General features: G+C 45.6%; 2 protein-coding genes across 2 annotated transcripts; one reads left to right on the forward strand and one right to left on the reverse strand.

Moving 5' to 3' along the window:
* The first annotated feature begins 88228 nt into the window (after positions 1–88228).
* SSH2 (slingshot protein phosphatase 2) lies at positions 88229–482085 on the forward strand. The gene is made up of 16 exons (XM_063955961.1): positions 88229–88705; positions 196286–196363; positions 257183–257226; positions 431281–431384; positions 441359–441423; positions 447604–447725; positions 450840–450908; positions 451747–451812; positions 451998–452192; positions 453289–453382; positions 454169–454297; positions 459628–459674; positions 471845–471991; positions 473163–473363; positions 476112–476904; positions 477474–482085. The coding sequence occupies exons 1-16, from the start codon at positions 88643–88645 to the stop codon at positions 479475–479477; spliced, it is 4221 nt and encodes a 1406-aa protein (XP_063812031.1). The 5' UTR covers positions 88229–88642; the 3' UTR covers positions 479478–482085.
* A 7651-nt stretch (positions 482086–489736) lies between these two features.
* Positions 489737–510747, reverse strand: TMIGD1 (transmembrane and immunoglobulin domain containing 1). The gene is made up of 5 exons (XM_063957392.1): positions 510693–510747; positions 508953–509237; positions 499734–500012; positions 492940–493043; positions 489737–489769 (listed from the first exon to the last, which is right to left on the reverse strand). Exons 1-5 carry the CDS (start codon positions 510745–510747, stop codon positions 489737–489739), a joined length of 756 nt encoding a protein of 251 aa, XP_063813462.1.
* Positions 510748–576716: the final 65969 nt, after the last annotated feature.

Here is a 576716-nt window from a genome sequence, read left to right on the forward strand (position 1 = left end):
GTGTGAATTCTAGCCTCTAAACTAGGGGTGGGCAACAGGCGGCCCGCGGACCGATCCTGCCTGGCCCGCTGTGCCCCACCAGAGTGCAATGACAAGCGGTCCGACATGCCGCTTGTCATTGCACTGCTCTCAGACGCGGTGCCGCTGAGGAAATCCCGGTCACGTCACAGGGTCAGCTGACCGGGATTTCCTCTGTTATCATGCGCTGGGAGGCACGGGGGCGGGCACTGCAGTGAGCAGGATCGGCGGCCGAGAAGCGGCGGCCGAGAAGCGGCGGCCAGTGAGGAGAGGAAGCGGCGGGCAGCGAGCGGGAGCAGGAGAGGCCACATCAGCAGTGACTCCGGCCGGCAGCAGCGCAGATCATCGGACAGCGGGGATCGTCTGCCACTGTGACAAACAGGTAAACACCCTGTCCAGCCAGCCCCTGGATCACTGCTTAAGCTGCCATGTAGGTTTAGGGGTGGGGAGGGAGGGGAGTTAAAAACTGCAATATGGGTTTAGGGGAGGGGGGGGCAGGGGGTAGGGACTGTCTGCCGTAATGTGTAAAAAGGGGGCGCTGTCTGCCGTAATGTGTAAAAGGGGACGCTGTCTGCCGTAATGTGTAAAAAGGGGACGCTGTCTGCCGTAATGTGTAAAAACGGGACGCTGTCTGCCGTAATATGTAAAAACGGGGGCGCTGTCTGCCGTAATGTATAAAAACGGGGGCGCTGTCTGCCGTAATGTATAAAAACGGGGGCGCTGTCTGCCGTAATGTGTAAAAACGGGACGCTGTCTGCCGTAATGTGTAAAAACGGGGGCGCTGTCTGCCGTAATGTGTAAAAAGGGGACGCTGTCTGCCGTAATGTGTAAAAAGGGATCTCTTTTTGAGTATTTTGTGTGTGGCCCTCGAATATTCGCTGAAAGTGTTAAGCGGCCCCCCAGCTGAAATAATTGCCCACCCCTGCTCTAAACCCTACACAACAGGAATTATTGGTATATGTTTTAACAAACAAACTTTTTTTTGGAGTCAAAATATTTTAATTCCAAAACAACAGTAACATTTTTATTAAAAAAAGAAAAAAAAGTGTTTTTTTGATTGTGAAGTATGGAATTATGTGTAAATATTTGTTTCAATAAGTATACAAATGGAGCAGAATTTGCAAAACTTGAAAATAAAAAGATGGTGTTGCTGTTCTTCAACATATGTTTATGTGTGTAGCGCATAAATAAAATAAAAAAATAAAAAAAGTATGTTGGTTGTTTAAAAAAAAAATGTTAGGAAGCTAAATGTCATTCAGCAGATACTACTAAGCAAAATGCTTGTAAAGGTTATTTCACATTTGCTTCTATCAAATAGTGTGGTTGTCACTCGATTGTTAGTAAGTGTAAACACAAATTGGTTAGTAACATATATTTTCACAATCAACATGTGTTACAGAGTTAAACAATACCTTACAGGTTTCTTATAGAGATGAGCAGGGTCGGTTCGCCGAGAACCGAACCCTACCGAACTCCACGTGTCAAACACGGTTCCGAGCCCGGCTCGGTTATTCCCGCCTCACTCGGAAAACCCGTACGAGGCAAAACGTCATCATCCCGCTGTCAGATTCCAGAGTGCTTTTGTGCTGCTCAGTAATACTAGTACAGTGTCTTGTGCTGCATCTTGCTGCTGTAGGGTGCTGTGGTAGTAGTGTCCTGTGACTGTGCATCAGTCATCATCATTCCAGTCACAGTGGTATCTGGGGGGGTGACAATTCCAGAGTGCTTTTGTGCTGCTCACTGTGCACTAGTACTAGTAGTACAGTATACTAGTACAGTGTCTTGTGCTGCATCGTGCTGCTCAGTGTCAGTTCTCAGTAGTATCATCAGTGCTCAGTATCAGTGCTCATTGTCTTGTGCTGCATCGTGCTGCTCAGTAATACATTACTAATACTAATACAGTGTCTTGTGCTGCATCTTGCTGCTGTAGGGTGCTGTGGTAGTAATGTCCTGTGACTGTGCATCGGTCATCATCATTCCAGTCACCGTGGTATCTGGGGGGTGACAATTCCAGAGTGCTTTTGTGCTGCTCACTAATACTAATACTAGTACAGTGTCTTGTGCTGCATCGTACTGCTCAGTGTCAGTTCTCAGTAGTATCATCATTGCGCAGTATCACTGCTCAGTAGTATCATCAGTGCTCAGTATCACTTGTCAGTGCTCAGTGTCTTGTGCTGCATCGTGCTGCTCAGTGTCAGTTCTCAGTAGTATCAGTGCTCAGTATCACTGCTCAGGAGTATCATCAGTGCTCAGTATCACTGGTCAGTGCTCAGTGTCTTGTGCTGCATCGTGCAGCTCAGTGTCAGTTCTCAGTATCACTGCTCAGTAGTATCATCAGTGCTCAGTATCAATGCTCAGTAGTATCATCAGTACTCAGTATCACTGCTCAGTAGTATCATCAGTGCTCAGTATCACTGGTCAGTGTTCAGTGTCTTGTGCTGCATTGTGCTGCTCAGTGTCAGTTCTCAGTATCACTGCTCAGTAGTATCATTAGTGCTCAGTATCACTGGTCAGTGCTCAGTGTCTTGTGCTGCATCGTGCTGCTCAGTGTCAGTTCTCAGTATCACTGCCCAGTAGTATCATTAGTGCTCGGTATCACTGCTCAGTAGTATTATCAGTGCTCAGTATCACTGGTCAGTGCTCAGTGTCTTGTGCTGCATCGTGCTGCTCAGTGTCAGTTCTAAGTATCACTGCTCAGTAGTCTAATCAGTGCTCAGTATCACTGCTCAGTAGTAGCATCAGTGCTCAGTATCACTGGTCAGTGCTCAGTGTCTTGTGCTGCATCATGCTGTTCAGTGTCAGTTCTCAGTATCACTGCTCAGTAGTATCATCAGTGCTCAGTATCACTGCTCAGTAGTATCATCCGTGCTCAGTATCACTGCTCAGTAGTATCATCAGTGCTCAGTATCACTGGTCAGTGCTCAGTGTCTTGTGCTGCATCGTGCTGCTTAGTGTCAGTTCTCAGTATCACTGCTCAGTAGTATCATTAGTGCTCGGTATCACTGCTCAGTAGTAGCATCAATGCTCAGTATCACTGGTCAGTGCTCAGTGTCTTGTGCTGCATCATGCTGCTCAGTGTCAGTTCTCAGTATCACTGCTCAGTAGTATCATCAGTGCTCAGTATCACTGCTCAGTAGTATCATCAGTGCTCAGTATCACTGCTCAGTAGTATCATCAGTGCTCAGTATCACTGGTCAGTGCTCAGTGTCTTGTGCTGCATCGTGCTGCTCAGTGTCAGTTCTCAGTATCACTGCTCAGTAGTATCATTAGTGCTCGGTATTACTGCTCAGTAGTATGATCAGTGCTCAGTGTCTTGTGCTGCATCGTGCTGCTCAGTGTCAGTTCTCAGTATCACTGCTCAGTAGTCTCATCAGTGCTCAGTATCACTGCTCAGTAGTATCATCAGTGCTCAGTATCACTGCTCAGTAGTATCATCAGTGCTCAGTATCACTGGTCAGTGCTCAGTGTCTTGTGCTGCATCGTGCTGCTCAGTGTCAGTTCTCAGTATCACTGCTCAGTAATATCATCAGTGCTCAGTATCACTGGTCAGTGTCTTGTGCTGCATCTTGCTGCTGTAGGGTGCTGTGGTAGTGTCCTGTCACTGTGCATAGGTCATCATCATTCCAGTCACAGTGGTATCTGGTATCTATCTAGTGGTATCTAATTCCAGACATTACTGCCGTCTAATTCCAGATATATTACTGGCATATAAAGCATGGAGAACAAAAATTTGGAGGGTAAAATAGGGAAAGATCAAGATCCACTTCCACCTAGTGCTGAAGCTGCTGCCACTAGTCATGGCAGAGATGATGAAATGCCATCAACGTCGTCTGCCAAGGCCGATGCCCAATGTCATAGTAGAGAGCATGTAAAATCCAAAAAACAAAAGTTCAGTAAAATGACCCAAAAATATAAATTAAAATCGTCTTAGGAGAAACGTAAACTTGCCAATATGCCATTTACGACACGGAGTGGCAAGGAATGGCTAAGGCCCTCTCCTATGTTCCTCATGACTAGTGGTTCAGCTTTACATGACGATGGAAGCACTCATCCTCCCGCTAGAAAAATGAAAAGCGTTAAGCTGGCAAAAGCCCAGCAAAGAACTGTGTGTCCTAAACCACAAATCCCCAAGGAGAGTCCAAATGTGTCGGCAGGTGCGATGCATGACCTTCCCAACACTGGACGGGAAGAGGTGGCTCCTTCCACCATTTGCACGCCCTCTGCAAGTGCTGGAAGTCGCACCCACAGTCCAGTTTCTGATATTCAAATTGAAGATATCACTGTTGAAGTACACCAGGATGAGGATATGGGTGTTGCTGGCGCTGAGGATGAAGTTGACGAGGAGAATTCTGATGGTTATGTGGTTTGTTTAAATCAGGCACCCAGGGAGACAATTGTTGTCCGTGGGATGAATAAGGCCATTGACATGCCTGGTCAAAATACAAAAAAAAATCACCTCTTCGGTGTGGAATTATTTCAACAGAAATGCGGACAACAGGTGTCAAGCCATGTGTTGTCTTTGCCAAGCCGTAATAAGTAGGGGTAAGGACGTTAACCACCTAGGAACATCCTCCCTTATACGTCACTTGAAGCGCATTCATCATAAGTCATTGACAAGTTCAAAAACTTTGGGTAACAGCGGAAGCAGTCCTCTTCCTCCTGTACCCAAGCTCCTGCAAACCACACCACAAACTCCCTCAATGTCAATTTCCTCCTTAGACAGGAACGCCAATAGTCCTGCAGGCCATGTCACTGGCAAGACTGACGAGTCCTCTCCTAACTGGGATTCCTCCGATGGATCCTTGAGTGGAATGCCTACTGCTGATGTTGCTGCTGGCGCTGCTGTTGTTGCTGCTCGGAGTCGATCGTCATCCCAGAGGAGAAGTCGGAAGACCACTTGTACTACTTCCATTAAGCAATTGACTGTCCAACAGTCCTTTGCGAGGAAGATGAAATATCACAGCAGTCATCCAGTTGCAAAGCGGATAATTCAGGCCTTGACAGCTATGTTGGTGTTAGACGTGCGTCCGGTATCCACCGTTAGTTCACAGGGACTTAGAGAATTGCTTGAGGTAGTGTGTACCCAGTACCAAATCCCATCTAGGTTCCACTTCAGTAGGCAGGCGATACCGAGAATGTACAGGAACGTCAGAAAAAGTGTCCTCAGTGTCCTAAAAAATGCAGTTGTACCCACTGTCCACTTTACCACGGACATGTGGACAAGTGGAACAGGGCAGACTAAGGACTATATGACTGTGACAGCCCACTGGGTAGATGTATTGTCTCCCGCAGCAACAACAGTGGCGGCACCAGTAGCAGCATCTCGCAAATGCCAACTCGTTCCTAGGCAGGCTACGGTTTGTATCACCGCTTTCCGTAAGAGGCAAACCGCTGACAACCTGTTACGGAAACTGAGGGACATCATCGCACATTGGCTTACCCCACTTAGACTCTCCTGGGGATTTGTGATATCGGACAACGCCACCAATATTGTGCATGCATTACATGTGGGCAAATTTCAACACGTCCCATGTTTTGCACATACAATTAATTTGGTGGTGCATAATTTTCAGAAAAACGACAGGTGCGTGCAGGAGATGCTGTCGGTGGCCCGAAAAATTGCGAGCCACTTTCGGCATTCAGCCACCGCGTGCCGAAGACTGGAGCGCAAGCAAACACTCCTGAACCTGCCCTGCCATCACCTGAAGCAAGAGGTGGTAACGAGGTGGAATTCAACCCTCTATATGCTTCAGAGGATGGAGGAGCAGCAAAAGGCCATTCAAGCCTATACATCCGCCTACAATATAGGCAAAGGAGGGGGAATGCACCTGACTCAAGCGCAGTGGAGAATGATTTCCGTGTTGTGCAAGGTTCTCCAACCCTTTGAACTTGCCACACGTGAAGTCAGTTCAGACACTGCCAGCCTAAGTCATTCCTCTCATCAGGCTTTTGCAGAAGCAGCTGGAGAGATTGAAGGAGGAGCTAAGATGGAGCGATTCCACAAAGTATGTGGGACTTGTGGATGGAGCCCTTCATTCACTTTGCCAGGATTCACGGGTGGTCAATCTGTTGAAATCAGAGCACAACATTTTGGCCAACGTGCTCGAGCCTAGGTTTAAAGCCTACGTTGTATCTTTCTTTTCCGGCAGACACAAGTTTGCAGATGTTCAAAGACCTGCTGGTGAGACAATTGTCAAGTCAAGCGGAACGTGACCCGTCAACAGCTGCTCCTTCATTTTCTACCGCAACTGAAGCTGCCAGGAAAAGGATAACATTTCCAAACCCACCTGCTGGCGGTGATGCAGGGCAGTAAGGAGCAAGTTGTGGAAAAAAGAAATGGGAGCGCTGAATGAGTCTAATATATAAATTTATTAATAAAATAGTGTTTTATTAAACACATTAATAAAAATAAAATTCATGAAATAGCCTAATAAAACATTGAAACAATATAATAGTGAAAAATCACATAGGTGTATATAAATAAATAAGACTGCAATATATCTCCTGAACCAATGTATGTAAAGAAAGTCTTTTAGACCTTAATTAAAAGCTGCACTGATGCTTCATAATTTTCAGCCGTGCGTCCACGAACTGAAATACATGTAGGTGGGAGACTGTTAAGAGGTACCTCTGTTAGAAATCACTGTTGTAATGTACGGTCTCTCCTCTCCTTATGCACATACAAGCCTCATTGGCGGACAGTGTCCCAGTATTAGAAATGCGGACACCGGCGCTGTATTAATGTGTAATGAATAGATGGTAATGGTATACCTTCTATTTAAAGAAGTATTTCTTCAAAGAATGTTTTTGTACATTTGAATTACCATGTCACTTTAAGAACATCATATATATATATTTTTATTATTATTATTATTATTATTATTATTATTCTTTCTAATATGTATGCAAAATTTACTATCCTCTAAATAGCTTATAACGAAATTCATAATGTAATCTATAATCTAATTATTTTTGATATGTTAGAAGAAAGTTTTTGATCTCTTCATAATTTTTTGTTTTTCTAAAATAAATAATAATAAAAGATAAGGATTTCATTGAGCCCATTGAAAATATTTAACATTTTTGGAACCAATAGATGACTTATTATCGATATGTTTTAGAATACCATAATTTGTGTATTTTGCAGTAGTTTTTTATATTTATATTTAGACTTATGTATTCTTTATATTTATATTTATATAATTCTCTTTTGCATATACATCTTAGTTATACAATATACCTGTTTAGTTTTAACAAGAGACCTGTGTTTGGAATTAATTTAATTGCACAGCTGATCATGATTTTTTAATTAATGGGGTATATATACTCGGGCTAGCCACCATTTGTTCATTCATTTCTTTCTGATGAAACGGCCAGTGCTGCAGGCCGAGAAACGCGTTAAGGTACTCCATTGAAGGATTCCACCTGACTGCCACATTCTCCTGACACTTTTTGAGCTGTATACACTGAGTGGAGCATAGCCGCAACCAAACTGATATTTCTCCAGCGGCGAGACAATCTGCCTTCCCACTACACTGTGCTGTTGCACACCCAGATTGGTGCAGCGCTCACAGCGGAGAAGTATAGCCGCAACCAAACGGATATTTCACCAGCGGCGTGACCAGCTGTACTCCCATTGCATCGAGCCGCTGCATACCCGGCTCAGTACAGCGCTCTCAACGGAGAGGCTCCTCCATCAGGTGACATACTGCAAGAGAAATTGATTTCATCTATTCATTACACATTAATACAGCGCCGGTGTCCGCATTTCTAATACTGGGACACTGTCCGCCAATGAGGCTTGCATGTGCATAAGGAGAGGAGAGACCGTACATTTCAACAGTGATTTCTAACAGAGGTACCTCTTAACAGTCTCCCACCTACATGTATTTCAGTTCATGGACGCACGGCTGAAAATTATGAAGCATCAGTGCAGCTTTTAATTAATGTCTAAAAGACTTTCTTTACATACATTGGTTCAGGAGATATATTGCAGTCTTATTTATTTATATACACCTATGTGATTTTTCACTATTATATTGTTTCAATGTTTTATTAGGCTATTTCATGAATTTTATTTTTATTAATGTGTTTAATAAAACACTATTTTATTAATAAATTTATATATTAGACTCATTCAGCGCACCCATTTCTTTTTTCCACAACATTTTTGATCCATTGTTGGGGCTGCCCGCCCACAACTGGTGAGCAGCCGTCTGAATCTAATTGGAGTGTGTGTGTACTGTGGAGCGCCAATTCTTTGTATATACTTTTTGGTTTCATTCCTATTTTGGGCATTTTTGGCAGCTCCACAACTACACAGCACCCCATATTGTGGTTCCACACACAGGTCTTTTTTGCTTTGCATGTATATAGATTGATATTATTCTATTTATAGACAGGTTTCATTTTCAGTGGGCTTTTATATAAGAAACATTTTTTTGTTTTTCCGTTATTTAATTACGTTTAAATGTCTCAATTAAGTTGTCTAAGTGAACGCCTGGAGCGTAGACAAAAGTATTTACATGATGAAGGTAAAGAGGATTATTGTGAGGATCACAGTGATACCACCAGTGACATGTACAAACTATTTAATAAATTAGAAGATCTATCATTAATTGAAACCAGACACTGGTGGGACCAAGTGACCTTACAAAAATACCTTGACAGAGACATGATTCCCAGAGGTTTGAGGATATTTAAATCTTGTTCATTCAAAGACGATCCTGTCTTTGCATCTGAATGGGAAATCATTCTTGATCAATGTTCAAAAAACCTCATACGCCTCTTGATTAGGTATAGAGAACAAAAAGTTAATAAAATACAGAAAGGAATTGAAGAAGTACAACATGCACTTGCCCCTTTTTTAAAACATGAAAATTTTGATCATAGAGATTCTAAATTAAATAAAAAAATTGAAGACTTTGAAAATTATTAATACAGACCAAGGATAAAAAACTTGTTAGAGACAGGGAGGATTATGCAAAAGGTCAGGTTAGACCATATAATAGAAAGAGGATTGGGAGTTATTCCCATCAGATCTCCCAACAGACACTTAGATCCCCAGGGAGAATTAGAAATAGAGACCCATGGTCTCATAGACAATACCATGATGGGTCAAGAGACAGACATTATCCCTCTAGAACCCTGAGGGACAATTTCTCTCCTTATAGAGAGAACTACAAGAGAAAAAGTTGGTCTCATCCCAATAGATTTACACCCCTTGCAGATAGGTCCCGGTCCCCACAGGGAGCCTATGAAAGCGCAGAGAACTATGAGAACAAGAGACCGCCCAATCATTCTAAACATTATTCCAACACATCATCCTCTTTTTTAGAAAGAGGTCCAACCTCACACTCACCAAGAGCATGAACTGCTCAAACACCCAGAGACCACTTCCAGTCACTTCCCACACAAAAAAGAGGAAGAGACAAGGATGTAGAGGAGGGGGGAGACGAAGATCACAGAAAATCCACAAAGAATGTGAGATGGAATTAAGATCACCTTCTACCATCTTCAATCTTTCAGATAAAGTTTTAAATGATTCTGAAAACAAATTATTGTCAAAAGGTTTGAAATTCGCACCTCAAGCAAAACCCAATTTATTTACACTCTTTGTGGATTTAAATAAATATATTCGTACCTTAAGTAGGAAAAGATACTTTTGCATTAAATCCTTACACAAGAAAGACATTAATGCTTTACCAATAGTACTTGACAAGAATGATACACTAGCATTAGATATGTTAGAGAGTCTCTATGAAGAAAATGAAAATGAAGATACTACAGTGAGATTATTTGACATCACAGGTCCTCCTAAAAAGATTTTCAAAAATCCCTCAGATTTTTATCCTCTTCAACAAAGAGGACCTTTTTTGGAAAGTTTTTACACTACCACTCTCAATGACTTCAGAGACTTGTGCACTAAAGCAGAAAAGGTGGGATTTAGAGATAATTTGACCAAGGCTGAAAGAAAAGCCTTGAAAGAACTCATTAAAGATAAGAGCATTACTATCAAGCAGGCTGATAAAGGCGGAGGCCTGGTTTTACAAAACACTGCGGACTATTTAGCTGAAGCCTCTCGCCAATTGAACAATCCTCTTTTTATAATAAATTGGTATCCAATCCTACTTTTTCTTTTAAAGATAAATTAATTTCATTATTAAATTTGGCCTTGAATCAAGGCACAATATCAGATGATGTTTATAGGTTTTTGAAAGTCGATTATCCCATCATTCCAATTTATTACCACCTGCCTAAAGTGCACAAGTGTCTGAAGTCTCCACCAGGGAGGCCCATTATATCGGGCATAGGTTCACTAACCACCAATCTTTCTGCCTATGTTGATGCACATTTACAAAAATATGTGACAGCCCTTCCTTCATATATACAGGACTCTGCACATTTCCTTAGACTTATAGAATCTATTACTTGGAAAGATTCTTACATATTTCTCACTTGCGATGTAGAGTCACTTTACAGTTCCATTCCACATGAATTTGGCTTGATGGCCATCAATCACTTTCTTCATAGAGATCACGAAATTGATTCTGATTTGAGAGATTTTTTACTCCTCTCAATCAGATTCATTCTGGAACACAACTATTTCACTTTCAATTCACAATTTTTTCTTCAGGTGTGTGGGACGGCCATGGGGACCAGGTTTGCCCCCAGCTACGCGAACCTCTATATGGGCCTCTTTGAAGAGAGGCACATTTGGGGTGGCGCTTGTGGGGGGGGGACCTGGTCCTCTATGGCCGTTATATCGATGACTTTTTTATTATTTGGGATGGGGACAGTCAATTGATACCGGAATTTATGAGATCACTTAACTCTAACACTTTTGGTTTGAAATTTACACATTCTTTTAGCACCAGTCAGATTAATTTTTTAGATATTTTACTCACTATCAATGATGGTAAAATAAACTCCGCCACATACACTAAAACTGTTGATTGTCACAATTATCTGCATTATGACAGCAGTCACTTTCGACCCTGGAAGGATAACATTCCGAAAGGACAGTTCCTCCGACTTAGGAGGAACTGTTCCACTGAATCCGATTTTCAGTCACAAAGTAAAGCTCTATATACGTCCTTTGTCAAACAAGGCTATCCTCCCTCACTGTTAGATGGAGCATTGAGAGAAATTTCTACTGTTTCAAGAAGTTCCATCTTATTTAAGAAAAAGAATTATTATCCAAAGACTAAAGTTGAACGTCCCCCTGCTTTCTTTACTCAATATAATTCTTCTTCCAAGGAAATTAAAAACATAATATCTAAGAATTGGTCCCTTTTGCGTAGTGATAAATATTTAAACTCAGTACTCCCTGAACATGGTAATGTCACTTTTAGAAAAGCAATGTCACTCAAACAGAAACTTGCTCCTAGTATGTTCACTCCATATGCTATACCAAATACGGTTGAACCTGTTCAAAATAAGCTAAATTGGCTGCCCCTAAGCCTAAAGGTTTTTTTAAATGCGGTAGAGATAAATGCATGACTTGCAAACATGTGGTAAAAAATAGTAGTAAGTTAGTTTCCCATACTACTCAAGAAACAGTCGAAATACTAGATTTTTTAAATTGCCAATCACAATATGTAATCTATGTGGTCCAATGTAGGTGCGGATTACAGTATGTGGGTAGGACTATTAGAACTGTTAATACCCGCTTTTTAGAACATAGGAGAAATATTCTCAAAGGTGTACTGTCATAGTTTGTCCCAACACATTTATAGATGTACACAGGGATCAATAGAAGATGTGACCATGATGGCGATTGAGAAAATAAATTTTACCAAAAGAGGAGGAGATAGGTACAACCTCCTATGTAAACGTGAGGCTTTCTGGATTTTCAAGCTCAGTACATTATGCCCCGAAGGTCTTAACGATACAGTAGAATTAAATAATGTATGACTATCTTGACAGATGGGGTATGCTATCATATGTTTTTTTACATATGATAGTCTTATCAATAAGAAGATTTAAGTATTATCCATTCTCGGTATTCCATTGATTTGTGCCGTTTGCTACTGTCTCACCCGACTACCTCCAGTATATTTATTTCTGGAGGTCTTGGGTGACACACTGGCACACGGCATAAATTTTCCTCCTCTCTTCTATTTAAAGAAGTATTTCTTCAAAGAATGTTTTTGTACATTTGAATTACCATGTCACTTTAAGAACATCATATATATATATTTTTATTATTATTATTATTATTATTCTTTCTAATATGTATGCAAAATTGACTATCCTCTAAATAGCTTATAACGAAATTCATAATGTAATCTATAATCTAATTATTTTTGAGATGTTAGAAGAAAGTTTTTGATCTCTTCATAATTTTTTGTTTTTCTAAAATAAATAATAATAAAAGATAAGGATTTCATTGAGCCCATTGAAAATATTTAACATTTTTGGAACCAATAGATGACTAATTATCGATATGTTTTAGAATACCATAATTTGTGTATTTTGCAGTAGTTTTTTATATTTATAGTTAGACTTATGTATTCTTTATATTTATATAATTCTCTTTTGCATATACATCAAAGTTATACAATATACCTGTTTAGTTTTAACAAGAGACCTGTGTTTGGAATTAATTTAATTGCACAGCATGATTTTTTTAATTAATGGGGTATATATACTCGGGCTAGCCACCATTTGTTCATTCATTTCCTTCTGATGAAACGGCCAGTGCTGCAGGCCGAGAAACGCGTTAAGGTACTCCATTGAAGGATTCCCCCTGACTGCCACATTCTCCTGACACTTTTTGAGCTGTATACACTGAGTGGAGCATAGCCGCAACCAAACGGATATTTCTCCAGCGGCGAGACAATCTGCCTTCCCACTACACTGTGCCGTTGCACACCCAGATTGGTGCAGCGCTCACAGCGGAGAAGTATAGCCGCAACCAAACGGATATTTCACCAGCGGCGTGACCAGCTGTACTCCCATTGCATCGAGCCGCTGCATACCCGGCTCAGTACAGCGCTCTCAACTGAGAGGCTCCTCCATCAGGTGACACACTACAAGATAAATTGATTTCTTTATACCATTACCATCTATTCATTACACATTAATACAGCGCCGGTGTCCGCATTTCTAATACTGGGACACTGTCCGCCAATGAGGCTTGTATGTGCATAAGGAGAGGAGAGACCGTACATTTCAACAGTGATTTCTAACAGAGGTACCTCTTAACAGTCTCCCACCTACATGTATTTCAGTTCATGGACGCACGGCTGAAAATTATGAAGCATCAGTGCAGCTTTTAATTAAGGTCTAAAAGACTTTCTTTACATACATTGGATCAGGAGATATATTGCAGTCTTATTTATTTATATACACCTATGTGATTTTTCACTATTATATTGTTTCAATGTTTTATTAGGCTATTTCATGAATTTTATTTTTATTAATGTGTTTAATAAAACACTATTTTATTAATAAATTTATATATTAGACTCATTCAGCGCTCCCATTTCTTTTTTCCACAACATTTTTGATCCATTGTTGGGGCTGCCCGCCCACAACTGGTGAGCAGCCGTCTGAATCTAATTGGAGTGTGTGTGTACTGTGGAGCGCCAATTCTTTGTATATACTTTTCAGTAAGGAGCAAGTGCTGACATCTGGTCCGGACTGAAGGACCTGCCAACGATTACTGACATGTCGTCTACTGTCACTGCATATGATTCTGTCACCATTGAACGAATGGTGGAGGATTATATGGGGACAGCATCACTGTAGGCATGTCAGACAGTCCGTATGTATACGGGCAGGAAAAAGAAGCAATTTGGAGGCCCTTGCACAAACTGGCTTTATTTTACCAAAATTGCCCCACTCCAGTGTGTACTCCGAAAGAGTGTTTAGTGCAGCCAGTCACCTTGTCAGCGATCGTAGGAGGTTACTTCCACTAAATGTGGAGAAGATGATGTTCATCAAAATGAATGATAAATTCCTCCATGGAGACATTTACTAGCAATGGCCTCCAGAAAGTACACAGGGACCTGTGATGGTGGATTCCAGTGGGGACAAATTAATAATCTGTGATGAGGAGGAGGAGGATCTAGACCCTGAAAGGGGTGAGGAATCTAAGGGTGAGGGTGAGGATGAGGTCGACATCCTGCCTCTGTAGAGCCAGTTTGTGCAAGGAGAGATGAATTGCTTCTTTTTTGGTGGGGTGATTAATTTCTTCTTTTTTTGTGGGGGCCCAAACAAACCAATCATTTCTGCCACAGTCGTGTGACAGACCCTGTCGCTGAAATGATTGGTTTGTTAAAGTGTGCATGTCCTGTTTATACAACATAAGGCTGGGTGGGAGGGCCCAAGGACAATTCCATCTTGCACCTCTTTTTTTTATTTATTATTTGCATCATGTGCTGTTTGGGGACTATTTTTTTAAGTGCCATCCTGACTGACACTGCAGTGCCACTCCTAGATGGGCCAGGTGTTTGTGCCGCCCACTTGGGTCGCTTAGCTTAGTCATCCAGCGACCTCGGTGCAAATTTTAGGACTAAAAATAATATTGTTCAGTGTTCAGAATAGACTGGAAATGAGTGGAAATTATTGTTATTGAGGTTAATAATACTATAGGATCAAAATTACCCTCAAATTCTATGATTTTAGCTGTTTTTGAGTTTTAAAAAAAAATCACCCGAATCCAAAACACATCCGAATCCAAAACCCGAAAGGGTGGTTTTGCCAAAACGCGTCCGAATCCAAAACACGACCGCGGACCCGAATCCAAAACCAAAACACAAAACACGAAAAATGCCCGCTGCACATCTCTAAATTTTCTAAGTTCCAATACAGCTGAATGGAGTGATTTGTGGTCTGAGGTGTGAGCTTCTTCAGCTGGGTGTAATGAAGCAATGATTATTGCAGTATACATGCAGTTTACAACTGAGGTCAGCTTGTGCAATTTTTAAGGTACAGATGGGTCCACATTTATCTTGACCTTTAATAGAATTAACTGAGACTGGCCAGTCGGACTTAATCCCCTGCTGTAATGACTTAATCCCCTGATGTATTGTTCTCTGTATTGTATTGCAGTTGAGAACAATAGATGAAGGGTTTATGCTAATAAATCATGTTGTGACTAGGCGCAGAAAACTGTAGACCTGTAGTCACTCAGAAACTGCACATCAGAAATGTGCGATCTGTTGTAAAAATTGCGAATGCACCACCCACCGACCGTCAGCATACGCCCACAACACACCCCACAACACGCCCCTAATCGTAGTTTTTGCGAGTCCAGCCCTTTAGTACGCCCCCTACACGCCTACTTTTCATAGTGCATAAGCAGTATTTGCTAAGTCTCAGAAATTGTTTATTTTTCTCAGTTTTTGCTATTTAAGTTGCAAAATTTGCGTTTTTACGCTTTTTTTGCTAATTTTGCTGATTTGCGATCCTTGCTGAATTAGGCCCTTAGTCTGCGACCCGGCTAAGCTTGGCATTAGCGATAAGGGCACCGTGTGCTGGTTCCATACTCTCTCTGTGTCTCCCTGGAAGGGCTCTTTGTGGGTTAATTGTGTATTTAACCTTTTCCTGTGCGTGTGTGCTGTCACTGCTACAGTATGTCAGGCAAAGAGTGTGTTTCATGTAAGGCACAGTGTTCCTTTTCTCCAGGGGGTTCACTGGTGTGTATTCAGTGTAGTATTCCTTCCCTTGCTAGTGGGGCAGAATCAGAATGGCTGGACTCCATTAGGGGAATGATATCCAACATTTCTACTAAATTATCTCGGAATGAGAAAGAGACAGTCTATGGCTGAGTTTATGAAAAAGGACTCAGTACCCAGACCAGCATCTCAGTCCCCTGCCATTTGTCCGCAAAAACATTTTTTGGTCCATATCCTGCACTCTGACTCTGATAATGAGGAGTCCGAAATGGAGGAGGGTGAGGTGGACTCAGAGGTGGGGGAGGGTACTCTGTCGCAGGGAATAGAGGCTCTCATAGATGCTATCAGGGAAGTCCTCAACATCCATGATAAGGTGAAAGAGGAGAGTGAGGAATCTTACTTTAATATAAAGAAAAAATCCTCAGCTACTTTTCCTGTGTCAAAGGAACTCAATACCCTGTTTGAAGAACCGTGGGTTAATCCAGATAAGAAATTTCAAATCCCTAAAAGGTTGTTATAATCTTTTCCTTTTCTTCCTGACGATAGGAAAAAATGTGAAAATCCATCGATAGTGGATGCATCAGTTGCCAGGCTCTCACAAAAAATTGTATTGTCTGTCCCGGTTGCAGCCTCCCTAAAAGATGCGGCTGATCCTAAAATTGAGACTACATAGAAACATAGAATTTGTCGGCAGATAAGAACCACTTGGCCCATCTAGTCTGCCCCTTTTTTTTTATCCTTTAGGCAATCTCAACCCTTTTTGAACCTTAATTCTTTGTAAGGATATTCATATGCCTATCCCAAGCATGTTTAAATTGCTATACAGTCTTAGCCTCTACCACCTCTGATGGGAGGCTATTCCACTTATCCACTACCCTTTCTGTGAAGTAATTTTTCCTTAAATTTCCCCTGAACTTCCCCCCTCTAGTCTCAGTGTATGTCCTCGAGTTCTAATATTTCTCTTCCTTTGAAGAATGTTTCCCTCCTGAACTTTGTTTAGACCCTTGATATATTTGAAAGTTTCTATCATGTCTCCCCTTTCCCTTCTCTCCTCCAAACTATACATGTTAAGATCTTTTAGCCTTTCCGGGTAAGTTTTGTGATGTAGGCCATGCACCATTTTAGTTGCCCCTCTTTGTACACTCTCTAATGTATTTATATCCTTCTGAAGTTATGGTCTCCAGAACTGGACACAGTATTCCACAGTATTCCAGATGGGGCTGCACCAATGACCTATATATACAGGGGCGTATCTAGCCATTGGCCAGGATGGCACTCGCCAGGGGCGCCAGCTGAGGAGGGGCGCCGCCTGGTTGTGCCACCCGTGGCCAAGGGGCAGATTCACTATGCCCCTGTGTCCCCCACCTGCAGGGATGCCCGGCAAAGACCATAGAAGGCAGCAGCGGCAGACACTGTTCTTCTCGCCAGGGTCCGGCACCGCTCCGCAGTCTGCACTACAATCAAGTAACTCTTTAAAACTACAGCTCCCAGCAGCCATTGCTGCTGTGAGCATCCGGCAGCAATGGCTGCTGGGAGCTGTAGTTTTGCAGAGTTACTTGATTGTAGCATGGACAGCGGAGTGGTGCCGGACTCTGGCGAGAAGAACAGTGTCTGCCGCTGCTGCCTTCTGTGATTTTTGTCGGGCATCAGACGACGACAACACAGGTCAGCAGCGGCGGATTGGGATGCCCCCCTCCCCTCCCGATGACTTCAGTGGCCGTGCTCCGACCCACTTTGGCCGATTCCTATATCCGCGGCTGCGGCGATATGAGCTTCTGCGCATGCGCAGAACAGAAGCTCATTCAAACTGGAGCCGCGGCAGTGAAGCTAGTGTGTGCTGAGGCAAGTGACCAGGGACAGCGAGCGCACAGAGGGGCCAGGCAAACGGTGTAATAGCAGGGGGTGCCTTGGAGCCATACAAGACTTGGTCCCTAGGACCCAGCAGCCTGCAGCAACTGGAATCGAAACCTTGTCCTCAGACGGAAGCATGTGCAGGTTAGTGATGCCCCCCAAACTCCCACCTGGCGGCTGTGGCTTGCACTGTATCCTCCCCCTCCCACTTGGCAGCTGCATGCGGGGAGGCAAGGGACACACATCATGGGAAGCTGAAATAGCTTGTGTGTCAGCATCTGTTTGTGTGTCAGCGTCTGTCAGTGTCAGTTTCTGTATGTCAGTAAGTCAGGGTCTGTGTTAACATCTGTCAGTGTGTCAGCATCTATCAGTGTATCAGCATCTGTCTGTGTCAGCATCAGTGTGTCAGCATGTTTCTGTGTGTCAGTGTCAGCATCTGTCTGTGTGTCAGAGTCTGTGTGTCTGTGTTAGCATAAGTGTGCCAGCATCTGTCTGTGTGTCAGTGTGTCATTGTCTGTTTGCATGTCAGGGTCTGTGTGTCAACATCTGTGTCAGTGTGTAAGCCTCAGCGTGTCAGCATCTTTCTGTGTGTCTCTGTCAGCATCAGTGTGTCAGCATCTGTTTGTGTCTCAGTGTGTCAGCTGTGTGTGTCAGCCCCCTAGACAGAGTACCCCCCCCTACCCCCCCCCCCCCCCCCCACGAATGCAAGAACATACACAGTCCACCCCATTTTTTATTTATTTTTGTAGGCCAATGTGTTTTAATATTTTAAATTTGGAAGCCAATTTTTTTTTTTTTTCCTGTGGGGGATAATTTTATTTATTTTTCCTGTTTGGGGTCATTGTGTTTTTTACCTGTGGGGGCCAATGTGTTTGATTGTTTTTTGTAGAGGCCAATGTGTGTGTTTGTTTTCTGTGGGTGCCAATATATGGGTTTTTTTATGTGGGGGCCAATGTGTTTATTTTTTTCTGTGGATGCCAATGTTTTTTTTATGTTGGGGCCAATGTGTTTTTTTTTATTTCCTACGGGGGTCAGTACAGTATGTTCATTTTTTTTCATGTCGGTGGTCAATTTGTTTGTTTGTTTTCTTGTGAAAGCCAGTTTGTTTTTATTTTATTTTTTCTGTGTTGTTTAATATGTTTTCTTTTCTGTAGGGCCAATGGTGTGTGTGTGTTTTTTTTTCTTTGGAGGCATAGCATAATGTGAATAACGGACATTATTGTGCATTGTAATGTGAGTAAGGGACACTACTGTGTGGTGTAATATGAAATAAGGGTACAATTGTGTGGCCATGCCCCTTTTTGGCACACGCGACTTCCATATTTTAACTATGAGGGAGGGGGGGGGGGGGGGCGCCAGTCCCTTACTTTGCCAGGGGTGCTTGGACCCCTAGATACACCCCTGTATATATATATATATATATATATAAAGACTATGCTCAAATCTTTGTATACAGCTGCTGGGGTGGCCCAGAGACCCACTATAGCATGTGGGTGGATTACACCAGCCATTGCTAAATGGTCAGGTAACCTAATTGAAGGGTTAGACACCTTACCTCAAGAGAAGATTATTTTGCTTCTGCAACATATACAGGACTCTGCGAACTTTATGATGGAAGCCATAAAAGAGATAGGCTTACTTAATGCCTGCACTACAGCTATGGCAGTGTCGGCACACAGGGGCTTATGGCTACGCCAGTGGACTGCAGACGCGGACTCCCGGAAAGGCGTGGAAGGCCTACCTTTCACAGGTGAGGCCTTATTTGGAGATGAACTAGACAAATAGATCTCCAAAGCTACTGCAGGTAATAATAATAATAATAATTTTATTTATATAGCGCTCTTTCTCCAATAGGACTCAAGGCGCTTAACAGATACATAGCATAATATAGTACAGAAAATAATGAAGTATATTTTCAGAAAATACAGAAGCATGAAGATACTAAAAGGGACATTATGGAAATGCTTAAGTAAACAGGAAAGTCTTGAGTCTACTTTTGAAGGATTCTATAGTTGGGGCGTCTCGCACTGTGCGGGGAAGTGAGTTCCATAGAGTCGGAGCCGCATGACTAAAAGCTCGACCCCCAGATGAATTACGGGACATTCTAGGTACTGCTAAAAGTCCTTCATCTACAGATTGCAGTAATTGAGTGGGGCAGTATGGGGTCAGAAGCTGCTTCAGGTACCTTGGGTACCTATATAGAAAAAATGGGGTAACCCCTTCTCTGCGCCTCCTAATTAAATTAATATCATATGTTTCTACTTAACTTATGGATGGGCGGAGCTCCCTCAATCTGCTAACTTCTTCTTAATTAATGAGATGTGGTGACCGCATCTCTCATTAATTAAGAAGAAGTTAGCAGATTGAGAGAGCTCCGCCCATCCATAAATTAAGTAGAAACATATGGTATTAATTTCATTAGGAGGCGCAGAGAAGGGGTTACCCCATTTTTTCTATATTTGTATTGTTTTTGGGTTAGGATAAACACCCAAGGGGTTACTCTGTTTCTTGCTGCCTCACATAGAGCGCGAATTGGTGGGGGTGCATTTGTTTTTGTACCTTGGGTACCTAAGTCCACATAAATACCTTCTGCAGCTCCCCCAGCTAGGAAGGCCTATTCAGGGTCCAATTTACAGTCCTTTCAGACTGCCAAGTTTAGGGGCAAATCCAGAGGCTTTTCTACTGCTGCCAGAGGTGCTAGAGGTAAACCACGAAAACCAGCTACTGCCGGTTCACAGGAACAGAGCTCAGGCTCTGCTTCCTCAAAACCTTCCGCATGACGGTGGACCGCGATGCTTGGAACACAGGCAGGTGGTAGCCCGGCTAACATTCTTCAGTCACATCTGGAAAAGATCGTGCCAGGATCCCTGGGTTATAGACCTTATATTCCAGGGAAACAGACTGGAGTTCCAGGAGCTCCCACCTCACAGATTCTTCAGATCAGGCTTACCAGTTTCACAAGAGGCAAGAATAACCTTACAGGACGCCATTCAAAAAACTGTTACAGACCCAGGTCATTGTTCCAGTTCCACCTCATCTGGAAAACAAGGGTTACTATTCCAGCTTGTTTGTAGTACCGAAGTTGGACGGTTCGGTAAGACCGATTATGAACCTCAAGTCGTTGAACCCGTACTTACGAGTGTTCAAATTCAAGATAGAGACTCTGAGAGCAGTGATCTCAGGTCTGGAGGAAGGGGAATTCCTAGTGTCTCTGGATATCAAGGATGCATACCTTCATATTCCAATCTGGCCGCCTCACCAGGCTTATCTACGGTTTGCACTGCAGGACTGTCACTACCAGTTCCAGGCCCTGCCATTTGGTCTCTAATTGGCACCGAGGGTGTTCACCAAAGTGATGGCAGAGATGATGTTACTGCTCTGCAAACAAGGAGTTAACTTAATTTCGTACCTGGACGATCTTCTGATAAAGGCACCTTCCAGGGAGCAGCTGTTGGAGAACATTGGTCTCTCAACCAGACTACTCCTGGATCATGGGTGGATTCTGAACCTACCAAAATCTCACCTAGAACCAACACAGAGGCTTCATTTCCTGGGAATGATACTGGACACAGAGTCTCAGAAAGTATGCCTTCCCTTGGAAAAGGCAATGATAATCCAGTCGAAGGTTCAGGCTGTCCTCAAGCCAGCTCGGATCTCGGTGCATCTCTGCATACGCCTTCTGGGAAAAATGGTGGCCTCTTACGAGGTGATTCAGTACAGAAGCTTTCACGTGTGGCCCTTCCAGCTGGATCTGTTGGACAAATAGTCCGGATCGCATCTTCACATGCACCAGAGGAATCATCTGTCCCCAAAAGCCAGGATCTACCTCCTGTGGTGGCTACAAACATCTCACCTAGTCGAGGGTCGAAGGTTCGGGATTCAGAATTGGATTCTGCTAACCACAGACGCAAGCCTCAGAGGTTTGGGCGCAGTCACCCAGGGGGTTCAGTTTCAAGGAAGATGGTCAAGTCAGTAAGTCATCCTTCCAATAAACATCCAGGAATTTAGGGCTATATACAATGCCCTTCTGCAGGTCTCATTTCTTCTTCAGAATCAGGCCATTCAGGTTCAGTTGTACAATGTGACGGCGGTGACGTACAGGGTGGAACGAAAAGCAGAGAAGCAATGTCAGAGGTGTCAAGAATTCTCCTCTGGGTGGAAAAACACGCCGTTGTGTTGTCGGCGGTCTTCATTCTGGGAGTGGACAACTGGGAAGCAGGCATGACCTGCACCCGGGGGAATGGGGCCTTCATCTGGAGGTGTTCCGGTGGTTGACGTGTCAGTGCGGATATCCACAAATCGACATGATGGCCTCTTGACTCAACAAGGAGCTCAAGTGGTATTGTTCCGGGTCAAGAGACCCACAGGCTGTGGCGGTAGACGCCCTGACAACTCCGTGGTTCTACCAGCTGGTGTACATGTTTCCTCCACTTCCTCTGGTCCCAAGAATTCTAAAAAGAATGAAGAGGGAAAGGTTCAAGCAATCCTCATTGCTACAGACTTGCCTCGAAGGGCCTGGTATGCGGATCTTCTTGAGATGCTGATCAAAGATCTGTGGCTTCTGCCTCTTCACGAGGATCTTCTGCAACAAGGCCCGTTCCTCTATCAAGACTTACCACGGCTATGTTTAATGGCATGGAAGGTGAAAGGCTGATTCTAGCCAGGAGAGGAATTCCCGACAAGGTCATCCCAACTATGATCCAAGCCAGGAAGGGGATAACGTCTAAACATTACCATCGTATCTGGAAGAAATATGTCTCTTGGTGTGAGAGCAGACAATATTCTGCAGTGGAATTTCATCTGGGACGTTTCCTGCTTTTTCTGCAGTCGGGAGTGGATGTAGGCCTACGCCTAGGCTCCATAAAAGTCCAGATTTCGGCCTTGTCTATTTTCTTTCAGAAACAAATGGCTTTTCTTCCTGAGGTCTAGACCTTCTTAAAAGGTATTCTACACATCCAACTCCTTTTGTGCCTCCCACGGCACCTTGGAATTTCAATTTGGTATTGCAGTTCCTCCAATTGGACTGGTTTGAACCATTACAGGAGGTAGACGTAAAGTACCTTACATGGAAGAGAGTCACACTATTGGCCTTGGCTTCAGCAAGACGTCTGTCGGAGCTGGGGGCGCTGTCTTACAAGAGCCCCTACTTGATTTTTCATGACAGAACTGAACTTAGAACTCGCCAGCAATTTCTTCCTAAGGTGGTGTCCGCGTTTCACATCAACCAACCTATTGTGGTTCCGGTTGTTACGGACGCTTCTGCTACTTCAAAGTCCCCGGACGTTGTAAGGGCTTTGAAGGTAAAGCGAACTGCTCGTTACAGGAAATCGGACTTGCTGTTCGTTTTATATGATGCCAACAGGATTGGGTGTCCTGCTTCAAAGCAGTAAATTGCTCACTGGATCAGGCTCACTACCCAGCATGCTTATTCCACGGCAGGATTGCCGATTCCAAAATCTGTAACAAGCCCACTCTACTAGGTAGGTGGGTTCCTCTTGGGTGGCTGCCCAGGGTGTCTCGGCATTACAGCTCTGCCGAGCAACTACTTGGTATGGTTCGAACACGTTTGCAAAGTTCGATACCTTGGCCTTCAGTTTGGTCAGTCAGTTCTGCAGGAACCTCAGCACTCTCCTATGGTACTAAATGGATTCCCAGTATCCCCTAGGACGTAAGAGAAAAAGGAGATTTATGGTAGACTTACCATGGTTAAATCTCTTTCTGCGAGGTACATTGGTTGCACAGGGAAACATCGGGGTGTAGAGATGGTTCTGGATCCAGGCACCAACAGGCTAAAGCTTTAGACTGTCCCAAGATGCATTGGGGCCTCCTCTATAACCTCCCCTCCAGGAACTGTGAGCTCAGTTTCGTTAACCAGTCCAATGCAGGAGCAGGTAAAAGAGAAGGTAGATGTTAGTCACATAAAACCACGTTCTCACGACAGGAGAAGGGACTAGTGGCTAATGCCATACAAACTCATAGAGCTAGGCGCGTCAGGGTGGGCGCCCTGTGGAACCAATGTACCTTGCAGAAAGAGATTTATCCATGGTAAGTCTACCATAAATCTCCTTTTCTGCAGCGGGGTACACTGGTTTCCACAGGGAAACATCGGGGATGTCCTAAAGCAGTTCCTCATGGGAGGGAAAGCGCTGTAGCGGGTATGAGAACCCGGCGTCCAAAGGAAGCATCCTGGGAGGTGCAAGTATTGAAGGTATAGAACCTAATGAATGTGTTCACTGAGGACCACGCAGCCACCTTGCACAATTGTTCAGCGGACGCGCCTCAGCGGGCCACCCAAGAAGGTCCAACAGACTTTGATAGCAGCAGGAGCTGGAAGTCCAGCCTGTGCATAAGCTTGTCCAATCACCATTCTAATCCATCTGGCAAAGGTTTGCTTATTCGCAGGCTAGCCGCGTTTGTTAAAACCAACAAGTCCAAAAAGGGTATCTGAGGCAGTCCTCTCCACATAAATACGGGGAGCCCTTACCACATCCAAAGACCGCTCAAATCAGAAGAGATTAAGGGTCGGAACCACAATCTCTTGGTTAAGATGGAAAGATGACACCACCTTAGGCAAATAACCAGGGCGAGTTCTAAGAACCTCTCTGTCACGGTGAAATATCAGAAAGGGTGGATGACAGGACAGAGCGCCTAGGTATGACATCCCCCTAGCAGTGGCAATAGCCAGTAGGAATAAGACCTTGACCGTAAGCCATTTAAGGTCCACTGACTCAAGAGGTTCAAATGGAGACTCTTGCAGAGCATTCAGGACAACAGATAGATCCCATGGAGCCACAGGAGGGACATAGGGAGGCTGAATCTGTAAAACACCCTGAGTGAAAGTATGAACGTCAGGAATAGAAGCAATTTTTCTCTGAAACCACACCGACAAGGCAGAGATATGAACCTTGAGGGAGGCCTTGTTGCAGAAAAGCCAGAAGTCTGGAAGTTCTGAATTTGTATGCGTCGTAATTGTTAGCAGCACACCAGGTGAAGTAAGAATTCCAGACCCTGTAATAAATCCGTGCAGATGCCGGTTTGCGGGCCTTCAGCATAGTTGGGATAACCACCTCGGAGAATCCTTTGGCCTTCAGGAGTGATGCTTCAAGAGCCACGCCGTCAAAACCAGTCTGGCCAGGTCCGGGTAGACACAAAGGCCCTGAACGAGGAGGTCTGGGCATCGAGGAAGTAGAAGAGGATGCTCTATCGATAGATCCTGCAGATCTGAGAACCAATGCCGTCTGGGCCACGTTGGAGCGACTAGAAGTAGTATTCCTCCTTCTTGTTTGAACTTCCGTAGCACCCTGGGCAGGAGAGACACTGGAGGGAACACATAGGGCAGCCGAAAGTTCCATGGAATTGCCAGTGCATCCACGAACGCTGCTTAAGGATCCCTGGTCCTTGATCCGATGACTGGAACTTTGTGATTGTGTTGAAACGCCATCAAGTCTACAACTGGTAGGCCCCACTTGTTCATTAGAAGTTGAAAGACTTCCTGATGAAGACTCCACTCTCCGGCGTGCTCGTCCTGATGACTGAGGAAATCCCAGTTGAGGACTCCCGGAATGAACACTGCCAATATTGCTGCCAGATGTCGTTCCGCCCAACGAAGGATTTTTGACACTTCCATCATTGCCATGCAGCTTTGAGTGCCTCCTTGATGGTTTATGTATGCTACCATGGTGGCGTTGTCTGAACGTACTTGAACAGGCCTGTTCTGTATCAGAGGCAGGGCAAGAGACAAAGCATTGAATACTGCTCGCAATTCCAGAATGTTTATTGGGAGGAGTGATTCCTCCTTGATCCACCGACCCTGGAAAGAGTGTTGCTACAACACCGCGCCCCAACCCTTCAGACTGACATTCGTAGTCAGTAGGACCCAGTTGGGGATCCAGAAGGGACGGGCTCTGCTCAACTGCTCCTCCTGTAGCCACCAGGTTACCTGTAGCCAACAGACGAACCTCCGGAGTCAAGGAGATCATGTGAGACCTGTTCCGATGAGGTAGGCCGTCCCACTCGGAAAGGATTAACCTCTGCCGAGGGCGGGAATGAAATTGAGCGTACTCCACCATGACGAAAGCCGACATCATGAGGCCTAGTACTTGCATCGCCGAGTGTATTGACACTCTTGGGCGAGAGAGGAAGTATCTGATCCTGTCCTGAAGCTTCTGGACCTTTTCTGGAGAAAGAAACAGCCGTTGACTGTGTGTGTCCAGCAGTGCCCCCAGGTGCACCATGCTTTGAGATGGGACCAGCAAGGATTTCTTCCAGTTGATAAGCCACCCGTGGGCTTGTAGGAAGATTACCGTCCGTTGCAGATGACTGAGGAGTACATCATGGGAGTTTGCCATAATCAGCAAATTGTCCAGATACGGCAGGATCCTGACTCCCTGGCGACGGAGATGAGCCGTCATCATGGCCATAACCTTGGTGATGATCCGAGGAGCCGTGGCCAGTCCAAATGGCAGAACCTGGAACTGATAGTGGAGGTTGCCAATAGCAAACCGCAGATATTGCTGATGCGATATGGCAATAGGTATGTGCAGGTAAGCATCTTGTATATCCAGGGATACCATATAGTCTCCGGGTTCCATGGCCAGAACAATTGAGCGCAGTGTTTCCATACGGAACTTGGACACCTCACAAACTTGTTCAGTGATTTGAGGTTGAGTATGGGCCGGAAAGACCCATTGGATTTCGGTATTAGAAACAGAGTCGAGTAATATCCTCTGCCTCTCTGGGATAGAGGTACCGGCACCACCACTCCTGTCTCCAGAAGGGAACGCACAACCAATTGTAGAGCTTGCGCCTTTAACGGATCCGAAGGGATAACCGTGGTGCAAAACTGGCGAGGGGGACTGCGTACCCGTGAGGGACAACTTTTCGCACCCAAGCATCTGAAGTGATCTTTAACCAGACCTGGGTGAATCGTAGAAGTCGGCCTCCCACCCTGGCAGGCTTGTCATGTTTAGAAGCAGGCTGACGGGCTGCCCAAGATTGTTTTGCCTTGGGCTTTGTGGTTTTGCAAGCATGAGATTGTCTCGGGTATGCCTGACCTTTTGCTTTCTCTTGAGGTCAAAAGGAGCGAAAAGTGGTACCTTTTGCCTTCTGTGTCGAAGGAGTAGTATTAGGGAGAAAAGCAGTCTTAGCAGCCGCTAAGTCAGCCACAATTTTATTGAGGTCTTCCCCAAACAAGATGTCTCCCTTAAAAGGTAGAACCTCCAAGGTCTTTTTGGAATCCAGGTCCACCTTCCATGCTACGTTGGCTGCCAATACACCTGCCTCAGAGGACGCCTCCTGTATGTAATAGGCGGTGGTGGTAATATGAGACAGAAATTGTCTAGCATTGTCAGATATATCCAGAGGCAACGCATCCTCTAATGTCTGAACCCATGTGTCACTGACCTGGGTTGGGAGTGTTGAGAACTCGGGGGTTCTTCCGATGGTAGGGAAGAGGAACCACAGCTGGGCCGGAGCAGGGATGGCCGGATGTAGGTTTTCCTCATGCAGAACTTACCCGTTGTAACCCACATGTAATGCTAAAGAATTAGTTGTGACCAAGGCTTGGGGGCGATGCTGAAGTACACAGAAGAATGAAGAACTTGTGAGCGATTCTGAAGAAATGAATGAAGATTTGAGAACGATGTTGAAGCACACAGAAGAATGAAAAACTTGTGAGCGATGTTGAAGAAATGAATGAGGATTTGAGCTTCAGTGTAACTCTGAAAGTTTGGGAGGCGTTCCACTTAGGGATACCCTGTAATACTGGAAGCACAGGAGGTGTCCCTCTGAGAGATACACTGTAACGCTGGTAACGCAGAGAATGTCCCACTGAGTGATACACTGTAACGCTGGTAGCACAGGGAAAGTTCCACTGAGTGATACACTGTAACGCTGGTAGCACGGGGAAGGTTCCACTGAGTGATACACTGTAACGCTGGTAGCACAGGGAATGTCCCACTGAGAGATACTCTGTAATGCTGGTAGCACAGGGAATGTCCCACTGAAAGATACTCTGTAACGCTGGTAGCACAGGGAATGTCCCACTGAGAGATACTCTGTAACGTTGGTAGCACAGGGAATGTCCCACTGAAAGATACTCTGCAACGCTGGTAGCACAGGGAATGTCCCAATGAAAGATACTCTGCAATGCTGGAACACAGGAGACGTTCAGCTTGAGAACACGCTGAACGCTGCTAGCACTGGTGATCATTGGAAAAGACGATACTCAGGCGCCGGGGCTCTGTACGGCATCTGCCTTTGAACTTCCCGCCCTCTCCTGATTGGCGGAAGGGGCCGATGATGTCACCCGCTCACCACGCTCTCATGGATGCCGGGCGCAATGGCGGTGCCCACACCCCGGGAACCCGCCGGAGGCAGCACCAGCAAGAAGCGACGACCCGCAGCCCACCGGGGGCGACGAACACCGGGAGACCCAGCGCTCCCGGAGCGGTAAGCACGGCAGCCGCAGCGCCGCGAGTGTGACAGTACCCCCTCCTCTAGGAGTGGCCCCTGGACACTTTCCTGGTTTTGTTGGATGTTTAGAATGAAAGATCCGGACTAGTCGGGGAGCAGTGACTTCAGAAGCTTTGACCCAGCTCCTCTCCTCAGGACCATAACCTTTCCATTCTACCAGATACTGTAAATTCTTGTGAAGATAACGAGTCAAGAATAGTTTTGATTTCAAATTCTGTTCCAGCTTCAGTCTCTACCAAGGTTGGGCTAGGAGACTCCGAATGAAACCGATTTAAAATGAGGGGACGAAGGAGAGAAACATGGAAAGAATTTGGTACCCGAAAGTGGGAAGGCAATCCCAATTTGCAGACAACAGGGTTCAGGACTTGCAAAACGGGGTAAGGACCGATGAACCTCGGAGCAAACTTCATAGCGGGTACTCTTAAACGAAGATTGCGGGTAGAGAGCCATACCCTGTCACCAACTTTGTATTGAGGAGCTGCTCGCTGTTTTCTATCCACAAAGAATTTGTAGCGGCCAGAGATTTTCTTGAGATTAGCATGAACCCTACTCCAGATTTGACTGATGTGCCGGAGAGTGGAAGCTGCAGCAGGAACATCCTCCGAAGGAAAAATTGGTAATTCTGGGACTCGTGGAAAGAATCCGTAATTAATGAAGAATGGGGACTCACCAGTGGAAGAGTGGTACAGATGATTATGGGCAAACTCGGCCCAGGGTAACAGTTCCACCCAATCGTCCTGTGAAGGAGAGAGATAAACGCGGAGAAAAGTCTCTAAATCTTGATTGACACGTTCAGTTTGCCCATTGGTTTGTGGATGGTAAGCATGAGAACTTGAGTTTTATTTGTAAGGCTAAGCAGAGGGCCCTCCAAAATCTTGCAGTGAACTGTACCCCTCGATCAGAGACTATCTCCCAAGGTAACCCGTGCAGGCGGAAGTGTTCACGAATAAACAGTAAAGCCAACTTGGGAGCCGTTGGTATGGAACAAAATGTGCCATTTTTGAAAAGCGGTCAATAATCACCCAGATGGTATTGTAACCCTTGGAGAGGGGTAATTCGGTAATAAAGTCCATAGAGATATGGGTCCAGGGTTTCTTAGGAATGGACAGTGGACGAAGCAACCCCGCAGGAGGCAGACGAAGAGTTTTGTGCTGAGCACATTGAGGACATGAATTGACATAATCTTGTATATCCTTTTTCATGGTGTCCCACCAATATGACCTTCGTAGAAATTCACACATTTTTTGAACTCCAGGATGACCGGAAAACTTGGAGATATGAGCCCACTGCAGTAACTTTGGTCGAAATTCAACTGGTACAGACATTCTCCCAGGAGGAGGACCCAGAGAGGTGGGAGCTGCTGAAATAGAGACTGGACTGAGAATTAAACTCTTTTCAAAGGAATTCTCCTCATCCGAGGCCGTTAAAGAACGAGACAGAGCATCAGCCTTAGCGTTAAGAGTCCCGGCCCAGTACTTAATAACGAACGAGAACCGAGTGAAGAAGAGCGCCCATCTAGCTTGACGGGGATTCAAGCACTGGGCCGTCTTGATATACAACAAGTTCTTGTGATCGGTGTAAATAGTAATTAGGTGTTTAGCACCTTCCAATAAGTACCTCCATTCTTCTAGGGCAGATTTTATTGCTAAAAGTTCCTGATCTCCAATGGTGTAGTTTCGTTCAGCAGGAGAGAACTTACGAGAATAAAAACCACATGGATGTAACTTCCCATCAGAAGAGTATTGTGAAAGGACGGCACCGATGCCTACTGAGGAAGCATCGACTTCCAAGAAGAATGGTTTTGAGAAATTCGGTTGTTGGAGTACTGGAGCAGACATAAAGGCTGATTTCAACCGGGCAAACGCTTCTACAGCTTCGGAAGACCAGAGACTTGGGTCAGACCCCTTTTTGGTTAGGGCAGTAATGGGTGCAACGATGGTAGAAAATCCCTTAATGAATTTCCGGTAGTAATTTGCAAATCCCAGGAATCTTTGTACCGCTTTCAAGGAGAGAGGCTGAGTCCAGTCCCGAATGGCAGTGAGTTTTTCCGGATCCATGCGAAGCTCCGTACCCGAGATGACATAACCGAGGAACGGAATCGATGGGACCTCAAAGATACATTTGGAAATCTTGCCGTAGAGACGATTCCTTCGTAAGTGAAGAAGTACTTCTTTGACCTGTACTCTGTGCTCTGCAAGATTCTTAGAAAATATCAGAATGTCATCCAAGTACACCACTACGCTTTGGTATAACATATCTCGGAAGATTTCATTTACAAATCCCTGAAAAACGGCAGGGGCATTGCTGAGGCCAAATGGCATTACCAGATATTCGTAATGACCGTCCCTGGTATTGAAGGCCGTCTTCCATTCGTCCCCCTGTCGGATACGTATCAGATTATAGGCTCCTCTTAAGTCGAGCTTAGTGAAGACGTGGGCTCCACGGACCCTATCAAATAGCTCAGTAATTAGCGGCAAAGGGTATTTGTTCTTAACTGTGATATCGTTTAAGCCACGATAATCAATACATGGTCTTAACCCCCCGTCCTTCTTCTTCACGAAAAAGAAACCTGCTCCAGCCGGGGAGGTAGAGGGGCGAATGAATCCTTTCAGTAGATTAGATTTGAAATAGTCCGACATAGCTTGGGTCTCGGGTAATGACAAGGGATATGTGCATCCCCGGGTTGGCATTTTCCCTGGGATAAGCTCAATGGGACAGTCCCAGGGTCTATGGGGTGGTAACTGATAGGCCGCCTGTTCCAAGAACACATCTGTGAACTCCCGGTAGGCCTCCGGAATGAGCTCCTCATCTGACTTGGAAGATGCACGGAGTAGGCAAACAGGAGTGAGACAACTAGAGTGACAAAACGAACTCCAGGACAATATTTGTGACGACTTCCAGTCGACGTGAGGGTTGTGAATTTTAAGCCAAGGTAGACCAAGAACAAGATCGTGAGGCATCTCTGGAATTACTAGAAACTCCAAATGTTCTTGATGCAGAGCTCCGACCTGCAGCTTGATTGGCTCTGTGCGACTTGTAATAAGACCATTAGATATTTTGGTACCATTGATGGCAGTCAATGTTATAGGTCGTTTGACAGACTGTAACTGTAAACCCAGACTCTGAACACAAGAAAGAGAAACAAAATTCCCTGCAGCCCCAGAGTCCAGCAGGGCCTTAACAGGTTTGGCTATAGACTCAGAAAACAGAGACACGGAGAGTAAACAATCCACTGTCGGAGAAGATTTAGATGTAACCCCTAACTTGACTCCTCCGGAACAAGCTAGGCCTGCCCGTTTCCCGAACGGGACTTGCAGAACTTGATAAAGTGATCCGCGGCTCCACAGTAGAGGCAGAGTTTACCCTCACGACGGCGCTGTCGTTCCTCCGGGGACAGTCGGGATCGGTTGATTTGCATGGGTTCGTCCGGACTCGGGGTAACTGTTTGCTTAGGCGGGAGAAGCCGGAATCTGGATCGATCTGACCGACTACGTTTGCCACCTCGTTCCTGCATGCGAAGATCCACCTTGACACAGAGTGAAATCAACTCTTCTAAAGGATTCGGCAGATCCCTAGTGACCAGCTCGTCCTTCAGACGGTCAGAGAGCCCGTTCCAGAAAGCGGCCCTGAGAGCATCATTATTCCAGCGTAGTTCTGAGGCAATGGTCGGGAAGTGAACCACATACTGTCCCACAGAACGGGAGCCTTGACGGACTCGGAGCAGGTCCGAGGAAACAACGGTCGTTCTGCCGGGCTCATCAAAAATCCTTCGGAATGACGCGATTAAATTAGTGTAACTGGAAACCAATGGGTCAGATCGTTCCCACAACGGAGACACCCAATCCAACGCTGAACCTTCAAGCAAGGAAATAATGTATGCCACTTTGGACCGATCCGTGGGGAAATTGTGTGAGAGAAGTTTAAAATGCACCTCGCATTGGTTGAGAAAACCACGGCAATTCTTTGGATTCCCATTAAAGCGAGAGGGAGTGGGAAGCTGAAGGCGTGACCTGGTTCCAGACGAGGATTGAACATTACTGGAGACTACTACTGGAGCGGGTACTGGAGCAGGAGCCGGAACTACTGAAGCCAGGGAGGCCTGAATTTGATCCAGCCGGCCGGATAATTCCTGGAGATACTGCATCACCTGGCTCTGTGCCGCCTCCTGACTCTGAACTCGGGAAGCCAAGTTTTGGATGGCGCTTGACTCTGGGTTCCGATGGTAGGGAAGAGGAACCACAGCTGGGCCGGAGCAGGGATGGCCGGATGTAGGTTTTCCTCATGCAGAACTTAGCTGTTGTAACCGACGTGTAATGCTAAAGAATTAGTTGTGGCCAAGGCTTGGGGGCGATGCTGAAGTACACAGAAGAATGAAGAACTTGTGAGCGATGTTGAAGAAATGAATGAAGATTTGAGAACGATGTTGAAGCACACAGAAGAATGAAGAACTTGTGAGCGATGCTGAAGAAATGAATGAAGATTTGAGAATGATGTTGAAGCACACAGAAGAATGAAGAACTTGTGAGCGATGTTGAAGAAATGAATGAAGATTTGAGAACGATGTTGAAGCACACAGAAGAATGAAAAACTTGTGAGCGATGTTGAAGAAATGAATGAGGATTTGAGATTCAGTGTAACTCTGGAAGTTTGGGAGGCGTTCCTCTTAGGGATACCCTGTAATACTGGAAGCACAGGATGTGTCCCTCTGAGAGATACACTGTAACGCTGGTAACGCAGAGAATGTCCCACTGAGTGATACACTGTAACGCTGGTAGCACAGGGAAGGTTCCACTGAGTGATACACTGTAACGCTGGTAGCACGGGGAAGGTTCCACTGAGTGATACACTGTAACGCTGGTAGCACAGGGAATGTCCCACTGAGAGATACTCTGTAACGCTGGTAGCACAGGGAATGTCCCACTGAAAGATACTCTGTAACGCTGGTAGCACAGGGAATGTCCCACTGAGAGATACTCTGTAACGCTGGTAGCACAGGGAATGTCCCACTGAAAGATACTCTGTAACGCTGGTAGCACAGGGAATGTCCCACTGAAAGATACTCTGCAACGCTGGAACACAGGAGACGTTCAGCTTGAGAACACGCTGAACGCTGCTAGCACTGGTGATCATTGGAAAAGACAATACTCAGGCGCCGGGGCTCTGTACGGCATCTGCCTTTGAACTTCCCGCTCTCTCCTGATTGGCGGAAGGGGCCGATGACGTCACCCGCTCACAACGCTCTCGTGGATGCCGGGCGCAATGGCGGCGCCCACACCCCGGGAACCCGCCGGAGGCAGCGCCAGCAAGATGCAACGACCCGGAGCCCACCGGGGGCGACGACCGCCGGGAGACCCAGCGCACCCGGAGCGGTAAGCGCGGCAGCCGCAGCCGTGAGTGTGACTCCATGTTTTAATACCTTTTGCAGCCCAGGAGGCTGCTATAGAGGGTCTATGTACATCACCTGTAAGGGAGTAAATAGACTTCAAGCATCCCTCCACATGCTTATCTGTCAGTTCCTTTAGTGAGGTGACAGGCAGAGTAGATGACACCACCAAACGGGTGACATGGGAATCCACCGGCGGTGAATTTTCCCACTTGTTACACAACTCTGCAGGGAGAGGAGAGAGAGCTACCATCCTTTTAGACAGGGAGAAATTCTTTCCTGGAGTATTCCAGAGTTCTTGTCGTATGTCCTCTAAATGGTCAGAATGCGGTAATAATGTTTTAGTTACCTTCTGACGTTTAAACTTATCAGGTTTCTTAGACACCGCAGTGGAATCCTCCTCCTCATCATCTGATAGTTGCAGGATCTGCTTAATAGCAACCACTAGGTCAGGGACATCAATCTGTGTTATAGATTCCTCATCAGAAGCAGCTGTGTTAGTGTCTGACAGGACAGTATGCTCCCCATCATCATCAGAAGAATCTTCTGATAAATTAGTGGATTGTGAGGAGGAAGTAGCCCGCTTAGATGACCCAGTGACACGAGAGTGGCTTAGGGCAGTCTTATGTCTAATCAAGGATTGATTCAATTGCTGCAACTGGGTAGAAAAATTATCCACCCAAGGCGGATTTACCATAAGGACAATATGTGACTGTAATAGCAGAGGAGGTCCCATAGGGGGCGTAAGGCGTGTCACAAGCGTATTTAACATAGATGAGAATGCCGCCCAAGGTGGCTCCTGATTGGTTACAGGAGCTGCGGACTGACTGGGAGATGTATGGCAAGTAGTACACAGACCCTCATACAAAACTTCCCCCTCAGGCAAATCCTTGGCACATGTGCTGCATGATGCAGGAGCGTTCTCGGATTTCTCGCCCTTTTTATTAGACATTCTCAGATATGTAACAGCAGAGCGTATTAGTATGATACAGCCAGAGTACAATACCTGCGAATAAATCCCCTAAACAAAGCAGAGTGTTGAGAAGGTAGATCTGCGCTTAAGATGTAAAGCAGCCCACAGCCAGTGGAAAAGGTAACACCAAAACCTTAAACATACAACCCATGCAAGAAATACCACTGTTTATATAGGCGCTTAGTAGTTCCTTTGTTGTTTACAAATGGTTTCCTTAAACAAACAAAAAAAGAAAATACAACAAATAGTGCAGATGGTACTATTCAAAATTTTATCATGTAGTAGGCACTAATTTCAGACTCCTACCAGAAAAGGTGGTCTACTATAGGTAGACAAACGAGCATAGGGAGCGGGTCATTTGCCGGTCACATTCTTTTCATCATGGTGATGTTAGACTCCATAGATTGCATATAAAATATAAATGGAAAAACTCCTCGTAGTGTAACACAGTTTTTATTACCATAAAATTCTTAAAAACAATTTGATAAAACAGCACAAGGGGAATAAAGGTGGACTCTCACCAAAGATGATGGTCTACACACAAGGCAGACTAAAATCGCATAAGTGTAAATCACAGGCGTCCCTGGACAGATGTTCCACACGGCAGAGCGTCCAAAAGATATTCCCCTTTCCTCCTGACCAACGCGTTTCGATACCACCCAGGGTATCTTTTTCAAGGTGTAAGGAGGTCAGTTACTAGTACCAATATTTATACCCCTAATAATTAGGGGAGGGATTTGTATCCATAACCTAATGCCAGACATGGAGTTCCTAACCAACTAAAATCCTATACAGAATATGTGAAGAAAGAAGTTCCGCCAGTCCGTTTTTTCCAAACAGCTGTGCTCCTTCAGCTGTTATTGATTTTTGGCTTCCCGCTCGTGTTTGCCGGAAGTCGCCGCTCCGTTTGCGTTCCATATCGCGGTACTTCCGCTATTGTTTGCGGTCCAGCTGACGTCACTTCCGGTGACGTGTTTCTTCCTTCCGTGTCACTTTGTACTATGTCGTACCGGCGGCCATCTTGTTGGTTTGTGATAGCCGATATCATATATAGCAACATCATCATGGCGGCGGCCATCTTATTGGTTCATGATTGTCAATATCATATATAGCAGCATCGTCATAAGATTAAAACATAAAAAAATAATATTAATACATAAATCATCTTTTTTGATAAAATGCAATCCGACAATTTATTATACATTCAATTTAAAAAATATTTTTTAAAAAAGGAAAAAATATTTTTTTTTAAATTTTAATAAAAGGAAATATGAGAGGAGAAAATGAAAAAATGAAAGAACAATCCATCAGATAAACCATTTAGTCTCAAAATCTTTATTGAGGCCATTTGGAATTAAAGTTTTGTACTTAAAAATCATCTCCATTTCAGTGCGAGCTAATATCGACATTGAATCTTGATGTCTGATATTTTTATTCACTTTTTTAATACCATAAAAATTAAAAATATGTGTTGTGTCACACTGATGTACTTCTTTAAAATGGAGTGATAAGGAATGTGTTTCTATGCCTTTACGAATGTTTCGTAGGTGTTCGCCAATCCTGATTTTTAATGGGCGACTTGTTCTCCCTATGTAAAATTTATTACACCTACATTCAATTCCATATATAACATTTGCTGAATGGCAGGTTATAAAATATCTGATGGAGTGTTTCTTATTATTTATGATTACATCCACCTTTTTGTTTCCAAAGCTATTCGAAATAGTCCTACATCCTACACACATCCCACAACAATGAAAACCTTCTGTTAAATTGATACCTTTTTTAGGAGACCCCAGATGTAAGCTTTTAACTAGTTTATTTTTCAAGTTTGGGGCTCTTCTAAATATACATACAGGTTCTTTCGGTAATTCTTGTCCTATTATGGGGTCTTGTCGCAATAGAGGCCAATGTTTGTTTAAGATCTTTTTAATCGATAGGTGTTGGGATGAGAAATCGGTTGTGAAAGCCCACTTATAATTATCTTCATTATTCAATTCTTTCCTTTTTCTTTTTTTGAATAATATCCTCTCTTTTTAATTTCTTTACTTTAGTAAGGGCTTCAGAAACTTCTTCTTGTGCATATCCACTTGCTAAAAACTGACTACTCATTTCATCAGCTTGAGATATAAACACATTCTCCTCTGTGCAGTTTTTCTTTAATCTCTGAAATTGGCCATAGGGTATTGTTCTAAGCCAATTATCATGATGGCAACTGTGTCTTTCCAAATATGTTCTCGAATCTGTGGGTTTTACATAATTTTTAGTTTTTATCATTCCTTCCTCAACATATATAGTTAAGTCCAAAAAGTTTATCTCTTGAACACTAATATCAAAAGTAAGACCTATATTTCTATCATTATTGTTGAGGAAGGTACAAAACATATCCAACGTTTCTCTGTCTCCCCTCCAAATAAATAGGATATCATCAATATATCTATACCATGACACCAGATTCGCCCCATATGGGTTGCTGGACCAAACTTGCTTTTGTTCCCAGCAACCCATAAAGATGTTGGCATAACTTGGGGCGAACCTGGTGCCCATGGCTGTTCCCCGTTTCTGTAAAAAGAATTGATCTTTAAAAATGAAGAAATTATTGTACAGAATGAAATGTATACCCTCTAGGAGACATTCTTGTAAATCTTCAGTAAGTGAGGATGAACTGAGAATATGTTTAACTGCATCTATTCCATGGTTATGATCTATATTGGTGTACAGGGAATTGACATCCGCTGTCACCAATATAAAATCCTCCTGCCATTGAATCCCTTCCAAGATACGTAATACGTCTCCCGTATCTTTCAGATGGGATGGATTCCCAAGTACCAATGGTTGCAGATAATAATCAATTAGCTGCAATAGATTTGCAGTAATGGACCCAATTCCCGAGATTATAGGTCTTCCGGGGGGTTTATTTGCATCCTTATGTACTTTAGGAAGAACATAGATGGTCGGAATGACCGGTTCCTCTATTATAAGGAATTTACTTTCTTTATCTGATAATACTCCCTTTTTATTGTATTTATCTACAAATTCCTTAAATGATATCATTGTTTTTTTAGTGGGGTCTCCCCTGAGTCTTCTGTAAGTGTTCTTATCCTCCAATTGCCGGTAAACTTCGGCTTCATAGTCTTTTCTATCTAGAAGGACGACACCTCCCCCCTTATCGGAGGGTTTAATAACAAGTTCTTTATTTGATGTTAAACTCTTTATAGCGTCTCTTTCTATTTTTGACAGATTGGGTTTTATTTTCTCTATGTGGAGTTTGTCTATATCCTCCTTCACTAAAGCCCCAAATGACTCTATAAAACAGCCCTTTAGGTAAGAAGGAAAAAAAGATGACTTTGGTTTAAAGGGGGTTCTTTCATTAATCAACTCATCCACCTCTGTTTCATCTGATTTCAACTTAAAGAATTTTTTTTTTAAAGTTAATTTTCTCATAAATTTCTGTAGATCTACAAAAACATCAAATTGATTCATTTTAGTGGAGGGGGCGTATTTTAGCCCTTTCTCTAACAATGATCTTTCACCTTCTAATAAAATATGGGAACTCAGGTTGAATATTTTGACTTTACTCTTTGTAATACTCAATTTATCTTTTTTTCCTTTGTTATACTGCTGTTGCTTTCTATATTTTTTCCTTTTTTTCTTATACTCTTTTATGGATCCTCCTCTGGTACCCCTGTGTTTTTTCTTTATCTCATATTTCGTGTTCTCCCCCCTCTCTCTAAAAAAGGTGTGGAGAATTCATCTGAGTCTAGTATTGCATAACGGTTACTATTTTCATAAGCAGGCCTCCATTCCTCCTTATTTCTTCTATAGTAATAATTCCACTCATTATGGGGTTCCTGAATGTTAGATCTTATTGGGCCCCTTTGGATTCTATTTGGTCCCTGTCTATTCCATTGTCTCCATTCAGGTGTATAATTATTTACTTCTATTTCATCTCTATTCCCATAACTTAATCTATTTTTTTCTGATTTGATTCCTTCTATTTCCCCATGCTCTATTTGATCTGATTGTATTGGTAGTTCTATGGGGAGAGAGGGTTTTATTTCCTTCATTCCCTCTATTATCTGTCAGTCTACTTGGTAACCTTCTGTTCCGTTTATATTGGAGCTCTATTTTTCTGGGGGGGATTATTTCCTGATTATCCTCTGCATCTTTTTTATCTCTTATGAATTTCTTGGTTTTCCTTTGGATGAGATTAATTTCCAACTTTTTTAGTTTCTCTATAATTCTCTTTTCTCTCTCAATGAAATCTACTGAATTCATAATAGGAGTGACCAATCCCTTTAATTCATTGATTTCATTGTCTAATTTATTTAAGTCTTTCTTTCGTTCTGCCACAATTAATTCAATTAATCTTGTGGAACATTCATGCAGAATCAGGTTCCAATTTTCAGTGAAATGATCACTTGCTGTGGTAAAACTAGCCACTTTGTTTATTTTTAACCCTTTAGGTACCATTTTGTGGGTAAGATACTTTTCCAATGTGGTTATCTCCCACCAAAGTTTGTGTTCTTTAGTAAGTGTATTTTCTAATTTGACCATGACACCGTCAAGATCTTCATCAATTAAATCAATGTCTATGGGTACATCAGAAAATAGGGAATCTAGTTTTTGCACTCTTTCATCCCGTAATTTAAACATCTTTAGCTGCTAACCCAAACCTTCAAAACTTGGTGAAAAAATAGTACAAAACAAAGCAGAGTGTTGAGAAGGTAGATCTGCACTTAAGATGTAAAGCAGCCCACAGCCAGTGGAAAAGGTAACACCAAAACCTTAAACATACAACCCATGCAAGAAATACCACTGTTTATATAGGCACTTAGTAGTTCCTTTGTTGTTTACAAATGGTTTCCTTAAACAAACAAAAAAAGAAAATACAACAAATAGTGCAGATGGTACTATTCAAAATTTTATCATGTAGTAGGCACTAATTTCAGACTCCTACCAGAAAAGGTGGTCTACTATAGGTAGACAAACGAGCATAGGGAGCGGGTCATTTGCCGGTCACATTCTTTTCATCATGGTGATGTTAGACTCCATAGATTGCATATAAAATATAAATGGAAAAACTCCTCGTAGTGTAACACAGTTTTTATTACCATAAAATTCTTAAAAACAATTCGATAAAACAGCACAAGGGGAATAAAGGTGGACTCTCACCAAAGATGTTCAAGAGATAAACTTTTTGGACTTAACTATATATGTTGAGGAAGGAATGATAAAAACTAAATTAAAAATTATGTAAAACCCACAGATTCGAGAACATATTTGGAAAGACACAGTTGCCATCATGATAATTGGCTTAGAACAATACCCTATGGCCAATTTCAGAGATTAAAGAAAAACTGCACAGAGGAGAATGTGTTTATATCTCAAGCTGATGAAATGAGTAGTCAGTCTTTAGCAAGTGGATATGCACAAGAAGAAGTTTCTGAAGCCCTTACTAAAGTAAAGAAATTAAAAAGAGAGGATATTATTCAAAAAAAATAGAAAAAGGAAAGAATTGAATAATGAAGATAATTATAAGTGGGCTTTCACAACCGATTTCTCATCCCAACACCTATCGATTAAAAAGATCTTAAACAAACATTGGCCTCTATTGCGACAAGACCCCATAATAGGACAAGAATTACCGAAAGAACCTGTATGTATATTTAGAAGAGCCCCAAACTTGAAAAATAAACTAGTTAAAAGCTTACATCTGGGGTCTCCTAAAAAAGGTATCAATTTAACAGAAGGTTTTCATCGTTGTGGGATGTGTGTAGGATGTAGGACTATTTCGAATAGCTTTGGAAACAAAAAGGTGGATGTAATCATAAATAATAAGAAACACTCCATCAGAGATTTTATAACCTGCCATTCAGCAAATGTTATATATGGAATTGAATGTAGGTGTAATAAATTTTACATAGGGAGAACAAGTCGCCCATTAAAAATCAGGATTGGCGAACACCTACGAAACATTCGTAAAGGCATAGAAACACATGCCTTATCACTCCATTTTAAAGAAGTACATCAGTGTGACACAACACATATTTTAAATTTTTATGGTATTAAAAAAGTGAATAAAAATATCAGACATCAAGATTCAATGTCGATATTAGCTCGCACTGAAATGGAGATGATTTTTAAGTACAAAACTTTAATTCCAAATGGCCTCAATAAAGATTTTGAGACTAAATGGTTTCTCTGATGGATTGTTCTTTCATTTTTTCATTTTCTCCTCTCATATTTCCTTTTATTAAAATTTAAAAAAAAATATTTTTTCCTTTTTTAAAAAATATTTTTTAAATTGAATGTATAATAAATTGTCGGATTGCATTTTATCAAAAAAGATGATTTATGTATTAATATTATTTTTTTATGTTTTAATCTTATGACGATGCTGCTATATATGATATTGACAATCATGAACCAATAAGATGGCCGCCGCCATGATGATGTTGCTATATATGATATCGGCTATCACAAACCAACAAGATGGCCGCCGGTACGACATAGTACAAAGTGACACGGAAGGAAGAAACACGTCACCGGAAGTGACGTCAGCTGGACCGCAAACAATAGCGGAAGTACCGCGATATGGAACGCAAACGGAGCGGCGACTTCCGGCAAACACGAGCGGGAAGCCAAAAATCAATAACAGCTGAAGGAGCACAGCTGTTTGGAAAAAACGGACTGGCGGAACTTCTTTCTTCACATATTCTGTATAGGATTTTAGTTGGTTAGGAACTCCATGTCTGGCATTAGGTTATGGATACAAATCCCTCCCCTAATTATTAGGGGTATAAATATTGGTACTAGTAACTGACCTCCTTACACCTTGAAAAAGATACCCTGGGTGGTATCGAAACGCGTTGGTCAGGAGGAAAGGGGAATATCTTTTGGACGCTCTGCCGTGTGGAACATCTGTCCAGGGACGCCTGTGATTTACACTTATGCGATTTTAGTCTGCCTTGTGTGTAGACCATCATCTTTGGTGAGAGTCCACCTTTATTCCCCTTGTGCTGTTTTATCGAATTGTTTTTAAGAATTTTATGGTAATAAAAACTGTGTTACACTACGAGGAGTTTTTCCATTTATATTTTATATGCAATCTATGGAGTCTAACATCACCATGATGAAAAGAATGTGACCGGCAAATGACCCGCTCCCTATGCTCGTTTGTCTACCTATAGTAGACCACCTTTTCTGGTAGGAGTCTGAAATTAGTGCCTACTACATGATAAAATTTTGAATAGTACCATCTACACTATTTGTTGTATTTTCTTTTTTTGTTTGTTTAAGGAAACCATTTGTAAACAACAAAGGAACTACTAAGCGCCTATATAAACAGTGGTATTTCTTGCATGGGTTGTATGTTTAAGGTTTTGGTGTTACCTTTTCCACTGGCTGTGGGCTGCTTTACATCTTAAGCGCAGATCTACCTTCTCAACACTCTGCTTTGTTTTGTACTATTTTTTCACCAAGTTTTAAAGGTTTGGGTTAGCAGCTAAAGATGTTTAAATTACGGGATGAAAGAGTGCAAAAACTAGATTCCCTATTTTCTGATGTACCCATAGACATTGATTTAATTGATGAAGATCTTGACGGTGTCATGGTCAAATTAGAAAATACACTTACTAAAGAACACAAACTTTGGTGGGAGATAACCACATTGGAAAAGTATCTTACCCACAAAATGGTACCTAAAGGGTTAAAAATAAACAAAGTGGCTAGTTTTACCACAGAAAGTGATCATTTCACTGAAAATTGGAACCTGATTCTGCATGAATGTTCCACAAGATTAATTGAATTAATTGTGGCAGAACGAAAGAAAGACTTAAATAAATTAGACAATGAAATCAATGAATTAAAGGGATTGGTCACTCCTATTATGAATTCAGTAGATTTCATTGAGAGAGAAAAGAGAATTATAGAGAAACTAAAAAAGTTGGAAATTAATCTCATCCAAAGGAAAACCAAGAAATTCATAAGAGATAAAAAAGATGCAGAGGATAATCAGGAAATAATCCCCCCCAGAAAAATAGAGCTCCAATATAAACGGAACAGAAGGTTACCAAGTAGACTGACAGATAATAGAGGGAATGAAGGAAATAAAACCCTCTCTCCCCATAGAACTACCAATACAATCAGATCAAATAGAGCATGGGGAAATAGAAGGAATCAAATCAGAAAAAAATAGATTAAGTTATGGGAATAGAGATGAAATAGAAGTAAATAATTATACACCTGAATGGAGACAATGGAATAGACAGGGACCAAATAGAATCCAAAGGGGCCCAATAAGATCTAACATTCAGGAACCCCATAATGAGTGGAATTATTACTATAGAAGAAATAAGGAGGAATGGAGGCCTGCTTATGAAAATAGTAACCGTTATGCAATACTAGACTCAGATGAATTCTCCACACCTTTTTTAGAGAGAGGGGGGAGAACACGAAATATGAGATAAAGAAAAAACACAGGGGTACCAGAGGAGGATCCAAAAAAGAGTATAAGAAAAAAAGGAAAAAATATAGAAAGCAACAGCAGTATAACAAAGGAAAAAAAGATAAATTGAGTATTACAAAGAGTAAAGTCAAAATATTCAACCTGAGTTCCCATATTTTATTAGAAGGCGAAAGATCATTGTTAGAGAAAGGGCTAAAATACGCCCCCTCCACTAAAATGAATCAATTTGATGTTTTTGTAGATCTACAGAAATTTATGAGAAAATTAACTTTAAAAAAATTATTTAAGTTGAAATCAGATGAAACAGAGGTGGATGAGTTGATGAATGAAAGAACCCCCTTTAAACCAAAGTCATCTTTTTTTCCTTCTTACCTAAAGGGCTGTTTTATAGAGTCATTTGGGGCTTTCGTGAAGGAGGATATAGACAAACTCCACATAGAGAAAATAAAACCCAATCTGTCAAAAATAGAAAGAGACGCTATAAAGAGTTTAACATCAAATAAAGAACTTGTTATTAAACCCTCCGATAAGGGGGGAGGTGTCGTCCTTCTAGATAGAAAATACTATGAAGCCGAAGTTTACCGGCAATTGGAGGATAAGAACACTTACAGAAGACTCAGGGGAGACCCCACTAAAAAAACAATGATATCATTTAAGGAATTTGTAGATAAATACAATAAAAAGGGAGTATTATCAGATAAAGAAAGTAAATTCCTTATAATAGAGGAACCGGTCATTCCGACCATCTATGTTCTTCCTAAAGTACATAAGGATGCAAATAAACCCCCCGGAAGACCTATAATCTCGGGAATTGGGTCCATTACTGCAAATCTATCGCAGCTAATTGATTATTATCTGCAGCCATTGGTACTTGGGAATCCATCCCATCTGAAAGATACGGGAGACGTATTACGTATCTTGGAAGGGATTCAATGGCAGGAGGATTTTATATTGGTGACAGCGGATGTCAATTCCCTGTACACCAATATAGATCATAACCATGGAATAGATGCAGTTAAACATATTCTCAGTTCATCCTCACTTACTGAAGATTTACAAGAATGTCTCCTAGAGGGTATACATTTCATTCTGTACAATAATTTCTTCATTTTTAAAGATCAATTCTTTTTACAGAAACGGGGAACAGCCATGGGCACCAGGTTCGCCCCAAGTTATGCCAACATCTTTATGGGTTGCTGGGAACAAAAGCAAGTTTGGTCCAGCAACCCATATGGGGCGAATCTGGTGTCATGGTATAGATATATTGATGATATCCTATTTATTTGGAGGGGAGACAGAGAAACGTTGGATATGTTTTGTACCTTCCTCAACAATAATGATAGAAATATAGGTCTTACTTTTGATATTAGTGTTCAAGAGATAAACTTTTTGGACTTAACTATATATGTTGAGGAAGGAATGATAAAAACTAAAAATTATGTAAAACCCACAGATTCGAGAACATATTTGGAAAGACACAGTTGCCATCATGATAATTGGCTTAGAACAATACCCTATGGCCAATTTCAGAGATTAAAGAAAAACTGCACAGAGGAGAATGTGTTTATATCTCAAGCTGATGAAATGAGTAGTCAGTTTTTAGCAAGTGGATATGCACAAGAAGAAGTTTCTGAAGCCCTTACTAAAGTAAAGAAATTAAAAAGAGAGGATATTATTCAAAAAAAGAAAAAGGAAAGAATTGAATAATGAAGATAATTATAAGTGGGCTTTCACAACCGATTTCTCATCCCAACACCTATCGATTAAAAAGATCTTAAACAAACATTGGCCTCTATTGCGACAAGACCCCATAATAGGACAAGAATTACCGAAAGAACCTGTATGTATATTTAGAAGAGCCCCAAACTTGAAAAATAAACTAGTTAAAAGCTTACATCTGGGGTCTCCTAAAAAAGGTATCAATTTAACAGAAGGTTTTCATCGTTGTGGGATGTGTGTAGGATGTAGGACTATTTCGAATAGCTTTGGAAACAAAAAGGTGGATGTAATCATAAATAATAAGAAACACTCCATCAGAGATTTTATAACCTGCCATTCAGCAAATGTTATATATGGAATTGAATGTAGGTGTAATACATTTTACATAGGGAGAACAAGTCGCCCATTAAAATCAGGATTGGCGAACACCTACGAAACATTCGTAAAGGCATAGAAACACATGCCTTATCACTCCATTTTAAAGAAGTACATCAGTGTGACACAACACATATTTTAAATTTTTATGGTATTAAAAAAGTGAATAAAAATATCAGACATCAAGATTCAATGTCGATATTAGCTCGCACTGAAATGGAGATGATTTTTAAGTACAAAACTTTAATTCCAAATGGCCTCAATAAAGATTTTGAGACTAAATGGTTTCTCTGATGGATTGTTCTTTCATTTTTTCATTTTCTCCTCTCATATTTCCTTTTATTAAAATTTTAAAAAAAATATTTTTTCCTTTTTTAAAAAATATTTTTTAAATTGAATGTATAATAAATTGTCGGATTGCATTTTATCAAAAAAGATGATTTATGTATTAATATTATTTTTTTATGTTTTAATCTTATGACGATGCTGCTATATATGATATTGACAATCATGAACCAATAAGATGGCCGCCGCCATGATGATGTTGCTATATATGATATCGGCTATCACAAACCAACAAGATGGCCGCCGGTACGACATAGTACAAAGTGACACGGAAGGAAGAACCACGTCACCGGAAGTGACGTCAGCTAGACCGCAAACAATAGCGGAAGTACCGCGATATGGAACGCAAACGGAGCGGCGACTTCCGGCAAACACGAGCGGGAAGCCAAAAATCAATAACAGCTGAAGGAGCACAGCTGTTTGGAAAAAACGGACTGGCGGAACTTCTTTCTTCACATATTCTGTATAGAATTTTAGTTGGTTAGGAACTCCATGTCTGGCATTAGGTTATGGATACAAATCCCTCCCCTAATTATTAGGGGTATAAATATTGGTACTAGTAACTGACCTCCTTACACCTTGAAAAAGATACCCTGGGTGGTATCGAAACGCGTTGGTCAGGAGGAAAGGGGAATATCTTTTGGACGCTCTGCCGTGTGGAACATCTGTCCAGGGACGCCTGTGATTTACACTTATGCGATTTTAGTCTGCCTTGTGTGTAGACCATCATCTTTGGTGAGAGTCCACCTTTATTCCCCTTGTGCTGTTTTATCGAATTGTTTTTAAGAATTTTATGGTAATAAAAACTGTGTTACACTACGAGGAGTTTTTCCATTTATATTTTATATGCAATCTATGGAGTCTAACATCACCATGATGAAAAGAATGTGACCGGCAAATGACCCGCTCCCTATGCTCGTTTGTCTACCTATAGTAGACCACCTTTTCTGGTAGGAGTCTGAAATTAGTGCCTACTACATGATAAAATTTTGAATAGTACCATCTGCACTATTTGTTGTATTTTCTTTTTTTGTTTGTTTAAGGAAAACATTTGTAAACAACAAAGGAACTACTAAGCGCCTATATAAACAGTGGTATTTCTTGCATGGGTTGTATGTTTAAGGTTTTGGTGTTACCTTTTCCACTGGCTGTGGGCTGCTTTACATCTTAAGCGCAGATCTACCTTCTCAACACTCTGCTTTGTTTTGTACTATTTTTTCACCAAGTTTTGAAGGTTTGGGTTAGCAGCTAAAGATGTTTAAATTATGGGATGAAAGAGTGCAAAAACTAGATTCCCTATTTTCTGATGTACCCATAGACATTGATTTAATTGATGAAGATCTTGACGGTGTCATGGTCAAATTAGAAAATACACTTACTAAAGAACACAAACTTTGGTGGGAGATAACCACATTGGAAAAGTATCTTACCCACAAAATGGTACCTAAAGGGTTAAAAATAAACAAAGTGGCTAGTTTTACCACAGCAAGTGATCATTTCACTGAAAATTGGAACCTGATTCTGCATGAATGTTCCACAAGATTAATTGAATTAATTGTGGCAGAACGAAAGAAAGACTTAAATAAATTAGACAATGAAATCAATGAATTAAAGGGATTGGTCACTCCTATTATGAATTCAGTAGATTTCATTGAGAGAGAAAAGAGAATTATAGAGAAACTAAAAAAGTTGGAAATTAATCTCATCCAAAGGAAAACCAAGAAATTCATAAGAGATAAAAAAGATGCAGAGGATAATCAGGAAATAATCCCCCCCAGAAAAATAGAGCTCCAATATAAACGGAACAGAAGGTTACCAAGTAGACTGACAGATAATAGAGGGAATGAAGGAAATAAAACCCTCTCTCCCCATAGAACTACCAATACAATCAGATCAAATAGAGCATGGGGAAATAGAAGGAATCAAATCAGAAAAAAATAGATTAAGTTATGGGAATAGAGATGAAATAGAAGTAAATAATTATACACCTGAATGGAGACAATGGAATAGACAGGGACCAAATAGAATCCAAAGGGGCCCAATAAGATCTAACATTCAGGAACCCCATAATGAGTGGAATTATTACTATAGAAGAAATAAGGAGGAATGGAGGCCTGCTTATGAAAATAGTAACCGTTATGCAATACTAGACTCAGATGAATTCTCCACACCTTTTTTAGAGAGAGGGGGGAGAACACGAAATATGAGATAAAGAAAAAACACAGGGGTACCAGAGGAGGATCCAAAAAAGAGTATAAGAAAAAAAGGAAAAAATATAGAAAGCAACAGCAGTATAACAAAGGAAAAAAAGATAAATTGAGTATTACAAAGAGTAAAGTCAAAATATTCAACCTGAGTTCCCATATTTTATTAGAAGGTGAAAGATCATTGTTAGAGAAAGGGCTAAAATACGCCCCCTCCACTAAAATGAATCAATTTGATGTTTTTGTAGATCTACAGAAATTTATGAGAAAATTAACTTTAAAAAAATTCTTTAAGTTGAAATCAGATGAAACAGAGGTGGATGAGTTGATGAATGAAAGAACCCCCTTTAAACCAAAGTCATCTTTTTTTCCTTCTTACCTAAAGGGCTGTTTTATAGAGTCATTTGGGGCTTTAGTGAAGGAGGATATAGACAAACTCCACATAGAGAAAATAAAACCCAATCTGTCAAAAATAGAAAGAGACGCTATAAAGAGTTTAACATCAAATAAAGAACTTGTTATTAAACCCTCCGATAAGGGGGGAGGTGTCGTCCTTCTAGATAGAAAATACTATGAAGCCGAAGTTTACCGGCAATTGGAGGATAAGAACACTTACAGAAGACTCAGGGGAGACCCCACTAAAAAAACAATGATATCATTTAAGGAATTTGTAGATAAATACAATAAAAAGGGAGTATTATCAGATAAAGAAAGTAAATTCCTTATAATAGAGGAACCGGTCATTCCGACCATCTATGTTCTTCCTAAAGTACATAAGGATGCAAATAAACCCCCCGGAAGACCTATAATCTCGGGAATTGGGTCCATTACTGCAAATCTATCGCAGCTAATTGATTATTATCTGCAACCATTGGTACTTGGGAATCCATCCCATCTGAAAGATACGGGAGACGTATTACGTATCTTGGAAGGGATTCAATGGCAGGAGGATTTTATATTGGTGACAGCGGATGTCAATTCCCTGTACACCAATATAGATCATAACCTTCCTACCTCTGTCTGTCTGTTTTTACCCAGTTTTGTTCTATTACTGTTGTTCTAATTGTAAAGCGCAACGGAATATGCTGCGCTATATAAGAAACTGTTAATAATAATAATAATAATAATAATAATAATAATAACCATGGAATAGATGCAGTTACACATATTCTCAGTTCATCCTCACTTACTGAAGATTTACAAGAATGTCTCCTAGAGGGTATACATTTCATTCTGTACAATAATTTCTTCATTTTTAAAGATCAATTCTTTTTACAGAAACGGGGAACAGCCATGGGCACCAGGTTCGCCCCAAGTTATGCCAACATCTTTATGGGTTGCTGGGAACAAAAGCAAGTTTGGTCCAGCAACCCATATGGGGCGAATCTGGTGTCATGGTATAGATATATTGATGATATCCTATTTATTTGGAGGGGAGACAGAGAAACGTTGGATATGTTTTGTACCTTCCTCAACAATAATGATAGAAATATAGGTCTTACTTTTGATATTAGTGTTCAAGAGATAAACTTTTTGGACTTAACTATATATGTTGAGGAAGGAATGATAAAAACTAAAAATTATGTAAAACCCACAGATTCGAGAACATATTTGGAAAGACACAGTTGCCATCATGATAATTGGCTTAGAACAATACCCTATGGCCAATTTCAGAGATTAAAGAAAAACTGCACAGAGGAGAATGTGTTTATATCTCAAGCTGATGAAATGAGTAGTCAGTTTTTAGCAAGTGGATATGCACAAGAAGAAGTTTCTGAAGCCCTTACTAAAGTAAAGAAATTAAAAAGAGAGGATATTATTCAAAAAAAGAAAAAGGAAAGAATTGAATAATGAAGATAATTATAAGTGGGCTTTCACAACCGATTTCTCATCCCAACACCTATCGATTAAAAAGATCTTAAACAAACATTGGCCTCTATTGCGACAAGACCCCATAATAGGACAAGAATTACCGAAAGAACCTGTATGTATATTTAGAAGAGCCCCAAACTTGAAAAATAAACTAGTTAAAAGCTTACATCTGGGGTCTCCTAAAAAAGGTATCAATTTAACAGAAGGTTTTCATCGTTGTGGGATGTGTGTAGGATGTAGGACTATTTCGAATAGCTTTGGAAACAAAAAGGTGGATGTAATCATAAATAATAAGAAACACTCCATCAGAGATTTTATAACCTGCCATTCAGCAAATGTTATATATGGAATTGAATGTAGGTGTAATAAATTTTACATAGGGAGAACAAGTCGCCCATTAAAAATCAGGATTGGCGAACACCTACGAAACATTCGTAAAGGCATAGAAACACATGCCTTATCACTCCATTTTAAAGAAGTACATCAGTGTGACACAACACATATTTTAAATTTTTATGGTATTAAAAAAGTGAATAAAAATATCAGACATCAAGATTCAATGTCGATATTAGCTCGCACTGAAATGGAGATGATTTTTAAGTACAAAACTTTAATTCCAAATGGCCTCAATAAAGATTTTGAGACTAAATGGTTTCTCTGATGGATTGTTCTTTCATTTTTTCATTTTCTCCTCTCATATTTCCTTTTATTAAAATTTAAAAAAATATATTTTTTCCTTTTTTAAAAAATATTTTTTAAATTGAATGTATAATAAATTGTCGGATTGCATTTTATCAAAAAAAGATGACTTATGTATTAATATTATTTTTTTATGTTTTAATCTTATGACGATGCTGCTATATATGATATTGACAATCATGAACCAATAAGATGGCCGCCGCCATGATGATGTTGCTATATATGATATCGGCTATCACAAACCAACAAGATGGCCGCCGGTACGACATAGTACAAAGTGACACGGAAGGAAGAAACACGTCACCGGAAGTGACGTCAGCTGGACCGCAAACAATAGCGGAAGTACCGCGATATGGAACGCAAACGGAGCGGCGACTTCCGGCAAACACGAGCGGAAAGCCAAAAATCAATAACAGCTGAAGGAGCACAGCTGTTTGGAAAAAACGGACTGGCGGAACTTCTTTCTTCACATATTCTGTATAGAATTTTAGTTGGTTAGGAACTCCATGTCTGGCATTAGGTTATGGATACAAATCCCTCCCCTAATTATTAGGGGTATAAATATTGGTACTAGTAACTGACCTCCTTACACCTTGAAAAAGATACCCTGGGTGGTATCGAAACGCGTTGGTCAGGAGGAAAGGGGAATATCTTTTGGACGCTCTGCCATGTGGAACATCTGTCCAGGGACGCCTGTGATTTACACTTATGCGATTTTAGTCTGCCTTGTGTGTAGACCATCATCTTTGGTGAGAGTCCACCTTTATTCCCCTTGTGCTGTTTTATCAAATTGTTTTTAAGAATTTTATGGTAATAAAAACTGTGTTACACTACGAGGAGTTTTTCCATTTATATTTTATATGCAATCTATGGAGTCTAACATCACCATGATGAAAAGAATGTGACCGGCAAATGACCCGCTCCCTATGCTTGTTTGTCTACCTATAGTAGACCACCTTTTCTGGTAGGAGTCTGAAATTAGTGCCTACTACATGATAAAATTTTGAATAGTACCATCTGCACTATTTGTTGTATTTTCTTTTTTTGTTTGTTTAAGGAAAACATTTGTAAACAACAAAGGAACTACTAAGCGCCTATATAAACAGTGGTATTTCTTGCATGGGTTGTATGTTTAAGGTTTTGGTGTTACCTTTTCCACTGGCTGTGGGCTGCTTTACATCTTAAGCGCAGATCTAACTTCTCAACACTCTGCTTTGTTTTGTACTATTTTTTCACCAAGTTTTGAAGGTTTGGGTTAGCAGCTAAAGATGTTTAAATTACGGGATGAAAGAGTGCAAAAACTAGATTCCCTATTTTCTGATGTACCCATAGACATTGATTTAATTGATGAAGATCTTGACGGTGTCATGGTCAAATTAGAAAATACACTTACTAAAGAACACAAACTTTGGTGGGAGATAACCACATTGGAAAAGTATCTTACCCACAAAATGGTACCTAAAGGGTTAAAAATAAACAAAGTGGCTAGTTTTACCACAGCAAGTGATCATTTCACTGAAAATTGGAACCTGATTCTGCATGAATGTTCCACAAGATTAATTGAATTAATTGTGGCAGAACGAAAGAAAGACTTAAATAAATTAGACAATGAAATCAATGAATTAAAGGGATTGGTCACTCCTATTATGAATTCAGTAGATTTCATTGAGAGAGAAAAGAGAATTATAGAGAAACTAAAAAAGTTGGAAATTAATCTCATCCAAAGGAAAACCAAGAAATTCATAAGAGATAAAAAAGATGCAGAGGATAATCAGGAAATAATCCCCCCCAGAAAAATAGAGCTCCAATATAAACGGAACAGAAGGTTACCAAGTAGACTGACAGATAATAGAGGGAATGAAGGAAATAAAACCCTCTCTCCCCATAGAACTACCAATACAATCAGATCAAATAGAGCATGGGGAAATAGAAGGAATCAAATCAGAAAAAAATAGATTAAGTTATGGGAATAGAGATGAAATAGAAGTAAATAATTATACACCTGAATGGAGACAATGGAATAGACAGGGACCAAATAGAATCCAAAGGGGCCCAATAAGATCTAACATTCAGGAACCCCATAATGAGTGGAATTATTACTATAGAAGAAATAAGGAGGAATGGAGGCCTGCTTATGAAAATAGTAACCGTTATGCAATACTAGACTCAGATGAATTCTCCACACCTTTTTTAGAGAGAGGGGGGAGAACACGAAATATGAGATAAAGAAAAAACACAGGGGTACCAGAGGAGGATCCAAAAAAGAGTATAAGAAAAAAAGGAAAAAATATAGAAAGCAACAGCAGTATAACAAAGGAAAAAAAGATAAATTGAGTATTACAAAGAGTAAAGTCAAAATATTCAACCTGAGTTCCCATATTTTATTAGAAGGTGAAAGATCATTGTTAGAGAAAGGGCTAAAATATGCCCCCTCCACTAAAATGAATCAATTTGATGTTTTTGTAGATCTACAGAAATTTATGAGAAAATTAACTTTAAAAAAATTCTTTAAGTTGAAATCAGATGAAACAGAGGTGGATGAGTTGATGAATGAAAGAACCCCCTTTAAACCAAAGTCATCTTTTTTTCCTTCTTACCTAAAGGGCTGTTTTATAGAGTCATTTGGGGCTTTAGTGAAGGAGGATATAGACAAACTCCACATAGAGAAAATAAAACCCAATCTGTCAAAAATAGAAAGAGACGCTATAAAGAGTTTAACATCAAATAAAGAACTTGTTATTAAACCCTCCGATAAAGGGGGAGGTGTCGTCCTTCTAGATAGAAAAGACTATGAAGCCGAAGTTTACCGGCAATTGGAGGATAAGAACACTTACAGAAGACTCAGGGGAGACCCCACTAAAAAAACAATGATATCATTTAAGGAATTTGTAGATAAATACAATAAAAAGGGAGTATTATCAGATAAAGAAAGTAAATTCCTTATAATAGAGGAACCGGTCATTCCGACCATCTATGTTCTTCCTAAAGTACATAAGGATGCAAATAAACCCCCCGGAAGACCTATAATCTCGGGAATTGGGTCCATTACTGCAAATCTATCGCAGCTAATTGATTATTATCTGCAACCATTGGTACTTGGGAATCCATCCCATCTGAAAGATACGGGAGACGTATTACGTATCTTGGAAGGGATTCAATGGCAGGAGGATTTTATATTGGTGACAGCGGATGTCAATTCCCTGTACACCAATATAGATCATAACCATGGAATAGATGCAGTTAAACATATTCTCAGTTCATCCTCACTTACTGAAGATTTACAAGAATGTCTCCTAGAGGGTATACATTTCATTCTGTACAATAATTTCTTCATTTTTAAAGATCAATTCTTTTTACAGAAACGGGGAACAGCCATGGGCACCAGGTTCGCCCCAAGTTATGCCAACATCTTTATGGGTTGCTGGGAACAAAAGCAAGTTTGGTCCAGCAACCCATATGGGGCGAATCTGGTGTCATGGTATAGATATATTGATGATATCCTATTTATTTGGAGGGGAGACAGAGAAACGTTGGATATGTTTTGTACCTTCCTCAACAATAATGATAGAAATATAGGTCTTACTTTTGATATTAGTGTTCAAGAGATAAACTTTTTGGACTTAACTATATATGTTGAGGAAGGAATGATAAAAACGAAAAATTATGTAAAACCCACAGATTCGAGAACATATTTGGAAAGACACAGTTGCCATCATGATAATTGGCTTAGAACAATACCCTATGGCCAATTTCAGAGATTAAAGAAAAACTGCACAGAGGAGAATGTGTTTATATCTCAAGCTGATGAAATGAGTAGTCAGTTTTTAGCAAGTGGATATGCACAAGAAGAAGTTTCTGAAGCCCTTACTAAAGTAAAGAAATTAAAAAGAGAGGATATTATTCAAAAAAAGAAAAAGGAAAGAATTGAATAATGAAGATAATTATAAGTGGGCTTTCACAACCGATTTCTCATCCCAACACCTATCGATTAAAAAGATCTTAAACAAACATTGGCCTCTATTGCGACAAGACCCCATAATAGGACAAGAATTACCGAAAGAACCTGTATGTATATTTAGAAGAGCCCCAAACTTGAAAAATAAACTAGTTAAAAGCTTACATCTGGGGTCTCCTAAAAAAGGTATCAATTTAACAGAAGGTTTTCATCGTTGTGGGATGTGTGTAGGATGTAGGACTATTTCGAATAGCTTTGGAAACAAAAAGGTGGATGTAATCATAAATAATAAGAAACACTCCATCAGAGATTTTATAACCTGCCATTCAGCAAATGTTATATATGGAATTGAATGTAGGTGTAATAAATTTTACATAGGGAGAACAAGTCGCCCATTAAAAATCAGGATTGGCGAACACCTACGAAACATTCGTAAAGGCATAGAAACACATGCCTTATCACTCCATTTTAAAGAAGTACATCAGTGTGACACAACACATATTTTAAATTTTTATGGTATTAAAAAAGTGAATAAAAATATCAGACATCAAGATTCAATGTCGATATTAGCTCGCACTGAAATGGAGATGATTTTTAAGTACAAAACTTTAATTCCAAATGGCCTCAATAAAGATTTTGAGACTAAATGGTTTCTCTGATGGATTGTTCTTTCATTTTTTCATTTTCTCCTCTCATATTTCCTTTTATTAAAATTTTAAAAAAAATATTTTTTCCTTTTTTAAAAAATATTTTTTAAATTGAATGTATAATAAATTGTCGGATTGCATTTTATCAAAAAAGATGATTTATGTATTAATATTATTTTTTTATGTTTTAATCTTATGACGATGCTGCTATATATGATATTGACAATCATGAACCAATAAGATGGCCGCCGCCATGATGATGTTGCTATATATGATATCGGCTATCACAAACCAACAAGATGGCCGCCGGTACGACATAGTACAAAGTGACATGGAAGGAAGAAACACGTCACCGGAAGTGACGTCAGCTGGACCGCAAACAATAGCGGAAGTACCGCGATATGGAACGCAAACGGAGCGGCGACTTCCGGCAAACACGAGCGGGAAGCCAAAAATCAATAACAGCTGAAGGAGCACAGCTGTTTGGAAAAAACGGACTGGCGGAACTTCTTTCTTCACATATTCTGTATAGAATTTTAGTTGGTTAGGAACTCCATGTCTGGCATTAGGTTATGGATACAAATCCCTCCCCTAATTATTAGGGGTATAAATATTGGTACTAGTAACTGACCTCCTTACACCTTGAAAAAGATACCCTGGGTGGTATCGAAACGCGTTGGTCAGGAGGAAAGGGGAATATCTTTTGGACGCTCTGCCGTGTGGAACATCTGTCCAGGGACGCCTGTGATTTACACTTATGCGATTTTAGTCTGCCTTGTGTGTAGACCATCATCTTTGGTGAGAGTCCACCTTTATTCCCCTTGTGCTGTTTTATCAAATTGTTTTTAAGAATTTTATGGTAATAAAAACTGTGTTACACTACGAGGAGTTTTTCCATTTATATTTTATATGCAATCTATGGAGTCTAACATCACCATGATGAAAAGAATGTGACCGGCAAATGACCCGCTCCCTATGCTCGTTTGTCTACCTATAGTAGACCACCTTTTCTGGTAGGAGTCTGAAATCAGTGCCTACTACATGATAAAATTTTGAATAGTACCATCTGCACTATTTGTTGTATTTTCTTTTTTTGTTTGTTTAAGGAAACCATTTGTAAACAACAAAGGAACTACTAAGCGCCTATATAAACAGTGGTATTTCTTGCATGGAATTAATCCCCTAGTATGGGACATCGTACACAGTACACAACACCAGCGAATAAATCCGATACTATGTGACTACGTACACAGGCCCTCATTCCGAGTTGTTTGCTCGGTATTTTTCTTCGCATCGCAGCAATTTTCCGCTAATTGCGCATGCGCAATGTTCGCACTGCGACTGCGCCAAGTATATTTGCTAAGAAGTTTGGTATTTTACTCACAGTATTACGAGGTTTTTTCTTCGTTCTGGTGATTGTAATGTGATTGACAGGAAGTGGGTGTTTCTGGGCGGAAACTGGCCGTTTTATGGGAGTGTGTGAAAAAACGCTGCCGTTTCTGGGAAAAACGCGGGAGTGGCTGGAGAAACGGGGGAGTGTCTGGGCGAACGCTGGGTGTGTTTGTGACGTCAAACCAGGAACGAAACTGACATAACTGATCGCAGTGGCAGAGTAAGTGTCGAGCTACTCAGAAACTGCTAAGAAATTTCTATTCGCAATTTAGAGAATCTTTCGTTCGCAATTTTGCTAAGCTAAGATTCACTCCCCAGTAGGCGGTGGCTTAGCGTGTGCAATGCTGCTAAAAGCAGCTTGCGAGCGAACAACTCGGAATGAGGGCCACAGTACACAATACCAGCGAATAAATCCGGTATTATGTGACTGAGTACACAGTAGAATACACTTAACGATAAATACTGTGAAGCACTATATATGTGACCCAGACGCACCTAGTCCCTTAGGGTACAGAATACAGTGATAGCTAAAGCTGGGATACACTGAAAGTGAAATCCACACAGCAGATACAGGCACACACAGTCACAGTGACAATGCAGATAATCATTTTAGCAAGACAATAAAACTGCACAGGACTAGTATATATATATATATATATATATATATATATAGTCATCCAACATCGGTACAAACGGCACTCACAGGGTTCTATATAAGCAAAAAAACGCTGGTCCATTTATTGTAACGTTTCGGAGCAAAGCTCCTTCTTTTTTTTTTGTTTTTTTTTTGTTCTGGTGCTGTCCAGAAGAAGGAGCTTTGCTCCGAAACGTTACAATAAATGGACCAGCGTTTTTTGCTTATATAGAACCCTGTGAGTGCCGTTTGTACCGATGTTGGATGACTATGTGCTATAGGATTCAGGCACCAGGGGTCGTTGCTGTTTTAATTGAGTGCCGACTGATTTGGAGGACTATATATATATATATATATATATATATATATATATATAATAAGAATTTACTCACCGGTTATTCTATTTCTCGTAGTCCGTAGTGGATGCTGGGTACTCCGTAAGGACTATGGGGAATAGACGGGTTCCACAGGAGACTGGGCAATCTAAAAGAAAGATTAGGTACTATCTGGTGTGCACTGGCTCCTCCCTCTATGCCCCTCCTCCAGACCTCAGTTAGGGAAACTGTGCCCGGAAGAGCTGACACTACAAGGAAAGGATTTGGAATCCAGGGTAAGACTCATACCAGCCACACCAATCACACCGTACAACTCGTGATAACTATACCCAGTTAACAGTATGAACAACAGCTGAGCCTCACTGAACAGATGGCTCATAACAATAACCCTTTAGTTAAGCAATAACTTTATACAAGTATTGCAGAAAATCCGCACTTGGGACGGGCTCCCAGCATCCACTACGGACTACGAGAAATAGAATTACCGGTAAGTAAATTCTTATTTTCTCTGACGTCCTAGTGGATGCTGGGTACTCCGTAACGACCATGGGGATTATACCAAAGCTCCCAAACGAGAGTGCGGATGACTCTGCAGCACCGCATGAGCAAACTCAAGGTCCTCCTCAGCCATGGTATCAAACTTGTAGAATTTTTCAAACGTGTTTGACCCCGACCAGGTAGCAGCTCAGCAAAGTTGTAATGCCGAGACCCCTTGGGCAGCCGCCCAAGAAGAGCCCCCTTCCTCGTGGAATGGGCTTTTACTGATTTAGGATGCGGCAGTCCAGCCGCAGAATGTGCAAGTTGAATCGTGCTACAGATCCAGCGAGCAATAGTCTGCTTAGAAGCAGGAGCACCCAGCTTGTTGGGTGCATGCAGGATAAACAGCGAGTCAGTATTTCTGACTCTAGCCGTCCTGGAAACATAGATTTTCAGGGCCCGGACTACATCCAGCAACTTGGAGGCCTCCAAGTCCCGAGTAGCCGCAGGCACCACAATAGGTTGGTTCAAATGAAACGCTGATACCACCTTAGGGAGAAAGTGGGGACGAATCCTCAATCCTGTCCTGTCCCTATGGAAGATCAGATAAGGGCTTTTACATGACAAAGCCGCCAATTCTGACACATGCCTAGCCGAAGCCAAGGCCAAATATATATGACCACTTTCCACGTGAGATACTTTAACTCCACGTTCTGAAGTGGCTCAAAACAATGTGATTTTAGGAAATCCAACACTACGTTGAGATCCCAAGGTGCCACTGGAGGCACAAAAGGGGCTGAATATGCAGCAATCCCTTAACAACGTCTGAACTTCAGGTAGCGTCTTTCCTAGCCTTTAACAGCGTAGGAATCACTTCATCTGGAACGCCCTTTTCCGTTAGGATCCGGCGTTTAACCGCCAAGCCATCAAACGCAGCCGCGGTAAGTCTTGGAACAGACAGGGCCCCTGCAGTAACAGGTCCTGTCTGAGAGACAGAGGCCATGGGTCCTCCGAGATCATTTCTTGTAGTTCTGGGTACCAAGTTCTTCTTGGCCAATCCGGAACTACGAGTATAGTTCTTACTCCTCTCTTACTTACTATCCTCAGTACCTTGGGTATGAGAGGAAGAGGAGGGAACACATAAACCGACTGGTACACCCACGGTGTCACTAGTGCGTCCACAGCTATCGCCTGAGGGTCTCTTGACCTGGCGCAATACTTTTTTAGCATTTTGTTGAGGCGGGACGCCATCATGTCCACCTGTGGCCTTTACCCAACGGTTCACAATCTGCGTGAAGACTTCTGGATGAAGTCCCCACTCTCCCGGGTGGAGGTCGTGCCTGCTGAGGAAGTCTGCTTCCTAGTTTTCCACACCCGGAATGAACACTGCTGACAGTGTTAGCACGTGATACTCCGCCCATCGGAGAATCCTTGTGGCTTCTGCCAACGCCATACTGCTTCTTGTGCCGCCTTGTCGGTTTACATGGGCGACAGCCGTGATGTTGTCTGACTGAATCAGCACCGGCTGGTTTTGAAGCAGGGGTTCTGCTTGCCTTAGGGCATTGTAAATGGCCCTTAGGTCCAGAATATTTATGTGTAGGGAAGTCTCCTGACTCGACCATTGTCCTTGGAAGTTTCTTCCCTGAGTGACTGCTCCCCAACCTCGGAGGCTTGCATCCGCGGTCACCAGGACCCAGTCCTGAATGCCGAATCTGCGGCCCTCGAGAAGATGAGCACTCTGCAGCCACCACAGCAGAGACACCCTGGCCCTCGGGGACAGGGTGATCAGCCGATGCATCTGAAGATGCGATCCTCACTTGTCTAACAGGTCCAACTGAAAGTTCCTTGCATGGAACCTGCCGAAGGGAATTGCTTCGTAAGAAGTTACCATCTTTTCCAGGACTCGCGTGCAATGATGCACGACAGCTGTTTTGGTTTCAGGAGGTCTCTGACCAGAGATGACAACTCCTTGGCCTTCTCCTCTGGGAGAAACACCTTCTTCTGTTCTGTGTCCAGAAACATGCCCAATATCAGCAGACGCGTCGTAGGAACCAGCTGCGACTTTGGGATATTCAGAATCCAGCCGTGCTGTTGTAGCACTTCCTGAGATAGTGCTACTCCGATCAACGACTGCTCCTTGGACCTCGCCTTTATAAGGAGATCGTCCAAGTACGGGATAATTATAACTCCCTTCTTTCGAAGGAGTATCATCATTTTGGCCATTACCTTGGAACACACCCTCGGTGCCGTGGACAGACCAAAGGGCAACGTCTGGAATTGGTAATGGCAGTTCTGTACCACAACCTTGAGGTACTCCTGGTGAGGTAGGTAAATGGGGACATGTAGGTAAGCATCCTTGATGTCCAGTGATACCATGTAATCCCCCTCTTCCAGGCTTGCAATAATCGCCCTGAGCGATTCCATTTTGAACTTGAACTTCCTTATATAAGTGTTCAAAGATTTCAAATTTAGAATGGGTCTCACCGAACCGTCTGGTTTCGGTACCACAAACATTGTGGAATAGTAACCCCGTCCCTGTTGAAGGAGGGGAACTTTTATTATCACCTGCTGGAGGTACAGCTTGTGAATTGCCACCAGTACTACCTCCCTGTCCTGGGGAGTAGCTGGCAAGGCTGATTTGAGGTAACGGCGAGACGTCTCGAACTCCAGCTTGTATCTATGAGATACCACTTGTAGAACCCAGAGATCCACCTGTGAGCGAACCCACTGGTCGCTGAAGTTCCGGAGACGGGCCCCCACCGCACCTGGCTCCACATGTGGAGCCCCAGCGTCATGCGGTGGACTTAGTGGAAGCAGGGGAGGATTTTTGTTCTTGAGAACTGGCTGTATGGAGCAGCTTTTTCCCTCTACCCCTGCCTCTGGGCAGAAAGGACGCGCCTCTAACCCGCTTGCCTTTCTGAGGCCGAAAGGACTGTACTTGATAATACGGTGCTTTCTTAGGCTGTGAGGGAACCTGAGGTAAAAAAGTCGACTTCCCAGCTGTTGCTGTGGATACGAGGTCCGAAAGACCGTCCCCAAACAATTCCTCACCCTTGTAAGGCAAAATTTCCATGTGCCTTTTAGAATCAGCATCACCCGTCCACTGCCGAGTCCATAATACTCTCCTGGCAGAAATGGACATCGCATTAATTCTAGATGCCAGCCGGCAAATGTCCCTCTGTGCATCTCTCATATATAAGACTACGTCTTTAATATGCTCTATGGTTAGCAATATAGTGTCCCTGTCAAGGTAATCAATGTTATCAGACAGGGAATCAGACCACGCTGCTGCAGCACTGCACATCCATGCTGAAGCAATAGCAGGTCTCAGTATAGTACCTGAGTGTGTATACACAGACTTCAGGATAGCCTCCTGCTTTCTATCTGCAGGCTCCTTTAAGGCGGCCGTATCCTGAGACGACAGTGCCACCTTTTTTGATAAGCGTGTGAGCGCCTTGTCCACCTTAGGGGATGTCTCCCAGCGTAACCTATCCGTTGGCGGGAAAGGGTACGCCAGTATTAACCGTTTAGAAATTACTAGTTTCTTATCTGGTGAACCCCACGCTTCTTCACACAATTCGTTTAACTCATCAGATGGGGGAAAAGTCACTGGCTGCTTTTTCTCCCCAAACATAATACCCTTTTTTGTGGTAACCGGGTTAATGTCAGAAATGTGCAACACATTTTTCATTGCCGTAATCATGCATCGGATGGCCCTAGTGGATTGTATATTTGTCACATCCTCGTCGACACTGGAGTCAGACTCCGTGTCGACATCTATGTCTGCCATCTGAGGTAGCGGGCGTTTTTGAGCCCCTGACGGCCTCTGAGATGCCTGGGCAGGCGCGGGCTGAGAAGCCGGCTGTCCCAAAGCTGCGTCATCGAACCTTTTATGTAAGGAGTTGACACTGTCGGTTAATACCTTCCACATATCCATCCACTCAGGTGTCGGCCCCGCAGGGGGCGACATCACACTTATCGGCACCTGCTCCGCCTCCACGTAAGCGTCCTCATCAAACATGTCGACACAGCCGTACCGACACACCGCACACACACACAGGGAATGCTATGACTGAGGACAGGACCCCACAAAGTCCTTTGGGGAGACAGAGAGAGAGAGTATGCCAGCACACACCACAGCGCTATATAAACAGGGATTTACACTAACAAAAGTGAATTTTCCCTATAGCTGCTTAATATACTCAGTTTGCGCCTAAATTTAGTGCCCCCCCCCCCCTCTCTTTTTTACCCTTTGAGCCTGGAAACTGCAGGGGAGAGCCTGGGGAGCTGTCTTCCAGCGGAGCTGTGAAGAGAAAATGGCGCCGGTGTGCTGAGGGAGATAGCCCCGCCCCCTTCTCGGCGGACTTCTCTCGCTTTTTTATATACTTTTATGGCGGGGGATTATGCACATATACAGTTTATTAGACTGTATTATGTGCTTTTTGCCATGTAAGGTACTCTAATTGCTGCCCAGGGCGCCCCCCCCCCCAGCGCCCTGCACCCATCAGTGACCGGAGTGTGTGGTGTGCATAGGGAGCAATGGCGCACAGCTGCAGTGCTGTGAGCTACCTTAATGAAGACAGAAGTCTTCAGCTGCCGATTTCCTCCGGTTTCTTCCGTCTTCTGGCTCTGCAAGGGGGACGGCGGCGCGGCTCGGGGGACGGCGGCGCGGCTCCGGGAACGGACGATCGAGGTCGGGCCCTGTGTTCGATCCCTCTGGAGCTAATGGTGTCCAGTAGCCTAGAAGCACAAGCTAGCTGCAAGCAGGTAGGTTTGCTTCTCTCCCCTAAGTCCCACGTAGCAGTGAGTCTGTTGCCAGCAGATCTCACTGAAAATAAAAAACCTAACAAATACTTTCTTTTCTAGAAGCTCAGGAGAGCCCCTAGTGTGCAACCAGCTCGGGCCGGGCACAGATTCTAACTGAGGTCTGGAGGAGGGGCATAGAGGGAGGAGCCAGTGCACACCAGATAGTACCTAATCTTTCTTTTAGAGTGCCCAGTCTCCTGCGGAGCCCGTCTACTCCCCATGGTCCTTACGGAGTACCCAGCATCCACTAGGACGTCAGATAAATATATATATATATATAAAACAAAGCGCGGTCTGAGACCGGATGTATATATCAGAATACTCGTACAATATATTCTGGCACAGGTACACTTGTTCTTAACTAACGCTATCTTTATATCGACATGAGGGAGAGAGTGAGGCAGCTCCAGGGTGGGAACACCAGCAGTAGATGGCGCCCTGGGCCATGGGAGGGGCTACAGGCCAAGCGCCGTCTCCCCTATGCTGGTCCTCACCACCTGGTAGTGTGGAGTCTTATTAAAGTGGGCATTAGTACACCCGACCTGTACTCCTATGCCCTGGTGGATACAGTGGGGTCCCTACTCGGTAACAGTGTCCACGCCAGCGTCGCAGTCCATCTCCCTAGACTGCGATCGGTACGCGATTTAATGTTAGGTTCCACCTGGGGGACCCTTTTATCTCCTCCCTTCGTAGCAGCCACGCGAACCAGGAGAGCGCTGTGACCGTGTGCCCAATGCCAGAGCGTCCCCGCCGCAAGTACCTGGGAACTGAGCCAGTGGGAGTATGCTACGCCACTGGGGAGATGACGGAGCCGCAGCACAGAATGTCACTCTGACATATAAGTGCTGCGGCCCTTGAAGTCTTCTAATAAAAAGCTTTTTCAGGGCTGCCCAATGCAGCCCCCCTGTTAAGTGACCTTTTCTGCAGGGCACCAACTCGAAACCGAGCCCACCCCCCGCTCCAGCCCCTTTGCCATTGACAACGGGAGGCACCACTATTGGTGCCTCCCAAACTCATTTTAACTGTAGTAATGATTAGATTAATATAAAGGAGATATTTATGACACAGAATATGTGTCATAAATAATAAGATTTTATTTACCGGTAAATCTATTTCTCGTAGTCCGTAGTGGATGCTGGGGACTCCGTAAGGACCATGGGGAATAGACGGGCTCCGCAGGAGACAGGGCACTTTAAGAAAGAATTTGGATACTGGTGTGCTCTGGCTCCTCCCTCTATGTCCCTCCTCCAGACCTCAGTTAGAGAAACTGTGCCCGGAAGAGCTGACAGTACAAGGAAAGGATTTTGGAATCCAGGGCAAGACTCATACCAGTCACACCAATCACACCGTATAACTTGTGATAAACTTACCCAGTTAACAGTATGAACAACAACGGAGCATCAGATCAACCCTGATGCAACCATAACATAACCCTTATTTAAGCAATAACTATATACAAGTATTGCAGAAGAAGTCCGCACTTGGGACGGGCGCCCAGCATCCACTACGGACTACGAGAAATAGATTTACCGGTAAGTAAAATCTTATTTTCTCTAACGTCCTAGTGGATGCTGGGGACTCCGTAAGGACCATGGGGATTATACCAAAGCTCCCAAACGGGCGGGAGAGTGCGGATGACTCTGCAGCACCGAATGAGCAAACACAAGGTCCTCCTCAGCCAGGGTATCAAACTTGTAGAACTTTGCAAAAGTGTTCGAACCTGACCAAGTAGCCGCTCGGCAAAGCTGTAATGCCGAGACCCCTCGGGCAGCCGCCCAAGAAGAGCCCACCTTCCTAGTGGAATGGGCCTTAACTGATTTTGGCAGCGGCAATCCAGCCGCAGAATGAGCCTGCTGAATCGTGTTACAGATCCAGCGAGCAATAGTTTGCTTTGAAGCAGGAGCACCAAGCTTGTTGGAAGCATACAGGATAAACAAAGATTCTGTTTTCCTGACCCTAGCCATTCTGGCTACCTAAACTTTCAAAGCCCTGACCACATCAAGTAACTCAGAATCCTCCAAGTCACGAGTAGCCACAGGCACCACAATAGGTTGGTTCATATGAAAAGATGACACCACCTTTGGCAGAAATTGCGGACGGGTCCGCAATTCTGTCCTGTCCATATGGAAAACCAGATAGGGGCTTTTATGTGACAAAGCCGCTAATTCTGACACACGCCTAGCTGAAGCCAAGGCTAATAGCATGACCACCTTCCACGTGAGAAATTTTAACTCCACGGTCCTAAGTGGCTCCAACCAGTGAGACTTTAGGAAACTCAACACCACGTTAAGATCCCAAGGTGCCACTGGAGGCACAAAAGGGGGCTGAATATGCAGCACTCCCTTTACAAACGTCTGAACTTCAGGTAAAGAAGCCTGTTCTTTTTGAAAGAAAATGGATAGGGACGAAATCTGGACCTTAATGGAACCCAATTTTAGGCCCAAAGACACTCCCGACTGTAGGAAGTGAAGGAAACGGCCCAGCTGGAATCCTCCGTAGGGGCATTCCTGGCATCACACCAAGCAACATATTTTCGCCATATACGGTGATAATGTTTAGCCGTCACGTCCTTCCTAGCCTTTATCAGCGTAGGAATAACCTCATCCGGAATGCCTTTTTCTGCTAGGATCCGGCGTTCAACCGCCATGACGTCAAACGCAGCCGCGGTAAGTCTTGGAACAGACAGGGCCCCTGTTGCAACAAGTCCTGTCTTAGAGGCAGAGGCCAAGGGTCCTCTGTGAGCATTTCTTGCAGCTCTGGATTCCAAGTCCTTCTTGGCCAATCCGGAACAATGAGTATTGTTCTCACTCCTCTTCTTCTTATGATTCTCAGCACCTTGGGTATGAGAGGAAGAGGAGGAAATACATAGACCGACTGGAACACCCACGGTGTCACTAGTGCGTCTACAGCTATCGCCTGAGGATCTCTTGACCTGGCGCAATACCTCTGTAGCTTTTTGTTGAGGCGGGATGCCATCATGTCTACTTGTGGCAGTGTCACAACTGAGGGCTGGTGCTGACCAGGGGGAAGCCTCAGTTGTAGGGGCTGAGGTATATGTGTACCTGGGAGGCAGTACAGGGTTCTTGGACATGCAGGGAACCTTTAGAACAAATGCCCGAAGGCGTGACCACGACAACAAGGGAAAGTTCAAAGGTTTTATTAAACACAGTTCAGAGGAATACTGATGACTTGGTACTGGTAATAGGAAACACAGTTCAGAGAAATACTTGGGATCGATGATGGAACATCGATGGTGACTTGGAATCGATGACGGAACAACGATGGTTACTTTGGGATCGTTGGTAAGCTTTGAGTGAAGCTGGGGTTCACAGATAGAAATGCACTATTGTACTTAGAAGCACAGGTGAAGCATGAAGTGATGCTGGGGATCGCTGGAGAAGAAGCTGGAGAATGGCTGCTGGGAAGCTGGAGTTCAGACACAGGTGAATCAGGGTAGACTGTAGAGAGTTAATCACTGGAGTGTTGGGTTACACTGCAGAGTATAATCACCAGGGAGTCAGGCTGTACTGCAGAGAAAGTCCATGGGAGAACTGCACACTGGAATCACTGAAGACAATTGAAGCACTGACATCTTTCCACCCCAGGAACAGGATATTTATACCTGCTGGGAAGCAGGGATTGGCTGGCTGATTAACCAGAGACCAGAGTGCAGCTGCTGTGTAATCAGGCTGGGAGCAGAGTGCAGCTGATAGGCTGAAAGGTAACATGTGATTAGGAAAACATGGCTGCGCCCATGGTAGCTTTTGGAGGGAAAGATTGTTTGTAACTTGAATGTGAGCTTTAACCATGAAGCTGCCAGAATCACAGTAAAGAGATTTGAAACAAAGAGATGCAGCGTGCTGCACACAGACAGTGCAGATGAAATCCAGGCTTGGAACACTGGGACAGTCTCAGGAGGCATTTGGAAGGTAAATACTGATAAGGAATTACCTAGATCGTGACAGCACCCCCTCCTTTAGGAGTGGCCCCAGGACACTTCTTATAAGTTCTTTACCTGAACAAATGGAAGGATCTAGATTGAATCCTGATGAACTTGAACTGGCTGGGACCAGAGGAGACTGTACCGGACCTATGGACGAGACCAAATTAAGTCCAGACAAACTTGAACCGGTTAAGACCGGCGGAGACTTTAGACCGACGGATAGGACCGGATTAGATCCGAAGGTATTGGAATCGGCTGGAACCGAAGGAGGCTGATCCGGACAGACGGATGGGACCGGATTGGGTCCAGAAAAGCTTGAACCGGCTGGGACCGGAGGAGTCTTCGGATTGACGGTTGAATCAGCTGGAACTGAAGGAGTCTTTGGACCTACGGATGGAACCGGATTGGGTCCAGAGATATTGGAATCGGCTGGAACCGAAGGAGTCTTCAGACAGACGGATGGAACCGGATTGAGTTTAAAGACAGTTGAATCAGCTGGAACTGAAGGAGTCAGAATCCGGTTAGAACCGGAATGAGTGGTATCCGAGTGTTCAGTTAGACCATCCTGGACCTGGTCCATGCTGGATGCCAACAGGGTGGTGCTCTCTGAAGACGGCAAACAGGAGTTCATAACTGCATCTGTAGCACAAAAATTTCCATCTGGGAACTTGGCTCTGGATACTTCCCTTGGGACTGAAACTTTGGTGACCCCTCCTGGGGTTGATGAATCAGACACCTCTCTCAGGGTTGTTTTCTCCAGCACCCCTCCTGGGGTTGACAGATCAGAAACTCCTTTTTGAGAAGACTTATATGCCCCTACTAGAGCTTGAACATTGGATACCCCTCCTAGGGCTGTAGATACAGACGCCCCTCCTTGGGCTGTAGACACAGACGCCCCTCCTTGGGCTGTAGACACAGACTACCCTCCTTGGGCTGAGTAAAGAGCATCATCATTCCAGGAAAGTTCGGATGCTAGGATCTGGTACTGTACCAGATATTTACCGACTGTTCGTGTCCCCTGACGTAGCCGGAGAATATCAGAGGAGGCAGAGGTCACACGACCTGGTTCATCAAAGATGCGCCTGAAGGTTGCCACGAAATCTGCATATGAAGAGAGCAGGGCATCAGACTTCTCCCATAGAGGTGATACCCAATCGAGGGCGGAGCCACTGAGGAGGGAGATGATGTAAGCAACCTTGGTGCGGTCAGTTGGGAAACTGCCAGGCTGTAACTCAAAATATATCTCACACTGATTTAGGAAACCCCGACAGGCTTTTGCGGAACCATCAAACTTGGCAGGTGTCGGTAAATGGAGACAAGGAGCAGAAACGGGAATGGTGGGTGGGGATACCACCAAAGGTACTGCAGTCGGCATACTGGACGCCCCTGAACCACGGAGGGTTACTTGTATTCCATCCAGTCGAGAGGAGAGGTCCTGGAGACAGCGGATCACATGGCCCTGTGCAGTCTCCTGACGTTCAAGGCAGGCTGCAAGTTCTTGCATCGGCCTGATCGCTTGGACCTGGTCTCCGGCCGGATCCATTAGGTCAGTGCTTACTGTCACAACTGAGGGCTGGTGCTGACCAGGGGGAAGCCTCAGTTGTAGGGGCTGAGGTATATGTGTACCTGGGAGGCAGTACAGGGTTCTTGGACATGCAGGGAACCTTTAGAACAAATGCCCGAAGGCGTGACCACGACAACAAGGGAAAGTTCAAAGGTTTTATTAAACACAGTTCAGAGGAATACTGATGACTTGGTACTGGTAATAGGAAACACAGTTCAGAGAAATACTTGGGATCGATGACGGAACATCGATGGTGACTTGGAATCGATGATGGAACACCGATGGTTACTTTGGGATCGTTGGTAAGCTTTGAGTGAAGCTGGGGTTCACAGATAGAAATGCACTATTGTACTTAGAAGCACAGGTGAAGCATGAAGTGATGCTGGGGATCGCTGGAGAAGAAGCTGGAGAATGGCTGCTGGGAAGCCGGAGTTCAGACACAGGTGAATCAGGGTAGACTGTAGAGAGTTAATCACTGGAGTGTTGGGTTACACTGCAGAGTATAATCACCAGGGAGTCAGGCTGTCCTGCAGAGAAAGTCCATGGGAGAACTGCACACTGGAATCACTGAAGACAATTGAAGCACTGACATCTTTCCACCCCAGGAACAGGATATTTATACCTGCTGGGAAGCAGGGATTGGCTGGCTGATTAACCAGAGACCAGAGTGCAGCTGCTGTGTAATCAGGCTGGGAGCAGAGTGCAGCTGATAGGCTGAAAGGTAACATGTGATTAGGAAAACATGGCTGCGCCCATGGTAGCTTTTGGAGGGAAAGATTGTTTGTAACTTGAATGTGAGCTTTAACCATGAAGCTGCCAGAATCACAGTAAAGAGATTTGAAACAATGAGATGCAGCGTGCTGCACACAGACAGTGCAGATGGAATCCAGGCTTGGAACACTGGGACAGTCTCAGGAGACATTTGGAAGGTAAATACTGATAAGGAATTACCTAGATCGTGACAGGCAGTTCCCACCGACCTGCAATCTGTGCGAAGACTTCTTGATGAAGTCCCCACTCTCCCGGGTGGAGGTCGTGCCTGCTGAGGAAGTCTGCTTCCCAGTTGTCCACTCCCGGAATGAACACTGCTGACAGTGCTGTTATGTGATTCTGCGCCCAGCGAAGAATTCTGGTGGCTTCCGCCATCGCCACCCTGCTCCTTGTGCCGCCTTGGCGGTTTACATGAGCCACTGCGGTGATGTTGTCTGAGTGAATCAGCACCGATTGGTCGCGAAGCAGGGTCTCCGCTTGACGTAGGGTGTTGTATATGGCCCTTAGCTCCAGGATATTGATGTGAAGGCAAGTCTCCTGACTTGACCACAGCCCTTGGAAATTTCTTCCCTGTGTGACTGCTCCCCACCCTCGGAGGCTTGCGTCCGTGGTCACCAGGACCCAGTCCTGAATGCCGAATCTGCGGCCCTCGAGAAGGTGAGCACCCTGCAGCCACCACAGGAGAGACACCCTGGCCCTGGGGTATAGGGTGATCAGCCGATGCATTTTTAGATGTGATCCGGACCACTTGTCCAACAGATCCCATTGAAAGGTCCTCATATGGAACCTGCCGAAAGGAATGGCCTCGTATGATGCCACCATCTTTCCCAGGACTCGCGTGCATTGATGCACAAACACCTGTTTTGGTTTTAATAGGTCTCTGACCAGTGTCATGAGCTCCTGAGCCTTCTCCATCGGGAGATAAACCCTCTTCTGGCATGTGTCCAGAATCATGCCCAGGAATGGCAGACGAGTCGTAGGAATCAACTGCGACTTTGGAATATTTAGAATCCAGCCGTGCTGTTGTAACACTTCCCGAGAGCGTGCTACGCTGATCAGCAACTGCTCTCTGGACCTCGCCTTTATGAGGAGATCGTCCAAGACGGGATAATTGTGACTCCTTGCCGTCGCAGGAGCACCATCATTTCCGCCATTACCTTGGTAAATATTCTCGGTGCCGTAGAGAGACCAAACGGCAACGTCTGGAATTGGTAATGACAATCCTGTACCACAAATCTGAGGTACTCCTGATGAGGTGGATAAATGGGGACATGCAGGTAAGCATCCTTTATGTCCAGAGACACCATAAAATCCCCCCCTTCCAGGCTTGCGATGACCGCTCTGAGCGATTCCATCTTGAACTTGAACCTTTTAAGGTATATGTTCAGGGATTTTAAATTCAATATGGGTCTGACCGAATCGTCCGGTTTCGGCACCACAAACATGGTCGAATAGTAACCCTTTCCTTGTTGAAGGAGGGGAACCTTGACCATCACCTGCTGAAGATACAATTTGTGAATTGCAGCTAACACTATTTCCCTCTCTAAGGGGGAAGCTGGCAGGGCCGATTTGAGGTAACGGTGAGGGGGCATCTCTTCGAATTCCAGCTTGTATCCCTGAGACACAATTCCTATAGCCCAGGGATCCACCTGGGAGTGAACCCACTCATGGCTGAAATTTCGGAGACGCGCCCCCACCGGGCCTAGCTCCGCCTGTGGAGCCCCAGCGTCATGCGGTGGATTTAGTGGAAGCCGGGGAGGACTTCTGTTCCTGGGAACTAGCTGTATTTTGCAGCTTCTCTCCTCTACCCCTGCCTCTGTCAAGAAAGGACGCACCTCAGACTTTCTTGCCTTTTTGTGATCGCAAGGACTGCATTTGGTAATACGGTGCTTTCTTAGGTTGTGAGGGAACATATGGCAAAAAATTTGACTTTCCAGCCGTAGCTGTGGAGACCAGGTCTGAGAGACCCTCCCCAAACAACTCCTCACCCTTGTAAGGTAAAACCTCCATGTGCCTTTTTGAGTCGGCATGTCCTGTCCATTGCCGAGTCCACAGGACCCTTCTGGCGGAAATCGACATTACATTTATTCTAGAGCCCAGTAGGCTAATGTCTCTTTGAGCATCTCTCATATATAGGACAGCGTCTTTTATATGCCCCAGGGTCAGTAATATAGTATCCTTGTCCAAGGTATCAAGTTCCTCAGATAAGGTATCCGTCCATGCTGCTACAGCACTACACATCCAGGCCGACGCAATCGCCGGCCTTAGTAAGGTACCTGAATGTGTATAAATGGACTTCAGGGTACCCTCCTGCTTTCTATCCGCAGCATCTTTTAGGGTGGCCGTATCCTGTGACGGCAGGGCTACCCTCTTGGATAAGCGTGTTAAAGCTTTGTCTACCCTAGGGGAGGATTCCCAGCGTAACCTGTCCGTTGGCGGGAAAGGATACGCCATAAGCATCCATTTGGAAATCTGCAGTTTTCTATCTGGAGATTCCCAAGCCTTTTCACATAACTCATTTAACTCATGTGAAGGGGGAAAGGTCACCTCTTGCCTTTTTTCCCCATACATATAAACCCTCTTGTCAGGGACTGGGGTTTCCTCAGTGATGTGCAACACATCCTTCATTGCTATAATCATGTAACGGATGGCTTTAGCCATTTTAGGCTGTAACTTTGCATCACCGCCATCGACACTGGAGTCAGAATCCGTGTCGATATCTGTGTCAACAATTTGGGATAGTGGGCGCTTCTGAGACCCTGACGGCCTCTGCAACATAGGATCAGGCATGGGCTGAGACCCCGGCTGTCCTAAGGCTTCAGCTTTATCCAACCTTTTATGCAAGGAAGTAACATTATCATTTAAAACCTTCCACATATCCATCCAATCGGGTGTCGGCGCCGTCGTCGGCGACCCCAAATTAATTTGTTCCCGCTCTGCTTCCACATAGCCTTCCTCGTCAAACATGCCGACACAAACGTACCGACACACCACACACACAGGGGATGCTCTTTTTGAAGATAGTTCCCCCACAAGGCCTTTTGGAGAGAGAGAGTATGCCAGCACACACCCCAGCGCTATATGACCCAGGAATCACACAGTAACTTAGTGTTAACCCAGTAGCTGCTGTATATACTGTTTTTGCGCCAAAATTATGTGCCCCCCCTCTCTTTTTACCCTCTTCTACCGTGATTCTGCAGGGGAGAGCCTGGGGAGCTTCCTCTCAGCGGAGCTGTGGAGAGAAAATGGCGCTGGTGAGTGCTGAGGAAGAAGCCCCGCCCCCTCAGCGGCGGGCTTCTGTCCCGCGTTTCTGTGTAAAAATATGGCGGGGGCCCATGCATATATACAGTGCCCAACTGTATATATGCCCACTTTTGCCAAGAGGTCTCTAATTGCTGCCCAGGGCGCCCCCCCCCTGCGCCCTGCACCCTACAGTGACCGGAGTATGTGGGTTTAGTGTGGGAGCAATGGCGCACAGTTGCAGTGCTGTGCGCTACCTCATATGAAGACTGGAGTCTTCTGCCGCCGATTTCGAAGTCTTCTTGCTTCTGTCACCGGCTTCTGTCTTCCGGCTCTGCGAGGGGGACGGCGGCGCGGCTCCGGGATCAGACGACAAAGGGTGCGATCCTGTGTACGATCCCTCTGGAGCTAATGGTGTCCAGTAGCCTAAGAAGCAGGACCTAGCTTCTCTCCCCTCAGTCCCACGTAGCAGAGAGGCTGTTGCCAGCAGATCTCTCTGAAAATAAAAAAAACTAACAAAATACTTTCTTTTTAGCAAGCTCAGGAGAGCCCACTAAGTAGCACCCAGCTCGTCCGGGCACAGATTCAAACTGAGGTCTGGAGGAGGGACATAGAGGGAGGAGCCAGAGCACACCAGTATCCAAATTCTTTCTTAAAGTGCCCTGTCTCCTGCGGAGCCCGTCTATTCCCCATGGTCCTTACGGAGTCCCCAGCATCCACTAGGACGTTAGAGAAATCTTCTTTGTATTATTTTAATCATTAATGACAGGAAACCCCTGACTGCACGTCCCTGGTTAGCATGGCTTTCCTCTTGTTATGGTTGTGCTGGTTCGAATTCTCACCACTTTCCTTTTCTATATCCTTCTCTCAAAGTGTGTCTGTCTCCTCGTGCACAGTTTCATAGACTGAGTCTGGTAGGAGGGGCATAGTGGGAGGAGCCAGCACACCTAATCAAACTTCTATAGTGCCCATGGCTCCTAGTGGACCCGTCTATACACCACAGTACTAAAAGTATTACCAGGATCCCCTACGGACTACGAGAAAAGGATTTACCGGTAGGTAATTAAAATTCAATTATCGCGCATGTCGCGCCCATAGTAATCAGGTTAAGTTGCGTAAAGGGTTGGGCGCCCTCACTACCATGGGGGTATCGAGCTGAAATGATTATACCACGCCTGTTTGCAAAAACAGAATGGGTGTGGAGGGGGATGAAAAGAATTGAATACCGCTCATAGATATCATTTGCAATGAATACTCACTTTGAGAAATACAATGCCTGTGTTTCGCATTGATGCACTAGATGGTCTGCTGTGCCCACATCAATATGCCCACCTACTCCCAGGAAACCCCCACAATCCAGAAATGCGCACAGGGATATGGAGGCATAGAAATCTGTAGAGGCGCTATACAAATGTGTAACTGTCATCAAAAGTACAATATCTAATCACTTTACAACCAGTGCTGTCATTAAATACACATTTATTTGCTTATTTTCTCAAATACTGTTAAGGCTAACCACATTTATGGCTTAAATTAATCATGACAATGAGCCACAGCCTTTATTAAATGTGCCTGTTTGTGTGTTTGCAGCTTAGCCTGGTTTTAAATCAGATATGTACTGTACACTAGGGCCGGATTAAGCCTTGGGGGTGCCCGGGGCACTTAAGACAGGGGGGCCCCAATGGAAGGTGGGGGATGTATATTATATTGTGCATACCTCCCAACATGTCCCATTTCAGGAGGGACAAAATGCTCTTTACCTGGACTTCCCACTTAACATATGATTGGCGTCACCTGTGTTGAACTATTTAATCGATAAGAAAGATTCTTCAACACAGGTGATTTCAATCATAATTGAAGTAGGAAGTCCAGGTACAGAGAATTTTGTCCATCCTGGAATGGATCATGTTGAGAGGTATGGATTGTGTATATTAAATTTAAACCAATGGTGTATATTAGTTTTAACTAATAGTTTAATAATGCCTGGGTACTGTATATAGCTCCAACTAATTGAAAGACAACTATTTTATAATCTTTTCTTGTAATGGAACAAAGACAACTTAACCTTAAAAATAAGATTTTACTCACCGGTAAATCTATTTCTCGTAGTCCGTAGTGGATGCTGGGACTACGTAAGGACCATGGGGAATAGCGGCTCCGCAGGAGACTGGGCACAACTAAAGAAAGCTTTAGGACTACCTGGTGTGCACTGGCTCCTCCCACTATGACCCTCCTCCAGACCTCAGTTAGGATACTGTGCCCGGAAGAGCTGACACAATAAGGAAGGATTTTGAATCCCGGGTAAGACTCATACCAGCCACACCAATCACACCGTATAACTCGTGATACTATACCCAGTTAACAGTATGAAATATAACTGAGCCTCTCAACAGATGGCTCAACAATAACCCTTTAGTTAGGCAATAACTATAAACAAGTATTGCAGACAATCCGCACTTGGGATGGGCGCCCAGCATCCACTACGGACTACGAGAAATAGATTTACCGGTGAGTAAAATCTTATTTTCTCTGACGTCCTAAGTGGATGCTGGGACTCCGTAAGGACCATGGGGATTATACCAAAGCTCCCAAACGGGCGGGAGAGTGCGGATGACTCTGCAGCACCGAATGAGCAAACTCTAGGTCCTCCTCAGCCAGGGTATCAAACTTGTAGACTCTTGCAAAAATGTTTGAACCCGACCAAGAAACAGCTCGTCAAATTTGTAAAGCCGAGACCCCTCGGGCAGCCGCCCAAGAAGAGCCCACTTTCCTCGTGGAATGGGCTTTTACAGATTTAGGGTGCGGCAGTCCATCCGCAGAATGTGCAAGTTGAATCGTGCTACAGATCCAGCGAGCAATAGTCTGCTTAGAAGCAGGAGCACCCAGCTTGTTGGGTGCATACAGGATAAATAGCGAGTCAGTTTTCCTGACTCCAGCCGTCCTGGAAACATATACTTTTCAGGGCCCTGACTACGTCCAGTAACTTGGAATCCTCCAAGTCCCAAGTAACCGCAGGCACGACAATAGGTTGGTTCACATGAAAAACTGATACCACCTTAGGAAGGAATTGGGAACGAGTCCTCAATTCCGCCTTATCCATATAAAATACAGATAAGGGTTTTTGCATGACAAAGCCGCCAATTCTGATACACGCCTGGCCGACGCCAAGGCCCACAGCATGACCACTTTCCACGTGAGGTATTGTAGCTCCACGGATTTAAGTGGATCAACCCAATGCGACTTCAGGAAATCCAACACTACGTTGAGATCCCACGGTGCCACTGGAGGCACAAACGGGGGCTGACTATGCAGCACTCCCTTAACAAAAGTCTGAACTTCAGGCAGTGAAGCCAGTTCTACTTTTGGAAGAAAATCGATAGAGCCGAAATCTGGACCTTAATGGAACCCAATTTTAGGCCCATAGTCACCTCTGACTGTAGGAAGTGCAGAAATCGACCTAGCTGAAATTCCTCCTTTGGGGCCTTCCTGGCCTCACAGCACGCAACATATTTCCGCCATATGCGGTGATAATGGTTTGCGTTCACTTCTTTCCTAGCTTTAATTAGCGTAGGGATAACTTCCTCCGGAATGCCCTTTTCCTTCAGGATCCGGCGTTCAACCGCCATGCCGTCAAACGCAGCCGCGGTACGTCTTGGAACAGACATGCCCCCTGCTGCAGCAGGTCCTGTCTGAGCGGCAGAGGCCATGGGTCCTCTGAGATCATTTCTTGGAGTTCTGGGTACCAAGCTCTTCTTGGCCAATCCGGAACAATGAGTATAGTTCTTACTCCTCTCCTTCTTATTATTCTCATTACCCTGGGTATGAGAGGCAGAGAAGGGAACACATACACCGACTGGTACACCCACTGTGTTACCAGAGCGTCCACAGCTATCGCCTGAGGGTCCCTTGACCTGGCGCAATATCTTTGTAGCTTTTTGTTGAGGCGGGACGCCATCATGTCCACCTGTGGCCTTTCCCAACGGTGTACAATCATTTGGAAGACTTCTGGATGAAGTCCCCACTCTCCCGGGTGGAGGTCGTGTCTGCTGAGAAAGTCTGCTTCTCAGTTGTCCGCTCCGGGAATGAACACTGCTGACAGTGCTAACACATGATTTTCCGCCCATCGGAGAATCCTTGTGGCTTCTGCCATCGCCATCCTGCTTCTTGTGCCGCCCTGTCGGTTTACATGAGCGACCGCCGTGATGTTGTCTGACTGGATCAGCACCGGCCGGTGTTGAAGCAGGGGTCTAGCCTGACTTAGGGCATTGTAAATGGCCATTAGTTCCAGAATATTTATGTGTAGGGAAGTCTCCTGACTTTTCCATAGGCCTTGGAAGTTTCTTCCCTGTGTGACTGCCCCCCAGCCTCGAAGGCTGGCATCCGTGGTCACCAGGACCCAGTCCTGTATGCCGAATCTGCGGCCCCCTAGAAGATGAGCACTCTGCAGCCACCACAACAGCGACACCCTGGCCCTTGGAGACAGGGTTATCCGCCGATGCATCTGAAGATGCGACCCGGACCACTTGTCCAACAGATCCCACTGGAAGATCCTTGCATGGGACCTGGCGAATGGAATTTCTTCGTAAGAAGCTACCATCTTTCCCAGGGCTCGCGTGCATTGATGCACCGACACCTGTACTTGTATTAGGAGGTCTCTGTCTAGAGACGACAACTCCTTGGACTTCTCCTCTGGGAGAAATTCTTTTTATCCTGTTCTGTGTCCAGAATCATACCCAGGAACAGTAGACGCGTCATAGAAACCAGCTGCGACTTTGGAATATTCAGAATCCAGCCGTGCTGTTGTAGCACTTCCCGAGATAGTGCTACTCCGACGAACAACTGCTCCCTGGACCTCGCCTTTATAAGGAGATCGTCCAAGTACGGGATAATTATTTCGGCCATTACCTTGGTAAATACCCTCGGTGCCGGGGACAGACCAACGGCAACGTCTGGAATTGGTAATGACAATCCTGTACCACAATTTTGAGGTACTCCTGGTGAAGAGGGTAAATAGGGACATGCAGGTAAGCATCCTTGATGTCCAGTGATACCATGAAATTCTCCAGGCTTGCAATAATCGCCCTGAGCAATTCCATTTTGAACTTGAACCTACGTATATAAGTGGAAGAAGTGGGGGATAGGGGTACCGGCGACCTGTGTTGTTTAAAAAGTATATACTAAAAAATCTTTAAATTTATGAGCCAAAAAATATATATATAAAAATATTCAAATTTAATAAGATATAAAAGTTAATAAATAAAAGTACAAATTTTCAACAGATAAAATTATATAAATATAAGGTAGGAGATAAGACTTAGCTTAAAAAATAGGCAGGGGGTCAGTGCAGGGAACCCAACGCGTTTCGTCACATATGACTTCTTCAAAGGGTAGGGACAGAATGATTCCTTAAGCCTATTTATACCCTTACATACTGGGTAAGGAGTTGTGACATCACAGATGGTCAGGTGATTCAATCTCAGAGTCTCACATAAAGATACACATGATGGTGGTTGTTAAACATCACTGCAAACTATGGGTGTTATTTGGGGCACATCCTCATCTAAAACGAGTGGTTTAAAAGTTCAAATAGTGTAAATATACTGTTTTAGAGTGATTAATACGTTAAATAGCGGCACTTCCGCCACACTTCCGGTGACGGAGGCCGCGGGTCACATGACTTCGGGCACTTCCGCCCCACTTCCTGTGCGCGTCTGCGCATGCGCCGGCGGCGGGACCCGATCTCTGTATCTGCGCATGCGCCGGCGGCGGGACCCGATCTCCGTGTCCGCGCATGCGCCGGCGGCGGGACCTGATCTCTATGTCCATGTTTAGTATGTTCAGCTTTGTCTCTTCCGTATTTTGTCAGCAGTTTTCTCCTCCACGGCGGCCATTTTCGTGTGTGGAAAGTCCATAGAGATCAAAGGAATTGCGGCGGCCATTTTGTTGTAGTTTCAGGAGACCCATATTAATTTCATTTGGAAGACCCAAACAACTGCTCCCTGGACCTCGCCTTTATAAGGAGATCGTCCAAGTACGGGATAATTATTTCGGCCATTACCTTGGTAAATACCCTCGGTGCCGGGGACAGACCAACGGCAACGTCTGGAATTGGTAATGACAATCCTGTACCACAATTTTGAGGTACTCCTGGTGAAGAGGGTAAATAGGGACATGCAGGTAAGCATCCTTGATGTCCAGTGATACCATGAAATTCTCCAGGCTTGCAATAATCGCCCTGAGCAATTCCATTTTGAACTTGAACCTTCGTATATAAGTGTTCAAGGATTTCAATTTTAGAATGGGTCTCACCGAACCGTCTGGTTTCGGTACCACAACATGTTGGAATAGTAACCCCGGCCTTGTTGAAGGAGGGGTACCTTGATTTCACCTGCTGGAAGTACAGCTTGTGAATTGCCGCCAGTACTACCTCCCTTTCTCCGAGGGCAGCAGGCAAGGCTGATGTGAGGTAACGGCGAGGGGGAGTCGCCTCGAACTCCAGCCTGTATCCCTGTGATACTACTTGCAGAACCTAGGGATCCACCTGTGGGCAAGCCCACTGGTCACTGAAGTTCCCGAGACGCGCCCCCACCGCACCTGTCTCCACCTGTGGAGCCCCAACGTCATGCGGTGGACTCAGAGGAAGCGGGGGAAGATTTTTAATCCTGGGAACTGGCTGTCTGGTGCAGCTTTTTCCTTCTTCCCTTGTCTCTGTGCAGAAAGGAAGCGCCTTTGACCCGCTTGCTTTTCTGAAGCCGAAAGTACTGTACCTGAAAATACGGTGCTTTCTTAGGCTGTGAGGAAACCTGAGGTAAAAATTTTTCTTCCCAGCTGTTGCTGTGGATACGAGGTCCCAGAGACCATCCCCAAACAATTCCTCACCGTTATAAGGCAGAATCTCCATGTGCCTTTTAAAGGCAGCATCACCTGTCCACTGCCGGGTCTCTAATACCCTCCTGACAGAATGGACATTGCATTAATTCTGGATGCCAGCCGGCAAATATCCCTCTGTGCATCCTTCATATATAAGACGACGTCTTTAATATGCTCTATGTTAGCAAAATATTAACCCTGTCTAGGGTATTAATATTATCTGACAGGGTATCAGACCACGCTGCAGCAGCACTATTTATGCTGAGGCAATTGCAGGTCTCAGTATAGAACCTGAGTGTGTATATACAGACTTCAGGATAGCCTCCTGCTTTTAATCAGCAGGCTCCTTCAAGGTGGCCGTATCCTAAGACGGCAGTGCCACCTTTTTTGACAAACGTGTGAGCGCCTTATCCACCCTAGGGGATATCTCCCAACGTGACCTATCCTCTGGCGGGAAAGGGTACGCCATCAGTAACTTTTTAGAAATGACCAGTTTCTTATCGGGGGAACCCACGCTTCTTTACACACTTCATTCACTCATCTGATGGGGGAACAAAACACTGGCTGCTTTTTCTCCCCAAAAATAAAACCCCTTTTATGTGGTACTTGGGTTCATGTCAGAAATGTGTAACACGTTTTTCATTGCCGAGATCATGTAACGGATGTTCCTAGTGGATTGTGTATATATCTCAACCTCGTCGACACTGGAGTCAGACACCGTGTCGACATCTGTGTCTGCCATCTGAGGTAACGGGCGTTTTTTGAGCCCCTGATGGCCTTTGAGACGCCTGGGCAGGCGCGGGCTGAGAAGCCGGCTGTCCCACAGCTGTTACGTCATCCAGCCTTTTATGTAAGGAGTTGACATTGTCGGTTAATACTTTCCACCTATCCATCCACTCTGGTGTCGGCCCCACAGGGGGCGAAATCCCATTTATCGGCCTCTGCTCCGCCTCCACGTAACCTTCCTCATCCAACATGTCGACGCAGCCGTACCGACACACCGCACACACACAGGGAATGCTCTGACTGAGGACAGGACCCCACAAAGTCCTTTGGGGAGACAGAGAGAGAGTATGCCAGCACACACCAGAGCGCTATATAATGCAGGGATTAACACTATAACTGAGTGATTTTTCCCCCAATAGCTGCTTGTATACACATATTGCGCCTAAATTTAGTGCCCCCCCTCTCTTTTTAACCCTTTGAGCCTGAAAACTACAGGGGAGAGCCTGGGGAGCTGTCTTCCAGCTGCACTGTGAAGAAAAAATGGCGCCAGTGTGCTGAGGGAGATAGCCCCGCCCCTTTTTCGGCTGACTTTTCTCTCGCTTTTTTCATGGATTCTGGCAGGGGTAATTTATCACATATATAGCCCTGGGACTATATATTGTGATGATTTGCCAGCCAAGGTGTCTTATATTGCCCTCAGGGCGCCCCCCCCCCCCCCCCCCCCAGCACCCTGCACCCATCAGTGACCGGAGTGTGAGGTGTGCATGAGGAGCAATGGCGCACAGCTGCAGTGCTGTGCGCTACCTTGTTGAAGACAGAAGTCTTCTGCCGCCGATTTTCCAGAACACTTCTTGCTTCTGGCTCTGTAAAGGGGCCGGCGGCGCGGCTCCGGGACCGAACACCAAGGTCGGGTCCTGCGGTCGATCCCTCTGGAGCTAATGGTGTCCAGTAGCCTAAGAAGCCCAAACTACCACCAGTTAGGTAGGTTCGCTTCTTCTCCCCTTAGTCCCTCGCTGCAGTGAGTCTGTTGCCAGCAGATCTCACTGTAAAATAAAAAACCTAAAATATACTTTCTTTCTAGGAGCTCAGGAGAGCCCCTAGTGTGCATCCAGCTCAGCCGGGCACAAGATTCTAACTGAGGTCTGGAGGAGGGTCATAGTGGGAGGAGCCAGTGCACACCAGGTAGTCCTAAAGCTTTCTTTAGTTGTGCCCAGTCTCCTGCGGAGCCGCTATTCCCCATGGTCCTTACGGAGTCCCAGCATCCACATAGGACGTCAGAGAAATACACATAGAAAAATAAAATGATTTATCTTGTCACATGCAAGAATAGCAGCAGCCTCTGTACTACTTACACACTGGGACAGTACTCAGGAGGACTCTGTGTGTATCTCTAGACCCAAATGGTTTAGTTACATAACAGTTTACACAGGACTGAGACACCCAGGCAGAGAAGAGGAATAGCTGGGATCCCTGTGTCACTTACAGCTCTCTCCACCCTCCTATCTCTCCTCTGGTCAGAAAGCTCCATTGGTAGCTCATGAAACATGATATTCCTGTGTCTCTGCCTGTACTGCATACTGTCCTGATCACATTCTGGCTGCTGGTTCTGCTGCTGCTTAACAGGTAAAGCTAGTGATGTCAGTGTGATCTGGCCGGGGGGCCCTCTGACAAAGGAGGGCCCGGGGTACAGCATGCCCTGCATCCCCCCCTTAATCTGGCTACGCTGTACACTAAACTTGTTATTAGCCAAAGTGCAAATGAAAGGAGCAAAATGTGTCCTATTGAAAGGATGTAACAATACCAGATGTCTGTAACCTCAGATGCCACCATCTTGCTCAGTAAACATATGCACTTTGCGGGAAATCTGGGGGCACTTGCACAAGTTTGGCGCACGGTACTAAAGTACATCCTTCAGTCATATGCGGATGGAAGTTGCTACAAGAGCATCCTGTAATATGGATGACCCTATGGTGTCAAAAGTACATTTTAGTGTTATTTGTAGGTCTGATGGCCAATATATCTTCAGATATATATTGGCACATCTGGCTGTGTATGGCCGGTGCGTACATTGCTGTGGGGTGCTGACATCACAGCTGGGGGGGCAATTCAAATGGTTTCTTGGATCGGCCGCTCAGTCGGCGTGATGGTAGGTCTGACGATGAGTCGGTCAAGTGTGTAACGAGCCATAGGATGCTCCGGGTAGTGCTCTGCTTACCAGATGGTGGCCCTCTCCTGGATGTGGCGTCATGATATTACGGGCTTTGGGAGCGGAGGCAGCACAGGGTGCACTGCCACCCTGTCATGGCGCTGCATACACTGCATCATAATGGAGCCAACCAGCCAACCAAATGAATGTGCTGCGCTGTAATTGTTCAGAATTAAATTGTTCACATCCTGATGGTTTGGTTCTGAATTCTATCCCTTACTTCCGACCATCGATCAGCCAACTATGACCAACTTAGGGCAGACATTATCAGAGACTGTGCCTTCAAACTAGCTCACCCTTAAATGTTATCACTCCCACAGTGGCAATAGCTTGTTATGAACAATTACATTTTTTTTTTTTTACATGTAATACATAAAGATCATACCAGTAATTTTATTTTCCTGTTGACTCATGATTTATTACAGTTTAACAAGCTGAGGAATTAACACAATGCGCATGCAAATGATAATGGAAAATGTGACCTTTATGCAGTGCACTGTAGACATTATAGGATAATGTAAGCGCCATATTAAACCAATTATGTTTATAATGTATAATAAGAATTTACTTACCGATAATTCTATTTCTCATAGTCCGTAGTGGATGCTGGGACTCCGTCAGGACCATGGGGAATAGCGGGCTCCGCAGGAGACAGGGCACATCTAAATAAAGCTTTTAGGATCACATGGTGCGTACTGGCTCCTCCCCCTATGACCCTCCTCCAAGCCTCAGTTAGGTACTGTGCCCGGACGAGCGTACACAATAAGGAAGGATCTTGAATCCCGGGTAAGACTCATACCAGCCACACCAATCACACCGTACAACTTGTGATCTGAACCCAGTTAACAGTATGATAACAAAAAACGAAGTAGCCTCTGAAAAGATGGCTCACAACAATAGTAATAACCCGATCTTTGTAACAATAACTATGTACAAGTATTGCAGACAATCCGCACTTGGGATGGGCGCCCAGCATCCACTACGGACTATGAGAAATAGAATTATCGGTAAGTAAATTCTTGTTTTCTCTAACGTCCTAGTGGATGCTGGGACTCCGTCAGGACCATGGGGATTATACCAAAGCTCCCAAACGGGCGGGAGAGTGCGGATGACTCTGCAGCACCGAATGAGAGAACTCCAGGTCCTCCTTAGCCAGAGTATCAAATTTGTAAAATTTTACAAACGTGTTCTCCCCTGACCACGTAGCTGCTCTGCAAAGTTGTAATGCCGAGACCCCTCGGGCAGCCGCCCAAGATGAGCCCACTTTCCTTGTGGAGTGGGCCTTTACAGATTTAGGCTGTGGCAGGCCTGCCACAGAATGTGCAAGTTGGATTGTGCTACAGATCCAACGTGCAATCGTCTGTTTAGACGCAGGAGCACCCATCTTGTTGGGTGCATACAATATAAACAACGAGTCAGATTTTCTGACTCCAGCTGTCCTTGAAATATATATTTTTAATGCTCTGACAACGTCCAGTAACTTGGAGTCCTCCAAGTCGCTAGTAGCCGCAGGCACCACAATAGGCTGGTTCAAGTGAAAAGCCGAAACCACCTTAGGGAGAAAATGAGGACGTGTCCGCAGTTCTGCCCTGTCCGAATGGAAAATCAGATATGGGCTTTTGTATGATAAAGCCGCCAACTCTGAAACTCTCCTGGCTGAAGCCAGGGCCAATAGCATGGTTACCTTCCATGTAAGGTATTTTAAATCTACCGATTTTAGAGGCTCAAACCAATGAGATTTGAGAAAATTCAAAACTACGTTCAAATCCCACGGTGCCACTGGAGGCACTATTGGGGGTTGTATATGTAGTACACCTTTGACAAAAGTTTGTACTTCAGGCACTGATGCCAATTCCTTCTGGAAGAAGATTGATAAGGCCGAAATTTGAACTTTAATGGACCCCAATTTTAGGCCCATAGACAATCCTGCTTGCAGGAAATGTAAGAATCGACCCAATTGAAATTCTTCCGTTGGAGCCTTCTTGGCCTCACACCACGCAACATATTTTCGCCAAATGCGGTGATAATGTTGTACAGTCACTTCCTTTCTAGCCTTAATCAAGGTAGGAATAACTTCCTCTGGAATGCCCTTTTCTTTTAGAATCCGGCGTTCAACCGCCATGCCGTCAAACGCAGACGCGGTAAGTCTTGGAACATACAAGGTCCCTGCTGAAGCAGATCCCTTCTTAGAGGTAGAGGCCATGGATCCTCCGTGAGCATCTCTTGAAGTTCCGGATACCAAGTTCTTCTTGGCCAGTCCGGAGCCACCAGTATTGTTCTTACTCCTCTTTTCCGTATAATTCTCAGTACCTTTGGTATGAGAGGCAGAGGAGGGAACACATACACTGACTGGTACACCCACGGTGTTACCAGAGCGTCCACAGCTATTGCCTGAGGGTCTCTTGACCTGGCGCAATATCTGTCCAATTTTTTGTTGAGGCGAGACGCCATCATGTCCACCTTTGGTCTTTCCCAACGGTTCACAATCATGTGGAAGACTTCTGGATGAAGTCCCCACTCTCCCGGGTGAAGGTCGTGTCTGCTGAGGAAGTCTGCTTCCCAGTTGTCCACTCCCGGGATGAACACTGCTGACAGTGCTATGACATGATTCTCCGCCCAGCGCAGAATCCTTGCAGCTTCTGTCATTGCTCTTCTGCTTCTCGTGCCGCCTTGTCGGTTTACGTGGGCGACTGCCGTGATGTTGTCCGACTGGATCAACACCGGCTGACCCTGAAGCAGCGATTTTGCCAGGCTTAGAGCATTGTAGATCGCTCTTAGCTCCAGTATATTTATGTGAAGGGACGTCTCCAGGTTTGACCACACGCCCTGGAAGTTTCTTCCCTGTGTGACTGCTCCCCAGCCTCGTAGGCTGGCATCCGTAGTCACCAGGACCCAGTCCTGTATGCCGAATCTGCGGCCCTCTAACAGATGGGCACTCTGCAACCACCACAGGAGAGACAACCTTGTTCTTGGTGACAGTGTTATCCGCTGATGCATGTGCAGATGCGATCCGGACCATTTGTCCAGCAGATCCCACTGAAATGTCCGTGCATGGAATCTGCCGAATGGAATCGCTTCGTAAGAAGCCACCATCTTTCCCAGGACTCTTGTGCATTGATGTACTGACACAGTTCCTGGTTTTAGGAGGTTCCTGACAAGTTCGGATAACTCCCTTGCTTTCTCCTCCGGGAGAAACACCTTTTTCTGAACCGTGTCCAGAATCATTCCCAGGAACAGCAGACGAGTTGTCGGGGTCAATTGAGATTTTGGAAGATTCAGAATCCACCCGTGTTGCTGAAGCACTACCTGGGTTAGTGCTACACCGACTTCCAGCTGTTCTCTGGACTTTGCCCTTATCAGGAGATCGTCCAAGTAAGGGATAATTAATACGCCTTTTCTTCGTAGAAGAACCATCATTTCGGTCATTACCTTGGTAAAGACCCGAGGGGCCGTGGACAAACCAAACGGCAGCGTTTGAAACTGATAATGACAGTCTTGTATCACGAACCTGAGATAGCCTTGGTGTGAGGGGTAAATTGGGACATGCAGATAAGCATCTTTTATGTCCAGGGACACCATGAAGTCCCCTTCTTCCAGATTCGCTATCACTGCTCTGAGTGACTCCATCTTGAACTTGAATTTCTGTATGTACAGGTTCAAGGATTTCAGGTTTAGAATAGGTCTTACCGAACCGTCCGGCTTCGGTACCACAAATAGTGTGGAATAATACCCCTTTCCCTGTTGTAGGAGGGGTACCTTGACTATCACCTGCTGAGAATACAGCTTGTGAATGGCTTCCAAAACCGACGTCCTTTCTGAGGGAGACGTTGGTAAAGCAGACTTTAGGAACCGGCGAGGGGGAGACCTTTCGAACTCCAACATGTAACCCTGAGATATTATCTGCAGGATCCATGGGTCCACTTGTGAGCGAGCCCACTGATTGCTGAAAATCTTGAGTCGACCCCCCACCGCTCCTGAGTCCGCTTGTAAAGCCCCAGCGTCATGCTGATGGCTTTGTAGAACCCGGGGCGGGCTTCTGGTCCTGGGCAGGGGCTGCTTGCTGCCCTCTCTTACCCTTTCCTCTGCCTCGCGGCAGATAAGACTGTCCTTTTGGTCACTTGTTTTTATAGGAGCGAAAGGACTGCGGCTGAAAAGACGGTGTCTTTTTCTGTTGGGAGGGGGTCTGAGGTAAAAAAGTGGATTTGCCGGCAGTTGCCGTGGCCACCAGGTCCGAAAGACCGACCCCAAATAATTCCTCTCCTTTATATGGCAATACTTCCATATGCCTTTTGGAATCCGCATCACCTGACCACTGTCGCGTCCATAAACTTCTTCTGGCAGATATGGACATCGCGCTTACTCTTGATGCTAGAGTACAAATATCCCTCTGAGCATCTCGCATATAAAGAAAAGCATCCTTTAATTGCTCTAGAGTCAATAAAATACTGTCCCTATCCAGGGTATCAATATTTTCAGTCAGAGAATCCAACCACACTACCCCAGCACTGCACATCCAGGCTGAGGCTACTGCCGGTCGCAGTATAACACCAGTATGTGTGTATATACTCTTCAGTGTAGTTTCCAGCCTCCTATCTGCTGGATCCTTGAGGGCGGCCGTATCAGGAGACGGCAACGCCACTTGCTTTGATAAACGTGTGAGCGCCTTATCCACCCTAGGGGGTGTTTCCCAGCGCGCCCTAACCTCTGGTGGGAAAGGGTATAATGCCAATAACTTCTTGGAAATTAGCAGTTTTCTATCTGGGTTAACCCACGCTTCGTCACACACGTCATTCAATTCCTCTGATTCTGGAAAAGCTACAGGTAGTTTTTTCACCCCCCACATAATACCCCTTTTTGAGGTACCAGCAGTATCAGAGATCTGCAAAGCCTCCTTCATTGCCGTGATCATATAACGTGTGGCCCTATTGGAAAATACGTTTGTTTCTTCACCGTCGACACTAGATTCATCTGTGTCGGTACCCGTGTCGACTGACTGAGGTAAGGGACGTTTTACAGCCCCTGACGGTGTCTGAGACGCCTGAGCCGGTACTAACTGGTTTTCCGGCCGTCTCATTTCGTCAACTGACTTTTGTAATGTGCTAACATTATCACGTAATTCCATAACTAAAGCCATCCATTCCGGTGTCGACTCCCTAGGGGGTGACATCACCATTACCGGCAATTGCTCTGCCTCCACACCAACATCGTCCTCATACATGTCGACACACACGTACCGACACACAGCAGCCACACAGGGAATGCTCTAATCGAAGACAGGACCCTCTTAGCCCTTTGGGGAGACAGAGGGAGAGTTTGCCAGCACACACCAAAAGCGCTATAAATGTATATAAACAACCCTAGAAGGTGTTGTTTTTGATATAAGCGCTTTTAATATATCAATATCGCCAAATTATGCCCCCCTTCTCTTTGTTACCCTGTTTCTGTAGTGCAGTGCAGGGGAGAGTCCTGGGAGCCTTCCTCACCAGCGGAGCTGAGCAGGAAAATGGCGCTGAGTGCTGAGGAGAATAAGCTCCGCCCCTTTTTCGGCGGGCTTTTCTCCCGGGTTTTAAGAAAACTGGCCTGGGTTAAATACATACATATAGCCTTAATGGCTATATGTGATGTATTTATTTTGCCACTAAAGGTATTTAATATTGCTGCCCAGGGCGCCCCCAGCAGCGCCCTGCACCCTCCGTGACTGAATCAGTGAGACGTGTAGCAACAATGGCGCACAGCTGCAGTGCTGTGCGCTACCTTCATGAAGACTGAGGAGTCTTCTGCCGCCTGCTTTCCGGACCTCCGTCTTCAGCGTCTGTAAGGGGGATCGGCGGCGCGGCTCCGGGACGAACCCCAGGAGGACCTGTGTTCCGACTCCCTCTGGAGCTAAGTGTCCAGTAGCCTAAGACTCCAATCCATCCTGCACGCAGGTGAGTTGGAAATCTCTCCCCTAAGTCCCTCGATGCAGTGATCCTGTTGCCAGCAGGATTCACTGAGATTTAAACCTAAAAAAACTTTTTCTAAGCAGCTCTTTAGGAGAGCCACCTAGATTGCACCCTTCTCGAACGGGCACAAAAACCTAACTGAGGCTTGGAGGAGGGTCATAGGGGGAGGAGCCAGTACGCACCATGTGATCCTAAAAGCTTTATTTAGATGTGCCCTGTCTCCTGCGGAGCCCGCTATTCCCCATGGTCCTGACGGAGTCCCAGCATCCACTAGGACGTTAGAGAAACTAACAATATTTGTTTCAGATGTATTAAATGAAAACAGACAGAACATTACACAAACATTATTGTGCCCATTTATTGAAGTTGTCAGAGATCTGCCAGACGACTGAGGAATTGTGTGCCCTGATTATACTCCAGTGATAACATATTTGCCTATGTATATAATAATGGCTAACAAGGACTTATACCCTGTGCATATAGCTGTCTGACGTGTGATGTGATGATTTATAGCAGCGCTTTCCCCTGGGTAATAACTCCCATCTCTGAGGACGGTTCCCTGTGCTGGTATTATTCCCCGGGCAGGGCGGCGCTGGGATGTGACCCCCACACACCGTATATAACGCTAATAATAATGACACTCAGCGCTGGGAGCACCACACTGCGCACACCCGCGGCAGCGCCAGGGTTAACCACCCTTTCCTCGCTGCACGGCCGCAGCAGACAACAGGGTACATGAGGGTGACAGGCTGGCACCAGGCGCCGCGGGGGTTACAAGGCCTATGCCGGGCACCGGGAGCTCAGCGTGGCAGCAGGAACGCGTCTCAGAGCTAGGGTTACCCGCGACCCCAGCGCCGGAAGGGTTGAACGGGTGTGGCCAAGTGACGGCTGACAGTCTGCACATGCGCAGTCCGGTTCCCCGCACACCGCCGCTGCTGCCTCCGCTCTCAGTGTGTGTGGACGGGCGGCGGGTGTTAGGGGGTATCTGTTGGCGCCCGCAGGAGTCACCCTCCCCGGACACCTCTCCCTGGTCTCCTCTCTGGCCGGGATCACCGGAGTGCCGCCTGTGTTCCATGGGATAATAATGACAGCCCGGCCGCCACTACAGTGCTGCTCCCGCTACTAGATGGCTCTGGTTACCGTGCAGCGATCCCCCACCCCCAGCACGACCTCCAGCCCCTGCGTGTCGGTGAGTGATAAGGGGGATGATGGTCCGGGGTTCTTTTCACCCATTGTCTGGCACTGCCAGCTCTTCCTGTCGTGTACTGTCCACCGGCGCCTCACTGCGCATGCGTTACTTCTTCTTCTGCTGCTGCTGCTCGCCATCCTCTGCTTCCAGCCAGGCTGTCACAGTGCACCCCTGGGGTGCTGTCATCGTGCGCTTCATATGGATGCTGCAATCTGGGATGAGCCCTTCTGCTGCTGCTGCTCGCCATCCTCTGCTTCCAGCCAGGCTGTCACAGTGCACCCCTGGGGTGCTGTCATCGTGCGCTTCATATGGATGCTGCAATCTGGGATGAGCCCTGTGCCACCCCATCACTGTGCCCTCTATAGGGATACTACACCCTAGCTGAGCCCAGTGCTGCTCTGTCTCTGAAAATAAATAGGAATGCACCTAGGGAACTTTGTCCTTCCCTGTCCATGGGCACACTTCATAGGGATGCACCCTGTGCTGCCCTGTCACTGAGCACACTACATAGAGATGCACCCGTGCTGTCCTGTCCCTGAGAACACTATATAGAGACGCACCCTGTGCTGCCCTGTCACTGAGCACACTACTTAGGGATGCACCCTATGCTGCCCTGTCACTGAGCACACTATATACAGGGAAGCACCCTGTGCTGCCCTGTCACTGAGCACACTACAATAGGATGCCCCCTGTGCTGCCCTGTCACTGAGCACACTACATAGGGATGCACCCTGTGCTGCCCTGTCACTGGGCACACTACTTAGGGATGCACCCTATGCTGCCCTGTCACTGAGCACACTATATACAGGGAAGCACCCTGTGCTGCCCTGTCACTGAGCACACTATATACAGGGAAGCACCCTGTGCTGCCCTGTCACTGAGCACACTACATAGGGATGCACCCTGTGCTGCCCTGTCACTGAGCACACTACATAAGGTTGCACCCTGCGCTATCCTGTCACTGAGCACACTATATATAGGAATGCACCATATGTGGCCCTGTCACTGAGTACACTATATAAGGTTGCACCCTGTGCTGCCCTGTCACTGAGCACAGTATATATAGGAATGCACCGTATGTGGCCCTGTCACTGAGTACACTATATATAGGGATGCACCCTGTGCTGCCCTGTCACTGGGCACACTATATACAGGGAAGCACCCTATGCTGCCCTGTCACTGAGCACACTATATACAGGGAAGCACCCTGTGCTGCCCTGTCACTGAGCACACTATATACAGGGAAGCACCCTGTGCTGCCCTGTCACTGAGCACACTACATAAGGTTGCACCCTGTGCTGCCCTGTCACTGAGCACACTATATATAGGAATGCACCGTATGTGGCCCTGTCACTGAGTACACTATATATAGGGATGCACCCTGTGCTGCCCTGTCACTGGGCACACTATATATAGGGTGCACCACTACGCACTATTGGGATGCACCCTCTGCTGCCCAATCACTGTGCACTGTTGGGATGCACCCTCTGCTGCCCAGGCACTGTGCACTATTGGAATGTACCCTGTGCTGTCCTGTCACTGTGCACTACATAGAGATGTACCCTGGGAGCCCTGTGCTAACCTGTCAATGAACACTACATACCTGGGGATGCCCTGTGAGTGCAGTTCTGCTATGTCACTTGGAGCCTCAGGATACTCTCCAGCTTGGCTGCAATTCTTGTGCATGTGTGTACAATTATGTTTTGTGTAAAAGATGTTTTATACATCATTTAGGTTTCTTTAGGGTGTCAGTCATATCCACCAGTGAAAAGTCTGCGACTTCTGGAGAGTCTCTACCTGTCAGACATGGGCCCTATAACTTTGATCAGCAAGGATATGTGTGGTGGGCAGTGTGGAGATTTGTTTTGAGGTTCTAAATAAGTTGAGATACTTACCATATTTTATGTTGAATCCTGCAAATAATTAGATTTCTTTTATAGAAGTTACTATGCTCTTGATCTGCAGTGTGCACTGTGGAATTAAGTGGTTGACACCCATTGACAACTGCAGGTCAAAATTGGCCATGGAGACAAACCTGAAGTAGTCCTTGTCAAGTAGTATAGCTGATGAATATTACTCTTGGTTCGCTTATAATGATTTGTGTGCTTTGCCAGTCAGGATTTACGGCCTGATTGTGGACAGATTATATCTATGCAGTGTACACAAATGTGTGTCCAAATCCAGAAAATCTGACCATTTGGTGGTAAAGCCAAATGGTCATATTCTGGGAACCCAATTATGTTGTCAGCTGTTGACCAAACAGGTATAACAAATGTGTTCACCATGCTATAGCATTTTTAGCCAGGAGCGATTCATATCCGAACTTACATGAATCATTATTGTCCGTTATTGCGGATACCAAAATGTGGGGATGATACAGAAATTTATCCAATTAATTTGACACTTTTTTGATCAGTTTAACCATCTCCCTGCTTTTGGGACAAGCTACATGTGCAGCTCGAGGTTACAGTTGCTTGTGTAACCTAGCTCTAATACCAGCTTTGCAAGTAGGTTACGGAATGTTGATATGATCATTTTCACTAACAAAGTTCCGAAAAGAGAAATTACAAGAAAAACAAATTATATAATCAACACTGTAGTATGTATTTTCTTTTGAATTAATTGTGCTTTACTTTCTGTTTCTTATGACAGACAATAACATTCAATTGGGGATGGATTAATGAAGGGCACTCTATTGAACCCCAAATGTTCACTTGTGATTACAAGTAATTGGAATAAGCAATGTTGGATAAAACCTGCTTCGATGCAATGGTCCTTGCTAGTGGGAAGGGGGTGGTCTTCAGGTGGCCGTCTGTCGGGATACCGGCGCACATTATACCAGCGCCGGAATCCCGACAGCCGGCATACCGGCACTTTTTCTCCCTCTTGGGGGTCCACGACCCCCCTGGAGGGAGAATAAATAGCGTAGCGCGCCACCGTGCCGCAGCGCGTCGAGCGTAGCGAGCCCGCAAGGGGCTCATTTGCGCTTGCCACGCTGTCGGTATGCCGGCGGTCAGGCTTCCGGCGCCGGTATGCTGGTCGCCGGGAGCCCGGCCGCCGGCATACCCTACTACACCCGTGGGAAGGGTATGGTGTCATTGGAACCAATGGGTTACATTTAGGGGTCTGTTCATGAAGCAGAGAAAAGAGTGGAGAAGTGAGCCAGTGGAGAAGTTGCCCATGGCAACCAATCAGCATTGAAGTAACATTCATTTGCATGCTATACAATTGTACGGAGCAGCTGATTGGTTGCATTGGACATCTTCACAGGCTCACTTCTCCACTCTTTTCACTACTTCATGAATAGTTTTCATTATTTTACTAGTGTTATAAACATGTATTCTGATGCCAGTGAATGGTTTTAGCATAGATTATTTACTGTTACAATAGTAAAAGTGCTTTGAAATAGTACATTTATGTATCATGAAAGCTGCATGTGACGTCATTTTTAGGCCCACATCTGTATACATTTATCAAGGTCATGTCTGAGTATTTCAGTTATATGAAAAAATGTCGGAATTGTTACCCAGCTAATGAATAACATACCAGGGTAACATTACTTAGGCTGTTTATCGTTTCGACTTTTCTTTATGTTTAGCTTCTAGGTGGTTATTTTATACATACTACTTTTATTGTTTTAAAGGCCTAACCATGGAGCAGTAACACATATTTGTACTGTAACTTTATGTGCTTCCATTGATTCTACAGCAGGACTGTACATTGCTGTGGGAAGAAACTAAAATACAGTAAGGAAGGACCACCTCCCATTTTCAATGCATGATGTAGCAACACAACTAAATCCACATAATATAAATAAGTGTTCACTGGCAAGAAGACATCACAGTTTAGCACTCCTCCAATATATGCTGTGAAAAGGGGTAAAAAACACATGAAGTGCTTTAGCCATGTTTAAATGATTCTTTTCATGCATTACATTTTCATTCTACAATCTATTTGGAACCTATAAGAACTAATTTATTACATTTTTAATGTGCTTTTTAGGCAATATTTAGTGGCTGTAAATGGAAAAGATAAGGATGGATATTCCTGTTCATTTTAATATAGTCTAAGTGGCCTTGTGTACAGACTATATTGAATGGAAGTTTTAATATGTACAGCATTTAGGGTTTTCATTCTGTTACCTGCTGTTGGTGTAATTAAGTACTGTGTGATTTGTTAACGATGAACTCATTGGAAGTGATTTTTTTTTTTCGGGAGCCCCAAAACATTGGATTAGTTGCCCAAAGTGGTTAAATCTGACTAAAATACTGCTCACAACGCCACCTTGGGAGGCTGCAAGCAGAAATGTCGGCAACCGCTGTATTTGCACCCGAAAGGCAGAACAATTAAATGTCTGTTGGCGTTCGCCCTCTAGTGGTGGACAATCAAATAAAAAATTACATGTGACCTGGAAATTTGCCGTGTCTATCAGCCGGCAAATTCCTGGGTATCCGCTCCGTGACCCTGGTTGGTTCCTTTCACACATGCAGAAATCCTGGGTTGATGTGCGTTCACGTGCAAAAAGCCAGGATTTAGCTGCATGTGTGAAAGGGGTATAAGTAAAAGCTGTATAATGCCACAATTCCCCACATCCGTACCATTATTAATGGTATAGCTTTCCTTTCAGGATTTGTGGTTTACTCTAGTCCTCAGATTTTTTTTTTTTTTTGGGTGATCCCAACAATCGGGATGATTTTTTTCGGCAAATCGAAAGCGCCAACATGTGAGCTACAAACTAAGGGATTGATTTTTTTATTTTTATTTTTTTTAACGTAACTGATTTTCTGCCACCCCACACTGAATTTGCATACTGTGGGGCTGATTGGGCATCTGAAAATCCCGTCTAAACGGGACTTTTTAGATGCCAAAACAATGGTCACAATTCAAATGTGTTTGGGCAGCCAAACAGTAGACAGGTTCAGCCGCCTAAAATGGCTAAACCAGTCTAAACTACCTGTTTAGTTTGTCTAAACTCCCCTTTGGACACCCAAAGTGCCAAATTTGCACACATTTTTTCTCGCACCTCAGGATGATTACATTTCTTATTGTATGGGATATATGGTATGCTGTGTAAATTGTAAATGCTACATTAATTTTATACTACAAAGGTCGAAATTGCAACATTAACTTTGTCTTTTGCAGTTTTGTGCAATAATACACGCACATATATAGAAATATAGTTTATTATTATATTGTTTCTTATATCTATATTTTATGTAAAAGACAGACAACACATTTGCATTCTTTATTTTATTTGTCATCACTGTCCCTCACAATTATATTTGTATCTGGTGTGCTGATTTCGTGGTTAGCTCTCGCGCTGCCCTAAATTAGTGAACCGTGCTTGGAGCATTCAGTGAATACTTTTAACTTCACTTCCATCATAATTGTACCGTCACCCATTTCAAAGCCAGTGCTGCAGAATTTGTTACATACATGTGTCTCAAAAGCAATTGGTTAGTCATTGTTAGTGCGTAATATCATGATTAAATGAATCCAACGTTCTGTGATGTTAAATCCTGTTCACACTGCATGATACTTCAGGCAGCAGCTGTTACTATTATGTGTATTGTGTCCCACAGTTAATTATATCATACATTGGTCATAAACCTTGGACATGAAAATATACATTGTTGCATAAGTAACGATTTGTAAACATGCACCTGTAAATGCCTTGCCTGAAACATGTCCTTTATACAAAATGTGCTCAAGAGCTAATAGTTTAGAGGAAGACCACTATTGAAATGGTACTTGAGCTATACCTAGGCCTCTTATGGCTGTTGTAGCTGCTGTTACTGTGACAACCAAACGTGTGTAGTAAATTGATTTGTACAGTTGAAAATATTCTGCCAGTCCTCACAACCTAGATTTATGTGTAGAACTGTGCTGATTAAAAAAATACTATCTCTGCCTTTGCTATAAATCAAGCCAATTACAGTAGCTGAGCTTTCTAGGCTTGGTCCCTACTAGAGTTCTCTCTTTTTTTTTTTCTGCTGTCAAATAAGGCTTCATACCAATGCTGTGTCAGGTATACTGCGTTCTTCATCAGATGCTGGGTGAGCAGATCTCTGTGTATAGGGGGTCATTCCGAGTTGATTGCACGCTGCCGATTTTCGCAGCGATCAGGTACAAAACCGGCAAAACTGCGCATGCACCGCAATGCGCACGCGCGTCGTATGGGTACAAACAGCATCGTTGCTAAGCAGTGCTTCTAGCGACGAATCCATTCGCACAGCCGATCGCTAGGAGATTGACAGGAAGAGGGTGTTTATGGGTTTCAACTGACCGTTTTTTGGGAGTGGTAGGGAAAACGCAGGCGTGACCAGGCGTTTGCAGGACGGGTAACTGACGTCAATTCCGGGACCTCTGACGCTAGAATCATCGCACAGGATAAGTAACTACAGGGCTGGTCTTGTTTTGCACAAAATGTTTTTTTGTACCGCTCGGCTGCACATGCGATCGCACACTTGCAAAGCGAAAATACACTCCCCCCGTGGACGGCGACAATGTGTTTGCACGGCTGCTAAAAGTAGCTAGCGAGCGAACAACTCTGAATGAAGGCCATACTCTCTTCAGAACAACATGTTTTCCTGATTAGAAATTTGTTGCGCTCTAAAATGCCTGTTCTGCTGTGGTGAACAGTAAAGGAGGGTACACACTAATAGATGTATCTGCAGTTCAGTTGATCTGCAGATATAGCTATGGACGGATCGGGCAGTGTGTTGAGCATACACACTGGCCGATCCGTCGGGGACTGATGTCATGAACTGGCGCTCAGTTCAGCTGTCAGTCACCAACGGCTGCCGCAGCATGTGTATGGGTGGTCGGCTGATCGCCCGTACACACACGCAGCGATGCCCCAATATGTCGGTAGATATATTGGCTGTGCTGCAGGGCCGACGCGATATGTCTGTGAACGACAGAGTTCACAGACATATCGCCCATGTGTATAGGCCATAAGACCATAAGACTATACACACAGGGCCATAAGACTATCTGACAGCATACTGGCTAATCGTGCCTCGTCCAAAAAGTTCAGACAAGGTTCAGCGAACAATTAATAGAACGTTTAATCAGCTTGGTCCTTTAATTTTGTTATGGTAGAGTATCCTTTGTATTATTGGCATACAATTTCCCCAAACTTGTAAGGTATGTGGTTAAATTTGTTAGAGGTGTCCCCATAACTAGACTTCAACAAAATGGAAGCTAAATGCAACAGTGTGAAGCCCTCTTTTACCACGGATCAATAAATGGAGACTGTAGAGCCTGCGGATTCAGGTATAAATGTGGGGCACCAGTGATATTTGCAAGTTGGGCATGCTATACTGTTTGTCTGCTTGTGTACCAAAATTTAAACTCCATACAAAGCTGGTCACACGGCACTCAATTCAATTGTTTTACCCTGCTGCAGCCACTAAATGGCACCTGACGGGACATTTCAATTCTTGCTCCGTTCGGGCACGAATAGTCGCACAGGGAGAGGGGGACATTTTAGCTCGCTGCCTCCTGAGATGTGAGATACTGCAAGTCAGCACTTCGGGCTCTCAAATAGGAATTTGGGTGGTCAAAGCAGTACTTTAAATGGGTTTAGCTGCTTTGTTAACTAAACCCGGCACTTATGGGCGCACACATACGGCCCTTGCACCCTACTGGGGGATCAATTGAATTGTTTGATGGACGACAATTACATTTAGTTGCCCACAAAACAATTTCATTCCCTCGTAAATGTTTACAAAGTCTGTGGTTTAGGTGCCCTAAAGGCTGTTTAGCCACTATATGCGACTAAAACAGGTCTAATCGGGTACGACAAGTGCGTATGGCTGTACCGTAAGTGCTGCCTATAGCTGCACTTATTGGTTAATTTATGTTGTGTTTGATTCAGTTATCCCCATCAAGTGGAGTTAAATCACATCAAAATCTGTCTGTGTAAGATAGAAAGATGCATATAGTTGTGATTGGCTGGGCTCCACTTGCGTTTGATCTTCATTAAAAACAACAATAATTGAGATGCCAATGTCCGAGAGGTCATTAAAGGCTACTCCATTCATCTAAATGCTTTGAGCTTCTTTTAAACGCAAGAAAGTAGCGCTTGGAGAGCCGCAGTGCGTTTGAAAGTGTATGCTAACATTTTCAACACTGATTGTGTGGTCAGACCTGTTCATATGTATTGTAGACGCAATGAAAACACTACTAAGCCTGCGTAATTGAATTGTATAAGACCTTGCAGTGTGAAATAAAATAAAAATAAAACAGTTTGTGGCTGTGTTGGCAAACAAACAAAAGTCATTTTAAATGACCTGTGTATATGGGGGGGATCAGTACGAAATCCCGCTGGACGGGATCCCGGAGGTCGAAATACCGACACCGGAATCCCGACCAGCACAATCCCGACGGGTGTCGAGCGGAACGCAGCCCCTTGCGGGCTCGCTGCGCTCGCTACGCTCGGCACACTCATTTATTCTCCCTCTATGGGTGTCGTGGACACCCACGGAGGGAGAATATGTCGGGATTATGCCGGTCGGGATTCCGGTGTCGGTATTTCGACCGCCGGGATTCCGTCCGGCGAGATCTTGACCGCATCCCATATGGGGTACCTGAAACCATGTATATATTGACCAAATGGCTTACAGATAGCTTTTGTTTTAGTGCTGCATGACGCTGTCTATCATCTGCATTGACATTATTTTGTGCTATTTTTTTTTCTGCCTTGTTATGTCATCACTGCCCATGGCTGGGTGTGTGTATTACATTTAGCTGGGACACAGTGATCTGCCAGTTGTATCCTGCTGTTCCCAAGCCTGGTATAATAAACATTGCAGTTCCAAGAGGATTTTAAAGATGACCACTACCCATAAAGATAATGTTACAAAGATTTAATCACTATACAAACTTTATTTACAGTGCAATGGTTAACTTAAGAATATGCAATGTCCAGTGTTGCATCATTTTAACACTATGCACAATGGGCCTGATTCTTGTAAGGAGTAGATAGAAATAAATGGATCCAGGATGAAATACCGGTGGTCGGGATCCTGGCAGTGAGGAGACAGACGCCGCAATCACGATAGGTGGTGGCGTGGACCGCCACCCGAATGGGAATACGGGGCTTCAGTAGGTATTCCGACCGCTGGCATTTCCCGGCTGTCAGGATTCCGGCATCGGTATCCTGTCCACCGAGATCCCGACAGCAAAAGGAAGGAATCTGTGCAAATAAATTCATATGCAGCAGGAGGTGTCTGTAGGAGATAGATGCCTCCTAAATGCATCTGTGAGATTATAGTGCTGTATCTGAGGATGCAGCATGGGATGACCATCGTGAACATCAATCGTGACTCGCAATAGTAGACCTCAGTCAGTCTGCCTAAGCCAAAGCTTACTCGGACTAGCCATCTGATCCAATCAGCCGGGTCCATGAAGTCTGTTTTTGATGACGCAGACCCTGGGCTTACCAAGCCTATAGAATGGGGTCGACACGCCAAACAAACGGCACAGCATGCCCATCATGCTGTGGCTAGGGTGGGGGGGGGGGGGGGGGACGCAGACCACAAACCATCCGATATGTATGTAAACCATTGGGTTTGTGTACAAATCCAAATCGGGCCCCATGTTACTAAAATATGTACATTATGGACAAACTGAAGATTAAATTCCTACTAACTTATAAAATACTGCAGGCTAAGGATTCATTGATTCCTATGCTGTGTCATCTCAGCTTTGAAATACACTAGGCTGATAGGGAACACACATTACAGATGTTCTGCCTAGCTTCCATTGGGTCAAAAAATCATTACACCTGTGATTTTATTACAGACTTGCACGCTACTTTAATTGTGCAATCTTGGGGCGCTAGTTATGAGTAAACATCTAGAAGTACAGTTCTTACTCTGTACAGTACATGGTGATTTATCAACTAATTTGGACATCTTGGGGGTCATTCCGAGTTGTTCGCTCGGTAATTTTTTTCGCATCGCAGCGATTTTCCGCTTAGTGCGCATGCGCAATGTCCGCAGTGCGACTGCGCCAAGTAAATTTGCTATGCAGTTAGGATTTTTACTCACGGCTTTTTCATCGTTCTGGTGATCGTAGTGTGATTGACAGGAAGTGGGTGTTACTGGGCGGAAACTCCGTTTTATGGGTGTGTGCGAAAAAACGCTACCGTTTCTGAGAAAAACGCGGGAGTGGCTGGAGAAACGGGGGAGTGTCTGGGCGAACGCTGGGTGTGTTTGTGACGTCAAACCAGGAACGACAAGCACTGAACTGATCGCAGATGCCGAGTAAGTCTGGAGCTACTCAGAAACTGCTAAGAGAGGTGTAATCGCAATATTGCGAATACGTCGTTCGCAATTTTAAGAAGCTAAGATTCACTCCCAGTAGGCGGCGGCTTAGCGTGAGTAAATCTGCTAAAAGCAGCTTGCGAGCGAACAACTCGGAATGAGGGCCCTTATATGCTGGAGCTCTGAGCATTATAAATACTCTTGCTCTGGCCTAATGCCAACCAACAATTCCAAATATCCTTCTCATTTACTCTAAAGAGCATACAATCCCTTATGATAATTGGAGTAGTATCCAGCAGAAAGAATTGGGTTGCATTGACTTTACAGAGAATTCTTATTTTAAATGTTAGTGGCTGCCTGTCTGATAGACCATTGTGAATGTGTAGATGTATGGTTCTGCACAGGTGGCTTGGGAAGGCAAAACTTTGTTTACACACATTGGAGCTATAGAGCTATATTCTGGTTTCCATGACTGCAGCATGATTGTTCTCACGCACTTATGTCCTGCACGCGGAACTGTAATTTCTAAGTATGCACGGTATGTGGAGGTCTAGTATATGTGTCTACTGTGAAACATAATTCTTTTAACCATTGTAGACTCCCAGGTTAGGTTAAGACCTCTTAGGGGGAGAATAGTCTGCAGGATGCTACTAGATAATGCTTTATCATGACCTGTCGCCATCCAACGCCACAAACACTGTGAGGCAGGTGTGATTCCAATAATACTGTCACTATTGTACTCCCTGCCCCATCCTCTTGGTGATGCAAATGACATAATCAAGCATTGCCAATCTCCCTGCATCTGCATCACTCTTCGTATCTCATGGCAACAAGGGGGTCTATAGGTGCATACACATGGTGAGATATCGACTATCTATGATTTACTTGAGATATTGGCTATGTGCAATTTTGACTATACTATACTTTGTACTAGATCAGGGGTGTCCAACCTTTCACCTTCCCTGGGCCACATTAGAAGATGAAAATTTGTTTTGGGCCACAAATAAAATAAAATAACAGTAACGATACCTGATCATCCAAAAAAACCATAGAAAACATAGTTAACATATTAAACTTACTTGTAGCTGTGCCCCTGTAGCTGCGTCCCTTGTAGTTGTGCCCCTGTAGCTGCGCCCCTTGTAGCTGCGCCCCTTGTAGCTGCACCCCTTGTAGTTGTGCCCCTTGTAGTTGTGCCCCTTGTAGTTGTGCCCCTGTAGCTGTGCCCCTGTAGCTGCCCCCTTGTACTGTGCCCCTTGTAGCTGCGTCCCTTGTAGCTGTGCCCCTGTAGCTGCGTCCCTTGTAGCTGTGCCACTATAGCTGCCCCCTTGTAGCTGCCCCCTTGTAGTTGTGCCCCTTGTAGCTGTGCCCCTTGTACTGTGCCCCTTGTAGTTGTGCCCCTGTAGCTGCCCCCTTGTACTGTGCCCCTTGTAGCTGCCCCCTTGTACTGTGCCCCTTGTAGCTGCCCCCTTGTACTGTGCCCCTTGTAGCTGCCCCCTTGTACTGTGCCCCTTGTAGCTGCCCCCTTGTAGCTGCCCCCTTGTACTGTGCCCCTTGTAGTTGTGCCCCTTGTAGCTGCCCCCTTGTAGTTGTGCCCCTTGTAGCTGCCACCTTGTACTGTGCCCCTTGTAGTTGTGCCCCTTGTAGTTGTGCCCCTTGTAGCTGCCACCTTGTACTGTGCCCCTTGTAGTTGTGCCCCTTGTAGATGTGCCCCTTGTAGTTGTGCCCCTGTAGCTGCCACCTTGTACTGTGCCCCTTGTAGTTGTGCCCCTTGTAGTTGTGCCCCTTGTAGTTGTGCCCCTGTAGCTGCCCCCTTGTACTGTGCCCCTTGTAGTTGCGCCCCTTGTAGTTGTGCCCCTGTAGTTGTGCCCCTTGTACTGTGCCCTTGTAGCTGTGCCCTTGTAGCTGTGCCCTTGTAGCTGTGCCCTTGTAGATGTGCCCCTTGTAGCTGTGCCACTATAGCTGTGCCCCTTGTAGCTGCGTCCCTTGTAGTTGTGCCCCTGTAGCTGCGCCCCTTGTAGCTGTGCCACTATAGCTGCGCCCCTTGTACTGTGCCCCTTGTAGTTGTGCCCCTGTAGCTGTGCCCCTTGTACTGTGCCCCTTCTAGTTGTGCCCCTTGTAGTTGTGGCCCTGTAGCTGCCCCCTTGTACTGTGCCCCTTGTAGCTGCCCCCTTGTACTGTGCCTCTTGTAGTTGTGGCCCTGTAGCTGCCCCCTTGTACTATGCCCCTTGTAGTTGTGGCCCTGTAGCTGCCCCCTTGTACTGTGCCCCTTGTAGTTGTGGCCCTGTAGCTGCCCCCTTGTACTGTGCCCCTTGTAGCTGCGCCCTTGTACTGTGCCCCTTGTAGCTGTAAAAAAAAACACACACACGCACAAACACATACTTACCGCTCCTGCAGCGCTGCCTCCGTCTCCGTCCGCCGCTCCACGTGTTCTTGTACAACCAACTTCTCCCCTGGGCTCCTCTACTCTCGCGCTGCTCAGTCACGTGTGCCGCTATGCAGCAGAGGAGGGCTACACTGTGACTGACAGCGGAGAGGGCGTGAGCTGGTGCTGGTCCCAGCAGCAGCAATCCAATCAGGATGTGCTGACAGCCTGCTGGGGCTGGCTCAGCCTCACATGTGGTGTCCGTACTCCGGTAAAAAAAAACCTCTGCTGCAGTGCTGCTCCTGGGCCGCATTACTAGCCGACTTGGGCCGCATGCGGCCCGCGGGCCGCGGGTTGGACAAGCCTGTACTAGATAGTCAAAATTGCCTTGCCTGCATAGTCTATTTTTTCTTGCGATACCGACCCCACGGGAGCACGCATAGGTATCGCAAGCTGTGTACACACTGGGGGGTATTCAATTGTTAGGAAAAAACAGACACTCAACCGACATTTCAAACAATTGAATTCCCCCCCCACTGTGTGATATTGATTAACTATCCTTAGGATTTTGACTATATAGTCGAAATCGTAAGCATACATCGCACCGTGTGTATGCACCTTATGTACTAACTAAGCCTTGGACTGAGAGAAAGTTGAGAGAGCTAAAGTTTCAGCCAATCCGCTCCTAACTGCCATGTCTGAGGCTGCTGAAAAATGACAGGAGCTGTTGGCTGGTACTTTATCTCCTTCCACTTTATCTCTCTCAGAGGCTTAGTACACAGATCCAGGGCAGGAAGGAGAGCCCCATGCTATGTTACGCCCTTGTATAGTGTTATCCCCCTGGCTGGCTCAGCCTGGTGCTCGTTATTATAAAATAGGGGTAATACCAGATAAGGTTCAGAGGCCCGAGGCTGGTTATAGATTGCGGGGTGTGTGTGATGGTTGGAGGACCCCACAACAGGTTTATTTTTTTATTTTTTCAATTAACGTTTCCTTTAAAGTTTGAAAGCCTGCCCAGATCATATGTGTAGCTCTGCCCATTATTATGTAAATGTGTGTGTGTGAGAGTAGCAGCTGGTCTGCCAGTGATTGGACGAGTGTGTACAGTAACACAGTACTTTCAGCAGACGGGAAAACTGCAGCAACATTGTACAGGTGTGTACGCATAGTATGGATGTTGAATCCTTGACCTAGGTCTCCATTAGTATTGGGTCAGCAATCTGGTCTGGAGTTGGATCCCTGTGATTGGACAAGTGTGTACCCAGCTTTACTGTATCTCGGTGTACAGTTTTTATACAGACAGGAGATGTATGTAGAACCAGTACAGAAAATCAAGAGTGTGCTCTGTCCGGGACTATCACTGCTGACTGTTGGCTGTATTGGCAATGTTAATTCCATTAATGTCCGGTAATGTAGAACTCAATGACTTGTGACTTAGGACAGTGTTGGACTGGGGCATGAAGAGCCCATTTGGTGAATGCATTGGTAGGAGCCCAAGTTTAGGGTGGCTAGTCTCCATAAAGGCTTGTGGTCAACTGCCACTGAGGCTTTACTAACCATTACATTGCATTGTCCCCTTCATAAATATATATGGTAAATACTGCTAGTGCATGCATGATAATATACCAGAGTAATAACAGGAATGCACTCTAGAAAATACACCATAGTCCTGTGCAGTATAAGGTAACATATTATAATGTATAATTCAAGTGCACAGGCTGGAACCTGATCCCTAGTGGAGGAAGTGGGCCCCTAGGCAGTGGGGCTCTTTAATTTATTTATTTATTTTTTACTGTTTTATTTCTCTGACGTCCTAGTGGATGCTGGGGACTCCGAAAGGACCATGGGGAATAGCGGCTCCGCAGGAGACTGGGCACAAAAGTAAAAGCTTTAAGACCACCTGGTGTGCACTGGCTCCTCCCCCCATGACCCTCCTCCAGTTAGATTTTTGTGCCCGAACGAGAAGGGTGCAGTCTAGGTGGCTCTCCTGAGCTGCTTAGAAAAAAGTTTAGTTTTAGGTTTTTTATTTTCAGTGAGACCTGCTGGCAACGGGCTCACTGCATCGAGGGACTAAGGGGAGAAGAAGCGAACTCACCTGCGTGCAGAGTGGATTGGGCTTCTTAGGCTACTGGACATTAGCTCCAGAGGGACGATCACAGGCCCAGCCATGGATGGGTCCCAGAGCCGCGCCGCCGTCCCCCTTACAGAGCCAGAAGAGCAGAAGAGGTCCGGAAAAATCGGCGGCAGAAGACGTCCTGTCTTCAATAAGGTAGCGCACAGCACCGCAGCTGTGCGCCATTGCTCTCAGCACACTTCACACTCCGGTCACTGAGGGTGCAGGGCGCTGGGTGGGGGCGCCCTGAGACGCAATATAAACACCTTAGGGGGCAAAAAATGCATCACATATAGCTCCTGGGCTATATGGATGCATTTAACTCATGCCTGTTTTTCCATAAAAAAGCGGGAGAACGGCCGCCGAGAAGGGGGCGGAGCCTATCTCCTCAGCACACTGGCGCCATTTTTTCCTCACAGCTCCGTTGGAGGGAAGCTCCCTGACTCTCCCCTGCAGTCCTGCACTACAGAAACAGGGTAAAACAAGAGAGGGGGGGCACTAATTTGGCAGATAAATATATACAGCAGCTATATAAGGGAAAAACACTTATATAAGGTTATCCCTGTATATATATATATATAGCGCTCTGGTGTGTGCTGGCAAACTCTCCCTCTGTCTCCCCAAAGGGCTAGTGGGGTCCTGTCCTCTATCAGAGCATTCCCTGTGTGTGTGCTGTGTGTTGGTACGTTGTGTCGACATGTATGAGGAGGAAAATGGTATGGAGGCGGAGCAATTGCCTGTATTAGTGATGTCACCCCCCAGGGAGTCGACACCTGACTGGATGGTCTTATGGAAGGAATTACGTGATAGTGTCAGCACTTTACAAAAGACTGTTGACGACATGAGACAGCCGGCAAATCAGTTAATACCTGTACAGGCGTCTCAAACACCGTCAGGGGCTCTAAAGCGCCCGTTACCTCAGGTGGTCGACACAGACCCAGACATGGACACTGACTCCAGTGTCGACGGTGAGGAAACAAACGTATTTTCCAGTAGGGCCACACGTTACATGATCACGGCAATGAAGGAGGTTTTGAACATTTCTGATACTACAAGTACCACAAAAAAGGGTATTATGTGGGGTGTGAAAAAACTACCCGTAGTTTTTCCTGAATCAGATGAATTAAATGAGGTGTGTGATGAAGCGTGGGTTTCCCCCGATAAAAAACTGCTAATTTCTAAAAAATTATTGGCATTATACCCTTTCCCGCCAGAGGTTAGGGCGCGTTGGGAAACACCCCCTAGGGTAGATAAGGCGCTCACACGCTTATCAAAACAAGTGGCGTTACCGTCTCCTGATACGGCCGCCCTCAAGGAACCAGCTGATAGGAAGCTGGAAAATATCCTAAAAAGTATATACACACATACTGGTATTATACTGCGACCAGCAATCGCCTCAGCCTGGATGTGCAGTGCTGGGGTGGCTTGGTCGGATTCCCTGACTGAAAATATTGATACCCTGGACAGGGACAATATATTATTGACTATAGAGCATTTAAAGGATGCATTTCTATATATGAGAGATGCACAGAGGGATATTTGCACTCTGGCATCAAGAGTAAGTGCGCTGTCCATTTCTGCCAGAAGAGGGTTATGGACGCGACAGTGGTCAGGTGATGCGGATTCCAAACGGCATATGGAAGTATTGCCGTATAAAGGGGAGGAGTTATTTGGGGTCGGTCTATTGGACCTGGTGGCCACGGCAACGGCTGGGAAATCCACCTTTTTACCCCAGGTCACCTCTCAGCAGAAAAAGACACCGTCTTTTCAGGCTCAGTCCTTTCGTCCCCATAAGGGCAAGCGGGCAAAAGGCCACTCGTATCTGCCCCGGGGCAGAGGAAGGGGAAAAAGACTGCAGCAGACAGCCTCTTCCCAGGAACAGAAGCCCTCCCCCGCTTCTGCCAAGTCCTCAGCATGACGCTGGGGCCTTACAAGCGGACTCAGGCACGGTGGGGGCCCGTCTCAAGAATTTCAGCGCGCAGTGGGCTCACTCGCAAGTGGACCCCTGGATCCTGCAGGTAGTATCTCAGGGGTACAAATTGGAATTCGAGACGTCTCCCCCTCGCCGGTTCCTGAAGTCTGCTTTACCAACGTCTCCCCCCGACAGGGAGGCGGTATTGGAAGCCATTCACAAGCTGTATTCCCAGCAGGTGATAATCAAGGTACCCCTCCTACAACAGGGAAAGGGGTATTATTCCACGCTGTTTGTGGTACCGAAGCCGGACGGCTCGGTGAGACCTATTTTAAATCTGAAATCCTTGAACACTTACATACAAAGGTTCAAATTCAAGATGGAATCACTCAGAGCAGTGATAGCGAACCTGGAAGAAGGGGACTATATGGTGTCTCTGGACATCAAGGATGCTTACCTCCATGTCCCAATTTGCCCTTCTCACCAAGGGTACCTCAGGTTTGTAGTACAGAACTGTCACTATCAGTTTCAGACGCTGCCGTTTGGATTGTCCACGGCACCCCGGGTCTTTACCAAGGTAATGGCCGAAATGATGATTCTTCTTCGAAGAAAAGGCATCTTAATTATCCCTTACTTGGACGATCTCCTGATAAGGGCAAGGTCCAGAGAACAGTTAGAGGTCGGAGTAGCACTATCTCAAGTAGTACTACGACAGCACGGATGGATTCTAAATATTCCAAAATCGCAGCTGATTCCGACGACACGTCTGCTGTTCCTAGGGATGATTCTGGACACAGTACAGAAAAAGGTGTTTCTCCCGGAGGAGAAAGCCAGGGAGTTATCCGACCTAGTCAGGAACCTCCTAAAACCAGGCCAAGTGTCAGTGCATCAATGCACAAGGGTCCTGGGAAAAATGGTGGCTTCTTACGAAGCGATTCCATTCGGCAGATTCCACGCAAGAACTTTTCAGTGGGATCTTCTGGACAAATGGTCCGGATCGCATCTTCAAATGCATCAGCGGATAACCCTGTCTCCAAGGACAAGGGTGTCTCTCCTGTGGTGGTTGCAGAGTGCTCATCTTCTAGAGGGCCGCAGATTCAGCATTCAGGACTGGGTCCTGGTGACCACGGATGCCAGCCTGAGAGGCTGGGGAGCAGTCACACAGGGAAGAAATTTCCAGGGCTTGTGGTCAAGCATGGAAACGTCGCTTCACATAAATATCCTGGAACTAAGGGCCATTTACAATGCCCTAAGTCAGGCAAGGCCTCTGCTTCAGGGTCAGCCGGTGCTGATCCAGTCGGACAACATCACGGCAGTCGCCCACGTAAACAGACAGGGCGGCACAAGAAGCAGGAGGGCAATGACGGAAGTTGCAAGGATTCTTCGCTGGGCGGAAAATCATGTGATAGCACTGTCAGCAGTGTTCATTCCGGGAGTGGACAACTGGGAAGCAGACTTCCTCAGCAGACACGATCTCCACCCGGGGGAGTGGGGACTTCACCCAGAAGTCTTCCACATGATTGTGAACCGTTGGGAAAAACCAAAGGTGGACATGATGGCGTCCCGCCTCAACAAAAAACTGGACAGATATTGCGCCAGGTCAAGGGACCCTCAGGCAATAGCTGTGGACGCTCTGGTAACACCGTGGGTGTACCAGTCAGTGTATGTGTTCCCTCCTCTGCCTCTCATACCCAAGGTACTGAGAATCATAAGAAGGAGAGGAGTAAGGACTATACTCGTGGCTCCGGATTGGCCAAGAAGGACTTGGTACCCGGAACTTCAAGAGATGCTCACGGAAGACCCGTGGCCTCTACCTCTAAGAAAGGACCTGCTCCAGCAGGGACCATGTCTGTTCCAAGACTTACCGCGGCTGCGTTTGACGGCATGGCGGTTGAACGCCGGATCCTGAAGGAAAAAGGCATTCCGGATGAAGTCATCCCTACCCTGATCAAAGCCAGGAAGGATGTAACTGTGCAACATTATCACCGTATTTGGCGTAAATATGTTGCGTGGTGTGAGGCCAGGAAGGCCCCTACAGAGGAATTTCAACTGGGTCGTTTCCTGCATTTCCTGCAAACAGGACTGTCTATGGGCCTAAAATTAGGGTCCATTAAGGTTCAAATTTCGGCCCTGTCAATATTCTTCCAAAAAGAACTAGCTTCAGTTCCTGAAGTTCAGACGTTTGTCAAGGGGGTACTGCATATACAGCCTCCTTTTGTGCCTCCAGTGGCACCTTGGGATCTCAATGTAGTTTTGGGGTTCCTAAAATCACATTGGTTTGAACCACTCACCACTGTGGACTTAAAATATCTCACATGGAAAGTGGTAATGCTGTTAGCCCTGGCCTCAGCCAGGCGTGTCTCAGAATTGGCGGCTTTATCCTATAAAAGCCCTTACCTAATTTTTCATACGGACAGGGCAGAATTGAGGACTCGTCCTCAATTTCTCCCTAAGGTGGTTTCAGCATTTCACTTAAACCAGCCTATTGTGGTGCCTGCGGCTACTAGGGATTTGGAGGATTCCAAGTTGCTGGACGTAGTCAGGGCCCTGAAAATATATGCTTCCAGGACGGCTGGAGTCAGAAAATCTGACTCGCTGTTTATCCTGTATGCACCCAACAAGCTGGGTGCTCCTGCTTCTAAGCAGACTATTGCTCGTTGGATTTGTAGTACAATTCAGCTTGCACATTCTGTGGCAGGCCTGCCACAGCCAAAATCTGTAAAAGCCCATTCCACACGGAAAGTGGGCTCATCTTGGGCGGCTGCCCGAGGGGTCTCGGCTTTACAACTTTGCCGAGCAGCTACTTGGTCAGGGGCAAACACGTTTGCTAAATTCTACAAATTTGATACCCTGGCTGAGGAGGACCTGGAGTTCTCTCATTCGGTGCTGCAGAGTCATCCGCACTCTCCCGCCCGTTTGGGAGCTTTGGTATAATCCTCATGGTCCTTTCGGAGTCCCCAGCATCCACTAGGATGTCAGAGAAAATAAGAATTTACTTACCGATAATTCTATTTCTCATAGTCCGTAGTGGATGCTGGGCGCCCATCCCAAGTGCGGATTGTCTGCAATACTTGTACATAGTTATTGTTACAAAAAATCGGGTTATTATTGTTGTGAGCCATCTTTTCAGAGGCTCCTCTGTTATCATGCTGTTAACTGGGTTCAGATCACAAGTTGTACGGTGTGATTGGTGTGGCTGGTATGAGTCTTACCCGGGATTCAAAATCCTTCCTTATTGTGTACGCTCGTCCGGGCACAGTATCCTGGCTGAGGCTTGGAGGAGGGTCATGGGGGGAGGAGCCAGTGCACACCAGGTGGTCTTAAAGCTTTTACTTTTGTGCCCAGTCTCCTGCGGAGCCGCTATTCCCCATGGTCCTTTCGGAGTCCCCAGCATCCACTACGGACTATGAGAAATAGAATTATCGGTAAGTAAATTCTTATTTTTTTTTATTTTTATTGAAGCATCAAGTGTAAAGGGCCCTACACATTGCGCGATCCGCTGCCGAGCTGCCTGACGGTGGATACGGCGGCGGGGGGGAGTGGGGGGGCAGTGACGGATTTCACTCCCCTGTCACCCGGCTCCATAGAAGTGCAGGCAAATATGGACGAGATCGTCCATATTGGCCTGCATGCACAGGCGACGGGGCACCAGTGATGAACGAGCGCGGGGCCGCGCATCGTTCATTGCTGGTGCCTCCACACTGAAAGATATGAACGGTATCTTGTTCATTAATGAACAAGATCATTCATATCTTTGAGTATTATCGCTTAGTGTGTAGGGCCCATTAAATTCGCAAATACCGTGACAGAAAGAAATTGCAGTTTTTAGAAGTAACATTTTTCAATACTCAATTATATAAAACACAGTCCACATAACACAGTGTCACAGTTATAATGTGCAATGTATATAAAGTACAATCAATTACATTTAAGATTGAGTGGAGCCCATTTTTAACCCTGACTCAGGGTAACTTTTATGAGAACTTTTCTACAGGTAACTTTTATTTATTATTTATTAACAGTTTCTTATATAGCGTAGCAAATTTCATTGCGCTTTACAATTGGAAATAACAATGATATAACAAAACAATGATCTAACAAAACTGGGTAATAGCAAACAGTCATAGAGGTAGGAGGGCCCTGCTCGCAAGCTTAGAATCTATAGGGAAATAGGCATGGATACACAAGGATAGGTGCTATCTATTGCATAGTTGTCCACCAGATTGCAAAGGTTCTTGTGGGCTGTATGATATGGTCACACAGCAATGATGAACTGGGGTCGAGAGGAAGAATGAGAAGACATGTGAGGATATGTGTGGACTGTGCAGAGTGGATGCAATTTGATAGGAATGATTTTGAAAGTTATGTGGGCGGTTCTGGAATTTGATACGCTTGCCTGAAGAGTTGAGTTTTCAGGGAACGCTTGAAGGTTTGGAGACTGGAGGAGAGTCTTATTGTACGTGGTAGGGCATTCCACAGAGTGGGTGCAGCCCGATGAAAGTCCTGCAATCGTGAGTGGAAGCGAGTAGTGAGTGTGGATGAGAGACACAGATCTTGTGAAGAGCGAAGAGGTTGGGTTGGGAGATATTTTGAGATAAGCGAAGTGATGTACGTTGGTATAGTCTGGTTAATGGCCTTGTGTGTGAGTAAAAGTATTTTATATTGAATACGGTAGAATACAGGTAACCAATGGAGGGACTGACAGAGTGGATCTGCAGACGATGAACGTCTAGCGATGAAGATTAGCCTCGCAGCTGCATTCTGAATGGATTGTAGTGGTGAGTCTCTTTTTGGGAAGACCAGTTAGGAGACTATTGCAATAATCAATGCGGGAGATAATGAGAGTGTGGATTAGAGTTTTAGCAGTGTCTTGTGTAAGGAGTGGTCATATTTTGGATATGTTTTTTTAGATGCATGTAACATGATTTTGAGACAGATTGAATGTGGGGAACAAAGGACAGATCAGAGTCAAGGATGTCACCTAGGCAGCGAGCTTGTGGGATAGGGTAGATAGTCGAGTTTTCAACAGTGATAGAGATATCAGGTTGATACCTACTATTGGCCGGTGGAAATATAATTAACTCTGTCTTTGAAATATTACGTTTGAGGTGGCGAGATGTCATCCAAGATGAAATGACAGATAGGCATCCAGTGACACGGCCCAGTACAGATAGGGACAAATCAGGGGAGGATAGGTGGATTTGAGTATCATCTGCGTACAGAGGATACTGAAATCCAAAAGAGCTGATTAGTTTACCAAGAGATGAGGTATAGATAGAGAAAAGCAAAACTTTCCTTTTTCTAAACTGTATTAGAAAAATTGTGAAACATGATTGGTTGCTGTGGTTAGTGCCATATACTGTATCTACATAGGTAACTATGGAAAGGTTTTAATAAGTGTTCTGCAGTGTGGACACATCTACTTGGATGTGTTATACAAGCTCTACAATGTCTAGGTCAACCCCATATAATTGACATGCATTAATTCAGCTTTGACAAAAGGTCGACCTATGAAAGGTCAAGAGGTTGACCTGGCAATGGTCAACACACTTTAGCATTTTTGGGATTAGTGCGGATAGTTTTTCCATCTGGGGCCACCATAGGTGGAAATACATCACATCGCCTCGCTTGCTACTCTTCGGTAGTGATTTGTGACATAGATAGTCAAGGATGGAAAAAGTCCAAAAACATGAACCCCCCCAAAACAACAGAATGCAAAAAAAAAAAAAAAAAAATGTTGACTATTTGAACCTGTCAACCTTTTGTACATGTCAACGTTTCCCAGTGTCAACCTTTCATAGGTCGCCCTTTTGTCAATGTCCACCTAATGCATGTCGACCATACTGTGTTGACCTATTGACTATCGCCCTAGACATTGTATATCTATAGTCTGGATCCCCTTCTATTTAAGGGCTGCCACAACCTGGTGATGATAGTGTGGTATCGTCAGGGAATATCTGTGGGGACTGTATACATGGAAAAAAATAGAAATTGCCACCGGATATTAGTTGGAAGCAAGTTCCTGGGTCGGCAGCCAAGGAGAAGCAATAAATAAAAATATGTTTTGTTCTGTGAGGCGTTGTGTTTTTTTTTTAAGCTTTATTTTATATTCTGTTTTTGATGTTCTAAATCTAATTTCTATTATATTTATACTGAAATTTTATTGTTTTTGGTTTTAAAGAGTGTTTGTCTGTATCAAGAGTAATGATGACTCCAGGACACTACAGTTTTATGTTTTGCAATCTTTAATAAAACCACTTATATTTCAATTGAACATTATTTCAGTGAGTGACCAATTTCTTATTAATGAATATGGGTCTGTGCATACGCAGAAGGAGTCTTGAATTATCGCTTGCACCCCCCTCCCCTTAACCGCAGCAAACTTGACATGCTGTGGTGTTTGGGGGGGGCAGGGGCTGCGACGGGAATCGTTCTACAAAACGGGGCTTGTCGCCCCTGTGTTGTAGGCATGCCGAGCCCAAGGTCTGCGTCTTCGGTTGCTGACTTCCAGACCCTGGAATATAGGAGTTCCAGCCTGAGTAAACTTCGGCTTACTGAGATGGGTGAGGGCTGCAGTGTTGATCCCATGCAGCAGTCGGATCTGCAATGCATGCAGGAGGCGTCTTTTTCCTGTAGATGGCACCTGCAGCGTTAGCATATTCGCTGTACGGTATTGCACAGCTGCTTTCCTGCAGCTGAGTAATACCAAACAATCCTGCATCTGGCCCATAGCTCATTATTGAGTACGGAAGACTGGACTGTTGCATATTTGTTATCTTTTTGTTGGGACTATGGACCTAGAGCGATCCAACTGCAAAAACTACGAAGAGGATGCTGGCGCATGCGCAGGGCCCCTCGCAAAATGCGATCGTCTCTGGCTGTCAATCAGGCAGAGGCGTTCGTGGGGAGCGGTAACGCTCCGTTTCCAAGGCGGAGATGGAGCTTTGGGGAGGGGGGGGGGGGGGGGGAGTGAAGGAGAAACGGGGGCGGTGCCAGTGAAATGGTGGTCATCACGGGGTCGTGATCGGGGTGGCTGTTTGCTGTCACACGCAGCCGCTACTATCAGAAAAATGGCGGCGGCCCTAGGCTATCTCATTTTTTGCAATCACGCTGATTTCAAGTAACCTGAAAAATCACTGGGATTTCCCAGCATGCGAACCCCTAATTTTGCTGTTTTCTTGTAGACTTTACCACGCAGTTCTTGGAGCTGTGAGGTTCAGTCCAACATCGGGCATTCACTTGCGGGGTAATCCCCCCCCCCCCCCCCCCCAATTGAATTGCTCCAGTGTGGCAATTAGTCTTAGTGTAAACCCCACGCTAATTGAATATCCGTCTTAGGGGTGGTTTTACTAAAGCTTCTAAAAATGAAAAGTGGCTGAGTTGTTTATAGCAACCTGCCAGATTGGGTGCCTAAAACCAGGACTTCTTCAACGATTTCTGTTCGCCACCCCAGGAGGCTGTGAGCGAAAATGTTAACGTGCTCTTTGGCAGCAACAATAGAATAGCTGCCATTGCTAGCGCAACACTGCTGCTGCCGGCAGAAACAATTGACATGCCCCCTTAGAATCTTTGGTAAATCTACCCCTTAATAATCTGTCCATGGAGGAGACATATAACCATGTTTTTCTCTTTCTAAAGATCTCCCCTCGCTTCACTTGTAAGTAGTACAAAATTAAATTCAGTTGGGTTATTTTAAAGCTTCAATATAATTTGTTAACTACATGTTCCTAATCTTCTTACCCTAGGCAGAGCCCTGGGGTATGTTCCATGCAGATATTTTCCCCAGGGTTATATTTACATGTAGGAGAGCCATTGGGTGTATTTAGTAAATAACATAGCCTAGTGATACACAGTCTTTGGTTAATTACTCTCTCTTGTAGGAACCTGCATGAGAAATCCCATTACGTCTTGCGTTCGGGATGTGTGCATTCTATGGGAATTAGCATACTGTACTTGATGCTTTTCACAGTAGTTTTGTGCGCAGTTTCTTATGTGTGCAACCTGTGTTAAGACTATTTTTTCTCCTGCAGGTACTTGTTTTATACATTGATGATAGATTGCCTGTTATCATTGCCTATTTGGTCTGCAAACAAATCATCTGTGGGTAGCATGGATGGTGTAATGGTTAGCATTACTGCATCACAGCACATAGGGTCATGGGTTCGATTTCCACAAAGGCACATGTGTGGAGTTTGTATGTTTTCTGTGGGTTTCCTCTGGGTACTCCAGTTTCCTCCCACAATCCAAAAAAGATGCTGGTAGGTTAATTGGCTTTTGACAAAAAATAACCCTAGTGCATAGGTGTGTAGGGGCTATAGATTGTAAGCTCCACTGCGGCAGGGACAAATCTGAATGATGAAAGATTCTATGTTTGTACTATATAGCTGTTAACAAATAAATGTCCACTTAATCTGTATTTTTGTTTTGTAGTTTCAGTATAACTAAAAATAACTAGTATGTTATTTAAAAAAATTATAATAATTACCATACTGCATTTCTAATGTTCATTTTGTGGGTTAGTGACTTTCTATAGTTCAGGATGCTGATAAATAAATGTACATGATCACACTTCTTGCTAGCCTTGTGAGGTGTTTGTGCACTGTTTGTGCACGTGATATGTGTATACTAACCGATTGAATAGCCTTCAATTATTCACATATAATTTGAATCCTGGCAACAATAATCATTTAGTCTCGTTTGTACTGCCAAACTGGTTCTCAAGGCTGCCTTGTTTGGATTCATTTGAGTGTTGCTGTGCTAAGTTATTGCCTATGCAGACAATTACAGGGCTCATCAGACTTAATGATTTAAATTTCAATTATATGAGAGCTTCAGCCTGTTTGGAGCAGCCATTTTCTAAGCATTACCTGGTCCACACATACCATCTGTCACTGACAATGGCTTCCCTGACGAGATAGCAGACAAGACATGGGATATGACTCTGGAAGCAGGATCTCGAATAATAACAAAACCTCTGTTAATTTTGAAAGTGTGTAATGAGGATGGGCGGTAAGCACAATATTGTTCCTACAAAAGGACACGTAACCAGCAGCCCATAATACAACTGGATTTTTGATAACGCATTACACCCTCAGTTATGTTTTAAAATATTCCTATGGTGGTCTCACAGAGGAGGCAGACATTTTCATACCTTTTAACTTATCGGATACATGAAATGGGAAATGGGTATGACCATGTCCCGGGCTGTGCCTAATGCTTTTCGTGTGTAATAGGCCCTACACACTTGCTGATGTTTCCGATTTGGATGATGGTCGATTTCAACAATTAATGACCATCGTCCAAATTGGTTTGCTATGCAGGACAAAGGAAATCCAACGATGAACGACCGCGGGGACGTGCATCGTTCATCATTGGTGCATACACACTGAGCGATATGAACGATTTGTCGTTCATACTGAACGAGATCGTTCATATCGCCCGCACACATTGGTAAGTGTGTAGGGCCGTTTAGTCTGCCCTTCAAACACCACTTTGAGCAGCATTTTACCAGTAGCAGGTGTGTGTAGCACAATTTATAGCAATAAATGTAAACTACCAACAGTTCCAATCGCAGGCAAACCTGTACCTACTGGGATGGTAAGGCAGTGTCCTCAAATTGGGACGAACATGTCAGAATTGGGACAGTTAGAAGGTAAGTTTTGTGGGCTGTATCAATTTTCATGAAAACACAGCCTATCAATTCACAAGAAACTAGTGATATCGCTAGGTCTTGAGACAAAAAGTGATGTAATTAGTTCAGAGTGGATTGATTGTCTAGCACTGGATGGTTCAAAGTTCTACCTTCACTATATGTAAGGGTAGGTGCACTAACCTTTCTCCTTTTATGCCAGGATACTACTCACCGTGATGGGAAACTGCTGATTCACTAATGACATATTTTTATAATCATGTAAAGCTGTCAGTATACGTGTTTCTTAATTACACATACTGTAGCAGCCAATTCAGTTGGTAGATGTAAAATAAGTGCTGTATGACTCATGCCAGCCAGTAGTACTCTTGGCTCCTGTCCTGGATTTTCATTTTTCTGCATGAAGGAGTCAGACAATAGGCTTGCCAGGGAATCTGTATTGGTCCCCCCCCCCCCCAAGATTTCTCCTAATTTGCCGGTGATCCACAGTAATCTAAAGTCTTCTGTCTTCTTTGTCTCATAGACCTGGGAAATCGGTACAGTTTTTTTTGTCTTCATTTTGTTACAAGAAAAGTGGTCAGCAGTGAGTATTATTGCTAAATATAATCACACAGGGAACAAAAATGTAACAACAAGGCATGTTCAGAAATAAGTAATACTTTATAAACAGCATTGAATATTACTGAAATAAATGAATCGACATATAGCTTGCAGATGCTGTGCTGCTAAAAGTCCCAGCATGTTTTGCCAGGCTTATAGATTCAGGACAGCTGGTTAGACTAGGTTGACCAAATATGATATAGATGATTTCTCATAGTCCGTAGTGGATGCTGGGACTCCGTAAGGACCATGGGGAATAGCGGCTCCGCAGGAGACTGGGCACAAAAGTAAAAGCTTGAACTAGCTGGTGTGCACTGGCTCCTCCCCCTATGACCCTCCTCCAAGCCTCAGTTAGATTTTTGTGCCCGAACAAAATATTGATACCCTGGATAGGGACAGTATATTACTAACTATAGAGCATTTGAAGGATGCATTACTATATATGCGTGATGCACAGAGGGATATTTGCACCCTGGCATCAAGAGTGAGTGCTATGTCCATTTCTGCCAGAAGAGCGTTATGGACGCGGCAGTGGTCAGGGGATGCGGATTCCAAACGACATATGGAAGTATTGCCGTTTAAAGGAGAGGAGTTATTTGGGGCCGGTCTATTGGACCTGGTGGCCACGGCAACGGCCGGAAAGTCCACCTTTTTACCCCAGGTCACCTCTCAGCAGAAAAAGACACCGTCTTTTCAAACTCAGTCCTTTCGTTCCCATAAGTACAGGCGGGCAAAAGGCCACTCATTTCTGCCCCGGGGCAGAGGAAGATGAAAAAGACTGCACCAGGCAGCCGCTTCCCAGGAGCAGAAGCCCTCCTCTGCTTCTGCCAAGTCTTCAGCATGACGCTGGGGCTTTACAAGCGGACTCGGACACGGTGGGGGCCCGTCTCAAAAATTTCAACGCGCAGTGGGCTCACTCGCAAGTGGACCCCTGGATTCTGCAGGTAGTATCACAGGGGTACAAACTGGAATTCGAGACGTCTCCCCCTCGCCGGTTCCTGAAGTCTGCTCTACCAAAGTCTCCCTCCGACAGGGAGGCAGTTTTGGAAGCCATTCACAAGCTGTATTCCTAGCAGGTGATAATCAAGGTACCTCTCCTACAACAGGGAAAGGGGTATTATTCCACGCTGTTTGTGGTACCGAAGCCGGACGGCTCGGTGAGACCAATTTTAAATCTAAAATCCTTGAACACTTACATAAAGAGGTTCAAATTCAAGATGGAGTCACTCAGAGCAGTGATAGCAAACCTGGAAGAAGGGGACTATATGGTGTCTCTGGACATCAAAGATGCTTATCTCCACGTACCAAACTACCCTTCTCACCAAGGGTACCTCAGGTTTGTAGTACAAAACTGTCATTATCAGTTTCAGACGCTGCCGTTTGGGTTGTCCACGGCACCTCGGGTCTTTACCAAGGTAATGGCCGAAATGATGATTCTTCTTCGAAGAAAAGGCGTTTTAATTATCCCTTACTTGGACGATCTCCTGATAAGGGCAAGGTCCAGGGAACAGTTAGAAGTCGGAGTAGCACTATCTCAGTTAGTGTTACGTCAGCACGGGTGGATCCTAAATATTCCAAAATCGCAGCTGATTCCAACGTCACGTCTCCTGTTCCTAGGAATGATTCTGGACACAGTCCAGAAAAAGGTGTTTCTCCCAGAGGAGAAGGCCAGGGAGTTATCCGAGCTAGTCAGGAATCTCCTAAAACCAGGCCAGGTGTCAGTGCATCAGTGCACGAGGGTCCTGGGAAAAATGGTGGCTTCTTACGAAGCGATTCCATTTGGAAGATTCCATGCAAGAACGTTTCAGTGGGATCTTCTGGACAAATGGTCCGGATCGCATCTTCAGATGCATCAGCGGATAACCCTGTCGCCAAGGACAAGGGTGTCTCTTCTGTGGTGGCTGCAGAGTGCTCATCTACTAGAGGGCCGCAGATTCGGCATTCAGGATTGGATCCTGGTGACCACAGATGCCAGCCTGAGAGGCTGGGGAGCAGTCACACAGGGACAAAATTTCCAGGGCTTGTGGTCAAGCATGGAAACATCTCTTCATATAAACATTCTGGAACTAAGGGCCATTTACAATGCCCTAAGTCAAGCAAAACCCCTGCTTCAGGGTCGGGCGGTATTGATCCAATCGGACAACATCACGTCAGTCGCCCACGTAAACAGACAGGGCGGCACGAGAAGCAGGAGGGCGATGGCAGAAGCTGCAAGGATTCTTCGCTGGGCGGAGAATCATGTGATAGCACTGTCAGCAGTGTTCATTCCGGGAGTGGACAACTGGGAAGCGGACTTCCTCAGCAGACACGACCTTCACCCGGGGGAGTGGGGACTTCATCCAGAAGTCTTCCAAGAGATGGTAAACCGTTGGGAAAAACCAAAGGTGGACATGATGGCGTCCCGTCTCAACAAAAAACTGGACAGATATTGCGCCAGGTCAAGGGACCCTCAGGCAATAGCGGTGGACGCTCTGGTAACACCATGGGTGTACCAGTCAGTGTATGTGTTCCCTCCTCTGCCTCTCATACCAAAAGTACTGAGAATCATAAAAAAGAGAGGAGTAAGAACTATACTCGTGGTTCCGGATTGGCCAAGAAGGACTTGGTACCCGGAACTTCAAGAGATGCTCACGGAGGACCCGTGGCCTCTACCTCTAAGAAAGGACCTGCTCCAGCAGGGACCTTGTCTGTTCCAAGACTTACCGCGGCTGCGTTTGACGGCATGGCGGTTGAACGCAGGATCCTGAAGGAAAAAGGCATTCCAGAAGAAGTCATCCCTACCCTGATAAAGGCCAGGAAGGATGTAACCGCAAAACATTATCACCGCATTTGGCGAAAATATGTTGCGTGGTGTGAGGCCAAAGAGGCCCCTACAGAGGAATTTCAACTGGGTCGCTTCCTACATTTCCTGCAAACAGGACTGTCTATGGGCCTAAAATTAGGGTCCATTAAAGTTCAAATTTCGGCCCTGTCGATTTTCTTCCAAAAAGAACTGGCTTCAGTGCCTGAAGTCCAGACGTTTGTCAAAGGGGTACTGCATATACAGCCTCCTTTTGTGCCCCCGGTGGCACCTTGGGATCTCAATGTGGTTTTGGGGTTCCTAAAATCACATTGGTTTGAACCACTCACCACTGTGGAATTAAAATATCTCACATGGAAGGTGGTAATGCTGTTAGCCCTGGCTTCAGCCAGGCGTGTCTCAGAATTGGCGGCTTTATCTTATAAAAGCCCTTACCTGATTTTTCACACGGATAGGGCAGAATTGAGGACTCGTCCTCAATTTCTCCCAAAGGTGGTTTCAGCATTTCACGTGAACCAGCCTATTGTGGTGCCTGCGGCTACTAGGGACTTGGAGGACTCCAAGTTACTGGACGTAGTCAGGGCCCTCAAAATATATATTTCCAGGACGGCTGGAGTCAGGAAATCTGACTCGCTGTTTATCCTGTATGCACCCAAACAAGCTGGGTGCTCCTGCTTCTAAGCAGACGATTGCTCGTTGGATTTGTAGTACAATTCAGCTTGCGCATTCTGTGGCAGGCCTGCCACAGCCAAAATCTGTAAAAGCCCATTCCACGAGGAAGGTGGGCTCATCTTGGGCGGCTGCCCGAGGGGTCTCGGCTTTACAACTTTGCCGAGCAGCTACTTGGTCAGGGGCAAACACGTTTGCTAAATTCTACAAATTTGATACCGTGGCTGAGGAGGACCTGAAGTTCTCTCATTCGGTGCTGCAGAGTCATCCGCGCACTCCCGCCCGTTTGGGAGCTTTGGTATAATCCCCATGGTCCTTACGGAGTCCCAGCATCCACTTAGGACGTTAGAGAAAATAAGAATTTACTTACCGATAATTCTATTTCTCATAGTCCGTAGTGGATGCTGGGCGCCCATCCCAAGTGCGGATTGTCTGCAATACTTGTATATAGTTATTGTTACAAAATTCGGGTTATTATTGTTGTGAGCCATCTTTTCAGAGGCTCCTTCGTTTATCATACTGTTAACTGGGTTCAGATCACAGGTTGTACGGTGTGATTGGTGTGGCTGGTATGAGTCTTACCCGGGATTCAATATCCTTCCTTATTATGTACGCTCGTCCGGGCACAGTATCCTAACTGAGGCTTGGAGGAGGGTCATAGGGGGAGGAGCCAGTGCACACCAGCTAGTTCAAGCTTTTACTTTTGTGCACAGTCTCCTGCGGAGCCGCTATTCCCCATGGTCCTTACGGAGTCCCAGCATCCACTACGGACTATGAGAAATAGAATTATCGGTAAGTAAATTCTTATTTTTACTGGTCACTTGTTATGGTGGATACAGCCATTTCCTGGATCGGACCAGTAATTGAGTTGAGCTCATCAATTCCCTAGGGCAGTGGTTCTTAAACTTTTTTGAATCATGGTGCCCTAGAGCAGTGGTTCCCAAACTGTGTGCCGTGGAACCCTTGGGTGCCGCGGGACACTTGTAGGGGTGCCTCGGGTTGGTGGTCCAGAACCAATTAAAAATATTTATTATCCATGTAATAGGAAAAACTAGTACTTGTGGCTGCCAGTCATAAAATATGTGTACAAACAGAACAAATCTTGTCCCTCACCACATAACTGAACCTAAGTATGACATATAAACATAATTTACTTAAATTCATATTTTTTATAAATTTCCCAATTAGAAACTTTTGGACTAGGGGTGCCGTGATAAAAATTCTGATACTCTAGGGCGCCGTGATTCAAAAAAGTTTGGGAACCACTGCCCTAGAGTATAAGAATGTTTTTCATGGCACCCCCAGGCCAAAGTTCCTTACTGGGAAATTTTTAAAAATATATTAAATTAAGTAAATTGTGTTTATATGTCATACTTATGTTTAAATGTGGCATGAGGATCAAGATTCACTTCTGTTTGTCCACATATTTTATGACTGACAGACACCAGAACTGGTTTTGCCTGTTACATTGACCATAATTTGGTTGTCTGTCACCAACCCAAGGCACCCCTGCAAGTGTCCTGAGGCACCCCAGGGTGCCACGGCACACAGTTTGAGAACCATTGCCCTAAGGGTTAAGAGCTTTGTCCATCGTGTCCCAGTGATGTCAGCATTTTCCTAATATATTGATAGACTGCATACTCATTGATTTGGTATGGCTTCCCTGCACAAAATATCTGCTTTTGACGCTTGTGCACAATGGATGCACTGTAATGCTAGTATGCTGCTGGAATGGTTCTTTATATTGTATGTGTGATATAGCTGTATATGACTCTTTATAGTTGGGTTGCGTCTGTGTGTGTTTCCATGCTTTGGTTATGTGTATGCTGACAAATGTACTTCCGCCTCTAATTTCCCTGCCTGAACATGACAAACCCTTTTATAGTGTGACATCAGTTGTTTAATATGATTAGGCTACTGTTATGTGGGAATAAGTGCTGCTTTCTCCATGAAAAGATTCTTTATTGGCTCACTGCACTTTCTTGGAAGCCCTGTAAATATGCTTTTGTGTATAGAAGGTGATACTGAAAAAGACATCTTTGGTGACGGGTGTGGTTCATAGGGTCGACAGTGTCTAGGTCGACTACTATTGGTCGACAGTAAATAGGTCGACATGGTCTAGGTCGACAGGTCAAAAAGTCAACATGAGTTTTTAATGTTTTTTTGGTGTCGTTTTCTCTGTACAGTGGCGGGGAACCCCAATTAGTGCACCGTGTCCCCTCGCATGGTGAGCGAAGCACAGGTTACCGTTCCCAATCGCAGTCCACGTGGATCATTAAGTATGAAAAAGTTCAAAAAAAAGAAAAAAAATGTGAAAAACCCATGTCGACCTTTTGACCTGCCGACCTAGAACATGTCGGCCTAGAGACCCTGCCGACCTTGACACCATGTCGACCTAGTTACTGTCGACCAATAGTGGTCGACCTAAACATTGTAGACCTAGTTACTGTCGACCTAGAGATCTGATCCCCTTGGTGACTTAGACTGCCGATTTCAGCACTGTAATATTACCTGGATTTGGTGTAGTTTGTTACAAAGGAACATCAGGACATCATATGAATGGTAGATAAAAGTCTATCTCCAACTTTTATAGCTTTTAAATGCAGTACCAACTATGGGGGTCATTCCGAGTTGATCGCTCGCTAGCTGTTTTTAGCAGCCGTGCAAACGCTATGCCACCTCCCACTGGGAGTGTATTTTAGCTTAGCAAAAGTGTGAACGAAAGGATCGCAGAGCGGCTACAAAAACAATTTGTGCAGTTTTAGAGTAGCTTCAGACCTACTCAGCGCTTGCGATCACTTCAGAATGTTCAGTTCCTGGTTTGACGTCACAAACACGCCCTGCATTCGGCCAGCCACACCTGCGTTTTTCCTGGCACGCTTGCGTTTTTTCACACACTCCCTGAAAACGGTCAGTTGACACCCAGTAACGCCCACTTCCTGTCAATCACTCTGCGGTCAGCAGTGCGACTGAAAAGCTTTGCTAGACCTTGTGTTAAACTACATCGTCCGTTGTGAAAGTACTTCGCGCGCGCGCATTGCGCCGCATGCGCAGAAGTGCTGTGTTTTTGCATCATCGCTGCACAGCGAACATTTTCTGCTAGCGATCAACTCTGAATGACCCCCTATATTCCTCTGATTCACTTTTAATTGGGATTTTTGTTGATAATACAGAGCACTGTCACTGCAACTATCTCTATTACGCAGTTCGACCACATAGTATGATATGACAGTAGTCAATGTTTGTAATAATTTTTAAGGGTGACCTTATTTCTCTCATTCTCAGGTATTCTTGCTGAATTCCCTATTCAGCCAAAATACAGTGGGGCTCATTTATCAACGAGTTTTATCATATGCAACGAGTTTTAAAACTCATTGTATATGGTAAAGTGTGCTCCAGCCAATCAGCTCCTCACTGACATGTGTTTGAAAAATGACAGTTGGGAGCTTATTGGCTGGAGCACAACGGATCATACGCAACGAGTTTTAAAACTCGTTACATATGATAAAACTCTTTGATAAATGGGCCCCAGTATTCTGTACTACTTGGCTACAATACTTGTTGGATAGGTGTCTGAATATTGCAGCTGCTGTTGCTATGTGCAGATATCACACTGTTTCACTGGGTAAATTACGGTGCCCGGGGTAAAATATTCTATTAACTGCACACAGCTGAACCAATACACATCTTATCAAGTCATATGTGCCTCATGTCTCACTGATGTTCCTAGTGAACAATCTAATGAATATTCTTAAACCACAGATGGCGGGTATGTTACTAAAGCCACAAGATTTCACAGAGATTACAGCTTTCAGCATTTCGGACTAATGTGGATAGCTGAAGTAAACCCTTTATCGCAAAGATTCTCAAACTTGGTCCTCAGGACCCCAAACAGTTCATGCTTTCCAGGTCTCCTCACTGAATCTCAAGTGAAAAAATTAGCTCCAGCAGTGGTAATGAATGTAACGAACCTTTGTACCTGATCATGACCTGGAAACTGTTTGGGGAAGACAGAGTTGGGGAACCACTGCCCTAGATGATTGCAGGTGTGCAGTGGCTACCTAACCTCTTTGGACTTTTGTCTATCAATCAGGTGCCATGTTCCTTTTGCAAATCCTATGCCAGCAGATAAGTTACGGTATGTTTAATAGCCTCCCTGCAGGTTATACTAAAGCTTATGGAAGGGACGTTGGGCCACACATAGCAGTTTATTAGGACCTGCTTGGCAGGAAGGAGTCTGCACATGGTCTCCTATGCGACCATCCACACATATGCGGCTGTGCCGCATCCACTGGACCCAAGTGTGGCATGCTGCGGTTGAATAGGATGACAGGACGACCGTATTTCAACTGAAATACATACATTTGAATGTATGTGTTCACACAGTGCAGCTGTACCGCACTGTGTTGTACTAGAAATCTGGTTGTGGCACCGGCCAGATCTTGTGCAGCGGCAGCCTGCAGAAAGGCTAGTGTGTGAACCTAAAAATGCTCCTTCCTTCCAAGCGGGTCCTGCTGAACGGGACCTGCTAAACCATACCTCCCAACATGACCCTCTCCAGGAGGGACACAATGCTCTGCTCCTGCACTTCCCTCTTAATAAATGATTGCCGGCACCTGTGTTGAACAGGTTAATGGATAAGAAAGGTGTTTCTGCACAGGTGATGGCAATCATACATTAAGAGGGAAGTCCAGGAGCAGAGGATTCTGTCTCTCCTGGAGGGGGTCATGTTGGGAGGTATGTGCTAAACTGCTGTGTGTGGCCCAAGCCTTACGTAAATGAGGCAGTAAATAGAGGAGGGGGGTTGGGGACAGTTCCAAAGTGGGCAATCTATAGAGTCATAAGAAATAATTGTAAATGTTACGTGCAGTGAAATGGTTAGAAGTGTGTTTTTCTCTAGTTTGATGCCACTATTGCATGCATATTGTATGAAGCATAAGGGCTGCTTGAAGCTCAGCTGAGAACAAAGGGAAACCTACAGGAAGGGGCTTCAGTGTGCCTTGGATTCTGTGAATCACAACAATGAATGTAAACAAGACAGTCGGATGTTTAAACATGTTCACAACTTGTCCATGTATTCAGATATAAGTTGAATTTGACTTTTTGCAAGTCAGCAGTATAGAACCGATTCTCTGGCAGTGCAAAGACTCAGAGGTTAAAGAGGTTCTTAGTAACAGGATGATTCATCTGACACACCTTTTGGTGCATCCATATTATATGTCCTACCAGCGTCCGTCTGAAAGCCATATCCGTGTGTGTTTGGGGCACAGCAGGCCCTTCTGTGATCTGTCATCCACTTTCTTATTTTGCTTGAGCGGATGTACTGGGTTGTCTGCTGAGTTCAGGGATCGGCCATTGCATCTATATGATGCATCGATTGTGCAAAAATCTGTATATTTTTGTGTGCAATAATCCTGCAATATCCCATTATGTGGAATGTTTTATTACTATTTTTTTAATGAAAGGGTGTAGTCTTTCAGATGGATTTAGTACTTTTCTGCTGGATAATTATTTTCTTGTTTTATTTAATAGAGCAAACCGGAATCTCCCTTTGTCTGTTAATTAATGCTGTCATGATTACTGAAAACGCTTATGATTATTTAGAAGTTGTCGCTATGCTAAAGGTCGTGTTGGAGTTAAGTGATTGCCGCATCACTTCTTGTGGGTTCCAGTGTTTAGATAGACAGTGTCTAGGTCGACCCCATATGACTGACATGCATTAGTTCAACACTGACAAAAGGTTGACACAGCAAAACGTTGACAGGTACAAAAAGTTGACATGGTAATTGTCGACACAGTTTTTTAAGTAGTTTTTTTATTTTATTTTATACACCTTTTTCATACTTTACCATCCACGTGGACTACGATTGGGAATAGTAACCTGCCCGCAGTATGGTCGACCAAAGCGAACCATGCAAGGGGACACTGTACACTAATTGGGATTCCCTGTACCCTGACGGTGAAAACAACACAAAAAAAACGTTGCTTCGTCCGTTTCCATGTCAACCTTTTCACAGTTCGTCCTTTAATACCTGTTGACTTTTTGTACGTGTCGACCAAATGCATGTTGACCATATTGGGTCGACCTAATGACTGCTGACCTAGACATTGTAGAGCTAATCTACCACTCCCACTTCTTGTTTACGTTCTGATTCTGAGGTTTTCTCAAGGTGAGTACACTTAGCGACAAAAGTAAACAGTGACGCTCATTTTGACCCTTCCTGAGCGACGCTGTTTGCTTTATCGTTGGTGTCGACTAAGCATGCAGCTCAGTTTGGACTCGTCGTCCGAAACTGCATTCTTCGGCCGCCTGCAGCGTGACGTCACTGTGTGATATCTTTAGTGATGTCGCACAGTGTGTATGACCGCCGTCGGGCGGCCTGGGAGGAGAAACACTAGGCGATGTCGCTCATTAAGCACAACGCCTAGTGTGTACCCACCTTCACTCTTGGGATAACGAGTTTTGAGTTGATGGTTGCTTGTCCTTTGGAATAGGGGGGCAGATTTTTGAGTCGAGGATATATAAAGGAAATGAATGATTACAATTCATTATTGAAACCAATAATGACTTCTATATTTCTGTACAGTTGTAGCACTGATGGCATGAAATTACATGTTACAATTTTCATTTTTATTTTTCCTTAAACAAGATCTGGTTTGTAAAGCTTTACTTTATAAAGCATTGACTTTATAAATAATATTGGTTGTTGAAACTGGCTTGGAGACATATCATGCGCTAGGAATTATTTAACGTCTGAAAGCGGGATGTGCTCAGCCCGTTTGATGATTTTAGCAATTGGATTTGTATCTTAAGTGTCCAGTTAGGTTATTTCAGAGATATATAAAGATATAATTAGATAATGCTGGTTTCTGTTCCTTTTAAACAATAATGATTTATTTTTTTATTACTGCTTATACTGTTTATAAACTGTGAATAATATTCACTCAAGCTGTCACTCAGTCACTAATTATATTCACAAAGGTCTTGTCTCAGTCACTTGATATATTCTCTCAGTCACTAGTTTTAGTCACACAGTCCGTGTCTCAGTCACTAGATATATGTACTCCCGCTAAGAGCTGTCCTTTGCGATCATTGGGTTTTCAAGTTTAGGACCCAGGTGTGAAGTGGGGCTTTCTGGGAACGATCCAATTGGATCCCTCTCAGGGCAGAATGTGGAAAGAAGCCCATAGCCTTCTATTGGGTAACGCAAGCTACAGATGGCATTACCCACCGGCTCCAAGTGGGCTTAGTACATACAGGAAAGCGGTAAAAACTGGAAAAACTGTATTTTTCATGTTTTTACTACATTTTTGGCTTTAGTACATCCTGCCCTCTATGTCTGATAAATTCACCAGACCCTGTTTCAATTATTAACTATAATTACACAGGGCCTGTCTCACTGTCTAGTTATAAACACAAAGGCCATATCTCACTCTTTAGGTATTTTCACATAGGCTGTATTTCAGTCACTAGGTATATGTGACAAGCTATAGCTCCTTCATATGTTATAGATTTATATGGGCTATATCTCAGTCGACAAGGAACATGTTGACATTCTGCCTGTAGTGAAGTGTTAGCGTTAAGCTGTGTGAGCGGAGAGTTAGGGTTAACCTGCAGTAAGGAAGGGTTAGGGTTACATTGCGGAAGGGGAAGGTTTGGGTTAGGCACTAGTTGGAGGTTTAAGGTTAGGGGCATTACTCACTGTCGGAATTGCTGCAGGATGAGCCAGAAGTCATGACGTCAACACTGGAGCCACTGGTTCAGCCAAACAAGGTAAGTCATCGCTGGCCCATCAGAAACGTTGTGTCGACAATTTAATTCTGTTGACATGATGTCAACATTAAGACCATGTCAACATTATGAATGTCGATAAAATGTACCACCCCCAGACACACAGGTCATGTCTCAATCACTAGGTATAATCACATGGGCTGTATTTCAGTCAGTCGGTATATTTACACTAGCCCTGTCTCAGTCAGTAGGTATAATCATATGGGATGTGTCTTATACCCCTTTCAGACCGCCTGAATGTGTCGCACCCGGGAGCATATCACATGATCTCCAAGCGCCGCCCGTCCACGCAGTGTGAACAGGAAATGGGTCGCATCAGCCCAGCTCCCGTTCACACCGCACAGCGAGCCGGGTTGAACACGAGTTCAACCCTGTTCGCTACCAGGGTTGAAATACCAGGTTGCTCGACCCGGGATACTTCCTCTGGCACTTTCAGACCGCACAGGAACACGGGTTATGCGTGCTCATGTGCCAATAACCCGTGTTCAAAGCTGGCGGTCTGAAACGGTTATTTGTCACTAGATGTGAACACAGGCCCTATCTCCATCAATAGGTTTGTTCAATCAGTCTGTGTGCTTTATTTGTTAAGGAGATAAATCCTTGCTAAAAGGGTAATGTCCTACTTTTAGCATTTAACAAATGGCATTTAACAATTGCGGTACGAATCCTATTGCCGGCAGCAGTTAACCAGCAACAACCTTTCTGGTTTTAGCGGTGCCTTCCGGACATTGCAGAATTCCCGCTGGGTGAAAGTGTAATGTGCATACTGGCCATTGTGCATGACACAGCAGCCCGTCACTGGCAGCAATAGGCTGACAGCATCAGTGTAAAGCAGGGATGGGGAACCTTTGGCCCTCCAGCTGTTGTTGAACTACACATACCAGCATGCTATGCTACAGCTTTGCTACTTGGCCATGCTAAAACTGTTGCAAGGCATGCTGGGATGTGTAGTTCAACAGTACCTGGAGGGCCAAATGTTCCCCATCCCTGGTGTAAAGGATGCCACCGAGGAGAGGGAGGTCGCTTGACCTCGCTGGAGGAGGAAGTTGCAATATTAAACAAAATATGCTTCTGGTAATCAGGATCCTCGTTATATGGGGCCCTATATATCAGTCACGAGATATAAACACACAGGGCATATCTCTCACCTTTTATAATCACTGTCTATTAATGCTCTACTTCTCTCTTTCAGGATCTTTACAAATAGCATTTATAGTTTCTACATGAGGTAATGCAGACGGAAAGTCAGTGAACCTTTGTTTGAACTATATCAAGGCGATTTAAGATAAAACCAATAAATTATGTGTATATACATAACCGATAAATACTATCTTGGAGTCGTTATAAATAGTCTATATGACTGAGCAAAGTTCAAGTACAGTATAATGAACGTTTTAAGAATACTTTTTTTTTCCTCCTCCATGATTGCTGTAATTGCAGATATTGGAAGACCCTGGCTAGTAATGTGTTTGCTTAAAGGCCAGTACTCACGGCCTGATTTGGGAGAGATGTGTGCTGAGCGAAACGCTCAGCGCACATCTCTCCCACCGCTCAGCACAGCGCAATGTGTGGGGGAGGGGGGGGGGCTCATTTCACCCGCTGGGTGAAATGAGCGACCTACTAGATTGGCCAATCTAGCACCAGCGATAGCGATGCGCGGGGCTGCGCATCGCTATCGCTGTGGGGGGTACACACGGAGAGATCACTGCTTAAAATCTAAGCAATCTAGTCAGATTGCTTTGATTTTAAGCAGCGATCGCTCCGTGAGTACCCCCCTTAAGACTGAACTGCACATTACACCATAAATCTTCACACAGTGGGGTCTATGTCCCAACCAGCCAGCTCCTAACTGTGATGTTACAGGCTTTGGGGCAGAAGTATTAAGCCTGGAGAAGTGACAAAGAAGTGATAACACACCAGCCAATCAGCTCCTAACTGTCATGTTTTCAAACCCATAATGATTGGCTGGTGCGTTATCACCTTTCACTTATCACTGTTTTATCACTTCTCCTGGTTTAATACATCTGCCTGTGTTATGAAAAACGGCAGTTGGGAGCTGGTAGTGTATCTCCGTCCACTTTATCTCTCTCCAAGACTTAAGGCCCATACAGACTATACGAGCCCCCGCCTACATTGGCAGTGGCGGTGACCTGGCGGGGTGCCGGCATCGGCAAGTTCATACACACTTGCCGATGCCAGCGGGGAAGGGAGCGACGGCGGGTGGGGGGGAGGGGTTGGGGTAGGTGGAACAACCCCCATGCTGCAGCATGGCTGTCGTTAACGAGGATCTCCCTCGTCTGTACATATTCACACTAGACGAGATTGTAAAAGATCTCGCTCAGAATGGCCCTCCTGAGCGATCTCTTATTTTTTTCTCTCGTCTAGTGTGTATGGGCCTTTAGTACCCCAGTGTTTTGCAAAGAGCAACTTACAATGTAGCCAGATTACACCACCTGACATTTACAAGCCAATCAATCAATCAATCAATCAATCATCTCAATGCATGTGCAATGCATACTAGACTACTAATGAAGCCACACACCCTTTTTAGTGCTTTTCTCTTTCCAGTAACAAAATGTTGACATCCTCCAGTGCTGGGTATCATTTGATCTTTTCTGTATCTCTATATTATGGTGCATGTTGAACAACTCATACCTTAACTTGGGCATACACTATACAGTTGGGTTGGGTATGCGTGACCTGTGGTCTCACCATTCCGACGCCGGAATCCCAGCTTGAAGATGTCCGGCGGAGGGGTAGCGGAACGAAGCCCCTTTCGGGCTCAGTGGCGAGCTCGCCACAGGTTATATTCCCACTCTATGGGTGTCGTGGACACCCACGAGTGGGAATAGTTCCTGTTAGTCGGCATGCCTGTAAGGGGACGGGATTCCGGTTTCTGTATTGTGACCGGTGGTCTCCCTCCCATGCAATTACCTGCCAGATCTGGTTGGTTGAAATGAAAACCTGTAATGGATAAGAGCAAATGGCAATCAGCCTTTTGCTCCCAAACACTGAAAAAAATGGAAAAATCCTGTTGTTTGGACAAATTGGTTAAATCACGGATTTAACCAGTTTGTATCAATGACAGGTTTTGTCGACGCATACTGAACTAACTCCTAGCGCAGTGGTTGCCAAACTTTTTAGAATCAGGCATCCTAGAGCAGGCTTGGCCAACCTGTGGCTCTCCAGCTGTTGTAAAACTACAAGTCCCATCATGCCTTGCCACAGTTTTGCTATTAAGGAATGCTAAAACTGTGGCAGGGCATGCTGGGATGTGTAGTTTCACAACATCTGGAGAGCCACAGGTTGGCCAGGCCTGTCCTAGAGCACAGGCTCTCAAACTCCGTCCTCAAAACCCCAAACAGTTCACGTTTTCCAGGTCTCACAAAATTGCAAAATAAATAATTGGCTCCACCGGTGGATCTTTTCAAATGTATCAGTGAGTAATGAATACACCTGTGCACCTACTAGGTGATCTGGAACGGAGGACCGAGTTTGAGAACCACTCGGGAAAAAAATTATGTCAGTTGTGTTTATCTGTCATCATTATAGGCCCTACACACTGGCCGATTTTTTTTTTTAAAGATATGAACGATCTCGTTCATAAATGAGCGAGAACTCGTTCATATCTTTCAGTGTGGAGGCTCCAGAGATGAACGATGCGCGGCCCCGCGCTCGTTCATCGCTGGTCCCCCGTCGGCTGTGCATGCAGGCAATATGGACGATCTCGTCCATATTTGCCTGCACTTCAATGGAGCCGCGTGACGGGGGGAGTGAAGAAACTTCACTCCCACCGTCACTGCCCCCCCCGCCGCCGGGTCGCCCATCGGCCGTATCCGCCGTCGGGCAGCTCGGCGGCGGATCGGCCAGTGTGTAGGGCCCCTTAGTTTGTTACGTGGTGAGGGACACAAATTGCTTCTGTTTGTCCACGTATTTTATGATTGGAAGCCACAAGTACTAGTTTTGCATATTACAATGTCCATAAATAATTTTCATTGGTTCTAGACCGCCAACCCAAGGCACCCTTGCAAGTACCCCGAGTCTCACCAGGGTGCCACGGCCACCCAGTTTGGGAAACACTGGTGGCTCCCTGCATTGTCCTTCAATAGACTTGCAGAGAATCTTTCATGCTCATAACAGCTTCCCCTTTCATCGTATTATTTGTATGTATAAATGTTCTATAAATTAACTTGTATGTCAGTATGAATGGTACTGTAATGAGCTACAAATGACACTAGCAGATTTATAGATTGTAGTCCCAGCATGAGTTGTCGGTGTTCTTGGACAAATATGTGTTTTTCCTGAGATGCGATGAGCCAAAAATTTGAATGATTGTGAAAAGGAAACAACACTCTTTGCATAAAGTGATGTACGGTATGATTATGTTACTCTAGCTTGGTCTGTTCCTCCTACCCACAGCCCTCCAGGTTCTGTGGTCCCCCAACTCCTGGCAGCATTGCAGTGGCATTCTCTTTTACTGTATTTAAAATGCTTCAATTTGTTCAATCGTTTTCTCTTAATTGTTATGTTTTTAAGCCTACATTCAGTATAAATTATGGCTCATATTAATTATGTGAGTGAGAAGACATTGGGACTACATTTATTTTTCTGCGTGAAAATGGACGTGCTCCCTTCCACAGAGCATCTCCAAGATACCCTGTCTCCACATCGCTCTTCTTTCTTCCTCTTTTTATTAGCCCCATTTCACAAAAGGAAATGTCACTTCTGTACTGCTTTCCAAATGAAAGGTGCATACACACGGAGCGATTTTGACTGAGCGATTTACCTTGAACTGGCAGTAGGCGATTTGGACTAACTTTACCAACGATTTTGAGTGTGCAAACGATTTTGGCTATGGGCGATTTTGACTAACTTCTTTAAATAGGGGTATGCTTTTACTTTTCCAGCGACATAGTCAAAATTGACTTGCCTGCACAGTCTATTTTTCCTAGCGATAGCAGCCTGGGGGGGACACGCATCGCTATTGCTCGCTGTGTACACACGATGCGATATGTACTAAACTTCTTAGCGATTTTGACTATACAGTCAAAATCGCTGAGCCATATCGCTCCGTGTGTACACACCTTTAGGCGTACCGGTGCACTACTTCTAACTCGCTTTAACCCACTCTTACCATTGGCTTGTGCAAGCGTCTTCCCCTCTACAAACGCTGCCATCTTCCTCCCAGACCCATACATGTTGGTGACATGCATGCCTCTGTTTGCATCGGCTGGTTGAGATTTCCACTAAAGAGCATGTTCATTAAAACGCTGAATGTTGCCTTTAAAATACTCTGAATAGTTTATTTAAATAGATGCCTCTGGCTGCCTGCAATGGGCCACGTGTATGAACAGTGTCTTGTGATGAAACCTTGTGAGAGCACATGCCACGACTGCTTTTTCCTTTCCCTTTCCCTTTTTTTTTCATCGGTTTGGTTTTTCACTTTTGAAAGAAAATAAATCCACATACTTCAAATTACGTGAATTCTAAGCATCATATGAGATGTTCTCTCTGGTATATAGGCCCTCATTCCGAGTTGTTCGCTCGGTAATTTTGTTCGCATCGCATCGATTTTCAGCTAATTGCGCATGCGCAATGTTCGCACTGCGCCAAGTAAATTTGCTAAGAAGTTTGGTATTTTACTCACGGCATTACGAGTTTTTTTCTTCGTTCTGGTGATCGTAGTGTGATTGACAGGAAGTGGGTGTTTCTGGGCGGAAACTGGCCGTTTTATGGGTGTGTGTGAAAAAACGCTGCCGTTTCTGGGAAAAAAGCGGGAGTGGCTGGAGAAACGGGGGAGTGTCTGGGCGAACGCTGGGTGTGTTTGTGACGTTAAACCAGGAACGAAACTGACTGAACTGATCGCAGTGGCAGAGTAAGTATCGAGCTACTCAGAAACTGCTAAGAAATTTCTATTCGCAATTTAGAGAATCTTTCGTTCGCAATTTTGCTAAGCTAAGATTCACTCCCAGTAGGCGGCGGCTTAGCGTGTGCAATGCTGCTAAAAGCAGCTTGCGAGCGAACAACTCGGAATGAGGGCCATAGTACAAGCAGCTGTTTTAAAAAAAAAATTTTAACACAATATTTCATTAATGTATCAATTTTATATTGCTCATACTGGACCAGTTGTATTTGCCACATGTATTAAGAAGCTGGTACGGAGTTACATATGCACACACTTGCAGGATGTATCCTGAGTAAGTTTGCACTGCGTATGCTCTGATAATGGGCTCACGTAAGCCTGGACAATGCAGTTGGACGCATTTTAATCAAATCTACATTTACACTGGAATTGGCAGACTGCAATGTACAGTATCTGGGTGTTCTCACATCCGCAAGTTACAGTGACATATTGAGTATTTATATCTAATACCCCTTTTGCACCTAAAACTATGTCTGACCTGGGTAACTGAGCATGGTTTCAAGCCATGTCACAGCGGCTTGTGAAATGTCTGTTCTCCTAATTGTTCTAATACAGCAGTTACAGTGAGTGGTGGCAGCAAGGTGTGTATTCCATCACCATATATATAAACATGACATATCCTTTTATCCATAGACCTAGGTGTGATCCGAAGGAAGTGCACTGTGCAAAAGTGTCAGTGGCCCATCAAAAGTTCAACATTCTAACACTTTGTAACCCCAATTTTTGTTAATTAACGTCTCTGTTTTTTCTATTGATCATGTGATTGAGGGTACAGCGAGACGGCCGTTACTACTTGTAGGACTCGCGTGTTTGCTGCTCTGTAGTACATTTTGTAAAGTGCAGTCTGGAATGGACTTCTTTAAGTTCATCAGTAGAGAGCAGAATGAATTGCATTAACAGTACAGCTGAAGTTTCTATTGCTGCCAGCGCAAAAACTCCTTTTTCTCTGACGTCCTAGTGGATGCTGGGACTCCGTAAGGACCATGGGGAATAGCGGCTCCGCAGGAGACAGGGCACAAAATAAAAGCTTAAGGATCAGGTGGTGTGCACTGGCTCCTCCCCCTATGACCCTCCTCCAAGCCTCAGTTAGATTTTTGTGCCCGGCCGAGAAGGGTGCAATCTAGGTGGCTCTCCTGAGCTGCTTAGAATAAAAGTTTAGTTTAGGTTTTTTTATTTTCAGTGAGTCCTGCTGGCAACAGGCTCACTGCATCGTGGGACTAAGGGGAGAAGAAACGGACTCACCTGAGTGCAGAGTGGATCGGGTTTCTTAGGCTACTGGACATTAGCTCCAGAGGGACGATCACAGGTTCAGCCTGGATGGGTCACCGGAGCCGCGCCGCCGTCCCCCTTACAGAGCCAGAAGAGACGAAGAGGTCCGGTGAAATCGGCGGCAGAAGACATCCTGTCTTCAGACTAAGGTAGCGCACAGCACCGCAGCTGTGCGCCATTGCTCTCAGCACACTTCACACTCCGGTCACTGAGGGTGCAGGGCGCTGGGGGGGAGCGCCCTGAGACGCAATATAACAGTATATACCTTAGGTGGCAAAAAGAATACATCACATATAGCTCCTGGGCTATATGGATGTATTTTAACCCCTGCCATTTTTACACAAAAAAGCGGGAGATAAGGACGTCGTGAAGGGGCGGAGCCTATCTCCTCAGCACACAAGCGCCATTTTCCCTCACAGCTCCGCTGGAAGGACGGCTCCCTGACTCTCCCCTGCAGTCCTGCTTCAGAATCAGGGTAAAAAAGAGAAGGGGGGGCATTTTTGGCAGCAAATAACGATAATAACAGCAGCTATAAGGGAATAACACTTATATAAGGTTATCCCTGTATATATATATATAGCGCTGGGTGTGTGCTGGCAGACTCTCCCTCTGTCTCTCCAAAGGGCTAAGTGGGGTCCTGTCCTCTATCAGAGCATTCCCGGTGTGTGTGCTGTGTGTCGGTACGCGTGTGTCGACATGTATGAGGAGGAAAATGATGTGGAGGCGGAGCAGTTGCCTGTGTTGGTGATGTCACCCCCTAGGGAGTCGACACCTGACTGGATGATTGTATTTAAACAATTAAGTGATAATGTCAGCAATTTGCAAAAAACTGTTGACGACATGAGACAGCCGGCAAATCAATTAGTGCCTGTCCAGGCGTCTCAGACACCGTCAGGGGCGCTAAAACGCCCGTTACCTCAGTGGGTCGACACAGACCCTGACACAGATACTGAGTCTAGTGTCGACGGTGACGAGACAAACGTAATGTCCAGTAGGGCCACACGTTACATGATCACGGCAATGAAAGAGGCATTGAACCTTTCTGACACTACAAGTACCACAAAGAAGGGTATTATGTGGGGTGTGAAAAAACTACCAATAGTTTTTCCTGAGTCAGAGGAAATAAATGAGGTGTGTGATAAAGCGTGGGTTTCCCCCGATAAAAAACAGCTAATTTCTAAAAAATTATTAGCATTATATCCCTTCCCGCCAGAGGTTAGGGCGCGTTGGGAAACACCCCCTAGGGTAGATAAGGCGCTCACACGTTTATCTAAACAAGTAGCGTTACCGTCTCCTGATACGGCCACCCTCAAAGAACCAGCTGATAGAAGGCTGAAAAATATCCTAAAAAGTATATACACACATACTGGTGTTATACTGCGACCAGCAATCGCCTCAGCCTGGATGTGCAGTGCTGGAGTCTCATGGTCGGATTCCCTGACTGAGAATATTGATACCCTGGATAGGGACAATATTTTGTTAACTATAGAACATTTAAAGGATGCATTACTATATATGCGTGATGCACAGAGGGATATTTGCACCCTGGCATCAAGAGTAAGTGCTATGTCCATCTCTGCCAGAAGAGCGTTATGGACGCGACAGTGGTCAGGGGATGCGGATTCCAAACGGCACATGGAATTATTGCCGTATAAAGGGGAGGAGTTATTTGGGGCTGGTCTATCGGACCTGGTGGCCACGGCAACGGCTGGAAAATCCACCTTTTTACCCCAGGTCACTTCACATCAGCAGAAAAAGACACCGTCTTTTCAAACTCAGTCCTTTCGTTCCCATAAGTACAAGCGAGCAAAAGGCCACTCCTTTCTGCCCCGGGGCAGAGGAAGAGGAAAAAGACTGCACCATGCAGCCGCTTCCCAAGAGCAGAAGCCCTCCCCTGCTTCTGCCAAGTCTTCAGCATGACGCTGGGGCTTTACAAGCAGACTCAGATATGGTGGGGGCCCGTCTCAAGAATTTCAACGCGCAGTGGGCTCACTCGCAAGTGGATCCCTGGATTCTACAGGTAGTATCGCAGGGGTACAAACTGGAATTCGAGGCGTTTCCCCCTTGTCGGTTCCTGAAGTCTGCTTTACCAAAGTCTCCCTCCGACAGGGAGGCAGTTTTGGAAGCCATTCACAAGCTGTATTCCCAGCAGGTGATAATCAAGGTACCCCTCCTGCAACAAGGAAAGGGGTATTATTCCACGCTGTTTGTGGTACCGAAGCCGGACGGCTCGGTGAGACCAATTTTAAATCTGAAATCCTTGAACACTTACATAAAAAGGTTCAAATTCAAGATGGAGTCACTCAGAGCAGTGATAGCGAACCTGGAAGAAGGGGACTATATGGTGTCTCTGGACATCAAAGATGCTTATCTCCACGTCCCAATATACCCTTCTCACCAAGGGTACCTCAGGTTTGTAGTACAAAACTGTCATTATCAGTTTCAGACGCTGCCGTTTGGATTGTCCACGGCACCTCGGGTCTTTACCAAGGTAATGGCCGAAATGATGATTCTTCTACGAAGAAAAGGCATTTTAATTATCCCTTACTTGGACGATCTCCTGATAAGGGCAAGATCCAGGGAACAGTTAGAAGTCGGAGTAGCACTATCTCAGGTAGTGTTACGTCAGCACGGGTGGATTCTAAATATTCCAAAATCGCAGCTGTTTCCAACGACACGTCTACTGTTCCTAGGAATGATTCTGGACACAGTCCAGAAGAAGGTGTTTCTCCCGGAGGAGAAGGCCAGGGAGTTATCCGAGCTAGTCAGGAACCTCCTAAAACCAGGCCAGGTCTCAGTGCATCAGTGCACGAGGGTCCTGGGAAAAATGGTGGCTTCTTACGAAGCGATTCCATTCGGAAGATTCCATGCAAGAACGTTTCAGTGGGATCTACTGGACAAATGGTCCGGATCGCATCTGCAGATGCATCAGCGGATAACCCTGTCGCCAAGGACAAGGGTGTCTCTCCTGTGGTGGCTGCAGAGTGCTCATCTACTAGAGGGCCGCAGATTTGGCATTCAGGATTGGATCCTGGTAACCACGGATGCCAGCCTGAGAGGCTGGGGAGCAGTCACACAGGGAAGGAATTTCCAGGGCTTGTGGTCAAGCATGGAAACATCTCTTCATATAAACATTCTGGAACTAAGGGCCATTTACAATGCCCTAAGTCAAGCAAAACCTCTGCTTCAGGGTCAGGCGGTGTTGATCCAATCGGACAACATCACGTCAGTCGCCCACGTAAACAGACAGGGCGGCACGAGAAGCAGGAGGGCAATGGCAGAAGCTGCAAGGATTCTTCGCTGGGCGGAAAATCATGTGATAGCACTGTCAGCAGTGTTCATTCCGGGAGTGGACAACTGGGAAGCAGACTTCCTCAGCAGACACGACCTTCACCCGGGAGAGTGGGGACTTCACCCAGAAGTCTTCCACCTGATTGTAAACCGTTGGGAAAAACCAAAGGTGGACATGATGGCGTCATGTCTAAACAAAAAACTGGACAGATATTGCGCCAGGTCAAGGGACCCTCAGGCAATAGCAGTGGACGCTCTGGTAACGCCGTGGGTGTACCAGTCAGTGTATGTGTTCCCTCCTCTGCCTCTCATACCAAAAGTACTGAGAATCATAAGAAGGAGAGGAGTAAGAACTATACTCGTGGTTCCGGATTGGCCAAGAAGGACTTGGTACCCGGAACTTCAAGAGATGCTCACGGACGAACCGTGGCCTCTACCTCTAAGAAAGGACCTGCTACTGCAGGGGCCTTGTCTGTTCCAAGACTTACCGCGGCTGCGTTTGACGGCATGGCGGTTGAACGCCGGATCCTGAGGGAAAAAGGCATTCCAGAAGAAGTCATCCCTACTCTGGTCAAAGCCAGGAAGGACGTAACCGCAAAACATTATCACCGCATTTGGCGTAAATATGTTGCGTGGTGTGAGGCCAAGAAGGCCCCTACAGAGGAATTTCAACTGGGTTGTTTCCTTCATTTCCTGCAAACAGGACTGTCTATGGGCCTAAAATTAGGGTCCATTAAGGTTCAAATTTCGGCCCTGTCGATTTTCTTCCAGAAAGAACTGGCTTCAGTACCTGAAGTTCAGACATTTGTAAAAGGGGTGCTGCACATACAGCCTCCTTTTGTGCCTCCAGTGGCACCTTGGGATCTCAATGTGGTGTTGAGTTTTCTAAAGTCACATTGGTTTGAACCACTTTCCACTGTGGACTTAAAATATCTCACATGGAAGGTGTCGATGCTGTTAGCCTTGGCTTCAGCCAGGCGTGTGTCAGAATTGGCGGCTTTATCATATAAAAGCCCTTACTTAATTTTTCATTCTGACAGGGCGGAATTGAGGACTCGTCCTCAATTTCTACCTAAGGTGGTTTCTGCATTTCACATGAACCAACCTATTGTGGTACCTGCGGCTACCAGGGACTTAGAGGACTCTAAGTTGCTTGACGTTGTCAGGGCCTTGAAAATATATGTTTCCAGGACGGCTGGAGTCAGAAAATCTGACTCGCTGTTTATCCTGTATGCACCCAACAAGCTGGGTGCTCCTGCTTCTAAGCAGACGATTGCTCGTTGGATTTGTAGTACAATTCAGCTTGCACATTCTGTGGCAGGATTGCCACAGCCAAAATCAGTAAAAGCCCATTCCACAAGGAAAGTGGGCTCATCTTGGGCGGCTGCCCGAGGGGTCTCGGCTTTACAACTTTGCCGAGCAGCTACTTGGTCAGGGGCAAACACGTTTGCTAAATTCTACAAATTTGATACCCTGGCTGAGGAGGACCTGGAGTTCTCTCATTCGGTGCTGCAGAGTCATCCGCACTCTCCCGCCCGTTTGGGAGCTTTGGTATAATCTCCATGGTCCTTACGGAGTCCCAGCATCCACTAGGACGTCAGAGAAAATAAGATTTTACTTACCGATAAATCTATTTCTCGTAGTCCGTAGTGGATGCTGGGCGCCCATCCCTAGTGCGGATTGTCTGCAATACTTGTATATAGTTATTGTTACAAAAATTCGGGTTATTATTGTTGTGAGCCATCTTTTCAGAGGCTCCTTTGCGTTTATCATACTGTTAACTGGGTTCAGATCACAAGTTGTACGGTGTGATTGGTGTGGCTGGTATGAGTCTTACCCGGGATTCAATATCCTTCCTTATTATGTACGCTCGTCCGGGCACAGTATCCTAACTGAGGCTTGGAGGAGGGTCATAGGGGGAGGAGCCAGTGCACACCACCTGATCCTTAAGCTTTTATTTTGTGCCTTGTCTCCTGCGGAGCCGCTATTCCCCATGGTCCTTACGGAGTCCCAGCATCCACTACGGACTACGAGAAATAGATTTATCGGTAAGTAAAATCTTATTTACTGAGTGAAAATTGACATGAACTTCAAAAAACCTGCGACCTCCGCCTCTTTCAGATTAATTAATAAATTGAAGTTAAAGTTTTGCTGAACTCTGTAAAACTGCGCCTCCATACTTGGCAACTAACACCATTGCTCTCTCCAACTCCCCCCCCCCCCCCCCCCCCCATCTTCTGGTGTAAAGCTGCCATATTGCTTTTAGTATTGGTGCTACCGCTCATCAGTCGCTTAGGGCCCAGGGTATTAGGGACACCTAAAACACTGAATGAATGCATGCTGAGTACCGCGTGGAGATGTGTATGAGCAGTAGAGCTCTAGTAGAATGTCAGGTTAACCTAGTAAAGTTATTTTATCTTCATGTAATTGTTTTTTTCTATTGTTTCAATATGTGACATCTGACAGAATGTCCGTTTGCCCTGTTAAAATGTTTGGTGGCATTACAATGAAGGAACACTATTCTATTTGCAAATAAAAGGTTTCAAAGCAAAAATCGCATCCAGGTTACTGGGGAGCGCACTACCACCCATGCATTATCAAGCTTAGAGGCAGATTCAGTTACCTGTAGTGTTTAACGCATGGCTAAAGCTCTGGGTTTAACCACTTAACTGACGATTTTTTCCTTCAAAATTGTTCATATAGTTGTTTTTTTTATTTATTTTTTATTTCACATAGTTTTAAATAGTATTTTTTTAAAAATATTTAAATATTATATTATGCACATCTGCAGAATGGATCTCCTAGTCAAAAACTGGGGACACAATAGGACAGCAAAGTAGCATGTATTCTGACCATGCCAGTTAAGTGGCCCTGGAGCTATTCAATTATTTGGCAATTTCCCCACAGCTAATGAGCCATCACCCACAGATTCTGGTTTAATCTGCAGATTACCCCTCGTGATAAGCCCCAGAGGATGCTTTTTACACTGATTTTTTACCTGTCAGCCCACGAAGCTGCAAGTAAAAAGCCACGCTAAGTACTCCCCCTGGGGCTAACTGTATGGGGTGCCGTGACTAAGTGAATTGCTCAGAGAAGAGCTTAGCCACGCAGGAAGCACCATGGCTAACTGAATCGGCCCCTTAAGTCTGTTTTGAGAATTTCTTGTCTCTTATTCTAATTTTCTTCCTTTCTTTCACTTCATACGGGGAGAATGATGAGAGTTGACCTGAACTTAGTGAAAAAAATCAATACACAATTTTAAAAAAGCGACAATGATGTTTTTTTGGGTTTGGGTAAGATTGGTCATCAGTGACCATGTAGAAATAATGCGGTGGCATGATGAACTATCGGCAGATCATCTCTGGTGGTCTAGCGTTCTTAACTCGTCCTGATGGCTGCAGTGGCTTCCGTGTATTTTTCCAGGTCCCAGCAGTCAGTTCCGACGGCGATGTCTCAGCAGCAGCATTTAGGTGACTATTTTCCCCACTAATCCTTAACCCTAACCTCCCCCTGCAGCCTAACTCTAACCTCCCCCTGCAGCCTACTCTAACCCTACTGCCGGTACTTAATCCTAACCGTCAGCATCCTCAACATTTCACATGACAGTTGAGAGACCGACAATATAAGTATGCCAACATAGTGCCTGTTGACAATTTGAAACCTATCGACACGCTTACTATACATCTTCTGACCAGATACTGACCAGGTCTGTTTTTCTATGTCTATATTACTCTTTACAGGTTCCTTGGGGGATGCAGCTTATTTTATCAATTGTTTCATTATGCATTCAGCACTAGATTTATGCAGAAGTGTTCAGATAGCAGTTCCATTTAAGCTTACACAGCTAGGGGCATATATAGAAATAGAACACAGGCATCAGCTTGTTCCTTTCTGTGCTATATAGACACAGAAATGGCATTTAAGGTTACTGTATTGTATTTAGGGTCGTCGTGAGAAACCTTGCAATTTTTTTTATAGCGCCATTCAATTAAAGCTTTACGTATTACGTGTTCCATACGACATTGGTTAATGCTTATACAATTAAAAGAGCTGAAGATATGGTAAGGACTTTCACAATCTTTTAAACTTAAATAGGAGATACAAATCTTTCAGTTCTAACTGGATCAGTTATGGTGTTTATATATCATTTTATGCAGGCTTGCATGTTAACGAACCCTTACACAGAGTCATAAAAGGTGTTGCAAAATGTGTGTCTTTATTTAGCCTTATTGTAGTAAACCATTGAAACTGTAATCTTCTAAAAGATGCCAGAATATAGTATGTAAGTTTGTTTGCTGATAAGCGCAAAGGGTTTCAGAGATGTTTAAATGGGTGTTTATCCTCTTGATGAAATAAATGTGCAAATGGTTCTCTGATGGGATAGACTTGTTTATCTTCAGGCAACTAGAAAACCATGGCAGTCTGTTGGTGAATGATGTTTTACCGTTTTTCTCATGATATCACTATTATCACCTTTATTTTCCTTTTGCTGTGTTTCAAATATGGAAGCCAATCCTGGGCCATTTTTTCAATCCCGGGTATCTGGATTGAAAAATGGCCAATCCCGGGCCCAGGATTGGCTTTTAGCTAGGTGGCCGCCCCCTCGCCCCACCCCGCCCCGCACATATAACTCACCATATACCGGGGGCGGGCGGGGAATATCCTTTGAACGCTGCTGGCGGCTCCCAGCAGCGGCTGACAGCACAGCGTGACCTCTCACGCTGCGCTGGGGACCCGGAAAGAGGAAGCCGGGCAGCGTCTGAGCATCCTGTGGACGCTCAACGCTGATCCCTCAATCCCCGGGATTGGAGTTTACAATCCCGGGATTGAATCCCAGCCATTTTGGCCCTAAATCCTGGGATCCCACCGATCCCGGGATTGGCCACCATAGTTTCAAATCACAAGGCAATTGATCCAACTTAAGTTGGCCACACATTAGGTCGATATTGTGTACGAATGTACGATTTTGACGCCTCATACGATGCATCGTGTGCACATCTTGCGTGTTTTGGGTACGATTATAATGCGATGCATGGTCCCACAGGTCAAACGTTGCATTCTTAGCTCATACGTGCAGCCCATATTATCCGTAGTAATCAAATGCACGTCGTACCATGGGGGTCATTCTGACCTGATGCAGCGCAGCGATCAGGTCAGAACTGCACATGCGCCAGCGCATGGCTGACAGCCAGCGGCTGTCGTTGCCTAGCGATTGCCTCTGCCTGATTGACAGGTAGAGGCGGTCGCTGGACGGGAGGGGGTGGCACGGCGGCATTTGCCCGCCATTTTGTGGGCGCATTGGCCGGACCGTGCGGGGGGCGTCAAACAGCCGATGCGAGCCGGGCAGCGGCGAGTAGCTCCCGGCCAGCGTGCAAAAGCTGCGCTGGCTAGGAGCTACTCCTGAGGTACAAAAGCATCGCCGCTGTGCGATGCTTTTGTACTTCAGCGACGGGGCAGGGACTGACATGCGGGCAGGCTAGCCCTGTTCTGGGCGTCCCCCCGCATGTCTGTGTTCCTGATCGTAGCTGTGCTAAATTTAGCACAGCTGCGATCAACCCGGAATCACCCCTCCATGTTTTATGCACATACAATGCATCATACGATTTTGAGTGGCATTTACCTGGACTTTTTTTTTTTGTGAGGCACACAATCAGTCGTTTAACGGTGGGTCGTTAGCACATTGTGTGTCCGGGTCTGCCGGGGAGTTCAAGGGAAATTGCTATATGACTCGCATCGTATGCAGGTCATCCTGATGTTTGGCCAGCATTATGCTTGTGATTGATTTGTAAATTATTGTAATGTATTTGTGTAGCTTGAAAGAATAATAGTTTGGTGTCTATTCATGAATCAGTGAAGAGTGTGGAGATGTGAGCCAGTGGAGAAGTTGCCCATGGAAACCAATCGGTGTTGAGGTAACACTCTTTAAAATTATACGTAGCAGCTGATTGGTTGACATGGGCAACTTCTCCACTGGCTCACTTCTCACTTCTGTATTTATTAACCGTTATTTCTCTAACGTCCTAGTGGATGCTGGGGACTCCGTCAGGACCATGGGGATTAGCGGCTCCGCAGGAGACAGGGCACAAAAATAAAGCTTTAGGATCAGGTGGTGTGCACTGGCTCCTCCCCCTATGACCCTCCTCCAAGCCTCAGTTAGGTTTTTGTGCCCGTCCGAGCAGGGTGCAATCTAGGTGGCTCTCCTAAAGAGCTGCTTAGAAAAAGTTTTTTAGGTTTTTTATTTTCAGTGAGTCCTGCTGGCAACAGGCTCACTGCATCGAGGGACTTAGGGGAGAGAAGTGAACTCACCTGCGTGCAGGATGGATTGGCTTCTTAGGCTACTGGACACCATTAGCTCCAGAGGGAGTCGGAACACAGTTCTCACCCTGGGGTTCGTCCCGGAGCCGCGCCGCCGACCCCCCTTGCAGATGCCGAAGATGGAAGAGGTCCAGAAGCAGGCGGCAGAAGACTTTTCAGTCTTCCTGAGGTAGCGCACAGCACTGCAGCTGTGCGCCATTGTTGTCAGCACACTTCACACAGCGGTCACGGAGGGTGCAGGGCGTTGGGGGGGCGCCCTGGGCAGCAATGTATAATACCTTTTTATGGCTAAAAATACATCACATATAGCCCTTGAGGCTATATGGATGTATTTAACCCCTGCCAGATCTCACAGACTCCGGAGAAGAGCCCGCCGAAATAGGGGGCGGGGCTTATTCTCCTCAGCACACAGCGCCATTTTCCTGCTCAGCTCCGCTGTGAGGAAGGCTCCCAGGACTCTCCCCTGCACTGCACTACAGAAACAGGGTAAAACAGAGAGGGGGGGCACTTTTTTTTGGCGATATTACTATATTTAAGCTGCTATAAGGATACAACACTTATATAGGGTTGTTCCCATATATATTATAGCGCTTGGGTGTGTGCTGGCAAACTCTCCCTCTGTCTCCCCAAAGGGCTAGTGGGGTCCTGTCTTCAATAGAGCATTCCCTGTGTGTCTGCTGTGTGTCGGTACGTGTGTGTCGACATGTATGAGGACGATGTTGGTGTGGAGGCAGAGCAATTGCCGGTAATGGTGATGTCACCCCCTAGGGAGTCGACACCGGAATGGATGGCTTTGTTTATGGAATTACGTGATAATGTCAGCACATTACAAAAATCAGTTGACATGAGACGACCGTCAAACCAGTTGGTACCTGCCCAGGCGTCTCAGACACCGTCAGGGGCTGTAAAACGCCCTTTACCTCAGTCGGTCGATACAGACCCAGACACGGACACTGAATCTAGTGTCGACGGTGAAGAAACGAACGTATTTTCCAGTAGGGCCACACGTTATATGATCACGGCAATGAAGGAGACTTTGCATATCTCTGATACTACAAGTACCACAAAAAGGGGTATTATGTGGGGGGTGAAAAAACTACCTGTAGTTTTTCCTGAATCAGAGGAATTGAATGATGTATGTGATGAAGCGTGGGTTAACCCAGATAGAAAAGGGCTAATTTCTAAAAAGTTATTGGCATTATACCCTTTCCCGCCAGAGGTTAGGGCGCGCTGGGAAACACCCCCTAGGGTGGATAAGGCGCTTACACGCTTATCAAAACAAGTGGCGTTACCGTCTCCTGATACGGCCGCCCTCAAGGATCCAGCTGATAGGAGGCTGGAAACTACTCTAAAAAGTATATACACACATACTGGTGTTATACTGCGACCAGCCATCGCCTCAGCCTGGATGTGCAGTGCTGGAGTGGTCTGGTCGGATTCCCTGACTGAAAATATTGATACCCTGGATAGGGACAGTATTTTACAGACTTTAGAGCAATTAAAGGATGCTTTTCTTTATATGCGAGATGCTCAGAGGGATATTTGCACTCTGGCATCGAGAGTAAGTGCGATGTCCATATCTGCCAGAAGAAGTTTATGGACACGACAGTGGTCAGGTGATGCGGATTCCAAACGGCATATGGAAGTATTGCCGTATAAAGGGGAGGAATTATTTGGCGTCGGTCTATCGGATTTGGTGGCCACGGCAACTGCCGGGAAATCCACCTTTTTACCTCAGACCCCCTCCCAACAGAAAAAGACACCGTCTTTTCAGCCGCAGTCCTTTCGGTCCTATAAGAACAAGCGGGCAAAAGGACAGTCATATCTGCCCCGAGGCAGAGGAAAGGGTAAGAGAGGACAGCAAGCAGCTCCTTCCCAGGAACAGAAGCCCTCCGCGGGTTCTGCAAAGCCCTCAGCATGACGCTGGGGCTTTACAAGCGGACTCAGGAGCGGTGGGGGGTCGACTCAAGAATTTCAGCGCGCAGTGGGCTTGCTCACAGGTGGACCCCTGGATCCTGCAGGTAGTATCTCAGGGTTACAGGTTGGAATTCGAGAAGTCTCCCCCTCGCCGGTTCCTAAAGTCTGCTTTGCCAACGTCTTTGCCAAGGGCGACGGTATTGGAAGCCATTCACAAGCTGTTTTCTCAGCAGGTGATAGTCAAGGTACCCCTCCTACAACAGGGAAAGGGGTATTACTCCACGCTATTTGTGGTACCGAAGCCGGACGGCTCGGTAAGACCTATTCTAAATCTGAAATCTTTGAACCTGTGCATACAAAAATTCAAGTTCAAGATGGAATCACTCAGAGCAGTGATAGCGAATCTAGAAGAAGGGGACTTTATGGTGTCCCTGGACATAAAAGATGCTTACCTGCATGTCCCAATTTGCCCTTCACATCAAGGGTACCTCAGGTTCGTGGTGCAAAACTGTCATTATCAGTTTCAGACGCTGCCGTTTGGATTGTCCACGGCTCCTCGGGTCTTTACCAAGGTAATGGCCGAAATGATGATTCTTCTGCGAAGAAGAGGCGTATTAATTATCCCTTACTTGGACGATCTCCTGATAAGGGCAAGGTCCAGAGAACAGCTGGAGGACGGAGTAGCACTAACCCAAGTAGTGCTGCAACAACACGGGTGGATTCTGAATTTCCCAAAATCTCAGTTGACCCCGACAACACGTCTGCTGTTCCTGGGAATGATTCTGGACACGGTTCAGAAAAAGGTGTTTCTTCCGGAGGAGAAAGCCAAGGAGTTATCCGAACTTGTCAGGAACCTCCTAAAACCAGGAAAAGTGTCTGTGCATCAATGCACAAGAGTCCTGGGAAAGATGGTGGCTTCTTACGAAGCAATACCATTCGGCAGATTCCACGCACAAACTTTTCAGTGGGATCTGCTGGACAAATGGTCCGGATCGCATCTGCAGATGCAGCAGCGGATAACCTTATCGCCACGGACAAGGGTGTCTCTTCTGTGGTGGTTGCAGAGTGCTCATCTGTTAGAAGGCCGCAGATTCGGCATACAGGACTGGGTCCTGGTGACCACGGATGCCAGTCTGAGAGGCTGGGGAGCGGTCACACAGGGAAGAAACTTCCAGGGAGTATGGTCAAGCCTGGAGATGTCTCTTCACATAAATATACTGGAGCTAAGAGCGATTTACAATGCTCTAAGCCTGGCAAAACCCCTGCTTCAGGGTCAGCCGGTGTTGATCCAGTCGGACAACATCACGGCAGTCGCCCACGTAAACAGACAGGGCGGCACAAGAAGCAGGAGAGCAATGGCAGAAGCTGCAAGGATTCTTCGCTGGGCGGAAGATCATGTGATAGCACTGTCAGCAGTGTTCATTCCGGGAGTGGACAACTGGGAAGCAGACTTCCTCAGCAGACACGATCTACACCCGGGAGAGTGGGGACTTCATCCAGAAGTCTTCCACATGATTGTGAACCGTTGGGAAAAACCAAAGGTGGATATGATGGCGTCTCGCCTCAACAAAAAACTGGACAGGTATTGCGCCAGGTCAAGAGACCCTCAGGCAATAGCTGTGGACGCTCTGGTAACACCGTGGGTGTTCCAGTCAGTGTATGTGTTTCCTCCTCTGCCTCTCATACCCAAAGTACTGAGAATTATACGGCAAAGGGGAGTAAGAACGATACTCGTGGCTCCGGATTGGCCAAGAAGAACTTGGTACCCGGAACTTCAGGAGATGCTCACGGAAAATCCGTGGCCTCTACCTCTAAGACGGGACCTGATTCAGCAGGGACCGTGTCTATTCCAAGACTTACCGCGGCTGCGTTTTGACGGCGTGGCGGTTGAACGCCGAATTCTAAGGGAAAAAGGCATTCCGGAAGAGGTCATTCCTACACTGGTTAAAGCCAGGAAGGAGGTGACTGCACAACATTATCACCGCATTTGGAGAAAATATGTTGCGTGGTGCGAGGCCAGGAAGGCCCCCACGGAGGAATTTCAATTGGGTCGATTCCTACATTTCCTGCAAGCAGGATTGTCTATGGGCCTCAAGTTGGGGTCCATTAAGGTTCAAATTTCGGCCCTGTCGATTTTCTTCCAGAAAGAATTGGCTTCAGTTCCTGAAGTCCAGACTTTTGTAAATGGAGTACTACATATACAGCCCCCGGTTGTGCCCCCAGTGGCTCCGTGGGACCTTAATGTAGTTTTGGATTTTCTCAAATCCCATTGGTTTGAGCCACTCAAATCGGCGGATTTGAAATATCTTACATGGAAAGTAACCATGCTACTGGCCCTGGCTTCAGCCAGGAGAGTGTCAGAATTGGCGGCTTTATCGTATAAAAGCCCATATCTGATTTTCCATTCGGACAGGGCAGAACTGCGGACGCGTCCTCATTTTCTGCCTAAGGTGGTGTCAGCGTTTCACCTGAACCAGCCTATTGTGGTGCCTGCGGCTACTAGCGATTTGGAGGATTCCAAGTTGCTGGACGTTGTCAGGGCATTGAAAATATATATTTCAAGGACGGCTGGAGTCAGAAAATCTGACTCGCTGTTTATACTGTATGCACCCAACAAGCTGGGTGCTCCTGCTTCTAAGCAGACGATTGCTCGTTGGATTTGTAGCACAATTCAACTTGCACATTCTGTGGCAGGCCTGCCACAGCCTAAATCTGTCAAGGCCCATTCCACAAGGAAGGTGGGCTCATCCTGGGCGGCTGCCCGAGGGGTCTCGGCATTACAACTCTGCCGAGCAGCTACGTGGTCGGGGGAGAACACGTTTGTAAAATTCTACAAATTTGATACCCTGGCTAAAGAGGACCTGGAGTTCTCTCATTCGGTGCTGCAGAGTCATCCGCACTCTCCCGCCCGTTTGGGAGCTTTGGTATAATCCCCATGGTCCTGACGGAGTCCCCAGCATCCACTAGGACGTTAGAGAAAATAAGATTTTACTTACCGATAAATCTATTTCTCGTAGTCCGTAGTGGATGCTGGGCGCCCATCCCAAGTGCGGATTGTCTGCAATACTTGTACATAGTTATTGTTACAAAAAAATCGGGATGTTCTTGTTGTGAGCCGTCTGTTCAGAGGCTCCTACGTTGTCATACTGTTAACTGGGTTCAGATCACAAGTTGTACGGTGTGATTGGTGTGGCTGGTATGAGTCTTACCCGGGATTCAAAATCCTTCCTTATTGTGTACGCTCGTCCGGGCACAGTATCCTAACTGAGGCTTGGAGGAGGGTCATAGGGGGAGGAGCCAGTGCACACCACCTGATCCTAAAGCTTTATTTTTGTGCCCTGTCTCCTGCGGAGCCGCTAATCCCCATGGTCCTGACGGAGTCCCCAGCATCCACTACGGACTACGAGAAATAGATTTATCGGTAAGTAAAATCTTATTTTTTATAGTGCATCCACGTGTCCTCATATACTTAGCCTCAATGCACCATAGGGCATAAGGTGCCCGTTCCAAGCGGGGTTGTGTAGCATCTTTTTCTTTAAATTAATGCTCCTTATTCATATTGTAGACACAACCAAATACCACACAAATGGGCAATCCAGTTAGCTGCCCGGGTAAAGACTATTCTTTTCCTTTAGTGGCAAATCAGGGGTTAACGCAAGCCACAGTGTATGAGGACACATCTCTACATATTCCGCAAAGCTTTACAGAAATGATTTGGCCATTCACATCAGTTCCTGCCCGAGTGGAGCTTACAATCCTATATTTCCTAGCAAAAAAAGTTGAAGAAATCTTTTACCTTCTTGTTGCGCAACATACAAAAACATGGTCGTAATAATCATTTTATTACACAAGTAGGGTTTGGTAGTAGTGGTTAAGATAGAAATAAACTGTCATTTACAAAACTCAAAATATAGACTACCCTCTAGTGGAACATTAACCTCTTATGAAACATTTTAGGCAATTTATGTTTCTTAAGCTGCAGTAAAGTCCCTTTATATTTGCCTACTAAATTTTCAAATTATATTTGATGAAGTCTTGCAAATGCCAAATTTCAGCAAGTCGTTATGGTGATCTAGTTGGAGTACTGTATTTGTCATTATTAATGTCCTTTAATGAACACAGTAATTTCACACAGTACTTCAATACTTCACAGTATTTCACACAGCACAGTACTTTACAGTATGTCAGGTGGTCAATAAATGAATATCCAAAATCCATCTTGCACAATTGCCTTCAGTTACTTCATAGGGTGGCCAATTAGCATACGCACTCAGAAAGCTAGTGGGATTTTATGTGGAGCAGTGAACCCAGTTCACCCGCCTGAATGGAATTCATTAAAAGTACAGAAGGTATGCTCTTTACTGTACTGTGGAATAAATCATGTTTTTCTATTAAATGGCTTTGTTGGTAATTTCTATTGCTGCATTCTGTTAGAGAACGACTGTGGAAGCGGTCAGCACGATTCTTCTTGCAGAGTTCATCTTGATTAAACATTGCGCGTTGTCAGCTTCTAAGCACATACACAGTCTAAGCATTTAATAATCAGTCTGGTTTTCACAAAATAAAATACTCTTAAAGAAGGATGGCCATGAAAGTGCTCGACTGTTTCTTTGTGTCTGTTTCTCATTCTAATCTGATATTACACAGACTTTGAAATCCTCTGAGGTTTGTCCTGCCAGACAAACATAACTACATCTTTCCACACCAATATAATTATACCAGCAGAGATATTAATTGAAATAATCTGACTAGAGGAGTCCAAAATAATCTAACAGCTGCGTTTGACATGATTTCAGTTTTAGATGTTTTGCTGGCATAATATGTATCATGCAGTTAGTGTTTTTTTTTTTTTGTAGACAAATATAAACTATAATATTTTAAGGAGGCACCTCAACCCCCTGCAATGGGCTTCCACGACATACGGCTACGCACAGTAATGCTGATTTCTGTAAGAAATCTTCATTTTCCTGCGCTCCTCTATGGGATACGAGGAAAAATTAGACCCATTGTCATGAAGTGCCTTTGTGACTGTTAAATGGTCATATTGTGGACATCTAAATCCACCGCACACTCCCAATATGATGTCATTAGTGTGAACTTTCCGTCACCAAAGTGCAAATGCAAAGTGGGCAAAGAGTGAAGAGCTGTTTTTATTTTTGACCTCTATGTGCTCCTGTACACTTTGCCACAGGATAGCTAATTCTCTCCTAAACCTAAAGTCTGTCAGGGTTGTCCACCGTTATATGGGAAACAGAAGACCATATCACTTGCTTTATATCTTTGGCGGCTGGGCCCATAATTGTCTACTGCATTCCCTCAACCAAGCGTAAATAAATTAATTAAAAAAAAGGCAAAGGGAGGCAAAGTAAATGTCAAAATGCCATGCCTCTCTCCTGTGGAGGGTTATTTTCTGAGGTATCCGGTCGGTTGATCTACAGTAAAAAGACGGTCAATTGGTCGACAGGTAAAGGGTAGACACTGCTTAAGGTCAACAGGTTCAATAGGTCGACATGACCTTTCATCATTTACCATCCACGTGAACTACAATTGGGAATACTAACCTGCCCGAAGCGTGGCGATTTAAGCGAGCCTGCAAGGGTACATGTTTCCACTACTTTAGCTAAGATGTGGTGAAACATCCAAAAATCAAACAACCACCCCCCCAAAAAAACAACAAAAAAACAACAACCTTGTGTCGACAATTTGTGTGTCACCTTTTCCTTGTTGACCTTTTTAACCCTGTCAACCTTGTGCTTTTCGACCATTTTGGGTCGACCTATTGACTGTATATTTTTTTACTGCGTATCTATTGACCCAAAACCATTTTCAAGCATTCCTGGGCCATCGCACAGTTAGTGCTGCTGGCCTCCTGGGTATATGTCCAGTGTAGACTCTGAGTACAGAGGAGCTGCTAGTCACACACAGGACGTTGCAACACTGGATCTTAGCCGATTTGCTGAAAAGCATTGAGTGTTGATGTACAACACAACAGCTGACAAAATAACCATTTAGTAGCCAGACTGGTCTACAACCCAGGTTGACTGCAAATGTTACCCACTTTTCTCTTACGTCCTAGAGGATGCTGGGGACTCCAAAAGAACCATGGGGTATAGACGGGATCCACAGGAGACATGGGCACAATAAAAGACTGACTGGGTGTGAATTGGCTCCTCCCTCTATGCCCCTCCTCCAGACCTCAGTTAGATTCTGTGCCCAGGAGTGACTGGACACACACACTAGGGGAGCTCTACTGAGTTTCTCTGGGAAGACTTTTGTTAGGTTTTTTATTTTCAGGGAGACCTGCTGGCTACAGGCTCCCTGCATTGTGGGACTGAGGGGAGAGAAGTCAGACCTACTTTTTCTTAGTTCAAAGGCTCTGCTTCTTAGGCTACTGGACACCATTAGCTCCAGAGGGTTCGAACACTTGGTGCGCCTAGCTGCTTGTTCCCGGAGCCGCGCCGTCACCCCCCTCACAGAAGCCAGAAGAAAGAAGCCGGGTGAGTATTAGAAGAACAGAAGACTTTAGACGGCAGAAGACTTCAGTAACGGAGGTACAGCGCAGCGGTCGCGCTGCGCTCCATGCTCCCACAACACCAACGGCACTCACAGGGAACAAGAAAATAGAGAGCGCAAGCAGACTAAATTAACAATATTTAATTAAAACTGCACAAAAGAAACCGTATATTAAGTGCAATTGATAAAACATAAAACATAAAATTATGAACAAATGGGATCCTCCAGCTTACAGTCCATTAGATGCAATAATGAATTCCGAATTATGCAGTCAAAAGCTCCTTCTATTCAGAGCAATGAATTCATCAATTTGTATTTAAATAATTTTGCAGATCATTCACTTCTCTAAAAAGTTATTTATTCCGGAAGGTCACTTTTATTAAATAACAAATGTGCTGCTTGCTCCAGCACTTTAAATTCCAAATGGGTAGCAGCTTTATATGTAGAAAACAGTCTTCCAATGTGCTTTACAGCGGCTCCGTCTACCGCTCTCCCTGAAACACACTGGGGAATCTTTCAATGAGATAGCCGCTTACCACACCCGGATGAATTCAGCTTCACGGCACTGGAAACCACCGTACACCAAGCGGCTGTACCGCAACCTCCCAAGTGGAATGAACGACGGCCACGGTCCCCGTTTAGCAAGGCGGACCAATGCAGGTGGCTGTGATGAAAAAGGATCCACTGGTGCGGTGCAGAAATTGTAGGAGATGATGGATGTCAACAGCATAAATGGAGAGTGCCGGGATCCCAAGTCCAAAAAGACCCTGACGCGTTTCTCGACCTATGTACACTGGTCGTTTCCTCAGAGGGAGGCCACGGACCGTGGCCGTCGTTCATTCCACTTGGGAGGTTGCGGTACAGCCGCTTGGTGTACGGTGGTTTCCAGTGCCGTGAAGCTGAATTCATCCGGGTGTGGTAAGCGGCTATCTCATTGAAAGATTCCCCAGTGTGTTTCAGGGAGAGCGGTAGACGGAGCCGCTGTAAAGCACATTGGAAGACTGTTTTCTACATATAAAGCTGCTACCCATTTGGAATTTAAAGTGCTGGAGCAAGCAGCACATTTGTTATTTAATAAAAGTGACCTTCCGGAATAAATAACTTTTTAGAGAAGTGAATGATCTGCAAAATTATTTAAATACAAATTGATGAATTCATTGCTCTGAATAGAAGGAGCTTTTGACTGCATAATTCGGAATTCATTATTGCATCTAATGGACTGTAAGCTGGAGGATCCCATTTGTTCATAATTTTATGTTTTATGTTTTATCAATTGCACTTAATATACTGTTTCTTTTGTGCAGTTTTAATTAAATATTGTTAATTTAGTCTGCTTGCGCTCTCTATTTTCTTGTTTTCTGTTGTCTTTGTAGGGTTGCTAATACCCTATATCTTTGAGAGCAGCGAGCAGCATGTCAGCTTAGGCTCTTAGAGGCGCTTTTTCTTTTTTGGAGGCACTCACAGGGTGCAGGGCGCTGGGGGGAGCGCCCTGTGCAGCAGTTACTGAGGGTCTTTTTAACTGGCAAGAGGCATATTTGGTGCCCGGGCACCGTATACGATACCACCGCCAGTATAAATAAATTCAAATTTGAGCGGGACTACAGCGTGCCGGGAAGGGGCGGGGCTTAGCTGCACAGCTCACCAGCGCCATTTTATTTCTCCACAGCCGCTGCAGATACGCTGGGCCGGAACTCCATGCTCCTTACAAGTAACAAGGGAGCAAAACCGGGGGGGGGGGGGGGGGGGGGGCACAGGCAATTTGGTGCTGTATATGTGTACATTACAGCGCAAACAACATATATTATTTGTTTTGTAGTATATGGGCGCTGGGGTATGAGCTGGCATACTCTCTCTGTGTTCTTTCTGCAGGCTTCCCTGTGGGTCTGTCCCCTTTCTTTGGCCGGTGTGAGTGTGGGTGGGCCGGTACTGCGTGTCGACATGTCTGAGGCTGAGTGTTCCTCCCCGGAGGAAGTTACTGGGGGCGCAGAAAAAGAGTTGGGAATGTCTCTGTCGGTACAGCCGACTGCTGATTGGGTGAATATGTTGAGTACACTGAATGCAAATGTGGCATTATTGCCTAAGAGGCTGGATAAATCTGATTCTCAGACACAAACATGGAGGAAATCCATGGAGGATGCTTTGTCTCAGGTACAGACCCCCTCAGGGTCACAAAAACGTACATTTACCCAGCTGGCAGATACAGATACCGAGATCGACCCTGATTCCAGTGTCGATTTCAACGAGGCTACTTTACATCCAAAGGTAGTTAAGAGTATTCAGCACATGATTGTGGCTATTAAAGATGTTTTGCATATTTCTGAAGAGCCCGCTGTTCCAGATTAGAGGGTTTGTTTGTATAAGGGAAAAAAGCTCTTTGTGAAAAAGCTTGGGAGTCGCCTGACAAAAGGTGGCAGATTCCCAAGAGAATTTTTATGGCATATCCTTTCCCCTCTGACGACAGGGGGAAATGGGAGTCGTCTCCCAATGTGGACAAGGCTCTATCCCGATTGTCCAAAAAGGTGGCGCTTCCGTCTCCTGACACGGCTGCCCTCAAGGATCCGGCGGATCGCAAGCAGGAGACGACGTTGAAGGCCATTTTCGTTACTACTGGTGCATTACTCAGACATGCTGTGGCATCGGCGTGGGTGAGTAGTGCTATTGCTAAGTGGGCTGATAATTTAGCTTCTGATATGGATACCGTTGATAAGGATAACATTCTTTTTGACTCTTGCTTATATCAAGGACGCTGCAGATTACCTAAAGGATGCCGCGAGAGATATTGGCCTCTTGGGATCAAGAGCCAATGCCATGGCGGTCTCGGCCAGGAGGGCGCTGTGGATTCATCAATGGAATGCTAATGCCGACTCCTAGAAAGCTATGGAAGCTCTTCCTTTTAACGGTAGTGTCTTGTTTGGTGATGGCCTTGCTGACCTGGTGTCTACCGCTGCTGCGGGTAAGTCATCTTTTCTTCCTTATGTTCCCACACAACAGAAAAAGTCGCCCCATTATCAGATGCAGTCCTTTCGGCCTAATAAATACAAAAAAGGAAAGGGCTCGTCCTTCCTCGCTTCGAAGGGTAGAGGAAGGGGAAAGATGTCACCTGCCTGGCACCCAGGACCAAAAGTCCTTCCCCGCCTCTACCAAGTACACTGCATGACGCTGGGGCTCCCCTGCGGGAGTCCGTGCCGGTGGGGGGCCGTCTCCGATTCTTCAGTCAGGTCTGGTTTCCATCGGCCCTGGATCCTTGGGTCTTAGATATAGTGTCCCAAAGGTACAAACTGGAGTTTCAGGAGATACCCCCCCCCGCCGCTTTTTCAAGTCTGCCTTGCCAGTTTCTCTTCCAGAAAGGGAAGTAGTAAATGCTGCGATACAAAAGCTGTGTCAACAGAGGGTGATTGTACCGGTTCCCCCGTCCCAACGGGGGGAAGGGTTCTATTCGAGCCTCATTGTCGTGCCGAAGCCGGACGGCTCGGTCAGACCGATTCTGAACCTAAAATCCCTCAATCCATACTTGAAAACTTTCAAGTCCAAGATGGAATCTCTTCGAGCTGTGGTCTACAGCCTAGAAGGGGGGGGGGGGGGGGGTTATGGCGTCAGTCGACATAAAGGATGCCTACTTACACGTCCCGATATATCCTCCTCATCAGGCCTTCCTAAGATTTGCGGTGCAGGATTGTCTTTACCAATTTCAGACGTTGCCGTTTGGGGTTTCCACGGCCCCGAGGGTTTTCACCAAGGTAATGGCGGAAATGATGGCGCTCCTTCGCAAGCAGGGGGGGTCACAATTATCCCATACTTGGACGATCTCCTGATAAAGGCAAGATCAAAGGAAAAGTTGCTAAGAAATGTGGAACTCTCCCTGTCGGTTCTGCAAAATCACGGTTGGATTCTAAATTTGCCAAAGTCTCAGTTGATCCCGACAACTCGGCTGGCCTTCTTGGGCATGATCCTAGACACGGATCTACAGAGGGTATTTCTTCCGGCGGACAAAGCTCTGGAAATACAGACCATGGTCCAGGAGCTTCTGAGACCGACCAAGAGTGTCGATTCATCAATGCACTCGAGTGCTAGGGAAGATGGTTGCGGCTTACGAAGCCATTCCGTTTGGCAGGTTTCATGTCCGGGTGTTTCAGTGGGATCTGCTGAACAAATGGTCCGTGTCTCACCTGCACATGCACTGGAAAATAAGTCTATCTTCCAGGACCAGGATTTCTCTTCTGTGGTGGCTGCAAGGTTCTCACCTTCTAGAGGGACGCCACTTCGGAATCCAGGACTGGGTCCTGCTGACCACGGATGCAAGTCTCCGAGGCTGGGGTGCAGTCACACAAGGAAGAAGTTTCCAGGGAAAATGGCCAAGCAGAAATCTTGTCTCCTCATAAATGTTCTCGAGTTAAGAGCCACTTACAACGGCCTCCTGCAAGCGAGGAACCTTCTTCAGGGTCTCCCTGTCCTGATCCAGTCGGACAACATAACAGCGGTGGCGTACGTAAACCGCCAAGGCGGAACAAAGAGCAGGGCGGCAATGGCGGAGGCCACAAGAGTTCTCCGCTGGGCGGAACAGCACGTGTGCGCGCTGTCAGCAGTCTTCCTTCCGGGCGTGGACAACTGGGAAGCAGACTTCCTCAGCAGACATGATCTCCATCCAGGTGAGTGGGCTCTTCAACAAGAGGTATTTGCAGAAGTGACAAGGAGTTGGGGAATTCCTCAAATAGACATGATGGCGTCTCGCCTCAACAAGAAGCTTCCGAGGTATTGTTCCAGGTCGAGGGACCCCCAAGCCAGTGCAGTGGACGCCCTGGTAAATCCGTGGGTGTTTCAGTCGGTGTATGTGTTCCCTCCTCTTCCTCTCATTCCAAGAGTGTTGAAGATTTTGAGAACAAGGGTGCAGGCAATACTCGTCGTTCCAGATTGGCCACGGAGGGCCTGGTATCCGGATCTTCAGGAGTTACTAGTAGAAGATCCTTGGCCGCTTCCTCTAAGAGAGGAACTGTTACTGCAGGGGCCCTGCGTGTTTCCGGACATAACGCGGCTGCGTTTGACGGCGTGGAGGTTGAACACCAAATCCTAGCTCGGAAAGGTATTCCCGGGGAGGTCATCCCCACTCTCCTTCAGGCTAGGAAGGAGGTCACGGCAAAACATTATCACCGTATTTGGAGAAAATATGTGTCATGGTGTGAAGCCAAAGCAGCTCCTGCGGAGGAGTTTCACTTGGGTCGTTTCCTCCCTTTTTTGCAGGCAGGCGTGGATGCAGGCCTGAAATTGGGTTCCATCAAAGTGCAGATTTCGGCTTTATCTATTTTCTTTCAAAAAGAATTGGCTGCCCTTCCTGAGGTTCAGACTTTCGTGAAGGGAGTGCTGCATATCCATCCTCCATTTGTGCCACCCGTGGCACCGTGGGAACTTGAAGTAGTGCTACAGTTTCTTATGTCTCACTGGTTTGAACCTTTGCGTAAGGTTGAGTTAAAGTTTCTCACTTGGAAAGCGGTTATGCTTTTGGCTTTGGTGTCTGCCAGACGAGTGTCAGAATTGGCGGCTTTGTCTCACAAGAGCCCATATTTGATTTTTCATGTGGATAGAGCGGAATTGAGGACTCGTCAACAATTTCTGCCGAAGGTGGTTTCTTCGTTTCACATAAATCAACCTATTGTGGTACCTGTGGCTACGGATGCTGTGGCAGTCCCAAAAGCTCTTGATGTCGTAAGAGCTTTGAAAATTTATGTCGCCAGAACGGCTCTTGTTAGGAAAACGGAAGCTCTGTTTGTCCTGTATGCTTCCAACAAGATTGGAAATCCTGCTTCCAAGCAAACTATTGCACGCTGGATTTGTAATACGATTCAGCACGCTCATTCTTCGGCTGGGTTGCCGTTGCCGAAGTCTGTGAAGGCCCATTCTACCAGGAAGGTGGGCTTTTCTTGGGCGGCTGCCCGAGGGGTCTCGGCACTTCAACTTTGCCGAGCAGCTACGTGGTCGGGTTCAAACACTTTTGCTAAGTTCTATAAGTTTGATACCCTGGCTGAGGAGGACCTCATGTTTGCTCAATCGGTGCTGCAGAGTCGTCCGCACTCTCCCGCCCGGTCTGGAGCTATGGTATAGACCCAATGGTCCTTTTGGAGTCCCCAGCATCCTCTAGGACGTAAGAGAAAATAGGATTTTAATACCTACCGGTAAATCCTTTTCTCCTAGTCCGTAGAGGATGCTGGGCGCCCATCCCAGAGCGGACTGTTCCTTGCAGTTGTATTGATACTTGTTGTTTTCGGTTACACAAAGATTGTGTATCAGTTATATTCAGCTTGTTGCTGTTGTTCGTTCATACTGTTATCTGGTATTCCTGCTAATCCAGTTGTACGGTGTGTTTGTGGTGTGGGCTGGTATGTATCTCGCCCTTGGTTAACAAAAATCCTTTCCTTGAAATGTCCGTCTCCCCTGGGCACAGTTCCTATAACTGAGGTCTGGAGGAGGGGCATAGAGGGAGGAGCCAGTTCACACCCAGTCAAAAAAGTCTTTTAGTGTGCCCATGTCTCCTGCGGATCCCGTCTATACCCCATGGTCCTTTTGGAGTCCCCAGCATCCTCTACGGACTAGGAGAAAAGGATTTACCGGTAGGTATTAAAATCCTATTATTTAACATTTTGGAAATTACTTTCAAAATGTTGGCACCCACACTGGCAGAAATTTGTATGCCATGGCTCTTGGGACTTGCCTATTCCTGTTTTATCCCAATGTTTGCAAGTTATGCAATTCCTAACTAAAATGTCACATAATTGATGAAAGCTTGGTTATGTCCAATATGTCTTCTGTATTGATCTGCATAATTTTCTCTTGTGAGGTCCAAATCAAATCACCACTCTGCCTTATTGCTTACAACTTATTTAATAGAACAGTGAGTTTCTGTTCTCAACCATTAAAGGAAATTTGAAAAGAACAATCCTGGACTATTTTATGGTACTTCAAATCATGGAGAACGTTATTCAACTCCCACCCTACCCTGTTTTTTTGGCATTGGGCCAAACTGTGCTTATGGGTTCAATTTAATCACACCCATAAACTTTAATTATTAGAGAGCTGAGAACGTCTGCTGCTGATTCCACTACTGAAAATACTACAGTGAAGCAAATACTTGTTAATGTAAATGATTAAATTCAGTGGTTCCCAAACGCGTTCCTCAAGGCACCCCAACAGTCCAGGATTTAGTGATATTCCTGCTTGTGCACAGATGGTATAATCAAACTGACTGACGAACCAATTAAGTTACTTGTAACTAATCTGGGATATCCTTAACTCTGGACTGTTAGGGTGCTTTGAGGACCACATTTGGGAACTACTGGATTAATCCATGGTAGCATAATATACAGTACACAGTTAGAAAAACAAGTTTTTCCATACTTGTTCATCCACTTTCTGCCATGGGCAACTGGCTACCACCTGACACATTACAGCTCCTCCCTCTTCCCGGAGCCCCAGGGTCTGTCCTGTGTAGCCATGCTTGCAGGAGTTCTGTGGTCAGTCTGGTTGCAGAGGCTGAAAACAAGGTGTTTGTGATGCTGTGAGGGAGCACATTGTGACTGCTGATTGGTAGTTCAGCATTATAAAAATTAAGATTGTACACTCATGGAACCCATGGTATTTAAACATGTATGTTTTATAACCAGACTTTAATGTTCGTGTTAATCTTGGCAAAAGCAAATTGTTCTCATGACGTCCCTTGCAGATGGTCAATGCATGCTTATTAAGGATTAAAACGATCAACATTTAACATCTTTGGCTTTACTTAACTCGTTCTTTATCCTTTTGTGGCTGTCTATTCCAGTGTGTCAAACCAGGTTTTACAGTGTAGTGTTGGTAGCACATGGAAAGTCAACTAAGGGTGGGTGCACACTAGGCGATGGGCTCTATGAGCGACGTCACCGAGTGTTTCCCCTCCTGGGCTAGGTCGCCCGACTGCGGGCATACATACTGTACGATATCATTAATGATGTCGCACAGTGATGTCTTGTCATGGCCGGCCGGAGCATGCAGTTTTGAACGATGAGCCCAAATTGAGCTGCACGCAAGGCCGATACCGAGGGTCGTTCTCGACATGCGGGGCCGCGCATTGCTCGTCGACGGCAGCATACAACTTAGCGATAAAGTAAATGACGTTGCTCAGGAAGGGTCAAAATGAGCGACGTTGTTTACTTTATTGCTTAGTGGACATTATTATTATTTGTATATTGCTAAAACTATTTTTGAAATAAAACATTGTAGTTGTGAATTGAAAATCACGCTAATACTTTAGACTGATCTAGCTTCTTTGCGCGGCTAAAACCAGTGCTATTGGATGTGATAACCACAAAAAACAGTGGGCACCCGGCCATGGTACAAACATTTGCACATAGTCCAGTCTAAATTGACTGGCATATGCCGCGGAAGGATGTGTTAAAACATTTGAATCGCACCCAAGGTGTTCCCCATATTATTTTTTATTTTTTGTGTGAGATGTAAAACCAGTTGTCAACACCAATATGTCGAGGCGGCAGAACTCCTGAATCATAAGTGCTTGTGTATATTGGGCCTGATTCGCAGGTTCATTCATAGTATGCAAAGCTGCTGCTTACTTGGTGGCAACAGTGATGCTTACTTATGACAGTACAGCAGGAGGCTTCTGGTAAAAGTAGACACCTCCTGCATGCATGTGTGAGCCACACACACATTACTCTGCGACACCATTGGCCAGCTGAGTAACCCTGAGGTAACACAAAATGGCCACCGCATCTCTGTCGCTGGGGCCAGGAAACCTCTGTGTGAAGATTAAGACCCTGACTTTGGCACTTCCACAAAATGGAGCCCATCGCTGCCCCCAAACGGCTGCAGACTATAAATCACCTGACGTCTGCAGCTGCTTTGCAAGCGATGATGCAGCACCCATACTTCACATATACAGTACAGGTTCTGCACATGTGCAGTGTACCGAAGAACAGTACATTAGTGACTGGAACTAAATCAGCCCCAGTATTTGCTCTTCAACCCGAGGATATTTTTGAATTACATGAGAAATTTCCTTTTGATTTTAATTTAACTTGATTTGATCTAAGGGTTCGGTGGGAAATTCAACCAATAGTCCACGTAAATGCTGCATTAGGTTCTGTGTTGTTTTATATGGTCTCAAGAGTCATGGCAAGCTGTGGTTCTTTACTCTGCCACAGTTTATGTTCAGAAATGCTTTAGGCTGTGCTCTTCCGCGGGTATGTAGTAAGTAAAGGACCCACAGAAAAATACTGTCCTCTTAACCACATGTATTATAGGTTTGCGAAGTTCCTGAGCCTTAAGTTATGTACTAGTACTTTCATCTAAGTAGTCTTGCCCTTTTAGATTTACTTTGATAAAAGTGGAGGCAGCCGTTTTCGTCACCTCACCTGGATAAGACTAGTGATATGAGAATAACATACGGCTTTATGTACATATTTTAATATTTACTTAGGGGAATTCAATTGTTTGAAAAGTCGTTTGGGTGTTTTTTTTTCCTGTCTGTTAGATAAGAATAACAATACAGACACCCGACTGACTTTTCAAACAATTGAATATCCCCCACTGAATGATATTTACTGTCTGCACTAAATTCTTGCATATACAGCCCTGGATTTTTGAATTGTACAGTATGTGTGTTCCCATTACTGAGAGCCTAGGGCCTATAAATATTTCCTCTGGCGCTTCATCTGTTCCGCTATCGAGGCCAATTTACAGCCGTAACCTCTGCTGCATCTCAGTCTTTTATAGCTTTAAGAAACAAATTTATACCACTTGCCAAATTGACTGGAATTTACAACCACTAAAAAAATGTTTTGGGAGCGGCTGGCAGCTGTGGTTATTTCTATCTATGTTTTGTTTACTGTAGCAGGAATATATACTTAACCATTCTGAAATATATAAGAAGTGCTGAATCTGCAATGCTTTTGTTTGTCTTTAGAAATTATGTGGAACATTTGAGAAACTGTTTTTCTTGTCATGCTCCTCAACTTTTCATATAGTCAATCTTTGCTTTCCAACTACAGGATAAAAAATGTTTTGCACCCACCGTTCTTGTTACAGAATTCTCACAATTAAAAATGGTGATCATTAGTTTGTTTATGAACTGTGACAATTGGTGGAAAAGATTACATTCTTTCTATCTACTTTATATAACTTGGGTGCGGAGCTTCTCTAAATCAAAAGCTGATATTTCAAATGTGGAAGTCTGCCAGGCCATCAAATCTTTTAGGTCTGCTTTGGCTACTTGTCTAGGTGGATTCACGGCACATGATAGTCAAAATGTATCCAAGAGGATTAATATATGACCCATTCTCTTATGTTTTGTGGGAGTTTGTGGCCCATTTCTTGTGTCAACATAGAGATATGGTATCCTACATCTTGCCTTAATATGCCACGTAGCGGGAGATGCCTGCCGTGAGTGAGCTGACAGGTCCCGTGCAAATCGGCTAATGCCAGGTCCCGTGCAACTCCGTTGTCGTATTTTTTTACAAAAATGCGTCCTATTCACATTTCTTTTGTAGGAAAACATTGTAACGTACCGTTTTGTGTGCAGTTACAGCCACGGTTTCACACAGAATATGGGCATGCTGCATATAATTTTAACCAGCATAAGCTGCTTCTACATCATATTCAAATTGTTTTGGAAATAAGACGTATTTTTATGGAAAAAGTGGCACATGAAGAGGCATGGTGCTACTGAGTGACAGCATGGTGTGACTAGAAAGGCCGTTTAACGTGCATGGATCCTAGATGTGTGTGGACACAGCTGTAGATCTTAACCTGTTTTCAAAAGGACTAGCCATGGGTTTGTATGTGATTTTCCCATTGCTCCTTTATCCGAGTCAGGATGCCTTAATTCCCAGTCATCAAGCAGCGGATAAAAACGAGGCTTACAATAAAATAAATAACTATCAAAGCAAGAAATTAGCAATCTAGGCATAGATGGGAAAACAACCTCTCACTTGATGCCCAGTACAAGCAAAATAAACAATAAACATACACAATGAGGGTAAAATTCTAAAGTGCTACCCGTCACAATAAAATGTATACTTATAATGGTGTTATTGTGATGCTGTCTTGTTTTTTCCTTGATGTTCTTTTCCTCAATGGATTGTCATAAAAAAGGAAACCAATAATTTGTAGAAATGTCATAAATATACAGTTCAACAAAGGTAGGCGAAGATGCATAACTAGCAAATAAATTCTGTGTTTGGTCTAGATGTTGGAATTACATACGTCACATCGCCTTTCTTATTGATTCATTTTGTAAGTCCCTTGGAGTGCCGCTATCTTGGAGAAATATATATACATACATTCCCGTTAAATTTTAGGCTTAAATCCCGGGATCCCACGATTGGCCACCCTGCTGTTGCTCCATCTCCTGCTTGTTGAGCAAGCCTAATGGTAATGTCTCACTATGTCAGCATGGCATACAGTATGTCAACATTTTATGTGAATGGCAGTATAATAAATGTCAACATGCTGACTGCTTAGCTTTGTCAGCCGTTGCTGCTCCATTGGAGCCTAGTCTATAGTCTTTAACACACACACACACACACACACACACACACACACACACACACACACACACACACACACACACACACACACACACACACACACACACGTGTATGTCTGAGTGTATTATATCACATCTAAAACAGTCTTTCCACATATAATTTAAGCTTCTAATTAAATTAAGAAATGTGCACAAGGAGCGTGGTGAATGCTAACATTTCTTCCAATGGAGTATGCGTGGCCCTTCCTGAATGTTATGTAGCCTTTCATTATTTCTCTGACGTCCTAGTGGATGCTGGGAACTCCGTAAGGACTATGGGGAATAGCGGCTCCGCAGGAGACTGGGCACAAAAGTAAAAGCTTTAGGACTACCTGGTGTGCACTGGCTCCTCCCCCTATGACCCTCCTCCAAGCCTCAGTTAGATTTTTGTGCCCGGCTGAGAAGGGTGCACACTAGGGGCTCTCCTGAGCTTCTTAGTGAAAAGTTTAGTTTTAGATTTTTTATTTTCAGTGAGACCTGCTGGCAACAGGCTCACTGCATCGAGGGACTAAGGGGAGAAGAAGCGAACTCACCTGCGTGCAGAGTGGATTGGGCTTCTTAGGCTACTGGACACCATTAGCTCCAGAGGGACCGAACACAGGCCCAGCCTCGGAGCTCGGTCCCGGAGCCGCGCCGCCGGCCCCCTTACAGAGCCAGAAGCAAGAAAAGGTCCGGAAAAATCGGCGGCAGAAGACATCAGTCTTCAACAAGGTAGCGCACAGCACTGCAGCTGTGCGCCATTGTTACTCAGGCACACTTCACACTCCGGTCACTGAGGGTGCAGGGCGCTAGGGGGGGCGCCCTGAACAGCAATGTAAAACACCTTGGCTGGCATAAATACACCACATATAACCCCCAGGGCTATATGGGTGTATTTTAACCCCTGCCAGAACTCACCTAAAAAGCGGGAGAAAAGGCCGCCGAGAAGGGGGCGGAGCCTATCTCCTCAGCACACGGGCGCCATTTTCCATCACAGCTCCGCTGGAAGGACGTCTCCCTGACTCTCCCCTGCAGTCCTGCACTACAGAAAAGGGTAAAAAAGAGAGGGGGGCACTAATTTGGCGCAGTTTTATACTAACAGCAGCTATAAAGGGAAAAGCACATTTTATAGTGGTATTCCTGTATATATATATATATATATATATAGCGCTCTGGTGTGTGCTGGCATACTCTCCCTCTGTCTCCCCAAAGGGCTAGTGGGGTCCTGTCCTCTATCAGAGCATTCCCTGTGTGTGTGCGGTGTGTCGGTACGATTGTGTCGACATGTTTGAGGAGGAAAATGAGATGGAGGCGGAGCAATTGCCTATTATACAGTTGTCACCCCCTAGGGAGTCGACACCTGAGTGGATGAGCTTGTGGAAGGAATTGCGTGACCGTGTCAGCTCCTTACGACAGACAGTTGACGACATGAGACAGCCGGCTACTCAGCTTGTGCCTGTCCAGGGGTCTCAAACGCCATCAGGGGCTTTAAAACGCCCGTTACCTCAAATGGCAGACACAGAGGAGACAAACGTGACTTCCACTAGGGCCACACGTTACATGATTGAAGCAATGAAAAATGTATTGCATATATCTGATAATACAAGTACCACTAAAAAGGGTATTATGTTTGGTGAGAAAAAACTGCCTGTAGTTTTTCCTGTATCCGAGGAATTAAATGAAGTGTGTGATGAGGCGTGGGTTTCCCCCGATAAAAAACTGATAATTCCTAAAAGGTTATTGGCATCGTACCCTTTCCCGCCAGCGGATAGGGCACGTTGGGAAACACCCCCTAGGGTGGATAAAGCGCTCACACGCTTGTCTAAACAGGTAGCACTACCCTCTCCTGATACGGCCGCCCTAAAGGAACCTGCCGATAGAAAGCTGGAGAATATCCTAAAATATATATACTCTCACACGGGTGTTATACTACGACCAGCAATCGCCTCAGCCTGGATGTGCAGTGCGGGCCTGGCATGGTCGGATTCCCTGACTGAAAATATTGATACCCTAGATAGGGACAGTATATTATTGACTATAGAACATTTGAAGGATGCATTTCTATATATGCGTGATGCACAGAGGGATATTTGCCGACTGGCATCAAGAGTTAGCGCGCTGTCCATTTCTGCAAGGAGAGGTTTATGGACGCGGCAGTGGTCAGGTGATGCGGATTCTAAAAGGCACATGGAAGTATTGCCTTATAAGGGGGAGGAGTTATTTGTGGTAGGTCTTTCAGACCTGGTAGCCACGGCAACTGCTGGAAAATCCACATTTTTACCCCAGGTAGCTTCTCAACCTAAGAAGACGCCATATTATCAGGCGCAGTCCTTTCGGCCCCATAAGGGCAAGCGGGCAAAAGGCGCCTCATTTCTGCCCCGTGGCAGAGGGAGAGGAAAAAGGCTGCAACAAACAGCCAGTTCCCAGGAACAAAAGCCCTCTCCCGCCTCCGCAAAGTCCTCAGCATGACGCTGGGGCTTTACAAGCGGACTCAGGCACGGTGGGGGCCCGTCTCAAGAAGTTCAGTGCGCAGTGGGCCCACTCGCAAGTGGACCCCTGGATCCTTCAGGTGGTATCTCAGGGGTACAAATTGGAATTCGAGACGTCTCCCCCTCGCCGTTTTCTAAAGTCTGCTTTACCGACGTCTCCCTCAGACAGGGAGGCAGTATTGGAAGCCATTCACAAGCTGTATTCCCAGCAGGTGATAATCAAGGTACCCCTCCTACAACAGGGAAAGGGGTACTATTCCACACTATTTGTGGTACCGAAGCCGGACGGGTCGGTGAGACCAATTTTAAACCTAAAATCCTTGAACACTTACATACAAAGGTTCAAATTCAAGATGGAGTCACTCAGGGCAGTGATTGCAAACCTGGAAGAAGGGGACTATATGGTGTCTCTGGACATCAAAGATGCTTACCTACATGTCCCAATTTACCCTTCTCACCAAGGGTACCTCAGGTTTGTGGTACAGAACTGTCACTATCAGTTTCAGACGCTGCCGTTTGGATTGTCCACGGCACCCCGGGTCTTTACCAAGGTAATGGCCGAAATGATGATACTCCTTCGAAGGAAGGGAGTTTTAGTTATCCCTTACTTGGACGATCTCCTGATAAGGGCAAGATCCAGGGAACAGTTGGAAGTCGGAGTAGCACTATCTCAGATAGTGCTGCGCCAGCACGGTTGGATTCTCAATATTCCAAAATCGCAGCTGATCCCGACGACACGACTTCTATTCCTAGGGATGATCCTGGACACAGTCCAGAAAAAGGTGTTTCTCCCGGAGGAGAAAGCCAGGGAGTTATCCGAACTAGTCAGAAATCTCCTAAAACCAGGCCAAGTCTCAGTGCATCAATGCACAAGGGTCCTGGGAAAGATGGTGGCTTCTTACGAAGCAATCCCATTCGGCAGATTCCACGCAAGAAGCTTCCAGTGGGATCTGCTAGACAAATGGTCCGGGTCGCATCTTCAGATGCATCAGCGGATAATCTTGTCACCAAGGACAAGGGTGTCTCTCCTGTGGTGGTTGCAGAGTGCTCATCTTCTAGAGGGCCGCAGATTCGGCATTCAGGACTGGGTCCTGGTGACCACGGATGCCAGCCTGAGAGGCTGGGGAGCAGTCACACAGGGAAAAAATTTCCAGGGCTTGTGGTCAAGCCTGGAGACATCACTTCACATAAATATCCTGGAGCTAAGGGCCATCTACAATGCTCTAAGCCTAGCAAGACCTCTGCTTCAAGGTCAGCTGGTGCTGATCCAGTCGGACAACATCACGGCAGTCGCCCACGTAAACAGACAGGGCGGCACAAGAAGCAGGAGGGCAATGACAGAAGTCGCAAGGATTCTTCGCTGGGCGGAAAATCATGTGATAGCACTGTCAGCAGTGTTCATTCCGGGAGTGGACAACTGGGAAGCAGACTTCCTCAGCAGACACGACCTCCATCCGGGGGAGTGGGAACTTCACCCAGAAGTCTTCCGCATGATTGTGAACCGTTGGGAAAAACCAAAGGTGGACATGATGGCGTCCCGCCTCAACAAAAAACTAGACGGGTATTGCGCCAGGTCAAGGGACCCTCAGGCAATAGCTGTGGACGCTCTGGTAACACCGTGGGTGTACCAGTCAGTGTATGTGTTCCCTCCTCTGCCTCTCATACCCAAGGTACTGAGAATCATAAGAAGGACAGGAGTAAGGACTATACTCGTGGCTCCGGATTGGCCAAGAAGGACTTGGTACCCGGAACTTCAAGAGATGCTCACAGAGGACCCGTGGCCTCTACCTCTAAGAAAGGACCTGCTCCAGCAGGGACCCTGTCTGTTCCAAGACTTACCGCGGCTGCATTTGATGGCATGGCGGTTGAACGCCGGATCCTGAAGGAAAAAGGCATTCCGGATGAAGTCATCCCTACCCTGATCAAAGCCAGGAAGGATGTAACCGTACAACATTATCACCGTATTTGGCGTAAATATGTTGCGTGGTGCGAGGCCAGGAAGGCCCCTACAGAGGAATTTCAACTGGGTCGTTTCCTGCATTTCCTGCAAACAGGACTGTCTATGGGCCTAAAATTAGGGTCCATTAAGGTTCAAATTTCGGCCCTGTCGATTTTCTTCCAAAAAGAACTGGCTTCAGTTCCTGAAGTTCAGACGTTTGTCAAGGGGGTACTGCATATACAGCCTCCTTTTGTGCCTCCAGTGGCACCTTGGGATCTCAATGTAGTTTTGGGGTTCCTAAAATCACATTGGTTTGAACCACTCTCCACTGTGGACTTAAAATATCTCACATGGAAAGTGGTAATGCTGTTAGCCCTGGCTTCAGCCAGGCGTATCTCAGAATTGGCGGCTTTATCCTATAAAAGCCCTTACCTAATTTTTCATATGGACAGGGCAGAATTGAGGACTCGTCCTCAATTTCTCCCTAAGGTGGTTTCAGCGTTTCACTTGAACCAGCCTATTGTGGTACCTGCGGCTACAAGGGACTTGGAGGACTCCAAGTTGCTGGACGTAGTCAGGGCCCTGAAAATATATGTTTCCAGGACTGCTGGAGTCAGAAAATCTGACTCGCTGTTTATCCTGTATGCACCCAACAAGCTGGGTGCTCCTGCTTCTAAGCAGACTATTGCTCGTTGGATTTGTAGTACAATTCAGCTTGCACATTCTGTGGCGGGCTTGCCACAGCCAAAATCTGTAAAGGCCCATTCCACAAGGAAGGTGGGCTCATCTTGGGCGGCTGCCCGAGGGGTCTCGGCTTTACAACTTTGCCGAGCAGCTACTTGGTCAGGGGCAAACACGTTTGCTAAATTCTACAAATTTGATACCCTGGCTGAGGAGGACCTGGAGTTCTCTCATTCGGTGCTGCAGAGTCATCCGCACTCTCCCGCCCGTTTGGGAGCTTTGGTATAATCCCCATGGTCCTTACGGAGTTCCCAGCATCCACTAGGACGTCAGAGAAAATAAGAATTTACTTACCGATAATTCTATTTCTCGTAGTCCGTAGTGGATGCTGGGCGCCCATCCCAAGTGCGGATTGTCTGCAATACTTGTACATAGTTATTGTTACAAAAATCGGGTTATTATTGTTGTGAGCCATTTTTTCAGAGGCTCCTCTGTTATCATGCTGTTAACTGGGTTCAGATCACAGATTGTACGGTGTGATTGGTGTGGCTGGTATGAGTCTTACCCGGGATTCAAAATCCTTCCTTATTGTGTACGCTCGTCCGGGCACAGTATCCTAACTGAGGCTTGGAGGAGGGTCATAGGGGGAGGAGCCAGTGCACACCAGGTAGTCCTAAAGCTTTTACTTTTGTGCCCAGTCTCCTGCGGAGCCGCTATTCCCCATGGTCCTTACGGAGTTCCCAGCATCCACTACGGACTACGAGAAATAGAATTATCGGTAAGTAAATTCTTATTTTTTTCCCAGCTACGTTAACGTGTGCCATGTGAGATGGATGCATTGGAAATCCTATGGAGAGAGGGAGAGGCTGTCACCATAGTCTGGATGTTGTGGTCTTAGAAAGTCTGCCACATATATGATTACTTTATTTTCTAGCAGTGCCTGTGTGATATTTCAGTTGCAGTTCATGTGGAATTCCACAGAAAACTGTTGTAGGAAGCCAGCTGGAAGGAAGTACCGGCTCTCATGTACAGGCCGTATGGCTGACTCAAGGTCTACAGTTGAACTCTTGTTGCTTTTGGATTTCACTTACTTGGCATCATAGAATAAAGTTTCCAAGTATGAAAGGTTACCTCAGGCAACCAGAAATGTCTGCTCAAAATGGGGCTGCTTACATGTCTGAGCTTCTCTGGGTCTGACGGTTCCACTTTTCAGTCGTATCTTTTGCTGATCAACACAAATATGTTGAAAAAATAAAAAAAATCTAAAAGTGCATGAGAATGACCTAAAAAGACTGTTACGGCTCTTGCACTTACTACCAATACAGTGATTTTTTTTTTTTTTTTGTATGAGACTTTTTTGTGTTTAGCGTTATTTAATTCCATTATAACCTTACATAGTTATATAGTTAGTGAGGTTGAAAAGAGGCAAAATGCCCATCGGGTTCAACCTGTATTTTGTTATCAACTGGTAATATTGTAAAGTACTTGCTGAAGTAATGGCTTAGTACCAATTGACAACAATGATTCTTACCATGCCCAGATTAATGTCACTATGTTAAATGCTATAACCCTGGATACTCTTTCCAGGTAGAAATTTGTCCAGTCTGTTTTTAAATGCATTTACAGAGTCTGCCATTACTACCTTGTCCGGCAGGGAGTTCCAAATTTTTATTGCCCTTACCGTGAAGAACCCTCTACTACGTTGTGTACAGAATTTTCTCTCCTCTAGCCTCAGCGAGTGCCTACGTGTCCTATACAGAGTTCTCTTAATAAACAAATCCCCAGCTAACTCCTTGTAATGACCTGTTACATATTTGAAGATATTAATAATGTCACCTCTTAGTCACCACTTTTCTAGTGTATACATATTTAACTTAGCAAGCCTTTCCTTGTACTCCAGTGTCTCTAGCCCTTTAATCAACTTAGTAGCACGCCTTTGAACCCTTTCTAGTTCCCCGATATCTTTTTTTATAATATGGTGCCCAAAATTGAACACAATATTCCATGTGCGGACGTACCAATGATTTGTACAGTGGCAGGATTACATCCTCGTCCCTTGTCTCTATGCCCCGTTGTATGCATGCAAGCACTTTACTTGCCTTTTTTGCAACATTTTGACATTTTGTACTGTTTTTTTTGCCTATTATGTATGAGCACCCCCATATCTTTTTCCACCACAGTTACCCCTATAATTTCCCCATTTAGAGTGTACGATGCTTGTGTTTTTTGTCCCAAAATGCATAATTTTGCATTTTTCTATATTGAACCTCATTCCCCATTTAGACGCCCAGGCTTCAAGTTTAAATAAATCATTTTGTAGAGACTCCACATCGCTATCTGAATTAATTACCTTACACAGCTTAGTATCATCTGCAAAGATTGACACTGTGCTTTCCAGGCCTATTCCTAGATCGTTGATTAATATATTGAACAGTAGCAGGCCAAGTATGGACCCTTGTGGTATTCCGCTGACTACTGGTGCCCAAGTGGAGAACATCCCGTTGACCACTACTCGTTTTACTCCGTTATCCAGCCAATTAACTATCCATGTACAAATAGTGTATCCTAGACCAGGCATTCCCAACCGCGGTCCTCAAGGCACACCAACAGTGCAGGTTTTAGTGATATCCAGGCTTGAACACAGGTGACTTAATTAGTACCTCAGTTATTTTGATTTAACCATCTGTGCTGAAGCCTGGATATAACTAAAACCTACACTGTTGGTGTGCCTTGAGGACCGTGGTTGGGAATGCCTGTCCTAGACCAAGTTCCCTTAATTTGATGATCAGTCTCTTGTGAGGCACTGTATCGAAGGTTTTTGCAAAATCTAAGTACACCACATCCACTGCTTTTCCCTGATCAAGATTCTCGCTCACTTCCTCGTAGAAGCTAATTAAATTATGCTGCATTCAGATTGCAAATGCCGGATCCTACCCGGTAAGAGAAACGTGTACTTACCGGGTGGGATCCGGCATTTGCGCTCCATTGCTGGCTTTCCGACCCGGCAATATACTGGGTCGGTTGCCATAGCAGCGGGGGGCGCAGCAGGGGCGGGGGTGGAGGCGGCGCTGGGAGATGAGCTCATCTCCTGCGCCGCCTCTGCCTATGCTGTGAATGGGAGCCGTGTCGCATCGGAACTGCTCCCATTCACACTGCACCTGACCCGGTAATCAACCGGGCAATAACCCTTCTTTTTTACCGGGTTGAATTACCGGGTCAGGCGACCCGCTAATTCTGAAAAGGAGCTTTCACATCGCACACTGACCCGTTTCGACACGGCAATATGCCGTGTTGATACCGGGTTTTTAGTGCGATGTGAAAGGGGTATAAGTTTGATATGATCTGTCCCTGACAAACCCATGCTGACTTTTGCTAATAATCTTATTAACCTGCAGATAATCCTCTATGCTATCCCTCAAGATACCTTTCAATATTTGACCCACTATAGAGGTTAAGCTAACTGGTCTATAGTTACCAGGATTATTTTTTGCTCCCTTTTTTAAAAAAAGGATCTACCTCCGCTATGCGCCAATCCTTAGGTACCCTGTCTGATCTGATTGAACTATTGAAAATCAAGTACAGGTTGAGTATCCCATATCCAAATATTCCGAAATATGGAATATTCCGAAATACAGAATTTTTCGAGTAAGACTGAGATAGTGACACCTTTTTTTGATGGCTTAATGTACACAACTTTGCTAAATACATAAAGTTATTAAACATATTGTATTAAATGATCTTCAGGCTGTGTGTATAAGTTATATATGAAACATAAATGAATTGTGTGTATGTACACAATCTTTGTTTAATGCACAAAGTAATTACAAATATTGGCTAAAATGACATTCAGGCTGTGTCTATGGGGTGTATATGAAACATAAATGCATTCTGTGCTTAGACATGGGTCCCATCGCCATGATATCTCATTATGGTATGCAATTATTCCAAAATACGGAAAAATCCGATATCCAAAATACTTCTGGTCCCAAGCATTTTGGATATGGGACACTCAACCTGTATAGGGGTTTTGCTAGCTGTGACCTAAGCTCCATAATAACCCTCTGATGAAAACCATCTGGGCCTGGCGATTTATTCATCTTTATTTTGCTTAGGGGTATATGCAATTGCGGTCGAATTCCCGAAATTGTCGAATTTCGGGTCATTTTCGACCAAAAAAAAAAATCGCCTATGCAATTCAGTGCTTTCCGACCAAAAAACGGACTTTCAAAATTCGACTTTTTGAAATTCGAATTTTTGCAAATTCGACTTTTCTGCAATGATACAAGTGCTGCAATTCGACCAAAGCATATTCAATTCAAGTTTGGAAATTCGACAGCAGTGCTTTTAGACAGCAAATTCGTCATTTTCAATCCGCCACACTTTGGAGGGTGAAAACAAATCAAAAAATTTTAAACATGTTTTTTTTGTGTTTTTTTTTGGGGGAATAGCAGATCTATTTATATTAGAAGGGATTAGGTACTTTTTTTTTTTTTTTTTGGAGGCACAAATATTATTTATATATTTTTTAAAATATTATTATTATTATTTTTTTATTTTTTTTTATGCTGGAACGGTGAAATCATAAAAAAAAATGGCGTGGGGTCCCCCCTCCAAAGCATAACCAGCCTCGGGCTCTTCGAGCTGGTCCTGGTTCTAAAAATGCGGGGAAAAAATTGACAGGGGATCCCCCGTATTTTTAAAACCAGCACCGGGCTCTGCGCCTGGTGCCAAAAATACGGGGGACAAAAAGAGTAGGGGTCCCCCGTATTTTTAACACCAGCATCGGGCTCCACTAGCTGGACAGATAATGCCACAGCCGGGGGTCACTTTTATGCCGTGCCCTGCGGCCGTGGCATTAAATATCCAACTAGTCACCCCTGGCCGGGGTACCCTGGGGGAGTGGGGACCCCTTCAATCAAGGGGTCCCCCCCCAGCCACCCAAGGGCCAGGGGTGAAGCCCGAGGCTGTCCCCCCCCATCCAATGGGCTGCGGATGGGGGGGCTGATAGCCTTTTGTGATAATAAAAAGATATTGTTTTTTCCAGTAGTACTACAAGTCCCAGCAAGCCTCCCCTGCAAGCTGGTACTTGGAGAACCACAAGTACCAGCATGCGGGAGAAAAACGGGCCCGCTGGTACCTGTAGTACTACTGGGAAAAAAATACCCAAATAAAAACAGGACACACACACCGTCGACAGTAAAACTTTATTTCATACGTCGACACACACATACTTACCTATGTTCACACGCCGACATCGGTCCTCTTCTCCATGTAGAATCCACGGATACCTGAAAAGAAAAGATCAATATACTCACCCCAGCCATGGTCCAGAGATAAATCCACGTACTTGGCAAAAAAACAAACCGAACACCCGCTCCATGCCGGACTGAAAGGGGTCCCATGCTGACACATGGGACACCTTTCCACGAATGAGACCTGTCAGTGACAGCTGTCACAGAAAGGTCTCTAAGCCAATCAGGAAGCGCAACTTCGTTGCGCTCACCTGATTGGCTGTGCGCTGTCTGTACTGTGACAGCACATCGCAAAGCCGCTCCATTACTTTCAATGGTGGGAACTTAGCGGCTAGCGGTAAGGTCACCCGCCGGTCAGCGGCTGACCGGCGGGTGACCCCACCGCTACCCGCAAAGTTCCCACCATTGAAAGTAATGGAGCGGCTTTGCGATGTGCTGTCACAGTACAGACAGCGCACAGCCAATCAGGTGAGCGCCACGGAAGTAGCGCTTCCTGATTGGCTGAAGGGACTTCAGTGACAGGAGTCACGTGATGTCCCGGCATTCGGTAGAAAGGGGTCTGATGTGAAAGCATTGGACCCCTTTCTAGTCCGGTATGGAGCGGGTATTTGCGTGTTCTTTTTTTTTTACAAGTACGTGGATTTATCTCTCTGGACGTGGATTTATCTCTGGACGCTGGAAGGTGAGTATCATTTTTTCACAGGTACCCTCGGATCGTCGGAGACCGTGGCAGTCGGCGTGTCAACATAGGTAAGTATGTGTGTGTCGGTAGTGTGTAATAAAGTTTTACTGTCACGGTGTGTGTGTCCTGTTTTTTTTGGGGTATTTTTTTCCCAGTAGTACTACAGGTACCAGTGGGCCCGTTTTTCTCCCGCATGCTGGTACTTGTGGTTCTCCAAGTACCAGCTTGCGGGGGAGGCTTGCTGGGACTTGTAGTACTACTGGAAAAAACAATATCTTTTTATTATCACAAAAGGCTATCAGCCCCCCCATCCGCAGCCCATTGGATGGGGGGAGACAGCCTCTGGCTTCACCCCTGGCCCTTGGGTGGCTGGGGGGGGGGACCCCTTGATTGAAGGGGTCCCCACTCCCCCAGGGTACCCCGGCCAGGGGTGACTAGTTGGATATTTAATGCCACGGCCGCAGGGCACGGCATAAAAGTGACCCCCGGCTGTGGCATTATCTGTCCAGCTAGTGGAGCCCGATGCTGGTGTTAAAAATACGGGGGACCCCTACTCTTTTTGTCCCCCGTATTTTTGGCACCAGCACCAGGCGCAGAGCCCGGTGCTGGTTTTAAAAATACGGGGGATCCCTGGCCAATTTTTCCCCGGATTTTTAGAACCAGGACCAGCTCGATGAGCCCGAGGCTGGTTATGCTTTGGAGGGGGGACCCCACGCCATTTTTTTTTCCGGGTTTATCCCATTTTTTACCGTTTTTTTAAATCGCGGCAAAATCCGCCAAATCGGCCGATTTTCGCCCGCGACTCTGGCGAATCCGTTTTTCATTGAATATGGTGAATTCCGGAAGCCACCTTCCGGGATTCACCTGTCGAATTGAGTCGAATTAAAAAACGGCGAAAATTGCCGCGAATTCGACCGCAATTGCATATACCTCTTAGTCTCTCCAGGACAACGTCCTCACTTAAACAAGCATCCAGCCAAGAGTCATTACCTTTACTATCGTTATGCATTACTCTCACAGACTGATCCTCCCTAGTGAATACTGAGGAAAAAAAATTGTTCAATATTTCCGCTTTTATTTTATCATCGTTTATCAAAACTCCCAATTCATCTTTTAATGGGCCTACGTTCTCCTTCTTTAATCTTTTACTTTTTATATATTTATAAAACTTTTTAGGATTGCTTTTACTCTCTATAGCGATTTGCTTTTAGTTTACAATTTTAACTGCCTTTATTAATTTGTTACAATTTTTATTGCATTCCTTGTAATGCCGGAATGGATCCTCCCCTCCATTAGATTTAAATGTTTTGAAAGCACGCCTCTTTTTAGCCATTGCTTCTTTGACCTCCTTATTAAGCCACATTGGTTTGTGTTTAGTACTCCTGCGTTTACTGCTTATGGGAATGAATTTGTGCATATTGCTATCGAGCAACCCTTTTAAAGCATCCCACATTTCTGTTGTGTCTTTACTGTGAAACAAAACTTCCCAGTCAGTGTCGTTTAGTGCCTGTCTCAGCATATTAAATTTAGCTTTTCTAAAGTTAAATGTTTTAGTTGTTCCCTTATAGCTATGTTTCTTGAAACTGATGTCGAATGTGATCATATAGTGGTCACTGTTTCCAAAGGTCTCTCCAACTTTAGTGTTTGATATAATGTCCACATTATTGGTAATAACTAGGTCCAGAATAGTTTTACCTCTAGTTGGGCCCTCGACTAATTGAGACAAGTATTGATCCTTTAATGTATTTAAAGGCCCGTACACACTGGTCAATATATCGTCCGTTCTCTTGAACGGCCGATATATCGCGGGACCGTCGGCCAGTGTGTACGGCCGATACGTCTGTGAACTCCGTCGTTCACAGACGTATAGCGCCGGCCGCGCAGCACAGCCGACGGCCAATATATCTACTGATATATTGGCGCGTCGCTGTGTGTGCTGCGGCGGCCGGCGGTGATTGGCAGCTGACGTCAGTCCCCGACGGATCGGGCAGTGTGTATGCACAGCACACTGCCCGATCCGTCCATAGATATATCTGCAGATCAGTTGATCTGCAGATATATCTATTAGTGTGTACCCACCTTAAGAACCTGCTGCTCCTAGGTTTTAGACATGAATCGCTGCTCCAATTTATATCAGGATAGTTAAAATCCCCTAACACTAGGATGTCCCCCATTCCCGCAGCTTTTTCAATTTGGTGTAGCTGTTCCTCGTCGTGTACACTAATATCCGGTTGTTTGTAGCACATGCCAATGACTAGTTTCTTTGCCTCTGTGCCCCCAGTTGTAATCTCAACCCATAGCGACTCCACATTATCTCCTGCCCCCTCAAAAATACCTTAATAGTTTTGGTTTTAGAGATGGTTTCACAAAGAAACATACCCCTCCTCCCCTTCTTCTGGTAACCCTGTCCCTCCTGAAAAGAGAATATCCCTCCAAATTCGCAACCCAGTTGTGAGATTCATGTTTTCGTAATACCTATAATATCATACTGAGACTTTGATACAAGCCATTCCAATTCCCCCGTTTTACCCGATAGGCTTCTTGCATTCGCTAGCATACATCTTAGCTTAGCATCTCCCATGCCCGTTTGTTTTAATGGTGCCTTATCTATAGTTACAAGTGCCTTTCTAGAATTACCCTTGCCAACTGTTTTTCTCCTCCCTCCCTTACCACTCCCATCATGCATAATACAGCCTTCCTCGCTACTATCTTTATTTGACCTATTAAGACTTTCTAACCCCCCCCCCCCCCCCCCCTGATGTTGGTATCCTCACTTATGTTATGCACATTATTTTCTATATACCGTATTGCTGAGCCATATTTGTCATTAGGTAATAAATTGGGAATGTCTTGAGCAATACCTGACACAGTATTTCTGGTGTCAATACTCATGCAAATACCCTTGCCGTCTGATCTTACGCTCCCCCTTCTCCACTCCCAAATTGTTCACTACCCCCATCATTACTGTTCTCCCTGATTAACCCGCAGCTTCTAGATAAACCCTCCCCCCAGGCTCCTAGTTTAAAAGCTCCTCCAACATTCTAACCATCCTGCCCCCCAGCACCTCAGCCACCTCCTCATTCAGGTGCAATCCATCGCAACAAAAAAGATGGCGCCTGACTGAGAAGCCCGCCCAGTGTTCCAAGAACACAAACCCCTCCTTCCTACACCAGTTTCTAAGCCACAAATTTACCTCCCTAATCTCCCTCTGCCTCCCTGGGATAGCACGTGGCACTGGTAGTATTTCGGAGAATATTAACCTAGATGTGCTTGCCTTAAGTTTCTTGCCTAATTCCCTATAGTCTTTCTTAAGGACATCTCACCTACCACTAACTTTGTCATTGGTGCCAGCCCCTCCAATAATCTATCTACCCAGTCCGTGATGTGCTGTACCTGAGCACCCAGAAGACAACAGACTGTAGGGCGATCACTGTCCCAGTAGCAGATTGCCCTGTCTGTCCTCCTGATAATAGAATCCCCTACCACCACAATCTGACTAGGTACCTCACTAACTTTTTTCCCATCTGTACCGGGGGGAGCGCTCCTCTGTTTGCTAGAGGGAACCGTCTCCTCCGGTTCCGTAATTTCCTCACTGCTATCCCCAGAATCTTCGCCCAATTTATTGGGGTTTGGCAGATCGGAGATGTCATGTCTCCCCCTTCTCCTATTCTTCTTTCTTCTAACTGTGACCCAGATGTCTACCTGATCATCCTCGTCTACCAGTGTTCCCCCCCAGCAACGCCTCCACCATTCTATTTAAACTTTGCTAGAGATTGTGAATGCTCCTAAAGGTGGGTACACACTAATAGATATATCTGCAGATCAATTGATCTGCAGATATATCTATGGACGGATCGGGCAGTGCGTTGAGCATACACACTGCCCGATCCGTCGGGGGCTGACGTCATGAACTGGGCGGGCGTGTACACATGCCCGCCCAGTTCAGCTGTCAATCACCGCCGGCCGCCGCAGCATGTGAACGGGCGGTCGGCCGACCGCCCCGTACACACACAGCGACGCGCCAATATATCGGTAGATATATTGGCCGTCGGCTGTGCTGCGCGGCCGACGCGATACGTCTGTGAACGACTGAGTTCACAGACGTATCAGCCGTAAACACTGGCCGACGGTCCCGCAATATATCGGCCGTTCAAGAGAACGGCCGATATATCGACCAGTGTGTACGGGCCTTTAGTCGCATAACGGTCCGCTCTAGATCAGTTACCTGGGCTTCCAGGGCGGCCGTACGCTCACATCTCGCACAGATGTACCCACACTCGGACTGTTGTGTCAGGTGCGCATACATCATGCACGACACGCACTGAGGGAGATTCACAATCTCGGCCACCCCCATTTTTTAATTAGTGCTAAGTCCCTGTTATTACCTTCAGAAAATCAGAAAGAGGGGGACAATCAATATATAAGGAATATATAAGGAACAATAAAGGATAATAAATAACACAAAGGAATAAAGGACAATAAATAAATCTAAATAAATGGATAGGATAAGAATAAATTTAGTACAAATACGGGATTAACAATAAAATACAGTAATGGACAAAGGAAGACAATCAATTATACAACACAGTGGGAAAAGCTAATAGGAAAAGTTAATACTTATTTGCACCCTGCTCTACTGATGTGTGCACAGAAGTTGTTCTCCCCGGCTGCAGGCTCCCTTCCCCACCGGCCGCTGGTTCCTCCTGGCCGCTGGCTCCCTCCCGGCCTTGATTGATTTGATTGATTTGATTGATTTGATTGATTTGTATTTGTATCAACTGAAGTTAATATGCAACTATATTATAAAAAAAGTTCATATATGTTATTAAACATTTTTATAGGACTAAAGCATAACCGCAAAATTGAATGCATCTGTGTTCATACAATGAACTTCCAGTCAGTACTTGTGAGAGAAACCTACCATATACTGCTTGTATTGGGCCATTGTGTTGGACAGCGATCCAGGGAGACACAGACGGCTGTTTCAGCATTGCAGACAAATATTGCTCCTACTCCGCAACTGACCATACCCAGCTTTGTCATTAGCATGGAGACAGAACTGCAGGCTACGCAGAAGTGAATGGACACAGAGATCTATATAATTTCAGCTCTCTTGCACCAAGGATAGTACTGATGAAAATGTGCACTGATAGTGATGACTGCTACATTTACAAGCAGTTGGGGATAGGGGCAGTGTGGACACATGGATGTGGCCAACTGTAGAAATAGCAAAGATCTGCATTTTGGGCCTAATTCAGAGTTGATCGCAGCTGCAAAATCTTCCTCTAATGGGCAAAACCATGTGCACTACAGGTGGGGCAGATATAATATTTGCAGAGAGAGTTAGATTCGGGTGGCTTATTTTGTTTCTGTGCAGGGTAAATACTGGCTGCTTTATTTTTACACTGCAAATTAGATCTCAGTTTGAACACACCACACCCAAATCTAATGCTCTCTGCACGTTACATCTGCCACACCTGCGCATGGTTTTGCCCATTGGAGAAAAATGTTGCTGCTGCTGCGATCAGGTCTGAATTAGGCCCTTATTTCTTAGCATGCATTGCAGTTGGGTGACTGTGTGTGTGTTTGTGGTCTTGGCCAACCTCACTAGCACGAAGGTGCTGAATGACCAGATCTCTCCAGGTATGTTACATACATATGTGGCCAATTGGACATAGATTTCATCACTTATTTTGAATGATCACAAACACTTGTGTGAACTGTAACAGTGGGAATTTTGAAAATAGATCTGACTAATTTGGTTGTGTATGGCAAAATGTATTGTACTTTGTATGAGCATACAAACCATTGCTCACAAGCAAAATCGCTTCAGGTAATCTCCTGACCTGGAAGTGCTCATCTTCCCTTGTGTACTGGTTGTTCATCCTGATGTCTAGGTAATCAGCTATGTGCAACCTGCTCTACCTTAAACCTTGTTGTGGACACAAAGATGCTGTTATAAATGTATAGTGCCGTGGTTCTCAAACTGTGTGCTGTGGTACCTTGGGGTGCCTCAAGACGCTTTCAGGGAGGCCTTGGATTGGTGGGCCAGGACCAATTTAAACCAGTGCTGGTGGCTGCCAATCATAAAATATGTGGACAAAAGGAAGCAAATGTTGTCCTCACACCACACGATTGAACCTAGGGATGACATATAAACACAATATACTTAATTTAATTTTCTGCTGCGGGGTACACTGGGCTCCACAAGGATAGACATTGGGGTGTAGAGTAGGATCTTGATCTGAGGCACCAGCAGGCTCAAAAGCTTTGACTGTTCCCATGATGCATAGCGCCGCCTCCTCTATAACCCCGCCTCCCTGCACAGGAGCTCAGTTTTGTAGTTGGTGCTGCAGATAGCAGGCACTTAACAGAGGGGCTGCTCCTGGCAGCCCTAAGAAGAGCTTTTTTCTGAAGAAAAGTGAAGACTGCAAGGGCTGCAGCAGAGTTTAGATTTCAGGAGACATTCCCTGCTGCAGCTCCATCACTCCCCAGCGGCGCTGTACACTCACGTGTCCTGGTTGCCGGGTAACTACAGCAGGAGGCTCCGGTTTTCTTCATGTTAGACACACACGGCTGGGGCTCTCCAGGATCGCGTGGCCGCGCTTCGGGAGGTGGTAAGTGGGTCACGTTCGCGGGAACTGCTCTTTATCACGATCCGGCGCGGCCGGTGGGAGGCGGGCCGCGCGCGCTGGCGTGGACACTGTGATAGTACAGGCGACCGCACTAGGCCACCAGGGCGCGGGTACAGGTCGGTTTCTCTTATAAACCATTTTCTGTAAGCCCATAGTACCGATGGTTATGTCCAGCAAGGGGGAATGGGCGTTGACCTGTAGCCCCTCCCCCAGCCCCATCTCTCTCTCTCTCTCTCTCTCTTTCTCTCTCTCTTTTTCTCTCTCTCTCTCTCTCTCTCTCTCTCTCTCTCTCTCTCTCTCTCTCTCTCTCTCTCTCTCTCTCTCTCCCTCCCCCTCTCTCCCTCACTCCCAGTCAGTGTTTGGGCGCCATTTCTCTCAGCTACACTGTGTTCCTGGGACTGCTTGGGCAAATCCTCCTTTTGTAAAGCTGCCTGACAGTCAGCGCTGTGCCTTTACAAGACACTTAAGTATTCTACATGTCGTTTAGACAGTGATAGTTAAGAGAGAGTGAATTTGGTCAGGGTTATTTGGTACAAGTATCCTGTGATATACATCCAGTCTTTACTGTGCAGTGTTATATCTATTGATTACATAGCTATATATAAGCTAGTCCAGTGCAGTATTATTGCTTGTCATAACGTCTGCATTGTACAAACTGTGACTATATGTGTGTGCATTGGCCTGCTGGGTGACTTCCATTTCGTGTCTCTCACTCAGCTTGCTATCCCTATATTCTATAACCTGAGGGGGCTAGGTGCGTCAGGTTTATTATAATATAGGATATTCACAAGATATACTTTCATTGTATTTTTCTCTGTGATTTTAGTCACCATATCTCTCCAGAATCCCTGTTTGTGCTGACTACACTGCGCAGGGGTTTGGGTCAGGTATTGTGCTGCTGATAAATTGTACTGTGTTACCTTATACTGCGAGTTATAACATGTCTGCTTATGAGGGTAACAGTTCTGGAGCTGAACACACTAGGAGTAGTGCTGAAACCGCAGATACCTTTGAGGAAAATATAGCAGCTGAGGGCTCTGGTTCTGGGGGTTCCTTGCCCCCCAGTGGGACGGTTGCAACGGGGGTCCAGATTGACCCGCCATGGGCTACCTTCTTCACACTACTGAATACGCTAGTTACTAAACTAACGCCCCCTACGGGACCTCCTATGCCGGTCCAACCGTATATGGTCCCCGCGGTTAATCCGCCGTGGGCAGATAACTTGTCCGCTCAGTTAAAGAAATTGAACCAGTCGCTGACTACTAATAAGTCTGACACTCGCTCGCCTAAGACCAAAGGGTCCTCTAAGCGGGCCATTACTTCCTCACAATCCACTGCTATCACTGACACCTCGTCTGATGAGGACGGCGTTTACACTGACCCCACAGATTCTGATACTGATAATACTGATGGGGATCACAGTTCACAAGTGGATTTTCCTGATCTATTGGAGGCTATAAAGTTGATTCTGCAGATTACGGATGATCCTGAGCCATCCGTTCCTCCTAAGAAACCAGATAGATTCAAGTGTCGGAAGGTGGTTAAACAAGTTTTACCTCATTCTGATCACCTGGTTGATATACGTCAGGAATCCTGGGAAAATCCAGGTAAGAAGTTCGTGCCTCACAAAAAGCTGCTTGCTCGCTATCCCCTTGCGCCAGAGCTGTCTAAAAATTGGGAGACACCTCCTCCAGTGGACTCGCATGTGGCAATGATGGTGGTTTCCTCAGCTCTGCCTGTCACTACCGTCGCGTCTCTGAAAGAGCCTACGGATAAACGTGTGGAGGGTTCTCTGAAAGCGATTTACACCCTCACGGGTGCTGCGCATAGGCCCACTATTGCAGGGACATGGGCTGCAGAAGCTATTGAAGCGTGGGCACAGGAGTTGGAAGCTGAAATTTCGTCTGACCATGCTAGACAATGCTTGTCAGATATTGTCACAGCTTCTCACTATATTAAAGAGGCGGCTTCTGATGCCGGTGTCTATGGATCTGGATTCTAGAAAAACCCTGGAGGTACTCCCTTTTAAGGGAGATATCCTGTTCGGGGAGGAATTAAATAAGATAGTGGCTGATTTGGCTACTGCCAAAACAGCCTGTCTGCCAAGTACTGCTCCTTCTGTGGCGAAGGCTAAAAGTACTTAATTTCGTCCCTTTCGTCCTTCAGGTAAAGCAAAAGGTCCGGCGTACCACAAACAGGCCCGCACTTCCAGACCTGGTAAGCCAAAGCCCAAAAGAGCCTAGGCTGCCTGTCAGCCAGTTTCCAAGACCGATAAGCCTGCCGCATGACGGGGCGGGCCTCCCCCTGGGGGACCGGCTTCTAGGGTATACCCAGGAATGGTTGAAGACCACTTCAGATGCCTGGGTACGGGAAGCCGTCACTCGAGGTTACGCCATAGCCTTCAAAAACCGTCCCCCTCATCGATTTTGCCTGACAGATGTCCCTTCGGACCAGACAAAGGCAAAGACTCTTCATTTGGTGGTACAGACCCTCCTGGACACATAAGTGGTAGTATAGGTGCCTCTTTCTCAGAGAGGCCAGGGGGGGTACTATTCTCCGCTGTTTCTAGTCCCGAAACCGAATGGGTCCACCCGGCCTATTCTCAACCTCAAGGCATTGAACAAGTTTGTGAGAATCTCCACGTTCCGTATGGAAACCCTTCGCTCTATCGTTCTGGCCTTGGAACCTGGGGATTATATGGTCTCCCTGGATATACAGGATGCTTACCTGCATATTCCTATAGCAGTGTCGCATCAGCAATACCTGAGGTTTGCGGTTGGCAACCTCCATTACCAGTTTCGTGCGTTACCTTTTGGTTTAACCACGGCTCCGCGAGTCTTCACCAAAGTTATGGCGGTGATGACGGTAGTACTCCGCCGTCAAGGGGTCAGGATCCTACCGTATCTGGATGACTTGTTGATCCTGGCAAATTCCCCAGAAATTCTCCTACGTCACTTGGATCTGACTGTCTGGTTTCTGCAAGCCCACGGGTGGCTCATCAACTGGAAGAAATCCTCCCTGGTCCCTGCTCAGAGCATGGTGCACCTGGGAGCGCTATTGGACACTCACAACCAGCGGTTGTTCTTGTCTCAGGAGAAAGTCCTGAAGCTTCAGGACAGGATTCGTTACTTCCTCTCTCGTCCGCAAGTGTCAGTACATTCGGCGATGCAGGTGCTGGGCCTCATGGTGTCAGCATTCGACATGGTGGAGTATGCTCAATTCCATTCTCGCCCCCTCCAGAGGCTGATTCTGGCCAAGTGGGACGGCCTGCCTCACCGGATCAGGTCTCAAATGATCTCATTGACTCCGGAGGTCCGTCTGTCCCTGTACTGGTGGATCCAGGACCAACGATTGTGCAGAGGCCGTCCCTTCTGGATATCCAACTGGGTCCTGTTGATGACGGATGCCAGTCTAAGGGGTTGGGGCGCGGTATTGGAGCAACATTTCCTTCAGGGTAGGTGGACCAAGGAGGAGTCTCTCCTCCCGATCAACATTCTGGAATTGCGGGCGGTCTTCAACTCATTGAACCTGGCCTAGCATTTAATTCAGAACCGTCCTGTTCAAGTTCAGTTGGACAACGCCACCACAGTGGCTTACATAAATCATCAAGGCGGCACTCGAAGCCGCTTGGCAATGAAGGAAGTCTCATGGATTCTTCAATGGGCGGAACGCCATCTACCGGCCATATCGGCGATATTCATTCCGGAAGTTCTGAATTGGGAAACGGACTTTCTCAGTCGTCAGGACGTACACGCCGGAGAGTGGGGCCTCCATCCAGAAGTGTTTCAACTCCTAGTGGAAAGGTGGGGCCTTCCAGTCGTGGATCTGATGGTGTCTCGACACAATCACAAGGTTCCGGTCTTCGGAGCAAGGACAAGGGATCCTCAAGCAGCATTCGTGGATGCGCTGGCGATGCCATGGAAGTTTTGCCTGCCGTACGTGTTCCCTCCGGTGTCACTCCTGCCCAGGGTAATTCGGAAGTTCAAGCAGGAAGGAGGGATACTGCTTCTCATAGCTCCAGCGTGGCCCAGACGGCACTGGTTCTCAGACCTTCAGGGCCTCTAGTCAGAGCGTCCAATTCTACTTCCACAATGCCCAGACCTCCACGTTCAGGGCCCCTGTGTCTACCAGGACCTAGCCCGGCTGTCTTTGACGGCATGGCTCTTGAAGCTTCCGTCTTAAGGGCTAAAGGGTTTTCTGAGGCGGTCATTCAAACTATGTTGCGGGCCCGGAATCCGGCTTCTGTTCGGATTTACCATAGGGTCTGGCATTCTTACTTTGTTTGGTACGCATCTAACAATTATGATGCTTCCAAGTTTAGTACAGCCAAACTTTTGGCTTTTCTTCAGCAGGGCCTAGACTTAGGCCTGCGTCTGGCCTCCCTCAAGGTTCAAGTATCTGCCTTGTCGGTGTGGTTTCAGAGAAAAATTGCGACCTTACCTGATGTGCATACGTTCACTCAGGGTGTTTTGCGGATTCAACCTCCTTACGTCCCGCCTGTGGCTCCTTGGGACTTGTCGGTGGTTCTGGAGGCGTTGCAAGAGTCTCCGTTTGAACCTCTTGGTTCAGCTGATCTTAAGTGGCTTTCCCTTAAGGTGGTGTTCCTGCTGGCTATTGCCTCCGCTAGAAGAGTATCGGATTTGGGTGCCTTGTTTTGTAGTTCCCCATATCTGATATTTCACAGTGACCGGGCGGTTCTTAAGACTCGTTCCGGATATTTACCTAAGGTGGTTTCTTCGTTCCACCTTAATCAGTGGTTCCGGCACTTGTCTCTCCTGACTTGTCTCCCAAAGAGCGGTCTTTGGATGTGGTACGGGCTCTCTGTATCTATGTGAAGAGAACTGCTTCTATTAGGAAATCTGATTCTCTCTTTGTTCTGTTTGGTTTTCACAAACGTGGCTGGCGTGCTCACAAGCAGACTTTGGCCAGATGGATTAGAATGGTGATTGCACATGCTTATGTACAGGCTGGTTGTCCAGCTCCTGCTCACATTAAGGCCCATTCTACTCGGTCTGTTGGACCTTCTTGGGCGGCCCGCCGTGGTGCGACCCTTGAACAATAGTGCAAGGCGGCTACGTGGTCCTCAGCGAACACGTTCATAAGGTTCTATGCCTTCGATACTGCCGCTTCCCAGGATGCTTCCTTTGGACGCTGGGTTTTTGTGCCCGCTACAGTGCGTCCCCTCCCATAAGGAACTGCTTTAGGACATCCCCAATGTCTATCCTTGTGGAGCCCAGTGTACCCCGCAGCAGAAAACGAGATTTATGGTAAGAACTTACCTTTGTTAAATCTCTTTATGCGAGGTACACTGGGCTCCACAAGGCGCCCACCCTGACACACTTAGCTTCTTTGGGTTGGTATGGCATTAGCCACTGACACTTCTCCTGTAATGAGAGTGTGGTGTATGTGGCTACTAACTGTTGTCGTCTCTTTTCCTGCTACTGCATTGGGCTGGTTAACTAAAAACTGAGCTCCTGTGCAGGGAGGCGGGGTTATAGAGGAGGCGGCGCTATGCATCTTGGGAACAGTCAAAGCTTTTGGTGCCTCGGATCAAGATCCTACTCTACACCCCAATGTCTATCCTTGTGGAGCCCAGTGTACCTCGCAGAAAGAGATTTAACAAAGGTAAGTTCTTACCATAAATCTCGTTTTTCTTTCTGAATTTCTGAATAAGAAACCTTTAACCTAGGAGTGCCGTGAAAAATGTTATTCTCTAAGGCGCCGTGATTCAAAAAAGGTTGGGAAACACTGGTATAGTGTATTATCTTTGTCAGAATAGTTTAATATAAATGTTTCTCTGACTTCAGCATGGACTTTATATACTCTAGCAGTTTGTATTTTCTTTATTTATAGCCTTTTTGAATAAATTAAACGTACAAAATGAAAAGAACTTTTAGTTAGTAAGAAAGTGACAATTACAGAAAGTTTGTATGCAAGTAAGAGAACATAAAGTACATTGCCACATATTCACATACTTGGTCTTTTATTCCAGGTATTGTATTAGTCTATGTACCTAGAGGATAGTACAAGAATAAATAATTCATAGTCACAGTGGTGATCAAAGAGGAAGTGAAAAAAATAATAATTACAGAGCGTCATTACGTGTACTAGAAGTGCTGTCCCTCAGGCATCATTACATGTCAAGGGCCCATGTAATACATACCAAAATAACAATGAGACCGGGAAACGGAGTACATTTCCAGAGAGTAGGGTATGTGGGAGGAGGGGGCAGGTTATTTCTAATTGTGCTGACTAGACAACATAACGTTGAGGTGCCAGATGTTGGTGAACAGTGCGGAAAAAGAGATTGTAATGTAGTAGTATTATTCATGGGCCTCATTTATCCTGAAAGAGGCTGGTTACAAAATGCTTGCTAAAATAGCCTAAAACTGATGTCTTATGCCCTCATTTTATTACGATCACAGGTATAATGCACAGCTGGCTTGACCATATTAGGGGTCTATTTTACTAAGCCTTGGCTGGAGATAAAGTGGACGGAGATAAAGTACCAGACAATCGACTCCTAACGGCCATGACACAGGCTGGGTTTGTAAAATGACAGGAGCTGGTTGGCTGGTACTTAATCTCCATTCATTTTATCTCCATCCAAGGTTTAGTAAATAGACCTTAGTCATTGGATAAGACGATCTCGCCAGAGAAAGCATGAATTGCCCGCTGCATGGGATCTGCTGATTGTACCATACATGCCATGCTAGCACTTCATAGAAATTCCAAATTACTAGGAGGAAGACCTGTTAGGAAATAAATTGGGTTAGGTCCGTTAAAGAGAGACATTTTTAAGACCTTCAAATAGTCTTTAAAGAACTTCAGATATTTTTTGGAACAGATGAATCTGAAACTTGCGGAGCATATTCTTAAAGGATGACATTCTGGAAGAATTCAGAAAGCATTTTGAAAGACAAACACAAGTGATATGGGATGTGTGGAGGTAGCCGAAGCCACAGACATGCAGTTAGAGGAAGGAGCAGTATCCCCCAATAACACAGAGTAGTCATGTCAAATTCATACTGGAAAATTGTGATGTGTGGTGTAGCTCTATAAACAAACTTTCTCAGATGAAAGGCATTTAACAAGAGAAAGTTAGTTATAAAATCTTGAAATGAACAATACTATTAGAAAGACACCATAAAAAATATAATGAGCTCAATTAAACAAGTCTCATAAATTGGCTATAAAAACTATTTACCCTTGTCATAGAAATAAAATGGATTTATTTTGGAATTCTTACTACTAATCAACACAAACAACTTCTACGAATAACAGGTACTGTAGTAATTGATTATATATGTGTTCACACCATTTGCCAAGTTGCACCTAAATAATCCCACATGCAATAGTTTGTCGTTAAACATATCTGTTATAGGCCCCACAATTGCTTGCTGCATTTCCAAACAAGGGCTTCATCAGGTGAAGATCAAGGAACATTTAGTCATATGTGAGAGAGGTTTTGTAAAAGCACCTATATAGGGAGGGCTGTAAGAGTATTTGAAGTATGTTTAATATCTGTTAAATCCATCATACAGATATTGAGGGAATACGGCACTGCTGTGAATTTGTCTATAATAGGCTGTCCTCCAAAACTGAAGACCTCTTTGTGGAGAGCACTTGTAAGTGGAGATGCTACCAAGATTTAGTCTTGAGATAGGAAAACTGTCCACTGGATTATTTATAGTCCGGACACGTAACTAGTCTACACTTTTTGGAAGAGTGGCAAAAAAAGAAATCAGAATTAATTTCACCTGCAGTTTAAAAACAAAACAAAACATGCATATATGCGAAATGGCATATTATATAGTCTGATACAAATAAGCTTGAATGTTACTTCACAGTACCATTGGAGGTTACTATGAATATATTACATGCAATAAATATATTAAAATGTGTAAGAAAAAAATGTATGCAGTACCTGTACAATTTTATGCTGACACTGAACAATAGAAATGTATTATGATCCAGTTATTCTAAAATATTTATTCTTTTAACTCTCCAATATAATAAAAGTCTAACGCTGCTCCTCACCCCTATTGGGGAATTCAAGCTTTTTGTGCATCGGTGGCCACTAGATGGCACCCGACAGAGCAATTCAAGTGTTGCTCCGTTCGAGCGTGCACAGCCGTCAGCAGTGACATTACTGTTATGATGATCTGCCATTTTGATGGGCTGGTAACTAGCGATACATCTATATCTATGGAGGTGGGGGCTATTCATTTAGATGCAAAGAAACATCGGGTGCCAGAAATGGACTTTTGTTGGGATTTTTCCTGATGTTTCTCCAATTTTTTTCTGGCTGTATTAGGATTACCTGAGAAAAAACAAAAACTTTTTCCCCCGTTTTAGCAGGAAAATGGGTCTGGTTTCGGGGATTTGGTTTCGCCTGCCTGAGGCAGATAATACTAATATTAATCCCAGATAAATCAACGGATAGCCCCTGGTGAGACAGTTACATTTACCGCAGGAATTTGGATACCCCCTATATCATTAATAGAATACAGTATGTCATAAGATATGCTCCAGGTGTCCGCCGTCATCATTCTGCAAATTAATTGCTAACGGTATGCTAATACGCCTATAGGCAAGTTCTAATATGTTTAACAAGAGAAGTCATCATCATTCTTATCCCATGCAGCAGATCCCTTTGAATTTGGCACTCTGAATGTATACGGACAACTCGGAATAGTGAGAGCTGTGGCTACAAGCCCACGACACATCCACAAAATGCTTCTCTTGTGTGAGTTTGCATTGTTGCCGCTCAGTTACCACAAACAAATGCATATTTAGCGTCTGCAGAAAAGCAGCTGAGATGCATTTGTTTGCAAAGATGCATATGCAGACCCCCCCCCCCCAAAAAAAAAAAAAGTTGAGGTAACTCCTAAATGGGATACCACTGGCTCCACAGGGTTATATTCCCCCTCGGGTGGTGGCGTGGACCACCACCCAAGTGGGGATTTCAGCTGGTGGTTGGGATTCCGACCGCCGGTATTTCAACGGGTGTCGGGATTTCGGCATTGGTATCCTGACAGCCGGGATCCCGACATCCGGTAACTGACTGCCTCCCTTGTTGTCACCTACATCCTGCTCAGACTTTCTCTTCGTCTACCACCTGATCATCCTCTCTGTTAACTACCAACTAGTGAAATCACTGTGGCTTGTGACAGAAAATGCCATTCGTAAATTGATAGGCTGAATTAAAATAAAAATTGGTTTAGCATAACAAAATGGCACTGGGCTCCCTGGCTGAGATTAATACAGCCGTTTAATGCTACCAGCTATCCCCTAAAAGTCAAATTGTCTTAATCTATTGATAAAACTCCTTTCATTTAATCTTCAAAGTACAGATGTTTTTTTAAAGACAACTAGTTATCATGCTGTAAAGGTAAATGATTAATTCTGCAATCTAAGACGGGCTTGTTCTCCAGCAGTGTGCACCTGTGGAGCAGGATGCTATATATAAATACTGCTGCATGATGTCATTGTGTACTCAACTTTTGTGCAATTACATGCCTGTAGTGTATAAACATTAATTTCAGCCTTCAGCAGGCGGCAGTTACCTGCTTTTGATGTCTGTAATAACCCAGGTGCACAAATTACATTTTTGCTTAGTTTTTTCTTTTAATCAACATTTTTTTTTTATACTGCAGGAAGAGGCCTGATTACTCTGAATAATGGAGAATTGTGAAATAAATGTAATAATCAGCATTTTAAGGCACTAGCAAACATGCCTTCTAAATACCTTGAGGAATAATGAAAAATAATTCTGATCACATCTGTAAGATCTTTCACCCTTTTGCGTGATTGTGTGTGTATTTTATATAGTGTGGCATATAGAGCATTGTTCCATGTAAAAGTAATGTGGAGGATCCAGACCAGGTTTTGGAAGCAGTAGCAGAATCCCAGGTGTGTGATCAGCAGCACCTGGGTTCTCCTGATATAAGGATTTCCAGGGCAGAGTCACCTTGCTCCTGATGGCAGTTAGTGTCCAGGTGATAGGCCATGTTGTGTGGGTTAGACTAGGGACCACTGGAGCCTATCAAGAGTCTGCTATGCTGAGTGTGCCTGTATGCTACTGCCTGTAATGCCGACTGCATATGGACTTAACTTTCTATGTGGTAACCTGATGTACAAAATAAACACTGAGTGTTCATCTGAGTTCCTGTGTATGTGATCCTTGTCACAATATATTAAACCATTAATTTATATAGAAAATTAACATGTGACTCTAGTATGTAACAATATAGCTAATAAATTAAAGCCACAGGTTTTTATGTAATTCTTCAATATAATATTGAATATTAATAAAGGCTAATGCACTGGACGGAACTTCCTGTTGTCTATGTGGCTGATTCAGAGGTGAACGCTAATGGCACCGCAGTGGCTGGTTGAAAGTATGCAAAAGCTGCAGGACACATGCTTGATCTGCTGCTGCGTCTGAAGGTGCAGCACTGGATCAATTGCGTTAACATTGCCGAGCCATTGGATGTCTGAGTAACCCTACTCAAGATCTCTGTGAGTACTCCACTGCACTCCAGTGGAGCTACAGTATGTACTGGCTTCGGCATGCCCAAAAAATGGGGCTGTCATTTTCCAGAATGCTCCCCCATTACCAGCAGCATGTCAGTTATACTGTGGCTCGCGGTGCACTGCGACCAGCATTGCAGGACCAGATCTGCACATACGCAGTAAAAACCATTGACCATCGAATTAGTGTCCTCTGAATCAGACATCTATGAGCGATTCAAGGCAATACCTTTTAGCAGAATCACTTGAATGAAGATTATACTAAATCTAGTCATTGTTGCTGGTATACCGAAGAAGAGTCCATTAAATAACTTATATAGAAATTTCTAGAAAGCAATGGCCAATAAACCCTACTTGTTTTTGTTGTATAATATAGACAGAAGTTAGGTATGTGCATGCCAGGAGACTGCTGAGGTAAGGTGAGACCTCGCTGCTTGCAGAAAGAGAGGACACTTTTCTCACAACAGTGATTACCTGCCTGGAAGAATATAGGCATGCTGCATATCATTTTAACCAGGAGAAGCCGCTTGTGCGTCCTATTACATTACTTTGCGTCTAAGATGTATTTTCGCAAAATAAACAAGATCCTCTGCGCTACGGAGTCATGCGGCACCCGCGCGTTATGTGTAACAACTTGCAGCACACGGAGAAAAGATGTAAGATGACACATCTGTATAGTGTAGTTGCAATCTATGTAATTACAGTAATTGCCTTCAATTCAATTTCACTGGTTCTTAGTACAAAAACTCTAGAGCCGGGATGTAATGAAGTCTGAGTTCGGCGGCCGTGTAGGATACAGGCCGAACGCGGACGTTTATTTAACTAAACCATGCCTTGTACATGATTGCTCCTTTAAAAAAATGATCAGAGTTCGGCCGGCATTCCCGTACGGCCCGTGAACTCGGACTTCATTACATTCTGCCCTAGTTGTGAACCTTGATTAGTTTAATCAGGGACGTTTTAATAGAGGAGGGGGCCCGTGTACACCTCCGGGTGGGCCCCCACCTCTGCACGGCGCAGTAGATTCTGGCATTGTGCCGGAGTATACTGCGCATGCACAGGTCTCTGGAAACATGGCGGCCGCCATGTTCCGGAGACCAATTTGACTACTGCGCATGGGCGGCCATTTTGGCTGCGATTTTTGTGGCGACTTCACTGCATCTATTATAGAAACACCAATGGGTCCACGAAACGGTACTCTGTAACAGCATATAGACCCTACAGTTCCACTGTGCTGTTTCATCGTTTTTGTACTGTTCTCTCCATAGTGTTTGACAAATCAGCCTCTTTAAAAAACAAAACAAAAAACCTACAAGTACTGTATGCCCGCTTATGGGCAGTGTATCTGACCTTGCTTTCCATCCACTACTGGTTTATGAGAAATGATCCTAGGATGGATTCTCATGCAAGGCAGACAAGACGGCTTATTGTTCATCGGCAGCAATTAATTCAGCCATTTGCTGAAAGCATACTAAAGTCATAAAGCATATTACAAGCAGATTTGCATCTGTCAAGTCGGCTAAACAATGTGATTTCTTGCAGGATCACACAGTGTACACAGTGGTTCTCCCTGTGTAATACAAGCTTACACATAAGGAAATACAGCTATGGCTTAGCTCCTACAGGATGCAGTTATTTGGACACCAAAATCTTGCATACATTTACCAAATCCCAATAAGTGCCTGGATCTATACAATATGTGCTCACCAGGGCTTCAGATTATGTAAAACTATTGAACTCTATGCAAAATCATGTCCTGCTTTCATTATAATTGATTACATGTAGCTATTACATAATTTATATACTGTAGTGCTGCAGATTATGATGGTAGATTTAAAAATGAGAGATAATTATATTGTATATTGCTTTTACTAGTTAGATGACACACTAGATGAAGTTTTGAGACTTGCTCAATGTTTCTAAAATGACTACCTGCAGAATTACCTGAGTTTGTTCTAAATGATGGGTTCACAAATGAATTAATGTGTTGAATTATTTTTTTTGTGAATGAAGAGGTTAACGATAGCCTGTTAGCAGGACGGTTGGGGCTATGTGTTCTATGTACAGGTAACGTTAAGTTCCTCCCAAACCCTTTGTGGCATGTAGGGGTCAATTTCTGTGATGGCTGTTCTGATGCGTATGTACAGGTCAACCTGCACCATTGCAAGTGATGTTACTTACACACAATCCTTTATAAAACCCCACAAGAAGAAATCACACGGGGTGATATCTGGGGAATGTTGTGGCCATTGCGGGAAGCAGTTCACTTCCCGACGGATGGGATTCCGGCTGTCAATATACCAACGCCGCTCGGGATGCCGGCATCACATTACCGACAGCCAGCATTCCTATCGTTCTCACAGCAGGACGAGCTGGCTTCCTGCCGCTGGAGGTGGGGTGTTGGGTTTAGGTCATGTGCTCGATTCCCATCATGGCCTGAACTGTGTGGAGTTTGTATATGTTCCCCACGCTTGCGTGGGTTTCCTCCGGGTGCTCCGTTTTCCTCCCACAATCCAAAAATATACTGGTAGGTTAATGGATCCGAACAAAAATGAACCCTAGTGTGTAAGCGTGTGTATATACATGGGCAGACTAGATGGATCAAGTGGTTCTTATTTGCCATCAAATGCCATGTTTCTATGTATAGCTGATTGGACTTAAATTTTCAGAACAATAAATACTTTGTTTTATGCCTTCCCATCAAGTTGTGTGAGGTAATGCATTAAACTTAAAGTGGTGGATGCCCTGTTATACTGAAATACCACCATTCAGCCATTTGGGGGATATCAAATTATCCGCGGTACATTACCGCAGGTAATTATATCACCCAGGGCTATCCTATTAGCCCCGATAAGCCAGCTCGAGCGGCGGCTTTATAGGGGGTTACCTGTTGCTGCACCGGGTGCCAGCTCCTGACAGCTCCTGGTGCAGTACTGCACCTCTGGCTCCCCCCGGTCACATGACTGCTCCCCTGTCATGTGACTGCTGCCGGGGGCAGGGGAAGAGGGGGGATGCTGGTTACGGCACTGCCCCGGCTTCTCCACTGGGGGTCACAGCGCTGAGTGCCGCCTCCCGACCTGCAGCACCCTCCCTGCAGTCCCAACCTGCTGCTGCTGCGTCAGGCATGGGACACTGCAGGTCGCCACGATTATTGGGGATTTTGTTTCACCTACCTCACTGAGGCAAAACCAAATCCCTGGAAACAGACCTGTGTGTTTTCGGGAGATAATGTATTTTTTTTTACTGGTGACCAAATTGGATAGCTTGTAAAAAAATAAAAAAGAAATTATAATCTGTGAGACAGTGGAAAAAAAGTGCTATGTTGTTTCACCTCTTATTGGATGTCCCCCATTGTCGGGGATCTATTCTGTTTAGCCTTATACAGTCTAGGGGGGGTACACACGGAGTGATCTGACTAGATTGGTTAGAAATTAAGCATGGATCTCTCCGTGTGTATGCCCATAGCGATAGTGATGCGTGGCCCCGCGCGTCGCTATCGCTGACTCTAGAGTTGGCATGCATGCATACCAAATCTAATAGATCGCTCACTTCTCTGATGTTGTTCTTTATTCGGGACAAGTGATTGGAGAGCCCAGTGTTTGGCTGCAACCAGTGTGTTCTGGTTAGCAGTGACCGTATCAAAATAAATAGCAGCATTCCTGTTGCGCTCATGTTTATAAAGCATTATGCAGCTAAGAGTAATACATTGCAGTTCTGATTAATATTACTAGTTAGCTAAGCAGCAATTATGCTTTGGAAAGTCCCTCTACCAAAATACTTATGTTATTCTAAGTTTATTCCCACTATTGTATTTAGAAGTAAATTAGTAACCTTTAACTCCCTATGTGTCGTAGCTTTTAGTTATGTCTGCCAGTTTATAGTGTGTTTTCATTAGAGATGAGCGGGTTCGGTTTTACTCGGATTTACGCGAATCTCCTTATTGGCTGTCGGACGTCACGTGTTTTGGTTAACCAATAAGAAAAATCCAGAAAACAACAAATGGCGACAATTCTGGCGTAAAGAACCGAGTAAATCCGAACCCGCTCATCTCTAGTTTTCGTAAGGAAACATTATGTACATAAAGATGTTGAGTGTGACAGATGTCCATTTACAGCCTTAATGAAGAATGTGTATATTGCTTTTAAATAGTAAATTTATATTGCTGCATCCGATGTGTGTGGGTGATGGGTGATTCTACTCTCTGGTTTCATGGGCATGCAGCCTTCCTATGATGAGCTAAATACTACTTTCTGCTCTGTGTAAGTAATAAGAAAGTACGCTTTAAAAAGATATGGCTCCCCTAACCTTGCTTCACTTCTGCGGGTGGCTAATGCTTCTGCACTCTGCTTCTTGGGCCTCCTTCTCCGCTCTCCTCTCCCGCAGCCAGGCCTGTGAGAACTTGACACTGTCTCATTTGCGTTACAGAACTCACAATTGGAAGAAAGTGAAACTGACGTATTCTGCTGCCAATGTGAAGATGCAGAGCTCTTAAATGGTACCAATGTACGTAGGTATACAATGTAGCATGTAGACTGCGTTTTATTTGCCCGTTTGAAGAAAAAACATTGGTGGCTCAAAAACACCACAAAGATCATTTGCAGCCATTGGGGAGTAATATCAGTCAGACTAGTAAAATCATACATTTAGACATGCGGAGGCCCTTTCCTGTAGCAGGCTTACATATTATACAAGTATTACTATGTGGTAACTGTTCATAGCGGGAAGCAGTCAGGATCCTGGCAGTCAGAATACCGATAGCAGAATACAGACAGTCGGGATCCCGAACGAGGACTGACCGCGGCGCCCTGAAAGTAAGATGCAGGAGGAGAGGGGGGGGGGGGGAGGGACTGGGTTTAGGCTGCGGTGTGGTGGGGGGGGAGGGAGGGTTAGGGTTAGGCAGCAGGAACGGGTGTTAGGATTAGGCGGTGGGGGGGGTTTAGGTTTAGGCAGCGGGGACACAGGGTTAGGTTTAGGCACCTCCGGGGGGTGGTTAGGGTTAGGCACCAAGGGTGAGGTTAGGGTTAGGCTGCGGGTAGGGAGGGTTAGGGGGTTGGTGAAGGGGGTAGAACACCCCTTACTTACCCCTGTCGGCTTCTTCCACATCGGGATCCCGGCGTCAGTATTTCGAGGGCTGGGATCCTGTGCTCCGGAATCTCATACTGATCCAGTTCATAGCAATCCTCTTTTTATTATGCGATAACTGTGACCCATCCACCTGTGGAACAACTATGCGAAAATCTCCAATCTTGGCATTGTTCGTTACATATCAAGCTAACTTGACAAAAAAAAACCTGTACTGTCATGCTATATTCATGTCTTTATAGTAAAGTCAATGGGGGTTATTTAATTCTCCACAATGTGCCTGTGGAACATTCACCTAGAGTAAGATCTCTGCAGGCCTTAGCGTTGCTCTGGAGAATAAATGAAGATTGCGTACTGGTTAATAAGCGGGAATGTGCGCAGCCAGACACAGCAGCATATCAAGGGCAATTGAATTGCCCCGAATTGTGGCACACATGTTCACAGAAATAAGTGTGGAATAAGTTGTGAACAATTCCTAGTAGGCCGAGCTGATTTACATTTAGTATCCCTGTGATTCATACGAATATGCCACTGGTATTTATCATTACTTACCTGTCTGTTGAGGTCCAGTGCTGTCTTCCTTCTCCGCTGTGCCCTCTGCTGGGTTACTTGTCAACGTGCATGTGCAGTGGACATTTGCACATACTATAGTGCTTCATCCTGGCAGGGACTTGGCAAAGACTTTTCTGAATCTGGAAAGACTTTACAGGGTCCCTATTGCCAGCAATCGCTAACACCATTTATAGATTGTGTGGCTATTTCTTCTCTAGCAGCGGTGAGATAAGCTTTCCGCTGTTTGCTAAATATAGGATTGCAGCCATAACCCCTTTTGCTGTTTGAAACTGTAGTGGCAAAGCGGTTAGGACTCATTGTTAAGTGGAGCCCACATTTAGAAGTATATGTGGCTCTCAGTATTAAAGCAATCCCCCAACAGCTGCCTGTTTTAGAAACTCCCATTGGGTGCTGTAGGTAAAATAGAATTACAGTACAATGACAGTATTTTATTTATTTATAGTTAAATAGGATACAGCTTTAAATTGATTTAGTGAAAAATATATATTTTCTTTTCATAGCCACCGTAGGCGCAAAAAGAGTTTGTTAAAGCTGAAGAATACCATAGAAGGCAGACATCAGGCACCGAAAGCAAATGTAGAGCTAAATACCATATACTGTATGCTCTATTACACCAGAGGTGGCTGTAACACAATCCCCAGAACCATATGTCGCTTGTGTTCCGGGGTGGTATAGAGTAGCCTGTTCTGCTGTCACTAGGGGTGAGAAAAGGATGAAATATTCTACTAGGTATATCAGTGTCTTCTACTCCACTTTACTACATATTTCACTAAACTTTCTGAAGTGGAGATAAACATTAAAGGGAAAAAAAAACAGTTGAGCATATGCCAATCATCTTGCAAATGCGTTTATCAGTCCTTCTCAGCTTTAGCAGTAGCAGCATATGGTGTTTGATGATGGAAGTAGAGCAGATAAACACAGCTTCTGTTATGTAAAATGGGGATTTAATAGTGAAGGGAAGAGAAGCGAAGGGTTGAGCAGTCTGTGCGCCCCCCAGTATTTTGCTGATAGGAGTCTGAGCAGCTCAAGACTGCATACTTCTTGTGAGAGAAAAAGTTTGGCGTTCTGAAGCAATGTTTTTACTTTTTAATTTTTTAAATTTTTTTAGGGGTTTTCCATTTTCATATCTACTTTTAAATGTCACCAGTTTCCCCTAGCACTAGAATGTTGTGCAGGGCTCTGTACCACCTTCGGTGATCTGCTTCCATAAGCATCATTGTGCAAAGAAGGACTGGAAATCCTTATGGCTTTTGATTGTATTGCTGCAGAGTTCTCTCAACCAGAAGTCAGCATTTACGCCTTGTGCCCAATCACCTCTTGCCCCACTTGTAGGAGTTACGAAGGTTGGCCAGCAGAGGTCGCCAGTAAATAGAAGTACCAGGTAGCTGCCAAACTGACCACAAGCTATAGTCCAAAACCTTTATTCCCCTGCATATTATATTGTATAACCTTTTATATGAGGGTTAAGGATAAGTTAAAGAGGGCCGTGGACAGTGGACCTGTCACCTATACTCTGTGTAGGCAGCTTTGTAGTGTACCAGCATTCATGACTATAAAGCGTGATACCACTAGTTCCTAGTAAATTGATGGTTTCAGCCCATAAAATGGCTGCCTCTACTGTGAATAATGTTATACTTTAACACTCGCTTTATCACTATCCTGCAGCACATTTATCTGTTTTGTTCATTCAGATTTTGTATCTTTTGGCATATTTTAGACTTTTAATGGTAATTATTGGAATCAGACATTCTTCTACAATAATACAGTAGTTTCTCTTAACATCTTTCTCTGGTCTTGTGAATAGAGGCCCAGACTTGACCTCCATGTTTTGTTTTTACATTCATTTTTTTTTCTTTTTCTGCCCAACAAAGGGATGCCATTTGCTTGTACATAACAGGCAGCTGTTATCTGCAGGATAGGACAGGGTCACCCTCAGGAATAATTCACTTGCTTTGATGTACAATTTGGAGGTTTTAGCAGTGTCATTGGCATGAACTTGAAAGATCTTGAAAAATAAGTAAGATTGTTAACTCTAATCCTCAATAGACCAGCGTTTCGTTAAGGTACTTGTACTTGTAGCTAGTTAAATGCAACTTTATTATCCAGCTCTCCAATCTGTTCTATACTGTATATTCCTAAAGGAATGCTATATTGGATTGAAAATATGTGACCGATATTTATGTTCTTTCTTATTGTTGCGTCTGTCGCGCCAAATAGACTGTCTTGGCACTGAACGCCTTTCTCTCTCAAAATACGCGTCCTATTCGCATAAATAAAACAACTAAGAGCGACAAAATGATATTCTAAGCTTGCACTGACAATTTGATGTGTGGCATTTGTATTGTGTGCGACTGAGGTGGCCTACTTCGGAGATGGATGAAGTTTGCATCGCTTCCGCATCTTTGCAAATGCTGAAGGAGGCGACTGAGCACAAAAGACGCCTCCTGACTGCATTGCGGATCCAAACAGTGTGTCAGAAGATGCAGCATCTGATCACGTTGTGAGCTTACACATAATGACCACTGAAACTCCTGCTGGGGCCAGGAAGTCTGCGTGGCCTCGGGATGTCACACCCTTTTTTTTGCTAGAACGGTTCCAATCGCCACCTCCCCCCTGCTCCCTAATAAGTTTGTGAGCAATGTGAGCGCATAACTCTTTTATGCGCAGTCCATCCGCCATCATTTTGGACGCAAACCATCAGGTTTGTGTACAACTCTGAATTAGGCCCCCGAGTCTGAATCTGTGTAAAATGACTCCTACGCTAGCGGCTGTGGCTTTTCATCTGCCATGATTTATCTTTGTTCATGTGTAAAGCCAACTACTTTGTCATTACTGCCGTAGCCCAGCATCTCTGGTACACTGTGAGTGGCTTTTTCGCTGCAATGTGCCTAAGATGCAAATATGGTTTGCAACCCCTCTTGGAGCGTCTCAGTCACGATGACTTCTCGCGCCATATGGCATACGGACAACCAGTAAGAGAGCACACATCTGTATTCATTATTCACAAGATCGGTCCTCCGATTTATAAGAGAATTGCTAAAAATATTTCCTTAAACCCTTTGGGGTATATGCAATTCCGGACGAATTGCGGCATTTTTTCGCCCGTTTTTAAATTCGACACAATTCGACCGTCGAATTCCGGCCGGCGGGTGCCGGAATTCGACATATTCAATAAAAAACGGATTAGACAGTCCCGCTGTCGAAAAACGGACCAGTTGACGGATAAGTGCGTCCTGGATTCGAATTTTCGGACGGCACAAAAATCGTTAAAAAACCCGAAAAAAAATTGCGTGGGGTCCCCCCTCCTAAGCATAACCAGCCTCGGGCTCTTTGAGCCGGTCCTGGTTGTAAAAATACGGGGAAAAAATTGACATGGGATCCCCCGTATTGTTAGAACCAGCACCGGGCTCTGCGTCCGGTCCTGGTGCAAAAAATACGGGGGACAAAAGACGTAGGGGTCCCCCGTATTTTTTACACCAGAACCGGGCTCCACTAGCTGGAGAGATAATGCCACAGCCGGGGGACACTTTTATACCGGTCCCTGCGGCTGTGGCATTAAATACCCAACTAGTCACCCCTGGCCGGGGTACTCTGGAGGAGTGGGGACCCCTTAAATCAAGGGGTCCCCCCCCTCCAGCCACCCAAGGGCCAGGGGTGAAGCCCGAGGCTGCCCCCCCCCCCCCCCCCCCCATACAAGGGCTGCGGATGGGGGGCTGATAGCCATGTGTAAAAAAGTAAAGAATATTGTTTTTTTCAGCAGAACTACAAGTCCCAGCAAGCCTCCCCGCAAGCTGGTACTTGGAGAACCACAAGTACCAGCATGCGGGGGTAAAACGCTGGTACCTGTAGTTCTACTGCAAAAAAAATACCCAAATAAAAACAGGGCACCGACACCGTGAAAGTAAAACTTTATTACATACATGCCGACACACATACTTACCTATGTTGACACGCCGACTGTGTCCACACGTCTCCAAGTAGAATCCGGGGTACCTGAAAATAAAATTATACTCCCCTAAATCCAGTGTCCTGTTCTTTTTTTGTAATCCACGTACTTGGCAAAAAAACAAACCGTATTTACCCGATCCACACGGACTGAAAGGAGTCCCATGTTTACACATGGGACCCCTTTCCCCGAATGCTGAGACCCCCGTGACTCCTGTCACAGAGGGTCCCTTCAGCCAATCAGGGAGCACCACGTCGTGGCACTCACCTGATTGGTTATGCGCGTCTGAGCTGTCAGACAGCGCATCGCAAAGCCTCTCCATTATCTTCAATGGTGGGAACTTTGCGGTCAGCGGTGAGACAGGAGTCACGGGGGGTCTCAGCATTCGGGGAAAGGGGCCCCATGTGTAAACATGGGACCCCTTTCAGTCCGTGTGGATCATGTAAATACGGTTTGTTTTTTTGCCAAGTACGTGGATTACAAAAACAAGACAGGACACACTGGATTTAGGTGAGTATAATTTTATTTTCAGGTACCCCGGATTCTACATGGAGAAGTGGACAGAGGTCGCGTGTGAACATAGGTAAGTATGTGTGTGTCGGCATGTGTGTAATAAAGTTGTACTTTCACAGTGTGCGTGTCCTGTTTTTATTTGTTTTTTGTTTTTTGCAGTAGAACTACAGGTACCAGCGGGCCCGTTTTTCCCCACATGCTGGTACTTGTGGTTCTCCAAGTACCAGCTTGCGGGGGAGGCTTGCTGGGACTTGTAGTTCTTCTGCAAAAAACAATATTCTTTCATTTTTACACATGGCTATCAGCCCCCCATCCGCATCCCTTGGATGGGCGGGGACAGCCTCGGGCTTCACCCCTGGCCCTTGGGTGGCTGGAGGGGGGGGGCCCCCTTGATTTAAGGGGTCCCCACTCCTCCAGGGTACCCCGGCCAGGGGTGACTAGTTGGGTATTTAATGCCACGGCCGCAGGGACTGGTATAAAAGTGTCCCCCGGCTGTGGCATTATCTCCCCAGTTAGTGGAGCCCGGTGCTGGTTCAAAAAATACGGGGGACCCCTACGCTTTTTGTCCCCCGTATTTTTTGCACCAGGACCGGACGCAGAGCCCGGTGCTGGTTCTAAAAATACGGGGGATCCAATGTCCATTTTTCCCCCGTATTTTTACAACCAGGACCGGCTCAAAGAGCCCGAGGCTGGTTATGCTTAGGAGGGGGGACCCCACGCAATTTTTTTCAGAATTTTAACCCATTCCCACCCCTTCCCACTGAAAACCATGCTCTCTCAATTTTTAGTCAGTTAAAAAAAATATATATTATTTAAAAAAATATATAAATAATAGTTGAAAATCCTAATAGACAAACCAAGTACCTAATCCCTTCTAATATAAATAGATATGCTATTAGCAATAAAAAAAACACAAAAAAACCCATGTTTTAATTTTTTTTTATTAGATTCCGCCAGCAAAGTGAGGCGGAATGAAATTGACGAATTTACTGTCGAAAAAGCACTGTTGTCGAATCGACATTTTTCAATTGAATATACTTTTGTCGAAAAGCCGCATTTTTACCATTGCAGACATGTCGAATTTGTGAACTGTCGAATTTAAAAAATTTGAATCTGAAAAGTCATTTTTTTTTGTCGAAAAGTACTGTATTGCATTGTCGAATTTTTTTTTTGTCGAAAATACCCCGTTTTTCGACATTTTCGGCAATTCGACCGCAATTGCATATACCCCTTTAACTACTTTTGTTGCTTTTTATAGCCTATGTGATAGGGATTATATCACTGGGGCCGGGTCTGATAGGAATGACACATTCTCTGTAAAGCGCTGTGGAATATGTGTACGCTATATCCATAACTGCCATAAAATGAAATAAGGCCTGACAGGTGGCACCTGGAGGTTTTCTCAGAAAGCTAAATCTTTACCCACTTCTTATTCCATAACCTACAGAGTGATGCAGGTTAATAAAGTGGAATCAGCATATAAGACATCATCCAAAAATGGAGTTTGCCGTTTACAACATAAGAAAGTTGTAATTCAGTTGCTTCATTCTCTTCCTACTTTTTGTTATCTTTATTATTCTAGAGCTCCCTGGTACCGATGAAGTAGCTGAGGTTTGTTTTGCAGCGTTTTCATTTACTTCTTTAATATTTGATATCTTCTGTTTGAGATACTGTGACATGGCCATAGCCATCTATTTCTTTACCATCTTCTGATTTGTTGTTTTCAGCTTTTGATCCCGTTTCCAATCCTTGTCTGACTATTTTGCCTGCGTTCATTGCACTTGTGTGGCCAGAGAACCTTTTCAATCTTATATCATTGGGACGGAAAGCTGACATATCTGGGACGTGCCGTGATGTAGGCATAAAATGCTGTAGCTTATCTTTGGGTCAGTTCTGTGTGTTGTTAGCATAGAAAGATTACATTTATGCTGCTTGTAGGTCTTTCATATGGGGATACAGTTATATACCACCCGGGAAGGGGGCATTGGATTTTGGTATTCCTGGGCCTTAACACATGGGGCTATTCAGTTTAACCCACTTTATCATGCCTGAAGAATTCTCGTTAACCGCTCTCTTGAATAGCCCCACTGCTTCAATTAACCCGCTGTTTATTTCCCCCGAAGTCTGATCTATTTAGAGAGGTGACATTTTTTTTTTACTGGTTCTCTTTGGTTTGGGTCAGCATTTCACTATATCTACAGGTGTTTAAATGGGAAAAAAGTTAGGCTGCAAAGCCAAATTTGAAGGTGACTAGAGATGAAGCAGGGTAATAGCCTGAAGTCACAAACGTCCACGTCATGCTAAAACCATACAAACAGTTGGAATACATTGAATCTTTCAAAAATGAACCAGTTTCCAGTCCAAAAACCAAACTTGCCAGACTCAGTCACTCACAACACACACACACACACACACACACACACACACACACACACACGCGCGCGCGCGCACACACACACACACACACACACACACACACACACACACACACAACGAGGCACAAATGAAAACAAATATTAATTTTTTTTGTTATGCCTTCTGATGTTGAAATTGTTACGTTTCCATTAAACAAAATAAATATAACACAAAGCTGTTTTCCTGAGTCTTACGGCCTGGTTCCGAGGTGAATTTCTCTAGCATTCATAAGGGATATTGGGTGAATCTAGTACGGTGGGGTACAGACGGGGTCCAAAGGAGCCGGGGGACTTTACATTTCTTCAACTGGGTGTGCTGGCTCCTCCCCTTTATGCCCCCTCTCACAGGCAGTTTAGAAGAGTTTTCTTCAGTTTCTTTTTAAATCTTTGTTATTTTCGGTATGCCGTTTGGGCAACAGCATACCTGCACCGTGGGAGTTAGGGGGGGGGTGGTCACTGGCCTTGCGAGGTGTCAGAGACGCTTCCCCGCTGCACAAGCACTGTCCTGAGAGGTTGTTGTACAGCAGGGCACTGCACCTTTGCGGTCACAATCGCAGCACGCCGCACAACCCTAGCGATAGCCTGAATGTGACCCGGTTCATGGTGCGGCAGAATGCGGGCACGTCATACGGGACCCTCCTGGCACGCGGTTTTCAAAACAGGTATTTATATTATGTTTTACACCAAATGTAGACATTTGCCAGTATAAATAAGTGTACAGCTCCGGCGCCATTGCCACAGCAACTGCAGCAGGCTGAATAGCAACTCCTCGGCTTTGAAGGACCCTGGGGATAGAAAACTAGAAGACTACACTCACAGCAGCTGGTATATCACAAAGACCTGTGATAGCGGGTTGCTGGTTGACACACGTCATTCACACCTGGGCGGGCCAGTTCAAGAAGACCTCGCAGGGATATGTCTCTGGTGAGTATGGTTACTCTGATCAAACACTTTCAGGATACTGCACGTGTCCTGTGCGACTCTATTAACAAGATCGGCGCTATTAATGTGAGTACTACTGCCATGGCAGTGTCGGTGCGTAGAGCTTTATGGCTGCGCTAGTGGATAGCGGACGCAGATTCAAAGCGTAGTGTGGTGTCTCTCCCTTTCTCAGGGGAGTGGCTATTCGGGGTTGAGTTGGTTTCGTGGATTTCCAAAGCTACTGCAGGGAATTCCATGTTTCTCCCCTCTGGGGCCCCACCGGCTAGGCATTTCTACCCGGGGCTATCTGCTCAGTCCTTTCGGACTCCTGGGGGTCAATATTGTCCCTTACCTGGACAATCTCTTGATAAAAGCGAGATCCAGGGAGTTTTTATTGCTCCATATAGACTGCACTATCCAACTTCTGTCACACCATGGGTGGATCCTCAATTTACAGAAGTCCCACCGAGAGCCAAATCGGCAACTCCTGTTCCTGGGAATGTTGCTGGATACTGTGGCCAGAGAGTGTTCCTGCCAGAAGACAAAGCGAGAACACTTCAGGAGATTGTCCGCATGGTTCTCTGGCCTACTCGAATATCAATCCATCTTTGATTAAGATTGTTGAGGAGATGGTTGCCTCGTACGTATCCAGTATGGAAGGTTCCCTGCCAGAACATTTCAATTGGATCTCCTGAGCAAGTGATCCGGATAACATCTTCAGATGCACCAGATAACACGGTTGTCACCTCAGGCCAGGATTTCCCTCCCGTGGTGGCTGCAGTCCTCCAACCTACTGGAAGGCCGAAGTTTCGGGATTCAGGATTGGACCTCCTCACGACAGATGCGAGTCTGAGAGGATGGAGAGATGTCACCCAGGGGGCTCAGTTCCAGGGCAGGGGTCAGCCCACGAAGCCCTCCTTCCGATCAACATTCTGGAACTTCGGGTGATCTACAATGGTCTGATTCAGGCCTCTCCTCTGCTCAGGGATCATGCGATCCAAGTACAGTCGGTCAACGCCATGGCAGTAGCGTTCATCAATCGACAAAGAGGAACAAAAAGCAGGGCCTGCATGCAAGAGGTGTCAAAAATACTCCTCTGGGCAGAAAGAAATGCAAGAGCACTGTCTGCAATCTTCATTCCGGGAGTAGACAACTGGGAAGCGGACTTACTGAGTCGCCACGATCTCCATCCGTGAGAGTGAGGGCTTCACCATCAGGTGTTTCCTCTGATTCCATTGCTCCCATGAGTGCTCAAGCGAATCAGGAATCAAGGAGTTCAGGCAATTATGATTGCCCGGATTGGCCTTAGAGGGCATGGTACGAGGATCTTCTGGACATGTCCGTCAAAGATCCTTGGCCTCTGCCACTGAGAAGAGATCTTCTTCAGCAAGGTCCGTTACTTGGTCTTTTATGAGGACAGAGCGGAGCTCAGGACTAGGCAGCAGTTCCTGCCGAAGGTTCGTCAAGTTCTGGCACTTCTGCTCGTCTGGAGGCATTGGTTGCTATGCGAGCTTTGAAGATCTATGTCAAGAGGAAGTCTCGGATCAAAAAGACAGATTCCTTGTTCGTGCTCTACGATGCACAGAAAAAGGGTTGCCCTGCTTCAAAGCAGTCCATTGCTCGTTGGCTTAGGCTTACTATCCAACAGGCCTATGTGTCGGCAGCCTTACCTGTTCCTAGTCTCTGAAGGCCCACTCTACAAGATCGGTGGGATCTTCCTGGGCGGCTGCTCGTGGAGTCTCGGCCTTGCAACTATGCCGAGCTGCTACCTGGTCGGGGAAGAACACCTTTGTTAAGTTCTACAGGTTTGATTCCCAGTTTGGGCAGGCAGTGCTGCAGACGTCTCCGCACATTGCCATCCGTTCTGGAAGCTTTGGGACATCCCCATCGTACTAGATTCCCCCAATATCCCTTATGGATGCGAGAGAATATAGGATTTTAATTACCTACTGGTAAATCCTTTTCTCGTAGTTCATAAAGGATATTGGGCGCCCGCCTCAGTGCGTTGACTTTCTGCAGGTTATCTCTTCTATGGTTACCTGTTCAGCTGTTGCTGTCTTGTTACCAGCCGTTGCAGGTTGTTTTATATTAGTGGTGTGTAAATCTCATCACTCGTTGTTATGTTCCTTCTCTCAAGTATGTCCTTTCTCCTTCGGACACTATTTTACCTATAACTGCTTGTGGGAGGGGACATAGAGGGGAGGAGCCAGTACACCTGGTTGAAGAAATTTAAAGTGCACCAGCTCCTTTGTACCCCGTCTATACCCCATCGTACTAGATTAACCCAATATCCCTTATGGACTACGAGAAAAGGATTTCCCGGTAGGTAATTAAAATCCTATTTTTTTACTTTACTTTCTCTAGTAGCTGTCAAATATATGGCAATGAAAATAAGGAGGTCACAAGCATTTTCCCTGGGCCCTCCTTTGCTGGCACTTATGTGGACTCTTCGCCGGTAGCTCTTTAATTACAATATTTTAACTGAGAAAGGAAATGATTTTGAAGCCCCACATCTTGCAACAGAGTATTAAAAAGAAAGGTGTCACTTTGAAGCAGTCTTTCTATTTTATTGGATATTTCCTTCTTTTCATCGGTAACTTTACATCATGGCTAAGTGGTACCATCCTAATTGGTACCAATTGTACTTCAGTACTGGGCTCTTTTACGTCATCAGTCTTCCCAACAAAATTAAAATCAGATTGTTTTTCTGGGTCTATCCCGGATCACATACTATTCGGAGTTGTCCCGGACCATCTGCTGTACCGCTTCTGTACCGCTTCTGTAACACGATGGTAGACAAGGCAGGTGGTTTGGGGGTTGGAGGATGAGGAAGTTTTAACTAGATTAACGGATGCAGTGAAAAGTGAAAGGTTTTAAGGATTAAATAACTGAAGGCTGCACACAGTCTGTGATTAAAAATTGTGGTACAGAAGGCAGTCAGACTGCTGTTGTGTAATCTTCAAATCTTCCCAATGGTTTCTTGTTTAAGAGTTGAGCTCTTTGCAATGTTTTCCTAATCTTTCTATTTAAAATGCAGTATTATTGGAGTTGCTAATACATTTGGCACAGCACGACTATGTCTCACCTTCTTTGTTTTAAGATAATAGTAAAAAAATATATATATATATATATATATATATATATATATATATATATATATATATATATATATATATATATATATAATTTTAGCTGAAGCTTGTAGCTTAAAAATAGTACTTTTAAATACCAGTATAAGGTAATATTAATCATAACAGAGTGTAAGCAAATTGCTGCATTTTTTAATATCTAAACAGAACTTCTCATACAAAATATAATTAGGTGTGAAAACAAGAGATGTCATTAGCAAGCAGAAGCAGATTTTTGCCTGTAGTCGAACTAGATAAAGGTAGCAACTTTCCATATAAGTCACATTATACAAGGTGATGGTGCGTGGGAGAGTCTGTCACCTTGCTAGATGGGTAATACAAATAGATCCTGCAAATACTTTTTTCCTTCTTCCCTTTAGAAAAACATTCTATAAAAATTGTCTAATGCACTAGCAATATATTTGTTATAAACTACCGTTTGCCCGCGGCTTCGTTCATGGATGTATTTACATTTTTTTTAATTTAATCTCCATAGTGCATAAACAGTCCGTAGAAGTATATTTCTCTAATGTCCTAGTGGATGCTGGGGACTCCGTAAGGACCATGGGGAATAGACGGGCCCCGCAGGAGACATGGGCACTTTAAGAAAGAATTTAGATTCTGGTGTGCTCTGGCTCCTCCCTCTATGTCCCTCCTCCAGACCTCAGTTTGAATCTGTGCCCGGACGAGCTGGGTGCTTTTCAGTGAGCTCTCCTGAGCTTGCTGTGAGAAAGTATTTTGTTAGGTTTTTTATTTTCAGGGAGCTCTGCTGGCAACAGACTCCCTGCATCGTGGGACAGAGGGGAGAGAAGCAGCCCTACTCTCTGAAGCTAGGTCCTGCTTCTTAGGCTACTGGACACCATTAGCTGCAGAGGGATCGTACACAGGATCTCACCCTCGTCGTCCGATCCCAGAGCCGCGCCGCCGTCCCCCTCGCAGAGCCAGAAGACAGAAGCCGGGTGAGTATGAGAAGCAAGAAGACTTCGAAATCGGCGGCAGAAGACTCCGGTCTTCACTGAGGTAACGCACAGCACTGCAGCTGTGCGCCATTGCTCCCACACACCTCACATACTCCGGTCACTGTAAGGGCGCAGGGGGGGGGGTCTCTTTTTGGCAAAAGTGAGCATATATACAGTTGGGCACTGTATATATGTATGAGCCCCCGCCAAGAAAATACATATTTAAGCGGGACAGAAGCCCGCCGTCGAGGGGGCGGGGCTTCTTCCTCAGGACTCACCAGCGCCATTTTTTCTCCACAGCTCCGCTGAGAGGAAGCTCCCCAGGCACTCCCCTGCAGATACACGGTAGAAGAGGGTAAAAAGAGAGGGGGGGCACATAATTAGGCGCAAAAATCAATATAACAGCAGCTACTGGGTTAACATTAAGTTACTGTGTTATTCCTGGGTTGATAGCGCTGGGGTGTGTGCTGGCATACTCTCTCTCTGTCTCTCCAAAGGGCCTTGTGGGGGAACTGTCTTCAAAAAGGGCTTTCCCTGTATGTGTGGTGTGTCGGTACGCTTGTGTCGACATGTTTGACGAGGAAGGCTATGTGGAAGCAGAGCGGGAGCAAATTAATGTGGTGTCGGCGCCGACACCTGATTGGATGGATATGTGGAAGGTTTTAAATGATAATGTTAGTTCCTTGCATAAAAGGTTGGAAAAAGCTGAAGCCTCAGGACAGTCAGGGTCTCAGCCCGTGCCTGATCCTATGTCGCAGAGGCCGTCAGGGTCTCAGAAGCGCCCACTATCCCAAATTGTTGACAGATACCGACATGGATTCTGACTCCAGTGTCGATTACGATGATGCAAAGTTACAGCCTAAATTGGCTAAATCCATCCGTTATATGATTATAGCAATTAAGGATGTGTTGCACATCACAGAGGAAACCCCAGTCCCTGACAAGAGGGTTCATATGTATGGGGAAAAGAGGCAGGTGGTGACCTTTCCCCCTTCACACGAGTTATGTGAAAAGGCTTGGGAATCTCCAGATAAACTGCAGATTTCCAAACGGATTCTTATGGCGTATCCTTTCCCGCCAACGGATAGGCTACGCTGGGAATCCTCCCCTAGGGTGGACAAAGCTTTAACACGCTTATCCAAGAAGGTAGCCCTGCCGTCACAGGATACGGCTACCCTCAAAGACGCTGCGGATAGAAAGCAGGAGGGTACCCTGAAGTCCATTTATACACATTCAGGTACCTTACTGAGGCCGGCGATCGCGTCGGCCTGGGTGTGTAGTGCTGTGGCACTGTCTGAGGAACTTGATACCTTAGACAAGGATACTATATTATTGACCCTGGGGCATATAAAAGACGCTGTCCTATATATGAGAGATGCTCAAAAAGACATTAGTCTACTGGGTTCTAGAATAAATGCTATGTCGATTTCTGCCAGAAGGGTCCTGTGGACTCGGCAATGGACAGGTGATGCCGACTCAAAAAGGCGCACATGGAGGTTTTACCTTACAAGGGCGAGGAATTGTTTGGGGAGGGTCTGTCGGACTTGGTCTCCACAGCTACTGCTGGAAAGTCAAATTTTTTGCCATATGTTTCCTCACAGCCTAAGAAAGCACCGTATTACCAAATGCAGTACTTTCGATCACAAAGAAGCAAGAAGGTCAGAGGTGCGTCCTTTCTTGCCAGAGGCAGGGGTAGAGGAAAGAAGCTGCACCATACAGCTAGTTCCCAGGAACAGAAGTCTTCCCCGGCTTCCACTAAATCCACCGCATGACGCTGGGGCTCCACAGGTGGAGCCAGGAGCGGTGGGGGCGCGTCTACGAAATTTCAGCCACCAGTGGGTTCGCTCACAGGTGGATCCCTGGGCTATACAGATTGTGTCTCAGGGATACAAGCTGGAATTCGAAGTGGTGCCCCCTCACCGTTACCTCAAATCGGCCCTGCCAGCTTCCCCCATGGAACGGGAAGTAGTGTTAGCGGCAATTCACAAGTTATATCTCCAGCAGGTGGTGGTAAAGGTTCCCCTCCTTCAACAGGGAAGGGGATACTATTCCACAATGTTTGTGGTACCGAAACCGGACGGTTCGGTCAGACCCATATTGAATTTAAAGTCCCTGAACATTTATCTGAAAAGATTCAAGTTCAAAATGGAATCACTCAGAGCGGTCATTGCAAGCCTGGAAGAGGGGGATTTTATGGTGTCTCTGGACATCAAGGATGCTTACTTGCATGTCCCCATTTATCCACCTCATCAGGAGTACCTCAGATTTGTGGTACAGGACTGTCATTACCAATTCCAGACGTTGCCGTTTGGTCTCTCCACGGCACCGATAATATTTACCAAGGTAATGGCGGAAATTATGGTGATCCTGAGAAAGCAAGGAGTCACCGTTATCCCATACTTGGACGATCTCCTCATAAAGGCGAGGTCCAGAGAGCAGTTGCTGATCAGCGTAGCACACTCTCAGGAAGTGTTGCAGCGGCATGGCTGGATTCTGAATATCCCAAAGTCGCAGCTGATTCCTACGACGCGTCTGCCCTTTCTGGGCATGATTCTGGACACAAACCAGAAGAAGGTGTTTCTCCCGGCGGAGAAGGCTCTGGAGCTCGTGACTCTAGTCAGAGACCTCTTAAAACCGAAAGATGGTGGCATCGTACGAAGCCATTCCCTTCGCCAGGTTCCATACGAGGATCTTTCAGTGGGATCTGTAGGACAAGTGGTCCGGATCGCATCTTCAGATGCATCAGCTGATCACCCTGTCCCCGAGGGCCAGGGTGTCTCGTCTGTGGTGGCTGCAGAGTGCTCACCTTCTCGAGGGCCGCAGGTTCGGCATACAGGACTGGGTCCTGGTGACCACGGATGCGAGCCTCTGAGGATGGGGGGCAGTCACTCAGGGAAGAAACTTCCAAGGGTTGTGGTCAAGTCAGGAGGCTTGTCTGCACATAAATATCCTGGAACTTAGGGCCATATACAACGCCCTGAGTCAAGCGGAGACTCTGCTTCGAAACCAACCGGTGCTGATTCAGTCAGACAACATCACCGCAGTGGCTCATGTGGCCAGGGCGGCACAAGAAGCAGAGTGGCGATGGCGGAAGCCACCAGGATTCTTCGTTGGGCGGAGAATCACGTGCAAGCACTGTCAGCAGTGTTCATTCTGGGAGTGGACAACTGGGAAGCAGACTTCCTCAGCAGGCACGACCTCTACCCGGGAGAGTGGGGACTTCATCACGAAGTCTTCACTCAGATTACAAATCGATGGGAACTGCCACAGGTGGACATGATGGCATCCCGTCTCAACAAAAAGCAACAAAGGTATTGCGCCAGGTCAAGAGACCCTCAGGCGATAGCTGTGGAGGCACTAGTAACACCGTGGGTGTTCCAGTCGGTCTATGTGTTTCCTCCTCTTCCTCTCATACCCAAGGTGCTGAGAATCGTAAGAAAAAGAGGAGTGAGAACAATACTCGTTGTTTGACGGCATGGCGGTTGAACGCAGGATCCTAGCGGAAAAAGGCATTCCGGATGAAGTTATTCCTACGCTGATAAAGGCTAGGAAGGATATGACAGCAAAACACTATCACCGTATATGGCGAAAATATGTTGCCTGGTGTGAGGCCAGGAAGGCCCCTACAGAGGAATTCTGGCTGGGCCGGTTCCTGCACTTCCTACAGTCTGGAGTGACTATGGGCTTGAAGTTGGGGTCCATAAAGGTCCAGATTTCGGCCCTATCCATTTTCTTTCAAAAGGAACTGGCTTTTCTTCCTGAAGTTCAGACGTTTGTTAAGGGAGTGCTGCATATTCAGCCCCCTTTTGTGCCACCAGTGGCACCTTGGGATCTCAACGTGGTGTTGGGTTTCCTGAAATCCCACTGGTTTGAGCCACTTAAGACCGTGGTGCTCAAGTATCTCACGTGGAAGGTGGTCATGCTATTGGCCTTAGCTACGGCTAGGCGTGTGTCAGAATTGGCGGCTTTGTCATGTAAAAGCCCCTATCTGGTTTTCCATATGGACAGGGCAGAATTACGGACTCGTCCGCAATTTCTGCCGAAGGTGGTGTCATCTTTTAATTTGAACCAACCTATTGTGGTGCCTGCGGCTACTCGTGACTTGGAGGATTCCAAGTTGCTTGATGTAGTCAGGGCTTTGAAGATCTATGTAGCCAGGACGGCTGGAGTCGGGAAGACTGACTCGCTGTTTATCCTGTATGCATCCAACAAGCTGGGTGCTCCTGCTTCAAAGCAAACCATTGCTCGCTGGATCTGTAACACGATTCAGCAGGCTCATTCTGCGGCTGGATTGCCGCATCCAAAATCAGTGAAAGCCCATTCCACAAGGAAAGTGGGCTCTTCTTGGGCGGCTGCCCGAGGGGTCTCGGCATTACAGCTTTGCCGAGCAGCTACTTGGTCGGGTTCAAACACATTTGCTAAGTTCTACAAGTTTGATACCCTGGCTGAGGAGGACCTTGTGTTTGCCCATTCAGTGCTGCAGAGTCATCCGCACTCTCCCGCCCGTTTGGGAGCTTTGGCATAATCCCCATGGTCCTTACGGAGTCCCCAGCATCCACTAGGACGTTAGAGAAAGTCCGTAGTGGATGCTGGGCGCCCGTCCCAAGTGCGGACTTTCTGCAATACGTGTATATAGTTATTGCTTAATAAAAGGTTATGTTATGTTGGCATCCATTGTTTGATGCTCTGTTATTGTTCATACTGTTGACTGGGTAAGTTTATCACAAGTTATACGGTGTGATTGGTGTGGCTGGTATGAGTCTTACCCTGGATTCCAAAATCCTTTCCTTGTAATGTCAGCTCTTCCGGGCACAGTTTCCTTAACTGAGGTCTGGAGGAGGGGCATAGACGGAGGAGCCAGTGCACACCAGTAGTACTAAATCTTTCTTAAAGTGCCCTGTCTCCTGCGGAGCCCGTCTATTCCCCATGGTCCTTACGGAGTCCCCAGCATCCACTACGGACTACGAGAAATAGATTTACCGGTGAGTAAAATCTTATTTTTATTCACATCAAGCCGGTACATTACATTTTATTGAGAAAATAGTAGTTCCTGCAAAAAGTGTAGCATTGGATTAGCGCCAAAGTGGGAGGAGTCACACCATCCATACTGCCCTTTTATAGAGCAGCAGCATATTTTGTAGTGAGTTACAATTGGGAATAAACAGTAATAAAACAAAACTGGGTAATAACAGACCTAGAGCTAAGAGGGTCTCCTCACAAGCTTAGTCTATGAGGAAATAAGCATTGATGCACAAGGATTAGTTCTGCTTATTGCATAATGGTCCAGCTAGATTTCTGAGGTTCTTGGTGGTCTGTATGATCCATTCACACAGGAATGTTGGCCTAGGGTCAGGAGGATGTGAAAGTGAAAAAAGGAAACCTATATGTAAAGTATGTGTGGACAGTACAGAGGTGATGTAACTAGGATCGCTTATGGAGATTATGTGGGTAATTCTGGAATTTGATTAGCTTGCCTGAAGAGGTGAGTTTTCAGGGAACGCTTGAAGGTTTGGAGACTAGAGGAAAGTCTTATTGTGCGTGGGAGGGCATTTTGCAGAGTGGGTCATCCCGCCAAAAGCCCTGTAAACATAAATGGGAGCAGGTAATGCATGTGGATCAGAGATGCAGACCTTGTGTGTTTGGGAAGTCATTCCCCAGAGTGGGTGCATCCCGCCAAAAGTCCTGTAACCGTAAATGGGAGCAGGTAATCCATGTGCATCAGAGATGCAGATCTTCTGCAGAGCAGAGAAGTCGGGTTGGGAGATGTTTTGAGATAAGGAAAGAGATGTATGTTGGCATAGTTTGATTAATAGCCTTATGTATAAGTAAAATATTCTATATAAGCCTTTTTAACCTTGCTTACATTATATTATAAACTGTATATTACCACCTCTCACATCCCAGCTTACACCAGTGTTTTGGAAAGCTCTTTCTCTCCTGGACTAGGAGAGTCCAGGAGACCTACCCTCTCATCAGATATGTACTGTTGTGGCATCCCCAGTTTACATGATGGAACCACCAGGCCTGCTGTTGCAGTATATTCATTTTCAAGTGTGATGCCCCCGAGTGGCTGAATTCAGAAGTAAACCTGTATACACACATAATAAATCTATCGCTAACCAAACACGTGAGTGTGTTCCGCAAAAGCAGGTGGAGCTTTGTGGTTTCAGGGGTCTATTCGTGAAGCAGTGAAAAGAGTGGAGAAGTGAGCCTGTGGAGAATTTGCTCATGGCAACCAATTAGCTGCTCGGTACAATTGTATAGTATGCAAATTATAAATGTTACTTCAATGCTGATTGGTTGCTATGGACAACTTCTCCACTGGCTCACTTCTGCAGCCTTTTTACAGCTTCATGAATAGACCCCTAAGGGTCTAAAACCTGAATTGCTACTTATCACTATACATCACATGTCTTCAATGCGATGTATAGCTGTAATAAGTAGCAATTCATGCATACCCGCCCTTCCGACGATACACTGTGGAATCCAGGGGTCTAGCGGTTGAGGTCTATACTAGGCAGCCCCCTCTCCAATGCGCGGAGTCAGCCGGCGAGTGGCTCTGTGCATGCACCGCCTGTAGACCTCCCGGCAGGCTGCTGTGGTCGTTGGGAAATCAGGGGGTGGAGCCAGCACTGGGTGCCGAGCAGGGAAGCCTTGAGCTTCCCTGCCGTCTCCGCCCAGCAGTTCAGGTTACGCCATCCTGAAATGGCGAACCTGAACTCCTTGGAGAAGCGGAAAGCACAGCTTTCAGCTCCTTCATGAATCGCACTCACCATACAAAAGTATGGTGATGCGATTAAGGCACAAAATGGGGATGCCGCTAAAGAAGTTAGGGACTTCTCCGCGGTAACCAGCTCTGTGAATTGCACTAGGCAGAGAAAAGCCCTGTTTAGCGCAAAACAGGGCTTTTTTCTGCTACATGAGGCTCCACCCACCTTGCAGCATGTAAGCTCCCTCAGGGAGAATTGCCTGTTCCCTTCATAGTCTGCGAGATTTCTCTGCGAGCCAGGAGCATCTCTCTGACATTCCAGGCGAGGAGGTGACATTGGCTTTAATAGATCATTGATGCATCTGTTTCAGTAAAAGTTATTGCATTTGAATGAGAAGAGATGAGTAGAACATTATTACACTATTGAAATGGTTCATGTGAACATTTCCACAATGTGCAGATTTCCCAATAAATACAACCGCTTTCAATCATGACTCTGTTACCTCCTTATCTATTAATGCCCTATCCTGTTTGTTCCTAATTGCAAAGCCCTGTAGAATTTGCTGGCACAATACAAATATTAATAATCCTGGATACTAAATATCCTGGAACTAATACAGCAAATTTACTAAATAAAAAATCCAAAACAAAGCAAAAGTAGCGTTTTTCTGCTTGTACCGTACACCATACATCTGTATTCTTCCGCATTGGCAGCACATAAATGCCTGTTTGCGCCAAGTCACCATCATTAGCATCAGGGGCCGATTGGCCATAGGGAACACCAGACAGATTCCTGGTAGGCCGACATGTCTGGGAAGCCTGTTTTGTGTGTTGTCATGTGTCCCTACCCCCACATGAGGTCAGCCCACTGCCATGGCTACAAGGTATGTTACACCTCTTGTGCTGCCCATGTCGGGCCACTTCTACAAACGTCTACAGGGACACTTTTAGTTCCCAGTCTGCCACTAGTCTGCAGCAAAAGACTCAAGGAAGGCCGCATTTGCGTATAATCAGGCCCTATGAGGAGAGATCCCGCCCCCCTCAACAGACCCCACCCCCAAAATAGGGCTGCTTCCAATAATTTCCCAGGCTGGTTTTCCATCCCAATCCGCCACTGGTTAGCATGCACTAGCACCTTCCATCTAACATTTGCAAAAGACAGACCTCATAACAGGCTTATATACGTGAGCCACATTTGTGTCACACGCCCCTACATTGCTTGGCCTGCTTTCCTTCCTTTCTTGCCCCATCTCTCCAGTCAGAGGCATTTTAAAAAGAGGAGGGGGCCCGTGTGCAAACTCCGGCTGGGCCCCCTCCTCTTCACGGCGCAGTAGATTCTGGCATTGTGCCAGTGTACTGTGCATGCGCAGGTCTCCGGAAACGTGATGCCCACCATGTTTCAGAGACAAAAAACATACTGTACATGAGTGGCGGCCATTTTGCCAGCAGTTTTTTCTTTTCTTTTTTTTACAGCAACTGCAGCGGGACTCTGGAAAGGTAAGTGAAAAAACATGGGTGTAGTGTGTTCGGTGTGGGCCCCCTTGGACCCAGGAGCCCGTGTGCACCGCACACAGTGCACACATTGCCCCTATTATAGAAACGCCAATGTCTCCAGTGGTAAAGAGTCCATATACATTCAGGTCTGCAATTGCATATGTGTGCATTTACTCTGTGAGCGTGCACAGGGCATTTTCACTGTTTGTACGCTATGCATACTCACATGGTGCTTGCCGTGCAGCAGACCCCCCTGTGTTTTCAAAGCTACATGACCTTCGTTACAGTATGTCATCTTGTACACTGTGCCACCTGCGCTGACTCACTCAGACTCTACCATCCTTTCCTAGAAATGTCTTGTACAGATCTTTTCCCTGGGGAAGTTTCCCAGTTAAAACAAGACATCAATTGGGCATTACTGTCATATATCACAAGTGATTTACATCCAAGGGCCTTTCAGATGTGTGGATAGAAATCTGCTGCTGTTACCCTAAATCTACATTAAAGCACAATTATATTACTAAGCGAATTTAAACTTGGAAATAATGAGATTTTATAGTGTACAGACACATGGCAGTTGATTTGAGAGCATTAAACCATGCGCTGTTGGTTTGCTATCTCTGCTCGCTGTCTGATTTCACGTTCAGGCAAGCGATTAACGCACATCTCTCGGGATGACAGAACTGGCTGTAAGCGAATGTGGCTCGCAGAAGATGCATCAATGGGAGTAAACATCTGGCTGAAGCGGATGGTTTGCTTGTTTATACATTTCATAAGGCATTTTGTTTGTGATAAGGCTATTTAGTTATATTATCTTACTGTACACAATCTTTGAATACTGGAAGGTTATAGAAAAAAATACATATTTTATGCAAAATGCCTGTAAAACTAGAAATTATACTGTGCTAGCAGAATCTAACTGAAACGAATGAGCCCTACACACTGATAGATCCGCTGCTGCTGCCGATCCGTGAGATCTGATTGGCTCACGAACCGGCGGCTGGTTTGAGGTCCTACACGCCGACATAGCTGCGCTCTCTTCCCTGCCTGGTCCCTGACAGCTGAGACACACCGCCGGCGGAATGAGCAGTGCACTAAGGGGAAGGCAAGGTGCACACTGCACTCTCCTCCCCTGACACATAGCAGCAGTGGTGGGGAGGGGGCATGTGTGGGGCAATGTGTATCTATCACTGTTCGGCATTTGTGTATCTGGCACTGTGGGGTAATGTGTGTCTGGCACTGTGGGGCGTTTGTGTATCTGGCACTGTGGGGTAATGTGTGTCTGGCACTGTGGGGCGTTTGTGTATCTGGCACTGTGGGGTAATGTGTGTCTGACACTGTGGGGCGTTTGTGTATCTGGCACTGTGGGGTAATGTGTGTCTGGCACTGTGGGGCGTTTGTGTATCTGGCACTGTGGGGTAATGTGTGTCTGACACTGTGGGGCGTTTGTGTATCTGGCACTGTGGGGTAATGTGTGTCTGGCACTGTGGGGCGTTTGTGTATCTGGCACTGTGGGGTAATGTGTGTCTGGCACTGTGGGGCGTTTGTGTATCTGGCACTGTGGGGCATTTATGTATCTGGCGGCATGTGTATCTGGCACTGTTCTATTGGGGGCATATGTGTATCATGTCCCATTTTAATTGGCCACACCCATTTTTGGGGCGCCTCCGGCGCGCGCACTCAGTACCACTAAGGGGCATAACTACTGGGGGGCAGGCTCATTTTTAAGTTGATAATTTTTGTATGGCTCCCGAAGGATTTTATAAATATCCAAATGGCCCTTGGTAGAAAAAAGGTTTCCCACTCCTGCTTTAGAGCAACCTCGGTCCTCAAGGCACACAAACAGTCCAGGTTTTAGTGCTAGCCATTCTTAACCACAGGTCACTAAACTAATACCTCACTTATTTTCATTTAATCATCTGTGTTGAAGCCTGGATATTACGAAAACCTGCGCTGGTAGTGTGCCTTGAGGACCAGACTTGGGAATGCCTGCTTTAGGAACTCCACTAAAGCACAGGTTCTCAAACTCGGTCCTCAGGACCCCAAACAGTTCATGTTTTCCAGGTCTCATCACAGAAACACAAGTGAAATAATGAGCTGCACCTGTGCATGTTTTAAAATGTGTTAGTGAGTAATAAACACCTGCTAGGTGACCTGCTAAACGTGAACTGTGTGGGGTCCTGAGGACCAAGTTTAAAGGGCCCTACTCACTGGCCGACCCGCCGCTGAGCTGCCCGACGGCGGATACGGCCGACGAGCGACCCGGTGGCGGGGGGGCAGTGACGGGGGGAGTGAAGTTTCTTCACTCCCCCCGTCACGCGGCTGCATTGAAGTGCAGGCAAATATGGAGGAGATCGTCCATATTGGCCTGCATGCACAGCCGACGGGAGACCAGCGATGAACGAGCGCGGGGCCGCGCATCTTTCATCGCTGGAGTCTCCACACTGAAAGATATGAACGAGTTCTCGTTCATTTATGAACGAGATCGTTCATATCTTTCAAAAAATCGGCCAGTGTGTAGGGCCTATAAGAACCACTGCACTAAAGGAACCGGAAAATAGTGCAGGGTGTGCTCTTCTGAAATTTAAGACCCAACAAGTATTGCTATGCAAAAGCCTGATGGGGAGATTTTCACCCTTTCGTCGCAAGACTACAATTTATTTTCGCCACTACACCAGAGAGACACATGCTTGGACTAGCTCCAATTAAAATGCATTCCCTTAGTTCCTATAGACAACATGTCTTTCTGCTCTGTGCCCCAGTGTTCCTTGAGATACAAGCCTCCCATCTCAGTGTAACAGAAAGGTTGTGGTGACTAAATGCATCTTTCCTCTTGATAAACTGATCCAAGATGAAATATGTAAGAAAGTCACGCAGTATTTTGAGGAAAATACCACAGACCAATTACCACAAAGTGAAATATGGAAAGCTCATAAATAGGTAATTAGGGGAGCGCTTAAACGCATTAGAGCTGAACTCCAGAAATGAAGGATCCAAGAGCTAAAAATACAGACTGAGACTATTGAGATTCCACATAAGCAGACTGTCTTGTTTTACAGAAATTATTCACAAAAAGGGTTTTACCGCAAGTAAACTAAAGCAAAAGGGCTGGGGAGCGGAATACAGGAGGAAAGCTATATACTGTAGATACCTATAAAAATATTGTCATACATGGACGGAGTGGAAGGATTACAAGGAGCTGCACTCATTTGCTTTATGTCAGTAGAAATGCTAGTGATTACAGGATAGCGATATATACCCTTCTGCTCCACGGGAGGTTTCTTTTCTCCCTGTGCTCGCCTTAGGACACCTGCCTTACGGTTTCATAGGTGTACTGCCCCAGTCAAACTCCCAACATTGTATCAGGAGCGGGTGAAGGGCCGGACGTTTGGAGCCAGAAGCGAGAGCCTGCTTGGGGCTTGTGTGTGGGGTGCACACCTACACTCACCACCCCCAGGCAGGTGTCCTGTGACCACATTGCTTAAATAATATACAGAGAGCAAGCACTCACCATAGTAAGCTCACTCACCTTAATACATCCGTACATAAATAAATAATGAGGTTTTAGTTCACGGATTGTACAGTGCATTTAAGCTTGTAGCCCAACATCAAGGGACCCAATTTTTTTGCAAGTCCTGCTCTATCACCCAGATTTTTAATAATATTTCTCTGACGTCCTAGTGGATGCTGGGGACTCCGTAAGGACCATGGGGAATAGACGGCTCCGCAGGAGACTGGGCACATCTAAAGAAAGCTTTAGGACTATCTGGTGTGCACTGGCTCCTCCCCCTATGACCCTCCCCCAAGCCTCAGTTAGATTTCTGTGCCCGGCTGTGCTGGATGCACACTAGGGGCTCTCCTGAGCACCTAGAAAGAAAGTATAGTTTAGGTTTTTTATTTTCAGTGAGACCTGCTGGCAACAGGCTCACTGCAACGAGGGACTAAGGGGAGAAGAAGCGAACCTACCTAAGTGGTGGTAGCTTGGGCTTCTTAGGCTACTGGACACCATTAGCTCCAGAGGGATCGAACACAGGACCCGACCTCGTCGTCCGTTCCCGGAGCCGCGCCGCCGTCCCCCTTACAGAGCCAGAAACAAGAAGGTGGTCCGGAAAATCGGCGGCTGAAGACTTCTGTCTTCTCCAAGGTAGCGCACAGCACTGCAGCTGTGCGCCATTGCTCCTCATGCACACCACACACTGCGGTCACTGATGGGTGCAGGGCGCTGGGGGGGGGGGCGCCCTGAGCAGCAATAATAACACCTTGGCTGGCAAAACGAACACCATATATAGCCCCAGAGGCTATATAGGTGTATATTAACCCCTGCCAGAAACGATAAAATAGCAGGAGAAAGCCCGCCGAAAAAGGGGCGCAGCCATCTCCCTCAGCACACTGGCGCCATTTTCCCTCACAGCTCTGCTGGAGGGATCGCTCCCTGGCTCTCCCCTGCAGTCCTGCACTACAGAAAAGGGTTAAAAAGAGAGGGGGGGCACAAATTAGGCGCAGTATATATATATTATGCAGCTATAAGGGAAAACACTCTCTATAGGTGATATCCCTGTGATATATAGCGCTCTGGTGTGTGCTGGCATACTCTCCCTCGGTCTCCCCAAAGGGCTTTGTGGGGTCCTGTCCTCTGTCAGAGCATTCCCTGTGTGTGTGCTGTGTGTCGGTACTGCTGTGTCGACATGTATGATGAGGATAACGATGTGGAGGCGGAGCAAATGCCTGTGAATGGGATGTCACCCCCATGCGGGGTCGACACCGGTGTGGATGGTCTTATGGAAGGAATTACGTGACAGTGTCAACTCCTTACATAAAAGGTTTGACGACATAGGACAGCCGGCTGCTCAGCTTGTGCCTGTCCAAGCGTCTCACATGTCATCAGGGGCTCTAAAACGCCCGCTACCTCAGATGGCAGACACAGATGTTGACACGGATACCGACTCCAGTGTCGACGACGATGAGACTAGTGTACCTTCCAAAAGGGCCACCCGTTACATGATTGAGGCAATGAAAAATGTATTACACATTTCTGATAATACCCCAGATACCACAAAAAAGGGTATTATGTTGGTGACAGAAAACTACCAGTAGTTTTCCTGCATCTGAGAAATTGATATGAGGTGTGTGAGGAAGCGTGGACTTCCCCCGATAAGAAATTGATAATTTCTAAAGCAGCGTACCCTTTTCCGCCAGAGGATAGGTCACGTTGGGAAATAACCCCTAGGGTAGATAAAGCGGTTACACGCTTATTAAAAAAGGTGGCACTACCATCACGGATACGGCCGCCCTGAAGGACCTGCTGATAGAAAGCAGAAAACTACCCTTAAAGCTATATACACACACACGGGCATTATATTGAGACCTGCTATTGCCTCGGCATGGATGTGCAGTGCGGCAGCTGCGTGGTCAGATTCCCTGTCGGATAATATTTATACTATAGATAGGGACAATATTTTGCTGAAAATAGAGCATATAAAAGACGCTGTCTTATAAATGCGTGATGCACAGAGGGATATTGCCGACTGGCATCACTAATAAGCGCTATGTAAAACCATTGCCGCCAGACGGGGGTTATGGACTCGGCAATGGTCGGGCGATGCCGATTTAAAATGGCACATGGAAGTTTGCCCTAGAAGGGGGTGGAACTGTTTGGGGATGGTCTTTCAGACCTCGTTTCCACAGCTACGGCTGGGAAATCTAAACTTTTGCCACAAGCTACCCCACAGCAAAAGTAAGCACTGTATTATCAGGTACAGTCCCTTCGGCCCCAGAAAAGTAGAGAGCTAGAGGCTCATCTTTTCTGCCAAGAGGAAAAGGTAGAGGGAAAAAGCTGCAGCACACAGCTAGTTCCCGGGAGCAGAAGTCCTCCCCTGCGTCCGGTAAGTCCACAGCATGACGCTGGGGCTGCTCAGACGGACCCGGGTACGGTGGGGGCCCGTCTCAGAAATTTCAGCGCACAGTGGGCTCTCTCACAGGTGGATCCCTGGGTTCTTCAAACAGTATCTCAGAGGTACAGGCTGGAATTCGAGACGTCTCCCCCCCGCCGTTTCCTAAAATCTGCCTTGCCGGCAACTCCCTCTGTTGGTGGCAATCCAAAAAACTGTATTCACAGCAAGTGATTATCAAGGTACCCCTCCTTCAACAGGAAAAGGGTTACTTTTCCACAATGTTTGTGGTACCGAAACCGGACGGTTCGGTGAGACCCATCTTAAATATAAAAAATCCTTGAACACATATAACAAAAGATTCAAGTGCAAGATGGAATCGCTCAGGGCGATTATTGCGAACCTGGACGAGGGGGATTACAGGGTCTCTCTGGACATCAAGGATACTTACCTGCATGTCCCCATTTACCCTCCTCACCAGGAGTACCTCAAGATTGTGGTACAGGACTGTCACTATCAGTTCCAGACGCTGCCGTTGGATTATCCACAGCACCGAGGGTCTTTACCATGGGTAATGACCGAAATGATGATACTCCTTCGCAAGAAGGGAGTTTTAATTATCCCGTACTTGGACGATTTCCTGATAAAGGCGAGGTCCAAGGAACAGTTGGTAAGGGGGTAGCACTTTCTCGGGAAGTGCTGCAAAAGCAGGACTGGATTCTCAATTCCAAAGTCACAGCTGGTCCCGACAAGAATGATTCTGGAAACAGACCAGAAGAAAGTGTTTCTTCCAATGGAAAAAGCCGAGGAGTTGTCATCTCTAGTCAGAAACCTCCTAAGACCGGGACAGGTGTCGGTACATCAATGCACACGAGTCCTGGGAAAAATGGTAGCTTCGTACGAAGCAATTCCATTCGGAAAGTTCCACGCAAGGATTTTCCAGTGGGACCTGTTGGACAAATGGTCCGGGTCCCATCTCCAGATACAGCAGCGGATAACCCAGTCGACAAGAACCAGGATGTCACTGCGGTGGTGGCTGCAGAGGGCTCATCTACTAGAGGGCCGCAGATTCGGAATACAGGACTGGGTCCTGGTGACCACGGATGCCAGCCTTCGGGGCTGGGGTGCAGTCACACAGGGAATAAAATTCCAAGGACTATGTCCAAACAGGAGTTTTTCACTTAACATAAATTTTCTGGAGATAAGAGCCATTTACAAGGCCCTAAGCAAAACAAGGCCCCTGCTTCACCAGCCGTACTGATCCAATCAGACAACATCACGGCGCTCGCCCATGTAAACAGGCAGGGCGGCACAAGAAGTAGGAGGGCGATGGCAGAAGCCACAGGGATTCCCCGTTGGGCGGAAAATCATGTGATAGCACTGGCAGCAGTGTTCATTCCGGGAGTGGACAACTGGGAAGCAGACTTCCGCAGCAGACTCCACCCGGGAGAATAGGGACTTCATCCAGAAGTCTTCCAAATGCTGGTAAACCGTTGGGAAAGACCACAGGTGGACATGATGGCGTCCCGCCTCAATAAAAAAGATATTGCGCCAGGTCAAGAGAACCTCAGGCGATCGCTGTGGACGCTCTAGTGACACCGCGGGTGTACCAGTCGGTTTATGTGTTCCCTCCTATTCCTCTCATACCCAAGGTACTGAGGATAATAAGAAAAAGAGGAGTAAGAACTATACTCATTGTTCCGGATTGGCCAAGAAGGACTTGGTACCTGGAACTTCAGGAGATGATCTCAGAGGACCCATGGCCTCTGTCACTCAGACAGGATCTGCTGCAGCAGGGGCCCTGTCTGTTCAAAGACTTACCGCGGCTGCATTGACGGCATGGCGGTTGAACACCGGATCCTGAGTGTAAAAAGGCATTCCGGAGGAAGTCATTCTTATCCTGATCAAAGCCAGGAAGGATGTCAGCCTAAAGTTCAGACGTGTAAGGGAGTGCTGCATATTCAGCCCCTTTCTTTGTGTTCCAGTGGCACCTTGGGATCTCAATGTGGTTTTGGAGTTCCTGGAATCACATTGGTTTGAGCCACTTAAAACCGTGGATTTGAAATATCTCACATGAAAAGTGGTCATGTGTTGGCTCTGGCTTCGGCCAGGCATGTGTCAGAATTGGCGGCTTTGTCATAAAAAAGCCCTTACCTGACTTTCCATATTGATAGGGCAGAGTTGAGGACTCGTCCTCACTTTCTCCCGAAGGTGGTATCAGGTTTTCACTTGTACCAACCTATTGTGGTGCCTGCGGCTACTAGGGACCTGGAGGATTCCAAGTTACTGGACGTAGTCAGGGCCCTGAAAATTTATATTTCCAGGACGGCTGGAGTCAGAAAAACTGACTAGCTGTTTATCCTAGATGCACCCAACAAGCTGGGTGCTCCTGCTTCTAAGCAGACTATAGCGCGCTGGATTTGTAGCACTATTCAGCTTACGCATTCTGCGGTGGGACTACCGCAGTCTAAATCTCTAAAAGCCCATTCCACAAGGAAGGTGGGCTCATCTTGGGCGGCTGCCCGAGGGGTCTCGGCTTTACAACTTGGCCGAGCTGCTACTTGGTCAGGGGCAAACACGTTTGCAAAATTTTATAAATTTGATACCCTGACTGAGGAGGACCTGGAGTTCTCTCATTCGGTGCTGCAGAGTCATCCGCACTCTCCCGCCCGATTGGGAGCTTTGGTATAATCCCCATGGTCCTTACGGAGTCCCCAGCATCCACTAGGACGTCAGAGAAAATAAGATTTTACTCACCGGTAAATCTATTTCTCGTAGTCCGTAGTGGATGCTGGGCGCCCATTCCAAGTGCGGATTGTCTGCAATACTTGTAAATAGTTATTGTTACACAAATCGGGTTGTTATTGCGAACCATCTATTCGGAGGTTCCATTGTTATCATACTGTTAACAGGGGTTCCTATCACGAGTTATACGGTGTGATTGGTGTGGCTGGTATGAGTCTTACCCGGGATTCAAAATCCTTCCTTAATGTGTCAGCTCTTCCGGGCACAGTGTCCTAACTGAGGCTTGGAGGAGGGTCATAGGGTGAGGAGCCAGTGCACACCAGATAGTCCTAAAGCTTTCTTTAGATGTGCCCAGTCTCCTGCGGAGCCGTCTATTCCCCATGGTCCTTACGGAGTCCCCAGCATCCACTACGGACTACGAGAAATAGATTTACCGGTGAGTAAAATCTTATTATACATATATTTTTTTTCTGTCAGATGTTTGTGTGCATTTAATATTTCAAAGTGTTTAGCTTTAGATCTCTCTCTTCCTTGTGTTCTGTTTCCTATTCATGTCTGCGCCAGTTGTTACCATCATTCGCTGTGGGAACAGTTTTTGACTTATACTATGATAGTCGTTTTCTATGAGTACAGTTAGAAATTGCCAGCAACCCTGCATATGGTGGTAATTAGTGCTTATACTTTCAGTCTAGGGCGTGGATAACAATCCATGGACCCCCCTTATGCTCCCTTTCAGTGAAGGGGGAGCGAATTGTACTGTACATGCATCATCCAGACTCATTGCTGTGATTGCATGTGCTAGTTGGTGTGGTATGGGGCCTAAAGAAGTAAAGACCTGTTTTTTAATGCTTGTTGGCAAGGGGCCTAAAGAAGTTAGAACAGGCCTGATACAGCTTATATACTATCTGGTTCTATGTAGATTGATGTTTGTTAATAATTACCAATGATTTCATCATCCAATTGTATCTCAAAACCATAAAGAGCTATTTTAAGAGCTAAATGTCCTCCCAATTTAATCATCCAATCTTCCTGTATGTTTCTCTGGTGTTTTCTAGTTTCCAGTAATTAACCACCAGCAATGTACTAATGTCAGTAACTACTAAAATATTAAGGAAAGGTATGTTTTAAAGCTTCTGTTTATTTTTTGTACCTGCGTCTCACTCTGCTAGAACATAAAGGGTTACCTCAGCGCTTCTCAGCTGTCGCTTTAATTCCTGTTTTGCTTCTGTTATTGTGATGCAGGCAGGATGACTACACACACCTGTCACTCTTTGTGAGGTATGAAACGGTTCTATTTTTGCATACAACCAGGATCAGACCTGTTTTGCATGCAGACACGTCATTTATGTTTGTTTTGAGTGAGTGGGATTGAGCACACACCCCTCTCGGATAAATATATCACTGACAGAGGTCATTGAGCCGTTTGTATTGATGTAGTTTACCTGCCGTTCGCTATATTGCGCTACTTTTGTGACACTATTCAGAACATTATTTACTTTGTTGTATATCATTTTAACAGTGACTTATATATTTCAATGTTAAAACACAAAATGTCCGTATTCTGTGTTGTATGCGTGGTTAATTGCACAGTATTTTATACACTATTTATATGGGAAGCGGTTAAAATAACGCCAGTCGGGATCCCGGCATTCACAATTCCGACGCCGGAATCCCAACAGGGGGTGACATGCCGTCGCCAGAATACCAGCGACACAGGCTATTCTCCCTCTGTGGGTGTCCACGACACTCATAGAGGGAAAATATAACCAGTGGGGAGTGCAGCGAGCCACAGTGTCCGCAAGGGGCCTTCTAGCGCTCGCCCCGCGGATGGGATCTCGCTGTTGGGATCGTGACAGCTAGCAAATCATACGTATCCCATTTATATAGCTTGTAACTACCGTAACTACCATCCTTAAGAATCAACCGTTTCTATTTGGATCTAACTCTGTCCCTCCTGGTATTAAAGTGTAACTACTCCAGTTGTTGGGAGGCAACACACTCTATATGTTCTTACCAAGTGTGAACATATTTTGCTAGTGTGTATTAGCTGTTGACTATTCTCTCCTGGGCCAGGTGTTTTCCGTTTTTCTCTGGAACCCAGATTATTTCAGTGATTCCGTTTTGACCCATGATTCACATTTTAATTGGTAACGTATTTCCGTTTGGTGACTTTACTGTTGTATTCTTAAGTAAATTATTTTGGAACATTACCAGTACAGAGCTTGGGCTGTTTAGGAAATCTGATTAACTCTTTCACTTCTTGCATCAGACGAACGTGTTCCTTAAACGCTATGTTTTTACAACGCATATGAATGGTGGCCATACCTTGTTCTGTGATGCCAATGCCATCCTGGGATTCCAGAGAGACAGTCAGTAGCTGTGATGAATGAATGTATGTGCAGTATATAGAGGATTTGTGACCTCCACATATGGGGGATAGTAACGAGTGGTATTGTTGTTATCACTCGTTAATCGGTATATGGTGCTTCAACCAATTAGCTTCTAACTGTCCTTTTTCAAACACATGACAGGAGCTGATTTGTTGGAGCAAAATGTAAGATTAGTAACGAGTGATAACAATATTACTCCATATTTAATATGCCCCATAGTATCCATCTGTTGATCTTGGGGTTGTTCTGCAGGAGAGAGAGCTGCTGGGTATTAAAATGAGTAACTGATTAATATGGGAGTAGTGTTCACTCTAGGCTGTTTTAGCAGGGCGCCGCGCCCTGCCCGTTTTTTAGCAGGCAAAACCCGCCCTGCCCCTTTTGCGGCGCCCTGCTAGAACAGCCGCCCGCTTCCTGCCCTCCCGGCGTGTATAGATGCCGTGCGCATGCGCGCGGCATCCATTCACGCATTGGGAGAGGGCTGGGGGAAGCCCAGCACCGACTTAGGTGCTGGGCACGCCCCCAACAGTGACGTCGCCGGCCACAGACGCTCTCAATAGTAGCGTCTGTGGGCCGCACCGCCCCCTAAAATGATGTATGCGTGGCCACGCCCCCTAATTTGCGTGGCCGCGCGCCCATTTCGGGGGCACAGATGAGCCGCCGGAGTCCGGCGCCCTGCCCTTTTTCACTCCTATTTTACTGAATAGAAATAACACGCATGCCTTTATCTTATGTACTAAGGTTCTTGTAGTGCATGAGAGATATTTTGAGCACAAGTAAGCTAGAAAGACCTTCAAATAAATTTTCCTTATTGACTTGCATTTCTTCATGCAGCTTTTACCTTAATACATTGCTTTGTCTCTATTGCTTTTCTCAGTTTAATCATTTCCCAGTTCTCAGTGGTCTTTCATTTAAGTTTTAATTTGTTGCTTTTGTGGCTCCTTCACTTGTCTGCCCTGCCGTTTTATTTATATATATATATATATATATATATATATATATATATATATGTATATACTAATGCTAACGCAGCTCCTCGCCCCTGGAGGGTGCCTGACGTAGCTCATTTAGGGGGACAGGCGGACGTAACTATATACACTACCCTCCCCACCATATACTTTCTCTATATACACTGCGCCCCCATCTTCTTCCATGCTATGCACCCCCCACCATATACAGGTTGAGTATCCCTTATCCAAAATGCTTGGGACCAGAGGTATTTTGGATATGGGATTTTTCCGTATTTTGGAATAATTGCATACCATAATGAGAGATCATGGTGATGAGACCTAAATCTAAGCACAGAATGCATTTATGTTACATATACACCATATACACACAGCCTGAAGGTAATTTTAGCCAATATTTTTTATAACTGTGCATTAAACAAAGTGTGTGTACATTCACACAATTCATTTATGTTTCATATACACCTTATACACACAGCCTGAAGGTCATTTAATACAATATTTTTAATAACTTTGTGTATTAAACAAAGTTTGTGTACATTGAGCCATCAAAAAACAAAGGTTTCACTATCTCACTCTCACTCAAAAAAGTCTGTATTTCGGAATATTCCGTATTTCGGAATATTTGGATATGGGATACTCAACCTGTACTGCCCTATATATACACTGCACCCCATACCCTTCCATATAGTGCCCCCTATATACAGATTACTTCCTTCCTCCATATACTGCTTCTGCCATATACCGTATACTCTGCACCCCCTTCTCCATATACTATGCTACAACCCCAGGTTACTTGCCATCCTGGGACTCGGCAACGAGTAGCAGCAGTAACTAGGATATGGATGCAAGAACCACCAGACAGTCCCACAGTGCTCAGAGTGGAGGCACCAGGGACATGTGTGGCCACTTACCGGGGGGAGGAGGGGGGAGATGAATCAGTCCGGCAGTAAGGGGTGAGACCCTGTGTATAGTGAGCAGTGTGGTGACTGGGAGGAGGAGGGGTCGGCGCTGGGGCTGCAGATGATACGGGTGAGGCGGAAGCAGATAACCGTCTCAGCTGCTTTATATATACTGTGCACCGGTGGAGTGGTGGGGTCCTGCGGTCGCTCCTCCTTTACTATGCACTGGCCATGCCCAGAACCCTCCAGCCAGCTGGTGGTGGCTACTAATCCCTTCTACACCAGTCTGGCCGGGCACTTGCTCAGCATGACAGAGCCCTGGCTCCCAGAAGCAGGACTTCCAGAAAACCCGGTAGCTCCTGTGTGAGTAGCAACCTTCCCCCCCATAATCCAGCCCTGGTGTTTTGACAGGCTTTTACTAATACGGGGAAAAATTCTATCCAGATAGCTCATTGGATGATGTGAAGAGTTCACTAAAATTCAGAGAAAGGTGTCAGAAAAGTATAGCAGTATAGCTAGTAAATGTTGCAGGTGTGCATACAGTGCACATAATAAGGTCACCTGACCTTAATGTATCAATCTGATCCGTATTTTATTACATTTCTTGTTTGGCAGCTTGTACTTATTGACAGGAATATGAAACCTGTTAAATAATAAAAGAAAATCCACCTCCTGACGCTGGGCCATAATGTTTTGTTGTCACTTTCCTACCCATAATTGTATATGGACTCCACGCCTCCACCTTCCCAGGCCACTGTTGCCTGGCTGCCCATGTTTACGTTGGCTCCAATAGGATGTAATCACATGCTGCGGGCTGGAGGCGTCATAATTTTACTGCGTTTACCGAGATGTTCATTTTATATGGCAGCCAAAATCACTTTAATGAGCAATAAGTACGTCATAAATTTCATTATTTTATGCTTGTGGGTGAATGTAGGGAAGAGGTCCGGAATATGTGTCCTGCAGTTATCAAGATGACTACATTAAATTTGGACAAACATATTGCTTGCTTTAAACCCCTGGTTTGCAGTAACATGAAAATTGAAAAGGTTGTTCTCATTTTAAACGCTAACATTATCAACTTTCTGTGCATATAATGTACACTTTACATACACCTATCCTCAAATCACAAAGTGTTTGGCGTGCCAAGTGGAGCTTTTTGGCGTGCCACAGACTTTGCGACTTTTTCCTAAAATATGCATCTAAGGGGGAATTCAGATAGCCCATGGTAATTTATCATGGCTTATTGAATTCCCCCCTTAGATACATATTTTATGAAAAACTAGCAGTGAAGTCCATCTGGGCTATTCATTTAGCCCTGAAGTGAGCCCGCCAGCAGCATTTATCAGGGATTTTTTTTTTTTTTTTAAGACCTCAGCAGGCTCCAAAAAAAATCCACTGTTAAGTAGCCAGTTTCACGAGCCCGGTACTGTTAACACATACTGTAGGTCTGTGAACTTATATCGGATTCTATGTGTTAACACTTGAAAACAGATAATTTAATAAGCACAAAAATGGGCTGTAAATGAATAGCCCGAAGCTAAAAAAGTGTGAAAAAGCGCAAGGCTATCCCCGTTTTTCGGCCCCATTTAAATTATAGGTGCTAATTGGATTCCCCCTTAGGGGTATATTCAATTGAAGTCGAAAGCTGCCGTCTGTCGGAAAGACGGCAGTTTTCGACTTCTTTTGGTCGTAAAGGGTTCCGACCTATTCAATACACACCAAAATTATCCGACAAGTCAGGGAATTCGACTTGACGGAAAGCACGTGCATCGGCGAAATAGCTGCTGATCCGCGTGCTTCTGTCGGAAACGGGGACGAATGAGACAGGTTTTGGCCCCCTTTCCGACCATCTCAATCCGACTTTAAAAAAAGTCTGATTGAGATGAGGGAGCTGAGAGGAGGAGACAGGGTGGGAGCGCAGCGGAGAGAGCAGCGCTACAGCAGCGTAGCAGGAGGATGTCTCACGGCAGCGTCTACCCGGTTCCAGCAAGCGAGACCTCGCTTGCTGGAGCCGGGTGGACGCTGCCGTGAGCAGCGGCTGTGACACATCCTCCTGCTATGCTTGCTGGAGCCGCTGCTGTAGCGCTGCTCTCCCCCGTCTCCCTGCGGCTCTCCCCCGTCTCGGCTCCCTCATCTCAATTCAACTTTTTTTTTTTTAAGTCGAATTGAGATGCCCATTGAATAGCCATTGTCTGATCCATTCCGACAAATGCATGTCGGAATGGGTCCGACTTCAATTGAATATACCCCTAAATCTGCTAGTTTATCTAATACTTTTGCGCCAAAAAATAAATACTAATCCTAAAATACTTGGCACACTATAGCTACTTGGTCGTGTCTTAAGATGCAAAATTTGTGAAAAAGTACTGCCCATGTATAAGTCGCATCATGTGGCACAAAAAGGATAGCTGAATGAGGATACACCTGTAAATGGTGGAAGATGCACAGAGTGGTGTCTACATCGCATTTTATGGGGGTAAATATGGCCTGTGGTCACTGTTGTAACAATCATTATTTCGGGCGATGATCAGGACCACCAAGTGGCCAATACTGTGAAGTGCTCTGTAAAGCTGTCCATGTAATTGCTAGCAGTTTAATGTGTCACTAACGATTGATGATTTCCACCAGACCCTAGGACAAAGCACTTGGCAAGAGGCCCAGCTTTATGCTTATGTACATACTGGCTGTGCTTGACGTAACTATAAATGTAAATTGAGTTGCTATAAAAAGTTTGGTATTTGCACAGACTAAAATATATATATCAGCATCAAAGACATTTGCTGCATATGTTTCTATTGAATGATTCATTAATGTATATACATTGCCTCATGGTGCTATGTTGAGGCGTTGCATCAGGGGAGAAGTCAGATGTCCAAAACACTGAGGCCTAGATTTGTTTTGGCCAGAATCCTCCTGTTATGGGCTATGGATCTGCAGCCATTATGTAGTTTTCAGCAGGGAAGTTAGAACTTGGTGCCGTGATTTCCTGTTTCCCCCCTTTGGGACAAAAGTGGAAGTGCTAGCAAATGTGTTCACCAGAAAAAGCAGCTTAGCAAATTGTACATGTTATGGAATTCCTAAAATAGAAGTTAGCAAGTTCACTATTCAGTCTTAGCAGGTATCCGGCCGGAGGCCCCTCAGAGATAAGTGTCTGGTGGGAATGTGATGGGGAATAAACTTACCAGCTTGATCTCTTGCAGCTTTAACTCTTGCAGCAAAATCGCGGAACTTTCTGCACTTTTACAGACTCGTACCCCATGACATCCCCCCTCCTCAGTGTGTTGTAAGGGTCTATAAATAATAATTATAAGTGACGATGTTACACCTTTTCTCTTTCCTCCGCTAATTCTCTTTCTGTTGCTCTGTTTCGCTTCTGCATTGCTGTATGTGACATATGAACATCACTTGCCCGCTCCCAGTGATGCTGGTGAATACACTTCGCAATGCCCCAGAGGTAACACTCAATCATAAGTGATAGATAAATTTATGTTGCAAATCCCAATGCTCACAGTATCAACCGTTACGGTGGAGAAAACCAATAGTAAATAACTGCTAAAGGCATGACAACCCAAAGCAAATACAGTTATCAACATTCTTACATCTATGTACAGCTGCATTCAAATCTGTAGCAAGAAGCTATCTAACATATAAATTATATATTTAAACGTGCAGGTTCACCAAAAGATTGTGTCCCCAAGCCCTCTGATCATGTAGTTGAAAGATTGGTCTACGCTCTCAGTAGTAAGGGAGAGCTACCCAAACTTTGTGAGTCGCCGAGACGAGGAAGAGTTGTCAACTATGGTTCAGTGCCTCTGGCAAATGCCAGTTTAGCTATCCAGCTGAAAGTTCCCTCAAATGCAAGTTAAGAGTTATTGATCCTATCCAACTATCCAATATGCGTAGTCCCGCGCACATCATATATCCTATTTGTTAGGTAGTAACACTAACTATACCCTGTTGCAGGGATGGCCAAACCGGTCCTCGAGGGCCCGTAACAGTTGTTTTCCACACCACTTGGCTGGTGTAGTCATTACTGACGCATTCTAAAAGATGTGCTGCCTTCTACAGACCCACAGGTACAGATGTGTCCACAATACCCACGTTGTGGGAGATTCCTGGCGTGAGTGAGCTTACAGGTCAAGTGCAACTCAGTTAGCATTGGGCATCTTTTTTTGCTGAAAATGCATCTTATTCACATTGCTGTGTGAATAGAACGTACAAGCATACTCTGCTGATTAAAATTATATGTGGCATGCCTCTATATTCTCTGTGTGTGTGCGGCTGTAACTGCATACAAAATGGTACGTTATAGTGCCTTCTAGGAAAACACTGTAACGGACCATTTTGTATGCAGATACAGCCACGGTCGCACACAGAATATAGGCAATGCTGCAGATGGCCGAAGCATGGCAGTTTGTGATTTCTACATATTTGCATCCACCTCTAAATACCCCCATAGCCCCCACTCTCCAGACATATAGCTCACCATTCTTCTCCTTCACTCCATGTCATAACCCTTCTTTATCTCCTTCATTCTTCAATGAAACACTCCTTTTCAAAACCACGTTAGTCGGCCTTTGACCCATTGTCCATGCTCCTTCTTACTCGTCTATTACAGTTCTCTCCAACACCCTGCTCATTGTCCTGCTCATCCCCTTCTTTACTGTCCCCAACCTGTTCATCTCCTCTTAATTAAATGACCCCATCATCATTATGAGTAATGATTACAACCTCCATAGGTATATTAAACCTCCTCATTCTCATTAAGCCACTATGCTTATCCTTCTTTCCTCCATGTTTATCCCCTGTATCAATCATTATTGACCTGGAGATCGAGCTTTTAGTCATGTGGCTCCGACTCTATGGAACTCACTTTCCCGCACAGAGAGGCCTCAACTATAGAATCCTTCAAAAGTAGACTCAAGACTTTCCTGTTTACTCAAACATTTCCATAATGTCCCTTTAGTATCTTCATGCTTCTGTATTTCATGAAAAGCAGTTCCATACTTCATTATTTTCTGTACTATATTATGCTATGTGTCTGCTTAGCGCCTTGAGTCCTATTGGAGAAAGAGCGCTATATAAATAAAATTATTATTATTATTAACCCCTAAATTCTGGATTATTAACCCTCCCTCACCAACCTAGTATCCAGTCATTGGCTCCTCCTACTGATTCACCGCCACGGTGCTCATGCACACATACTCATGGTCAGTACGGATGGTGTAATGGTTAGCATTACTGCCTCACATCACTGAGGTCATGGGTTCGATTCCCACGATGGTCGGAGTTTGTATATTATCCCCGTGCTTGCGTGGGTTTCCTCCGGGTACTCCGGTTTCCTCCCACAATCCAAAAATATACTAATAGGTTAATTGGCTCCCAACAAAAATTAACCCTAGTGTGATTGTGTGCGTGTACATGTGGTAGGAAATATAGATTGTAAGCTCCCCTGGGGCAAATAAAGCGCTGTGGAATATGTGTGCGCTATATACATAATTGGTAATAAATAAATAATACTCATGGGAGCTGATCGTACATCTGTTTCCCTGTGATTAAGCTTATAACCACATAAGACCCGTGAGTTAGGTGCCATATTGACCTAGATTGGCGGTAATTAGAACAATAGTGTCAATATTTCCCAGCCAAGATGGAGGTTTTCTGTCTTTCTCTGACGTCCTAAGTGGATGCTGGGACTCCGTAAGGACCATGGGGAATAGCGGCTCCGCAGGAGACTGGGCACAACTAAAGAAAGCTTTAGGACTACCTGGTGTGCACTGGCTCCTCCCTCTATGACCCTCCTCCAGACCACCGTTAGAATCGTGTGCCCGGCTGAGCTGGATGCACACTAGGGGCTCTCCTGCGCTCCTGGAAAAAGAAAGTTTAATTTAGGTTTTTTATTTTCAGTGAGATCTGCTGGCAACAGACTCACTGCTACGAGGGACTAAGGGGAAAAGAAGCGAACCTACCTGCTTGCAGCTAGCTTGGGCTTCTTAGGCTACTGGACACCATTAGCTCCAGAGGGATCGAACACAGGGCCCGACCTCGATCGTCCCCCTTACAGAGCCAGAAGCAAGAAGACGGTCCTGGAAATCGGCGGCAGAAGACTTCGGTCTTCATCAAGGTAGCGCACAGCACTGCAGCTGTGCGCCATTGCTTCCCATGCACACCTCACACTCCGGTCACTGATGGGTGCAGGGCGCTGGGGGGGGGGGGCGCCCTGGGCTGCAATATTAAGTACCTTGGCTGGCAAAACTACACATAATATAGTCATAGAGATTATATATGTGTAAAATCCCCTGCCAGATATACCTACAAAAAAGCGGGAGAAGTCTGCCGAAAAAGGGGCGGGGCTATCTCCCTCAGCACACTGGCGCCATTTTCCCTCACAGCTCCGCTGGAAGGATCGCTCCCAGGCTCTCCCCTGCAGTTTCCAGACTACATAGGGTAAAAAAGAGAGGGGGGGCACTAAATTTAGGCGCAATATTGTGTATACAAGCAGCTATTGGGAAAATCACTCAGTTACAGTGTTAATCCCTGTGTATATATAGCGCTGTGGTGTGTGCTGGCATACTCTCTCTCTGTCTCCCCAAAGGGCTTTGTGGGGTCCTGTCCTCAGTCAGAGCATTCCCTGTGTGTGTGCGGTGTGTCGGTACGGCTGTGTCGACATGTTTGATGAGGAGGCTTATGTGGAGGCGGAACAGATGCCGATAAATGTGATGTCACCCCCTGCGGGGCCGACACCTGAGTGGATGGATAGGTGGAAGGTATTAACCGACAGTGTCAACTCCTTACGTAACAGCTGTGGGACAGCCGGCTTCTCAGCCCGCGCCTGCCCAGGCGTCTCAAAGGCCATCAGGGGCTCAAAAACGCCCGCTACCTCAGATGGCAGTCACAGATGTCGACACGGAGTCTGACTCCAGTGTCGACGAGGTTGAGACATATACACAATCCACTAGGTACATCCGTTGCATGATCTCGGCAATGAAAAATGTGTTACACATTTCTGACATTAACCCAAGTACCACAAAAAAGGGGTTTTATGTTTGGGGAGAAAAAGCAGCCAGTGTTTTGTTCCCCCATCAGATGAGTGAATGAAGTGTGTGAAGAAGCGTGGGTTCCCCCGATAAGAAACTGGTAATTTCTAAAAAGTTACTGATGGCGTACCCTTTCCCGCCAGAGGATAGGTCACGTTGGGAGATATCCCCTAGGGTGGATAAGGCGCTCACACGTTTGTCAAAAAAGGTGGCACTGCCGTCTTAGGATACGGCCACTTTGAAGGAGCCTGCTGATAAAAAGCAGGAGGCTATCCTGAAGTCTGTATATACACACTCAGGTACTATATTGAGACCTGCAATTGCCTCAGCATGGATAGTGCTGCTACAGCGTGGTTTATTACCCTGTCAGGACAGGGATACTATTTTGCTAACCATAGAGCATATTAAAGACGTCGTCTTATATATGAGGGATGCACAGAGGGATATTTGTCGGCTGGCATCCAGAATTAATGCAATGTCCATTCTGCCAGGAGGGTATTAGGGACCCGGCAGTGGACAGGCGATGCTGACTTTAGAAGGCACATGAAGATTCTGCCTTATAAGGGTGAGGAATTGTTTGGGGATGGTCTCTGGGACCTCGTATCCACAGCAACAGCTGGGAAAGAAATTTTTTTACCTCAGGTTTCCTCACAGCCTAATGCTGCTTTCACATCGCAAAACCTGCTTTTGAAATGGTATTTGAAACAGTTCTTAAAACGGGTCTGAGCAGTTAAACCCCTTTCACATCTCATGTTGTAACCAGTAAATTACCATTTCATTACCGTTTTGGTACCTTTCACACTGAACCCGTTTCACCCATAGAAAACAGTGGTTGTCATTATAAATGGACTTTTCTGGCCCACACATTATTAATAATTATTAATTAATTCATTATTAATAATTTGGATAGTCGTACGATGGAACCCAGCAGCTTGAAGCATATCTATTTATATTAGAAGGGATTAGGTACTTGGTTTGTCTTTTTTGGAGGCACAAGTATTATTTATATATTTTTTAAAATATTTTTTTTTTTTTTTTTAGATGGAATGGTAAAATTCAGAAAAAAAATGGCGTGGGGTCCCCCCCTCCAAAGCATAACCAGCCTCGGGCTCTTCGAGCTGGTCCTGGTTCTAAAAATGCGGGGAAAAAATTGACAGGGGATCCCCCGTATTTTTAAAACCAGCACCGGGCTCTGCGCCTGGTGCTGGTGCAAAAAATACGGGGGACAAAAAGAGTAGGGGTCCCCCGTATTTTTTACACCAGCATCGGGCTCCACTAGCTGGACAGATAATGCCACAGCCGGGGGTCACTTTTATACAGTGCCCTGCGGCCGTGGCATTAAATATCCAACTAGTCACCCCTGGCCGGGGTACCCTGGAGGAGTGGGGACCCCTTAAATCAAGGGGTCCCCCCCTTCAGCCACCCAAGGGCCAGGGGTGAAGCCCGAGGCTGTCTCCCCCCATCCATTGGCTGCGGATGGGAGGCTGATAGCCTTGAGTAAAATTACAGAATATTGTTTTTTCCAATAGTACTACAAGTCCCAGCAAGCCTCCCCCGCAAGCTGGTACTTGGAGAACCACAAGTACCAGCATGCGGGAGAAAAACGGGCCCGCTGGTACCTGTAGTACTACTGGGAAAAAAATACCCAAATAAAAACAGGAGACACACACCGTGACAAGTACAACTTTATTACACACTGCCGACACACACATACTTACCTATGTTGACACGAAGCAGTCGGTCCTCTTCTCCAAGTAGAATCCACGGGTACCTGAAAATAAAAGATAATTATACTCACCTGATCCATGGTCCAGAGATAAATCCACGTACTTGTCAAAAAAAGAAAATGAACACCCGACCAGCGAACTGAAAGGGGTCCCATGTTGACACATGGGACCCCTTTCCCCGAATGCAGAGAGACCCCCCCGTGACAGCTGTCACTGAAAGGTCTCGTAAGCCAATCAGCGAGCGCAACGTCCTTGCACTCTGCTGATTGGCTCTGTGCGCGTCTGAGCTGTCAGCGCATCGCACAGCTCCCTCCATTATATTCAATGGTGGGAACTTTGCGGGTAGCGGTGGGGTCACCCGCCGGTCAGCGGCTGACCGCAGGTAACCCCACCGCCGACGGCAAAGTTCCCACCATTGAAAGTAATGGAGGCAGCTGTGCGATGCGCTGTCTGAGCTTAGACGCACACAGCCAATCAGGTGAGCGCCACGGAGTAGCGCTTCCTGATTGGCTGAAGGGACCTCAGTGACAGGAGTCACGTGATGTCCCGGCATTCGGGGAAAGGGGTCTCATGTGTCAACATGGGACCCCTTTCAGTCCGGTGGTTCGGGTGTTCGTGTTTTTTTTTTTGCCAAGTACGAGGATTATCTCTGGACGTGGATTTATCTCTGGATACTGGCAGGTGAGTATCATTTTTTTCACAGGTACCCTCGGATCGTCTGAGACTGTGGCAGTCGGCGTGTCAACATAGGTAAGTATGTATGTGTGTCGGCAGTGTGTAATAAAGTTGTACTTGTCACGGTGTGTGTCTCCTGTTTTTATTTGGGTATTTTTTTCCCAGTAGTACTACAGGTACCAGCGGGCCCGTTTTTCTCCCGCATGCTGGTACTTGTGGTTCTCCAAGTACCAGCTTGCGGGGGAGGCTTGCTGGGACTTGTAGTACTATTGGAAAAAACAATATTCTGTAATTTTACTCAAGGCTATCAGCCTCCCATCCGCAGCCAATGGATGGGGGGGGACAGCCTCGGGCTTCACCCCTGGCCCTTGGGTGGCTGGGGGGGACCCCTTGATTTAAGGGGTCCCCACTCCCCCAGGGTACCCCGGCCAGGGGTGACTAGTTGGATATTTAATGCCACGGCCGCAGGGCACTGTATAAAAGTGACCCCCGGCTGTGGCATTATCTGTCCAGCTAGTGGAGCCCGATGGTGGTGTAAAAAATACGGGGGACCCCTACTCTTTTTGTCTCCCGTATTTTTTGCACCAGCACCAGGCGCAGAGCCCGGTGCTGGTTTTAAAAATACGGGGGATCCCTGTCAATTTCCCCCCCGCATTTTTAGAACCAGGACCAGCTCGAAGAGCCCGAGGCTGGTTATGCTTTGGAGGGGGGACTCCACGCCATTTTTTTCCGTGTTTTTCCCGTTTAAACATTTATAAATCCACTCTCACATGTGTCTCATGTGTTTTCCAAGCTGTTTCCTGGTTGTGGCTGCTGACATCACACATGGAGACAGCCTATGACCTGCTGGGGCTTGTAAATACCGTTTCAGACCCTTTCACACTGCACAGTGAAATGGGACTGAAACGGGTAGGACCCTTCTTTTTTACCGTTTCAAAATACCGGTATTTTGAAAACGGTAAATTGAAGGGGACCCTTTCACATCGCAGCTTGACCCGTTTAGGAAGCCAGTTAAAATGGCAAAATACCGGGTATAAGCTGCGGTGTGAAAGGGGTATAAGAAAGCACCGTATTATCAGGTACAGTCCTTTCGGCTTCAGAAAAGCAAGCGGGTCAAAGGCGCTTACTTTCTGCACAGAGACAAGGGAAGAGAGAAAAAGCTGCACCAGACAGCCAGTACCCAGGATCAAAAATCTTCCCCCGCTTCCTCTGAGTCCACCGCATGACACAGGTGGAGCCAGGTGCGGTGGGGGCGCGTCTCGGGAACTTCAGCGACCAGTGGGCTCGCTCACAGGTGGATCCCTGGGTTCTGCAAGTAGTATCACTGGGATACAAGCTGGAGTTCGAGGCGACTCCCCCTCGCCGTTACCTCAAATCAGCCTTGCCTGCTGCCCTCGAGGGGAGGTAGTACTGGCGGCAATTCACAAGCTGTACTCAGCAGGTGATAATCAAGGTACCCCTCCTTCAACAAGGCCGGGGTTACTATTCCACAATGGTTGTGGTACCGAAACCAGACGGTTCGGTGAGACCCATTCTAAAATTGAAATCCTTGAACACTTATATACGAAGGTTCAAGTTCAAAATGGAACCGCTCAGGGCGGTTATTGCAAGCCTGGACGAAGGGGATTACATGGTATCACTGGACATCAAGGATGCTTACCTGCATGTCCCCATTTACCCTCCTCACCAGGAGTACCTCAAAATTGTGGTACAGGACTGTCATTACCAATTCCAGACGTTGCCGTTGGTCTGTCCCCGGCACCGAGGGTATTTACCAAGGTAATGGCCGAAATGATGATACTCCTTCGAAAAAAGGGAGTTATAATTATCCCGTACTTGGACGATCTCCTTATAAAGGCGAGGTCCAGGGAGCAGTTGTTGGGTCGGAGTAGCACTATCTCGTGAAGTGCTACAACAGCACGGCTGGATTCTGAATATTCCAAAGTCGCAGCTGGTTCCTACGACGCGTCTACTGTTCCTGGGGATGGTTCTGGACACAGAACAGGAAAAAGTGTTTCTCCCGGAGGAGAAGGCCAAGGAGTTGTCATCTCTAGTCAGAGACCTCCTAAAACAAATACAGGTGTCGGTGCATCAATGCACGCGAGTCCTGGGAAAGATGGTAGCTTCTTACGAAGAAATTCCATTCGGCAGGTTCCATGCAAGGATCTTCCAGTGGGATCTGTTGGACAAGTGGTCCGGGTCACATCTTCAGATGCATCGGCTGATAACCCTGTCTCCAAGGGCCAGGGTGTCGCTGTCATGGTGGCTGCAGAGTGCTCATCTTCTAGAGGGCCGCAGATTCGGCATACAGGACTGGGTCCTGGTGACCACGGATGCTAGCCTTCGAGGCTGGGGGGCAGTCACACAGGGAAGAAACTTCTAAGGACTATGGTCGAGTCAGGAGACTTCCCTACACATAAATATTCTGGGACTAAGGGCCATTCACAATGCCCTAAGTCAGGCTAGACCCCTGCTTCAACACCAGCCGGTGCTGATCCAGTCAGACAACATCACGGCGGTCGCCCATGTAAACCAACAGGGCAGCACAAGAAGCAGGATGGCGATGGCAGAAGCCACAAGGATTTTCCGATGGGCGGAAAATCATGTGTTAGCACTGTCAGCAGTGTTCATTCCCGGAGTGGACAACTGGGAAGCAGACTTTCTCAGCAGGCACGACCTCCACCCGGGAGAGTGGGGACTTCATCCAGAAGTCTTCCAAATGATTGTACACCATTGGGAAAGGCCACAGGTGGACATGATGGCGTCCCGCCTCAACAAAAAGCTAAAAAGATATTGCGCCAGGTCAAGGGACCCTCAGGCGATAGCTGTGGACGCTCTGGTAACACCGTGGGGGTACCAGTCGGTGTATGTGTTCCCTCCTCTGCCTCTCATACCCAAGTTACTGAGAATAATAAGAAGGAGAGGAGTAAGAACTATACTCGTGGTTTCGGATTGGCCAAGAAGAGCTTGGTACCCAGAACTTCAAAAAATGATCTCAGAGGACCCATGGCCTCTGCCGCTCAGACAGGACCTGCCGCAGCAGGGGCCCTGTCTGTTCCAAGACTTACCGCGGCTGCGTTTGACGGCATGGCGGTTGAACGCCGGATCCTGAAGGAAAAGGGCATTCCGGAGGAAGTCATCCCTACGCTGATTAAAGCTAGGAAAGAAGTGACCGCAAACCATTATCACCGCATATGGCGAAAATATGTTGCGTGGTGTGAGGCTAGGAAGGCCCAACGGAGGAATTTCAGTTGGGCCGTTTTCTGCACTTCCTACAGTCAGGGGGTGACTATGGGCCTAAAATTGGGTTCCATTAAGGTCCAGATTTCGGCTCTGTCGATTTTCTTCCAGAAAGAACTGGCTTCACTGCCTGATGTTCAGACATTTGTTAAGGGAGTGCTGCATATTCAGCCCCCTTTTGTGCCTCCAGTGGCACCTTGGGATCACAACGTGGTGTTGGATTTCCTAAAGTCACATTGGTTTGAGCCACTAAAAACCGTGGATTTGAAATATCTCACGTGGAAAGTGGTCATGCTGTTGGCCTTGGCTTCGGCCAGGCGTGTGTCAGAATTGGCGGCTTTGTCATATAAAAGCCCTTGTCTGATTTTCCATATGGATAGGGCAGAATTGAGGACTCGTCCCCAGTTTCTCCCTAAGGTGGTATCAGCTTTTCATTTGAACCAACCTATTGTAGTGCCTGCGGCTACTAAGGACTTGGAGGATTCCAAGTTGTTGGACGTAGTCAGGGCCCTGAAAATTTATGTTTCCAGGACAGCTAGTGTCAGGAAAATTGACTCGCTATTTATCCTGTATGCACCCAACAAGCTGGGTGCTCCTGCTTCAAAGCAGACTATTGCTCGCTGGATTTGTAGTACGATTCAGCTTGCACATTCTGCGGCTGGACTGCCGCATCCTAGATCAGTGAAAGCCCATTCCACGAGGAAGGTGGGCTCTTCTTGGGCGGCTGCCCGAGGGGTCTCGGCTTTACAACTTTGCCGAGCAGCTACTTGGTCGGGGTCAAACACATTTGCTAAATTTTACAAGTTTTTATTACCCTGGCTGAGGAGGACCTAGAGTTTGCTCATTCGGTGCTGCAGAGTCATCCGCACTCTCCCGCCCGTTTGGGAGCTTTGGTATAATCCCCATGGTCCTTACGGAGTCCCAGCATCCACTTAGGACGTCAGAGAAAATAAGATTTTACTCACCGGTAAATCTATTTCTCGTAGTCCGTAGTGGATGCTGGGCGCCCATCCCATGTGCGGATTGTCTGCAATACTTGTATATAGTTATTGTTAACTAAAGGGTTATTGTTGAGCCATCCGTTGAGAGGCTCAGTTATATTTCATACTGTTAACTGGGTATAGTATCACGAGTTATACGGTGTGATTGGTGTGGCTGGTATGAGTCTTACCCGGGATTCAAAATCCTTCCTTATTGTGTCAGCTCTTCCGGGCACAGTATCCTAACTGAGGTCTGGAGGAGGGTCATAGAGGGAGGAGCCAGTGCACACCAGGTAGTCCTAAAGCTTTCTTTAGTTGTGCCCAGTCTCCTGCGGAGCCGCTATTCCCCATGGTCCTTACGGAGTCCCAGCATCCACTACGGACTACGTGAAATAGATTTACCGGTGAGTAAAATCTTATTTTTTATTTGTGGCCGGCCCACACAGAGCCTGTCCCCATTTCCCCTTTGCCATTATAATTTATTAAATTCATTAATAAATCCCCATTTCCCCAGCCAAAATTATATTTTTTCAGAAGACACAGATTGGTCTGCTGAAATATTGGACAAGTATGTAGCGAGAATTGCATGTAGAATCTGCGATCAGGTCTGCAGAAAGATCGTATAAACAGTCTGATCTGCCGAGGATTGGAAAGTGAGTACCCAGCTTTAGCCGTGTGATTACCACGGGAGGAGATGGGCTTAAAATTGAATAGCGCTAGGCATTTAAACTCAACGCAATCTTCCCGCCGCAATCAACTGGAATTAGCATAAAGTGGCCCATCACAAGGGCTAGGGCAAGATTCAGTGGGAGAAAAATGAGCTAATATAGGTTTTGTCTCTATACCAGAAAAGTCTCAGTGTACCGATGTTCAGTACACTGCTCATTACCAATACTACGCGTGTACATTATGAGCCCTGCGTTTTCAGATAATTAATCTGCAAACATTTGGGTGCGGCCTCAGCCTCTGTTTCACAAAAGTGCCAAAGCCGGAGTCTCCATTTTCTGACAGATTTCCTGGCCCCAGTGATGGAGCTGCGGCAGCCGGTTTGCGTCACCTCAGAGTTAGTTAGCCGGACAATTGTGTCACAGAGTGATCTGATTCTGCATCCTCGGCTGCAGCAGAGGATAAGACATGCATGCAGCGCCTCCTGTTGCATTACCATATGTAAACACATATAAACTATGCTTACAACAACTGCATCTGAGTCAGGCCCATAGCTTGGCCTATTCATTCTATTTTAATCTCACCCCTTAGGATGTAGTATGAAAGGATTAGATTGGCACTAGACTGCACAAAGTATTTTCAGTGAGTCTCCTCGTCCAAACAATGTTTCCATAATGAATCCATGCATTCCCCTAATGTTTCCAGCATCTTGAATTATTTGTGATCCTTTTGATGGCAGATCTTGCAGGAAGGGGACAAGCAGAAGTGTGCTTGTGATTAATGGCGACAGCACAAACGCTCTACAGCTGGTCCCTTGTCACGTGCAGCTTATTGGGTTACAGCCCTGAGTTGCCGGGAAGTGCTTGTGCATTGTCCCTGCTGCAGAGCCTGGTTATGCTTGCAGACGGACAGCCCCACGTAGCCGTTATAAATTATTGCATAATGATCGTCACTGTTAGAACTGATTAAATGTCTGTCTGGATCCCACTGGCGGATGGTTGGGAACCTCATGCTGAAGCTGCAATCTGTATGTGTTACCTTGACATTGACCTTTTAAAAAATGACCCTAGGGATTTCTAGTGTCTGAGAGCGACATTAAATTCAGTGCGTGTATTATATTTTTGGTTGAGTGCTTTTTACTATTTGTAGCATATCATTGGACATCTTTCAGTGGATATAAAATATGCCCTTGTGACGTCCCTTATAACCTTTCAATAATAGATCATCATGGCATCTGTGATGGGTCATTTATTATGTCAATTACGCTCCATTGTGTCGAGGGAAGGGGGCAGGAGTTCCTCAGCTGCCGATAGTATTCATTGATGGGACAGGTGTTCTTTATAGTTGAATAATTGTTGTCTATATGTTAGTGTATATATACTGTTTTTTAATATAATATAGTAAAATGTAGTTGTGTACTGCAGTGATTCCCAGCTCCAGACCTCTGGTAAATCTAACAGTGCATGTTTTCCATATCTCCTTGTTGGAGCTGACACATTTTAAGATCGACAGGTGCTACTAATGATTTAATTTGTGTTTCTGTGAGGAGACCTGGAAAACTTGCACTGTTAGGGTTCTCTGAGGACTGGAGTTGGGAAACCCTGGTGCACTGCCATAAACCATTCCTTTAACCAGTAGATTTAATCTGGAAATATTGAATTGGCTTATCTAATTCAGTGTACCCAGTTTCCTGCCTATGGAACACCCTTACACCAGTACCAGGTGATACAGTTAAGCCACTTTGAATTAACAAAGTGTTTTTCTTTTTAGTGGGTTCCAACCTGTGTACATAATGGGGCTAAATCTGAGTCAGACTGCTCTCTATGCATGGACGCAAGTGGGGAGCTGTTACTTACAGTGTAGATGCAAATTTACACATTTCTGTGTATGTCCGTCCTTTACGGAGTTGTATGCAATTTGGTCAGATCGTTCTTACCATGAAATTAGGCGTTTCAGAACGGCGACAATGCAAGCACGCTGATCTGCCATGATTTGTGGGATTGTCATGTGAGTGCTGTGGGAATGCATCCAAAGTTCTGTGTAATGGGACGTACCGTACTCACATAACACATGGCAGTTGAACTCTCGTTGCGTTTTCTTTATTCCTTCCTCCAACCTTGTGCCACTCGTTAGAGGTAGTGATTTTAGAACTTACTCTCCCTGAATGGCAAAAAACGGCCATGTATATGCCTGACAGGAGATGCCCAAACGTCTAATCCCAGATGTGAAGAAAAGAATTCAGTTGTGCTCCTGAACCAGGAGGTTCAGGAGCACTATTGAATTCTTTTCTTCACATCCGGTTTTTGCCATTCAGGGAGAGTAAGTGCTAAAATCACTACCTCTAACGAGTGGCACAAGGTTGGAGGAAGGAATAAAGAAACCGCTACGAGAGTTCAACTGCCATGTGTTATGTGAGTACGGTACGTCCCATTATGGGGATCGTTTTGTGAATGTGTGTGCACAGTTGGTCTATCTATACAACTGACGACTGGTGGCTAAAGATACCTTTATGGGAGTGAATCACCTCTTTATAGTGTGAGTTTCGGTACGCAGACCCTTTATCACATCCATCCTTCTGCATCCACGTTGGTGTCATTATTCCACTCTAGACATACTACACTATGCTATCTTCATTTGGTCTTTTTTTGAGGTACATTCCCCATTGAAAGGAATCTCATGAAGTGACGAACAGAAGTTGACGTATTCAGTGCAAGTGATACATCGAGCTCTAAAGTTACGTCCTGAAAAGGTTTATTTTGGACATTTTGTTGGAACGGGACTGAGCGCTCATTATACCATTTTCTTTTTTCATTGTTTGCATTTCTAGGGATTTGGTGGTCCCTTTATGTGTATATAGCTGCATAAGTCCTCTATTTTTTGCGCCTTGGGACAGTTCATCATTTGTATTTTTAGGAAGGGAAGTCTGTGTCTGAGAGATCTCTTGCACCTAACATGGGGCTGGCGAGATTGCCAATACTAATGTGACAGTTGTGGCGACCGGTACACAATCAGTGGGTGGCACGGCTCTCCTCTTGCAGTTGCATGAACCGCTGCAATAGACTTATAGATGCTTGCATTAGAATAATGCAGTAAATCAGGCTTCCGCAGCTGCCGCAAGTACAGCCAATTTGCTTGGAACTCAGAATCATAACCAATGTTCTTTCCCTTAAGAAAAGCTGAACAGCTCCAGTACATTGTTCCACACAGCTCACCTGTGGTTTGGTGTCTCTCGTGTGTGAAGCTGCTGAGACACAGAACAATGTCATCAGGCGTCTTATTGGGATTGATCACTGACTGCCGTCGCACTAGGGCCCTCATTCCGAGTTGTTCGCTCGCAAGCTGCTTTTAGCAGCTTTGCACACGCTAAGCCGCCGCCTACTGGGAGTGAATCTTAGCTTATCAAAATTGCGAACGAAAGATTAGCAGAATTGCGAATAGACACTTCTTAGCAGTTTCTGAGTAGCTCCACACTTACTCTGCCACTGCGATCAGTTCAGTCAGTTTCGTTCCTGGTTTGACGTCACAAACACACCCAGCGTTCGCCCAGACACTCCTCCGTTTCTCCAGCCACTCCCGCGTTTTTCCCAGAAACGGCAGCGTTTTTTCGCACACACCCATAAAACGGACAGTTTCCGCCCAGAAACACCCACTTCCTGTCAATCACATTACGATCACCAAAACGAAGATAAAAACTTCGTAATGCCGTGAGTAAAATTCCTAACTGCATAGCAAATTTACTTGGCGCAGTCGCACTGCGGACATTGCGCATGCGCATTAGCGACTAATCGCTCCGTTGCGAGAAAAAAATAACGAACGAACAACTCGGAATGACCCCCTATGTGTGTGGTCATCATTAACCGCACTAATTCTAACAAGTTGTGCATTATTTTCTCACCGCACGTTGGTCCATTTGACCACAATCTGGTAGTTTGGCATTTGGACAACATAATTCATGACTTGGTTTTGGTGTTTGGTGGGTGCTGCTAGAAATGAATAAGGCAGTTGGAATACATCTGCTTGGCTTACACACATACCCGGATTACACATGGTGAGCAAAAACATACCCGTGTGTCCACTGTTTCTTAATGTATCATGTCATGCAATATATGGATAGTAACATTGGCAAAGGGATTTTATGACTATATGAAAAGGCAGGTTGACTTTGTACATTTAAAATGAATTTCATGTTTTCACTTTTTCTTCTGTAATGCTGCTTAGAGTATGAATTAATCACCACGGTGACATGAAATCGGTCTTTTATTACATGCGTCACTAGTTTTACATTACATCTAGAAGTGACTGAAATACATGCAGACACCGCCACTACCTTTCTAGAGAGAAAATGACTCAGCCTTTCAGTACACCAGAATCTAACCCCATTTTCATTTTGAATCCTCCTGTGGTGCAAAATATAATGTAATTCTTCCTTCTGGGTGACGCAATCATGCCACAATTTTCTCTACCAAAATCAACATGCTTAGCATAAAAAGAAGGCGGCATTACTATTCTATATAGTGTGTCCTAAAGGGATCTGATACACCCCAAATACTGAAGTCTGTTAAGCTGCAATGACATCATTGACCAAGTATGAATCCACATTGTGCATTTCGGTGTGCACACCTACCTACCACTCTTTATGCTCCGTTAGAACATCTCCCACATATTATATTCAACTACTTCATGAGAACTATTCAGTTCCATAATAAACTGAATAATATATGGTCCATTTGTGAGATCGTTTGTATATTATTTTTTTTAGCCCATCTGTGAATGATCACAATACATCCAGACCATAAAGGCCCACTGCACCTGAGATGTTTCTTCAAGCTGAATGGGTGGCTTTTCCAGGCCATGAATGAACTGAAATTGTTTGTCCTTCCTTTTTATCTACAGTAGCAGAGTAGAAGAGATTGTTCTGGATTGCCCTCTAGTTTAGAACAGTGGTTCTCAACCTCGTTCCTCAAGTACCCCCAACAGTTCATGTTTTCCAGGTCACCTAGAAGTTGAACAGGTGTATTCATTACTCACTGACACATTATAAAAGAACGCCAGGTGGCGCAAATTATTTCACTTGCAATCTTGTGAGGAGACCTGGAAAACATGAACTGTTGGGGGTACTTGAGGACCGAGGTTGAGAACCACTGGTTTAGACTATTCAGCTTCCATACAGAGGTCGACAAAACTATTTCAAGTAAAAGTGCCGGTCAACCAGATTTCTGCGTCTACTTGAGTATTTCTAGTCACGGGTGTCCGATGTGCCTTCAGCCAAATGAAAATGTCTCGCATTCTGGCAACTTACACACTTACATATACAGGAGAATGTTGTACATTTCAATTGAACAAGATAACATGGATTTTAGGTTTAATGTTCCCGTTTTGTGCATTGTGGAACATGCAGAGTTGCCAGAACCAATAAAATAATTGAGCTTTGCAGCATTTGACATTTCAATGCACTTGCTTAGAATTGAATCACATGTGCTTTGTGTGTCTGCCCTCTTGTGGTCAAACAGTGAACTGTCATTCACCCTTTTCACATTCAGAATACAAGTTGTTCCATTTTAAATGTAAAAGTAACCATGCTTGTTTATTGTTTCTACATGTAACACCATCTTCTACGGTCTTCATATACCACCTCAGTGTACATTTTTTATTTATATACATATGCGTTTTTGGTTTTCGCCCCCAAATTTTCTGAAACACGGTTCTGTTACCATTATTTTTTTATCAATTCATCATTTTTTTTTCCTTAACGACATTAATAAGTAAATAACCAACTCTTGGTTTGTAACTTAGATCAAGATGGCTGTATATGCAGATTACACACCTTAAACAGTATATGTGGGATATTCATGGGATAATAGCTGCTTTAATGTGATTAGCCAAATATCTCCCTTAAACCAGCACCTGCCTAATCCAGGGTGACAGTAATCGTTTTCTTCATTTATAGCAAACTGGCTCATAGCTAAATGTCACTTGGCATGTAACGCTAAGTAAACATCTCTAATTGTTACAGCAGAGATTACTATACTTCCTCCAATCCCTTCATTGCAGCTTCTAACAACAATCTTACTGTTTGTCCTGGAGCTGTAAGTGGAAGCTGTGGTGTCATATTTGTTTCTGTATTACTGTCTTACATTTCCTGTTTTGTTAATTTTTTTTGTAACTTTTTTTTGTTACATTTAAATAATATAATTTGAACAGTAAGCATTGTGCTAGCATCTTTGACTTCAGTGCCACAGCATCTGTTGGTTTTTTTGGGATTGCTGTGTATTGTCAGTTCCCTCAGTGTTTCCCACCTCCCATAGTACTAGGTGTGGACTTTCCAACCCAGCATTTATCAAAATACTGGTGTTGATTTTTCTAGTTAAGCCATTTGAATAGAAATAATCCCAGGTTTTCTTTATTCGCATATAGAGCTCCTTTTATTCACCTTTTATGTGCTCCTCTGTGACCTTACTGTCAGGTTCTGTTACTATGGGAGTCTTGGTTCCTCCTCTAGCAGGGTTCTCCGTGGCCTTACTGTCAGCATACACCTATACAGCCAAACATGGGGTCTGTATTACTATGGGAGTCTGGGTTCCCGCTCCAGCAGGGTTCTCAGTGACCTTACTGTCAGCTTATACCTATACAGCCAAACATGGGGTCTGTATTACTATGGGAGTCTGGGTTCCCGCTCCAGCAGGGTTCTCCGTGACCTTACTGTCAGCTTATACCTATACAGCCAAACATGGGGTCCGTGTTACTATGGGAGTGTAGGTTCCCCCTCCAGCAGGGTTCTCAGTGACCTTACTGTCAGCTTATACCTATACAGCCAAACATGGGGTCTGTGTTACTATGGGAGTCTGGGTTACCCCTCCAGCAGGGTTCTCAGTGACCTTACTGTCAGCTTATACCTATACAGCCAAACATGGGGTCTGTATTACTATGGGAGTCTAGGTTACCCCTCCAGCAAGGTTCTCAGTGACCTTACTGTCAGCTTATACCTATACAGCCAAACATGGGGTCCGTGTTACTATGGGAGTGTAGGTTCCCCCTCCAGCAGGGTTCTCAGTGACCTTACTGTCAGCTTATACCTATACAGCCAAACATGGGGTCTGTGTTACTATGGGAGTCTGGGTTCCCCCTCCAGCAGGGTTCTCAGTGACCTTACTGTCAGCATACACCTATACAGCCAAACATGGGGTCTGTGTTACTATGGGAGTCTGGGTTCCCCCTCCAGCAGGGTTCTCAATGACCTTACTGTCAGCATACACCTATACAGTCAAACATGGGGTCTGTGTTACTATGGGAAGCCTGGGTTCCCCTCCAGCAGCGTTCTCAGTGAACTTACTGTCAACTTACTCCTATACAGCCAAACATGGGGTCTGGGTTCCCCCTCCAACAGGGTTCTCAGTGACCTTACTGTCGGTATACACCTAGACAGCCAAACATGGGGTCTGTGTTACTATGGTAGTCTGGATTCCCCCTCCAGCAGGGTTCTCAGTGACCTTACTGTCCGCATACAGCTATACAGCCAAACATGGGTTCTGTGTTACTATTAGAAGTCAGGGTTGCAACAAGCATGGGGTCTGTGTTACTATGGAGAGTCTGGGTTCCACTCCAGCAGGGTTCTCTGTGGCCTTACTGTCAGTATACACGTACACAAACAAGCATGGGGTCTGTGTTACTGTGGCAAGTCTGAATTCCCCCGCCAGCAGGGTTCTCAGTGATCTTACTGTCAGTATACACCTACACAACCAAACATGGGATCTGTGGGGATTCTGGATTCCCCCGCCAATAGAGGTTCTCAGTGACCTTATTGTCAGTATGCACTTATACAGCCAAGCACAGGTTCCGTGTTATCATAGAGCAGCAGGGTTTCCCCCCAGCAGTAGTTCTCACTGACTTTAGTGATCCTGTAATAAACCAGTTTCCTTAAATATACTAGGAGGGCATTATTACAGACATGCGTGTGTATGTGATAATAGGGTTAAAAAGAAGAACTATGCATTGCTCCAATGCACCATACAGTCTTTTATAAACTTTTAAATTCTGTAAATATAAAATTTATTTTTTGTTTGAATCTATGGGTTTTAAAGTTGACAACTGTGGCTCATGGTTTGCTGTCAGAGTACTGCCCTCTACTGGCTCATGTTGATTCTACAGCAGCTAACGAATGGCATTACAAATGTTTAAGTATGTGCACTTATCGCCTGCATGTGGTGACAGCAGAGAGACATGTAACCACAGGACAAAGCTCCAGAATCACTGTGTAGAATCTGCTTTTCCTCCATCAAATTTACATTTGGGTAGAGAGATAAAAAATATGTAAAAAATTGTACAGTAGGGGATGTTGCTCAGAATAATGTTCTGCCTGTGGAGATCAAGGATAGAGAAACCTGTTACTTATCAAAAATGTTAACATACCATAAAGAAATGGAAATAAGTTGTTAATTATCTTTTAATGATAATTGGCTTTTTAATGTGAACGTTTATGCTTCGCTTTATGGAAACACTGCTATAATTGTTACACACCATCATGCCGCTTTCTCTTCTCATTCACTTTCTATTTTGATTAAATATATTTTTTATATTTCAGGCTGCAGACTCGCTTACCAAGGAGAAAATTAAAAAGCACGTCAGCATAATTGTCTTATTTAGATCCAATTACCGTGTTGTTAGAACTCTCACATTCCTGTATTAAGGCGATGACTTAGTGTTTGTTTTTATTCCCTCACTGCAAATTGCTCCCGTGTTGGTTTCAGTTACACCACAAAAGGGATTTAACACTTCATCAGGCTAGTCATGTAGTATCTGCCTGTAGATAGAACAGAGGTGCTTATAACTGTCTAATTAACATACAATAGCTGCTTAAAGATTGAGGTTGTGCAGGTGTTTGTCACTATAGAGGATGTGAGTACGGGGGTGTTGTATTGAAGGTCGACCGCTAATGGTCGACAGGGTCACTAGGTCGACAGGTCAAAAGGTCGCCATTAGTTTTTTCATCTTTTTTTGGTATCGTTTTCGCCGTACAGTGACCGGCAACCCCAATTAGCTCGCCATGCTTCGGACAAGGTGCCTCACTCCACTACCGCTACGCTCAGCACAGATTTCCGTTCTCAATCGTAGTCCATGTGGATCGTAAAGTATGAAAAAGTTCAAAGAAAGAAAAAAAATTGAAAAACTCATGTCGACCTTTTGACCTGTCAAATTAGAAACCCTGTCGACAATAGTGGTCGACCTAGACACTGTCGACCTAAAGCCTTGTCGAACTAGAGACCGGATACCGAGTACAGTATGTGCACCTGAGTGACATACTATGGTAGCAGGTCAATGGGATCTGCTTTCTTTACCACTTCCTATATTAATGTCACTTAAATGTTTTTTTTTTATATATATCAAACTCCCCTGCACACCCCTAATTTCCTTAAAGTTGACAGATGTTTAATATTGTGTGCTTAAAAAGGAAGTCTGCCCCCTGATTGTGCAGCTACAGCACTAGTCTCTGGGTCCCAATGGGGGATTTCCACATGATGGCCACCCCATACTAGGCTGGATTTGGAGTGCCATTAAAATAAAATCCTTGTTGAAGTTTGGGAATGATTGCACATGTGCATACAAATATATGCCCTGTGTATACGTAATACATTTCCAAAGCAAACAGAACCAAGCAGTTTTCACTCTATAAGCTCTACCTGTAAGTGTCGCGGACTCTCATTGGTTGCGATTTTATGATCAACGTCAGTGAGGTTCTATCCATTCGCTACAAGCTAGTCATGTAAATGAGGCACTGTGTGCCTCAAGTCTACGTACTGTAGATCATTAACAGGCTGAATCTTGATCGGAAGCAGACCTGTGTATAGCTGATGATAGGGATATGTTAGAAGATGTTCTACACTTGCTTACTTTCCCTATTACTCTCTATTAAAAGTGTTACTATAGCAGCAATTGTTTCCTTAACCACAAACTAGAACAGCAATGAATACCGTGGCTACAGTGCAGTTATTGCTCATGCATGTGGCAAGCCTACATACTGAAGGTGCAGCCACGCATCACGTGTAATTAATCAGATTTACATTGCCACCCATTGTGACATTATAATGTGCATACAGTAGAAGGTTTCATTATCTGCATAAGGGACTGTGAGCTGTGTTGTAGACTTACAGAGAATTAGAGGGTGTTTTACAGTATGGAACTTGCTGGTTGTTGGGATTATACACTATGAATAGCAAAAGTGACTCCTTCTCAGACCCTGCATTTTATCTCCAGTTATTTGATCTCTTTCCATGGTCACATTGTCTGGCTTATGTAGCAATTATCATTCAACCCAGTGTTTCATAACCAGTGCAGCTCCTGACCAAGGTCCCAGACAGTACGTTAGACTGGAGCAGATGAACTAGGACTTATGTATTCTGACAGCATTATAAACTGGAGGAAGAGATCTCTTTTTATTCCTCTTCCCAATATGAAGGGACGTTATCAGCAAAGGGGTATATTCAATTGTAGTCGAAAAATGCCGTCTGTTGAAAAGACGTAATTTTCCAACTTTTTTTTAGGTCGGAAGGGGTTCCAACCTATTCAATATTTTCGACAAGTTGAAAAATTTGACATGTCGGCGGAATAGCTGCCGACAGGTTTTGGCCCCCTTTTCGACCATCTCAGTCTGACATCAAAAGATGTCGGACTGAGATGCGGACCCAGAGGAGGAGAGGGGGGAGAGCCGCAGGGAGACTGGGGACTGCCGCGGGCAGGCAGAGGAGATCAGCGCTACAGCACAGTGCTGCAGCAGGATGACACACACCCGCGCTGCTCACGGTAGCGTCCACCCGGCTCCAGCAAGCTTGCTGGAGCCGGGTGGACACTGCCGTGAGGTCGGGCAGCTGTGTGACATCCATCTGTAGCGCTACCTTAGCGCTGATCTCCTCTGGCTGCCGGCGGCTGTCCCCCGCTGGTCTCCCCGCGGCCCCCCCTCCCTCTCCTCCTCTGCGTCCCTCATCTTTTTCAAGTCGAATTAAGATGAGATTTGAATAGGGGTTCAATCGGATTCATTCCGACAAATACATGTCTGAATGGATCCGACTTTAATTGAATATACCCCATAATGTACACTTCCCCTTCTATTACATATACTGGAGACCCCCGGTACTGTGCTTTTATAGACATTCAGGAAATGGAAACTTGTATTCCAGGATACTTATGTTGCCATCACATAGGCGCATAGCATCTATTTTATCCTGAGCACTGTACGACACAATCTGTGTCCACATCTGCTACATATTAATGTTCTTTTTGTTTTTTCACGTTTAATAATAACATGCCACTTTTTTCCCCAATCCTGATTATTACGCTAGATGTGACCATGAGCAGCTACAGTTGTCAGTGATCTTTCTAGGGAGTCCTATTTCACTTCCAGCAGGAGGATTCCTAACTCGTGTTTCCCCGTACTTCACTTACTTTTTCACATTTCTAATCATTAAATATGGATTTTTTAAAACAGAAAATTTGTAAATGTTATTATACCCACATGATTAATTATCATGATCATTTATTTTTTATTCTTTACCTATAGATATACAGGATTGCATTCTTGTTATGTGTATTATATTGTCAGATTATGAATATACTGTGTGTGTAATATATATATATATATGTGTGTGTGTGTATGTATATATATATGTGTGTGTGTGTGTGTGTATATATATATATATATATACATATATATACATACGTGTATGTATGTATGTATCCTTTTTAAATGAGCAAAACATATCAGTGCCGTAACCAATAATTAGTGTGGTATCCATACTACAGTGTGGATGGTGTAATGAATATCAAGGTGTCAAGGATTTGATTCCCACCATGGCCCTAACTGTGTGAAAGTTTGTATATTCTCACCATGCTTGCGTGGGTTTTCTCCGTACTCTGGTTTCCTCCCACATTCCAAAAATATACTGGTAGGTTAATTGACTGTCAACAAAAATTAACCCTAGTGTATAAGTACATGTATGTATGTGTGTGTGTGTGTGTGTGTGTGTGTGTGTGTGTGTGTATGTATATATATATATATATATATATGTGTGTGTGTGTGTGTGTGTGTGTATATATATATATAAAATATATATATATATATATATATATATAAATATAAAATGTGTCCGTGTTTAGGGCAGACTAGATGGGCCAAGTTCTTATCTGCCATCAAATTTCATGTTTCAATAGCTTCACTACGTGCTTATGGAGGTGTGAGGAACTTCTTGCTTCTGTGAAGTCATTACTTTCTGGCTAACTATTGGTCCAGCCCAAAAAATGGCCACCTGCACTCAGTAGAAGTAACAAGTACAATGTGCGCATGTTATAATAGTTTTTTTTTCTTCTTTTGTACACAGGAGGCAGACAGTGGAGAGGAAGAGTGCCGGTCACAGCCTAGAAGGTACATTTTGTTTTATAGTATCCTGAACTGTTACCTCTGTTATCCTTTGATATTAAACACAAAACGCTACCATCTTCTTCAGCAGAATACTGTTTTTCCCATGTGACTGGAAGCTTTCTCTCCACTTACAAATGTCCAAATTCCATCTACCGTCTTTAACGTTTTATGAAGCAGTTATAGATGTGTCTTGCCATTAATACAGATAATAAAGATTCTTAATGAGTTTGAATCATAGAAAATATAGTTAAAGCTTTCCAGTAGCTAAAATTGTGTCTCTCTTGTGAAGATCTGGTGATCTGTAATGAATGTGATACATCCTGCCAACTTATCGCATGCATAGCACGTTTATTAATGCCATATACATAAATAAATAAAATAAAAAAGGAAAAAAGGACAGCACTTCCGATAAGAGCTGTCTGTTGCATTGCGAAGATGTCCGGGTTCATGATATGGGAGTCCTAGCATGCATGTCCGTCATCTTGTGCATTTGTATGTCAGAGAAGGATCTGGGGAATACTTCATAAAGTAGCCAATATACCTCTATAGGCATCACCATCTATAGAAGGTGTTGCCTATTGGGTACAAGATCTGGGAGGTTTGGCTTTCCAGAGCGTAATACATATGGGGAATGCGGTTAACCACATTTTGACCGCATTTCACCCTCAGTACGGGATGCAGTCAGTTTACCTCCAATCAAAATCCCGACGTTCAAAATCCCGACACCAATTGTCCGATGGTCAAAATCCCGACAAGGTCAAAATCCTGACATGGACAAAATACCGACATTTAAAATACCGACAAAGTCAAAATACCGACATGTAAAATGCCGACAGGTCAAAATACCGACATGCGCTTTTCATGATTTTTTTCATTGAAACCGACTTGTTCATACTTTACCATCCCAGTGGACCTGGAGGGGGAATATAATAGTGTGCCGAGCGCAGCGAGGCACCGTGCCCGAAGCATGGCGAGCGCAGCGGTACACTTTATATGGTGTCCATGTTGACTTGTGTCGACATACACACACAAAAACAACAAAAAACGTATGTCGGTATTTTGACCTGTCGGCATTTTACATGTCGGTATTTTGACCTTGTCTGTATTTTAAATGTCGGTATTTTGTCCATGTCGGGATTTTGACCTTGTCGGATTTTGACCATCGGTCAATTGGTGTCGGTATTTTGAACGTCGGTATTTTGATTGGAGGTATTTCATACCGATCCCCTCAGTACATCACACATTTGTCCACATAATGTATTCTTACATGTTGGTGCTGCAGAAACTTTGTTGCACCTTAAAAATAAAGGATACCAATAGTGGTTATCTCTGTTTGATCAGTAATGCTTTCTTCTTAAGTTGTAAAGTAAAAGGAAATTAAACACCTGTATCTGTTTCTTGGGCGTTTATTATGTGTCCTATTAGGTCAGTCTGTGAATGGACATTGACAGGTAGTTATTTGCTTCCCATAGCATTAAAGTAAGATTTATATGGAATTTATCACTTCCTCCATTATTAGTGTGGAAGTTGACTGTGGGAAATCCTTTATTTTGTAGGGAATGGGTGACACCATCCTCTATTCCTTACACTTGCCAACCAGACAGGTGTGAGAATCAGAAAGTGAGAGATTCTGTTTTTTGTTTTTTTTAAAGAGGCATTCATTTATATTGCAAAATCCGCCTGGTTTTGCCAACTGAATGATTGCCACATTAAAAAAAACAGAACGCTCCCAAAATCTCTTACTTTCTGATTCTCATACCCTATTACATTTCCACCACGTATCTCTAGTTTAATAATGTCCTGCTCCTGTTATTGATGACCTTGTTGATTGCAGTAGCCTAGTCTGAATTAGGTATTGTTACCTGTAACACCACTTAGTCCATTACACTATTGCAATTAGAAAAACAGGAGCAGAACATTATCAAACAATGGAGTATATTTACTAAGGTCCCGACTTCATTCGAGTTTGTTTTTTGTTTTTTTCAAAGTGTGATCTCGGGAATTTACTAAACACAAATCTTGGCAGTGTTGGGGCTATTCGTATTGAGATAGGGCTGAAACACACACGCCGGCTCCCGCCGCCCGGCAAAATCCTGCCCGGAGTTTTACCGCTGCCGCGCTGCAGAGACACACGCAGCGCAATGTGTCCTTTCACACTCCCCGACCCCAGCCCGGCTGCCGGGTTGCAGCCGGAAATATCCACTGGAAGGTCCGGCTGCCGGCTCGGGGCCGTGACGTCTTTGAAGGCAGAGAACCGTGTGTGTGAAGGGGAGCTTTCACACACAACGGGTTTTTTCAAGCCGTGTCTGCTGCTGTGCATGCGCACAGCATTACACACGGCTCAAAGCCGTTGTGTGTGAAAGACTCTGCCGGATGGCAAAAAGCCAGACAAAGTTTGTCCGGCATTTTGCCATCCGGTGAAAACTGGGTAATGTGTAGCCCATACACTGCTTACCACACAAATACGAATGAATAAACCATCGGTCAAACACGTCTGTTATTTTATACAACTCGGTAATTTACTAAGAATTCGTATTCTCAATCACTGCCGACAACAGCCAAACACTGCCGGGAAAGCATAGAATGCATAAAAAATATGGAGCTTTCAAATAGAACTGCTTTTTGCTGGCATGTTTGGATGGTCATGCATGGATCTGTGAGACCTGTGCATGCTTATCAATGTTAAAGGGTCTGAAAGAGTTTAAAATCAGCTGTATTATTTATTAAAGTTTTACTGTCACTGTGTGTGTATTGTTTTTATTTGGGTATTTCTTTTGTTGTAGAACTACAGGTACCAGCGGGCCCGTTATTTCCCCGCATTCTGGTACTTGTGGTTCTCCAAGTCACAGCAAGCGTGGGAGGCTTGCGGGGACTTGTAGTTCCACAACAAAAGACAATATTCTTTTTTTTACACTTTGAAAAGCTATCGGCCCCCCATCCACCGCCCATGGATGGGGGGAACAGCATTGGGCTTCACCCCTGGCCCTTGGGTGCTTGGAGGGGGGGGGGGAGAACCCTTGATTTAAGGGGTCCCCACTCCCTCAGGGAACCCCTGCCAGTGGTGACTAGTTGGGGGGGGGGGGGGGGGGGGTAATGCCTCCGCCGCAGGGATCAGTATAAATGTGTCCCCCGGCTGTGGCATTACCTCTCTGGCTAGTGGAGCCCGGTGCTGGTTTTAAAAATACGGGGGACCCCTACATCTTTTGTCCCCCGTGTTTTTGGAATCCGGACCGGACAAAGAGCCCGGTGCTGGCTGTCTTAATACGGGGGAACTCTATGCATGCTTAGGAGGGGGGGGACCACACCATTTTTGGGGGGATTTTTAACTATTTCTATACTGTACACAATGAAGCCCTGCACAGATCTCACTGTGTAAAGTCCGGCAGTGTTTTACTGTTCTCTCCCGTAAAACACTGCCGGAAATACGAATTACTTCGAGTTCGGTGAACTCGAATTACAAATCACGGTAGTTTAGTAAATTACCGTGTTTTGTTTCAAAAAGTTGCATTCGTACACTGCCGATGTCAGCCGAGATTGATCTTGGCTGAAATCGGCATAAATATGAATCTTAGTAAATATACCCCAATGAATTTGTCATGTTGAGTAATTTGAGCTGCTGCACAAGTTTCCAAAGCCTGGGGAAATCGGATTTCTAGAGTGACTTTTTTACCATCACCGAGGACAAGTATGTTAAAAAAGAATCTGCGCCTTTTAAGAATTTTTTTTTATTACGCTGTAAGGAGAGTATTCTTCTTCTGGTGTCTAGTTAATATTTCCCCTTTTTCTGTCTGAGAGGCAACATGCAGGCGTGATTGTGTTATCTGTACAGTCTGTGCCTCACCGCAAGACATCTTACACAAGAACACTGTTTCCTGTAGTGCTGCAGGTTCCCACTACACTTTCAGATTTGTTTATGTATCTTACGCCAGGTAATAGTGACTTTGTCTTCCTTTGCAGGTGACACACAACTTATTGGCTTCAGATTTAATAAACTTAATTATGTAGCTTAAATAAAAAAAGCCCTACATTATCAGAAAATGTATTCAAGAATATTAGTCCCTGCTTGAGAGGAGCTTATGTTCTAATTTCCTTAATACAAATGATCATAGATATACACACACTACATATATATATATATATATATATATATATATGTGTGTGTGTATGTATGCGTGTGTGTGTGTGTGTATGTATGTATGTATGTGTATGTATATATATATATATATATATAGACAGACAGTGTGTGTGTGTGTGTGTGTGTGTGTGTAGGTACGGGTCGTTGGGTCGACAGTCATTAGGGCGACTACTGAAGGTCGACATGTACTAGGTCGACAGGTGAAAAGGTCAACATGAGTTTTTTGGACTTTTTTTGTTGTAGTTTTCTTTGTCAAGTCACCCCAATTAGTGCACCGTGTCCCCTCACATGGCTCGCTTTGCTCGTTCCCAATTGTAGTCCACGTGGATCGTACAGTATGAAAAAGTCCAAAAATGAAAAGAAAAAAAAAGTGAAAAACTCATGTCAACCTTTTGACCTGTCGACCTAGTGCATGTCGGCCCAATGCCCATGGTCGACCTAATGACTGTCGACCTAACGTCCGTATCACGGGTGTGTCTGCTATCTATCTATCTATCTATCTATCTATCTATCTATCTATCTATCTATCTATCTATCTATCTATCTATCTATCAATATAATAGCCCAGATCTGTGACTCTGTGCCTGTGTCTCTAACGCTGGGCGGAGTCACAGATGTGGGCTAATCTATGCAGATCAGTGACGTCTGGCAATGAGGAGCAGCTGGCACGGGCATGGCATCGGCAAGGGGGTGTGAGGGGGTACACGTACGCCGTACAAACAGACAGGGCCACTGGCTTACTGTGTGCTTGACCCCACACATCAGCACGCTCAGCAGGGGCTCGCTGGCGCATGACAGCTTTGGCGCTCATGTCCCCAGTCTTCCGACCAAGGTACGGTCCAGCCGGATCCATCATCCCTCCGGTCCCGCCGGGCGGTGATGTGAGCCCGGAAGGCTACTCTCTGTCTGACGCTGAGCAGGTCTCACTCTGGCTCCCTGCCTGAGCGCCGGTGCCTCTCACCTGCCGGCTGTCACAGTAGCCCATGCAACGGCCTGACACAGTGAGGATAGAGGCAACCCTGCACCGCGCTCCCATTGCCGGATCAGCCCTCCCGCAGGTCTCCGTCCGGTGTTCACGGTAGAGCCGGTCCCAGCTTCGAACACAATCGCTGCCTGCTGTGGCCAGTGCGGACCGCTGCATGTGGGGCGGGTGGTGGGGGGAGATGTGAGGCAGCAGCCTGTGCGGTAACAGAGCGGGTTATGTGGGAGCAGGGACACCGCAGACTGCTGCGCTCCCCGGCTGTCCGCGACAGCGCTATAGTTACCCTGGCACTGAGCCTGGTGCCTGCGGCCCAAACGGAGGAACACCCGCAACCCCCGGCCAAGCACCGCAATGAGACAGTACGAGAGAGGCAGACATGGCATGTGTGTGCGGGAGCTGCTGCAGCTGCTGAGAGATAGGATTATAGGGGCAGAGATTAGCAGTGTGACTGATAGCTGTTACTGCATACCCTCAAACTACCTTTTCTGGCAGGTACAGTACCCGCAGCGCCTCTGCATCCCACCACCATCCGCCGCACCTGCCCCGCCCCCACCCCTCGACATACGCGGTGCCTCCGGAAAACCCCTTCCCCACCCACAGCCCCCACTCCCCTGCCCCTCCCCCAACCGCAGCACCTCCCAACCACAGGCCCCCCTTCACCCACAGCATCTACAGACACCCTCCCCCATCCGCGGTCATCCCTCGCACCCGCCCCTCCACCACCCGCAGTGCCTTCTGATCCCCTATCCCACCAGCAGCCCCCCTGCACATGCGGCACCTCCGGAGCCCCTACACCACCCACGGACCCCACTCCCTACTCCCGCCCACAGCATATCCAAACCCTCTCCGCAACCCGCGCCGCCCTCCACCTGCAGCATCTACAGACACCCTCCACCATCCGCAGTCCCCCCCACAACCACCCCTCTCCCACCCGCAGCGCCTCCTGACCCCCTACCCCCACCTGTGGCACCCCCGCACCCACCCCTCCACCACCCGGAGCACCTCTGGACCCCACCTGCGGCACCCCCACCCCTCCACCACACGTGGTACTTCCAAACCCCCTACACCACCTGCCGCCGCCACCCTTCCCCCACCCGCAGCACCTCCCGACCCCATCCGCCGCACCTCCGCCCCCTGCGGCACCCCCACCCCTCCCCTACTTGCGGCGCCTCAGAACTCCCGACCCCACCCACCGCTCCCACTCCCCCGCCCCTCCCCCACCCACACCACCTCCCAACCCCCTCCACCATCCGCGGTCCCCCCCCCCTCTGCAAACGCTTCACCCGCTGCACCTCCTAGCCCCCTACCCCATACGCAGCACCCTGCACCTGCCCCTCCCGCAGCGCTTCCGGACCCCCTCTCCCATCTGCCGCACCCCCGCACATGCCCCTCCCCCACACACGTCGCTTCTTGACCCCCTACCCCACCCGTGGCACACCTGCCCCTTTCCCACCTGCAGCGCCTCCGGAACCCCCTCCCCCATACGCAACATCCCCGCACCTGCCCATCCCCCCCACCCGCGGCACCCCCGCCCCTCCCTCACCATAGCACCTCCGGATCCCACTCCACCGCCCAACCCCACCCGCAGCACCTCTCCACCCCCTTCCCCATCCGCGGTCCCCCCCCCCCACACCCGCTGCATTCTGTACATTGTGCCCTGCAGGCACTGTTCATGCCATTGCAAGGGGCTACGCACCCTTCACCATCGGACGCCCTTTCATTGTGCAATATTTAACCACTAACAAAACTTAATACATATATTGAACCCTAGAAAGGCATGCAGGGGTTAAGCAGGCGTAGCCCCTTACGATGGTGTAAAGAGCGCCCGTAGTGTGTGTGTATGTATGTATGTAAGTGTGTGTGTGTATATATTCACTCCAAATTCACAATAACAACGATACCTGGGTGACTGCAATGATTATTGAACATGGCAGGGGGTGGATATGCGGCACTCACAGGTCTCCTTAGTTGCAGCAAAGCTGTTGCATAAATCAGCTGGACGCTGCTGGATGCTGGTCAACGTTTCAGTTTAATACAGTAAAATTTCATCAGGACATGAAAGCACACATACGATCTTACCTTATATAGCAAAGACAGGAAAGGAACACCATTAGAGCTTCCTGCCACCGTGCACCACGATCACACCATTGGGACCGATGACGTCACAAAACTCCAACGCGCCCTAGCCGGTGCCGTTTCCTTCCAGAAAGCATGTTGTGCCCACCCTATACTCTCTGTATTTATATGTGCTCGATTCTCGAAAATGGCTGTAATGTACCATTGCGCGCATGCATTTATGTAGATGTATAGAGAAAATGTTGCTTTCATTCAGGGAAATATGAAGTCTACATTTTGGATAAGACAACAAGAAAGTGATTTCACTCTCTACAGCAGAGGTGGCCAAAAGGTAGATCTCGATCTACCAGTAGCTTGCGGAGAGTCCGCTGGTAGATTGCGACAGACTTAACAAAAAATAACTGTAAGTAGCCTGCCGCCGCTGCTTCTCTTCACAGTTCCCAGGATTGCATTGCGCGGGTGACGTCATGGCTAGTTGGATCCTGTTTGATCCAACCGACAGTGGCGACGACAGGAGAAGCAGCCAGCGGGACTCCATGTAGCGTGAAAGCGGGAGCCGTGACTGCAGGGAGAGGGAGGACTGAAGCTAGGCACAGAGGGGGGTTATTTGATGTTGTCATTCTTAATGCTTTTTTTAAATGTGAGTATTATTATTGGTGCTGTTATTTCATGGCATCATTATTAATGCTGTTCTTAAATGTGAGCGTTATTATTAGTGTTATTTGACGCATGTGATCACTGGTAAGTAAGTGGACAAAAAGTAGATCCCAGGTCCCAAAAGTCCGGCCACCCCTGCTCTACAGTATATTGTTGGACCATGAGAAGAAACTCCCAGAATCCAAGAGGAGATATACAGTACAAATTCCATGCCGAAAGCACTCTGGGCTGAAACTGAACTCAAGGCCACAGTACGGCAGCAGCAATATTATCCATGACACCATGCTATAAACTGAATTGCTTATCTCTCTGTACTGGAGTGTGAATATTACACAGTAGTTAAGAGAAACCTAAGAATACAAGACATAAACAAAAGAGATTATAGTTAAATAATTTATGGTTTTGCTGATGTGTAAAATTTCGTTTTTCGATGTATCTGTTCCGACAGTATAAGATGGATTCACTTACATTCAGGTGTGTCTGAGTTCAAAAATAGGAAACTTTACACAGGTTCGTCTAGCAAAAAATGGGTGTTGTCAAAATCCTGTGGGTCTGTTTTGTCTAATGTGGGCATTGTTTTACACGTCCAAGCTAATGCTTGGCCATGTTGAGACCTAACCCCCCCACCCCCCAAATAAAATTAGAAATTGTCCTAGCATTTGCTATGATAAACCCTCAAATCTGCTTGGATTTTGATCTATATGACTGGCAAATATGGGTGGCTCTTGACTATAATGTAATGTATAATAACAGTAATGGACCAATGTATTGGCCCCTAGGGAGCTGCAAATTTACTTTTATCCCTTAACTGCCAGTTCATCCACATGTGTTGTCCCCTGATTCCTTGTGCCTTAGCCCAAAAAAATCAAAATAATATTCTAGTAGCCTGTCTACTCCGTAGGAATGTCATTAATTCCTTGTGCATTTTAGAGTCTATGGGGTATATGCAATTGCGGTCGAATTGACGCGAAAGTCGAAAAACGGGACATTTTCGACAAAAAAAAACATGTCGAATTGGATTCGTCAATGCAATACAGTACTTTTCGACAAAATATCTTCCGTTTCAGATTCAACTTTTTGCAAATCGACATTTTCAAAATTCGACATGTCTGCAATGGTCAAAATGCGGCTTTTCGACAAAAGTATATTCAATTGAAGAATTACGATTCGTCAACAGTGCTTTTCGACAGCAAATTCGTCATTTTCAGTCCGCCTCACTTTGCTGGCGGGATCTAATAAAAATTTTTTACTTTTTTGTTTTTTTTGCTTTTTGGATTGCTAATAGCAAATCTATTTATATTTGAAGGGATTATCTACTTGGTTTGTCTTTTTTTGACTCACAAGTATTATTTAATTGATTTTTTTAAAGAATATTTTTTTTCTTCACTCTGCTGAGGGAAATGTACCCATGATTCCACAGTTTTACCCAGGATACACTTCTGCAAAGCCCCTCCTATCGCCTCACTCCTGGTTTTTTGAGACTTCTAGGGAGAAGGAGCCATTACAGTCAGCTCAGTTGTAACAAGAACACTTGTTATATCATACTTGATATATCAAACTTATAAACTTGATATATCATACTTGTTATATCACACTTGTTATATCAAACTTGATATACTTGTATATCAGTTGTAACAAGAACATTGGAATAGTGTTTTAAAGCCAGTATAATTTGCACAGTGTTTTGTAACCTATGGGGTATATGCAATTGCGGTCTAATTCCCGAAAATGTCGAAAAATGGGACATTTTCGCCAAATTTTTTTTCCCGACAATGCAATTCAGTACTTTTCTTCAAAAAAACGGACTTTCCAAATTCGACTTTTTGAAATTCGACATTTGTCAAATTCGACATTTCTGCAATGGTACAAATGCGGCAATTCGACAAAAGTATATTCAATTGAAGTTTGTAAATTCGACAACAGTGCTTTTAGACAGTAAATTCGTCATTTTCAATCCGCCACACTTTGCTGGCGGAATCTAATAAAAAAATTTAAAAACATGTTTTTTTTTGTGTTTTTTTTATTGGTAATAGCATATCTATTTATATTAGAAGGGATTAGGTACTTGGTTTGTCTATTTTGGAGGCACAAGTATTATTTATATATTTTTAAAAATATATATATATTTTTTTTAAATGGAATGTTAAAAATCAGAAAAAAAATTGCGTGGGGTCCCCCCTCCTAAGCATAACCAGCCTCGGGCTCTTCGAGCCGGTCCTGGTTCTAAAAATCCGGGGGGAAAACTGACAGGGGACCCCCCGTATTTTTAAAACCAGCACCGGGCTCTGCGCCTGGTGCAAAAAATACGGGGGACAAAAAGTGTAGGGGTCCCCTGTATTTTTTACACCAGCATCGGGCTCCACTAGCTGGACAGATAATGCCACAGCCGGGGATCACTTTTTTATACAGCGCCCTGCGGCCATGGCATTAAATATCCAATTAGTCACCCCTGGCCGTGGTACCCTGGGAGAGTGGGGACCCCTTCAATCAAGGGCCCCCCCCCCAGCCACCCAAGGGCCATGGGTGAAGCCCGAGGCTGTCCCCCCCCATCCAAGGGCTGCGGATGGGGGGCTGATAGCCTTGAGAAAATTGAAAGAATATTGTTTTTTCCAGTAGTACAACAAGTCCCAGCAAGCCTCCCCCGCAAGCTGGTACTTGGAGAACCACAAGTACCAGCATGGGGGAGAAAAACGGGCCCGCTGGTACCTGTAGTTCTACTGAAAAAAAAATACCCAAATAAAAACAGGACATGCACACCGTGAGAGTAAAACTTTATTTCACACATGTCGACACACACATACTTACCTATGTTCACACGCCGACCTCTGTCCACTTGTCCAAGTAGAATCCACGGTGTACCTGTGAATAAAATTATACTCACCTCAATCCAGTGTCCGGATCTTTTAAAATAATCCTCGTACTTGGCAAAACAACAAAACGAACACCCGGACCAAACGGACTGAAAGGGGTCCCATGTTTACACATGGGACCCCTTTCCCCGAATGCAGAGACCCCCCCGTGACTGCTGTCACAGAAAGGTCCCTTCAGCCAATCAGCGAGCGCAACGTCGTGGCACTCTGCTGATTGGCTATGCGCGTCTGAGCTGTCAGACAGCGCATCGCAAAGCCTCTCCATTATATTCAATGGTGGGAACTTTGCGGTCAGCGGTGAGGTCAGCCGCGGTCAGCGGCTGACCGCGGGTAACCCCACCGCTGACCGCAAAGTTCCTACCATTGAAACTAATGGAGGGAGCTGTACGATGCGCTGTCTGCCAGCAGACGCGCATACAGCCAATCAGGTGAGTGCCACGAAGTAGCGCTTCCTGATTGGCTTAAGAGACCTTTCTGTGACAGCAGTCACGGGGGGGGGGGGGGGGTCCTCTGCATTCGGGGAAAGGGGTCCCATGTGTAAACATGGGACCCCTTTCAGTCCGTTTGGTCCGGGTGTTCGTTTTGTTGTTTTGCCAAATACGAGGATTATTTTAAAAGTTCCGGACACTGGATTGAGGCGAGTATAATTTTATTCACAGGTACACCATGGATTCTACTTGGACAAGTGGACAGAGGTCGGCGTGTGAACATAGGTAAGTATGTGTGTGTCGACATGTGTGAAATAAAGTTTTACTCTCACGGTGTGCGTGTCCTGTTTTTATTTGGGTATTTTTTTTCAGTAGAACTACAGGTACCAGCGGGCCCGTTTCTCTCCCGTATGCTGGTACTTGTGGTTCTCCAAGTACCAGCTTGCGGGGGAGGCTTGCTGGGACTTGTAGTACTACTGGAAAAAACAATATTCTTTCAATTTTCTCTAGGCTATCAGCCTCCCATCCGCAGCCCTTGGATGGGGGGGACAGCCTCGGGCTTCACCCCTGGCCCTTGGGTGGCTGGGGGGGACCCCTTGATTGAAGGGGTCCCCACTCCCCCAGGGTACCCCGGCCAGGGGTGACTAGTTGGATATTTAATGCCACGGCCACAGGGCGCTGTATAAAAGTGACCCCCGGCTGTGGCATTATCTGTCCAGCTAGTGGAGCCCGATGCTGGTGTAAAAAATACGGGGGACCCCTACTCCTTTTGTCCCCCGTATTTTTTGCACCAGCACCAGGCGCAGAGCCCGGTGCTGGTTTTAAAAATACGGGGGATCCCCTGTCAGTTTTCCCCCCGGATTTTTAGAACCAGGACCGGCTCGAAGAGCCCGAGGCTGGTTATGCTGTGGAGGGGGGACCCCACGCAATTTTTTTCCGGGTTTTTTCCCGTTTTTCCCCCATTTTTTAAAAAATCGGATCAAAATCCGTCAAATCGGAGGTTTTTCGACAGCGGGACTGTCGAATCCGTTTTTTATTGAATATGTTGAATTCCGGCACCCACTTGTCGGAATTCGACGGTCGAATTGTGTCGAATTAAAAAAACGGGCGAAAAATTGCCGCGATTCGCCGGTAATTGCATATACCCCTATGTGTTTTAAAACCCCAGGAAAGTGTTTAATTGTTTTACTAACGGCTTCTTTTTTTTTTTTTTTTGGACAAAGCAGGATAAGAGTTCCTGGGGTTTTCTGCATGGAGAGAGAGGGCGGGCTCTAGTTCTGATTTTAGGGCCTGTATCTTCAGACCTGGCTTATTAGTGATGTCACTTGCATGAGGGTGATAACTAACCTGATTATTAGGTCTGTCGCACTGCCTGGGGAAAAATTGAGACTGCAGAGTATCTGTGAGAGAAACCTCAGTCAGTTTGATTTTACCATCTGTGCACAAGCAGGGCTATCCCTAAAGCCTGGACTTTTGGTGTTACTTGAGGACCTCATTTGGGAAACACTGGTCTATATTCTATTGTGCATTGATCCAGCCCAAAATATTTAGCAGTTCTGCAGAATTTTTATGGTTTTGCAATGTGTGTTCCTTGGTAAAGATGAAGTTTGAGCCTTTAGAGAATTTCTGCTTACATTGTTTTTGAGATATATTTGGCTACTTCCTTGTAAAAAAGAAATCTTGAGTGTGATGATAAATGTGTTTAAACTGAGAGCAGGTAGTCTGCACTGGTTATATGACGGCGACTTCCTTATTTGTTTGAAATACTAACGAGAAAATATCTGTCTTTCAGGCAAATCAGCAGTTACAATGTATTTTTTTTGCAACTACCTTTTGTGCACTCTGGCCCTTAAAATAAGCATCCATTTCCTCCAGCCTTTAAATTAGAGATGAGCGGGTTCGGTTTTACTCGGATTTACCTGAATCTCCTTATTGGCTCTCGGATGTCACGTGTTTTGGTTAGCCAGTAATAAAAAAAAAAAAAAAATATGGTGATAATTCTGGCGTAAAGAACCGAGTAAATCCGAACCCGCTCATCTCTACTTTAAATGTATCCAATGTGACCTATATTATTTACTTTGATCTAGTAATACGGATAAATTGGACAAAGTCAGCTCACCTGCTGCTAATAAATGAAATTCACTTGTGTGTTGATTTAGATGTATAAACCCTTAATACCCCTTTCAGACAGAGAAAAGAACCCGGTAATTTCCCGGCTCCTGAAGGGTCGACCCGGGATTTTTTTCTGTTTGAAAGGGTCAACACGGGACTGAGTTAACGGGAATTCAAACCAGGAATTTACTTACACGGGTTTCCGGCTGTCTGAAAGGGTCCGACCCGGGATTTTAGAAACGGGTCGCGGCTGACAGCGCTAATTGGCTGAGATGGCGGGGCACTGGCGATTGGCTGAGCAGCAGGGTCTCTCTGATTGGCTGAGCGGGCGTGGCACTGGCGCTGGCGTCTGAGGTCATCTTTATGCTGCAGGGGAGACGGAGGGAGACAGCATGGCGCATTGAAAGGAGGAAGAAATCAGGGAGCTGCTTTCTGAGAGAGGGGAGGAGTATTAGCCCTCTCCGCCAGAAATTGCTCCCTTCTCCTCTTGGCATAAGACTGTGCCAGGTAGCACAGTGCTAGCAGCTGCATCAGGCTCTCATTTGCTGTGTGAAACAGCAAAAAACAGCAATAAGCCAGGAACTCAGGGCTACTCAGCAGTAACTCGTCGGCCATGGCTAATGCAATGCTGTGATCAGTCACCACCCACTTTCATGACCTCATCTCTGTGTGCCATTAAAAACAGTCCATTTTTTATGACACACAAGTCTATTGCAGGGCTGACACGGGTTCTGCCTGAAAGGGGTCGACCCGGGAATTTACTGGGTTTTTTGTGCTGTGTGAAAGGGGGTAAGGGACTGTAACCCGGGTTTTTCCCGGGAACACAAACCTGTGAAAAATCCGGGTTTTTGAGATTTTTCTGTCTGAAAGTGGCATTAGAAAGGGAATGGACAGGGGAGGTGTGATGCTGTGAGGAGGGATCAGCCTTACATAAAGCCGTAGATTACTGGAGGTTGGGAAAGGGGTACAGTTAATAGAGGGAGAGATGACACTGGGCGGGAAAGTCATCTCTCGGCTTAATATTCCAAGGATGTAAATGTCCCCCACACCATCCGAGTTCCAATACCCAAGTCTGACAAACCGTACTATGTGCTCCTCATTACAGGCTATTAATGTGGTTCGCTTAGACGAGCTATAATATCGTGTAAAGGATGCAGCAGTCTTGAGATAAAGTGCAGATTACTCAGGAGCAATAACGTACATTTTTAGCATAATATGCCCTTTAAAATATCTTTTATTGACAGTACTGTGTAATGATACTGGATGATCCTCAAGAAAGAGCTCGTCATTATAATTGTAGACCTATTGTGTAAGTGGGACTGCGAGCGAAGGCCCGGAGTATGTGATTAAATGAAAAGGTCAGGTAATATCAGTTTATGCAGTTCCTTGTGCCCGGAGGGACAGCCAGAAAATAGACACACCTAGGTAACATGATCCACGCTATAAGGTGCTGTCTTATGTGTCATTCATGCACCCTAGGGAAAGGCTGGTCTCCTGACCAACAGCTGCCTTATCTGATCCTGTAACTATATCCTGTATTGCAGTGATTTGCAACCAGAGTGTTGGGACACATTTGTATGTCTCAATAACAGGTTTGAATGTGTTCCAAGAATTATCAGGCGTTATTAGAAATGCATTACTGATATGCTTTGGGGTTCATTGATGAAGTTATCATTTTTGGAAATATTTGCTCCTTAGGCGGCTCATTCTGACGTCTTGTGTTCGAATTTACTTGTTGATTTACAGAATTTCTTTCGTGTTTAACATATGCTGTGATTTATTTTATGAATGACATTTTATTTCCTACAGTGTACAACTGCTGTGGTTGTTTTGGCCCACATTTTCAGGTGTGTACAGCTTGGTCTAAACCAGTGGTTCTCAACCTCTGTCCTCAAGTACCCCCAACAGTTCATGTTTTCCAGGTCACCTAGCAGTTGAACAGGTGTATTCATTACACACTGATACACTATAAAAGATCCACAGGTGGAGCAAATTATTTAACTTGCAATCTTGTGAGGAGACCTGGAAAACATGAACTGTTGGGGGTACTTGAGGACCGAGGTTGAGAACCACTGGTCTAAACAACCCAATTGACAAGCCCTAATTGCTGAGGGTGTGGGCAGTTTTAGACAAGTCTGGTGTCCATAGAAGAAAAATGCTGTTTCCCAGTACTCAGGGACCCCTAACGGTGCATGTTTAAAGGTGCATACACACTAGGCGATATCGCAGTGACGTCATGCCGCGGCCGGCTCGAACATGCAGCATCTAACGACATTGTCAAATTGAGCTGCGTGCACAGCCAACGGGTCAAAAAGTGCAAAATGATGGAAATTGGGGTACAAGGTATGGGGCAGGTATATATGGGTGCTTTATGAGAGGGACAAGTGTTTTTAGGTTTGCAGGTGGGACTTATCTGTTTTTCTTTTTTTCCCTTTGGGAGAAGTTTTTGAAAGTGGGTAAAATGACCCAGATATATACTATACACCTTTTTATGTGCTCCTAATTTCATTTGAGCATTTATTTTGCTTAAAAACATTTTCATTCTATAATTTTTACATGTTTTGGGTTTTTTTACACGCAGGAGCACACATCCGCGAAAAGCCATTTTTTGCATCACTTTTTGTGTGATAGCCACGAAAAGTTAAATTGCGGTGACAGCTGTAAAAAAGCAGTACAATTGAATTCCCTACAAGAGAAACTCTGAGAGGAGACACTGCTGGCCACTTAGGGGCGCTGCCACATCTGGAAAATTGAAGCGATTCGCAGGTCAGTAGATAGGGGCGTGGTTAAATTGATGCTATTTGCGTCATTTAGCCCCCCTCCAAACAGCGCCACAATTAACATACTAATTTCCTCATCCTGCCCGCTTTACTAGGAAGCAGATGGGATACTGGAGAGCATGTTTTCCAGGGGTTCGGGGGACTACCAGGAGAGTAGGCAAGTATGGATATAATGACAGTACAATATCACGCATTACATCATGTGCTTCCAAATTATGTCATGCACTTATCTCCATTAGCTATCTAAAAATGAGTTTACCCCTAAATTGTTTACACATCCAGCTTAGGATATACATTAATTAGGGCTCACTATATTCACAACAGGATATTTTGGAGTGGCTGAGGTCCTAAAGTGGACCAAATGATGCCTTGCATTCATTCAATATTGGGGCCGATTCAATTGTTTTATTCTGCGGCTACCACTAGGAGGGCGAAAATTTGAGCAATTCAGTTGTTGTAGACACCTAGTATCCGCAGGCCTGACATTTCTTCTCACAGCCTCCTGAGGTGCGAGAAGAAATGTGTGCCAAGTCGGCACTTTCTGTTTGGGCGCCCAAAAAACATTTGAATTGGTCCCACAGTGTCCTGTTGATATTTGGCACTTGTGACTATTACTGTGAGGGCTTCCTGCCCCCAATTAGGGTGGCCAATCCCAGGACGGGGGAATTTAGGCTGGCTCCCCCTGCGCAGTGTGATGTGAAGTCAGAGGTCTCACTTAGTAGCCAGCCACCCGCCACACACCACACAGACCTCACCGAACCGGTGAAAGTTACCCACCCACCCTCACAGGTACCATGGTGGTAAGTTATGTCTGCGGTGCGGGGTGGGCCATTGACACAGGAAACATACATATCCCGGGAATCCCGAGATTGACCAATTTTCAAACCCAATACCTGGGATTGAAAAAATGTCCCAGGATTGGCCAACCTAACCCCATTTAACTTGTAATTCATATATTTGCCCTCATGTATTAGCCTTTGATTTGTGGGAACCAGCGTGATTCTGGTGGTTTAGCCAGTAAATTTAAAGCAGCAGGCAAACCTGGCTTTGCTTTTAAAATTATTGTAGCTCTTGGAATCTATACGCTTCAGTGCCATAATTGCACCAGTTCTAACAAATCACAGGCTTTAACATCAATACTTTCAGTGTATTGTCAGCCTAAGGCAGGCATGTCCAAACTGCGGCCCTCCAGCTGTTGTGAAACTACATATCCCAGAATGCCCTGACACAGTTTTGCTGTCAGAGAATGCTAAAGCTGTGTCAGGACATGCTGGGATGTGTAGTTTCACAACAGCTGGAGGGCCGCAGTTTGGACATGCCTGGCCTAAGGCATCTCCAGACCAGTACTTCAGTTTTCTAGGTCTCCTCACAAAATCACAAGAGAGGTAATCAGAAACACCTGTGGCTCTTTTAAAAAGTGTCAGTCAGTAATTTAATACACCTTTGCTCAAACAAGGTGATATGGAAAACATGCGCTGTGATGCTAGGTAGACATTAGAGGACTTGCAAACGATGCAATGTCGTCAACGATCTCCCCTGAACTCCTGGACATATGATTTAGTGCATACACACTTAGCAGTCTGATAAAAGATATCGTCACTGATTATGCTGTCGTTCACGAGATTGACAGATTGTCCTGCATGTACAAAAGATCTGATAATTTGCGTACACACTGGACGATTTGAAGATTTTGTTGTTCCGATCTGTCAGAATCGGCCAAATCATTAAAATATTGTCTAGTGTGCACCCAGCTTAAAGGTGCTTATACACTAGACGATATTATGAGCGATTTGGCCATCTCCGACGGATCGGAACTATTAATCGTGCATAATAGTGCCGATCGTTCAGTGTCGATCACGATGCGCGGTCCCGCTGGTCGTTGGTTGGAGCTTCTGATCTTCCCTGCTGCCAGGAAGATCTGAAGCAATCGGCAACAACGGCATGCTCCTGGATGTAGCCACTCCCAGATCTTAAGATATCTTTTATGTGTATTGTACTATATTGTTTGCCCAGGGCTGCCGGGGGAGTTCAAGTGAAATCGTTAACGAGAGTGCATTGTTTACAGGTCGTCTAGTGTATGGGCACCTTAAGTGTATACCGAATGAATTGTACATGGACTGCTCCAGGTTGCCTAAGGCTACTGTAAGGATTTCCTTGTTTCTGTTAGGCAAATTAATCTACATGAGCACATTTTAGATTATTGTGCTTCAGCAAACTTACCCTACCCTAATACTGCCATGACAGCAATGGTAAAAAGCACAAAAAGTTAGTCATGCTTGTAAAGCTTACCCCATGGTGTATAAAAATTGTGTTCCAGTCAATGGATAGACACTGTCTAGTTAGACAGTCAATAGGTTGACCCCATATGGTCGACTTGCAAAAGGTCGAAACATAAAAGGTAGACTGTGTCTAAAGTCAACAGGTACAAACAGTCAAAAGCTTGACATGACAATGGTCGACACAAGTTTTTTGTTTTTAATTTCTTTAACATTTGCTTAATTTACCATCCACGTGGACTACAATTGGGAATAATAACCTGTGCCAAGCGCAGTGAGGCACCTTGCCCGGAGCATGGTGAGCGGAAGTATACATTTACAGTAATTGTGGTCACAGGTGAAGAAACAAAATGACTACCAAAAATCTTGTCAACCATTTCCATGTTGTCCTTTTTGACCCTGACGACCTTTTCTATGGTCTACCTTATCCATAATGATCTTTTGAATTGACCTGTAGGTCTATTATACCACACCCATAAAAACCTTCATCATGTGTTTGCTAATGGTAAATTGATGTAAATTTGTAATATACATTTTTGAAGTGCTTGGCCGGGTTAAGGATGCGTAGAATAAATAGGATGGTGTTAGTCATATTTTCTTTATATCCTCATATTTACCCTGACAAACCCAGTGTTGGTGTGCACTCTACAGTGCTGCGGCCTGACGTGACATTTCCCTGTCTGCAGAATGAGTTATATAACAGAACAAATGTGATCTTGAGAACATTATTCAGCACTTAAGAGAGACCTGCACAGCCATGAAAATACTTGATTGCTTGTAGCCTGAAAGACATACATATTATGCACTGGGAAAATGGGTAAATATGCATGATGTCACCTTAGAGATTTTGTTTTTGTCATGCTTGCTATATAATATTTATGCCTTTTCAAGTTTGCCAGCTCACACAGTGGTATTCGCCACATGTTCTAAGGCAATCTTCTACCACTTGTTAGGCTGCATCTACATTTTGTCACGCAATGGTCCTAACGGCAATCATGAATTCTTACTGTCTTATTTTAATTATGTTCTACATACAAAGAAAGGGACAGAAGTCTACTTCTAGATGCTTCGATAATTAATAATCTACGTATATTCTTAGTTTATTAATATATTTTCACATGGTTACAGAGATTATTTTATCTTTCACGTTTGTCAGTAGTTTGTGTGCTTATTTGTCTTATTACAGGTTGCGTATCCCTTATCCACAATTCAAAATCCCACATTTTTGGGTCCCCTAGTGAGATAATATATATTATATATTATGTGTATATACAGCTATACTATATAGTTATATTATATAATATATATATGTGTTTGTGTGTGTGTCATTATCTCAGTAGGGGACCCAAAAATGTGTGATTTTGGATAAGGAATACACAACCCTGTATTTTTCTTGCATACTCTGTTATTGTTCCTTACCTACTTCTGTATTGGTGTCAGGGTGGGGGGTGAGTCGTGAACGAGCCTTGAATGACTGAGTGTATGATACCATATTTCTACAATCTGGTTGTATCTCAGAAAGAGCGGCGTGACATTTTTGTGTGTGCGGGTGGATTATTGTTGTGTTCTTAGCCGAGTCTGAGTTTGGGAAACCCTGACCAGCTGCGCATGGCAGATTGGCATGAAGTTGGCACACCTATAAAGCAGCTGGCAGCCAGCCCAGCCATTCTGTTCCATCTGTTAGACTTGACTCAGCATGCCGGATTCTCTCAGGAATGTCCCGCACCCTTTCTCCTGGGTAAAGTAGAGGCAGCGGTGGAGGGATGCCCTCTGGTTCTGGGACACAATAGTACTGAGAGAAAAACAAACAAAGTGCAACCTATACTTTGCTGTTAGGTGCAACACTTGTGTGTTTTCTCATGTCCAATAACTCTTCCCTCATATGTTTTGTAATGGTTTATTTATACAACCTGTTGCTAGTGGACCTTGGGTGCCAAAATGTGGGTGTTCTTGTGGGAGAGATGAAATTGAATCAGTCCACTTTGGTGCCAAAATCTAATGTGGCCAATTATTAGTGTTATGTCTGAGTCATTTAATTAATAATACAGACGCTCAACAGATTTACTAGGCTCCAGAGACCCTCAAAAACAACACAAATGTGGAATTGCCTGTGTAGAGAATTTATATATGTATATATAATTGTATGTATTATTTTAGAATATGTAAAACATGAGCTGACATGTTCAGTGACATCAAAAACCTTGAGCACCGGTTTATCTTTTTAACGCTATTTATGGTTTTATGTATTTTAAAGTTGACTTGGCACCTGCACACAAAGGTGTCTGAAAATACAACACCTAACTAGACATGCCTTTACATTTATCTTGTTGTGGAGCACTATTGTTTCTTCTTTATTCCCCTTTTTAAATGCAAACATAAATGTAGCCATCTCCTAGGCAGCGATGAGTATTTGAGTATTATCTATAGTGCAAATAGTCAAATAGGTCTACCGCTAATGATAGACCTGCATTAGGTCAACATGCATTAAGGTAAACAGTTCAAAAGGTCGACATGATAATGGTTGACACACACATGGTAGACACAAGTCCCCCCCCCCCCATTTTTTAAAAACGTTTTCATTATTTACCATCCACGTGGACTACGATTGGGAATAGTAACCTGTGCCGAGCGCAACGAGGCATGGCGAGGGGTCGCAGTACACTAATGGGGCTTGTTTGTGTCAGAAAAGTGACAACTACCTTTTCTCTGACGTCCTTGTGGATGCTGGGAACTCCGTAAGGACCATGGGGAATAGCGGGCTCCGAAGGAGGCTGGGCACTCTAGAAAGATTTATGACTATCTGGTGTGCACTGGCTCCTCCCACTATGACCCTCCTCCAAGCCTCAGTTAGATCTTGTGCCCGGCCGAGGTTGGATGCACACTAGGGGCTCTCCTGAGCCCTTAGAAAGAAAGTATAGATTTAGGTTTTTTATTTTCAGTGAGACCTGCTGGCAACAGGCTCACTGCAGCGAGGGACTAAGGGGAGAAGAAGCGAACTCGCCTGCTTGCAGCCGGATTGGGCTTCTTAGGCTACTGGACACCATTAGCTCCAGAGGGATCGACCGCAGGCCCAGTCCTTGGTGTTCGGTCCCGGAGCCGCGCCGCCGTCCCCCTTACAGAGCCAGAAGCAAGAAGAGGTCCGGAAAAACGGCGGCAGAAGACATCAGTCTTCACCAAGGTAGCGCACAGCACTGCAGCTGTGCGCCATTGCTCCTCATACACACTTCACACTCCGGTCACTGAGGGTGCAGGGCGCTTGGGGGGGGCGCCCTGAGCAGCAATAAAAACACCTTGGCTGGCAAAAATACCACAATATATAGCCCCAGAGGCTATATATGTGGTAAATACCCCTGCCAGAATCCAGAAAAAAGCGGGAGAATAGGCCACGGAAAAGGGGCGGAGCTATCTCCCTCAGACACACTGGCGCCATTTTCTCTTCACAGTACAGCTGGAAGAAAGCTCCCCAGGCTCTCCCCTGTAGTTTTCAGGCTCAAAGGGTTAAAAAGAGAGGGGGGGCACTAAATTTAGGCGCAATATTGTATATACAAGCAGCTATGGGGGAAAATTCACTCAGTTATAGTGTTAATCCCCTCATTATATAGCGCTCTGGTGTGTGCTGGCATACTCTCTCTCTGTCTCCCCAAAGGGCTTTGTGGGTCCTGTCCTCAGTCAGAGCATTCCCTGTGTGTGTGCGGTGTGTCGGTACAACTGTGTCGACATGTTTGAGGAGGAGGCTTATATAGTGACGGAGCAGATGCCGATAAATGTGATGTCGCCCCCTGTGGGGCCGACACCAGAGTGGATGGTTAGGTAAAAGGTATTAACCGACCGTGTCAACTCCTTACATAAAAGGGTGGATGACGTAACAGCTGTGGGACAGCCGGCTTCTCAGCCCGTGCCTGCCCAGGCGTCTCAAAGGCCATCAGGGGCTCAAAAACGCCCGCTCATTCAGATGGCAGACACAGATGTCGACACGGAGTCTGACTCCAGTGTCGACAAGGTTGAGACATATACACAATCCACTAGGAACATCCGTGACTTGATCCCGGCAATAAAAAAATAAAAAAAAAAATGTGTTACACATTTCTGACATTAACCTCTAAAAATGTGTTTTTATGTTTGGGGAGAAAAAGCAGGCAGTGTTTTGTTCCCCCATCAGATGAATGAATGAAGTGTGTGAAAAGCGTGGGTTCCCCCTGATAAGAAACTGGTAATTTCTAAAAAGTTACTGATGGCGTACCTTTTCCCGCCAGAGGATAAGTTACGCTGGGAGATATCCCCTAGGGTGGATAAGGCGCTCACACGGTTGTCAAAATAGGTGGCACTGCCGTTTTAGGAACGGACACTTTGAAGGTACCTGTTGATAAAAAGCAGGAGGCTATCCTGAAGTCTGTATTTACACACTCAGGTACTAGACTGAAACCTGTATAAAAATTAATAGAGGCGCTCATAGAATCCACACACCATGTTTTCACAGGTTCAAAAAACAACCAAAGAATCAATTAAATTAAAAAAAATTATATATTTATTGTTCACAATAATCTGATAAAAATACCCTCTAATATAAATAATTCATGAGAGTTGTTATTCATAACTATCCGAATTGCCACATACATATGTTTCAAAATGTATAAAAATACATAAAAAATCTAGGCTATACCATTATTATATGTAGCATAAAAAATTCCCACTGAACTGATGGATTAAAAGTTCAAAGTGTAACAATATGTTACAATCCTTTTAGAAACACTGTTGCTGAAAGTTTCTGAATGTAGTTCCAGGATAAGACACAGTAACTGTAAGTTTCAGGATTGAGCTTCAATAAAGATTAATGGCATGAATTGACTGTATATAGAGAAAGGTTACCTCTCCAGAAAGGGCTGGTGAACCCGAGCGTCCCCGGGTAAGTCCAAAGTTTTGCCCTGTATGTTTGTGCAACTGGAGGGTACGTACCGTGTATAATATATCCGCTGGCCACTAATTATTCCTCAATTGAACTCCTGTTTGGCACCCGATGTATGCCGTGCAGACGTGCGGCGAGCGTGAGGCTGCTAGATGAACCGCTATCCGCAGAGATCAGGCTGCACTGTAAGATTCCTCCCAGACTGCCTGGACGTGCACCGTCCGCCGGGAGTCAACGGGCTGGAGGATGATGAAGCCGGTAATTACCGTCGCACAGATCCCACGGTTAGGTTATAGGTCAATAGAGGTCGCCCGTCACTGCCGCAGATGAATTCGGACAGGAGAGCTGTGTCCTGGATGCAACCTGGAGCAAGTGTTCAGTGGAGAAGAAAGTAGGGGAGGAGTCCTGACGCGTTTCGTCACGTGACCCGTGACTTTTTCAAAGTCTGTATTTACACACTCAGGTACTAGACTGAAACCTGCAGAGCGTGCTGCTGCAGCGTGGTCGGTGACCCTGTCAAACATACTAGTTTGCTAACATGAGAACATATTAAAGACATCGTCTTATATATGAGGGATGCACAGAGGGATATTTTGCCGGCTGGCATCCAAAATTAATGTAATGTCCATTCTGTCAGGAGGGTATTAGAGACCTGTCACTGGACAGGTGATGCTGACCTTAAAAGGCGCATAGAGATTCTGCCTTATAAGGGTGAGGAATTATTTGGGGATGGTCTCTGGGACCTCGTATCCGCAGCAACAGCTGGGAAGAAATATTTTTACCTCAGTTTTCCTCACAGACTAAGAAAGCACTGTATTATCAGGTACAGTCCTTTCGGCTTCAGAAAAGCAAGCGGGTCAAAGGCGCTTCCTTTCTGTACAAAGACAAGGGAAGAGGGAAAAAGCTGCACCAGTCAGCCTGTTCCCAGAATCATAATTCTTCTCTCGCTTTCTCTGAGTCCACAGCATGACGCGGGGGCTCCACAGGTGTAGCCAGGTACGGTGGGGGGCCGTCTCAAAAGTTTCAGCGATCAGTGGGCTCGCTCACAGGTGGATCCCTGTTTCATTCAAGTAGTATTTCAGGGGTACAAGCTGGAATTCGAGATGTCTTCCCCCCGCCGTTTCCTCAAATATGCCTTGCCGACAACTCCCTCAGGCAGGGAGGCTGTGCTAGAGGCAATTAATAAGCTGTATTCCCAGCAGGTAATACTTAAGGTGCCCCTACTTCAACAAGGACGGGGTTACTATTCCACACGGTTTGGGGTACCGAAACCGCATGGTTCGGTGTGACCCTTCTTTATATTTAAAATCCTTGAACACATGCATAAAAAATTCAAGTTCAAGATGGAATCGCTCAGGGCGGTTATTGCAAGCCTGGACGAGGGGGATTACATGGTATCCCGGGACATCAAGGATGCTTACCTGCATGTCCCTATTTACTATCCTCGTCAGGAGTACCTCAGATTGGTGGTACAGGATTACCATTACCAAGTCCAGACTCTGCCGTTTGGACTGTACATGGCACCGAGGGTGTTACCAAGGTAATGGCCGGAATGATGATACTCCTTCGAAAAAGGGGAGTTTTAATTATCCCGTACTTGGACAATCTCCTTATAAGGGCGAGGTCCAAGGAGCAGTTGCTAGTCGTGGTAGCACTATTTCGGAAAGTGCTACAACAGCACGGTTGGATTCTAAACAGTCCAGAGTCACAGCTGGTTCCTACGACACGTCTACTGTTCCTGGGGATGGTTCTGGACACAGACCAGAAATAAGTGTTTCTCCCGGAGGAGAAAGCCAAGGAGCTGTCATCTCTAGTCAGAGACCTCCTGAAGCCAAAACAGTTATCGGTGCATCATTGCACGCGAGTCCTGGGAAAAATGATAGCTTCCTGCGAAGCAATCCCATTCGGCTGGTTCCATGCAAGAACTTTTCAGGGGGACCTGTTAGACAAGTGGTCCGGGTCGCATCTTCAGATGCATTAGGCTGATAACCCTGTCTCCAAGGACCAGGGTATCTCTACTGTAGTGGCTGCAGACTGCCCATCTTCAAGAGGGCCGCAGGTTCGACATACAGGACTAGGTCCTAGTGACCATGGATGCCAGCCTTTGAGGCTGGGGGGCAGTCACACAGGGAAGAAACTTCCAGGGACTTTGGTCAAGTCAGGTGACTTCCCTACATAAATATTCTGGAACAGAGGGCCATTTACAATGCCCTGAGTCAGGCAAGGCCTCTGCTTCAAAACCAGCCGGTCCTGATTCAATCAGGCAACATCACGGCAGTCGCCCATGTAAACCAACAGGGCGGCACAAGAAGCAGGATGGCGATGGCAGAAGCCACAAGGATTCTCCGATGGGCGGAAAATCATGTGTTAGCACTGTCAGCAGTGTTCATTCCCGGAGTGGACAACTGGGAAGCAGATCTTCTCAGCAGACACGACTTCCACCCGAGAGTGTGGGGACTTCATCCTGAAGTCTTCCAAAGGATTGTACACCATTGGGAAAGGTCACAGGTGGACATGAAGGCGTCCCGCCTCAACAAAAAGCTATAAAAGATATTGCGCCAGGTCAAGGGACCTTCAGGCGATAGCTGTGGACGCTCTGGTAACACCGTGGGTGTACCAGTTGTTTTATGTGTTCCCCCCTCTGCCTCTCATACCAAAGGTACTGAGAATAATAAGAAGGCGAGGAGTAAGAACGATACTCGTGGTTCCGGATTGGCCAAGAAGAGCCTGGTACCCAGAACTTCAAGAAAATATATCAGAGGACCCATGGCCTCTGCCGCTCAGACAGGACCTGCTGCAGCAGGGGCCCTGTCTGTTCCAAGACTTACCGCGGCTACGTTTTGATGGCATGGCGGTTGAACGTCGTATCCTAAAGGAAAAGGGCATTCCGGAGGAAGTCATTCCTACGCTGATTCAAGCCAGGAAAGATGTAACTGCAAAACATTATCACCGCATATGGCGGAAATATGTTGCTTGGTGTGAGGCCAAAAAAGGCCCCAACAGAGGAATTTCAACTAGGTCGATTTCTGCATTTCCTACAAGCAGGAGTGTCTATGGGCCTAAAATTAGGCTCCATTAAGATACAGATCTCGGCTCTGTCGATTTTCTTCCAGAAAGCATTAGCTTCAGTACCTGAAGTTCAGACATTGTAAAAGGAGTGCTGCATATTCAGCCCCCGGTTGTGCCTCCAGTGGCACCTTGGGATCTCAACGTGGTGTTGAGTTTCTTAAAATCACATTGGTTTGAACCACTAAAAACCGTGGATCTAAAATATCTCACGTTGAAAGTGGTCATGTTATTGGCCTTGGTTTCGGCCAGGCGTGTATCAGAATTGGCGGCTTTGTCATATAAAAGTCCTTATCTGATTTTCCATATGGATAGGGCAGAATTGAGGACTCGTCCCCAGTTTCTCCCTAAGGTGGTATCAGCTTTTCACTTGAACCAACCTATTGTGGTGCCTGCGGCTACTAGGGACTTGGAGGATTCCAAGTTACTGGACGTAGTCAGGGCCTTGGAAAATTATGTTTCCAGGACGGCTAGAGTCGGGAAAATTGACTCGCTATTTATCCTGTATGCACCCAACAAGCTGGGTGCTCCTGCTTCTAAGCAGATTATCGCTCGCTGGATCTGTGACACGATTCAGCAGGCGCATTCTGCGGCTGGACTGCCGCATCTTAAATCAGTGAAAGCCCATTCCACAGGGAAGGTGGGCTCATCTTGGGCGGCTGCCCGAGGGGTCTCGGCTTTACAACTTTGCCGAGCTGTTACTTGGTCAGGGGCAAACACGTTTGCAAAATTCTACAAAATTGATACCCTGGCTGAGGAGGACCTGGAGTTCTCTCATTCGGTGCTGCAGAGTCACCCGCACTCTCCCGCCCGTTTGGGAGCTTTGGTATAATCCCCATGGTCCTTACGGAGTTCCCAGCATCCACTAGGACGTCAGAGAAAATAAGATTTTACTCACCGGTAAATCTATTTCTCGTAGTCCGTAGTGGATGCTGGGCGCCCATCCCAAGTGCGGATTGTCTGCAATACTTGTATATAGTTATTGCCTAACTAAAGGGTTATTGTTGAGCCATCTGTTGAGAGGCTCAGTTATATTCATACTGTTAACTGGGTATAGTATCACGAGTTATACGGTGTGATTGGTGTGGCTGGTATGAGTCTTACCTGGGATTCAAAATCCTTCCTTATTATGTCAGCTCGTCCGGGCACAGTGTCCTAACTGAGGCTTGGAGGAGGGTCATAGTGGGAGGAGCCAGTGCACACCAGGTAGTCATAAATCTTTCTAGAGTGCCCAGCCTCCTTCGGAGCCCGCTATTCCCCATGGTCCTTACGGAGTTCCCAGCATCCACTACGGACTACGAGAAATAGATTTACCGGTGAGTAAAATCTTATTTTTTGTGTCTACCATTTCCATGTTGAATTTTTGACCCTGTTGACCTTTCCTAGTGACTACCTATTCTGTGTTGACCTTTTGACCCTGTCGATTTAATTCATGTCTACTATTAGTGGTAGATCTATTGACTGTAGACCTGATAATCCACACCCAAACAGTCTATGCACTGGCAGGAGCATGCTCGGTGTGTTCCTAGGAAACATGCGGTGACATCATCAGGAGCCATGGACTCCGAGTGACCACATGATCTCTGTGTAACCGTAAAGTAACACATGACAGGCACTAAAGGGCGGGTTGCATCGCTGATTTTTTTCAACAGTGCTATGTGACAATTACTGTATAGTAAATTTTACTCCGGCTGTGTGTACTATTCAGTTTAGATTGCATGAAATGTATGCTTTAAATGAAGAAGTAATTGTAGCCAGGATGCGTTTCCGTCTTAGTATTATTAATATTTTGTAGACAACTTGTAAACATGCCTGTGTATAATATTAGCTCTTTATTAAGGATAATAAATAATATCCGTATAGAGCAATATATTTACACTTTAGGCAGCTGCCTGCGTCAGGAGACTGTAGTAAATATGGTAGTAGTGAGAAGTTACTCCTGATCATGCAACCATGCCTAGTGAGATGATCTTTAACTGTATACTCTGTCCACAGTTACATAATATTTTCTATAAAACAATAAGCATTGTATTATGCAATCTAGATTTGTGGGGGCTGTCCTGCGTAGACAGAATGCACAGGACTATAGGGATCTATGTACTGGTTACTGTCCGACTGGGCGGTGGTGCGTCTGTTGCCGGGTTATATGGCGTTTCCAGTGTTATTTTAATGGTCAGCATCAAGTTAGGGGTCAATCTAGCAGTTCTAAAAATGTAGATAAGCCCTTGACGGGGAGTGCAGCCACTCTGTCCCACCAAAGAAAACTGACTTGGGACACTGGATATTTTTTTCCAGGGTTCTAGTATCTAGAAAGGTAAAATATCACACTCGTGAAAAAGGAGATCATCGCTGTTGTCTGGGGACTAAATGCAGAAATGCACAGTCACAATCGGTTTGTGTTCCTTTCTACGACCACGATTAGCACTTCCATAGTGTGAGGGTTGCTGGGTGCAGTGTGTGTAAGAACCAGGTCATTGGATTTATGTTTAATATGGTGCTTCACTTTACAGAAGAGATCAGTCAACCAGAAAAATCTCATCATTCTTGATAAATGATCACATACCGGTATTGATAATTGTGTACGTCACCAGAATTGGTCCAAATAGCTGGTAACTTAATATACTGTACATGTTATAGGATTTGAGTGCTACAGTGATGTAGATGATCGTGGATCCGGTCTTGTGTGAAATGACATTCCGGTCTTGTGTGAAATGACATACACCTCCTCCAATCCTCTCTTAAGGGCAGACTCAGTTAGCCGCAGGCTTCTTACTATCTTATCACACGTTCATCCTCTGTGTATATGGCAGGATATTTTTGCTGAAAACATCGGAATAGTTTGAGCAAATCAATTAGAAACATCAAGTGGCAGGCACCGTACGGCTGAACGCGTTCATTTTTGAGTGTATGAACTATGTGAAGCACGTGGAAGTATGGGGAAATCATACTGAACCCCCCAAAAACCAGAATATTACAACTTTTAATAATGAATGAAATACGATAGCCAGCATGTCTCTCTTGTGATTTGTAAGTGTGTATAAACAAGCTAGTAAAATATTGGCCAAACATATTTGTGAAATAGTAAAAAAAAAATGTCCTTAGTAAAACCAGTCCGCGTACCTGTCTTACATCATTAAACCTATTTTCTTCTTTTTAGAGAAAATTACGTGACAAATGACCTGACTTTACTGGTCCTCTAAATAAAACAGTGGTTCAATAAGTAAGGTAACTTGTAAGATGGTGGGGCTGGCAGAAATATGGTCAAGCATTGAGATGCATTGTGTGACCAGATTTCTGAGTCTAGAGGGGCATACACACAGTGCGATGTACAGTAACCTTACGATTTAGACTTATAGTAATCGTAAGGAAAGTTAGTGCATATCGCACCGTGTGTACACAGCTTGCGATGCCGATGCGCGCTCCCGTGGGGTTGGTATCGCTAGAAAAGATAGACTGTGCAGGCAAGTCAGTCTTGACTATATTGTGTACAATCTAGTATATAGTATTGTCAAAGTTTGCTCTTAGTCAAAATCTCACATCGTCAAAATCTCAAGTAAAGATACTCAATATCGATGGTTCAGGGGAAATCACAAAGTCAAAATCAAAGATGGTCAAAATCTCACCGTGTGTATGCACCTTAAAGGTATATCATCGCCAACTTGTCGAGATGTACAGTGGTAAGGTAACTTAACGGAAACAGGTTTGGGGCGCTGCCTGTGGTGGTCTTGCTTGGCCGGCTGGATCGCTGCTCATTTTGAACATTTTTGAACAAACCTGTTTCTGTGACATGATATTATCACCACACACCTCAACAAGTTGGTGATGAATTTCAGCTGCTGATGTGCCCTTTAGATGCAGAAATCTAATCACATGACACACTTCATTGTTTAACCATTGTCACAACTGAGGGCCTGAGCTGACGGGAGGCAGCCTCAGTTGTAGGGGCTGAGATGTACCGGAACCTGGGAGGTTGTATCAGACCCCTGGACATGTAAGTAACATGAATAATAACTGCCCGAAGGCGTGACCACGACAACTTGGATAAAAGTCAATGATGTTTATTATGACAACTCCGCAACACAGCAGCAGTAAAAGAAAACGTAAAAGTCAGCAAAGAATAAATACAGTTCCTGGGTACTACAGGATGGCAGGAGCCACAGGGCACTGGTAGTGTGAGATAGTTCTTATGATCTTCTAGATGGAAAGTCCTTACCAGGCCCGACTGTAGCAATGGAGATAACCCAGGATTGTGCCAGCTGGTGTTCCAGGAAAAGCTGGGTTGCTGAAGACAAAACAGCTGCTGTGGATACTGGCTGGAACCAGACTGTTGTTAGCACGGAGTGGATACTGGCTGGAACCAGTCAAACAACAAATGAACTTGGGAGCGATGAAACATGAACTGAAATGTAGAACTCGAGAGCGGAGAAATAATAATACCGGTGGAGAGTGGTAAAGTGTAGAAAGGACACCGGCCCTTTAAGGGAAGCTGTACTCTGCTGGAAGCTGAGCTGGAAGCAGGTAATGTTGTAGCTGGAAACAGATGAATCCACAATGGATTGGAGAGTCAGGCTACACCGCAGGTGGAATGCTGGTGCGGGTCTCTATGGTGGAAGTCTTGAGACAGGAGCTGGAACCTGGAAGACAATCACAGGAGAGAGACAAACAGGAACTAGGTTTGACAACCAAAGCACTGACGCCTTCCTTGCTCAGGCACAGTGTATTTATACCTGCAGCAAGGAAGGGATTGGCTAGGCAATTATGCAGATTATCAACACTGAGAACAGATTGGTGGAAATGATCAGCTGACAGAATCCAAGATGGCTGCGCCCATGCAGACACTTGGAGGGAAGTTTGGTTTGTAATCCATGTGGTAATGAAAACAGTAATGGCGGCGCCGGCCACCGGAGACAGGAGGCGCCAGGCTGACAGATGCACATCCAACCACGCGGACACAGCGGAGGCCGCGGCTGACGTAATCGCCACTCAGACACTCTGCATGCAGAAGTTCAGGGACGGCGGCGGAGGCCGCGGGAGACGCCATGCCAGGTGTAATATGGCGTTTACTGTGACAGCGTCCCAGAGTGACAGGAGAGGATACAGGAATGTACACATCAGGACAACAGATGGGATCCGGTCCTGGAGCGCTGAGCCAGCCTTAGGAGGCATCTGATGGGTAAGAAATGGCGTCCAGATACCCGGATCGTGACAGCACCCCCCCTTTAGGAGTGGCCCCAGGACACTTCTTTGGCTTTTGAGGAAACTTGGAATGGAATCTCCGGACCAAGGCAGGAGCATGGACATCAGAAGCATTGGTCCATGAACGTTCCTCAGGACCATAACCCTTCCAGTCAATAAGATATTGTAGTTGACCGTAACGGTGACGTGAGTCCAGGATCTTGGCCACTTCATACTCAACGCCTCGTTGAGTTTGGACTTTCGGAGTTGGAGGAAGTGAGGAATGAAACCGATTCAAGATCAGCGGTTTCAACAGGGAAACATGGAATGTCCTGGGTATTTTTAAGAAGGGAGGCAACTGGAGTCTGTAAGCAACAGGATTGATGACTTGTTCAATCTTGAAAGGACCGATATAGCGAGGTGCAAACTTCATACTGGGAACTCTTAACCTCAAATTCTTTGTGGATAACCATACCCGATCACCCACCTTGAGAGCAGGAACTGCTCGACGCTTCTTATCCGCAAACTTCTTGTACCTGAACGATGCCTTGAGCAGAGCTGATCGTACGCTCTTCCAGATATTGGCAAACTGATGCAAGGTGATATCCACTGCGGGAACAGAAGTTGCTGGAAGCGGTTGGAACTCAGGGACTTTAGGGTGGAATCCAAAGTTAGTGAAGAATGGTGTTGAAGCAGATGAAGAATGATACTGGTTGTTATGACAGAACTCGGCCCAGGGAAGTAATTGAACCCAGTCATCTTGAGAGGAGGACACATAGATGCGGAGGAAGGCCTCCAAGTCCTGATTCACCCTCTCGGTTTGACCATTGGTCTGAGGATGGTAAGCCGTGGAAAACTTTAGCTTGACTTGGAGGACTTGACATAAACTTCGCCAGAATTTGGCTGTGAATTGAACTCCTCGATCTGAGATAATTTCTTCAGGAAGACCGTGGAGTCGGAAGATCTCTTGTATGAATACTTGAGCCAACTTGGAAGCTGACGGAAGACCGGTGAGAGGAATGAAGTGTGCCATCTTGGTGAACCGGTCAACTACCACCCAGATGGTATTGAACTTGTTGCACATGGGTAAGTCTGTAATGAAATCCATCGACAAGTGGGTCCATGGTCGACGGGGAACGGATAGTGGAACCAGTTGCCCCGCAGGCGACTGGCGGGATACTTTATGTTGGGCACACTTTGGGCAAGATGCAATAAACTCCAAGACGTCCTTTTTCAGAGTTGGCCACCAATAGGACCTAGAGATAAACTCCAGGGTTTTTTGGATACCTGTATGTCCGGCAAAACGGGAAGCATGGGCCCAATGCATGAGCTTCTTCCTTAGCATCGGCTTCACAAAACTTTTCCCTGATGGGGGCGTAGAGTCCATCCCTACCGTGGAGAATGCCAACGGATTTATAATAGGATGCTTGTCTGAAGACTCTGACTCATTTTCTTGCTCCCATGAGCGGGAAAGGGCATCGGCCTTGCGATTCTGAGAGCCCGGACAGAACTGGAGTTTAAAGTCGAACCTGGAAAAGAAAAGTGCCCATCTGGCCTGACGAGGGTTGAGACATTGTGCGCCCTTCAGGTATAAAAGGTTCTTGTGGTCTGTAAGTATGGTGATTGAATGAGAAGCTCCCTCCAACAGATACCTCCACTCTTCTAGAGCGAGCTTGATGGCTAGCAACTCCTGGTCGCCAATGGCATAGTTGCGCTCAGCTGGGGAGAACTTCCGGGAGAAGAAACTGCAAGGGTGTAAATGGCCATCTTTAGCCCTCTGAGATAACACCGCTCCCACTCCAACGGAGGAGGCATCCACCTCTAAGATGAAAGGAGAGTCGATGTCAGGCTGTTTCAGAACAGGCGCAGAGATGAACCTTTGTTTTAAAAGATGAAATGCTTGCATGGCTTCTTCAGACCACTTGGACGGGTTAGCACCCTTCTTAGTGAAAGCAGTAATAGGTGCCACAATGGTGGAAAAGTCTCGTATAAACTTTCGGTAATAGTTGGCGAACCCTAAGAACCTCTGGACCCCTTTGAGGGTTAAGGGTACCGGCCAATTTTGGATTGCTTGTAGTTTCTCAGGATCCATCTCTAGTCCGGAACCAGACACAATGTACCCTAGAAACGGAATGGACTTGACTTCAAAGACGCATTTTTCTAATTTGCAATAGAGATGATTGACACGGAGACGGGACAGAACCTCTTTAACCCAAAAACGATGTTCCTCTAAATCGTTGGCAAAAATGAGGATATCGTCTAGATAGACCACGACATGACGGTATAGAATGTCTCTGAAGATCTCATTGACAAAATGCTGGAAGACAGCTGGAGCATTGCTCAATCCGAAGGGCATGACGAGGTACTCATAATGTCCGTCACGGGTGTTAAAGGCGGTCTTCCACTCGTCACCCTCACGGATCCGGATGAGATTGTATGCACCTCGCAAGTCCAGCTTTGTAAAGATGGTAGCTCCGCTAACTCTGTCAAAGAGCTCAGTAATCAGGGGTAAAGGATAACGGTTCTTGATGGTAATGTCGTTCAAACCTCTGTAGTCGATGCACGGCCGCAGACCACCATCTTTCTTTTTTACAAAAAAGAAGCCTGCGCCGGCTGGGGAAGAAGAAGGTCGAATGAACCCCTTTGCTAGGTTCTCTTTAATGTATTCCTCCATAGAATGCGTCTCAGGCAGAGACAACGGATAAGTTCGGCCTCGAGGTGGAACCTTCCCTGGAACGAGATCAATCGGGCAGTCCCATTCTCTATGAGGAGGAAGGATATCAGCAGAAGCTTTACTGAACACATCCGTGAAATCTTGATATGGAGGAGGTGGAACATCAGACGACCTGGGGGAGGAAGAACAGACAGGCAATACTTTAAACAAACATGTCTCTGCACAGGAGGAACCCCATGCCAGGATTTGCGTAGTCGTCCAATCAATTGTAGGATTGTGAAGACGGAGCCATGGAAGGCCAAGGACCACAGGATGTGTGGCTCTTGGAATCACTAAAAGTGAAATAAGTTCGGAATGAAGAACTCCCACTCTCAGACGAACTGGTAGAGTCCTTAGAGCAATAACAGTATCAAAAATTTTACTGCCATCCACGGCAGTTAAGGAAAAGGAGGAAGGAAGTCTCTCGGTGGGTAGGGACCACCGTTTAACATAGGCTTCAGTAATAAAGTTCCCAGCTGCTCCGGAATCAAGGAGGGCAATGACGTTCCGATAACGTTGAGCAACTTGAAGCGAGACTGGGAGATTACAATCATGAGGAGATGGAGAGGAGATCATTACTCCTAGCCGGCCCTCTCCTGGGCGAGCTAGGGTTTGGAGTTTTCCCGGACGTTCGGGACAGGCATTGATGGTGTGAGACGGAGCTGCACAGTAAAGACAAAGAGACTCAGAGAGACGTCTTCGGCGCTCAGCAGGAGTTAAACGGGAACGGCCAATTTGCATGGGCTCATCTTTAGATGGTGACAGTTGACGAGGAGGAGGAGCAGAAGATTTTGGAGCAGATGATCTTCCACGCTCAGTTGCTCTCTCTCTGAAATGTAAATCAACTTTCGTGCAGAGTGAGATTAGCTCATCTAACTTAGAAGGTAAGTCTCTGGTAGCTAACTCATCTTTAATAAGCTCAGATAAGCCATGCCAGAATGCAGCATACAGGGCCTCGTCGTTCCATGCCAGTTCGGATGCCAGGATCTGGAACTGTATCAGATATTGTCCTACAGTACGTGACCCCTGGCGTAAACGGAGAATCTCGGATGAAGCTGAGGTTACCCGGCCTGGCTCGTCGAAGATGCGCCTGAATGTTGACACGAATGCAGTGTAAGAAGATAGCAGGGTGTCGGACCTCTCCCATAACGGTGATGCCCAGTCAAGGGCGGAGCCACTGAGAAGAGAGATGATGTAGGCAATTTTTGTACGGTCACTGGGAAAATTGCCAGGTTGTAGCTCAAACTGAATCTAACACTGGTTGAGAAATCCCCTGCAGAATCTTGGAGATCCGTCAAATTTTGCTGGCGTTGGAAGATGAAGACGTGGAGCAGAAATGGGTAAGGTGGGTGGGGTTATAGCTGGAGTCACTGTGGTTGACGCACCAGATGCGCCTGATCCACGGAGAGTTGTCTGAATCCCATCCAGCCGAGTAGAGAGATCCTGGAGACAGCGGATGATGTGGCCCTGTGCAGCCTCCTGATGTTCTAGTCGGGCTGCCAGTTCTTGCATCGGCCTGGCCGCTTGATCCTGGTCTCCGGCTGGATTCATTAGGTCAGTGCTTACTGTCACAACTGAGGGCCTGAGCTGACGGGAGGCAGCCTCAGTTGTAGGGGCTGAGATGTACCGGAACCTGGGAGGTTGTATCAGACCCCTGGACATGTAAGTAACATGAATAATAACTGCCCGAAGGCGTGACCACGACAACTTGGATAAAAGTCAATGATGTTTATTATGACAACTCCGCAACACAGCAGCAGTAAAAGAAAACGTAAAAGTCAGCAAAGAATAAATACAGTTCCTGGGTACTACAGGATGGCAGGAGCCACAGGGCACTGGTAGTGTGAGATAGTTCTTATGATCTTCTAGATGGAAAGTCCTTACCAGGCCCGACTGTAGCAATGGAGATAACCCAGGATTGTGCCAGCTGGTGTTCCAGGAAAAGCTGGGTTGCTGAAGACAAAACAGCTGCTGTGGATACTGGCTGGAACCAGACTGTTGTTAGCACGGAGTGGATACTGGCTGGAACCAGTCAAACAACAAATGAACTTGGGAGCGATGAAACATGAACTGAAATGTAGAACTCGAGAGCGGAGAAATAATAATACCGGTGGAGAGTGGTAAAGTGTAGAAAGGATACCGGCCCTTTAAGGGAAGCTGTACTCTGCTGGAAGCTGAGCTGGAAGCAGGTAATGTTGTAGCTGGAAACAGATGAATCCACAATGGATTGGAGAGTCAGGCTACACCGCAGGTGGAATGCTGGTGCGGGTCTCTATGGTGGAAGTCTTGAGACAGGAGCTGGAACCTGGAAGACAATCACAGGAGAGAGACAAACAGGAACTAGGTTTGACAACCAAAGCACTGACGCCTTCCTTGCTCAGGCACAGTGTATTTATACCTGCAGCAAGGAAGGGATTGGCTAGGCAATTATGCAGATTATCAACACTGAGAACAGATTGGTGGAAATGATCAGCTGACAGAATCCAAGATGGCTGCGCCCATGCAGACACTTGGAGGGAAGTTTGGTTTGTAATCCATGTGGTAATGAAAACAGTAATGGCGGCGCCGGCCACCGGAGACAGGAGGCGCCAGGCTGACAGATGCACATCCAACCACGCGGACACAGCGGAGGCCGCGGCTGACGTAATCGCCACTCAGACACTCTGCATGCAGAAGTTCAGGGACGGCGGCGGAGGCCGCGGGAGACGCCATGCCAGGTGTAATATGGCGTTTACTGTGACAGCGTCCCAGAGTGACAGGAGAGGATACAGGAATGTACACATCAGGACAACAGATGGGATCCGGTCCTGGAGCGCTGAGCCAGCCTTAGGAGGCATCTGATGGGTAAGAAATGGCGTCCAGATACCCGGATCGTGACAACCATGTTTCCATCAGCCCCACCATCTTACAACTGATGTTGGGACAGTGTGACCGATATGAGGTTCAGTCTAATGGCTATGAGGCTTACCTGCTGTGGCCTGGCAGGAAATTAGAATTAAAGTGAACCACTCTCGTGCATTATTATTCTTAGAAGGGGTGTGGAAAACGGACAAAACTGTCATTCATGCAAATTGGTCAAATCTGTGATTTAACCAATTTGTCATCCATTACCAGATTCTTAGTTTTAGGTTTACAGCTTGTTTACCTCTCCTGTGTTGCAGTGAAACATAAGTGAAAAAAACCCAACAAACACTGCATTGTTTTTACAGAGCAAAACATACTTTCTACAACAAGCCATAGATGTTTAAGTAGTGCTTTTAATTGCCCAATTGTTTCAGATCTTCCTCTTGAGACATTTCCCGTCTTCATAGCAAGGAATGGGAATCACCTTCACTATTCACTTACTGGTAAATTTATTATTGTTTTGTGACTGACAATGATTTTCTTAGCCGGGCCCTGGCAAAAATGCATACATGTACCAGCAAATAAAGTTGAGGAGTTAAAAGGAGAACTTTAAAGTCATCCTATCTTTCAATTGTATTACAGTTTTTTGGGGGGTTTTGTTACTATATTTTCAACACGTCCATTTATGGGAAATCCTTGCATGTATTTTTGTTACATGTCTAGGCAACATTTATGACTAGAAAAATGTTTTGGTGCATAAAAAAGTGACTAATACTTGCTGGGACATGGCATATAATAAATAGATATATTACTATAAAATCTATAGTGCTTTGGCACAACAGATTTTATGGTGCGATTCAATTGTTTAACATGCCCAATCTCCCCTCTAAGGTGACGAGAAATGGGGGTGATTTTCAGTGTATTTTTTGTAACGTAATCGTACCTAGAGAGGCCGATTTTAGCAGCATAGAATGGCCAAACCTGACCAAAGTGCTAGGCACGATGCAAAAAAGTGCCATTTGGGCGCCCAAGCGGGTCACTTTTTGCACATTTTAGCTCACCTTCACAGAGAAGTATGAGCTGAAATGTGTCTCCCAGTGGCTCATCATCGCGCCTGAACGGTGCAACAATTGAATTGCTCCGTTGAGCGCCATCTAGTGACGGCCGTGGGGGGAAAAACGATTGAATTCCCCCTTTATGTGCCATCCATTGCTTTAGCTTCATTCGGGAATGTAAAAGGGGATGACGTGGTCACAGCAAAGAATAAAAATATGGGTGCATTTTCACTCAGGGTAACGTTGCCTCTTAATACGGCTCTGTACACATCAAACTACCTTGATTTCTGTGCTGATTTACTTTTTTGGGATTCTTTTTTTAAATAGTTTAATTGGCTACAATAATACATTCATTTTTTTCTTTTTAGTTATATTTTACTTTTCTTCATTCTTTTGTAATAAAGTCTTTTAATTAGACATGCAATAAAAGATTACAGTATGTTAGTTGCTTGGCTGTTTCATAGTGGGAATTTCTCCAGTAACTGGGTGGTATGTACAGTGTTTGAACACAGACTGTTTGCGGAGCAGCGTCTTACTCAGGAGCTGCCACATCATCTGGCTGTAGAACAACACTGCTCATTCTTACTGACTTATACCATGCTGTAAGGGATTCAGGCAGTCATTAATACCTGCTTAACAGTACAGTAAAATAAAATAAATGTGCTTTAATCTGTAAGTATGTCTCCAGTGTGAGTTCTAACAAACTAGAAAAATGTAATAACACTTCAAATGCTGCATTTCAACGCACAGGTCTTGCAAAAGATGGCATTTGTTTCCCAATTCTGATATGCTGTGTGTTTAAGCTGAGTGCGTTGGGTATATAACTGTGCAGCCTGTGCTATGAAAAAACACTTTAATCAGGTATAAGCTGCACGCCCGCTGGGTTTAGCATCATCATAATTCAATTGTTTGGGGGAAGATACGTATGTCAGCATATCGGAACACCCGAGTCTGCTGCAACAAGCATAGAGTCTAACGATACAAATGGTGTATAGTGTCACAAGCAACACTAATAAGAGCATATTTCTGTTATTTAGGTTCCTACCTCACTGGCAGTAAAACCATGGTTTTATTAGTGTGTGGCTTCTATATTGTTGCGGCTTCTATATACTTGCAAATGAACACGAGTCAGTGGTATCTGAGCTCAAACGCTGACTGCCAGCGTTTATTAAACATACCCACGTTTGACATAAGGCGTCACTGGCATTTCCTATAGCCTGCGGATAAACAGCTTTAGGGGGTGATTCGGTTAAGAGCAGTGTGTCACCAAACATCACTGCTATACTGTTTGATAGACAATCTTCACTTATTTTCCTGGGCATCTGTGTAAGAGACAGGAAAATGAACTAAGCTATTGGTTGCAGTGTGCCTCACTCAGTGGCAGTCTGATAATTATTTTTCTCTGACGTCCTAAGTGGATGCTGGGGACTCCGTCAGGACCATGGGGATTAGCGGCTCCGCAGGAGACAGGGCACAAAACTAAAGCTTTAGGATCAGGTGGTGTGTACTGGCTCCTCCCCCTATGACCCTCCTCCAAGCCTTAGTTAGGTTTTTGTGCCCGTCCGAGCAGGGTGCAATCTAGGTGGCTCTCTTAAGGAGCTGCTTAGAAAAAGTTTTTAGGTTTCTTATTTTCAGTGAGTCCTGCTGGCAACAGGCTCACTGCATCGAGGGACTTAGGGGAGAGAAGTTCAACTCACCTGCGTGCAGGATGGATTGGCTTCTTAGGCTACTGGACACCATTAGCTCCAGAGGGAGTCGGAACACAGGTCTCACCCTGGGGTTCGTCCCGGAGCCGCGCCGCCGACCCCCCTTGCAGATGCTGAAGATTGAAGGTCCAGAAACCGGCGGCAGAAGGCTTTTCAGTCTTCATGAAGGTAGCGCACAGCACTGCAGCTGTGCGCCATTGTTGTCACACACTTCACACCAACGGTCACGGAGGGTGCAGGGCGTTGCTGGGGGCGCCCTGGGCAGCAATGTATAATACCTTATTCTGGCTAAAAATACATCACATATAGCCCCTGGAGGCTATATGGATGTATTTAACCCCTGCCAGGTCTCAGAAAAACGGGAGAAGAAGCCCGCCGAAAAGGGGGCGGGGCCTATTCTCCTCAGCACACAGCGCCATTTTCCCTCACAGAAATGCTGGTGGGAAGGCTCCCAGGCTCTCCCCTGCACTGCACTACAGAAACAGGGTTAAAACAGAGAGGGGGGGCACTTATTTGGCGATATGTATATATATATTAAAATGCTATAAGGGAAAAACACTTATATAAAGGTTGTCCCTGTATAATATAGCGTTTTTGGTGTGTGCTGGCAAACTCTCCCTCTGTCTCCCCAAAGGGCTAGTGGGGTCCTGTCCTCTATCAGAGCATTCCCTGTGTGTGTGCTGTGTGTCGGTACTTGTGTGTCGACATGTATGAGGACGATGTTGGTGAGGAGGCGGAGCAATTGCCGGTAATGGTGATGTCACTCTCTAGGGAGTCGACACCGGAATGGATGGCTTATTTAAGGAATTACGTGATAATGTCAACACGCGGCAAGGTCGGTTGACGACATGAGACGGCCGGCAAACCAATTAGTACCTGTCCAGGCGTCTAAAACACCGTCAGGGGCGTTAAAACGTCCTTTTTACCTCAGTCGGTCGACACAGACACGGACACTGACTCCAGTGTCGACGGTGAAGAAACAAACGTATTTTCCTTTAGGGCCACACGTTACTTGTTAAGGGCAATGAAGGAGATGTTACATATTTCTGATACTACAAGTACCACAAAAAAAAAGGGTATTATGTGGAGTGTGAAAAAACTACATGTGGTTTTTCCTGAATCAGATAAATTAAATGAAGTGTGTGATGATGCGTGGGTTTCCCCCGATAGAAAATTATTGGCGGTATACCCTTTCCCGCCAGAAGTTATGGCGCGTTGGGAAACACACCTTAGGGTGGATAAGGCGCTCACACGCTTATAAAAACAAGTGGCGTTACCGTCTCCAGATACGGACGCCCTCAAGGAGCCAACTGATAGGAGGTTGGAAAATATCCTAAAAAGTATATACACACATACTGGTGTTATACTGCGACCAGCGATCGCCTCAGCCTGGATGGGCAGCGCTGGGGTGGCTTGGTCGGATTCCCTGACTGGAAATATTGATACCCTTGACAGGGACAGTATTTTATTGACTATAGAGCATTTAAAAGATGCATTTCTATATATGCGAAACTCTGGCATCAAGAGTAAGTGCGATGTCCATATCTGCCAGACGATGTTTATGGACACGACAGTGGTCAGGTGATGCAGATTCCAAACGGCACATGGAAGTATTGCCGTATAAAGGGGAGGAGTTATTTGGGGTCGGTCCATCGGACCTGGTGGCCACGGCAACAGCTAGAAAATCCACCTTTTTTACCCCAAGTCACATCTCAGCAGAAAAAGACATAGTCTTTTCAGCCTCAGTCCTTTCGTCCCCATAATATCTGCCCAGGGATAGAGGTAAGGGAAGAAGACTGCAGCAGGCAGCCCATTCCCAGGAACAGAAGCCTTCCACCGCTTCTGCCAAGTCCTCAGCATGACGCTGGGGCCGTACAAACAGGTGCGGTGGGGGGTCGTCTCAAGAGTTTCAGCACGCAGTGGGCTCACTCGCAAGTGGACCCCTGGATCCTACAAGTAGTATCCCAGGGGTACAGATTGGAAATTCGAGACGTCTCCCCCTCGCAAGTTCCTGAAGTTTGCTTTACCAACGTCTACCTCCGACAGGGAGGCAGTATTGGAAACAATTCACAAGCTGTATTCCCAGCAGGTGATAATCAAAGTACCCCTCCTACAACAAGTAAAGGGGTATTATTCCACACTATATTGTGGTACTGAAGCCAGACGGCTCGGTGAGACCTAATGGAGTCACTCAGAGCAGTGATAGCGAACCAGGAAGAAGGGGACTATATGGTGTCCCTGGACATCAAGGATGCTTACCTCCATGTCCAAATTTGCCCTTCTCACAAAGGGTACCTCAGGTTCGTGGTACAAAACTGTCACTATCAGTTTCAGACGCTGCCGTTTGGATTGTCCACGGCACCCCGGGTCTTTACCAAGGTAATGGCCGAAATGATGATTCTTCTTCAAAGAAAAGGCGTCTTAATTATCCCTTACTTGGACGATCTCCTGATAAGGGCAAGGTCCAGAGAACAGTTGGAGGTCTGAGTAGCACTATCTCAAGTAGTTCTACGACAGCACGGGTGGATTCTAAATATTCCAAAATAGCAGCTGTCTCCGACGACACGTCTGCTGTCCCTAGGGATGATTCTGGACACAGTCCAGAAAAAGGTGTTTCTCCCGGAGGAGAAAGCCAGGGAGTTATCCGAGCTAGTCAGGAACCTCCAAAAACCAGGAAAAGTGTCAGTGCATCATTGCACAATGGTCCTGGGAAAAATGGTGGCTTCTTACGAAGCGATTCCATTCGGCAGATTTCACGCAAGAACTTTTCAGTGGGATCTGCTGGACAAATGGTCCGGATCGCATCTTCAGATGCATCAGCGGATAACCCTGTCTCCAAGGACAAGGGTGTCTCTTCTGTGGTGGCTGCAGAGTGCTCATCTACTAAAGGGCCACAGTTATGCATTCAGGACTGGGTCCTGGTGACCACGGATTCCAGCTTGAAAGGCTGGGGAGCAGTCACACAGGGAAAAAATTTCCAGGGAGTGTGATCAAGTCTGGGGACTTCTCTCCGCATAAATATACTGGAGCTAAGAGCAATTTACAATGCTCTAAGCTTAGCAAGACCTCTGCTTCAAGGTCAGCCGGTATTGATCCAGTGGGACAACATCACGGCAGTCGCCCACGTAAACAGACAGGGCGGCACAAGAAGCAGGAGGACAATGGCAGAAACTGCAAGGATTCTTCGCTGGGCGGAAAATCATGTGATAGCACTGTCAGCAGTTTTCATTCCGGGAGTGGACAACTGGGAAGCAGACTTCCTCAGCACGACCTCCACCCGGGAGAGTGGGGACTTCATCGAGAAGTTTTTTCCACATGATTGTGCACCGTTGGGAAAGACCAAAGGTGGACATGATGGCGTCCCGCCTGAACAAAAAACTGGACAGGTATTGCGCCAGGTCAAGAGACCCTCAGGCAATAGCTGGACGTTCTGGTAACACCAGGGGTGTACCAGTCGGTGTATGTGTTCCCTCCTCTGTTTCTCATACCAAAGGTACTGAGAATTATAAGACGTAGAGGAGTAAGAACTATACTCGTGGCTCCGGATGGGCCAAGAAGGACTTGGTACCCGGAACTTCAAGAGATGCTCACAGAGGACTCAGGGCCTCTGCCGATAAGAAGGGACTTGTTTCAGCAAGTACCATGTCTGTTCCAAGACTTACCGCGGCTGCGTTTGACGGCATGGCGGTTGAACGCCGGATCCTAAGGGAAAAAGGCATTCCGGAAGAGGTCATTCCTACCCTGGTCAAAGCCAAGAAGGAGGTGACCGCACAACATTATCACCACATGTGGCGAAAATATGTTGCGTGGTGTGAGGCCAGGAAGGCCCCACGAAGAAATTTCAACTCGGTCGATTCCTGCATTTCCTGCAAATAGGAGTGTTTATGGGCCTCAAATTGGGGTCCATTAAGGTTCAAATTTCGGCCCTGTCGATTTTCTTCCAGAAAGAATTGGCTTCAGTTCCTGAAGTCCAGAAATTTGACAAGGGAGTACTGCATATACAACCCCCTTTTGTGCCTCCAGTGGCACTGTGGGATCTCAACGTAGTCCTGGGATTCCTCAGATCACGTTGGTTTAAACCACTCAAATCTGTGGATTTGAAATATCTCACATGGAAAGTGACCATGATGTTGGCCCTGGCCTCGGCCAGGCGAGTGTCAGAATTGGCGGCTTTGTCTCACAAAAGCCCATATCTGATTGTCCATTCGGACAGGGCAGAGCTGCGGACTCGTCCCCAGTTTCTCCCTAAGTTGGTGTCAGCGTTTCATCTGAACCAGCTTATTGTGGTACCTGCGGCTACTAGAGACTTGGAGGACTCCAAGTTGCTAGATGTTGTCAGGGCCCTGAAAATATAGATTTCCAGGACGGCTGGAGTCAGGAAAACTGACTTGCTGTTATCCTGTATGCACCCAAAAAACTGGGTGCTCTTGCTTCTAAGCAGACGATTGCTAGTTGAATGTGTAGTACAATTCAGCTTGCACATTCTGTGGCAGGACTGCCACAGCCAAAATATATAAATGCCCATTCCACAAGGAAGGTGGGCTCATCTTGGGCGACTGCCCGAGGGGTCTCGGCTTTACAACTTTGCCGAGCTGCTACTTGGTCAGGGGCACACCCTGGCTGAGGAGGACCTGGAGTTCTCTCACTCGGTGCTGCAGAGTCATCCGCACTCTCCCGCCCGTTTGGGAGCTTTGGTATAATCCCCATGGTCCTGACGGAGTCCCCAGCATCCACTTAGGACGTCAGAGAAAATAAGATTTTACTTACCGATAAATCTATTTCTCGTAGTCCGTAGTGGATGCTGGGCGCCCATCCCAAGTGCGGATTGTCTGCAATACTTGTACATAGTTGTTGTTACAAAAAAATCGGGTTGTTATTGTTGTGAGCCGTTTGTTCAGAGGCTCCTACATTTGTCATACTATTAACTGGGTTCAGATCACAAGTTATAAGGTGTGATTGGTGTGGCTGGTATGAGTCTTACCCGGGATTCAATATCCTTCCTTATTGTGTACGCTCGTCCGGGCACAGTATCCTAACTGAGGCTTGGAGGAGGGTCATAGGGGGAGGAGCCAGTACACACCACCTGATCCTAAAGCTTTAGTTTTGTGCCCTGTCTCCTGCGGAGCCGCTAATCCCCATGGTCCTGACGGAGTCCCCAGCATCCACTACGGACTACGAGAAATAGATTTATCGGTAAGTAAAATCTTATTTTTTCTTACGTCCTAGAGATGCTGGGGACTCCGTAAGGACCATGGGGTATAGACGGGCTCCGCAGGAGATAGGGCACCTAAAAAGAACTTTGACTATGGGTGTGCACTGGCTCCTCCCTCTCTGCCCCTCCTCCAGAACTCAGTTAGATTCTGTGCCCAGAGGAGAAAGGGTACAATGCAGAGAGCTCTCCAGAGTTTTCTGTTTTTGAAGACTTTTGTTAGGTTTTCTATTTTCAGGGAGTCCTGTTGGCAACAGGCTCCCTGCATCGTGGGACTGAGGAGAGAGAAGCAGAGCTGGCTTGTCAAGTTGGGCACTGTTTCTAAGGCTACTGGACACCATTAGCTCCAGAGGGAGTCGGAACACAGGTCTCACCTGGGGTTCGTCCCGGAGCCGCGCTGCCGTCCTCCTCACAGATGCCCAAGATAGAAGCCAGGTGAGTATGAGAAGGCAAAGAAGACATCAGGCGGCAGAAGACATCAGATCTTCATGAGGTAAGCGCGCAGCGGTATGCTGCGCGCCATTGCTCCCAGTACACACACACACACACACAAGCAGGCACTGAAGGGTGCAGGGGGGCTGGGGGCGCCCTGGACAGCAAGTTTCCTCAGTTTTTGGCCATATAAAGCAGGATTAGGCTGTGGGACAGTAAATCCTAAAATCCCCCGCCATTTTTTATATAGAATTACTGGGACCGAAGCCCGCCGTCGGGTGGGCGGGGCTTGATCCTCAGCACTAACCAGCGCCATTTTCTCCACAGAAACTGCATGAGATACGCTGGCTCCCTGATCTCTCCCCTGCTGAACTTCACAGGCTGGAAAAAAGAGGAGGGGGGCACTTTGGCGACGCAGTGAGTGGGAATTAAGATTATATATAAAAAGCGCTATCTGGTCATATATATTCCAGTGTTTTTAAGCGCTGGGTGTGTGCTGGCTTACTCTCTCTCTGTCTCTCCTAAGGGCCTGGTTGGGGTTTTGTCCCCTTATAGGTTAATCCCTGTGTGTGTGGGGTGTCGGTACGTGTGTGTCGACATGTCTGAGGCGGAAGGCTTCTCCAAGGAGGAGGTGGAGCAAATGAGTGGTGTCTCCCCGTCGGTTGTGCCGACTCAGGATTGGATGGACATGTGGCATATGTTGAATGCAAGTGTGGCATCTTTACATAAAAGGCTTGATAAGGCTGAATTAGGGGGGACATCAGGGGGTCAATCCTCGGATTGGACCGACTCACAGGACCCGTCGGGGTCTCAAAAGCGTCCCTTAACACAAGACACTACTACCGACTAGGATTCTGATTCCAGTGTCGACTATGACGAAGTAAAATTACACCCTAGGGTGACTAAAGCCATTCAGTGTATGATTGTGGCAATAAAGGATGTGTTACATATTGAGGATGAACCCTCGGTCCCCGAAACAAGGGTACACATGTTTAAGGGAAAGAAACAGATCATTAATTTTCCCACATCTCATGAATTAAATGATTTCTTTGGAAAAGCTTGGGAGACTCCGGAAAAGAGACCGCAGATCCCCAAAAGAATTTAGATGGCATACCCCTTCCCTAAACAGGACAGGGAGATTTGGTAATCACCCCCCACTGTGGACAAGGCCCTGACTCGCTTGTCCAAGAAAGTGGCGCTACCGTCTCCTGACACAGCGGCCCTTAAGGACCCTGCAGATCGCAGGCAAGAAACTACCTTAAAGTGTATTTATTCTCATACAGGTGCTGTGCTACGACCGACAATTGCATCGGCACGGGTGTGTAGCGCAATTGCAGCTTGGACAGATGAGCTGACAGATCAATTTGATAATATGGATAAGGATACTATATTCCTAACTCTAGCCTATATTAAAGACGCAGTCTTATTTATGAGGGATGCTCAAAGGGACATTGGATTGCTAGCTTCTAGGGCCAATGCCATGTCTATCTCGGCGAGAAGATCCTTATGGACTCGCCAATGGATGGGTGATGCGGATTCCAAAAAACATATGGAAGTACTACCCTATAAGGGAGAGGTATTGTTTGGGGATGGGCTGACGGACCTGGTTTCCACAGCTACAGCAGGTAAATCAAAATTTTTACCATATATTCCCCAACAGCAAAAGAAAGTACCACCCTATCAGATGCAGTCCTTTCGGTCGCACAAGTCCAGAAGAGGTCGGGGATCCTCTTTCCTTGCCAGAGGTAAGGGCAGAGGCAAAAGAGCACCTGCTTCGGCAGGTGCCCAGGAACAAAAGTCCTCCCCGGCTGCTCCAAAACCCACAGCATGACGCTGGGGCTCCCCTGAGGGAGTCCGTACCGGTGGGGGCACGTCTTCGACTTTTCAGTCAGGCCTGGGTCAGATCAGACCTGAATCCCTGGGTGTTGGAAATACTTTCCCAGGGTTACAAACTGGAATTCGAGGAGGTGCCCCCGCGCCGATTTTTCAAATCGGCCCTACCAGCTTCCACATCGGAAAGGGATGTAGTGTTAGCTGCAATTCAAACGCTGTGTATACAACAAGTGATAATCAAGGTTCCCCTGCACCAGCAGGGAAGAGGTTACTACTCAACCCTATTTGTGGTCCCGAAACCGGACGGTTCGGTCAGACCTATTTTGAATCTGAAATCCCTAAACCTGTACATAAAAAGATTCAAATTCAAAATGGAATCTCTCAGAGCGATAATAGCCAACATGGAGGAGGGGGAGTTTATGGTGTCTCTGGACATAAAGGATGCGTACCTTCATGTCCCCATATATGCCCCCCATTAGGAATACCTGAGATTCGCTGTACAGGATTGTCATTACCAATTTCAGACGTTGCCGTTTGGACTTTCCACGGCCCCGAGGATTTTCACCAAGATAATGGCGGAAATGATGGTGGTCCTGTGCAAGCATGGACTCACAATTATCCCATACTTGGACGATCTCCTGATAAAAGCGAGATCAAGAGAGAAATTGCTGAGCAGTGTAGCGCTCTCTCTGAGAGTGCTCCAGCAACACGGTTGGATTCTAAATCTACCGAAGTCACAGTTGATTCCGACAACTCGACTACCGTTCCTAGGTATGATACTGGATACGGAACAAATGAGGGTCTTCCTCCCAATAGAGAAAGCCCAGGACATCCAGAACATGGTCAGAGACCTGCTAAAACCGAAAAGGGTGTCAGTTCACCAATGCACTCGAGTTCTGGGAAAAATGGTGGTGGCCTACGAGGCCATTCCCTTCGGAAGGTTCCATGCAAGGACTTTTCAATGGGACCTTCTGGACAAGTGGTCGGGGTCCCATCTGCACTTACATCGGAAAATAACTCTGTCCCCAGGAGCCAGAGTGTCTCTCCTGTGGTGGTTGCAAAGTGCTCACCTGCTGGTGGGTTGCAGGTTCGGAATTCAGGATTGGATCCTGGTTACCACGGACGCGAGCCTCCGAGGATGGGGAGCGGTCACACAAGGAAAAAAATTTCAGGGACTTTGGTCAGACCAGGAGTCCTGTCTACACATCAATGTGTTGGAACTCAGGGCCATTTACAACGGCCTTGGACAAGCGGAGAGTTTTCTTCGAAACCTACCGGTTCTGATTCAATCAGACAATGTCACAGCAGTGGCTCATGTGAACCGCCAAGGCGGGACAAGAAGCAGAGTCGCGATGGCGGAAGCCACCAGGATTCTTCGCTGGGCAGAAAATCATGTAAGCGCTCTGTCGGCTGTCTTCATTCCGGGAGTGGACAACTGGGAAGCAGACTTCCTCAGCAGACACGATCTCCATCCAGGAGAGTGGGGACTTCATCAAGAAGTCTTTGCAGACATAACACGTCTTTGGGGAACTCCCCAAATAGACATGATGGCGTCACGCCTCAACAAAAAACTTCTGAGGTATTGTGCCAGGTCTCGGGACCCTCAGGCAGTGGCTGTAGACGCTCTAATAACACCGTAGGTGTTCAAATCGGTCTACGTGTTTCCTCCTCTTCCTCTCGTCACAAAAGTGTTGAGGATCATAAGGCAAAGAAGAGTACAGACGATACTCGTTGTCCCAGACTGGCCTCGAAGGGCCTGGTACTCAGATCTACAAGAGATACTCACAGGAGATCCCTGGCCTCTTCCTCTGAGGGAAGACCTGTTACAACAGGGGCCCTGTGTATTTCAAGACTTACCGCGGTTACGTTTGACGGCATGGCGGTTGAACGCCAAATCCTAGCGAAAAAGGGGATTCCGGAAGAGGTTATCCCTACTTTAATAAAGGCTAGGAAGGAGGTGACGGTTAAGCATTATCACTGTATCTGGCGAAAGTATGTGTCTTGGTGTGAAACCAAGAATGCACCTACGGAAAATTTTCATCTGGGTCGTTTTCTCCACTTCCTACAGACAGGAGTGGATATGGGCCTGAAATTAGGCTTTGTTAAGGTACAGATTTCGGCCCTCTCGATTTTCTTTCAGAAGGAGTTGGCTTCTCTTCCAGAAGTCCAGACGTTTGTAAAGGGAGTGCTGCACATCCAGCCTCCTTTTGTGCCTCCAGTGGCACCGTGGGACTTCAACGTGGTGTTGCAGTTCCTAAAATAACACTGGTTTGAACCGCTTAACAAGGTTGAGTTGAAATTTCTTACTTGGAAGGTGGTCATGTTGTTGGCCTTGGCATCAGCAAGGCGAGTGTCAGAATTGGCGGCTTTGTCACACAAAAGCCCCTACTTGATTTTTCATGTGGATCGAGCTGAATTGAGGACACGTCCGCAATTTTTGCCTAAGGTGGTTTCCTCATTCCATGTGAATTAACCTATTGTGGTGCCTGTGGCTACAAGTGACCTGGAGGATTCCAGATCCCTGGACGTAGTCAGGGCCTTAAAGATTTATGTAGCCAGGACGGCTAGAATTAGGAAAACAGAGGCTCTGTTTGTCCTGTATGCGGCCAATAAGATTGGCGCTCCTGCTTCGAAGCAGACTATTGCTCTCTGGATCTGTAATATGATTCAGCAGGCTCATTCTACGGCTGGATTGCCGGTACCAAATTCGGTTAAGGACCATTCCACTAGGAAGGTGGGCTCTTCTTGGGCTGCTGCCCGAGGCGTCTCGGCATTACAACTTTGCCGAGCGGCGACTTGGTTGGGGTCTAACACTTTTGCTAAATTCTACAAGTTTGATACCCTGGCTGATGAGGACCTAGCGTTTGCTCAGTCGGTGCTGCAGAGTCATACGCACTCTCCCGCCCGATTGGATGCTTTGGTATAAACCCCATGGTCCTTACGGAGTCCCCAGCATCCTCTAGGACGTAAGAGAAAATAAGATTTTAAACCTACCGGTAAATCTATTTCTCCTAGTCCGTAGAGGATGCTGGGCGCCCGTCCCAGTGCGGAAACTCTGCAGACTTGTATATAGTTGTTGCTTAAATAAGGGTTCTGTTACAGTTGACATCGGTCTTTGACCGTTGCTGTTATTGTTCATACGGTTAACTGGTTTTGTATGATCCAGGTTACGTGGTATGCTTGGTGTGGGCTGGTATGAATCTTGCCCTTAGATTTCTAAATCCTGCCTTGTAGTGTCCATCTCCGCTGGGTACAGTTCTCTAACTGAGGTCTGGAGGAGGGGCATAGAGGGAGGAGCCAGTGCACACCCATAGTCAAAGTTCTTTTTAGGTGCCCTATCTCCTGCGGAGCCCGTCTATACCCCATGGTCCTTACGGAGTCCCCAGCATCCTCTACGGACTAGGAGAAATAGATTTACCGGTAGGTTTAAAATCTTATTATTATTATTTTTATTATTACCAGTTATTTATATGGCGCACACATTTCGCAGCACTATACAGAAATAATTTGGCCATTCACACCAGTACCTGCCTCAGTGGAGCTTACAATCTATATTCCCTAGCAAATTTACACGCACACATTCACGCTAGGGTTAATTTTGTCAGCAGCCAATTAACCTACCAGTATATTTTTTGATTGTGGGAGGAAACCAGAGTACCCAGAGGAAACCCACGCAAGTATGGGGAAAATATACAAACTCCACACAGTTAAGGCCATGGTGGGAATCAAACTCATTACCTCAGTGCTGTGAGGCAGTAATGCTAACCATTGCCAACACGTGTACTTCCCCAATTATTCACATACCCTGTTAAGAGTTGTATTGTTTCTGAGGACACATTAAATATATAAAAAAGTTACCAGTTACATGCGATAAAACATTGGGAGAGAAAAATAGGTGTTTTTAAAGATTTTTCCCGATGTTTCACCTTTATATTTTTTTACGGGGTATCCAGTTAGCTCTCCCATGAAAAAAAATGTTTTCGTCCAAAAGCACACAGGTTCAGTGATACCTATGTGTTTTCGCTGCCGCAGCCCGAAAGCCCGGCACTTATCGGGCTTTCGGGGCTGCGGCAAGTACAATATCCTTGTTTTTATGGTCTATACCAGCCAAAAGGGGTCTTGTACTGATTTCAGCTTCTCCCTTGTCCTGTAGCTTCCTATGGCAGTGTCGCATGGCACGCCCTCTTTACCCGCGGCCATGCCCCTTTTCCGAATTTGTACCAATTTTTTTGTTTTAGGATGTTGGTGGGCGTGCCGTGGCAACCCCTCCAGTCAGTGTCCTGCATCAGTCTGTGACAGCAGGGAGGGTGCCCGGAAGCTGGCGCTCCGCCCTGTAACTCGCATCAACCCTGGGTGCCATGGCCAGACAGGGCCTCTTACAACGGAGCCAGAGTTGTCAGGACTCGGAGGGGAGCTGTGACGGAGCGTTCAGGAGGGGAACAGACACTGAGGCAGGTAAAACAAGCATCGGGGCTAATAGGGTAGCCCCGGGTGATATCCCTACCCTCGGTAATTTACCGCGGGTGATTGGATATTCCTGGGCGTATCAGGACAGTATCCTGCAATTTTCTTTAATGCATTTTCTATGTTCAAAGCTCATAGAACAGTCCCTGCTCACATACAAAATTCCAATTATCTGTAATACAAGTACACATTTAGCGATACATCATCTTGGCAAGTAAATTACAGGAGAATGTTGCATAGGTTATTAGATTATTGTGTCCTCACAAAAGTACAATCCTTACATGCATTGCACTGCTGAACCGCCAACCTTGTCTAGAACAGAAGTGATGAATGAAGGCAGGGTAAGGATTGTAGTCCCGCTATGACTGAAGAGCCCCATGGGTGCATACAGCTACCCTATTTTCTGCAGAGGAGAAGGTTACATGTTGGGTGAAGTTATGGTGTGGGCTGGTAAGCAGAGACACTCTTATTCAGTGAAGACATGCAAACCAGACTGTCCCTGGAGTATTACCGCTCCGCTCATGACCTCTGAATGACGTCTGATTTACATTGATTCCCAGGATCCTTTATTTAAATTGTTGGCAAGTTTATGTCAGCAACAACAAAACCAGCAAGAAGGTTCTAATTATTTCTGGAAGATTTTGTACTTCCTGGTTTGTTTAGCCATCGCCAGCTGTGAGCTTCACTCCTCCTCAAATTCCATCACGAGACTTTGTGACCGACATAGATCAGAAGTCACTCTGGCTGTCTCCTATTTCCTAACCTTTTACCCTCATTTTTCTCTAATAAACCTTAATTTTCAGGAATAACTAACTTGTATTTTGGTGCAGCATGTTTATATAGTTACTAGCAGTTGCCTGCGGTGTCACCCACATTGAAGTTACTTCTAACTTAGGGGGACATTTACTAATCAGTGATAAAAGTGGAGAAGTGAGCCAGTGGAGAAGTTGCCCCATCAACCAATCAGCAGCTCTGTATCATTTTATAGTATGCAAATTATAGATGTTACTTCAGTGCTGATTGGTTGCCATGGGCAACTTCTCCACTGGCTCACTTCTCTGCTCTTATCACTGCTTAGTAAATGTCCCCCTTAGGCCCAGATTTATCAAGTCTTGGAGAGTGATAAATTACACGGTGATAAAGTACCAGCCAATCCGCTCCTAATTGCCATGTTACAGGCTGTGTTTGAAAAATTACAGGAGCTGATTAGTTGGTACCGTGATCACTCTCCGAGGCTTTATAAATCTGGGCCATTGGGGGAGATGCACGAAGTAGTGAAAAGAGTGGAGAAGTGAGCCAGTGGAGAAGTTGCCCATGGCAACCAGTCAGCTGCTCTGTTTAATTTTATAGTATGCAAATTTTAAATGTTAGTTCAGTGCTGAAGGGCGTGATGTTACATAGATTATTCTATTCCCTGATTTATACAACATCAAGGATTTATCAAAATTGGTTCAGTAGTTTTTTTAGTCACCCCAGAGCAAACAAACAGACAGACAACAATTTATGAATGGCTAATTCGGTGTAGATACCCTATAATAAATAATAGTATTTACCGTTACAGACAGTAACAATTTTATTTATAAGTATTGATAGAAAGCAGAATTGTTTGCTTTCATAGACCGCTATACATAAAATATACTCTGCTTTGTATGAAAGAGATAAGAACCTGATAGAGTTATAGGTATTTGAGAGAGCTGAGTAATTATGGGAAAGCATTTTTTTTTTCCACCAGACTTCATGTAATTGTCATATACACTTCGGAGGCAGCCATTTTGTTGGCTTGGTGTAAAAGCAAGATGTGAATGGTTCCTAGTTTATAGTAGCACACAGTTCAGGAGACCGCCGGTCAACATACCGACCCCGGCAGCGGAATGCCGGCGGGGGGCGAGCGCAATAAGCCCCTTGCGGGCTCGGTGTCGACCTGCGGTCGCCAAGGGTTCTATTCCCACTCATGGACACCCACGAGTGGGAGTAGTCCCTGTTGGTCGGCATGCCAACTGTCAGGATTGTGAGGGTGCAGGATGTAGGAGGAGGTAATGTGACCGGCGGTCTTCGGACCGCTGGTCACATAACTACATCCCGGCAAGATAGCTGCCTGCACTGTTTGTAGATGAGAAATACATTATATGCATGTAAAAGGACACTACAGGAAGCCATTACAAGCCTGAAATAACAAAGAAATAGTTAAATATGTCTATCTGTCAAGATAATGAAACCTTTTAATAATTCTCGGTTTGTAAATTTTAACTGTGAACCTGTATTACTTGTCACTCAGACATGTACGGGCATCTTACACTTCTGTTCTCCTTAGTGAGGGTTTTAGACATGTGTCTGTATTAAGCAATACCTACTACAGTAGTTTTGACGTGCAAATAATTCATACCTCCCAACTGCCCCGATTCTCGCGGGACCGTCCCATTTTTTGGGGACTGTCCCACCCGCGGGCCTCAGTGTCCCGCGGTGACGAGGGGGCAGTGGGGAGGCGCCTAGCAGAGCAGCGGTGAATAGACACATGCAAGAAAAAATTACCAAGGTAATAAACCCGGCGCCTCAAAATGTGTTGTTTGACCCAAAGCAGCTGTTTGCAGGGATAGTCAATCACTGAAAAATGCTAATAGGAAGAGGATATACAGCGCTAAACACTAGATATATATAATATGACGTTTTATTAAACAGAATAAATTTTTGGTTGCAACCACATATATAAAAAATATAATAAAATAGGTATAATGAATAAAATAGGGCAAACACAGCACAGCACTTGGTTATATATATTACCACTATTAGAGGCCAATCACAGTCTCCTGTGTAGATCCTTTTGGAAAGAAGTGTGCCACAGTCCAAGGGGTGTATAAAACACTTGTAGAGAAGTATAGTCCATACGAAGTAAATGGAGGACCTTGAAGCTTGATTGTGGACAATTATAGTCCTAGTGAAAGCATGGTCTCATACTCGTCTGTTGGACATCACAAGTTCCCCTTCAGCATAAGGACTTCTAGGCGTATTCCAGAATGAGGATTTTTGGCTGTAGTGGAGGCCTCTGCAAACCAACGCGTTTCGCTGTAACAAACAGCTTTATCAAGGTGTGTGTGTAGGTGAATAGACACAGCATCTATTCACGGGAGTCAGAGGGACTGGGGGGCATTCCAGCAGATCAGAGCGCTGGGCATGCCCCCACATTGATGGAAAACGGGGGTGTGGCTCGCGATCACGGCACTCCCACGAAGCCACGCCCCCTTTTCGTACGGGTGCAGCTTCGCCGCGCCAGGCAGTCCCTCCTTTTCATCTCCCGATTTTGGGAGGTATGAATAATTGGTGATGTACCACTTCTTCCTGCACAATTGCATGGTGCACAGATGTGGGGGTGGTGTTTATTGTGTGTGCATAATGTCAGAATATCTGTTATTCAGTAACCTCTTAAAGTGATTGGTTTTGTTTGAATTACCTGCTACACTGCATATCAAAAATAAACACACAGAATAGATAAAGTGTCAATGAAATATTATTCTCCGGAAAGCTTACTCACTACTAGGGTTGGCCATTGAACATCGATGCTTTGCTGGCGATGATTGTTGCTTTTACTCTCAGTAACAGAGATCAGATGATGAAAAATTTGGAACCTTCTGCTTTGCGCTGGTTTAAACATCTTATGTTTTTTTATCCGATTGACCAACGATCATTACCTCGTAGAGGATCGTTCTTGCAGTGTTTGAATTTGGCCTGATTCGTAGGTGCACGCTATTGCGACCGCAACTGTAATGTTTGTAGCTGTGGATTGGCAGAGATATGGTAATGTAACAGCCAGAATTTGTTTTGAGATGCCAACCAGTGCTATCGCAGCAACTACATACACATACGCAGCATCAGACACAGATCATGCAAACATAGACTCCCTGTGTGAGTCTGTGGACACTCCGAATAGGATGCAATTATATTTCCGGCAGTCGGGATCCCAGTGGTGAGGATACTGATGCCAGAATCCTGACTGCTGACAATGCCGCCAGCCGGAATACCGTCTCACAGGGGCTATTCCCACTCGTCGGTGTCCACGACACCCATATTTATTTATTAACAGTTTCTTATATAGCGCAGCACATTCCGTTGCGCTTTACAATTAGAACAAACGTAATAGAATAAAACTGGGTAAAAACAGACAGACATAGAGGTAGGAAGGCCCTGCTCACAAGGTTACAATCTATAGAGTGGAAATAGAACCTATGGCAAGCAAAGCGAGCACAGCTCGCCCCGCTGCTGGCATACTGATGGCCAGGATGCCGTTGTCTGTATACTGCTGGCCAGCATCTCGACCGTCTACTGATCCCCTGAGAATAGCTGATGCTAACTTAGGTGCCATTTTGTCACCCCAATGGGTATTCCTAGCGCTTCTACAGTGGTAGGACCAGGATCTGTTGTTATCTAGACTCTGAGCAGAAGGACCTGAGGTCTGTGTATGTCTGCCGTTGTTCGCAGCGCAGCAATCCGGCTAAAAATCGGCACTTCTGCGCATGCGGCTCAATGCGCATGCGCGACGTAGGTGTTTCTGGATGTTCGTGACGTCAATTCAGGAACTAAATAGTCTGCAGTGATCGCAAGCTAGGAGTAGGTCTCGAGCTACTCAGAAACTGCACAATCTTTTTTTAGTAGCAGCGCTGCGATCCTTTCGTTCGCACTTCTGCTAAGCTAAGATACACTCCCAGAAGGCGGTGGCTTAGCGTTTACACGGCTGCTAAAAGCAGCTAGCGAGCGAACAACTCTGAATGAGGGCCATAGTATACAGGAACTTGTGTAGTGTACCAACGGAGTGGGCCAGTGCTGGAAGTACCCAGCGGTACCCTGGAGACTGTGAGGAGGGTATTGGGGGAGGGGGACTGGACTGCACATCCTAACTACTTATAATGGGATGTGCAACCTTGCTAGGACTCAGTACTACAATATACGAACAAAAGAGCAGGTGCACCATACAACCATTAGAATATTAATAAATGTCATTTCTCTGACGTCCTAGTGGATGCTGGGGACTCCGTAAGGACCATGGGGAATAGACGGGCTCCGCAGGAGACTGGGCACTCTAAAAGAAAGATTAGGTACTATCTGGTGTGCACTGGCTCCTCCCTCTATGCCCCTCCTCCAGACCTCAGTTAGAATCTGTGCCCGGCCAGAGCTGGATGCACCTAGTGGGCTCTCCTGAGCCTGCTAGTAAAGAAAGTAATGTTAGGTTTTTTATTTTCAGTGAGATCTGCTGGCAACAGACTCACTGCTACGTGGGACTGAGGGGAGAGAAGCAAACGTACCTGTTCACAGCTAGGTTGCGCTTCTTAGGCTACTGGACACCATTAGCTCCAGAGGGTTCGAACACAGGCAAAGGTCCTCGGTCGTCCGTTCCCGGAGCCGCGCCGCCGTCCCCCTCGCAGAGCCAGAAGATCAGAAGTTGGTGATGAAATCGGCGGCTGAAGACTCCTGTCTTCATTAAGGTAGCGCACAGCACCGCAGCTGTGCGCCATTGCTCCCACTGCACACCACACACTCCGGTCACTGTAGGGTGTAGGGCGCCCTGGGCAGCAATAAGAATACCTTTGGCATAAAAAAGACACATAATACAGTCTGTGGCTGTATATGTGTAAAACCCCCGCCATTTTTTAGTCAGAAACAGCGGGACAGAAGCCCGCCGCTGAGGGGGCGGGACCTTCTTCCTCAGTACACCAGCGCCATTTCTCTTCACAGCTCTGCTGGAAGGACGCTCCCCAGGCTCTCCCCTGCAGTCTCCTGGCACTAAGAGGGTAAAAAGAGAGGGGGGGCACATACATTTAGGCAAAAGGTGTATTGATACAGCAGCTATTGGGAAATTCACTTCTGGTAGTGTGTATCCCTGTGTATATAGCGCTGTGGTGTGTGCTGGCATACTCTTTCTCTGTCTCCCCAAGACCTTGTGGGGTCCTGTCCTCAGTCAGAGCATTCCCTGTGTGTGTGCTGTGTGTCGGTACGGCTGTGTCGACATGTTTGATGAGGAGGGTTACGTGGAGGCGGAGCAAGTGCAGATAAATGTGGTGTCGCCCCCGTCGGTGCCGACACCTGATTGGATGGATATGTGGAAGGTCTTAAATGACAATGTAAACTCATTACATAAGAGATTTGATTATGTTGCTGCCGGGGGACAGCCGGGCTCTCAACCCGGGCCTGCCCAGGCGCCTCAGAGGCCGTCAGCGTCTCAAAAACGCCCACTATCTCAGTTGGTTGACACAGATGTCGACACGGAGTCCGACTCCAGCGTCGATGAGGCACTATTACAGCCCAAAATGACTAAGGCCATCCGATACATGATTATTGCAATAAAAAAATGTATTACACATTTCAGAGGCTGACCCTGTCCCTGACAAGAGGGTAAATATGTTTGGGGAGAAAAAGCAGCCAGTGACTTTTCCCCCGTCACATGAATTAAATGAGTTATGTGAAGAAGCGTGGTCTTCCCCTGATAAAGTGGTGATTCCCAAGAGAATACTAATGGCGTACCCTTTCCCGCCAACGGATAGGTTACGCTGGGAATGCTCCCCTAGGGTTGACAAGGCCCTGACGCGCTTATCTAAAAGAGTGGCCCTGCCGTCTCAGGATACGGCCGCCCTAAAGGAACCTGCGGATAGGAAGCAGGAAGGTATCTTGAAGTCTGTGTATACACACTCTGGTACTCTACGGAGACCGGCTATTGCTTCAGCTTGGATGTGCAGTGCTGTTGCAGCATGGACAGATACTCTGTCAGAGGGGTTGGATACCCTGAACAGGGATACCGTATTGCTAACACTTAGCCATATTAAAGATGTTGTCTTATATATGCGGGATGCCCAGAGGGACATTTGCCTGCTGGGCTCTCGAATAAATGCAATGTCCATTTCTGCCAGGAGGGTCTTATGGACTCGGCAATGGACAGGGGATGCCGTCTCTAAAAAACACATGGAGGTTTTGCCTTATAAGGGTGAGGAATTGTTTGGGGACGGTCTCTCGGACCTCGTATCCACAGCGACAGCTGGAAAATCGACTTTCTTGCCACAGGTTTCCTCACAGCCTAAGAAAGCACCGTATTACCAAATGCAGTCCTTTCGTTCTCAAAAAAGCAATAGAGTCAGAGGTGCATCCTTTCTTGCCAGAGGCAGGGGTAGAGGAAAGAAGCTGCACCATGCAGCCAGTTCTCAGGAACAAAAGTCCTCCCCTGCTTCCACTAAGTCCACCGCATGACGCTGGGGCTCCACAGGCGGAGCCAGGAGCGGTGGGGGCGCGTCTCCGAATTTTCTGCAACCAGTGGGTTCGCTCACAAGTGGATCCTTTGGCTATACAAATTGTATCTCAGGGATACGAGCTGGAATTCGAAGTGGCGCCCCCTCACCGTTACCTAAAATCCGCCTTGCCAGCTTCTCCCACGAGGAGGGAGATAGTCCTGACGGCTATTCACAAGCTGTACCTCCAGCAAGTGATAATAATGGTACCCCCCCCTTCAGCAGGGAAGGGGTTACTATTCCACACTGTTTGTGGTACCGAAACCGGATGGTTCGGTAAGACCCATTCTAAATTTAAAATCCTTGAACATTTACATGAAAAAGTTCAAGTTCAAAATGGAATCGCTCAGAGCGGTCATTGCCAGCCTGGAAGAGGGGGATTTTATGGTATCTCTGGACATCAAGGATGCGTACTTGCATGTCCCCATTTATCCGCCTCACCAGGAGTACCTCAGGTTTGTGGTACAGGACTGTCATTACCAATTCCAGACGTTGCCGTTTGGTCTATCCACGGCACCGAGAGTCTTTACCAAGGTAATGGCGGAGATGATGGTACTCCTCCGGAAGCAAGGAGTTACAGTTATCCCGTACTTGGACGATCTCCTCATAAAGGCGAGGTCCAGAGAGCAGTTGTTGGTCAGCGTAGCGCACTCTCAGGAAGTGTTGCTACGGCACGGCTTGATTCTGAATATTCCAAAGTCGCAGCTGATTCCTACGACGCGTCTGCCCTTCCTGGGCATGATTCTGGACACAGAACAGAAGAAGGTATTTCTCCCGGAGGAGAAGGCTCAGGAGTTAGTGACCATGGTCAGGGATCTCCTGAAACCAAAGCAGGTGTCGGTGCATCACTGCACGCGAGTCCTGGGAAAGATGGTAGCATCATACGAAGCCATTCCTTTCGGCAGGTTCCATGCCAGGATCTTTCAGTGGGATCTGTTGGACAAGTGGTCCGGATCGCATCTTCGGATGCATCGGCTGATCGCCCTGTCCCCGAGGGCCAGGGTGTCTCTTCTGTGGTGGCTGCAGAGTGCTCATCTTCTCGAGGGCCGCAGGTTCGGTATACAGGACTGGTGACCACGGATGCAAGCCTCCGCGGATGGGGGCAGTCACTCAGGGAAGAAACTTCCGGGGCTGTGGTCAAGTCAGGAGACTCGTCTGCACATAAACATACTGGAATTAAGGGCCATATACAACGCCCTGAGTCAAGCGGAGCCCCTGCTTCGAGACCAACCAGTGCTGATTCAGTCAGACAACATCACGGCAGTCGCCCATGTAAACCGACAGGACGGCACAAGAAGCAGGGTGGCGATGGCGGAAGCCACAAGGATTCTTCGTTGGGCGGAGAATCACGTACAAGCACTGTCAGCAGTGTTCATTCCGGGAGTGGACAACTGGGAAGCAGACTTCCTCAGCAGGCACGACCTCCACCCGGGAGAGTGGGGACTTCATCAAGAAGTCTTCGAGCAGATTGCAAATCGGTGGGAACGGCCACAGGTGGACATGATGGCGTCCCACCTAAACAAAAAGCTAAAAAAATATTGCGCCAGGTCAAGGGACCCTCAGGCGATAGCTGTGGATGCACTTGTAACTCCGTGGGTGTTCCAGTCGGTATATGTGTTTCCTCCTCTTCCTCTCATACACAAGGTACTGAGAATAGTAAGAAAAAGAGGAGTGAGAACGATACTCATTGTTCCGGATTGGCCAAGAAGGACTTGGTACCCAGAACTTCAAGAGATGGTCACAGAGGACCCATGGCCTCTGCCTCTCAGACAGGACCTGTTGCAGCAGGGGCCCTGTCTGTTCCAAGACTTACCGCGGCTGCGTTTGACGGCATGGCGGTTGAACGCCGGATCCTAGCGGAAAAGGGTATACCGGATGAAGTAATTCCTACGCTGATAAGAGCTGGGAAGGATGTGACAGAAAAGCATTATCACCGCATATGGCGGAAATATGTTGCTTGGTGTGAGGCCAGGAAGGCCCCTACAGAGGACTTCCAGTTGGGTCGTTTTCTGCATTTCCTACAGTCAGGTGTGACTATGGGCCTCAAATTAGGGTCCATAAAGGTTCAGATCTCGGCCCTATCCATTTTCTTTAAAAAAAGAACTGGCTTCACTGCCTGAGGTTCAGACGTTTGTAAAGGGAGTGCTGCATATTCAGCCTCCTTTTGTGCCACCAGTGGCACCTTGGGATCTTAACGTTGTGTTGGAGTTCCTGAAATCCCACTGGTTTGAGCCACTTAAGACCGTGGATCTAAAATATCTCACGTGGAAAGTGGTCATGCTATTGGCCTTAGCTTCGGCTAGGCATGTGTCAGAATTGGCGGCTTTGTCATGTAAAAGCCCCTATTTGATCTTCCATATGGACAGGGCAGAATTGAGGACTCGTCCCCAATTTCTCCCTAAGGTGGTATCATCGTTTCATTTGAACCAACCTATTGTGGTGCCTGCGGCTACTAGGGACTTGGAGGATTCCAAGTTGCTGGACGTAGTCCGGGCTTTGAAAATTTATGTTTCCAGAACGGCGGGAGTCAGAAAGTCTGACTCGCTGTTTATTCTGTATGCAGCCAACAAGATTGGCGCACCTGCTTCGAAGCAGACTATTGCTCGCTGGATCTGTAGCACGATTCATCTGGCTCACTCTGCGGCTGGATTGCTGCATCCGAAATCAGTAAAAGCCCATTCCACAAGGAAGGTGGGCTCTTCTTGGGCGGCTGCCCGAGGGGTCTCGGCTTTACAGCTTTGCCGAGCTGCTACTTGGTCGGGTTCAAACACATTTGCTACAAGATTGATACCCTGGTTGAGGAGGACCTTGAGTTTGCTCATTCGGTGCTGCAGAGTCGTCCGCACTCTCCCGCCCGTCTGGGAGCTTTGGTATAATCCCCATGGTCCTTACGGAGTCCCCAGCATCCACTAGGACGTTAGAGAAAATAAGAATTTACTCACCGGTAATTCTATTTCTCTGACGTCCTAGTGGATGCTGGGGACTCGTAAGGACCATGGGGAATAGCGGCTCCGCAGGAGACTGGGCACAGCTAAGAAAGATTTAGGACTACCTGGTGTGCACTGGCTCCTCCCACTATGACCCTCCTCCAGACTTCAGTTAGAATCCTGTGCCCGGCTGAGCTGGATGCACACTAGGGGCTCTCCTGAGCTCCTAGAGAGAAAGTATATTTTAGGTTTTTTATTTTACAGTGAGATCTGCTAGCAACAGACTCACTGCAGCGAGGGACTAAGGGGAGAAGAAGCGAATCTACCTAACTGGTGGTAGCTTGGGCTTCTTAGCCTACTGGACACCATTAGCTCCAGAGGGATCGACCGCATGGAACCGGCCATTGATGTTCGGTCCCGGAGCCGCGCCGCCGGCCCCCTTACAGAGCCAGAAGCAAGAAGAATCCGGAAAATCGGCGGCAGAAGACATCAGTCTTCTCCAAGGTAGCGCACAGCACTGCAGCTGTGCGCCATTGCTCCTCATACACACTTCACACTCCGGTCACTGAGGGTGCAGGGCGCTGGGGGGGGGCGCCCTGAGCAGCAATAAAAACACCTTGGCTGGCAAATATATCACAATATATAGCCCCAGAGGCTATATATGTGATAAATACCCCTGCCAGAATCCATAAAAAAGCGGGAGAAAAGTCAGCCGAAAAAGGGGCGGAGCTTTCTCCCTCAGCACACTGGCGCCATTTCTCCCTCACAGCTCCGCTGGAAGGAAGCTCCCTGGCTCTCCCCTGCAGTCTACACTACAGAAAGGGTAAAAAAAGAGAGGGGGGGCACTAAATTTAGGCGCAATATACATATAGCAGCTATAAGGGGATATAATTTAGTTAATCCCTGTATTATATAGCGCTCTGGTGTGTGCTGGCATACTCTCTCTCTGTCTCCCCAAAGGGCTTTGTGGGGTCCTGTCTTCTGTCAGAGCATTACCTGTGTGTGTGCGGTGTGTCGGTACGGCTGTGTCGACATGTTTGATGAGGAGACTTATGTGGAGGAGGAGCAGGTGCCTATAAATGTGTTGTCACCCCCTGCGGGGCAGACACCAGAGTGGATGGACTTGTGGAAGGAATTACGCGAACGTGTCGACTCCTTACATAAAAAATTTGACGACATGCCAAATGCGGGGCAGCCGGCTTCTCAGCCCGTGCCTGCCCAGACGTCTCAAAGGTCATCAGGGGCTCTAAAACGCCCGCTACCTCAGATGGCAGACACAGATGTCAACACGGATACTGATACCAGTGTCGACGCCGAAGAGACTAATGTAATGTCCAATAGGGCCACTCGTTATATGATTGAGGCAATGAAAAATGTTTTACACATTTCTGAGGTGACCCCAGGTACCACAAAAAAGGGTATTATGTTTGGGGAGAAAAAACTACCAGTAGTTTTTCCCCCTTCTGAAGAATTAAATGAAGTGTGTGAAGTAGCGTGGGCTTCCCCCGATAAAAAATTGGTAATTTCAAAAAAATTACTAATGGCGTACCCTTTCCCGCCAGAGGATAGGTCACGTTGGGAAACACCCCCTAGGGTGGATAAAGCACTTACGCGCTTATCAAAAAAGGTGGCACTGCCGTCCCAGGATACGGCCGCCCTAAAGGAACCTGCTGACAGAAAGCAGGAGGCTCTCCTGAAGGCTATATATACGCACACTGGTATTATACTGAGACCAGCTATTGCTTCAGCATGGATGTGCAGTGCTGCAGCTGCATGGTCAGACTCCCTGTCAGAAAACATTGACACCCTAGACAGGGACACTATATTGCTAAACGTAGAGCATATTAAAGACGCTGTCTTCTACATAAGAGATACACAGAGGGATATTTGCCGGCTGGCATCTAAAACAAGTGCACTGTCCATTTCTGCCAGGAGAGGGTTATGGACACGGCAGTGGACAGGTGATGCAGATTCTAAAAGGCACATGGAAGTTTTGCCTTATAAGGGTGAGGAGTTGTTCGGGGATGGTCTTTCGGACCTAGTGTCCACAGCAACGGCTGGGAAGTCAGCATTTTTGCCACATGTCCCCTCACAACCAAAGAAAGCACCGTATTATCAGGTACAGTCCTTTCGCCCCCAAAAGAGCAGACGGGGTAGAGGCGCGTCCTTTCTGCCCAGAGGTAGGGGAAAAAAGCTGCAGCATACAGCCACTTCCCAGGAACAAAAGTCCTCCCCCGCTTCCTCTGCTAAGTCCGCCGCATGACGCTGGGGCTCAACAGGCGGTGCCAGGTACGGTGGGGGCCCGTCTCAAAAACTTCAGCAATCAGTGGGCTCACTCACAGGTAGATCCCTGGATCCTTCAAGTGGTAAAGTGGTATCTCAGGGGTACAGGCTGGAATTCGAGACATTCCCCCCCCCCCCCCCCCCCCCGCTGTTTCCTCAAATCTGCCTTACCAACGACTCCCTCAGAAAGGGAGGCTGTGTTAGAGGCAATTCACAAGCTGTATTCCCAGCAGGTGATAGTCAAGGTGCCCCTACTTCAACTAGGACGGGGTTACTATTCCACAATGTTTGTGGTACCGAAACCGGACGGTTCGGTGAGACCCATTTTAAATTTGAAATCCTTGAACACATATTTAAGAAAATTCAAGTTCAAGATGGAATCGCTCAGGGCGGTTATTGCAAGCCTGGAAGAGGGGGATTACATGGTATCTCTGGACATCAAGGATGCTTACCTGCATGTCCCCATTTACCATCCTCACCAGGAGTACCTCAGATTTGTGGTACAGGATTGTCATTACCAATTCCAGACGTTGCCGTTCGGCCTGTCTACGGCACCGAGGATATTTACCAAGGTAATGGCCGAAATGATGATACTCCTTCGGAAAAAGGGAGTTTTAATTATCCCATACTTGGACGATCTCCTGATAAAGGCGAGGTCCAGAGAGCAGTTGTTGGTCGGCGTAGCATTATCTCAGGAGGTGCTACACCAGCACGGTTGGATTCTGAATATTCCAAAGTCACAGCTGGTTCCGGCGACACGTCTACTGTTCCTTGGGATGATTCTGGGCACAGTCCAGAAAAAAATGTTTCTACCAGAGGAGAAAGCCAAGGAGCTGTCATCTCTAGTCAGAGGCCTCCTGAAACCAAAACAGGTGTCGGTGAATCACTGCACGCGAGTCCTGGGAAAGATGGTAGCTTCCTACGAAGCAATTCCATTCGGCAGGTTCCATGCCAGAACCTTTCAGTGGGACCTGTTGGACCAATGGTCCGGATCGCATCTTCAAATGCATCGGTTGATAACCCTGTCTCCAAGGACCAGGGTGTCTCTGCTGTGGTGGCTGCAGAGTGCTCATCTCAGAGAGGGCCGCAGATTCGGCATACAGGACTGGGTCCTGGTGACCACGGATGCCAGCCTTCGAGGCTGGGGGGCAGTCACACGGGGAAGAAACTTCCAAGGACTTTGGTCAAGTCAGAAGACTTCCCTACATATAAATGTTCTGGAACTGAGGGCCATTTACAATGCCCTAAGTCAGGCAAAGCCCCTGCTTCAAAACCAGCCGGTTCTGATCCAGTCAGACAACATCACGGCAGTCGCCCATGTAAACCGACAGGGCGGCACAAGAAGCAGGACGGCGATGCCAGAAGCCACAAGGATTCTCCGATGGGCGGAAAATCACGTGTTAGCACTGTCAGCAGTGTTCATTTCGGGAGTGGACAACTGGGAAGCAGACTTCCTCAGCAGGCACGACCTCCACCCGGGAGAGTGGGGACTTCATCCAGAAGTCTTCCAACTGATTGTAAACAGTTGGGAAAGGCCACAGGTGGACATGATGGCGTCCCGCTTAAACAAAAAGCTAGAAAAATATTGCGCCAGGTGAAGAGACCCTCAGGCGATAGCTGTGGACGCTCTAGTGACACCGTGGGTGTACCGGTCGGTTTATGTGTTCCCTCCTCTTCCTCTCATACCCAAGGTACTGAGGATAATAAGGAAAAGAGGAGTAAGAACTATTCTCATTGTTCCAGATTGGCCAAGAAGGTCTTGGTACCCGGAACTTCAAGAATTAATCTCAGAGGACCCATGGCCTCTGCCGCTCAGACAGGACCTGCTGCTGCAGGGGCCCTGTCTGTTCCAAGACTTACCGCGGCTGCGTTTGACGGCATGGCGGTTGAACACCGGATCCTAAAAGAAAAGGGTATTCCGGAGGAAGTAATTCCTACGCTCATTAAAGCTAGAAAAGATGTAACCGTACAACATTATCACCGCATATGGCGAAAATATGTTGCATGGTGTGAGGCCAGGAAGGCCCCAACGGAGGAATTCCAGCTAGGTCGATTTCTGCACTTCCTACAGTCAGTGGTGACTATGGGCCTAAAACTGGGTTCCATTAAGGTCCAGATTTCGGCTCTGTCGATTTTCTTCCAAAAAGAACTGGCTTCACTGCCTGAAGTTCAGACATTTGTCAAGGGAGTGCTGCATTTTCAACCTCCTTTTGTGCCTCCAGTGGCACCGTGGGACCTCAACGTGGTGTTGGGTTTCCTAAAGTCACATTGGTTTGAGCCACTCAAAACCGTGGATTTAAAATATCTCACGTGGAAAGTGGTCATGCTTTTGGCCTTGGCTTCGGCAAGGCGTGTGTCAGAATTGGCGGCTTTGTCATGTACAAGCCCCTATTTGATTTTCCATATGGATAGGGCAGAATTGAGGACTCGTCCCCAGTTTCTTCCTAAGGTGGTATCAGCTTTTCCCTTGAACCAACCTATCGTGGTGCCTGCGGCTACTAGGGACTTGGAGGACTCCAAGTTACTGGACGTAGTCAGGGCCTTGAAAATTTATGTTTCCAGGACGGCGGGAGTCAGGAAGACTGACTCGCTATTTATCCTGTATGCACCCAACAAGCTGGGTGCTCCTGCTTCAAAGCAGACTATTGCTCGCTGGATTTGTAGCACAATTCAGCTTGCGCATTCTGTGGCTGGCCTGCCGCAGCCTAAATCTGTAAAAGCCCATTCCACGAGGAAAGTGGGCTCTTCTTGGGCGGCTGCCCGAGGTGTCTTGGCTTTACAACTTTGCCGAGCTGCTACTTGGTCAGGGGCAAACACGTTTGCAAAATTCTACAAATTTGATACCCTGGCTGAGGAGGACCTTGAGTTCTCTCATTCGGTGCTGCAGAGTCATCCGCACTCTCCCGCCCGTTTGGGAGCTTTGGTATAATCCCCATGGTCCTTACGGAGTCCCCAGCATCCACTAGGACGTCAGAGAAAATAAGATTTTACTCACCGGTAAATCTATTTCTCGTAGTCCGTAGTGGATGCTGGGCGCCCATCCCAAGTGCGGACTGTCTGCAATACTTGTATATAGTTATTGTTAACTAAAAGGGTTATTGTTGAGCCATCTGTTGAGAGGCTCTGTTATGTTCATACTGTTAACTGGGTATAATATTACGAGTTATACGGTGTGATTGGTGTGGCTGGTATGAGTCTTACCCGGGATTCAAAATCCTTCCTTATTGTGTCAGCTCTTCCGGGCACAGTATCCTTACTGAAGTCTGGAGGAGGGTCATAGTGGGAGGAGCCAGTGCACACCAGGTAGTCCTAAATCTTTCTTAGCTGTGCCCAGTCTCCTGCGGAGCCGCTATTCCCCATGGTCCTTACGGAGTCCCCAGCATCCACTACGGACTACGAGAAATAGATTTACCGGTGAGTAAAATCTTATTTTCTCGTAGTCCGTAGTGGATGCTGGGCGCCCGTCCCAAGTGCGGACTTCTTCTGCAATACGTGTATATAGTTATTGCTTACTAAAGGGTTATTGTTATGAGCCATCCGTTGATTGAGGCTCAGTTGTTGTTCATACTGTTAACTGGGTATGGTTATCACAAGTTATACGGTGTGATTGGTGTGGCTGGTATGAGTCTTACCCTGGATTCCAAATCCTTTCCTTGTAGTGTCAGCTCTTCCGGGCACAGTTTCCCTAACTGAGGTCTGGAGGAGGGGCATAGAGGGAGGAGCCAGTGCACACCAGATAGTACCAAATCTTTCTTTTAGAGTGCCCAGTCTCCTAAGGAGCCCGTCTATTCCCCATGGTCCTTACGGAGTCCCCAGCATCCACTACGGACTACGAGAAATAGAATTACCGGTGAGTAAATTCTTATTTATACATGTCTGAGGTTCTTGGCATATAGTGGCCATATGGGCAGGCTTATATATTGGCCAATATGTGCCAAGAACCTCAGATATGTATAATGACTGAGGAGGGCCCACCAGTAGTAACTGGTGCTGGATAATCACAGAAACAAAATGAAATTGTAGGAAGTATCCAATAGTAGTACTGATACTTGAAGTGTCACAGGAACACACTGTAGACTGTGTAGAGGTGCTCCGTAGTAATGGGTGATACTTGGAGCACAACAGGATCACACTGGAAACTGAGAGCACGCAGTACTAATGACTAGGGAAACAAATACACTGGAAATTGTGGGAGCGCTCAGTAGTAATGACTAGCGCCTGGAGTATCTCAGGAACACATAGGAGACTGGATAGTGGGCCTTATTCAGCATCAGGTGCAGTTTTGCTAATTTAGCAAAACTGCAAGTTCTAGCAGTAGCATGCTTGGGGGCTGCCCAGCACAGGGTTAAGGGCGCCCAGCAATGCGATGGCAATTCAATTGCAATTGCATCACTGACCCCACAAAACAAGGGTAGTCTAGCTGCGAAGACAGGTTTTGCTTTGCAGTGGTCGCCCCAAAAACCCCTCAAACCTGTGCCCATTTTCGCCATCCTGCCCCTGCTAAATAGGGCGCTGTGCTCCGTTGTAAGGGTTAGTGCTTAGAGAATCACAGCAGTGGAAGTAGCACACTGAACTGTAGAGCAAATCTCTGGAAACTAGCAAGCAGGATACAGCAGAAGTTGTTCTGGCAATGAGTAGTTGCCAAGGAGAGACATGTATAGGGCGCCCTAGCTGCTGATTGGTCCCTGGAGTTGTGAAGGGAATCAGGTCTGGGATTGGTAGAACAGTGGTCAGCTGATCTTAGGCTAGATGGTGGCGCCCGTGTCCCAGCAGCGCCAGTTCCACATGAAGGAGACAAACAGATTTTTTGTATTGGTATTACCTGGAACACACCCTGACAGCCTAGGAGAGAGATGTACTGCTATGTAGCGTCAGCACCAGGTAAAGTAATGGTGCTTGCCAGTCTGGCGTGTGACAAGTTGTTCACTTACTACACCACATCCCTTCCCTAAAAACTCTGCCACATTTCCATGCACGCAGCAACTAGTCTGGCCAGAGAGAGGAACCGACGTACAGTCCCAGTTGGCCCTACCTACAGGACCATCGCACATGAATATGGCCAGTTGGGAGGTATGCTCTACCCTATCTATAATTCACACGTCTAATAGATTATCTGAATACTCGATGGACATTACTGCCACATACCTGTTCATTGCTGTGTATTTCTGTACTGTTGTTTGGATGTTCCATGCAAGATTTCTTTCTCACTTCATATGCTGCATGACTCACACTTCACACATAGCTTTATACAGTCATATTCTTGGAAAGATATTCAGACTTATGTACTGAACATTGCAGTTAGATAATTGATTTATATTACTCTGTTTTCATCCCTTTGAGTTTCGCAGATTTGGGCTAATGGATGTCAATGCTTACCCGTGAACTTGAGGTTCGCATGAAATGCCTTTTGTTTTGAGCTACCATCATGTACTGGCATCAAGTGATTTGAACTGGTCGTCCAAGCACCTGATGCAGTCCAACAATTCCCAGTTGTGGCTTTTCATTGTCTGAGAATCTTTTAAAGTTCATTGTTTTAACAATGACATGTAAGTATGTCATTCAAAGTATAAATTTCTCAACGTTTCCCTGACGTTCCACTACAGCTCTGTTCAAAAGTAGCGTATTGTTACATTCCCACCTTATTACAGGCAACTGAAGCTACTCTGAAATATTTATGACCGTGTCCCAATGGCAACTGGTATGTATCAATAAGTTGAGACTTCAGTGTAGACAAGGGGTGGACAATAAGAAGCTTTCCAGCTGTTGTAGAAGTACACATCCCAGCATATCCTGCAACAGTTTTAGCATGGCCAAATAGCAGAAGTCTCCACAAAGTTACAGTGATGTTACTGGCCCTGCACCTTTTTATGAATCAACCAAATAGCGCAATGCATTTCTGCACAGCAAGGCTGTCTAACTGCCTCTTATTATGTGACTGCTGATAGAGTAGCAACACTTCTAATATGGCAAGCTTATGCTCTGGAGTGATGGATAGTATGGAAGGCTTACAGATGTAGCCATACTCATCTTACTGCAACACGGCTTGCTGCATGGCATACCGGGCTGCGACTACGGGCAGTCGGCGATTGCTTCATTTATTCTTAATGGAATTAATGGACCAATCGCTTGCTGCGAATAGTCACAGCCTGGCACGCCATGCAGCATGCAGCTTCGCAGTAAGATGAGATTGGCTACATCTGTACGTACCTAAGTATTTAACACTCCAGTTATTTCTTGTATCTTCAATAAAACACAGCCTTTGACATATATTATTGTCAAAAGTGTCTTTACTTTCTCTTTAAAGTGCATTCTTAAAAAAAAAAAAATCTTGCCTAATATTGCTCTTGACTTTTTCTCCCTGTAGGACATACTTCGGTCCCTGCAGTTGACAATAAAAGATGCTTGTGTTTATTCAATGTACATTTTCAACTGTTTCATCTCCCTATTATCTTGGCCTGGTAGCGCAAGATTGTGTTGCTGCTCTGTGTCAGTGACAAAGGATCCTGTCCCATCTGCCCTGTTGTCTGTGGATGTGTATTTCCAAGAATCTTTCTTAGCTCAAAGTAATGCTTGGTTCTAGTGCTATGTATTGTGCAGTTTGCGTTTGCTGATTGTTATGTGGTTATGTCATTTCCTGTTCTGCTGGCCACAATACATAAAATGTAACATAACTTATAATAACGGGTGGTATTCATGTGACCGCCGGTCAGCTGACCGACAGTCACATGACCTCCTCCACCAGCCCGACGGGTCACTGTCCCGATGGTCGGCATGCCGACCAACAGGGACTATTTCCACTCGTGGGTGTCCACGACACCCATAGAGTGGGAATAGAACCCGTGGCGACCGCAGGTCGCCACCGAGCCTGCAGTATTTACAGCTTGTGTCAACTTTCACTTTGCTTGCACATAATTGGAAGAAGCTGTTCTAACGGATTCAGTATGTTATGCCGGCTGTCGGGATCACTGCGGGCAGGAGACCGACGCCAGGATCCTGACAACCGGAATACCGGCAGCGAATGCAGTGTGTCCCCTTGTAGGTTCGCTGCACTCACGATGCTCCGCGCCCGGAGGTGACCTTTGGTCGCCACAAGGTTATATTCGCCCTCGAGTAGTGGTGTGGACCACAACCCGAGTGGGGATTCCAGGCGGCGGTCAGGATTCCAGGCGGTGGTTTTTGAAATTGAATGCCTTCCATTCTAACTACTTACAGTTGTGAGTGTGTATATGGGTAGGTATTCACATCTGGACACTATAGTCTTAGTGAATTTTCATGTGCAATATTGTTCGAGTTGCATCCGGTTAGAAAAGGACCATAGTGCTGGGTACACACCTTTTTTATCACTTAGCTGATCGGGTTAACGCTCCCAATCAGCCGAATGCCGTGTCCCCAGCTTGACCCCCTGTGAGCCCCCTACGAGCCCTGTACACACTCGGCTAGAAATCGCTCTGCGTGCACTGAATTCTATGTGATTGGGAGGTCGGGCCAACAAAAATTGAACAGCACATGAGATGCAACCTCTTGATCCAGACCAATACAGCAATCTTTTATGCCGTTTATTGACAAAAACTCTTGCAACAGACTCCATGATTATTATTATTATTATTATTATTATTATTATTTTCTGCAGCGGGGTACACTGTGTTCCACAGGGAATACATCGGGGAGTAGAGTTGGATCTTGATCCAGAGGCAGCAACAGGCTAAAGCTTTGACTGTTCCCAGGATGCATTGCATGGCCTCCTCTATAACCCCGCCTCCGGACACTGGAGCTCAGTTTGTAAGTTGGTGCCTGCATAGCAGGTCACTTAACAGGGGGTGCTGCACTAGGTAGCCCTGAAGAGAGCTTTTTACAAGACTTCAAGGGCTGCAGCACTTTCTATGTCATTATGACATGCTGTGCTGTGGCTCCATCACCTCCCCAGCAGCGCTGCATACTCCCGCGGATGGTTCCCTGGTACTTGCAGCGGAGACGCGCCGGTCCACAGGCACACCACCGCTGACGCTCTCCAGGATCGCGTGGCTGCACATCAGGGAGGAGGTAAGAGGGTCCCCAAGGTGGGACCCGCCGGTAAATCGCGGACCAATCGCGGTCCCAGGAGACGGACTGCGCCGCTGGCGTGGACACTGTACTGCACAGGGACCCCACTATATCCACTAGGGCAGGGAGCACAGGTCAGATTTAAAAAAAATCAATTTTACATAGGCTCCACAGTACCCGGTGGTGAGGACCAACATTGGAGATAATGTGCTGACCTGTAGCCCCTCCCCCAGCTCTGGGACCTGTAGCCCCTCCCCCAGTAGCTGGGACTGATCTCCGGGACTGCAAGGCAATGTTTGTCTCCTCTGTAAATCCGCCTGCCTCATCAGTGCTGTGAAATTACAGTCACTTAAGTATTTTACATGTCATTTTAACAGTGCTAGCTAAGAACAGGTGTACTTCTACCTGAATATTTAGTACAAGTATTCTGAGATATACATCCAGTATCTACTGTGCATTGTTTATATATATATATATATATATATATATATATATAAAAGTCAATCCAACATACGGCACTCAGCGGGCTTAATCATCCGAAGTAAATCACAATGCAGGCAGCATAAGCTTATGCTGCCTGCATTGTGATTTACTTCGGATGATTAAGCCCGCTGAGTGCCGTATGTTGGATTGACTTTTACACACTATGGAATGAGCACCGCGGCAGTATTACAGGAAGTGTGAGTGCCGGTTATACGAATTGTGTGTGTGTGTATATATATATATATATATATATATATATATATATATATATATAGTTTCTGAAATAACTTCTGCATTGTACCTGTGACTGAGTGTGCCTGTAGGTGCTGTGTAGATTTCATTCTCGTGTATCACACTTCTTGCTATCACTATATTCTGTACCCTGGGGGGCTAGGTGCATCAGGGTCTCGTGTGTGTGTGTGTGTGTATTTATGTATGTATGTATGTATGTATATATATCATTCACCTCATACCACTTTAATTCTCTGTTTGTGTCCTGTATTTACGGTCACATAAATCAGGGGGTTATTTGCAGGTGTTGTGTTTGTCTGGCTATATTGTACTGTTACGCTCTAAGGCCACACAGGGCGGGAAATCCGTGGACGCTTCTGCATCATGCAGTGCTTCTACCACAGATTTAACTGAGGGGGAAGTTTTAGCTGATGGTTCAGGTACAGAGTGCCATACATCTCCCAGTCGGCCAGCAGCACCTGTGGCCAATCAGGAACCGCCTTGGGCAGCGTTCTCAAGTATGCTGAACACACTTGTGACAAGTCTTACGCCTCCTGTACCATTGCAGCCACATATTGTCTCTGTAGTTAATCCGCCTTGGGTGGACACTCTGTCTACCCAGATACAACGATTAAATCAATCTTTGGTTAGACAAAAGACTACACCACGCCCATCTGGGGTCAAAGGGTCATCTAAGCGAGCCGCTTCCTCCTCACAATCCACTAATATTTCAGATAATTCTTCTGATGAGGATGGAGAATATATTGATCCGTCAGACACTGATACAGTCGCATCTGACAAGGAACCTACTACTCAGGTTGATGTTCCTGACCTAGTGGATGCTATTAAGCTGATTCTACAAATTGATGATGAGATAGATCCCACTACTGCATCTAAGAAACCTGATACATTCAGACATCAGAAGTCTTACCACATTCTGACGATTCAATCGACATACGTCAGGAATCCTGGTCGTCTCCAGGAAAGATATTCTCCCTGTCTAAAAAGATGCTAGCTCGTTATCCTATCCCTGCAGAGTAACAAGTGGGAAACTCCACTGCCGACGGACTCTCATGTCGCTCGTCTTGTGGTGTCATCTACTCTGCGTGTTACCACTGTCACCTCACTGAAGGAACCAACGGATAAGCCTGTGGAGGGATTCCTGAAGTCTATTTACTTCCTTACCGGTGCTGTACATAGACCCACTATAGCAGCCTCCTGGGCCGCAAAAGGAATTGAAGCATGGGTTCAGGCATTAGAGGATGAGCTGCCTCAGGATGTTTCTGACACTGCCAGACAATATCTGTCTCATATTACCACCGCCTCCCACTATATTCAGGAGGCGTCCTCTGAGGCAGGTGTAATGGTTGCCAAGGCATCTACTACGTCTATACTGGCTTGCCGAATTCTGTGGTTGAGGTCCTGGAAGGTGGACCTAGACTCCAAGACCTTGGAGGTGCTCCCTTTTAAGGGAGACATCCTTTGTGGGGAGGATTTGTATAAGATTGTGACTGACTTGGCGACTGCTAAGACTGCGTTTCTCCCAAGTACTAATCCTTCTGCACCGAAGGCAAAGAGTACCACTTTTCGTTCCTTTCAACCTCCAGGCAAAGCAAAGGATCAGGCGTACCCGAGACAGGCTCGTACTTCCAAAACCACTAAGTCCAAGCCTAAACAATCCTGGGCCGCCCGTCAGCCTGCTTTAAACAAGACAAGCCTGCTGCATGACTGGGCGGGTCTCCCCCTCGGGGATACTATGGTGGGAGGCATACTTCTACAGTTCGCCCAGGCCTGGTTAAAGACCACTTCGGACGCCTGGGTGCAGGAAGTTGTCTCTCACGGGTACGCAGTCTCTTTCAAGAGATGTCCCCCTCGCCAGTTCTGCTCAACGGTTATCCCTTCGGATCCGTTGAAAGCGCAAGCTCTACAATTGGTTGTGCGATCCCTCCTGGACACAGGAGTGGTAGTGCCGGTACCTCAGTCCCAGAAAGGCAGGGGATTCTATTCAACCCTCTTTCTAGTTCCGACACCCAATGGGTCCTTTCGGCCTATGCTCAACCTCAAATCATTGAACAAATTTGTGAGAGTGTCCAAATTCTGTATGGAAACTCTGCGCTCTATTGTACTTGCCATGGAACTCTGAAGACTATATAGTATCCCTGGACATACAGGATGCTTACCTGCATATACCTATTGCCATATCGCATCAGCAATAGCTGCGGTTTGCTATTGGCAACCTACATTATTAATTCCAGACTCTGCCATTTGAACTGGCCACGGCCCCTCAGATCTTCACCAAGGTCATGGCCGTGATGACGGCCCTTCTCCGCCATCAGGGAATCAGGATCCTGCCGTATATGGACGACTTGTTGATCCTGTCAAACTCCCATGATGTTTTCCTCCTCGGTCATCTGGAATTGATGGTCCAATTCCTACAAGCCCACGGGTGGCTCATCAACTGGAAAAAGTCCTCGCTGGTCCCTGCTCGGAACATGGTGCACCTGGGGTTACTGCTAGACACACACTGCCAAAGACTGTTCCTGTCTCCGGAGAAAGTCCTGAAACTTCAGGACAGGATCAGATGCTTCCTTTCTCGCCCAAGAGTGTCTATACACTCGGCGATGCAAGTATTAGGCCTCATGGTGTCAGCTTTCGACATGGTAGAGTACGCTCAATTTCATTCCCGCCCTCTGCAGAGGTTAATCCTTTCCAAGTGGGATGGCCTGCCTCATCGGATCAGGTCTCAAATTATCTCCTTGACTCTGGAGGTTCGTGTCACTGAGCTGGTGGCTACAGGACCAACAGTTGAGCAGGGGCCGACCCTTCTGCATCCCCAACTGGGTCCTACTGACTACGGACGCCAGTCTGCAGGGTTGGGGCGCGGTGCTGGAGCAGCACTCTCTCTAGGGTCGGTGGACCAGGGAGGAATCTCTCCTCCCGATAAACATTCTGGAATTGCGGGCAGTGATCAATGCTTTGAATCTTGCCCTGCCTCTGTTACAGAACAGGCCTGTCCAAGTATAATCCAACAACGCCACCGCAGTGGCATACATAAATCATCAAGGCGGCACTCGAAGCCGCATGGCAATGATGGAAGTGTCAAAAATCCTTTGTTGGGCAGAACGCCATGTACCAGCAATTTCGGCAGTGTACATTCCCGGACTCCTCAAGTGGGAAGCGGATTTCCTCAGTCGTCAGGACGTGCATGCTGGAGAGTGGAGTCTTCATCCGGAAGTATTTCAATTCCTAGCGGACAAGTGGGGCCTACCAGATGTATACCTGATGGCGTCTCGACATACTCACAAGGTGCCGGTCTTCAGATCAAAGACAAGGGATCCTCAAGCAGCATTCGTGGACGCACTGTCAGTTCCATGGAACTTTTGGCTGCCATACATGTTCCCTCCAGTGTCACTACTGCCCAGGGTACTACAGAAGTTCAAGCAAGAAGGAGGAATACTATTTCTCTAACGTCCTAGTGGATGCTGGGGACTCCGTAAGGACCATGGGGAATAGACGGGCTCCGCAGGAGACATGGGCACTTTAAGAAAGAATTTAGATTCTGGTGTGCTTTGGCTCCTCCCTCTATGTCCCTCCTCCAGACCTCAGTTTGAATCTGTGCCCGGACGAGCTGGGTGCTGTTTAGTGAGCTCTCCTGAGCTTGCTATAAGAAAGTATTTTGTTAGGTTTTTTTATGTTCACGGAGCTCTGCTGGCAACAGACTCCCTGCATCGTGGGACTAAGGGGAGAGAAGCAGCCCTACTCTCTGCAGATAGGTCCTGCTTCTTAGGCTACTGGACACCATTAGCTCCAGAGGGATCGTACACAGGATCTCATCCTCGTCGTCCGATCCCGGAGCCGCGCCGCCGTCCCCCTCGCAGAGCCGGAAGACAGAAGCCGGGTGAAAGAAGCATGAAGACTTCGTAATCGGCGGCAGAAGACTCCAGTCTTCACTGAGGTAGCGCACAGCACTGCAGCTGTGCGCCATTGCTCCCACACTACACCCACATACTCCGGTCACTGTAAGGGTGCAGGGCGCAGGGGGAGGGGGCGCCCTGGGCAGCAATTAGAGACCTCTTTGGCAAAAGTTTGCATATATACAGTTGGGCACTGTATATATGTATGAGCCCCCGCCAAAAAAATTGTACATGAAAGCGGGACAGAAGCCCGCCGTCGAGGGGGCGGGGCTTCTTCCTCAGCACTCACCAGCGCCATGTTTTTTTCTCCACAGCACCGCTGAGAGGAAGCTCCCCAGCCTCTCCCCTGCAGTTACACGGTAGAAGAGGGTAAAAAGAGAGGGGGGGCACATAATTAGGCGCAAAAATCAATATAAACAGCAGCTACTGGGTTAACATTAAGTTACTGTGTTATTCCTGGGTTAATAGCGCTGGGGTGTGTGCTGGCATACTCTCTCTCTGTCTCTCCAAAGGGCCTTGTGGAGCAATTGTCTTCAGATGAGCATTCCCTGAGTGTGTGGTGTGTCGGTACGTGTGTGTCGACATGTCTGAGGTAAAAGGCTCCCCTAAGGAGGAGATGGAGCAAATGTGTGTGAGAGGGTGTCTCCGTCGACAACGCCGACACCTGTTTGGATATGTGAAATTAAGTGCTAAGGTAAATTTATTGCACAAAAGATTAGAGAACAGACAGGGAATCTACCCATGTCTGTCCCTATGTCACAGAGACCTTCAGAGTCTCTCAATGATCACTATCCAAAATAATAGACACTGATATCGACAGGGAGTCTGACTCCAGTGTCGACTACGATAATGCAAAGTTACAGCCAAAATGTCAGAAAAGTATTCAATATATGATTATTGTAATAAAAGATGATTTGCATATCACTGATGACTCAACTGTCCCTGACACAAGGGTACACATGTTTAAGGGGAAGAAAGCTGAGGTAAATTTCCCTTCTTTTCATGATGAAAAAGAGCGGGAATCTCCAGACAAGAGACTGCAGTTTCCCACAAAGAATTCTCAGGGAGTATCCTTTCCCTACTAGGGCCAGGATACGATGGGAATCTTCCCCTAGGGTGTCACGTTTGCCCAAAAGGTAGCCCTGACGTAACAGCTATTCTCAGGGATCCTGCAGATAGCGTGCACATTCTGGTACACTACTCAGACCGGCGATTGTGTCGGCATGGGTTTATAGCGCTGTGGCAGCGTGGACAGGTACCATATCAGCAGAGATTGAGACCCTAGTATGTATATATATATATATATATATGTATATATAGAGATATATATATTAAAGATGCTGTCTTAAGAGATAGATATATATATATATATATATATATATATATCTATATATATATATCTATATAAAACATGCCAAAAGAGACATGAGTCTACTGGGTCCTAGAGTCAAAGCTATGTCGATTTCTGCTTGACTTGTCCTGTAGAATATGCAATGGACAGATGATGCCGACTTAAGAGACATATGGAAGGCTGAGGATTGTGTGGAGAAGGGTTCTCGGACCTGGTCTCCACGGCTATAGCTGGTAATTCTGCTATTTTGCCTTATATTCCTGCACAGCCTAGGAAAGCACGACATTATCAAATGCAGCCTTTCGAACAAAGAAACAAGAAAGTCCGAGGTGCGTCCTTTCTTGCCAGAGGCTGGGGCAGAGGAAAGAAGCTGCACAACACAGCTAGTTCCCAGGAACAGAAGTCCTCCCTGGCCTCTACAAAATCCACCGCATGTCGCTGGGGCTCCACAGGCGGAGCTAGACCCGGTGGGGGCACGCCTTCGTAAGTTCAGCCACAAGTGGGTTCACTCCCTGTTAGATCCCTGGGCAATAGATATTGTGTCTCAGGGATACAAGCTGGACTTTGATGAGATGCCTCCTCACCGACGGCCCTGCCGGCTTCCCCCCACGAGAGGGAAACAGTGTTAACTGCAATTCACAAATTGTATCTTCAACAGGTGGTGGTCAAGGTTCCCCTCCTTCAACAAGGAGGGGGTTATTATTCGACCATATTGTAATCCCGAAACCAGACGGTTCGGTCAGACCCATAGTGAATTTAAAATCCCTGAACATATACCTGAAAAGGTTCAAGTTCAAGATGGAATCGCTGAAAGCGGTCATTGCAAGCCTGAAAGGGGGAGAGTTTATGGTGACTCTGGACATAAAGGATGCATACCTTCATGTCCCCATTTATCCACCTCATCAGGCGTACCTCAGAATTGCGGTACAGGATTGTCATTACCAATTTCAGACGTTGCTGTTTGGTCTCTCCACGGCCCCGAGAATATTCACCAAGGTAATGGCGGAAATGATGGTGCTCCTGCGGAAGCAAGGTGTCACTATTATCACGTACTTGGACGATCTCATAAAAGCGAGATCAAGAGAGCAGTTGCTGAACAGCGTATCACTTTCTCTGGAAGTGTAACGGCAACACGGCTGGATTCTATATATTCCAAAGTCGCAGTTGGTTCCTACAGCTCATCTGCCTCTCCTAGGCATGATCCTAGACACAGACCAGAAAAGGGTTGATCTCCCGATAGAGAGAGCTCAGGAGCTCATGACACTGGTCAGGAATCTATTAAAACCAAAACAGGTGTCAGTGCATCACTGCACTCGAGTCCTGGGAAGGATGGTGGCATCATACGAGGCCATTCCCTTCGGCAGGTTCCATGCGAGGACCTTCCAATGGGACTTACTGGACAAGTGGTCCGGATCACATCTTCAGATGCATCGGTTAATCACCCTATCCCCCAAGGCCAGGGTGTCTCTCCTGTGGTGGCTGCAGAGTGCTCACCTTCTCGAAGGTCGCAGATTCGGCATTCAGGACTGGGTCCTGGTGACCACGGATGCAAGCCTCCGAGGGTGGGGGGCAGTCACACAAGGAAGAAATTTCCAAGGGCTGTGGTCAAGTCAGGAGGCTTGCCTTCACATCAACATCCTGGAACTAAGGGCCATATACAACGCCCTACGTCAAGCGGAGTCCCTGCTTCGCGACCAACCGGTTCTGATTCAGTCAGACAACATCACCGCAGTGGCTCATGTAAACCGCCAAGACGGCACAAGGAGCAGGGTGGCGATGGTAGAAGCCACCAGAATTCTTCGCTGGGCGGAGAATCACGTAAGCGCACTGTCAGCAGTGTTCATTCCGGGAGTGGACAACTGGGAAGCAGACTTCCTCAGCAGGCACGACCTCCACCCGGGAGAGCGGGGACTTCATAAAGAAGTCTTCACGCAGATTGCAAGTCGGTGGGAACTGCCACAGGTGGACATGATGGCATCCCGCCTCAACAAAAAGCTGCAGAGATATTGCGCCAGGTCAAGAGACCCTCAGGCGATAGCTGTGAACGCACTGGTGACACCGCGGGTGTTCCAGTCGGTCTATGTATTTCCTCCTCTTCCTCTCATACCCAAGGTGCTGAGAATCATAAGAAAAAGAGGAGTGAGAACAATACTCATTGTTCCGGATTGGCCAAGAAGGACTTGGTATCCAGATCTGCAAGAAATGCTCACAGAGGACCCGTGGCCTCTGCCTCTATGACAGGACTTGTGCAACAGGGGCCCTGTCTGTTCCAAGACTTACCGCGGCTGCGTTTGATGGCATGGCGGTTGAACGCCGGATCCTAGCAGAAAAAGGCATTCCGGATGAGGTCATTCCTACGCTGATAGAGGCTAGGAAGGATGTGACGGCTCAACATTATCACCGTATATGGCGAAAATATGTGGCTTGGTGTGAGGCCAGGAATGCCCCTACGGAGGAATTCCAGCTGGGCCGTTTCCTTCACTTCCTATAGTCGGGAGTGACTTTGGGCCTTCAATTGGGTTCCATTAAGGTTCAGATTTCGGCCTTATCCATTTTCTTTCAAAAAGAACTGGCTTCTCTGCCTGAAGTTCAAACGTTTGTAAAGGGAGTGCTGCATATTCAGCCCCCTTTTGTGCCTCCAGTGGCACCTTGGGATCTTAACGTGGTGTTGAGTTTCCTGAAATCACACTGGTTTGGACCACTCAAAACGGTGAAAGTAAAATATCTCACATGGAAGGTGGTCATGCTATTAGCCTTGGCTTCGGCTAGGCATGTGTCAGAATTTTGCGGCTTTGTCACATAAAAGCCCTTATCTGGCTTTCCATGCGGATAGAGCAGAATTGCGGACCCGTCCACAATTTCTGTCGAAAGTGGTTTCATCCTTTCATATAAACCAACCTATTGTGGTGCCTGTGGCTACTACTGATTTGGAGGATTCCGAGTAACTGGATGTGGTCGGGGCTTTGAAGGTTTATGTAGCCAGAACGGCTAAGATCAGGAAAACAGAATCTTTGTTTATCCTGTATGCTTCCAACAAGCTTGGGGCGCCTGCTTCAAAGCAAACTATTGCTGGCTGGATCTGTAACACGATTCAGCAGGCTCATTCTGCGGCTGGGTTGCCGCTGCCTAAATCAGTTAAGGCCCATTCCACAAGGAAGGTGGGCTCTTCTTGGGCGGCTGCCCGAGGGGTCTCGGCATTACAGCTTTGCCGAGCGGCTACTTGGTCAGGTTCAAACACCTTTGCAAAGTTCTACAAGTTTGATACCCTGGCTGAGGAGGACCTTGTGTTTGCTCATTCGGTGCTGCGGAGTCATCCGCACTCTCCCGCCCGTTTGGGAGCTTTGGTATAATCCCCATGGTCCTTACGGAGTCCCCAGCATCCACTAGGACGTTAGAGAAAATAAGATTTTACTTACCGGTAAATCTATTTCTCGTAGTCCGTAGTGGATGCTGGGCGCCCGTCCCAAGTGCGGACTTCTTCTGCAATGCTTGTATATAGTTATTGCTTAAATAAGGGTTATGTTATAGTTCCATCAGAGTTTATCTGATGCTCTGTGATTGTTCATACTGTTAACTGGGTAAAGTTATCACAAGTTATACGGTGTGATTGGTGTGGCTGGTATGAGTCTTACCCTGGATTCCCAAAATCCTTTCCTTGTACTGTCAGCTCTTCCGGGCACAGTTTCTCTAACTGAGGTCTGGAGGAGGGACATAGAGGGAGGAGCAAGAGCACACCAGAATCTAAATTCTTTCTTAAAGTGCCCATGTCTCCTGCGGAGCCCGTCTATTCCCCATGGTCCTTACGGAGTCCCCAGCATCCACTACGGACTACGAGAAATAGATTTACCGGTAAGTAAAATCTTATTTTCTAATCGCTCCAGCGTGGCCCAGATGGCATTAGTTCTCAGATCTGCATGGTCGATCGATCGTGCATCCTCTTCTACTTCTTCAATGCCCAGGCCGCCTCGTTCAGGGCCCTTGTGTCTATCCAGACCTGGCCAGGCTGGCTTTGACGGCGTGGCTCTTGAAGCTTCAGTCCTGAAGGCCAAAGGATTCTCTGAGGCGGTTATCCGAACTATGCTGAAGGCCCCTAAACCGGCTTCTGCTCGGATTTATTGCAGGGTCTGGAATTCTTACTTCACCTGGTGTGCTGCTAAGAATTACGACGCATACAGTTTCAGAACTTCCAGACTTTTGGCTTTTCTGCAACAAAGCCTTTGTTTGGCCGCCCTCAAGGTTCATATTTCTGCCTTGTCGGTGTAGTTTCAGAGGAAGATTGTGTCTATTCCTGACGTTCATACTTTCACTCAGGGCGTTTTACGGATTCAACCTCCCTATGTCCCCCCTGTGGCTCCATGGGATCTGTCTGTTGTCTTGAATGCCCTACAAGAGTCTCCATTTGAACCTCAAGTCTGTGGACCTTAAATATCTTACATTTAAGGTCGTGTTTCTGATGTCTATTGCCTCTGCTAGGAGGGTGTCGGACTTAGGAGCTTTGTCCTGTCATCTGCCCTTACTGATTTTTCACTGTGACTGGTCAGTTCTCTGAACACGCCTTGGTTATTTGCCTAAGGTGGTGTCTTCTTTTCACCTTAACCCGGAGAGCATGGTTCCGGCTTTTATCTCTTCTGGTTCTCCAAAGAGCGGTCTTTGGATATGGTACGAGATCTCTTTAGTTACGTGGAGAGGACTGCCTCTCTCAGGAGGTCCGATACCCTTTTTGGACTTTTTGGTTTTTATAAACGTGGCTGGCCTGCAAACGAGCAAACCTTGGTCAGATGCATTAGAATGGTGATTGCACAAGCGTATGCACAGGCTGGTCTTCCAGTTCTTGCTGCTATCAAAGCCCATTCTACTTGGTCTGTTAGACCTTCTTGGGCGGCCCGCCGTGGCGCGTCTACTGAACAGTTGTGCAAGGCAGCTACGTGGTCCTCAGTGAACACGTTCTTTAGGTTTTATGTCTTTGATACTTCCGCCTCCCAGGATGCTTCCTTTGGACGCCGGGTTCTTGTGCCCACTACAGTGCGTCCCCTCCCATGAGGAACTGCTTTAGGACCCCCGATGTATTCCCTGTGGAACACAGTGTACCCCGCTGCAGAAAAGGAGCTTTATGTTAGACTTACCATAGTTAAATCTCTTTCTGCGAGGTACACTGGGTTTCACAGGGCGCCCACCCTGACGCACTTAGCTTCTATGGGTTTGTATGGCATTAGCCGCTGGTCCCTTCTCCTGTCGTGAGAATGTGGTTCTATGTGACTAACATCTGTCTTCTTTTTACCTGCTACTGCATTGGACTGGGTAACGAAACTGAGCTCTAGTGTCCAGAGGCGGGGTTATAGAGGAGGCCATGCAATGCATCTTGGGAACAGGCAAATATTTAGCCTGTTGGTGCCTCTGGATCAAGATCCAACTCTACACCCCTATATATTCCATGTGGAACCCAGTGTACCTCTCAGAAAGAGATTTAACTATGATAAGTCTACCATAAATCTCTGTATTATCCTTTATATGGTGCCACAAGGAATCCGCAGCGCCCATTATAGAGAACATAAATGAGCAAAGCAAAGAAAACAGCACTTACAGTTCAAGACAATATAGGACAAGTACCTAAAACCAGGGGTTAGGATCCATCAGAGAGTCTATGGAGTATAAGACAGAGTAAGTAAGAGAAGTAAAGGCACATAACGGGAGAAAGTCCTCCTCTTGTGAGCTGACATTTTAAATGGTGAAAGGCTAACAGACTGGGGTGACACAGAACCGGAAGACAAGAGGGTTAGGAGGAGAGTTGGCTGGGCTTGGTGGAAAAATTGGGTCTTGAGAGCCCATTTTTAAATTTGGTAGAGAGGTGGAGAGTCAGATGGGGAGAGGTAGAGAATTCCAGAGATAAGGAGCAGCACGTGCAAAATCTTGTAGGTAGGAGTGGAATGAGGTATTCAGTTGGCAGAAGAGGACAAAGTGAAGAGTACAGGTGGGAGTGCAAAGAGATAAGGTCAGAGATGTAAGAGGGAGAAGAGTGGGTTAGGGCTTTGTAGGTGACTGTGAGAAGCTTGAATTGGATTCTGAATGGAAAGGGTAGCCGGTGAAGGTCCTTCAAGAGATGGGAGGTGGATGTAGTACGTTTGGTGAGGAAGATGAGATGGGCAGCAGCATTGAGGATAGATTGGAGTGGAGAGAGGCGTTAGTCAGGGAGGTCAGATAGGAGGAGATTACAGTAGTCCAATCTGGAGATGACCAGTGAGTGGATGAGTGTCTTAGAAGCATCCTGGGTGAGAAAGTGTCTTATCCTGGAAATGTTTTTGAGATGGAAATGGCAGGTTTGTGAGAGGTACTGAATGTGTGGTTTGAATGAGAGGGAGGAATCAAGGATTACTCTCGGACATTCAACCCGGGTATAACACTGCTTTATTCCCGGGTTGAATTTCCGGGTCAGACAACCCGCAATATTGGCTATGCCCCTTTTACACCGCACGCTGACCCGTGTCGACCCGGCAATATGCCGGGTCGATACCAGGTTATTTGTACGGTGTGAAAGGGGTATAAGAGGTGCTTTGTCTGCCTGCACATAATAGGAAGTTTAAGCGCCTTGTTTCTGTCACTGGATCGCAGATACGCTGCATTAATGCTTCTTGAAGAGCATTACTGATAAGTATGATGGGAACATTACACTGCATGCTATTGCAGACAAATTATATAATAATAATAATAATAATAATAATAATTTTATTTATATAGTGCTCTTTCTCCAATAGGACTCAAGGCGCTTAACAGATACGTAGCATAATATAGTACAGAAAATAATGAAGTACAGAACAGATTTTCATAAAATACAGAAGCATGGAGATACTAAAGGGACAATTACGGGAATGCTTGAGTAAAAAGGAAAGTCTTGAGTCTACTTTTGAAAGATTCTATAGTTGGGGCCTCTCGCACCGTGTTGGGAAGTGAGTTCCATAGAGTCAGAGCCACATGACAAAAAGCTCGACCCCAGATGAATTACGGGAGATTCTAGGTACTGCTAAAAGTCCTTCATCTACAGATCGCAGTAATCGAGTGGGGCAGTATGGGGTTAGTAGCTGCTTCAGGTCCTTGGGCCCTGGTCATGTAGTGCTTTGAAACTCAGTAAGCCAGTCTTGAAGATGATTCGCCATCTTACAGGCAGCCAGTGAAGGGAGTAGAGTATGGGTGTTATGTGGCTAGAACGGTGCTGGTTGGTTAACAGCCTGGCAGCTGTGTTTTGCACCAGCTGTAAGCGGTGCAATTCTTTTGCTGGGAGACCAAGGTAGAGGGCATTACAGTAGTCTAATCGAGATGATACAAATGCGTGGATGACTTTTGGCAGATCATCTGAGGGAATTAAGTGCTTGATTCTGGCTATGTTCCTCAGGTGAAATAATGAGGATTTGATTGTGGCTGATATCTGATGTTTAAGTGTCAAGCCACCATCCAGTACAACGCCAAGATTCCACACACGATCAGTGGTTTGTAATTCCGAATCCCCGAGTGTAAGTCCAGTTGGATGGCTATGCTGCAGTCTTGTCCTTTGATGTTGCGGTCCTATCATAAGGACCTCTGTTTTATCCGGGTTCAGTCGCAGCCAACTAGCACTCATTCACTCCTGGAGTTCAGCTAGACAGCCATTTAGGGTTGCTATTGGGTTATCAGTGCCCGGAGCAAAGGACAAGTACAGTTGTGTATCATCTGCATAGTAGTGGTAGACTAGCCCATGGCGCCTGATTATTTCACCCAGCAGGAGCATGTATACTGCAAAAAGCATGGGGGATAGTATAGAACCTTGTGGGACACCACATGGCAATGGCACTGGTGGTGATGAGTATAATCCAGAAGATACTCTCTGTGACCTGCCTGTGAGAAATGATTTGAACCAATTTAGGACTGTGCCATCCAGTCCACAAAAATGTATCAGACGCTCAATCAGAAGCCCATGGTCCACGGTATCAAATGCTGCAGAGAGATCCAGAAGGATTACTGTTGAACAGTCGCCTCTGTCTCTTGCCGTCAGAAGATCATTTAACACACACACCAGGGCTATTTCAGTGCTATGTCTTCTCCTGAATCCTGATTGAAATGGATCATAGATATCATGGGTTGTCAGGCGGATTTCCAGTTGATTTGCAACCACTTTCTCAATAACCATTCCTAGAAAAGGAAGGTTTGATACCGGTCTATAGTTGGTCATGCAGTCGGGATCTAATTTAGGTTTTTTAAGAAGAGGTCTAACAATTGCTTCCTTTAGGGGTCCAGGAAATATGCCTGTCTGCAAAGAGCATTGAACAATTTTTGCAAAGACAGGACCAATTATATCCATAAAACCTATTAGAAGCTTGGTTGAGGCAGGGTCCAGATCACAGGTGGTGGGACGCAAAATCCGAGCAATTTCAGCAATGTCCTTTACATCCACTGGATGAAAGCTGGTCCATGAAGTCAGGTGGCTTATATTGGCATGTTTTGTAGTTTGACACTCCTTTGATGGCACTGTGGAGATTCCAGCCCAAATGGTGGACATTTTATCTGCAAAGAAGTTTGCAAACTCGTTGCATCTTGCCTGGGAGAGGGTTTCATCAGTCTGCAGGCATGCTGGCTTGCAAAGCATCTCCACTGTGCGGAAAAGTTGAGCTGGCCTATTGTTTGCTGTCGTGATCTCATTTGACAGAAACTGTGATTTCTTACGGGTGATTGACGAATTATATTCTTCATTATGCTTTATTAGTTTTATTTTGTCATCCACTAGGTTAGTCTTCCTCCATCGTCTTTCCAGTCTACGCCCCCTTTTCTTGAGCTCACTAACACTGTTGTCGAACCAGGGAGCTTGACGTTGTGGTTTACGAGGTCTTATACGCACAGGGGTGATAATATCAATTGCAGCCGTAACATCCCTAATTATAATAACGGACTAGGGAACAGGGATCTTCACGTGCACCCAGTATAGCAGAGAGATCCAGATTTGCTGTTAGAGCCTGGGGAGTCATACCCCTCCTTGGACGATACCTGGTCAACTCCACGGACAGAGATTTTATTTGAGGGGTTGCAACTGAGAACCAAAGGGCGTGGTGGTCTGACCAGATGACTGGGTTTATTTTTAGGTCAGTGACTTCTAATCCAATCTGAAAGATAAGATCAAGAGTGTGACCACTTTTATGTGTGGCAGAAGGAATGACCTGTGTGAATGTTAAGCACCTTTATGATATTAGATTGAATTACTTCTAAAAAAAATGTTTGGCTTTCCATGTGAAGTGAAAGCTGTGGAAATATGTATGATTAAAAATGCATTCTGAAGAGATTTAACATTCCCCTAGTAAGAAATGTCACTGAATAGGCATCACTGTTTCATGTCACACACCACTGCTTTAGCTGTGAAATTAAGTGCAAGTCTCACTTGGAAGTCTTCAGAGTATCATAGTTTTTAATGCATGGAAAACCACAGCAGCCTAAAATGTTCTTAACAAGCGAGTTGCGGAAATATGTTATTAATGAGATGCAGATATGCAGACACAAGTCTCTTTGTACAGAATAACATTTGCCCCAATGTTTTACTGAACATTTATGGAAGTTATATCAGTTATAGTATATCTGTGTGTTCACTCTCTTTTCATCAAGCGGCCCACAAGTTTTCAAGTGAAGGAAACGGATTTGAAAGTAGAAAGTGGTCCTTCATGTGTTAGAACTATGTAATAATTTTCTTCCATAAAAGTTGTAATGGAAAGGTGTATACAAGTATGGCTGAATCCCAGGAGCAAGGTACCCTACCAACAACCACGCCTGGCATCCAACTCTTAGGTATAATTTCCTCTGTGATCATGCTAAAGTGGACCTGTCACCTACACATACTGAAAATGGGCATTTTGTGGTCTAAACCCATACTTCAGAGAATGCAACTTATAAACTCAGCAGCGCTGGTGACAACATTGAGGCATGGCTACATTTTTGCATCTTCAGTGATTAGAACTACATATACATTTCTGTAGACCTCATTAAATTGAAGAAGAAAAAAAAAAAACAATGCAAAGTAAACGGAATGCTGTTCCTGTACATCTGACACCCTAGGCCCTCATCTGTGCTCTTTCCATGAATCTGTACCTGTCAGACACCTCACTAATTCCTAGGTAGTGTTCTGCTCACAAAATGGCTGCCGCTGCCATCATCAGATGACTTGTATATTTTAAAAGCTTGGCGGAATCCTAGATTTGAATTCACTGAATATGTTGTCACCTTTGATACGTGTGGGGAATGTAGGCGTTGTAGATCCTTGGTCCTGCATACAGTATGGCTACCAATAGTTAAAAAGAATGTATATTTCCTGTTTTTGCACCAAGATAGCAGACCACATCATGCAGTGTATATGTTGAATCAGAACAAGATTGTGTTTGAGGTGAAACAGGAAGAACAGTCTGATATCCACATCCATCGCTGAACAAATATTGTTTTGAATATGCAAAGAAAGCAAACCGAGAATACACTCACAGCATGGACATTTCTTTTTTGCAACCCTATTTGTATGCAATGTTCTCATTTTATCTGATGGCAAGTGATCTTCCTGCTCTTGTACCGCTAAAAGGATATTTCCAGATGGTTTATGTTGGTTTTTTTTTTTAAATAATTAGCTGGAAAGAAGTATATAAATGTTGCCTGTACGGGTAACTCCTATGCATGTTTGGTAGGTGTCTGTAAAGTGTTTTTGTCCTTATCCTACTGATAGTGGTTCTAACACTGGCCATGAGCTGTAAAGTCCATCACCTCCTTATGATGGTTCCTCCTTATGAGGAACTTACTGGTAAAGACCATTCACCTGGACAATTACTTCCGAGTCTCAGGTGGACCATCCGTAATCACTAGCAGCCCATAGATGCCACCACTTTCCTTATACTACTATACCCGGTCAATCTCCAACATTGCAGTGTGCAACTAAAAGAAATGCTATGTACTCCCTGCTACAGTATCTTAAGGTGCCCATACAGTATACGATATTATGACTGATTTGGCCATTTTTGACGAACCAGAACTACAAATCATTCATAATAGTGCAGATCGTTCAGTGTCTGAATGATAACTATCACGATACACGGTCCTGCTGGTCGTTGGTTGGATCTTCTGATCTTCCCTGCTGCAGGGAATAACTGAAACTATTGTCAATGACAGCATGCTCCTGGATGTATCCACTCCCTCTTTAAGATAGATCATGTGTATTGTACTATATCGTTTGCCGGTGAGCTGCCAGGGGCATTCAAGGGAAATCGTTAACGAGAATTCATCATTTACAGATTGTCTAGTGTATGTGCACCTTTAGGGTATCAGACTTTTCTCTTTGACTTTCCTACTTGCCGAATCAAAGTAGAATCACTTTGGCTTGCTTGGGATATGGCAAAATGTGGATACCTGCCGTAATATGTTATTGCATGAGCAAACTGGTTAACCATAGTGCGCCCTTGTGTGGTCATCTTAAATGACTTAACCTGTAGTAAATATAATCAACTGAATTAATTCATGTTTTTGTTAAAATCCCATCAGATCCCTCACATCTTCAATTAGTCTATGGGGCCTATGTATTAAAAATTGCAAGAGTAATAATCATTTTTAACAAGGTGGTGGGATCCGTCCTCATAGGGCCTGATTATGAGTTGGACGCAGATGAAGCCTTCCTTGCATCTTTTGCTGGAGTTGGGTCTGTTACTTTATGCTGATGTCGCTACAATGCCCTTCCGTGGTATACATTAGTACTTTTACATAAGCAAAGACTGCGATGGCCACTTTCAGTGTCTACAAATGCTGCACCATTGAAACTTTCACCAGCCTTATGCTAGGTGGAAATAATCCGTATGGCCTCCAATGTGAGCAATTCAGCATCTCTATTCCCATCCACTTTCAGCAACATGCCCATACTACTTTACATCTGTGTCTGGTTAGCCAACCACCTGTAACTGCCTAGGAATGCCCAACACATTTCTAATACATTCTTGGTACATGCTTCTGAATCTGTAGTGCAACTCTGTATAAACACCATCAAGACGAATGCACGATACAAATAAAACACATTGGCCTCAACAGGAAAAAAATAAATACATTTGCCTCAATAGGTATAAAATAAAACATAATGGTCCCCAACATGAAAAAAACAAACAAACAATGGGCCCTGGCAGAAAAAAAATAAAAATTGCCCGGAGTTGTAGTTTATTGTGATCACTGCAGTGCCCTGGCTGGCAACAGTAACAACACAGGTGCTACAGAATAAATAGAGTCTTACCCAATTGCCTTGCGAGCCGTTGTCATAGAGGCAACTGTAGGGCTCCCCGGTGGTCCATCTCCTGGACAGAGGTGTAGCAAGGAGCTGCAGCACTCTGAACAGGCACATACTATGGTGACCGATCCTCCAGTACAGAAATGTATCCGAGAACTGGGATTAGTTAGCATTTGGGGCTGAAATGCAGCATGTATAAAGGTAGAGCAGCACCCACTGTGTTCAGTGTATGTACTGGAGGCCGGTGGTGTGTGTGTGTGTGTGTCGGTGGGGGAGGGGGGCAGTTGGTATGTGGTTCTGTATGGCCTGGGGAGCAGGGTGGGTGATGTCCCTTGGGCCGGATGGGCAAGAAGTGTATGTCCCTTGGGCTGAGGTGGTGGTGGGGTGGGAAGTGTTTGCACCTGGAGCCAGGGGGGATAGTATGGGCAATTTATGTCACTGGGGCAGTAGGGCAGTTATGCATGTTCCAGAAACAGTGGAGGGGGGGGCGGTAGTGTTAGCGTATGTCCTCAGGCCGGGGGATATAGCTGTATGTCGCAGGGGGCCTTGGGATAGGGTGGGGAATTTATGGGCCGGGGAAAGGGGGGGGGGGGGGTATGGCGGGCAGTGTATGACAGTATCTATTGAGCTTTTTCATACATTGCACATCTATTTAAATGGAATAAGTATGAAATACCTACAATCAAAATCCCGACAACAACTGACCGATGGACAAAAACCCGACATTTAAAATGTCGACAGGTCAAAAAGTCAACAAGAGTTTTTCATTGTTTTTTGGTGTGTTTGTCGACATAGGTTGACATGGACACCATATAAGTGTACCACGTCCCCTCGCATGCTTCGGGCACACTATTATATTCCCCCTCTATGTCCACTGGGATCGTAAAGTATGAACAAGTCTGTTTCAATGGAAAAACTCACGTCGACTTTTTGACTTGTCGACATTTTAAATGTCGGTATTATGACCTTGTCTGTATTTTAAATGTCGGTATTTTGACCTTGTCGGTATTTTAACCATCAAGATTTTGATTGTAGGTAAATTGACCGCATCCCATATAAATATATTGCATATCAGAGAAGTCACTCACAAACATTGCATTTAGGAGCAAGAACCAAACGGCAAATAGCTGTAATCTAGTGCAAGTTAGAAAACATAACCAGTTCTTTGCTTTAGTATACGATAATATCCAATTAGCTCAGGGTTCTTTTCGAGTATTTCATGTTTTAGCCCAGAGGTTCTCAAACTCGGTCCTCAGGACCCCACACAGTGCATGTTTTGCAGGTAACCCAGCAGATGCACAGGTGTATTAATTACTCACTGACACACTTTAAAAGGTCCACAGGTGGAGCTAATTATTTCACTTGCGATTCTGTGAGGAGACCTGCAAAACATGCACTGTGTGGGGTCCTGAGGACCGAGTTTGAGAACCTCTGTTTTAGCCTATTGACTAGAAAGCCATCTGTGCACGGAGTCTTGCAGATCAGGAAGGTCTTGTCTGTTTATCCCTCTTGTAGAAGATTCCTGGTGCTGTGCACAAAACAGTTGCTGGTGATATCCTTGGTGATAACCTTTCTTGCTGGGTGCGTAGGGATTTAAAATATGCAGTCACATTTAGAGTTGGTAAAAGGGAACGTCCTGGATCAACTCTGCATTGCAGTGTTAAAATAATACCTTTTACCTTCATTTGCTTCCAACAATAAGGGTCAGATACAATTAAATGCAAGGTTCCATTGGAACCTGACACATTGTGCACAATGGGCCTGATTCAGTTGTAGACGCAACGACTGATGTCGCAAGTGGATCGATTGTTATCCATTGTGCAGGTGCTAAAGCCATACTATGCATGTGCAGCAATTGATTTGTGATGGCTTTCATGTAAAGGAATAATTTGCAAAGTGAGTGGCAAGTAGCCATTGTGTGGGGGTGGTCAGGCGAACGTGTCGGGGCCATTAAAAAAACGTTTCGTGGGCACGCATAAATTAGCCTTTGCGATTTCTCTCGCAGCATGAGCTCTCTGCGTGTCAGGTGAGCCACAAAGTATTGAAACAGGTCAGACTCACTCAGAGGCCGCATGATCTGCATCAATGTTACAGGTGTTTTATGCTGTTGTATGTTGTCGGATGGATATGAGAAGACACCAGTGGGCATACCTATGCTCGGGTAGGCTTTGGAGACATTAACATATTTTGGCAGAACTTTGCAATTCGTGAGAGATCACAGCTGCAATTTTATTAGTGACTGCTTCTGAATCAGGCCCAATGTGGCTAATTACAGTAGGGAAAATATTGTTAGATTTTGCTTGCAACTCTAAGGGTGGGAATATATGAGTAGAGGATATCCGGTAGGAGCAATCCACATCTTAGACGTGCGCAAGATTCCGATGGAACCAAGTCGCTAATTGAATCTGCTCCTAAGTGAAGTACACAGTGATCACAGGGCCTAATTCAGTGAGGATCCCGTTCTGTGCATGTGCAGAACAGGTCCTGCGATCATATTGCACGCCTCTGCCTGATTGACATGCAGAGGAGTTCATGGGGAGGGGCGGGGTGGCCAGCATTGGGGAAAACGGCGGGGGGTCACCCCATTTTCCGTGAGTGGCGAGGCCAAGGACTGTGTCGCGTACGCAGTTTCCATGGCCCCGAAAGCCGCACAGCGACTGCAAGCCTGAGTAAGCTCAGGCTTTCTCAGCCTGCCGTCGCAGATGAACATCACAACCGATGGCTAATGCACAAATGCAGAAAGGAGGTGGTATGCACCTCCTCCTGCATTTGTATTGCGAAGGATTGCATTTGCAGCAGCTTTGCAATTGCAATCCTTACTGAATTAGGTCCATAGTCAAGTCACTAAGATTGAGGGGCATAACATAAAGAGTAAACTGTCATTTTGTAATGTAACATAGGAACATTTATTCCGAGGTGGAAACAATAGCAGACGCTTGCAGAATAAAATCTATACAGTATAGCTCAGCATTCAAACTTACATATTATGTACAAAATAAAGGATATCTGTGCTGCACACTGTAGGTTAGCACTACAGACAAATACTATATGTCCAACAGCAATCCTATACTGTCCATATGACTGTGAAAAATACACTAACAGCACCCTGATTAATGCATTGGCATTGTGAATACATTTCTGACACACATACACAATGATGAAGAATAGAAGATAATATGAAAGTAATATAGTAGCCCTCTTACAACTTGAATTTAGCTGCTATAATAACAACAACAGCTTGAAAATGAAAGTTTTGTAAAGAAAAATTCAACACACATACAGACATACTGTATACACACGCGTATCTTACCTGGGCAACCTGTCAGCTGTCCGCCTGCTACTGTCTCTCTACTGCGCATCTGCTCAGTCCAGATGCTGCCCACCTCAGCTTATATACTACCAGCCCGAGGAGCACATTCCCTCCTGGCCCAGCCGACGGCCCCCAGAAGTGCCTGGTAGCCGGAGCAGATGACCGATTTCGGTTTGCATTCCACAGTGGAATACAAATTGTGGAAGCGCTTTAGTAGGCGCGGCAGATCGGCTCGGCAGACAGTGTGAGCCGGCCCGGAAGGATCTTACACACTGCCTCGGAGCACCAGTCTGCAGCTGGATGGATCGCCCTTTTTCTGGACCAAGCTCTGATAAGCTGCACTTGGTACATAGGGTCCAAGTGCAGTCCACATACTGGGGACTGTGGTATTTTGCAGGGAATTTTTGTGAAATCTCCTGCATTAGGCTATTGGCACATAGTGGTGATGCATGAAATTATGCAGAACCTTTAGCTTTGATATAAGTTTATGAAAAAGGGCTTGATAAATATGCCTCCATATGAATACACAATGTATATCAATATATTATTTTCATTTACAGTGCCACAGTTGTCCTTTTCCCTATTATCTGATGACACTTATCTGTCTTTGCATCATTGGGAGACATTTACAAGGCATCGTTAGGACTATACAGACATAGATTTGTGCATTTGGAAAGTACGTGTTACATTTCCTGTGCTGGATTTATTTACAATATTGTGGTTATTCTGTGGGAGGGACAGTCTGTGGCTTCTGGGTTGTGTGTGAAAGTTACACAGGCATCAGAAAATCACACAAGTAATTAGTCTGGGCACGAAAGTGTACAAAACTTATTAATGGTTTCATGTAATTCTCTGCTCTTATAACCCATGTTTAGATGAGGTTGTGTTTTCACACCACCTTGTGCAAAAACTCCATCTAGCACACTTATCTTATCTGTACTTCACATGAGTCTGCCTCAACTCTACATGGGAGGTGCCTCCCTTAGGAGAGCAGCCAGACCACAGTTTTCGGAATGTGAGAACTGCACAGCCCTACATTTCACTAGTGTTCTTATCATGTATTTACCAACATGTTAGAGATGGCACACACACAGGCTCTACCTAGGAGTGATGGTTCTTATTGCTTATTGTTGGCAAAATAGTTCTATAATACATGGAAAAGTTCTGACATACATACTAGTAAGCTGCCTTACACCCTTGTGTTCGGTATGATTTACTGCCGCACGGGATGCCGAATCCTGAGCGGTAGAATGCTGGCAGGGGGGCGAGTGCAACAAAGCTCCTTGAGAGCTTCGTGGTCCACAGGTTCTATTCTCACTCTATGGGTGTCCACTACACCCATAGGGGAGGTAATCACCTACCTCGCTGGTATACCGGCGTTGGTATGGTGCCCCAGTCAGGATCCGGGCGTCTGTATTGGGACAGCCGGGATCCCGACGAGCAGTATGCTACCCGCATACTGTTGGAACATAGGGCCTTGTTCAGCTTCAGTTGTAAAATTGCAAATTCGCGAGTCGTCCGATTATCGGACAACTGCACATGCATAGCGCATGCGTTAAAGCCTCAATGCGATTGCAGGACCAGCAAAGTGCGAATTCATAGCGATTGCCAGGGAGTGACAGTTTGTGGAAGGATACATGGCGGTAGTGGGGAGTGGTTGGGAAAATGTAGTCATGTCTTGCCTGTTTTCGGAGCGTGTATCTGACACCAGTTGCAATAGATTGCGATTAAAAACATTGCACCGGTGCGACTGCATTCTCTTTATTCTGGGTAGCCCTGGGTCATCCGCAACTATCGATGGTACTTGATTTCTGCTTATGCATTGGATCTGTGTGACTGCATACGCAAATTTGCAAATGTATCTTTGCGTTTTTTTAGCAGAAGCAGGATTGAGAAAATGATCCAACTTGAATGTGGTCCATAGAACATCTGCACTATGTAGACGCTTTCATCTAGAACAGTGGTTGTCAAACTCAGTCCTCAAGGACCCCCAGCAATTCATGTTTTCCAGGTCACCTAGCAGGTGCACAGGTGTACTCATTACTCACTGACACATTTTAAAAGAGCTAATTATTTCACTTACGATTCTGTGAGGAGACCTACAAAAATGTGAACTGTTGGGGGTCCTTGAGACCCGAGTTTGGGAACCGCTGATTTAGAATGTAGTACAAAGTATCTGTAAAGAAACAACTTGGAGTCATTCTAATGTACAGGATCTAGTACACATTCAGATATACTTGTAAGCAGCCCAAGTAGACAGATGTGGCCAATTTTGTGATAGCACAATTTCTTGGACTGAGACTGACTGCATTTTGTATCCACACATCTATTCCTTTTTGTGGCTGCTTTCGTCTAAAGCCTGCACAGATTGCTGCGGGAAGGTCAAATCCATACACTTTCAAATAGGTTTTTCATAGGTTTTTATTATGCAATCTTATGCTTTCTTCTGTAAAGATCGATATTTTTTCATACGCCATCGTGCTATAAATCTAACACAATCTGATATATTAATTAGACAAAGTATTGAACTAATTTGTCCCTTTGGGGTAGATTCGATCAGCTGCAAGCTCCCCTTGCAGCCTGTCGCACTGTGTGGCTACACAGTTATTACCATAGAGAAATTAAAATATTACTTTGCTCATACTTCTGTGGGCAGAGAGCTAAAATAACTTATGTTCTACTCCCATAATATTCCACAGAATATCATCTCTAAAGAACCTCATGGCTAATTGCAAAGACTCATTTAGGTTTTTTGACCTTTGTGTGGACATACTAATTAAGTTGAAAGTTGTGACGGATATATGTCTCCAGTCATTTCTAGTTGCATCACATAGTTTAATGTTAATGAGTTATATGATATAGCGATTTCCATTTTCTGCAGCTTGTCTTAATCTTTAAATATGATTATGCCAAATAATGTTCTCTGGAAATGACCATTATTGTTGCAAGATTTTCTCTTTTTTTATTTTTTTTATTTATTAGATATGCAATGGCCAAATAGAAGACGTAGCGTGTATGGAAGATGCATGGGCATTTACTGTGAAGAGTCCAAACTATTTTTATCATCCTAAAATAGCACTATTATACTGATGAGGGTGACCATAAATAAAATGTTATTTCCGCTTTTTATTTTGAGGACTACATTTCTTCACAGTGTGTTCTGAAGCGAAGACCTCATTTTGTGTAAGGACATGGGCAGAGGTTGTGTCCTGCACATGGTCCTCTATGATAACGTGTGTTTGGTAACCTCTCCGCTGTCTCATTTCCTCTGGAATCCAGCACTTCCTTCAAGTCTCTGTGGGTTCACAGTTTTTATGGGAGTGACTGACCGGACAGGATGTGAGCAGATATATCAGGGTCACTGGGTGGCCTGCGTGGAAGAGTACCTCCTTTTGCTTCATAATATACATGTAATGTCTGCTTTTTAATGCCCAGAAAGGAGTACAGTTAGCATTTAGTAGGTATACATAGGATAAATAGTAATGTTTCATATATTTGATTTAATGCATCTCACATCTAGAAACTGTATCCGGTCTTTAGGTCGACACTTATTATGTCGACATGCATTAGGTTGACATTGTCACTAGGTCGACGTGGCAAAGGCTGACACATGAAAAGGTCGACATGATTTCACTTTTTTCTTCTTCATTGTTTTAACTTTTTCATACTTTACGATCCACGTGGATGACGATTGGGAATAGTAACATGCCCGAAGCATAACGAGCAAACAGAGTGCACTAATTGGGGTTTCCGATCACGTTCCGAAGAAAACACCAAAAAAAATTAAAAAATTAAATAAAAAAAAACACAAAACCCCTCCCAAAAAACCATGTCTACCTTTTTCCATGTTCACCTTTTCCATGTCGACTTAGTGACAGTGTCGACCTATTTCAGATGTCGGCCTAGTCACTGTTGACCAATAGCGGTCGACCTAGTTACTGTCGACCCAACGATCCACACCCCTAGAAACCAGGTATCTAGCAAGTTATGAAAACCACAAAGGGGCAAAAAGAACTTGATCATTTATGTAGTAATGTTCTACATACAAAAGGATTGCTGAGAATTTCCTTCACTAGACACTTAGGGGTATATTCAATTGAGGTCGGATCCATACCGACATGCATTTGTCGGAATGGATCCGATAACGGCTATTCAATGCCCATCCCAATTCGGCTTTAAAAAAGTCGAATTGAGATGAGATTGAATAGGGGTTGTCAGATCCATTCCGACAAATGCATGTCGTAATGGATCCGACCCTAATTGAATATACCCCTTGGAGGTGAAAGACCAGCGGGGAGACGGGGGACAGCAGCCCTGCAGGAGGATGTGGCACAGCTGCCAGACCTTACGGCAGCATCCACCCGACACCAGCAAGTGGGACCTCACTTGCTGGAGCCGGGTGGACGCTGCCATGAGCGGCGGCTGTGCCACATTCTTTTGCAGCGCAGTGCTGTAGCACTGCTGTACCCCGTCTGCCCGCGGCTCTCCTCCTCTCAGGTCCCTTATCTCAGTTCGACTTTTTTTTTTTAAAGTCGAACTGAGATGGTCGGAAACGGGGCCAAAACCTGTCGAATTTGGCCCTGTTTCCCTCAGAAGCACATGAATCGGCAGCTATACCGCCGTTTCACGTACTATTCGACAAGTCGAATTCCCGACTTGTCGAATAAAAAAGCTGGGGACTGAATAGGTCGAAACCCCTTCCGACCTGAATAAGTCGAAAACTGACGTCTTTTCGACAAGGCTGCAGTTTCGACCTTAACTGAATATACCCCTTAGAGGAGCGCTGCAAAAATCAATAAAGGGAACATCAGGAACCCGTAAACCTGATGCTCTAAATTAAAGAATAAATTCTTACCCTGAAAGAGTGCCAAGCATTGCAGATAATAGATCTCATACCTGCAATCTTTCCAATTGATCAGTAATGAAACAAGATTGCAGAGAGCAGAATAATATTATTCAAAAATAATTATGTCTACCATAAACATTTTGAACAGTAAAGACGTTCCCTTAACTGAAGTCAGGCCTGGCAGCTTGCCCAGTCTCCCAGAATGTCTGGGCTGTGCTGGCAGCAAGAGCTTGCATCTCGCAAATCATTTCCATGGTTTGTACGACACTGAGCAGAGATCACTCCCTGGAGGTCGTATAGCTTTGGGGAAGAGGGACTGCCCTGCTGTATATGGTCTACACCTGGTCTAGAGGGGGGCAGTTAAGATTCCTGCTGTGTCAGAGCGTATAGTCCCCATGCTGTTTAACTTGTGGGGCTATAGCATGTGACAGTCTGTGCCCAAGAATGTTGGCAGTGTGTTGTAGGCAGTTGTGGCGGTATGTGTACTGTGTAATGTTCCCACGTCCAGATTTCCCGATCTATACCTTGTTTTTGCATAAAAAAATTCCCTGTCAAAATGTGTAGTAGTTCACGCCTAACATGAAAGCTACCAAAACCAAATACAGGAAAAACAAACAAATAAAACAAGGCAATTTTACACGGTTTCAAAGGAAATCTTTTCCTAATCAGAATTAATCATAAGGAAATAAATTCCAGGAACTGGAAACATTACTCTGATCACTTTTAAAAGTTTCTATAAAAATGAGGGGCGGGGGGGGGGGGCGGTTAGGGAAAGAGATCTTGTAGATGGAAACATTGGGGCCGGATGCAGAATTGTGCACATGCCTGTAGGGCAGTACGGATGGTGTAATGGTTAGCATTACTTTCTCACAGCACTGAGGTCGTGGGTTCGATTCCCACCATGGCCCTAACCGTGTGGAGTTTGTATATTCTCCCCGTACTTGCGTGGGTTTCCTCCGGGTACTCCGGTTTCCTCCCATAATCCAAAAATATACTGGTAGGTTAATTGGCTCCCAACAAAAATTAACCCTGGCGTGACTGTGGCTGTGTGTACATGTGATAGGGAATATAGATTGTAAGCTCCACTGGGGCAGGGACTGATGTGAATGGGCAAATATTCTGTGTACAGCGCTGCGGAATATGTGTGCGCTATAGAAATAACTGGTAATAATACAAAAAAAATAATGTAGGGCCAAGAATATGCGAATTTTGCCACCTCCTTCTCTGCACTTACCTCTGGGACCTCCCCTTCAGGATCTCCTTGCTTTATACTGATTGATGTGTATTGATCCCTCTCTTTTAGTTTGTGCTTATTAAAGGGGTTGTATATTTTTGGACACCCCTTATTCAGCCATGCTCCATCACGTAGTTTTTTATTGGATGGCTATAACCCAGCAGAGGTGTACATGAAGGGAGGCTTGATAGCATAGAGTACACCCTTAGGGTAGTGTGACACAAGTACTTAGCAAGTCACAAGCATTCATAGTACGCAAATCACCCAGTGCTGACAAATTGTAGAAAATGGGTCACCTGGGAGTAACTTTGCGCAGGAAATGTTTAATCTTTAGAGCATAATCACCCCCGTAGGACAGGTAAGAAGCGTTCCTCCTTCACTTTAGTGCATGAGCACGATGAATATTAGTGGTTTTCTACCTGTAAAAGTTCTAGTGCTGAAAGGTACCACATCTGTAGGGCGGCACCACCCTAAATCATTCTGCTTTTTAGTAGAGTGCATTTCCTGATGTGATTTGTTAATAAGCAGTAAGAGACATAAAAGGAAGCTACTAAGAAATCTGTATACTATAACACTTCATTAGCTTTGTGTATAATGAAGGGTTTCAAATAAGGCTTTGTCAAAGGACTGTAATACGGTGCTATATGTGGTATATGGAAGGTTACTTGCTCTGCACTGCTAGGCAAGTAGTATCTGCAACTTTAAAGGGGGGTACTGACGGGGGAGATGTGTGCTGAGCGATCTTAATACAGACTGCTCAGCACACATCTCTCACCCCGCTCAGCACAGCGCAATGTGCTGAGCGAGGGGACGGATGGATGGGGGGCCGCTCACTTCAAACAGCAGTGAAGTGAGCGACCCGCTAGATTGAGCCTGCATGCAGGCTCAATCTAGCACCGGCGATAGCTATGCGGCTATCGTTGGGGGCATACACACGGCAGATCCGTGCTTAAAATCAAAGCAATCTAGTCAGATTGCTTATATTTTAAACACGGATCTCTCCATGTGTACACCCCTTTAGATATGTCTCTTTATATTGTGTTTAGGTTCATTGGCCATAGATAATGGATTACAGTAGAACGCCCATCCAGCCACCTGTGCTGCAGTTTGCTCTGTGTCACGAATAGTAGCACATTCCCATTGTACGTAGCAATGTACACATTCTACCACCCGTTTGGTGTAGATATAAGCTTGTGTTTTGGGCTTTTGTTACTCAACCACAAATCTTTTTATTTTAGCTTTTTTTTTTTTTTTATTTCAGCCTTTCTAATTAAGACTCCTAATTAGCAGTTTAGCCTCAGGCTCTTTTGCCATCATGAACCCTTTCCTATATAAGATGGCTGATGTGTTCAGTCTTTTGTCTGTCAGGCTTTGACCTCCTGCTGTGCTTTATAATCTGCATCCGTGTGATAGTGTGGCAGAAACACCAAACCTAGTGCATGGGTAAAGTTCCACAATCCAAGTTAGTTCTTATCTAAAATACTTGATAGGATTGTTTTTATGGAAATCAAATGTAAATTATTATTCACTTAATCATTAGAGACCTGGATTGATGATGGACATATTAAGTATAAACCCGTTAGGTTCATCAAATAACTTTATTAGCTATTTAATTTCAGTGTTTGTAGTGTTCATTCATTTGTTTTGAAGCTATTTTAATGTTCTTTAGGAGATTTTATAATCATTTGCTAGTAAATTATGAACAAAAAATCTAATTGATTTCCTTTATGGATGAACCTTCTCTGTCTCATTTATTTATGTATTTATTTATTTTTAAGAATAATTGGGGGAATCCAATTGATGGCAACTTGTTCGCCAGGCTGAAATCTGCCGACACCCGTCTCACTTTACAGCAGCGGGATCTCGCTCAGAAGTGTTTGCTACCCCATAGGGGCATGATGTCTGCAAGTTTATTTTGCAGGCAAAACCTTGCACTCAATTGAATACCTCCCTTTGTGTCATACGGCGAATTAATTGTAGAGTACCCAATCTCCCGTCTAAAGTGCCGCAATTCGTTTTTTCTCTAACGTCCTAGAGGATGCTGGGGACTCCGTAAGGACCATGGGCACTTTAAGAAAGAATTTAGTTCCTGGTGTGCACTGGCTCCTCCCTCTATGCCCCTCCTCCAGACCTCAGTTTGATACTGTGCCCAGAGGAGCTGGGTGCTTTTCAGTGAACTCTCCTGAGTTTACTGATAGAAAGTATTTTGTTAGGTTTTTTATTTTCAGGGAGCTCTGCTGGCAACAGACTCCCTGCATCGAGGGACTGAGGGGAGAGAAGCAGCCCTACTCTCTGAAGCTAGGTCCTGCTTCTTAGGCTACTGGACACCATTAGCTCCAGAGGGATTGGTACGCAGGATCTCACCCTCGCCGTCCGTCCCAGAGCCGCGCCGCCGCCCCCCTCGCAGAGCCGGAAGATAGAAGCCGGCGAGTATGAGAAGAAAAGAAGACTTCACAGGCGGCAGAAGACTTCATGATCTTCACTAGAGGTAACGCACTGCACTGCAGCTGTGCGCCATTGCTCCACACACCTCACATACTCCGGTCACTGTAAGGGTGCAGGGACGCAGGGGGGGTGCCCTGGGCAGCATTTGGGACCTCATGTTGGCAAAAGTACACATATATACAGCTGGGCACTGTATATATGTATGAGCCCCCGCCAAAATTACTGTATAAGCGGGACAGAAGCCCGCCGTCGAGGGGGCGGGGCTTCTCCCTCAGCACTCACCAGCGCCATTTTTTCTCCACAGCTCCGCTGAGAGGAAGCTCCCCGGACTCTCCCCTGCTGATACACGGTAGAAGAGGGTTGAAAAGAGAGGGGGGGCACATAATTAGGCGCAAAAACTATACATACAGCAGCTACTGGGTTAACATTAAGTTACTGTGTTATTCCTGGGATATTATAGCGCTGGGGTGTGTGCTGGCATACTCTCTCTCTGTCTCTCCAAAGGGCCTTGTGGGGGAACTATCTTCAGAAAGGACATTCCCTGTGTGTGTGTGGTGTGTCGGTACGCTTGTGTCGACATGTCTGATGAGGAAGGCTATGTGGGAGAGGAGCGGGAGCAAATGAATGTGGTGTCTCCGCCGACGGTGCCGACACCTGATTGGATGGATATGTGGAAGGTTTTAAATGATAATGTTAATTCTTTGCATAAAAGATTTGACAAGGCTGATGCATTGGGACAGTCAGGGTCTCAACCCGTGCCTGACCCTCTGTCGCAGGGACCGTCAGGGTCTCCTAAGCGCCCACTATCCCAAATTGTTGACACAGATACCGACATGGATTCTGACTCCAGTGTCGATTACGATGATGCAAAGTTACAGCCAAAGTTGGCTTAATCCCTTCGATATATGATTATAGCAATAAAGGATGTTTTGCACATCACAGAGGAAACCCCTGTCCCTGACACGAGGGTGTATATGTATAAGGGAAAGAACCCTGAGGTAACTTTCCCCCCCCTCACACGAACTGAATGAGGTTATGTGAAAAATCTTGGGAATCTCCAGATAAGAAAATGCAGATTTCCAAACGGATTCTTATGGCGTATCCTTTCCCGCCAACGGATAGGCTACGATGGGAATCCTCCCCTAGGGTGGACAAAGCTTTAACACGCTTATCCAAAAAGGTAGCCCTGCCGTCCGAGGATACGGCTACCCTCAAAGATGCTGCTGACCGCAAACAGGAGGTTACCCTGAAGTCCATTTATACACATTCAGGTACCTTACTAAGACCGGCAATTGCGTCGGCCTGGGTGTGTAGTGCTGTAGCGGCATGGACGGATTCCTTATCTGAGGAATTGGATACCCTAGATAAGGATACTGTATAATTGACCCTGGGGCATATAAAAAACGCTCAAAAAGGCATATGGAGGTTTTACCTTACAGGGGTGAGGAATTGTTCGGGGAAGGTCTCTCGGACCTGGTCTCCACAGCTACAGCTGGAAAGTCAAATTTTTTGCCTTATGTTCCCTCACAGCCTAAGAGAGCACCGCATTGTCAAATGCAGTCCTTTCGTTCACAAAGAAACAAGAAAGTCCGAGGTGCGTCCTTTCTTGCCAGAGGTAGGGGCAGAGAAAAGAAGCTGCACAACACAGCTAGTTCCCAGGAACAGAAGTCCTCACCGGCCTCTGCAAAATCCACCGCATGACGCAGGGGCTCCACTGGCGGAGTCGGGCCCGGTGGGGGCACGTCTTCGGAATTTCAGCCACATGTGGGTTCACTCCCAGGTGGATCCTTGGGCAATAGAAATTGTGTCTCAGGGTTACAAGCTGGAATTCGAAGAGGTGCCTCCTCGCCGGTATTTCAAATCGGCCCTACCATCTTCCCCCCAAGAGAGGGAAATAGTGTTAAACGCAATACAAAATTGTATCTTCAGCAGGTGGTGGTCAAGGTTCCCCTCCTTCAACAGGGAAGGGGTTATTATTCGACCATGTTTGTAGTCCCGAAACCGGACGGTTCGGTCAGACCCATATTGAATTTAAAATCTCTGAACCTATACTTGAAAAGGTTCAAGTTCAAGATGGAATCGCTAAGAGCGGTCATCGCAAGCCTGGAAGGGGGGGATTTTATGGTGTCACTGGACATAAAGGATGCGTACCTTCATGTCCCCATTTATCCACCTCATCAGGCGTACCTAAGATTTGCGGTACAGGATTGTCATTACCAATTTCAGACGTTGCCGTTTGGTCTCTCAACGGCCCCGAGGATTTTCACCAAGGTAATGGCGGAAATGATGGTGCTCCTGCGGAAGCAAAGTGTCACAATTATCCCGTACTTGGACGATCTCCTCATAAAAGCGAGATCAAGAGAGCAGTTGCTGAACAGCGTATCTCTTTCGCTGAAAGTGTTACAGCAACACGGCTGGATTCTCCGTATTCCAAAGTCGCAGTTGGTTCCTATGACTCGTCTACCCTTCTTGGGCATGATTCTGGACACGGACCAGAAGAGGGTTTATCTCCCGATAGAGAAGGCCCAGGAACTCATGACTCTGGTCAAGAGCCTATTGAAACCAAAACAGGTGTCAGTGCATCATTGCACTCGAGTCCTGGGAAAGATGGTGGCGTCATACGAGGCCATTCCCTTCGGCAGGTTCCATGCGAGGACTTTCCAATGGGACCTACTGGACAAGTGGTCCGGGTCACATCTTCAGATGCATCGGTTGATCACCCTGTCCCCCAGGGCCAGGGTGTCACTACTGTGGTGGCTGCAGAGTGCTCACCTTCTGGAGGTCCGTAGATTCGGCATTCAGGACTGGATCCTGGTGACCACGGACGCAAGTTATATGGTGTGATTGGTGTGGCTGGTATGAATCTTGCCCTTAGATTACCAAAATCCTTTCCTCGCACTGTCCGTCTCCTCTGGGCACAGTTTCTCTAACTGAGGTCTGGAGGAGGGGCATAGAGGGAGGAGCCAGTGCACACCCATTCTAAAGTTCTTTATAGTGCCCATGTCTCCTGCGGAGCCCGTCTATACCCCATGGTCCTTATGGAGTCCCCAGCATCCTCTACGGACTAGGAGAAAAAGATTTACCGGTAGGTTTAAAATCTTATTTTTATTTATATAATGCTCTTTCTCCAACAGGACTCAAGGCGCTTTACAGACATCAAAAACAATGCACATAATACAGAGGATCTAAGTAATACAGCAATAGATAAGCAACACAGACATAAAATAAAACCTTAAGCACACAGAAAGCATAATGCATGATTTGTGTAGGCATTTTGGGTCCTAAAGTTCAGAGTAGGATGCCAACAAAACCACCAGGTCCATGTATTTTTCGGGATCCGGTCTGAAGATCGACGCTGTCTAGGTCGACAATGTTTAGGTCGACCACTATAGGTCGACAGTCACTAGGTCGACATGGATGGAAGGTCGACAGGGTTTCTAGGTCGACATGTGGTAGGTCGACATGTCTAAAGGTCGACATGAGTTTTTCACATTTTTTCTTTTTTTGAATTTTTTCATACTTAACGATCCACGTGGACTACGATTGGAACGGTAATCTGTGCCGAGCGAAGCGGTAGCGGAGCGAAGGCACCATGCCCGAAGCATGGCGAGCGGACGCGGTGCACTAATTTGGGATCCCGGTCACTCTACGAAGAAAACGACACAAAAAAATTAAAATCCTCATGTCGACCTTTAGACCTGTCGACCTAGCACATGTCGACCTAGAAACCCTGTCGACCTTCCATCCATGTCGACCTAGTGACTGTCGACCTATAGTGGTCGACCTAAACATTGTCGACCTAGATACTGTCGATTTGATGAACCACACCCGTATTTTTCATCCCTACCACAAGTGTACCATATGGGGCAGCCATGTTGGGTGCACTTCGAAGGTTACACTGTACTGTTTGACTCTTCAACAATTCAGCACAGTGTTCAAGAAGTGGGAAGAACTACAAAATAATCAATAAAAAGGAACTAAAATCAAGAAAACGTGTAAAAAAAAGTTATTGCCACTAAGGATGGTCATATTAATTATTGATATGTAGATAAATCTAAATATTTTTAAATAAAAACACGGGGGGAAAAAAGGTTTTGTTATAATTAATTTGCACACTAATATAAACCCTGATTCATAAAAGCTAAACACAGTGCAAGTGTGGACAAACCAAGTTCTTCTCTGATGCTAATCTGGATTTGTGTATTGTTGTATATGGTTGGCGAGTGGTAGCCTGACCTCATTGGGCTCATTTGCACATTTTATTTGCTCACATATTACCATAATGAAAGGCAGATGAAAAAGCAAACAAATAATATTAACTTAATCATCACCACTTAGGAGTTGCTTACAGGGTTATTAGTGAGGAAAGATTTGCCATTAGACAGTAGAATACAAATCTGAATGAAACCTTCAACCAGCTCTGCATGAAATCAACATGAGTTTTTCGAGACGTTCAGTTTACAGTTGGCAACATTTTCAAATTATTTTAAATGAGGCTTTGTTGCTGAACTTGGGATTTTAGCATAATAGCTTCTAACTGAACCTACGCACACTTTAATCCTAATAATTAGATGTTATAGTAACATCTGAAGCCCAGAATATAGGAGAAGATAGTGGTAATAGCATCAAGTGAAGAATAATAGAAAGTTACTATACAATTTCACAGTTTGTAAAATTAGGGACCTTTCTATGGACAAAAACTTCAATCCTTGGGGTTCTGCTTTGAAATTAGGGTGGTTGGCAACTCTCCAACATTTTCCATGAATTATAAAAGGGATCACAAAAGGGATCACAAAAACCAGCCCTAATCCTGTAACACTTATCGACATAAGTGAAAAACCACTTTGATAACTTTTTTCATTTTGTTTAATAAAATAATCATGATTCATGCTATAAATTACTGATCGAAAATGCATTCTCTGAACCGCCTAAATTTCTAGATTACTGGGAACGTGATTTGCAGGTCTCTCTTAATCCTCTGGATTGGCATAAGATTTTTGTCAACTCCTTTGTTCTGTTAGTTACTCATACCCCTTTTCCACTAGCTCTAAAAACACGGGTAAATGCGCGGGGGCTTACTCAGCCGCTGCGATCACTTCAGCCTGTCTCGGGACGGAATTGATGTATGGAGCCCTCCCTGCAAACGCTTGGGAACGCCTGCGTTTTTCCAACCACTCCCTGAAAACGGTCAGTTGCCACCCACAAACGCTTTCTTCCTGTCAATCTCCTTGCGAACGGCCATGCGAACGGATCTGTCGCACAAACCCATCGCTGAGCTTTGTACCACGTGACGCGCCTGCGCATTGCGATGCATACGCATGCACAGTTTAGACCTGATCGCAGGCTGTACGGAAACGCAGCCTAGCGCTCAGGTCTGAATTAGGCCTACTAAGTGATTACACTGAAAGATGTGAACGATCTTGTTCATTAATGAATGAGAAATTGTTTATATCTTTCAGTGTGTATGCACCAACGATGAACGATGCGTGGCCCCACGCTCGGTCATTGCTGGTGCCGCCGGCTCGTTTAAACTTGCAAGCCAATATGGCCAGTCTCGGATTGGAGCCAGGTGACGGGGGGAGTAAAGAAACTTCACTCCTCCTGTAACTCCCCTCACCCCGCACTGCCGGGTCGGCCGTTGGGCACCTCGGCGGCACATCACGCTGTGTGTAGGGCCCATTAGTAGTTATCCATTGCACTGCACTTTGGGGCAGATTTATTAAGCCTGGTGAAGTGATAAGGTGGAAAGGTGATAATGCACCAGCCAATCAGCTCATAACTTCCATGATACAGGCTGGGTTTGAAAAATGACAGTTAAGAGCTAACTGGCTGGTGCGTCACTTCACCAGGCTTAATAAATCTGCCCCTCTGTTCCTGACTGCATGTACCTATGCTGGTAGACACTTTGCTGATTATGGACTTTTGTGTGATGTTTGTTCTGTTTGTTTTAAAATGAATAAACATATCCCCCCCTCAAAAAAAATAAGATTGTTTTCTTTGTTTTAAATATTATTTAGCTGTGTTTAGCAATAAAGTATTTGAAATATTTTGGTGTTTAGGTTGATTTAGCCATTTGAATGGAGAGAACATGTTTGAACGTTACCAGCCTACAGTTTGCTGCAGTTGTCATTGCTGCTGTAATAGCATTGTGTACATTTACCTATATGTAAATGTGAGTAGTTATCATAGATAAAGGCTTCAGTAGCTGGTGTGGACTTTACTTATCTTTTAGGTCACACATTTGAGTGATATAAAAGGGAGCAGTGTGTCTGGCTGTGAGACATTAACATCCATAATTGACAATGCATGTGTGAATATTGTAATGTTTGTAAAACTCTGCTTTCGGCTGTCGACTCCTGGATCTAGATAACAAACTGTACACAAACTATTACCATATAAATTAACAGTACATAAACACAAGTGGTGGTACCTAATGCATTGCTATGGTCAAGCGTAAAAGTGGTCTAGACCAGTGGTTCTCAAACTCTGTCCTCAGGACCCCACACGGTTCACGTTTTCCATGTCACCTGGCAGCTGCACTGTGTATCACCCATTTTAAAAATTTACAGGTGACCTGCAAAACATGAACCGCGTGGGTCCTGAGGACCGAGTTTGAGAACCTGTGGTTCTAAAGACTGAATTATGTTCGGTTCAGTACAGTGTGATTTCACTGAACCCCTGGTATGATCATCTTTTTCTCTGTAATGTATTAAATATAAAACATTCAATGGGGGGGGGGGGGGGGGGGGGCATTTTTGTGTTTTGTTATTTTGAGAGTGACGGCTTACCGTTTTGCACACTTATCTGTGCAGCAATGTAAATTTAGCAGTCTTATCAAAAGTACAGTTAAGAAAAGTAATAGAAATACTATAGGCTGCAGCACATTTTACGTATGCAAGGATTTTTGTAAATGTTCCCCAGTACACTAAGTGGTAGATGTATGAACTGACGTTATGGGAGAGAAGTGGTATTATGTGTGCTGATACTGCTCCTCCCCCATGTATGACAACGGCGCTGTGAGCATGGTGATAGTTCCCCTGTCATTATCTGTGCTGCTATGTGTAAGATAGCACGCCGAGGTGTAAGATAGCACAATGTGTGGGGCAATGTAAGGATGGTCAGTTGCACTGACCGTTCCAACACCTGCAGCTATGGTTGCCCCATTGACGGTCACTATAGTGGTTGCTGCCGTCTTCAGACTGCGCATGGGAGGTCTCGCGATAATAGCGAGATCTCGCACAGTAGCCAGCCGGACAGAGAGACTCAGCACTAGGCTGATGTGCTGTGGACGCTGACAGGCCGAGGGGGGAGTTTTCACGCCTCCTCTTCAGCAGTTTAGTTGATAATCCATCTCTGCGCTAGTGCTTCCCGCTTTACCTCGGGAAAGAAGCGGGAAGAACCATAGCAGCACAATATGTGCCCGGTTAATACATCTCCAACTAACCTATTTATTTGCTGCGCTCCTAGGCTTAGGCCCTGAAGCTCTTCCTCTTTATGTACAGTGAACACCCAAAAGGGAACCAGCTGATGGTCTATGCAGACTCTCTTACTCTCCCGTCACCTGGGTTCTCCACCTCCTCACAGAGACCAGAGTTTGATTACAGTTCTTTCTAAATGTTATTGAATATATTCTTAAAGACACAGTGCATAGCTTCAATGTGATATGTTTATATATATATATATATATATAGTCTTATTCTTTTCTGTTATTTGCTTTTTACTCTTTGCATCAGTATGGTGTACTTTTATAATCTTTATACCAATGCAGACTTCTCAAATTTGTGTCTGATGCTTATACAGCTGTGGAATCCTATTTCCTAAGCTATTCTTTATGTCTTTGTGGTGATCACTGACTGCTGAATGCTACTTTATTTCTATGGGTGATAATTGAGCATAAGTGCAGAGTGCTGATTTGTCTGAATACTGAGATCCTGCCGATATCTCTTAACAGCAGACATTACATAGGAGACAATATAACCATTATCAGTTAGTTATGGGTTAGACTTTGCCTCTATCAGCTTAATTTTACAGACACCTACTAGTCTTGTCTTTGCAGATAGTGCAGGTTTGTTATCCGTCTCAGTAAAAAGTTGGTGGCACGTTTTAAAACTGTTATTTAAACATTCAGATATATTATATTATATTATATACTGTTTCCAGCAAATGAACACAGCAGATCCGTCAGAATAATTAAAGTGAAATGTGTTGTTTCATACGGGTGATCTTCAGGTTGCCGGCGGTCGGCCTCCCGGCGACCGCCATACCGGCGCCGGAATCCCGACCGCCGGCTTACCGACATCTTTTCTCCCTCTTGGGGGTCCGCAGTGTGGCGAGCGCAGCGAGCCCGCAAGGGGCTCATTTGCGCTCGTCCAGCTGGCGGTATGCTGGCGGTCGGGATTCCGTCGCGGTATGCTGGTCGCCGGGAGCCCGACCGCCGGCATACCATTCTACACCCATTTCATACATATTATTCTCTAAATACTTCTCTGTTTATATTTTTATTTATATCATTAAATATAATCTAAGAATTTATTTTTTTTAAATCCCCAAACTAAAGGCCCATACACACGGTGAGATTCAGGCTATGCCCGATTCTCACTATGCGACAGGGGCTAGATCGGGACATAGTATGTGCTTGCGATACTGACTATGTGCGATTTTGGCTAAGTGTCAGTTTTGACTATCTCTTCTACAGGGGTGTAGTATGGCTGACCGGAGGTCAGGAGACCGCCGGTCAGCTTACCGACGCCTGACCCTTGCGGGCTCGGTGGCGACCTGCGGTCGCCACGGGTTCTATTCCCACTCTATGGGTGTCGTGGACACCCACGAGTGGAAATAGTCCCTGTTGGTCGGCATGCCGACCATCGGGATAGTGAGGGGTCGGGATGGTGGAGGAGGTCATGTGACTGTCGGTCTCCCGACCGCCGGTCACATGAATACCACCCCTTTTACAGAGATGGTCAAAATTGACTTGCCCTGCGCAGTCTATCTATTCTTGCGATGCCGGCCGCGCATCGGCATCGAATTGGGATCGCAAGGTGACTTTCACCTTGCGATCTGCACTAACTTTTCTTACGATTTTCACTATATAGTCAAAATAGTAAGAAAATATCTCACCGTGTGTACACACCATAATGTTGATGTAACACCTATACTTAGTTTTCAGTTACTATTATAATGTCATCTCTTTAATCTCTTGTTCAAGTGAAACTAATTGAGTTGGATTTTATCCACAGGAGAGTGATTATTATATTAACTCTTTGCTTACTAATGTATGATGTACGTCTACTCCTGGAACTACATGGAGCTGATGGCAGCACTCAGCAGCCGCCTAAGTCTTTATTGTAGTTTGCCATTTGCCTCAGATTTTGATTGGCCCGGGTGATCCTTTTGGCCCACATGGTAAGTTCAGAGTAAATTGGTTGACAAAATCACCCCGTGTTGCCATCAACACTGCACACCTATACTAAGCAGCTTTCCGTAGGCTGTGTGCATTGAGATAAAGCAGCAGACTCACAAAAGAGTACACCTGCATATTATGAGTCAGACAGGTGAAAGCAGGAACTTCCCACTGACACATGACCCGTGGGTGCCGAGTTCTTACTCAGCGTCTGAGGTTTGTTATTCTGATGAATTTATCTGATTGCTTTTTAGAGACCAAACAAAACCATACTCCACAAAGCATGTTTATTCTTGCATACTGTGCTGATAACATCGCTGTGCCTTAGATCCCCTATTGGAGTCAATGTTAATTATTCTATCAGAGGCAAATGGAGAAGTAAACAAGCTCTTCTTGCTGGGTCCACCTGGCTTAGGGGCTCATGTTGTAGGCATTAGCTGTACACAACACAGATTAATAGGATTCTGGCCGTGTGATGCTTTGATTGTTGCGTGACATATTCCTGTCAGGCACACACACTACCAAGAAGTTTGACAGGGTTGTCAGATGTTTTAGTTTGATGTGTTGTGGAACATTGCATGCCATCATTGGCACTGATCATGTGCAGAGCGACACAGGGCCAGAGATCTGTAGCATGTCAAGTGACAGCTTAACGAGTCTTCATTTACAGCCCATAGAAGCATTTTATACTCTGCATAAGTGTTCAGATATTTGGATACTGTTATCTGAGACATGAAAGGGTTGTTAGAAGTGTGTATGCTATTCAGGGAAGAGACTGCTAGGGTGCTCACTAATTCTGTCTTAAAGATCCCTGTTTACCGGGGGAGGGGATGTGTAACACCATCAAAGACGGCAAAACACACAGATATGAGGCCTTCCGCTTACAGATTTTTGTTTATTGCTTTTCGTTATAATAGTTGGACGTTAATTCTTCTGATGACGTTCTGTCTGTCAGACTTGTTAAATTACCTGAGGTACCATTAAATTGAAGCCATTGTGTGCACACTGTGCAGGGGGCTGTTTAGTTGGTTGAACAATTATTCAGACTATCGGTGGTCTAGGAACAAGTGACCTCGAGGAATGAGGCACTTGGTGATATCAGCACTTACTTGTGATAGGTGTTCCTGTTTTCTACCTTAATCCAAAACATACTGGTAAATGAACTGGCTTTTGACTTAAGAGCCCTAGAGTGTGTTCGTGTGTGTCCATGTGATAGAGAATATAGGGGTCTATGTACTATGCCTTGGATGGAGATAAAGTACTAGCCAATCGGCTCCTAGCTGTCATTTTTCAAACCCAGCCTGTGACATGGCACTTAGGAGCTGATTTGCTGGTACTTTATCTCCAGCCAAGGCTTAGTAAATAGACCCTTTAGATTGCAAGGTCTGCTGAGATAGGGACTAATGTGAATGAATAATCCATGTAAGTGTCATTGAATATGTGTGCTCTATATTAATAATATTATAAAATAATTAGTAGTATACATTTTGGCTCATCACACAAAATGGCTGCTTCCACTGTGAATAAGAGTCAGTTGAACTTTAATACATTTAATGAAGGTCAACAGATCATCCCATATCTATGGATAGTTCCTTATTCATAAGACATTAAGGGTTTCCTGGGCTGTTAGGTCAACTGAAACTGATGACTCCGCTGTCAGTTAGATAAAGAGCATTGCCTTCCTCTCCGATAGGATCTTTACAGGGATAATTAATTGTTGAGTGACGCACACAGGAAACTAGGCTATTTTATTTTACATACACTGTATGAATAGAATTTACTGTAATAACGCTGGATACACACTATAAGATTATCTGTCCAATCTGGCTGATTGGATAGAAAATCTGGTAATGTCTGGGAGCAAATGACAATCAACCATTTGCTCCCAAAATCCGTAAAATGGACAGAAAAACGGTTGTTTGGATACATTGGTTAAATCAAACAGATTTTTGTCTATCTTTCAGTGTTTGGGAGCAAATGGTCAATTGTAATTTGCTCCCAGAAATTAGCAGATTTTTCTTCCAACCAGAAAGATTAGACAGATAATCTTATAGTGTGTATCGCTTTGTCTTTTTTTATTTTTTCTTCTTGTTTTAGTCATACTTTTTATGTGTATGTACTTTGCAAGTCACTGCTGGCCCCTTGTGGTGCCCTATAAATAAAGGATATTAATAACTTTTAAAGGGGATATATTTTGTTTGCAATGTTTTTTATTTATTTATTTTCAGACTGCAGCCAGAAATGATGGTCATAGATCTATACAGTATGACGTTTTGTTTTTTTTTTCTCGTTTTTTCTTCCTTTTTCTCCTAGTACATTTTGAGAAACTTAGCCGCTCCGTATGGTCATCTTTACTGAGTTTGCAGCTGGGTACATGCAATACAATATAAAGGACAGTGTTGCAATCTGCGACAAGTAGCAACGACCATCGTATAATTTGTACCCACAAATTCACCCAGTTCATATTTTGATTAATTGTGTGGTCGTATCGTCTCATCTGATTATCAGATTAGATGATGCTGCAGATGACAGAGTTGTCACATTACGCATGTAACAATATGTTGCTCCATCGTATGGTTAATAGTGTAGTGAGCATGGCGATGTGATTTATCGTTACATCACATCGCCGTGTCGTTCCATCGTGTACAGCTTAAGATATAGGCTTAATAATTAATAAATTAATAAACGGAAAAGAAAAAGTCCTTTTATGTGCAATAGAAGGAGCTCTTTTCGCTTGTGATTCAGGCACCAAAAGAACAGAATACAGTCGCTCTGATCTTACATACAGGACATTACTTGGGAAAATTGGTGCAAACAAGCTTGAAGAAGCTAGCAGTGTACCTGTGAAACGCGGAACCTGTTTATGCTATTTTTCATCCGTGTGCCTTATGTCACTGTTTTCTTTGCCATCCGTGGAGTATTTGAGCCAACTACAATGAACTTTAAAATAAATTTGAATCCATGTATAGAAGTGGTATTGACTCTTTCTGTTGATAGAACTTGCACCAAAATAGGATTTTCCCACTTCCAAATGTATGCGTATGCCTGGATATCTGAGACTCATTTATTTAATAGTTGTCACCTGGTCTGCTTTCATTTAGTTCTCTTAGGCTGGGTACACACTTGACGATCCGCAAGAGATGCAACATATTCAACTGAAAAGATATCTGACTGACATACACATTGAACGATATTGTCACCAATATCGTCAGTGACGGCATACACCCACACCCAGGTGCATGCAGTCTTGTCCGTGGGAGCGCGCATTGTTAACAATATAGTGTTTACACACTGGATAATGTGAACGATATATTGTCCGATCCGCCGGTTCGGACGATATATCAGGTGCATATCGACAATTGTGTACCCAGCCTTACAAGAATTCACATTAAAAAATAAATGTGCAATCCTAACAAAAGTAGAGTTATAACACAACAACTAATATATCTCTAACACCATATCTATAAACAAAATCAAATCAAATAGTATACGTATATATTTATTTGTTTTTTTATATGTAGTGGTATTTATCACAGCTAAGAGTGAGATGAACTTTTGTGAGATGAAGTAAGAGCCAATCAGCTTCTGCCTTATGCCCCCTACAGACTCGGCGAGCTCCCTGACAGCGGGATATGTCTGACGGGCGACGCGAGGGTGGGGGGAGTGAAGTTTCCCCCACTCCACCCGTCACCCGGCTTCATAGCAGTGCATGCTAATATGGACGAGATTGTCCATATTGGCCTGCATGCATAAGCGGCGGGGCACCAACAATGAACGAGCGCGGGGCCGTGCATCGTTCATCGTTGGTGCTTCCACACTGAACGATATGAACGAGTTCTCGTTCGTTCATGAACGAGAACGTTCATATCGTTCAGTGTTATCTTCTAGTGTGTAGGGCCCATTACATTTTACAGGCTGTGTTTAAAAAATGACAGATGATGATTGGTTGGTACTTTATCTCACAATGTTCTCTCTTTCCAGGCTTTGATAAATACCCCCTAAAGAGGGGTACATACGGAGAGATCCGTGTTAAAATGTAAGCAATCTGACCAGATTGCTTAGATTTTAAGCACTGATCTGCCGTTTGTATGCCCCCAGCGATAGCGATGTGCGGGGCTATAGACATTGCTAGATTGTCAATCTAGCGGGTCGCTCACTTCACCGCTGTGTGAAGTGAGCGACCCCCCCCCCCCCCCCCGTCCGTCCGTCCCCTCGCTCAGCACATTGCGCTCTGCCGAGCGGGGGGAGAGATGTGTGCTGAGCGGTCTGTGTTAAGATTGCTCAGCAAACATCTCCCCCGTCAGTACCCCCCTTTAGTGACATATTAAGGGAAGTTTTCGTAGTACATACCTACTGAAACTCTATCATGTAAACAAACATAATCGTGAGGTGATGACTAACCATTTCTAGCTGTATATTCCAATAGGCTGTGGACATATTTCTGGGAAAAACACAAATGACCAACCGTAATGCGGATTAACATACAGTAAACTGAGCACAGTTAAAACATTTTACATATTGCAAACAGGCAAAATGGTACAGATGCACATATGCATCTGTCCAAGCCAGTGGTTCCCAAACGCTATCCTCAAGGAGTGCTGACGGTCCTCGTTTTATGTATATCCATGCTTGGACACAGGTGGCTTAATTATTACCTCAGTCAATGTGCTTTAGCCATCTGTGCTGAGCCATGGATATACTTAAAACCTGGACCGTAAAGCTGGGCATACACTACACCAGTGGTTTCCAAACTTTTTTGAATCACGGCGCCCTAGAGTATCAGAATTTTTTTCACGGCACCCCTAAGCCAAAAATTTCTTATTGAGAAATTTAGAAATAAATATTTATTTAGGTAAATTGCATTTATATGTCATCCTTAGGCTCAATTGTGTTGTGAGGGACAAGATTTGCTTCTGTTTGTCCCCATATTGTATGACTGACAGCCACCAGCACTAGTTTTGCCTATTATATTGACCATAAATAATTTGAATTGGTCCTTCACCACCAATCCAAGGCACCCCTGCAGGTGTCCCAAGGCACCCCTGGGAGCCACGGCACAGTTTGGGAACCACTGCACTACACAGTTATCTGGCAGATACATTACACAATTATCTGGCAGATTATCTGTGGTTGGAATGAAAACCTGGTAATGGATGAGAGCAACTGCAATTGACCATTTGCTCCCAATCACTGGAAAATGGACAAAACGTGTAGTTTATACAAATTGGTTAAATCACGGACAGGTTTTGTCCAGTTTCCAGTGTTTGGAAGCAGATGGTCGAATGTCAGTTGCTCTCATTCATTACCAGGTTTTCATTCCAACCACAGATTATCTGCCAGATAATTGTATAGTATATGCCCAGTTTTAGCGCTCCTTGAGTACTGTGTTTGAGAACCACTGGTCTTAGCTGGGAGGCATTTGATCTTCCGGCTGTCAGAATATCGGCGCTCACCATACTGACGCCGGAATCCCAACAGCCGGCATACCAACAACTATTCTCCCTCTTGAGGTATCTACGACACCCCTGGAGGGAGAATAAATAGCGTGGCGAGTGCAGCGAGCCCACAAGGGACTCTTTTGCGCTTATCCCACAGCCTGCATGCCAGCGGTCGGGTTCGCAAGCGCAGGCATAACATACTACACCCGTCTAAGCCTGATCATTTACGGGTGGACAAGGGCATTTGTAAGGACACGTGGATTATTGTGACCATCACCAGCTGTATATAAACCATTTCTGATTGCAAATTCATTTCTGAAGCTGATACTGTAGATGCTTTATTTGTTGCTCTTGCATTAAGTTTTTTGTATGCAAGTGTTAGCAATTTTTGTATTTGCCGTACATTTTAAGGTGAGTTGTTCCTGCTGCATTAGAAAGGTGTTTTATTGTCTTTTGAAAGCTATTAGCAAATGCAAAGTCCCTAAAAAAAAAGGGAAGAAAAAAATGGCTAAAAATTGTGTGTAGGTGATATATGCCAAACGTAAATCTGGGCCATATACTGCTGGTTCAGACCTGTGAACGCCACTAGACTAGCCAGTATATATGCTATGTTTATATATTTTGAGTGTAAATCATGTTCATTAATGTTCACTTTGGCGTCAGGCCCCTAGAGTTAACAATGAAAGATTTGAGGAAATGGCACAAAGAACAAGTGACTCAGAAGATCTCATACTAACATTGCAAAATATGACCGCGCAACAGAAGAAAACTATTCACAATATATCTGGGAAATGAGATGACTGTCTTACTACAGTACCAACCACTTCTGGTAGAGTAAATATTGATTAGCAGCACACAGCTTAGGTAATTGTAAAGTTTTTATATTATCAGGAAATATCCTTATAGTCTATTGTAAATCATGCTTTCGTATAGTAAGAGATTCTAAAGTGCTGACTACTCAGGATTACAGTATTAATGTAAAAAAGACAAATAATTTCTGCCGATACGCGAGTCATCCTATGAACAGAATGTTACATTTGCGTTACTCTATCCTGCCAAGCTTATAGTTATACTAAATGGTAAGCCAGTGACCTTTGAAGACCCGCAAACAGCTAGATCTGAGCTTAAAATAGATGCTCCTGACAATAAGACTACACAGAGGTCACCCCTCATGGTGATTGAGATTTGCTCTTGGTTTATAACTGTATGTTAACATGTTCGTACTTACCCTTTATTGTTACCAACAGGTGTGGGGCTGATTCGGTTAAAGAGTTCAGTTAAATATATTAATTATATTTTGAAATGTTATTTTGTAACTTATCCTCTACCCTCCTTTACTGCCCTTACATGTCTTCCATTGCCGTGAGATCCTTTTTTATTATTATTATTATTATCCTTTATTTCTCTATCGTCCTAGTGGATGCTGGGGTTCCTGAAAGGACCATGGGGAATAGCGGCTCCGCAGGAGACAGGGCACAAAAAGTAAAGCTTTCCGATCAGGTGGTGTGCACTGGCCCCTCCCCCTATGACCCTCCTCCAAGCCTCAGTTAGATTTTTGTGCCCGGCCGAGAAGGGTGCAATCTAGGTGGCTCTCCTAAAGAGCTGCTTAGAGAAAGTTTAGCTTAGGTTTTTTTATTTTACAGTGAGTCCTGCTGGCAACAGGATCACTGCAACGAGGGACTTAGGGGAGAAGAAGTGAACTCACCTGCATGCAGGATGGATTGGCTTCTTGGCTACTGGACATCAGCTCCAGAGGGACGATCACAGGTACAGCCTGGATGGTCACCGGAGCCTCGCCGCCGGCCCCCTTGCAGATGCTGAAACATGAAGAGGTCCAGAATCGGCGACAGAAGACTCCTCAGTCTTCTAAAGGTAGCGCACAGCACTGCAGCTGTGCGCCATTTTCCTCTCAGCACACTTCACACGGCAGTCACTGAGGGTGCAGGGCGCTGGGAGGGGAGCGCCCTGGGAGGCAAATGAAAACCTATTTGGCTAAAAAATACCTCACATATAGCCTCCGGGGGCTATATGGAGATATTTAACCCCTGCCAGAATACACTAAAGAGCGGGAGACGAGCCCGCCGAAAAAGGGGCGGGGCCTATCTCCTCAGCACACAGCGCCATTTTCCTTACACAGCTCCGCTGGTCAGGACGGCTCCCAGGTCTCTCCCCTGCACTGCACTACAGAAACAGGGTAAAACAAGAGAGGGGGGGCAAAATAGTGGCAAAAATTATATTATAAAAGCAGCTATACAGGGAGCACTTATTATAAGGCTATCCCTGTCATATATAGCGCTTTTGGTGTGTGCTGGCAAACTCTCCCTCTGTCTCCCCAAAGGGCTAGTGGGGTCCTGTCTTCGTTAAGAGCATTCCCTGTGTGTCTGGTGTGTGTCGACATGTATGAGGACGATATTGGTGTGGAGGCGGAGCAATTGCCAAATATGGGGATGTCACCTCCTAGGGGGTCGACACCAGAATGGATGCCTTTATTTATGGAATTACGGGATAGTGTCAACACGCTAAAGCAGTCGTTTGACGACATGAGACGGCCGGACAATCAGTTAGTGCCTGTCCAGGCGCCTCAAACACCGTCAGGGGCTGTAAAACGCCCTTTGCCTCAGTCGGTCGACACAGACCCAGACACAGGCACTGATTCCAGTGGCGACGGTGACGAATCAACCGTATTTTCCAGTAGGGCCACACGTTATATGATTTTGGCAATGAAGGAGGCGTTACATTTAGCTGATACTACAGGTACCACTAAACAGGGTATTATGTGGGGTGTGAAAAAACTACCTATAGTTTTTCCTGAATCAGAAGAACTAAATGATGTATGTGATGAAGCGTGGGTTGCCCCCGATAAAAAGATGCTAATTTCAAAGAAGTTATTGGCTTTATACCCTTTCCCGCCAGAGGTTAGGGCGCGCTGGGAAACACCTCCTAGGGTGGACAAGGCGCTCACACGCTTATCTAAACAAGTGGCGTTACCCTCTCCTGAGACGGCCGCACTTAAAGATCCAGCAGATAGGAGGATGGAAAATATCCAAAAAAGTATATACACACATACAGGTGTTATACTACGACCAGCTATAGCGACAGCCTGGATGTGCAGTGCTGGAGTAGCTTGGTCAGAGTCCCTGATTGAAAATATTGATACCCTGGATAGGGACAATGTTTTACTGTCTTTAGAGCAAATAAAGGATGCATTTCTTTATATGCGTGATGCACAGAGGGATGTCTGCACACTGGCATCACGGGTAAGTGCTATGTCCATTTCGGCCAGAAGAAGTTTATGGACGCGACAGTGGTCAGGCGATGCGGACTCAAAACGGCATATGGAAGTTTTGCCGTATAAAGGGGAGGAGTTATTTGGAGTCGGTCTATCAGATTTGGTGGCCACGGCTACAGCCGGGAAATCCACCTTTTTACCTCAAGCTACTCCCCAACAGAAAAAGACACCGACTTTTCAACCGCAGCCCTTTCGTTTCCTTTAAAAACAAGAGAGCAAAGGGATATTCATATCTGCCACGAGGCAGAGGAAGGGGGAAGAGACACCAACAGGCAGCTCCTTCCCAGGAACAGAAGCCCTCCCCCGCTTCTACAAAAGCCTCAGCATGACGCTGGGGCTTCTCAAGCGGACTCGGGGGCGGTGGGCGGTCGTCTCAAGAATTTCAGCGCGCAGTGGGCTCACTCGCAGGTAGATCCCTGGATCCTGCAGATAATATCTCAGGGGTACAGGTTGGAACTAGAGACAGATCCGCCTCGCCGTTTCCTGAAGTCTGCTTTACCAACGTCCCCCTCCGAAAGGGAGACGGTTTTGGAAGCCATTCACAAGCTGTACTCTCAGCAGGTGATAGTCAAGGTACCTCTTCTACAACAGGGAAAGGGGTATTATTCCACTCTATTTGTGGTACCGAAGCCGGACGGCTCGGTAAGACCTATTCTAAATCTGAAGTCCTTGAACCTGTACATAAAGAAGTTCAAGTTCAAAATGGAGTCACTCAGAGCAGTGATAGCGAACCTGGAAGAAGGGGACTTTATGGTGTCCTTGGACATCAAGGATGCGTACCTCCACGTTCCAATTTACCCCTCACACCAGGGGTACCTCAGGTTCGTTGTACAAAACTGTCACTATCAGTTTCAGACGCTGCCGTTCGGATTGTCCACGGCACCTCGGGTCTTTACAAAGGTAATGGCCGAGATGATGATTCTTCTTCGAAGAAAAGGCGTATTAATTATCCCATACTTGGACGATCTCCTAATAAGGGCAAGGTCCAGAGAACAGCTAGAGATGGGATTAGCACTGTCTCAAGAAGTGCTAAAACAGCACGGCTGGATTCTGAATATTCCAAAATCCCAGTTAATGCCGACAACTCGTCTGCTGTTCCTAGGGATGATTCTGGACACGGTTCAGAAAAAGGTTTTTCTCCCGGTGGAAAAAGCCAAGGAGTTATCCGAGCTTGTCAGGAACCTCCTAAAACCAGGGAAGGTGTCTGTACATCAATGCACAAGAGTCCTGGGAAAAATGGTGGCTTCTTACGAAGCAATTCCATTCGGCAGATTCCATGCACGAATTTTTCAGAGGGATCTGTTGGACAAATGGTCAGGGTCGCATCTTCAGATGCACCAGCGGATAACCCTGTCTCCAAGGACAAGGGTATCTCTTCTGTGGTGGTTGCAGAGTGCTCATCTATTGGAGGGCCGCAGATTCGGCATACAGGATTGGATCCTGGTGACCACGGACGCCAGCCTGAGAGGCTGGAAAACAGTCACACAAGGAAGAAACTTCCAGGGAGTGTGGACGAGCCTGGAAACGTCTCTTCACATAAACATTCTGGAACTAAGAGCAATCTACAATGCTCTAAGCCAGGCAGAACCTCTGCTTCAAGGAAAACCGGTGTTGATCCAGTCGGACAACATCACGGCAGTCGCCCATGTAAACAGACAGGGCGGCACAAGAAGCAGGAGTGCAATGGCAGAAGCTGCAAGGATTCTTCGCTGGGCAGAGAATCATGTGATAGCACTGTCAGCAGTGTTCATCCCGGGAGTGGACAACTGGGAAGCAGACTTCCTCAGCAGACACGACCTTCACCCGGGAGAGTGGGGACTTCATCCAGAAGTCTTCCACATGCTGGTAACCCGTTGGGAAAGACCAATGGTGGACATGATGGCGTCTCGCCTCAACAAAAAACTGGACAGGTATTGCGCCAGGTCAAGAGATCCGCAGGCAATAGCTGTGGACGCGCTGGTAACGCCTTGGGTGTACCAGTCGGTGTATGTGTTTCCTCCTCTGCCTCTCATACCAAAAGTATTGAGAATTATACGGCAAAGAGGCGTAAGAACGATACTAGTGGTTCCGGATTGGCCAAGAAGGACTTGGTACCCGGAACTTCAAGAGATGATCACGGAAGATCCGTGGCCTCTACCTCTAAGGAGGGACTTGCTTCAGCAGGGTCCCTGTCTGTTTCAAGACTTACCGCGGCTGCGTTTGACGGCATGGCGGTTGAACGCCGGATCCTAAAGGAAAAAGGCATGCCGGAAGAAGTCATTCCTACTTTGATTAAAGCAAGGAAGGAAGTAACCGTGCAACACTATCACCGCATTTGGCGAAGATATGTTGCGTGGTGCGAGGATCGGAGTGCTCCGACGGAGGAATTTCAACTGGGTCGATTCCTACATTTCCTGCAATCAGGATTGTCTATGGGTCTCAAATTGGGATCTATTAAGGTTCAAATTTCGGCCCTGTCGATTTTCTTTCAAAAAGAATTGGCTTCAGTTCCTGAAGTCCAGACTTTTGTTAAGGGAGTGCTGCATATACAGCCTCCTGTGGTGCCTCCAGTGGCACCGTGGGATCTCAATGTGGTTTTGGAATTTCTAAAATCTCATTGGTTTGAACCACTAAAAAAGGTGGATTTAAAATATCTCACATGGAAAGTGACCATGTTACTAGCCCTGGCTTCGGCCAGGAGAGTGTCAGAACTGGCAGCTTTATCTTACAAAAGCCCATATCTGATTTTCCATTCGGACAGGGCAGAACTGCGGACTCGTCCGCATTTTCTCCCTAAGGTGGTGTCAGCATTTCATCTGAACCAGCCTATTGTAGTGCCTGCGGCTACAAGTGACTTGGAGGACTCCAAGTTACTGGACGTTGTCAGAGCATTAAAAATATATATTGCAAGGACAGCTGGAGTCAGAAAATCTGACTCGTTGTTTATATTGTATGCACCCAACAAGATGGGTGCTCCTGCGTCTAAGCAGACGATTGCTCGTTGGATCTGTAGCACAATCCAACTTGCACATTCTGTGGCAGGCCTGCCACAGCCTAAATCTGTTAAGGCCCACTCCACAAGGAAGGTGGGCTCATCTTGGGCGGCTGCCCGAGGGGTCTCGGCATTACAACTTTGCCGAGCAGCTACGTGGTCAGGGGAGAACACGTTTGTAAAATTTTACAAATTTGATACTCTGGCTAAGGAGGACCTGGAGTTCTCTCATTCGGTGCTGCAGAGTCATCCGCACTCTCCCGCCCGTTTGGGAGCTTTGGTATAATCCCCATGGTCCTTTCAGGAACCCCAGCATCCACTAGGACGATAGAGAAAATAAGAATTTACTTACCGATAATTCTATTTCTCGGAGTCCGTAGTGGATGCTGGGCGCCCATCCCAAGTGCGGATTATCTGCAATAATTGTACATAGTTATTGTTAACTGATTCGGGTTATTGTTTAGGAAGCCATCTTTCAGAGGCTCCTCTGTTATCATACTGTTAACTGGGTTTTGATCACAAGTTGTACGGTGTGATTGGTGTGGCTGGTATGAGTCTTACCCGGGATTCAAAATTCCTCCCTTATTGTGTACGCTCGTCCGGGCACAGTACCTAACTGAGGCTTGGAGGAGGGTCATAGGGGGAGGGGCCAGTGCACACCACCTGATCGGAAAGCTTTACTTTTTGTGCCCTGTCTCCTGCGGAGCCGCTATTCCCCATGGTCCTTTCAGGAACCCCAGCATCCACTACGGTCTCCGAGAAATAGAATTATCGGTAAGTAAATTCTTATTTTATATGGCACCACAAGGGTTCCGCAGCGCCCAATTACAGAGTACATAAACAAATAATCAAATTGGAAAACAGGCAACTTACAGTTGATGACAGTATAGGACAAGTACAGGGTAAATAAACATAGTTACATCAGCAGATGACACTGGAATAAGTATCAGGTGGCAGAAGACTGCTGGATTTGGTGCAGTTGAAGATCATTAAAGTAAGAAAGGATAAGCACATGAGGGAAGAGGGCCCTGCTCGTGAGAGCTTACATTCTAAAGGGGAGGGGTAGACAGACAGGGGTGACACAGATGGGGTACATAGAGAGCGTGGAACAGAGGGTTAGGATGAGATTTGGCTGGGTTTGGTGAAGAAGTGGGTCTTGAGAGCCTGTTTGAAGTTTTGTAGCGAGGTGGAGAGTCTGAGGGGGAGAGGTAGGGAATTTCAGAGAAGTGGTGCAGCACGTGAAAAATCTTGGAGGTAGGAGTGGGAGGAAGTAATCCGTAGGCAGGAGAGTCGGCGTGCATTAGCAGAGCGAAGAGGACGGGTGGGAGTGTAAAGGGAGATAAGGTCAGAGATGTAGATGGGAGAGGAGTGTGTGAGGGCTTTGTAAGCGAGTGTGAGAAGCTTGAAATGGATTATGAAAGGGAAGGGAAGCTAGTGAAGGTCTTGTAGGAGAGGAGAGGTGGACATAGTGTGTTTGGTGAGGAAAATGAGCCGGGCAGCAGCATTGAGGATAGATTGGAGTGGAGAGAGGTATTTGTCAGGAATGCCAGTCAGGAGGAGATTACAGTAGTCCAGTCTGGAGATGACCAGTGAGTGGATAAGTCTTAGTAGCATCCTGGGTCAGAAAGGGTCTGATCCTGGAAATATTTTTTAGATGAAAATGACAGGTTTGTGAGAGGTGCTGAATGTGTAGTTTGAAGGAGAGGGAGGAGTCAAGGATTACTCCAAGACAGCGCACTTAGGGGCTAGAGGAGATAGTAGTGCCATCAATAGATAATGAGATTGTAGGAGGTGAGGTTATGCGGGAGGGAGGGAAGATGATCAGCTCGGTCTTCGACATGTTAAGTTTAAGAAAGCGCTGGGACATTCAGGAAGAGGTAACAGAGACAGTTGGAGATACGAGTGAGGAGAGCAGGGGAGAGGTCTGGAGAGGAAAGATAGATTTGGTTGTCATCAGCATAGAGATGATATTATCCCTGTTACCCCAAAAACTGGTAGGAGGTTGGTCATGTGGATAATGTGACAAACTAAAGAAGGTTAATTCAGCTTGGGACAGGGTGAATACTTTATTGATTCTGATTATTTGTCTACTGAAAAGTGTGAAGTAAAGGTATATAGGGTAACATCTAAATTGCTCATACAGTTTACCCACCTATAACTACATGAAATAGGAAATTCTATTGGAACATAGCAGATAACGAAAGAGCCTACCTTAACAAGATGATTAATAACACCCATATTTCCTACTACAATATTTTTGCCCAATTTATCATATACCTAAATCATAATGATGTGAAAGGGGAATCTATTATATAATCCACCATTTGTGTGTGCACACAGGTGCCCACTGAGAATTACAGGGATGTGTTACAGGTAGCTTTCCCATCACAACATATTTTGCTGTCCGTCAGATATGTTTACTAGTGACAGGAGAAGATCCCAGAAGAAGAAGATCCCAGAAGATGGCCTCCCCCACTGCACTGCCTGATATTGATAACCAGACAACAGCACTATACCGTTATTTCACCAGGGAAAGAAGAGAGGGCAAAAGCTAGATGGGAAACATGGATAAAGGGGGTCCTTCTGAGTTGATCGTAGCTGTGCTAAATTTAGTACAGCTACGATCAGGCACTCAGACATGCAGGGGGACGCCCAGCACAGGGCTAGTCCGCCCCGCATATCAGTGCCGCCGCCCCCCCTCCCCTGCAGAAGTGCAAAAGCATCACACAGTGATGATGTTTCTGCGTTTGAGCAGTAACTCCCGGCCAGCGCAGCTTCTGCGGCTGGCTGGGAAAACCTCTTTGCTGCCCGAGTCGCAGCGGCCCGCCCCCCCCCCCCCCCAACGATCCGGCCACGCCTGCGTTGGCCAGACCGCCCCTCCTAAACGGCAGCTTAATGTCGCCGTCCAGCCCCCTCCCGCCCAGCGACCGCCTCTGCCTGTCAATCAGGCAGGGGCGATCGCTAGGCAACGACGCCCTTCGGCTGTCTGGCATGCGCAGTACTGACCCGATTGCACTGCTGCGATAAACTTCAGTGTGCGATCGGGTCAGAATGACCCCCAAACTACTAGAAAGATAAGGAAAGGGGGGGATGGGTAGTACAGGAGGAGAGAGACGCAGAAACATTGGAAAAGGGGTCAGACATGGAAAGGGGGATACAGAGAAATAGAAAATTACAGGTAACACCTGCCACAACAGCTAGCAACCCGGCAAATTAATTATCCGTAATGCTAGTTTACCAATACCCAGATAGACATGCCTGCGTTGGCCACTTTCCTGGTGTTTTACTTTGGCTTTAGACCAGGCATGTCCAAACTGCGGCCCTCCAGCTGTTGTGAAACTACATATCCCAGCATGCCCTGACACAGTTTTGCTGTCAGAGAATGTTAAAGCTGTGTCAGGGCATGCTGGGATGTGTAGTTTCTCAACAGCTGGAGGGCCGCAGTTTGGACATGCCTGCTTTAGACTATTATAATCGTGGAATAAATTCTACGGCATTCAGATAGGTGAAAGTAACATGACCCTATGATATTTTCAAATGATTTACTACTCTACATAGCAAACCCAGCACAGAGCCTTAATCCAGCTATGGAGAACATTGAACAGTTTGTAATGTTGGGTTTTGGTGTGAATGGAGAGAAAGTGGTTGCCATACTTTAAGCAATGCAATATAGCCACCTTGGAGCAACCTCCTTCTCCTGCAATGGGCAAAGCGACATATTACATAACATGGGTGTCATTTAGTCTTCCTGAGATATGTGTAACCTACATGAACTTATGTTAAAGATATCATCATGTTATCCATTGATTCTTGTCAGAAATGGTAGACCATACCCCTCTCATTTTTGTTAAAGCAATAAGCGGGATACATGCGCAAATACATTACTAGAGCATCAGTTTCTGCCCAGGATCTTTTTTTTTTTTCACGTACCTAAGTAATACCCCTTTCACATCACACAAATAACCCGGTATCGACAGTGTGCGATGTGAAAGCACTTTCCAAGAATTAGCGAGTCGTCTGATCCGGTAATTCAACCCGGTATAAAAGAAGGATTATACCCGGGTTGAATACCGGGTCAGGTGCAGTGTGAATGGGAGCCGCGTCGATGCGACACGGTTCCCATTCACAGCATAGGGAGAGGCGGCGCAGGAGATGAGCTCCCAGCGCCTCCTCCACCCCCGCCCCTGCTGCTGCTGCACACACACCCCTCCCCCCCCCCCCTGCTGCTATGGCAACTGACCCGGTACATTGCCGGGTCGGAAAGCCAGCAAAGGTGCGCAAACGCCGGATCCCACCCGGTAAGGACGCGTTTCTTTTACCGGGTGGGATCCGGCATTTGCGATCTGAATGCGGTATATGATACTCCAGAGCGAACCCTAATCAAGACTCCACTGATATCTACTCAGTCATTGTGGCATCAAATGAGAAGTGAATGTAACTTCAATAGCTACCTTTCCTTATTCCTCTATCTATAGGAATGAGTAATAATAAGGACAACCTGTTAGCTACAGACGAGAAGGAATAAATACAATCAGATGCCTTACTAATCTACATACTCCCTAGCCAACTCAACATTTGCATTTATTCACTCTCATAACTTGGCAATCTTACAAGCCCAATGTTTTATACATATGGTTTTGACCTTCCTGTCAGATACTAATGGGAATGATCAAGTAGAGTTTGTACAAAGTGCACAATTTTTGCCTAGAGCAATTTATCTTTATAAGGCTATTTGTGTTCCTCACTTTAGTTGCATTAGAGAAACTGGTATCCTAGTGGCGGTTACAAATCTCGCACCTTCAGCACTGATACTCTATTAAAACCTTATTGACTATTAGGCACATCCGTATAAGATTTATTTCAGAGGTGACTTGTTCCCCCTTCGGAAGTTATTCAAGTAGATTGCAACCCTCACCGAATTGTTGTAGCTGTACTTTGAGACGCATTACTTTTTTTTATTACCATTAATTAACGTAACAGACTATACAACGTCATACTTCTTAAGATTTGCGTCTCTCTTCCTCTGAAATTGGCTATTCCTGGATTACCTACCACAAGTAGGCATAAAATTAATATCAATCACCATCCTTATTTCTGCAGTGGGGTACACTGGGATTCCACAGGGAATACATCGGGTGTAGAGTTGGATCTTGATCCGAGGCACCAACAGGCTAAAGCTTTGACTGTTCCCAGGATGCACTGCACTGCCTCCTCTATAACCCCGCCTCCGGGCACTGGAGCTCAGTTTGTTAGTTGGTGCCTGCAGAGCAGGTCACTAACAGGTGGGACTGCGCTAGGCAGCTCTGAAAAGAGCTTTTTAAGAAGACTTCAAGGGCCGCAGCACTGTTTATGTTATTCTGGCATTCTGTGCTGCGGGTCCATCGCCTCCCCAGCAGCGCTGCATACTCCCGCAGCCGGGTTCCCGGGTACTTGCAGCGGAGGCGCACCGGTCTTCAGGCACACCACCGCTGACGCTCTCCAGGATCACGTGGCTGCACCTCAGGGAGGAGGTAAGATGGTCTCCCAGGTGAGACCCGCCAGTAAATTGCGGTCTCAGGAGACGGACCGCGCCGCTGGCGTGGAAACTGTATTGCACAGGGACCCCACTATATCCACCAGGGCAGGGAGCACAGGTTGGATTTACTAAAAATCCGTTTTACATAGGCTCCACAGTACCCGGTGGTGAGGACCAGCATAGGGGATAAGGCGCTGACCTGTAGCCCCTCCCCCAGCTCCGGGCGCCATCTACTGCTTGTTTTCCCGCCCTGGAGCTGCATTTCACTCTCCCTCACTTCCTGACAGAGATTTTGGTGCCATCTTTACACAAGTAGCTGAGCTGATCTCCGGGACTGTAGGGCACTGTCTCCTCTGTAAAGCGGCCTGTCTCATCAGCGCTGTGCATTTACAAACACTGAAGTATTCTACATGTCATTTTAGACAGTGCTAAGGCCCGTATTCACGGGCAGATGTGGGAGAGATGTGTGCTGAGCGAACCGCTCAGCACACCTCTCTCCCCCCGCACAGCACAGCGCGATGTGTGCTGAGCGTGCGGGGGAAGACGGGGGGGTGGGGCGCTCATTTCATTGACACGAGCGACCTGCTAAATTGAGCCTGCATGCAGGCCAATCTAAAGCTAGCTATAGCGATGCGCGGGGCTGCACATCGCTATCGTTGTCTCAGATAATCTAAGCAATCTAGTCAGATTGCTTAGATTATCGCTACGAGAGTACCCCCCTTTAGTTAAGAACTAGTGTACTGCTACCTGATTATTTAGTACCATTATTCTGTGATATACATCCAGTATCTACTGTGCATTGTTATATCTATATACATGCATATCTATATGTAGTTTTACTAGTCCACTGCAGTTTTGTTTATCTGTAATAACTTCTGCATTGTACCTGTGACTGAGTGTGCCTGTAGCTGCTGTGTGGATTTCATTCTCATGTATGAGACTTCTTGCTATCACTATATTCTGTATCCTGGGGGGTTAGGTGCGTCAGGGTCTTGTGTGTGTGTGTGTGTGTGTGTGTATATATATATATATAGATATATATAGATAGATATAGATAGTCTAAACTGTGTAGCACTATATCTGTTTTGTATTTTTTACTGTGTACTTCAGTCACCTCATACCGCTTTAATCCTCTGTTTGTGCCCTGTATTTACTGTCACATAAATCAGGGGGTTATCTGCAGGTATTGTGTTTGTCTGGCTATATTGTACTGTTACGCTCTAAGGCTACATTCCCTATAATGTCTGCCACACAAGGCAAGAAATCCGCGGACGCTTCTGCATCATGCAGTGCTTGCACCAAGGATTTACCTGAGGGGGAAGTTTTAGCTGATGGTTCAGGATGAGTCCCATACATCTCCCAATTAGCCCTGTTAAGTTCGATTAACTTTCAGGGAAATGCAGTACCTTATTACACTACGGTTCGGGCCGCTGCGGCCGCTAAATGCAAACAATAACCCCTACGATCCGTCACGCTGTGCGCACAATGCAGCGACACGTGTGGCTGAATACACCTTATTCCCCAATCAAGAATGGAATGCGACACCAGTAGTTATATGTTATGTTGTTGTCCAACGCATCAACAATATTTACTCAAAAGAAATACAAGTAAAGATACAACAGTAATACAGGGAAAGAGCTACAACCAATAGTACATACATTTGTTCGCAAGCGCTTTCCGGATCCGGTCCTCAGTCAGTCTTAGCAAGATGACAAATAGACTGAGGCCGGCAAGGAGGCCTTTGTTTTATACAATGGGTCCAAAATACAATACAAAAGGAAATGTAAGCTCTTCTTCCATAGGTCAAGGGGCAGGTCATTTACAGTACATGAGGGGGTCATAGGTTGGTTTAAAGAAGTGGGCGATGCTTGGTCCAGGTGTGCTTGCAGGTTTCCACCACCGGGTTCCCGCCGAATTTCAAATGTACAGTATTTACAGTATTGCCAAATATTACAATTCTGCACATATCTACGCACAGAAACATGCGATTAACTGCACATCATAACTGGAACATAGATCTCAAAATACTGCACATCTGGATACCAAACAGTAAGTGGATATCTCTATTATTCTGCCCTTTGAGTAAATGTATCTTGCTGGCAATGTGTGTAGAGATAAATTGAGCACTATATGAATTTAATATTGAATACATCTTTGTAGCGTTTCTGTACGAATGCGTACGCTACCGTATATACTCATACCACGTGCCAATACACAAGGCTCGTGAACCATTGTACGTAGTGTGCGTGTATGAGTACGCACGGCGAGAACGCACCCGCACAGAGGCCACTCTGTGTGGTGTTTGCACGTGGTGTGTGGGTGTGTAATATTTTTGACTTCGTCAGCCCGCAGTACCTGTGGCCATTCAGGAACCACCTTGGGCAGCATTCTCAAGTATGCTGAATACACTTACACCCCTGTGGGACCTCCTGTGCCATTGCAGCCACATATTGTCCCTGTAGTTAATCCGCCTTGGGCGGACACTCTGTCTACCCAGTTACAACAATTAAATCAATCTTTGGTTATACGTCCCTTTGGGGTCAAGCGCTCATATAAGCGGGCCATTTCTTCCTCACAATCCACTAATATTTCGGATAATTCTTCTGATGAGGATGGGGAATATATTGATCCGTCAGACATGATACAGTCGCTTCTGATGAGGAATCTACAACTCAGGTTGATGTTCCTGACCTAGTGGAGGCTATTAAGCTGATTCTCCAAATTGATGATGAGATCGATCCCACTACTGCGTCTAAGAAACCTATTAAGTTCAAACGTCAGAAGGTTACTAAAGTAGTCTTACCACATTCTGACCATTTAATTGACATACTTCAGGAATCCTGGTCTTCTCCAGGAAATAAATTTTCTCTGTCTAAAAAGATGCTAGCTCGTTATTCTATCCCTGCGGAGTTGAGTAACAAGTGGGAAACTCCACCGCCGGTGGACTCTCATGACGCCCGTCTTGTGGTGTCATCTACTCTGCCTGTCACCTCACTGAAGAAACTGACGGATAAGCGTGTGGAGGGATGCCTGAAGTCGTTTTACTCTCTTACTGGTGCTGTACATAGACCTACTATAGCAGCCTCCTGAGCCGTGAAAGGTATTGAAGCATGGGTTCAGGCAATTGAGGATGAGCTGCCTCAGGATATTTCTGACACTGCCATACAGTATCTGTCTCATATTACCACAGCCTCCCACTATATTCAGGAGGCGGCCTCTGAGGCAGGTGTAATGGCAGCCAAGGCGTCTACTACATCAATACTGGCTCGCCGAATTCTGTGGTTGAGGTCCTGGAAGGTGGACCTAGACACCAAAAAGATTTTGGAGGTGCACCCTTTTAAGGGAGACAACCTTTTTGAGGAGGATCTAAATAAGATTGTGACTGACTTGCCTACTGCTAAGACTGCGTTTCTCCCAAGTACTAATCCTTCTGCACGGAAGGCAAAGAGTACCACTTTTCGTTCCTTTCAATCTCCAGGGAAGACAAAGGATCAGGTGTACCCGAGACAGGCTCGTACTTCCAAATCCACTAAGCCCAAACCTAAACAATCCTGGGCCACCCGTCAGCCTCCTTCCAAACAAGACAAGCCTGCTGCATGACGGGGCGGCCCTCCCCCTGGGGGACCCCAACTTCTGCAGTCCACCCAGGCCTGGTTAAAGACCACTTCGGACGCCTGGGTGCGGGAAGTTGTCTCTCACAGGTTCACGATCTCTTTCAAGAGACGTCCCCCTCGCCAGTTCTGCTCAACGGTTATCCCTTCGGATCCATTGAAAGCGCAAGCTCTACACTTGGTTTTTGCAATCCCTCCTGGACAGTGCCGGTACCTCTCTCCCAGAGAGGCAGGGGATACTATTCAACCCTTTTTCTAGTTCCGAAGCAAAATGGGTCCTCCCGGCCTATACTCAACCTCAAATCATTGAACAAATGTGTGTGTGTGTCCAAATTCCGTATGGAAACTCTGCGCTCTATTGTACTGGCCATGGAACCCGAAGACTATATGGTATCCCTGGACATACAGGATGCATACCTGCAAATACCTATTGCCATATCGCATCAGTAATATCTGCGGTTTGCTATTGGCAACCTACATTATCAATTCCAGGCTCTGCCATCTGGAACTGACGGTCCAATTCCTACAAGCCCACGGGTGGCTCATCAACTGGAAAAAGTCCTCGCTGGTACTTGCTCGGAGCATGGTGCGCCTGGGGGCACTGCTGGACACACACAGCCAGAGATTGTTTCTGTCTCTAGAGAAAGTCCTGAAACTTCAGGACAGGATCAGATACTTCCTCTCTCGCCCAAGAGTGTGGATACACTCGTCGATGCAAGTATTAGGCCTCATGGTGTCAGCTTTCGACATGGTAGAGTACGCTCAATTTCATTTCCGCCCTCTGCAGAGGTTAATCCTTTCCAAGTGGGATGGCCTGCCTCATCGGATCAGGTCTCAAATGATATCCTTGACTCTGGAGGTTCGTCTGTCACTGAGCTGGTGGCTACAGAACCAACAGTTGAGCAGAGCCCGTCCCTTTTGGATCTCCAACTGGGTCCTCCTGACCGGACGCCAGTCTGCGAGGTTGGGGCGCAGTGTTGGATAAACACTCTCTCCAGGGTCGGTGGACCAGGGAGGAATCTCTCCTCCCGATAAAATTTCTGGAATTGCAGATGACGCTTTCCCTGCCTCTGGCACAGAACAGGCCTGTTTAAGTACATTCAGATAACGCCACCACAGTGGTGTACATAAATCATCAAGGTGGCACTCAAAGCCGCATGGCAATGCTGGAAGTATCATAAATCCTCCGTTGGGCGGAACGCCATCTGCCAGCAATACCGGCAGTGTTCATTCCTGGAGTACTCAACTGGGAAGCGGATTTTCTCAGTCGTCAGGACGTTCACGCCGGAGAGCGGAGTCTTCATCCAGAAGTCTTTCAACTCCTAGTGGACATGGGGCGGCCTACCGGATGTAGACCTGATGGCGTCTCAACACAATCACAAGGTTCCTGTCTTCAGATCAAGGATAAGGGATCCTCAAGCAGCGTTCGTGGATGCACTGGCAATTCCATGGAACTTTCGGCTGCCATACGTGTTTCCTCCAGTGTCACTCCTGCCCAGGGTACTACGGAAGTTCAAGCAAGAAAGAGGAATACTACTTCTAATTGCTTCAGCGTGGCCCAGACACGGCATTTGTTCTCAGACCAGCAAGGTCTATTGATAGAGCTTCCTCTTCTACTTCCTCAATGCCCAGACCTCCTCATTCAGGGCCATTGTGTCTATCCGGACCTGGCCAGACTGGCTTTGATGGCGTGGCTCTTAAAGCTTCACTCCTGAGGGCCACAGGATTCTCTGAGGCGGTTATTCAAACTATGTTGAAGGCCTGCAAACCGGCTTCTGCACGGATTTATTACAGGGTATGAAATTCTTACTTCACGTGGTGTGCTGCTCAGAATTATGATGCCTATTTGTTCAGAACTTCCAGGCTTTTGGCTTTTCTGCAACAAGGCCTAGATTTAGGTCTTCGTCTCACCTCCCTCATGGTTCATATATCTGCCTTGTCGGCAGGCCCGGCGCTACCCGCTCAGCGAAGGGATGCAGTGCAGGGAGGCGCTGGGACAGAGAGGCGCTCCCCCAGCTCTGCATCCCTTCCCTGCTGCGCCGTCCTGGGCCCCCTGCTGCTGCTGCTGCTGTGTCTGTCACTGTATGACAGTCACTGGCAGCGGCGCCTGCAGCATGAAAAGCCTCCTCCCTCCCCTCACCTGTGTGACATCGGCTGGGTTCGGGACGGAAGGGGCGGAGCTAAACGGGACGTAAGGGGCGGAGCTACACGGACCAGGCTGCTGTACCGAGGGAGACTGGCTTAGGTAAGTAGAGGGTGAGAGAGAAGTGTGTGTTTGTATATATGGTGGGTGTGTATGTGTGTGTATATATGTGTGAATTGTGTGTGAGTGTGTGAGGTATGTCTGTGTACGCGCACCGCACTGTATGGATGGTAGTACTGGGGGGGCATTACGTATAATGACGATATTACTGAGGGGGGGGCATTACATGTAAGGACGCTACTACTACAGGGGGGGGGGGGCTTTTTGTGAAACAACGCTACTACTGTGGGGGCCATTACGTATAAGGACGATACTACTACTAGGGGGGAATTACGTATAAGGACACTTCTACTACAGGGGGGGCATTACGCGTAATGACGCTACTACTACTGGGGGGGGGCATTACATATAAGGACGCTACTACTACTAGGGGGGAATTACATATAAGGACGCGTCTACTACTGGGGGCGCACTACATATAAGGATGCTACTACTACTAGCAGTGGCGGATCCAGCAGGGGGCGATGAGGGCAATCGCCCCCCGTAACTCAGTGACCCAGACCCGCCCACTTGTTGCTGGGGGAAGTTGAGTGCGACGGCTGGGATCTGGCCGCATTGACAGGGTACAGAAGTAAGGGCCACACTTGACCATTAAGTGTCCCGCGGAGCACGACATCCATCACTTTCAGCCGTTTGTTACAAGTTACCGGTGAATGATCCAGCCTGTGATTCAATCACTCCACTCTAACTCTCCTTGCATTTGGAACATTGTTACCTCCTGCCCGGCCGGGCGTCGCTCAGCAAGCTGGAGGATCTGTATGGTGATCTAATACAGGCAACTGGTGCTGCACAGAAAGAAGTGGCTTTCATCTGAATATACCGCTGACGGATGTCTCACCCATGCACAGGGTGATAACAAGCGGTTTCTTAACCATTTATCCCGTACAGCAAGAGATCATTACGTCTCAGTGAGTAACATTAATCGGCTGGTTTATTTTGCTCCAAGGAAACACTATTTAAATCTGGACACCTTTATGGTCACAAACGCTAATTACATCAGTTTACAGGACTTCCTTTTCATTTAAACTGTCTGATATGGAATTAATGTGAGAGATTAACCCTATCTTACAGAGACGGGTTCTCCTGCATATTAGTGTCCCTTTCACTTATTTATACACTTTATGTGTGAACTATAAGGTATAATACCTCAGTTATATGCTCTGTGTAGTGTTGTGTCTTTTAATCAGTTTGTTATTGGTTTTATGTTAATAAATTGTGTTTTTATCAACATCACTGGTACCGTGCGCCTACTTGGTGATTTTGTTTTAGTTGTTTCACTTTCAGGAGGCCGGCTACCTCCTTGCCAAGTGGCTGCCATTACCAGTGCTATATTTGCACGACCCTGTTCAGCGCCTAAAAACCTTTTTTCTGTTCGCATTGACAGGGTAACTGAGACGGCGCTGGGCGGGACCACCCAGTGTGCCCCAGCTACCAGCGGCAGCAGCAGCATAACTCCCCACACCGCAGCCTAGTTCGCTCCTTCAGCTGCGGAGGAGCTGCCGCCGCCTTGTCTGGCAGATCAGGAACCGCAAGGACGCACAACAGGCTAGGGGCGGGGAGGGGAAGGGGAGGCGATTGGCTGGTGTCAGAGAGCGGTCGGAGTTCTGTCCTGCGGAGAGACAGGGGGCCTGTCCCGGCAGATGAAGGAGGAGGAGCGCTGGGTGGACGGGACTCTAGTGTATCCTATTGTGTCTGTGTATGTACCGTACATCACTAGTGTCTATGTGCATGGAGTGTTACTAGGGGTTGTGTATGCTGTGTATCACTAGTGTGTGTGTGTGTGTGTGTGTGTGTGTGTGTTAGTAGTGTATGTATGGTGTGTCACTAGTGTGTGTGTGTGTGTGTGTGATGGTGTCTGTATGTGCATGGAGTGTTACTAGGGGTTGTGTGTGCTGTGTATCACTACTGTGTGTGTGTGTGTGTGTGTGTGTGTTTATTAGTAGTTTATGTATTGTGTATCACTAGTGTCTGTCAGTAGTGTATGTGTGGTGTATCACTAGTGTTTGTGTGTGTTAGTAGTGTATGTATAGGGTATCAGTAGGTGTGTGTGTGTGTGTGTGTGTGTGTGTGTGTGTGTGTGAGATAGTAGTGTATGTATGGTACATCACTAGTGTCTGTATGTGCATGGAGTGTTACTAGGGGTTGTGTGTGCTGTGTATCACGTGTGTGTTTATTAGTAGTGTATGTATGGTGTATCACTAGTGTGTGTGTCAGTAGTGTATGTATGGTGTATCACTAGTGTGTGTGTGTTAGTAGTGTATGTATGGTGTATCGCTAGTGTCTGTGTGTGTGTGTTAGTAGTGTATGTATTGTGTATCACTACGGCCTAGCGGACTGGACTGGAAGGGGGAGGAGTCGAGATTAATTTTAAAACCGCCCCCCCTATAGGAGAAGTCTAGATCCGCCCCTGTCTACTAGGGGGGCATTATGTATAAGGAGGCTACTACTACTGGGGGTGCACTACGTATAAGGACACTACTACTACAGGGGGGCATTACGCATAATGACGCTACTACTACTGGGGGGGGCATTACGTATAAGGACGCTACTACTACTAGGGGGGCATTATGTATAAGGACGCTACTATTACTGGGGGGGCATTACGTATAAGGACGCTACTACTACAGGGGGGCATTACGCATAATGACGCTACTACTACAGGGGGGGCATTACGCATAATGACACTACTACTACTGGGGGGGGGCATTATGTATAAGAGGAATAAGATTGTGTTACATTGTGGTGTCATTTTAAATGGGGGTACTATTGTGTGGCCATGCCCCTTACTTGTGAGCCCACACCCCTTTTCCCGGCGCATGCCAAAGGAATATGGGAGGGCGCAAATTTATAGTTTGCAGGGGGGCGCCGAACACCCTAGCACCGGCCCTGCTTGTCGGTGTCATTTAAGAGAAAAATTGCGTCTATTCCTGATGTTCATACTTTCACTCAGGGTGTTTTATGGCTTTAGCCTCCCTATATCCCTCCTGTGGCTCCATGGGATCTGTCTGTTGTCATGAATGCCCTACAAGAATCTCCATTTGAACATCTTGAGTCTGTGGACCTTAAATTCCTTACGCTTAAGGTCGTATTTCTATCTGCCTAAAGTGGTATCATCTTTCCATCTTAACCAAGAGATTGTGGTTCCGGCTTTTATCTCTTCTGGTTTGTCTTCCAAAGAACGGTATTTGGATGTGGTACGGGCTCTCTCCGTATCTACTTGGAGAGGACTGCCTCTATCAGGAGGTCAGATACCCCGAATAAGCAAACCTTGGCCATATGGATTAGAATGGTGATTGCACAAGCCTATGCGCAGGCTGGACTCCCAGCTCCTGCTGCTATCAAAGCTCATTCTATTCGGTCTGTTGGACCTTCTTGGGCGGGCCGCCGTGGCGCGTCCGCTGAACAATTGTGCAAGGCGGCTGTGTGGTCCTCCGTGAACACTTTCATTAGGTTCTATGCCTTTGATATTTCCGCCTCCCAGGATGCTTCCTTTGGACGCCGGGTTCTTGTGCACACTATGGTGAGTCCCCTCCCATGAGGAACTGCTTTAGGACATCCCCGATGTATTCCCTGTAGAATCCCAGTGTACCCCACTGCAGAAAGGAGATTTATGGTAGACTTACCATAATTAAATCTCTTTCTGCGAGGTACACTGGATTCCACAGGGCATCCACCCAGACGCACTTAGCTTCTTTGGGTTTGTATGGCATTAGCCGCTGGTCCCTTCTCCTATCGTGAGAATGTGGTTCTATGTGACTAACATCTGCCGTCTCTTTTACCTGCTACTGCATTGGACTGATTAACAAAACTGAGCTCCAGTGCCCGGAGGCGGTGCAGTGCATTCTGGGAACAGTCAAAGATTTAGCCTGTTGGTGCCTCGGATCGAGATCCAACTCTGCACCCCGGTGTATTCCCTGTGGAATCCAGTGTACCTCCCAGAAAGATTTAGCTATGGTAAGTCTCACCATAAATCTCCTTTTTAAAGAAAAAAATAGAATAAAATATTGTTATAAAGAATAATTTTTATTTGAAGTCTGGGAATGCTTCATAGAGACACTAATAATTACTAATAAAACATATATGCAGGCAAATAGCTGATATGAAATCAGAATATTTCACTAACATCCATATATTTAGATACAATATGTTAGTTAGCATGTTCTACATTCATGCTGAGACCTCTGTCTCCATCATTGTCATGAGAAATGTCAGACCCCAGCATCAATGGGAGTGTCACCATACCAGGTTGTGGTGGCTTGTTGCTGAAGGGAAGTGACTACACCATGGGGGTAATTCCAAGTTGATCGCAGCAGGAATTTTGTTAGCAGTTGGGCAAAACCATGTGCACTGCAGGGGAGGCAGATATAACATGTGCAGAGAGAGTTAGATTTGGGTGGGGTGAGTTCAATCTGCAATCTAAATTGCAGTGTAAAAATAAAGCAGCCAGTATTTACCCTGCACAGAAATAAAATAACCCACCCAAATCTAACTCTCTCTCTGCACATGTTTTATCTGCCCCCCTGCAGTGCACATGGTTTGCCCAACTGCTAAAAAATTTCCTGCTGCGATCAACTTGGAATTATCCCCCATGTTGGTAACATAGTTGCCCCACTTCAGCAGGCCCAGACATGCCCCCTACCCTTCCCTCTCACTCTCTGCGTACCCACTATTTACCCTTTATCATTCACAGTTTTCTCCCTCTCCCCAGATCTCCTTTGGAAGATCTGATGTAAAACAACTTCTTTACAGTTCAGACTTTAAGGATATCCATGCTTAAGCACATGTGACTTTATTAGTTCCTCAGTCAATTTGATTTAACCATCTTAACTCAGAGTAGAATATCCTTAAAACCTGGACTGTAATGGCTGAGTTTGGGAAACTCTGCCCTAGGCTGTTTATACCCATGTAATTTCTTGTTTAAAATCCTAAAAGGACTGCTGTTAGAGGACTTGGGTAAGATGTATTCCTCATAACCTATTTTAAACTATCTTAGCGGAAAATAATGTAAATTATTATGAGTGAATAATTTAAACCTTATTTGTCATTTTTATTTTTACAATATATACTCGAGTATAAGTCGACCCGAATATAAGCCGAGGCACCAAATTTTACCGCAAAAACCTGTGAAAACTTATTGACTCGAGTATAAGCCTAGGGTGGGAAATGCAGCTCTACCCGTACTCAGACCTCATAGTGCCAGATATGCCCCACAGTGCCAGATGTGCCCCACAGTGCCAGATATGCCCCACAGTGCCAGATATGCCCCACAGTGCCAGGTGTGCCAGATATGCCCCACAGTGCCAGATATGCCCCACAGTGCCATGTGTAAGATATGCCCCACAGTGCCAGATATGCCCCACAGTGCTAGATACTTACCCTCCGTCGCTCCCGCGCTGTCGTCTGAAGGAGGGACACGGAGAGCGCAGCGCACGGCTCTCCTGTGTCCCTCTTGCGTCTCCGGCGGCAGCGGCGTGTGTTAAAGGAAGTGCCGGTTCGTGCACTTCCTTTACCACACAGACGCCGCTGCCGCCGGAGATGCAAGAGGGACACAGGAGAGCCGCGCGCTGCGCTCTCCGTGTCCCTCCTTCAGACGACAGCGCGGGAGCGACGGAGGGTAAGTATCTAGCACTGTGGGGCATATCTGGCACTGTTAGGCATATCTGGCACACATGGCACTGTGGGGCATATAACGCTGACTCGAGTATAAGCCGAGGTGGCTTTTTCAGCACAAAAAAAGTGCTGAAAAAGTCGGCTTATACTCGAGTATATACGGTAATCAAAACCTTTCCACTGGATAATACAAATGGACTGTAGAGATAATTGCATCTTCGTATATCCATATGTCCTTTTCTTAAGGTCTGTTCTCCATTCTTTTTTTAAATAAAAATAAAAATGTAAAACTGCTTTGAAAATATTTGGGGTGTTTTTCTCTTTGTGATCAATGTTTGGTACAACAGTTACGGTATCTCAGGTTTTCCAGTCATACACAATGCCTGTCTCCAGAGGAGCTGACATATCTAATCATCACCCTCTTCAGTATACAGAATGATTTGATCTGTGAAAATTTTCCTGTTTCTTGTACAAGATCACAGGCTCCATTTTTTCTTTCTCTTTTCATTCTTTATATATTAGTAATCACTCTACCCCAGGTCTGTTTACCTGTACAGTACTCAATCCACCCACTATGTAATCTGAGTGTAAGTACCTGATGATACCTGAACAGGGCTGTTTGGTTACTAATCAGCCTGAGGTACTGTACTGTCAGAGCTTTTAGGGTAGAGATGATGGGAACCTCTTGCTGTTAGGATAGTATCTACTGAATAAGGAGTCCAAATGAGGCTCATGGTCAGAGTTGGGAATTTATAGTAGTGTATGATGAGCAATCAATAGAAATATATGGTGAAAGGGTACATAAGTGCAAATGTATTAAGCTTTAACAAGAGATAAAGTAGAGACGGCTAAAGAGAGCTAAATGGCCAGCCAATCGGCTTCTTAACTGCCATGTCACAGACTGTCTTTGAAAAAATGACAGTTAGAAGCTGATTGGCTGTTCATTGATCACTCTTTAGCCGTCTCCACTTTATCTCTTGTTAAGGCTTAATACCTTTGGTCCATAATGTAGTTACTGTGACAACACCTGAAGCCCAAGTTACATCTAGCTCACTAGTGTAGTTGATAGTGTTTATTGAAGTGTCATTTGATGACTGAATATCAGCAGGTCAAAACCTCAGATTTATGTACAGTTTACAATGGTCCCATTAATACTTGTGTAGATCTTGTTCTTTATTATGAGGCGGATGTAATAGGTTCTATTTTGGCAAGATTTTTTTGAGACTTTGCTACAGGATTTACAGTAAAGTGTTAACTTTTTTTAAAGGCATTAGCAGGTTAGCTTTGTTTTTGTTTGTTTTTTAATTGGCAAGATACCAGACAGTCTTTGTGATGTTTTAAAGTGGCAATCATTTAACAGGCAAAACCAACTTGTTTTTGGCTTTTAAATTATTACCGCTTTAAAACATTATGCAACCTCATTGGAGTCTCGCCAGTGTCTACAAGTAGCAGGCTATTACATTTCTCCATTAATGTGGAAATCTTTTTCTTCCTGAGAATAAAACTAGTGTAGGAATCTGAATCACTCCTGGAAATAAGCCTCTAGTAATTTAAGAGAACACTTGTCATGTAAAGGGTTCTGCTCTTATATGACACGGAAGAAGTAATGCGCAGCAACTACCTATGTAAATGAGCGAGTGTGCAAACGTGAGGAAAGAGACCATTCTGCAGTGGAAAAGTTAAAAGTACATAAAACAATGTTCAGTGTCACTAAAGTGTATTTTGTTGTTTATGTACCTCATAAATGCCACATTTACACCTAAGTGTCAGGAGCGTGTTGTTGGTTCAGTGCTGACAGACACTGCTAGCTTCTTCCTTGTGTGTTACCCAGTAGATAAACATCACATACATGCTGAAGCACATACCATCACGTACAATAGGTATGTGTATCACACATGTCTCTTGTATAGATCATGGTTTTGTTACATTTTAAATCCTATCAGGAGTGATGCTGACAGTTGCTCTAAAATGTACCTCGCCGCAATTTGCGATTTACTTTTGCCACTTGGGAGATATTTATTCGGTTTATTCCATAAATATGAACTAATTTCTAAGCCTAATCTTTTAAAATAGGTGAGTGTGAAAGAGGATCCGGTCTGAAGATCGACAGTGTCGACAATGTTTGGGTCGACCACTATTGGTCGACATGTTTTCAAGGTCGATAGGGTTTCTAGGTCGGCGTGTTCTAGGTCGACAGGTCAAAAGGTCGACATGAGTTTTTCACTTTTTTCATACTTAACGTTCCATGCGGACTACGATTGGGAATAGTAACCTGTGCCGAGCGCAGAGGTAGCGGAGCGAGGCACCTTGCCGAAGCATGGCGAGTCATGCGAGGGGACACGGTGCACTAATTGGGCTTCCCGGTCACTGTACGGAGAAAACGACACCAAAAAAACATGAAAAACTCGTGTCGACCTAGAAACTGTCGACCTATAGTGGTCAACCCAAACATTGTTGACCTAGACACTGTCGATCCAATGATCCACACCCGTATGAAAGATTGCTTGTGCAAGTTCAGTTCTAATTTCAGCTGGTGAAACAATTTGTGCCAAAAACTGCATAAAGTTTCTTTGAAAACTCACTGGGATTGCTTTTGGTGCATGCAGCACAATGTTTTAATTCTGCAGTGCTGTATAGACTAAAGGGTCAATTTACTAAGCTGCAAAGGGCACCCCATCCCAGCTTATTCTCGCCCCAGGCTCATGGATTTTTGTACTCAAGTCCTATGGAGCTGGGAACCAAAAATCCACTAATTTGGAGATACTGTAAGTGTGGCATATAGCTGCACTTGTGGTGCAAAGGAACTCACAGCCAAGGGCTTAGCTACCATAGATGCAGGGAGTGCAGCTGCTATGGGGCTCAGAGCTGAGAGGGGCCCATCTTCCCTGACACACTTACATGTGTTTATATACATGTTTCACCATTGCGTGGTACATAGGGGCCCTTGCAAACTTTTGCCTTGGGGGCTACAATATATTTAGGTATGTTCCTGAACCTGCTCATTATAATGTGGTATAAAATGAACTGGAGGGTATTATGATGTTGCAAGAATATTGAAATTGAGGCATTATAGTGTGGCACAATATGAAGTGGTGGCACTGCAATGTAGCATAATATGAACTAGGGACACTGTATGGCATAATGTGAATTGGGGGTACTGTGTGGCTTAATATGTACTGGCAGCACTACAATGTGACATAACAGTACCTAAGTCACTACTATGATTCAGAAAATGAACTAGGGCACTACTGTGTGGCATAACATTAACAACTGCTGAGGAGAGGAGTCTCACTGGAAGCATTGGACAGGGGTCCCTTCAATATGTTGCTATGGGGCCTACAAAGTACTGGCTACACCCCTGCTCACAGCTAATTATATCAAACCATAAGTGAAGAGGCCATCATTATTAAATCTCACATTTGCTTTTAGTTCACTTTGACATTTCAATGTAAAAAAAAAATATATATATATATTTATTTATTTTTTGCCCATTTTGGTCACATTTTATTGATAGGCGTTACACAGAGCAAAAAAACAAAAACAAATTGTATTTTCTGAAATGTCCTCATAGAGGGACACATTGATAAACTGTACATTCCCATATAAACAAAAACACGTGTAGCATTACAAAAGTGCACTACTAGTATAAAACTGAAGCTCCTGCCATCAGGAAAGAAATGGAAAATTGTTTTATTTCACTGGTAAACTATTTTCCATGTGCGCAGTGTTCTTGTATTATTGTTGTGCATGATAAACAGGCTTTCCCGCGCTGTTATAAGGGGAAACATTGCAGTAAGCTCCTAATAAACTTGCTGCTAGCAATAGTCATCTTCATGGGGTAAACTCTGATAAACCCCTAAAATGTTTTGTCCCATCATACATAGTAATGGTTATATGTCAGTTGGTAACTGAAAACCGGCCAAGTTCCACATCTGAAGAAGGCGACATGAAATGTTTATTATAAGGGTAGGCTTAAAATTAGATGCCAACATTCGAGGGCTAAATTTACTAACATGGGAGTTCTATTTAAGATGGGATGTTGCCCATAGCAACCAATCAGATTCCAGGTATTATTTTCTAAAAGGTGCTAAATGAGAAGTAGAATCCAATTGGTTGCTATGGGCAACATCCCATCTTAAATAGAACTTAGTAAATTTAGCCCATGGTGTTTAACCCATAGAATCTTAGTAAATTTACCCCATGGTGTCTAAATAACGACTATTGACAAAGCATAAGTGCTCAGTACTACCTAACAACACAAAGCTGGCACTTGATAAGCAAATGGCCTCTGAGTTCTTTGAAAAGCAATACATGTGCTAGTAAAAAAATAAAATAATACATGATAATGACGTTTGCCAGTGGTGCTTTCATTAACTTAAAAGTGTATTAATTTGTGCTGGTCAGGGTAATGAAGTTCTGTGTCTAGTTGTATGACATTGGGGGTGGGGGCAGTAAGTTGTTAGGATGCTCAAAAAAAAAAAAACCCTCCTCCAGCACCCATATGGCTGGGGAGGAGGGCTGAGGGAGGCACAGCATCTGCGCTTGCGCGGCCCTCGGCAGCTGATAACCGGGACAGTAGCACAAGGAGCCCGGCAGTAGTCCGGCAGTGTCAGTGTGTGCGGCGGCGGGGAGCCCGGTGCTCGGGGTGGCATGCTACCGCAGCAGGAACAGGCAGTGCCACCCAGCAGCCCCTGTACCGCACATATAACACAATCACCCCACACACAGTAACACGCTATCTCCGGGAGCGCTTCCGGCACTTGCAGAAAGTTTGCTGCGATCAGTCCGGGGATGTGCTCGGCGCTGTGAGGAGCTTATGTGCCGGTGCGCTGAGTGCAGAGCGGCCATCCCGGCGGGACAGCAGCTCCCCATGACACTCAGCACGCTCTCCGGGGCCAGGCAGGCGGACAGCAGCAGCGGCGGGCACTGCTGTGTGTGCTGCGGGGGGAGGATGATCCCTCACTTCTCGGAGAACGCCGTCATCTCACAGAACACCATCAACCAGATGTAAGTATGCCTATAGCTATGTACAGCCATTTACACCCGTGGTCTGATGCCTGGGATCTATACTGCCCTCACGTGCAGCTGTGTACAGGATGGTAATGGTATGCCCAGGGTTGGGGCTATATGCAGCCTATACATAAAAGAAAAGTCTGTTTAAAACCAAAGTTACAAAATGTGCATGACACTAGTAAAAATGTAGTTTAATTATGTATTTCTGTTGTACACTATATAGACCCATAGTAGATGGAGCACTATAGTGCACCCAGGCTTACGTGTGATTGTGGCATTACAGCCCATATGTGCCGGTAATGTTATATAGGGGGATGGGTGCCATTTAGGTGTCATTATATATAGTGTCGTGGTCTTTCTAACTTGCTGCTCTTCCAATTTAATGTCCCATCACAGGGAGCTTGTCCCAGAGGCACATAGTTTCATACACAGGACAATGGTTCTTCTAAAGGCCTCTGTGCCCACATCAGGGATTCCTGCCATAGGCTTCTATTGATGCAAAATGTTACTGAATGACTTTATTTGTTTCACTCTTTCATACAGCTGAGATCTTGTACAATAAAGAAAGGCTTGCATGGATTGAAATCTATTAAGGGTCAGAGAATATATGTACCAATGTGTATATCTGAACATATATGCACACACACACTGAATAGTGCAAAGCTTGTGCACACTGTCCCCAAATATATAACACGTGAATTCCGTTTATATCCTTATAGTTCTCAGATATGATTCAGAGTAGTTTTGTGCATTATCTGCATTGGCAATACTACACCTGCTGTACTTGTTGCTCATTAATTTGTTTGTTGTATTTGTGGAAGCAGTGACTTTAGTGTATGTGGTGTGCACAGCTGTTACCTGCAGTTGTAAACCTCTGCTTCAGCTATATTCTCAGAAATATATTCAACACTTCTAACAAGTCTCCAATGTTTTCTATCCTTCCATTTATTTAACTTAGAGTGACATTCAGAAATATGTGCAAATGTTTCCATAGCTCTAAATATTTGAATGTAGATACATGGTTTTCCAAATTGTGATATTCTGATGCGCTTCTGACATCCTGTTCTGAAAACAGGATGTGCTGCTGAACTAAAACTCAAGCTGACAAAGTTAGAAGTACAAAGGCAAATTGAATATCCAAACTCATTACATAGTTATCTAAAATAAATTAGGACTCTTGAATGTATACATGGCAATGATTGTGAGTTGATGTGTATATAAGTTTAGCTTATCTGTAAATAAATTAACACTGTTACATTATATTTTTAGCCTTTTTTTTTTGTCTTTATCAAGATTGACTGCAGTGATAAGACATCATGACCTTGTGCCAGGCATTGCTCATGATTCCCAAGCCACATTGTTAAAACATAATTTCTTGCTTTAAGGGCTAACAAACCAGTGCTATTTAGTAGATGACTTCACAGTTACAATTTATTGGACTTCTTAATACTTTGCAGGGCCCATTATTTTAAATGTGATCCTTTAATTTGTCGGTTTGCTAAATATAGTACTGTGTCTTACTGAGCCATTTAATTTCCCTGTGAACCCAGGTCTCACCTCAGCAATAACATCACTTCTCGGGACTTGACCTTTTGTCAGGACAGTCTAGTGAGTTTGCAGAGTTCTAGTACTGCTGCTCTTATCTTCCTCTAGCTTCCTGTTTATATGCAAGCATTGGATTCTTGTGTGGAATATTTCATTGTCTTATTAGATAATTTTGCTGCAGCAGACTTCCTCTGTGGCGAGATATTTTACACATTCAGAGGAAAAAGAGGAGTTCGAATGTGGTAACATTAAGCATCCTGTGTTTTATCAAACTACCCGTTGGAAGAGTACAATTGAATGTGTACATATTTTCATTAAAGTGTCATTTTATGTGTGTATATATGTGTGTGTGTAGATATAGATAGATAGATAGATATATATCTATCTGTGTGTGTGTGTGTGTGTGTGTGTGTGTGTGTGTGTGTGTGTATATAAATATATATATATATTTATATATATATATATATATATATATATATATATATATATTTAAATTTTTTTTTTAAATCAAATGATCAAAGGTCATGCTAAGTAATTGTACAAAACACAGGCTTCTATGTGGGACAGGCCTTACTTATGTTTTGCACACCTATCATGGTTCTCCTATTGTCTTGTGTCTTAAACAAGTGAAGCATAGCATATATGCATACTGATACTGCTATAAGTGGAACATTTATAGAAATGATTGGTTGGAACCGATTAACTATAAATTGCTGCGTTCCATCTATATGCCATGTAATGTGTTAACCCTATTTGTAGAAACCTCATTACTGTCAGATAAATGTTGACTTTGGGGACAAGCTAATTAACATAGGAATTGTGTGTATATACAATTTGCATTGAGGGCAGTGCTAGTGAATATACCCAGTCAGCCACAGGTCTTTATCCTTGTGAAAAGGAAAGACAACACAAACAAGTGCTGTTTGCTTTTTACCTTGTCCTGCTTTCAGTATCCAAGTAACACCTGCTGCTATCTTTGTTTGGCCTTGGCTTTGAATGGGATTGGCCCTTAGGTGGCAATCTACTGGTCATTGTATCTAAACTCGGTGGCGTTAGGAACCTGAAATTATAGGTTATGCCTACTTTGAAGGTCACAAGAATATGTCACCCTTGTCTTTGAGGGTTGAATGTGTACTTTTTAATAGAACATGGAAATGCTTTAATGAATATTGCTATATTTTTTTTATTTTTATTTTTACCACGTCTTTAGACTTTTTTTGGGGGGGTACAGACCTGTTTACTTATTTAGCCAACCAGTATTCTTCCTTCTGGCCACTGGGGGCACCATTCCATTGTGGTCTGATGTTTTGTGTTCTGCCATGGATTGCGTCGGGCCCCATTCAATTTGATGAAACATTGTCTGCACAGAATGGTTCCTATCTATAGTATCTAGTGAAGCTTTTGAAAAGGAAAAATAAAACCTTCTCATAAATTGGGTCTGTTTTTCTACTGGAAGTCCTTGTCTGACGTGCTTAGCTCAGCAGTTCTACTTCAAGCAACAACCTTTGCTTCTGCTGTATGTTTCTTGGTACGCTAAATGTCACAATGACAAATGGGATTGCTAGGAACATGTCAGGACCTCGTATTAGCCAGAGGGGCTTTGTAAAGCTATCAGCCCTTTCCAGGAACTTATGCTAATGATATACAGTGTGAAACTTTTCAACTTCACGTGAAAGATGAACAGGGAGATGAAAAAACAAAACCTGTAGCTTTTTATACAATACCCATTTTATTCATATAAACGTGTGTTTTAAACACAAATGTTTTTCAGTAGAAATATGAATTTCGTATTTACATTCTATCCATACAATCGTTTATCTTTCAAGATAGAATCATACACCTGCTTTACAAATTAGTACAAACCATTGCATGATTTCCTTGCCACGGAAATCTAACAAATACAGCGCCCGCTGGCAGAATGATTTTGTTGCTTGACAGTAAAAATTGTCTGGTGATAGTCCAAAATAAGCAGGTAGACATAACAGAGACACATTGCAGTGCTCTCTAGAGCCACATCAAAGGAGGTCCTATTTGTTGGTAGTTCACAGTGGATGTTGCAAGGCAATTAGCTGCGCAGTGTCTTATTTATACAGCAGTATAGTATATGCCTGTTTTTTGTACCTTTACACCTATTCTCTTATTTACCTCAGGTATGCGAACAGAAACTAACAGGTAACTTTCTATGTGGAAAGCATTACCTCAAGTGCAAAGTCTAACAGACCGTTACTCACGTCCTGTGTTTACCTAACAAGTCGTCACACAGGACATGTCAGTAGTTGGTGCACACAGGATAACTGACTTCGCTTCTGTTGCTTTTGACACTTATTGAGCTGTTAATATTGCAGACAGCTCATAGTTTGTGATCTATATACCTACTGTCCATACACGAGAGGCCGCCATTTTGTGGGTGGAATACTTGTTCAGTGTGACAAGGTGCCCTGCCGTGCTGATACTACTTTATCTTTATTACACATTGTTTTGGTCAGCCTTTTAAATTCGTTGCTTTAACAGTGTGAAGTGAGCGACCCGCTAGATTGACCTTGCATGCAGGCTCAATCTAGCACTGGCGATAGCGATGCGCGGCCCCGCTGGGGGGCATACACACAACAGATCCGTGCTTAAAATCTAAGCGATCTACTCATATTGCTTAGATCTTGAGCACGGATCTCTCCGTGTGTACACCCCTTAACTGGCATATTGGCATATTTTAACATCTCGTGCTGTGCAACCCCCCCCCCCCCCCCCCCCTACACTGTCCTAACTAACTACTAGTAGCGCAGGATTGACGTAGTTGAACTAATTCAGTGTAAATAGGAAGTATATTTGCTTTTACAGCTGTCTTAGGATATTATTGCCCAGAAGGGTTATTACAGATGGTAAAAACCAAAAAATATTTAAAGTGCGCACAAAGCTACCTGGGGGCATGTGCTTCATTTTGTTAAATGTGGATTATTAATATTGATCTTTGAGGGGGATTGTAAAGGGTTCTTTTGTCTCTACCACTGGTTTGGTGCTGAGTGGCTGGATAATGACATGACTGTCCTATTACGTCTATTGTTCATGTTGCTAGCTTGTTCTGTACAGCAACTCAAGTACATGCAACTGTTTCCAAGTTGATTATTAACAGTGTAGTTTGGTTTTTCAGCTCCTAGATTGCTGTAAGCTGCTCGTATACTGCACACAAGTTTATTCAGATGCTGGAAAATCACAGCAAGACTGGGTTCCAAAGCTTTCTTTTATTATAAGGGTGTAGAATCCCCCAAAATGTACATTTATAATACACAAAACAAAGAGGCTGTTTGGAAACTTAGAAATGGAACATCATAAGCAGGTCAGATGGTTGGAGACAAAGGACAACGGGGGTAGGCTTCTATTCATTGTTGTCCAAAAACTGTAAATATTCATATCACCTCACCCACATGTGGCATTAGATTCTAAAAACCATTGTAATGGTACATGATATGATATTATAAAAAAACGTTCTCTTCCCCACTCCTATTTACATTCCTTGGAAGCAATTTAATTAAGCCGGCTGGATGATATACATGCTGTTGTAAAAATGTAGGGACACTTACTATGTCGGAACTACCGTTTTGCAGATGTGGAACACATCTCAGCAGCCCTGCCAGAGTCTTGCCATCATGGTATGCTACAGGCATCCTGGGATGTGTAGTTCCACAACTGCTGGCGAGCCACATTTTGAATACTCCTGGTGTAGCTGATGGATATACCTTTTCTCTATCGTCCTAAGTGGATGCTGGGGTTCCTGAAAGGACCATGGGGAATAGCGGCTCCGCAGGAGACAGGGCACAAAAGTAAAGCTTTTACAGGTCAGGTGGTGTGTACTGGCTCCTCCCCCTATGACCCTCCTCCAGACTCCAGTTAGATTTTTGTGCCCGGCCGAGAAGGGTGCAATTCTAGGTGGCTCTCATAAAGAGCTGCTTAGAGAGTTTAGCTTAGGTTTTTTATTTTACAGTGATTCCTGCTGGCAACAGGATCACTGCAACGAGGGACAGAGGGGAGAAGAAGTGAACTCACCTGCGTGCAGGATGGATTGGCTTCTTGGCTACTGGACATGAAGCTCCAGAGGGACGATCACAGGTACAGCCTGGATGGTCACCGGAGCCACGCCGCCGGCCCCCTCACAGATGCTGAAGCAAGAAGAGGTCCAGAATCGGCGGCTGAAGACTCCTGCAGTCTTCTTAAGGTAGCGCACAGCACTGCAGCTGTGCGCCATTTTCCTCTCAGCACACTTCACACGGCAGTCACTGAGGGTGCAGGGCGCTGGGGGGGGGGCGCCCTGGGAGGCAAATGAAAACCTTTAAAAAGGCTAAAAATACCTCACATATAGCCCCAGAGGCTATATGGAGATATTTACCCCTGCCTAAATGTACTAAATAGCGGGAGACGAGCCCGCCGAAAAAGGGGCGGGGCCTATCTCCTCAGCACACGGCGCCATTTTCTGTCACAGCTCCGCTGGTCAGGAAGGCTCCCAGGTCTCTCCCCTGCACTGCACTACAGAAACAGGGTATAACAGAGAGGGGGGGCAAAATAAATGGCAATATATTAATATAAAAGCAGCTATAAGGGAGCACTTAATCATAAGGCTATCCCTGTCATATATAGCGCTTTTTGGTGTGTGCTGGCAGACTCTCCCTCTGTCTCCCCAAAGGGCTAGTGGGTCCTGTCTTCGTATAGAGCATTCCCTGTGTGTCTGCTGTGTGTCGGTACGTGTGTGTCGACATGTATGAGGACGTTATTGGTGTGGAGGCGGAGCAATTGCCAAATATGAGGATGTCACCTCCTAGGGGGTCGACACCAGAATGGATGCCTTTATTTGTGGAATTACGGGATAGCGTCAACTCGCTTAAGCAGTCGTTTGCCGACATGAGGCGGCCGGACACTCAATTAGTGCCTGTCCAGGCGCCTCAAACACCGTCAGGGGCTGTAAAACGCCCCTTGCCTCAGTCGGTCGACACAGACCCAGACACAGGCACTGATTCCGGTGGTGAAGGTGACGAATCAACCGTATTTTCCAGTAGGGCCACACGTTATATGATTTTGGCAATAAAGGAGATGTTACATTTAGCTGATACTACAGGTACCACTAAACAGGGTATTATGTGGGGTGTGAAAAAACTACCAGTAGTTTTTACCGAATCAGAAGAATTAAATGACGTGTGTGATGAAGCGTGGGGTGCCCCGATAAAAAACTGCTAATTTCAAAGAAGTTATTGGCTTTATACCCTTTCCCGCCAGAGGTTAGGGAGCGCTGGGAAACACCTCCTAGGGTGGACAAAGCGCTAACACGCTTATCAAAACAAGTGGCGTTACCCTCTCCTGAGACGGCCGCACTTAAAGATCCATCAGATAGGAGGATGGAAAATATCCAAAAAGGTATATACACACATGCAGGTGTTATACTACGACCAGCTATTGCGACTGCCTGGATGTGCAGTGCTGGGGTAGTTTGGTCAGAGTCCCTGATCGAAAATATTGATACCCTGGACAGGGACAATATTTTACTGTCGTTAGAACAAATAAAGGATGCATTTCTTTATATGCGTGATGCACAGAGAGATATCTGCACACTGGCATCACGGGTAAGTGCTATGTCCATTTCGGCCAGAAGAGCTTTATGGACACGACAGTGGACAGGCGATGCGTAGAGGAGTTATTTGGGGTCGGTCTATCGGATTTGGTGGCCACGGCTACGGCCGGGAAATCCACCTTTCTACCTCAAGTCACTCCCCAACAGAAAAAGGCACCGACCTTTCAACCGCAGCCCTTTCGTTCCTTTAAAAATAAGAGAGCAAAGGGCTATTCATATCTGCCACGAGGCAGAGGACGAGGGAAGAGACAGCAACAGGCAGCTCCTTCCCAGGAACAGAAGCCCTCCCCGGCTTCTACAAAAGCCTCAGCATGACGCTGGGGCTTCGCAAGCGGACTCGGGGGCGGTAGGCGGTCGTCTCAAGAATTACAGCGCGCAGTGGGCTCACTCGCAGGTAAATCCCTGGATCCTGCAGATAATATCTCAGGGGTACAGGTTGAAATTAGAGACAGAGCCACCTCGCCGTTTCCTGAAGTCTGCTTTACCAACGTCCCCCTCAGAAAGGGAGACGGTTTTGGAAGCCATTCACAAGCTGTATTCTCAGCAGGTGATAGTCAAGGTACCTCTTCTACAACAAGGGAAGGGGTATTATTCCACTCTTTTTGTGGTACCGAAGCCGGATGGCTCGGTAAGGCCTATTCTAAATCTGAAGTCCTTGAACCTGTACATAAAGAAGTTCAAGTTCAAGATGGAGTCACTCAGAGCAGTGATAGCGAACCTGGAAGAAGGGGACTTTATGGTATCCTTGGACATCAAGGATGCGTATCTCCACGTTCCAATTACCCCTCACACCAGGGGTACCTCAGGTTCGTTGTACAAAACTGTCACTATCAGTTTCAGACGCTGCCGTTTGGTTTGTCCACGGCACCTCGGGTCTTTACAAAGGTAATGGCCGAGATAATATTTCTTCTTCGAAGAAAAGGCGTATTAATTATCCCATACTTGGACGATCTCCTATAAGGGCAAGGTCCAGAGAACAGCTAGAGATGGGTTTAGCACTATCTCAAGAGGTGCTAAAGCAGCACGGATGGATTCTGAATATTCCAAAATCCCAATTAATGCCGACAACTCGTCTGCTGTTCCTGGGGATGATTCTGGACACAGTTCAGAAAAAGGTTTTTCTTCCCGAAGAAAAAGCCAAGGAGTTATCTGACCTGGTCAGGAACCTCCTAAAACCAGGAAAGGTGTCTGTACATCAATGCACAAGAGTCCTGGGAAAAAATGGTAGCTTCTTACGAAGCAATCCCTTTCGGCAGATTCCATGCAAAGGGATCTGTTGGACAAATGGTCAGGGTCGCATCTTCAGATGCACCTGCGGATAACCCTGTCGCCGAGGACAAGGGTATCCCTTCTGTGGTGGTTGCAGGAGGCTCATCTATTGGAGGGCCGCAGATTCGGCATGCAGGATTGGATCCTGGTGACCACGGATGCCAGCCTGAGAGGCTGGGGAGCAGTCACACAGGGAAGAAATTTCCAGGGAGTGTGGTCGAGCCTGAAAAAGTCTCTTCACATAAGCATTCTGGAACTAAGAGCAATCTACAATGCTCTAAGCCAGGCGGAACCTCTGCTTCAAGGAAGACCGGTGTTGATCCAGTCGGACAACATCACGGCAGTCGCCCATGTAAACAGACAGGGCGGCACAAGAAGCAGGAGGGCAATGGCAGAAGCTGCCAGGATCCTTCGCTGGGCGGAGAATCACGTGATAGCACTGTCAGCAGTATTCATCCCGGGCGTGGACAACTGGGAAGCAGACTTCCTCAGCAGACACGACCTTCACCCGGGAGAGTGGGGACTTCATCCAGAAGTTTTCCACATGCTATTAAACCGTTGGGTAAAACCAATGGTGGACATGATGGCGTCTCGCCTCAACAAAACACTGGACAGGTATTGCGCCAGGTCAAGAGATCCGCAGGCAATAGCTGTGGACGCGCTGGTAACACCTTGGGTGTACCAGTCGGTATATGTGTTTCCTCCTCTGCCTCTCATACCAAAGGTATTGAGGATTATACGGCAAAGAGGAGTAAGACTAGTGGCTCCGGATTGGCCAAGAAGGACTTGGTACCCGGAACTTCAAGAGATGGTCACGGACGATCCGTGGCCTCTACTTCTGAGAAGGGACCTGCTTCAGCAGGGTCCTTGTCTTTTTCAAGACTTACCGCGGCTGCGTTTGACGGCATGGCGTTTGAATGCCAGATCCTAAAAGGAAAAGGCATTCCAGAAGAAGTCATTCCTACCTTGATAAAGGCAAGGAAGGAAGTCACCGCGAAGCATTATCGCCGTATTTGGCGAAAATATGTTGCGTGGTGCGAGCAGCGGAGTGCTCCGATGGAGGAATTTCAACTGGGTCGTTTTCCTACATTTCCTGCAATCAGGATTGTCTATGGGTCTCAAATTGGGATCTATTAAGGTTCAAAATTTCGGCCCTATCAATATTCTTCCAAAAAGAATTGGCCTCAGTCCCTGAGGTCCAGATTTTTATCAAAGGAGTACTGCATATACAGCCTCCTGTGGTGCCTAAGGTGGCACCGTGGGATCTAAATGTAGTTTTAGATTTCCTCAAATCCAATTGGTTTGAACCACTAAAGAATGTGGATTTGAAATATCTCACATGGAAAGTGACTATGTTACTGGCCCTGGCTTCGGCCGGGAGAGTATCTGAACTGGCGGCTTTGTTTTATAAAAGCCCTTATTTAATTTTCCATTCGACATAGGGCAGAGCTGCGGACGCGTCCGCATTTTCTCCCTAAGGTGGTATCAGCGTTTCACCTGAACCAGCCTATTGTAGTGCCTGCGGCTACAGACGACTTGAAGGACTCCAAGTTGTTGGACGTTGTCAGAGCCTTAAAAATATACATTTAAAGGACGGCTGGAGTCAGAAAATCTGACTCGCTGTTTATACTGTATGCACCCAACAAGTTGGGTGCACCTGCTTCTAAGCAGTCGATTGCTCGTTGGATTTGTAACAAAATTCAACTTGTACATTCTGTGGCAGGCCTGCCACAGCCTAAATCTGTTAAGGCCCATTCCGCAAGGAAGGTGGGCTCATCTTGGGCGGCTGCCCGAGGGGTCTCGGCATTACAACTCTGCCGAGCAGCTACGTGGTCAGGGGAGAACACGTTTGTAAATTTTTACAAATTTGATACCCTGGCAAAGGAGGACCTGGAGTTCTCTCATTCGGTGCTGCAGAGTCATCCGCACTCTCCCGCCCGTTTGGGAGCTTTGGTATAATCCCCATGGTCCTTTCAGGAACCCCAGCATCCACTTAGGACGATAGAGAAAATAAGAATTTACTTACCGATAATTCTATTTCTCGGAGTCCGTAGTGGATGCTGGGCGCCCATCCCAAGTGCGGATTATCTGCAATACTTGTACATAGTTATTGTTAACTAATTCGGGTTATTGTTTAGGAAGCCATCTTTCAGAGGCTCCTCTGTTATCATACTGTTAACTGGGTTTAGATCACAAGTTGTACGGTGTGATTGGTGTGGCTGGTATGAGTCTTACCCGGGATTCAAAATCCTCCCTTATTGTGTACGCTCGTCCGGGCACAGTACCTAACTGGAGTCTGGAGGAGGGTCATAGGGGGAGGAGCCAGTACACACCACCTGACCTGTAAAAGCTTTACTTTTGTGCCCTGTCTCCTGCGGAGCCGCTATTCCCCATGGTCCTTTCAGGAACCCCAGCATCCACTACGGACTCCGAGAAATAGAATTATCGGTAAGTAAATTCTTATTATCCCTTTGCTGGTGTGTCGTGGGTGTATTTTTTTTATTTTTTGTCTTTTCAATTTTTAATTTTTTTTTAGCGTAAGCAAGGTCTCACTAAACTGCACTACAGTAGTAACAATTCAGATTCTCCATTAGAAATAAAATGGAGCACTTTTGCATTACAGTTTACAAATTAAATTGTTTACATTTGCATCACATTGGGTGAAATGTGGTAATAATATTTCATACAACCACACAGTTGGTGATATCTTTGCCCTTTCTTGGTTAGAGAGCCTTTGGCCCTAATCTTTACTAGAACCTCAGATTCTGGGAAATCTCTCCAGCTGATCACTTGCCATTGTTCAGACAGTTAAATGGAAGGATAATGAGCACTCTGCAGGCCGGTGGTGGACTCCAGATTTATTGAGAGGGCAAACCATGACCCATTGTTTTACCTTTGTCCCTTTTCTGCAGTTGTATGAAGGGGGTAGGGGAGATCCTTATTATCTGTGAGCTGGATCAGTTTGGTTAATTGGTTTTACAAGAGTGAAAAAAACCCACTATACAGATTGAGGAGTTTGGATGTCCGTGTGCTATTGAAGCAGTGTTCATTTTGCATTGTTTGTTTTCTTCCATCAAAAAATGTACCCAGGATTGAAGACTAATTTCATATCTCCAGAAACTAGGAATTGCTTTATGTATAAAATAGGAACAGAGAACAGCAAAAAGCCTTCACTTTCACAGATAAAACAAAAGTTCTAATCACTGCAGTTGTTAAAATCTGAAGTTTATATTTGGGTAAGAATGTTAGCATGATAACTAAGGCTGTGTGTAGTCCGAGAACCTTCTGGGTTGAGAATTTAAGTATGTTTGCATATTCTTATTGAGATTGAACCCTAAACTAAAACCGTACGTAGGAAGTATGTAATTTTAAAGCTCCTGATGTGGACCGATCACCTACCCGTCCCTGCAGAAACTGTTTTGACTGAATCCGAATTCAGCCATTTAACTGGGAAGTAGAGGCATTGCTGAGGTATAAGTACCTCAGGCCTAATGAAGTCCCATAATAGTTCAGGCTGTGAAATAGCAGCTTCTGCTGTAACAAGGTTGACAAATTTTAACTTTTTTAGACACCACATTGAAACATTCTCTGTCCTCAAGTAGTATGTTTTAGTCTTCTGTGACATTTCTTAAATCATAGCTATCCTCTGGTTCCTGGTCAGGAGAGGTCTTTGACTTCTGAGCAGTCACAGTTGCAAGACCCTATAGTCTGAGAATAATGAAAAGCTTAAAAAAAAGTAAACAGCTGATTGGGCATGGTTGTAGAAAGCTGACACTGTCTTCATGGTTTATTGGATATTTTGAATGTGCTACACTTAAGGAGAATTTCAAGACACAGAAGAATCTGTACATTGCAATCCTGCTGTGTTCACAGGAGCTAAAACGTTTACAGGTAACAAATATATTGTACAGCTTACGATCTGATTTTTAGTACAATTATGTAACAGTCTCTAGTCTAGCATGTGTCCATCTGAATACTTAATATCAGTTTCTGGTTTGCTGTAGCACAAAGATGATAGCTGGTGCAGTTTGACATAATTGCACAGTAAAGGAGAGCATTAGCGTGTGAATCTGAGGCTCTGATTACATTATCAGTGGTGACCCATGCTGGTTCTGTTTATAGGTCAATTTAGTATTGTATGCTTTACACACAGCAGTGCAAATTTATTGTGTGTTTTTCTTCTGTTTTGCTCACTTATGCCCAGTGCCTTCACAAGATGCGCACACATCATTCAGGTCTGTGCAAATAATATCTATAGAAAATATTTATATACAACTGACATCTGTTTAAAATGAGTGTGTTTCTGTTTGCAACAGCTATTACAGAATGCTTTTTAATGTATGATTGCAATTATTCAGTTCTAAGGGTGCTATATATAAAGGTGTCTGGTAAGTGAATGCTGTCTGAGAGGTCCATATTCTAAAATGAGACCAGATGATGTGGGAAGAATCTCCCAAGACCTTGTACTGGGGAAGCTATAAAGAGCGTGTAATAGATAGAACCTGAGTGAGATGCTACACATACCACTTTTCAGTACTTATTCGGTATTCATCTTGTCGTCCTGTTCATCAGAGCAAGACGGCCCACTACCTAATTCAGACAGTCATTGGGGGCTTGGTTCTTTTTTCAGCTGGGAAGTTCTGGGCATACCACGGCTAAATATAGTGTTCTCCGCACTTGACTAATATGGAAAGGGACAGTATATTGACCTTAGCACATCCCAATGATACAGCTTACAGTAGACACCCTGTCTGTTCCTCACGAACGACCTGAAAGATGATGGTGCTGAAAAGCCACCACAGAGTGATTACATTCAGTAAGAGCTTCTAAAGCTTTGCTCTTTTTTTGTAAAGGAAAAATACTGTGGGCTTTGAGTTTTCTGTTAGTGGTAGTACAGATGTAATACTTGCGTTAAAAAAATATTTCCTGAGTGTCCACAACCTATTTCCTGTCCCAGCTGAAGCCACGCTTCTCTTGCTTTTGTATATGCTAGTTTGCGCCCGTTGGTGAAGGGTACAGTTAAGATTTTTCCATTTTATTCCCTGAGCTCTTGTCCATGGTTCCAAGAGGTGAAGTCCATTGTTTTCTCATGCTATTAGCTAACTGTCTATAGCAGGCATGTCCAAACTGCGGCCCGCCAGCTGTTGTGAAACTACATATCCCAGCATGCCCTGACACAGTTTTGCTGTCAGAGAATGCTAAAGCTGCGTTAGGGCATGCTGGGATTTGTAGTTTCTCAACAGCTGGAGACCCGCAGTTTGGACATGCCTGGTCTATAGTGACTGGAACTATTCTGTTGTTTTTGGGTGCCCACCATTTATCCTGGATATCTGCTCTGACCCTTCTGCGGTGCGAGCAGAAATCCATCTAAAGTGGGTATTTTGGGTGCCTGAACTGCAGCGTGCCCAGTAATTTGCAAGGAAAAGCCGCACTCTACGGCTAATCCTGGTGTGTGTGTGTGTGTGTGGGTGCCAGAATGCGGCACTCACGGCCAGTGCGGGACTAGGCGCCCAACAGTAAAATAGGTTCTGTCACTTTAGACCAGAGCTACGGGCATTGGCAAACAATTAAATCTTCCCCTTCCCCCCCATATGGGAGTGTTTCTCAAACCTGATCCTCGTGGAATCCCAACAGTGCAGAACATCTAACTGGAGCACAGGTATGTTATTTGACACAATAGCTCTACAGGTGGTACTAATTATTCTTGAAGATACCTTGAAAAAAAATTGTTAGGATTCCATGGGGACAGCGTGTGAGAAGGTTCCATGGGGACTGTATGAGAAACTCTGGTCTTGGAAGTCTGCTATACAAGCTATTGCATGTCATCCTAACTGCTATAACAGAGGCATGCAGCTTTAACAAGTGCCTATATGGAGTGGATCCGCTTGGGATCCCAGCAGTTGAAATGCCGATGCGGGAATCCTGACACTGCGCACGGGCATCCCAAGTGAGATCACAATCCTGATGCCAGAGATCACAATCCTGAAAGAGGTGCTGCCGGAGTGATAAGCCGGGGGGGGGCCGTGCCGTTTGGGTTAGTTTTGAGGTTACGTTTAGGTTGCGGGAGGCTAGGGTTAGGCACCCTTTGGAGGGTTAGGGTTAGACTGCGGTGGGTGAGGGCTGAGGAGGTAGGTTTAGTCTTAACCTGCATGAAGCGGGGTTAGGTTTAGGTTGCTGTAAGGAAGGATTGGGGGGGGGGGGGGGGGGAATCTGCTTTCTCAACCGGGATTCTAAACATCGGGATGCAGCAGTCGGCATTTCAGCCCCAACCCTGGTGGAGCACATCCCAGAAATGGGGGCAGTGGGCACAAATATACACAATATGGAGTGAATAGATCCTTTACTATGTGGTCAATTAAAATAGAGCGGAGATGTTGCCTTGATGTATGACTGCACACCTATTTACTCATGAAGGTAAATGATTTTCCTGCACACCGCCATGGTGTGTGAAAGAAAGAAGTACTGTGCAATTCTGGAACTGCGTGTCGTCCCTTATTGAGTCGACACATATGTAGTGTGTTAATACTGGGACCTAGCTTTTTATAATTTTGTTGAACTCAGGCTCTATAAATTGTTAGTGTTGGCAATGGGCACACTTTGTACATTTGATGGTTTTCAGCCAAGCAGGTTGCACAATCAAATCATGTTTACAGATTGTTTCATAGAGACTATTAGTATCTATCCATGGCCACGGTCGCTCGTGTGTGAGATTATGACCTGACCAGAACTATCCCAAATTATGAATGATTGGTGCAATTTTGCATATCTTCCTCATTCAGGCAAGTTTGCCCTCAAATCTGGATGTAACTGTAGGAAAATTACTACTTTTAGACTTTGTGGTTACTATTGTTGACATACAAAATATAAGTGTAGATTTTCCAAAATGATGGTAGTTTGATCCACGGAGACCTGGGCAGCACTTTTTTTTATTTTATTTTTTATAATGTTCGCAGCTAGCACTGAGCAGCCAGTAAACACACCATTTCACTTTCTCTACATAGATTATATTATCTTCTACTCCATACTCCCTACAACGGCACCTAACCCTCAGTTTCTGCCACCAAGATACTTATTTCAGTGTCATGTCCCCAAGTGCAGAAATGTTTGTATACCGTTTAACATAGAATTTGACGGCAGATAAGATCCACTTGGCCCATCTAGTCTGCCCCTTTTTTTTATCCTTTAGGTTATCTCAACCCCTTTTGAACATTCATTCTTTGTAAGGATATTCATATGCCTATCCCAAGCATGTTTAAATTGATCTATAGTCTTAGCCTCTACTACCTCTGTTGGGATGCTATTTCACTTGTCCCCTACTGTTTCTGTGAAGTAATTTTCCCCTGAACTTGCCTCCCTCCAGCTTCAATGTATGTCCTCATGTTCTAATACTCCTCTTCCTTTGAAGAATGTTTCCCTCCTGAACTTTCAAATATACCAAGGGTTTTAACAAAGTTTCTATCGTGTCCCCCCTTTCCCTTCTCTCCTCCAAACTATACATGTTAAGATCTTTTAGCATTTCCTGCTAAGTTTTGTGATGTAGGCCATGCACCATTTTAGTTTTTTGTACACTCTCTAATGTATTTATATCCTTCTGGAGATATGGCCTCCAGAACTGGACACAGTATTCGAGATGAGGCTGCACCAATGACCTATACAGTGGCATTATTACTTAATTTTTCCTGCTACTGATTCCTCTTGCTATGCAACCAAGCATCTGACTTGCCTTTCTCATTGCTTTGTTGCATTGCCTTCCTGCCTTCAAGTCACTTGAAATAGTGACTCCTAAATCCCTTTCCTCCTCAGTAGTTTCCATTTTAGTACCCTTGATACTATATTTAGACTTTGGTTTTTTGAGACCCAAGTGCATGATTTTAAATTTTTTAGCATTAAACTGTAGTTGCCTCGTTCTTGACCATTTCTCAAGCCTAGCTAGGTCATCAATCATTTGTTTTACCCTTCCCAGTGTGTCTACCTTGTTGCATATCTTTGTATCATCTGCAAAAAAGGTATACTTTTCCTTCAATACCATTTGCAATGTCACCAACAAAGATATATACAATATGTACTTGTCCCACATTTTATTGTACTGTAAGTTGCTGTTTTCTTGTTTTGGTCTTTGGTTTATGTGCTTTTGTTAGGCACTGCAGAACCCTTGTGGCGCCATATAAATGGTAATAATAAAAATGCTATTTTTAATTCGACCACTGTAGAGATTTTCCCCACGTGTGCTCTGGTTTTGTACTTGATGTACTTAAAGAATAAGAGTCTCAGTGACTTATTTTTATTGGTTTTCTAATTAAGCACGTCATGAAATTGTCTGTAGATTCTGACTTCCCAGGCAATCCATTACATCTCCCATTTGTGTATTGTTCATCATCTTTTATGAGTGTCTTGCACTGAAACATGCGACGTGTTTTTATTCTTTAGAAGGTTTTTTCATCTCGTGACCCTACAGCTGTTTTTGTGAAAGAATTGCTCTGCAAAACATCTTAAGGTCTAGGTAACATATTGGGAAGGTTTAGTGCTTGTTCGTTATATGGGGGAGAATTCTGGCCAGCTATTCACTAGGTATCACTTCTGTACATGAGGCAGTGGTATCACTGGCCCCTGATTAATTGGTAGGCTGTTTTTTTATTCCTGAATAGGAAATATCTATGCCACATTCTCCTGATTATTGATTCATGCTCTTACTTGCAGATAGGAAAAAATACAGCAGAAGCCTTCTTTTTCATGTAGCACCCAAATAGTAAGCAGCTAGACACTGATCAGCCATAGGGCCGAATTTAATTAGCAGCAAAAAAGCATTTTTGTGGTGAAAACTGATTTTATTTCGAAAACGCCTATTCAATTGGCGTTGAAAAAGTATTCATGGTGATTTCACAGCGGATTTCAATTTACCAGCTCTGGTCAAATGAAAAGTTGGGAAAAATCCCTATTTTAAGTTAAAAATGTTGGGGTTTGGTTCATAACCCATAGGGCACCCCTCTTAATGACTAATTAGGCATGTAGAAGTTTTTAATTATTTTTAAATGGCCAATAAAGACATTTTTTGGGTAGAAAAGTACAAAATGATGAAAATTGGGGTACAAAGTATGGGACAGGTATATTAGGATACTCTATGGGCAGTATTCAAATAATTTTCGTGCCGATCTCCCATCTAAAGTGGCTGGGGATTGCAGGGGCGATATTCAGATTTATCTGTTTGTTGTGCTTATACCCACAGAGCGGGTTTAGCAGCGTAAAGCAGCTAAACCCGCTTGCTCCCATCTTGCTCCCCTCCAATCTGTCCTGAACTCCGCAGCTAGGCTTATCTTCCTCTCCCGCCGCACCACATCTGCCACTCCCCTTCGACAAAATCTACACTGGCTCCCATTCCCTTATAGAATCCTCTTCAAACTCCTCACCCTCACATACAAGGCCATCTCTAATTCCACTGCTCCCTACATCTCAAACCTCCTTTCCCTTCATACTCCCTCCCGCCCCCTACGGTCGACTAATGACCGTCGCCTCTCCACCGCCCTGGTCACTGCTTCCCATGCACGAGTTCAGGATTTTGCCCGTGCTGCACCCCTTCAGTGGAACGCACTCCCCCGCTCCATTAGACTCTCCCCGACCTTGCAAAGCTTCAAACGGGCACTAAAAACCCACCTATTCATCAAAGCATACCCTCCCGATGCATAACCCAGTGCTGAAGCCACGCCTCCACCCCCCTGCCTCATGCCGTGAACATCTCAGCTTTGCTTACATACTGCCATCAGGCTACATCCCACTTGCCTGCACCTCTTGTCATGTCACCCCTCCCCACTAGATTGTTAGCTCTTCAGAGCAGGGCCCTCTTTCCTCTTGTTATCTAAGCCCTCGTCTCGACACATTTCACTCGCAGCTCTCCCCTACTCAATGACCATCTTTATCCTGCTAGTAAAGGCTCATCTCCATCTATGGCCACCAGCCTCTAGTAGTACGATTATCACTCCATCAATACTTACATCTTAGCTGTATTATGTCTTGAGAACGTGTGGTGCTCTGTTACCTGTACTCTATTTCTGTTATTTATTTACTGTAATGCTATGTTTTGTCTCCCTGTACTGTCCTTTGTACGGCGCTGCGAAACACATGTGGCGCCTTATAAATAAAATGTAATAATAATAATAAACCCGACCAAAGTGCTGGGATTACCATACGGGTCACTTTCGTGCATTTTTAGCTCCCCTTCCCTGGGGGCTCCAAACTGAAATGCAGACACCTGCAGCCATTATGCCTGAACGGAACTACAATTGAATAGCTCCGTTTGGGCACCATCTGCTGGCGGAAAAACAATTGAATTCCACGCTATGGACCCGATTCAATTGTAAAAGGGTATCTAAAAATCCTGTCTAAACTGGACTTTTCAGACGCCCAAAGAATTGTCATAATTCAGTTGTGTTTGGGTGCCTATGCATGTCACACCCAAACAGATCCGGTTTAGCCGTCTAAAACGGTTAAACCCATATAAAAATCCTACTTTGAGCGCCCAAACTACTGTGCAGATTTAGAAAAAAGTGGAGAGAGATATTCCCTAAGGCGCCCACCACCACTAATAGCACGCAGTGATGATAAATAAATATATTACGTTCCTCCTTCTGTAGATAGAAGTCTGTCTTCAAATCAAAAGGTTTGAGAACTGGTATCAACAGCTCTCAAGACAGCAAGTTGTTTACAGTCACCCAACGTCTCTCCGGAAAAGACCACTGGAAACCAATGCTGGTAATCACTTCAGCTATCCATGTAATGGAGTGCAGGAGCTTTTTGTAGTCCAAATTCCGTCCCTTCTAAACCGACGCGTTTCCACCCGCGATGCTGCGGGTCTTTTTCAAGGTGAAGTCCTTGCTGTCTTGAGAGCTGTTGATACCAGTTCTCAAACCTTTTGATTTGAAGACAGACTTCTATCTACAGAAGGAGGAACGTAATATATTTATTTATCATCACTGCGTGCTATTAGTGGTGGTAGGCGCCTTAGGGAATATCTCTTTACATTTTTTTCTAAATCTGCACATTTATTTAAGGTATTGTGGAGAGGTACCTTTGGGAAATTGTGAGTACCTGTTGGCTGCCCTGTGATTTTGTGCGCAATTTGTAGGTGTCTAAGGGAATTCTTTGTAGCCCAAACTACTGTGTTTCCACGCATTTTTTCTCGCACCTCAGGAGGCTGCAAGAAAAAAATGGGTCTTCCGCGGCTGCTGGGCGCCCAAACGGCAGAACAATTGAGTTGTTGCCGTTGGGCGCCCTCTTGTGGCAGCCGTGATAACACTTGAATCTGCCCCAATGAGTGTTTTTAGACTTGCAGGTGGGAGTTAACTGTCTGTTTTCCACTTCCCCCCCCCCCCCCCCCCCCCCCCCCCAAGTCCCCTAAAATGACACAAATATATACTTATAACCATTTTTATGTACTCTAAATTTAATTTTAGCACTTATTTTGCTGAAGTAAAATAGCTTTCTAACATACATATAACAGACATTTGACCTTATATAAGTACCAGAAATACTTTTATTATAACCAATAATAAACTTTTATACAGTTATCTGATGTTAATTTAGTTTTTTTTTTGAGGGGTACAAATTTACCCTTTTTTCACTTTCAACAAGTTTTACAGCAGTCTCGTTTTCATGAATTTGCAATTGAATTGGTGAATCACGGGAGCGCGCATACCTGTGAAAAGCCCATTTTCACTGCAAAACCGCAAAGACGACCACTATGGTAAATTACTGCAATTGAGCAGCTAATTGAATTCGCTCCATGTCATGAAAACTACCTGCCTAGTATTGTATTGGTCTCTCTCTCTCTCTTTTTTTTTTTTTTTTTTTTATTTGCTGCCAAAACAGCTTTGAACCATTCAGCCATGGGGGTATATGCAATTGCGGTCGAATTCCGGGTGGAATTCGACCGTTTTTAAATTCGACACAATTCGACCGTCGAATTCCGGCAGGTGGGTGCCGGAATTCGACATATTCAATAAAAAACAAATTCGACAGTCCCGCTGTCGAAAAACGGCCGATTTGACGGATTTTGATTAGATTTTTAAAAATGTAAAAAAAAACGGGGGGAAACGGGAAAAATCCCGAAAAAAAATTGCGTGGGGTCTGACCGCGGGTGACCTCACCGCTGACCGCAAAGTTCCCACCATTGAAACTAATGGAGGGAGCTGTGCGATGCGCTGTCTGCCAGCTCAGACGCGCAAAGCCAATCAGGAGAGTGCCACGAAGTGGCGCTTCCTGATTGGCTGAAGGGACCTTTCTGTGACAGGAGTCACGGGGGGTCTCTGCATTCGGGGAAAGGGGTCCCATGTGTAAACATGGGACCCCTTTCAGTCCGTCTGGTTCGGGTTAATGCGTTTTTGTTTTTTTGCCAAGTACGTGGATTACAATAAAAGAACCGGACACTGGATCAGGTGAGTATAATTTTATTTTTAGGTACCCCGGACGTCGACATTGGAGACGAGCCCAGAGTCGGCGTGTCAACATAGGTGAGTATGTGTGTCGGAATGTATGTAATAAAGTTATACTTTCACGGTGTCTGTGTCCTGTTTTTATTTGGGTATTTTTTTGCAGTAGAACTACAGGTACCAGCGGGCCCGTCTCCCCCCCCCCCGCATGCTGGTACTTGTGGTTCTCCAAGTACCGGCTTGCGGGGGAGGCTTGCTGGGACTTGTAGTTCTTCTGCAAAAACAATATTCTTCCATTTTCAACAAGGCTATCAGCCCCCCATCCGCAGCCCTTGGATGGGGGGGACAGCCTCAGGCTTCACCCCTGGCCCTTGGGTGGCTGGGGGGGGACCCCTTGATTGAAGGGGTCCCCACTCCTCCAGGGTACCCCGGCCAGGGGTGACTAGTTGGGTATTTAATGCCACGGCCGCAGGGCGCTGTATAAAAGTGACCCCCGGCTGTGGCATTATCTGTCCAGCTAGTGGAGCCCGGTGCTGGTCCAAAAAATACGGGGGACCCCCTACTCTTTTTGTCCCCCGTATTTTTTGGACCAGGCGCAGAGCCCGGTGCTGGTTGTCAAAATACGGGGGATCCCCTGTCCATTTTTTTTCCTCGTATTTTGGCAACCAGGACCGGCTCAAAGAGCCCGAGGCTGGTTATGCTTAGGAGGGGGGACCCCACGCATTTTTTTTTCTTCTGTTTTTTTACACCATTCCATTTTTTTTTTTTAAATATTTTAAAAAATATATAAATAACACTTGTGCCTCCTAAATAGACAAACAAAGTACCTAATCCCTTCTAATATAAATAGATATGCTATTACCAAAAAAAACCACCACAATTATTAGATTCCGCCAGCAAAAGTGTGGCGGATTGAAAATGACGAATTTACTGTCTGAAAGCACTGTTGTCGAATTTACAATCTTCAATTGAATATACTTTTGTCGAAATGCTGCATTTGTACCATTGCAGAAATGTCGAATTTGACAAATGTCGAATTTCAAAAAGTCGAATTTGGAATGGCCGTTTTTTTGACTAAAAGTACTGTATTGCATTGTCGAATTATTTTTTTGGGGCGAAAATGTCCTGTTTTTCGACATTTTCGGGAATTCGACCGCAATTGCATATACCCCATGGACTCCACGAGACCTCTGAAGGTGTCCTGTGGTATCTGGCTTCAGGTCATTAGCAGTAGATCCTTTTAAGTCCTGTACGTTTCAATGTGGGGTCTTCATGGCTCAGACTAGCCACAGATGCTTGATCGGATTGACATCTGGCGCATGGGGAGGTTAAGTTGACTATTTGAACTCTGTCATGTTCTTGAAACAATTCCTGAACAATTTTTGCAATGTGGCAGTTTGCCACAAAGAGGCCACTGCCATCAGGTAATATCATTGCTGTAAAGGGATGTACTTGGCCTGCAACAATGTTTAGGTGCTATGCATCAAAGTAACATCCACATAAATGGCAGGACCCAAGGTTTACCAGCAGAACATTACCCAGAGCATTACACTGCCTCCGCTAGCTTGCCTTCTTCCCATAGTGCATCCTGGTGCCTCTTCCCCAGGTAAACTGCACACCACATGATGGAAAAGAAAACCTGGTCACCACCTTCCATGGTCCAATTCTGACTCTCGCGTGTCCATTGTAGGCACTTATGGCAGCGGACAGGTGTCAGCATGGTCTGTCTGATTGGTTTGTGGCTACACACAGCCCCATATGCAGCAAGCTGGGATGTACTTTGTGTTCTGACACCTTTCTGTTATAACCAGCATTAACGTTTTCCAGCAATTTGTGCTACAATAGCTCTTCTGTGGGATCGGACCAGAAAGACTTGGACACCCGCAACCATGTCGCCAGTTCACCAGTTGTCCTTCCTTGGGTTACTTTTGGTAGGTACTAACTACTGCATATAGGGAATACCTCACAAGACCTGCTATTTTGGATGTATCTAATCCAGTCGTCTAGTCATTACAATTTGGCCTTTGTCAAAGTCGCTCAGATGCTTATGCTTGCCCACTTTCCCTTCTTCCAACACATCTTCAAGAACTGAGTGTTCACTCACTGCCTAATATGTCCCACACCTGTTACAGGTGCCATTGTAACAAGATAATAACTATTATTCACTTTGCCTGTCAGTGGTTTTAATGCTATGGCTGATTGGTGTATATTTACTCTGCAATTAATAGTGGAGCTAGGGATCAAATCAATTGTTTTTCTCACCCGCTTTTCGCGTCTAATCTCCCTTCACTTTAATCATGGCAATATTCAATTATTTGTTCTGAGTAACTGGGTGCTCATTACTTTTCATGCATGTCGCACCAGATTGCACAGAGTTTAGCAGCGTAAAGTTCTAGGCTCGCTGGGTTTGAATGCCCAAAAGAATACGACTGTTAAGATTTCTACCTACCACTCGCGCCTGATCAGCCGAACAATTGAATTTCCCCACAGTGTGCCTAAAAATGCACATACATTCCCTCCTAAATCTTTAACACAACATGGATTTGTGCAGTATGGCACCTCTGTACCTATAATTACAATCAGAGGCCAGTTTAGCGCTTAGTGCACAACATGCTCAGTCACAATTTTTAGCTGAGCTAACCATGTTATGCACTGCAAAGGGTGGATATACATACATAAACACATATATAACTTATATATTGTACATGCATGTCTAATACTACGGTCTGTTACATCTGACACATTTATTTTAAAATTGCATTTAAGAATAGTTCATGGCCAAAATCAATATCACTTCCCCTCTTCCCTGACATCTCTAAATCAGGCTGTACCTTTTAGATTGTGTATATTTTACATTTCTGTAGCTAGTGAGTAGTATGTTCTATGTCACAAGACGAGAGTTTGTGCTCAGTTTCATATTTTTGTTTACATCACATTTAAATATTTGAGGCCAGCTGCTGTGTCTTGCAATTGAGTTCACATGTGTTCTCCATATTCTAAAAGATAATAACATTGCTACTCTATTGACTGCCTTTGCAGTCTCCCTTATTACTCGCAATTCTGTTTTAGGTTGGAAATTTGTGCAGTTTGAATCCATGATCTGCGGGTTCTTTACATGGCTTAAACTCCTCTCTGTCACTGAAACCTGCATTATCAGCCCACACCGGTTTTTGCTTTCTACATGAGAGTTAATGTAGAGAGCTGCCCTCCTGAAGTCTTGCGCACATGCTGGGGTCTTTGGTTCACAGATGTTTCATGAAAATATACATTTTTACAGAACGTGTTCCCACGCTCTAGTGTTCCGCTGTTTCATATTCTCTGCACAAACGTCTGTCCATTTATAATCCAACCTTATCACAAAGGGCCTCAATTTCATTAGTCACCATTTTCCATATTTTATCTTTAAGTTGAGTTGCTGAAATATTTTTAAATAGCATTAAAATGCACTTTTTTTTTTTTTTTTACAGTACCTGGGTTTTCTTAATGCAAATATTTAAAAAATTATATAGAGCTGAAACACTTGCTGTAGATGTAGGCAGCCAATTCGTTGGCTATTCAGCATTCACAAGTCTACAACTTGTCCATTCAAAAAGCGCATCAGCGCTCAGTGCAGTGATGGCTAACCTTGACACCCCAGCTGTTGTTGAACTACACATCCCAGCATGCCCTGCATCAGTTTTAGCATGACCAAATAACAAAACTGTAGCAGGGCATGCTGGGATATGTAGTTAAACAACAGCTGGAGCATCAAGGTTAGCCATCACTGGCTTAGTGAATCAATATGCCGAAATCGATAAGTGTTGGTTCAGTTTACAGAGTGGCTTGCTGCACTGTGTGTGCATGTGAGGTGTTCAATGACTGGAATATTTGCCATATTATTTGACCATGAAACGGAAGAGCATTACACGAAAGGGGTGTGGATCATAGAGTCGACAGTAACTAGGTCGAACACTGGTCGACAGTGACTAGGTCGACATGGGTTTATTATGTTTCTGTGGTGTAATTTTCTCCGTAAAGTGACGGGGAACCCCAATTAGTGCGCTGTGTCCCCTCGCTTCGCTCACCATGCTTCAGGCAAGGTGCCTCGCTCCGCTACCGTTGCGCTCGGCACAGGTTACTATTCCTAATCGTAGTCCACGTGGATCGTAAAGTATGAAAAAGTGAAAAAAATTGGCAAAACTCATGTCGACCTAATGCATGTCGACCCAATGTATTCACTGGATGCTACGATGCTTTCGACTGCTGTGGTATATGACCATGTTACGGAATTTCAGGAGCTACTATATCAACAAGTGTGCTAAAAGTTGCAGTTGATTGCATCAAGCTTTGACTCCTAAACCAAGATAAATATTTAGCCAAAAGGAGATGGAGATCACTGTAACATAGTGGAAATTTTAGGCAGACCACAGATTATATTAATGAAAAACTCTTCTTGGTTCGTTTGCAAAACCTGCAATTTCTATAATGATGCATAAACAATCCAATCATTGCTCATGCTGAGTTTGTGCTTACGCATGAAATACTCCAAGTTTCATCTGGGGCCTAGTGACATTGTCCAGCCTTCCTCTGACACAGGAAGAGCCCCGATTTCCAGGCTAAAGGAAGCTGAAGAAATGAGGCAAGTTATCCTTCAGAGGGGAAGCAGACAGATACACTGCTTATCTTCATTGCTGCATAAACACACAGCTGTTTCTCACGCTACCTTCCTCCCCTAATAGAAAACATTGCGCGACTTGAGTAGTGGAACACTTCAGGTTTCTTTGCCAATGACGTTACATCTCCAACTTTTAGATTTATCAAGGTTATTTATATAGTATACACATTATGCAAAGCTGCCCCAGTGGAGCTTAGGCCCTCATTCCGAGTTGATCGCTAGCTGCCGTTGTTCGCAGCGCAGCGATCATGCTAAAAATCTGCACTTCTGCGTATGTGGCTCAATGCGCACGCACGACGTACTTTCACAAAAGCCGATGCAGTTTTACACAAGGTCTCGCGACGCTTTTCAGTCGCACTGCTGGCCGCAGAGTGATTGACAGGAAGTGGGTGTTTCTGGGTGGTAACTGACTGTTTTCGGGGAGTGTGTGTAAAAACGCAGGCGTGCCAGATAAAAACGCAGGAGTGGCTTTGCGAACGCAGGGCGTGTTCGTGATGTCAAAACAGGAACTAAATAGTCTGAAGTGATCGCAAGCTAGGAGTAGGTCTCGAGCTACTCAGAAACTGCACAATCTTTTTGGAGCCGCTGTGCGATCCTTTCGTTCGCACTTCTGCTAAGCTAAGATACACTCCCCGAGGGCGGCGGCTTAGCGTTTGCACGGCTGCTAAAAGCAGCTAGCGAGCGAGCAACTCGGAATGAGGGCCTTAGACTCTCTTTATTCCTTTCACATTGGTACACACCAGGGTTAATTTTTTTGTCAGAGGCCGAGTGTGGGAGGAAACCAGAGCTCACAGACGAAACCCATGCAAATGTGGAGAACATACAAACTCTGCACATACAGCAATTGATCCTCAGGGCTATATAATAGTAACCACTACCACCTGTTAGTGATACAGGAATATGAGCTAGGATTCATTGCCAATCGCAGGCTTGCTTTCAGTGTACCATCTATCGCTATTTACATGAAAACTGTTTGGTTGCTGAAGACTAGCACATATTTCACACCTAACTAGAATATTGATAACTCTCCATTGTATGGTGTAACGTAACCGATACAAGTCTTATGGCAGAAGCAAAATGATGTAATTAGACTCCTAAATCAGTATCAGCAAGGGTATTTTATTATTTTGGGACTGGTTAAGGCTGTTTGAACAGTTTCTTCCTCTTTCTGTGTAAAACAAAAGCACCACCTTTTTCTGAATATTCTGTGCCACTATATTTAATTGCAGTCTAATTTACAACCCGCTACCCCACCCTTTTAACAGCAACACATTCGGTACTGTTATAAGTCCCATGTGCCGCAAGGTAATGCCTATACTGGAGAGTGAGTTGCACTTTGTTTTTATAGCAGTGTTGCCAGGTGGAAGGAAGACTCCCCAGCGACCTCATCGTCATCCTCCATCACTTCCTCACCAGCTGGTCAGATATAATGTAACACCGCTGATGGTTACAACCTGGAAGCTGCTCACGTTATTTACCAGCATATTTCTTCTTTCTTTTGAAATTTGCTGCGGAAATGCATCATTTCTGAGTGGTGTCAATTGTGCTGTGGTTTGGACTTAGAGGGAGGGGTCATGGGAACAGAGCTGGCATATGTGCTGCATCGCTACACCCAGGTGTTTTGTTCTCTTCAAATAGGGAAGTTGGAAGCAAAGTGAAAGTTATTTCTATTTAACGTTGTGGTATTACTAAGTCTTTCTTGGTATAAGAACCCAGGCAAGCCATTTCTTTATTTGAAGAAGTAGAAAGAAACACATTCCCTTTACTTAAAAATGTCATTTATTGAGAAGTTTTTATTGCATCAGATTTCTTGAGTGACTGTTTCTTAAACGTTTCAATAGCTTGTGGTGGTTGTGCAGCCAAGTTTATTTTCTGGTTGTAACACCTGCCGTGGTTTATGTAAGAGTGGTTTAAATGAATAAGCATATCTGAGACTGATTCAGAGTGATTAGTAGAGAAAGGACTGTGACAGGCCCTTGTAACACCAAAATCCCAGGCAGCTGCGCTCCTTCCAGCGAAGAAGTTCAATTTCAGGGCACCCCTTAAATACCTAACGTGCTGAAGCACGGTTCTGCCTGCTCTGCAACCACACCGTAATCTGCCGGGTTTAACAGACTCTGAGAACTGTCATGTCTGTATCTGATGAAGTGTATATGTGGCTGTACATGCATACGTTCTTTACAAGTGCTCTCTGTGCTTGTTCTCAGTCGGCAACATAACCTGACATCACTGCTAACTTGTTTTACCTCCTGTTGCTGTATTTTATGAATTTTTTTATTTTATATACACCTTTTTTCTTTAAAATAAAACCTGTTTAATACCGTTTTTGCACTCATGTACAATAATTGTATGAAATCACTTGGGAGTTGAGAATAGGCCCTATAACTTTACAGGTGTCTGTGTTGATGTAAAGGAAAGTTTGCAGAACTGTTGGTGATGTCAACTTTTTACCATAAAAAAGCTATGATGGTAGGAAAACTCCCATAAGATTTAAAACCTGGTTCCACAGTCTGACACCAGCGCATAGAGCTGTGTTCTCACACAGGTTGTACTGCCTGGGGAATCCTCACACGCAGGTGCCAGCAGGCTCTCGGAACGCAGGTGTTCATAGTTAGGAGAAAGGAATAAAGAAAAAAAAATGTGAATTATTTTTACTTTTGTTTTTAATCTGTGTTTTTATAACTTATTGATCTATCAAAAAGGCAATCCATAATAAATTAATTGGTTTGAATCAAGCTAAAAACATTGTTTTCCTATGACATATACAAAATGAAGACCCATTTATAGCCTAAATAAAATGGCGATTGTAACAAGGAGTAGCAAGGCGCGTTACTGGTAGTAATGATTTGTAAATGATCTATTTGATGGGCTATAGAGCCGTAGTTGATGGTGGTTGTGCAGCCAAGTTTGACTTTGCTCATGATGTGCTGTGAGGTACAGCTACAATACTAGTCACGTGAACTTTGGGTCAAACAATAATTTGGATTTTAATTCTGCAAAGGTACTGTATTGGTCTAATTAAGGTTGCATGTAGCTAAAGATTATGAATTGTTCAGGACGATAGAACGAAATGTTATATGACCTTTACATTGTAATGCTGATACTTTCAGACTTTGTATTAAAGTATAATTGAGTGAAATTTGTTTTTTTTTCACAGTATCAGTGAAAGTTTCCTGACAGTGAAAGGTGCTGCTTTATTCCTTCCGAGGGGCAATGGATCGTCTACTCCGAGAATCAGCCACAGGCGCAACAAACATGCAGGTAAGTGCTGCAGCTTCATTGTATTTAAATGTACTTAACTGAAGTAGCACTATTGGAGGAATTCAGGGTTTTTTTTGGGTGCCCAACAGAGCAATTCAATTGTTGCCCAGATCAGGCGTGAGTGTAGTGGGCGCACATTATTTCTGCTTGCACCCTCCTAAGGAGACGAGCAGAAATGTGCAGAGTTCGTCTATTTGCATAGTTTTTGTAGCAGTGGGCACCCAGTTACTTGCACACTCTGGCACAATCAATTGAATATCGCCCCATCTAAACTAGTGGGAGATCAGGTGTGAGTGCGTGGTGAAAAAACAATTGAATTGCCCCTTTATATTAGGAATACCAAATTTGGTTTGCTTGTCCAGTAATGGCCAAGTATAATGGTCTGCTGATGATGATTTGTGAACAAACAATTGGGGTAGGGTGGACAAGGCAAAAGTAGATTAACATAAGTGTGCTTTAATGTTCTAGTAATATGACACTATAAAAAAATAAGACGGCTCCCCATTTCCCTGCCTGTAGACTGCGGTTCATCCAGAAATGGGTTAGTAGAATTAGAATGTTGGGAAAGTTTAGAACCGCCTCCTAGTTGAAAACCGGTTTTACAAGCTGGATTTTCTTGTGTTATTGTCACAAATTATTGTGCTTAAGGTACGCTGGTTCAGTATTGTAGAGCGTCATGCAACAATACCAGATGCAGTGGAAAAATACAGCCTATGCTAGAGGCGACTGATAAAGGCCTTTATGCAGTTCACAGAAGTGGTCTTTATGCAGTTCACAGAATATATAGACTAAAGGTGCCTATACACCTAAAGATTTATCTTCCAATCTGGCTGGTTGGAATGAAAATCTGGTAATGGATGGGAGCAAATGACATGGATGGGAGCAAATGACAGTTGACCATTTCAAATGGTCAACTGTCATTTGCTCCCATCCATTACCAGATTTTCGTTCCAACCAACCAGATTGGAAGATAGATCTTTAGGTGTATGGGCACCATAAGTGGCCCTACTCATTTCCCGATGCGCCGCCGAGGTGCCCGACGGCCGATACGGCCGACGAGCGACCCGGCGGCGGGGGGGCAGTGACGGGGGGAGTGAAGTTTCTTCACTCCCCCCGTCACGCGGCTGCATTGAAGTGCAGGCAAATATGGACGAGATCGTCCATATTGGCCTGCATGCACAGCCGACGGGGGACCAGCGATGAACGAGCGTGGGGCCGCGCATCGTTCATCGCTGGAGCCTCCACACTGAAAGATATGAACGAGTTCTCGTTCATTTATGAACGAGATCGTTCATATCTTTCTGAAAATCGGCCAGTGTGTAGGGCCTATAAACTATGAAGTCAGGGATGTGCTTGTTCTGTAGGGGAAAATGTGCTCTCTGTATGTGTTGTGATTAGTCTATAAATAGTTATCCATTATGGTTAAAGTCTTCTCCTCAGGGAACCTCATTCTCTGTGTATTTACATACAGAAGGAGCTCCTAGGTAAACATCAACAGTTACTCATAGACTGCCATCTAGTGTTCAAATCACAATGAGAAATCACATTTCCTGACCGTTTTATTGTCTTGTTGAATAGTCAGTGTCTTTTTTTCATTATATAAAGTAGTGGGGTTTTTTATGTTGCCTTTTGCTATCATCCTAATGCTCCTCTTTTGCAAGATTTTAACCCACGAGGAAGTGGACGCAAATACATACTGCATATATAACACATCTATTTCGTAATGTAAACCAAGTTTAAGTTGCTGTCTTAACCTTTGCTTTGTCTGCGAATTATACAAAATGCTATTTATTTTCCATCATCTTCAATTATAGTTAATGTTTCACAAAAGTAACAGTTGGTAATGTGTTCCTTCTCAGCTGCTCCAGTGTTGACAATGACACGACTAGTCTTAAGCTGAGGTGCAGTGAAATGACAAACATAACCTCCAAAACCACAATGTCCTAATGTTCTCACTGTGATTAATATTGGCGCCCTAAAGTTGGGTCTGGGGAACGTGTATCAGTGTTACCCTTTTGGCTTTTTTTTAAGCATTACTTTTTCTGTGTTGCACCTGTGAGCAAATTGTATACACCCCTACGGCCAGATTCAAATGTTTCACCCAACTCCCACCCGTGATCACGCCGGTCGGCAGCTATTCCAATGCTGCTGCCGACTGGCGCGACAAGTTCACTTCAGCTCCCGTCGGAGCGCGCGTCATTAACGACATTTAGTGTACACACTGGACGAGATTGTGAAAGATCTCGCCCAGATGCGCCCTTCCTTTCACAATTTCACAACCTTCTGAGCGAGATCTTTCATTATCTCGTCTAGTGTGTATGGGCCTTTAGGCTGGGTACACATAAGACGATATGATGCCCGATCCTGTGGATCTGTCTTATGTGTACCTGTGTTTGTGCGCTCCTGCCCACTGACATTAGGGTCATCACATCTCTGATGTTCTTCACATCAGATATGACGACCTGGTGTCAGAAGGCATACTGCTGGATGCGACCACTGAACAATATATTGCGCTGTCGCATGCTACATTATTCTGTGTGTACGGGCATCTGATGTATTACATCTGTCATCCCACCGGACATGATCCAGGATCGTCTGATGTGTACCCAGCTTAAGTCGGACCTTATTCATATTTCTCTGACGTCCTAGTGGATGCTGGGGACTCCGTAAGGACCATGGGGAATAGCGGCTCCGCAGGAGACTGGGCACAACTAAGAAAGATTTAGGACTACCTGGTGTGCACTGGCTCCTCCCTCTATGCCCCTCCTCCAGACCTCAGTTAGAATTTTGTGCCCGGCTGAGCTGGATACACACTAGGGGCTCTCCTGAGCTCTTAGAAAAGAAAGTATTTGTTAGGTTTTTTATTTTCAGTGAGATCTGCTGGCAACAGACTCACTGCTACGAGGGACTAAGGGGAGAAGAAGCGAACCTACCTGCTTGCAGCTAGCTTGGGCTTCTTAGGCTACTGGACACCATTAGCTCCAGAGGGATCGAACACAGGCCCAGCCTCGGTCGTCCGGTCCCGGAGCCGCGCCGCCGTCCCCCTTGCAGAGCCAGAAGCAAGAAGAACGTCCAGGAAATCGGCGGCTGAAGACTCCGGTCTTCACTAAGGTAGCGCACAGCACTGCAGCTGTGCGCCATTGCTCCCCATGCACACCACACACTCCGGTCACTGATGGGTGCAGGGCGCTGGGGGGGGTGCCCTGGGCTGCAATAAGAGTACCTTAGCTGGCAAATAAACACATAATATAGTCAGTAAGACTATATATGTGTAAAATCCCCTGCCACAAATATCCTGAAAAAAGCGGGAGAAGTCCGCCGTAAAGGGGGCGGGGCTATATCCCTCAGCACACTGGCGCCATTTCCTCTCACAGCTCCGCTGGAAGGACGCTCCCAAGGCTCTCCCCTGCAGTTTCCAGGCTCAATAGGGTAAAAAAGAGAGGGGGGGCACTAAATTTAGGCGCAAACTGTGTATTAATAGCAGCTATAGGGGAAAAATCACTGTGTGTAGTGTGTATCCCTGCATTATATAGCGCTCTGGTGTGTGCTGGCATACTCTCTCTGTCTCCCCAAAGGACTTTGTGGGGTCCTGTCCTCAGTCAGAGCATTCCCTGTGTGTGTGTGGTGTGTCGGTACGGCTGTGTCGACATGTTTGATGAGGAGGCTTATGTGGAGGCGGAGCAGGTGCCGATAAATGTGATGTCACCCCCTGCGGGGTCAACACCTGAATGGATGGACATGTGGAAGGAATTACGCGACAGTGTCAACTCCTTACATAAAAGGTTTGACGACATAACAGATGTGGGACAGCCGGCTTCTCTGCCCGTGCCTGCCCAGGCGTCTCAAAAGCCATCAGGGGCTCTAAAACGCCCACTACCTCAGATGGCAGACACAGATGTCGACACGGATACTGACTCCAGTGTCGACGACGATGAGACTAGTGTACATTCCAATAGAGCCACTCGTTATATGATTACGGCAATGAAAAATGTGTTGCACATTTCTGATATTACCCCAGGTACCACAAAAAAGGGTATTATGTTTGGGGAGAAAAAGCTACCAGTGGTTTTTCCCCCATCTGATGAATTAAATGAAGTGTGTGAAGAAGCGTGGGCTTCCCCCGATAAGAAATTGGTAATTTCTAAAAAGTTACTAATGGCGTACCCTTTCCCGCCAGAGGACAGGTCACGTTGGGAGACATCCCCTAGGGTGGATAAAGCGCTCACACGTCTGTCAAAAAAGGTGGCACTACCGTCTCCGGACACGGCTGCCCTAAAGGAGCCTGCGATTAGAAAGCAGGAGGCTATCCTGAAGTCTATATATACACACTCAGGAATTATACTGAGACCGGCTATTGCTTCAGCATGGATGTGCAGTGCTGCAGCTGCGTGGTCAGATTCCCTGTCGGAAAACATTGATACCCTAGACAGGGACACTATATTGCTAACCGTAGAGCATATTAAAGACGCTGTCTTATACATGAGAGATGCACAGAGGGATATTTGACGGCTGGCATCTAAAATAAACGCAATGTCCATTTCTGCCAGGAGAGGATTGTGGACTCGGCAGTGGACAGGAGATGCAGATTCTAAAAGGCACATGGAAGTTTTGCCTTACAAGGGTGAGGAGTTGTTTGGGGATGGTCTCTCGGACCTCGTTTCCACAGCGACAGCTGGGAAGTCAGCATTTTTACCCCATGTTCCCTCACAGCCAAAGAAAGCACCGTATTATAAGGTACAGTCCTTTCGGCCCCAGAAAGGCAAGCGGGTTAGAGGCGCGTCCTTTCTGCCCAGAGGCAGAGGTAGAGGGAAAAAGCTGCAACATACAGCCAGTTCCCAGGAACAAAAATCCTCCCCCGCTTCCTCTAAGTCCACCGCATGACACTGGGGCTCCACAGGCGGAGCCAGGTACAGTGGGGGCCCGTCTCAAGAACTTCTGCGACCAGTGGACTCGCTCACGGGTGGATCCCTGGATTCTACAAGTAGTATTTCAGGGGTACAAGCTGGAATTCGAGACGTCTCCCCCTCGCCGTTTCCTCAAATCTACCTTACCGACAGCTCCCCCGGACAGGGAGGCAGTGCTGGAGGCGATTCACAAGCTGTATTCTCAGCAGGTGATAATCAAGGTACCCCTCCTTCAGCAAGGACGGGGTTACTATTCCACAATGTTTGTGGTACCGAAACCGGACGGTTCGGTGAGACCCATTTTAAATTTAAAATCCTTGAACACTTATATGAGAAGGTTCAAGTTCAAGATGGAATCGCTCAGGGCGGTGATTGCAAGCCTGGACGAAGGGGATTACATGGTATCACTGGACATCAAGGATGCTTACCTGCATGTCCCCATTTACCCTCCTCACCAGGAGTACCTCAGATTTGTGGTACAGGACTGTCATTACCAATTCCAGACGTTGCCGTTTGGTCTGTCCACGGCACCGAGGGTATTTACCAAGGTAATGGCCGAAATGATGATACTCCTTCGAAAAAAGGGAGTTATAATTATCCCGTACTTGGACGATCCTACAACGCGTCTGCTGTTCCTGGGGATGGTTCTGGACACAGAACAGAAAAAGGTGTTTCTCCCGGAGGAGAAGGCCAATGAGTTGTCATCTCTAGTCAGAGACCTCCTAAAGCCAAAACAGGTGTCTGTGCACCACTGCACGCGAGTCCTGGGAAAGATGGTGGCTTCTTACGAAGCAATTCCATTCGGAAGGTTCCATGCAAGGATCTTTCAGTGGGATCTGTTGGACAAGTGGTCCGGATCGCATCTTCAGATGCATCGGCTGATAACCCTGTCTCCAAGGGCCAGGGTGTCGCTGCTGTGGTGGCTGCAGAGTGCTCATCTTCTAGAGGGCCGCAGATTCGGCATACAGGACTGGATCCTGGTGACCCAGCCTTCGAGGTTGGGGGGCAGTCACACAGGGAAGAAACTTCCAGGGACAATGGTCGAGTCAGGAGACTTCCCTACACATAAATATTCTGGAACTAAGGGCCATTTACAATGCCCTAAGTCAGGCAAGACCCCTGCTTCAACACCAGCCGGTGCTGATCCAGTCAGACAACATCACGGCGGTCGCCCATGTAAACCGACAGGGCGGCACAAGAAGCAGGATGGCAATGGCAGAAGCCACAAGGATTCTCCGATGGGCGGAAAATCATGTGTTAGCACTGTCAGCAGTGTTCATTCCCGGAGTGGACAACTGGGAAGCAGACTTTCTCAGCAGACACGACCTCCACCCGGGAGAGTGGGAACTTCATCCAGAAGTCTTCCAAATGGTTGTACACCGGTGGGAAAGGCCACAGGTGGACATGATGGCGTCCCGCCTCAACAAAAAGCTAAAAAGATATTGCGCCAGGTCAAGGGACCCTCAGGCGATAGCTGTGGACGCTCTAGTGACACCGTGGGTGTACCAGTCGGTTTATGTGTTCCCTCCTCTGCCTCTCATACCCAAGGTACTGAGAATAAGAAGAAGAAGAGGAGTAAGAACTATACTTGTGGTTCCGGATTGGCCAAGTAGAGCTTGGTACCCAGAACTTCAAGAAATGATCTCAGAGGACCCATGGCCTCTGCCGCTCAGACAGGACCTGCTGCAGCAGGGGCCCTGTCTGTTCCAAGACTTACCGCGGCTGCGTTTGACGGCATGGCGGTTGAACACCGGATCTTAAAAGAAAAGGGCATTCCGGAGGAAGTCATCCCTACGCTGATTAAAGCTAGGAAGGAGGTGACCGCAAACCATTATCACCGCATATGGCGAAAATATGTTGCGTGGTGTGAGGCCAGAAGGGCCCCAACGGAGGAATTTCAGCTGGGTCGATTTCTGCACTTCCTACAGTCAGGGGTGACTATGGGCCTCAAATTAGGTTCCATTAAGGTCCAGATTTCGGCTCTGTCGATTTTCTTCCAAAAAGAACTGGCTTCACTGCCTGAAGTTCAGACGTTTGTAAAAGGAGTGCTGCATATTCAGCCCCTTTTTGTGCCTCCAGTGGCACCTTGGGATCTCAACGTGGTGTTGGATCTCCTTAAGTCACATTGGTTTGAGCCACTTAAAACCGTGGAACTAAAATATCTCACGTGGAAAGTGGTCATGCTGTTGGCCTTAGCTTCGGCCAGGCGTGTGTCAGAATTGGCGGCTTTGTCATGTAAAAGCCCTTATCTGATTTTCCATATGGATAGGGCGGAATTGAGGACTCGTCCCCAATTTCTTCCTAAGGTGGTATCAGCTTTTCATTTGAACCAACCTATTGTGGTGCCTGCGGCTACTAAGGACTTGGAGGATTCCAAGTTGCTGGACGTAGTCAGGGCCCTGAAAATCTATGTTTCCAGGACGGCTGGAGTCAGGAAAACTGACTCGCTATTCTGCGGCTGTACTGCCGCATCCTAAATCTGTAAAAGCCCATTCCACGAGGAAAGTGGGCTCTTCTTGGGCGGCTGCCCGAGGGGTCTCGGCTTTACAACTTTGCCGAGCGGCTACTTGGTCAGGTTCAAACACGTTTGCTAAATTCTACAAGTTTGATACCCTGGCTAAGGAGGACCTTGAGTTTGCTCATTCGGTGCTGCAGAGTCATCCGACTTTCCCGCCCGTTTGGGAGCTTTCGTATAATCCCCATGGTACTTACGGAGTCCCCAGCATCCACTAGGACGTCAGAGAAAATAAGAATTTACTCACCGGTAATTCTATTTCTCGTAGTCCGTAGTGGATGCTGGGCGCCCATCCCAAGTGCGGATTGTCTGCAATACTTGTATATAGTTATTGCCTAACTAAAGGGTTATTGTTTGGAGCCATCTGTTTGTGAGGCTCAGTTGTTATTCATACTGTTCACTGGGTATAGTATCACGAGTTGTACGGTGTGATTGGTGTGGCTGGTATGAGTCTTACCCGGGATTCCAAATCCTTTCCTTATTGTGTCAGCTCTTCCGGGCACAGTATCCTAACGGAGGTCTGGAGGAGGGGCATAGAGGGAGGAGCCAGTGCACACCAGGTAGTCCTAAATCTTTCTTAGTTGTGCCCAGTCTCCTGCGGAGCCGCTATTCCCCATGGTCCTTACGGAGTCCCCAGCATCCACTACGGACTACGAGAAATAGAATTACCGGTGAGTAAATTCTTATTTTATCAGTCAGTTTTTGGTGCAAAACCATAGGCTTAAGAGCCTACATAATAGTACCTCTGTGATGGCTCCATGTCCGTTTCATTACCCACAGTGTATATTTTTCGGTGTGAGCAGCTCATAGCTTTGGGCCGACAAATATCAACGGCAGTATGTAATGGCCTTGAATGGACCCAGACCACTGGGGGCCCTCTTGGTTGGCCAAAAATAGTGATCAATATGGACACTATGTTCAAAGTGTGTAAATGCCTGCACGTTCCTGCTTTTACCAATTAGATTTTGAATATAGTGATTTGCTGGGAATCCCTTAGCTCTATGTCGGAAATATGCATTTATGGCAGCTTGTGCATTTTATCTTATTGTTATGGGCTGGTACGAAAATGTGTGTGTCCCATAGAATTATTGTAATCCAAAAAAATACATAGGTGGTGCTCCCAATATATATCTGGGATATCCTCCACTTCTAACTGTATGATTTGTGTAGGCGGGTACATCATACTCCTCATACTCCATGTGCAATGACAGCTTGCATTGGTTCCTATACAGGATAGTTGTCAGAACTGTTATAAAGTACATGTCATTTGCTTATATTTCATTTTGGGATAAATATTTGTGGTAGGATTATTTCTTCATCCATCTGGGGGACTTTTCTTAACTATGGGGTTTAGTCAGCACTTAATAGCGTCACTTTTTAGAGTACATAAGCTCCTCCCCCTCCAACCGCTTCTTCCATTTATTATGTATGGGCTTAAAGCGTATGATAGCACTAGGTTAGGAAAATCTTTTAGCCTAAGGTTCGGTCCTTTTCAGCCACCTTTTTAAGTGGAGGAACCAGGAAAACCCAGATTCTAGGAGAAGTCAAATTGACAACTCATCTCTCCAGCATCGCATGTTTTCTGGGTACCTGGTGTGAAATCATTTGTAGGCGGCTGATTTTCGGTCAGAGTTTCGCACGTAGCTCTCTTGCTGGTATCTATTGTACGTCATCCTTCGAACCATGGCGGAGCAAGGACGCAAGTGGGCACACCTGCAGTATCCGGGTGCCGTTGCCTGTTCAGGGGCTAAAACCATACAACATACAAGAGTCTGGTTGTATATCGTAACGTTTTGGGAGTTGTTGACTAGGGCCAGGAAATCAGAGGCACGAGATGTCATTCCAATCTGTGTAGTCCATTAATAGAATGGAGTCTTGGACACCTGATGCAAGAAAGTAAACATTTTGGAAGTATATGAGAATGTGTCTTGAATGAAACAGTATGGAATTAGCTTTTGTGGACTAAATAATTTTGTTTGCTTAAGTTACAGCAACAAAATATAATAATTCTATTTGAAGAGGAAAGCCCCATCATCCTGTGTGGAAGTGGTTAAGTGACCTGACATGAGTAGTGTTTAGCTCCTTTATGTACTTCATAGATTTAGCTCTTTTCGCTATCCTCCCAGTGATGTAATACAAGCGCCTCATACTGCCAACTGTGTCTGTCTGTGCCTGTCTGGTGTCTCTTGTACTGTACAATGATGGGTGTCTGCACAGGTTTTCCAGCTACCCCCGTCATTGCACACGTGGTTCCTTTAGGATGCATTCTGGCTGTGTCTCTCTTCTGCCATGTGACCGTGTGCTATTAAATCTTTCTGCGCAGTGTGACTTGAGAAATAACAAAATGTGCGTAGATTAAAAACGCAAATACAAATGTCCTTATAGCGCATAAAGTGTAGATGCCAAACCTCCAGCACCTGTAGCATTAACTAAAGTATGTGATCTGTATATGTCATGTTGGTATAGAGCTGTAACTAAATACAATTAATATGTTTTTCCTTTAAATGATGAATACACAACAAGAAATGACCTTGCCGTGTGTTATTTGTTTTCAGGGGACCTTCAGCAACACCTCCAGGCTATGTTTACACTTCTCCGCCCTGAGGACACCATCCGCTTGGTGAGTCTCGTGAATGCTTCCTGGCACATAGTACTGGCATATAGATGACCCCCTTCTTCATGTAAGCAGGTGTCTTAGCCAGGAGGGATCTCAAACAGGGTTACAGTGTAACCCCACCAGAAACATCCTGCTTACTCAATGTTTGCTATATCCCCATCTAGTAGATATGTGGGGTTTACTTACAATGGGACCCCCAATCATTTCTCATCCAACATTGGCAGCCAACCAGCGTTTGGGAATGGCAGCTGGAGGCATGTTTGGTAATAATCTCCTGTGTTCTGGGTGTAGACTCAACTTGTGAAAAGGGAAAATAAAAAAAAACGCTTTGTTGTATTTTGCTAAGGATTCTATTTGCATGCCAGCTGGTTAATTGGTGAATTATTTGGTAACGGGTGATGTGGAGGTGTTGCCTTACATCAGGCAATGATTAGTAATTGTTATTCTATGGCATACTCTGAGTAATGTAATGCATGCTGCACAATGAAGGAGAGTTTCTGGTTATTGGGCAGTTCATACTTGTGCTTTGTTATGGAATAACTCCTGTGCTTCTTGTAACCATATTTTATTGAAAAATAAAGCCCTGATTAGTAATTAAGTACAGTGCTTTAATTGAAAGCCTATGTGAGGCTGACTTTTCTTGCTCTAGTGTAACAAATGCCTTGTTGCTATAGGTTCACATACAGTTGCATTTAGTTTGTGAATGATCCCCACAGATTTTGTGATCTTAAATTATAGGGCGAGAATCTTTTCATGGTCTTCTGATAATTTGTCAATTCTTATAGGCCCTACACACTGGTCGATCTCACTGAAAGATACGAACGATCTCGTTCATTAATGAACGAGATATCGTTCATATCTTTCAGTGTGGAGGCACCAGCGATGAACGATGCGTGGCCTCGCGCTCGTTCATTGTTGGTGCCCCGTCGGCTGTGCATGCAGGCCAATATGGATAAAAACTCGTCCATATTTTCCTGCACTTCTATGGAGCCGGGTGACAGGGGGAGTGAAGAAACTTCACTGCCCACCACCACCACCGCCGGGTCGGCCATATCCGTCGTCGGGCAGCTCGGCGGAGGATCTTTAAATGTGTAGGGCCCTTTACTAATGCATAGATTTAAAATGAGTGTGTGCTTTCTAACGTGAAGTTTGTGTACTGTTTTTTTTTTTTTTTTTAGAACGCCAATGAGACTGAGTGATTTGTTGATCTGTTAATAGTGTGTGCTAAAAACTTTAAGCAAGGTTTAATTCTTGCGTTTATTATGGAAATACCATTTTTGGGGGGGGATTCCATTTATTTATTTATTTGAAAAAAAAATGTCATATTCTTGCAGCAGCTCCTCTCCGAAATAACAGTAGCTATTCAATTGTTTGTTCCGCTGCACCTATTCATTATTGTGAGTGTCTCACACAAACTGCAGGTGTTTAGCTGCATAAAGTCCGTTACGCAAAACCCAGGGGGGATGCAGTGAAGGCACCCAAAAGCCTTACTTTGGGTACATTTCAGCTCTCTCCTCAGGAGGCTGCTAGAAGAAATCCACAATAAGTTATTGGGCCCCTAACAATTGGCTATGAGAATTGAACAATGTAATCCCCCATAATGTCTGAAATCTCCTCTATAGACTAGTAACCCCTTAAAGAGGTGTTTGGAAGTATTTCGTAGCTGTGCAGGAATCTCTGCCTAAAGGGTGCATGCACATTCAGATGATATTCCTATAGAAAATAAACCACTTTGAAGTCTGCCTCACGTGGCAGCTTGTATCCGAGCTGTCACTGAGTGCGGCCCAAGGTTATTCAGAAGCTGCATCAGTCTACAGACACGTTTTCCTGGTGTACCGCACCCAGTGAGATATTCCTGATGTCTTTACCTTAGATCGTGTTCAAAATCAATTTTATTACAGGTTAAATATCCCATATCCAAATATTCCGAAATACAGACTTTTTTGAGTGCGAGTGAGAGGGGGAAATCTTTGTTTTCTGTGGCTCAATGTACACAAACTTTGTTTAATACGTAAAGTTATTAAAAAATATTGTATTAAATTACCTTCAGGCTGTGTGTATAAGTTGTATATGAAACATAAATGCATTCTGTGCTTAGACTTAGGTCCCACCACCATGATATCTCATTATGGTATGCAATTATTCCAAAATACGGAAAAATCCGATATCCATAATACCTCTGGTCCCAAGCGTTTTGGATAAGGGATACTCAACCTGTATATCTTAATGTCTCTTATGTGATGTATTCACAGCTTCTGGCAGACTAGCTGTGTCTAAGTTATATGGGCTGTTATTCATTGTTCAGTGGTTGGTTGGGCGTAATGGACAATGTAAGTAGGTGAAGACTAACTATGATCAAGTAGTCATTGAAGTGCCATTATGTACTATTCTGAAAGTGTACCCATCAACCCTGTGTGCTGGAGTGATCCATTTGTGGGCTGATCTCCATATCCAGTCCATCAATTAAGTAGGAGCTGGTGATATCACTGAGGCATAATATGCTTGAACAGAGGGATCTGTTTCTTGATCTGAACTAGCGGATATTATTGTTTGGTGCCCTTGCACGTTTTTAGGCACATGATCCCAGTCAGAGCCATTAGACTTGTCATGTCCAAAAAGGCTTGCGCATGCTATGGGGTATATTTAATTAGTGTCTGATCAGACACTTCACTATTCTATTGCGGTTCGTTTCCCCGATTGTAAAGCGCAACGGAATTTGCTGCGCTATGTAAGAAACTTAATAATAAATAACAATAAATATTCCAACCATTCATTTTCTTTCGGCGAAAATGAGCGGTCGAAATCAGACCCGTTTTCGACCGCGGCGGGGTCGAAAACACGCAGATGAGCGGAGATTCCGCTCATCCGTGTGTTTTACGACATTTTAGAATTTTTGGACAGGGTGGAAAACCAGAACTTCAATTGAATAGTGAAGTGCAGATTATCGGCGGAAAGTGCCGTCTTTCCGCCCTGTCGAAAATTTGGACACTAATTGAATATTGCCTTATGTAATCTTTACCCATGGACTTATCATTTACATCATGGGTATTCCACTTGTGACCCTCCAGCTGCTGTGAAACTACACATCTCGGCATGACCTGCCACAGTTTTGCTATTAAGGTATGCTAAAACTGAGGCAGGGTATGCTGGGATGTGTAGTTCCACAGCAGCTGGAGGGCCGCAGGTTGAAGACCCAGGATTTACATCTTTCCCAAATAGTGTCTGCTATAGTCATCCAGTGGCCGCAAGTTTTCAATAATCTTTCTCTCTGCTCTCTCTTTGTGCTTGCCTGTAGGATGCGCTATAGCCCCTTCATACTGTAATAGGGGCTCATTATAACACATGGCTGTAAAAACAACAAAAAACCTGAATGTTGCTCTTGAACCGAATTAGAGCCAGGACTTTCTCACAAATGGTGCAGATTAGCTGATTATTAGATGGGTTGGGCCATTTAAGGATGTAGATTCCTAAAGTCTCATCAGTATGGGTGAAATTGTTTCTATAATATATGCCATGGACCTTTTTATTTGAAGGGGGGGGTTCTTCTAGCCGATGACCAGCACCACCTACCTATGGTGTGAGCTCAGTCAGTATTCGAGGATGCAGTCTGACGTATCATTAGGAGCTGGTGGCTTCAGTGTGTACCTAGCTCCCACTGTGTTCAACTCACACAATTACTTCAATTGGTTTGAAGCAGTCATTGTAAAGGGAAAATATACCAGATAAGACTCATTTACTAAGTATTCAGAAAAAAATGCGAGTGTAGTCTGTTGTAGTAATCTGGATATTTGTCTTTATTTTAATTAGACTTGCAAATTTTCGTAAACTGATTGTGATAGACAAAATAATGTACTATTCAGATCAATAAGACAAATTTAGGGGCCAACATTATTTTTTTAGCAGCCAGCGATTATCATCTGCTGTACCATTTGCCTTAGCCAAACCTTTTGTGGACAACATTCCATTTTCAGATGGTGTAAGAGGTTCTTTGTTCCACGAGGGAGCTAAGCTGCACTTTACTGTTCACTTGCAAAAAAGCATCAGATCACTTTCTGAGCAGAGTGTCAGGATGACAGGTTTATCTCTGACTGACTAGTAACTGGTGAGAAGACTTCACACCCACCCACCAACTAACCTACTAGTGGGAGAACTAAAGAGCAGAAATCATTGGTGCACGTATGTCCTCCATAGGCTGTGTGTTGCTCACCGCTGGTTGTTGAGTATGACACCCAGTGGCCAATTCTACTAAACAGGCTGGTTAACAAAGCACTCTTTTTAATGATTATGTATTTCTGCTGCCTTAATTTTTCAAAGTATAGTGTGCAAATTATATTCTTGTGCGAAGAGAGCCTGATTTATTGTTTTATTGGGTTCCGGTAAGAATGGTAGACCATGTTATGGTCGACAGTCATTAGGTCGACCACTATTGGTCGACATTGGCATGGTCGACATGGACAGATGGTCAACACATGAAAATGGTTGACACATGAAAAGGTCGACGTGAGGTTTTTGTTTTTTTACTTCTTCTGGTGTCGTTTTTTGCGTAAAGTGACGGGGAATCCCAATTAGTGCACAGCATGGCTCGCTTCGCTCGCCATGCTTACCGTTCCCAATCGTAGTCCACGTGGATCGTAAAGTATGGAAAAGTTCCACAAAACAGAAAATATTTACAAAAAAATCATGTCGACCTTTCATGCATCGACCATTTTCATGTGTCGACCATGTGTCCATGTCGACCATGTCAGTGTCGACCAATAGTGGTCGACCTAATGACTGTCGACCATAACATGGTCGACCATCCAAACGAATACCGTTTTATTGCTGGCCCTGGTTTTGGGCCTTCTTACACTGGTATTCTCTTCCTGCTCCTGTTGTGTCCATGATTTCACTGCCAGTGATGCAAGGCAGCCTCTTGGAATGACAAGCCGGCTGCGTGCAGTTTCCTGGAGTCTTGGCACCGCTCACACTTGTGTTCTTGCAGAGTCAGCCCTGACTGCGCACACTATGTCTGGAGCAGGACTAGAGCAGCTGATGCCTTGCATTGAATGTGAGAGTACAATAGGCTGTAATCCCTGTGGTGTCTCCTGCCGCTCTGCAGATGTCCCCTTTGATATGACACACTGTGCAGGAAGCTGCGTTTCCTGAGCATAACGCATATACGAGCGTTGTTTTAGCTTACGCTGTAAATACTGACCATTCTCATACCAGGGTGGAATCATGTATATGCATTTTCTCCTGTTTATCTTATAACAATTAGGTGTGAAAAGCCACAGCAGAGTCCATGTTCTTTCCTGTCCGGTGGTGTCCTAGCGGGATGCCGTAGTAGCGGCTGTGGGCACAGTTAGTGTTTATGTAGTGTAGATTTGCACACTCATGACAAGTAGTGAATGTAAAGCTGAGCTATCCACCATAGATCTTTAAACCCGGATGAGTCTGTACCAGAAACCATTCCGTTTATTTTCTGAACTCTGCTGGGAGAAGCATCTGCTGCCTTGCTGACTTGGCAGAGTATCTCACCTCAACTAGGAAAATATACCTTTCCCATGTACACCCCCTTATATATTAGTGCACTGTACTTTGTTAGCAAATCTTCATATTTTAATTGTAAATGATATTTAGAACACCTTTCTAATTCCCATATAGCATTTTTGACTGCACTGCTTTAAAAGCATGGAAGAACACCTTCCTTTGTAGGATTTGCTATAAATCCTACAGACACACTTCCTTTAGCAATGCTGGCTGGTGGAACTTTGTGTCTCTCTGACTTGTGATGGGTGTTCAAAACGTAATGGTTGGTTATACTGTTCTTTTCCTGGGGCATTGTGAAATGTGTGTGTTTAATTTATCCTGCCCTTACACATGTGCCTCTGTTGTATATGATGTAATTCTGGTTTCAGCAATAGGGGAGGTGTTCTAATTTCTCTAAGAAGAGTACAGACAGTAATCAGACTTTCACTAATAACAGCACCTTAAGACTGAAGCCTGTCTCTGTATGTAGGGTGCATTGTTCCCAATGGATGTACAACTACAGGTGGGATTTATTTGTTTCTTGGACCTGCTGTGCTCATCTGGGGCTTTAACACCTATTACACGTCTTTAATAGATGATTGTGAATTTTCTGTATGACCTAATTTATTAAAATGTATGGTTGTGATTTTTTTCTCCCCCCCCCCCCCAATTTAGGCTGTGAAATTGGAAAGCACCTATCAGAATCGTACACGTTACATGGTTGTCGTCTCAACCAACGGAAGGCAGGACACAGAGGAGAGCCTTGTGCTGGGCATAGACTTTCCATATAATGACAGGTACTTCCTGATTATTCAGTGTAATGGATCTTCTGATTTATAATGCTGCCTAGATTGGATGTGTTTAGAAGTCACTTCATTTTCTGTTGATTGCTTTTGTTACTTCCGCATTTTGTTATAAATGTCATTGGGACCTGGGTTAGAGTTGAGAGCAGTTTACCTCTGAAAATGTTGCAATGCATTTGTTGTATTGGCATGTGTATGTGTGTGTGTGTGTGTGTATATATATATATATATATATATATATATATATATATATATATATAATATATATATGTGTATATAATTTTAGTTTTGTAATGGTTAATCTCTACTGTTCACTGGTGACATCACTGATATAATAAAACATAATCCATTTCTGCTCATTGTCACAAAGCGGTGTTCCAGAACTTCTGGTGTAAGCAACAGGATGGTGAATTGTTCACTAGACACATTTCACACATCAAGCTCCTGTTTATTTTCCATATTTCTTGAAAGTCTTTTATATAGTCTTTTATATCTTGAGGTATTTTTTCCCCACTTTCTGTGGCAGCTGGAGACTCCCTACTTCTCTTCCTGCCAACAGCCAGTGGGAAAAGCAGAGAACTGCTATGCCAGGAATCTCCGGCACAGTGTTGTTCATAGCTGCACACTCTGGTTACTATGGAAAATATTTTGCTGCTTGTTTTGAAACCCCACCTGCGCATGGTGCCATATCTGCTGCGTAGTCTTCTGTGACACGAGCTTGGCATGTGATGGTTTCATCACCAATAGTTTGGGAGGAGGCATGTTATTTTTGTTAAGTATGTTCCTAAAGTAGAACAACTGCTGTTTGCACCGTTCTCAAGTACTAGGTTTAAAACGAAAAGGTTGGTTCGGTCAACGGGGAGGGGTGATGGTGAGTGGTGCCAAGGACAAGTTCACAGTGGGCAGCAGGATAAATGGTTTCCAAATGTCAATTAGTTCCTTAAAACAAAAAGTGGTTTTGGTGTTTTGCTATGTTTTTTGGGGGTTTTTTTGTGATCACTTTTGGGGTATCTTAACTTTTTACCTGGTGTTGTGATGAGTCCCTATTTTGGGCACCAAGTGTTTCTGTAGTAAAACAGTGTCCCTGCACTTGTTACTTCTAAGGCTTAATACACATTGTCATGCCTTGGTGGCGGACGTGCCGACAGAGCGGCTGATTCAGGCAAGTATACACATTTACCGATTTGGCTGCTCGATGTGTATGTTAGGACACCCATCTGGGCGGGCATTTGAATTTGCCTGTCCAGCTGTGACGTTGCCCCTGCAGCAAGTATAAAACCGCCCATACATACAGCGATGATACATTTAATATACTTTAGATATATTGGAATTTGGCTGTGCTGCAGAGCCGGCATGATGTGTGTGAAAGATGTAGTTCAGACATATAGGGGGTACACACCTGCTGTTGGGCTCCTGATATATATCCCAGTATGTAACCAGCTTAAGAGTTTCCATAAAGCCTGCTGGACTGACACAATGGGGGGAAGTCAGTTGTATTGTGGGCGCCCATTGGAGAGCAATCCAATTGTCGCGCTCCCCCCCCTCCCCCCATCCCCTTGGGCTTGAGTACAGGTTTAACAGTGCAAAGCGACTAAACCCATCTACTAATTGGGAGGAGGCTGCGAGCTGAAATGTGTCCCACCGCAATTGCTCTATTCGGCGCCATCTAGTGGCAGCCAAAACAATTGAATTGCCCCAATGTATTAAGTTAGAGAACTTCTTATCAGCCCACTACTGCATCCATCCAACAAGGAGCCACCTGTAACTTCAGAGGGGTCTTTTCTGGTAATGTAATTCTGCAGGTTACAGAGGATTTATTTGGCCTGTCCTTTCTTAACCTGGTGTATCTGTACAAGAGGCAGTAATATTTGGGATGCTCCAGACTGGGCCTTGCTTGCATTCCACGTCAATTGCTACATCGACTTATTTTGTGTTTGACCACTTATTTGCTGATCTCCCTATGAGCAAATTATGTTTAAGTCTAAGTAATACAGCCTGTGTTATGTTAGATTCTAAATTTGCCAGCAGGATCTCCTCCTTGAACCTGGTCGGGCTGGTCACGTAAATAGGCCTCCCACAAAAAGCTGGACTTAAAGACTCTTTCTGAGAAGTTAGTTTGTTATCAAGCTCTGTACAACAGGCACATGTTTCTGGGAATCATTATCCAGCAATGCACAGGGTGGATAGTCTCGGTATGTTATAGACCAGGCCTGCTAAAATAGACCAGGCCTGCTAAAACGGAGCCGACCCACCCACTTAATTGCCTCATATGCTCATAGGTGAAAATCACAACTCCCCGCTATGCACCTCTAACAGTGCGGTTTTCCTGGGTGTGTTACATAATTCCTGCGAGGAAATCCTAATTGCTTATGTTGTCTGTTCACTCCATAGACTCTGCTTATTGCACTCTGCAGATCTGCTCTTGGGAGAACTTCTGCTATATATCTGTGATGTTTCATTGATACTTATGTGTTTTATTTTATTCCTTGTCCAGCATGTACTTTATTAATAGTGGACTTGTGCGGTTTTCCGCTCATAGAGACTGACACTACACATAGAGGCCAGGCTGCTTTTAGATCAACAGGTCAGGTTTCTAGGGCTTACAGGCCTCAGTATTTATGACAAGCTTTTAGGTGGGTTGCTAGGCTTCCTTAATCAGTTCCCACTAAAAATATCCCTCACGCCATGAGATGCCTTGCTTTTTCCATGCACTCATCACATTCACGGTACACACAATTTAAGTAAATTACTTCTTCTCATCATTAAGGGTCAAATTACAATAAAATCTTTGTGCCAGGATTACTGTTTCTATTAATCTGTACCTGTCTACTGCAGCTGCTATTTTGTTGATTTACCCGATTTCTATGAAAATGCAACCTGTTAATTTACTGGCAGCCAGTAAAATAGCTGAGGTATGAGGCACTTTGTACCTCATGTCTTGCTGATAACGCTAATTCCTGATGAAATGATTGCTTGTAATACACATTAAGAACTAAAGCTGAAATCACTGATTATTTAAGGATTAATGAATTCAAGTATATTAGTCAGTCTCTGGCAGTCCCTAGTATTTAACTATATATATTTTTTTTCTTTATTCTTGTGTTTTAGCAGTTCATGTACCATGGGCCTTGTTCTACCCCTGTGGAGTGACACCCTTATCCACTTGGATGGGGATGGGTAAGCTTTTTTGTCTTCTGTCGATAATTGTGTTTAAAGTTGTACACGTGCCTCATAGTTTGCTCTGCCACTCTTAGCACGCCTCATTCTTGTCCGTCCATGCTTGGCAGAGCTTCCGGTGACCTTTTACTGTACCCTAGCTGAGCCGTACATACAGTTCTAGGTGACACCTCACTGTACCCATGTGTGCTTGAGCACTAGGACATGGCTGAACAAACGTGCCAGCTAATACATGGTTCATGCTTAGTAGAAAAAGTGCAATTTGTAACTTTCAGCCATTGGGGAAAAAATCCAAACCACATACAGGGTTCTCGTTTATTGAGACTTTGGGGTGTATTCAGTACCTGTCGGATCCTTTCCAACAGAAACAGGTTAGTATTCAATGGTGGGCCAAACTCGACAGGTTTGTCCCATTCCCGACAATGGCAAGCCAACTTTCTATAAAGTCAGATTGACATTGTCGGAAACGGGGCTAAAACCTGTCTGATTTGGCTGCGCTTCTGATAGCCAACGTGGATACCGACAAGTTGGGAATTCCCGACTTATCGGAAAAAAATCAGCCGGCATTGAATAGGTCAGAAACCCTTCCGCCCTAAACCTGTTGAAAACTGCTGTCTTTACGACAAGACTGCAGCTTCCGACAATAATTGAATACACCCCTGTGTGATGGTAAATGCAAATCATCCCCCAGAAAGTGGATCCTGTTGTACAATGTTTTTGTTTGTTTGTTGGTTTTTTTCATTATTGTTGTTGTTATTCAGAACTAAAGAAAATAATGGAATTATGGATATCTTCTGCCTGACAGTGAATGGTTTCCATGTGCTCTTCTTTTTTGTAGAGGGTTCAGCGTGTCAACTGATAACAGGGTTCATATATTCAAGCCTGTGTCGGTTCAAGCCATGTGGTAAGTAATAGGTCTTTTATGTTGCATACGTCCCTTTTTTATTTTTTTGGGGTCATGCTTTGCAAAACCACTAATACAGATGGAACATGCGTCCTAGGAATGACCTCTATTCTCAGCTGTTTGAACTAGCTACTTGTCCACGTTGTTGTATACTCATTTTAACCTTTTTTCCCCCCGTTTTGCAGGTCTGCACTGCAAAGCTTGCACAAAGCCTGTGAGATAGCACGTGCCAACAACTACTACCCAGGCAGCCTTTTTTTAACATGGGTTAGTTATTATGAGAGTCACATTAACTCAGACCAGACATCGGTCAATGAATGGAATGCTATGCAGGATGTGCAGTCACACCGCTCCGATTCACCTGTGCTCTTCACCGATGTGTAAGTTGCCTCTTGCAGCTACAACAATTGCCTGGTTATATTTGTTACAGGTTCTTGTTACTGTATGCAGATGATATGCTGGGTTTAATTTGATGGCAGTTTTTCAAAGTGCATTTGGCACCTACAGTCAGCTACTGTATGGATCCAACCAGTATTACTGCACATGTACTAGGGAATTTGGATCTCTTTGATTTTTCTTTAATTTTCAATCATAAAAATGGCTAGCTATACTCTGCATAAGCATAAAGTGCTTTAAATGTGTTATACAGTGAATTGTGCACTTAGATTATTCCTTAGAGCAGGGGCGGCGCCGACCACATAGTGCAGGGTGGGATCCGCTTAGCACATATAAACATACTGTACATGTTCTGATGTATATAATATATGTGCTGGCTGGTTCCCCCGGGGGAATCGTGAGTGCTCTGTGCATCAGGTGTCGTGCGACACCCAGGACTCGGCAAAAGACTTCATACACTTCTCCTAATCCCACCCCCAGACTCCCATTGGCTAGTTCCACGGGAGTCTGGGAGCGGGCTTAGGAGGAGTGTGTGAAGCTTTTATGCTGAGTCCCGTTTGCCTGACAGAGTGCTGCCGGTTCCCCTGGGGGAACCAGCAAGCACATATAAACATACGTGTTCTGATGTATTTAATATGTGTTAAGCGGTTCCCCCTGCACTCTGTGGTCGGTGCTGCAGCCACCACTGCCTTAGCGTATACTCCTAGGTGTAGCAGTTACTTTATCTAAAGAGTTTGTTTTATTCCTCCTCCAGCATCACCGTCCTGGCACTGGTGATTAGGTGGGCTATTTTTGCAGTGGGCGATAAGGCCTTAAGGAATTGAGGTTAAAGGAATGCAAGTAGCGATTAGCTGCTTTCCAAAACCATAAATGGCCTTGGACGACACTGTCTTTGAAAAGGTGGTGTAGACATGTGTCCCATACTGAGGCAGCCATGTAAAACCCCTCTGGCTGCTACCTGAATCGTGTATCTAGGACATACCACGGGGAATGTACACCTCCCAGAGCTCCAGCACCTGTCTGTGATAACATGTCTTGTAACATACTGTGAATTAAGTGTGATCACTTGTTTTTTTACAGCCCAACAGAGCGAGAGCGCACAGAGCGTTTGATTAAAATTAAATTAAGAGAAATCATGATGCAAAGGGACCTGGAAAACATCACATCCAAAGAGGTGAGACGTTCACTTGCAGTTTTACTAGATACACTTTCTAGATTTATTAGTTGACAAATAAATTGATGATACGAATAAAGATCATACTCTGAATATTTTTAATTCTTTTCGTTCTTTGCATATAAATGCCAAGAACCAGCAGTGTCTGGGACCATTGCCCAGTTCTTAGCTCCAGAAGAGATGGATAAGAGGCATTAGAGGGAGTGGTCCTATCGGGGTTAATGGTGTGCTCTAGTATGTGCCCCTACTTCTGTTATATCAGCTGTAAAATATGCCATGTCTAAATCACGTGGACAAAGGACGTTTTTCTCTTGGTTGATCATTAGGAGAAGCCAACATGGTTGTAAACCTACAAATAAATTGTTAACTTTATGTGCTATTTGGTACTAATGCACATCCATTGTTTATATGTAAAACACAAAGCATTCTGGGTGTTGCTTTTGCCAAGCAATGTCTGCAGTTGGAAAAAATAAAAAGTAGTGCACATGGTGGCCATTTGTACGCGGCAGAATTTTAATGCACTAGTGTCACTAGAGGTGGGAGGCACGGGTGCCTTGCTGGTGATACAAGTTAATGCATAAGCCAGTATTCTTTGGAATATTGATTCAGCCCAAAATGGTTGCACCACTGTGCATAGGAGATAAGGCAACTTTACTTCTTTTTTTTCTTTCTTTGTTTTTTATATATATTTTATTTTGTTGTAGTTAACTGTAACCTATACTTGCTCACCTGCTTATACAGACTTGTGCCATATGCCATCCCACTTACAACACTTTCGCTTTGTAGATCCGGACAGAGCTGGAAATGCAGATGGTGTGCAACCTGAGGGAGTTTAAAGAGTTTATTGACAATGAGATGATTGTCATTTTGGGTCAGATGGATAGCCCCACTGAAATCTTCGACCACGTCTACCTGGTAAGTGTTGTGTTTTGGGATCGCTGCAGTGTGTCCAAGCGTGGATGTCATGCATATTTGTGTGGTCCAGCTAAATTAGAACTCCGTTACTCTGCTACTTTTATATTTGCTGTGTGAAACTAAGGGGGACATTTACTAAGCAGTGATAAGAGCGGAGAAGTGAGCCAGTGGAGAAGTTGCCCATGGCAAACAATCAGCACTGAAGTAACATCTATAATTTGCATAATATAAAATGATACAGAGCTGCTGATTGGTTGATGGGGCAACTTCTCCACTGGCTCACTTCTTCTCTTATCACTGCTCACTGCTTAGTAAATGTCCCCCTAATTCACAAGTAATGCTAAGTTCCCTATTAGAAACATTTAAGACGATGATAGTGAAGTGCATGCATGTGGTGACGTGTGTAGTGGTTGATATTAGGAAGTGGTTTTTATGTACGCAAGTACTGCTCACTGTAATGTATTGCTTCACACGGTGTTACTGGCATTGTCAGTTTTTAGCCAACACCTTGCCAGTTCAGTGTTTTGCATTTTGCAGTGAGAAACTATCTGCAGTTAGCAGTGGTCACTGAGTATCAGGGTTGGAGAATGGATGTTTTGGGCGTTATTCCAGTAGAATACATATTTTATCTTCATTAAAGATTCTAGTTTGGATTCCGCAATCTGCACCTTTGTTTAGATCTCTCATATAAGGAAAATATATATCCTGTTTATTGAATAAGAGCAAATCTCTCAGCTGCAGAAGACAAAACACCTGTAATAGGAAAAAAAATATATAAATGGATAAATATAGAGTTTAAACAGTGTATATAGTAATGCCAACCATAGCCATGCAACATAGGTGTATGACCTATTTGCTGAACAACCGCATATACCATCTGGCTACGTATAGGTGACCTGATTATATGATCTAGCTATAGGGGCACCGTTTTTTATGTGTGGCTGCTCTGTTATCCCCTACACCATTGGTCTTTAAACTGTGGCTCTGCAGCTGCTGTGGAACTACACATCCCAGCATGCCCTGCCACAGTTTTGTATTAAGGCATACTAAAACTGAGGCAGGGCATGCTGGGATGTGTAGTTCCACCGCAGCTGGAGGACCGCAGGTTGTAGATTCATGCTCTACACCTTATCTGAACGGCCAGTACAGGCGGCTGGAGGTTATAAGCCAACCTCATTTGGAATGCCACTTATTTGGCGTTGTGATTAGCGTTCATTGAACCACATAGAGAAACGATAAACCATACACACAATCATGCTGTCTATACACACACCGTTTCGTTGTGAACATGGATGCTGTCTTCTATTGTTTTCCATCCATATTAGCCCAGCATTCACTCTGAAGGCTCAATATGGTACTTTATTCATAGCATTCAATGAACTCTTTGCATTCTCGGTCTAAGCAGTAGCACTAAGTATTGAAGGCCCTCAGATGCAGGGATAGCGCCTTACTGTGCTGATTTTGATCTGTCGATATCAGGCCACAAGCGTAGCGTAATGCTTGACCAGTTGGTTAAGATGAAATAAATAGGTCCACCAAGTCTTCACTGGTGTGTAGACAGCTTACGTAGGTACTCCAACCCAAATAAACTTACACGAATAAACTAAAATTGAACAAAACCTCTCGAAAACAGGTACATGTTAGTTTAACCCGTAGAGGTCTATAAAAGCAGATACTTGAGCACTTGTGTAGTTTACATGAACACTGAATTCCTCAGTGACTACTGTCAAACTTATCATTTATAGTTGGAGACACAGTATCCCAAACATAATGCCCCTCCGGGAGACCGCCTGTTGGGATCCCGGCGATCACAATGCCAACCCTAGAATCTCGACAGGCAATGTAATGCCGCCACTGGAATACCGGCGCCACAGGCTTTTTCCTCCCTATGTGGCTGTCCACGACACCCATAGAGGGAGAATATAACCTGCAGCATGGCGAGTTCAGTGAGCCCGCAAGGGGTTTTCGAGCAATCACCATACTGGCGGCCGGTATGCCACTGTCTGTATCTTGACAGCCGGCATCCCAGCCGCCGGTAAATAGTATGTATGCCGCCCCTCTTGCCAAACCTGCTTCCACATCTCATTCCAGCAGTGTATAATTTCATGCTCTCTAAATCAACAGTGGAAATGAAAATAAAATCATTCCCTGATAGATCTATCCGTTTTCCGCACAGCTCTGTTTCCGCTGCTGGGGGTGGTGGCAGGGGACATGATGTAGGCCAGTCCTCGTCCTTTCTTCTCTTTGGAAGAATGGAACCCTGTGGCTTGTTTTATCACATCAGAGAGCAGGAAACAGCGGCTGCGTTTGGAAGCGGAGTGAGGTTAATGGCAGATGACTGTCAGGCTCTCTGGGGATGGTTAAACTATTTACACTGCAAGGACACTGATCTGCAGGTCCGGTAAGAGGAGGATCATGAAACCGGCGATATCAGCAGGCTTTGTTGTACAAGAAAGATTATCTTCAAAGCTGGGTCTTTGGGGGGGGTATGAATAATCCTTGGCAGACTTCATTATTCCCCGTGGGGAGAAAACTGCCCCAAATACAGTGAAATATTTCCAGAGTCCACTGCCAACATATAAATGGTACCCTAGAGGATTAAAAATACGTGAAGCTTTCTCTAAACAAAATGAGTGGTAGTCCTGACATCAGCAAATATACAATGACCATACAATAGCATGTCACACAAGCCTGTTTCCAGGTGAAGATCGCAGTTTGGCAATAGTTCCTCTTTATGTGGCTGGTTCCTGCTTTTGTGTTCTGGTAAAAGCACAGACTGGGATTTTTCTGCCTTGGGGCACTAGATGCAAGAGTCTGTGTACAAGCTTGTCCTGAGCTGGGTTTGTGAGTTTCTGTCTCTAAAAAACTTGCAGTCTACTTAAAGATCTTTTTTGTCTTCATATGTTCTACAACGGTAACAATTGGATCTAGTAAATACATATGCACAGTTGTATTCTTCTTTAACCTCAAGATGCTTTTGATATTATGTACACCAACTTGGTCTGCCCCCTGAAATCCGCTCTGTGGGGTATACTTATGTGGCTGCCACTACAAGATAAGTGTCTTTAATGTGGTTTCCGCTCCCAGCCATGTTTATCAGGAGATTGTAAGCTGATTGGAGTTAGAGGCAGTGTCGGGATTCTGGCGTCTGTATTCCGACTGCCAGAATCCAAAACGCTGTTGCTGGCCGGATTGGGGAGGGAAGGGGGTTCGGGCGGGCGGCACGACAGGTGGAGGGGTTTGTAAATCTGTTGCTTTACTACATTATTTTGTGATTAATTGCCATGGCATGTTGTGTCTAATTGCCATGGCAATACCTTGACACTTGGCAGACTGTAAACCACTGACAGCAACTTGATAATAAAACAAAAACTAAGGAAAAATGAAATTAAATGGGTGATGGTCCCTTTTTATACAGCTTACTCTAGGAGAGTTATCCTGGCATTTATGTGCAGGGGAGCTGCTTATATTGGGCATAGATTTATGCTGCTGTTCTGCATTGGACAGCATTTCCTATCTTTTTTACAGACCTCCTGTCACTCTGTGTCCTACAGGGATGCAGTCATGTGACCACCGCTTGGGATCCCGACAGTCACCATGCAGACACTGGGATGCTGGATGATCAAATGCCCTACAGTCGGCATGCCGACTAACAGGGACTATTCCCACTCGTGGTTGTCCACAACACCTATAGAGTGGTAATAGAGCCTGTGGCAAGCACAGCGAGCCACCGTGCCCGCTATGAGGCGAGCGGAGCATGCCCGCAAGGGGCTTTGTTGCGCTCGCAAAACTCCTGACCGGCATTCTCCACCTGGGGACCGGTATGCTGTCCGCAGGGATCCCCAGCGCCGGTTTCCCCCAATCCGACTGACGGGGAATTTTGGGAGGAAATAATGTGACAAACTGCAGAGACACTGACTTGGTAACACTTTTTATTAGGGTTAGGAAAACTCGCGCGATATGAATATACTATAGTTTAATCAGTTATTTGTTTTTCTAGTTAAAATGCCCACAGGGTACTCTATATATGAACTTTATAAACAACATGTCATATGGTCTAAACCAGAAATCCATATTTTGGATGTTTTTCTATTTAATTTCAACATGTTGGCTCATTACACCTATTCACACATCCCATGTGCTCAGATTTGCTGTCAATCAGCACAGGTCAGTGAAAGTCCAGCATGTGTGTTAGATTATTGTAGGCCACCCCTGCCCCCACGGATTTCTGGGGCCTCTACCTGGTGTTCATCACTTTGGTGTTGGTTAGTAATCATGCACTGGAGATATTTCTGTTTTTTGCATAAGCATCATTAGGATGGGTCTACTACGGTGTGCCGGCGCTCGGGACCCCGACTACCAGTATACCGGCAGTGGGCCGAGCGCAAAAGAGCCCCTTGGGGACTCGCTGCACGATCGGTGGAGCGCTACGTGCGCCACGCTATTTACTCTCCCTCCAGGGGTGTCGTGGACACCCCAAGAGAGAGAATAGATGTCGGTATGCTGACTGACGGGATTCCGGTGTCGGTATTGTGAGCGCCGGGATTCCGGCAGGCGGCATATCAAGTGCCACCCCATTAGGATGCTTTGATTGTGGAGTATACATTACTAGTGCAGTGGCTTCATCTTCTGTAAAGGCAAATTACATTATTGTACATTACTTTCCTTGGTGGAATCACGCAAAGATTCTCTATTGTCTGTTTTTGGGACCATGAACACCCCCCTTTCCCCCCAGTGATTGTCATCTCCTCTTGGGCAGGCACTATAAATCCAGACTCTGAAGAGAGTAAGCTGCTTTTCCCCCCCTCAGTCTCCTATGAGAGCTGTAAAACGTGACCTTCAGAGTTGGAGGATAGTACCTGGTTTGACAGGTTGTCCCCCACCCTTCTCCCCTTCTCAGCTGGGTCCAATTACAACATGGAGAATGAAGTCATCAGTTTACTTTCCTGCTGAGGTTCTGTGTGTTGCTCCAGCCTCACCACCAAACCGATACGGGCTGCAAGGCTTTAACTCTTTCACTGTCCCACTATACAGACTTGTGCAATGCTAAATGAGCCCCTCTGTTGCTAGTGAATTATATGCATCAAGCCATAGGTTCTGTAACTACAAGATATTTTGGGTTTCTTTGTTTTGTTTTGGGGTGTTTTTTTTTTTTTGGGGGGGGGGGGTTCTCACTTTTTGTGCTTTTTTTGTATTTAAATTGGCAGTAAATAAGACTTACGAAGTTCCCTCTCATGAGATCATGAGAGGATTATTTTATCACCCGACTTTTACAGTCTGTATTGTGGAAGTGTTTCCAAGTGCAACTAAATTGGTGTTTATTTTTCCAGGGGTCAGAGTGGAACGCCTCTAATCTGGAAGATTTACAGAACCGAGGGTAAGTAAATAGAATACATATTGAAGAATTCAGAGGAAAAATGACAGCGTGAAAGTTGGGAGTCTTTATTATAGAGATTTTCTTCTCTTTGAATTCATAACCTAAATTTTAAATATAGTAACTTCTCCCTCACATTCAGGTATGAAAGTGACTTGTTGAGCTAGTGGCTCTGCCACTCCTTAGGCTGGGTACACACTAGAACAATATGTAATTCAAGCAACCAATGATATATCTGTAGCGGGTTGGAGCTTGTGTACACCCAGTATGTCTGAACAACATCCTTTATTGACATATTGCGTAGGTGCTGCAGCACAGTCGATGGCAATATATCTTTCAATTCTATTCTATTGGCATGTCTGGCTGCAGGGACTGACATCACATCTGGGCGGGCATATTCAATTGCCCGCCCAATTGTGATCTCTGCACAAACATATTGAGCGGCCGATTGGTAAGTGTATATGCTCACCAAATCAGATGTCGGCGGATCTGCTGGCATAGTGTTTATCCAGCCTCTATTTCACGTACTGGAGAACTTCTAATCTATCCCTTCTTTCTCTTACGTCCTAGAGGATGCTGGGGACTTCGTAAGGACCATGGGGTATAGACGGGCTCCGCAGGAGACATGGGCACCTATAAAGAACTTTTAGTATGGGTGTGCACTGGCTCCTCCATCTATGCCCCTCCTCCAGACCTCAGTTAGATCCTGTGCCCAGAGGAGAAGGGTGCACTGCAGAGAGCTCTCCTGAGTTTTCTGTGGAAAAAAGAATTTTGTTAGGTTTTTTATTTTCAGGGAGCACTGCTGGCAACAGGCTCCCTGCATCGTGGGACTGAGGGGAGAGAAGCAGACCTACTTAACTGATAGGCTATGCTTCTTAGGCTACTGGACACCATTAGCTCCAGAGGGAGTCGGAACACAGGTCTCACCCTGGGCTTCGTCCCGGAGCCGCGCAGCCGTCCTCCTCACAGAGCCGGAAGATAGAAGCCGGGTGAGTATGAGAAGCAAGAAGACGTCAAAGGCGGCAGAAGACTTCAGATCTTCATGAGGTAAAGCGCGCAGCGGTAAGCTGCGTGCCATTGCTCCCACACACAGACACACAGAAAGCACTGATGGGTGCAGGGCGCAGGGGGGGCGCCCGGGGCAGCAATAAACCTCGTTTTTGGGCAAAAAAGGTCACATTAGGCAGCGGAGGCAGCAAATAGATGATCCCCCCCGCCATTTTATTAAAATTGAAGAGGGACCGAAGCCCGCCGCTGGAGGGGGCGGAGCTTGATCCCTCAGCACTAACCAGCACCATTTTCTCCACAGAGGCTGCAGATAACGCTGGCTCCCCGGACTCTCCCCCGCTGAACACTTCAGAGGGCTCAAAAAGAGGAGGGGGGCACATTGGAGCGCAGTGAGTGGGAAGATTGGCATTATATAATAATTTCTCTATCGTCCTAAGTGGATGCTGGGGTTCCTGAAAGGACCATGGGAATAGCGGCTCCGCAGGAGACAGGGCACAAAAAAGTAAAGCTTTACTAGGTCAGGTGGTGTGCACTGGCTCCTCCCCCTATGACCCTCCTCCAGACTCCAGTTAGATTTTGTGCCCGAACGAGAAGGGTGCAATCTAGGTGGCTCTCCTAAAGAGCTGCTTAGAGAAAGTTTAGTTTAGGTTTTTTTTTTCTTTACAGTGAGTCCTGCTGGCAACAGGATCACTGCAACGTGGGACTTAGGGGGAAAGTAGTAAACTCACCTGCATGCAGAGTGGATTTGCTGCTTGGCTACTGGACACCATTAGCTCCAGAGGGATCGAACACAGGCCCAGCCGTGGAGTCCGGTCCCGGAGCCGCGCCGCCGACCCCCTTGCAGATGCTGAAGCGTGAAGAGGTCCGGAAACCGGCGGCTGAAGACTCCTCAGTCTTCATAAGGTAGCGCACAGCACTGCAGCTGTGCGCCATTTTCCTCTCAGCACACTTCACTGGGCAGTCACTGAGGGTGCAGAGCGCTGGGGGGGGGCGCTCTGAGAGGCAAATATAAACCTTATACAAGGCTAAAAATACCTCACATATAGCCCATAGGGGCTATATGGAGATATTTAACCCCTGCCTGACTGGAAAAATAGCGGGAGAAGAACCCGCCGAAAAAGGGGCGGGGCCTATCTCCTCAGCACACGGCGCCATTTTCTGTCACAGCTCCGCTGGTCAGAACGGCTCCCAGGTCTCTCCCCTGCACTGCACTACAGAAACAGGGTAAAACAGAGAGGGGGGGCACATTAATGGCTATATATATATATATTAAAGCAGCTATAAGGGAGCACTTAATATAAGGATATCCCTTGTATATATAGCGCTTTGTGGTGTGTGCTGGCAGACTCTCCCTCTGTCTCCCCAAAAGGGCTAGTGGGTCCTGTCTTCATTAGAGCATTCCCTGTGAGTTTGCGGTGTGTGTCGGTACGTGGTGTCGACATGTATGAGGACGATATTGGTGTGGAGGCGGAGCAATTGCCAAATATGCAGATGTCACCCCCCAGGGGGTCGACACCAGAATGGATGCCTTTATTTGTGGAATTACGTGATGGTTTATCTTCCCTTAAACAGTCAGTTGAGGACATGAGGCGGCCGGACAATCAATTAATGCCTGTCCAGGCGCCTCAAACACCGTCAGGGGCTGTAAAACGCCCTTTGCCTCAGTCGGTCGACACAGACCCAGACACGGGCACTGATTCCAGTGACGACGGTAGAAATTCAAACGTATTTTCCAGTAGGGCCACACGTTATATGATTTTGGCAATGAAGGAGACGTTACATTTAGCTGATACTACAGATACCGTAAAACAGGGTATTATGTATGGTGTGAAAAAACTACAAACAGTTTTTCCTGAATCAGAAGAATTAAATGACGTGTGTGATGAAGCGTGGGTTGCTCCTGATAAAAAGTTGATAATTTCAAAAAAGTTATTGGCATTATACCCTTTCCCGCCAGAGGTTAGGGCGCGCTGGGAAACACCCCCTAAGGTGGACAAGGCGCTCACACGCTTATCCAAACAAGTGGCGTTACCCTCTCCTGAGACGGCCGCACTTAAGGATCCATCAGATAGAAAGATGGAAGTTATTCAAAAGAATATATACACACATGCAGGTGTTATACTACGACCAGCTATAGCAACTGCCTGGATGTGCAGTGCTGGAGTAGTTTGGTCAGAATCCCTGATTGAAAATATTGATACCCTAGATAGGGACAATGTTTTACTGTCGTTAGAACAAATAAAGGATGCATTTATCTATATGCGTGATGCACAGAGGGATATTTGCACACTGGCATCTCGGGTGAGTGCTATGTCCATTTCAGCCAGAAGAGCCTTATGGACACGACAGTGGACAGGCGATGCGGATTCAAAACGTCACATGGAGGTTTTGCCGTATAAAGGGGAGGAGTTATTTGGAGTTGGTCTATCAGACTTGGTGGCCACGGCTACTGCCGGGAAATCCACTTTTTTACCTCAAGTCACTCCCCAACAGAGAAAGGCACCGACCTTTCAACCGCAGCCTTTTCGCTCCTACAAAAATAAGAGAGCAAAGGGCTTGTCGTACCTGCCACGAGGCAGAGGAAGAGGGAAGAGACACCAACAGGCAGCTCCTTCCCAGGAACAGAAGCCCTCCCCGGCTCCTGCAAAAACCTCAGCATGACGCTGGGGCCTCTCAAGCGGACTCGGGGACAGTGGGGGGCCGTCTCAAAAATTACAGCGCGCAGTGGGCTCACTCGCAGGTAGACCCCTGGATCCTGCAGATAATATCTCAGGGGTACAGGTTGGAATTAGAGACGGATCCTCCTCATCGTTCCCTGAAGTCTGCCTTACCAACCGTCTCTTCCGAAAGGGAGAGGGTGTTGGAAGCCATTCACAAGCTGTACGCTCAGCAGGTGATAGTCAAAGTACCCCTATTACAACAAGGAAAGGGGTATTATTCCACTCTATTTGTGGTACCGAAGCCGGATGGCTCGGTAAGGCCTATTCTAAATCTGAAGTCCTTGAACCTCTACATAAAAAAGTTCAAGTTCAAGATGGAGTCACTCAGAGCAGTGATAGCGAACCTGGAAGAAGGGGACTTTATGGTATCCTTGGACATCAAGGATGCGTATCTACACGTTCCGATTTACCCCGCACACCAGGGGTACCTCAGGTTCATTGTTCAAAACTGTCACTATCAGTTTCAGACGCTGCCGTTCGGATTGTCCACGGCGCCTCGGGTCTTTACCAAGGTAATGGCCGAGATGATGATTCTTCTTCGAAGAAAAGGCGTATTAGTTATCCCATACTTGGACGATCTCCTAATAAGGGCAAGGTCCAGAGAACAGCTGGAGACAGCTTTAGCACTATCTCAAGAGGTGCTAAGACAACACGGGTGGATTCTGAATATTCCAAAATCCCATTTAATCCCGACAACTCGTCTGCTGTTCCTAGGAATGATTCTGGACACGGTTCAGAAAAAGGTTTTCCTTCCAGAGGAAAAAGCCAAGGAGTTATCCGATCTGGTCAGGAACCTCCTAAAACCAGGAAAAGTGTCAGTACATCAATGCACAAGAGTCCTGGGAAAAATGGTGGCTTCTTACGAAGCAATTCCATTCGGCAGATTCCATGCAAGAATATTCCAAAGGGATCTGTTGGACAAATGGTCAGGGTCGCATCTGCAGATGCACCTGCGAATAACCCTGTCACCAAAGACAAGGGTGTCACTTCTGTGGTGGTTGCAGAAGGCTCACCTATTAGAAGGCCGCAGATTCGGCATTCAGGATTGGATCCTGGTGACCACGGACGCCAGCCTGAGAGGCTGGGGAGCAGTCACACAAGGAAGAAACTTCCAGGGAGTATGGACGAGTCTGGAAAAGTCTCTTCACATAAACATTCTGGAACTAAGAGCAATCTACAATGCTCTAAGCCAGGCGGAACTTCTCCTGCAAGGAAAGCCGGTGTTGATTCAGTCGGACAACATCACGGCGGTCGCCCATGTAAACAGGCAGGGCGGCACAAGAAGCAGGAGTGCAATGGCAGAAGCTGCCAAGATTCTTCGCTGGGCGGAGAATCACGTGATAGCACTGTCAGCAGTGTTCATCCCGGGCGTGGACAACTGGGAAGCAGACTTCCTCAGCAGACACGATCTTCATCCGGGAGAGTGGGGTCTACATCCAGAAGTCTTCAACATGTTAATAGACCGTTGGGAAAGACCAATTGTAGACATGATGGCGTCTCGCCTCAACAAGAAACTGGACAAATATTGCGCCAGGTCAAGAGATCCACAGGCAATAGCTGTGGACGCACTGGTAACTCCTTGGGTGTACCAGTCAGTGTATGTGTTTCCTCCTCTGCCGCTCATACCAAAGGTATTGAAGATCATACGGCAAAGAAGAGTAAGAACAATACTAGTGGTTCCGGATTGGCCGAGAAGGACTTGGTATCCGGAACTTCAAGAGATGCTCACGGACGAACCGTGGCCTCTACCTCTGAGAAGGGACCTGCTACAGCAGGGTCCCTGTCTTTTTCAAGACTTACCGCGGCTGCGTTTGACGGCATGGCGGTTGAACGCCAGATCCTAAAAGGGAAAGGCATTCCAGAAGAAGTCATTCCTACCTTGATTAAGGCACGGAAGGAAGTCACCGTGAAACATTATCACCGCATTTGGCGAAAATATGTAGCGTGGTGCGAGGATCGGAGGGTTCCGACGGAGGAATTCCAACTGGGTCGTTTCCTACATTTCCTGCAATCAGGATTATCTATGGGTCTCAAATTGGGATCCATTAAGGTTCAAATTTCGGCCCTGTCAATATTCTTCCAAAAAGAATTGGCCTCTGTCCCTGAGGTCCAGACTTTTGTCAAGGGAGTACTGCATATACAGCCTCCTGTGGTGCCTCCGGTGGCACCGTGGGATCTAAATGTAGTTTTAGATTTCCTCAAATCCCATTGGTTTGAACCATTGAAAAAGGTGGATTTGAAATATCTCACATTGAAAGTGACTATGTTACTAGCCCTGGCCTCTGCCAGGAGAGTATCTGAATTGGCGGCTTTATCTTATAAAAGTCCTTATCTAATCTTCCATTCGGATAGGGCAGAACTGCGGACTCGTCCGCATTTTCTCCCTAAAGTGGTATCAGCATTTCATCTGAACCAACCTATTGTGGTGCCTGCGGCCACTAGCGACTTGGAGGACTCCAAGTTGTTGGACGTTGTCAGAGCCTTAAAAAATATACATTGCAAGGACGGCTGGAGTCAGAAAATCTGACTCGCTGTTTATATTGTATGCACCCAACAAGTTGGGCGCACCTGCTTCTAAGCAGTCGATTGCTCGTTGGATTTGTAACACAATTCAACTTGCACATTCTGTGGCAGGCCTGCCACAGCCTAAAACTGTAAAAGCCCACTCCACAAGGAAGGTGGGCTCATCTTGGGCGGCTGCCCGAGGGGTCTCGGCATTACAACTCTGCCGAGCAGCTACGTGGTCGGGGAAGAACACGTTTGTAAAATTTTACAAATTTGATACCCTGGCAAAGGAGGACCTGGAGTTCTCTCATTCGGTGCTGCAGAGTCATCCGCACTCTCCCGCCCGTTTGGGAGCTTTGGTATAATCCCCATGGTCCTTTCAGGAACCCCAGCATCCACTTAGGACGATAGAGAAAATAAGAATTTACTTACCGATAATTCTATTTCTCGGAGTCCGTAGTGGATGCTGGGCGCCCATCCCAAGTGCGGATTATCTGCAATACTTGTACATAGTTATTGTTAACTAATTCGGGTTATTGTTAAGGAGCCATCTTTAAGAGGCCCTTTCTGTTGTCATACTGTTAACTGGGTTTAGATCACAAGTTGTACGGTGTGATTGGTGTGGCTGGTATGAGTCTTACCCGGGATTCAAAATGCCTCCCTTATTGTGTATGCTCGTCCGGGCACAGTACCTAACTGGAGTCTGGAGGAGGGTCATAGGGGGAGGAGCCAGTGCACACCACCTGACCTAGTAAAGCTTTACTTTTTTGTGCCCTGTCTCCTGCGGAGCCGCTATTCCCATGGTCCTTTCAGGAACCCCAGCATCCACTACGGACTCCGAGAAATAGAATTATCGGTAAGTAAATTCTTATTATAAAAGCGCTGTCTGGATTTTCCAGTGTCAGTTTGGCGCTGGGTGTGTGCTGGCATACTCTCTCTCTCTGTCTCTCCTAAGGGCCTGGTTGGGGATTTGTCCCCTTATAGGTATATCCCTGAGTGTGTGGGGTGTCGGTACGTGCGTGTCGGCATGTCTGAAGCGGAAGGCTTTACATAAGAGGCTAGATAAAGCTGAATCCAGGGAGACATCAGGGGGTCAATCCTCGGATTGGACCGACTCACAGGGCCGTCGGGGCCTCAAAAGCGTCCCTTGTCACTAATTGTGGACACAGATACTGACACGGACTCTGATTCCAGTGTCGACTATGATGAAGCTAGATTGCACCCTAAGGTGACAGAGTATTCAGTGTATGATTATTGCAATAAGAGAGGTGTTGCATATTGCTGATGAACCCTCTGTTCCAGACACGAGAGTACACGTGTTTAAGGGAAAGAAACAGATAATAAACTTTCCCCCATCTCATGAACTTAACGAGTTATTTGAAAAAGCTTGGGAGACTCCAGATAAGAGGCTGCTGATTCCCAAAAGAATTAATATGGCATACCCTTTCCCTACACAGGACAGGGTACGTTGGGAATCCTCTCCCACTGTGGACAAGGCTTTAACACGCCTGTCCAAGAAAGTGGCGCTGCCGTCTCCAGACACAGCGGCCCTCAAGGACCCTGCGGACCGCAGGCAGGAGACTACATTAAAGTCTGTTTATTCACATACTGGTGCTTTGCTCAGACCGGCAATTGCGTCGGCATGGGTATGTAGCGCAGTTGCAGCTTGGACAGATACCCTGTCGGCTGACCTTGATACCCTAGATAGGGATGCTATTTTGTTAACTCTAGCCCATATTAAAGACGCAGTCTTGTATATGAGAGACGCTCAAAGGGACATTGGGTTGCTGGGTTCCAGAGACAATGCCATGGCTATTTCAGCAAGACGATCCTTATGGACCCGCCAATGGACGGATGATGCGGATTCGAAAAAGCATATGGAGGTTTTACCCTATAAGGGTGACGTGTTTGGGGAGGGGCTCACGGACCTGGTTTCCACAGCTACCGCGGGTAAATCTACCTTTTATTCCCCAACAGCAAAAGAAAACTCCACAATATCACATGCAGTCCTTTCGGTCGCAAAAGTCCAGAAGAGGTCGGGGATCCTCCTTCCTTGCCAGAGGTAAGAGTAGAGGAAAGAGAACACCTGCTTCGGCTGGTGCCCAGGAACAGAAGTCCTCCCCGGCTTCTGCAAAACCCACTGCATGACCGGTTTGAACCAACAGGGAAAAGGGTACTATTCGACCCTCTTTGTGGTCCCGAAGCCGGATGGTTCAGTCAGACCCATTTTAAATCTAAAATCACTAAACCTGTACTTGAAAAGATTCAAATTCAAGATGGAATCGCTCCGAGCGGTAATAGCCAGCCTGGAGGGGGAGGGGGGTTTATGGTGTCACTGGACATAAAGGATGCTTACCTTCATGTCCCCATATATCCCTCTCATCAGTACATGAGATTCGCTGTACAGGATTGTCATTACCAGTTTCAGACGTTGCCGTTTGGGCTTTCCACGGCCCCAAGGATTTTCACCAAGATAATGGCGGAAATTATGGTGGTCCTGCGCAAGCAAGGAGTCAACAATTATCCCATACTTGGACGATCTTTTGATAAAGGCGAGATCAAAAGAGCAATTGCTGAGAAACATGTCACTCTCTCTGAGAGTACTCCAGCAACATGGTTGGATTCTCAATCTACCGAAGTCACAGTTGGTTCCACCAACTCGGCTAGCGTTCCTAGGTATGATACTGGACACGGAACAAAAGAAGGTTTTTCTCCCGTTGGAAAAAGCCCAGGACCTCCAGAACATGGTCAGAGACCTGCTAAAGCCAAAAAGAGTGTCAGTTCATCAATGCACTCGTGTTCTGGGGAAAATGGTGGCAGCCTACGAGGCCATCCCCTTCGGCAGGGTCCATGCGAGGACGTTTCAATGGGACCTTCTGGTTCGGGTCCCATCTACAATTACATCAAAAAATAACACTGTCCCCCAGGGCCAGGGTGTCTCTTCTATGGTGGCTGCAAAGTGCTCACCTCCTAGAGGGTCGCAGATTCGGCATTCAGGACTGGGTACTGGTAACCACGGACGCGAGCCTCCGAGGATGGGGAGCAGTCACCCAAGGAAGAAATTTTCAAGGACTATGGACAAGCCAGGAGTCCTGCCTGCACATCGTGTTGGAATTAAGGGCCATATACCACGGCCTTCGACAAGCGGAGAGTCTTCTTCGAAACCTATCTGTGCTGATTCAATCGGACAATGTCACAGCAGTGGGTCATGTGAACCGCCAAGGCGGGACAAGGAGCAGAGTCACAATGGCAGAAGCCACCAGGATTCTTCGCTGGGCAGAAAATCACGTAAGCGCTCTGTCAGCTGTCTTTATTCCGGGTGTGGGCAACTGGGAGGCAGACTTCCTCAGCAGACACGATCTCCATCCAGGAGAGTGGGGACTTCATCAAGAAGTCTTTGCAGAGATAACGGGTCTTTGGGGAGTTCCTAAAATAGACATGATGGCGTCACGCCTCAACAAGAATATTCGGAGGTATTGTGCAGGGTCCCGGGACCCTCTGGCAATAGCAGTAGACGCTCTGGTAACGCCATGGGTGTTCCAATCGGTCTACGTGTTTCCTCCTCTTCCGCTCCTCATCACAAAGGTGTTGAGGATCATAAGGCGAAAAAGAGTACAGACAATACTCATTGTTCCAGACTGGCCTCGAAGGGCCTGGTACTCAGATCTTCAGGAGATGCTCACAGAAGATCCTTGGCCTCTTCCTCTAAGAGAGGACCTGTTGCAGCAGGGGCCCTGCATGTTCCAAGACTTACCGCGGTTACGTTTGACGGCATGGTGGTTGAACGCCGGATCCTAGCTGAGAAGGGTATTCCGGAAGAGGTCATACCTACTCTAATAAAGGCTAGGAAGGAGGTGACTGCAAAACATTATCACCGTATCTGGCGGAAATATGTCTCTTGGTGTGAAACCAAGAATGCTACTACGGAAGATTTCCATTTGGGTCGTTTTCTCCACTTCCTACAGACAGAAGTGGATATGGGCCTAAAATTAGGCTCTGTTAAGGTACAGATTTCGGCTCTGTCGATATTCTTTCAGAAGGAATTGGCTTCTCTTCCAGAAGTCCAGACTTTTGTAAAGGGAGTGCTACACATCCAGCCTCCTTTTGTGCCCCCAGTGGCACCATGGGACCTGAACGTGGTGTTGCAGTTCCTAAAATCACACTGGTTTGAACCCCTTAACACGGTTGAGTTGAAATTTCTCACCTGGAAGGTGGTCATGTTATTGGCCTTGGCATCTGCAAGGCGGGTGTCAGAATTAGCGGCCTTGTCTCACAAGAGCCCCTACTTGATTTTTCATGTTGATAGAGCGGAATTGAGGACTCGTCCTCAATTTTTACCTAAGGTGGTTTCTTCATTCCATATAAACCAACCTATTGTGGTGCCTGTGGCTACGAGTGACTTGGAGGATTCCAGGTCCCTGGATGTAGTCAGGGCCTTAAAGATTTATGTAGCCAGGACGGCTAGAATTAGGAAAACAGAGGCTCTGTTTGTTCTGTATGCAGCCAACAAGATTGGCGCGCCTGCTTCAAAGCAGACTATTGCTCGCTGGATCTGTAACACGATTCAGCAGGCGTATGTTACGGCTGGATTGCAGTTACCACATTCAGTTTAGGCCCATTCCACTAGGAAGGTGGGCTCTTCTTGGGCGGCTGCCCGAGGCGTCTCGGCATTACAGCTTTGCCAAGCAGCGACTTGGTCGGGGTCAAACACTTTTGCTAAATTCTACAAGTTTGATACCCTGGCTGATGAGGACCTAGCATTTGCTCAGTCGGTGTTGCAGAGTCATCCGCACTCTCCCGCCCGATTGGGAGCTTTGGTATGAACCCCATGGTCCTTACGGAGTCCCCAGCATCCTCTAGGACGTAAGAGAAAATGAGATTTTAAACCTACCGGTAAATCTATTTCTCCTAGTCCGTAGAGGATGCTGGGCGCCCGTCCCAGTGCGGAAAATCTGCAAGACTTGTATATGGTTATTGCTTGCATAAGGGTTATGTTACAGTTGGAATCGATCTTGGACCGTTGCTGTTGTTTGTTCATACTGTTAATTGGTTATGTTTTATTCCAGGTTATATGGTATGATTGGTGTGGGCTGGTATGAATCTTGCCCTTAGATTTACAAAATCCTTTCCTCGTATTGTCCATCTCCTCTGGGCACAGTTCTCTAGCTGAGGTCTGGAGGAGGGGCATAGAGGGAGGAGCCAGTGCACACCCATACTAAAAGTTCTTTATAGGTGCCCATGTCTCCTGCGGAGCCCGTCTATACCCCATGGTCCTTACAGGGTCCCCAGCATCCTCTACGGACTAGGAGATAAAGATTTACCGGTAGGTTTAAAATCTTATTTTTAAACTTGCCATATATAAATGAAGTATGGCTGCACTTAATGCCACAAAAGATAAGAGCTCGTTACACTTTGTAAATAAGATAGCTCCCTATCCTATTACACAGTCAATCTTGCATAACTTTAACTAATTCATCCCATTTTTTGTGTAAACAGATACTTTTCTAGAAAAACTGCATGTATAAGTACTATAGAAACTTTTATTCTGTATAGGTAAATAATCTTTTTTGTGTGGTAAGTACATACACTGGTATTAACACTTTTAAAACCATCTCTTACATATTGTGCTACTCTCGGGGTGAAAGTCAAACCCCACCCACCTCTACCTCCTTACTATTACCCTCTTACTGTCAGATGACTATTTGGTCATTAAAACTGCTTTTCTGCTCTTTTAGAGTCTAAGAAGGTCTCAGTGACATTTAATCTCATAGAATCCTGTTACCTTCACAGCAGTATTTGTTCTAGTTCTATACAGACGTTGAGATTTTCTACCCACTTGTAAAGTTTTTGTAGAGTTTATAAAAGTTATTTTGTTTCGAGAAGTATAAGAAATTATTTGTCTTATGCATTAATCATTTTATGTCGCTGCTTTTAAAACAGGGTCCGATACATTTTGAACGTCACACGAGAAATCGATAACTTCTTCCCTGGTGTCTTTGAATATCACAATATCAGAGTATATGATGAAGAAGGCACTGACCTGCTGGCTTATTGGAACGATACTTACAAATTCATCTCGAAGGCAAAGTTAGTACATCCCCATAATCATCCCCTGTGCTTTATATTGTTTCTTACACACGTTCTGACTTCAAGCCTGCATTTCACCTGGTTTTAATCAGCTAGAGAATTTGTGTAATTCATAAGTATCCCGGTTTACAGGAATAGATAGTACGGTAAGCTTCTGACTACATGGACTGTGATTTGCCTAGGAGTAGTACTCTATTGGGCGTGGGGCGATCAGTTAGCTGCATGACTTAGAGGGTACTTCTAACTCCTGGGTTAATTACCCCTAAGCTATTTAATTATAGCTTGCAATAAGCTCACCGGCTAATGCTCGGGAAGGCATAGATTTGAGTTCAGTACCTGGAACGCTTGGGACTTTCCAGATAAGGGCTATATTTCCTGCAATTTAGACTACAATGTGAATATAAGCTAAAGTATGTTTGATAATTACCCTAGTTATATAGTGCTCCTAAAGCCCCGTACATATGGGGGAGATGTGTGCAGAGCGATCTAGCACAGACCGCTCAGCACACATCTCTCCCCCCGCACAGCTCGATGTGTGCTAACGGGGGGGGCTGTGGGGTGGAATGGGGTGTAGTAGATAATGGGGACTACTTGAGCACTGTAGGTACTTTGTGAGGAGTATTCTAGGAAAATGTAGGAAAAGCTATTGTAGAAAAATGTGGCATTTTTACTTAGCATATTACCATTCTATTATTATTTTTAAAAAATTGCAGGAAATCTAATGTCTTGCAGTGGGTGGTACAGTGATTTTTTTAATGTTGACAAAACACTGAACAAGTTTATATCATAGTTTCAAAACATCTAAACACGTGTTCACGTGTGTTTTTGCTTCAATGAAACAACATCAGTGCCTTAATTGTTCTAAATTCCATGTAGAGAGTTGGTGCCCTCTAGTGGCATCTTAAACCTTCTAAAACAAAGATCCCTTTATTTAAACAAAAAATTTTCTGTAGACTTTTTTTTATATTTAATAGTGTTTGTGTGTACATTTATTATTATATGTGTGTGTGTGTGTGTGTGTGTGTGTGTGTGTGTGTGTGTATATATAAATATAAATATATATATATATATATATATATATATATATATATATATATATAATTTTTTATTATTATTTTTTTTTTTTTCCCTTTTACCAGATTAACAAATTATATTTGTTGTTACCCTACAGGAAGCATGGCGCTAAATGTCTTGTGCACTGTAAAATGGGAGTCAGCCGCTCCGCATCCACTGTGATTGCTTATGCTATGAAGGAATACGGCTGGAACCTGGATAGAGCATTTGACTATGTGAAGGAGAGGCGCACAGTTACCAAACCCAATCCTAGTTTCATGAAGCAACTGGAGGAATATCAGGGCATCCTGCTAGCTAGGCAAGTTTCTTTTAATGTACCTTTAATCTCTTGCTCATATCTTTTCAGGTGTACAGTAAATTGCAGTACATCGCCTTCATAAAGTAGAGGCAACCACTTGCAGTCTTTAGATTCATTAGGAACGGAGCATGGTTCTAGTCCCTAAGTAATTGGTATGCTGTATTCCTATAAACATTGGGTCAGTACACCAATGGTGTCTGCCTCCACTATATCTGGATCAGGTGCTGTAAACGGCCCTACACACTAGGAGACATGACCAATGTGAAAGATGAACAGTGTGGACGATGAGCAATTTTCCTTGAACTTCCCAGAGCCCTGACAGACAACATTGAGTGTACACACTAAGCAATTTTTCAAGCAATTTGAAAGATAACTTTGGAATTGGAACCTTTTTTACATATTTTAATATTGGGGAGGCATTTCTGGGTGTGTGAACAGGGCTGTAGAAGAGGGAACCAATGAAGTTTTTTTTTCACCCACTGCCCCACCAATTTCCACTGTGCCACAAACTTAATAAAAAATTAAATTACACTGGGTTCATAAATTTAAAAAAAAATATTATATATATATATATATATATATATATATATATATATATATATATGCACACACCCATTATAATGATGTGTGCATGTGTATATATATTTTTATTAAGTTGGTGGCACACTGGAAATATACTTGGTAGGGCAGTGGATGAAAAAAAACTTAATTGGTGGGGCAGTGGGAGAAATTATGACTGAGACGCTGAGCGGTGACTGAGCGGCGTGCGGCTCAGCTAGAAGGGATACGCTGCCGGGGGGGGGAGGAGCAATGTCACATCGTAAACATCGTTCATCGCGGCTCCGTACACACATGCCGTAATGAGTGATGTCACAAGTGACATTGCTCACATTGAGCATGCTGCACGGCCAACTGCCGACCTCCAATCAACGAGCGCAGGTGCGCGCATCGTTGATTAGTAGGGGCAAACACACTAGCCGATGTGAATGATATATCGTTCACAATCGTCGTTATCGGCCAGAATAGTCGTCTAGTGTGTATGGCCCTTTAGAGACGAGGATCATAACAGTAAATAAGTGTTTCCTCACATGTTCTATGCTCACTGATGTAGTGGTGACCAGCATGCTTTAATGGTATCTAAAATGTATTGAAAGTAATTGAATTGAATAGTATATAAGTACCGGCTTAGTTTGTGCCCTCCCAGCAGCTGTTAGCATGGGAAACATCAGATGACAGCGTGTTTTAGTAACAGTACTTCAGAAAATGTGATCAAATTACACTCTTGGCCATTTGCAATATCTTGAAAAACAGAAGAGATCCTTAGCCTTATGCAACATTGTATAATGCCACTGAATCCAGTGACAACCTTTTCTTCATTCTATAACTGAAACCTATTTTACCTGGCAAATTGAAAATGCTCCTATGATAGCATCCGTTTTGTGTTGCAGTTCCTCATCCATAAACAGTTTGTTACCCACAATCATTTCAGGCATGACCCTTAAATCTGGCTGTTGGGCAAGGGGAGGGCTGGTGCAATTGGCTATGGCTCGAACAATTGCTAGAACATCCTGGATACAAAAGCCAGCTTAGCTCTAATGCTCTGTGCTGCTGTTAGTGCCCACCTGCCTATTTATGGCCAAGTTTGAAGTAAGGGGTGTTTGACCCACACTAGGCTTCTAAACTGCAATGGAGCAAGTAATAAGAGGACATTTGTAATGTTTCTACTAAACACAAAAATCATATGTAGGATTCTTTAATTCTAAAAGTAAAAACAACTATTTAGTAAACCTACTGGACTGCAGATGACTGCTAACTTAGTAAATGGTGCCAACAGCCATTATATTGTGAATTAAGTGGTACATAAAACATGAATGTCTCATGAACAAGAAAAATAGACAGGTCTGTCTTAGGGGTATATTTTCTAAAGTGTGGGTTTATAGAAGTGTAGATGTTGCCCATAGCAACCAATCAGATTCTACTTAACATTTATCTAGTACCTTCCAGAAGATAGATAATACCTAGAATTTCGTTGGTTACTATTAGCAACATCTCCACTTCTATAAACCTGCACTTTAGTAAATATAGCCCTTAGTCTGAGCATAAGTTCTCGAGAGGGAGGGGAAGATTCTTGAGCTGTAAAATGAGACGTACTGCATATGTACTGCTATCATTTTGCTGTACCTCCTTTTCCACCTTCTGTTTAAATGTAGGAGTGTCCTTAACACCTCTCGCATTTCCACGTGAACTTGTCCATCTGAAGTTCACTGTGTACATGTCTTCTCATTTTCCTGGAAACGTCCGGCCGTGATGTGACACATAGAACAGGTGTCTCTGGTCATTTGCCCTTGCATTTGAAATGTAGAGAGACATCATATGAGTGTTTGTCATGTATCCAGGCAGCACTGTTGTCATGCCAGAAACCGCTGTACAACCTCTTCCATTAAAAGTAGTACAATAATAGCAAAAACTGCAGCACAGCCCCTATTACCTGCTACCACTACGCCAGTCGATGTGTGCTGCTCAGGTGTAAACTGAGATAAAGCAATATGGCCAAAGCTACAGGGTAACAAAATAATAATTTACAGGAACTCCATCCACATTTTCCCCTATTCAGGTGTTTGTTTTTTTTTTTTTTTTTATTCTTCTCATACAGCGTACATTGTATTAATCTTATGCTTTTAATGTGTGTATAAAATTTATACTACAGGCAGTGTTGTTTACGGTGTGTTTTTTGGGCTTACTTTGCAGCAAGCAGCGGCACAACAAACTCTGGCGTTCTCACTCTGACAGTGACTTGTCAGACCACCATGAGCCCATTGGGAAAACAGGCATGGACATAAGCAAAAAGGACATTACATCTTCAGCAGAGCAGCTCTCCGATATACATCATTCCTTTACACTTGGACCGCAAACTGAGAACTGCAACCCCGGTTGCCCCATCAGCAGCTCCTTGTGCAACGCAAGGTTTACAGCCTGTGACTTTCACACTGGACAGATAGAGGACATTCTAAACCTCAACACAATGAATGGTTGTCCAGCACGATGCTGCTCCGAGTCTTCAGTGTTCCTGGACAATTGTAGAACCGACCGGTTCACTGGAGACTTCTCTTCACATTCTGAAATGTTTACCCATCGAGCTGAGCTACCTGACCTGACGCTGGAAGACATGGAGAAGGATGCACTGAAGCACGATGATAACTGCCATCTCCTGCCATTAGGGGAGCTTGAGCCTCATATAGGTGATCTCCCAGAATCTCCCGACCAGACCTCTTTTGCATCCCAATCTGAAGATATGAGCGGTGATCGGATTGATTTCCTAAGTGCACTGGAAAAATTTGTGGAATTATCTCAGGAGAATCGACCACGGATCTGCTCTGCTACCCGAACAGATGAGCAAGTAAGCAACATTAGGAATGGTGCCTTGAAAGGTTCTTGGCCAGAGACTGGTATCTCTGAGAGTGCAATGGACAAATCAGTGAGTGCCGATGTTGGTACACCACAGGCCTCTGAAGACTCATCTACTGACGAGGAGCAGCCAAAGGTAAGCACTCCCGACAGGTCTTCAGTGCATTTTTATTACTACTACTATTATTATTATTATTATTATTATTATTATATATTTTTTCAATTTAGCTTACTTGCATAATCTGTTTATTCACGAAGGAGTTTTGTGGTCTGTTCATAAAGAATGAAGCGGGAGATGTACGAAGTCATGGAGAGAAAAAAGTACCAGCCAATCAGCTCCTAAATGCCATGTTACCGGATGTGTTTGAAAAATGTCAGCTAGAAGCTGATTGGTTGGCACTTATCTCCACGTTACCTCTCTCCAAGGCTTCGTACCTTTCTCCCAGAGTTCTTTACATCAATGTTTTCATAAACAGTCCAATAGTTGGAGCAATTTGCTTATGAATGAGATCATCTCCTTCCTTCCTCTTTATTTTACTTCAATTAAGTTAAATTCAAATGCTGATTATCTCAGAAGGGGTTTACATTGTTCCTACCCACTTAGGTTAGTAACATTCTTATATATCTGAATATGCTTGTTTGTATTCCCCTATAATAAACGGACAGTCATTTTAATGGTTGGGTTTTTTTTCCCCCTGTTCTTAGGAGGTCTCTGAACAAGTTGTTCAAGGTCATCTCCCGAAATCGCACTCTGAAAATGCAATATCTGTGAAAGAGATCATAACAGAGATTGAGTCTTTCAACCAGGGAGCATGCCAGTGCCAACAGAAGACAGACAATCTGTCTAGCCAAGTACAAGCACCAAAGAGAAATATAATCCATGATATGTCAACTGAATCTGCTTGGGAGCCAGAGAATGACTGTAGGGAACAGAGCGATGGCAGCACAGCACTGCCACATGACAAAATTAAAGATCAAGCATGCCGTGAGGGTAAGCAAAGTTCTCAGGATGATTGTGAGAACTCAAGTGAAACAAACGAGCATCAGGAACTTTCAGGCCAGGCTCCCAAATGGTCCGCTGGGTCTGTCCGAAGAGCCACAATGGAATTTGAGGAACGCTTGAGACAAGAGCAGGAACAGCAACATATTACAGCTGTGCCAACACGGAAGAATTCAAAAAACGAGACTGCAGGTTGTGATTCTGCTTCAAGATGTAGGGTTGAAGACTCTTTGCTTGATGCCGCAGATCTTGAAAGGGATAAAAAGGTCAGAATAAAGGTTATAGGGTTGGAGGCTGCAGAGTCTACAGATTCTCAGTCATCTCTGCTGTCTGAGACGCAACTTGTGCCGGTAAAGCATGACTCCAATCATTTAGATCTTGCTGTTAAACTTAAGCCATCAGGAAAAGAGCATCGAACCATTCTTCTTTCCGAATCCTTGGAGAGGAAAAATGATCCCTTACAGTTTCCAAAGAGAATAGAAGTTTTAGAACCTAACCTTGGACTTAAATCTTATGACGACAATGACAATGACATTTCCCCCCATGAGGCTGAAAGAAATAGTGAGGAGATAGTTGTAGAATCAGACACTTGTCATGACCTACTTTCAGAAACACCGTTAGCAGATGCCTCTATAAGTTCATCCTATAGTTCCTCTACACATATTGAAACCCTACCACTGCTTAGTCCCTTGAAATTGGGGTCACCGGATGTATCCTTTATAATTGGCAGCCCACAGGAGGAGTATAGTCCTGCAACAGACTTTAAGGATCTTAATTTCTCAAGTCCTAATTATTTGTGTCACCCATGCTCCATTGTTATAGAAGGTGCCACTGAAGAATGCACCAATACTGATGAGGATACAGGCATCCTATCAAATTGTAGAGACACTTTCCAAAGTGACCTCATTGTGGGACTTGATGACTTAATGCAAAGGGAAACAGATAGTGCCTTGTCCCAGTTGAGCCATGAAGATCTTAACTTAATCAATAAACTTACTGAGAATATACGGGAATTACGTGAAGTTTTGGATATTTCATCCTTCTCTTTTGGCCTTCCCCATAGTTCGAGTAGTGACAGCATTAAAGACTTTGGTAGCAGCCCTGGTGTGGTCAAGCAAAGAGCTAAGGAAATAGAAGCACGGATTCGGCAAGCTGGTCTCACCACTCCGTCCCAGATGAAACGTTCTGCATCTTTGGCCAAATTAGGCTGTCTAGAACTTTCTAAAGATGATTTGTCAGAGAGGGAATCTGTATCGTCTGACAACAACCAAACTTACCCTGACCTGCTTCAGAGCTCTCTCCGGATTGTGCCAGGAAACTATGAATCAGATTTACAGATAAAATCAGATGATCCGCCGGAGAAGCTTTGCATCCTTTCTGTAGATGCCTCCTCCGGACTGGAACCCACAAAACATTCTTTGGAACAAATTAAGACAGCAGAGTGCATAGTAAAGAGCAAGCCGGTCGAAAAGCCTCTTGTGCAGTATGCCAAAGAGTTTGGTTCAACTCAGCAGGGTTTACTTCTAAGTACTGAGACTGAATTGACTGTCTCCCAAGAGCACCTTCACCCATCAGTGGTACTAAATTCCTCTGTCCCACTGGTAACAGTCTCCCCCAGGTATGAACATGGTAGAACTCATCCTTTGAGAAGACTTAAAAAGACCAATGAGAAGAAAAGGACAACCAATCCACTATACAACACCATGTAGTCCTGGAACATTTTATTGTTTGTTTTCTCATTCATCTAAAGGGGCAGGTGTAATATGTGAGGAACGTGCACTTTATTGGTTAATTTTATATATTTTGACATATTGTTTTACTGTTCCTGATGCATGTATAGTATGGGCTTCCCTTACTCCTTCCCTCTGTAAATAACTCCTGACTGCGCACATGTAAGTCAGTGTAAAAATATAAATATATTTGTGTTTTGTTTTTGTTTTTTTTAACTCTGAAACCTCAAATGTTTTTGTTTTAAGAGATCTTTAGTAAATGCAGGTTACTGTGCCTGTTGCCCGACTGATAAGTCTATCAATGCTGTAAGAAGCAGACACAATTTCAGATGCTGCTTTAACACATAAATCAATGCTCTGTCTGAGGGAAGGTTACTTCCCGAACTTTACAGAACTTCTATGTTCTAGAATAGCCAGAGGTTGCTTGTCAGTTTGCTGGTGTTGCTATGTTCTGAAGTTGCCATCTCTCTCTCTGTTGCACATATTGCTTAACACAAATCTTAAATTATTTTAGTCTTCATATGTTTTTCATTTTGTTAAGAAATGTTACTTTCTATCCCTTCATTCTATACCCATTGCCTTCTTGGGTTAACAGCTAAATGATGCTATTGGCAAGGAGTCCAGAAAGCCATGTAGCTGTAGACTTTGTACTATTACTATAAATGTTACTAAATGAGCAAGATGTTTTGTGGCAACCCTAGATGTTGACATAACAGGTGATCTTATAACACTGCTGCAGTCTTCTTGTTAAACAGCCATGATGCCCCCTTTCTTCCATTCCCTACAGTAGATGAAGCATCTGCCGGGTATCCTTCAATTTGTGAAGCGGGAGAATGCCATCACCTGCCTGGTAGAACATAGTCATTTTTAAAAGAAAGTCTTAATAATAAAAAAAAAAAAACTTCTACTACCTTTCATGTATTATTACTCAAGGCTTTGACCAGTAAAATGGGAGAAAACATGAGTAAGGAGAACATCAAATGTACTTTAGAATGTGCTCTTGTTGGTTGGTCTACTTTGTGGGGATTAACCCATCATTACTTGAATACTGCTGTGAACCTTTAGTTTATGGCCATATTTGTTTTGCCTTTCACCCTTTTTTTTAAATTTTTTTTATTATGATACTTCAATACTGACCCACTCTTTTCTGCTGTACTTATTCACACACCGTAAATCTAGTGTTTCTCAGTGCTGCCTATCTGTCGAAACGACCTGTAAATGTTACATAGTGCGTGTGTTTTTAGTAATCGATGCAAAGCTATAATGTGTCTGTTTGGCCTTCCTGGAACTGTGTCCATTTTAAAGTTAGCGTGTGAGAAACATTTAAATGAATACAGTATATTATACATTTGTTTGTGTATGTGTGCGATAGATATACACATACGTATGTATAATATATATGTTCTATATTAAACTTTTACTGACGTTTGGGGTTTTTAATAGCAGAATTTGCTGCAAACTGGAATACTCCGAGGTAATGATATTTTAATGTTGATCACGTTCTTGTTTTAGCAGTTTATTTTCTTTTTAATTTGCTGCTATGTCTGTTTTACAAAGACATCTTTAAAGATAAACTGAACTCAAAATGCCTTCTAGTTATGTATGTGTGCATGTCTATATGTATGTGTGTATACAGCATGTATAGATGTGTCAGTGTGTGTGTATGTATAATGTGTGTAAGTATGTATATGTGTGTGTATGTATATGTGTATATATATATATATATATACACACACACACACGCATACACGCGCGTGATATTGAAGGGCAGTGCAAGGTGTCTTTCATTCTAGACTTGCATTTTAGGTTCAGCTGCTCTTTAATTGTCTTCTGGAACCTGCCAACCAGGTCTGGTCTCTGAAAATAAACACCTGTTCCGTCCCAGATCCAAATTCAAGACAAGCCACACTGAGTTCTTTGCTAGCAGAGCCCTACACATTCCAACCAAATGTGTGACTCATTTACTCTGGCCTTAAGCAAACTGGCACTCCATCTGTTGTTGAACTAGACCCTTCAGTAGGTGGTGTAGGAGGCTGGAAAACATATTCCCTCAAGAGATCAGGGCCTACCTTGAAGTTACACAATAATATTGTATACATCGCTGTTAAATGTGCCTGCCAAGTTCTTTGGAAATGCAGAATGAAACTCCATCAGGATTATGTGATCAGGTTTAATATATTTGACCTTTTTTATTTATGTTTTTATTTTGAATTTGTGGTTAACATTTCCAACTCTGTAGACGGAGCATCCGATGCACAAATGGGGATGAGTCGTATAAAAGAAACATTTGTTTTCTCAAAGTTCTGGGTTTGTGATTTCATTGGATGTCTCGTCTTGTCCGTGTAACCTGGTCTGGCCTCTATTGAGAAATGTATCCACAGAGAGACTCCTAATAGCAGCTCACTCTTGACAAGTGTTTTGTCTTTGTTTTTTATTTGTAAAATGTAAAACACAATAAGTTGGGTTTTTTTAAGGGCATTTTTGTATAAACGCTGTTCCTTGGTCTTTTACAAAAAATACTGTGGTTGAGGAAATTTTATTGTTTACATTGTGAATATTAAACCTGAATAAACAAAAATATCCATTACCTTGTTGTGTCTTGTAATTCTAACTTTTATTTTTGTGATGTAAGAAGTTTTCTTGCAAACGGAAATGGGGAGATTTTGTATGTGGGCCACTTATTAAACGGTTGCAATGTCCCGTATATCTACTACATATACCACGACCCGGGTCTGAAAAAATCCTGGGTTTTTGCTCGAGACCCCCTTTCACAATACATCCGAGACCTGGGAAATTGCTGGGTCGTCCCCTTTCAGACATAGGCCTGGTCTCTAATGGCATTCTACAAGCCAGGGCTGCCAGGCTGCTGTCATACACATACATACATGTCACACTCAAGCAATCACACACACCCCTTCTAAAACCAGCTGATTCTCCTGACAGCACGGAGCGCAGCGCCCCAAGCAGCCTATCAGAGGCTTCTAAGTGCTACCCAGGAGTAAATCCCGGGTTGGACCATTCACACTTTAACCTGGGTTGTTTACATGGGACAAAAGTCCCGGTAAAAACCCTGGCAAATTCCAGGGGTGACGACCTGGGAACCTGTTCCTGGATTGATGCCTTTCAGACATACAGAAATACCGGGTTGATGTATTTCATGTGCAAAAACCCAGGATGTTGAAGTATGTCTGAAAGGGGTATTGGACACTAGAATTGCAACTTCCTTTATTTGCCCTGAAATGATTAGCCAGTCCTCGAGATCTACCGACAGTTCACATTTTCCAGACCACCTAGCTGTGGTGCACAGGTGTAGTCATTACTAATTAAGATGTGCTGCATTCATTCCTGACAATTCTACAGATCTCCAGGAGGCCTGGAAAACATGAACTGTTGGTAGATCTCGAGGACCGGTATGGCCAGCCCTGCTCTATGCCCTCAAAAAATCTCAGCACCCTGCTATTATCCTGCAGCTCCTGGAGTTTTGGTTGTGTCTATAATCTGTTGGACAAGCAATCTGGTGAACTAAACCATAGATAGAGAGGTATTAAATATGTGTTTGAAAATGTGTCCATTCCCCATATAGACAGATTTGCTCAAACACCTTTTTAATACTTTTTATCTATATGGTGCTGCAAGGGTTCAGTAACGCCCTCCATAGTTACTGGAACATACAGCAATTGCACAGTACATAGGTGGAACAGAAAGAGGTAAAATGTGTTACCAACTTTTCCAAGTATACTGTACATTACTATAATCCACATATTACTTAAATTGTTGAGGGAACAGGGGAAAAAGTTATGGGGCACTTTTTTTTCTGACTTAAACAGGAAAAGTTGACACACTAAATATATACATGAGTTCACTACAAATCTTTTACAGGTTGAGTCTACCATATCCAGAATGCTTTGGACTAATAGTGTTCTGGATATCGGATTTTTCCGTATTTTAGAATAATTGGATATCATGGGGATAGCACCCAAGTTAAACCCAGAACGTATGTATGCTTTAAATACACTTTATACACTTGTCGAGGTATCCAATTCGTCGAAACCAGTCGAAAAAACTGCACTTTTTGCCCTTTTTTTAGGTCGAATTTACATTCGACCTATTCAATGCCCGTGCTGTGTTTTTTTTTTTTTTTCATCTGGACGAGAAATCCGGAACTGGCAAAAACCACGTGTATCTGCAAATTTGCCGCCGATACACGTGTTTTGGCGAATTTGCTGGCGTTTTTTTGCACGTTTTGGCGCAATTTTCGCCCATGTCGATTCAAGAAAAAAGTGAAACGGCATGGGAGAATATGGATTAAAAAATGGTCAAAAGCGCCCGCAGTTGAATACCCTTTGTCGAATTAGTTCCGTTTTTTCGACTGGTCGATAAAATGGCACTTAATTGAATACCCCCTAGCCTGAAGTTAGTTTAATACAATATTTTTAATGAATTGTGTGAATGATGTGTACATTGAACCATCAAAAATCAAAGTCACTATCTTAGGTGTGCTCAAAACATTCTGGATTTTGGAATATTCTGGGTAACGGAATTCTGGATATGGGAGACTCAACTTTTTACTAACATTGCATTTAGATCAGTGGCGGAACTAGCGAGCGGTGGGCCCAGGTGCGACAAAATGCTTTGGGCCCCCTCATCCCGTCCACGTCCACCCCCTCACCCCTGGAGAAGATCTGGTGAGGGGGACCTGCTCAGGGCCAGGGAAATGGATACCTAGCAACAGTGCCGTAACTAGACATTTTAGCGCTGTGTGCAAGAAACGGCATCAGAGCCCCCCCAACTATGTAAAACGGGGGGAAATATAGGGGCGTGGCCACAAAATAATACCAATTCATATAATGGTGCACAGTAGTCTAAATTATTCAAATTACGCCACTTTTACACATTACAGCGGACAGATTCGCCTTTTTACACATTACGGCAGACAGCGTCCCCTTCTTTACACATTACGGCGGACAGCGTCCCGTTTTTACACATTACGGCGGACAGCGTCCCGTTTTTACACATTACGGCAGACAGCGTCCCCTTTTAACACATTACGGCAGACAGCGTCCTGTTTTTACACATTACGGCAGACAGCGTCCCGTTTTTACACATTACGACAGACAGCGTCCCCTTTTTACACATTACGGCAGACAGCGTCCCCTTTTTACACATTAAGACAGACAGAATAGATAGACAGAAAGAATAGATGATACTTACTGTCCGCTGGCAGTCAGGCTCCTCGGTTTAGGCAGTCACTGTCAAGCAGCCGCAGATCCTGGGCAGGGGAGAAGAAGGAGGGAGGGAGGGGGACTCAGGAGCCGCAGCAGTGCAGTGTAATTGGTGGAGGCACTGTGATGAGGGAAGCGCATCCCAGCATTCACAGCGACGGAGGACAGCCTATGTGGAAGGAGAGGGACAGCAGTAGCAGCGCCTCCACCAAATACATTGCGCTGCTGCAGCTCCCTCCTCCACCTCCCCAACCTGCAGCGACAACCCCCTCCCCAATGTGTCTCTGCATAGCATCTTTCCTCCCATGTGTATGCAGCCTCGGCAACCCCCTCCCCCCCTGCATGCTATCAACGGCCCCAAACACCCTCCTCCCTGTCTGCAGCTGCTTAATTTACCTGGCCTCTTCTTGCAGCTCCCCATGGAGATCAGCAGCGGAAGGCTCCTCAGAACTGCATTTAGCGCATGAACGTCACGTGTGCAGAGCAGAAAATAAGCTCTACTGTTCCAGAACACTGAAGCCAGACAGCTGCAGCTTGAACTGCGGCGCTACTCCGGCTCTTCATGCCCTGACTGCTGTTGTCCCCCTTTGACTGAGCGGGTCCCGACTCTCTGCATGCGCCGCCACAGTGGCCGGCAAGCTCTAGCAACAAGCACCCACAGCTTCCGCTGGTGCGCTACCTCCTGCTTCCGCACTTCATGCCCTGGCTGCTGATGACCCCCTCTGACTGTGCCTGGGTCCCACCTCTCTGCATGCCACTGTGGCGGCACAAGCAGAGATGCGGGACCCGGTCATCGTCAGAGGGTGCCACCAGCAACCACGGCATGTAGTGCAGGAACGGGAGGTATCGCTGCGGGTGCTTCTTGCTAGAGGATGTTGAAAGCTGGGGACAATGAAGGAGAGGTGACATCCTCCAGAGCTGGGGCCCAGCGGCATCCGCCTCCATTGTCTCCGGCAGTTCCGCCACTGCTAATGAGTCAGTTTGACTCATTACACTGGCTTTGGGCCCCTGGACAGTGGCGGGCCCCAGTGCAAGGCACTGCTTGCACTGGCGGTAGTTCCGCCACTGATTTAGATGTAAAACTTGCAGTGCATCACGGGAAACTGCAATGGGTTTCAACCCTTCTGTAAGTATTCATATTCTGGCTGTAGTGGTTTATACCCCTTCCGGACATAGCCAAAAACATTAGAATTTGCCAGGATAAGCTGAGTCGACCCAGGTCCTGCTTATGTCTGAAAGGATCAGACACAAGTTGACAGTTCCTGGTTTGGGACCCTGCAATAGACCAGGGTTATTCAGTGGGTCAGCTGACCTCACTAAAATGAGGTCAGTAGATTGACCTCATTTTAGTGAGCCAAAAAGGTGTCCCGATTTAAATGATTTCACACTGAATGCCAGGGCAGACACTGCTTGTGTGTGAAAACTTTGGTCTGCAGTGCGTGTGAAAGAGGGTTCTCAGAGATGGGAACAGAGTTACACCAGTGTTGAAAAATCTGTGTCGAGCCATGTATTTGACAGGGCATATGTCTGACTCCATTACCAGATCCTTTCCATGCAAATTGGCCAGATCTGCTAATGAACAGGACTTCAGCATTGTGTGACTAGTTAGCCCGCACATCAGCTGGTGTAGGGCGATACACAGTTTAGCCTTTTGTTTTTTTCCCCCCTCTCCAGCGGGTTTTTAGTAGACATAATGCGAAAAGTTTATGATGGCCGGAAGAAGTTCTGTAGTCGGATATCTTGTCTTTAATAGGTAAAGTTCCCACATTCATTATGAAAAATCTCACAAGAAAAATACAAACATTTGCTTTCATGATACAGTAAATAGAAGTAAACAGCCACTTGCCGCTATAATTGGTAACAAAGATAAATGAGTGATGCTGCCACCAAGTTTTTTGTAATGCGTTTTAGTACAAGGATGTTGAGTAGTTTTATGTAGGAGCAGTATATGGCCACGGAGCGCTTTTACCTGTAAATGAAAAAAAAATGCGTTACTTTGTACAGTCTAGATTAAAATTTTAGCAAAGGCTACTGGTCTGTATCACCCATTTATTGCTCGGCTGAGATAACAAAAGAAAAAACACATTTTGTCATGGATTAAGATCACATGTAGATGGGGGATGTCCAGAAAATCAATGACCTGAATGGTAGATGCTAGAACCAAGTGGGTTAAAGGACCTCCAATGTCAGGGGGGGGAGCTAGGTCAGCGGGATAGTTCTTTCCCTATCCACGCCACCAACTACTCCCTTCAGTCAAATGGTGGCAAGTAGAACGAGAGCCCGAATCAAAGCGAGCCCGCGAGGGTACATTTCAGGTACCATGTTCGGGCCTTGTGCCTCCCCCTGGTGATGTCAGAGGTCCTTTTCCCAACTTGGTTTTAGCCATAACCTGACCTGAGTGCCACAGTTTGGGAAGTATGCAGATTAGCTGACTGCCCCAACACTGCACTATATTGCCAATGTCACACTGACAGGCCAGGCTCTATTGCTTACAATAGCACAGGTTAGCTTGTACTACTGTGAACGCTGATCAGGTGAAGGATTCTGTTGACACAATCTGTACTACACAGAAAATTCACTCCGAAACGTTTAACTGTATCTTGGGATGTACTTAATAGGCAATAGGGGGAGGGGGTGGTTATGGTTAGGCAGCAGGATGAGATTGTAAGGCTGCGGGAGGATTGGATTAAAGCTAAAAGAACAAAATCCGTTGGGATGCCGCTGTCACCATTCTGACCGTTTGGATCCTGTACATGAGGGCATCAATACAAACCACTAATCTTTATGAATACATAAAACCATTTTACCAAACTACAATAACCACACTGCTTTCCTTCTGAGGATGATATTCCTAAAATGTTCATGTAGCATGACCAAATGCCAGCTACACTTTCACAATTCACACACAAACTTGAAATCTACATAAAAAACGGAGGTGATTAGAGGCATATGGGACCTGCAGGCGTGTTTTCGGAAACTAGTTTCCTTTTGTGTGTGTGTGTGTGTGTGTGTGTGTGTGTGTGTGTGTGTGTATGTGTATAATATATATATATATATATATATATATAGAAAATCTCCTTTATTTGGAATCACTAGTAAGTTAAACTACATATGTGCCGTCACCTTTCATTCTTTGGTTGCAAAGAGACACTTTTTTCTTTTTATTTCTTTTTGTCATTTTGTATTTTCATTTCCTAGCATAGGCTTGTTGCATGCTGATTCTGGTAGCTTGCAGTGGTAGTAGGCAGTCTGTATAGCCTGTCCTGCTGCAGCGCAGGGGGGAGCAGAACTGTGTCACTCGCCCTGTGTGCACTCCAGTCTTCTCGGACAACACCTGGACCTAGTGACGTGCACCCTCTCACTCTTGTGGAGGGTGCCAGTAGGCCAGCACAGTACTGAATGTTGTCACTATTTTGCCAGGTCTATGTGGTAGTTCCCTGATCATGTCACAACGTTAAGATTCCACGGCTTTGTGCGAAGTCCCAGGTTCTGTTGGCATTGCAGTGGATGCAATGACATTTCCTTGGCATATATGGTATATATATCAGGCATTCCCAACCTTGGTCCTCAAGCATACCTCCCAACATTACCCTCTCCAGGAGGGACACAATGTTCTGCTTCTGGACTTTCCTCTTAATTCATGACTGCCAACACCTGTTTTGAACATGTTAATGGATAAGAAAGGTGTTTCACCACAGGTGATGGCAATCATAATTTAAGAGAAAAGTCCAGGAGCACAGCATTCTGTCCCTCCTGGAGAGGGTCATGTTGGGAGGTATGCTCAAGGCACACTGAGGGTCATTCAGGTGTGGTTGCACCTGCGACCATTGGTGCAAAGTACAGATTTTAGGTACTTTGCACATGCCAGGACCTGCTTTGCACGTGTGTTAATGGGTCCTGTGGCATAAAACGGGGTGGCAATGGCCTCCGTTTGTGAAAACGGAGGCATGTTGCCGCCGTTTCGGGAGTGGGAAGAGGTCAGGAAATTCTGTGGTAGCATAGTGATTTTCTGGCCTCTGTGACGGGCAGCTCGCATGGCACCATAGGTGCTGTAAGTCGCCTGATGGTGTCTGAGTGATCCAATGCTATGTCCTAGGATGCAGGTCAGATCACTAGTGCAGCAGCAAGTGACTGCTTGTAATAGACGCCTCCTGCTGTATCCGCATACAGCGCTATCACTGCTGCTTCCTCAGAAGCTAATCCAACCTCACCTGAATGACCCGCACTAACAGTCCAGGCTTTAGTGAAATCCATGCTTGAGCACAGGTGACTTAATTACTACCTCAGTTATTTTGATGTAACCATCTGTGCTGAATGCCTGATCAGGGGTACCGATAGCTGACAGGTAATCGGAGGAGGTGTGGCCAACCCCCCTCCTTTAGAAATAATTTCCAAAAAGGGGTCACCCAGCCACCACCACCACACATACACACCACGCAGGGAGAGAGGACACTGCTGCAGCTCGCCCTAGGGCAGCACACAGCAGTGTGTGTGCTGCGCTAGGGAGAGAGGCTGCAACCGTGTCCTCTCTCTCTCCTGGCTCTCCAGGATGTGTTTTTAAATTGAAAACTCACCACTGAAGGGGCTAAATCAAAATAACTGAGGTACTAATTAAGTCACCTGTGCGCAAGCATGGATAACACTAAAACCTGGACTGATAGTGTGCCTTGAGGAGCGAGGTTGGGAATGTGTGGTCTAGATTAGTCTTCCTCAGAACTAGTTTTGTGATGATTATAGAGACAATAGTTCAATGCCCACAGTTACCCTACCCCAAGTTAAAGTAGCGCTGTAAAACAATTCTTGTAAATCAGTCAAGAGGTTAAAGCCTCATTCTGCTGGCCTGGTTCAAAGGGCAGATACAAGACCGATGACACATAGGTTTGTTAGGATATGGAGCTGCATTTAATAAAAAGTAGCCATGATGGAAATAATTGGCTGTTCTGTCAGTAGGAATCCTGCAGACAGATAGTAGTATGGAAGCGGCCATGTAGGTTACTGTGACATTGGAATGCCTACTTACATAGCAGTGTCATGCCGACTCTTCTTACACTGCAAAAAAGGAACAGGTGGCAATATTACATGTGGTGAATGTGACATTTAGCACAACCTGCACTCTATACATAATGTATTAGCAAATGGCTTAGTTTACAGTATAAAAGATTCTTATAGCAAAACATTGTGTCTTTCTTTTAACACACAACTGAAGCAAACTAATTTATTTACCAGATAATATGTGAGGTAAGTCCATATTAGTTCCTAATTGTAGGAATCATTTTTCATGACATTAAATGTATTCCATATTTCTAAAATATGTTAAAAGGACTGACAGTGGGCTTGTTTATGTTCCCTAACCTTGGGGGCAAATGTATTAAGCCTGGAGAAGTGATAAAGCAGTGATAAGTGCAAGGTGATAACGCACCAGCCATTCAGCTCCAATATGTAAATTGACAGAGCCTAGGGGTCTATTTATTAAGCCTTTAATGTCACTGTAGATAAAGTACCAGCCAATCTGCTCCTAACACATGGTAGTTAGGAGCCGATTGGCTGGTATTTTATCTCCAGAGACTTTATCTTATTGTTACTACCAGTTATTTATATAGCGCACACATATTCCACAGAGAATACTTGGCCATTCACATCAGTCCCTGCACCAGTGGAGCTTACAATCTATACTCCATATCACATGTCCACACAGACACACACATTAATGCTAAGGATCATTTTGTTGGGATCCAATTAACCTACCAGTATATTTTTGGATTGTGGGAGGAAACCCACGCAGGTACAGGGAGAATATACAAACTCCACACAGTTAGAACCATGGTGGGAATCGAACCCATGACCTCAGTACTGTGAGGTAGTAATGCTAACCATTACACCATCCGTACTGCCCCATCCAAGACTTAGTAAATAGACCCCTAATTCATGTTTGTACGTGATTGCTATTATGATTCTCTAGGTTATTAGCAAGTGAAGCTGCCGCACAGAAATGAAGAGATGCCTACCAGAGCTGTCACAAACTCATTTGTAATTACATACGCATTCGCAGCCTATACGTAAAAGTAAGGTACAGCGGGGATAAGGCTATGTACACATCAGTGCAATATCTGCATGATGCGACATAGCTTACGACGGAACCCCGTCACCGGCAGGTGCATACACACTTGCCGAGGTTGGCTGCAACAAGCAATGGTGGGGAGCGGAGCGGGGCCACGCAGCATGGCCATAGCAGGCGATGTGGCCTGTCGCACCTACATGCAGGTCCAACGGACAATGTCACTGACAACGCGCTGGAGCGTGCATAGTCTGTGACGTGCATACACACTGGTCTATATCGTAAATGTGTCCAAATCAGGCACATCGTTCCGATATCATTCTGGTGTGTGTGCACCTTAAGGGTAGGCCTATGGCTATGCAGACTGGACAGAGCAGGCGCAATGTTTTTGCACGTACGAGCTTAAAGCTCGCGGTAGGTACATGACATGCCCCAAACATGGCCATGACATGCCTGTGTTTTACTAACCATTATCAAAGTTTTACAATATTTGTCCATCAGCTTTTCGTTGTTACTATTTATTTTTGCCCAATCCATGTGTAATGGGACTGGTTTGTTGCCATGTCCAATGACGGAATGTCTGGTGAAAGGATTGCTTTTATGGAGCTAGCAACTACCATGTGTAAAGTTATTTACAGTAAATTTCTGATCTCTTTGAGGTGCAGGCATTTAAAATTGCCCAATCAGCAATCAGAGTAAAATGGTATGTTAAGCGTTGGGGTTGTATAACTATGTCTGAACATTCCAACATTTCTTGGATTGCTATAAGCGAAAGGTCTGCAAACACTGTCCTCATTACCCTGCACAGTGCATGTTTTGCAGGTAACCCAGCAGGTGCACAGGTGTATTAATTACTCACAGACACATTTTAAAAGGTCCGCAGGTGGAGCTAATTATGTCACTTGTGATTCTGTGAGGAAACCTGCAAAATATGCACTGTGTGGGGGTAATGAGGACCCAGTTTGCAGACCTATGCTATAAGCGATTCAAACGTCCAACTTCTGGTGTGGGGCATTTGCAGAAATGACTGGTGCTTTGTGGATGGGAATTATAATCTTTAGTTTACTGGATATTTTTGGGTCGATATGGATAAGGTTGACAGTCAATAGGTCAACCAATAATGGTCGACAGGCATGAGGTCGATATGGTCAACAGGTCAATGGTCAACACAGGAAAAGATCAACATGACTATAATTTTTCTTACATTTTTTTGACTTTTTTCATACTTTTCGACCCATGTGAACTACAATTGGGAACAGTGGCTTGTGCTGAGCGCAGCAGTAGTGGAGCGACTCGCCTTGCCCGAAGCATGGCGAGTGAAGCGGTGCACTAATTTGGGTTCCCGGTCACATTACGGAGTAAATAACGCCAAAAAAAAAATCTGAAAAATCTCATGTCAACTTTTTCCTGTCAACCTTTTCCGTGTCTACCTTTTTGTTATGTCAACCTTTTTTGGGTGTTGACTTTGTGCCTGTCGACCTTTTGGGGTTGACCTAGACACTGTCAACCTTTTTCAGCTCGCCATACCCATTTTTTTTTTTTTTACTTTCTTTATTTTGAGACCTCACAAGGGTGAGATAAAACAAGTAAATGTATAAACATAAGCAGAGGATGTGCGCTGTTTTATAGTAGAAACTAATACAGGAAGTGATTCAAACATACGGACCAAACACTGGGTACATAGAATTCCTATATGTCTACTATGGTGGGGGAGGATTAGGAGAAAACAGGACTATGATGAAAACGAGGTAATTTAACTTTAATGCTGTAATGTAGAAATACAGTAAGGGGGTGAAAAAGAAGGATACAGGTGTTGAGGGTAACATAGTGAAGAATAACAGCAATCGCATATTGAGTCCTTTTCTTTTATTATTGTAATTTGTGTACCTATCCGGATCCACACAGATTAGCCAATGACAGCATTGACGCATGCTAGGCTGCCTGCCGGACTTGATTTTTTGTTTTGAAAGGGAATGTAAATACTAAACTGCCACAAAATGACTTTAGCTGCTGATGGTGCCCATAACCTCGGTAAAATATTTAGCAAAATAATACTACTACAAATAAATAGCCTCATATACAGGAGAATATATCATATATAAATACATTGTCAGTTATATCTGGCTATACGCTTAAATATTCATCCAGTGTTATCCAAACGTACTTTAATTATGTGATCTCTCCGTGCAAAGAGTCCAAAGGCAATAATGAGGGCTCCTACTACCACTGCTGCTGCAATTGCTTCCACAGGTAGAACAGCCTTTCGATCTGTTCAAGACAAACCACATACAACGTTGTGTTATGATCACAGTAACAAATGTCATTATTTCTAAAGAAAAAAAAAAACATCACAAATCCAAAGAAAGCAATGACTCTGTTTACCGTTGCCAATTCTGAAACCGATGATCCATAGTCAGAACTGTCACACACAGAACAAGCCTATAGGATATTTAGAAACAAATGGAAAATGACAAGCCTGTAGCCCCACAACTGTTCTGTTCTTATTTCTGATGTGTCCCTATTTTTCTGCTAAAACTTCTGTTTTTATGAGCAAATTATGATCTCCTGACCGCCGGTCACATAACTAAATCCTATTAACAGTGGGAATTCTATAGGCCACATAAATGGTAAGCTCTCATAAGCAGGGCCCTCTGAACCTCATGTTTCATGCCTGTTCCCGTGCATCTACCCATTTGCACACTGTCCATCCTTTGAACTATATGATTATTATATGATGTGTGTTATTTACAAATGTTCTGTCATAAACATCAAGCAGATGGTGATCTGATTTATTGGTGTTGCCAGGACACTGATGCTGCTTGGACAGTAGACTCTCTAGTCTAGCAACCAGCTGGAGTCCACTTTGCAAACAATTTCCTATAATGACCGTCTGAAATCAGCATTAGTCATTGGCTAATAGTTCCTGACAGTTACCCTCCTTAGCTACAAAGTGTGGGTCAGAAATGTTACAGTAAGTACATAATTAGAGTGTACAGATCTGTTGTCACCAGATTACAGTTTGTCTTTAAAGGCATGTGCCGGGTTGGAAGTCTGCTGTAAACAATATTAACCATGAAATGGGAGGTCTGCTTTACATACTAGGCTAGCCACCAGAATGTTGGTGTGACTAGTCACAAGACTGAAAGTCTGTTTTACATACTAATCACAATTTTGGTTGCCTGCTTTATACACTAGCCACCACATTGGTCTAATTTTACACCAGGCGTGATTAGAGGTCTGTTTTATGTACTAGCCATCAGATTTAAAATTTGATTTGTAAACTACATGATCTGCTTTTCATACCAGCTAGCAAATGTATCATTACATTGAAATTCTGTTTAGGCACCATATGGATGGACTAGCTGACAGACTGGATGTCTGCTTCAGATACTAGCCACCAGATTTAAGATGTAATTTGTAGTTATGAAATTGTAAGTCTGCTTTATACAGTAGCCACTATATTGGGTGTCTGCTTTATACACTAGTTGTTTTAAATGTACACTAGCCACAAGATTGACATCAGCGAGCCTGTACATTTTCCATAGGATTGCAGAGGTAAATGTCTTCTGGTGTCCCTGTAGGAAGATGTGAATGTATGATAGTAATCAGAAGTTGGAATAACATATTTACTTTTGCAGATGTACATTTCAATCGTAAACTAGAAATGTAAAAAAATGACCCATAACCGTATATGGGGGTATACATTTGTCAGAATGGATCCGTCCTGGGCTATTCAATGACATAGCTGGGCTATATAGCTACAGCTATATAGCCGCTGCTCTCCCCCGTCTGCCAGTGGCTCTCCCCCCCCCCCTCCCCCCCCCAGCCCCCCTTCCCACCGTGTCTCTGCCTCTCCCGTCCCTACTCTCCCGGACTGGGAGAGGTCTCGCTTGCTGGAGACTGGGATAGGTCTCGCTTGCTGGAGCCGGGTGGACGCTGCTGTGACATCCTCCAGCGCTGCTCACCCCGTCCCGCCTCGGCTCTCCCCGTCCCCGCCTTGGCTCTCCAGTCTCCGGCGCTGCTCTCCCCATCTCCGTTCAACTTTTTTTAAAGTCGAATGGAGATGGTCGAAAAGGGTGGCGCACGTGGATCGGCAGCTATTCTGCCGATCCACGTGCTTTTCAACAAGTTGAATTTGGGGTTTGATTGAATAGGTCGGAACCTCTTCCGACCTAAAAAAGTCGAAAACTGACGTCTTTTCGACAGACAGCAGCTTTCGACTTCAATTGAATATACCCCACAATGGGTGCTTGCCCATAGATATGTGCAGTGTTGTATAATGAGTACAAATTCACAGGGTCATCATCAAGGGGGGACGGCCACAGAGTGGGCCCGGTAGTCAGTCACGGTCCAGCAGCCAGCCATAGGGTGACAGTACCAGCAATTCAAATTCAGAGCTATCAAATTACTTTTTTTTTTCCGGGTGACTTATTTAAAAAAAACATGTTGAGGGCCCTGCCCCCAAAGGACATACTGTAGGCAAGCCGCAGCCAAAATGATATGCCCCGCACTCAGTATTGATTCATGCTCGGCAGACCACTGGTGCCTATCATAGCAACTTCACGGCAGCAAAGTGGCCTGTGGAGGATCTCGTCTACAGGTGACGATGAAGTTGGTGGTATAGCTGGCCATACACCTATAGATTGATTGTCCAATCTGGCTGGCTGGAACAAAAATCTGGTAATGTATAGGAGAAATTGACCATTTGCTCCCAAACACTGAAAAGCAGACAAAAGTGGTCGTTCAGACAAATTGGTTAAATTAATTTGATTTAACCAATTTTTTCTGAATGACTGGTTTTGCCAGTTTTCTGGCATTTCGGAGCAAATGGTCAACTGCCAATTGATCCCATACATTACCATGTTTTTGTTCCAACCAGCCAGACTGGACAATCTTTAGATGTATGACCAGCTTAAGGCTTATTCTGCGCATTTCTCGGCCCTCTGTAAATAAATTATTAAAGGTAATGGGCATGCAGGCTATAGCAACAGAGCATAGCACGGCCCCTAGCTCCTAACTACTGGTCCCTTACATGCCGTGGCACCATCTTCTCCCACTGTGTGCTGCAGTGGGGTTCCGACCTGACTGTCCCACTGCAGCGTACTCCTGGGCTAGGACTGAAGGCACATAGGGGGTAATTCCAAGTTGATCGCAGCAGGATTTTTGATAGCAATTGGGCAAAACCATGTGCACTGCAGGGGAGGCAGATATAACATGTGCAGAGAGAGTTAGATTTGGGTGGGTTATTTTATTTCTGTGCAGGGTAAATACTGGCTGCTTTATTTTTACACTCAAATTAGATTCCAGATTGAACACACCCCACCCAAATCTAACTCTCTCCGCACATGTTATATCTGCCTCCCCTGCAGTGCACATGGTTTTGCCCAATTGCTATAAAAAATCCTGCTGAGATCAACTTGGAATTACCCCAATAGCCAGGCAACATTATCCGCTCTACCCACCCTCCTGTCATGTGCCAGGTACCAGTCACCTCTCCAGCCAGTAGCAGCAGGAGCCTGTGGAATACCGGGGAAAGCAGAAGATCACAGCTCTGGGTAAGGAGTGTTGTAGGGAACTGTGGGCTGAAAAGGATTATTGTGATGGTACTAATGCTGGAACTGTAGCTGGGTGCCTGGCGCTGCAGATTCTACCCATTTGATAGTGTCTGAGGTATACAGAGTGTGGGCAGCTGGGAGCATGCAGAGGAAACTTCAGGGAACATATGGTTCAGAGGAGCAGTAGCACTGTCAGACTATAGGCAAATAGATATGACTTGCCCCCATGTGCAGCGCAGCCCAGTCATTAAATAAGTATATAGGTCAGCCTTGCCAGAAGTCACGCAGCTCTGCTGCTGCAGGACCTCATATCAGACAGCACTGAGAATAGTTACAGAATTTATTTGGAACCATGGGCCTAATTCAGATCTGATCGCAGCAGCAAATTTGTTAGTTAATGGGCAAACCATGTGCACTGCAGGTGCATACGTGCCTACTTTCTGGCAGCTCTCTCCGGGAGAGAGCTGCCAGGACGGCTCAGTGGAGGGGTTGGGCTGGACAAAGACGAGAGGAGGGGGCGGGGAGGAGGCGGAATGGGTTGTGGCGGAGGAGGGGCAGAGGCAGAACAAGGGCGGAGTTACAGCGTCACAACGTCTAAATCACGCCCCCTGCTCTGTAATGCTGCTATAACCGGCATTTTACAGCAGGGGGCGTGGCTATGATGACGCAATTCAACAAGAATCGCGTCATCTACTGTCCGGACCGCCCACTTTACTCTGAAAGGGGGCGGCCAGGCAGGGGGGAACTGAAAAACCTGGGAGACTTGTCTGCTCTTCCGTGGGGCCAGGGGGTCACCCGATTTTCGGGAGCCTCCCGGCCATTCCGGGAGAGTAGGCAAGTATGTGCAGGTGTGGCAGATATAACATGTGCAGAGAGAGTGCGATTTGGGTGGGTTATTTTGTTTCTGTGCAGTGTAAATACTGGCTGCTTTATTTTTTCACTGCAATTTAGATTTCAGTTTGAACACACCCCACCCAAATCTAACTCTCTCTGCACATGTTATATCTGCCCCCCCCCCCCTTGCAGTGCACATGGTTTTGCCCATTAGCTAACAAATTTGCTGCTGTGATCAGATCTGAATTACCCCCATGTCCCAGAGTTTTCAAAGATGTTCTGAGGCAGCTTGTCTAGCACCCAGCTAGGAATTCCTGGAGATGCCAGATTGTAAGTGTTACATTGCTGATGGTGTTATGTGAATGTAAACATCACGGTGAGACTGCCGGGACAGATGTACCAGGCCTGGACACAGGGGTCTGGCAGCAGATCACGGTCCAGCAGCCGACCATGAAGCGGGAGTATCAGCATTTCTAATTTGGTGCTGTCTGCAAGCCAATCAGGATGGCTGCCGGTCCACGAGCTGTGATTAGCCTGCAGCCAGTGCTGAATTCAAAATGCTGCAAATGGCCCTTGGCTGTGATCTGCGATCTGCAACCAGGCAGCTTGGTATTCTCTGCGATCAAGGGGTTATTAGAGGCAGCAGATGCAGCAGCAGCTGTCATCTCCCACTATCACCTCAGTGGTTGTCCTTCACCACCCTGGCAAGGTCCATTCCATCCTGCTCTATGACACCCAGGTCCAGCATTCCCTATACTGTGCCACCCCTCAGGTCTAGCCTTCCTGGCCCTGTGCCCCCCACTAGGGTCCAGCCTTCACTGCCCTGTGCCCCCAATAGCTCCAGCCGTCCCTGCCTTTCATCCCCCCCCTTTTTTTTTTTTTTACAATTGACGCCTCACTCCTGCTGTAGCTCCACCCACATTATCTACAGCTCCTCCCACTTCTTTCAGGGGGTTAGGGGCTGCCTATTTTGTCAGTTCCGGGCCCCACAATTTCTGATGATAGCCCTGCAAATTCATACACTGTGCAGCCAGGTATTTCGGATTACAGATAACTCCCACAATGTTAGGTCACATTAGTTTCATTCAGTGAGCTCAGTGACAAGTGCTGAGTACAAAGGACTAATAGGGGCTGATAAAAGTTATTTTCATCTCTTTTAAACTTAGTGTACACACATTCTTGGCCAAATTAATTATGGAGTGACTGGTAAGTAAAGGGAAGTCACCAGAGGATGAAGTAAGGTATAGACCAGGCCTGACCAACCTGTGGCTCTCCAGCTGTTGTAAAACTGCATGTCCCATCATGCTTTGCCACAGTTTTGCTATTAGGGAATGCTAAAACTGTGGCAGGGCATGCTGGGATGTGTAGTTTCACAACATCTGGAGAGCCACAGGTTGGCCACCCCTGGTATAGACAAAGGGGGTGAATCAGACCTGATTGCTGGACTGCTAACTTTTCTGTCCTGTATTCAGATAGTCGCCGCCCAAGGGGGAGTGTAAATTTGCAGTACAAGTGTGCAATTGCATGTGTACGCCGAGCTACAAAAATCCATTGTGTGCAGCCCAGGACATACTCCCAGGGCAATTGAGAGCCGGGCTGGGCCCAGGTACTTTTCAAGGGGTGTGGCGTAATCACAGGAGGTGTGGTCATGTACCCTTAGAAAAAATACTGGGGAAAAAATAGTATTTTAAGCACCTTTATGGCCATACTGTAGCCCAGTACACAGCAGAGTGTGCTCGGCTAAGGAGAAGAGCTGCAGCCGCTGCTGCCAAGTAAGGGGGAGGGGGCCTGGGCCCCTACTGGACCCTCACTGGGCCTCTCAATCAGACCTGGGCCCGGGTAATTTGTACCCTCTCCCCCCCTCTCTCGACACCACTGCTTATTCCTACAGTGTTATGAGAACAGGCTGATAAGGGCTGCAGCTGCTGTCACACACCCTCCTTGAAAACGCTTGAGAACGCATGCATTTTTCCGGACACTCCCGGTAAACAGTCAGTTACCACCCACAAATGGCCTCTTCCTGTCAATCACCTTGTGAAAGCCAATGCAGATGACATTTTCACACCATCCTGTCGCTGACCGGCGATGCCGCTGTGTTCTGACGCGCATGTGCATTTTGGTGCATATGCATAAGCAGTCTATTGCTGATTGCCGCTGTGCGAATACGCACAGCAGCGATCAGGTCTGAATCCCCCCCTAAGCCCAGAGAGTAGAGAAAAGCTCCCATCATTTTTGAAAAGCTGTGACATTTATGTGACCTGAAGTTAGCTCCTATCAGTGGTTCCTATATTTGTGCCTAGGCTCCTTGGGGTACTGCAAGGCTCTTGCAGGGGTGCCTCGGGATAGTGGTCCAGGACTGAATCAAATTATTCATGGTCATAGTGATAGGCAAAACCAGTGCTAGTGGCTGCCAATCATAAAACATGTAGACAATCAGAAGCGCAACTCTGTACACCCCCCACATAACTAGGAAACAGAAACAGGAGATTGTCTTCTTGAATCTGTGACATATAAGAGATGTAAGAATAATGTGTCTGAGTCTCCCATACTGCTAAGCCTTCAGTCTTACCTTCAACAATTAGCTCAAACACACTGATGGTTTCATTGCCATTGTCCGTTAATGCTACACAACTGTAATTAGCTGTGTCTGTCATTTCCGCCTTGGTAATAGAGAGCTGCAGACTGTTAGTGGTCATGGATACCGAGTATCTTGAGGTCAGAGTGAATACCCTGCCATTTTGTCTCCAAAACATTATAGCTGCTGGGTTGGCCTTGAATCCACAGGTTATTTGAACATTTTTACCCACTTCCACAGTGATTTGAGAGTCTCCAGTTAGCTCAGGAGAAACTACAAAAGAAAAGAAAAATTGCATTGACCTGTAATATTTTCTGCTAGTCGCCGTCACACTTTAAAGTGTACCTAACATAAATGTTTGCTCTTGACTGCTGCCAATTGAAAACCACATTTCACCAGACTTGACTGACCATTGAGATCACCAAAGGATCCTCTTGTGGGTGTTAAACCAAAGTGGGCCAATTGGCATGCTTAACACAAGATTCAAAATTTGAGAAAAATGTCTTTATTTTAACCAAAAGACCCCAATCAGCTGTATCTTATCTGGTTTTTTTTTCATGTGCAATGAATGAAAGAAACCTTTATGAGCCTTGAATAACAAGATCAATACGTAAGCAGTGTGAGCATCTATTATGAATCCACCTATGGGTTTGTGTTCATAAGAGTTAAAGATACCTTTATGAGTATTCTGCATATCTATTGAAAGTAAGAACAAAGTGAGCACTACTCTTTGTTATCACGGTGGTGCCCCATACCCGCACGCAGGGTTTTTTTTCGAGTACCCAGAACCCCCCCCTGCTCGCCGATCCGTCAGATGAGAAGGCCGATTTACTGTACTCTTAATAAGTTAGAACTTGGGCAGGCTGTGTCTGTGACGCGGCTCCGGGCCTCCGGCAGCAGCGTCCTAACTGAGAAACTGACTAGGTATCCGCTGGCTGCCTGTAAGTGTGTGTGTGTGTGTGTGTGTGTGTGTGTGTAGACTCAGTGGTTGGGGAAGGTAGTCTATAATTCATTGTTCTGGCCAGGAGCTAATGAGGGGGAGTGGTGGTGCGTGTATGTCTGTCTGCTGTGTGTATGTATGTAAGTATGCCATATGTATGTATATGTTCAAATGTACTGTATATATATATATATATATATATATATATATATATATATATATACAGGTTGAGTATCCCTTATCCAAAATGCTTGGGACCAGAGGAATTTTGGATATGGGATTTTTCCGTATTTTGGAATAATTGCATACCATAATGAGATATTATGGTGATGGGACCTAAATCTAAGCACAGAATGCATTTATGTCACATATACACCTTATACACACAGCCTGAATGTCATTTTAGCCAATATTTTTTATAACTTTGTGCATTAAACAAAGTGTTTGTACATTCACACAAATCATTTATGTTTCATATACACCTTATACACACAGCCTGAAGGTCATTTAATACAATATTTTTAATAACTTTGAGTATTAAACAAAGTTTGTGTACATTGAGCCATCAAAAAACAAAAGTTTCACTATCTCAGTCTCACTCAAAAAAGTCCGTATTTCGGAATATTCCGTATTTCGGAATATTTGGATATGGGATACTCAACCTGTATATATATACATACATACATACAGTGTGTGTGTGTTGCATATGGTTCATCACTCAGTTATACGTGAAACATCTTTGCAGTATATATATATATATATATATATACAGTCCCGGAGATGCGGCACTCTGGTTCACTTAGCAAACAAAAGGCGGGCGTGGATTCCCAGTATGAATCAACGTTTCAATATTTATTTATATTGTCATCAGGATACAGATAAAACAAATAAAAACATACCTTTATACAAGACCATCACTACGTGAATGCCGGCGTCGGGAGCGGGACCGCTCACCCGCCCCTTTGCCGCGCTGAAAACGGACGTCAAAGACCTGCGTCTAGTGAGTCCCAGTATAGTCACCATGGCAACAAGAACAAGCCTAGAGCCACAGGGCGCACTATAAGTACAATCTTAATATCGTTATCCAAAACATATATTAACCTTTAATCACATAAGTAGCCCATAAAAAACAAACAGATTAAGAATAAAGGGCTATCATGGCAATATGCTACCGTAATGCTGCATAAGCTACATTTTCATTAAGCCCCTTAGGGGCAATTACATTAAGGCGATGGATCCATTGTGCTTCGCAGCGTAATAGTTGTAAAGATCTGTTACCCCCTCTGATATTGATGGGGACCGTATCAATCATACGGTAACGGAGACTAGCAAGTGGGTGTTTAAAGAGTGCAAAGTGGCGAGCTACGGGTTGATCACTCATACCTGATGTAATTGCTGCCCGTATGGCTGCCCTATGATTACCCATGCGCTCCTTGAACTTGCTCTCAGTCTTGCCAATATATGACAGACCACATGGGCAAATAATTTGGTAAATTACAAAAGAGGAATTACATGTGAAGTGATGTCTAATAAAGAATTGTTTTCCGGAGTGATGATGACAAAAAACATCTCCCGTAAGGAGAAATGACAAGTAGTGCAGGTGCACTTAAAACATCCTACTCGGGTATTGGACAAAAAGGTAGCTTTCTTAATGGGCCGTACAGATGTCAGGGTATTAACCAGGGAGTCTTTCAAGTTTTTACCCCTTGAAAAACTGGGCATTAGCCCATAATCTTGCAAATGTAGCTTGTCATCACTCTGGATGATAGGCCATAATTTTTTTGCTTTATTCATAACAATTGGTGACATTTCGTTATATTGGCTCACCCAAGGTAGCCTATTCTTAGTACTCCTGGAATCTGTTGTCTCCCCTCTGGTCAATAAACTAGTGCGATCCAACTTCAAAACTTTATCTTTGCATTGCAGTAACAAGTTAAGTTTATACCCACGTTCCAGAAAATTCTTAATCATCACATCAAGTTGCTCAATTGCAATCCGTCTATCACTGTTAATCCTCATCACCCTAACCATTTGCGAATAAGGTAAACCATTAATTAATGCTCTGGGGTGGCAACTTTGTGGTTTTAATAGCATATCCCTATCAGTTTCTTTGGAAAAGAGTTTAGTGTGCAGGCTCTTATTTTTGATGGATACATTTACGTCTAAAAAATTGATATTATCATCACTGTAACTGTACGTAAATTTAATCGGATTATCTGAATTATTATGGAGATCAATTGCTTTTGTGAGAATCTGCACATCACCTCTCCATAACAAAAACAGATCATCTATGTATCTAACAAACATGAGAATTTTAGATGAAATAACCTCATTTGAAAAAAATATTAGATGCTCAATTAAGAACATCACCACATTTGCATATGCCGGAGCCATAGAACTCCCCATTGCACACCCCTTTGTCTATAAATAAAACCTGTTATCATACAGAAAAAAATTGTTATAAAGAATAAGTTCAAACATCTGGAGGATCAACTCAACCACTTCATCAGAATATTCACTTTTAGCTTGTAGAAATGATTTAAGTGACTGTAAACCCAAAGAGTGCGGGATAGACGTATACAAGCTAACAACATCTATTACTACTAGATAGCAATCATCAGGAACCTCGGTGATAGTATTCAACCGAGTGAGAAAAGAGGTCGTATCAAGTAAGAAAGTTGATTCCAATTGGATCAAGGGCTGCAACAAAGCATCCAAAAAAGTTGCTAGGGGTTGAAGTAGCGATCCTCGGGCCGACACAATAGGATGGCCTGGTGGTGGATTTAACCCTTTGTGCACCTTGGGGATAGTGTAAAAAATTGGTACCAATGGGAATTTAGGGTACAGGATATCTATAATGCTCTCAGAAATAAAATGCATATCACATGCTGCCTGTAACAATTGGAACAACTTTCTCTTACAAACATTAGAAGGATCCTTAGGTAATAATTGATATGTTGTAACATCGTTAAGTTGACGCATCACCTCCCTATCGTAATCCAGCAGATCCTGCAGAACTATCCCTCCGCCTTTATCTGCTTGACGGATAACTAACATTTTATTAGAAGTCAGTGTTTTTAAAGCATGGCGTTCTGCCACAGTTAAATTAGGATGTGCTGGAACACGAAGGGAAGTTGATGCATCAACCTCCTGGTCTAACAGTCTAAAGAAGGTTCTTATACTGGCATTATTAGAAACTGGGTCAAAGTTAGAACGTGCAGCAAACTTTTTTAATTGAGCTGGAATTTCTGATTTAGTTCCCACTCCAGGCCCTTTGTTGTTTCCAAAGAACTCTTTCAGTCTAATGGATCTAGCCAGTTCTTGTTTTTCCATCACCCAGGGTAATTCCTTAAAGCTTACTGAAGGAATAAATGACAGTCCTTTTAGCAGTAGACTGACTTCACCTTTGGAGAGTTCATGGGAAGATAAATTAAAGATTAGGTCTTCCTGGCTAGGGGAGGTCTGCCTACTCGCCCTCTGCCTTTCTGACTGCCCCCCCCCCCCCCCCCCGCCTCTACACAAAAAATTAATCTAAAAAATACATATGACCCATTCGATGTCAATTGTTCACATCAAAAAACAAACGTAGATACATAGGTTAAAAATCAAAAAATGTCCAATAAAAATGCAATGAAGAATTCAATAAAAAGATTTCAGTTGGAAAATGGCTACTCACACAGGGGTCTGTCGACGCGTTTCGGTCTCTTGGACCTTTTTCAAGATTGACATCGAATGGGTCATATGTATTTTTTAGATGAATTTTTTGTGTATAGTTATTTATGTTCTTCAATAAATTCCTTGGAACATTGTTTTTACCGATGTCTCTGGGACTCACATGCTATATGAAGATCCAACTTCTGTGGATCTCTTATTTTGGGACCTATATTTTGGAGCCAAGCATTTCCCAATATTGCTACAGAGGATATTTCTCTGCTTGATATGAGTTGTGGCATAAGGACCAGATAAAGATACCTTGATGGGATTCAATCTGCATATTTATGTGTGAGTTGGGGTACGCCCGTGAGATATATATTTTCCTTCTATACAAAGATACCATTATAGGAGTTACACTTTGAATTTCTGTGTGAGTGAGGGGTACGCACACCTTATCAGCAATCTGGTGAAGGGTCCACGTATTGGTGGTACATACGAAACCTTAAGAATATTACACACGGTGAAATGATTGAAGGTGCAATTAAGACATGGGAATGATCCAAAACTGCATATTTCATATGTAATTTATGGTAAAGAAATTTCTACACATTGGATATTCTCTTCTCATTTTTCACATGCAAATGAGGTCATTACATATGGAGGATACACCCTTATGAATTACCGTGAGAGGATATTTGAAAGAAACCTTGATAGGAGTCCAGATTCCCATTTCCGTGTGAGTTGGGGTACGATATCCAGGATTATCTTGATATAAGAGTATAAAAGATACCTTGATGTGCTGAATTTACCTCATATCAGCGTGAGTGGGGGTACGCTGAACAAAACACTGTACCATTCATTCGAGGAAAGTACCATTACTTCCTCATTTTTTAAGTTTCCCCTATGCGCCAAAGGAAGCCTTTGACTCTATCTTGCTCTAGATTCATTTCCACAATGTCTGCATACATTGTGGAAATGAATGCTTTGTCACGGCACCCTACAGCCACTCGTTATAGGTTGTGTTTTGCACATTGGACACTTTTTTAGCACTGGCACTTTTTGGTAAACGGCACAGAATTGTTTGGATGCACTAGAAAGCACTTGGCACTTTACTGCTATTTCACTATGGCTACCATGGCGGATGACGTGGAGGCTATGACGCCGTCACTACAGTTTTGTTACCCGGTGGGCGATACCCATACCTTCTCTGAATCAGAAGTTGATGCCATTCTATATAACACAGGAGTCAAGGATGAGGTTGAAGCTATGGCTCCAGATTTGATTTATAGGGACCTTTTACGTCTAAAAAAGAAGGAAGTAGATTTCTATCTACATGGACTTTCCCTTAGCGACTATTATAAAACAAAGAAAATACCTAGGGGATTTAGAGTTAGGAACTGTCCCACAATAGGTCGCTATGATCCTCAATTTTGCCGTAAATGGGTGGGTATTTTAAACCGCTGTTCCTTTGACCTCATCCTATTAGTCATTGAGCAATCCACTATGGAGCTCCATTTGATTAGAGATAAGATCATGAGTTTTGAATCTTCTCATATGGCTACATCAACATCTGACCAAGGGACTGACTGGGTGGATCGATTAAAACAGCAGATTGCAACTTACAAAAGAGAATTACTACAATTTAAGAAAGAGAAACTAAGTAAGGTCGAGTCTGATTATAAAAGACACACGGTTTACAGGTGGCTCTCTGGAGGGCCGAATGAGGAATGTAAGCAACCATTCTTTAGGAAAAATAAACAACGCAACTATAGGAAGACCACACGTTTTGACACGGACTCTTCCCAAGATAATTTGAGTTCCAACAGTGAATTGGATCAAACTTCCTCAGCATCTGGCCCTTTAGGGGCTCTGACCAGGGCAGCGCACCGGGGGTTCACCCAAGGAGAAAAAGGAAATTCACGCGGCGGGGGGGGGGGGGGGGGCAGTCAGAAAGGCAGAGGGCGAGTAGGCAGACCTCCCCTAGCCAGGAAGACCTAATCTTTAATTTATCTTCCCATGAACTCTCCAAAGGTGAAGTCAGTCTACTGCTAAAAGGACTGTCATTTATTCCTTCCTTCAGTAAGCTTTAAGGAATTACCCTGGATGATGGAAAAACAAGAACTGGCTAGATCCATTAGACTGAAAGAGTTCTTTGGAAACAACAAAGGGCCTGGAGTGGGAACTAAATCAGAAATTCCAGCTCAATTAAAAAAGTTTGCTGCACGTTCTAACTTTGACCCAGTTTCTAATAATGCCAGTATAAGAACCTTCTTTAGACTGTTAGACCAGGAGGTTGATGCATCAACTTCCCTTCGTGTTCCAGCACATCCTAATTTAACTGTGGCAGAACGCCAGGCTTTAAAAACACTGACTTCTAATAAAATGTTAGTTATCCGTGAAGCAGATAAAGGCGGAGGGATAGTTCTGCAGGATCTGCTGGATTACGATAGGGAGGTGATGCGTCAACTTAACGATGTTACAACATATCAATTATTACCTAAGGATCCTTCTAATGTTTGTAAGAGAAAGTTGTTCCAATTGTTACAGGCAGCATGTGATATGCATTTTATTTCTGAGAGCATTATGGATATCCTGTACCCTAAATTCCCATTGGTACCAATTTTTTACACAGATCTTTACAACTATTACGCTGCAAAGCACAATGGATCCATCGCCTTAATGTAATTGCCCCTAAGGGGCTTAATGAAAATGTAGCTTATGCAGCATTACGGTAGCATATTGCCATGATAGCCCTTTATTCTTAATCTGTTTGTTTTTTATGGGCTACTTATGTGATTAAAGGTTAATATATGTTTTGGATAACGATATTAAGATTGTACTTATAGTGCGCCCTGTGTCTCTAGGCTTGTTCTTGTTGCCATGGTGACTATACTGGGACTCACTAGACGCAGGTCTATGACGTCCATTTTCAGCGCGGCAAAGGGGCGGGTGAGCGGTCCTGCTCCCGACGCCGGCATTCACGTGGTGATGGTCTTGTATAAAGGTATGTCTTTATTTGTTTTATCTGTATCCTGATGACAATATAAATAAATATTGAAACGTTGATTCATACTGGGAATCCACGCCCGCCTTTTGTTTGCTAAGTGAACCAGAGTGCCGCATCTCCGGGACTGTATTTATATCTACATGAAGGCACCGGTGCAGGTGATATAATTTGTTGAAGGGAGTGCCAGACCGACAGGAGTTTTTATATATATATATATATATATATATATATAGTAGATGGCCGGCACTCGCCTGTCGTGGGTAGATTGCTCCAGTGCCCTCCAGAGGTATCAACGATACAGGAATGAAGAGGCGTCACTCAGAGTCTCTAAATCACTTGATAATAGTGTATTACACATACATATTACTGTGTCTTATATGTGTATCTAATACATGGGTGTGTATTGCATGACCGGCCGTCGTGGACACCCATGAGTGGGAATTGTGGGAGTAGTCCCTGTTGGTCGGCATGCTGACCGTCGGGATTGTGAGGGTGTGGGATGTAGGGGGAGGAAATGTGACCGGTCCTGACCGCCGGTGACATAACTACATCCCTAATACACTATTATCAAGTAATTAAAGAGACTCTGAGTGCTGTCTCTTCATTCCTGTATTACATAAATCTCCATGCAGTGACATACATCTATGGAAACCCCCACATGAAAATCCTGCATTTGCCACTGCGCCCCATACTGTAGAGGATTTGTGCACCCCACTCTTTTGGGGAGAGGATAAGGGTTTGATAATACAGTACCAACCTTCCCTGATCTTCACATAAAATAGAGTTGTTATTTATACCCCTCTTTTCTTCATTTTTCATACCTCCACACCTGTGAGACATACTGAATGAGGAGAATCCAAATGACTGTTGGTTGAAGGACCATACATCTGGAACAAGTTTGGCGCAAGGACCTTTTATTGTTTTACTATATATATATATATATATATATATATATATATATATATATTTATGTGTGTGTGTGCCTGTGTATACAGTTTACTGTATATAGCACATGCATATCATGTCACACATACAATGCAAGCAGCTGCATGTAGTAGATGGAAGTGAGTGCTAGCACCTGTTCATAAGGCCCCACCCACTCAGGGCAAAATGCCGCGATTATCAGGAGCTCGCGGGGACAAAATTATGTAATGCTAGTGGAGCCGAATGGGGCCTAATAACCGTGACTTGAGACCATTGAAAAAAAAGTGAAGTCTGTAAGGGTACACAGAAACCCCCCTACATGTACCAACCCAGCCCCCAACAGCTCTTTCTGGCTGTTGACGGAACACACTTCCTTCCAATAGGAATCTACTTCTGCTGCTAGTATGCTAGCACTTCTCAAGGCTGCAGCAGATGCAATCCCAAGAAACTGGGTTTTCTGCGCATGCGCTTTAGATACTTATGGTGTCCGGCCTGGCGCTGATCTGAGCTGCCGCCTGGACAACCTGCAGATTTAAAATGGTAGGCTCTGCCAACTGGTAATGACCCATATTTTGATACAATGTGGCATTCAACCGTATAATGAGTTTGCTGATAAATTAAAAATCTATACATCCAACCTTCAAAAGTCAATAGCTGTTATAATAATAAGTGTTGGAGCTCTACTCACACAGAACATTCAGCTGTAGGGACCGTTTGATGGTGGTGTTACTCTTCAATAGACAAGTAAAGCTCACTCCATTGTCTGCAGTGGTCAGCTCTGGGATGCACACGTTACTGGTGTTCACACTATTCTCAGATTTAATGTTCACCTGCTGGGTCCCACGGTACCAGATCAAGGTCTCATCTGCAGTGTTGCTGGTAACGTCACAACGAAGGTTCGCAGACTCAGAGATGTTAAGGGTTAACTGGTCATCGTATGCCTTATTATTCATTAAGAGTTCTATAGCGGTGGCTGCAATCAAAACATACATTGGGGGGGAGATGTACTAAGCCCTCGGAGTCATATAGTGGAGAGAGGTAAAGTACCAGCCAACCAACTCCTAACTGCCATGTTGCAGGCTGTGTTTGAAAAAAATGACAGTTATGAGCTGATTGGTTGGTAGTTTATCTCTCTCCACTTTATCAATCTCCAGGGTTTAGTACATTTCCCCCATTTTCACAAGCTAAATATATTTGTGTAAGATACACAACTCTCTCCAGAAATCAGAATATACACTATCAAAATCCCCGCCAGTAATCCTGTCTAATCCATCTCATTTGTACAAAGTGCCAGTGGCAGAGAAACCACCAACTGCTAATGGACAACAACATGCATGCTAATGTAGTTTTACAGCTGTGTGACCGCAATAACTTTCCCTGAGACTTTCAACATGACATATACGAGTATGTAAATCTGTGTTTCTAACTTTTAAAAGTAAAAAAAAAAACCCCATAAAAAGTTGATGCCTAACAACTAAACAGTACAAGTGATGTAAAATACAGATTACTAGATTAGAAATTAACTGGGGTGTGCAAATGTATTTGTTTGCCCTTGTAATGCCATGCACGCCACTGTTTATTGCTTGTACATCACCCTTTATGTCTATACAGCTGGGACAAAGTGTTGGCTGTGCAAGATAGTAAGAATGCGGAATCCCGGCAGTCAGAATCTCGACAGATTCCGAAGGTAAATACAGAGATTATTCTACAGGGGAGGGGATGGTTAGGGTTAGGCTGCAGGGAGGGACGGTCAGGGATAGGGTTAAATTACTTACCGGGATCCGCCAGGATTTTGATCACTGTTGGCATCCTGACCATCGGGATTGTGACTGCCTGGATCCAACCCAGAATAAGTCACAAAATGCACCCTCTCACTCTGTTTTTAATTTCCTACTACCCTTCCTAGTAATTAATGTTCCACTCTCCCTATCACTGGTAATTAGAGTCCCACTCATTCTTGTATTGTTTTGATGGAAAATGAAAGAACATTTTCTAGAGACTAATTACACCTTTGGGCCATCTGTGTTGGGTGAAATTCTTAAGGAGAAGGTGTATCCCTTTAGGAGCATTATCTGGAACACTTTCGCTCTACGGTGGAAATCCAGGAAAAGAAAACAAGTCCATTATATTCCTAAGGACTTGGTCAGTTCTATTCATATTTGAAATTGTATACTAGCGCCCTCAGACATTGTCTAGTTCTAATTACCTTTTCTGGTCCTTGCTAACGGGATGATACTAGAGGAGCAGCTCATCATTGGTGCAAGATAAGGGCATTGTTTGTATTCTATCTATCTAAATATATATATATATATATATATATATATATATTCAGGCTATCGATAATGATAATGGCATTAAAATATTACAGAGAATTCAGGATTCTATGTCCTCATTATGTAATAGAGAATTTACTTCGCAGATCACCCACCTGTTAATGGATATGACACAAACAGGAGCAAAGTTAATAGAAGAGATTTTGTCATTTTCCTACTCCTATTCCTTGCAAGCTGGTAAAGAGAGGTGAGAATTAGAACGTTCTCCTCTTTATATAAATATATATATTAAGAAGAGACTCAACCAAAACTACACAATGCTATTTTGCCATTAACTTCTCTTATACCCCTTTCACACATAGCTTTTTGATCAAGATTTTTGCTGTGGTTTGTGGCTCGACCCGGATGTAGGCTATGTGTGAACAGAGCTGACCCAGGTTGGGTGTCCCGAGTCCGCAACCCTAGTTGATGCCAGGGTCATTCCTGGGACCAGCCTGTAGTGTGAACGGCATTAACCGGGTCACATCTAAAAGGTGCTGATTGGTAGGCACAGTAGTGATTGGAGAAGACATCATCTCCAAGCGTCCCCTGTAAGCCCAAAGACCCGGGTCCAGTGTGAATGATGACGGACAGAGAATAACCTGGCTCCATCACCCATGTGTAAAAAGGGATAAGTACTGAAACCCTAGCTTCAAATCGAGCTCATTGTCCAAGGTCCGAGTCAGGTTAAAACCGGGGTTTATGTGTGAAAGGGGTATAAGTTACAAGAAACTCATGATTACATGCATTATGCATCTAAGCAGATACCACAAAATAGTTAATATTTTCAACTACAAATAAATAGATTGTTAAACTATCCACACACATTCATATTTGTATTCATTCTATGTGATAATGGGGGTAATTCCAAGTTGATCGCAGCAGGAATTTAGTTAGCAATTGGGCAAAACCATGTGAACTGTAGGGGAGGCAGATTTAACATGTGCAGAGAGAGTTAGATTTGGGTGGGTTATTTTGTTTCTGTGCAGGGTAAATACTGGCTGCTTTATTTTTACACTGCAAATTAGATTGCAGATTGAACACACCTCACCCAAATCTAACTCTCTTTGCACATGTTAAATCTGCCTCCCCTGCAGTGCACATTGTTTTGCCCAATTGCTAACAAAAATCCTGCTGCGATCAACTTGGAATTACCCCCAATGTCTTAAGCAGTAAGCAACAGGATCTCTAATAGCAATGGTGCTGTAATCGAATTAATTGAATTGTAACCACAATTCCTGATCACTGTATTTAGCCACAAATTACCATATGCTAGCAACATTCTATTCCAAAGATTGTAGAGTATAAATTCACTGAAAATAATTACCATGTTGGAGGTTATTTCATGTGGCCAACATAAAGGCAAAGGTGAGGGAGTAGAGACTGCAGCAGCATACAGATAGGAAGTGAAGCCAAGACTACAATGTGTCTAACTACTAGACTTCATGGATAGCTGCTGTCTACCTAGTTAGTAGCAAAGTATTCACACATACAGTAGAAGGGGAGTACCCAGTTACTTCGGATTAAAGTTTAAACTAATATATAACTTGTTATAACATTAATAAATGTATGTATTATTGATGATTATAGTTACATTGTGCATTGACTACTGTCTTCTGCTAATTGGCATTCTCCTGTATGTATATTTAGCTGTTTTTATGTCACTATGAACTATTCCTTTTAATATGATTACGATAAAAGTGATGTATTAGTTTAATCATATAAGGGGGTATCCAATTAGCATGTACGCTGTTTTTTTTTATTTTTTAGGGCAATCCTATTTCGACAAAAATGACACTTTCTCGTGACAATACACAGTTTCAGTGAAACGTGTTTTAGTGGTCGCAGCAACGTTTTTTGCGCTTAAAACGGGGCTGCTTTTGGGGAATTATTTTTCCGTCCTGAGGCAGGTGAAACAAAATCTCAGACAAGCAGCGGCACCTGATGGCTTTCGATGCTAATTGGATAGCCCCGGGCGAATCCATTACCCATGAAAAAATATCATGGCTAATTGGATAGTGCCCTAAGAGTCTCCGTGGTAACTGGTAACTCCTCTTTTGTTTGAGATTAATTTAAGCCAACAGATTCCATAGAACAAGATGCATGGATAGGGTATACCATAGACTACAATTACTAAATAACCAATCTCTTACCTCTGATGAAGATACTGGATAGCTTCAGTTACCTGTCTCTACGAAATGAGCAAATTTGTGTTCTTGGTTCTATTCTTATTCTATTTTAATTCTCTATTGGCATCAGGGTCAATGCCTGAGAGGCTACAGGTCAAGGTCTACACTTTATGGACTCTAAGTAAATATAAAACCACTTGCAAGAAGAGCATTCTTGCAAGAAGACAAACTTGTTTCTAGTTAATTTAATGACTGTGGGGCGAGGTCTTTCAGTGACTGAGAAACTTATTCTGGCTTCTAGAATGCTTTCTGTGCCATTCACCTTGTAAATATCCACTAGAAAATAGATTCCCTATTCTTCAGGAACACAAACTCAATGTTCATTAGTTTTCAATTAGAAAAAGCCAACCAGACAATAGTATTTCTGCGGCACAATCCTGGAACCCAAACAATACAGGCTGATATGCACTATAGAGAACATCCTCTTTCTCTAAATACAATATAGAATCAATGATTCACTAAATATCAACTCAAATACAGGTTTCAACATTTGGGGGTAGATTTACTAAATCTTCTACAAATGAAAAGTGGATTCTAGATATCACTTTTTTCAGACTCTGGTTGCTACGGGCAATGCCTTCACTTGTCTGATTTAGTAACTTTAGTAAATCTACCAGTGGGGGTTATTCAACAAAAGTGTATTTTAGATAAAATAGTGTTAAATGGGTTTTTAAACTATGTTCATTGAATATTATATTTTGTAAAAATATATATTTTAATAAGTTCAAAGTAGATTTAAATATACTATGCAGAACTTTTCAAAGCTGCCACACCTTTGGTGATTTTGGCCACTGGCTTTAAAGGGACAAAAATATTAAACTCAATGGCTGAAACCACTGAAGACGTGGAGGCTTTAACCACTTCACTGAAGATTTTTCCCTTCAAAACCGCTCATAACATTGTTTCTCTTACGTCCTAGAGGATGCTGGGGACTCCGTAAGGACCGTGGGGGTATAGACGGGCTCCGCAGGAGACATGGGCACCTAAAAGAACTTTCTAGTATGGTGTGCACTGGCTCCTCCCTCTTTGCCCCTCCTCCAGACCTCAGTTAGATCTTGCGCCCAGAGGAGATAAGGTGCATTACAGGGAGCTCTCCTGAGTTTTCTGTAAAAAGAATTTTATTTTCAGGGAGCTCTGCTGGCAACAGACTCCCTGCATCGTGGGACTGAGGGGAAAGAAGCAGACCCACTTCTTAAGAGTTAAGGGCTCTGCTTCTTAGGCTACTGGACACCATTAACTCCAGAGGGAGTCGGAACACAGGTCTCACCCTGGGGTTCGTCCCGGAGCCGCGCAGCCATCCTCCTCACAGATGCCGGAAAAAAGAAGCCGGGGTGAGTATGTCAGACATAAGAAGACATCAGGCGGCAGAAGACTTCAGATCTTCATGAGGTAAGCGCGCAGCAGGAAGCTGCGCGCCATTGCTCCCACACTTACACACACACACATGGCACTGATGGGTGCAGGGCGCAGGGGGGGCGCCCTGGGCAGCAATAAACCTCATTTTAGGCAAAAAAGTATGTAGTTAGGCTTCACGAGAGGGACCGAAGCCTGCCGCGCGAGGGGGCGGAGTTTGATTCCTCAGCACTAACCAGCGCCATTTTCTCCACAGAGACTGCAGAGAACGCTGGCTCCCCGGACTCTCCCCTGCTGAGCATCAGAGGGCTGAAAAAAAGAGAGGGGGGCACATAATTAAGGCGCAGTGAGTGAGGAAATCTATATACATTTATATATATAAAAGCGCTATCTGTTTTTTTTTTTCCTGGGTCAGTTGGCGCTGGTGTGTGCTGCATACTCTCTCTCTGTCTCTCCAAAGGGCCTTCTTTAGGGAATTGTCCCCTTATAGTTATATCCCAGTGTGTGTGGGGTGTCGGTACGTGTGTCGGCATATCTGAAACGGAAGGCTTATCCAAAGAGGAGGTGGAACAGATGAGTGGTGTGTCTCAGTCGGCGGTGCCGACTCAGGATTGGATGGATATGTGGCATATGTTAAATGCTAGTGTAGCTTCACTGCATAAAAGACTGGACAAAGCAGAGTCCAGTGCGTCGGCAGGTAATCAATCTACGGATTATACCGACTCACAGGACCCGTCGGGGTCTCAGAAACGTCCCTTCTCACAAATAAGGGACACAGATACCGACACGGACTCTGATTCCAGTGTCGACTATGATGAAGCAAGATTGCACCCCAGGGTGACAAAAAGTATTCAGTGCATGATTATTGCAATAAAAGATGTGTTACATATCACTGATGAGCCCTCGGTGCCCGACACGAGGATACACATGTTTAAGGAAAAGAAACAAGTTATAAACTTTCCTCCTTCCCATGAAATTAATGAGTTATGTGAAAAAGCATGGGAAACTCCAGATAAGAAACTGCAGATTCCCAAAAGGGTTCTTATGGCGTACCCTTTCCCTACACAGGACAGGGTACGTTGGGAATCCTGTCCCACAGTGGACAAAGCCTTAACATGCCTTTCCAAGAAGGTGGCGCTACCGTCCCCTGACACAGCGGCCCTCAAGGATCCTGCGGACCGCAGGCAAGAGACTACACTAAAGTCTATCTACACTCATACTGGTACTTTGCTTAGACCGGCAATTGCGTCGGCATGGGTATGTAGTGCAGTAGCAGCTTGGACGGATACACTGTCAGCTGACCTTGATACCCTAGATAGGGATACAATTTTGTTAACATTAGCTCATATTAAGGACGCAGTCTTATATATGAGGGACGCTCAAAGAGACATTGGTTTACTGGGTTCAAGAGCCAATGCTATGGCTATTTCGGCAAGAAGAGCCTTATGGATCCGCCAATGGACGGGGGATGCAGACTCAAAAAGGCATATGGAGGTTTTACCTTACAAAGGTGATGTATTGTTTGGGGACGGCCTCGCGGACCTGATCTCTACAGCTACCGCGGGTAAGTCGACCTTTTTACCTTTTGTTCCCTAACAGCAAAAGAAACCCCCACAATATCAGATGCAGTCCTTTTGGTCGCATAGATCCAGAAGAGGTCCGGGCTCCTCTTTCCTCGCCAGAGGTAAGGGTAGAGGCAAGAGGACACCTGCTGCGGCTGGTTCCCAAGAGCAGAAGTCCTCCCTGGCTTCCGCTAAGTCTACCGCATGACGCTGGGGCTCCCCTGCGGGAGTCCGCACAGGTGGGGGCACGCCTTCGACTATTCAGCCAAGTCTGGGTTCAGTCAGACGTGGACCCTTGGATGATAGAAATAGTCTCCCAGGGCTACAAGCTGGAATTCGAAGAGGTGCCCCCACGCCGATTTTTCAAGTCGGCCTTACCAGCTTCTTCCCCTAGAGCGGGAAGTAGTGCTAGCTGCAATTCAAATGCTGTGTCAACAGCGAGTGATTATCAGGGTTCCCCTGAGCCAACAGGGAAAAGGGTATTATTCAACCCTATTTGTGGTTCCGAAGCCGGATGGTTCGGTAAGGCCCATTTTAAACCTAAAATCCCTGAACCTGTACCTGAAAAGATTAAAATTCAAGATGGAATCGCTCCGAGCGGTGATAGCCTGCCTGGAAGGGGGGATTTTATGGTGTCACTGGACATAAAGGATGCTTACCTTTATGTCCCCATATATTCCTCTCATCAGGAGTACCTGAGATTCGCGGTACAGGATTGTCATTATCAGTTTCAGACGTTGCCGTTTGGGCTGTCCACGGCCCCGAGAATTTTCACCAAGATAATGGCGGAAATTATGGTGATCCTGCGCAAGCGAGGAGTCACAATTATCCCATACTTGGATGATCTCCTGATAAAAGCGAGATCAAGAGAGCAATTACTGGAGAACGTGTCACTCTCTCAGAGAGTGCTTCAACAACATGGGTGGATTCTCAATCTACCAAAGTCACAGTTGGTTTCCGACAACTCGACTACCGTTCCTAGGCATGATACTGGACACAAAACAAAAGAAAGTTTTCCTCCCGTTGGAAAAAGTTCAGGAGCTCCAGAACATGGTCCGAGAACAACTAAAGCCGAAAAGAGTGTCAGCTCATCAATGCACTCGGGTTCTGGGAAAAATGGTGGCAACTTACGAGGCCATTCCCTTCGGCAGGTTCCATGAAAGGACGTTTCAATGGGATCTTATGGATAAATTGTCCGGGTCCCATCTACAATTACATCAAAAAATAACACTGTCCCCCAGGGCCAAGGTGTCTCTTCTATGGTGGCTACAAAGTGCTCACCTCCTAGAGGGTCGCAGGTTCGGCATTCAGGACTGGATCCTGGTAACCACGGACGCGAGCCTCCGAGGATGGGGAGCAGTCACCCAAGGAAGAAATTTTCAGGGACTATGGTAAGACCAGGACTCCTGTCTACACATCAACATGTTGGAGCTAAGGCCATATACAACGGCCTTCGACAAGCGGAGAATGTTCTTCGCAACCTACCGGTTCTGATTCAATCAGACAATGTCACAGCAGTAGCTCATGTGAACCGCCAAGGCGGGACAAGAAGCAGAGTTGCGATGGCAGAAGCCACCAGGATTCTTCGCTGGGCGGAAAATCACGTAAGTGCTCTGTCAGCTGTCTTCATTCCGGGAGTGGACAACTGGGAAGCAGACTTCCTCAGCAGACACGATCTCCATCCAGGAGAGTGGGGACTTCATCAAGAAGTCTTTGCAGAGATAACGGGTCTCTGGGGAGTTCCTCAAATAGACATGATGGCGTCACGCCTCAACAAGAAGCTTGGAGGTATTGTGCCAGGTCCCGGGACCCTCAGGCAATAGCAGTAGACGCTCTGGTAACGCCATGGGTGTTCCAGTCGGTCTATGTGTTTCTTCCGCTTCCTCTCATCCAAAAGTGTTGAGGATCATAAGACGAAAAAGAGTACAGACAATACTCATTGTTCCAGACTGGCCTCGAAGGGCCTGGTACTCAGATCTTCAGGAGATGCTCACAGAAGATCCTTGGCCTCTTCCTCTAAGAGAGGACCTGTTACAGCAGGGGCCCTGTCTGTTCCAAGACTTACCGCGGTTACGTTTGACGGCATGGCGGTTGAACGCCGGATCCTAGCGGAGAAGGGTATTCCGGAGGAGGTCATACCTACTCTAATAAAGGCTAGGAAGGAGGTGACGGCAAAACATTATCACCGTATCTGGCGGAAATATGTCTCTTGGTGTGAAACCAAGAATGCTCCTACGGAAGATTTCCATCTGGGTCGTTTTCTCCACTTCCTACAGACAGGAGTGGATATGGGCCTAAAGTTAGGCTCTGTTAAAGTACAGATTTCGGCTTTGTCAATATTCTTTCAGAAGGAATTGGCTTTTCTTCCAGAAGTCCAGACTTTTGTAAAAGGAGTACTGCACATCCAGCCTCCTTTTGTGCCCCCAGTGGCACCATGGGACCTGAACGTGGTGTTGCAGTTCCTTAAATCACACTGGTTTGAACCCCTTAAAACGGTGGAGTTAAAATTTCTCACCTGGAAGGTGGTCATGTTGTTAGCCTTGGCATCTGCGAGGCGTGTGTCAGAATTGGCGGTCTTGCCTTACAGGAGCCCTTACTTGATTTTTCATGTGGATAGAGCGGAATTGAGGACTCGTCCTCAATTTTTACCCAAGGTGGTGTCTTCATTTCATATGAACCAACCTGTAGTGGTGCCTGTGGCTACGAGTGACTTGGAGGATTCCATGTTTCTGGATGTAGTCAGGGCCTTAAAAATGTATGTAGCCAGGACGGCTAGAATTAGGAAAACAGATGCATTGTTTGTCCTGTATGCTGCCAACAAGATTGTCGCGCCTGCTTCGAAGCAGACTATTGCTCGCTGGATCTGTAACACGATTCAGCAGGCTTATGTTACGGCTGGATTGCCGTTACCGCATTCAGTAAAGGCCCATTCCACTAGGAAGGTGGGCTCTTCTTGGGCGGCTGCCCGGGGCGTCTCGGCATTACAGCTTTGCCGAGCAGCAACTTGGTCGGGGTCAAACACTTTTGCTAAATTCTACAAGTTTGATACCCTGGCTGATGAGGACCTAGCATTTGCTCAGTCGGTACTGCAGAGTCATCCGCACTCTCCCGCCCGATTGGGAGCTTTGGTATAAACCCCATGGTCCTTACGGAGTCCCCAGCATCCTCTAGGACGTAAGAGAAAATAAGATTTTAAACCTACCGGTAAATCTTTTTCTCCTAGTCCGTAGAGGATGCTGGGCGCCCGTCCCAGTGCGGAAAATCTGCAAGACTTGTATATAGTTATTGCTTATATAAGGGTTATGTTACAGTTAGAATCGGTCTTGGACCGATACTGTTGTTTGTTCATACTGTTAACTGGTTAGGTGTATTCCAGGTTATATGGTATGATTGGTGTGGGCTGGTATGAATCTTGTCCTTAGATTAACAAAATCCTTTCCTCGTATTGTCCATCTCCTCTGGGCACAGTTCTCTAACTGAGGTCTGGAGGAGGGGCATAGAGGGAGGAGCCAGTGCACACCATACTAGAAAGTTCTTTTAGGTGCCCATGTCTCCTGCGGAGCCCCTCTATACCCCATGGTCCTTACGGAGTCCCCAGCATCCTCTACGGACTAGGAGAAAAAGATTTACCGGTAGGTTTAAAATCTTATTTTTCTTTTACATTTGTTACATTTAATATAGTTAAAAAGTATTTTTTTAAATATTTAAATATTATATTATGCATATCAGCAGAATGGATCTCCTCGCCAAAAACTGGGGGACACAGTGGGGCGGTGCGGTCGCATGTGATCTGATTGTGCCAGTGGTTAAAAAGCACCGCATAGTAAATTTATCCCTTAGGCTTACAGTGCCTTGCTAAAGTATTCACCCCCCTTGGCTTTTTTTTTTTTAATGCAATATTTTTATTGAAGAGAAGTCGAATATGCTGGTACAAGACAAACAGGAGATGATGACTCCAAATGAAATATTCAAAATCACATACATGTTATCCCGTGGGGAATAACCAAATGTAACATCAACAGGAAAGTACATCATCAATACCATATATATATATCGACAACAATTTTTCTGCGTTTAAGCGAAAAATAAGAGAAAGATAGGAGAGGAGAGTCAAAGAAGAAGAGAACAAGAGAGAGAGATAGAAAGGGGAAGGGTGGATGGGAGAGTGGGGGATCATCATAGGAACATACAGGGTATAGGCATGTCGCAGGAGGCAGAACCCCCATACTGTAGACTTTACATCCCGGCAGTAGACGGCATAGTATAGGTGAACCAAGGATCCCAGATCCTCCTATATTTCTCTGACCTGTCCCGTAAGGAGGCCGTGATTTTCTCCATCATGGAAATATGCCATATTTTAGCTATCAACATGCTCCTAGGGGGGGGGAGTGGTTTTTTCCCAATTTTTAGCTATCACACATCTAGCGGCGTGTAGAATTTGGAGTACCAGGCTGCTCGCTTGGGTGTCTAGATTGGACAAAGGTAGGCCCAGGAGGGCCGACCAAGGGCCCAATGTTACTTGCGAGTAGAAAATGGAGCCAATGAGGGTTTCCACCTGAGCCCAGAACGTGCATATTTTGGGGCATGACCACCAGATGTGCTTAAAGTCTCCAGTCTGGCCGCACCCACGCCAACACAATGGGGATGACCCGGGAAAAATCTTATGCAGTGTTGCAGGGACCCGATACCATCTAGTATAGACTTTATAGGAATTTTCCTTCACTAAGGAGGAAATTGAGGACTGGGCTACATTTTGCCTAATGATTTCCCATGAGTCCTCTGCAGGGGGTGGGCCAAGGTCCTGTTCCCATTTACGCTCATGGGGAAGTATGTTCGCTGCCTTCAGAGAACGTAGTAAACCATAAAGTATGTAAATAATACCCTGCCGCATGGGGGAATAAATACACAAACGTTCCAAGGGGGTGAGTTGACGTATGACTTGGGATTTTGAAAGGGAGCTCAAGAAAGAACGAATTTGTAAATACTCATAAAATACAGGTTGAGGGATATCGTATTTGTCACGTAGAGAATGAAGGGAGCGCCAGGAGGAACCCTCTATGAAATCAAACACCAGTCCCGGGCGCGGGCTCAGGTGGAACCACGGATGGGACCGTAAGGTGGAACCAGGGGGGAAATCCTGATTGTCCCAAATGGAGGTGATGGGCGAATGGGGAAAGTGGATAAACCATAATGCCGAATGCAGAAACACCACAGGGAGCAGGTGAATTTAGTGGGGGGGGGGGGGGGGGGGACACGCTTGCATTGTCCGTATTGACTTGGTCGGCGTGAGTAGGGAAACCAAAGTGGAGACCCCAGCCGCTAGACGCTCGATACGAATCCAGGGGAGATGGGGTGCTGGGGAAAACCAGGCGACAGCCTGGCTCAGGTGAGTTGCATGATAGTATTTACGAATGTCCGGCAAACCTCTGCCTCCAGCTAGTGGGTCACGTACCAGAGTGGAGGTCCTAATTCTAGGAGGCTTACCAGACCATATAAATTTTAGGAAGAGTCTCTGCATTCGGCATAGAGCCTCAGCGGGGATGCGTACGGGAATTGTTTGAATCAGATATAAGAGCCTGGGTAGGATGTTCATCTTTACTGAGACTATCCGTCCAAACCAGGCTATAATCTGTTTGTCCCAAGCCCGGAGGTCCGACTCTATACACTTAAATAAGGCTGGAAAATTCTCAGAGTATAGGGAGTCGTAGGAGTTCGTGATGAACACGCCTAAGTATTTAATTTTCTTGGAGCGCCAAGCAAAATTAAAGTTGGCAGCTAGGAGAGATCTGGTATTCTCATTAAGATGCAAAGGGAGGGCCTCCGATTTGGAATAGTTAATACGATATCCCGAATAATGAGAGTATGATGATAGGGTTTTAAATAGGTTGGGGATAGAAATATTGGGGGAAGACAGAGTTAACAGAACATCGTCTGCAAATAATGACAATTTGAACTCCTCGTCGCCAACAGTGATACCCTTAATATCGGGATTAGCCCTAACCATACACGCCAGAGGTTCGATGGTCATAGCGAAAATTAACGGAGACAAAGGACACCCCTGACGTGTACCGTTATTGATGTGGAAGAGGTGAGAGTCTTTACCATTAACCCGAACTCTGGCAGAGGGGTTGGAGTAGAGTGCCTGAATACCCTGGAGTAGGCTTCCTCCCAGGCCGAACCTACGCAAAGTGGTGAACATGAAGGGCCAAAGTATTTTATCAAAAGCCTTCTCTGCATCAAGCGAGAGAAGGACAGAGGGCAATTTAGCTTTGTTGATCAGATGGACCAAATCAATGGTTCTGCGGGTATTGTCCCTAGCTTGTCGGCCTGGGACGAAGCCCACCTGGTCAGCGTGAATCAAACGCGGGAGAACTGAGTTTAGTCTCAAGGCAAGAATTTTGGCAAAGAGTTTAATGTCGTTATTTAGTAATGAGATGGGGCGGTAACTAGCACAGGAGTTGGGGTCCTTCCCAGGTTTATGAATTAAAACTATCCGTGCCTCTAGTGCCCGGGACGACAGAGGGTTAACTCTGAGAAAACCATTGAAGAGCCTACAGTGATGGGGTAATAGGATCCCTTTAAATTTCTTGTAATACATAATTGACATCCCGTCAGGGCCAGGGGCTTTACCAGATTTCTGAGTTTTAAGTGCAATATCTAATTCCTCCACAGTTATCTCTGAGCCTAACTGAGAGACTGTCGAATTGCTCAGTGACGGTAGGTCACACTTATCTAAAAGGGATTCGATCCCCTCATTAAATCTCGGTGAAGATGATGAAGGGACCGCTTCCGTGTTATACAATAGCTTATAAAATTCTTCAAATTCACCCAAAATGCGATCAGGGTCATGAATTAGTGTTCCCTGTTTGGTGCGAATAGATAAGATATTTTTTGAGGAGATCTGAGCCCTCAACTTCCTAGCCAGAATTTTATCTGCTTTATCCCCTTTTTCATAATAAATCTGGTTAAGGCGTCTAAGACATTGTTCAGTCTTATGAGACAACAACATATTAAGTTCACCCCTAACTTTAAGTAGCTTGTCTAAATCGGCAGGGTTTAGAGAAGACTTATGAACCTCCTCCAGATGGTGGAGTTGGTCAGTCAGCTCTAAGATCTTTTGGGAGCGCTGTTTGGTGAGCCTGGCCGCGATCTGAATAAAATGGCCTCTAAGGACCGCTTTATGCGCCTCCCACAGGGTCATGTCCGATATACCAGGGGTTTGGTTCTCATTAAAATAATCATTTAATGCCTGAGTAATTTGCTGCGGCACATCGGACTGTTGAAGAAGGGCATCATTAAGGGACCAAGAGGGGGGGGAAAAAGTGCGAGCCAGCCCAGACAGAGATAAGGATATCGGGGCGTGGTCGGACCACGTAATTGGATGAATACAGCATTTCTGGATTCGAGAGGTGAGGTCTCTACCCACCATAATCATATCAATTCTAGTGTATAGATTATGCACTGGGGAGAAGAATGTGTAATCTTTAACTAAAGGGTCGACAACCCTCCAGGAATCGAATAGTAAGTGGTTTTTAAGTAGGGACTGCAGGGCTCTGGAGTTGCGAGTATGTGTATTGGACTGGGATGTTGGTAGGGAGCTAGAACGGTCAAGACTATGATGGAGTATAGTGTTGAAATCTCCTGCCATTAAAATATCGCCTTTCCTACACTGAGCAATTTTGGAATCTAAAGAGGCGAAAAACGAGGCTTGATTAACATTGGGGGAGTAAATATTGACCAAGGTGATGGGGACATTATTAAGCTTGCCTACTATAATGAGAAATCTTCCGCGTTTGTCCCTAACGATTTTTTCTGATTCTAAGTGTAAATGGGCGGGGATCAATATGGCAACCCCTCTTTTCTTCTGGGAGCGATCACAGGCATGTATGGCGACAGGATGGCGTCTAGAACGTAGTTCAGGGTGGGAAGTACCTTTGAAATGCGTCTCCTGGAGGAATACGAGATCTCCCCCAACCTGTTTCAAAAAAAGAAATAATTTGGTCCTCTTTTGGGGACTATTGAGACCCTTCACATTATAGGATATTACGTTAACAGACATGACAGTACAGGTGGAAGCAAAACTCTAATGGCCCTAAGGGCCCATAGACGATCTCCCTGGGGAGCGAGGGGAAGAAGAAGAGTGAGAGGTAGAGAAAGAAGAGGAAAAAAGGAGGATAGAAACATAAAGAACAATGTAAAATGAAATGAAATGAACATGTATAACGTACCGAGTCAATGACCCATTGTACGCATCGTGCGGGTCCGAATGTTTGTGCTCCCGCAGGGGCGGATTGGGAACAAAAAGCGGCCCTGGAAAAATTTGTACTAGTGGCCCCACATGGGCAGCACCAGAGGTGTAAGGTCTAGCCATGGCAGCAGCACCCTCCCCCCAAGACTTTCCAGATAGTGGGCATGTCCAGCATCAAGGGGGAAAGTTAAAAAGAAATAAAATTAAATATTATGAGCACATTATATGATACACCTTCAGAATTTAGGAAACTATATAATTCTTTAGAAAGATATATTTTCTTGCTTATTACACCAACCGTATCCCAATCACTATTCACTCAATCTTATATGTTAGCCAAGCAGACAGAGAGAGCATACACTAGATCATCTGCAATCACAGGCTAAGTGGCAAAGTAATTTTCATATATTAAAATTATTTTGCATCTTATTCATTATGTCTATAAAAAGGACCACATGTCCTCAAACAAAACAGGCCCCACGGGTGCGTCGGCCCACCAGGAATCTTCCCTGTAAACCCTATGGCCAATCCGCCTCTGAGCTCCCGTATGGGGTATTAAGGGAGAGGAGTTCTCCCCTATGCTCAAAACTGACTATAATGGCTCGGTGGGGGGTATGGCTCTGAGTATCAAGGGGCCCACCGACCAATCAGATGGGGGGGGGGGGGGCGACCAGGGGGGACATAACATCAAATAACCGTAATGAACCATTTTTGAATCTTATGAACAAAAAGAGCATATGTTCAGTTAAATGAACACAGTAGAAAAAAGGAACCCGTAAACCTCTAAACTAATATGCATAACAGTAGAAAATGACATGTAGTAACCCGTCAGTGCAGCTGTGAAGAAATGTTCACGAAGGGTCATGTCTCGCAGAGGTTTTTGCCGGGACTGTCAACCACAGGCGTCGAGGTGCCCGCTGCGGGAGGGGTGAGACTGGAGTGCGTTGAAGAACTGGTGCATCCCGCGGGGAGTCAGGTTTATCGGACTCCGGGGAAGAAAGGTTAAGTCTCAAAAGAAGCTGGTGAGCCTCCTCCTTAGAACGTGCCAGCAGTCTCTTCCCATCAAGTTGCACAATGAGGGCAAAAGGGTAACCCCATCTGTAGCGGATTTGGTTGTCCCTGAGGATTTGGGTGTACTCCCGCAGGTCGAAGCGCCTCTTAAGAGTGGTAGGGGATAAGTCCTGAAACATCATTAGCTTATGCGAGTCGAACAGACACAAGTCTCTATTCCGGGCCGCTGTTAGAATTTTTTCCTTGGTTTTGAAGTAGTGACACCGTAAAACTACGTCTCTTGGAGGAGACGAAGTTGAGGGTTTTTGGCGCAGGGCCCGGTGAGCCCTGTCCAGGAGAAACTGCTCACGTGGGACGTCCGGGAGGAGGTGTTGGAAAAATCTGAGGAGGAAATCTTCCAATTGTGCTGGTTCCACCGACTCCGGAATGTATTTAATACGTAGGTTATTATGTCGTGCGCGATTATCTGCGTCTTCCTGTTGGTCTTGGAGCAGGTAGATATCTTCCTGCATAACGTGGACTGAATGTTCCAATTCCTGCTGGAAGGAAATTACTTCGTCAATTTTCTGTTCAACGTCATTAGTGCGGGCCCCGAGATCAGATATCTCCGCCTTGAGCCCGGAGATGGCTTTATGGATTTCCGAGTGAAAAGCCTGTTTCAGCGATTTCATCTCCGCCAGGATGGAGGAAATGCAATCTTTCATGGAGAGGTCTGGGGCAGATGAGTCTTCCTCAGATTCTGAAACCGGGGCGGGAGTAGGGACGGCCGGTAATTTAGTGGAACTAGACTTCATCTTAGAAATAAAGGAGGAAATTTCCGCAGAAGACGTCGTTTTCTTGGACTTGGACTTAGGCATGGTGTGTGACAGTCCCGGAGCTAAGAGAGGTCACAGGGCAGAGCTGAGTAATAGCATAAATAGTTAGCGATCCATCACGAAGCAGGAGTTGAGAATTCACAAGAACAAGACCCCCAGGGTCGCGCCCACAGGCAGTCAGCAGCACATTTCCCTGCTAGATAATATCATAGAAGACTGGAGTATAATGCATGCGTAATCGCCGGCAGAGGCCAGGAGATGGCGCCCTCGGGCTTGTGGATTGTAATACAGAGAAGTCCAGCACAGTAGGGTAATATCAGAAAACTTCAGCAGGTTATATGAAAGTTTAATACTGGGGGGGCGTTAGAGCATATATAGAGCCCCTGTGGGGCGAGAAGATGGCACCCTATTTAGCCCAGTTGCACCCAAAGGCAGGGGGAGGGAGGGCAGACGCCAGCATCCGTGAGGGTAGTTGAATGGGGCTCCCCAGCGACCAGGTGGGATCCGCAGGTCGAGGGCCACCCAGCAAGCCAGACCAGAGGAGGGCCGAGGGTCGCAGGAGCCTCCACGCCAAGCGCTGATGATGATGCCCCCGAGGAGAGATAGACGACTGCAGGCCTGGGACCGAGGACCAGCCCCAGAGAGAAGCTGGTGTAGGTGCTGCGGTGCTGTGTTCCCCTCCGGCGTTCAGCACAGAGTATCCCGCAGCGGCCTCCCGCTGGCGTCAAGCGCGGGCAACGGTGGGGGAGAGAGTATGTTGGGGGAGCAGCTCACCTCTGGGTATAGTGGAAGCCGCCGGGTCCCGAGTCCGCCGCTCCGTCTCAGGGTCTGAAACCCAAAATGGCCGCCGCTCCCGGAGCACCGGATCCCCGGCGTCTGCGCTCCGGCCGGTTCCCCTCTCCTCCGCCACCCCTGATGTCACGTCAGTTTGGGGAAGCGTGTGTCAGCTCCCAGGGGGTCCACGCCAGGGCACTTGAGAACACTTTAGGGACGGGTCTGAGGCTCCGTACGGCCCGCCGCTGGACAATCCAAAATTTAGGCCCCGGCCTCGGAGTGGTGGGTAGGCCGAAACCCGCAGGAGCCGGTAAACCGGCTCCCCGATTCCGCAGCACTATCCCACCACCGATGAGTGTTCCCTCCGTCAGGGGGAACAAGGTTGGAGGGGTCTTCCGAGGCAGGGAGTGGGTTTTGAGGGCAAAACTCCTCAGTCTCTGCGGAGCTCTCAGTATGTGCTGCCTTTCAGTTCAGCCTCCAGGCCACGCCCCCCCCCCCCCCCCCCCCCTTGGCTTTTTACCTATTTTGTTACATTACAACCTGTAATTTAATTTTCTTTTTAAATCTGAATTTTATGTGATGGATCTGCACAAAATCGTCTAAGTTGGTGAAGTGAAAAATGTATATAAAAAATTATTTTTATAAATAAAAATTTGAAAATTGACACGTGCATATGTATTCACCCTCTTTGCTATGAAGCCCCTCAAAAGTTCTGGTGCAACCAATTAACTTCAGAAGTCACATAAATTAGTGAAATGAAGTCCACCTGTGTGCAATCTAAGTGTCACATGATTTGTAAGTATAAACACACCTTTTCTGAAAGGCCCCAGAGGCTGCAAAACCACTGAGCAAGAGGTATCACACCATGAAGACCAAGGAGCTCTCCAAACAAGTCAGGGACAAAGTTGTTGAGAAGTACAAGTCAGGGTTGGGTTATAAAAAAAATATCCAAATCTTTGATGATTCCCCAAAGCACCATCAAATCCATCATCTTCAAATGGAAAGAACACGGTACCACAACAAACCTGCCAAGAGTTGGCCGGCCACCAAAACTCACAGACCGGGCAAAGAGGACATTAATCAGAGAGGCAGCACAGAGACCAAAGGTAACCCTGAAGGAGCTGCAGAGTTCCACAGCAGAGACTGGTGTATCTCGTATGTGACCACAATGAGCAGTACACTCCATAGAGCTGGGCTTTATGGGAGAGTCGCCAGAAAAAAAAACATTACTTAGTGTTAAAAATAAGAAGGTACATTTTGAGTTTGCCAGAAGGCATGTGGACAACTCCCCAAATGTATGGAGGAAGGTGCTCTGGTCAGTTGAGACTAAAATTGAACTTTTCGTCCACCAAGGAAAATGCTATGTCTGGCACAAACCCAACACATCCCATCACCCCAAGAACACCATACCCACAGTGAAACATGGTGGTGGCAGCATCATGCTGTGGGGATGTTTTTCAGCAGCAGGGACTGGTAAGTTGTTTTGAGTCAAGGGAAAGATGGATGGTGCTAAATACAGGGATATTCTTAACCTGTTTCAGTCTGCCTGTGATTTGAGACTGGGATGGAGGTTCACCTTCCAGCAGGACAATGACCTGAAGCATACTGCTAAAGCAACACTCGAGTGGTTTAAGGGGAAACATTTAAATGTGTTGGAATGGCCTAGACAAAGCCCAGAACGCAAGCCAATTGAGAATCTGTGGTCAGACTTGAAGATTGCGGTTCACAAGCAGAAACCATCCAACATGAAGGAGCTGTAGCAGTTTTGCCTTGAGGAATGGGCAAAACTCTCAGTGGCAAGATGTGGCAAACTCATAGAGACTTATCCAAAGTGACTTGCAGCAGTAATTGCCACAAAAGGTGGCACTACAAAGTACTGACTTTAGGGGTGTGAATAGCTATGCACACTGAAGTTTTCTGTTATTTTGTCCTATTTGTTGTTTGCTTCACAATAAAAATAAAATTACAGGTTGTGAGGCAACAAAACATGAAAAATGCAAAGGTGGGTGAATACTTTAGCAAGGCACTGTATGTCACACACACAAAAACTGGAATAAAGAATAGAATGATTTAACCCCCATGCTGCCTGAGGCTGACCAATATTCAAAAAAGTAAATGAAGTTAGGAGAAAAGGCTAACAAACCTATAATCTTGATTCCCTTCATTCTAAGCACAAATATAGGCCCTCATTCCGAGTTGTTCGCTCGGTAATTTTCTTCGCATCGCAGCGATTTTCCGCTAATTGCGCATGCGCAATGTTCGCACTGCGACTGCGCCAAGTAAATTTGCTATGCAGTTAGGTATTTTACTCACGGCATTACGAGGTTTTTTTCTTCGTTCTGGTGATCGTAATGTGATTGTCAGGAAGTGGGTGTTTCTGGGCGGAAACATGCCGTTTTATGGGAGTGTTTGAAAAAACGCTACCGTTTCTGGGGAAAACGTGGGAGTGGCTGGAGAAACGGAGGAGTGTCTGGGCGAACGCTGGGTGTGTTTGTGACGTCAAACCAGGAACGACAAGCATTGAACTGATCGCACTGGAAGAGTAAGTCTCGAGCTACTCAGAAACTGCACAGAGAAGTCTTTTCGCAATATTGCGAATCTTTCGTTCGCAATTTTGCTAAGCTAAGATTCACTCCCAATAGGCGGCGGCTTAGCGTGTGCAAAGCTGCTAAAAGCAGCTTGCGAGCGAACAACTCAGAATGACCACCATAGAGTGAATAACCTACCTGAAATAAAAATGAAGAAAGAAGCCTTTATCCTCTTTTTTTCCCCCAAAATGTTTTTATTAAGAAAAATACAACTCACATCAGAAGACACATCATCAGACATAACATGGCAGTTATGGGAAATATACATCTTCCAGCCAGGATAACAATATATAAGAAAGCATAAACATGCAAAGTAGGCTAAAATCTTGTATTCCAATAAGATTAGAAAGAGACCTGAGGAAAATAAAATGATGAACATGGTAAAACGGAAAGTGCCGTAACTAGACATTTTAGCGCTGTGTGCAAGAAACAGGATCACTCCCCCCTAACAAAAATATAGGGGCGTGGCTTCATGGGGAAGGGGCGTGGCCATATAGATCCCTTTTGTACACATTAGGCAAGCAGAGTCCCCCTTTTTTACATATTACAGCAGTAGAGTCCACCTTTTTACACATTGAGCAGGCAGAGGCCCCTTTTTACACATTAAGCAGGTAGAGTCCCCTTTTTACACATTAGGCTGCAGAGTCTCCCTTTTATACACATTAGGCAGGCAGAGTCCCCCTTTTATACACATTAGGCAGGCAGAGTCCCCCTTTTTTACACAGTAAGCAGGCAGGGTCCCCTTTGTACACATTAGGCAGCAGAGTCCCCCTTTTTAACACATTGCAACAGCAGAGTCCCCGTTTTTACACATTAAGCAGGCAGAGTCCCCCTTTTTACATGAGAGAGAGTGTAAGTATTATACTTACCTGTGACCAGCTGGCAGGCATCTTCTCTTGTCCTTCCTGCCTGAGTCCTCCCCCAACTAGCAGCTCCTCGCGGTGCAGTGGCATGGAAGGGTGCAGGGCAGTGTGGGAGACTCTGAGTAAGCTGGGAGAGACGTCTGACATCATCCCATCTCTCCCAAGTTGCAGGGGGAACCGACGTGGCATTCAGGGCTGGGCCAATGCGCAGAGGCAGACAGTGTGTCCTGGGAGCTAGTGGCAGTGCTCCCGAGTCACTTAACGCAGCGGCGGCGGAAGATGGGAGACTGGCGGCGGCAGGAGACAGGTGGTGGCAGGAGACAGGCGGTGGGAGAGTAAGCAGTGAGGGTCTGTATGTATCCATTGGGATAAAATCTTTGTTTTTATTAAGCTGCTGCTATACGAGCTAATAGTAGTCTAACTCCTTTTGGTCTCAAAGATGAAGTTGAAGGAACATAATGGTTCCAAAATGCCCAGGTTATATGCACCTAAGATGTACAGAAGTGTCCTCATTCAGCTTTCATCTTAGCTGCAGCCTCGCCAAACAGCCACCTCATGGCATGCCAGGTCGCTGGAGAATCTTCTAGCATTGGATTTTTATTTATTTATTTTTTGCTTCTTTATTTGCCCAAAATGTGTGTTAGTCGCAACGTAATGTGAATAGGATGCACAAGGAGACTGTGCTGATGAATAAAAATGATATACAGGTTGAGTATCCCATATCCAAAATGCTTGGGACCAGAAGTATTTTGGATATCGGATTATTCCGTATTTTGGAATAATTGCATACCATAATGAGATATCATGGTGATAGGACCTAAATCTAAGCACAGAATGTATTTATGTTTCATATACACCTTATACACACAGCCTGAAGGTCATTTTAGCCAATATTTTTAATAACTTTGGGCCTAATTCAGACCTGATCGTAGATGTGCTAAATTTAGCACATCTACGATCAGTCACACAGACATGCAGGGGGACGTCCAGCATAGGGCTAGTCCGCCCCGCATGTCAGGCCCGACCCCCCCACACAAGTACAAAAGCATCACACAGCGGCGATGCTTTTGTACTTTAGGAGTAGCTCCCGGCCAGCGCAGCTCCTGCACGCTTGCAGGAGCTACTTATCGCTGTGAGGGTCGCAGTGGCTCCGTGTGACATCACGCAGCCGCCGCGCCCCCCCCCCCCCAACGGTCCGGGCACTAGGGGATGCGCCCATAGACTGCTGTGTAGAAGGAGACAGGCACAGAGCGATCATGGGGGTGATTCAGACCTGATCATAGATGTGCTAAATTTTGCACATCTACGATCAGCTTCCCTGACATGCGGGGAGACGCCCAGCACAGGGCTAGTCCGCCCCGCATGTCAGGCCTTACCCCGCTGCACAAGTACAAGAGCATCGCACAGCGGTGATGCCTCTGTACTCGAATAGTAGCTTTCCAGTCAGCGCAGCTCCTGCGCACTGGCAGAGAGCTACTCGTCACTGCCCGGGTCGCAGCGGCTGCGTTGGACATCACGCAGCTGCTGCGGCCTCCCCCCCCCAATGGTCCGGGCACTCCTGCGTTGCCCGGACCACTCCCCCTAAACGGCCGCCAGCCCGCCCCCTTTTGTCCAGCGACCACCTCTGCCTGTCAATCAGGCAGAGGCGATCGTAGGGCTGAGACGGCCGCCGGCTGTCTGGCATGCGCCGGCGCACTGCGGCGCCGGCACATGCGTAGTTCAGACCTGATCGACTGCTGTGCGAAAATGTGTATTAAACAAAGTTTGTGTACAATGAGCCATCATAAAACAAAGTTGTCACTATCTCAGTCCTACTCCATAAATTCCGTACTTCGGAATATTACGTATTTCGGAATATTTGGATATGGGATTAGATACTCAACCTGTATGACACTTGTATATATGTATGTAAATGGGTCTCTGAATCTGTAAATTCTATTCTGCTCCGTATACAGACACTGGCGCGCGCACACACACACACACACACACACACACACACACACACACACACACACACACACACACACTCTCTCTCTCTCTCTCTCTCTCTCTCTCTCTCTCTCTCTCTCTCTCTCTCTCTCTCTCTCTCTCTCTCTCTCTCTCTCTCTCTCTCTCTCTCTCTCATAAGATATGGGACCAGGAGACACGGTCACAGGCCTTATCTGCATCACTATAATAGCCTCATGACTGGCCATATGTTGCAATTAACATGCAAAAATTGGGGGTTATTCAGCATCAATCGCAATTTAACGTAAACACAGATCAGACGATTATCGGACGCCTGACACATGCGCTGCATCCGCATCGCGTGCGCTTGCACAATGCGATCGCATCTTGGCTTGATGCGATCGCATAGTGCAGTGGTTCTCAAACTGTGTGCGTGACACTTGCAGGGGTGCCTTGGAATGGTGATCCAGGACCAATTCAATTCATTTATGGTTAATATAATATGCAAAACCAGTGCTCGTGGCTGTCAATCATAAAATATGTGGACAAACAGAATCAAATCTTGAAAAATGTTTTGATACTCTATGGCACCGTGATTCAGAAAAGATTGTGAATCACTGGCAGCTGGTTGACAGCCGGTGTGCATTCTGGGGAGGCAATGCTGTGTATGTTGGGTGTGGTGTGGGAAATGCAGGCATGTCATGCTTGTTTTTGGGACAGGCTGGGTGGGAAAAATGGCGCTGGTGTGCCTGCATACGCAGCCTGGCTATGTATACAGGGGGGATATCTGTATTTCCAATGCTTCTTAATTTCTGCGATGCGATCACATTTTAAATGCAATCGCATCGCAGGGTGGCGCTTCACATGCTGGGCAGCTCCCAGCATGCAATTTTTACCAATAGCAGTTTTGCGATTTTAGCATAACGGCTACTGATGCTGAATAACCCCCATTGTGCACTTACAGTCAGTCTTTTACAAACATATTTTGCGCAGGGTGGAGAATATGAGGAAGAATGCATTGAAGATGCTTGGAAATTAACATACCTCCCAACTTCTCATATCACAGGCTCAGGACGCTCATGCGGCTTAGCCGAGCGTGACCCAAAAAGGGGGCATGGTCTCTTGTGGGAAGGCATGGCCTATACCAAGTGGGTGTGGTCATGCATCACAGACCCTTTTTCTGCATTTTGGGGATGTGCCCAGCACTCCCCTCCCAGCACTGAATAGATTATTATTATTACTACCAGCTATTTATATAGTGCACACATATTCCGCAGCGCTTTACAGAGAATATTTGGCCATTCACATCAGTCCGTGCCCCAGTGGAGCTTGCAATCTATATTCCCTACCAAATTTACACGCACACAATTACCCTACCAGTATATTTTTGGATTGTGGGAGGAAACCGGAGCATCCAGAGGAAACCCACGCAAGTACGGGGAGAATATACAAACTCCACACATCTGTACCTCTTTTCAGTTGTAAAATGTGGGAGGGAGCTGAATAAGGTTTAACCAGATATACTAGCAATCTACCAGATTTATTATCACCACAAAAAAAACTATTACGTTGAGTGTATTAGGAGAATTGGGCGCATTCCATGCATAATGAGCCGGACAAGTGTTTTGCATCAATGTAGGCCTGCTTGGTCTCAGGGGAATCTCTCAAAATAAGCGCAGCATAAGTCTGGGAGAGTTTACGACTAAGATCCTTCAGCCTAGAGGCCAATAATTTGCTCATTCTGGTTACATACTCTATAATCTGGCAACGGAGCACCAGTTTAGAAGCGTCCCAAAATAAATTGATATCATCCAAATGTTCTATGTTATCATCTACATAGTTAAGGAAGGCCCTTTACAAATTGGTGCAGAAATCAGTCAACTTTTCTAGGCAGGCAGGAATAGAAGAATGTAGGGTAACTGTGAACCACATTGGGGCGTAGTCAGAGATAGGTAGAAGCTCAATACCTGATTTCACCACCCACTGGAAAATTGTATTAGAAACAAAACAAAAGTCAATACGGGACAAGGACGGATGCCGGGGAGAATAAATGTATATTCCTGAGACGTAGACTGATAACACCTCCAGGGATCACAAAGTCTCAAATAATTGTAATACCCTGGAACTGCAAACACAAAGTTTCTGTGGCACTACAGGTGCCAGCATGACTGTGTAATAAAAGTAAAAGGTTTGCTGGAGTTGCATAGAACTGAGCCAGCAGCCTACAGCTTGCAGCACAGAAGGGGTTAACAGCCCAGCTCACAGCACAACAGATCAGCCTGCAAAAAAGCAAATGCAGGACTCACCAAGTTGCAGCTCAGGGCGGAAAATCCCAGATGAGCTCAGGGCGGGAAATCCCAGATAGAATGTCTCCCTGTGAGGGCTCCTCACATGTTTATGTGGGGACAGTCGCCAGACACAGCAAGGCACCTGACAGAGGGAGAGACCGCAGTGTGAGTGCAGCAGTACTCAGAATCCAGTGAAAGGGTGATGCCAGGAGAAGAGTGTGTTACAGGTGTGATCTCAAGAGAGGATGTATCTGGGTGAGTGGTCGGAAGCCACGTGGCATGATGAGAACCCCCCCCCCCCCCCCCCCCATGGACAAGAGTCCTCGCTATGATAGAGAGAGAGACGGTAACCTGGTATGTGTAGCACTACTGGTCACAGAATGCCCTGGTACGTAATGCTGTTCGCCATATTCATGCCGCTGCGATTAAGTGATGTGCTGGAGGAGGTGCCCTGATGTATAATTGAATGTAACCATTAAGCTTTGTGCTGGAAGAGTGTTAAGACGTTATCCCTGCTATATCCCTGCTTTGATGTTAAGATAAACCGTTATTCTGTTTTATGAGATGGCCTGGCACCCAATTCTTTATGCGCTGCACTGACACCTGTAGTCCACTCCTACAATGCAACAGTAATTAAACACCTGATTATTCAGGGGACCCTCTGGTATCTGTGCCTGAACCCATGACCAGCCGTGGCAGAGTAAGTGTGATGCACTATACACAGTGACTGCAGTTTTTGCATACCTAGTACCAGTGGGGTTTTACATAATCAATTAACATCATTAAAGAAGGAGGAAATACTCCCCTACCCCAGCCAGAGGATGTCATCCTATCTAACCCTGTGATTGTACACAATTAAATTCTCCCAGAATGAGACCACCCTCCGCCCATTCTTGCAATTTAACAGCTACACACCAGTACACAATGTCCAACTGTCTGTGTTCTATATATAAATATATATGATATGCCCCCCAGCAGTGCCAGCTACACATGATATGCCCCCCAGCAGTGCCAGCTATAGCCATGATATGCCCCCCAACACATGATATGCCCCCAACAGTGACAGCTACACATGATATGCCCCCCAGCAGTGCCAGCTACACATGCTTTGCCCCCCAGCAGTGCCAGATAGAAATTATATGCCCCCAGCAGTGCCAGCTACACATGATATGCCCCCCAGCAGTGCCAGCTACACATGATATGCCCCCAGCAGTGCCAGCTACACATGAAATGCCTCCCAGCAGTGCCAGCTACACATGATATGCCCCCCAGCACTGCCAGCTTCACATGCTTTGCCCCCAGCAGTGCCAGATAGAAATGATATGCCCCCAGCAGTGCCAGCTACACATGATATGCCCCCCAGCAGTGCCAGCTACACATGATATGCCCCCCAGCAGTGCCAGCTACACATGATATGCCCTCCAGCAGTGCCAGATAGAAATATGCCCCCAGCAGTGCCAGCTACACATTATATGCCCCCCAGCAGTGCCAGATAGACATGATATGCCCCCCAGCAGTGCCAGCTACACATGATATGCCCCCAGCAGTGCCAGCTACACATGATATGCCCCCAGCAGTGCCAGCTACACATGAAATGCCTCCCAGCAGTGCCAGCTACACATGATATGCCCCCCAGCACTGCCAGCTTCACATGCGTTGCCCCCCAGCAGTGCCAGATAGAAATGATATGCCCCCCAGCAGTGCCAGCTACACATGATATGCCCCCCAGCAGTGCCAGCTACACATTCTTTGCCCCCCAGCAGTGCCAGATAGAAATGATATGCCCCCAGCAGTGCCAGCTTCACATGCTTTGCCCCCAGTAGTGCCAGATAGAAATGATATGCCCCCAGCAGTGCCAGCTACACATGATATGCCCCCAGCAGTGCCAGCTACACATGATATGCCCCCTAGGAGTGCCAGCTACACATGATATGCCCCCCAGCAGTGCCAGCTACACATGCTTTGCCCCCCAGCAGTGCCAGATAGATATGATATGCCCCCAGCAATGCCAGCTACACATGATATGCCCCCCAGCAGTGCCAGATAGACATGATATGCCCACAGCAATGCCAGCTACACATGATATGCCCCCCAGCAGTGCCAGCTACACATGATATGCCCCACAGGAGTGCCAGATACACATGATATGCCTCCCAGCAGTGCCATCTACACATGTTTGCCCCCCAGCAGTGCCAGATAGAAATGACATGCCCCCAGCAATGCCAGCTACACATGATATGCCCCCCAGCAGTGCCAGATAGACATGATATGCCCCCCAGCAGTGCCAGCTACACATGATATGCCCCCCAGCAGTGCCAGCTACACATGATATGCCCCCCAGCAGTGCCAGATAGAAATGATATGCCCCCAGCAGTGCCAGCTACACATGATATGCCCCCCAGCAGTGCCAGATAGACATGATATGCCCCCCAGCAGTGCCAGCTACACATGATATGCCCCCCAGCAGTGCCAGCTACACATGATATGCCCCCCAGCAGTGCCAGATAGACATGATATGCCCCCAGCAGTGCCAGCTACACATGCGTTGCCCCCCAGCAGTGCCAGATAGACATGATATGCCCCCCAGCAGTGCCAGCTACACATGATATGCCCCCTAGCAGTGCCAGCTACACATGATATGCCCCCCAGCAGTGCCAGATAGACATGATATGCCCCCAGCAGTGCCAGCTACACATGATATGCCCCCAGCAGTGCCAACTACACATGATATGCCCCCCAGCAGTGCCAGCTACACATGATATGCCTCCCAGCAGTGCCAGCTACACATGATATGACCCCCAGCAGTGCAAGATAGATATGATATGCCCCCCAGCACTGCCAGCTACACATATGCCCCAGCAGTGCCAGATACACATATGCCCCCACAGTGCCAGATACATATATGCCCCCACAGTGCCAGATACATATATGCCCCAACAGTGCCAGATACATATAGTGGGGCAAAAAAAGTATTTGGACAACCACCGTTTGTGCAAGTTGACCCACTTAAAAAGAAGAGAGAGATCTGTAATTTCCATCATAGGTACACTTCAACTGTGAGAGACAGAATCTGAAAAAAAAAAGCAGGAAATCACATTGTATGATTTTTAAACAATTTACTTGTATATTCTTGTGTAAAATAAATATTTGGACACCTACAATGCAGCAAGATTTCTAGCTCTCACAGACCTGTTACTTCTTCTTTAAGAAGCTCTTCTATTCTCCACTCGTTACCTGTATTAATTGCACCTGTTTGAACTGGTTATCTGTATAAAAGACACCTGTCCACACCCTCAAACAGTCAGACTGCTACCTCTCCACCATGACCAAGACCAGAGAGCTGTCTAAGGACACCAGGGACAAAATTGTAGAGCTGCACAAGGCTGGGATGAGTTACTCGACAATAGGCAAGCAGCTTGGTGAGAAGAGATCAACTGTTGGCGCAATCAGTGGCGGAACTAGCGAGCGGTGGGCCCAGGTGCGACAAAATGCTTTGCCCCCCCCCCCCCACACACACACACACACATCCCATCCAAGTCCACTCCAGGGGTGAGGGGGACCTGCTCAGGGCCAGAGAAATGGACACCTAGCAACAGTGCCGTAACTAGACATTTTAGCACTGTGTGCAAGAAACGGCATCGGAGCCCCACCCCTGCATGCAAAACAGGGGCAGTGCGCACCGTAAGCGCGCGCAAAAATACATATTGGCGTGGCTTCGTGGGGAAGGGGTGTGGCCACAAAATAATACCAATTCATAAAACGGTGCACAGTAGTCTCCATTATTCAAATTACGCCGTACAGTAGCACCACTACACCAGGTAGAGACCCTTTTACACCTTACGGCGGACCGATTCCTCTTTTTACACATTACAGCAGACAGCGTCCCCTTTTTACACATTACGGCAGACAGCGTCCCCCTTTTTTACACATTACGGCAGACAGCGTGCACTTTTTACACATAACGGCAGACAGCGTCCCCTTTTACACATAACGGTTACGGCAGACAGCGTGCCCTTGTTACACATAGCGGCAGACAGCGTACACTTTTTACACATAACGGCAGACAGCGTGCCCTTGTTACACATAGCGGCAGACAGCGTACACTTTTTACACATAACGGCAGACAGCGTGCCCTTGTTACACATAGCGGCAGACAGCGTACACTTTTTACACATAACGGCAGACAGCGTGCCCTTGTTAAACATAGCGGCAGACAGCGTACACTTTTTACACATTATGGCAGACAGCGTCCCCCTTTTTACACATTACGGCAGACAGCGTCCCCCTTTTTACACATTACGGCAGACAGTGTCCCCTTTTTACACATTACGGCAGACAGCGTACACTTTTTACACATAACGGCAGACAGCGTCCCCTTTTTACACATTACGGCAGCCAGCGTGCCCTTGTTACACATTACGGCAGACAGCGTCCCCCTTTTTACACATTACGGCAGGCAGATTCCCCCTTTTTACACATAGCGGCAGGCAGATTCCCCATTTTTACACATAGCGGCAGGCAGTCCCCCATTTTTACACATAGCGGCAAGCAGATTCCCCCTTTTTACACATTGCGGCAGGCAGATTCCCCCTTTTTACACATAGCGGCAGGCAGTCCCCCCTTTTTACACATAGCGGCAAGCAGATTCCCCCTTTTTACACATAGCGGCAAGCAGATTCCCCCTTTTTACACATTGCGGCAGGCAGATTCCCCCTTTTTACACATAGCGGCAAGCAGATTCCCCCTTTTTACACATAGCGGCAAGCAGATTCCCCCTTTTTACACACTGCGGCAGGCAGATTCCCCCTGTTTACACATAGCGGCAGGCAGTCCCCCATTTTTACACATAGCGGCAAGCAGATTCCCCCTTTTTACACATTGCGGCAGGCAGTCCCCCATTTTTACACATTGCGGCAGGCAGTCCGAAGAAAGAAAGAAAGAAAGAAAGAAAGAAAGAAAGAAAGAAAAAAAAATATATACTTACCCTCTCCGCAGGCTCAGGCTCCTCGGTGCAGCTTGACGATTCCCGGACAGGAGAGAAGGAGGAGGAGGGAGGTGGAGGAGGGAGCCGCAGCAGCGCTGTGTTATTGGTGGAGGCGCTGCTGCTGCTGCCCCTCTGCTTCACTATAGTCTGTTCTCGGAAGACAGCCTATAGTGAAGCAGAGGAGCAGCAGCAGCAGCGCCTACACCAGTAACAAAGCGCTGCTGCGGCTCCCTCCTCCACCTCCCTCCTCCTCCTTCCCCCGTACCGCTGCTCCTCTCCTCTCTCCGGGCGGCTGTGCGCTGCGGGCAGCGGTTGCCCGCAGCGCACAGCGGCATGTAATGAGTCAGTTTGACTCATTACATGCTTTGGGCCCCTGGACAGAGGCGGGCCCCAGTGCAACGCACTGGTTGCACTGGCGGTAGTTCCGCCTCTGGGCGCAATTATTAAAAAATGGAAGAAATACAAGATCACTGACAATATCCCTCGACCTGGGGCTCCATGCAAGATCTCACCTTGTGGGGTATCAATGATTTTGAGAACGGTTAGGAATCAGCCCAGAACTACACGGGGGGGGGGGGGGGGGGGGGGAGGGGGGGGGACACTTGATCAATGACCTCAAGAGGGCTGGGACCACAGTCACAAAGGTTACCATTAGTAACACACTACGTCATCATGGATTGAAATCCTGCAGCGCCGGAAAGGTCCTCCTGCTTAAGCCAGCACATGTCCAGGCCCGTCTAAAGTTTGCCAGTGAGCATCTGGATGATCCAGAGGAGGATTGCGAGAATGTAATGTGGTCAGATGAGAGCAAAATCAAACTTTTTGGTATAAACTCCACTCGCCATGTTTGCAGGGAGAAGAATGATGAATGGCATCTCAAGAACACCATACCCACTGTGAAGCATGGGGGTGGAAACATCATGCTTTGGGGCTGCTTTTCTGCAAAGGGTACAGGACGACTGATCCATATTAAGGAGAGGATGAATGGGGCCATGTATCGTGAGATTTTGGGCAAAAACCTCCTTCCCTCAGTAAGAGCATAAAAGATGGAAAGTGGATGGGTCTTCCAGCATGACAGTGACCCCAAACACACCGCCCGGGCAACTAAGGAGTGGCTCTGTAAGAAGCATTTCAAGGTCCTGGAGTGGCCCAGCCAGTCTCCAGACCTCAACCCAATAGAAAATCAGTGGAGGGAGTTGAAAGCCCGTGTTGCCCGGCGACAGCCCCAAAACATGCAGGAGCTAGAGAAGATCTGCATGGAAGAGTGGGCCAAAATACCTGCTACAGTGTGTGCAAACCTGGTCAAGAACTACAGGAAACGTTTGACCTCTGTAGATGCCAACCGAGGTTATGTTACAAAGTATTGAATTAAACTTTTTGATTGTCCAAATATTTATTTTCTGCAAGAATATACAAATAAATTGTTTAAAAATCATACAATGTGATTTCCTAGATTTTTTTTTTTTTTCAGTTTATGTCTCTCACAGTTGAAGTGTACCTATGATGGAAATTACAGACCTCTCTCATCTTTTTAAGTGGGTCAACTTGCACAATCGGTGGCTGTCCAAATACTTTTTTGCCCCACTGTATATGCCCCCACAGTGCCAGATACATATACGCCCCCACAGTGCCAGATACATATATGCCCCCACAGTGCCAGATACATAAATGCCCCCACAGTGCCAGATACATAAATGCCCCCACAGTGCCAGATACATATATGCCCCCACAGTGCCAGATACATAAATGCCCCCACAGTGCCAGATACATATATGCCCCCACAGTGCCAAATACATATATGCCCCCACAGTGTCAGATATTCCCCCACAGTACCTGCTATGCCGGCGAGTCGGCGACGAGGGAGGGGGCGTGCTGTGGACTGCGGGTGGACAAAAGCGAAACTATTCAGTGCGAACACAGAGAAGTGCAGACTGGCTCCAGGCGGCGCCAACGTGTGGCGCCCATTAAGTCCTGACTCGCTCCTCTCAGTGGCTGGCCTGGCTGTGCTGTGCACCGACGAGGGAGGGGGAGTGCTCTGTGGGCCGCGGGCAGCAGGTGGGCGGGCTGAACTAAAGCTAGCCTAAACTACTAAGTGCGCCATGCGCGCTGTGCTGTTCCGACGTCAGACGCCGTCGCCGCACAGCGCACATAGCGCGCACTGTCTGAGTAGTTTAGCATAGTCCCGCCCACACAGAGGCGGGCCAGGACGGACGCAGCGCTGCTGGAGCTGGAGGCACACACAGGACCAGGCTCCAGGCACCAATATGGCGGCAGGGCACCCGTTAAGGGTGGCGCCCTGCGCGGCCGCTCTATTGGAACATGCATGGAGCCGGCCCTGTATATATCTACATATATATATCTCTCTCTCTATCTATCTATCTATCTATCTATCTATCTATCTATCTATCTATCTATCTATCTATCTGTATCTATCTATCTAGGGCATTCCCCCACTGACCTCAGTTAAGCTTTTTTATGCTCTTATTATAGTCTTGATATTAATTTTGTACCTTTATTGAGATATATTTTTGAGAATTTTTTTTAAACTCTGTTAGCACTAAATAAAATACTTGTAATTTTCATCCAGAAAATACGTATGTCTGATAATTATAAAACATATTCCCCGTCCAGATCGACACCATTGGTCGCTTGAACCCTTATCCCCGAATACCATATACCTTTACAGTACCCCACCAACACTGTATATTTAAGACAGCTGACGCCCATTAAGCTGGGAGTGTGATTTTTATGCAAAAATAATTATTACAAAAAGAGGACTGGTAGATAGACTCTCATAAATGGTGCTGCATTCTTCTGTTTTCACAGATATATATTTGATTTATTATGCTTTTAGAGAATCTTAATTGAAAAGTTGTTGTTTTTTTACAGGGAGCATAGTCCGAAATTCCTTTCACGTTACTGTAGTGAGGCATTAACTAACTAAAAATGAATAACACATTTTACCACCAGAAGGAGCCACTTGATCAATTTGAAAACTTTGAGAAAAAAACTTTCTGTGACAGAATGCGTGATAGCCATTGTGTTATTCCTGCATCATACTTCATTCATTGGAGTGACATAGACAAAATACTTTTTTAAAAATGTTTTATTTATTTATTTGATTTCTACTGTAGAGGCGAAGAGGGTACAGAAATATAAAAAGGGAGAGGGAAGCTTATAACAAAGAATAACACTATGAAAAAACAGATGAGGGCCTAATTCAAAGGTGGATGCAATGCGATGTCTGCATTGCGCATCTTTGCTTACCGACGGTGGTCGCAGCAAGGATTTGGACACAAAGTGATTGACAGTCAGTTTGTGGGAGGTATCGAGGGGGTTAATGAGTCAAATGAGTTGGTAATGGAATCCCGGCGGTCGGGATCCCGGAGGTCAAAATACTGTCCTCGGGATCCAGCTCGGCAGTGGGGCGAGCGCTAGAAAGACCATTGTGGCTCGGTGGCTCGCTGCGTTCGCCTCAGGTTCTATTCCCACTCTTTGGGTGTCATGGACGCCCACGAGTGGGAATAGCCTTGGCGCAGCTGTTAGCATTCTCGGCAGTTGGGATCCTGGCGTCGGTGTTCTGCCCGCCGGGATAGGAACTACTTCCTGAATCAAACACAATCATGTCGCTACCATTTTGAGGGTGTGTCCCAGCCTGCAACTGCATCTGTGTAATTAGTTACAATGGGACTGGGTTTTTACAGATATCTGCAATTAGGGCATAATCCTCATTTAGGATATGACTAACTAACTGGGCAGAGTGGATTGGCACACTGGGGAGTGTGCGGGGAAAGAGTAAGGGAGGCAAAGGGGCATACAAATACTCATTACCTATGTAATGAGGTTGTGGATATCATGCCAGAAATATGCAATATTGGGACAGTTCCACCACACGTGGGACATCGGGCCTGTCTGGAGAAATCCCTTCCAACATTGGTTGAAGATGTTTGGAAAGATTGCATGGAGTCCAGCTGAACAAGATACCATATAATATAGCTCATATATGCTCACTCTTTAGTCTAAGTACAGATTGGAAATTTTGACAGATGTTTGCAGTTTTTTTCCCCCATTCCTCCTAGTCGAGTCTCCCAGATGTCCTCTTCCCTTCACTGGTGTCCTTTCTCTACAGATCCTGTCCTATAAAATAAAATACTGAAGGAGGGTTAAATCAGAGGCAGATTTAGACCTCGCGGGAACCTAAGTAATATACAGATTTGTGACTCCCATCCCTCAAACAAACCTGCTCTCTGTTGGGATGACTTATTTGGTAACTGTCATATGGGATCATGCCTGTTATATTGTATGCAAAGTCTACAGCGACTACTTAATGATTACCATACTGTAAACACAGCTGTCGCTCCATCATATCCCATTGTTATCCTGTGGATAACCTGTTGACCCTGCCGGAGAAATACTGTCTAGGATCCGCTGAGGATCCCGGCAGTGGAAATGCCGCAGGAATACTGACACTGATCGTAATGCCAGCGCCGGCATCCCAAATAGGATCACAGTCATGGCGCCAGAATCCTGACCGCAGGGTTCCCGATCAACTGTTTGCCAGTACTCCGAAGTGGTAAGCCACAGGTAGTGTGTGTGTGGGGAGGTTAGGTTAGAAACAGAATTTGACGTCAGATAAGAACCACTTGGCCCATCTAGTCTGCCATTTTTTTTTTTGAGGCTGCAGAGGGAGGGTTAAGGTTAGGCTACATAGAGGGTGGGTTAGGTTTAGGCTGCGTGGAGAGGGGTTTAGGTGTAGGCACCCCTGGGGAGGGTTAGGGATAGGCTGCGGAGTGGGGAGCATCAGGGACGTGCAGTCAGGGGAGGCAGAGCCTCACCTGTCATACTTTACAGTTTTGACTATAAAAATGACTGAAAAATGATTGGAATAACACGAAGAAGATGCTTATAACTTCTAAGCATATTCTTTGTATTATTGCAAGCATTTTATAGATAAAACTGGCTAGAGTTGCAGGGCTCCGGGAATTGCAGGGAGAGACAGGGATGAGGCAGCCAGAGCTGAGCCTCATCTCACACACTGTCAGAGCCTGCCTGAACAGCAGGTCGGGACTACACAGCAGCCAATCATGCTGCTTAGAAAAGAGAAATGGGAGGCATGCCTCAGTGTGGGGGCGTACTTGTGCTCTGATGGGCAGCTCGGATTGGTCATGTGACCAATCCAGGAAGTGCAGGAAGACAGACAGACACTAGAGCTGAGCAGCGTAACAGGGGAGGAGGGAGATGGGGATCTGAAGTGCCAGCAGCAGCCACCCGTGCACAGTGACTGGTGTGAGTAGCAGTGTGTGTGTGTGTGTGTGTGAATCATCTGTAGTGAGAGTGGGGACAGGATTGTATGCATGTGTGTGTGTGTGTTCTGTAGTGAGTGTGGGGACAGGACTGTGTGTGTGTGTGTGTGTGTGTGTGTGTGTGTGTGTGTGTGTGTGTGTGTGTGTGTGTGTGTGTGTGGAGTTTGCAATCATTGCATTCACATGGATATTATTCCTATTTATAAGTCTAGTATACGGCTGGATAGCCATCGGCTGGTAGTGCTTTCATAGAAGTGCTGACATAAAAGTGTTATTATAAAAATAGCGTTATACCTGCGTTAAACCGAAGGAAAACAGAAGGGAAACATCAACACACCAACACTACCACAAAAGGACTGCCTTAATGCCTCAAAAGTATGTAATTCATCTTATGCATATTATCTGTTTTTAAAAACCTATGAAAAGGCATCCCCAATCTGCTCACTACAGTTCTCTCTTATGCAAACTTAGGTATGTTTCTTGATGTAATGATTTCTTGTAAATGTCATTGCATGTGTTGGGAAGTTGCTCAGTGAAACAGTTTATTATTGCATACTGACTGGTGTTTACCTCCTTTGGACATTTACCCATTGTGGTCAGGTGTACTATATCTTTATATTTAGTAAGGTGTAGTCATGGTGTAAAGGACAGAGTATGATTACTGATTAGTAAAAGAAAACAAATACTGAGCAACAGCCCCAAACAGGTAATTTCAACTTTAAACTTGTCATTTATTTTGTACGCTCTGGACATGGCTACTAATAACAAATGCACAGACAAAATTCTTAAAGCTATGTCTGCAAATGCTAGGAGCTTAGGAGACAAAATTCCAGAGCTAATTGCGATAATGACAAGGGATAACCTGGATTTTGTGGCAATTACAGAGTCTTGGTGCAATGAGAATCATGACTGGGACTTAGCTATACCAGGATACAATTTATTTAGGAAAGATAGAATAGGAAGAATAGGAGGAGGGGTAGCAATGTATGTGAAAAAAAAGCATAAATGTTACTTTAATACAAAATATTGAAGCCAAAACTGAGGCCCTTTGGGTCACCATAGAAACTGGGAAGAAGGACATTATTCGCATTGGGGTGATCTATAGACCACCAGGCCAGGGGCAGGATTTGGACAGGAACCTATTGTTGGACATCTCTAAAATGGCTTTTAAGGGAGAAGTCATAATCATGGGAGACTTTAATTTACCTGATGTAAATTGGGAGGGGTCTTTTGCAAGTTCAGCTACAAGTGGCAAATTTCTACATTCCTTACAGGGAGCATCTCTCAAGCAATTGGTGAGGAAGCCCACTCGCAAAGACTCAATATTAGATCTAATTCTTACAAATGGTGATAGGATATCTGATATATATGTGGGTGAGCACCTGGGATCCAGTGATCATCAAGCAGTATGGTTTAGTATAAAGACAGGATCCAACTCCTGTCACACAAAAACAAAGGTGTTGGATTTTAGAAATGTTGACTTTGCAAAAATGGGGAGATGTTTAAGTGATTCATTGGCAGACTGGAGGAACTTGGAAGGAGTGCAGGAGAGGTGGAAAAAACTGAAAAGTGCAATACTAAGTGCAACAGACCTTTGTATCAAAATGGTTAGGAAAAGCACCAGGAAAAGGAAGCCAGTGTGGTTCACAAAAGAAGTATCAACTAGTGTGAAAGCAAAAAAGATGGCTTTTAGGAAATACAAACAGACTCAAAATAATAACGACAAAGAGGTGTATCTGGACAGACGGAAGGATGCTAAGAAAGTGATCAGACGTGCAAAGGCAGAAGCTGAGGAGAAAATGGCCCAGTCAGTAGATAAAGGGGGCAAAACTTTTTTTTAAGTATATAAGTGAAAGGAGAAAATCAAATGGAGGAATAATAAGACTTAAGACAGAGAGTGGGCATTTGGTGGAGGGAGACAAGGCAATAGCAGATCACCTAAATAATTATTTTTGCTCAGTATTTACTACAGAAGAAGGGATGGGGCCACAGTTAAGTTGCAAGGACATTCATAAAAATAAGGTAGATGAAAATACATTTACAGAGGAGAAGGTCCTAACAGAACTTTCAAAACTAAAAGTGGATAAATCAATGGGACCAGATGGGATACACCCAAGGATACTCAAAGAGCTAAAAGATGTGCTGGTTACACCTTTAACAGAATTATTTAACCAGTCACTAAATACAGGTGCTATTCCAGAGGACTGGAAAAGAGCAAATGTAGTTCCACTGCACAAAAGTGGAAGCAAGGAAGAAGCAAGTAACTACAGACCAGTAAGCCTTACATCAGTAGTAGGGAAAGTAATGGAGAAACTATTAAAAGAAAGAGTAGTGGAATATCTTAAATCAAACAACTTACAGGATCCAAAACAGCATGGATTTACTGGTGGGAGATCATGCCAAACAAATCTTATTGACTTTTTTGACTCTGTGATGAAAATAATAGATCAAGGGGGAGCTGTAGATGTAGCATATCTAGACTTTAGTAAGGCATTTGACACTGTCCCACATCGCAGACTGCTAAATAAACTTGAAAGCCTGGGGGTGGATTAAAAATCAGTTAAATGGATAAGAACCTGGTTGCAGGATAGGAAACAGACAGTCGTAGTTAATGGAGTGCAATCTATGGAGGGAAATGTTACCAGTGGAGTACCCCAGGGATCTGTACTTGGTCCAGTTCTCTTTAATATCTTTGTTGGTGACATTGCAGATGGTATTGAAGGGAAGATATGCCTTTTTGCAGATGATACAAAGATATGCAACAGGGTAGACACACCGGGAGGGGTCAAACAAATGATTAATGACCTAGGTAGGCTTGAGAAATGGTAAAGAATGTGGCAACTACAGTTTAATGCTAAAAAATGCAAAATCATGCACTTGGGTACCAAAAACCCAAAGGCTAAGTATAGTATCAAGGGTACTATAATGGAAACTACTGAGGAGGAAAGAGATTTAGGAGTCACTATTTCAAGTGACTTGAAGGCAGGAAAGCAATGCAACAAAGCAATGAGAAAGGCAAGTCAGATGCTTAGTTGCATAGGGAGAGGAATCAGTAGGAGGAAAAAAAGAAGTGATAATGCCACTGTATAGGTCATTGGTATGGCCCCATCTGGAATACTGTGTCCAGTTCTGGAGACCCTATATCCAGAAGGATATAAATACATTAGAGAGTGTACAAAGAAGGGCAACTAAAATGGTGCATGGCCTACATCACAAAACGTACCCGGAAAGGCTAAAAGATCTTAACATGTATAGTTTGGAGGAGAGAAGGGAAAGGGGGGACATGATAGAAACTTTCAAATATATCAAGGGTCTTAACAAAGTTTAGGAGGGAAACATTCTTCAAAGGAAGAGAAGTATTAGAACTCGAGGGCATACATTGAGACTGGACGGGGGGGAGGTTCAGGGGAAATTTAAGGAAAAATTACTTCACAGAAAGGCTAGTGGATAAGTGGAATAGCCTCCCATCAGAGGTGGTAGAGGCTAAGACTGTAGGGCAATTTAAACATGCTTGGGACAGGCATATGAATATCCTTACAAAGAATTAAGGTTAAAAAAGGGTTGAGATTGCCTAAAGGATAAAATAAAAAAAGGGGCAGACTAGATGGGCCAAGTGGTTCTTATCTGCCGTCAAATTCTATGTTTCTATGTTTCTATCTGCAGTGAGTGTGGGGATAAGATTGTATGTGTGTGTGTGGTTGTGTTGTGTAGTGAGTGTGGGGACAGGACTCTGTGTGTGTGTGTATCATCTGCAGTGAGTGTGGGGACAGGATGTATGTGTGTGTGTCATCTGTAGTGAGTGTGGGGACAGGATGTATGTGTGTGTGTCATCTGTAGTGAGTGTGGTCACAGGACTGTGTGTGTGTGTGTGTGTGTGTGTGTCATCTGTAGTGAGTGTGGGGACATGACTGTGTGTGTGTGTGTGTGTGTGTGTGTGTGTGTGTGTGTGTATCTATCATCTGTGAGTGTGGGCACAGGATTGTGTGTGTGTGTGTGTGTGTGTATCTATCATCTGTGAGTGTGGTCACAGGACTGTGTGTGTGTGTGTGTGTGTGTGTGTGTGTGTGTGTGTGTGCATCATCTGTAGTGAGTGTGGGGACATGACTCTGTGTGTGTGTGTGTGTGTGTGTGTGTGTGTATCTATCATCTGTGAGTGTGGTCACAGGACTGTGTGTGTGTGTGTGTGTGTGTGTGTGTGTATCATCTGTAGTGAGTGTGGGGACATGACTGTGTGTGTGTGTATCTATCATCTGTGAGTGTGGGCACAGGATTGTGTGTGTGTGGCAAATGTAGTGAGTGTGGGCACAGGACTGTGTGTGTGTGTGTGTGTGTGTGTGTGTGTGTGTGTGTGTGTGTGTGTGTGTGTGTGTGGGGGGGGGGGGGGGTACTGACAGCTTTGCCGGGCCCCATTAATGAGTGGGGGCATGGCCAATGAAGGAGAGCGTGGCCAGAACACTATTGGAAATAAAAAGAAAACCTGATATGCGGCCGCGAAGTGGGTGTGCACCATGCAGTGGGGGAGCCGGTGTCAGAACTGGTGGGTGACAGCGCAAGGGAGGGCTGCCTGTCACCCCAGCACACACCAGCATCTGCTGGGCTGGGAGAGAGGCTGCTGCAGCTGCGGCCAGTCCTCTCTCCCCACCGACATGCGGCTGTCAGCAACAAGGAAGGGGGAGGGCAATGGGACCAGGTCCCCCTCCGGGGCCCTCCAATGAGCCCAGGCCAGGTAGAGAGTACCCTCCACCCCCTCTTGGCGCCACTGTTTGTTTGTGTGTGTGTGTGTGTGTGTGTGTGTGTGTGTGTGTGGCATCTGTAGTGAGTGTGGGGACAGGGCTCTGTGTGTGTGTGTGTGTGGCATCTGTAGTGAGTGTGGGGATAGGACTGTGTGCGTGTATGTGTGTGTGTTACATTGAATAGGGGGTCACAGACTCCCAGCACCTTGACCCACCCCGATGTGTGCCTCCCCAGCCTCTGACCTCACCACACGTCACTGGGGAGGGTTAAATTAGGGTTAACATACTTCCCCTAACCCTGTCTGGATTCTAAACATGGGGATGCTGCGGTCGGTATTCTGGCCTGCGACATCCCGACCGCCGGCATATCAGCCCCAACTCTACTGTCCTTAGGTATTGGATTAGTAAATATACACTTTCTATAACAATTGATGTTTTTAGCATTAATACCAGTTGCATCAAATGGGGATGGATCTGTGACGGATGAAGAAACGGATAAATGTAAGGTACAAAAATTATATTAAGGCTCTAACAAATGATTTATGCTTATGTCTGTCCACTTCTGAAATTGGACCATTTCAAGTTGCAGACTGCACGGCTTAAAAACAAGTAAATAGGAGAAAACAGTTACCATTACACAAAGCACACTCCTTGAGATGCTGAAGGCTGAATTATTGATATATTTGCATTACTATAGACCAGGCTTTTTCAACTAGTGTGCTGCGAGCAGTTGCAAGGTGTGCCGCGGAGCCAGAGCAGCTTCCTGCACTTTCAGAGTGAACTGTTATCCCGGGCTCATCTTAGAGGATTAGTCGTGCTTATATCGTAGGTCACGGCGGCCACGTCTCACCACCCAGCCAGCCCACCCGCCTGTATACACATCTTCCAGTTCCTGCCTGCATACACCTGCCCGACTGCCCACTGCTCAGAATTCGCAGCACTCCACTATGCATACCTCCCAACTTCTGCCTGGCTTAAAGCGTGACTCTCGTGCGGCAAAGCCGCCCGCCGACCCGAAAATGGGGTCTCGCTTCGTGATGGGCGTGGCCTCGCTCGGGTGGGCGTGGCCTCGCCAAACGGCCCGTATTCCTGCCTTTTGGGGGCGTGCCCAGCGCTCCCCGAGCAGCTGGGCAGTCCCCGCTCCCCTCCTAGCTCTGAATACATGCCGAATACATGGAAAGGGGGGCCCGGGGATACGTATCCCCGGGACCCCCCCTTAATCCGGCTCTAGGGAAGGTGTGGGTTGGGGAGGGGGCCGTAGGTGCTGTGGTTGGAGGAGTGGCGGCTGCGGGGGTCCGGATGCGCTGCGGCAGGGGAGGGGTGTGATGCGGGTGTGGGTGATACGGATGGGGGAGGGGGTGGGAGTGCCGTGGGTGTTGGAGGGACGTGTGTGGGGGGTGGATGTGGTGGATGCTGTGGGTGGGAGGGGGGGCGTATGTGGTGGATGCTGTGGTTGTCGCGGGTGGGAGAGGGCCGGGTGGGGTGGAGCATGGGGGGGGGGAGGTGGGTATGGAGGGGGAGGTGCAGGGGTGCTGCGGGTTTGGGAGGGGTGTGGGTGCTACGGGTGGGGGAGGGGTGTGTGCCTCGGGTGGGGGACGGATGTCGTGGATGCTGCGGGTGGGGGAGGGGCTGGTGGGGTGTGGGTGTAGCGAGGAGGAGAGGTGGGTATGGGGGGAGGTGCTGTGGGTGGGGGAGGGGGGGTGCTACGGTTGGGGGAGGGAGTGCAGCGGGAAGGAGGGGGGAGTACCGCGGGTGGGGGGCGGATGTGGTGGATGCTGTGGGTTCGGCGGGTGGGGTGGATAAGGGGGTGCCGCGGGTGGGGTGGAGGGTGCGTGGGTGTGTGTGGGGGGGGGAGATGGGTGTAGGGGGGGTGCCGCTGGTGGGGGAGAGAGAGGGTGGGTTTTTTGGGTTGTGGGTGGGGGATGGATGTGGTGGGTGCCACGGGTGGGGGAGGGGAAGGGGGGGTTCTGCGGGTGAGGGAGGGGCGGGGGGGTGCTACAGGAGGGGGCGGGAGTGCTGCGGGTGGTGGAGGGGCGTGTGCCGCGGATGTGGTGGATGCTGTGGGTGCCGCGGGTGGGGGAGGGGTGGGGGGTGCATCAGGTGGGGACGGGAGTGCAGTGGTTGGGTGAGGGGTGTGTGCCGCGGGTGGGAGGGTGCGGGGTGCCGCGGGTGGGAGGGTGCGGCGGGCCATGTGGTGCGGGTGGGACGGGGGCGCGAGCCGTGTTCCGCGGGTGGGGGGCTGATGTGTTGGATGCTGTGGGTAAAAGGAGGGCCGTGCGCCGCGGGTGTCGCTGATGTGGTGGATGCTGTGGGTGCCGCAGGTGGGGGAGGGGCGGTGGGGGGCAGGGGGGGGGGGAAGAGGGTATGGGGGTGGTGCGGGGGTGCCGCGGGTGGGGGAGGGGTGGGGGGTGCAGCAGGTGGGGGAGGGGACGGGAGTGCAGTGGTTGGGTGAGGGGTGTGTGCCGCGGGTGGGGTGGATGCTGTGGGTACCGCGTGTGGGAGGGTGCGGGGTGCCGCGGGTGGGCGGGTGCGGGGTGCCGCGGGTGGGCGGGTGCGGCTGGGCGCGGGCCGTGTGGTGCGGGTGGGCGCGGGCCGTGTGCCGCGGGTGGGGGGCTGATGTGTTGGATGCTGTTGGTGGAAGGAGGGCCGTGCACCGCGTGTGGGAGGAGGGCCGTGCGGCGCCGCGTGTGGGAGGAGGGCCGTACGGCGCGGGTGGGGTGGAGGGTGCGTGGGTGTAGGGGGGGGGGAGATGGGTGTAGGGGGGGTGCTGCGGATAGGGGAGAGAGAGGGTGGGTTTTTTGGGTTGTGGGTGCTACGGGTGGGGGATGGATGTGGTGGGTGCCACGGGTGGGGGAGGGGTAGGGGGGGTTCTGCGGTTGGGGGAGGGGCGGGGGGGTGCTACAGGAGGGGACGGGAGTGCAGCGGGTGTTGGAGGGGAGTGTGGAGTGGAGGGTGCGGGGGGTGGTGGAGAAATGGTATGGGGGTGGTGCGGGGGTGCCGCGGGTGGGGGAGGGGAGGGGTGGGGGGTGCAGCAGGTGGGGGAGGGGACGGGAGTGCAGTGGTTGGGTGAGGGGTGTGTGCCGCGGGTGGGAGGAGGGCCGTGCGGCACGGGTGGGATGCGGTGTGCGGCGCGGGTGGGAGGAGGGCCGTGCGGCGTGGGTGGGATGCGGTGTGCGGCGCGGGTGGGAGGAGGGCCGTGCGGCGCAGGTGGGATGCGGTGTGTGCCGCGGGTGAAAGGAGGGCCGTGCGCCGCGGGTGGGGTGAATGCTGTGGGAGGGGGGGGCCTCCGGACTGTGCGGTGACGGCGAGTCCGGCTTACAGTCCCCGCTCCCCGGCTGCAGGATCACCAGGGTACGTACAGGGAGTGTACGGGGAGGAGAGAGACAGGGCACTGGGCGGAGACGGGGCGGGGATGGGCGGACCGAGGGAGGGGACTGTTCCTGCCCTGCATGCAGCCACTGTGACTCCGCCCAGCGTTACGGGCACAGAGTCACAGACTAAGGCAGGGCTGGCCAAACCGGTCCTCGAGATCTACCAACAGTTCATGTTTTCTAGGCCTCCTGGAGATCTGTAGAATTGTCAGTTAGGAATGAATGCAGCACATCTTAATTAGTAATGACTACACCTGTGCACCAGCTAGGTGGTCTAGAAAATGTGAACTGTTGGTAGATCTCGAGGACTGGTTTGGCCAGCCCTGGACTAAGGCAAATATATAGGAGATAAGAACAGATACCGAGAATTACAAATCAGAAGATCAAGAAAGTCCATCCCAGCAAGCCCAACGCGTTTTGGAAATGGGCCTGGTCATTGATCCTCCAGTGGATACAAAACTTGACTTGTACGAGTAAAGTAACCCGGCGTATTTAACACAATATTATTTGATCCTGCCTCCAACATGCTTCTGTGCCAGACCTATTCTAAACTTCCAAAGACATTAATAGGCTGTCCGCCACATAAGTCAACAGAAAGGAGGAAAAGGGGACGGTTGGACAAATATGGCATATGTCAGGAAAGGGGTAGGTTACATAAAAAGTATTAGAAAGAACAAACTATAGAATAAAATGCTGAAAACAAACTTAGAAATTTATTTTCTTTTACAAATAGGAAAGGTGCTCAAATAATGTACAATTATCTCTGTAATTACCTGGTTTGTTTTCTGACACTTTGCTATTCTAGTCCTTATTTCAAAATTATTTGTAAGCTTTAAATATAGTAATATCTTATCTTCACACAAACAATATTCACTTATAGATGACATACAGGATTATATGTATGACCTGGAATTGGAATGAAGGCAGAAAACACCTAAAACAGCTAAAATAAAATCCCTTGAAACTGCATGTGGTTGATGACTTTGTATGCATCATTACAAGGTGTTAAGTTATTTCTATCTGGTACGGTTTAACCTTCATTTTGCACTGCACATTTGGGCGGTGATATTAAGTATTGCACTAGGAGGCGCTCTTGTCTTTTTCTGTATTTTTGAGTGGTGGAGTTGGTGTGCATCAAGACAAGGAACTTGGCTGTCCCAGAGGAGTGGAATTTCCTATGCACTAAATATTTTCATTTGGACTCTTTTGATACTTATTACATAGCGTTGAAGTTGTCTATATACAGTGCATCCGGAAAGTATTCACAGCGCTTCACTTTTTTCACATTTTGTTACGTTACAGCCTTATTCCAAAATGGAATAAATTAATTTTTTCCCTCCACATTCTACACACAATACCCTATAATGACAACGTGAAAAAAACATTTTTTTTGTGTGATTTTTGCAAATTTATTAAAAATAAAAACTAAGAAATCACATGTACTTAAATATTCACAGCCTTTGACATGAAGCTCAAAATTGAGCTCAGGTGCATCCTGTTTCCACTGATAATCCCTGAGATGTTCCTACAGCTTAAATTTGAGTCCACCAGTGGTAAATTTAGTTGATTGGACATGATTTGGAAAGGCACACACCTGTATATATAAGGTCCCACACTTGACAGTGCATTTCTGAGCACAAACCAAGCATGAAGTCAAAGGAATTGTCTGTAGACCTCCGAAACAGAATAGTGTTGAGGCACAAATCTGGGGAAGGGTACAGAAAAATATCTGCTACTTTGAAGATCCCAATGAGCACAGTGGCCTCCCGTAAATGGAAAACGTTCGGAACCACCAGGACTCTTCCTAGAGCTGGCCGGCCATCTAAACTGAGCAATCAGGGGAGAAGGGCCCTAGTCAGGGAGGTGACCAAGAACCCGATGGTCACTCTGTCAGAGCTACAGTATTCCTCTGTGGAAAGAGAAGAACCTTCCAGATGGACAACCATCTCTGCAGCAATCCACCAATCAGACCTGTATGGTAGAGTGGCGAGATGGAAGCCACTCCTTAGTAAAAAGCACATGGCAGCCCATCTGGAGTTTGCCAAAATGCACCTGAAGGACTCTCAGACCATGAGAAACAAAATTCTCTGGTCTGATGTGGAAAAAATTGAACTCTTTGGCGTGGATACCAGGCGTCATGTTTGGAGGAAACCAGGCACCGCTCATCACCAGGCCAATACCATCCCTACAGTGAAGCATGCTGGTGGCAGCATCATGCTGTGGGGCTGTTTTTCAGCGGCAGGAAATGGGAGACTGGTCAGGATAGAGGGAAAGATGAATGCAGCAATGTACAGAGACATCCTGGATGAAAACCTACTCCAGAGCACTCTTGACCTCAGATTGGGGCGACGGTTCATCTTTCAGCAGGACAACGACCCTAAGCACACAGTCAAGATATCAAAGGAGTGGCTTCAGGACAACTCTGTGAATGTCAACAAAAAGGGAAAAGGGGGGAGTGGGATGTCTTCTGCACCAGTGAAAATATTGTATTTTTATTTCAGTAGAATATTCCCCAAATTTAATTCTTGCATTAAAATTCTGCATCAATCAATAGGGGGTGCTGCCACAGACAATGAGAATGAAGAACAACATCGGACAGAGAAAGATTGTCTCTTCGTTGGCGCACTTTAGAGGAAAATAACGTATTTAATTATTAAAATATAACTTATTATTATTCAATAAAATGCCTTGCAAATGAGAAATATATGTGAAAAACTTAAATAAATTGTGCACTGTGAGTGAAAATTTATTGTGATGAAAATTATTTAAAAACTGATACACTGTGCCTAAATGTATTTTAGCTCAATTAATTTGCATTATTTAGATAACACTGAAAATGTTCCTAACCATTATTATGTATTTAATACAAAATGAACAGCATGTGCTGCTTAAATAAGCAGCAAAGGTAGAATTAATGACACAAACCAATTAATGTGGTATACCACCAACAATGGGGGTCATTCCGAGTTGTTCGCTGGCAAGCTGCTTTTAGCAGCTTTGCACATGCTAAGCTGCCGCCTACTGGGAGTGAATCTTAGCATAGTAAAATTGCGAACGAAAGATTAGCAGAATTGCGAATAGACACTTCTTAGCAGTTTCTGAGTAGCTCCAGACTTACTTGGCATCTGCGATCAGTTCAGTCAGTGTCGTTCCTGGTTTGACGTCACAAACACACCCAGCGTTCGCCCAGACACTCCTCCGTTTCTCCAGCCACTCCCGCGTTTTTCCCAGAAACTGTAGCGTTTTTTCACACACACCCATAAAACGGCCAGTTTCCGCCCAGAAACACCCACTTCCTGTCAATCACACTACGATCACCAGAACGAAGAAAAAACCTCGTAATGCCGTGAGTAAATACTTGGCGCAGTCGCACTGCGGACATTGCACATTAGCAACTAATCGCTCCGTTGCGAGAAAAAAATAACGAGCGAACAACTCGGAATGACCCCCAATGAGTGGTGAACTATGTCGCTATGACACATCGATCCTTTTGCATATATCAAGTTCCTTAAAGGATACTCATAATATAATTCTAAAAATAATGGCTCTCATTCTGAGTTGTTCGCTCGCAAGCTGCTTTTAGCAGCATTGCACACGCTAAGCCGCCGCCTACTGGGAGTGAATCTTAGCTTAGCAGAATTGCGAATGAAAGATTCTCAAAAATGCGAATAGAAATTTCTTAGCAGTTTCTGAGTAGCTCCAGACTTACTCTGCCACTGCGATCAGTTCAGTCAGTTTCGTTCCTGGTTTGACGTCACAAACACACCCAGCGTTCGCCCAGACACTCTCCCGTTTCTCCAGCCACTCCCGCGTTTTTCCCAGAAACGGCAGCGTTTTTTCACACACACCCATAAAACGGTCAGTTTCCGCCCAGAAACACCCACTTCCTGTCAATCACACTCCGAGCACCAGAACGAAAAAAATTCCTCGTAATGCCGTGAGTAAAATACCTAACTGTTGAGCAAAATAACTAAGCGCATGCGCTCTGCGAACATTGCGCATGCGCAGTAAGCGTCTATTCGCAAAATAGAGAAAATCGGCAACGAGCGAACAACTCGAAATGAGGGCCAATGTTCAGTCTATTTCATAACCCAATTGCGGAGGAAGAGACAATCACTTCACAAAAAATTCACATAACCCCAATATGTGCATTGTCAATTATTCTCTCATATATATAGGAATCAAGTCTATTTTACGGGTCCAAATACAACATGTACCGTGACTCTGTTGAGAATGACCTATGGAGATTGAATTATTTCTGTCTTTATAGGGTTAAAGACGCAGTTAGGGTCAGGTCAATTACACAGATCTAACCTTTGCAGGTAATTGAAAAAAGATGAAATTGAAGGGGCTATGAATGGTAACATCTGCGGCTACCTGCCGCAGTCGTATCCCCGTTAGTGGATTGTTGATATGTTCTATTAGTGGTAAAAAGCTTAACTAGCTTTGTTTATTACTACCCTCTATGATATAGCGATTGTCTCTTAACGAATTGTAGGCTGTATGTAATATTAAAGATAATTTCCCAAAATTGGTCTGTTTATGGTGTTAATGACTGAACATATAATATTATATTGAGCAATTTTGCCTATTCATCTATTAGACTAGATGACTAGTCTATGTCACTGTGCCCTCATCAATTTATGGGGCTGCAGTGCGTGAGTCCGCTAAATGCTAAACGGACCTGCACATCATCACACACTTCAATTGTTGTCCCTTAAGAATAATGTTAATATCTTCTTTTTATTTTGATTTGTTTTTCATTAATTTTACATATAGTGATATTAGACACCAGCGTACATCTATACATTTGTATAGTTTATTACGTATATTACAGCGGCAGCAGCACCCATTCTCCCAGGTGCGCCTGTTCTGTTATACTTGTTGCTGTCTAATGCCACTAAGGGCTACGCCATTAATAGCGTTGATTAATATTGGTAGCTGTTAATAAATGAATTAATCACCAGCACGTCTCACAATTCTAACAATGCTTCAGGGCAACTTGCACCATTTACAGAGCTTGTATTAATGCAGCATAGGTACTGATATTAAACAGTAATCATTAAATGGAAATCCGCGCCAACAACTTAGTAAAAGTCCTTTCTCATACATCCTAGAGGATGCTGGGGTCCACTTCATGACCATGGGGTATAGACGGTTCCGCAGGAGCCATGGGCACTCTTAAGACTTTTCAATGGGTGTGAACTGGCTCCTCCCTCTATGCCCCTCCTCCAGACCTCAGTTTTAGAAATGTGCCCAGGCAGACTGGATGCACTCTGAGGAGCTCTACTGAGTTTCTCTGAAAAGACTTATGTTAGGTTTTTTATTTTCAATGAGAACTGCTGGCAACAGACTCCCTGCTTCGTGGGACTGAGGGGGCAGAAGTAGGAACCAACTTCCTGAAGATTTTCATGGCTCTGCTTCTGGCTGACAGGACACCATTAGCTCCTGAAGGGTACTGAACGCTAGCCGTGCCTAGATGCTCACTCCCACAGCACGCCATCACCCCCCTCACAGAGCCAGAACTTAGAAGACAGGTGAGTATAAGATAGATCTTCTAGCAACTAAAGTGACGGCTGAGGTACGGCGCGGCTGGCGGGAGCGCAGCACGCCATTGCTGCCCACATACACAGAGCACTGAAGGGTGCAGGGCGCAGGGGGGGCGCCCTGGGCAGCAAATATACCTAAAACTGGCGAAAAGGGGGCATAAGATGCCGCTGGCACAGCCCTACCCCCGCCAGTATAAATATTAAAATACATTGCTGAGTGAAAACGCGCCTTTGCGGGGGCGGAGCTTCTTCCTCAGCTAGCCAGCACACTGCTCAGCACCATTTTCTCTCTCTCCTCAGGCTACAGAGACAACGCTGGTCCTCTCCTCCACTTCTGACTACAAGTACAGGGTGCTGCGCGTGGGTCAGTCGCGCTATTGAAAAATGGTCAGACAGCGTGTCATCAGAAATTGACACGATTGATAAAGATGAGATACTCCTTAAGTTAGGGAATATCAAAGACGCTGCCGCCTACATGCTAGAAGCGATGAAAGATATTGGAATCTTGAGTTCACAAGCCGCTACCATGGCAGTATCGGTTAGGCGGGCATTGTGGATTCGCCAGTGGAACGCGGATTCCAAAAGAAATATGGAGGCTCTCCCATATAAAGGTGAAACCTTATTTGGCGATGGTCTGGATGCGTTAGTCTCGGCGGCTACCGCAGGTAAGTCGACGTTTTTGACCTCTGCGCCTGCACCGGCAAAAAAGACCTATCACACACCCATGCAGTCCTTTCGGCCCAATAAATACAAAAGAGCGAGAGGTTCCCCCTTCTTTGCAGGAAGGTGAAGGGGAAAGAAGCCCACAGCGGCTCCAGGTTCCCAGGAGCAGAAGTCTACCCCTACTTCTGCCAAATCTTCAGCATGACGCTGGAACTCCCTTGCGGGAGGCCGCTCGGGTGGGGGCACGTCTCAAACTCTTCAGCCAAGGTAGGATTCTGTCTGGCCTGGATCCCTGGGTATTGCAAATAGTATCCCAGGGGTACAAGCTGGAGTTTCAAGACGTTCCCCCATGCCGATTTTTCAAATCAACCTTACCAGCTTCTCTTCAAGAAAGAGAAGCAGTAACAGCGGCAATCTAAAAATTATGTCAGGACCAGGTAGTAGTCCTGGTACCTTTGCCGCAACGAGGGGAGTGGTTTTATTCAAGCCTTTTTGTAGTTCCGAAGCCGGACAGCTCGGTCAGACCGTTCCTAAACCTAAAAAAATAAGATTTTAAACCTACCGGTAAATCTATTTCTCCTAGTCCGTAGAGGATGCTGGGGACTCCGTAAGGACCATGGGGTATAGACGGGCTCCGCAGGAGATAGGGCACCTAAAAAGAACTTTGACTATGGGTGTGCACTGGCTCCTCCCTCTATGCCCCTCCTCCAGACCTCAGTTAGAGAACTGTGCCCAGAGGAGATGGACAATACAAGGCAGGATTTAGCAATCCAAGGGCAAGATTCATACCAGCCCACACCAATCATACCATGTAACCTGGTACATACATAACCAGTTAACAGTATGAACAAACGACAGTAACGGTCCAAGACCGATGTCAACTGTAACATAACCCTTATGTAAGCAACAACTATATACAAGTCTTGCAGAGTTTCCGCACTGGGACGGGCGCCCAGCATCCTCTACGGACTAGGAGAAATAGATTTACCGGTAGGTTTAAAATCTTATTTTCTCTTACGTCCTAGAGGATGCTGGGGACTCCGTAAGGACCATGGGGTTTATACCAAAGCATCCAATCGGACGGGAGAGTGCGTATGACTCTGCAGCACCGACTGAGCAAACGCTAGGTCCTCATCAGCCAGGGTATCAAACTTGTAGAATTTAGCAAAAGTGTTTGACCCCGACCAAGTCGCCGCCCGGCAAAGTTGTAATGCCGAGACGCCTCGGGCAGCCGCCCAAGAAGAGCCCACCTTTTTAGTGGAATGGGCCTTAACCGAATTTGGTACCGGCAATCCAGCCGTAGAGTGAGCCTGCTGAATCGTATTACAGATCCAGCGAGCAATAGTCTGCTTCGAAGCAGGAGCGACAATCTTATTGGCCGCATACAGGACAAACAGAGCCTTGTTTTCCTAATTCTAGCCGTCCTGGCTACATAAATTTTTAAGTCCCTGACTACATCCAGGTATCTGGAATCCTCCAGGTCACTTGTAGCCACAGGCACCACAATAGGTTGATTCATATGGAACGAAGAAACCACTTTAGGCAAAAATTGCGGACGTGTCCTCAATTCAGCTCTATCCACATGAAAAATCAAGTAGGGGCTCTTGTGTGACAAAGCCGCCAAATCTGACACTCGCCTTGCTGATGCTAAGGCCAACAACATGACCACCTTCCAGGTAAGAAATTTCAACTCAACCTTGTTAAGCGGTTCAAACCAGTGTGATTTTAGGAACTGCAACACCACGTTCAGGTCCCATGGTGCCACTGGAGGCACGAAAGGGGGCTGGATGTGCAGCACTCCCTTTACAAACGTCTGGACTTCTGGAAGAGAAGCCAATTCCTTCTGAAAGAAAATCGAGATGGCCGAAATCTGTACCTTAACAGAGCCTAATTTCAGGCCCATATCCACTCCTGTCTGTAGGAAGTGGAGAAGACGACCCAGATGAAAATCTTCCGTAGGTGCATTCTTGGTCTCACACCAAGACACATACTTTCGCCAGATACGGTGATAATGTTTTACCGTCACCTCCTTCCTAGCCTTTATTAAAGTAGGGATGACCTCTTCCGGAATCCCCTTTTTTGCTAGGATTCGGCGTTCAACCGCCATGCCGTCAAACGTAACCGCGGTAAGTCTTGAAATACACAGGGCCCCTGCTGCAACAGGTCTTCCCTCAGAGGAAGAGGCCAGGGATCTCCTGTGAGCATCTCTTGTAGATCCGAGTACCAGGCCCTTCGAGGCCAGTCTTGGACAACGAGTATCGTCTGTACTCTTCTTCGTCTTATGATCCTCAACACTTTTGTGATGTGAGGAAGAGGAGGAAACACGTAGACCGATTTGAACACCCACGGTGTTACCAGAGCGTCTACTGCTACTGCCTGAGGGTCCCGAGACCTGGCGCAATACCTCCGAAGTTTTTTGTTGAGGCGTGACGCCATCATGTCTATTTGAGGAGTTCCCCAAAGACGTGTTACGTCTGCAAAGACTTCTTGATGAAGTCCCCACTCTCCTGGATGGAGATCGTGTCTGCTGAGGAAGTCTGATTCCCAGTTGTCCACTCCCGGAATGAAGACAGCCGACAGAGCGCTTACATGATTTTCCGCCCAGCGAAGGGTCCTTGTGGATTCCGCCATCGCGACTCTGCTTCTTGTCCCGCCTTGGCGGTTCACATGAGCCACTGCTGTGACATTGTCTGATTGAATCAGAACCGGTAGGTTTCGAAGAAAACTCTCCGCTTGTCGAAGGCCGTTGTAAATGGCCCTGAGTTCCAACACATTGATGTGCAGACAGGACTCCTGGTCTGACCAAAGACCCTGAAAATTTTTTCCCTGTGTGACCGCTACCCATCCTCGGAGGCTCGCGTCCGTGGTAACAAGGATCCAATCCTGAATTCCGAACCTGCGACCCTCCAGGAGGTGAGCACTTTGCAACCACCACAGGAGGGACACTCTAGTCCCTGGGGACAGAGTTATTTTCCGATGTAAGTGCAGATGGGACCCGGACCACTTGTCCAGAAGGTCCCATTGAAAAGTCCTTGCATGGAACCTTCCGAAGGGAATGGCCTCGTAGGCCACCACCATTTTCCCCAGAACTTGAGTGCATTGGTGAACTGACACCCTTTTCGGTTTTAGCAGGTCTCTGACCATGTTCTGGATGTCTTGGGCTTTCTCTATTGGGAGGAAGACCTTCATTTGTTCCGTATCCAGTATCATACCTAGGAACGGTAGTCGAGTTGTCGGAATCCACTGTGACTTCGGTAGATTTAGAATCCAACCGTGTTGCTGGAGCACTCAGAGAGAGCGCCACACTGCTCAGCAATTTCTCCCTTGATCTCGCTTTTATCAGGAGATCGTCCAAGTATGGGATAATTGTGACTCCATGCTTGCGCAGGACCACCATCATTTCCGCCATTATCTTGGTGAAAATCCTCGGGGCCGTGGAGAGTCCAAACGGCAACGTCTGAAATTGGTAATGACAATCCTGTACATCGAATCTCAGGTATTCCTGATGGGGGGCATATATGGAGACATGAAGGTACGCATCCTTTATGTCCAGAGACACCATAAACTCCCCCTCCTCCATGTTGGCTATTATCGCTCTGAGAGATTCAATTTTGAATTTGAATCTTTTTATGTACAGGTTTAGGGATTTCAGATTCAAAATAGGTCTGACCGAACCGTCCGGTTTCGGGACCACAAATAGGGTTGAGTAGTAACCTCTTCCCTGCTGGTGCAGGGGAACCTTGATTATCACTTGCTGTATACACAGCGTTTGAATGGCAGCTAACACTATATCCCTTTCCGATGTGGAAGCTGGTAGGGCCGATTTGAAAAATCGGCGCGGGGGCACCTCCTCGAATTCCAATTTGTAACCCTGGGAAACTATTTCCAACACCCAGGGATTCAGGTTCGAACTGACCCAGGCCTGACTGAAAAGTCGAAGACATGCCCCCACCGGTGCGGACTCCCTCAGGGGAGCCCCAGCGTCATGCTGTGGGTTTTTGAGCAGCCGGGAAGGACTTTTGTTCCTGGGCACCTGCCGAAGCAGGTGCTCTCTTGCCTCTGCCCTTACCTCTGGCGAGGAAAGAGGATCCCCGACCTCTTTTGGACTTGTGCGACCGAAAGGACTGCATCTGATAGGGTGTTACCTTTTTTTGCTGTTGGGGAATATATGGTAAAAAACTTGATTTACCTGCTGTAGCTGTGGAAACCAGGTCCGTCAGCCCATCCCCAAACAATACATCACCCTTATAGGGTAGTACTTCCATATGTTTTTTGGAATCCGCATCACCCGTCCATTGGCGAGTCCATAAGGATCTTCTCGCTGAGATAGACATGGCATTGGCCCTAGAAGCTAGCAATCCAATGTCCCTTTGAGCATCCCTCATAAATAAGACTGCGTCTTTAATATGAGTTAGGAATATAGTATCCTTATCCATATTATCAAATTGATCTGTCAGCTCATCTGTCCAAGCTGCAATTGCGCCACACACCCATGCCGACGCAATTGTCGGTCTTAGCACAGCACTCGTATGAGAATAAATACACTTTAAGGTAGTTTCTTGCCTGCGATCTACAGGGTCCTTAAGGGCTGCTGTGTCAGGAGACGGTAGCGCCACTTTCTTGGACAAGCGCGTCAGGGCCTTGTCCACAGTGGGGGGTGATTCACAAATCTCCCTGTCCTGCTTAGGGAAGGGGTATGCCATATAAATTCTTTTGGGGATCTGCGGTCTCTTATCCGGAGTCTCCCAAGCTTTTCCAAAAAAATCATTCAATTCATGAGATGTGGGAAAGTTAATAATCTGTTTCTTTTTCTTAAACATGTGTACCCTTGTGTCGGGGACCGAGGGTTCATCCACAATATGCAACACATCCCTTATTGCCACAATCATACACTGAATGGTTTTAGTCACCCTAGGGTGCAATTTTACTTCGTCATAGTCGACACTGGAATCAGAATCCGTGTCGGTAGTAGTGTTTTGCGTTAAGGGACGCTTTTGAGACCCCGACGGGCCCTGTGAGTCGGTCCAATCCGAGGATTGACCCCCTGATGTCCCCCCTAAATCAGCCTTATCAAGCCTTTTATGTAAAGATGCCACACTTGCATTCAACATATGCCACATGTCCATCCAATCTGGAGTCGGCACTACCGACGGGGACACACCACTCAATTGCTCCACCTCCTCCTTGGAGAAGCCTTCCGCCTCAGACATGTCGACACACACGTACCGACACCCCACACATACAGGGATTAACCTATAAGGGGACAAAACCCCAACCAGGCCCTAAGGAGAGACAGAGAGGGAGTATGCCAGCACACACCAGCGCCTAAAAACACTGGAAAAATTATGTCCAGATAGCGCTTTTCTATATATAATATGCCAATTCCCACTCACTGTGTCGCTAATGTGCCCCCCTCCTCTTTTTTCCAGCCTGTGAAGTTCAGCAGGGGAGAGACCAGGGAGCCAGTGTTTTCCTCATGCAGCTTCTGTGGAGAAAATGGCGCTGGTTAGTGCTGAGGATCAAGCCCCGCCCACCCGACGGCGGGCTTCGGTCCCAGTGATTTTTCAATAAAAATGGCGGGGGATCATTGATTTACTGCCTCCGCAGCCTAATCAATCGGTATTTGCCCAAATGTGAGGTTTATTGCTGCCCAGGGCGCCCCCCCCTGCGCCCTGCACTCTTCAGTGCTGCTCTGTGTGTGTGTGACTGGGAGCAATGGCGCGCAGCTTACCGCTGCGCGCCTTACCTCATGAAGATCTGATGTCTTCTGCCTTCTCTATCCGGCTTCTATCTTCGGCATCTGTGAGGAGGACGGCGGCGCGGCTCCGGGACGAACCCCAGGTGAGACCTGTGTTCCGACTCCCTCTGGAGCTAATGGTGTCCAGTAGCCTTAGAAGCAGTGCCCAACTTGACAAGCCAGCTCTGCATCTCTCTCCTCGGTCCCACGATGGAGGGAGACTGTTGCCAACAGGACTCCCTGAAAATAAAAAACCTAACAAAATTCTTCTTCAACAGAAAACTCTGGAGAGCTCTCTGCAGTGCACCCATTCTCCTCTGGGCACAAGATCTAACTGAAGTCTGGAGGAGGGGCATAGAGGGAGGAGCCAGTGCACACCCATAGTCAAAGTTCTTTTTAGGTGCCCTATCTCCTGCGGAGCCGTCTATACCCCATGGTCCTTACGGAGTCCCCAGCATCCTCTAGGACGTAAGAGAAATTTGAATCTCTACTTGAAAAGGTTCAAGTTCAAGATGGAATCACTCCGGGCAGTAATTTCCAGTCTGGAGGAGGGTGACTACATGGTGTCGGTAGACATCAAGGATGCTTACCTGCATGTTCTCATCTATCCTCCTCACCAGGCCTATCTGAGATTTGCGGTTCAGGATTGCCATTACCAGTTACAGACGTTACCTTTCGGTCTCTCCACGGCGCCGAGGGTATTCACCAAGGTGATGGCGGAGATGATGGTCCTCCTTCGTCAAAAAGGAGTCAATATAATTCCTTATCTGGACGATCTCCTGATAAAGGTGAGATCCAGGGAGCAGTTGTTACAAAACATCACACTCTCCCTGTCGATTCTCCAACAACACGGTTGGATCATAAATTATCCAAAGTCACAATTGGAACCGACAACAAGATTGTCTTTTCTCGGGATGATTCTGAACACGGAAGTTCAGAGAGTATTTCTTCCGGTGGAAAAGGCTCTGGAAATCCAGAAAATGGTGAAGCAGATATTGAAACCATCCAGTGTGTCGATCCATCAGTGCATTCGGTTGTTGGGGAAGATGGTGGCGGCCTACGAGGCCATACAGTTTGGCAGGTTCCATGCCAGAATATTCCAGTGGGACCTGTTGGACAAGTGGTCGGGATCCCACCTTCACATGCACCGGAAGATAGTCCTGTCGTCAAAAGCCAGGATTTCACTCCTGTGGTGGCTACACAGTCCACATCTATTAGAGGGATGCAGATTCGGGATTCAGGACTGGGTCCTGGTAACCACGGATGCAAGTCTCCGAGGCTGGGGAGCTGTCACTCAAGGGGAAAGCTTCCAAGGAAAATGGTCAAGTCAGGACCCCTGCCTACACATAAATGTGCTGGAATTGAGAGCCATTTACAACGGCATTCAACAAGCGGTACATCTTCTTCAAGATCATCCCGTGCAGATCCAATCGGACAATGTAACAGCAGTCACATACATAAACAGACAGGGCGGAAAAAAAGGCAGAGCAGCAATGGCAGAGGTGACAACGATCCTCCTCTGGGAAGAAAGGCATGCAAGACCTCTGTCAGCAATTTTCATTCCGGGAGTGGACAACTGGGATGCAGACTTCCTCAGCAGACACGATCTCCATCCAGGAGAGTGGGGCCTCCACCAAGAAGTCTTCGCAGAGGTGACAAGTCTTTGGGGAGTTCCTCAAGTAGACATGATGGCATCTCGTCTCAACAAGAAGCTTCAGAAAATAAGATTTTACTCACCGGTAAATCTATTTCTCGTAGTCCGTAGTGGATGCTGGGACTCCGTAAGGACCATGGGGAATAGCGGCTCCGCAGGAGACTGGGCACAACTAAAGAAAGCTTTAGGACTACCTGGTGTGCACTGGCTCCTCCCACTATGACCCTCCTCCAGACCTCAGTTAGGATACTATGCCCGGAAGAGCTGACACAATAAGGAAGGATTTTGAATCCCGGGTAACACTCATACCAGCCACACCAATCACACCGTATTACTCGTGATACTATACCCAGTTAACAGTATGAAATATAACTGAGCCTCTCAACAGATGGCTCAACAATAACCCTTTAGTTAGGCAATAACTATATACAAGTATTGCAGACAATCCGCACTTGGGATGGGCGCCCAGCATCCACTACGGACTACGAGAAATAGATTTACCGGTGAGTAAAATCTTATTTTCTCTGACGTCCTAAGTGGATGCTGGGACTCCGTAAGGACCATGGGGATTATACCAAAGCTCCCAAACGGGCGGGAGAGTGCGGATGACTCTGCAGCACCGAATGAGCAATCTCTAGGTCCTCCTCAGCCAGGGTATCAAACTTGTAGACTCTTACAAAAGTGTTTGAACCCGACCAAGTAACAGCTCGGCAAATTTGTAAAGCCGAGACCCCTCGGGCAGCCGCCCAAGAAGAGCCCACTTTCCTCGTGGAATGGGCTTTTACAGATTTAGGGTGCGGCAGTCCAGCCGCAGAATGTGCAAGTTGAATCGTGCTACACATCCAGCGAGCAATAGTCTGCTTAGAAGCAGGAGCACCCAGCTTGTTGGGTGCATACAGGATAAATAGCGAGTAAGGAATTGGATTAAGGATGCCGCACAGGACTAAGTGATGTGTAATTTTTAATTTCTACATTTTTCAAGAGGTTTCCAAGATAACCGACCAACCAGAAAGTAGTTCTGGAATTTATCACCATCTACCAATAAGAAAATTTCTATAAGTAGATATTAGCGGTGATTGTCGATGGTGCTCCCATAGGTCCAATACGTATGTGGTAAGAGGATAAATAGCGAGTCAGTTTTCCTGACTCCAGCCGTCCTGGAAACATATATTTTTCAGGGCCCTGACTACGTCCAGTAACTTGGAATCCTCCAAGTCCCAAGTAGCCGCAGGCACCACAATAGGTAGGTTCACCTGAAAAACTGATACCACCTTAGGAAGGAATTGGGAACGAGTCCTCAATTCCGCCCTATCCATATAAAAAAATTAGATAAGGGCTTTTGCATGATAAAGCCGCTAATTCTGATACACGCCTGGCCGACGCCAAGGCCAACAGCATGACCACTTTCCACGTGAGGTATTTTAGCTCCACGGATTTAAGTGGCTCAACCCAATGCGACTTCAGGAAATCCAACACCACGTTGAGATCCCACGGTGCCACTGGAGGCACAAACGGGGGCTGACTATGCCGCACAAACGTCTGAACTTCAGGCAGTGAAGTCAGTTCTATTTTTGGAAGAAAATCGATAGAGCCGAAATCTGGACCTTAATGGAACCCAATTTTAGGCCCATAGTCACCCCTGACTGTAGGAAGTGCAGAAATCGACCTAGCTGAAATTCCTCCGTTGGGGCCTTCCTGGCCTCACAGCACGCAACATATTTCCGCCATATGCGGTGATAATGGTTTGCGTTCACTTCTCTCCTAGCTTTAATTAGCGTAGGGATAACTTCCTCCGGAATGCCCTTTTCCTTCAGGATCCGGCGTTCAACCGCCATGCCGTCAAACGCAGCCGCGGTACGTCTTGGAACAGACAGGCCCCCTGCTGCAGCAGGTCCTGTCTGAGCGGCAGAGGCCATGGGTCCTCTGAGATCATTTCTTGGAGTTCTGGGTACCAAGCTCTTCTTGGCCAATCCGGAACAATGAGTATAGTTCTTACTTCTCTCCTTCTTATTATTCTCATTACCCTGGGTATGAGAGGCAGAGAAGGGAACACATACACCGACTGGTACACCCACAGTGTTACCAGAGCGTCCACAGCTATCGCCTGAGGGTCCCTTGACCTGGCGCAATATCTTTTTAGCTTTTTGTTGAGGCGGGACGCCATCATGTCCACCTGTGGCCTTTCCCAACGGTGTACAATCATTTGGAAGACTACTGGATGAAGTCCCCACTCTCCTGCGTGGAGGTCGTGTCTGCTGAGAAAGTCTGCTTCCCAGTTGTCCACTCCGGGAATGAACACTGCTGACAGTGCTAACACATGATTTTCCGCCCATCGGAGAATCCTTGTGGCTTCTGCCAGCGCCATCCTGCTTCTTGTGCCGCCCTGTCGGTTTACATGAGCGACCGCCGTGATGTTGTCTGACTGGATCAGCACCGGCCGGTGTTGAAGCAGGGGTCTAGCCTGACTTAGGGCATTGTAAATGGCCCTTAGTTCCAGAATATTTTTGTGTAGGGAAGTCTCCTGACTTGTCCATAGTCCTTGGAAGTTTCTTCCCTGTGTGACTGCCCCCCAGCCTCGAAGGCTGGCATCCGTGGTCACCAGGACCCAGTCCTGTATGCCGAATCTGCGGCCCTCTAGAAGATGAGCACTCTGCAGCCACCACAACAGCGACACCCTGGCCCTTGGAGACAGGGTTATCCGCCGATGCATCTGAAGATGCGACCCGGACCACTTGTCCAACAGATCCCACTGGAAGATCCTTGCATGGGACCTGGCGAATGGAATTTCTTCGTAAGAAGCTACCATCTTTCCCAGGGCTCGCGTGCATTGATGCACCGACACCTGTATTTGTATTAGGAGGTCTCTGTCTAGAGACGACAACTCCTTGGACTTCTCCTCCGGGAGAAACCCTTTTTTCTTGTTCTGTGTCTAGAACCATACCCAGGAACAGTAGACGTGTCGTAGGAACCAGCTGTGACTTTGGAATATTCAGAATCCAGCCGTGCTGTTGTAGCACTTCCCAAGATAGTGCTATTCCGACGAACAACTGCTCCCTGGACCTCGCCTTTATAAGGAGATCGTCCAAGTACGGGATAATTATTTCGGCCATTACCTTGGTAAATACCCTCGGTGCCGGGGACAGACCAACGGCAACGTCTGGAATTGGTAATGACAATCCTGTACCACAATTTTGAGGTACTCCTGGTGAGGAGGGTAAATAGGGACATGCAGGTAAGCATCCTTGATGTCCAGTGATACCATGAAATTCTCCAGGCTTGCAATAATCGCCCTGAGCGATTCCATTTTGAACTTGAACCTTCAATCCTTTGAACCTTCAAGTGTTCAAGGATTTCAATTTTAGAATGGGTCTCACCGAACCGTCTGGTTTCGGTACCACAAACATTTTGGAATAGTAACCCCGGCCTTGTTGAAGGAGGGGTACCTTGATTTCACCTGCTGGAAGTACAGCTTGTGAATTGCCGCCAGTACTACCTCCCTTTCTCCAAGGGCAGCAGGCAAGGCTGATATGAAGTAACGGCGAGGGGGAGTCGCCTCGAACTCCAGCTTGTATCCCTGTGATACTACTTGCAGAACCTAGGGATCCACCTGTGGGCAAGCCCACTGGTCCCTGAAGTTCCCGAGACGCGCCCCCACCGCACCTGTCTCCACCTGTGGAGCCCCAGCGTCATGCGGTGGACTCAGAGGAAGCGGGGGAAGATTTTTGATCCTGGGAACTGGCTGTCTGGTGCAGCTTTTTCCTTCTTCCCTTGTCTCTGTGCAGAAAGGAAGCGCCTTTGACCCGCTTGCTTTTTTGAAGCCGAAAGGACTGTACCTGAAAATACGGTGCTTTCTTAGGCTGTGAGGAAACCTGAGGTAAAAAATTTTCTTCCCAGCTGTTGCTGTGGATACGAGGTCCCAGAGACCATCCCCAAACAATTCCTCACCCTTATAAGGCAGAATCTCCATGTGCCTTTTAAAGTCAGCATCACCTGTCCACTGCCGGGTCTCTAATACCCTCCTGGCAGAATGGACATTGCATTAATTCTGGATGCCAGCCGGCAAATATCCCTCTGTGCATCCCTCATATATAAGACGACGTCTTTAATATGCTCTATGTTAGCAAAATATTATCCCTGTCTAGGGTATTAATATTATCTGACAAGGTATCAGACCACGCTGCAGCAGCACTATTCATGCTGAGGCAATTGCAGGTCTCAGTATAGTACCTGAGTGTGTATATGCAGACTTCAGGATAGCCTCCTGCTTTTTATCAGCAGGCTCCTTCAAAGTGGCCGTATCCTAAGACGGCAGTGCCACCTTTTTTGACAAACGTGTGAGCGCCTTATCCACCCTAGGGGATATCTCCCAACGTGACCTATCCTCTGGCGGGAAAGGGTACGCCAGCAGTAACTTTTTAGAAATTACCAGTTTCTTATCGGGGGAACCCACGCTTCTTTACACACATTCACTCATCTGATGGGGGAACAAAACACTGGCTGCTTTTTCTCCCCAAACATAAAACCCCTTTTATGTGGTACTTGGGTTAATGTCAGAAATGTGTAACACATTTTTCATTGCCGAGATCATGCAACGGATGTTCCTAGTGGATTGTGTATATGTTTCAACCTCGTCGACACTGGAGTCAGACTCCGTGTCGACATCTGTGTCTGCCATCTGAGGTAACGGGCGTTTTTTGAGCTCCTGATGGCCTTTGAGACGCCTGGGCAGGCGCGGGCTGAGAAGCCGGCTGTCCCACAGCTGTTACGTCATCCAGCCTTTTATGTAAGGAGTTGACATTGTCGGTTAATACCTTCCACCTATCCATCCACTCTGGTGTCGGCCCCACAGGGGACGACATCCCATTTATCGGCCTCTGCTCCGCCTCCACGTAACCTTCCTCATCCAACATGTTGACACAGCCGTACCGACACACCGCACACACACAGGGAATGCTCTGACTGAGGACAGGACCCCACAAAGTCCTTTGGGGAGACAGAGAGAGAGTATGCCAGCACACACCAGAGCGCTATATAATGCAGGGATTAACACTATAACTGAGTGATTTTTCCCCCAATAGCTGCTTGTATACACATATTGCGCCTAAATTTAGTGGCCCCCCTCTCTTTTTAACCCTTTGAGCCTGAAAACTACACGGGAGAGCCTGGGGAGCTGTCTTCCAGCTGCACTGTGAAGAAAAAATGGCGCCAGTGTGCTGAGGGAGATAGCCCCGCCCCTTTTTCGGCGGACTTTTCTCCCGCTTTTTTCATGGATTCTGGCAGGGGTAATTTATCACATATATAGCCCTGGGACTATATATTGTGATGATTTGCCAGCCAAGGTGTTTATATTGCTGCTCAGGGCGCCCCCCCCCCCCCCAGCGCCCTGCACCCATCAGTGACCGGAGTGTGAGGTGTGCATGAGGAGCAATGGCGCACAGCTGCAGTGCTGTGCGCTACCTTGTTAAAGACCGAGGTCTTCTGCCGCCGATTTTCCGGACCACTTCTTGCTTCTGGCCCTGTAAGGGGGACGGCGGCGCGGCTCCGGGACCGAACGATCGAGGTCGGGTCCTGTGTTCGATCCCTCTGGAGCTAATGGTGTCCAGTAGCCTAAGAAGCCCAAACTATCTCCAGTCAGGTAGGTTCGCTTCTTCTCCCCTTAGTCCCTCGCTGCAGTGAGTCTGTTGCCAGCAGATCTCACTGTAAAATAAAAAACCTAAAATATACTTTCTTTCTAGGAGCTCAGGAGAGCCCCTAGTGTGCATCCAGCTCAGCCGGGCACAAGATTCTAACTGAGGTCTGGAGAAGGGTCATAGTGGGAGGAGCCAGTGCACACCAGGTAGTCCTAAAGCTTTCTTTAGTTGTGCCCAGTCTCCTGCGGAGCCGCTATTCCCCATGGTCCTTACGGAGTCCCAGCATCCACTTAGGACGTCAGAGAAATATTGTTCCAGGTCGAGAGACCCTCAAGCAATAACAGTGGATGCGCTAGTGACCCAGTGGGTATTCTGGTCAGTGTATGTCTTGCCTCCACTTCCGCTGATCCCAAAAGTTCTCAGGATCATAAGAAGCACAAGGGTTCGAGCAATCTTCATTGCCCCAGACTGGCCAAGGAGGACTTGGTACCCAGATCTTCAGGAATTGCTCATAGAAGATCCTCAGCCTCTTCCTCTTCGCGAGGACCTGCTACAGCAGGGGCCGTGCGTGTATCAGGACTTACCGCGACTACGTTTGATGGCATGGCTGTTGAGCGCCGGATCCTAGCCCGAAAGGGTATTCCAAAAGAAGTCATTCCCACACTTATTCAGGCCAGGAAAGGAGTAACGTTGAAACATTAGCACCGTATTTGGAGAAAATATGTGTCTTCGTGTGAATCCAAGAAGGCTCCTACGGAAGAGTTTCAGTTGGGACGTTTTCTCCATTTTCTGCAGGCTGGTGTGGAGGCGGGCCTCCGATTGGGGTCAATCAAGGTCCAGATTTCGGCTTTGTCAGTGTTCTTCCAAAAACAATTGGCCTCTCTTCCAGAGGTTCAGACCTTTGTGAAAGGGGTTCTGCACATCCAGCCTCCACTTGTGCCTCCAGTGGCACCATGGGACCTTAATGTGATGTTGCAGTTCCTTCAATCGGATTGGTTTGAGCCTCTACAAAAGATAGAGTTGACGTTTCTCACTTTGAAAGTGGTGATGCTTTTGGCATTGCCATCCGCACGGCGGGTGTCTGAATTGGGGGCCTTGTCTCACAAGAGCCCTTACCTGATCTTCCATGAAGATAGGGCAGAGTTGAGAGCTCGTCAACATTTTCTTACTAAGGTGGTTTCATCTTTCCACATAAACCAACCTATTGTGGTGCCAGTAATTACTGACACATTCACTGCATCAAAGTCACTAGATGTGGTGAGAGGTTTGAAGATTTATGTCGCTAGAACAGCTCGAATTCGGAAAACAGAGTCTTTGTTTGTCCTGTACGCTCCCAACATGATTGGGTGTCCTGCTTCCAAGCAGACCATTGCGCGTTGGATCAGAGATCTGATTAAGCAAGCTCATGCTACGGCTGGATTGTTGTTACCGATGTCGGTGAAGGCCCATTCCACTAGTAAGGTGGGCTCATCCTGGGCGGCAGCCCGTGGGGTCTTGGCCTTACAACTCTGCCGAGCAGCTACTTGTTCGGGGTCAAACACATTTGCAAAGTTCTACAGGTTTGACACCTTGGCAGATGAAAACCTCAAATTCGGTCAATCGGTGCTGCAGGGTCATCCGCACTCTCCCGCCCGTACTGGAGCTTTGGTATAAACCCCATAGTCATGATGTGGACCCCAGCATCCTCTAGGACGTATGAGAAAATAAGATTTTACTCACCGGTAAATCTATTTCTCGTAGTCCGTAGTGGATGCTGGGAACTCCGTAAGGACCATGGGGAATAGACGGGCTCCGCAGGAGACTGGGCACTCTAAAAGAAAGATTAGGTACTATCTGGTGTGCACTGGCTCCTCCCACTATGACCCTCCTCCAGACCTCAGTTAGGATACTGTGCCCGGAAGAGCTGACACAATAAGGAAGGATTTTGAATCCCGGGTAAGACTCATACCAGCCACACCAATCACACCGTATAACTCGTGATACTATACCCAGTTAACAGCATGAAATATAACTGAGCCTCTCAACAGATGGCTCAACAATAACCCTAAGTTAGGCAATAACTATATACAAGTATTGCAGACAATCCGCACTTGGGATGGGCGCCCAGCATCCACTACGGACTACGAGAAATAGATTTACCGGTGAGTAAAATCTTATTTTCTCTGACGTCCTAGTGGATGCTGGGAACTCCGTAAGGACCATGGGGATTATACCAAAGCTCCCAAACGGGCGGGAGAGTGCGGATGACTCTGCAGCACCGAATGAGAGAACTCAAGGTCCTCCTCAGCCAGGGTATCAAATTTGTAGAATTTAGCAAACGTGTTTGCCCCTGACCAAGTTGCAGCTCGGCAAAGTTGTAAAGCCGAGACCCCTCGGGCAGCCGCCCAAGATGAGCCCACTTTCCTCGTGGAATGGGCTTTTACTGATTTAGGATGCGGCAATCCAGCCGCAGAATGCGCCAGCTGAATTGTGCTACAAATTCAGCAAGCAATAGTCTGCTTAGAAGCAGGAGCACCTATTTTGTTGGGTGCATACAGGATATAAAGCGAGTCAGTTTTCCTGACTCCAGCCGTCCTGGAAATATAAATTTTTAAGGCCCTGACTTTGTCCAGTAACCTGGAATCTTCCAAGTCCCTAGTAGCCGCAGGCACTACAATAGGTTGGTTCAAGTGAAAAGCTGATACCACCTTAGGGAGAAACTGGGGACGAGTCCTCAATTCTGCCCTATCCATATGGAAAATCAGATAAGGGCTTTTACATGACAAAGCCGCCAATTCTGACACACGCCTGGCCGAAGCCAAGGCCAATAACATGACCACTTTCCACGTGAGACATTTCAAATCCACAGTTTTAAGTGGCTCAAACCAATGAGATTTTAGGAAACTCAACGCCACGTTGAGATCCCAAGGTGCCACAGGAGGCACAAAAGGGGGCTGAATATGTAGCACTCCCTTTACAAATGTCTGAACTTCAGGCAGTGAAGCCAGTTCTTTCTGGAAGAAAATCGACAGAGCCGAAATCTGGACCTTAATGAAACCCAATTTTAGGCCCATAGTCACTCCCGACTGTAGGAAGTGCAGAAAACGACCCAGCTGAAATTCCTCTGTTGGGGCCTTCCTGGCCTCACACCACGCAACATATTTTCGCCAAATACGGTGATAATGGTTTGCGGTTACTTCTTTCCTGGCTTTTATCAGCGTAGGAATGACTTCCTCCGGAATGCCCTTTTCCTTTAGGATCCGGAATTCAACCGCCATGCCGTCAAACGCAGCCACGGTAAGTCTTGGAACAGACAGGGCCCCTGCTGTAGCAGATCCTGTCTGAGCGGTAGAGGCCATGGGTCCTCTGATATCATTTCTTGAAGTTCTGGGTACCAAGCTCTTCTTGGCCAATCCGGACCCACGAGTATCGTTCTTACTCCTCGTTTTCTTATTATTCTCAGTACCTTTGGTATGAGAGGCAGAGGAGGGAATACATAAACCGACTGGTACACCCACGGTGTCACTAGAGCGTCCACAGCTATTGCCTGAGGGTCCCTTGACCTGGCGCAATATCTAGTTTTTTGTTTAGGCGGGACGCCATCATGTCCACCTGTGGCCTTTCCCAACGGTTTACCAACAGTTGGAAGACTTCTGGATGAAGTCCCCACTCTCCCGGGTGTAGGTCGTGTCTGCTGAGGAAGTCTGCTTCCCAGTTGTCCACTCCCGGAATGAACACTGCTGACAGTGCTAAGACGTGATTTTCTGCCCATCGGAGAATCCTTGTGGCTTCTGCCATCGCCATCCTGCTTCTTGTGCCGCCCTGTCGGTTTACATGGGCGACTGCCGTGATGTTGTCTGATTGGATCAGTACCGGCTGGTTTTGAAGCAGAGGCCCTGCCAGACTTAGGGCATTGTAAATGGCCCTCAGTTCCAGAATATTTATGTGTAGGGACGACTCCTGACTTGACCAAAGTCCTTGGAAATTTCTTCCCTGTGTGACTGCCCCCCAGCCTCGAAGGCTGGCAACCGTGGTTACCAGGACCCAGTCCTGTATGCCGAATCTGCGGCCCTCTTGAAGATGAGCACTCTGCAGCCACCACAGTAGAGATACCCTGGTCCTTGGAGACAGGGTTATCAGCCGATGCATCTGAAGATGCGATCCCGACCACTTGTCCAAGAGGTCCTTGCATGGAACCTGCCGAATGGAATTGCTTCGAAAGAAGCTACCATTTTTCCCAGGACTCGTGTGCAGTGATGCACCGATACCTGTTTTGGTTTCAGGAGGTCTCTGACTAGGAGATGACAGCTCCTTGGCTTTCTCCTGCGGGAGAAACACTTTTTTCTGTTCTGTGTCCAGAACCATCCCCAGGAACAGTAGGCGTGTGGTAGGAACCAGCTGAGACTTTGGAATGTTTAGAATCCATCTGTGCTGTTGTAGCACTTCCCGAGATAGTGCTACTCCGACCAACAACTGCTCCTTGGACCTCGCCTTTATAAGGAGATCGTCCAAGTACGGGATAATTAAAACTCCCTTTTTTCGAAGGAGTATCATCATTTCTGCCATTACCTTGGTAAAGACCCTCGGTGCCGTGGACAGTCCAAATGGCAGTGTTTGGAATTGGTAATGGCAATCCTATACCACAAATCTGAGGTACTCCTGGTGAGGATGGTAAATGGGGACATGTAGGTAAGCATCCTTGATGTCCAGGGATACCATATAATCCCCTTCCTCCAGGCTTGCAATAACCGCCCTGAGCGATTCCATCTTGAACTTGAATTTTTTTTTATGTATGTGTTCAAGGATTTCAAATTTAAAATGGGTCTCACCGAACCGTCCGGTTTCGGTACCACAAACAGTGTGGAATAGTAACCCCGTCCTTGTTGAAGTAGGGGCACC

The sequence above is a fragment of the Pseudophryne corroboree genome, chromosome 2 (genome assembly GCF_028390025.1).
Source record: "Pseudophryne corroboree isolate aPseCor3 chromosome 2, aPseCor3.hap2, whole genome shotgun sequence".
Lineage (NCBI taxonomy): Eukaryota > Metazoa > Chordata > Amphibia > Anura > Myobatrachidae > Pseudophryne > Pseudophryne corroboree.

Coding starts and splice junctions, on each gene's coding strand:
- SSH2 (XM_063955961.1), top strand. CDS start 88,643: ATGGCTCTGGTTACCGTGCAGCGATCCCCCACCCCCAGCACGACCTCC. Junction 441,424..447,603: donor CTGAGGACACCATCCGCTTG/GTGAGTCTCGTG, acceptor CCCCCAATTTAG/GCTGTGAAATTGGAAAGCAC. Junction 451,813..451,997: donor GTGTCGGTTCAAGCCATGTG/GTAAGTAATAGG, acceptor CCCGTTTTGCAG/GTCTGCACTGCAAAGCTTGC.
- TMIGD1 (XM_063957392.1), bottom strand. CDS start 510,747: ATGACAAAATCTCTTCTATTAACTTTGCTCCTGTTTGTGTCATATCCA. Junction 509,238..510,692: donor TGTGTCATATCCATTAACAG/GTGGGTGATCTG, acceptor TTTTGATTGCAG/CCACCGCTATAGAACTCTTA. Junction 489,770..492,939: donor GGAGAGATCACATAATTAAA/GTACGTTTGGAT, acceptor CCTTTTTTGCAG/TGTAAGAAGAGTCGGCATGA.